At 42.4% G+C, this 576,716-nt stretch overlaps 4 protein-coding genes and 2 long non-coding RNA genes across 8 annotated transcripts; 5 read left to right on the top strand and 1 right to left on the bottom strand.

Moving 5' to 3' along the window:
* The first annotated feature begins 2,496 nt into the window (after window positions 1-2,496).
* LOC124005840 (ras-related and estrogen-regulated growth inhibitor-like protein) lies at window positions 2,497-4,392 on the top strand. Its single transcript, XM_046315491.1, has 4 exons — window positions 2,497-2,560; window positions 2,736-2,789; window positions 2,894-2,970; window positions 3,976-4,392. The coding sequence occupies exons 1-4, from the start codon at window positions 2,497-2,499 to the stop codon at window positions 4,390-4,392; spliced, it is 612 nt and encodes a 203-aa protein (XP_046171447.1).
* An 80,417-nt stretch (window positions 4,393-84,809) lies between these two features.
* On the top strand, window positions 84,810-88,086 carry LOC124005785. Of its 2 annotated transcripts, none has more exons than XR_006833695.1 (5): window positions 84,810-85,202; window positions 85,319-85,351; window positions 86,679-86,716; window positions 87,050-87,175; window positions 87,352-88,086. It is a non-coding gene; the product is annotated as an uncharacterized LOC124005785 (long non-coding RNA). The 2 variants fall into 2 exon arrangements; XR_006833691.1 differs by having other exon boundaries at window positions 87,050-87,166; window positions 87,352-88,082.
* A 2,012-nt stretch (window positions 88,087-90,098) lies between these two features.
* LOC124005717 (gonadotropin-releasing hormone II receptor-like) lies at window positions 90,099-95,667 on the top strand. Its single transcript, XM_046315250.1, has 4 exons — window positions 90,099-90,235; window positions 91,615-92,236; window positions 94,763-94,967; window positions 95,147-95,667. The coding sequence occupies exons 2-4, from the start codon at window positions 91,685-91,687 to the stop codon at window positions 95,665-95,667; spliced, it is 1,278 nt and encodes a 425-aa protein (XP_046171206.1). The 5' UTR covers window positions 90,099-90,235; window positions 91,615-91,684.
* An 18,365-nt stretch (window positions 95,668-114,032) lies between these two features.
* Window positions 114,033-121,632, top strand: LOC124005677. Its single transcript, XR_006833679.1, has 3 exons — window positions 114,033-114,171; window positions 120,631-120,712; window positions 120,821-121,632. It is a non-coding gene; the product is annotated as an uncharacterized LOC124005677 (long non-coding RNA).
* Window positions 121,633-167,593: 45,961 nt separating this feature from the next.
* Window positions 167,594-475,038, bottom strand: LOC124036591 (nuclear receptor ROR-alpha A). 2 transcript variants are annotated; one of them, XM_046351347.1, is made up of 12 exons: window positions 474,708-475,038; window positions 357,095-357,115; window positions 277,084-277,113; window positions 179,504-179,589; window positions 177,828-177,969; window positions 176,463-176,858; window positions 175,735-175,856; window positions 175,438-175,570; window positions 174,069-174,176; window positions 172,961-173,071; window positions 172,572-172,684; window positions 167,594-172,188 (listed from the first exon to the last, which is right to left on the bottom strand). In XM_046351347.1, the coding sequence occupies exons 1-12, from the start codon at window positions 474,859-474,861 to the stop codon at window positions 172,024-172,026; spliced, it is 1,581 nt and encodes a 526-aa protein (XP_046207303.1). In that variant the 5' UTR covers window positions 474,862-475,038; the 3' UTR covers window positions 167,594-172,023. The 2 variants fall into 2 exon arrangements, with proteins under 2 accessions (XP_046207303.1, XP_046207313.1); XM_046351357.1 differs by lacking the exons at window positions 277,084-277,113; window positions 357,095-357,115; window positions 474,708-475,038 and adding an exon at window positions 245,103-245,224.
* LOC124036596 (gap junction alpha-3 protein-like) lies at window positions 238,214-251,320 on the top strand. The gene is made up of 4 exons (XM_046351371.1): window positions 238,214-239,099; window positions 241,935-242,248; window positions 245,719-245,906; window positions 250,999-251,320. The coding sequence occupies exons 1-3, from the start codon at window positions 238,873-238,875 to the stop codon at window positions 245,895-245,897; spliced, it is 720 nt and encodes a 239-aa protein (XP_046207327.1). The 5' UTR covers window positions 238,214-238,872; the 3' UTR covers window positions 245,898-245,906; window positions 250,999-251,320.
* Window positions 475,039-576,716: the final 101,678 nt, after the last annotated feature.

The following is a 576,716-nucleotide window of genomic DNA, read 5'->3' as shown; positions in this document are numbered from 1 at the left end:
GCTCCAAAACAGGATTGTGTCGAGGCACAGATATGGGGAAGTGTACCAAAAAATGTCTGCAGTATTGAAGGTCCTCAAGAACACAGTGGCCTCCATCATTCTTAAATGGAAGAAGTTTGGATCCACCAAGACTTTTCCCAGAGCTGGCTGCCCGGCCAAACTGAGAAATTAATGGGGAGAAGGGCCTTGGTCAGGGAGGTGACCAAGAACCCGATGGTCACTGACAGAGCTCTAGAGTTCCTCTATGGAGATCAGAGAAATTTCCAGAAGGACAACCATCTCTGCAACACTCCACCAATCAGGCCTTTCTGGTAGAGTGGCCAGACAGAAGCCACTCCTCAGTAAAAGGCACATGGCAACCCGATTGGAGATGAAAAAAAATGCACCTAAACATGATTCTCTGGTCTGAGGAAACCAAGATTGAACTCTTTGGCTGGAATGCCAGACGTCACATCTGGAAGAAACCTGGCAGCATCCTTACAGTGAAGCATGGTGGTGGCAGCATCATGCCGTGGCATTTCTTTTCAGTGGCAGGCACTGGGAGACTAGTCAGGATTGGGGCAAAGATGAACGGAGCAAGGGACAAGTCTCTGAATGTCCTGAGTGGCCCAGCCAGAGCCCGGACTTGAACCCGATCGATCGAACATCCTTCTGTAGCTCAGTTGGTAGAGCATGGCGCTTGTAACGCCAGGGTAGTGGGTTCGATTCTCGGGACCACCCATACGTAGAATGTATACGTAGACTGTAAGTCGCTTTGGATAAAAGCGTCTGCTAAATGGCATATATTATTTATATTATACATCTCTGGAGAGTCCTGAAAATATCTGTGCAGCAATACTCTCCATCCAACCTGACAGAGCTTGCGAGGATATGCAGAGAGGAATTGGAGAAACTCCCCAAATACAGGTGTGCCAAGCTTGTAGTGTCACACCCAAGAAGACTTGAGGCTGTAAATCGCTGCCAAAGGTGCTTCAAGAAAGTACTGAATAAAGGATCTGAATACTTATGTAAATGTGAAATTTCAGTTTTTGATCTTAAATAAATTAGCCAAAATGTATAAAAAAATGTTTTTGCTTTGTAATTAAACCTATCGATTTAACATTGATCTGGGTGAATGGAATATGAATGACAGTCATCCAATATGCTGTAATAGAAATAAGGCCATGCTCATAAACAAAAATAATTGTCCTCCCTCATCTGAAATGGCAGACTGCCACTGATATACCCATTGTTTCATTCCCCATAAGCTTAGTTTAACTGTTGTACCCCATCAGATAAGCTTGTTTTACTCCAATGTTTGTAAACAAAGTTAATATAATCAAACACTTTATAACCTTAACATGGATGGTGAGTCCACTCAGACAGTAGAACATGGCACTTACGGGTTCGATTCACACTGGGAGAACCCATATGTAAATGTATGCAAGCATGACTAAGTTGCGTTGGATAAAGCATCTACTAAAATGGCATATATTATACTATGAATTTGAGAGTGGTTACATTTCTTCAGACCCATCCCTCAGCTTTTCACCAAAACAAACTTTGGGTGACCACTTAATTATTGTTTCAATTAAGGATATGTCCATGGCCTAAGGCTGATGTAAATGATCAGGGAAAATAAAGTACTATACATGGCCCCAAACCCTAAAGAAAACTGATACACTGGGCTGGTCATTTAACTGATCAAATGTTTTACTTCCATCTAGTGGTTGGTTATAATATCACACCACACTTTTGGTTACATCCCGCTTGGCACACTGGTTGAATCATGGTTGCTTTCACGTCATTTAAATGAAATTACGTTGAACTGACGTCTATGACCAGTGATAGTTTAATTGAGTTGTCAGCTGGTTACATAGGAACTAAAATCACATTCAGATAGTAAGTGTACAGTATACATACAATGATTACAATGACTACTGTATGATTTACGCACACTTGCAAAATATTATTTCCCACTTTCTGCACGCAAACGCGTTTTTACTTTGCCATTTAACTCCATGATTATCCTTGGTAAGTACATCAGGACCTTAAAGCTGCACTGCCTAACTAAGTGTGTACAGGTGTTTTTGGAGACTACAGCCAATCTGTGCTACATTAGTTTGAGACTAGTTTACGCCACGATACTAAACCAAAACAGCTTCCAATACTGTATGCAAATCTAGGATCCTCAGACATTAGCTATCGCCTCATGCTTATGCATAATTTCCATTTGGAAGATACCTTTTGCATATCTACAAGTTTAAAAAAAGAATGAGGTAAATGTTTGTTGAAAACGTGTTTGTTTAAGCTAAAACAATATTTTTTTTCTGCATAAACAGTCAGTAGGCTGTGCTCAATTCAATTGCATATTTCGGATTTGAATGGTGCAGAGTATATTTCCACGCCCCTTTGACTAGTGTGCCCACCACTCATTCCGGCATAAAACTCCTCTGCTCCACCAACATTATATAAATAGTCCTGATCTAGTCTGACCAATAAACAGCCGCCAGAATCATGACAGGACTGAACGTAGTAGCTAATGTAGTAGTTCTTGGGACAGGCAGAGTTGGAAAATCTGGTAATACTGAATCTCTAATAATTCTCATTTATAATTTGTGCAATGTATTCAAAAGTCTTCAGTGATCAGTGGTCCAATTTAGTCAGGATTCGTTTTTGCTTAATTGGCATTGCTGACTGAACCCATTATTTTCCTCAAAATACAAATGGTAAAAATGATTATAATTATTTCACAGCGCTGACAGTCCGCTTCTTAACTAGAAGATTCATTGGAGAATATGGGGATATTGGTAAGTTTAGTTGGTCTGTCATCACCAGCTATTGTAGTATCACGTAAACATTTTACTACTATATACTGTACAACTAAATTAATACTTATGTTAATTCCTTTCAGAATCAATCTTCAGCCACAATGTTATCGTGGATGGAAGGGACATAACTTTTAACATCTGGGATTCACCGTATTATCAGGTATTACAAAATGTTAACAATTATTCTGTTTCATGTGCTATCATAATGATGTCATATACTCTTTTGGTTTTACATGGCATTGGGCAAAGCTAATGTATTCACTCTTATGAAATGACTGCAGGCATTGAGCATATTTGACAACTTAAAACAGAGCACTTCAGTTAGTCATAGGCAACTTTATAAGTGCCTATATGGGACACAGATTTGTGATGCTTCCATTTCCCTGTACTGCAGTGAGTATTCCTGTCAAAAAAAAGTGCCTGGTTGTCTTCGACATGAATCCCATTTTACCAGTGGTGGAAAAAGTACCCAATTGTCCTACTTGAGTAAAAGATAACTTAATAGAAAATTACTCAAGTATAAAAGGAAAGTCACCTAGTAAAATATTACTGGAGTAAAAGTCTAGAAGTATTTGGTTTTGAATATACAGTATAAAAAAAATGAAATTGCAAAAATATACTTAAGTATCAAAAGTATAAATCATTCAAAATACTTAAGACAACCAGATGGCACAAGTTAATTTTTTTATTTACCGATAGCCAGGGGCACGCTCCAACACTTCGACTTCATTTATTTACAAACAAAGCATGTGTTTAGGGAGTATGCCAGATCAGAGGCAGTAGAGATGACCAAGGATGCGCTCTTGATAAGTGCAGGAATTGGACCATTTCTGTCCTGCTAAGCATTCAAAACACTTTTGGGTGTTAGGTAAAATGTATGAAGTAAAAAGGACATTATTTTCTTTAGGAATGTAGTGAAGTAAAATAATATATACAAATACAGTACAGATACCCAAAAAAACTACTTAAGTATTTTTTACCACTGCATTTTACTAGCACCCTGCATGGCCGCAGTGACTGGACACAATCTCCATCAGCCCAGAGAAATAGGGCTTACATGGACTAACTTATCCCACGATTGGTCCTTTCCCAAATACAAAAATCGATCATTCTTTGATCCAAGCAAGCCTATATCAATTGTATATATTATTTGAACCTTTTCCAGGACCTGTCCAGGGAGACCTCCCTATATGAGAAGAGAGTCCAGTGGGCAGACGGTTTTGTCCTGGTCTATAGCATCTGTGACAGGGCTAGCTTCAACGCTGTCACCAAGCTGATCCAGTCCATCAAGGACTACCTGGGCATGGACAAGGTGCCCATTGTGATCGTGGGCAACAAGAAGGACCTGAATCACAGACGGACAGTCCTCAGTGAGGAGGGCAGACTGCTAGCCCTCACCACAGCCTGCCAGTTCTATGAGGTTACAGCTGCTGAGAACTACAATAGTATCCTCATGGTGTTTCACGGACTAATAGACAGGATACGGGCTTCCAAGGCATCCATTAAGAGGCCAGCTGGAATCAAGGGTATAGTGAAAATCATGTCTGCAGTTTTTACCAGGAAACGAACAGATTCTCTGTGATACTATGGCACAGAGAGGAATACATTATACAGTGCATTTGGAAAATATTTTGTAATGTTACAGTCTTATTCTAAAATTGATTAAATTATTCCCCCCCCCCTCATCTACACACAATACCCCATAATGACAAAGCGAATATATATATATTTTTAAAAGTCAATGTAAATACAGAAATACCTTATTTACATAAGTACTCAGACCCTTTGCTATGAGACTCTGTGCATCCTGCTTCCATTGATCATCCTTCAATTGATTGGCAATGCATGTCAGAGCAAAACCCAAGCAATGAGGTAGAAGGAATTGTCTGTTGAGGTGCTAGACAGGATTGTGTTGAGGCACAGAGCTGGGAAAAGGTACCAACAAAAACTTCTGCAGCATTGAAGGTCCCCCAAAACACAATGGCCTCCATCATTCTTAAATGAAGGAGTTTGGATCCACTAAGACTCGTCCAAGAGCTGGCCGCCCAGCCAAATTGAGCAATCAGGGGAGAAGGGCATTGGTCAGGGAGGTGACCAAGAACCTGATGGTCACTCTGACAGAGCTCCAAAGTTCCTATGTGGAGATGAGAGAACCTTACATAAGGACAACCATCTCTACAGCCCTCCACCGATCAGGCCTTTATGGTAGTGACCAAACGGAAGCCACTCCTCAGTAAAAGGCACGTGACAGCCCGATTGGAGTTTGCCAAAAGGCACCTAAAGGACTCAGACCATGACAAATATTATCTGGTCTGATGAAACCAAGATTGAACTCTTTCGCCTGAATGCCAAGCATCACATCTTGAGGAAACCTGGCACCATCCCTACGGTGAAGCATCGTGGTGGCAGCAGCATCATGCTGTAGGGATGTTTTTCAGCTGCAGGAACTGGGAGTAGTCAGGATCAAGGGAGAGATGAACAGAGCAAAGTACAGAGAAATCCTTGATGAAAACCTGCTGAATCCTTTCCGAATGCACTGTATTTTGTCATCAATTTATGAGTCTGACATGATTGCTGTTTGCAACCTGTGCTCTGGCATCAGGACATGACTTGTGTGTGCCAAGATCTCCAGAAACTGACTTATGGTTCAGACAGGTTAATGAAGGACAGAAGCAATGCAGGTGTGGAAATGGAGATTAGTACCCAAAGTTATTGCTATAGTTGTGGCAGGACTGGACTGACTTGGATGGAGCAAACTGTCCACAGGGATTGTATATTACTTACAAGGAAACAATTCTTTACTGTAACTGTCCTAAAACTGATCCTTACACTGAATACTTTTGCAAAGAAATGCATGCGAATGTGATGGCAGTACAATTCTGTGGCTGTCTGGTAAAAGGTGCCAAAGTTGGCTCACAAAGAGCAAAATGATTTTATGAAATGACTATCATCTTCAACCTTCATAGGGCAAGCACTTAAATTTATTTCACACACAAACATCACCTTTTTGTACGCGAGTACTTTAAGATGGGAGACAAGGATCCAGGAAATTAATACAATTGTAATATATTGAAATCATTGTACTGTACAAAACACTTGAGATAAGTATAACTGTATCTATATTTTCCTATACAGCAATTAAAACTCATGACAACAAAAAATCTTATGAGCTGAATAAAACCCCTTTACCTTCATCTTATTCAATGCATGTAAGATGGGAAAACTGGAATCAATATTGGGCTCCCCTAGACAGAATGAGCAGAACATGACAGATGGAACAAATAAAACAGTTCCTTTCAGATGAAATACCTACAAAATGAATCAAAATGAATTCAAGGCAGGTAAGGATGTAAAGTGAGGGTGTAAACAAAAACATGTGCTATTAAGAAAGTAATGAAATAATATTCTTTATGGTTTAAATTCATGCATGTCCCTCATCGTGATAAAATATGGGTTATTTCTTCAAGACAATCTTTTGTTCAATATTTTCCCATGGTATGTAGTTAAGAAAAAAAGGATTCAGAGTCAGATTTCTCCTCAAATCCAATTTATTAATCCCAGAAGGAGAGCTCAAGGTGGACAGAATCAAGGCACTTCGCTTCATTGGAATATCTGTAGCCAAAGCTAATGAGCACAGTCATATTGTTTCAGACATGCTTTTAGATCTTTTGGATACCTGTCAACAGAAGAGCGATGCTTTGGCCCTTTTCTTATTTTTACAATTTCAAAGAAGCACATATCATATAAGTACTAAACATCAGAAGTGAGAACAAGTCATTGTTTTACAAGTCACAAGTAAGTCTGAAGTCAAGTCCCAAATCAAGACAGTCAAGTCCGAGTCAAGTCTCAAGTCAAGACCGACAAGTATCATGTCAAGTCTCAAGTTAAGACCTAAACAAGTCATAATGTTCTCTTAGCCAAATGTAATACCATTTCATATTTTTAACAAGAGTAATAGTTAATTACATTTACGCAAATCATGAATGCTTTTAAAAATATTTCTTACTTTCCAAATAAACTTAATATTTCCATGGAAATACATGGAACCATAAAAAAATACCCCCCCCCATAGTGATCGACAAACGAGGATCGCAATTGGGCGAGGTTTAGTTTGTACACAATTGCCCAACCTTAACACACAGTAGGCTAACATATGTCAATGGCTTTAGGAACAGCAGTAACATCAGGCAGGATTTAGGCTACCAACTGCCTAACCAGTTGTAGCGCAAACTTGGGTGCAATGATCCCGTTCCCGCACTGACTGACTCATGGTTCATTGATATAACGTTACGTTAGCCAACATGCTACACTGGCAAAGTTATGAGTGATATAGCTGTCGGCTATATTAGCCATGACTTACCATTCTTTGTGTAGCTTCAAATGTCGAACAAGTTGGAAGTTGTTGCGCCTCCTGTCATTTTCTTCCCGCATGTTTTGCAAATTGCAAGCCATTTGTTGATACAGCATAGTCTTTATATAATTTTGGGTATCATCTTTCCAAGGGCTCCATCTAAATTCACTCGCCGAAGTTCCTCTGCCGCGCACAACTTTTTCTCAGCTGGCACAATTTGATTGGCTGCGGTCAAATTCAAAATGGAATCCATTAAATTAAGAGTTGATGCGCTGCACAAAAAAAAAGGGCTTGGGGAGGGTATCAAGTCAGTTCGAGTCAAAAGGCTCAAGTCACGAGTCATTGGTGTTAAAGTCAAAGTCGAGTTGCAAGTCATCATATTTGTGACTCGAGTCCACACCTCTGCTAAACACACATCATATAAGTACATTGGAACTTCGACACACCTAAATGCACTTGCTATTATTGCATAAAGCTCAACAAATTGTTGCAATGTTTGAATCACAGCCTTGTTGTACGCTAATATTAAATTGCTGCTAGTTGACACTGTTAGCCATGCATTAGAGTTGTGTCCTTCTGCATGATCTCCACAGTGACAATGTATTTAGCAGTGGGGCTGTAGCGGGTGGTACAGTATGCACAGAGTGTGAGGAGTTGTGGAACTTCACAGCGATCTCTCCTCTCTGCGGGATGAGCTGGCTGGAGACAGGTGTAGGACTAGACCAGTGTCCTCCTCTGCTTTTGTGAATCTTCCTCAGTACCCTCTGCTTGAGGAGCTGGGCCTGGTCAGAGATCTGGGGCTCCCAGTCCTCATCCCCAGCATAGCAATCAGGCTCAGACCCCTTGTTGGAGGATAACCCTGGTATTGCTTGGTGGTATTGATGCTTGTTCTGTATGCATGGCAACCTATACAACTGGTAGATGTTAGTTACTAGCATTCAAAAATCACATATTAACCATTGCAACTACATTGTTATTCCCACAGATGTGGTTGGTCTTAAACTAACAGTCCTGTTCCAACACGGCTCCTGACTTCGCAGACGATGGATTCCATTCCGGTACCAGGAGACCATTCTCCCATTCAATTCCTCTAGTTGTATGGTGTGCTTGTGAACTTGGTCTGACCCTCCAGACCAGCAAGATTCCCTCACACCTCATTACAGAGAACTCCCAGGGGACTGCCCAATGTGCAGACAGACACTAGCCTGGGAGGCTGCATGGCAGGTAAGCTGGTGCCAGACCCATTGGAGTCCCCAGTCTGTCTGAGTGTAAGGAAACATGCCAGAGCTTAATGAAGCAGACCAGAGTCTGTCTGTGGCACAAACAGCTCACCATCACATTCTATGACCCCCTGAAGGCCATGCCTCAGCAGGATTCTGGTGTTATAAAACAACCTGATGGAGACAGCTCACCTGTCAGACCCTTCTCTGGATTTATGCAACAGAGGATAAGTGTACTATAACAGAACTGCCATCGGAAATACAAACAGGGAATGTATTTTTGAATACGAAATTAAACTACTACATTTGAGAGAGATGTTTGTATGTGCCTATGAACATCAAACCTCAAAACAAGTATGGTGTGCATGGGATGAGCAGTTGGCTTTCATTCTGTTTAATACCAACAGATAGAACCACACTGTACTGTAGATGTCAGTGATGTCCTTGTTCCACATGGCTAGCTCTTTAGAGAGCTGTTCTTATTAAGGACGTGCACATGCAGGCTATTCCAAGCCTTCAGCACACCCTCATTTTACAGATGCACTTTCATTACTGGAGACAAAGACACTATATTAAGTTCAGTTCCAAACCATGTTAGAATTTAGCTGTCACACACCAGACTTAACCAGCAGTTTTGTTTTAAGCCACCAGACATTGTCAAAGCAAGTAAAAAGTTCACATCAATGTCTGAAGTAATCTTACAAATAACCTGCCCTTGCAAATTTGAGACACGCGTTCTGAGAATGCAACAAATTAGAATTTCAGATGGTGTTTTCAAAGAAAAGCCAACTAGACCTGCCTGCTGTTTGTTCAGGGGATCAGCAGATGTATGATGGCAGGGAGATATTGAATGACATTCTGATTGATTCATTGGCAGTGTCTAAAATCTGGCTTGCCTACTAAAATTTTTATTTTATTTTACTAGGCAAGTCAGTTAAGAACAAATTCTTATTTTCAATGACGGCCTAGGAACAGTGGGTTAACTAACTGCCTGTTCAGGGGCAGAACGACAGATTTTGTACCTTGTCAACTCAGGGATTTGAACTTGCAACCTTTCGGTTACTAGTCCAATGCTCTAACCACTAGGCTACCCTGCCACCCTGAACTGCATATTGTGCACTACTCGTAAGCAACAAATATCAGCATACTATGCTCATCTTACTGAGAATGTGATAGCTAATGGGCAATTGTGTTGTTTCCCGACATTCATTTGTTTTGGTAGTGTGTCCCCTCAGCTGATTATCAGCTGTAATCTGACACACGTGGGTCTCGAAAGATGAGCGTGTGCAGATAATTCTACTAGATAAAAAGCTGAAATAAGTATCAAATCCTTGCATTTAAAGCAAGGGTGTCATGGAACCCAAAAATCTCAGGGGGCACAAAGTAAGTCAGGATAGCTTGCTTTTCTAAAGTCGACCATCCTTGCCAGCTACTCTAAATTCATTAATAGCCTGAAATGACGTCTTGGTAGCAAGGTTGGGAGATTGGGAACCTATATGGGGCTAGCTAAAGCCAGCTTCCTAAAATGGCTAGGTGTCTAGTAGTATTACTGAGAAACAAAATCTACATTTCTACTCCCCCAAATAAACATTTGAAATGTCACATACCCAAAATGACTTTTTAGAAGGCAAGTACGGGTTTTCGGACACAGCCACAATATTTCATTAGGAAGCTCTTTGAACAGACCGGCAATTGAGGCTAAATACACTCTGGTATTGAGCTATAAAGGGCAGTATCCATGCAGGCCTTTAAATCTGCTGACATTAACCAGAAAGCATTGGCTCACCTTTAGGTGACTTTGAACATACATCAAGGTATAGTCTTGCCCTCATCTGTACTTTAAAAAAAAGAATACACCCTATGTACAAACCCAGTAAAGATAAGAAAATATTAGGCATATCACGGTCATACTGGCCTGGCACATGATACCCATTTGGTTCAGATGAATGCGTTCTTTTGTAATTAAAAAAGATAAATTAACTGAGTTTAAGTATTTTGTGCCACAGGTGACAAAGCATCTAGTTCTAACAGTGTTGTCGCTTTGTCCATGTGGAGCTTATGTTGAGTTTTTGGTCATCTTTTTGCCCCTTAGGTCTAGAGGGTCAATGGCAATACCACAGGAGTGAAATGGGTATTTTCTCTCTGCTTGTCATCATGGCACGTTTTCCTAAGCCACAGCTGATCAATTCCCACAGACAATGTAATTTCCCTTATTGAATACAACCTGCCTTTATCTCATTACTGAGGAAGCAACTGAATCAGGTTGGATTACAGGTTCACTCAATGTGCAGTAAACCTGAGCAACACTGGAAAACAAGATGACAAGACACTGAAGATTAAGAAAACAAGTGAAAAGTTTGGAATAACTAAAATCGATTTGTCACAGGAAAAGTCACTAAATTAAATAAATAATGTTGGTAGTTTGACTGAATCCAGTATACAGTACATATTGTTCTGTTTGGCCTCATGTTTTTATATAACAAGATCATATTACTGTATAGAGAAATAAGGATTAGTGTGGGGAAAGAATGTCCACTGCAGACAGTAAACAGTAATAAAACAGCATTCTTGGACCACGGTGCTCCAAATAAACATCACCCCACATCCTGCTTGACAAGTTACCAAGGGAACTTTTTTAAAGACCCATGATAGGTGCTTTACAGAAATTTCCAGTGTATAATACATTTTTGCAACAAAAATTGAGGGTGGAATTTATGAGTAAGGGCACTATCAATTAAAGTGTATAGGTGTGCCATTGAGCCAACACTGAATGTACTCACCTTCACCAGGTGAGTCAATACAGGAGCCATACCATATACGAAACAACTACCTGTAACGTCAGATTTCCTCTTCGTCTCAAGAGGAGTAAGGATCGGACCAAGATGCAGCGTGGTAAGTGTTCATGACGATTTATTAAAACCAAACTGAACACTGAAATACAAATTTATAAACGATGTGCTGAAACCAGTACCCACAAACCAACAGTGAAACCCAGGCTATCTAAGTATGATTCTCAATCAGAGACAACTAACGACACCTGCCTCTGATTGAGAACCATACGAGGCTGAACACAAAAACCAACATAGAAAAACAAACATTGACTGCCCACCCCAACTCATGCCCTGACCATACTAAATAAAGACAAAACAAAGGAAATAAAAGGTCAGAACGTGACACTACCGTCTAACCACTAGATGAACAAACCTAAGAGAGTGCATTTTCAAAATGCAAGGTGCAAAACATATTACTTTTATATGTATAAAAGATGCTTGTTCTAGGTCCCAAGAAACAAAGAGATCTTCTGTTGAATCTGACAATTAATCTTAATGGTTGTACAGTTGTCTCAAATAAAACTGTGAAGGACCTCGGCGTTACTCTGGACCCTGATCTCTCTTTTGAAGAACATATCAAGACCATTTCGAGGACAGCTTTTTTCCATCTACGTAACATTGCAAAAATCTGAAACTTTCTGTCCATGCTTTAATCCATGCTTTTGTCACTTCTAGGTTAAACTACTGCAATGCTCTACTTTCCGGCTACCCGGATAAAGCACTAAATAAACTTCAGTTAGTGCTAAATACGGCTGCTAGAATCCTGACTAGAACCAAAAAATTTGATCATATTACTCCAGTGCTAGCCTCTACACTGGCTTCCTGTCAAAGCAAGGGCTGATTTCAAGGTTTTACTGCTAACCTACAAAGCATTACATGGGCTTGCTCCTACCTATCTCTCTGATTTGGTCCTGCCGTACATACCTACACGTACGCTACGGTCACAAGACGCAGGCCTCCTAATTGTCCCTAGAATTTCTAAGCAAACAGCTGGAGGCAGGGCTTTCTCCTATAGAGCTCCATTTTTATGAAACGGTCTGCCTACCCATGTCAGAGACGCAAACTCGGTCTCAACCTTTAAGTCTTTACTGAAGACTCATCTCTTCAGTGGGTTGTATGATTGAGTGTAGTCTGGCCCAGGAGTGGGAAGGTGAACGGAAAGGCTCTGGAGCAACGAACCGCCCTTGCTGTCTCTGCCTGGCCGGTTCCCCCCTTTCCACTGGGATTCTCTGCCTCTAACCCTATTACAGGGGCTGAGTCCCTGGCTTACTGGGGCTCTCTCATGCCGTCCCTGGAAGGGGTGCGTCACCTGATTGGGTTGATTTACTGTTATGGTCATCATGTCTGGGTTTGCCCCCCTTGGGATGTGCCGTGGCGGAGGTCTTTGTGGGCTATACTCAGCCTTGTCTCAGGATGGTAAGTTGGTGGTTGAAGATATCCCTCTAGTGGTGTGGGGGCTGTGCTTAGTGGCAAAGTGGGTGGGGTTATATCCTTCCTGTTTGGCCCTGTCCGGGGGTGTCCTCGGATGGGGCCACAGTGTCTCCTGACCCCTCCTGTCTCAGCCTCCAGTATTTATGCTGCAGTAGTTTGTGTCGGGGGGCTAGGGTCAGTTTGTTATATCTGGAGTACTTCTCCTGTCCTATTCGGTGTCCTGTGTGAATCTAAGTGTGCGTTCTCTGAGCCCTAGGACCATGCCCCAGGACTACCTGACAGGATGACTCCTTGCTGTCCCCAGTCCACCTGGCCATGCTGCTGCTCCAGTTTCAACTGTTCTGCCTTATTATTATTTGACCATGCTGGTCATTTATGAACATTTGAACATCTTGGCCATGTTCTGTTATAATCTCCACCCGGCACAGCCAGAAGAGGACTGGCCACCCCACATATGCTCTCTCTAATTCTCTCTTTCTTTCTCTCTCTCGGAGGACCTGAGCCCTAGGACCGTGCCCCAGGACTACCTGACATGATGACTCCTTGCTGTCCCCAGTCCACCTGACTGTGCTGCTGCTCCAGTTTCAACTGTTCTGCCTTATTATTATTCGCCCATGCTGGTCATTTATGAACATTTGAACATCTTGGCCATGTTCTGTTATAATCTCCACCGGCACAGCCAGAAGAGGACTGGCCACCCCACATAGCCTGGTTCCTCTCAAGGTTTCTTCCTAGGTTTTGGCCTTTCTAGGGAGTTTTTCCTAGCCACCGTGCTTCTACACCTGCATTGCTTGCTGTTTGGGGTTTTAGGCTGGGTTTCTGTACAGCACTTTGAGATATCAGCTGATGTACGAAGGGCTATATAAATACATTTGATTTGATTTGAAAATTAAATATTACATTATATAATAAACTAGTCACAGGTTTATTTGGCCACATCTTATGAAGTGCAATCAAACTCCCCTGCTGAGTCCAACATTAAGGCACTGTATGCCAACTTGTCCTGACATTGACTTTAAACCTCCCAATAAAGGAGTTACCTTGGTCAGCTGGGGGGCTGGAATGTGTGAACTGTAAATCTGTTAAGGCTAAGTGGACATTTTTGCTAAAGAAAAAACCTGAAGAAATACATGAACTGTTCAGAAATCCCAGCTATCCAATATCCCTTTGCCATTCCTGCACTCCTCAGCAGTCGGCTCCCTGCCGAGTTGCTCTCCAAAAGCCCTCTTTCGCCTCTAAGGAGTCAAAATTCGCTATGCAGAGCACTCTCACTGCTGGTCACTTAACTTCAGTACTCCTCCAGGACTTTTCTTTTGCAAGTCAAACTCAAAACATGATGATAAACTTAAGTCAATAGTGGACTACCACTATACTGGAAAGTCATTTTTGGCTACCATCAATCAAGGTAAACAGGAAAGATTCCACACGTTAGCCTTTGGGTTTCATGTGTTCTTTATATTATTATTCTTTGCATATTGCTTCATTTGCTTGTGAAATAATCTGAAGTCTCTTAGTCGGGTGACAGGAGATGGATGCCTCTGGTCTGGAGCTGTCTGTCAGTGAGCGCTACACTACTGTATTGTGACAGCTCTGTAAGCCATCTCCCTTTGCACAGGGTGATAATGAGGGCTATTTCACAGACATGGTCAGGGGTCTGCCTGGCTCTACTGCACAGAGAGTTTAGGTAATTACACACACACACATGCATGTGCACGCACACACACACACACTTGAGTACATGATGAGATACCTCACTTTGATCATGAAATCCTTTCCCTGTGAACACATTACCTACCAAAACAACATGTACTTCTGTCATGGCTAGGCTATATATACCCAAGTCAGTACTAGAAACAATCACTAAATAACCAGTGTCTAATATCTAGCCCCATCAAGGCTTATCCAGGGAGGGAATATACACTATACGCCAATAAAGACATTGGAGAATGTAAATAGTATTTATAGCAGGGGGCCCCTCTGAACAGAATGTGCCTTTAGTTTACATACAACAGTGATGAATTCAACAAAAATATTAACCGCTTGTGCCAGTGGTCAACTGTACTGTACCCATAAATTTGTGACTTAATTTTACTTAAAGTAAAAAACATTTTGTACAGTATATGCAATATACTGTTTATATACTGTTTCATGTGCAATATACTACCGGCGTGCAGGGCAGATGTTTAAGGTACAGGTGCACATGGTCATTAACCGGTTGATTGCAATCGACTGGTCGATCTCCAAGGATTTCCTAGTCGATTGCCAAACATTTCTGTACATAACCCAAATATAAAGCCTTGTGTTCCAATTATTTGATTTGTTTTGCGCTGTTTAAAGTAGTCGCACTTAATTCAGCTGCCCTGCACGCCGGTGGTTGTCGAAGCGATCCCATTTTTAACCATTTCATGTGTCTGATGTGCGTCTTTCTTTTTCCCAACGCAGTTAAGCCAAAACCGCACCCCGTTATTCAGACGGACGTTCTACTATGCTCCCATTGGCTAGCTAGCGTTGTCTCACTCACAGGCGATCAGCGCAGAGACAGTGACCTTCCAAGATAAGGATGGAAAGTGTAATTAACAATTAGCTGCCTACCGTAATAAAGGCCTATTATTATTCAATGAGTTGTAAAAATATCTCAGAACTCCGCAGAATTCCCTCAATTGAACGTCAGCTAAGTTAACCTAGGCTACTTAACATCACTAGCTCAGTATTTTAAGTTGTTATATTATCATTAGTAGTCTATTATCAGGTAAAGCATATACTTATTATTAATAATTTCTCAAATATTTATTAGCTAATCATTCAGTCGAATACGCTATGTGTTACGGCCATTGAATTTGTCTGAGCGTTAAGGGGCGTTAATGGCTAGCTCTGTCCACGCATTCTGTTATTATATTTTTCAATCTTGAAATACAAGGACAAATGTTACTTATCAGTGACTGAAATATCGCGCTAGGTGATACTAACTTCCGGACTTGGAGAGCGCTCAAAGCGTTGTTGAAGGTTCCTCTGAATAACGGGGCGTGGTTTTGGCTTAACTGCGTTGGTACCATCTCCTCTTACCCGGCGGGCCCGGAGAGCAAATTAATTGCACCTATAGCTCAGCTCGCCATGTCTGCAGCTCCCAAGAGCCCACAGCTAAATTGATAGCCGTCTGTGCGAGATTTCAAAACATTAAAAATCATGACTAGTGTGACGACCCTCCCACTCTGTCTGCCGTATTCTGTCTTTGTTCTTGTTTCCTTATTAGGATGCCGGTGGGCGGAGTTGAGAGGGTCGTCAGCTACATGGGAAACACCTGGGCCAGGTGTCTCCCAGGATAAATAGACCTCTTCCACATTCATGGAGGAGACTCTCTCCATGCAGACACCTTTTGTAGATTCTGTTGTGGTTCTTGGTGGCCTTTTGTTTGTTTGTTTGCTTTGGCACCTTTCATCACCCTGCATTATCACATTCATGCATGCAAAACACTCACTTACACTACTGATTACTGATTACATACACCATTGTATATTATACTTAGTTACTTATTTAATAAATATATATTTTGCTAATCCTTATCTCCACGTTGTCTCCCTTTGTTACGGGCTTTGAGCCGGTTCGTGACAAGTGGGTGCTCGTCCGGGATCTTTGAACTATTGGTTTGGGAGACCGTGGAGGTACGTGTTTGGTTTGAATATGGTGTTTGAGTGTGATCGGCCCAGTATTGGTTGCCTTTGTTGTTTGGTTTGTGTGCTATGTTGGAGAGAGTATAATGGTTAGTTTCCAGGCCCTGCCTAGCCTGAACTCTTGTTCTACTTTCTGTTGGGATGTCAGTCTGAAGTGAGTAATCTGCTGTGTACCTCGGTGGGAGATTTGGGTAGGGTAGTGGAACTTGCTACCCGGAGCTATAGCCTTTTTCCCCTGATAGGCTTAGCGACGTGTTTCAATTTTGGACATGTTGGGCATGGTTAAATGTTTGTTATTTTTGTGTGGTGTCTGTGGACTGAGCAGTTGTCTCAGGGGCACGTCCGTGGCTTGGTGGAATTTGCCAGCATGCTGGGGAGTTCTATTTCCTTGCCAGCGGGCTACAGTGCGTAAATACCCACCGCAAATCTGCACGAAGACTAGGGTTGAGTTATTGTAGGTTTTGGGGAAGCTCCGTATCTCATCTCTCTTCTGGTGCTCAGGGTGATTGTCATTTCTCTGGTTGTGGTCTGATGTGCTCAGCAGAGGGGTTGAGCAAGATTACTTACTTATGACTATGGTGTCTCATGTATACAAGTTCATTTGCTTTCCATCAGAGGACCTGTTAGAATTATGTACTTAAGAACAGCTGTGGAAGATCGCTGAACACTACAAGCTTAAATGATTGAAATTAGTGAAATTCTGTATCGTTGGAAGTGACTATGAATCGTTGGAAGTGACTATGAATCGTTGGAAGTGACTATGAATCGTTGGAAGTGACTATGAATCGTTGGAAGTGACTATGAATCGTTGGAAGTGACTATGAATCGTTGGAAGTGACTATGAATCGTTGGAAGTGACTATGAATCGTTGGAAGTGACTATGAATCGTGGAAGTGACTATGAAAGTGACTATGAATCGTTGGAAGTGACTATGAATCGTTGGAAGTGACTATGAATCGTTGGAAGTGACTATGAATCGTTGGTGAGTTGGGAGTTAAAAATTAAGGACCCTGATGTTCTTTTCGTTGGAGTTTGTAGCTGTTGGTCTTTTGTGCCATGTTCCTGAATGTTTACATGACTGACCATTGTTTCGGGTTGTCATGTTCTATCTTTCCTGTCTGTTCCCTCCTGGTCTTGTGTTCTTCTTTCCTCTTAAATATTGCTTCCTATGCACAAAGGTTGCTGAGGTCTGAGGAGGAGGAGGTTGGTTGGGGCAGGTGGAGGTGTGAACACATAACCCCTCACCAATTTGGGACGCAGAGGCCTGTGTCAATTTGGGACGCAGAGGCCTGTGTCAATTTGGGACGCGGAGGCCTGTGTCAATTTGGGACGCGGGGGCCTGTGTCAATTTGGGACGCGGGAGGCCTGTGTCAATTTGGGACGCGGGAGGCCTGTGTCAATTTGGGACGCGGGAGGCCTGTGTCAATTTGGGACGCGGGAGGCCTGTGTCAATTTGGGACGCGGGAGGCCTGTGTCAATTTGGGACGCGGGAGGCCTGTGTCAATTTGGGGGACGCGGGAGGCCTGTGTCAATTTGGGACGCCTGTGTCAATTTGGGGGAGGCCTGTGTCAATTTGGGACGCGGGAGGCCTGTGTCAATTTGGGACGCGGGAGGCCTGTGTCAATTTGGGACGCGGGAGGCCTGTGTCAATTTGGGACGCGGGAGGCCTGTGTCAATTTGGGACGCGGGAGGCCTGTGTCAATTTGGGACGCGGGAGGCCTGTGTCAATTTGGGACGCGGGAGGCCTGTGTCAATTTGGGACGCGGGAGGCCTGTGTCAATTTGGGACGCGGGAGGCCTGTGTCAATTTGGGACGCGGGAGGCCTGTGTCAATTTGGGACGCGGGAGGCCTGTGTCAATTTGGGACGCGGGAGGCCTGTGTCAATTTGGGACGCGGGAGGCCTGTGTCAATTTGGGACGCGGGAGGCCTGTGTCAATTTGGGGGAGGCCTGTGTCAATTTGGGGGAGGCCTGTGTCAATTTGGGACGCGGGAGGGTCAATTTGGGCGGGAGGCCTGTGTCAATTTGGGACGCGGGAGGCCTGTGTCAATTTGGGACGCGGGAGGCCTGTGTCAATTTGGGACGCGGGAGGCCTGTGTCAATTTGGGACGCGGGAGGCCTGTGTCAATTTGGGACGCGGGAGGCCTGTGTCAATTTGGGACGCGGGAGGCCTGTGTCAATTTGGGTCGGGAGGCCTGTGTCAATTTGGGACGCTGGGAGGCCTGTGTCAATTTGGGACGCGGGAGGCCTGTGTCAATTTGGGACGCGGGAGGCCTGTGTCAATTTGGGACGCGGGAGGCCTGTGTCAATTTGGGACGCGGGAGGCCTGTGTCAATTTGGGACGCGGAGGCCTGTGTCAATTTGGGACGGGAGGCCTGTGTCAATTTGGGACGCGGGAGGCCTGTGTCAATTTGGGACGCGGGAGGCCTGTGTCAATTTGGGACGCGGGAGGCCTGTGTCAATTTGGGACGCGGGAGGCCTGTGTCAATTTGGGACGCGGGAGGCCTGTGTCAATTTGGGACGCGGGAGGCCTGTGTCAATTTGGGACGCGGGAGGCCTGTGTCAATTTGGGACGCGGGAGGCCTGTGTCAATTTGGGACGCGGGAGGCCTGTGTCAATTTGGGACGCGGGAGGCCTGTGTCAAAGGCCTGTGTCAATTTGGGACGCGGGAGGCCTGTGTCAATTTGGGACGCGGGAGGCCTGTGTCAATTTGGGACGCGGGAGGCCTGTGTCAATTTGGGACGCGGGAGGCTGGTCAATTTAAGGCTGTTGTTCCGGGGTCCTTGTTGGTCCCCGGTTTTATGGGGGGGAATGTGACGACCCTCCCACTCTGTCTGCCGTATTCTGTCTTTGTTCTTGTTTCCTTATTAGGATGCCGGTGGGCGGAGTTGAGAGGGTCGTCAGCTACATGGGAAACACCTGGGCCAGGTGTCTCCCAGGATAAATAGACCTCTTCCACATTCATGGAGACTCTCTCCATGCAGACACCTTTTGTAGATTGTGTTGTGGTTCTTGGTGGCCTTTTGTTTGTTTGCTTTGGCACCTTTCATCACCCTGCATTATCACAGTCATGCATGCAAAACACTCACTTACACTACTGATTACTGATTACATACACCATTGTATATTATACTTAGTTACTTATTTAATAAATATATATTTTGCTAATCCTTATCTCCACGTTGTCTCCCTTTGTTACGGGCTTTGAGCCGGTTCGTGACACTAGAGACTGTCAACGAATACAGCACAGAGCTGCTGTTTTTATGAGCGAGTTCAAGTTAAAGATTTTACTCAGCAATGTCAAAATTTTATTTTGCACTTTTATAAGGCATCAAATGCCCTCTACCTATCCACTCGAGCTACAACGTGTAACGATAGACTTACGTTGTTATTATTATTGATAGACTTGCGTTGTTATTAGCGGCTTGTCTTTCTAATATTGAGGTGTATTTCATGTTCTCTGGTCATACGAGTAACAACATGAATTGGAGTCTGAAATAACGAAGTGCGACTCGACTTTCGCAATCACCTGGAAGACGGTGTCTCCTTGAATCAATCAGCAGAATGAGGAAGAACTGATGGGCAATCAGATCCCTCCATCGGCTGAAACCCGAGTTGTGGACTCAAATCACATGACTTGGACACAAGTCTGGTAGTGAGCTAGCAAACTGATATTTGCTGTACAGCTATAGGATCGGGTGCAGCACAAACGTCAAATTATAGGGAGTGAGGATTGCCATAAATAAATATGCAGATTCAAAAATGGTTCTCTTCTTGAAATGTTTGATATTGCTTTCACACATTTAAATGCATAGGCCCTCTGTAGCTCAGTTGGTAGAGCATGGCGCTTGTAACGCCAGGGTAGTGGGTTCGATTCCCGGGACCACCCATACGTAGAATGTATGCACACATGACTAAGTCACTTTGGATAAAAGCTTCTGCTAAATGGCATATTAATACTACAATTGCTAGCATTACATCATTCCATCCCCGTACCGTTTATTGCAACACGCAGGGCATGGATCATCAACTTCAGCTGCGGGCCGAAGGTTGGGGGGCCAGAACATAATGACAAATTATTTGTAGACTGCAAATTGACCGCAGGAAGCCCAAACAGATATGTTTGACTAAAACAATCATTTCATATCTTGCTTACATTTATGTATGATCAGTCTCTCTATGCGTTGGAATACTTAGGAACAGATTTCATAAATTACAATCAATTGAAGCTGTTTTCCTGGTGTTTTTACAGACTTTTATGTCCAAAAATGAATGAACACATTTGTTTTGCTCAGAAAACCTGGGGGGAGGGGGTAAATAAAACCATGCTCGCCAGTTTGGGAACCCTGACCTGGGGCCTAGACATTTCTGTTTCATGTTTGATAGGCCTTCGATACATTTTCATTTAGCCAACCATTTCTTACCCTCTGAGTGGGCGCAATGTTTATTGTGCACATGAACGTTCACCAGACTCACGAGGCAGAAATTCAGTTAATTGAATTCATTTTTTTTCATATTTCCCAGGTTATGTTGGATTTCCGTGTGTTTGTGTCCATTCTGGTTGTGCGTAACAGAAGCGTGCATGCCTCAGTGAGCAGTCAGAACGTTGAATAAGAGACAATGATTGTTCTACAGTATGTATCCATAGTGTTGAAATATCATTAATGATCATTAAGTCTGAATAAGAAGAATGTACCAATGCAACAATGTATGTAGAAATTGCCATTTACATTGTAGAACCAGTTTATTGGTTGTAAATTGGGTAATTGTAATTGGGTTATTGTATGGCCCATGGGGCCAAGTGCTTCTATTATGTAGGCTTACCTGTTTTTTCTATTTCTTCCTTTCAGCCTTTATTTAACCAGGTAGGCCAGTTGAGAAGAAGTTCACATTTACATCTGCGACCTGGCCAAGATAAAACAAAGCAGTGCAACAAAAACAACACAGAGTTGCACATAAACAAACATACAGTCAATAACAGGATATACAAATCTATGTACAGTGTGGGCAAATGTAGAAGATTAGGAGGGTAAGGCAATATATTGGCCATAGAGGCGAAAATAATTACAATTTAGCATTAACACTGGACTGATAGATGTGCAGATGATGATGTGCAAGTAGAGATACTGGGGTGCAAAAGAGCAAAAAGGTAAAAAACAATATGGGGGTGAGAAAGTTGGGTATGCTATTTACAGATTGGCTGTGTACAGGTACAGTTTCAAGGAACTAATTTGTGAAGCACCATCAGTGATTATCTGAACGATTTAATCTCTTCTGTTGAGAAGGAACTGTTTGTGGTTATCTTGGATATAAGCTGCTCTGACAGCTGATGCTTAAAGTTAGAGAGGGATATAAGTCTCCAGCTTCAGTGATTTTTGCAATTTGTTCCAGTCATTGGCAGCAGAGAACTCAGAGGAAAGGAGGCCAAAGGGGGAGTTGGCTTTGGGGATAACCAGCGAAATATACTTGCTGGAGCGCGTGCTACGGGTGGGTGTTGCTAAGGTGATCAGTGAGCTGAGATAAGGCAGGGCTTTACCTAGCAAAGACTTATAGATGACCTGGAGCCAGTGGGTTTGGCGACAAATATGAAGCGAGGACCAGCCAGCGAGAGCATACAGGTCACAGTGATGGGTGGTATATGGGGATTTGGTGACAAAACTGATTGCATTGTGATAGACTACATCCAGTTTTCTGAGTAGAGTGTTAGAGGCTATTTTGTAAATGACATCGCCAAAGTCAAGGATCGTTAGGATAGTCTGTTTTACGAGGGTATGTTTGGGCAGCATGAGTGAAGGAGTCTTTGTTGCGAAGTAGGAAGCCAGTTGTAGATTTGATTTTGGATTGGAGATGCTTAATGTGAGTCTGTCACGTTCTGACCTTTATTCCTTTGTTTTGTCTTTATTTAGTATGGTCAGGGCGTGAGTTGGGGTGGGCAGTCTATGTTAGTTTTTCTATATTTTCTATTTCTGTGTTTGGCCTGATATGGTTCTCAATCAGAAGCAGCTGTCTATCGTTGTCCCTGATTGAGAACCATATTTAGGTAGCCTGTTTTCCTTTGTGTTTTGTGGGTGGTTATTTTCAGTCTTTGTGTATCTGCACCAGATAGAACTCTTTTGGTTGTCACTTTGTTGTTTTGTATTTTTTGAAGTGTTCAGTTGTTTATTAAAAAGATGAACACTAACCACGCTTTGGTCCTCTTGTTCTTCCACCCAAGACAGCCGTTACAGTCTGGAAGGAGAGTTTACAGTCTAACCAGACACCTAGGTATTTGTAGTTGTCCACATATTCTAAGTCCGAAACGTCTAGAGAAGTGATGCTAGTCGGGGGTGTGGGCACCAATCGGTTGAAGAGTATGCGTTTAGTTTTACTAGCATTTAAAAGCAGTTGGAAGCCACGGAAGACTGTTGTATGGCATTGAAGCTCGTTTGGAGGTTTGTTAACACAGTGTCCAAAGAAGGGCCAGATCTATACGGCATGGTGTCATCTGCGTAGAGGTGGATCAGAGAGTCACCAGCAGCAAGAGCGACATCATTGATACGTACGGAGAATTGAGTTGGCCCGAGAATTTAACACTGTGCCATCCCCATAGAGACTGCCAGAGTTCCAAACAACAGGCCCTCCGATTTGACACACTGAACTCTATCTGAGAAGTAGTTGGTGAATGAGGCGAGGCAGTCATTTGAGAAGCCAAGGCTATTTAGTCTGCCGATAAGAATGTGTCGATTGACAGAGTCGAAAGCCTTGGCGAGGTTGATGAAGACTGCTGCACAGTACTGTCTTTGATCGATGGCGGTTATGATATCCTTTAGGACTATAAGAGTGGCTGAGGTACACCCATGACCAGCTCAGAAACCAGATTGCATAGTGGAGAAGGTACGGTGGGATTTGAAATGGTGATCTGTTTTAACTTGGCTTTCAAAGATTTTAGAAATGCAGGGCAGGATGGATATACAGTGGGGAGAACAAGTATTTGAGACACTGCTGATTTTGCAGATTTTCCTACTTACAAAGCAGGTAGATGTCTGTAATGTTTATCATAGGTAGACTTCAACTGTGAGATGGAATCGAAAACAAAAATCCAGAAAATCACATTGTATGAATTTTAAGTAATTAATTTGCATTTTATTGCATGACATAAGTATCACTTATTGACCAGTAAGAATTCCGGCTCTCACTGACCTGCTAGTTTTTATTTAAGGAGTCCTCCTGTTCTCCACTCATTACCTGTATTAACAGCACCTGTCCACACACTCAAACAGACTCCAACCTCTCCACAATGACCAAGACCAGAGAGCTGTGTAAGGACATCAGGGATAAAATTGTAGACCTGCACAAGGCTGGGATGGGCTACAGGACAATAAGCAAGCAGCTTGGTGAGAAGGCCACAACTGTTTGCGCAATTATTAGAAAATGGATGAAGTTCAAGATGACGGTCAATCACCCTCGGTCTGGGGCTCCATGCAAGATCTCACCTCGTTGGCTATCAATGATCATGAGGAGGGCATCCCGGGTGGCGCAGTGGTTAAGGGCGCTGTACTGCAGCGCCAGCTGTGGCATCAGAGACTCTGGGTTCGCGCCCAGGCTCTGTCGTAACCGGCTGCGACCGGGAGGTCCGTGGGGCGATGCACAATTGGCCTAGCGTCGTCCGGGTTAGGGAGGGCTTGGTCGGTAGGGATGTCCTTGTCTCATCGCTAACCATGGTTGACAGGTACACAGTGTTTCCTCCGGCACATTGGTGTGGCTGGCTTCCGGGTTGGATGTGTGTATTATGTATTAAAATCCTGCAGCGCACGCAAGGTCCCCCTGCTCAAGCATGTCCAGGCCCGTCTGAAGTTTGCCAATGACCATCTGGATGGTCCAGAGGAGGAATGTGAGAAGGTCATGTGGTCTGATGAGAGGTGGAGGTGGATGGAGGTGGAAACATCATTCTTTGGGGATGCTTTTCTGCAAAGAGGACAGGAAGACTGCACCGTATTGAGGGGAGGATGGATGGGTCCATGTATCGCGAGATTTTGTCCAACAACCTCCTTCCCTCAGTAAGAGCATTGAAGATGGGTCGTGGCTGGGTTTTCCAGCATGACAACGACACGAAACAGACAGCCAGGGCAACTAATGAGTGGCTCCGTAATAAGCATGTCAAGGTCCTGGAGTGGCCTAGCTGGTCGTCTAGGGCATTCGGAACAGAGTAAAAGGAGCAGATTTTTGGCTGTCGAAGAATATATTCAAGGCATAATGTACAGACAAGGGTATGGTAGGATGTGAGTACAGTGGAGGCAAACCTAGGCATTGAGTGACGATGAGAGAGGCTTTGTCTCTAGAGGCACCAGTTAAGCCAGGTGAAGTCACTGCATGTGTGGGGGGTGGGACAAAAGGGCTATCTAAGGCATATTGGGCAGGGCTGGGGACTCTACAGTGAAATAAGACGGTAATAACTAACCAAAACAGCAATAGACAAGGCATGTTGATATTAGAGAAAGGCATGTGTAGCAGAGTGATAGGATAGGTGAGCAATAGGGGAGTCAGGGAGCCGTTCAGTAGACGCTACTATGCTAGGCGAGCAGGAGACACGGCGATTCAGACAGCTAGCGGGCCGGTGCTAGCAGATGGGCCTTCGGCGGCGACGTCGCAACAGAAGAGCCTGTTGAAACCACGTCGGCAGACCAGTCGTGATGGATTGGCAGGGCTCCGTGTCGGTAGTAAAGGGTCCAGGACAATTGGCAAAAGAGGTATTGTAGCCCAAGAATTAGCTGGTGTACCTCTTCACCAACCCGGGAGATGAGCTAGCCTCGAGCTAGGCCCAAGGCTAACTGGTGCTTGCTTCGGGACAGAGACATTAGCCAGGAGTAGCCACTCGGATTGCAGCTAGGTAGCTGCGATGAGTCGGTGTAAAGGTTCAGAGCTTGCGGTAGGAATCCGGAGATGTGGTAGAGAAAAAGCAGTCCTAAATGCTCTGGGTTGATATCGCGTTGTGCAGACTGGTAGGTATTGACTAAGCTGAGGTTGCTGGAGCTGAGGTTGGCTGGTGGCCGAGTTAACGGTGAAGACCGCCAGCAGTGGCTAACTGACTACTAGCTAGTAGCTAGTTAGCTGGCTAGCCTCTGATGGGAGTTCTGGTTCAAAATAATAAAAATAGCAGATCCGTACCACATTGGGTGAGGCAGGTTGCAGGAGAGTATAATTCAGTCCGTAGATGGACAGTGAGATTCAAATATATCCAGAAATATATCCAGAAAAAAAACGAGGATAACGATATTTACACAAGACAAAACACACGTCAGACTGCTACGCCATCTTGGACGACGCTGTTTGAGCTGCTGTTAGACAGATTTTAAATTTGGTTTCTCAAGGGGAGGCAGTACAGTCTTGCCCTCTACCTGTGTCGGTTCAGATAGGACAAGTTAAGCCTGATACAGAGGCTATTTCTTTTGTGCTATTGCCCGTTTATATTTGGTAAATTTACCGTATGATATGGATCTTCAAAACCTGTAAATAAATGTACACTCTGAGCAAGCAGTCTTGCCTTCTGATGATGTCATTCCCTTACAACTGCTACAAGGTCCCTATTTTACAATTCCATAGGCTAATCAAAAATAATGAAAAAGGTGGTCTAGCTGGGTACACATGAGCACTAGGCTAATTCACAAGACCTTAGTTAGTATGCCATATCTGGATATGTCAGTGAAAAGTTTGAATTAACAGAGACTGAAACAATTACATATGATGACATATGTATAATCTCAAAATAAGCTGAAACTGTCAATAATAAAACAAAGTTCAAAATGACGTTTGAGTGAACTCTAAATACAGAAAATGAACGTTGAAGAAGTCACTTCTGGACAGAGTAGACTCTTCGTCACCACTCTATAGCCTACTGCACAAACCTCATTGCTACATAACTGTTTTTCATAGGTTAATGTTACATAGCAGCATACGCTTATGTTTTTAAAGTCAAGTAGATCTTGGCCTCCATTTTGACTCAAAGTGATCTTTGCTTAGAAAAGGTTGGTGACCACTGCAATAGGGAATACTGTGTACACATACAAATCCTGTCCAGGATCTAGTCACAGCCATAAAAAGCACTCTAACCTCTCACTTCAGCAGTGGCGGTTCTAGCTTGTATGGCTCCCTGGGCGAACCCCCCTTCAGCTCCCCCGACCTCGGGCTTCCGGTGGGGAGACCTGAGGTCAACCTACCCCCACCGCCCTCCCCATCTTGTACTTCTGAGTGGGAGACCTGCCCAGGCAGTAGCCTGCCAAGCTCACAAACTAGAATCAGGGCGCTTTCTCCGACAAGGTTAATTGACCCACAGTCCCACAAGGTGACGAGATATCATTGATGTGACGTGCAAATGAGCAATAGAAAACCGATCGAGCAAACGTCACCATTCAAAATTGTTTTGTGTGTGCACCCTGTGCTGCCCCCGGCAAGATGCCGCCCTGGGCGGCTGCTCATGTCGCCTATACCTCTGCTCCTTTCCCACATGAGGGATACACGTGAAGGGTACAACAGACCTATCAATGCACATGAGCGGCCAAATCATATCAGGAGATGTCAGGGATGACTGAGTGACTCACCACACCGTAAAGCGAGATTCTGTTCACCATGTGCTCCCAGGCGCTGCCCACGGTCTCTTAGCCAGGCCAAAGTTGGTCTGAGGGGCACTCTTCACACTGGACACCACCAACACATAGTTCATCTGTAGCTGGTAAACCAGGCCACTGACCAGGCTCTGCAGCCCACAACCACTCAGAAACACAGGGATTTAATTGTCTCTGAACCATTCTTTATCATACAACGCTACCTACTCACATGGTGTGGCTCATTCCACTGTGATAACCTGAGGGGTATACTACAAAGCAAGATCAATGATTTAGCCAGCTAACTTGCCTAAATATTCTGTATTAACGTTATTTTTTAGAAATGGGATGGTCGAATTGACTCAACAATCAGAAACAGATCGTTTAGGTTTCTTAATGAACCAAAATAAATCTATAGTTATTTCTGGTTATCAAAGTTAGCTGGCTAACTCATTGATCCTGCTTTGTAGTATACTGCAACATGTACATAAAATGTGTTTTCAGTCATGGCTGTCAGCCAGAGTGACCCTAGAGACCAGAGCCTATATGTTGTGTAACAGCACTTCAGATTTCTTTGTCCGATATCCACTTCCTAAATTATAATTCAGTAGGGGGAGACAAGGGAATGCAAGCTGAATGTCAAGAATGTCTTTGATGACATTTTCTGAGAATACCTACACTCAGGCATCCCTGAGTGTGGCAGACATGACCACATCGATCTAGAAATACTGCAGCACAGCAGACTGTTTTCAAGGATTTGAGCAGTAAAACATACTTTAATGGCAATGATTAGTTCTCTGCTGCCAATGACTGGAACGAACTACAAAAATATCTGAAACTGGAAACACTTATCTCCCTCACTAGCTTTAAGCACCAACTGTCAGAGCAGCTCACAGATTACTGCACCTGTACATAGCCCACATATAATTTAGCCCAAACAACTACCTCTTTCCCAACTATACTTAATGTATTTATTTATTTTGCTCCTTTGCACCCCATTATTTTTATTTCTACTTTGCACATTCTTCCATTGCAAAACTACCATTCCAGTGTTTTACTTGCTATATTGCATTTACTTTGCCACCATGGCCTTTTTTCCTTTACCTCCCTTCTCACCTCATTTGCTCACATTGTATATAGACTTGTTTATACTCTATTATTGATGACTGTATGTTTGTTTTACTCCATGTGTAACTCTGTGTCGTTGTATCTGTCGAACTGCTTTGCTTTATCTTGGCCTGGTCAAAATTGTAAATGAGAACTTGTTCTCAACTTGCCTACCTGGTTAAATAAAGGTGAAATAAATAAAAAAATTAAAATTAAATGACCCGAGTGACTATTAAAAAATATAACAGATCTGGAGATGATGTGCATTATGTTGGACACCTGCTCTAAGGCTGGTATGATGTAAATAAGGGGGTAACTCTTAGGTTTTGGCCTTTCTAGGGAGTTTTTCCTAGCCACCGTGCCTCTACACCTGCATTGCTTGCTGTTTTTGGCTGGGTTTCTGTACAGCACTTTGAGATATCAGCTGATGTACGAAGGGCTATGTAAATACATTTGATTTGATTTGCTTTTGATTATAAACTCTACTTCTGTTTTTTGGTCTATTTGTCTCTCTGCTCCTCTTCCCAACTGATTAGTTTCGTCACTGAAGTTTGAAAGGACAGGCCCACTGTTTCCACAGCCTCCAGGTTCTTCATGGCATAGCTATTCTGTCAGGGAACATGTGCACTCTACAGTTCATTATGACAGACAGTGTTTACCATCCATATCAACATATTTGCAAGAAACACATTTTAGTTACAGTAATCAAATGCTACTCAGTGACAAGCCATTTTTTTCTCTCTATTGTGATGTAAGAAGGGTCAAGAAAATGATTTGCCTTCAACACCATTTCAGTCCATTGTCTATAATAGTTACAGTAGTATCCAGAGCTACTGTAAGCCTTATCAAAGCCACAACTGTGGGAATATCCTTTCAAAAGTGCTAGGCTTTTCATTTAGCGGCTGACCTCAGACTCTAGGACATTAAGTTGTATCGTCTCGGACCATCACCGTCCGGTGTATATCCATTCTCAAACACATCTATGGTTCAAGGTAAAGTAACTAAAACAACTGCTCTAAATATTAGACACATCTGCTACATTGAATTCCTCTCTGTGTAAAAAGGTAACACTTCTACAGCAGGGAGGCAAGCAACAATACAGACAACATCTTGGTGTTATTATACTCTTTATAGTGTTCTCTCAAATATAGAGTATGTCTCGATTCTGAAATACACATTTTTAAATTCATTTATTCAACATAAAAAACATTATCTCAAAACCACTCTTTTTGATTTAGCTTATTTTTAGACATATTGTTTGTAGCAATATACTCTTCAAAACATGTCAAATTACCAGAGTGGTCTCTCTGATACTTTTAATGATATTACCAATTTTAAAGATAGGAATTGACATTATAGGTCATTAACCAATCACAACCCTCCTTTAGGATTGCACATTGCACATTCAGAAAGTCACCAGAAGAGGGAGTTCCCCTTCAATCCATTTCCCAATCCGCTGTGTTTGTTGGTGGTATGCATACGTTGCATCATACCTTAAGAATTGTATGTACTTGTAGAGTTCCAAACAATGTCTTGAAATGAACAAAATATTAAAAGGGTAGTTTTGAGATATTATTATGTTAAATGTTCAATAAATGAATGTGACATTTTTATTTCAGAATCTAGACATACACCATATTTTAGAGCACACTATAAAGGAGGATAATGACACCAAGATGTTGTCTGTATCGTGTACGGTTCACAGATCATAGGGTCTTACAGGCAGAATGTATTGGTCTAAAAATTGCCTAAAATGACCACTTTATTCAGGATTTTATCAGAAATAGTTTGTGATACAAATGTAAAAATGACCTCAAACATCCTTCCTCCCAATAAAGTATGTTTATGAGAATTGCCAAACAATCTGAGATACCAAAAATATTTTCTGCTCCCGCCTACCTGGAATCACACTACAACCAAGATCTACAGTATCAGTAAATATCAATACTCACCGTGTTAACTGATAATCTCAATGATTCAAGTAAATTTGCTTCAATTCAACTGTATTTGCTGTATATTGAGCTATTGTGTCCTGGACTATTTGTCTTTTAAAAGCATAGGGCTGCAAAAAGTGAAAAAGACCAGTCCCTTTTGGCCTAATTGCTAAAGCTGTGCACATAGCTCCCGCTGTCTGTATCTCCTTGTCTCTCTTCAACACTCCATTTCTATTGGGATTTCTACTGCCTAACTACAGTAACCCCTGCTGTTATTGAGAACTAATTGACATGATTCCCAGAGAGGGAATGATTAAGGCTTTAGAATGTGTGTTGAATTACCCATTCTAAAGAGTATGCAATTACTCTATTAATAACCTGAATAATTATACCTAATTTCATAAATGACCACACATCATCTCATTCACATGTAAAAAATTATGGAGAATTGTGTCAGTATTTCCATAAATACAGAAATTATATGCTGGCTGTAACTTATAAGGATACATTTTACAAGTGTCTTTCCACAGGCATGTCTTTCCCTCTCCATGATTCCTGCAACAACTACTATGTGCTAACCAGAGGTCAAAATTCACAAATGTTTTACCTCAAATAGACTGACTGTGTAGTACCTAATTGGGATGACAAGATGTTCTTTTGGTTGACCAATTCTGCTGCATCTAGAGCAAATCAGTGAAAATATGAAATGTTTAATTGAATTCCTGCACAATTATTTACACTGTCTGGGTCCAAGACTAAACTGACAGCTGGATCTTACCAGTGGAGACACACCGGGGATGCGTGTGACCAGATCCTGACCTTGACTCTTGGTGCGTTGCTGCTGTCTGATAATATAATAATAATAATATAATAATATATAATAATATAATAATATAATATATGCCATTCAGCAGACGCTTTTATCCAAAGCGACTTACAGTCATGTGTGCATACATTCTACGTATGGGTGGTCCCGGGGATCGAACCCACTACCCTGGCGTTACAAGCGCCATGCTCTACCAACTGAGCTACAGAAGGACCACTAGGCACGTCGACATACTGCACTGGCCAGGGTCCGAAGACTTCTGTAGCTGGGCTGAGGGCCAGTAGCACTGACAGACTCCTGTTCCCGCGAAGAATCCAACTCTGGAGGACAGATAAAGCGCTCTCAGCGGCTTGACAAACAGACACAAAATGTGGCACATGACTGTCTGTCTCAGATTCTCACTCAACAACCTCAAACTCAATGCATCACATATCATTAACTGATCACTGATGAAGGACAAATAGGATGGACACTCACTAAGAAAAAATAAACAAGCTTATGCAACAACTTCAAGAATCTAAACTTTTATAGTTCTTACATAAATATCGCATTCCATTTACTTAATGCTGATAGACAAGGTTACAGTTCATTACTCATTTTACTCTCTTATGGCCTTGAGTTCCTGAGACTTCAGAGCAACATTTTTTGTTGTTGTTGCTGTTAACGCATTAGGGAAAAGATCAGATAGGTATCAGATATGCAAATAATTGGCAAAAGATCTGAATTGAGCTGCCTGTGTAAACGTAGCCAGATGAGGATCGGTCTGGAGAACACCAGATTAGAATCCAAAAGAAAATCCAAACAGATTTTAGGATCAAATAGGATTACTTTTGATTTCCAATAGGATTCTGATAGAAGTAACACAAAGTGTTTTAGGATTGGCGAGAATCCTATAGGATCCGAACTCACCTGATTCAACTCATTCAGGGCCTGATTGTTAGTTAACAAGTTGATTCAGGTGTGCTTGTCCAGGGTTACTGCTAAATGTGTGCTATTGGGGGAACTCAAGGTGAGTTTGGAAACACAGATCTACAGATTGTCCGCTGTAAGCACCCACTGTTCTATTTCTCCATTGTATGATTCCATCTTGTGGTGAAAGTGGAAATAGATTCAGTTTATGATCGCCTTGTACTGTAAATGTTCAGCTGTCATATTCCCAGTCTATGTTTATATCTCTAGAGAAAACATTACATTTCTTATGGTATAGCCATCTCTATACCAGCCATCAGATTATCTAAATGACTCAACAAGGATTCAGGCAGAACATAGTTAACCAGACTCTCAGCCAAGGTCAGTGAAGTGTCTGCTCCCTCCCTGCCAGGCAGACAGGCTTGCTGCTCAGGACATCGCTAAAGCCGTCAGCTGGAGCCATTGAATGCCATGCTGATCACAGTCTGAGGTGCCAGTGATGGGGCTGGAAATGCCCTCCTTAGCCATCTGCACTGTAGAGGTAACTGCCTCCACAATGCCAGATGCCAGCTGTGTGAAACAAAGGAAAAAAGTCAGGTTTTGGGGACAAAAGTCATGTTGTTCAACAAGCATTTTAAATTGACTCTGAGAAAAGCGTCCTTGCCTTCGCAGAGGGATACTGTAGAGCTGGGATCTTCTCCTCCAGATCATCCAGCCCTTTACAGGCCAGACTGTTCACAGCAACAACTAGAGATAATTCAATTAATCAGTGTAGATGAATGCGAGGAGACAGGTTAAATAATGATTTTCAAACCTTCAGACATGGATGGTGTATGTGTGCAATTCAGTGTGAGAATGTAGCTCAGTTGGTAGAGCATGGCACTTGTAATGCCAGGGTAGTGGGTTTCGTAGAATGTATGCACACATGACTGTAAGTCGCTTTGGATAAAAGCGTCTGCTAAATGGCATATATTATTATTATTATTATTATTAAGTGCCTTTGAACAGGGTCTGGTAGTAGGTGCCAGGTGCACCGATGTGAGTGTTTCAAGAACTCAAACGCTGCTGGTTTTTTACATTCAACCATTATCTTCAGACCTTATTTTGTGACCGAGGGACCATCATGACCTGGCATATGACATTTAAAGTAAACCTTCCTCTCAAAAGATTAGACTTCCATTGGATACAATGGTCTTGCACCACTACTACTACCACATTTCATTTTAAGCCCCTTTAAATACACCCAAAGTTACTTTAAACACAGTTGTGGTCGGACGTTTCCATACACCTTAGCCAAATACATTTAAACTCAGTTTTTCACAATCCCTGACATTTAATCCGAGTAAAAAGTCACTGTCTTGGGTCAGTGAGGTAGAGAGTAGTAGAGAGAATGATTTATATCAGCTTTAATTTCTTTCATCACATTCTCAGTGTGTCAGAAGTTCACAGACTCAATTAGTAGTTGGTATCATTGCCTTTAAATGGTTTAACTTGGGTCAAAAGTTTCAGGTAGACTTTCACGAGCTTCCCACAATAAGTTGGGTGAATTTTGGCCCATTCCTCCTGACAAAGCTGGTGTAACTGAGTCAGGTTTGTAGTCCTCCTTGCTGGCACACGCTTTTTCAGTTCTGCCCACAAAATTTCTATAGGATTGAGGTCAGGGCTTTGTGATGCAAACTCCAATACCTTGACTTAGTTGTCCTTAAGCCATTTTGCCACAACGTTGGAAGTAGGCTTGGGGTCATTGTCCATTTGGAAGACCTATTTGTGACCAAGCTTTAACTTCCTGACTGATGTCTTGAGATGTTGCTTCAATATATCCACATCATTTTCCTGCCTCATGATGCCATATATTTTGTGAAGTGCACCAGTCCCTCCTGCCGGAAAGCACCCCCACAACATGATCCTGCCACCCCCGTGCTTCACGGTTGGGATGGTGTTCTTCGGCTTGCAAGCCTCACCCTTTTTCCTCAAAACATAATGATGGCCATTACGGCCAAACAGTTCTATTTTTGTTTCATCAGACCAGAGTACATTTCTCCAGGAAGTACGATCTTTGTCTCCATGTGCAGTTGCAAACTGTGGTCTGGCTTTTTTTATGGCGGTTTTGGAGCAGTGGCTTCTTCCTTGCTGAGCGGCCTTTCAGATTATGTTGATATAGGACTCGTTTTACTGTGGATATAGATACTTTTGTACCTGTTTCCTCCAGCATCTTCACAAGGTCCTTTGCCGTTGTTCTGGGATGATTTGTGCTATTCTCCCCAAAGTGTGTCCATCTCTAGGAGACAGAACGCATCTCCTTCCTGAGTGGTATGATGGCTGCGTGGTTCCATGGTGTTTGTACAGATGAATGTGGTACCTTCAGGCGTTTGGAAATTGCTCCCAAGGATGAACCAGACTTGGTTCTTGGCTGATTTCTTTTGATTTCCCCTTGATGTCAAGCAAAGAGGCCCTGAGTGTGAAGGTGGGCCTTGAAATACATCCACAGTTAAACCTCCAATTGACTCAAATTATGTCAATTAGCCTATCAGAAGCTTCTAAAGCCATGACATCATTCTCTGGAATTGTCCAAGCTGTTTAAAGGCACAGTCAACTTAGTGTATGTAAACTTCTGACCCACTGTAATTGTGATACAGGGAAAAATTACTTGTGTCATGCACAACCGACTTTCCAAAACTATAGTTTGTTTACAATAAATTTGTGGTGTGGTTGAAAAACAAGTTTTAATAACTCCAACATATGTGTTTGTAAACTTCTGAATTAAACTGTACAAAAGATCATCAGCAGGATAAAAAAACAATCAAATCAAACATTAAACTAAACAAGTACACTAAACATGAGGACAGGATAAAAGCTAAGACAACAGAGAATCCGGATTAACCTGTGTGAAGAGGTGTGTCTTAAGTTTGTACTTGAATATCTGTATGGATTGTGAAGTTCTGACATGGAGAGGGAGGGAGTTCCAAAGTTGGGGGGCTGGCACTGATAAAAGTCTGGTCTCCCATGGAGCGCAGCCTGGTGCCAGGGAGGATGAGGAGTCCAATGTCAAATTAACGTAGTGAACAGGTGGGAGTGTAGGGATGCAGGAGATCAGTAAGGTATGTGGGCGCCTGTCCATTGCGTGCTTTGTTGGTGATTATGAGCAATTTGAAGATGATCCTGTATTGAACTGGGAACCAGTGGAGCTTGATGAGGGTGGAGGTGATGTGGTCCCAAGGTCTGGTGTGTGTGAGGACTCATGAAGCTGAATTTTGAGTATGTTGTAGTCTGTCCAGGGTTTTGGCGGAGAGTCCATAGAGCAGGTGTGTCAAACTCATTCCATATAGGGCTGAGTGTCTGCAGATTTTTTGTTTTTTTCCTTTCAATTAAGCCCTAGACAACCAGGTGAGGGTAGATCCTTAACAATTAGTGACCTTAATATATCAATGAAGTGCACGGGTGGAGGGAAAACCTGTAGACACTCTGCCCTCCGTGGAATGAGTTTGACACGTGTCGTATAGAATGGCTTTACAGTAGTCTAGATGGGATAAAACAAAGGCGTGAATGAGGGTTTTAGCAGTGGGGTCAGTGAGAAAGGTGAAATGTGGTGGATTAAGGCTGTTAAGGTTGACTTGGTGATGTTCCGGATATGGGGTTCAAGTGACGGAGTTGGGTCGAATGTTTACCCAGTTTCTACCTTTAGGGTCTTGGGGCCCATGAGCATGATCTATGTTTTGTCGTCATTTAGTTTTAAAATGTTATTGCTCATCAAAGTTAACTTCACGGAGACAGTAAACAACAAATAGGAGAGTGGCCGGGTGGAGTTGGGTTTGTGTAGAGGTAGACTTGTGTGTGACCTGCATAACAGGTTTTTCTCAGTCGCTTTGGTGCATTTTTCACATCATCCCTAACATGTGCAAAATAATAAGTGCATTTCTCAGAAGAATTTGTACAAACTGCAATATACAATAGATATGTTTCTAAAACTAGTCAGTCACTAAAAATCCTTAGTACATCTCTCAAAAGTAAATATTCATGCCAATGATCATGTCAGTGTCATCAGAATGAAGAAGTCATTGTTCACGAACAAGGTCATCAAAATGTTTAGGCATGTTGTCAATGTAACTGTGTACTTTGACAGTATTATCTGATGTAAACTTAGGCTCCAGTTTGGATGTCAGTTACTGTATTGAAAATGCACAAGGCTGCACTTCTATGGCATATACCCATTTCAACAGTACTATTTACATATTACTGTATGTCGGTTATTGATTGAAAGAGACTGGACAACCCAAGGGGCACAAAGGAAAAAAAACAAAATTAGAAAGAAACACAGGAAACCACCTCTAAGGCACAGATGTTCCCGTCTGTCGGCCCACCTATTCTCATCCATATCACACCGGATATTTTCCCTTCCAATACAACGTGGAAAGAATCTTTTGGAATGCCTTATCCATCCTCTGCAGGCATCTACTGTGATGTCCTCACATGCTGCATCCATTGCAGCCAGCAGGGTCATCTGTGTGTGTTCACCTCCATGCTGAAAATAACTCCTCAATTGGGTTAAGGAATGGTGAATAAGGTGTGAGGAATTCTATGAGCATCCTCGGGTGGGTCACAAACCATTGCCTTATGATGTTTGATCGATGGAAACGTGTGACGTAGAAGTCCGTCACTGGCCGCGGGCAGCATTTGGTTCTTAACGCACACACATATTCATCACTCCTCCCTGCGCCATTATAAGATAAGTTAACAATGTGGGTCGACACACAAATTAACTTCTGTCTTGGTGCATGCATTTCACACTTGTCAATGTTCATATTTGAGAGATACAATAATTATTATACTTATCAATGTTGTGAATGAGCGCATTGTTTGTTTGTTCTGTTCCTCTCTCTCCATCTCTGTAGCTTCCGGGTATGCTGGAAAAGGACCCGAGCTAAGGGAATTGGGTTGGCTTTATAGTGCCTGTCCCAAATGGCTCATTAATGCATATGGGCATATTGAAAGATATTGTCAGTAGTGATGTAATGTTGTAAATGTTATGTTGTGATATTGTTTAAAACCGTGTTGCAATGTATATCCTTTAGTATGTTTAGTTCATGGAAAATGTAGGTTTGTATTGTTAATTGATTAATTAATTAGGGTTAATTGTTCTGAGAGGAGGGGCTAGCCCTACAAAAGGAGCCTCTCTTTCAGTCATGGGGAGGCATTTTTGGATTGAGCTGTGGATGGGGCAGCATTGGTTTTAAGCTGTCCCATAAGGTAGACGTTGATGGCAGTACTGTTGTTTTTTGTTCCGGAATCACTTGTAAATAAACACCTTTGCACAGAAGAACTTTTGCGGCTCCGCCATCTTTTTATTTTGATAGAGGTTAGGTTATCCAGTTTAGCCTACTCTACGTGACAAAACTCATATTATCACAAATGACCACGTACTTTGGCAAATCCTCTCTAAACAGACCCCTCTCATCATCAGGGATGAGAGCCCTGTAGAGTCTCTAAAAAGTTGAGTAGATGCTGGGTGTTGTATGGCCCTATAAGGGGGATATGGGTTAGGACACCATGCTCCGAAATAGCAACACACATGCTGATATTTCCTCCCCGTTGGCCTGGCAAATCCACAATAGCTCTGTGACCGATGATATTCAGACCCCGCCTTCTGCATTTGGTCAGGTTGAAGCCAGCCTCATCCACGTATACAAAGTTGTGAGAGGGTTCACTTGATTCCAACTCCATTATACACTATATCCCAGAACACACAGTTGAATTTGTTTTGCTAAGGACGAGTGACATAAAATGTACATATATTGCATGTTCCTTCCACAGCAATGGAAATGTGTGCAGTTTATGCTTACTGTATAATGTATCACTATAAAATGTTGCTGTAAAGTAGTTACATAGATATGTTTTACCTGTACATACTGGTACCGTAGCTCCTTAATGCGGTCCTCATTCCTTTGGAATGGTACACGGTACAGCTGTTTCATACTCATCTGGTTTCTATGCAGCACCCTGTCGATGGTTGAGATGCTAACTGTATGGATGTTTTCAAAGACATTGTTGTCAACTATAATGGTCGTTTGTATTTCCCTGAGTCTCATGGCATTGTTTGCTAGGATCATGGTGCAAATAGCCTCCTCCTGTTGAGGTGTGAAAAGGCGTCCTCTGCCACCGGTTTGAGGTAATCTTGCAGTCCTATGTGGGGAAAAATGCAGTGATGCATCGCACACTTTCACATAGACAAAAACTATGCGAACACACATTTTACTGTAAAACATACAGGTGGGTGCATGTAAGGTGCAGTATGTATCTGTATAGAGTATATTTCTGTATGCTGTGAAATACAAGTGGACTACTGTAATATGAAGCATTGTAGGAGGTATACAGTATACTGCTTATATACAGTAACAGTGCACTGTACATTGGTGGACATACCTGTTCTCTCTTCGAAATGTTTGAACTATTGAGGACACGGTTGATCTCCCAATATTCGGCTGCACCCTTCGACCCGCCTCAGTCATTGTAAGGCCATGATTGACAACATGGTCTACAATAGTGGCCCTTATGTCATCAGCTATGCGCCTATGTCCTCTTCTGCCCCTTCCTCTGTTTTGCCTTCCACCATGCATCCTTGCTCCTCATGGCTGTTGACCCTGTTCGTTTCCTGGTCCATCCATTATTAGAAAATTGCAACTCTGTGTTGTGGTCTGTCTCTATGCTTGCCAATAGATTCTTCATGAGATGCACCTTTGAGCAATTTAGACAACTGGTTGATTGTTGGTTGAATTAACACTTTATATTCCTTCATGAGTGAGGGTCAATTTCACCTGCACGATTCATCAATTCACGTTTTTGTACAAAAGGTCTAATAGAAATGTGTAAAACTATGCTTGACAGTTTATGACAAATAGTTGAACAATTTTGCATGTAATGGCTTATGCAAGGAATTAATGCCTAGATGTTTTGAGGGGTAAGACTATTCAACAACATCTACTATATTTTGATCAACATGACATGAGCAATTGATAATGTGGAAAAAAGCTGTCACTTGTACATTATCAATTGCAATTTGTTCAAATGAATAAGAAATTGCTTTAATGATGTGCACAAGTGACTAGTTGATTTGGAATTTGTACAAGTAGGATCAATAATTGCATTTTTGATATAAGAAATGCACAAAAGCGACTGAGAAAAACTGTACGCATCTGGTAAAGGGAGCAGCAGGTTGTGGTTATGGACTTAGAAAAATAGTTCAGTGATGGTGATTTAATTGACAAGGGAGAAGACATTAAGTCTGTTCTCAGGTGGTGAGTCAGGCAGTCATGTTGGTCGATAGCCTCCAATTTGTTTTGAAAGGAAACCAGAATACTGCCACAGATTTGAGTGTCTGTAAGTCTGTCTGTCCATCTGCCCTGGTCTTTCACCAATTTACCTATTCCAGCTTTATCACCAACTTTTTTGCTGTGAATGCAATGTATTAGTCAAATCTATTGACACAAACCTATAAGTTAATATCCTTCTCGCATATATTTTTACATTGAATGCAATGCATTGACTTCTATGCATCAATATCCAGTCTGTGGAGGTGGGAGAGAGGAAAGAGAGGTGGAGGTGAGAGAGAGCGAGAGAGAGATGGGAGAGAGAGATGGGAGGGACGGAATGGGGGAGGAGGGAGAGCATGAGAAGGGAGAGATTGAAGGAGTGTTAGAGAGAAGGGATAGGCAAAGAGAGGGGAGAGGAAAATACTTAATAGGAGAGAGAGAGAGAAGTGAAGGGGGATAAATAGGAGGTTGAGAGAGGAGGGAGGCACAGAGGGAGAGAGAACGGAGTGAGAGGGGGGGGGAGAAAGAGAGGGGTGTATTTACTACAGTGTATTAACATAAACATCATTTGGTTGACGTTCTTCTTTTCCCAATTTACTGCAATGTATTGATATCAATGTCACATGTTGTGAATATTTTACTTTTGTTGGTTGTGCCCATAAAAGTGTAGAAAGTAGAAACAGTTCAAGTCTGCTAGACCTGGCTCAGCCTACTAGAACTGGCTCTTGTAACGGCGTTCGTCTGTTGTAGGAGAGTCGGACCAAAATGCAGCGTGGTGGTTACTCATGTTCTTTAATGAAGAAAAGCGATACATGAAATAACTTAACAAATACAAAACAACAAACGGAACGTGAAAACCTAATCCACCTGTCTGGTGAACAACTACACAGAGACAGGAACAATCACCCACCAAAATACACAGTGAAACCCAGGCTACCTAAATATGGTTCCCAATCAGAGACAACGAGAATCACCTGACTCTGATTGAGAACCGCCTCAGGCAGCCAAGCCTATGCTAGACACACCCCTAATCAACCACAATCCCAATGCCTACAAAAAAACCAATACGACAAAACAATAAACCCATGTCACACCCTGGCCTGAACAAATAATTAAAGAAAACACAAAAATACTAAGACCAAGGCGTGACAGCTCTATGAAGAGCTGGCCCTAGCCCAGGAGTAATTCTCAGACTCAACCACACAGCTACAGATAATCAAACAAACAGCAAACCCTCACAGTGACAATATGAGTTAATTTACCACTTTCCATGTATTGCACAGCATCAATATGCATTGAATTATTATTTTTGAGGTGCTGTATGTTAAATGTACTGCAATGCAGTAAGATGAACATCATGTAATCACTTAATGTTACTGCAATGTGTAGCAGTATAGACTGTATGGTACTGTACAGTAGTAGCTGAATGTATGGTTAAGCACAAACTGATTACACAGACTCTCTATATGTCTTGAGGCAAGGTGATTTGCTCAAAATGTTTGCGGTGCAGTATTTGACTACAGTTAGCACTAAAGCAGGGGATCAATGTACTCACGCTGAGTCTCCAATGGGTCAATGACAGGCTCGATGCTCCCCACTGACAGGCTGCTGGCCGTACTGGCCGTCCTCTCATACACCCCACACACAGAGCATGGGAACAGTTGGGTCTGCTTGGTGCTGGCGTATGGCCTCAATAACCTCACAGGTAGAGTCTACTGCAGGTACAGTTGAAGTCAAAAGTTTACATACACTTAGGTTGGAGTCATTCAAACATGTTTTTCAACCACTTGTTAACAAAATATAGTTTTGGCAAGTTGGTTAGGACACCTACTTTATGCATGACACAAGTCATTTTTCCAACAATTGTTATATTGTTTATTAATTTTTGGGCCGAACTGAAAAATCTTGTGCGAGCAAGGAGACCTACAAACCTGACTCAGTTACACCAGCTCTGTCAGAAGGAATGGGCCAAAATTCATTCAACTTATTGTGGAAAGCTACCCGAAACGTTTGACCCAAGTTAAACAATTTAAAGGCAATTCTACCAAATACTAATGGAGTGTATGTAAACTTCTGACCCACTGGGAATGTGATGAAAGAAATAAAAGCTGAAATAAAGCATTCTCTCTACTATAATACCGACATTTCACATTCTTAAAATAAACTGGTGATCCTAACTGAACTAAGATAGGACATTTTTACCAGGATTAAATGTCAGGAATTGTGAAAAACTGAGGTTAAATGTATTTGGGTAAGGTGTATGTAAACGTCCAACTTCAACTGTAGGCTCAGGAGTCTGACAAACATATTTTTCCTGAGAGACATGAAACAACCATTCACTCCTCATCTGAGACATACATGCTCAATTCTGTAAATGTGGGACCCATGTCATCCACAAAGTTGACTCATGATTGCCAAAAATCACCTGGAAGGTGAAGTATAAAAAAAGAGTATAAAAGTAGAACTTTTTGGACGACACAGGTCCCATTATGCCTGGCGAAAACCAAACACTGCATTCCACAGTAAGAACCTCACACCAACAGACAAGCATGGTCATGGTAGTGTAATGGTTTGGGGATGCTTTTCTGCCTCAGGACCTGGACAACTTGCCTTAATAGAAGGAACCATGAATTCTGCTCTGTATCAGAGAATTCTACAGGAGAATGCCAAGCCATCAGTCTGAGTTGAAGCTGAAGCACAGCTGGGTCATGCAGCAAGAACTTGAAACAAGCAGTTTATGCTCGAAAACCCTCAAATGTCGCTAATTTACAGCAGTTCTGCATGGAAGAGTGGGCCAAAGGTCCTCTACAGCGACGCAAGCGACTGATCAACATCTACAGGAAGCGTTTGGTTGGAGTCATTGCAGCTAAAGGCGGCACAACCAGTTATTGAGTGTAAGAGGTATGCTCCAATTCTGTTGCAAAAGGGTTCTGAAACAGAAGCAAACGGAATGAAACGGGGAGGGACCTACCTGAATTTGTCCAATAGAAACTGGAGTTTTGCTTCAGTTATAAACAGTTTCCGTAATGACTACACCCGTCTGGGAGCTTGAAAGGAGAGAGAGCGTGCATGGCGGTGTGATCAAAATACACCATATGAGTAGCCTGTTATTGTACCTTTCTTAACCATATAAAATTTTGAAAAATGTTGAAAATAGACCCTTAACTGATCAACCCTTAATTGTTGGATAATTAGGCCTAAGCTGTATGGTGCATTCGAATTTAGACCCCTTGACTTTTTCCACATTTTGTTACATTACAGCCTTATCCCCATAATGACGAAGAAAAAACAGGTTTTTATAAATGTATAACATTTATTTTAAAAAATAAAACAGAAATAGCAACTTTACATAAGTATTCAGACCCTGTATTTGGAGAGTTTCTCCCAATCTTCTCTCCAGATCCTCACAAGCTCTGTTAGTTTGGATGGGGAGCGTCGATGCACATATATTTTCAGCTCTATCCAGAAATGTTCGATCGGGTTCAAGTCCGGGCCACTCAAGAACACTCAGAGACTTGTCCCGAAGCCACTCATGCGTTGTCTTGGCTGTGTGGTTAGGGACGTTGTCCTGCTGGCAGGTGAACCTTCGCCCCAGTCTGAGGTTTTGAGCGCTCTGGACTAGGTTTTCATCAAGGATCTCTCTGTATTTTGCTCCGTTCATCTTTCCCTCGATCCACCACCATGCTTCACCGTAGGGATAGTGCCAGGTTTCTTTCAGACGTGACGCTTGGCATTCAAGCCAAAGAGTTCAGTCTTGGTTTCATCAGACCAGAGAATCTTGTTTCTCATGGTCTGATAGTCCTTTAGGTAACTTTTGTCAAATTTTAAGATAAAAGGCCTGATTAGTGGTGTGTTTTAGAGATGGTTGTCCTTCTGGAAGGTTCTCCCAGCTCCACAGAAGAACTCTGGAGCTCTGTCAGAGTGACCATCGGGTCCCTGACCAAGGCCCTTTTCCCCCGATTGCTCAGTTTGGCCAGCTCTAGGAAGATTCTTGGTGGTTCCAAACTTCTTCCATTTAAGAATTATGGAGGTCACTGTGTTCTTGGGGACCTTAAATGCTGCCGAAATGTTTTGGTACCTTTCCCCAGATCTGTTCCCTCACACAATCCTGTCTCGGAGCTCTACAGACAATTATTTTGACCTCATTGCTTGGTTGTAGCTGTGGGACCTTACATAGACAGGTGTGTGCCTTTCCAAATCATGTCCAATCAATCAAATTGAGCACAGGTGGACTCCAATCAAGTTTTAGAAACATCTCAAGGAAGATCAATGGAAACAGGATGCACCTGAGCTCAATGTCATCATAGCAATGGTTCTGAATACTTAAATTAGGTATATATATATTTTCTTTTTATAAATTAGCAAATATTTATTTAAAAAACTGTTTTTGCTTTGTCATTATGGGGTATTGTGGGCAGATTGATTATAAAAAAAATATTTTAGAATAAGGGTGTAGTGTAACAAAATGTGGAAAAGGGGAAGGGGTCTGAATGCTTTACTGGTGCACTGTAGCTTGAGTCTTTAATACATTTAATAAATTGATTTCATAAAGGTATCACTAGACACTTTAATTAACGCCACTTTAAAAATGTCTACATGTCCTATATTACTCATCTCATATGTATATACTGTATTCTATACCATCTACTGCATCTTGCCTATGCCGCACGGCCATCGCTCATCCAGATATTTATATGTACATATTCTTATTCATTCCTTCACATTTGTGTGTATAAGGTAATCATTGTGAATTTTTTAGATTACTTGTTAGATATTACTGCACTGTCCGAACAAGAAGTGCAAGCATTTCGCTACACTCGCATTAACATCTGTTAACCATGTGTATGTGACCAAAAAAATGTGATTTGACTTGGATAAGTGTGTCTGGTAAATATATGCTGGCCTGGACCAGAGAGATCAAGAATGGCATTTTATTTTATTCCGACACAGTACAGTTTAAACAGAATCTATTATATAATACAAACCGTAATCTAAAATTAGAATTTGCAGAAGAAACGTGCACATAATTGTATATATCTTTTTTTAAACAGAAATGAGGTGTGCCTGGCCTCCCGGGTGGTGCAGTGGTTAAGGGCGCTGTACTGCAGTGCCAGCTGTGCCATTAGAGACTCTGGGTCCGCGCCCAGGCTCTGTCGTAACCGGCCGTGACCAAGAGTTCCGTGGGGTGACGCAGAATTGGCCTAGTGTCGTCCGGGTTAGGGAGGACTTGGCCGGTAGGGATGTCCTTGTCTCATCGCGCACCAGCGACTCCTGTGGCGGGCCGGGCGCAGTGCGCACTAACCAAGGTTGCCAGGTGCACGGTGTTTCCTCCGACACATTGGTGTGGCTGGCTTCCGGGTTGGATGCGTGCTGTGTTATTTAGCAGTGCGGCTTGGTTGGGTTGTGTATCGGAGGACGCATGACTCTCAACCTTCGTCTCTCCCGAGCCGGGGAGTTGTAGCGATGAGACAAGATAGTACCTACGAAAACAATTGGATACCACGAAATTGGGGGGGAAAAGGGGGGGGGGTAAAAATAACAAGACAAAACAAACATTCAGATAGGATGATGGGGACAATTTCAGTGAAAAACATTAGAGTGCAACAGCACTTGTGCAAAGTTTCAGAATGATAACTTCCAAAATGAGTGTGCGACATGACATTTATCATGAAGTCACCCAGGTGTCACAAAGACCAGCTGCATCTACTGTCTCCATTTCACTTTGGCCATTGTTGTGGACTTTAAGAGTTTTCCTAGTATATGCCTGATGTTTATACATTATACCTTGGGTGGAAAATGTCCAAATCAAAGAGAATGTTTTTGTAAAGATGAAATGTGAAGTTAGTTGTCTAAATTGGAGATGAGTAAAATCTAGACCGTGCCTTATAACTTGGTACGCCCAGAGAATTGCCCTAAAGGTGAGGAACCGCCCACATCCAAGCCGAGGGTATAAGACATGTGAGTTAAGAATTAACATATATGACTAAGTGACCCGAGCTGCAGCCAAGGTCTGATTAGTCAACGAACCCCAAACGCAACACGAGGTTGAAGACAAAGGAACATTATTCTATCCATGCTACGGATGAGTAGCTGCGTCTAAGATGGTGAATTTAGAACAGATCACCAGGTCTCCACTCCCCATCGAAGCGTGTATGTACACTGTTTTCATTCCTACGCTGTGAGCCCTGAGTTTCAGGGCTGGCTGTCCTCAGAAGACCCCTTTCAGAACAAGGGCGAGGAATCAGACCACTAAGCAAAAAGGACACCGACTTCCTGAGGACAACCAGAGAGTTGCACCAGAGAAGTGTGCCATCCGAGAAGACAAAACGGTCCATACAGAGACCCACAGCAGAGACCTTCAACACGTAATTGCATCATTGTATTCTGACCCATAAGAGCAGCAGTTCGGGGCAAGGATAGGGTTCAAATAAGCATAGCTGACAAATGCACCCAAATGTATATTTCTCTTGGGTACATTCTCCTTTTCTCTCTCTTTTGAATCCCCATTTTGGGTAACACATGTCAGAGTGTGTTGGCCCATTATACTAAGTTCTAACCAATAGCCTAGACTGTGTTTTTGTGTATCATTTTAGCTTTCTAATAAATAAATAATCAACTAAAATTGGTCTGGTACGAACTCATTGGTGGGACTCGGGTTTGTGCAGATTCCCTGATTATACGACGTTCAAAATGAGACTGTAGAGGAACTTGATTAATTAGTGACTGTTGTAAAATCGATATTCTGATATTCTTTGAGTTAATTTGGTGCCCCAGGTGTCAGGACCCGGTTACAAACCCGGGTCTCCGGAGTGAGAAACAGTCACTTAACCAACTGAGCCACGAATAGTCGGCAGAACCCAGAAGATGAGGCAGACACAGCAGTACTTGAGACGGTGTATTTAATGAAGTAAAAAGTGAAGTTCTTCAGGAAAACATGTAACTCCACAACCTCAAAAGGAATTCCATAAGAACAAAGGTAATCCTCCAAGACAAAAAGATAAATCCACAAGGTGGAAGGTATAGCACAAAAAGCCTCAAAAGATACTCAAAAAACAAACAAACAAACAAACAAGAACAAAAAACAGAATTCCTCAAGCGAGTCCACCGGGATCAACAAGAGTACACAGAGTACTAGGGCTGGGTGCTAACATACAAACACAGAGCACAGAACTGAGGAAAACAAAGGGTTTAAATACAATCAGGGGAAACGAGGCACAGGTGCAAATAATAATGGGGATCAAGGGAAAACAAAAGGTCAAAAGGCACAATGGGGGCATCTAGTGACCAAAAACCGGAACAACCCTGGCCAAATCCTGACACCAGGTTAATGAGTTAATAATTGCCTGATTCATTTAATCATGCAATTATAAACTGTTAATCATTCGATGAGCAGCAGTCGTCACATTAACTACTACAACGTCACGACACTGTCACACCCTGACCATAGTTTGCTTTGTATGTTTCTATGTTTTGGTTGGTCAGGGTGTGATCAGAGTGGGCATTCTATGTTGGATGTCTTGTTTATCTATTTCTATGTCTGGCCTGATATGGTTCTCAATCAGAGGCAGGTGTTAGTCATTGTCTCTGATTGGGAACCATATTTAGGTAGCCTGGGTTTCACTGTGTGTTTGTGGGTGATTGTTCCTGTCTCTGTGTTTTTAGGTTTTTGCACATTTATTGTTTTGTTAGTTATTTCATGTCTAGTTCCTTTATTAAAGAACATGAATAACCACCACGCTGCATTTTGGCCCGCCTCTACTTCACCCCAAGAAGACCGTTACAGAATCACCCACCACGACAGGACCAAGAGGCGTGGTAACGGGCAACAGCAGGAGAGGCAGCAATGTCTGGACTATACTACTTGGGAGGAAATAGACAGGTGGGCGGTCGACCCAGGAGGAGTGCCGGAGACCGCCTGGGATTCGCTGGAGCAATGCGAGGAGGGGTATAGAAGAATGGAGTTGGAGAAGCAAGCACGGCGGCGCGGTAGGAAGCCCGAGAGTCAGCCCCAAAAATGTATTGGGGGGTGGCACACAGGAAGTGTGTAGGAGACTTGCGCCAACTTCCTGTGCTTACCGGGGGGCTAGAGAGACCGGACAGGCACCGTGTTATGCTGTGAAGCGCACAGTGTCCCCAGTGCGGGTGCATAGCCCGGTGCGGTACATTCCAGCTCCACGTATCGGCCGGGCTAGAGTGAGCATTGAGCCAAGTGCCATGAAGCCGGCTTTACGCAGCTGGTCTCCAGTGCGTCTCCTTGGGCCGGCTTACATGGCACCAGCCTTGCGCATGGTGTCCCCGGTTCGCCTGCATAGCACAGTGCGGGCTATTCTACCTCGCCGCACTGGCAGGGCGACCGGGAGCATGCAACCAGGTAGGGTTGGGCAGGCTCGGTGCTCAAGAGCTCCAGTGCGCCTGCACGGTCCGATCTATCCGTCACCACCTCCACGCACCAGCCCTCCGGTGGCAGCCCCCCGCACCAGGCTGTCTCTCCGGCTCATCCTTACAGGTGCTCCCGCCTCTCCAGCGCTGCCAGAACCTTCCTCCTCTCCAGTGCTGCCGGAGTCTCCCGCCTGTTCGGCGCTACCAGAGCTCCCGCCCCTCATTCCAGAGGCGCCAGAGCTACTCAGTCCAGCGCTGCCAGAGCCTTCCGCTCCAGCATTGCCGGAGCTTCCCGTCTGCCCAGCGCCATCTGAGCTACACCTCTGCCCAGAGCTGCCGGAGACCCTCTGCCCAGAGCTGCCGGAGCCCCTCTGCCCAGAGCTGCCGGAGCCCCTCTGCCCAGAGCTGCCGGAGCCCCTCTGCCCAGAGCTGCCGGAGCCCCTCTGCCCAGAGCTTCGAGCTTAAGGGATATGGGCATCTGTGAGGAGGGTTTATTCTCCAGGTCTTTAACTGTTTTCCAGAACTGCTTGGGTTTGGACCCACAGAGAGAGAAATGCTCTTTAAATTAACTAACAATTATTCATGACTCTCTCCAAACACACACGTTGCTGCTACCATTTTTTTTATCCTGCTGCTCAGCCACTTTACCCCTTACTGTATGCATATAACTACCTGATCTATCACCAGTATCACTGATATGGTCATTGTTCTTGTACATACTGTATATTATGTTCTCTCTCTACTGGTATTGACACATTTTTATATTGACAGTATTTTTGATTTTGCTACTATGGAAGTAACCATTTCGCTGTACAGTTTACACCTTCTGTAGAGACCCATCCACTTAGCAATATGTGGCTGGGGGTTATAGCATTTATTTCACATGACCCATCAATTTAAACAAGTTTGTCTGGGTAAGAGTCATCTAATATTTACTTTGTTTACCTTGAATTGTTCATTAATGTAGGCTACTACTTTTACACTTAATCTTTACAACACTACTCACTGTTTAGCACATGACCTCACTTGTGAATCCATAAAGAGATGGGTGGGACTGGCTTAAGAGGGTGTGAACAATGCTGAATGGGTGTAGACAAAGAAGACCTTGCCAGCAGGTGTACCAAAATGATTCAAGGCCCATTTTGTCAAAAGTGGGGTTACAAGTTTATCAACTTTCAAAGCAGAATTACTTTTCCATTGTCCCTCATGCAGTGTATGATATATAATGTTGTAGCCCTGTGTCTCTGCTTTTATCGAATATAAAAAGGAATGACAAATTTTGCTACATAAGACCAAATCAAAGCGGTCAGTAACATATGACTGATTCATTATTGCACCATCCCATTCTCTGGGCTCTGTCTGCATATCATAACCAGTAGTATATACCAGGAATACTCTGTGAGCTGCTCTGACAGCTGGTGCTTAAAGCTAGTGAGGGAGATATGAGTCTCCAGCTTCAATGATTTTTGCAGTTCATTCCAGTCATTGGCAGCATAGAACTGGAAAGAAAGGTGACCAAATAAGGAATTGGCTTTAGGGGTGACCAGTGGGATATACCTGCTGGAGCGCGTGCCAAGGGCAGGTGCTGCTATGGTGACCAGTGAGCTGAGATAATGCGGGGATTTACCAAGCAAATACTTATAGATGACCTGGAGCCAGTGGGTTTTGCGACGAGTATGAAGCGAGGCCCTGTCACGCCTTGGTCTTAGTATTTTGTGTTTTCTTTATATATTTGGTCAGGCCAGGGTGTGACATGGGTTATTGTGGGGTGTTTTTGTCTTGGGGTTTTGTGGGGCGCCGACGTAGTCTATGGCTGCCTGAGGCGGTTCTCAATCAGAGTCAGGTGATTCTCGTTGTCTCTGATTGGGAACCATATTTAGGCAGCCATATTCTGTGAGTTTTTTCATGGGTGATTGTTCCTGTCTCTGTGTTGTTGTTCACCAGACAGGCTGTATAGGTTTTCTCATTCCGTTTGTTGTTTTTTGTATATAATTAAGTTATTTCATGTCTCGTTCACTTTTATTAAAGAACATGAGTAACCACCACGCTGCATTTTGGTCCGCTTCTCCTTCAACAGACGAACGCCATTACAGGCCCAACCAACAAGAACATACAGGTCGCAGTGGTGGGTAGTGTATGGGGCTTTGGTGACAAAACAGATGGCACTGTGATAGACTGCATCCAATTTGTTGAGTAGAGTGTTGGAGGCTATTTTATAGATGACATTGCCAAAGTCGAGGATCGGTAGGATAGTCAGTTTTACGAGGGCATGTTTGGCAGCATGAGTGAAGGATGTTTTGTTGTGATACAGGAAGCCGATTCTAGATTTGATTTTGGATTGGAGATTCTTAATGTGAGTCTGGAAGGAGAGTTTACAGTCTTACCAGTCTTGAACACTGTGGCACTACCCCCATAGAGACTGCCAGAGGTCTGGACAACAGTCCCTCCAATTTGGCACACTGAACTCTATCTGAGAAGAAGTTGGTGAACGAGGCGAGGTAGTCATTTGAGAAACTAAGGCTGTTGAGTCTGCCGATAAGAATGTGGTGATTGACAAGGTCAAAGCCTAGGCCAGGTCGATGAAGAAGGCTGCACAGTATTGTCTTTTATCGATGGCGGTTATGATATCATTTTGGACCTTGAGCATGGCTGAGGTGCACTCATGACCAGCTTGGAAACCGGATTGCATAGCGGAGAAGGTATGATGGGATTCGAAAATGGTCGGTAATCTGTTTGTTAAATTGGCTTTCGAAGACTTTAGAAACCCCCTTTGAAGAGAGGCTGACCACGGCAGCCTTCCAATCTTTAGGGATCTCAGATGATAAAAAAGAGAGGTTGAACAGGCTAATAATAGGGGTTGAAACAATTGCGGCGGATAATTTTAGAAAGAGAGGGTCCAGATTATCTAGCCCAGCTGATTTGTAGAGGTCCAGATTTTGCAGCTCTTTCAGAACATCAGCTATCTTGATTTGGGTGAAGGAGAAATGGGGGAGGCTTGGGCAATTTTCTGTGTGGGGTGCAGAGCTGTTGACCCGGGTATGGCTAGCCAGGTGGAAAGAATGGCCAGCCGTAGAAAAATCATTATTGAAATTCTCGATTATCATAGATTTATCGGTGGTGACAGTGTTTCCTATCCTCAGTGCAGTGGGCAGCTGGGAGGAGGTGCTCTTAATCTCCATGGACTTTACAGTGTCCCAGAACTTTTTGGAGTTCTACAGGATGCAAATTTCTGTTTGAAAAAGCTAGCCTTTGCTTTCCTAACTGCCTGTGTATATTGGTTCTGACTTCCCTGAAAAGTTGCATATCGCAAGGGCTATTCGATGTTAATGCAGTATGCCACAGGATGTTTTTGTGCTGGTCAAGGGCAGTCAGGTCTGGAGTGAACCAAGAGCTATATATATACTTACATATATACTTACAACTTACATACTTACGACGCCAGGACAGCGGAGTCAATCACCACCTTCCGGAGACACCTGAAACCCCACCTCTTTAAGGAATACCTAGGATAGGATAAAGTAATCCTTCTCACCCCCCCCCTTAAAAGATTTAGATGCACTATTGTAAAGTGGCTGTTCCACTGGATGTCATAAGGTGAATGCACCAATTTGTAAGTCGCTCTGGATAAGAGCGTCTGCTAAATGACTTAAATGTAAATGTAAATGAAGGCAGTCAAATTCCACATGACTGCTTAGTCAGTGTAATTAAGCTTCTCCAAGCTCTAATGCTGCTGCTGGTCAATAGTAGACTACCAAACTTGCTAACTGTCTGGTACTCAGCACTCTATTGTCCATCTAATCACTCTGACATCAATGCAAATGTAATCGAAAATCTAATCAAACACTTCATGAGAGCCCATGAACTCATGTTGCACAACATTTCTATAGGCTATGCAACTGCAGGAGAAAACAGAGTGACGCCGTTAATAAAAATAAATAATACAATTCTGGTTTCTATAGGCTGCTATATTTATTTCTCAACTTTCTTAATATCAAGCACATTGCTTACATTTACAACAGGATTATAGCCTACCTGGCTGGCATGGGGAAAAAACACAGGGAAAAGCATCCTCCATTCGCTTTTTATGTGCATGGATGACATTACATTTTTTCCCGCTGCTCCTGTTTCGATATAGGTGCAGGATAATGGTCCATTCTAAATCAAAACAAATGTCACACATATATATTATTACATTACTAGCATAATTGCATTTGCGGTCACATTTGATATGGGTTTTTTCCGCTAATGGAATATTTGCGCTTATAGCCTACTAACATGTGTGCATTGCTGTGCTTATAATGTGAAGGAATAGCCTAATAGTTTATCAATATTTTAAGCTAAACGTTCTGATCTGTTGCTTTAGCCACATTGCATAAAAACATTTTGACGCTAGCGGTTGTATTCATTTGTGATCTATCGCATCCCACAACTGTCCCAGACTATGTTTGGAATATTTATTTCTCGCTCAGAATAGAATAGGTCGACTTTTGTACAATGGGGAAGTAGAGCAGCAGGTAGCCTAGTGGTTAGAGCATTGGACTAGTAACCAAAAGGTTCCCTGAGCTGACAAGGTAAAAATCTGTCATCTGTCCCTGAGTAAGGCAGTTAACTCACTGTTCCTAGGCCGTCATTGAAAATAAGAATTTGTTCTTAACTGGTTTGCCTAGTAAAATAGATTGACATAGGCTAGTGCTTTTGCCGTTCGTTAGGCCGACTCATCTTGTTAGCTGACAAAAAGTAAATGTGGACAGTTCTTCCAATATCTTCAATATGCACCTCGGAATTGGAAAAACCTGATCACGTGACAGACAGCCATGTGAGTGAGAGGGGCTTTTCCCCCTCAGGGAGAAGGGCACAAAGGAGGATTGTTCAGGATGCATTACGGCCACAAAGGGGTTGCCGCCTTGAAATTCAAGTCATTATCAAGTGCTTGTCAAATTGTGAATGAGAGACTATTGGAGTGTGTACAGCCTGCGCAAAAAAAACAAAGCAGAGCTCATGCCTTTCAAGCAACCTTTTTTTAACTCATCATGCAGCCTTACAATGTATTAAAAATCAGAACATATAGCCCAATGTTTGTAGAACAACTAAAGTTACATTAATAACTCTAAATATTGGAGTACCAGGGTTGGGTAGGTTACTTTCTAAATGTAATCTGTTACAGTTACAAATTACCTGTCCAAAATTGCCATCAGTAACGTAACTTTTGGATTACCTTAACTCAGTAACGTCATCTTTTTACGTTACAGAGTTACTTTTAGATGACCTTCCCCTTAAGAGGCATTAGAAGAAGACAAAAATGTATGTTACAAAATTGAAGTGCATCTATTGCAGGATAAATAAATGTTAAAGTTTACATAGCGTGCCATAAATGGATTTTACATTTTAGTTTATGGGTTGGTTAAGTAGGCTTCGTCTAACCCATCGCTTTTTACTACATATAATACCATTAAATGATATCTTTATATTAAAAACCAAAGTCTATCAGATTTCCAGTCATTCCATTAAATGTTATACCCCTTGATCTTCAAGAATAGGACAGCTTTCATCAAGACAAAGGGTGGCTACGTTGAAGAATCTCAAATATAAAATGTATTTTGATTTGTTTAACACTTTTTTGGTTACTACATGATTCCATATGTGTTATTTCATAGTGTTAATGTATTCACTATTATTCTACAATCTAGAAAATAGTAAAAATAAAGAAAAACCCTTGAACGAGAACCTGTGCACATCAATGTGTCTTCAAATGCTACACATCTGTCATTGAACATAGATTGCATATTTATCTTTAAGACATTTCTTAGAGCAAAGACCAACAGGTTGAGTAAAATAAAGTGGACCTTCATAATATACAGTGAAAAGACCAAGGCATACATTATAAAAAATCAGTATACATTATGAATAGATATGGTGATCTTGTGGTCAGTAACCCAAGAAGTTATATATATATATATTTTAGACGTGCTTGGATTATGCATTGAATATGTTTCTACTGAGATCAGTACCCGAATGAAATTACAATGACGAGAAAGTTCAGACACTAAGAAGTTCAGTATGGTACATACATTTGGGATATTCCCATAGTAACTGTCAATTATTTTGTTAAGCAATGGTTGCATAACCTTTAACAGGCCTTTACCAAAGCGGGCCTTAAACTCATTAATTCAGACAAGAATGAGACAATTATCTCCCGAGCTTGTGGAACGCTAATTCCTAATGCCTTACTAATGTATTGAGTCCCTTTATGTAAAATCAGTACACTGTTGGGAGATTGGCATGAAACTGGTGACAAAAGACAGAGTACTGCCGCATAGGATAGGGGCTTCTCTGTGGATTCTGAGAACAAATTACTGTATAAGTGTTTATCTGTGTTTAATTAAGAAGGAGGGGTTGGTCTGAGAGGGATGGAGAGAGGGATGATTCTTCCCTCAGAGAACATTTGTTAATTACAGAATGGAAATGTTGTTTTTATAAACACTTCTACTTCTTTATCATAGAAGTACAGACATACAGTATATAAATGCTTTGAAGAAACAAAGACAACCAAAGAGAGTAGCCCAACCTCATCACATCCACCACTAATGTAGAGCACACACCTGGGTGATGCATGCCAACCATTTATCCACAGTTATCACAGCTATTCAGCAGCCATCAGAGTTGCCCACATGAAAAAATACCACAGTTTACTGTAGAATGCTATATTACTTACTGTAGAATTATGTTGAATACTGTAGAATACTATACTACACACTGTAGTATCCCTCGATCATTTGTAGTACTTACTAAATAATTGTGTCGTATACTGTAGTGTGTACTAAAGACAGCAAAAAACAAAAGTAATTAGTATAGCAAATGCTACAGTATTTAATTTGTATATACCCTACCCATTCCCCTCCCCCATATCCCAATTTGTGCCACCCATAAGTGAAAAACTTACATGCCAAGTATAGATTGTATTCACTACAGCAGGTTCCCTACGTTATTGAGTATAAAGTCTGCAAAAACACTACAGTGACTACTATAGTATTTATACCATATTCTTTTTTCATGTGGGTCACTGCCCAGGGGCTATGGGTTCTCCTGAATTGGGAAAGAGAAGTGCCCCCTGCTGACGATCAACATCAAGTTTCACGCTGTTTCTATAGTTGTGTCCAACAGTACTCACGCTGCCCTTGTTTTCTGTATTGCATGCAAATAAGCCAAGGAATGCTCTCATTTCAAACTGGAATAGAAAGAAACCAAGATCTTCCGCATCATAAAACAATTTCAGGTAGATAGATTTATTTGACCATTTGAAACACAATGCATTTACAATCATCGAAGATGACACAAAAAAAGTATTTCCATTGTGGTCCTCATAAATAAAGGGTTAAAAAATGTATAAATATAGTAGGCCTAGGCCACACAGTAGATGTAGCTTTCTAGCCAGACTTTGGTTACATACAGTATATCACACATAACAAAACAAAGGACAGAACGACACTGTCATAGCCTAGAGCATTACATACAGACATGATTTGTTTTCTTCTACTGCTCGATAATTAGCCAGCTTTTGACATTCTTTTTAAATTAAGTTGTGGTCGGCATGGCTTTGAGTTGCTGTGGTACTTTTTTTTCGCTCAATAGCGCTGGTATAAAAAAAGGTGTTCTAACCAGATAGACTCTTACCTTTAAAAAAGGCAATATCAGAGTCTCCGACTCTACTGTTGTATTGGAGGACATCTCTAATATAAGTCAAATAATTTGATAGGTACCTGGGGGCTGAGTCAGTAATAATTCTACGGACCAGACAAAGTAGAATTAACATTACCCTTTTCTCTACAGATTCAAATTCTCAACCTCCAGATGAGTACGTAGGTGGAGTGTAAGTACAACTCTCACCAGCTTGTTTTGGCTGGTCTGTACCTTATTCTTTGTTTGGGGATGCTGGTGAACCATGATGTGCACGCATATTCAAAGTAACACTGAACTAGCGCACCTGACAGAGTCTTTAGGGTGTCACTATCAATATACAGTGCCTTGCGAAAGTATTCGGCCCCCTTGAACTTTGCGACCTTTTGCCACATTTCAGGCTTCAAACATAAATATATAAAACTGTATTTTTTTGTGAAGAATCAACAACAAGTGGGACACAATCATGAAGTGGAACGACATTTATTGGATATTTCAAACTTTTTTAACAAATCAAAGACAAAAAAATTGGGCGTGCAAAATTATTCAGCCCCTTTACTTTCAGTGCAGCAAACTCTCTCCAGAAGTTCAGTGAGGATCTCTGAATGATCCAATGTTGACCTAAATGACTAATGATGATAAATACAATCCACCTGTGTGTAATCAAGTCTCCGTATAAATGCACCTGCACTGTGATAGTCTCAGAGGTCCGTTAAAAGCGCAGAGAGCATCATGAAGAACAAGGAACACACCAGTCAGGTCCGAGATACTGTTGTAAAGAAGTTTAAAGCCGGATTTGGATACAAAAAGATTTCCCAAGATTTCCCAAGCACTTGAAACATCCCAAGGAGCACTGTGCAAGATCCCTGGGATAATATTGAAATGGAAGGCTAAAGTATCAGACCACTGCAAATCTACCAAGACCTGGCCGTCCCTCTAAACTTTCAGCTCATACAAAGAGAAGACTGATCAGCCAAGAGGCCCATGATCACTCTGGATGAACTGCAGAGATCTACAGCTGAGGTGGGAGACTCTGTCCATAGGACAACAATCAGTCGTATATTGCACAAATCTGGCCTTTATGGAAGAGTGGCAAGAAGAAAGCCATTTCTTAAAGATATCCATAAAAAGTGTTGTTTAAAGTTTGCCACAAGCCACCTGGGAGACACACCAAACATGTGGAAGAAGGTGCTCTGTTCAGATGAAACCAAAATTGAACTTTTTGGCAACAATGCAAAACATTATGTTTGGCGTAAAAGCAACACAGCTCATCACCCTGAACACACACCATCCCCACTGTCAAACATGGTGGTGGCAGAATCATGGTTTGGGCCTGCTTTTCTTCAGCAGGGACAGGGAAGATGGTTAAAATTGTTGAGAAGATGGATAGAGCCAAATACAGGACCATTCTGGAAGAAAACCTGATGGAGTCTGCAAAAGACCTGAGACTGTGGAGATTTGTCTTCCAACAAGACAATGATCCAAAACATAAAGCAAAATCTACAATGGAATGGTTCAAAACTAAACATATCCAGGTGTTAGAATGGCCAAGTCAAAGTCCAGACCTGAATCCAATCGAGAATCTGTGGAAAGAACTGAAAACTGCTGTTCACAAATGCTCTCCATCCAACCTCACTGAGCTCGAGCTGTTTTGCAAGGAGGAATGGGAAAAAAATTCAGTCTCTCGATGTGCAAAACTGATAGAGACATACCCCAAGCGACTTACAGCTGTAATCGCAGCAAAAGGTGGCGCTACAAAGTATTAACTTAAGGGGGCTGAATAATTTTGCACGCCCAAAATTTTCAGTTTTTGATTTGTTAAAAAAGTTTGAAATATCCAATAAATGTCGTTCCACTTCATGATTGTGTTCCACTTGTTGTTGATTCTTCACAAAAAATACAGTTTTATATCTTTATGTTTGAAGCCTGAAATGTGGCAAAAGGTCACAAAGTTCAAGGGGGCCGAATACTTTCGCAAGGCACTGTATTTTGAGGTCCAAGCTAGTAATACATTTTTTTTGGTTGATCTTTGTTAAAACCTTTAGGGCGATAGTCTCACCTGTCAGGTACCTATCCAATTCACATCCAAGGTAGCAGACTGTGGTGTCCTCTGAATTTAAATGGTTTGTAAATTGAGGCCAAGGGGAGTTGTAATGATCTTTTTCCAGAGGACCTTATACCGCTTACTGTCACATGGAATGACGCTGGAGAGACGAAGCAGGTACGGGGAGTAACACATTTAATAAAGAACGGACAAGGAACGAGACAGGAACAACGTCAGCAAACGAGTAATACAGACAAAAAACAATTAATACAGCAGCGAGGAACAGAACTGGGGAACTGAGGGGAGGGGAGGTAATAAACAGGTGATTGAGTGAGTCCAGGTGAGTCCAATATCGCTGATGCGTGACTAAGGAAGGCAGGTGTGCATAATAGATGGCAGGCGTGCGTTATGCAGGGCAGCCTGGAACCCTCAAGCGCCAGAGGGGGGAAGAGCGGGAGCAGACGCGACACTTACATAAAGGTCCCATTTGGCCACTAACTATACATACAGTATGCATTAGTCCCCTTGTTATAAAATGGAATTAAAGAAAAATGATTGTCAGTTCACTTTTTGATGTTCTTTCTTCCCCTCCTGCATACAACATTATTTCAATAGTTTGGGTTATTCTTAGCTGCTCTGCCATTTTCTCTGTGTTGTTACCCTGCAGCACAGATTATCATCATGTCCTGACAAGGGCAAGAGTGGCTATCTAGCCACTTCACCCAACAGTTCAATCCAAAGAATATTCAAGGGCAATGGTGAAATACATTGTGCTGTCTGAGTGCACTAAACAAGTCTTTATTTTCAACACTTTCTAATGAGTAAGCATATAGCCAGAATAATGAACTTTTCAGAAAAAAATCCTAATGAGAACATGAGGTATGAGATTTGAGTAGGAGGCATCGCAACCTAATCTGCATGTTTTATTTGTTAGCCTGACCAAACTGGCCTGGTTTACAGTTAGATATTATATTATCTTCATCATTGTGGTTAAGCAACCGAAATCAACGAGGGGCTATGCATCTACGGAAAATAATGCACAATGTGGAAAGTGTGTGCCACAACTCGTTAGCGGATTGGCACTAACCTTCCACCGAATAGCATTATTTTCCAGAGATGCATTATAGAGCCCAGAGTTGATTATACCGTTAATAGAGCTCGCCAGCTTGTAGTCTTAGAAACATGGAAATGAGTTACAGTAGTTACCACTGGTTCGTTCAGCCATTCCTTTGTGGAAAATGAATGGGTAAAGAACAGGGTTTTGGGATAAATGCCTAAAATAAGTTTGGAGGTTAACACAGGCTTAGGAAATCTTATAAGTTTTGTTGTATGAGATAATATCAATAATTTCCCCATAGTGTCATGTATTGTATTGTCATGTCTTGTCCCTGTGCTTTCTCTTCTCTTCGTTTCCCCCTGCTGGTCTTATTAGGTTTCTTTCTCTCTCTCTATTCCTCTCTCTCTCTATCGTTCCGTTCCTGCTCCCAGCTGTTCCTCATTCTCCTAACGACCTCGTTTACTCTTTCACACCTGTCCCCTATTTTGCCCTCTGATTAAGTCTCTATTTCTCTCTCTGTTTCTGCTTCTGTCCTTGTCGGATTCTTGTTTGCTGTTTGCTTTGCCTTTGTTCCGTCCAGTTGTATTCTGCCTCGTCATCAGATACTGCGTGTGAGCAGGTGTCTCTATCCTCTACGGCCCGCGCCTACCCGAAGGGACCTGCAGTCTGTTGCCGCTAGCCCTGCAACTCTCCTCAACAACTAGAAGGGGGACTCTCCTGTTAAACTAGAGGATTTGTGTTTTCCCTGTTTGGACTTCCCCTGTAATGATTGAGGATTTATGTTTTCCCTGTTTGGACATTAAAAGACTCTGTTTCTGTTATATCGCTTTTGGGTCCTCACTCACCTGCATAACACATAGGCTTTGGCCAATGAGCCATGGCAGAGTTAGTGCCTACTAAAATAGTACAAAATTGCTCTCTCTAACCAGGTTTCCATCCAACCTTTTTATGCGAGTAAAGAACATTTTGGATAACAATGACAGGCCTGGTGGAAACTTTCCAAATGTTGACCAAACAAAACATGATACACAAGGTGGGATCTTTTTGTGGGAGGAAAAACATAATTATGCGAGAAATGGTGGTGGAAACACCTTTTATATGCAAATATTTATCTAATAACAGACATTCATTTTATTTTATTTTTTACATGTGGCAGAAGCGATTTTCCAGTGTCTCCCCCAGATAGTTTTCTTAGAGACTATTAAAAATAATTACCAAGATGTCCTTGATCCAATTGATGAGTAAGTAGGCTATATTTAAGTTGTGATATCGTTTGGAAATATTTAGGTGTAAAGGCAAATTTGGTATATTTGAAAATAATACATATTTGTTGATAACGAGTTGAAAAATGTCTTGTCGACATCCTGTAGGAAATATTATTTACTGTGTCTATAGGGGAGTAGGCTAGTGTACAATAACGTAATTTGATGTGCTAGTATTATTTATTTCATGGATGAATTAAATAGGAAATGAAAATAGACACACGTGGTGCTATAGGATACATATATATTTTACATTGTAATACACGATCCCTACATGTCATTGTGTGCTGGAGCTATGGGTTTATTTTTCCACTGTCACGAGGCCTATACATTCACTCTCGAACTGAATTGAATAGGGAATGCATAACTACTTTTCACTGAAGAAGGGAACGAGGCATGACATTCAACTTTGATCGAAGACCTTAAAATCATGCCTGACAAGACTAATGAAATCATAACGGTGTCCTATTACAGTGTGGATACAGGAGTAGCCTGTTCTACAATAATGTAACTGTATGTGCTTGCATTATTTATCTAATTGCAAAATGAAATTGGAAATGATGTGGATGGGTACGCTACTTCATTCAATGATTACGGTATTGTACAAGGTAGATACACGAGTAGAATATAGTCTACAATAATAATGTTATTGATGGGCAATAGTATAATTATTTCATTGTTTAATTAAATTGTAAATGGGGATGGGTAGGCTACTTCATTCAGTGAATACTGAGTGTCTTGCTATCTCTGGGAGTATGTTAATGAAGGCTTTTCAGCTGTTGAACTATAGCAAAGTCAAACTAATTTCTAAATCTCAGTTAACCTTGTTGGACTCTAAGCTTTCTCTGCCCTTAATATTGTTCTGAACACCTACAAAACAAAGATCATGTGGATTGGTAAGAAGAATGCCCCTCTCCCCACGGTGTGATTACTACCTCTGAGGGTTTAGAGCCTGAGGTAGTCACCTCTTACAAGTACTTGGGAGTATGGCTAGATGGTACATTGTCCTTCTCTCAGCACATATCAAAGCTGCAGGCTAAAATTAAATCTAGACTTGGTTTCCTCTATCGTAATCGCTCCTTTTTCACCCCAGCTGCCAAACTAACCTTGATTCAGATGACTATCCTACCCATGCTAGATTACAGAGATATAATTTATAGATCGGCAGGTAAGGGTGCTCTCGAGCGGCTAGATGTTCTTTACCATTCGGCCATCAGATTTGCCACCAATGCTCCTTATAGGTGTAACGCTCCGGGTGTCGTGGGTGTGGAGTCAAATGCAGGAGACAGAGTTCAATGCTGTGCGTCTTTACTAGCACCAAACGCACCACAGGGTGCACACAAAAGTAACGTTCCCAAACACAGGGGAAAAAGTACAAATAGAAAAAATCACGACTAAGCACGTACCTCTACAACAGAGCCGAAGGTTTACAATAAAATAATCCCGCACAACAACCAGGCGGGCCGGCTGTCTAATAAAGACAAACTAATTAAACATAAACAGGTGCTACCACTAAACATACAAGGAGGGGGAGGAAAAACAATCAGTGGCAGCTAATAGGCCGGTGATGACGACCGCCGAGCGCCACCCGCCCGGGAAGGGGAACCACCCTCGGTCGGACTCGTGACAGTACCCCCCTTCTGACGCGCGGCTCCCGCAGCGCGCCGACACCGGCCTCGAGGTCGCCCCGGAGGACGAGGTGCAGGGCGATCCGGATGGAGGCGATGGAAATCCCTCAACATGGATGGATCCAAGATGTCCCCCACCGGTACCCAGCACCTCTCCTCCGGACCGTACCCCTCCCAGTCCACGAGGTACTGCAGGCCCCTCACCCGGCGTCTTGAGTCCAGAATGGCCCGGATCGTGTACGCCGGGGTCCCCTCGATGTCCAGAGGGGGGGGGACCTCCGGTACCTCACTGTCCTGCAGGGGACCAGCTACCACCGGCCTGAGGAGAGACACATGAAACGAGGGGTTAATACGATAATAGGAAGGGAGTTGTAATCGATAACACACCTCGTTTATTCTCCTCAGGACTTTAAAGGGCCCTACACACTGCGGACCCAGCTTCCGGCAGGGCAAGCGGAGAGGTAGGTTTCGGGTCGAGAGCCAGACCCTGTCCCCCGGTACAAACACGGGGGCCTCACTGCGGTGGCGGTCAGCACTCCTCTTCTGCCGTCCACTCGCTTGTCGTAGAGATTCCTGGACGGCCCTCCAGGTCTCCTTGGAGCGCTGTACCCATTCCTCCACCGCAGGAGCCTCGGTCTGGCTCTGATGCCATGGTGCCAGGACCGGCTGGTACCCCAACACACACTGAAAAGGGGACATGTTAGTAGAGGAGTGGCGTAGTGAGTTCTGAGCCATTTCAGCCCAGGGAATGTATCGTGCCCACTCCCCTGGCCGATCCTGGCAATACGACCGCAGAAACCTACCCACCTCCTGGTTCAATCTCTCCACCTGCCCATTACTCTCGGGGTGATAACCGGAGGTCAGGCTGACAGAGACCCCCAAGCGTTCCATGAACGCTCTCCATACCCGAGACGTGAATTGGGGGCCCCGATCAGAAACGATGTCCTCCGGCACCCCGTAGTGCCGAAAGACATGGGTAAATAATGCCTCCGCAGTCTGCAGGGCTGTAGGGATACCGGGCAACGGGAGGAGATGGCAGGACTTAGAAAACCGATCCACAATCACTAGAACCGCAGTGTTCCCCTGAGACGGCGGGAGATCGGTCAGGAAATCTATGGACAGATGTGACCATGGCCGCTGTGGAACGGGGAGGGGTTGTAGCTTCCCTCTAGGAAGGTGCCTAGGAGCCTTACTCTGAGCGCACACTGAGCAAGAGGAGACATAACCCTTAACTTCCTTAACCAAAGTAGGCCACCAATACCTCCCCTGAAGGCTCCCCACTGTCCTAGTCACCACAGGGTGACCCGAGGAGGGTAGGACGTGAGCCCACCGAATCAGTTTGTCCCGAACACCAAGCGGCACGTACCTTCGCCCCGCTGGACACTGAGGAGGCGCGGGTTCAGCCCGTAACGCCCGCTCGATGTCCGAGTCCACCTCCCATACCACTGGGGCTACCAGCTTAGAGGCGGGAAGAATGGGAGTAGGTTCGGTGGACCCCTCCTCGGTGTCATAAAGGCGGGACAGTGCGTCTGCCTTCACGTTCTGGGAGCCCGGTCTATAAGACAAAGTAAACCGGAACCGGGTGAAGAACATGGCCCACCTTGCCTGACGTGGGTTAAGTCTCCTAGCTGCCTGAATATACTCCAGATTCTGGTGGTCTGTCCAGATGAGAAAAGGGTGCTTAGCCCCCTCAAGCCAGTGTCTCCACACCTTCAGAGCTCTAACCACCGCTAGCAACTCCCGGTCCCCCACATCATAGTTACGCTCCGCTGGGCTGAGCTTCCTTGAGAAGAAAGCGCAGGGGCGGAGTTTTGGTGGCGTACCCGAGCGCTGTGATAGCACGGCACCCACCCCAGCCTCGGACGCGTCCACCTCCACTATGAATGCTAGAGAGGGGTCCGGATGCGCCAACACGGGCGCATCAGTGAACAGCGCCTTCAACCTGTTGAATGCTCTGTCCGCCTCTGCTGACCACTGCAACCGCACCGGGCCCCCCTTCAGCAGTGAGGTAATGGGAGCCGCTACCTGGCCAAAACCCCGGATAAACCTCCTGTAGTAGTTGGCAAAACCCAAAAACCGCTGCACCTCCTTTACCGTGGTTGGAGTCGGCCAATTACGCACGGCCCTAATGCGGTCCCCCTCCATCACCACCCCCAAGGTGGAAATGCGATATCCCAGAAAAGAGAAGGCTCGTTTAGAGAACACGCATTTCTCAGCCTTGACGTATAGGTCATGCTCCAGCAGTCTACCAAGCACTTTGCGCACCAGAGACACATGCGCGGTGTGAGTGGCCGAGTAGATCAGAATGTCATCGATATAAACAACCACTCCCTGTCCGCACAGGTCCCTGAGAATCTCGTCTACAAAGGATTGGAAAACGGCTGGAGCATTCTTTAACCCATGACGGGGTACTCATAGTGGCCGGATGTAGTACTAAATGCGGTTTTCCACTCGTCTCCCTTCCGAATACGCACCAGACTATACGCGCTCCTGAGGTCCAGTTTTGTGAAGAACTGCGCTCCGTGGAACGATTCCACCGCCGTAGCGATGAGAGGTAGAGGGTAACTATACCCCACTGTGATAGCGTTTAGAGCTCTATAATCGATACACGGACGCAAACCTCCCTCCTTTTTCCTCACAAAAAAGAAACTCAAGGAGACGGGTGAAATGGAGGGCCGAATGTACCCCTGTCCCAGCGACTCCTTGACATATGTCTCCATTGCCAACGTTTCCTCCTGGGACAGCGGGTACACGTGACTCTTGGGAAGCGCAGCGTCTACCTGGAGATCTATCGTACAATCCCTTCCCGGTCGATAAGGTGGTAATTTAGTCGCTTTCACTTTACTGAAAGCGATTGCCAAATCGGCATACTCGGGGGGAATGCACACCGTGGAACCCTGGTCTGGACTCTCCACCGACGTGGCATCGATGGAAACTCCCAAACACCTCCCAGAACACTCCTCTGACCACCCCTGGAGAACCCCCTGTCTCCATGAAATTTTAGGATTGTGCCGGGCCAACCAGGGAGTCCCCAGCACCACTGGAAACGCAGGCGAATCAATAATAAAAAAACTGATACGCTCCCTATGATTCCCCTGCGTCACCATGTCCAGTGGGACTGTGGTCTCCCTGATCATCCCTGACCCTAATGGCCGGCTATCTAGGGAGTGCACGGGGAAAGGAGAATCTATCGGCACCAGCGGAACCCCTAACCTAAGGGCGAGTCCGCAATCCATAAAGTTCCCAGCTGCGCCTGAATCGACTAGCGCCCTATGCTGGGAAGAGGGAAAAAAGTGAAGGAAAGAGATTAAGACAAACATATGGCCAACAAGGGATTCTGGGTGAGTTTGATGCTGACTCACCTGGGGTGACCGAGAAGCGTTCCGCCTGCCATCTCTACTCCCAGACGGACCCCCCAGCACCGATCAGACGTGTGCCCTCTCCGACCACAGTTGGTGCAGGGAAGGCCACCTCCTCCGGTACCCCTCGGCGTAGCCCCTCCCAACTCCATGGGAATGGGAGCGGAGGGGCTGGGTGGTGGAACGCACAGAACCCTCTCTGAACGCCCGCGGGCAGCCAGCAGATTATCCAGTCGAATGGACATGTCGATCAGCTGATCCAGTGACAGAGTGGTGTCCCGACACGCTAACTCCCGGCGGACGTCCTCTCGGAGACTACACCTGTAGTGGTCCATAAGGGCCCTGTCGTTCCACCCAGATCCGGCTGCCAGGGTCCGGAACTCCAGCGCGTAATCCTGGGCGCTCCTCTTCTCCTGCCTGAGATGAAATAGTCGTTCTCCCACCGCTCGGCCGTCTAGAGGGTGATCAAACACGGCACGGAAGCGGCAGGAAAACTCTGTGTAGTGCTCCCGCGCTGAGTCTGGGCCATTCCAGACTGCGTTCGCCCACTCCAGAGCACGACCCGTGAGGCAGGAGATGAGGACACTCACCCTCTCTGCTCCTGAGGGAGTGGGTCTGATGGTGGCCAGGTATAGCTCCAGCTGAAGCAGAAACCCCTGGCAACCCGCCGCCGCTCCATCATAAGCCCTCGGTAGCGTCAGACTGAGGGTGCTGGAGTCGGGAGATGGGGAGTCCGGAACCGTGGGTGCCGAAGGTGGAGAGAGGAGACCACTCCTCTCCCATCTTTCCATTCTCTCCATCACCTGATCCATCGCGGATCCGATCCGATGGAGGACGGTGGTGTGGTGGAGAACCCGTTCCTCCATCGATGGGAGAGGGTTGGCTGCTGCTCCTGCTGACTCCATCAATCTGATAGGTGCGGGATTCTGTAACGCTCCGGGTGTCGTGGGTGTGGAGCCAAATGCAAGAGACAGAGTTCAATGCTGTGCGTCTTTACTAGCACCAAACGCACCACAGGGTGCACACAAAAGTAACGTTCCCAAACACAGGGGAAAAAGTACAAATAGAAAAAATCACGACTAAGCACGTACCTCTACAACAGAGCCGAAGGTTTACAATAAAATAATCCCGCACAACAACCAGGCGGGCCGGCTGTCTAATAAAGACAAACTAATTAAACATAAACAGGTGCTACCACTAAACATACAAGGAGGGGGAGGAAAAACAATCAGTGGCAGCTAATAGGCCGGTGATGACGACCGCCGAGCGCCACCCGCCCGGGAAGGGGAACCACCCTCGGTCGGACTCGTGACAATAGGACATATCACTGCACTCGATACTCTTCTGTAAACTGGTCATCTCTGTATACCCGTCGCAAGACTCACTGGTAGATGCTTATTTATAAAACCCTCTTAGGCCTCACTCTCCCTTATCTGAGTTATCTACTGCAGCCCACAACCTCCACATACAACATGCGTTTTATCAGACACATTCTGTTCAAGGTCCCCATAGCACACACATCCCTGGGTAACTCGTCTTTTCAGTTCGCTGCAGCTAGCGACTGGAACGAGCTGAAAAAACACTCATACTGGACAGTTGGATCTCAATCTCTTCATTCAGACTCAATCATGGACACTCTTACTGACAGTTGTGGCCGCTTTGCATGATGTATTGTTGTCTATACCTTCTTGCCCTTTGTGCTGTTGTCTGTGCCCAATAATGTTTGTACCCTGTTTTGTGCTGCAACCATGTTGTTGTCATCTTGTGTTGCTACCATGTAGTTGTTGTGTTGCTACCATGCTGTGTTGTCATGTGCTGCTGCCATGCTTTGTTGTTGTTTTAGGTCTCTCTTTAATAAGAAGTGTTGTGGGTTTTGTCCTATATTTTTATTTAATACATTTTTATTTTTAATTGCCTGTCCCCGCAGGAGGCCTTTTTCCTTTTGGTAGGCTGTCAGTGTAAATAAGAATTTGATCTTAACTGACTTGCTTAGTTAAATAAAGGTTAAATAAAATAAAAAACCTGTTAGTTTGTAGGTAGCACCTTTTTATCTGAGTGTAGGCCTATATTACAGTGCTGGAACTGTGGTTTTTTGTAAAAAAATATAATTCATGGGTGGTGGTGAGTTAAAATAATCAGAAATACTATGGAACATCCTGTAAAGGGTTACGTCAATTGGATCTAGTATCAGGATAAATATGACACTGAGTCACCATATTGTATACTATGTACTTTTTATTAGCTAAACAATAAGTTGTGAATGCAATTTTCGTATATACGGGTCCGCTGTAATACCACGCTGGGTAGAACAGAGAACTGACTTGTTCCCGACAAAGATATTATAATTTACTCTGACAGAAGTAGTTCCTGCTTCCGAGCCGGCCTGTCACAGAGTAGAGACTGGGCGTGGTTTAAACTCACCCAACCTATCGTTGATTGTTGGCGCACGAGTTGGTCCCAGCCCCCTAGGCACTTCAGCGGTCAATCGTTGTAGTTGTGTAGAATATCTATGCGCTCATACACTCGATACATTTATCACACACCTGGCTCCTGTTATCTAACAAAAGACTGTTTGTTCCCTACACTACGTTCTTTATGTGTCCGTTTTTATGTTATTCTGTATTTTTCCATCACGAGAAAGGCCCATGGCCCTCAAACTGTTAACAATGTCTCAAGTCAGCTATGTTGCATAACTCATACACCCACACAAGCCAACAGCAGATAATATTCAATCACATATGATATGGTAACGGGCTATAGTGCATAACACAGAACCTCACAATCCCCACTTTTAGCAGACATTTGCACGCAGGCAAAGTAACCTTCTATGTGTGCTGAGGCATGTGTGATCACTCAACATTGACAGGACCAACAAAAAAGACATGCTCACATGTAAACAAAAGATAACGTGTCTAACTTGCACCGTTATGCAATAATTAGGAGACTAGATAGAAATAGCTAAGCCTGGCTAGCATTCAAGCAGATCAGAGATGTCAAGGTGGTTCCCAATCATATGTCATATCTATATGTGACACACACAAATATGTATGGTCGTTTTATTTGTTATTTTATGGAGCCATTCCTTTATGGAGCCATTTTCTAGGCCCCCCAGATATTTACATTTAATGTATGTATATGATTACTGCCTCTAGGGGGAGCTGTGAAGTCAATGGAGTGCGTGAGATTTCTTCTTCATTCTTGGAGAATGACTTGCACTGAAAACTAACATTTCTCCATCTCATCACTTTACCCTATTAATTCAGGTGTGTAATCGTCAAAAGTGCAATTTGACTCAAAATATTGAGGTAACATGGTTAATTACATAGCCAATGAGTTTGATAATGTTTGAAGGCAATTGAAGGAAGTTTTAACCGAGTGAAAAACTGGATGGTATTTTCCCCATTGTAAGTACAGTAATGGAGTTAGGCTAGGTTCCTAATGGTTTACATGTAAGAGAAGGAATTAAGATGACGTCTAACTTTCAACAACGTTTTAGATCCAATTTGTTTAGATCCAACAGGCTCAATTTACATTAGGTAATATATGTAAAGTCATGATAAAATGTGTTAGTGTTAATATTTGTACGAAAATAGCGTAATTTTAGTTTGCTAGCTTGATGCTAAACAAATTTAGCTAGTCTAAGCGCTAGTTCAAATCAAATTGTATTTGTCACATACACATGGTTAGCAGATGTTAATGCGAGTGTAGCGAAATGCTTGTGCTTCTAGTTCCGACAATGCTGTAATAACCAACAAGTAATCTAACTAACAATTCCAAAACTACTGTCTTATACACACAAGTGTAATGGGATAAAGAATATGTACATAAAGATATATGAATGATTGATGGTACAGAGCGGCATAGGCAAGATACAGTAGATGGTATCGAGTACAGTATATACATATGAGATGAGTATGTAAACAAAGTGGCATAGTTAAAGTGGCTAGTGATACATGTATTACATAAAGATGCAGTAGATGATATAGAGTACAGTATATACGTATACATATGAGATGAATAATGTAGGGTATGTAAACATTAAATTAGGTAGCATTGTTTATAGTGGCTAGCTCTAGGCCAACGTTAGTTGGTTTTAGTCAATGTCAGCTTACATGTTAGTGGTTAATAATGTAATGGTTGTAGCATTGTTTAGCATAGGCATCCAGTAATTTACGTTTTTTTTTCCCCGAAAATGACACTGATAATACAGTGAGTTATATATAATGTGAACTTGTAACGTAAACTCACCCCATTCCATACAAATGTGCACAACCGCAACATTCAAACAAGGCTACAAAGAAAACTAATGGGATAGTAGCGACTATGTCGACTTCAAAATCAGGGGCGTGAACTAGGTTTCTATTCAAGCGTTGATCGACATGGTAATGGCTCTATACTATTGGAGAAAAGTTGAAAAAACTGACCCTCCGTTACATCGTGACGTGTTATGCCGTAACGTACAGCACACATAAAGCAACTATTTCTGTCTTACAATCTCTCCACCAGGTGTAGCACTTCTTTCATCCTTTAAAAACAAGAAATGGACACTGACGGGGGTAAGGGGTGATACCTAGTAATTTTTTGTTTCATTGCATGGGATCATCATTCTCAAAGCCGCTGTTTACTTGTAAGATCACTTTAGCACCGCCCTAAAAACACAATTCAAATTCGACACAAACCTTCAAACAGATATGTAATGACACATTATATAAACTCTTTATAGGGTTTTATTTACATTTTAGAGGTGATAAAGTGATAAGTTGGACAGATCGAGTGAAAAAAAGCAATTTTCCCACACATCTATCCTTCTCACCATCACACATTAGGTTAATTTCCCCACCCGCCATATTTAAAAAGACCTGATGGGGCTCAATGCCTTCTTGAATCATGCAGAAATGGGCAGCGTGGGGGTCATGTAATTGATTCTGTTGGAAAGGGGAGGAATTGTGCTTTACAATGGTATTGACATTACAGTTGATCTGGAAGTATTATGTTTTTGGGGCACTAAAATAAGGTAAATTGTACGGACCAAGGCGATATACAAAAGTGAGTTTACGTTAGATATGTTCACTGTCATGGGCAAGTCCCTTGATGGATACCAGGAATGGTGGAAGGACAATCTGAAGGTAATTATCTTTGCACACAACAGCAGCGTCCAGGCCTCCAGACTACTCACCCTATCGCCTGCTGTACGGATGGGAGCCGCAGTGTCCAGGCCTCCAGAGTACTCACCCTATTGCCTGCTGTACGGATGGGAGCCGCAACTGTTTACTGAGGTAAACAATGCAATTGTATATACAATTATTGCATAGACTGTAGTATAAAACAATTGTGATTGACTTAGTGTTTTTCTATTGCTATTTTTGTATAACGTACTTTGAGATCACCGATACTCCACCTGATGTGGCACCGGGCGGCAGGGTAGCCTAGTGGTTAGAGAGTTGGACTAGGAACCGGAAGGTTGTAAGTTCAAACCCCCGAGCTGACAAGGCAGTTAACCCACTGTTCCTAGGCCGTCATTGAAAATAAGAATTTGTTCTTAACTGACTTGCCTGGTTAAATAATGGTAAAATTAAATGTGGTGGAAGTTGTCGAATCAGATCAGAATGCCATCGAGGACCATCTTCAGGCACGGACTGAGAACGGACTGAGTTTTTGACAAAGTAAAAATAGTCCGCTATTAAATGTATTTTCTGGCCTTCGAAGATATATGTAAGAGCTGTATTTGTAATAATATTAAATAGAATTGCATTTATTTATATTATCACTCAAGGTGACTGAACATGGACAAGTGCAGGAGAAACAGAAGGAGAGCCGCCGCAAGAGAATCAAGGAGACTAAGTGCTTCGAAATCCGTGCGAATGACTTGGCTTAGAAGAAGAACAAAATAAAGGCGAGACCTGGGAAGCTTGGTGCTCTTTCGCTCCTAGCTGGGGTCACCATCCATTAAGGTGAATATAAAAATCTTAGATGATAACTATTTGCATTTTCCGCCTCGTGGTGGGCGGCATCGCTATGCTGTCAGCAGTTCCAACACTGGCCCAGGGGTTTCTCCAAATGGTCAATCTCAAGGCTAACCACGGGGTTAATTAACCGCCACTTCCAGGTAGGTACTGTTAAGGTGTAACAAATGTGACGTGGGAGAAAGTCAGGGGGAAAAAGTCAGGCTTTTGTTTGTCAAATCCAGAGTAAATATAAGTCTTCGTGTGTATCAAATCTAAGTTTCTGCTAAATCAATGACAAACAGCTGAAATGTTTAGGCTTCATCATTATCTGTGATCAAAACAGGCTGGGGTGTTTTAGGTTCCGTTTAGTCTGAAATTATGCGTAAGAATGCAACTGCACTGAAATCAATAGCCTGATTCAATGGGATTCTCCTGAATAATAAATGTTTTTATCTGTTAAGCTGTTTGGTCTATGCATAGACCCATACCGATTCTAACTTGGTATTTTGCAGTAGGCATAGCTCTAAATTGGAGAGCATTTAATAAACCAACCACATTGTCCTGTGATGTTGAGGCTGAGCAAGACCTTCGATAAGCTAGTAGACTATGCGGAAATAATTGTGGAGTGATACATTGTTATAGCCTAGAGCGCTTTATATAATCTGGACCGTTGTTTTTCCTATGGCTAAGCAAACAAGTGATAGCTTTTTGCCCGTCTCTATGACAAGGGTTAGGCCTATATCCTCACACACACCCTCAATTCGAGCCCTGCTTTTAACCATAAGACATCTCCACAGAAATGTATAGCCTAAGGATTGCATGGTGACAGTGATTGTGTCTGTTAATCTGATAAACTAGGAAGTGGGGGGAAAATGAGGTCAAATCATGACATCAGTGATTTGCAGGCCAGAGAAAGATGCCAGAGTTTCTGAATTGGAATTTCAAGTTGGAAACCGCTCAAAACAAATCAAATTCCCAGTCTGAGTTCCCAGTTGTCTTGAACACACTGAAGTCGGAAGTCAGAGATTGCCAACTTCCGAGTTGTTTTGAATGCGCAACTAGAGACCGAGGCTACCTCTTATATCTAAATAGGGATATCTCCAACAAAGAAGCCATTGTGTCTGTAATGATGTAAGAAATAGGCATATCTACACAGCAATGGTGGCTGGCTGCCTAATAATTTGAGGGGATAGGCCTATTGTAGCTAAATCAACTAATTCAATTGATTAGATTACTCTGGTAATGACAAAATTTTTTTACAAAATCATGTACATGTAGACGTTTGTAAGGCATTCATGGTGAGATCTTTAATAATAAACTAAACAGACACAAACTAACACATGACGCTTAACACATGCAGACTTTTTTAAGGCGTTGATGGTAAGATCGTTCGTAATAAACTTACAAGCAAACAGACACATGAAGTGTCAGTGCCACGTTACACGGTGTGAACACGTAACCTCTACGTACGTCTACATGACATTTACGTGTCATGTGACTTGAACGTGTCGGCAGTTTGAAGCCTTAGAAAAAAACTTGTCTCCATTGATATTCCATGTTAATTCATCACAGTATTTTATGGTGCTAGGAAGGCATTAGGTGACTACGTGAGAGGTATCAGTAGCTTCACGGGGATTAATTATTGCCCTTATCACCCACCATCATGGTGGATGGGTTTAAGCATCTGCCTCTGGATCTAATCCAGCGACTGTGAGAGCTTGTTGGTAGACTAATAAACTGCTTGTACTGATATAGGGTACACCATTTTAAGATCACAATTAGAATAGGTGAATGTATAATAGAATAATAGAATGTCCCCCCCTGTTCTTCATTCACAACAGGTGATTACATAATTATGCATGTTCGCTTCCCCTTGCTCATCAACTCACCCATTTCCCCCCCTTCTTCCTCATCATACTATACGTCATTTATTCCATTTGTTGTTATACTGTATGTGTGAAATTAGCTTCGGTATAGTTTAGGTTCAGTTTTGAGGCAATTATCGGGATGATTACCAACTGGGCATGGCACCGTCAACTATCGGGAGAAGGAGCGGAGCAGTCCCTACTGTTGGGAGGAGGGGCAACGGGGAAAGACATTTAAAAAATGACATGCACACATGAAACTGGTTATAACTCCAGCTCTGTTTGTGATATAAATATTCTAACAAAGAAAGTGTGTTATATAAACATATTTAGGAAATGTCAAGGAGAAGGGGGGCATAACTTTAAATATAGTAGAGTAATTAAAATTTTAAATTAGCTTTGAGTCATTATAATGCTTAATATACACAATCACAAAGAAACCCACTAAGATGTTGTTTAGGAAGGTCATAAAAAGCATGATGCAAGACAATTTACTTCAAAAGAACAGAATAGTATGTTTTGAGTTGTGTTTATCTGTGCTTAGTAGCCAAGGCTATGGCTGCGCCATGCCAATCTATGGCTGTGCCATGCCAATCTATGGCTGCGCCATTCCAATAAAATTAACTTTTCATTTAGCAGACATCACAGGTCCTACCCTACCATAAAACATTGTCACCAGTAGCCAACTCACACGAGGAACTCACACAGAGCCATTGTTATTCTAGTAAAAAGTAGATTTTGAAACAGACTGTCTTGTTTTGCACACTTTGTACAAAATAATAAAATGCAGTACTACAGGATATGTCTTAATGTAGCTCTTTATTAGCTAGCTATAACTGGCATGTTCACGTATCGCCAACCAGGATCAAACTGCCCATGACCTAACCATTTGGGTCTTAACCAATCATAGCACAGTATGATATGGTGGTAAAATGCATCCAATTACAATTCAGTATGTTTACACATATGAATATTACAGCTCCCTTCTTTTAAAACAAAATAAAAATGTTTACATATTCTAAGGGTTTGTTTTGAATACATGCTCTGTAGTTTGAACTCAAGGTAAGTAACCATTTATATTTCATACTACAGTAACTGAATCAACATAGACTCTGAAACAATGATCCAACATACTGCTACTTTTCAGACATGGGATTCTCAGCAACTCAGCTTTCACTGTAGAAATAACATCTTAACATTTCAAACAAATACAATACCAAAGCATTTCAAGTGAACTTTCAATAACAAGTTTACAGTCTGGAACTCTTTTAGGGCAGCGATACGCCTACACCCTTTGACATTTCACAGGTCTAGGACAGCTCTGGGCTTGACCTCTCTTCCTGACCTTGTGCGATATGATGCTGAGCATGCTTCTGTGTCAGTCAACAGTTCTTGTGGTGTTGCAGGTAAGTATGGTGTATGTTGTGCTGTGTGTGTGTTTAGTCCATCACGTTCTCTTTCAGGGGAACAGTTAATCTCATCAGTGTGTTGTTCTTTTGTGTTCAGTAGGTGACGACAATTGCGGCGGTACACCGCTCCTTCTGCGGTGCGGACGTGATATGAACGTTCAGTGTCAGCTGGCTGGATGACGACTGCTGGCTTCCAGAGGCCAGGCTCCTGGATTCTAACTGACTCTCCGTCGATCAGTGGTGGCAGTGGTCTAGCTGACCTGTCATAGTATCGCTTTTGTTGTTGTTGTCTCTGTGCATGTTTTTCATGCATTTCCTTGTAGCTGACGACCTCAGGTTGCAGCTGCTGGTTGGTGCTGGGAAGGATTGAGTGAAGTCTGCGGCTCATAAATAGCTGGGCTGGTGATTTGAAGTTGTCAACTGGAGTGTTGCGGTATTCAAGGAGACTGAGGTAGGGGTCTCTCTTGTCTGATTTTGCTTTATCCATGAGTGATTTAGCAATCTGCACAGATTTTTCAGCAAGGCCATTACTTTGAGGGTAATTTGGGCATGTGGTGACATGTGTAAACTCCCATGCTTTTGTGAAGGTTTCAAACTCATTTGATTTGTAACAGGGCCCATTGTCCGATATTAAAGTCTCTACAATGCCATGCCTGGCAAAGGCTGCTTTCAGTTTGTGTATCACAGCTGCAGATGTGGTGCTGTGAAGCTTGTCGAGTTCGAAGTATCTGCTGTAGAAGTCCACTGTTACGATGTAGTCCTTGTTGTTCCAGGTGAACATATCGGTTGCCACCACCTGCCAGGGTTGGTCTGGTATACAGTGAGGTAACATTGGCTCTTTGGTTTTGAGGGGTGTCGTTCAAGACATATGGCACATTTACCAACAATGTCCTCTTATTTGTTTGCACATTCCGGGCCAAAACAAAATGTCCCATGCTCTCTGTTTGCCCTTTTCCATGCCCATGTGTCCAGCATGGATCTTTGTCAAAATCTCATCTCTGAGACTGGTAGGAATAATGATTTTCTCTCCTTTGAAAATTATTCCTTTGATCTGTGATAGTTCATCACGATGTTTCAGGAATTCTGAGACGCTCTGAGGGCATTTTCTCCTCTCCTCAGGCCATCCATCCTGTATGACTTTCCTCAGCTGTGTGAATTTCGAGTCCGTTTCTGTTTCTGCTTGGATCTCCTTCAGTTTTGTGTCACTAACTGGTAAGTTTCTGTACACAGTGTGTACTTGCATGTCGATGCCTTCACTGAGGCTGCTGTCCTTATAGGTAAGAAACTTCCTGGAGAGTGTGTCTGCGACAGGGGTGTCTTTGCCTGGACGGTGAGTGATTATGAAGTCGTATTTTCGTAGTTGAAGGATCATTCTCTGTATTCTTGGTGGGGCTGCGGCTAGTGGTTTCCTCATAATTGACTCAAGGGGCTTGTGGTCGGATTCCACAATGACTTGTCGTCCATATATGTACTGATGGAAACATTTACATCCAAACAGAATGGCGTAGAGCTCCTTTTCGATTTGAGCGTAGTTGATTTGGAAGCGTAGCCGATGGGCTTTCCTTCTTGCAGTAGCAATTCACCTAGTCCATACTTCGACGCGTCCACTTGGAGTCTGAGCTCTTTGTTGGGGTCGTAGTAGGCAAGGATTGGTCCTAGTTCTCTCGTGATCAAGTCTTTCACATTCTGGAAAGCAATGTCGTGTTGCTTGTCCCAGAGAAACTCACTGGACTGCTTTAGTACTTGACGCAGGGGTGCATTAGCATTGGAGAGGCTGGGTGCGAACTTGGCTAAGTAGTTGACCATGCCAAGCACTGTTTCCAGCTCTGCACGGTTCTTTGGTGGCTCCATTTCCTTTATGGATAAGATCTTCTGTGGATCTGGCTTGATTCCAGTCGCTGTGAGAAGATGTCCGAAGTAGCTGACCTCTGTAGCGCTGACTGTGCTCTTCTCAGGGTTGAGCCGGACTCCTCTCTCATGGGACCTTTGCAGCATCGTGCGGAGGTTTCGGTTGTGCTCCTCTTTGATTCGACCATAGACAAGTATGTCTCAGACGGGCACGGAGAGCAAGGGGAATCTTTCTCGTGGGTAGACCACAGGGGTTGCGTCTGGGTCATTGTGAATGGTACATTCTCCTGGGAATAATCCTATTCCTGTAAAAACATCAGCAAACTCCTCCAGTACATTGTCTGTCTCTACTGGTGCTGTCACTGATAAAACTAGCTTGATGAGGTCCATGTCTAAACATGCTTTAAGACCTAGCACTGCAGGTGCTCTAGTGTCAACAACATAAAAGTCCAACATCATGTCACTTTCCTTGTATTTGCATTTGAAAGTGCATGTGCCTTTTACAGGGAGCTGTTCACCACCATAACTAGTCAGTCTGCGCGTGGTGGGCTGTAGCTCGCACTCAGATGTCAAGCTGTGGTACTTATACAGAGGAATAATGTTTACTTGTGCACCAGTGTCTAGTTTGAACTTTAACTCTGTGCCTTGTGTTCCTATCTCAATGTCAGCAAAGGCTTGCTCTGTCTCTGATATGACTTTTCTGTGTCACTGAATCAATAAACAGTCCATCAGCGTTTGACTCTTTGATTGACATTTCATCTTCACTCAGTGTGTGTACTGTTTTTCCACGGTAAGCTCTGCACACTTTTGCAAAGTGATTCCATTTACCACATTTAGTACACTGTTTGCCTTTAGATGGGCAATTTCCATGTTCGCCATGCACTTTGTATCCACAATATCCACATGTTTTGGGGTGTTTTGAGTCTGTGTCGCTCTGTTTTGGAGTCTCTCTCAGTTCTAAAATGTGCTCTCTGTGCACCAGAGGTGTGCTTTGATCTCTGCCTGACTGCATGCACTGCTTGTTCACGTGATGCGCTCATGCTGCTGTAACAGTATAGCTTCAATCCCTCTCCTCTCCCCAACCTGGGCTCGAACCAGGAACCCTCTACACACATCAACAACTGACACCCACGAAGCATTGTTACCCATCGCCCCACAAAAGCCGGGGCCCTTACAGAGCAAGGGGAACCACTACTTCAAGGTCTCAAAGCGAGTGACGTCACCGATTGAAATGCTATTAGCGCACACCACCGCTAACTAGCTAGCCATTTCACATCGGTTACACTGCAGCGCGAAATGGTTTTCATCTGAGCCTGTGCTAGTTCGTGAGATTTGGCTAGGTCGTTAGCTTTGTCCAGCGTTACCTCAGACCCAACATTCAAAAGTTTCTCTGTCACTAATGGTGAGTGTATTCCAAATACAATACGGTCCCTGACCATCTCATCCTTGTTTGCATAATCACAGTCTTTCATAAGCAGACGCAGCTCTGTCACAAACTGTTTAAAAGACTCGCTAGCTCCCTGTACTTTCTCATGGAATTTGTACCTAGCGAAAATCGTATTGGTCTTCGGCGCAACATATGCTTCGAAACGATCGTAGTATGTTTTCAGTACCTTTGATTCAGCCTCGGTAAGTGTCCATATGTTGTAAATATCTCTCCCTTTTTCATCGATCCAGAGGAGCAAGTAGCTGCATTTTTCCTCTTCTCCTCTGTCCTTCAGAGGACCTGTGAACATTAGCTCCACATGCTGTTTGTACTTACGCCATGCATCGGGTAGGTTTGTAGACTCCCAGTCCATTCGAGGTGAAGGAACTCCAGACAAATCCATATTTTAAGACCTTTACTCTGACACCATGACTTGTTTTGCACACTTTGTACAAAATAATAAAATGCAGTACTACAGGATACTTCTTAACGTAGCTCTTTATTAGCTAGCTATAACTGGCATGTTCACGTATCGTCAACCAGGATCAAACTGCCCTTGACCTAACCATTTGGGTGGTCTTAACCAATCATAGCACCGTATGATATGGCGGTAAAATGCATCCAATTACAATTCAGTATGTTTACACATGAATATTACACAGACCACCTGAGCAATTTGTATAGTTGTTTGGCAAAAATAGATTAATTAGAAACCTTGGAAGCTGATCTTTCTGAAAGGGTATAGCAATTAAAACATTTGGCCTGCATGGAACTGTGTAGGATGATATGGAAGAAGTGCTTTTTGGTAAGCTCCGTTCCCTTCTTTGTCAATGCACGCTGTGCTGGTCATCAGTCTCTTCATTCTCTATTTGACAATTTTCACCCATCAGACTATCAATTTAATCTTGTCTTTAAACCAGTGTTATCCAACCCTGATCCTCCAGTACCCCCAACAATACACATTTTTGTTGTAGCCCTGGAAAAACATGCCTCAAGGACCAGGGAAACATTGCTTTCGGCAACATCTATTATTATTATATGTGTGAAATTAGTATCAATATAGTTTTAGCTGTAGTTTGGATGGACCAGCTGAGTAGGCAACTGCTGCCTTATAGTCTGAAAATACACTGTCTAATTTTAGTATTTAGCTACAGTCTATGTGCTTCTGAATCAATCATTACATTTTCTGACTGATAACAATTTACATTTGGTGTCCTAAAGTTTCTTACGAACGATTTTAACATAATTAATGATTAATTTAGCAATGTATTGTTTATTATGGAATATTTACACAATTGAAATATCAACGTCAGAATGACCAATCATGGCCATTCTAGTAGCTATGGAATTCCGGTGCTCCTAGTGCTAGCTAGGAAGTTTACTAGATAGCTACAGTAGTTACCTTGGTAACCAAACAAACAGACCTGCTAGCTTAGGTAACCAAACCATCAGTCCTCATACAGTAGCTTGCTATTCGCCTTATGCAGCCCCGACCACTTGATCCAGTTCCATTTGAATGTGATTGTGTTTGTGTTTCCATTTCACAACTTCCATCAACGCTAGCAAATTACTTCAGAGCGGTGGCCAGCTAATAATGAAAACACATACATCATTAACACTTAACAAATAAACAAAGACAAAACATGGCTCACATTTGTGAACACACACAAATGGCTCATCTGAGGTCGGATGGTATCACCGTACCCCATCTGTCCATGATTAATAATTGGTTGGATGACATGATAAAATGGCCTGAAATTAGATATGGATGGTTCTACTGTGAAAAATGACAAGAGTACAGAGGCCTATCAGTACCTCCACAGTGGTGAGGTGGGCTGAGTTCTTCTTCACCAGGAGGAGGGAAAAGGATTGGTATTTTTGAAGGCAGATGTTCAGCCCAGCCACTCAAGCAGCTCTTACCTTTCTGCTTCAGTACTTGTATCCAACAACGAATCATTAGAGAGGGCTGGATGCGCTTGTATTGCTGGCCTTGGAAAGTCATGCAGCCATGCAGCCTCAATTTTGTGGAAGGTAGGTTAATAAGCAAAGTCACTTGCGATTACAGCATACAAGCAGCCTACATGTGCTGTGGTGACAGTTGCTATAATCCACAGGCTAATGTTATATGAAATAGTTCTCAGATGATATCTATGATCAATCGTCTCATTACTTGGTCTTGTAATTGATGTTTATAGCCCATTTTCTTTGTTCCTTTTATAGATGAAAGTGCACAATACTGTCTTATCTAGACACAGAATGATAAAATAGTCAGGCGTAACATAGCAGTTAGACCAAACGTTTTGTTGGATGAAAGCTGAATTGAGAATGTCATGATCTATTGGTTATGTTAACATGTATTTGTGGATCTACAGAACTGCTGTATTAAAGTGGAGAATCTGTAAGTATCCTGTCAAATCTCATGTTGGTGAAGCAAGGTAGGTTTATGGAGTCCGGGTGAGTCTGCCCCTGAACAAGGCAGTTAACCCACTGTTCCTAGGCCGTCATTGAAAATAAGAATTTGTTCTTAACTGACTTGCCTAGTTAAATAAAGGTAAAAAAACACACTTATAGAACAGAGTCCCCACAGGCAGATGCAGGTGTCTCAGGCTCCTATTCAAACTCCTGTGAGTGGAATGCAAGGGTGGACATTCTGGACTCTTTTCTGCATATTGGTCACTGGCCTTATAGTGTGTGAAGTCAATGCTGTTTAACCGCTTTGGCACAAGGTTCCCCTGAGTCCCTGCATTCCATTGTCGCTGCTCGTCTGTGTAGGCTATAACCAGTTAGCCCAATGGACACTGCATTCTTCACCTGTGATATAATGTTTGCTACAAAAAAAGACATTCAAAAAACATCTGATAGTTAACAATTGTGTCACAGGACTTTGTGACCAACTTAATCAAAACACATGCAAGATTCACCATAAACGTACCTTGCTATTGTTCCCAATGAGAGGAGACCGCTTATACTTACCATACTCAAGGCATTACCCCTAACCCCAAGGATATTTTGCTAACCTTATTCACCCAGAAAAACAATAACACTAAAAAAATATGCTGACATGTTTAAATATATGTTATACCCTTATTTATTTTACCTTTATTTTACCTTTATTTAACTAGTCAGTTAAGAACAAATTCTTATTTTCAATGACGGCTAAGCACAGTGGGTTAACTCTCTTGTTCAGGGTCAGAACGACAGATTTTCACCTTGTCAGCTCAGGGATTCAATCTTGCAACCTTTTGGTTACTAGTCCAATGCTCTAACCACTAGTTGACCTGTCACCCCTGTTAATGCTGAACCAACAATAATATCACAGCAGTGGCATCCCAGGTAAAATTGGACTGTGGCTGTACCATTTTAATGTATTTGAACTGATATGTGTCTCTTCTGTTCAATGCTTTCTAACTCCATATAATAACTTAATATAGATTCTCTACTTTTCCCCAGCCACATGGAGAGCATGTCAATTACAACTGCTAGGAGTGCCTGCCCTTCTACACTGAATTTGTGAAAATTAACCCAACCCAGTTGACTACTGTAACAGATCACAAAGGAGCAAAGTGCCTCACACTTTTGGTATGACTCCAGGAAGCTTTGAGTTACTGCAAGCTCAGTCAAGAAGGTCCCTGTCAGGGAATCCCTCAACACTGGTAAGTTTCTCCAGAAGCATCTGTATCCCAGGTTCTGAGGGAATGCAGCCACACGCTATGGGAAAGTTAATGAGCTGATGGCCTCCCATACTCTGTGGATCACAGAGGCACTGTTGTCAGTGTTGAAGAGCCATGGCTATCTCCCCTGAAGGAGTGCTGAACTCCAAGAGAGAGAGAGAGAAAATATTTAAATTCCCACAATACACAAGATAAGACAGGATAAATACTCCAGATATAACAGACTGACACTAGCCCCCCGACACATAAACTATTGCAGCATAAATACTGGAGGCTGAGACAGGAGGGGTCGGGAGACACTGAGGCCCTGTCCGACGATACATCCGAAAAGGCACAAACAGGCAGGATATAACACCACCCACTTTGCCAAGGCACAGGCCCCAAACCACTAGAGGGATATCTTAACCCACCAATTTACTAACCTGAGACAAGGCTGGGACAATATTGGAGTAAAGCAGCCTAATGTTACTCTTTAGTCCAAGGACCTTATATATTCTGTTTTAAGGGCAAATTCGCTCTGGAAGCCAAAACAGCCAATTAGTCCATATAAGCGTGAATGGATTCTCAATTGCGGTACAATTCTAGAAACATAAAGTCTCTCTACTTTCATATCACATCAAAGTAATTTCACAACTGCAAAACACATATTTTCTTTTACCTTTATTTAACTAGGCAAGTCAGTTGAGAACAAATTCTTATTTACGATGACGGCCTACCCCAGCCAAACCCAGACAACAATGGGCCAATTGTGCACTGCCCTACGGGACTCCCAATCACGGCCGGGTTGAGTTACAGCCTGGAATCAAACCAGGGTCTGTAGGGACGCCTCTGGTACTGAGTTGCTGTGCCTTAGACCCCTTTGCCACTCGGGAGCCCATTGTGTTCCCTACAGGTTGTAGAAGAAAGCCTCCACTTCTAGGTCAAAGAGTGTTAAAACAAAAACACTATAGTAAATACTACAGCCATTACGAAAAAGATTGCAGTCAAAATAATACTTTTTTTACTGCAGTAATTTTGCAGTGTAACTTCAGTTAGAGTGCAGTATAACTGCAGTTCAGTACACTACAGTTATTCTGCAATTACTGCGACCAAAATACCACAGTCGACTTAAGTTACTGCACTTTTACTGCAGTTTCAAAACTGCAATGTTTTTTTGGAAGGGAGTATAGTACAGTCTGCAAAACTACAACATTAAATACTACAATATACTACAATCCTCAAAACACTACATTAATTGCTGTAGTATATACTACAGTTTTATTTTACAACAGTATTTATACAATAGTTAACTGTAAATACTACAGTATACATTACAGTAAATACTACAGTATTGTCCGCAAAAACACCACAGTGAATAATATCGTAAAGTCTACATAAACACTGCAGTGATTTTTTTTATGTTGGTCAGCTGGTGTGAAGTGAAATCGTTCAATGAGATTTGGAAATATGAAAGGCATAAAATCATGGATACAGTTGTGTGTACATCTTCCCAGGAGCTAACAAATCTGAGGAGAAATAGCATTCCTCCAACAAAACAAGAAAGTAAAGTTACTCAGAATTCAATGAAACTGAATATTCACAGCATTCAAGGTTATGGTGGCTGTTATTATAGCCTGTCTTTAGGGACACTATAAATGACGGCGATTGACACAAAAAAGTCACATATTTATAATTGCTTAACTCAACTTTTTCCTATATCTCACAGAAAGGCACTATTATATTGGTTGGCCTCTGAAGGCACATCTTTTTTTCCAGACGAGAGAAGCTATGATTCCTGACCTATTTTAAGAAGGAGAATGAGAGGAGGCCTCTGTGGATTTTGGGAGAGTGGAGCCCTGCTTCACCCTTCATTTTTTTGTTATTTACTCTAACAGTTACAGAGCAACAACATTAGCAACAAACTCTGTCTGAAGGGCATTTCACATCTAACCAGTACCACACAAATATAGTATAAGCACCCTTTTCTCCTATGACATGTAGCACCTTGAAACCAAAGTCTGAAACTGGGGTGAGGATTCAAACACATCAAGATTGCTTCCTTGTCAGCCCACAAACATAACCGTTCTTTGCTTACTCTGCTATAACACAGCTAAATCCTCTCCATTTAAATGCGTCAAATTATCAAATTCAGGCTGACAAAATGCTTGAACAAAGTGTGAGGGTTTTGGGATGATTGCACAGGGTATAATGAGAGCAGACAGAACAGTAAGGAGACAATTTGTTAAACGAATGATGTGTTAGGCAAAGTTCTCGACAGCAGATGGGAGTGCATGCTCATCACTACTTTTCATACAATACAATCTACAGTAAACTCACAGTTTGGTTCTGGAACCACCTTCACTGCTCCAATCCTATCGAGACACACCAGCCTTCTCATTGCAAGAATCTGCAGAATTAACAAGACCAGCTTTTAAGAGGCAAAGGCCTGGCCGATAATCAACTTATCAATGCTACAACTGCAACACTGGCACGACACTCATTGATGTACTGTACCTCCACCGGGATAGCAGCAGGTTATAGTATACACTGTTTACCCCAATAGGGTTACTAGAGTAAGCTACACTCTGGGGTGGTGCTATAATGCACTGTGAGTACTGTTATGTCAAGCATTGGTACAACCTAGGTTCACATGGAAAGGATTAATGATTACATTTTTCAAGTGAAGAGATGGGGTGTGAAATACCACAATCTTTGAGGCAAATAATGACAGAAAAAAAGTTATGGGGAGCAGTTAATGAAGAGAAAGGAATGATGATGACATGGTGATCAATTTGTCAGAGATGAAAAGACTTGGTCAGAGAATGTGTAGTTTGTAAAAAGTGTTTCACAGTTCCTATCAAAGCTAAAATTATTTTCACAAACAATATGGTTATCAATAGGCAATCTGTGTAAGTTATGATACGTAGCTGATCGTTTATGCGGATGGATGCCAAATGCCAATCAATCATTATATCCATGAAGCATAGGCATTCTGACTTCAGAGTTAAAGCTGCATGTGGCAAACTGCTGTGACGTTCAGGTGATTAGGGAGTGTGCTGTGGGCAGATCTCAGAAACCCCTCTCTCCTCTCTTCTCCCACCTGCAACAGTTGTGACACTGCCTGCATTACAGGATCCAATAGGTTATTTGACCTGTGTGAAGCTAGCCATAATAAATATTAGCCACGATGATGGAATTTGTGGTTTGCCTTCAAAATTCAAGTCCCCCATTGAAAGATATTCAAACGGACAAATAGTGCAATCATACCATATTTGGGCTAGACAATGCTAAACAAGGTCGGATTGTTATGTAAGTTCAAAGAAAAAAAAATAATTCGTTAATTTCACCCCCCCAAACAAGTAAAAATCTGTTGAAATTGCACTGTGGATGTATTAGACTTTAGAATTGCATTGGGGGCATACCTATATGCACTGTACAGCCTTAAATAATATAATAATAATAATATATGCCATTTAGCAGACGCTTTTATCCAAAGCGACTTACAGTCATGCGTGCATACATTCTACGTATGGGTGAACCAAGATCCATAGGTATCAGCCTACATGGTGTAAAGGCTTATCACCATTAGGCTTATCACCATTAGGATGATCTAGTTCGGTAACAGCTCTGACAGTCCATTGTTTACATTGTGTCTTTGAATTAGCTGGCTTCTCAACTAAACTTTAGTAGGGGAGAGTGGAGTAAATTGAGCTAAAGGGGTAGGTTGAGCCACCCTTGTTTCTTGGAAATCATACACAAAATTAATAACTTGACCAAATCTTTAGGAATAAGTCATCCTTTCATGGAGTCTGTGAAGGAACAAACCACATAGAAAAAGTGGTAAGCAAGTTAGATTAAAAAAATAAGGATTTTTAGCAAGTCAAATGAACAGAGGGGTTGGGTTAAATGCAGAAGACACATCTTGGTTGAATGCATTCAGTTGTGCAACTGAGTAGGATTCCCCCTTTCCATTTTTGTGTTAGAGGTTGTATATGCTTGTATCTAAACCAAAGTACATTTTTAAAAACAACTTTGTAACAATTTTCAGATTGTTCTATACATCAGTTGGGTTCTCTATAAGCTTCAAAATAAGGTCCTAACCCTAGAATAAAAGTGATTCCTTGTAGCTGTGTGGATGTAGTCAAAATGTTTGCCTTGGGACAAGCTGAGCTGTAGTTGATGAGCAGCATTCTTACATAGGTATTTTGCTTGTCCAGGTTGGATAGGGCAGTGTGCAGTGCAATGGCAATTGTGTCGTCTGTGGATCTGTTGGTGTGATGTGCAAATTGTAGTGGGTCTAGGGTGTCTGGTACGGTGGAGCACTTAATGATGACAGAAGTGGGTGCTATGGGGCAATAGTGATTTAGTTCAATTACTTTCGCATTCTTGGGTACAGGAACAGTGGCGCACATCTTGAAGCAACTGGGGACAACAGACTGGAATATGGAGAGATTGAATAGGTCCATAAACACTCCAGCCAGCTGGTTTGCACATACTCTGAGGATGCGGCTTGGGATGCCGTCTGGACCAGCAGCTTTGCGAGGGTTAACACGCTTAAATGATTTACGTCAGCCACAGAGAACGAGAGCACACAGTCCTCGTGAGTGTCTGGGGCCAGTGTTTGTGGCTCGATATTGATTTCCTCAAAGCGGGCAAAGAAGGTGCTTAGCTAGTTATTTCCCGGCTGTAGGTAATAATACAATAAACTTTCTGAGCAAATAACACAAACAAAAAAATATTATGCAAAACTAGCTAGGAACTAGAAAGAGGGCAGTATGTTGACACCATCTTGTGTTTTTTTCCCAGGCGTAATGCAAGGCATTATCACTGGGATATGAGGTAAGCATGTCAATTGCAATATGAATTTTCAACGCATAGTAGGTTGACTGGTGAGCTTAATATGTCTCATTTCACACTGGTTTAAGAGTCAAACAATAAGACCTACAGTATGACGCTAATATTTGTGAAAACCTATCACAGTTGTGTTCTGCAGGTGTCACTGAGAAGGCCGACACTCCATTTTAAGATAAAGATCCATAGTTAAGGTTGTACATTGCAATATGAATGTTCTATAGAGCCCCACAATGGTGTCATAATACCCATAAAACCTAGTGGTCAAACAGGGAAATTCAACAGTCTTGCTATACAAGCTAGATAGTTAAGTGATATGCCAGAGAAGCCAGTGTTTGGAGGATATATTGGCACAGTTTGACTAACAACACCCGTGCCAGTATATCCTCCAAACACTGGCTTCTTGGGCATTATCGCTTAACTATCTAGCTCATGGTTAGCTAGCTAGCAACATTAGCCGTCCATTTGTCTAGCCATTTAAATGCATGATAAATTCATAAAAATTAGTTTAGCTTTCTTTGGCTTTTATAAACCAACATTCTAGCTTTAGTTAACTAGCTATCTTAGTGTCGCGTTCTTTCACAATCGAACCCAGAAGCAGACCAGGACAAGGAGAGTAGGAAGAAGGTGAGTATTTATTTACAAGTGAATGTGAATGGGTAGATATATCCAGGTGGCGTAGCGGGCAGCGGTGGTGAGTTGATGGGAGTAAATAGGTGGATCCAATGGGGTAGCGGAATCCTCCGACGACCAGGCGGGAATGGGGTAAATGATCCGGGTGAATAATGTTCATGGCTAACGATCCGGAAGGGAATGGATGTCAGGTCAGAGCTTTTGAAGGGGAGAGGTGATGATCGGGACAGGTGTGCAGATTACTGATGGGATACAGGTGCGGGTGAACATCGATCTCCCAACAAGCTAATTCGCCCGGCAACCAGACAGGGTGCGTTCCAGGACACCGGAAACACACTCCAGGACAGAAACACAGGCAAACACAGACTCAGGAAGCGGGATTCGTGACACTTAGATGGTGAAGCTAGGGCTAATGGGATTATTTTAATCTATCTTTTTGAGAAGTTTCAGAGATGGACTGATTAGCATCCTCTCGAGTCAACAGTGTGCTTACTTTATTGCGGGGAAACTTTGATATGTTTGATGTTACACTGGACAGCAGATCATTAGTATAACTAGTAGGCAAGGTGATGTAACCTTATTTAGTCCTACCTTCTATGGTGGGTTTTAAATGAATTGGTATTCACACATTTGTTTTTGAGGTAGAATTAGTGTCACCTCATTGGCACCTTCTCTATTCCAGAACCAATGGGTGTGCCTGAGTCTTCCTCTCTCAACTAGGTAAGGTGTTTCAACCTGGAACACTATTGTCCTGCTTTGGTCTGTTTCAGTCATTGCAGGAAGTCCTGAAGAGCAGGAGTGCGTGAAGAGTTTTGTCCCAGCCCAGCTCTAATACCTGACTTAAATAATCAACATACCCAATCACAGTGATAGGCTATGATTTGTAATCAGGTATGGGTTGGGCTGGAACAAAAGCTTATGCACACTCCTACAATTCAGATATGGAGCTGTCCACCTGTTTAAGTCATTCTGTATTATGGGTACAATTGGAGGGGTGGGGTGGGGCGGGGCAGGGTTATTGATACAGTATATAACACATGCTCCACTCTCAAGTTGAACTTGTTGACTGATACCATGGCGGCGGCTTCTATGGGAGCAGCTGAGAACCAGAAGACTGCAGCCAAGGCATCACTGGTCCACACCTGCCCTGTCTGTCACTGAGTAGTATTGGTTGGTACTGTATGTGCCTTTTGGTTCCACTCCATGTCTTAGCTATTGTACAGGCCTGTGTTGTACAGTCTTTCATATGTGTAGTAGTGTATTGCAATGTTTGCTTAGTTTATCATCTGTCAACTTTTGAAATTCAATCTAAGCCACAGATTGTTAACTTACTCTATTTTGCACATGCCCTTTAGCGATGCAGACCAGATCAAGCAGTACTTTGAGAGCAAGCATCCCACGTCTCCAATGGTCTGGTTAATGTGCAGGCCTACAGAAAGTGACCACACACACTCAAATGGACCTACAGCTGTGGCAAGATTCTAACATCTTTCACACACAGAAGACATAGTGTAAACCACCATGTTGTCAACAAAATGCTGTCCTTAATGCTTAAATTGTATTATCTAATCTCTCTTGGGAAAAAAGGGTTCCAAACGGGTTCTTTAGCTGTCCCCATAGGATTTAATGTAGAAAACTCTGTAGAAAGGGTTCTACATGGTCCCGAAAAGGGTTCTACCTGCAAAAAAAAAGGTGATCCAAATAGTTTTCCTATGGGGACAGATGAAGAACCCTTTAAGGTTCAAGATAGCAACTGTAGTATTTTTGCTACCTTTTTTCCCCCCCATCTATGTGTGCTCAAAATGGACAGCAGCAACATGGACCAGTTAAATTCACAAGAAGAGTGTGATATAGCTGTGTTTAAGTATGGGTTCCTTGCTTTGATTCTGTTTAATGTGTTTCTCATTCTCCTGGAGCTGACCATGTATTTTATATGGTCAACAATATTTTATATAAAACCTACCTTGCACATACGTTTTTTCCACAAATAAACCCCCCACCAAAAATCACAATATGCTGTTTTATATGCAACATGCAACAATTTCAAAGATGTTACTGAGTTACAGTTCATATAAGGAAATCAGTGGTTCTACCCGGTCGGTACAGTTGAATCCAGGATTCATCCGTGAAGAGCACACTTCTCCAGAGTGCCAGTGGCCATCGAAGGTGAATGGCCACTGGCATTCACCTTCGATGAATGCACCAATTTGTAAGTCGCTCTGGATAAGAGCGTCTGCTAAATGACTTAAATGTAAATGTTAAATGAAGGTGAGCATTTTCCCACTGAAGTCGGATACGACACCAAACTGCAGTCAGGTTAACAACCTGGTGAGGATGACGAGCACGCAGATGAGCATCCATCAGATGGTTTTCTGACAGTTTGTGCAGAAATTCTTCAGTTGTGCAAACCCACAGTTTCATCAGGTGGCTGGTCTCAGACGATCCTGCAGGTGAAGAAGCCGGATCTGGAGGTTTTGGGCTGACATGGTTACATGTGGTCTGCAGTTGTGAGGCCAGTTGGACATACTGCCAAATTCTCTAAAACAACATTGGAGGCTGCTTATGGTAGAGAAAGTAACAGTTCTGGTGGACATTCCTGCAGTCAGCATACCAATTGCACGCTCCCTCAAAACTTGAGACATCTGTAGCATTGTGATGTGTGACACAACTGCACATTTTAGAGTGGCCTTTTATTGTCCCCAGCACACGGTGCACCTGTGTTATGATCATGCTATTTAATCAGCTTCTTGATATGCCACACCTGTCAGGTGGATGGATTATCTTGGCAAATGAGAAATGCTCAGTAACAGAGATATAAACAAATTTGTGCACAAAATCAGGGAAATGGAAAATTGTATTTCAGCTCATGAAACATGGGACCAACACTTTACTGTTGCGTTTATATTTTTGCTGAGGACTATTTCTGTCTGTAATAAAGCACTTTTGTGGAGAAAACCTCATTCTGATTGGTGGGCCTGGCTCCCAAGTGGGTGAGCCTATGCCCTCCCAGGCCCACCCATGGCTGTGCCCATGCCCAGTCATGTGAAATCCATAGATTAGGGCCTAAAGAATTTATTTCAAATGACGGATTTGTAACTCAGCAAAATCTTTGACCTTGTTGAGTTTAGATTTTTGTTCAGTATATATTTCAACTTGTTCATAAATTATAGGGAATTAAATAAAGACCCCCATTGGCTGAAGGGGAAGAGGATCTGGTAAAATCATCTAGGTAAAAAAAGCTAGCCTATTATTCATGGCACATTATAAATATCTGACTGCTACTAGCATAGTATTTTGTACAATATACAAGACCAAATAAGACAAATATTAGTTAAATAAAATATGCAACAGTAAATTACAATTTTCAATTTATCTTTTGTTTCAGATCAAGGTAGCTAGCTAGCTGACAGCAAAGGTGTCAGCTGGAGATGACCTGCAGGAGCTTGCAGGAATTTGTAGTCTTGTATGAATAGCATTTTCAAATCTGAGAGTAAATAGATAAAAGTCACCTTGTCAGACAGAGATTTACATGGTTATCAAAACGTCACGCCAGGGTAAGACTGCACGAAACACAGCCCTTATTTGAAGTGTTTCTAAAATCCTCTATGGATCAAATGAATGGTGAAAAGCTATTGGAACCATCTCTGTTTGACCTGTAGGTTTTATGTGTTTATGACGGATTCACACTCAGTATGCACAATAGTCAAATTAGGTCATTATTATTTTGTTGAATTCATATAAAAACATTCCGACATTGTTTTGCATTATCTATTCCAAATATGCTATGATTCCACTTTTTGTATCCGTTTGAATCACTTTCGACCGGGGACTTTTATTTTGATTCCACTATTGTGGCTAATCCTTATTGTGGCTAGCTTCACACAGGTCAATATGCAACGATAAAGATGCTGAGGAAGGGTGCGGTGCGGAGGACAAACCTCAAAATTGCAGTATTGTACTTGAAGTCTGATAATCGCAATAGTTATCTCCAATACTATATTAAGCGGGCGTTCGACAGCTACACCATTGTCTCCTATTATGAAAGCATTATAGAAAACAATTAAGAAACGCTTTTAAACCATCTGCAACAACTTCAGGGGGGAAAGAACTGAAAGCGTAATCTTGTCACAAAGTTTTTTTCCTTTCACTGGGATAAGGCAAAACAAAATATTGCAGCAGCGCGATTCACGAGGAACGAACAGGTGCTTTTGATGGGGAATTTAACCGCCACTTTAACAGGTTAGTAGTTTCTTTCAATCAAGTTGGTATTATGGGAGTCTTCAAATGGGTGAAAAAATAGAACACAATCAACTAACTCTGTGATTCCAAGAGCTCATTGTATATAATTCAAGGTCAATCGGAATATCACATAGGCTAACAGTTTGTTCTATGGCGAATTGGTTCGAAATTTATATTTCTGCTCACCAGGTAAAATAGCTATGCTTTCTGCTCAGGCGAAAGTCATGCTTATTACAGTTAATGAACGTAAGATACCCCTATGGATGCTGACATACATAACCTATTCAGTTTTATAGAATGTAATTGATTCTACATCATAAGAATGTTGCACACGCACACGCACACACACACACACAGTGGGCGGCAGGTAGCCTAGCGGTTAGCGCATTAAACCAGTAACCGGAAGGTCGCTGTTTCGAATACAATCTGTCGATGAGTCCTTGAGCAAGGCACTTAAACCAAATTTGCTCCCCGTGAGCCGTAATACTATGTCTGACCGTGTTAAACAGCACAACACCTGCTCTTTCCATGACTTGGACTATCCAGGTTAAAGCTATGAACCCTTATTGATGTCACTTGTTAAACCCACTTCAATCAGTATAGATGAAGGAGAGAAGTCAGGTTAAAGAAGGGTCTTTATGCCTTGAGACAATTGGTTTGTGTATGTGTGCCATTGAGAGGGTGAATGGGCCAGACAAAAATATTTAAGTGCATTTGAAAGGGGTATGGTAGTAGGTGCCAGGCACACTGTATTGTGTCAAGAACTGCAATGCTGCTGTTTTTTTTTACTCAACAGTTTCCCTTGTGTATCAAAATGTGTTTTTATTTTTTTATTGAACCTTTATTTAACTAGGCAAGTCAGTTCAGAACAAATTCTTATTTACAATGATGGCCTACACCGGCCAAACCCAGACGATGCTCGGCCAATTGTACAACGCTCTATGGGACTCCCAATCACTGCTAGTTGTGATACACCCTGGAATGGTCCACCACCCTAAAGACATCCAGCCAACTTGACACAACTGTGAGAAACATTGGAGTCAAAATGGGCCAGCATCCCTGTGGAATGCTTTCGATGAATTGAGGCTGTTCTGATGGGGAGTGTATATAGTGTGTGTGTATTAATTATTATCATTGTGTTCTGCATAGATGATTAGTGTTAGATCACTAACCACACGTTTTAAATGTTTTATTTTAATGCAATTCAGTGTAGAGTATGTACTGCTTTTTCATATAGTAATCCACCATAACTGTAGGGTATTATTGTGTCTGTGCAGAGCATAATTGCTAGTAAGCTGACTATGTATAATCAGCATGTAACAACAAGTGCAGAAACTGAATACTAAACATCCCTATTTTCCAACCATTTATTCTTATAGGGTGACCTGTTTATATGAACACATTGCTGGAGAACCAGAGAAGATATTGTCTCTGGTGTTCCTGTGGGATATGAATGACAGCTTGAGAATGTCACATGAGATCATGATGTTTTACCAAATGATGGAACAAGCCCAGAACACCAGCTGTGAAGCACCCACCCCCATCTGCAATACGAGTGCAAATGGAGAATCACTACAGCTGCCCACCTTCTCCACAGCAGCCAAAGTCAGAGTAATCATTACTTTCACTCTGTGTGCCATGTCAGCTGTCTGTAACCTCGCTGTGCTGTGGGCCGCCAATACCAACGGAAAGCGCAAGTCCCACGTTAGGATATTAATAATTAACCTGACTGTGGCAGACCTGCTGGTGACTTTCATAGTCATGCCTGTTGATGCTGTCTGGAATATCACAGTTCAGTGGCAGGCAGGAGACGTCGCCTGTAGGCTGCTGATGTTCATGAAACTTGTTGCCATGTACTCCTGTGCTTTTGTCACAGTGGTCATTAGCTTGGACCGCCAGTCTGCTATCCTCAACCCACTGGCCATCAATGAGGCCAAGAAGAGAAGCAAGATCATGTTGTCTGTGGCGTGGGTGATGAGTGTGATTCTGTCTGTTCCCCAGGTGAGGCTCTGGTTAAGAGAGGTTTCATGTTTTCTCTTCTAACCTGGACTCAGGACACCACAACAATTATCAAAATATACATCGGAGGACATAACAACCCTGTAACAGCTTTATTATAATAATAATAATACATTTTATTTTAATCTGTTTTAATGACACATTTTATATACAAGAAAATCAGCTGGATAAAAATGAATAAAATCCCAGTAAAATAAGTAAGTACAGTGCATTTAGAAAGTATTCAGACCCCTTGACTTTTTCCACATTTTGTTACGTGACAGCCTTATTCTGAAATGGATTAAATCATGTTTTCCCTCATCAATGTACACACAATGCCCCGTAATGACAAATCATAAACAGGTTTTTAGAAATGTTTGCAAAAGAAATAAAATTGAAATCTAACTTACATAAGTATTCAGACCATTTACTCAGTACTTTGTTGAAGCAACTTTTGGCAGCGAGTACAGCCTTTAGTCTTCTTGGGTTTGACGCGACAAGCTTGGCACACCTGTATTTGGGGAGTTTCTCCCCATTCTTCTCTGCAGATCCTCTCAAGCTCTGTCAGGTTGGATGGGGAGCGTCGCTGCACAGCTATTTTCAGGTCTCTGGAGAGATATTCGACCAGGTTCATGTCTGAGCTCTGGCTGGGCCACTCAAGGACATTGAGACCTGTGTACGTAGGGTCATTGTCCTGTTGGAAGGTGAAACTTCGCCCCAGTCTGAGGTCCTGAGCGCTCTGGAGCAGGTTTTCATCAAGGATCTCTCTGTACTTTGCTCCGTTCATCTTTCCCTTGATGCTGACTAGTCTCCCAGTTCCTGCCGCTGAAAAACATCCCCACAGCATGATTCTGCCATCACCATGCTTCACTGTAGGGATGGTGGCAAGTGTCTTCCAGACGTGACACTTGGCATTCAGGCAAAAGCGTTCAATCTTGGTTTCATCAGACCAGCTAATCTTGTTTCTCAAAGTCTGAGAGTCTGTAGGTGCCTTTTGGCAAACTCCCAGCGGGCTGTCATGTGCCTTTTACCAAGGAGTGGCTTCCGTCTGGCCACTCTACCATAACGGCCTGATCGGTGGAGGGCTGCAGAGATGGTTGACCTTCTGTAAGGTTCTCTCATCTCCACAGAGGAACTCTGGAGCTCTGTCAGAGTGACCATCGGGTTCTTGGTCACCTGCCCGACCAAGGCCCTTCTCCCCCGATTGCTCAGTTTGGCCGGACGGCCAGCTCTATGAAGAGTCTTTGGTTCCAAACTTCTTCCATTTAAGGATGATGGAGGCCACTATGTTCTTGGGGACCTTCAATGCTGCAGACATTTTCACATTGTCATTATGGGGTATTGTGTGTAGATTGATGAGGAACATAATGAATTTAATCCATTTTAGAACAAGGCTGTAACATAGCAAAATGTGGATGAAGTCTAGGGGTCTAATGCACTTAATATAAAGTACACCAAACATGACAGAATAACCATGGAAAACACTAAACATGATGACAGACTAACTGTGGAGAACACTAATAATGATGACAGACTAACTGTGGAGAACACTAAACATGATGACAGACTAACCATGGAGAACACTAAACATGATGACAGATTAACCGTGGAGAACACTAAACATGATGACAGACTAACTGTGGAGAACACCTAGACATGATGACACACTAATCAGGGAAGTGAACTAGCCTGTGTGAAGAGGTGTGTCTTTAGTGTGGACTATAATATGTGTATGGATTGTGAGGTTCTGACATGGAGAGGGATTGAGTTCCAGAGTTGGGGAGCTGCACTGCTCAAAGCCTGGTTTCCAATAGACCGGAGCCTGGTGAGAGGAATGGTGAGGAGCGCAGTGAACAGGTGGGAGTGTAGGGATACAGCGGGTCAGTAAGGTACAGAATGTGGGCACCAGTCTATTGAGTGCTTTGTAGGTGAGCATGAGTAATTTGAAGAGGATCCTGTATTGAACTTATTCAAATAAATGTATAGCAAATGGACATGAATGACTTGATTTTTACAGCAATTATAAACCTAATGATTGTAGCAATAATTTAGAACAAACCTCAGAAACACTTTCCTGAAGGGAATTACAGTACAGGCATTGCATTCACTATTGTCCATGGTTTAAGAGTAACCTTTTTAAATGTGATTGATAACTGGTGAGGGGAGCCTGCCCTACATAATTGACTGACTCATGATTATGACAGCAATTATACATTGCTGCGAATTAAAGTCATCCAACTACATAGTTTTCACAAAAAAAGAAGCACTAAAAGAAGACCTTGGCTTGCATTTATTACTTTTTCATAATTCATTTCAAGCATTCATCACTTGGATCTTTTCACCTAATTTCATTGCAAATTGAATGATATCTGCAGTGTATTACTCACATTGACTGCATACTAGGCAGGATTGAGCTTCTGCTGCATGAAACACTACTATTTTATGCAGTACAACACTGAAGCCAGGCCATATAATTAGTGTTAAAGACATGTTGTTATGGTTAAAGTCTTCCTTTGTGTTGTCATGCAGATGCTGATATTCCACAGTGTGACCATCACGGTTCCAGAGAAGTTTACCCAGTGCACTACTCGTGGGAGCTTTGTCCAACACTGGCAGGAAACCCTGTACAACATGTTCACCTTTGCTTGTCTTTTCCTGCTGCCGCTGATCATCATGATCTTCTGTTACACACGTATCCTGGTAGAGATATCCAGTCGCATGACCCACGGAAACAGTAGGTCAAATGACATATTTTACCATCAATTGTAGTACCACTAGTGGCATTGTATACAGTTGTTCATGAGGGGGTTACAAAGAGCACTGTGTTTTTGAAGATAAAGGTAATTGAGACTTATTGTCAAATTAGGTGTTAGATGCTAAGATTATGAGTAAGTGTTTATTGCCTTGTTTCAGTGTCTTCTAAGGAGATACATCTCCGGCGCTCTCACAACAACATTCCAAAAGCACGGATGAGGACTTTGAAGATGAGCATTGTTATCGTGACTTCCTTCATCGTCTGCTGGACCCCTTACTACCTGTTGGGACTGTGGTACTGGTTCTTCCCTGACGATATGGATGAGACGGTCTCTCATTCTTTGACTCATATGCTCTTTATTTTTGGCCTCTTCAATGCCTGTTTGGACCCAATAACTTACGGCCTGTTCACCATCCATTTCCGCCATGGCCTGAAGCGCTACTGTCGGAGCACAGCCACGTTCAGCCGTGAGTCAGAGAACAACACTACCCTGACCGGCTCTTTCAGGCGCTCCCCCTTCCGCCTGACACGGCTTACCCAGCAAGGCCAGACGTCCATCACTGGCCAGATGGCAGAGGAGGAACAGGTCAAGAAAACCTGCCACTATAGCAACTACCTCACAGTTCACAACAGTGGAGAAGGTGACCCAGGTCCGGCCAGTCCTGAAAGCACTATATGAGGGATTAGAATGCGTCCTACTAAAGAACATTGCTTACCTTAATCTTCATACCTTCATCTGCTGGCTCACAATTAATACTTTGAAAAACTCATTGTTGTGCTGCATGAAATCAGATTGGATTAATTTTCACATTCAGCCAGATTGGGTTTACAGTGTAAATCATGGTTTCCCCAATAGGTGTGCGTATTTGGCTGGCAGTCGATATATACACAGTGCAATTACAAAGTATTCAGACCACTTGACTGTTTCCACATTATGTTACGCTACGGCCGTATTCTAAAATTGATTAAATTAAACATTTTCCTCATCAATCTACACACAATACCCCATAATAACAAAGCGAAAACAGGTTAGACATTTTTTGCAAATTTATTTTAAAAATCTAAAACAGAAATAAATATATTTTATACGTTTGCCAACATTTCTAAAAACATTTTGTGCGTTGTCATTATAAGGTGTTGTGTGTAGATTGATGAGGGAAAATAACAATATAATAAACGTTAGAATAAGGCTGTAACGTAACAAAATGTAGAAAAAGTCAAGGAGTCTGAATACTTTCTGAATGGTCTGTATATTTTACAGTACCAGTCAAAAGTTAGGACACCTACTCATTCAAGGGTCTTTCTTAATTTTTTACAATTTTCTACATTGTAGTGAAAACATCCAAATTAATAAATCAGATATACGGAATCATGTGGTAACCAAAAAAGTGTTAAACAAATCAAAATATTTCGATTTTAGATTCTTCAAAGTAGTCATCCTTTGCCTTGATAACAGCTTTGTACACACTTGGCATTCTCTCAACCAGCTTCATGAGGTAGTCACCTGGAATGGTTTTCAATTAACAGTTGTGCCTTTTTAAAAGTTAATTTGTGGAAAGAAACTACTACTAAATGATACCAATAATAATAAGAGACTTGCTTGGGCCAAGAAACATGAGCAATGGGCATTAGTCAAAATCTGTCCTTTGGTCTGATGAGTCCAAACATTTTTGGTTCCAACCGCTGTGTCCTTGTGAGACGCAGAGTAGGTGAACGGATAATCTTTGTATGTGTGGTTCCCACCGTGAAGCATGGAGGTGGAGGTGTGATGGTGTGGGCTTTGCTGTCTGTGATTTATTTAGAATTCAAGGCACACTTAACCAGCATGGCTACCACAGTATTCTGCAGCGATACGCCATCCCATCTGGTTTCCGCTTAGTGGGACTATCATTTGTTTTTAAACAGGACAATGACCCAAAACACACCTGCAGGCTGTGTAAGGGCTATTTGACCAAGGAGAGTCATGGAGTGCTGGATTAGATGACCTGGCCTCCACAATCACCCGACCTCAACCCAATTGAGAAGGTTTGGGATGACTTGGACTGCAGAGTTAAGGAAAAGCAGCCAAGCGCTCAGCATATGTGGGAACTCCTTCAAGACGGTTGAAAAAGCATTCCAGGTGAAGCTGGTTGAGAGAATGCCAAGAGTGTGCAAAGCTGTCATCAAGGCAAATGGTGGCAACTTTGAAGAGTCTAAAATATATTTTGAGTTGTTACTACATTTTTCCATATGTGTTATTTCATAGTTTTGATGTCTTCACTATTATTCTACAATGTAGAAAATAGTTGTTGTTTTTAAAGAAGAAGAAAAAACTTGAATGAGTAGGTGTGCAAATATTTGACTGGTACTGTATATAAACACTTTGTTTTAAATATATTTTCCCATAACCTTATCACCCCTCCCCTAATTGGAGTAAACTGTTGGACAACAACACTTAGTCTTCTACTTCCAGTTTATACATACTATATACACATTTACTGTGATGTTTCACAAACGTTTTGAACCTTTCTATTCTTATAGTTTCTAAAGATTGTAAATTCAAGATAAATATTTTTGCTAAGAGTATTATTATATTATTGATCAACTATGACTTTTCAAATCAACCAGTAGTGCTATTCTGCAAATGTTGCACTTCTTCAACCATTCCTGGACCTGCGACCAAAAACAAGCTCCGTATGGACAGTACTAAAACAAATTATCTTACGATTCTGTCTCTTCGCAGCAAAGTCTGCAGAGCTGGGATGGTTGTATCCCCCATATATAAACTCAGCAAAAAAAAAGAAACATCCTCTCCCTGTCAGCTGTGTATATTTTCAGCAAACTTAACATGTGTAAATATTTGTATGACCATAATAAGATTCAATAACTGATACATAAAAGAAGTTCCACAGAGCTGGGACTCTGGGCATCTTTCTTTTGGTGTTTTTCAGAGTCAGTTGTAAGGCCTCTTTAGTGTCCTAAGTTTTCATAACTGTGACCGTAACCTATTTTGGTCTTTAATACATGGCCAACAAACAAGTTCCTTAATTTTCCCCCTTCTACTTGCCTCTCATTTTTGCAGTAATGCTGCAATTAGTTGGTTGTAATTTTGGGTAGAGCAGACATTTCCATATACTTTTGTTAGCTGCATGTGTGACAACTCCACCAGTCCTATTTATGATATAATTTACAAAGATTATACTTTTTTTTTTCAAAAATATATATTTTTGTAATTATTATATTTGAGTTTAACCACAATATTTGTTGTATTATTTATTCTGTCTTTTCTGGTGGATTAAACTGAAATCGCAACCAACTTTCTATGGCTTGTTTTAAAACTAGCTATATTTTAGAGCTTTTTTCATTTTCAAATAACTGAAAGTGAGAGGTTGAATTCTGAATAAAGTAAAAAAGGCCATTCCTGAACATGGGGTGAGACATTCTTACTAATCTGCTAGAGAACCATTTTGGATTTAAATTGAAGTTTTGTATGACTGACGCCTTTAGTGAGAGGTCTAATGCTTTAATATTTAATTATTTCTGCACTCTGAATTTATATTAATTATATACATAGGCCCATTTCATTTTATCTGGCATGCCGTTACAAATAAAATTGAATTTTATTTTGCTCATATAATTTTAAAAAACAGGTCGCTAGGTGTAGGCAAGACCATAAGCAAATAGGTAAACTGGGATATGACTAAAGAGTTAATCAGGGTGATGATTCTGCCTCCTCAACCCTCCTCTCCTCCCTTTCTGCATCCTTTGACTCTCTATGTCCCCTATCTTCCAGGCCGGCTCGGTCCTCCCCTCCCGCTCCGTGGCTTGACGACTCAATGCGAGCTCACAGAACAGGGCTCCGGAAGGCCGAGCGGAAATGGAGGAAAACTCGCCTCCCTGCGGACCTGGCATCCTTTCACTCCCTCCTCTCTACATTTTCCTCCTCTGTCTCTGCTGCTAAAGCCACTTTCTACCACTCTAAATTCCAAGCATCTGCCTCTAACCCTAGGAAGCTCTTTGCCACATTCTCCTCCCTCCTGAATCCTCCTCCCCCCCCCCCCCCCTCCTCCCTCTCTGCAGATGACTTCGTCAACCATTTTGAAAAGAAGATCGACGACATCCGATCCTCGTTTGCTAAGTCAAACAACACCGCTGGTTCTGCTCACACTGCCCTACCCTGTGCTCTGACCTCTTTCTCCCCTCTCTCTCCAGATGAAATCTCGCGTCTTGTGACGGCCGGCCGCCCAACAACCTGCCCGCTCGACCCTATCCCCTCCTCTCTTCTCCAGACCATTTCCGGAGACCTTCTCCCTTACCTCACCTCGCTCATCAACTTATCCCTGACCGCTGGCTACGTCCCTTCCGTCTTCAAGAGAGCGAGAGTTGCACCCCTTCTGAAAAAACCTACACTCGATCCCTCCGATGTCAACAACTACAGACCAGTATCCCTTCTTTCTTTTCTCTCCAAAACTCTTGAACGTGCCGTCCTTGGTCAGCTCTCCCGCTATCTCTCTCAGAATGACCTTCTTGATCCAAATCAGTCAGGTTTCAAGACTAGTCATTCAACTGAGACTGCTCTTCTCTGTATCACGGAGGCGCTCCGCACCGCTAAAGCTAACTCTCTCTCCTCTGCTCTCATCCTTCTAGACCTATCGGCTGCCTTCGATACTGTGAACCATCAGATCCTCCTCTCCACCCTCTCCGAGTTGGGCATCTCCGGCGCGGCCCACGCTTGGATTGCGTCCTACCTGACAGGTCGCTCCTACCAGGTGGCGTGGCGAGAATCTGTCTCCTCACCACGCGCTCTCACCACTGGTGTCCCCCAGGGCTCTGTTCTAGGCCCTCTCCTATTCTCGCTATACACCAAGTCACTTGGCTCTGTCATAACCTCACATGGTCTCTCCTATCATTGCTATGCAGACGACACACAATTAATCTTCTGCTTTCCCCCTTCTGATGACCAGGTGGCGAATCGCATCTCTGCATGTCTGGCAGACATATCAGTGTGGATGACGGATCACCACCTCAAGCTGAACTTCGGCAAGACGGAGCTGCTCTTCCTCCCGGGGAAGGACTGCCCGTTCCATGATCTCGCCATCACGGTTGACAACTCCATTGTGTCCTCCTCCCAGAGCGCTAAGAACCTTGGCGTGATCCTGGACAACAAACTGTCGTTCTCAACTAACATCAAGGCGGTGGCCCGTTCCTGTAGGTTCATGCTCTACAACATCCGCAGAGTACGACCCTGCCTCACACAGGAAGCGGCGCAGGTCCTAATCCAGGCACTTGTCATCTCCCGTCTGGATTACTGCAACTCGCTGTTGGCTGGGCTCCCTGCCTGTGCCATTAAACCCCTACAACTCATCCAGAACGCCGCAGCCCGTCTAGTGTTCAACCTTCCCAAGTTCTCTCACGTCACCCCGCTCCTCCGCTCTCTCCACTGGCTTCCAGTTGAAGCTCGCATCCGCTACAAGACCATGGTGCTTGCCTACGGAGCTGTGAGGGGAACGGCACCTCAGTACCTCCAGGCTCTGATCAGGCCCTACACCCAAATAAGGGCACTGCGTTCATCCACCTCTGGCCTGCTCGCCTCCCTACCACTGAGGAAGTACAGTTCCCGCTCAGCTCAGTCAAAACTGTTCGCTGCTCTGGCTCCCCAATGGTGGAACAAACTCCCTCACGACGCCAGGACAGCGGAGTCAATCACCACCTTCCGGAGACACCTGAAACCCCACCTCTTTAAGGAATACCTAGGATAGGATAAAGTAATCCTTCTCACCCCCCCTCCCCCCCTTAAAATATTTAGATGCACTATTGTAAGTGGTTGTTCCACTGGATGTCATAAGGTGAATGCACCAATTTGTAAGTCGCTCTGGATAAGAGCGTCTGCTAAATGACTTAAATGTAAATGTAAATGATATTTCCACAAATAGACAGGAATTGTTGTTTCCATGGTAGAAAAATCTACTTTTGCTAACTTTATTAAACTCTATTGTAGTAAAATAATGTATTTATTTCTGGATATGTATACCGAGAATATCCACATCACCGTCAGAAAAGTTTATTGCTAAACTATATGGTAATGTAAAAGTTGTATTTTTTTGTCATCCAATACATCATATATTACATTTATCATGATTTGGTTGTAATCTAGAGATGTTAGAAAATGTCTCAAGATCCTCTGAGGCTGTGAAGGGATCCAAATTGTGGATTTAAAAGAAAACATGAATCATCAGCATACAATGACACCTTTATATTTATGCCCTTGATTTCTAACCCCTTGATATTATTGTTGGATCTGGTTTTAATAGCTAACATTCTGATGGCTATTATAAATAGATGTGCCAATAGTGGGCCACCTTATTTTACTCCTCTTAACACTTGAATACTTTCTGAAAAGTAGCTATTATTTATTATTTTACACCTAGGGTTACTATACATAACTTTAACTCATTGTATAAGAGATTCTACAAAATTGATATATTCCAGGCATTAATATTTAAATTCCTGTCATACTTTATCTAAAGCCTTTTCAAAGTCAGCTATGAATACCAGACCTGGTTTTCCAGATTTTTCATAGTATTCTATTGCTTCCAGTACTTGTCTTATATTATCTCCAATGTGTCGTCTGAATAATATACAACAATACCTTTTTAATTCTATGTGCAATGAATTTTTCTTGAATTTATCACCACAACACTGATGTTTAAGAGGCCTCCAATTTTTTTTAATGGACCGGATCTTTATATTTACCACTTGGATCAGTTTCAGTAATAATGCAATCAGACCTTCTTGTTGAGTATCTGATAATCGACCAAGTTTTGGTATACCTCTACTGGTATGCCATCCAACCCTAGAGGTGTCCTGGATTTAAAAGGCTTTAGCATGAGTCTTTCTGTACAGCTGTTAATTTGACATTATTCATAGAAAACAATCCATACAATTATCTTCGGTTAGTGGAGATGGAGACTGAAACTAAAACATATGCTTATGGTACTTTGCTTCCACTTTCAAAATATTGTTTGCTGAATCATATGTGACATAATCCACACAGTTCGCTTTATTTTTTAATAATATATTACACTTGATCTTTCTTGAATAAGTTCCTCCCATTTCTTTTTGTTTTTCCTCCAACTGATGCCAGCGAGAATGACATAAGAAAGTAGTCAAGACGACTAGCTTGATTGAGCCTCCGCCATGTATATCTCACTAGGTCAGGATATTTAAGCATTCATATATCTACTAGTTCCAATATATCCAAGACATTTGTGATTTCCTTAAGCGTATGAGGGTGATCGTTTGTATTGTGATTTCCTTTACGGTCCATTGAGGTATTTACAACCATATTATAATCTCCCACCATAATAATAGTATTGTATTGCTTGTAGGTTTGATAAATTATTATATATATATACAGTTGAAGTCGGAAGTTTACATAAACTTAGGTTGGAGTCATATATTAATGAGCCCCCTCCCCTCTTTTAATTATTTTCTTTGTTGGACATAATTGATTGATTTTAATGTAGGAAACCTGTTCCCAAGTAGTAGAGAGGCATATGTGATCATATCCCACTGAAATCAATGTTTAAAAATCCCAATGTATTCAAGGTTTGAAAAAGTTCTGTTTTTGTCAAATACTATATCTGTGTGTGATTATTGAGGTCAATTTGCAGTGTACAAATTGTTTAGAACTATGTGCCGGCCCCCCAACCCGCTCAAGGAAAAATCGGCACACGGCTGAATGTAATTGGTGAACCCTGGTTTAAATCATAAGACGCTTATCTGCATATTACTTCAAACAATAGTACTCCAGTGGAGTTGTCTTTTGACTTGTCCAGGAAACATGGTTTTTAATTTAATAGAGGCATAATAACCAAGCATACCAGGAAAAACTATTTTCCATGGATATATCCATTTCGTTAAGATGTGCCGAGGAGGAAGCCTAGAAATGAATTCCTCTTGGTTCAAGTTAAGTTAATCTTGCAGGCAGACATTACATATGGACATGGAACATCATAAATGTAAATGGATGCAAATTCAGCTCGAGGACATCCAGATGCTCAATGTGTGGACTCCATGGGTGGCTTCATTATAGTTTTCATTGTGCAATGTGAAGAGCAGCTTTATGTGAATTCAAAAATATTGCCATTTTCCTCTATGATCAGATGAATGTTGTGGTCCAGTATATATTGTATTCCACCCTAATAGCCTTTATAATTGAAGTGGTTGGGCATAGTGAAGTGTGATTGTACCTTACAATATGTATAGTCTTGGTTGGTTCTTTGGGGATGTGTTATTTGTGGAAGTTATGTCCAGTGCCACAGGGAAATCACTGCATAGTGTGTTTGAAGATGACCAAACTGTAAAATGTGATTGGTTGGTTGGTTTATTTGTTTTGGAATAAAAAAAAATAGTATATTATGTTGTTGTTATGTAATGCATTGATGGCCACATTCAGTAGATGTTACAGTAGAAGACAAACAGATACTATAATATTGGATTTACTGGTACCATAAAATGTTGCAGAAAACCCCAGAAGACAATTTGTTAACTAATATTCAGTTGTATGCTTTTTCTCTTAAGTGTTTGCTTGTGTTCAAAGATAAAATAAGTTAAGGGGAAAGCAATGTGTGTGCATGATTGCAATATTTGTTAAGTTAAAAGCAAGATGTGTATGCTTGTGACCTGTACATTATTTCAATAAAGTTGTGTTAATTGTATTAATCCATACTAAGCATCTCCTAAATTATTTATGGGGCAGAATACATCCAGTAATTAGTACTATAATATGTGACCCTGCTAATATATACAGTTAAATTGTGTTCATTATCAGACCGTGCAGATTATCTTCTGAACAAAACACTGTCTCTGGCCTAATCAATCATGTGATGTTATTTTGGACAGTAATATCCTATATGCATACATAATGGAGTACTATCTGATGAATCTCTTCTCCATCTCCGGTGCATTACTCAAAAAATGTCTGGCTAAATGGCAAATCTCCTGCTACGCTACTGCTCACCAATTGTTTATTTCCCAGAAGAGGAATCACATTCTGACAAAGGTAAATATATGGAAAAACAATGTTTGGTTACACTTTCTATAGACCACTATGTATTCATTTTTAAAGGCTGTTCGAGTAAGACAGAGGTTGTTTTGAATGATAACAGCAAGTATTATTCTCTGTTAATAGAAAACCAAACACATTCATTAACTCTTTTCTTTTGCCTCTCATTCTGCCAATGCCATTCTGAACCACAACAATAAGCAGGAATGACAGGCCCATACGATATTGCCCGTCAGTGACCGTCAGCATGTATATGTTCTTACATTTGCATCAAACGACAACCTCATTAATATGGCTGCATCTGCTTCCCAGTCTGCAGCACTGTTGAGTGACACAAGTCACTGACCAAGGTGACAGCCAGCATGGCCTACATTTCAGGACACTGCTTTTTTCTAATAAGAAAATAATATATATACATACACTTAGGTTGGAGTCATTAAAACTAATTTTTCAACCACTCCACAAATTTCAAGTTAACAAACTTTAGTTTTGGCAAGTCGGTTAGGACATCTACTTTGCAGATGAGATGACACAAGTAATTTTTTGAACAATTGTTTACAGACAGATTATTTCACTTAAAATTCACTGTATCACAATTCCAGTGGGTCAGACGTTTACATACACTAAATTGACTGTGCCTTTAAACAGCTTGGAAAATTCCAGAAAATTATGTCATGGCTTTAGAAGCTTCTGATAGGCTAATTGACATCATTATAGTCAACTGGAGATGTACCTGTGGATGTATATCAAGGCCCAAATTCAAACTCAGGGCCTCTTTGCTTGACATCATGGGAAAATCAAAAATAAATCAGCCAAGACCTCAGGAAAAATTGGAGACCTCCACAAGTCTGGTTCATCCTTGGGAGCAATTTCCAAATGCCTGAAGGTACCACGTTCATCTGTACAAACACTTGTATGCAAGTATAAACACCATGGGAGCACACATCCGTCATACCGCTCAGGAAGAAGACGCGTTCTGTCTTTTAAAGATGAACATACTTTTGTGCGAAAAGTAGAAATCAATCCCAAAACAACAGCAAAGGACCTTGTGAAGATGCTGGAGGAAACAGGTACAAAGTATCTACATGTATATCCACAGTAAAACGAGTCCTATATCGACATAACCTGAAAGGCCGCTCAGCAAGGAAGAAGCTACTGCTCCAAAACCACCATTAAAAATGTCAGACTACAGTTTGCAACTGCACATGGCGACAAAGATCATACTTTTTGGAAATGTGTCCTCTGGTCTGATGAAACAAAAATAGAACTGTTTGGCCATAATGACCATTGTCATGTTTGGAGGAAAAGGGGGAGGCCTGCAAGCCAAAAAACACCATCCCAACAGTAAAGCACGGGGTGGCAGCATCATGTTGTGTTGGTGCTTTGCTGCAGAAGGGACTAGTGCACTTCACAAAATAGATGGCATCATGAGGAAGGAAAATAATGTGGATATTTTGAAGCAACATCTCAAGACATCAGTTAGGAAGTTAGAGCTTGATCGCAAAAGGGTCTTCCAAATGGACAATGACCCCAAGCATACTTCCAAAGTGGTGGCAAAATGGCTTAAGGACAACAAAGTCAATGTATTGAAGTGGCCATCACAAAGCCCTGACCTCAATCACCTCAATCACCAAAATTTGTGGGCAGAACTTAAAAAGTGTGTGCAAGCAAGGAGCCCTACAAACCTGACTCAGTTACACCAGCTCTGAATGGGCCAAAATTCACCCAACTTGTTGTGGGAAGCTTGTGGAATGTTACCCGAAACTTTTGATCCAAGTTAAACCATTTAAAAGCAATGCTACCAAATACTAATTGAGTGTATGTAAACTTCTGACTCACTGGGAATGTGATGAAATAAATAAAAGCTGATATAAATCCTCTCTATTGTTATTCTGACATTTCACATTCATAAAATAAAGTGGAGATCCTAACTGACCTTAGACAGGACATTTGTACTAGGATTAAATTTCAGGAATTGTGAAAAACCGAGTTTAAATGTATTTGGCTAAGGTGTATGTAAACTTCTGACTTCAACTGTACATACATGCATACATGCATGCATACATACAGTGGGGCAATAAAGTATTTAGTCAGCCACCAATTGTGCAAGTTCTCCCATTTAAAAAGATGAGAGAGGCCTGTAACTTTCATCATAGGTACACTTCATCTATGACAGACAAAATGAGAAAAATCCAGAATCCAGAAAATTGTAGGATTTTTTATTAATTTATTTGCAAATTATGGTGGAAAATAAGTAAAAAGGTTTATGTCAATACTTTGTTATATACCCTTTGTTGGAAATGACAGAGGTCAAAAGTTTTCTGTAAGTCTTCACAATGTTTTCACACACTGCTGCTGGTATTTTGGCCCATTCCTCCATGCAGATCTCCATGCAACACGGACTTTCAACTCCCTCCAAAGATTTTCTATGGGGCTGAGATCTGGAAACTGGCTAGGCCACTCCAGGACCTTCATGCTTCTTACGAAGCCCCTCCTTCGTTGCCCGGGCGGTGTGTTTGGGATCATTGTCATGCTGAAAGACCCAGCCACGTTTCATCTTCAATACCCTTGCTGATGGAAGGAGGTTTTCGCTCAAAATCTCACGATACATGGCCCCATTCATTATTTCCTTTACACGGATCAGTGGTCCTGGTCCCTTTGCAGAAAAACAGCCCCAAAGCATGATGTTTCCACCCCCATGCTTCACAGTAGGGATGGTGTTCTTTGGATGCAACTCAGCATTCTTTGTCCTCCAAACACGACAAGTTGAGTTTTTACCAAAAAGTTATATTTAGGTTTCATCTGACCATATGACATTCTCCCAATCTTCTTCTGGATCATCCAAATGCTCTCTAGCAAACTTCAGACGGGCCTGGACATGTTCTGGCTGAAGCAGTGAGACACGTCTGGCACTGCAGGATTTGAGTCCCTGGCGGCGTAGTGTTTTACTGATGGTAGGCTTTGTTACTTTGGTCCCAGCTCTCTGCAGGTCATTCACTAGGTCCCCCCGTGTGGTTCTGGGATTTTTGCTCACCGTTCTTGTGATCATTTTGACCCCACGGGGTGAGATCTTTGTGGAGCCCCAGATTGAGGGAGATTATTAGTGGTCTTGTATGTCTTCCATTTCCTAATAATTGCTCCCACAGTTGATTTCTTCAAACCAAGCAGCTTATCTATTGCAGATTCAGTCTTCCCAGCCTGTTGCAGGTCTACAATTTTGATTCTGGTGTCCTTTGACAGCTCTTTGGAATTGGCCATAGTGGAGTTTGGAGTGTGACTGTTTGAGGTTGTGGGCAGGTGTCTTTTATACTGATAACAAGTGAAAACAGGTGGCATTAATACAGGTAACGAGTGGAGGACAGAGGAGCCTCTTAAAGAAGAAGTTACAGGTCTGTGAGAGCCAGAAATCTTGCTTGTTTGTAGGTGACCAAATACTTATTTTCCACCATAATTTGCAAATGAATTCATTAAAAATCCTAGAATGTGAATTTCTGGATTTTTTTCTCTCATTTTGTCTGTCATAGTTGAAGTGTACCTATGATGAAAATGACAGGCCTATCATATTTTTAAGTGGGAGAACTTGCGCCATTGGTGGCTGACTAAACACTTTTTTGTCCCACTGTACATACATACATACATACATATATTTTTCCTATTGGTAATGCTCTCCCATTCAAACACTCCTCTTGTGCGGCGAGAAAGCCTCAAAGCATGATATTATTTGCAGTTTGGTTTAGTTTCTATTCACTATTATTTTATTAAGTGAAAGAACCCCTGAATTATTGTAGCACAAGGATAAAGTTTCTCAGGTATCTGAAGTGATTCATCTTTGGGTATAGCTGTCAGCACCATAAAATACTGAACAGATTTTCAAATGAAAAACAACCAAAAATAATTGCTCTGGGAAACAGAGTGCCCCTTCAGATAATTCTGAAGATTGGTAATAGCTCTAAATGGCCTTTTATCCACCAACAAACATTTTCAGATCTCTATGAAGAACTATGTAATTAGTCTTGCAAATAAATCAAATCAAAATCAAATCAAATTTTATTTGTCACATACACATGGTTAGCAGATGTTAATGCGAGCGTAGCGAAATGCTTGTGCTTCTAGTTCCGACAATGCAGTGATAACCAACAAGTAATCTAACTAACAATTCCAAAACTACTGTCTTATACACAGTGTAAGGGGATAAAGAATATGTACATAAGGATATATGAATGAGTGATGGTACAGAGCAGCATACAGTAGATGGTATCGTGTACAGTATATACATATGAGATGAGTATGTAGACAAAGTAAACAAAGTGGCATAGTTAAAGTGGCTAGTGATACATGTATTACATAAGGATGCAGTCGATGATGTAGAGAGCAGTATATACGTATGCATATGAGATGAATAATGTAGGGTAAGTAACATTATATAAGGTAGCATTGTTTAAAGTGGCTAGTGATATATTTACATCATTTCCCATCAATTCCCATCATTAAAGTGGCTGGAGTTGGGTCAGTGTCAATGACAGTGTGTTGGCAGCAGCCACTCAATGTTAGTGGTGGCTGTTTAACAGTCTGATGGCCTTGAGATAGAAGCTGTTTTTCAGTCTCTCGGTCCCAGCTTTGATGCACCTGTACTGACCTCGCCTTCTGGATGATAGCGGGGTGAACAGGCAGTGGTTCGGGTGGTTGATGTCCTTGATGATCTTTATGGCCTTCCTGTAACATCGGGTGGTGTAGGTGTCCTGGAGGGCAGGTAGTTTGCCCCCGGTGATGCGTTGTGCAGACCTCACTACCCTCTGGAGAGCCTTACGGTTGAGGGCGGAGCAGTTGCCGTACCAGGCGGTGATACAGCCCGCCAGGATGCTCTCGATTGTGCATCTGTAGAAGTTTGTGAGTGCTTTTGGTGACAAGCCGAATTTCTTCAGCCTCCTGAGGTTGAAGAGGCGCTGCTGCGCCTTCTTCACGACGCTGTCAGTGTGAGTGGACCAATTCAGTTTGTCTGTGACACTGATTACCATATTTAGATCCAGATGTAATCATGGACAAAGGTCATCATTTGTTATTTACTGTGTTATCCACAAACTGAATTGAACTACTGAACTTATGCACCAAGTAATAACATCAAAGCTGTGTTGAACTAAAATAGGTCTTCATGACTTATATGCTGCTGCACAACCAGGGTAAAGTAAGTTTCAGATGGTGACTCATAGTCCATGGGCCAGTAGAAAATGTGTCCGCTAAGGGCTGGCCAAAGGTTGGTTTTAAATTGTTCGCCAGAAGCCCCTGAACAAAATGATATATGATATTCAAAATACTAGCTTTGTTTTGTTATTATAACTTTATATATATTTTTGTATGGGAGTCTATGTAATACTGTGTTCCCAGGCTGATATAGGAATGTTTACATTATTTTAGAAGACGCTCTTTTCCAGAGCGAGTGCCTTGCTCAAGGGCACATAAACACATTGTTCACCTAGTTGGCTTGGGGATTCGAACCAGCTACCTTTCGGTTACTGCCCCAATGCTCTCAACTGCTGAGACAAATTGAGATAAAGGAGATGTTCCATTGACCAGATTGGCTAACATTTAACAAATCTGATCTAACAAAGTGGATATTTGTCAAATCCTTCAAGATTTATACATTGTAACAAGCCCACAATGTGGTCACTTAAGTCCGATCTGGATATATTTTGTAGTTTTCACTGCATAACATTTAGAAGTTGTCCCTATTCGGGTTAGGAAGAAGTGACCGCTACAGTTGAAGTCGTAAGTTTACGTACACTTAGGTTGGAGCAATTAAAACTAGTTTTTCAACCACTCCACAAATTTCTTGTTAATCTTGGAACTACCCATCCCGGATCCGGGAGAATTGTCATCAACTACACTAATTAGCATAGCGCAACGGCCAAAAATATTACTAGAAAATATTCATATTCATGAAATCACAAGTGAAATATAGTGAAACACAGCTTAGCCTTTTGTTAATCACACTGTCATCTCAGATTTTGAAATTATGCTTTACAGCGAAAGCAATCCAAGCGTTTGTGTAAGTTTATCAATAGCCTAGTATAGCATTATGTCCAGCTAGCAGCAGGAAGCTTGGTCACGAAAATCAGAAAAGCAATCAAATTAACCGTTTACCTTTGATGAGCTTCGGATGTTTTCACTCACGAGACTCCCAGTTAGACAGCAAATGTTCCTTTTGTTCCATAAAGATTATTTTTATACCCAAAATACCTCCGTTTGTTGGTCACGTTATGTTCAGAAATCCACCGGAAATAGCGGTCACGGCAACATAATATCGACAGAAACATGGCAAACGTGTTTTATAATCAATCCTCAAGGTGTTTTTCAAATATCTATTCATGATATATCAACCGGGACAATTGGCTTTTCAGTAGGAGCGAGAGGAAAAATGACCACCTCTGTCTTTTACGCAAGAATCACTCTGAGTGCCCTCAGCTGGCCACTTACGCAATGTAGTCGTTTACGCTCATTCTTCAACATAAAGGCGTGAAACTACGTGAAAATGCTGTAAACACCTTAGGGAATACGTAGAAAAGGGAATCTGGTTGATATCTCTTTCAATGGACAATAGGAGTGCATAGGAACACAACGGTTTCAAAATAAGAGGCACTTCCTGATTGGATTTTCCTCAGGGTTTCGCCTGCAATATCAGTTCTGTTATACTCACAGACAATATTTTGACAGTTTTGGAAACTTTAGAGTGTTTTATATCCTAAGCTGTCAATTATATGTGCCCCCTTGTTTCAAGAGGTTTAACAAACTTTAGTCTTGGCAAGTTGGTTAGGACATCTACTTTGTTCATGACACACGTAATTTTTCCAACAATTGTTTACAGACATATTATTTCACTTATAATGCACTGTATCACAAGTCCAGTGGGTCAGAAGTTTACATACACTAAGTTGACTGTGCCTTTAAACAGTTTGGAAAATTCCAGATAATTATGTATTGGCTTTAGAAGCTTCTGATAGGCTAATTGACATCATTTGAGTCAATTGGAGGTGTACGTGTGGATGTATTTCAAGGCCTACCTTCAAACTCAGTGCCTCTTTGCTTGACATCATGGGAAAATCAAAAGAACTCAGACAAGAACTCAGAAAATGTCCAAACGCCTGAAGGTACCACATTCATCTATACAAACAATTGTACGCAAGTATAAACACCATGGGACCACTCAGCCATCATACTGCTCAGAAAGGAGACACGTTCTGTCTCCTAGAGAAGAACGTACTTTGGTGTGAAAAGTGTGAATCAATCCCAGAACAACAACAAAGGACCTTGTGAAGATGCTGGAGAAAACAGGTACAAAAGTATCTATGTCCACAGTAAAACAAGTCCTATATCGACATAACCTGAAAGGCCGCTCAGCAAGGAAGAAGCCACGGCTCCAAAACCAACATAAAAAGACAGACTATGGTTTGCAACTGCACATGGGGAGAACAATCATACTTTTTGGAGAACGGTCCTCTGGTCTGATGAAACAAAAATAGAACTGTTTGTCAATAATGACCGTCATTATGTTTGGAGGAAAAGGGGGAGGCTTGCAAGCCGTTGAACACCATCCCAACCATGAAGCATGGGGGTGGCAGCATCATGTTGTGCGGGTGCTTTGCTGCAGTAGGGACTGGTGCACTTCACAAAATAGATGGCATCATGAGGGGGCAACATCTCAAGACATCAGTCAGGAAGTTAAAGCTTGGTCGCAAATGGGTCTTCCAAATGGACAATGACCCCAAGCATACTTCCAAAGTGGTGGCAAAATGGCTTAAGGGCAACAAAGTCAATGGAGTTGGAGTGACCATCACAAAGCCCTGACCTCATACTTATAGAACATTTGTGGGCAGAACTGAAAAAGCGCGTGTGAGCAAGGAGGCTTAGAAACCTGACTCAGTTACAACAGCTCTGTCAGGAGGAATGGGCCAAAATTCACCAAAGTTATTGTGGGAAGCTTGTGGGAGGCTACCTGAAACATTTGACCCAAGTTAAACAATTTAAAGACAATGCTACCAAATACTAATTGAGTGTATATTAACTTCTGACCCACTGGGAATGTGATGAAAGAAATACAAGCTGAAATAAATCCTTCTGTCTACTGTTGTTCTGACATTTCACATTCTTAAAATAAAGTGGTGATCCTACCTGACCTATGACAGGGAATTGTGAAAAACAGTTTCAATGTATTTATCTAAGGTGTATGTAAACCTCCGACTTCAATTGTATATGCTAACTCCCGTTCGTCTGGTTGGTTAGCATAGCTAGCAAACAGAAATCGGTGGTGGTAGTCAAAGTCGTTTTTAACTAATGCAGTTGATTGGTAATGATGACATGAACATGTGTTTGGATCGACATCCATACAGGCATTATACTCCGTTTTTTCCCTTGACATACTGTAGTGTGAAAAACACGTATAACAAAAGCCTAAATGTCGACACATTTTACTGGGTGGCAAAGAGGAGACTCGCGTTTCCATGGCAATTCTATTGTTTGCATCTATTTCTATATTTCTCTGTGTTTTAGAATTAGTTCTTTACTAGCCTATATATTGATATGTGCCCAGTGGCGTGTATTCATGGCCATGAGAAGCCAGACACCCCAGTAAAATTTACCAAGAAAAAAAGTTGTTTCAAAATGTTCCTTATAATATAATAATAATATATGCCATTTAGCAGACGCTTTTATCCAAAGCGACTTCCTTCAATTTGAGGCTGAATGTATCTCACCAGAGAAAGCATCAGAGCGAGTGAAACAACTTATAGAAAAGATTTTCATCACGTCAACATTGTGTCATGCTAGATTTGTGTGTGTGTGTGTGTGTGTGTGTGTGTGTGTGTGTGTGTGTGTGTGTGTGTGTGTGTGTGTGTGTGTGTGTGTGTGTGTGTGTGTGTGTGTGTGTGTGTGTGTGTGTGTGTGTGTGAGAGTGACAAAGTAAGCTAGCCTAATTCTTGAAACATATACCCCCAAATGTTGTATTTAACAATAGGATACATTTGACCTATCCCTGCTCCCTCTCAACACTCATTCTAACATTACACCTCTCAACTGCCTTTTTCAATTCTTGATTCTCTTTTTCTGCAGGAATCTTCTAGCACGGATGGATGAGGGAACAAAGGGGAGGAGTACAGTAGTTATCCAGTCTGCTGACTAAGGCATTTAAATAGCCTATGCTTTGCTGTCTATCTCTCTCCGTCTGCCTGCCTGAATGCCAGATTGCTGAGGGGCAACACAGTCGATGTACAGTGCCTTGTAAAAGTATTCACCCTCTTTGAGTTTTTCCTATTTTGTTGCATTACAACCTGTAATTTAAATGGATTTTTCTTTGGACTTCATGTAATGGACATACACAAAATAGTCCAAATTGGTGAAGTGAAATGAAGAAAATAACTTGATAAAAAAATAAATATATATATACATTAAAAACAGAAAAGTGGTGCGTGAGTTTCTTTCACCCCCTTTGCTCTGGAGTCCCAAAATAAGATCTGGTGCAACCAATTACCTTCAGAAGTCGCATAATTAGTTAGATTGCACACATGTGGACTTTATTTAAGTGTCACATGATCTGTCACATGATCTCTATATATACACCTGTTCTGAAAGGGCCAAGAGTCTGCAACACCACTAAGCAAGTGGTACTATGAAGACCAAGGAGCTCGCCAAACAGGTCAGGTACAAAGTTGTGGAGAAATACAGATTAGGCTTGAGTCATAAAAAAATATCCTTAAATTTGAACATCCCACAGAGCACCATTAAATCCATTATTAAAAAATGGAAAGAATATGACAACAAACCTGCCAAAAGAGGGCTGCCCACCAAAACTCACAGACCAGGCAAGGAGGGCATTAATCAGAGGCAACAAAGAGAACAACAAAATGCCAAGGGAGTGAATAATTTTGCAAGCAGCTGTACTTGCTAGGCAAGTCTAATTTAGTGAAGACCTTAGGTGATGGTTTATCATGATTCATTGCTGTCTTTACAGTTCCTGAAACATGTCAATGGTCTGATGCATGGCCTTGACAGCAGTGCTTGGCCACACACTCAGTTACCAGGGACCTATTCTGTCACATCTCATGGAAAAGAGAGCAGAAACACCCCTCCTTAAATCCATAATCATTGACAGTAAGTTTTGTGCCAAATGTTTTTTAAAATCCTGCTGACACTGATTTTTAGTGTGTATTGATTCCTATTAACCATCTTTGTAAGAGCTAGGTTTATACTAGCTATACTGATGCTCATTAAACATGTAGCTGTATAAGGTCTCACTGAAACTGGATTCCCAAGAGACATGCTATTCAAATGTCAGTGATTGCCTGATTTTACACTTCTTTTCTATCTAGAACTGAAAAGGGTTCATCTGCTGTCCCAATAGAACCCTTGTAAGAACGAGTTTTTGTTCCAGGGTAGAACCTTTCTGGTTCACATCAATGTAAAGGTCAAAATAATTAAGTGGACTGCACATAATCTTTTTTGACCAAACAGTGAATATTAAATGATTGACTGGTCATTTCATTAGTGTGCACATGAAAGAAAAACAAGTGATTGATGCAATGCAAACCAACATTGGCTCAAAAGCAAAGGCTGTAGTAAACTTAGTTTTCTAATACATAGTTCAAACAGGGTATTACTTATAGATACATTTTTTTATATAGTATTATTTGAAAATAAAATATAGAAATTAGGGATGCAAATACTGACCAAAAACAGTTACAGCACCTTTTTGGAACATTTTTGCAAATTGTTTACAAATATTACATGTTTTGCAGACCTTGCGGAGTTGGTTGTGTTATCAGCATAACTGTGGTGTCTTTTTTTAATTATCATTAGGCATAATGAAAATTATAAGAGTTGAGGCTGACCAATCCAATGACAGACCAATCCAATTAAAAGCAATAGAGCTGGTTGGAAGCCATATTGGAAAAGGTGTACACTATGGTTAAATCAGGCATTATTGTGTAGACTTTACCTATCTTTATGCAAAGTTTGGTGTACTCATTATGAAGGCTTTTTGGGAAAAGCGATTACCATGTGATAATAGAGCACATTCGAATACTGTCCATTCTGGCTCAATATACCTCAATGTGTACATGTATGACCTTTGACCCCCACAGGTGGGCCCATAGAGGCATCAAATAATAGATGAATATGAACATATCAAATTCCCTTACCTTAAGATTGTTACCTGATAAATATAATACAAAATAACGTTTCCGTACTCTGATCCTGTTGACCTAACTCACTGAATAGGGGTCATAACACATAATGCAGCGATTGCCATGTATCGGAAGTAGCTAAATGTGTCTATCATACCAAAATATAACCCAGACATGGACCTTAATGAAAATCGTAATTTACTTAGCCACTCCAAAGTGGACAAATATGTGAAATTTGGCCGCCTGGTTCATGGACTATCAGGGCAGTAGTGGTTGGAACAGAGTGATCTTATCCTAGTAGACAGTATCAGTTTTCAGAGCGAGAACATGGATTCTCTTTAGATATACACACACGAGTGGTTCTACATTGGGATATGTACAATTCTATAACATTTAAATGAATGAAATTGAATCAAAGGATACTGAAAGAAATTGCTGGATGGCAGAGTAGTTTGAATTGGGTCATATCATTGGTTATTTAATCTGTGTGGAGGTGGCATCTATACAATTGCATGATCCAACAAAGGAGCACAATCTGATTTACTTGCCTCATGGGCAGATTGTTTCAGTGAAGCCTGGGGATGATCTGCCTCATCCTTTATTTCTTGCTTTTTTCAGTCTTCCTCCTCCCCTTCCTCCACACAATCTTTAACATTTTAAATCACTATATGCTGATCCTATTCAACAATTCTTCTCAATGTTTCAATAATCAATAATATATTTAATAACTTTTAATTACCTCGTAAAGGAGGGGTAAGGAACTTTTCTGTCAGCCCTGCATTAAATATTCCAGTATAATTTAAGGACTCAAAAATTGACAGCTGTGCCATATAGATTGCAAAATAGTTTCTATGAGATTTGTGGTGTACTGATTCCATGGCACATGGTTTATGAAGTGATATACAAAACTTCAAATTCAAAACATTTTTCTATTATAATACAACATTATTGCAACCAATATGCTATACAGTTGAAGTCAGAGGTTTACATACACCTTAACCAAATACATTTTAACTCAGTTTTTCACAATTCCTGACATTTAATCCAAGTAAAATTCCCTGGTTAGTTAGGATCACCATGTTATTTTAAGAATGTGAAATGTCAGCATAAGAGTAGTAATTTATTTATTTCATCACATTCCCAGTGGGTCAGAAGTTTACATGCACTCAAATAGTATTTGGTAGCATTGCCTTTAAATTGTGTAACTTGGGTCAAACGTTTTGTGTAGCCTTCCATAAGTTGGGGCAAATTTTATCCCATTCCTCCTGCCAGAGCTGGTGTAACTGAGTCAGGTTTGTAGGCCTCCTTGCTCGCATATGTGTTTTCAGTTCTGCCTTACAAATGTTCTATAGGATTGAGGTCAGGGCTTTGTGATGGCCACTCCAATACATTGACTTAGTTGTCCTTAATAATAATAATAATAATATATGCCATTTAGCAGACGCTTTTATCCAAAGCGACTTACAGTCATGTGTGCATACATTCTACGTATGGATGGTCCCGGGGATCGAACCCACATTTTGGCACAACTTTGGAAGTATGCTTGGGGTCATTGTCTATTTGGAAGACTCATTTGCAACCAAGCTTCAACTTCCTGACTGATGTCTTGATGTTGCTTCAATATATCCACATAATTTTCCAGCCTCATGATGCCATCTATTTTGTGAAGTGCACCAGTCCCTCCTGCAGCAAAGCACCCCCACAACATGATGCTGCCACTCCCGTGCTTCACGGTTGGAATAGTGTTCTTCAGCTTGCAAGCTTCCCCTTTTTGCTCCAAACATAACGATAGTCATTATGGCCAAACAGTTCTATATTTGTTTCATCAGACCAGAGGACATTTCTCCAAAAAAGTACGATCTTTGTCCGAATGTGCAGTTGCAAACCATAGTCTGTCTTTTTTATGACGGTTTTGGAGCAGTGGCTTCATCCTTGCTGAGCAGCCTTTCAGGTTGTCTATATAGGGACTCGTTTTACTGTGGATATAGATACTTTTGTTCCCGTTTCCTCCAGCATCTTCACAAGGTCCTTTGTTGTTGTTCTGGGATTGATTCGCACTTTTCACACCAAAGTACGTTCATTTCTCGGAGACATAACGTGTCTCCTTTCTGAGCAGTATGATGGCTGAGTGGTCCCATGGTCCCATTCTTTTGATTTTTCCATGATGGCAAGCAAAGAGGCACTGAGTTTGAAGGTAGGCCTTAAATTACATCCACAGACTAATTGACTCAGACTAATTGACATCATTTATCAGAAGCTTCTAAAGCCGTATTCTGGAATTTTCTCATGCACAAAGTAGATGTCCTAACCGACTTGCCAAAACTATAGTTTAGTAACAAGGAATTTGGAGTGGTTGATAAACGAGTTTTCATGACTCCAACCTAAGTTTATGTAAACTTCTGACTTCAACTGTATATATCTGGGATACAACCTTCCCAGCTCTGTAGATGTTGCTGTAAAGAGTAATCAGATAATTTATTTTGGTACTGTCCATATGTAGCTTGTTTTTGGTCAGAGGCCCAGGAATGGCTGTAGAATTTCAACATTTACCTGGAGATAATTCTGCAAATAGTAATACTGGGTGATTTGGAAAGTCAAATCGATTAATTATATAATAGTTTTAGCAAAAATGTTTCTTTCACTTACAATGTGTAGAAACTGAGAATAGAAAGTTTCAGAACTTTTGAAGCATCACAGCACATTTGAAAAATATATGGCAAATAGAAATCCAATATGGTGTTAATATTTAGATGGGAGGAGCTGAAGGGTGGGACTAATAACAAGATGACAAATGTATATAGATTCTGAACTTATGTGAAAGAGCACAGTTGAAATTTCAATTTGCTATACATTTTAAAAACACTTAAGTGTATGATGACTGTATGCAAATGAGGCCTGTGACCATATTGGTCCCATGGCACATCTTTGAATAACAATTTTCCTCTACAATTCTGTTCTTTCATGTTCTTCAACAAAACGTAAAGCCATAAACAAGCTGGTAGTCATTACAGTATATAGCGGGAAGCTTCATTTGATTTGGTATGTGCACTGTCGACGCTCCAAAGCCATGATGTCTGTCATGTTCAGTTGTCTGTATAGCTGCTGTGTGGAAATAGTGTTGAGATATTCTGTTGGCACAGTGAGCGCTTTGAGCACAATGTTTGAAAAGATATAATTGTCGTAGATTACCATAATACAATCCTACAGTGCCTTCAGAAAGTATTCACACACCTTGACTTTTCCACATTTTGTTGTGTTACACTGTAAAAATAGAAAGTCTCAACACCACCATTGTGTGCTGCAACAATGGAAAGTAGTGCACCTAAACTGAGATTGGGTTTACATTAAAGCACACTCCAAAGACAATGTCAGTGTTTTATTTCACAATGTGATTTAAAACATACAATAAGTACCATGACACACCCAAATGTGGGGCTTCAACCTGAATATTGGAGTTTTTATTAAGTGTCGTGAAAACACTGACGGTTTCAGTGCATGTAAAAGGCAGCATAGGACAACTGTTTCTCACAATGGTTTAGAAATGCAAATAGACTAAATATTAATTGATGATTAGGGCCTATTTTGTGGAATTCCAGTGTCTCCTGACCCCTCCTGTCTCAGCCTCCAGTATTTATGCTGCAGTAGTTTATGTGTCGGGGGGCTAGGGTCAGTTTGTTTATCTGGAGTACTTCTCCTGTCCTATTCGGTGTCCTGTGTAAATCTAAGTGTGCGTTCTCTAATTCTCTCCTTCTCTCTTTCTTTCTCTCTCTCGGAGGACCTGAGCCCTAGAACCATGCCCCAGGACTACCTGACATGATGACTCCTTGCTGTCCCCAGTCCACCTGGCCATGCTGCTGCTCCAGTTTCAACTGGCCTGGGCCCTAGGACCATGTCCCAGGACTACCTGACATGAGGACTCCTTGCTGTCCCCAGTCCACCTGGCCATGCTCCTGCTCCAGTTTCAACTGTTCTGCCTTACTATTATTCAACCATGCTGGTCATTTATGAACATTTGAACATCTTGGCCACGTTCTGTTATAATCTCCACCTGGCACAGCCAGAAGAGGACTGGCCACCCCACATATGCTCTCTCTAATTCTCTCTTTCTTTCTCTCTCTCGGAGGACCTGAGCCCTAGGACCGTGCCCCAGGACTACCTGACATGATGGCTCCTTGCTGTCCCCAGTCCATCTGACTGTGCTGCTGCTCCAGTTTCAACTGTTCTGCCTTATTATTATTTGACCATGCTGGTCATTTATGAACATTTGAACATCTTGGTCATGTTCTGTTATAATCTCTACCCGGCACAGCCAGAAGAGGACTGGCCACCCCACATAGCCCGGTTCCTCTCTAGGTTTCTTCCTAGGTTTTGGCCTTTCTAGGGAGTTTTTCCTAGCCACCGTGCTTTTACACCTGCATTGTTTGCTGTTTGGGGTTTTAGGCTGGGTTTCTGTACAGCACTTTGAGATATCAGCTGATGTACGAAGGGCTATATAAATAAATTTGATTTGATTTGATTTGATTTGATATATATTTTCAATGCTTTATTTAGACAGCTTATTGACAGGTGGTAAGATGGTACATTTCATTGCAATTTTACCTACTCAGCCACACTGTAAAAACAATATTGCTGGGTGAATTGAAATTGACTCCAAAAAACAACCAATAAATACTTAATAAAAATAAATGCATGCTGTGCAGAGCCTGTGGTTGAGCGGTAACACACCCTGCTAAGACATGTCTCCCCTCTCCCCACCGAACACCAGGATTAAATTCCCCACTCCAACCCTTTAATCTGTTTCTCCCACCCCCTCTACATCCCCTTTCCAACCCTTCAATCTATACCCCCTCTATATCCCCTTTCATAACTGTCTCAATAAAGTGTCAAAATACCCCCCAACTATATATATTTTTTAAAGTATGCAAGTCCTTTCAATGATTTGTTAATTTCATTTTCACAAAATTATCTTGGAATAAAACTAAATGTTTCTATTTTAATATTAGTATTAAGCCTTTTGTGTTATGGATATCAAAACTGTCAGGCAAATTGACATTCAATGAGGACAGAACCTATTCCCACATTCATGACTGTCAATGGAAGAGGCATGTGCAGAATCCACAATTCTAACCTCCAGTTAGTGTTGGTGGTTTGAACACTGAGCTTGACAATACCTGCCAAAATGATAAAATATTATAACTATTTTAAACATTAAGACACTAGGCAGGATTCAAAACATAATGGTGTTTAGAAGCTTTAGAGAGGAAGCTTCTCTTTTGGTGCCGTTATCTAATTCTGCATTAACCGGGACGGTTGTTGCTAATGTGTGCTAATGTGACTAGAATGACATTGTATACAGCAGCTAACTTTCCGGGACAGAGACATGTCTTATATGGGCAGAAAGCTTACATACTTGTTGATCTCACTGCAGTGTCCAATGTACAGTGAAGAACTACCATGCTATTGTTTGAGGAACAAAAAACACAACTGGGTTGATACATTCACCTCTGAAGGTAAATACTGTACTCACATTCAGTAATCTTTCTCTGATTTTGTCATCCTGAGGGTCCCAGATATAAAAAGTGTCATATTTTATCAAACTTTTTTTTGTTCAAACGTAGGAACTGGGGTCTACAGTTTGACCCCACTGCTGTCTCTGGCTCCAAACCCACCCCGCCCGGCCATCAAGATGTGTGAAAGTTAGTGTATCAGCTAATGATCCATCGTGTATGATATTTCTGGGAGTGTGTAAACTAAAAGAAATATTACCATAGCATTTTTGTATGTTCTCTATGGTAATGTACTTGTAAATGTATCAATTGACCAATTCGGCACATTTGGGCAAACTCCTGGCAGACTTGATACAAAATATTGTGCAATCTAATTCCTATCTAAATTACACCTAGACTCCTATCTGAAAGTATGACCTTACTCTTGCATTTCAAAGATGAAGGGGGAAAAAAGATACAAACATGCATCTTTTACCAGATCTAATGTGTTACTCTCCAACATTAATTTCAGATTTCCACAAACAGTGTTCAGTGTTTTCTTTCAAATGGTGTCAATAATATGCATATCCTTGCTTCAGGTCTTGAGTTACAGGCAGTTCGATTTGGGTATGTCATTATAGGGGGAAAAAGGGGTATGATCCATACACATAGTGCTTGCAATATATTCTGTTAGTGCTCATAGCCCCTGGAAAGTTGTTGCACAACACTTGATTAAGTGATGTTACAACACCATGTTATGTTTCAAAACATCTCAGGATGATTTGTTTCAAAACTCCAGAAAAGTTAAGAATTTGTCTCCTTTTAGTTGGTGGCAGCTCAGTTGCCACTCTCTTTGGTGATATAGAGCACTTCATTTTAAGTGTACAGCTTGAATTAAAAATAGTTTCAATTGGTCACTGGCCTGCCTATACACAATAGCCCATTTTAAAGGTGTCAAAGACATCTTTTCAAATTAATAAAAAATGAAAATCTGAAAAGTATTGACAATAATTATTCAAACTTAAGTTCAGAAATTAAAATATGCTCAACATGTCACATAATTTACATGGACTCTGTGCAATAGTGTTTAACAGGATTGTTGAATGACTACCTCATCTCTGTATCACACATACAATTATCTGTAAGATCCCTCAGTCGAGCAGTGAATTTCAAACACAGATTCAACTACGAAGACCAGAGGATTTCCAGTGACTGGCAAAGAATGGCACGTATTGGTATTAAAGCAGCCATTGAATATCCCTTTTGAGCATGGTTAAGTTATTAATTACACTTTGGATGGTGTACCAATACACCCAGTCACTACAAAAGGTACAGAATTAAATATATTCCAAAACATTTTGTTTCCAACAAGGAAATAAATTACCTAATGGCAGTCAGGCTACCTCTGGTGAGCACATGGAGGGCTGTGCGGCCCCTCCCAAAGAAATGCCACCCCACCCCACACCATGACTGACCCACCGCCAAACCGGTCATGTTGGAGGATGTTTCAGGCAGCAGAACGTTCTCCATGGCGTCTCCAGACTCTGTCACGTCTGTCACATGTGCTCAGTATGAACCTGCTTTTATCTGTGAAGAGCACAGGGCGCCAGTGGAGAGTTTGTACGGACAGTCAGTACGCAACACTATGTTCATCATGTCTTAGCAGGATCAATGTTGACAGGGGTCCCAGCTGGGTCAGACAGCCAGGAAAGACCAGTCTACAAAGCTCAGGTGAATTTCACAGTATATTAACAATATCAGTGGATGATACAAAGTTCCATCTTGAATAGATGGGAAGACTTACAGTAGCTACAGGACAGCAGCTTAAAGCTACACTCTGAGATCTGGGAATAATGGTCACTTCAATTATTGAACCATTGATTTATATTATTGTATAAATGTATACCAAGGTAATTATTTTTCATGATTCATCTAAAGAGGATCAAATGGTGATTTAAGGACAGGCAGCCTGGGAAGACCAGTCTGTGGCTGAGCAGAGGTGAATTTTTGCAGATACACACTTTATTCTCTCTGCGGCTAGTTTAACTTCCAAACTGTATCAAGGGTTGATAGCAGCTTTTCCCGATAACACAACATGTCAAACAAAAATGTGAGGAAGACCTCGTAGAAGCTATTGATGATGAATGGATACAGATGTTTGACTGCCCAGTCATGTTTATCATAAATTACTGCAGTTTAAGACCATCCATAAATTATGTTCTATGCCAGTGAAGCTGAATTACATACACTCAGAAATGTCATTCCTCTACTGGAGGTGTAAAACACAAGGGGACATATTTGCATGTGTTATGGTCTGGTGAAGACTGGCTGTATTCTGGATACAAGCATGTTCAGCATGTGTACAGATTCTCCCTTCTCCCTGTTTTTGTAAAGAGACAATCAAAAGTTTTAGTAGTTCATTCATTAGGCTATTGGTGAAAGGTGCAACACATTTATTTAATTACCTTTTTGATCTAGTTCTGTCTTAATAATCATATTTAATAATGATCTCTTACCTAGCTTTATGACGGAAATTTTTCTACTTTTTGGTCTAAATGGAGGCCCTATATTGGATTGTGAAATGATTGCACATTTTTTTTCTAGTGGATTGCAACCTTAAGTGTGAGAAATGTGGTCCATGAGGCAAGCTATGCTGATACAACTGAGGAATACGCTGGGTCTGGTGTTATCAAAGTGTGCATGGATCTTCAACCAATTTAGTTACATGTAAGTCACTGAGCTGGCTTTGATTGGCATATGTCCACATTATTAACAAAGTAATCCAGCTCAAGGTGGCACATGAGAAAGCAGGTAGTTTAATGAAATATGTCGCTTTGAAGCCACATTGTGCAACTTAATGAGGCAGTGCAATCAAAAACATGATTTTTCTGGTTTTATATTTCCACAATATGTGGTTGATCTAACACTGAAATTTTTTGTGTACTTTTAGTGTAAGATCTGTTTGAAAAGACCACTTGAAATTTCAGCTTGTTTGCTTGGGTGTTTAAAAATATATGTTTTGATGTCAGCATGCAGTACAAGTTGATAGCAAAGAGTTTGCCCTCCTTTCTGCCAAGAACAGCTCGTTTTCAGGCTACATAGCTCTCCCATTAGGCTCCTCCAATTAGGCTCCTTTCTGACCACTCACTGACAGTCCTAGCTGAATTATAGCTCCTTAACTTGAGAAATTGCATTTTGCTATCTTTTTCTTTTTGGCCATTTTAGTTAAACAATGACAGTAAGGTATTTAATTGTTACCTAGAAATGCTTTGAGATTGAGATAAAAACAGCTGCATTGGACATTTAACTGAGGTATAGCTTAGTCTAGCTTTTCCCTGTGGAATACAAATGGGATGAGCCCATATAGCATGAAATAAACCAGATACATCTGACTAATGGAACAGACAGAACCAGAGTCTTCAATTGAAGAGTAAAGGAAAGCATAGTCAAATACAAGCTTAAAAGCCAGTGGTTGGGCATGGTCTTGAATTGCTATGTATCATTTAGTAATTTCTTTCTAAAGTGCCAAAACATTTGCTTCAGTAGCCCTAGATACAGTAGTTATCTGACTTGTATATTATGCTGCCAGGGGGACTTCAATACGGGGAGAAACTGATGTTCTTTCATGCACCTGGCATGTTTAAGTCCCTTGGCAGCAGAGTATAAGATAACAACATTGCCTAGCTGATTGGAGACCAATGGTGGACAGCTGTCATCTCACAGGCACATCTTGACATGAAATTGGACTATAGTATCTTCTGTCAGCAGGGCCTCGAGTCAAGAGGGCTGGGAGCGTCACTTGTGTAACAACAAGAGGGCTAGCGAAATGGTCTGTTACACAAGATACATCTATGCTCCAATCTCAAAAGTTCACCTTATCAAAAGTGACTTTCCTCTCTGTGGTGAAGTTGTTGTGTTGTCTAAAGAAATAGAATACATTGTGTAAACTTCACTTACCAATGTTGGCTACATAGGTCATTTGAAATGGAAGGGTATTTGACGGGTGTGATATCAAACAAATCAGATAATTGTAATATTTCTATTAATAGTTAATGATTATATACTTAACAGTAATACACTTTGTTTCTATTAAATGTCTGTGTGAACTGAGGAGCCAAAAAACCTACAGCTGGCATTCCATAAATAAGATGTTTTGGGTATCACTGAGATAGAGAGCCTGGAGGACAGCACATAGGCCTCAGTATTCCTCATTTATCCTGGCATCTGGGAAACTACACCAGAGGCAGATGACCACAGGATGAACCCAAAGTGGCTTATGGTGCCCCTAATCTATATGGGAGGGGTGGAACGACTCATTCTTGGTATCAGCTATATAACAACTGTGTTGTCTGTAAAGGTTAGGCTGTTCAGCCCAACATTCAAGACTGTTTTGACTGGTTTCATTATTGCAATAATTCATTGATTACACAAAGATGATTGTTTGAAATGATGACGAAGTCTCTCCCAGTACTGAATTTCCACAACGGAGGTTATTCTGCCCAATGCATTCAGAAGACTACAGGAACACACGGTACCCACCTGTGCTTTAGCCAATATGTTGGTCATAGTTGTCCTAACACTCTTGCTTTAAGGTATCTGCAGCAGCTATATGTAAATGTTGGTGCTTCAGTCTTAAGTATGCATCGAAGATCAAATGATGTTGCCCTCAGCTTGTTGACTTAAGTCACGGATGAGCAACTCTAGTCCTCGGGGGGGGGGGGGGGGGGTCACACTTTTGCCCCAGCTAACACAGCTGACTCCAATGATCAACTAATCATGATCTTCAGTTTACAATGCAATTAGTTTAATCAGCTTGCGTTTGTTAGGGATGGGGGGAGTGAGAGACCCCTCCGGCTGCTGGGGACTGGAGTTGCCCATCCCTGATTTAAGTGGCTGTTGACTCACAAGAAATGACTTTCTACTCCAGGTCTGTTTAGCTGTTTTTTCAATCTCCTGCTTTGACACTGCTAAGAGAATCACAAGGAAAGTACAGACAATGTTTTCAAAGGAAACCACACTATATGAATGAATAGTTACACTACTGCACCATAATAAATAATTGAATCTCCTATTCCGGCTGCAGTGTGTATATCTACAGTAATGTAAAACAAACTAAAAAGTCCACCATGTGACAATCTAAAAAGTATATGGCACACATGTGAAGGGTGCATGCTCTTGGAACTAAAACCAAAATAAATCAAGTAATCTTAGAAATGTTTAATTTAAACATGATCAGTCTTCAGGATGTCATATAATCAAAGTCCAACTACTTCCAAGCTAATAACTGTTCCCACCCTTGGTAAATTTGTCTTACTGTGTGAACTATAATGAACAAAAATATAAGTGTAACATGTAAAGTATTGGACCCATGTTTCATGAGCTGAAATATAAGATCCCAGAAATGTTCCATAATCACAAACAAACATATTTCTCAGATTTTGTGCACAAGCGTGTTTACTTCCCTGTTAGTGAGAATTTCCCCTTTGCCAAGATAATCCATCCACTTGACAGGTGTGGCATTTCAAGAAGCTGATTAAACAGCATGATCTACACAGGTGCACCTTGTGCTAGGGATAAAAGGCAAATGTGCAGTTTTGTCACTCAACACAATGCCACAGATGTCTCAAGTGTTGAGGGAGCATGCAATTGGCATGCTGACTGCAGGAATGTCCACCAGAGCTGTTGCCAGAGAATGTAATGTTCAGTTCTCCACCATAAGCTGCCTTCCATCTTTTTAGAGAATTTGGAAGTACGTCCAACCGGCCTAAAAACGCAGACCAGGTGTAACCACTCCAGCCCAGAACATCCAAATCTGGCTTTTTCACCTGCGGGATCGTCTGAGACCAGCCACCTAGACAGCTTATGAAACCGTGGGTGTGCACAACTGAAGAATTTCTGCAGAAACTGTCGGAAACCATCTCCGGGAAGATCATCTGCATGCTCGTCATCCTCAGCAGGGTCTTGACCTGACTCCAGTTCGGCGTCGTAACTGACTTCAGTGGGTAAAAGCTCAGCTTCGAGTCTGAAATTCTCAAGTGGAAATTACAAACTTCTGAAGCCTTTCTAAACATTGAATACACCACAAGTTAGCAACAACAGGGTGATCAAAGGAAAATCCTACATCTGTATAGAGATGAATTTATGATAAGATACAGACCTAAGGGGATCTGGTTGGTAAAGCCAACCTAATACCATGCCATGAATCAGCCTTGTCAGCTCACGTTTTATTTTTCACTCTTAACTGTTTTCAATTTGTTCCATGGTGATTGTTTTGTGAAGATTTGTCTAGTGTTGGCATGCCTGATGCCATACTTTTCAATATCCTTGTTTTGATGTATTTTTCTATCTGTTCTTGATTCAGTAAGGAAAAGATCAGTAAGAGAAGTAATCCCAGCCAAGAACAGTTGTATTGAATGCTATACTGTCTGTATTTCAAATGATCTGTGAGGGGTTATACACTCGGGTTACATAATTGATGCAGCATGTGGGAGTGTGAGGTGGTGAATGTCATAAAGTATTTAACCATCATTGTATTGCTGTCTTCACACCAATGTCCCATGGAGACAAATCTGCCCTCCAGCTGGTGTCCGGAATAATATCTACAGTTGAAGTCAGATGTTCACAAAAACTGGAGTTGAATGTATTTGGCTAAAGTGTTTCACATTTCCTGACATTTTAATCCCAGTAAAAATGCCCTGTCTTAGGTCAGTTCGGATTACCACTTTTATTTTAAGAATGTGAAATGTCAGAATAATAGTGGAGTGATTTATTTCAGGTTTAATTTATTTCATCACATTCCCAGTGGGTCAGAAGTTTACATGCACTCAATTAGTATTTGGTAGCATTGCCTTTTAAATTGTAACTTTGGTCAAACATTTCGGGTAGCCTTCTACAAGCTTCTTACAATATGTTGGGTGAATTTTTGTCCCTTTCCTCCTGACCCAGCTGGTGTAACTGAGTCAGGTTTGTAGGCCTCCTTGCTTGCACACAATTTTACAGTTCTGCCCACAAATGTTCTATAGGATTGAGGTCAGGGCTTTGTGATGGCCACTCTAATACCTTGACTTTGTCCTTAAGCCATTTTGACACAACTTTGGAAGTATGCTTGGGGCCATTGTCCATTTGGAAGAGTCATTTGCAACCAAGCTTTAACTGCCTGACTGATGTCTTGAGATGTTGCTTCAATATATCCCCATAATTCTCCAGCCTCATGATGTCATCTTTTTTGTAAAGTGCACCAGTCCCTCCTGCAGCAAAGCACCCGCACAACATGATTCTTGCCGTGCTTCATGGTTGGGATGGTGTCTTCAGCTTGCAAGCATCCCCCTTTTTCCTCCAAACAGAACAAGGGTCATTATGTCCAAACAGTTCTATTTTTGTTTCATCAGAACAGAGGACATTTCTCCAAAAAGTACAATCTTTGTCCCCATGTGCAGTTGCAAACCATAGTCTGGCATTTTTATGATGGTTTTGGAGCAGTGGCTTCTTCCTGGCTGAGCAGCCTTTCAGGTTATGTCGATTTATAGGGAATTGTTTTACTGTGGATATATAATATTGTAGCTGTTTCCTCCAGCATCTTCACAATGTCCTTTGCTGTTCTGGGATTGATTTGCACTTTTCGCTTAAAAGTACGTTCATCTCTAGGAGACAGTCTCCTTCCTGAGCGGTATGATGGCTACGTGGTCCTATGGTGTTTATACTTGCGTACTATTGTTTGTACAGATGAATGTGGTACCTTCAGGTGTTTGGAAATTGCTCCCAAGGATGAACCAGACATGTGGAGGTCTACAGTTTGTTTTCTGAGGTCTTGGCTGATTTATTTTGATTTTCCCATGATGTCAGGTACTGAGTTTGAAGGTAGGCCTTGAACTATATCCACAGGTACACCTCAAATGATGTCCATTAACCTATCAGATGCTTCTAAAGCCATGACATGGTTTTCTGTAATTTTCCAAGCTTTTTAAAGGCACAGTCAACTTAGTGTTTGTATACTTCTGACCCACTTGAATTGTGAAATCTGCCTGTAAACAATTGTTGGAAAAATGGCAAAAAGTAGATATCCTAACCGACTTGCCAAAACTATAGTTGGTTAACAATACATTTGTGGAGTGGTTGAAAAACAAATTTTAATGATTCCATCCTAAGTGTATGTTAACTTCCGACTTCAACTGTATGTCCTTCACAGAGAGCGAGGAAGAACAAGAGCCTATTCAATGCTCATGCATACCAAATGGAACTGTCATTTAGCAGATGCTTTTAACCAAAGCGACGTAGTCATGTGTGCATACATTTTTATTTATGGGTAGTCCCGGTAATCAAACCCACTATCCTGACATGGCAAGCGCCAAAGCCATGCTCTACCAACTGAGCTCCAGAGGACCTTTCAAAGCATACCTCATTTTTTAAAAACCTTTTTATTTAACTTGGCAAGTAAGAACAAATTCTTATTTTACAATGACTGCTTACCCCGGCTAAACCCTCCCCTATCCCGGAGAACAGTGGGCCAATTTTGCGCAGCCCTATTGAACTCTTGATCATGGTTGGTTGAAACACAGCCTGGGATCAAACCAGGGTCTGTAGTGACACCTCAAGCACAGAGATGCAGTGCCTTAGACCGCTATACCACTCGGGAGCCCAAATATACAATGCTGAAAATGTATTTTTAATATAATGTTCTGATACTTCTAGATGGAGAGAAATCCCAAAGCCTGTAGCAATATCAATCATCCCATTGTAGAGATTCTTAGAATGAAAAACAACTCTCACCATGTTGCGATTGTCCCTTGGATGTATGTACTGGCACATTGTTTTCACAATTCTTAATGTTTCTGCCAGCTTACTCTGCCCAGAAAAAAAGTTGTACATGTACAACAACAATAAAAGACATAAAAATGCCCAGAGATAAGCCAATACTTATCAAAGGCCCATGAGGGGGACCTTGTGCCAATAAACGTCAACCCACACAGGTTGACGTTTATTGGCATTAGTCTTGTCCTGGAGGCAGAGCTGAGCAATTTCCACTCGATGGGCCAGTTGCAAAGTCAAAATTTAATACAAATTTGTTTTTTGGTCTTATTTGAAGGTTAGAGTTCGGCATAAGGTGAGCAATGTGGTTAGGGTTACATTTAAAATAATATTTTATGACTTTGTAGCTGTTCCAGCTTGTGAGTACCCTGCAGAGCTGCCTCCAGTACACGAGGCATCCCAATAAATGCCAACCTGCAGGTCTTTAGGTCTCTCCATGACAGAGAGGGATTACTTAGTCTGTCTGATCATAGCTAATGCAGCACAACTAAATCATGAGGTGGTTGTAAACAATGCCCCACTTCTGAACACAGGGACAGCTCAGTTCACGGCACCCATACCAAAAATCTAGACCTGAATTTATATGTAGTGAGATGTTGCACACTAAGTCCTAGATTCAATCAGAACGAGCTAACCGGCGATAGGTGACATTCGTATAGCTGATGTTTTGTCAGGGGTGTAACTGTGTTGGGGGCTGTCAAATTGGTGAGCAGCTGCTCTTGTGGTCTTTGTCACAAAGCCATACCCGTCCCACTTGCGTTACAAGTTCAGAAAGAGAAAGTGTAGACTATCTTTTATATAGAATTAATGATGCTGAAATAGAAATCCTTATTATGTTGAATGATTTTCAATCAGCCTAATCGATTACACATTTCAGTGTTCGGACTTGTAAACCAGGCTGCATTTTTTTATTTATTAGACTCCGTTCGGTCAATGGCAATGTCCGCTTAGGTATAGCCTAATGCCGGGGGAGCTTCTTGTGAATTTGACAGGTCTAATGTAGTTCAGCCGCTATGCGGATGTCGGCTAGTGTGAATCTGATGTAATCTAGCTCTAAAAGTATCACACGAGCGCCAACAATGCAGTCTCAGTTATTTTACTCCAATAAGTCAACTCTGACTATGCTAATACAACGCAAATACTGATTTACTTGGTTATGACATGTTACTGTTTAGCTTGAGTGACTACAGCATTACTACACAGGTAGAAGAGAAACTTAGCTAAGAACTGGTGTTAGGTAATACCTTAACTCACTGATGTACCCCCCCCCCCACAGAACCCACAAGGCAGGGGGGCTGACTCATTTCTGAATGAAAATGTTCCCCCACAAAGCCTTTTATATTTTCTTCAACAAAAAGCAAAGCCTTAAGCCAACCGATACTGATTACAGTATATGGAATGAAATTTGATTGGGTACTGTATATGCACTGTCAAAGCTCAAGCCATTATGTCTGTCATGTTCAGTTGTCTGTATGGATATAGTGTTAAGATACTACGTTGGCACGAGTGCTTTGAGCATGATGTATGAAAGTGCCTTTAGAAAGTATTCACACCCCTTGAATTTTCTCACATTTTGTTGTTACAGATTGAAATTAAAATGGGTGGATTTCACAAATTTCACAAATGAATTCAAAATAAAAAGTTAATGTCCAAAACATGCACCCTGTTTGCAACAAGGCGCTAAAGTAATATTGCAAAAAATGTGTCCTGAATAAAGTCTTACAGTATGTTTGGGACAAATCTAATATAATGCCTAATCAAATGTCAATCTTGATATTTTGAAGCATGGTGGTGTCTGCATGTTATTGGTATGTTTGTCAGCCAATACTTTTTTTTTGTGTTTTTTTTGCACAAAAATAAATGGAATAGAGAAGCACAGGCAACCTGGTTCAGTCTGTTCAGAGATACTGGGAGACGAATTCACCTTTCAGCAGAACAATAACCTAAAACACAAAGCCAAACACACACACACTGAAGTTGCCTACCAAGATGACATTGAATGTTCCCGAGTGGCCTCGTTACAGTTATGACTTATCAGCTTGACAATCTATGACGACTTGATGATGCCTATCAAGCAACGATCACAGAATTAAAAAAATAAAATGTGTGCTTGCTAGCTGCTTTTAAAATATTTATGGTTTTGACAAGATCTGAAAATTTAATGTTTTAGTGTTTGTAGCTGAAATGGTTATAGAGCGGTAGCATTTAACAATTATATCACCGTTATTTCTGGAATTAAATCAATGAAGTTATGCTAATTGTATATTTTTATATAAGTTTTAAAGAATGTGAAGTTAGGACAGCATGAACATGTGAAAGTTGGTTTGGTGTCTCTAGCTTGAACAGTTCAATAGTTGCTGTTGGTGCCTTATTTTGTAAATGTATGCTAATTTAAAGTTAGAAATGATGACAGTTGTAAAAGTTGTGAAGTTAGGTTAGCCTGAACATAACAATGGGTTTGATGTCTCTAGCTTGAGCGGTTCAATAGTTATTTTATGCTAATTGTTTACAGCTATACTCTATAGACTTTTATTTAAAGAATTTCAAGATGGGATAGCCTGAACATGAGAAAGTTGTAGACTGTAGTTTTTAATTTAGGCAAATGTTATTTATTTGCCGACAATAACCTCTCTCAACGTCAACAAAATGAAGGAGCTGATCGTGGACTTCACCACTGAGACCGCGTCAACGCGGTCTCATGAAGGTGAAAAGCTTTTTTGGTGTACACATCACTGACAATCTGAAATAGTCCACCCACACGTGCATTAAAATGTGGAAAAAGTCAAGCGGTTTGAATACTTTCCAAGGGCACTACGGTCATGGGTGAACAGGGAGTACAGGAGGAGTACAGTGCCTTTGGAAAGTATTCGGACCCCTTGACATTTTCCACATTTTGATGCACCTGTCTGTGTGGCTCCACTCCGCCAGGGCCCTCCCCACCTCCTTGGAGGCTGTCTCGTTGTTGATTATCAGGCCTACCACAGTTGTGTTGACTGCAAACTTGATGATTGCGTTGGAGGTGTGTGGCCACGCAGTCATGGGTGAACAAGGAGTACAGGAGGCTCCTGTGTTGAGGATCAGCATAGTGGAGGTGTTGCCTACCTTCACCATTTGAGGGTGGGCCTTCAGGAAGTCCAGGACCCAGTTGCACAAGGCGGGGCTCAGACCCTGGGCTCCGAGCTTGAAGGGTACTATGGTTGTCACAAATTTTCCATCCTAATGATAACAATCACACGCTTTGACCAATTCCCCATAGGTTGTAAAGCTAAGTTTAATAAGAATTAGGCAAAGTCCCAGATTTCTGAAAAAGATTGTTCGGAAGTCAAAAATGCAAACAGTCATTTTATAGATTACTTGTTGGTTATTACTGCATTGTCGGAACTAGAAGCACAAGCATTTCGCTACACTCGCATTAACATCTGCTAACCATGTGTATGTGACAAATAAAATTTGATTTGACTATGACACACAAAATGTGAAAAAAAGTCCAGAAAATCACATGGTAGGATTTTTTTTTAAATGAATTTATTTGCAAATGATTGTGGAAAATAAGTATTTGGTCACCTACAAACAAGCAAGATTTCTGGCTCTCACAGACCTGTAACTTCTTCTTTAAGAGGCTCCTCTGTCCTCCACTCGGTACCTGTATTAATGCCACCTGTTTTGAACTTGTTATCAGTATAAAAGACACCTGTCCACAACCTCAAACAGTCATACTCCACTATGGCTAATTCCAAAGAGCTGTCAAAGGACACCAGAAACAAAATTGTAGACCTGCACCAGGCTGGGAAGACTGAATCTGCAATAGGTAAGGAGCTTGGTTTGAAGAAATCAACTGTGGGAGCAATTATTAGGAAATGGAAGACATACAAGACCACTGATAATCTCCCTCGATCTGGGGCTCCACGCAAGTTCTCACCCCGTGGGGTCAAAATGATCACATTTAACATTACATTTAAGTCATTTAGCAGACGCTCTTATCCAGAGCGACTTACAAATTGGTGCAATCACCTTATGACATCCAGTGGGACAGTCACTTAACAATAGTGCATCTAAAAACTTAGGGGGGGTGGGGTGAGAGGGATTACTTAACCTATCCTAGGTATTCCTTAAAGAGGTGGGGTTTCAGGTGTCTCCGGAAGGTGGTGATTGACTCCGCTGTCCTGGCGTCGTGAGGGAGTTTGTTCCACCATTGGGGGGCCAGGGCAGCGAACAGTTTTGACTGGGCTGAGCGGGAGCTGTACTTCCTCAGTGGTAGGGAGGCGAGCAGGCCAGAGGTGGATGAACGCAGTGCCCTTGTTTGGGTGTAGGGCCTGATCAGAGCCTGGAGGTACTGAGGTGCCGTTCCCCTCACAGCTCCGTAGGCAAGCACCATGGTCTTGTAGCGGATGCGAGCTTCAACTGGAAGCCAGTGGAGAGAACGGAGGAGCGGGGTGACGTGAGAGAACTTGGGAAGGTTGAACACCAGACGGGCTGCGGCGTTCTGGATGAGTTGAAGGGGTTTAATGGCACAGGCAGGGAGCCCAGCCAACAGCGAGTTGCAGTAATCCAGACGGGAGATGACAAGTGCCTGGATTAGGACCTGCGCCGCTTCCTGTGTGAGGCAGGGTCGTACTCTGCGGATGTTGTAGAGCATGAACCTACAGGAACGGGCCACCGCCTTGATGTTAGTTGAGAACGACAGGGTGTTGTCCAGGATCACGCCAAGGTTCTTGGCGCTCTGGGAGGAGGACACAATGGAGTTGTCAACCGTGATGGCGAGATCACAAGAACGGTGAGCAAAAATCCCAGAACCACACGAGGGGACCTAGTGAATGACCTGCAGAGAGCTGGGACTAAATTAACAAAGCCTACCATCAGTAACACACTATGCCACCAGGGACTCAAATCCTGCAGTGCCAGACGTGTCCCCCTGCTTAAGCCAGAACATGTCCAGGCCCGTCTGAAGTTTGCTAGAGAGCATTTGGATGATCCAGAAGAAGATTGGGAGAATGTCATATGGTCAGATGAAACCAAAAATAACTTTTTGGTAAAAACTCAACTCGTCGTGTTTGGAGGACAATGAATGCTGAGTTGCATCCAAAGAACACCATACCTACTGTGAAGCATGGGGGTGGAAACATCATGCTTTGGGGCTGTTTTTCTGCAAAGGGACCAGGATGACTGATCTGTGTAAAAGAAAGAGTGAATGGGGCCATGTATCGTGAACTTTTGCGTGAAAAGCTCCTTCCATCAGCAAGGGCGTAGAAGATGAAACGTGGCTGGGGCTTTCAGCATGATCCCAAACACACCGCCCGGGCAACGGAGTGGCTTCGTAAGAAGCATTTCAAGGTCCTGGCGTGGCCTAGCCAGTCTCCAGATCTTAACCCCATAGAAAATCTTTGGAGGGAGTTGAAAGTCCGTGTTGCCCAGCAACAGCCCCAAAACATCACAGCTCTAGAGGAGATCTGCATGGAGCAATGGGCCAAAATACCAGCAACAGTGTGTGAAAACCTTGAAGACTTACAGAAAACGTTTGACCTGTCATTGCCAACAAAGGGTATATAACAAAGTATTGTGAAACTTTTGTTATTGACCAAATACTTATTTTCCACCATAATTTGCAAATAAATGTATTAAAAATCCTACAATCTGATTTTCTGGATTTTTTTTTCTTCTCATTTTGTCTGTCATAATTGAAGTGTACCTATGATAAATTACAGGCCTCATCTTTTTAAGTGGGAGAACTTGCGCAATTGGTGGCTGACTAAATACTTTTTTTGCCCCACTGTACATTATTGGATTATAGTCTTAGAATTTTAATACGTTTCACACCATTAAATACGTTTCGGGGTGGAATTCTTTAGTCATTACTTTAAACATATACATTTCTTTATCAATGGTGTTGAAAGTGTAGTCAATAAACAGCTTTCTTACATAGGTATTCCTCTTGTCCAGACGGGATAGGGTAGTGTGCAGTGCGATGGCGATTGTATCTGTGGATATAGGATGTTCTAAAGTTAGTCTTGCAACTTAATTACCAAGGAAAAGGACCATTTTGAAAAGCTACCACTGTATTCCTATTTTCATTCAAACCCATGTTAATATGTGCACATTTACATATAGTTCCAAGTATACATAGTATTAAATATAATTTGACAAGCCATAGAAGTTTGACCAGTCTGAACATCTCAACGTTGGTTTTGTTTTGATAGCTTAAATAAGAGGTGGGGTTGCCATTGAAAGCTCATTTAAATATTGTTATAGTTCAAAAAGTATAAATGCTATCTAATATATGTTCCTAATAATTTAAGCTCTAGAGAAGAATAATAAGACTATGCAGGAAATCTAGAGTTGTGCTTTGCTTTGCAAGCACACCTAATAATGTGCAAATATTGTACAATCCAGGTGTGCAAAGGACTCACAGCTGTAATCACTTTTAAATGTGATTCTAACATGTATTTACTCAAGGGTGTGAATACTTATGTAAATGAGAGATTTCTGGATTTCATTTTCGGTAAAACAATTTAAAATTGAAGAAACATGTTTTCACTTTGTCATAATGGGGTATTGTGTGTGTGTGTGTGTGTGTGTGTGTGTGTGTGTAGCTGGTTGAGAAATGAAAATATATTTAATACATTTTTAATTCAGGTTGTAACAACAAAATTAGGAATAAGACAAGTGGTATGAATATCTTCTGAATGTACTGTATATACTTTGGTTGTCTTAATAATCTCCTCCATTCACTCCCATAACTTACATGTGAAACATACTGTAGGCTATGTTACGTCTCTATACATTGGCCCTCTCATATTCTGAATGCTTTCATATCAAAACAAATACCATACAGAAGCCATCTTAAACAGGGCATGACACTCTCCTGGCATATGATAAATGTAGCATCCCACAGACTGATAGTTTCCTGGATCACTGCTGTATTCTGCATCCATTCGGGTCATTATTGCACGTTCAGGTTTAAGATTGGCAGGAGCAGTCTATTTTTTTTGGCTGTAGGTTTATTATCAGGGTTGATTTTAGTGTGGCACAGTGTCAGGCCATCTAATGTACCGCAGGCCCTGCAGAACTTCCTGCCGCTGTTTGGATACTGGCTGGTGATGCACCAGGTCTATCTGTTGCAACGGGCAGCTTGGATGTCCAAGGTCACAAAATGGAAAAAGCATCTGCAATCTCTGTCCACTTGCTACAAGGCATCATCTTCTGTGGCATTGTTCCTGTCCTTGGCTTCTTTGAAATTTTGAAGTTCTGTCAATCATGTGCTCATTGCACACACAAACCTGGGAAAGTATGGTCAAGGACCAATCTGTTAGATCTACTCCAAATTGCTGATATCTCATGCATTTATTCCACAACAGTGAGATGGGTGGAATGATAATAATCTGAGCTATACATAAACAAATACACATCCACAAGAAGTACTGTACATAAGAAAATCTGTACAATTTATAGCTTGTCAATATGTATTTGGCATGACAAGTACGATGTCTTGTTAATTGCAATTCCACAGTGAAGTGGTCCTGAACACCAACAGATCAAATGTTCTATATCAGAACTTCAGAGGGAATATTGATTCCACATGTTCAGAATACATTAGATATAGAGTGCCTAGTGAAAGTCTCCACACCCCTTAGTCTTCACATTTTGCTGCCTCATAATTAAGGTCTCTGTTCAATATGTATCGTTGAAGCGTTACAGATTGTGCATTATAAATGTAAAGGTAATTTAAATTTCAATTGGGCTTTAGGGTTGAACTTTCACGCTCCGCTTGAAGTCATTAAATCAAATGTATGCTGCAACAACACCTGAAAATAGAGGATCAACAAAATTGCAATCACTCCACATTACTAGCCTGTATGACAGTGACAAAGCCTGCTTAAGAAAATCCACTCCAAGACAAGACAACACTGCAAATAACATTTTTTGCCTAAATTAAAAACTACGGGCTTGGGTCAAATCCAATATAACACAACAGATTGAAACCATCTGTATTTTCAAGTATTGTGGTGGCAACATGTTATGGATATGCTTGTCACCAGCAGGGACTAGTGAGTTGGTCAGGATGAACAACACCCCACAGGGCAGACATCCCAACAAAAATTAGCTTGAGAATCGGTGACAAGGTTTACATATTGCTGTCCATTAATTATTTCCAACCAAATTTACTGAGCTTGAGATTTTTTGACAAAACCCATGGATAATTGTTGCCCTAAGAGTTATGCAAAGTTTGTAGAATATTATTCAATATGATGCACAGCTGTAATGACTGCCAAATTTGCCCAAGTATTAACTCTGGTGTGAAGACCTTGAAGTATGATATCTTCAACAACAAGAGGTGAGGTTTTTCAAAATGTTAAAATCAAATCAAATTTATTTATATAGCCCTTCGTACATCAGCTGATATCTCAAAGTGCTGTACAGAAACCCAGCCTAAAACCCCAAACAGCAAGCAATGCAGGTGTAGAAGCATGGTGGCTAGGAAACTCTCTAGAAAGGCCGAAACCTAGAGAGGAACCAGGCTATGTGGGGTGGCCAGTCCTCTTCTGGCTGTGCCGAGTGGAGATTTATAACAGAACATGGCCAAGATGGTCCGACCAATCTGATTCCACACTCCCAAGACTGCTTCCATTACGTGGACTGGGATATGTTCCGTATTGCGTCAGACGACAACATTGACGAATACGCTGATTCGGTGTGCGAGTTCATTAGAACGTGCGTTGAAGATGTCGTTCCCATAGCAACGATTAAAACATTCCCAAACCAGAAACCGTGGATTGATGGCAGCATTCGGGTGAAACTGAAAGCGCGAACCACTGCTTTTAATCAGGGCAAGGTGACTGGAAACATGACCGAATACAAACAGTGTAACTATTCCCTCCGCAAGGCAATCAAACAAGCTAAGCGTCAGTATAGAGACAAAGTAGAATCTCAATTCAACGGCTCAGACACAAGAGGTTTATGGCAGGGTCTACAGTCAATCACGGATTACAAAAAGAAAACCAGCACCGTCACGGACCAGGATGTCTTGCTCCCAGGCAGACTGAATAACTTTTTTGCCCGCTTTGAGGACAATACAATACACTGACACTGCCCGTATTAAAACATGCGGACTCCCCTTCACTGCAGCCGACGTGAGGAAAACATTTAAACGTGTCAACCCTCGCAAGGCTGCAGGCCCAGACGGCATCCCCAGCCGCGCCCTCAGAGCATGCGCAGACCAGCTGGCTGGTGTGTTTACGGACATATTCAATCAATCCCTATCCCAGTCTGTTGTTCCCACATGCTTCAAGAGGGCCACCATTGTTCCTGTTCCCAAGAAAGCTAAGGTAACTGAGCTAAAAAGCCTTGGTTTCATGCATGTCAACATCAGAAGCCTCCTCCCTAAGTTTGTTTTACTCACTGCTTTAGCACACTCTGCTAACCCTGATGTCCTTGCCGTGTCTGAATCCTGGCTCAGGAAGGCCACCAAAAATTCAGAGATTTCCATACCCAACTATAACATCTTCCGTCAAGATAGAACTGCCAAAGGGGGAGGAGTTGCAGTCTACTGCAGGGAGAGCCTGCAAAGTAATGTCATACTTTCCAGGTCCATACCCAAACAGTTCGAACTACTAATTCTGAAAATTACTCTCTCCAGAAATAAGTCTCTCACTGTTGCCGCCTGCTACCGACCCCCCTCAGCTCCCAGCTGTGCCCTGGACACCATTTGTGAATTGATTGCCCCCCATCTAGCTTCAGAGTTTGTTCTGTTAGGTCACCTAAACTGGGATATGCTTAACACCCCGGCAGTCCTACAATCTAAGCTAGATGCCCTCAATCTCACACAAATCGTCAAGGAACCCACCAGGTACAACCCTAACTCTGTAAGCAAGGGCACCCTCATAGATGTTATCCTGACCAACTGGATCTCAGCGACCACTGCCACATTGCCTGTATCCGCTACGGTGCCGCAGTCAAACGACCACCCCTCATCACTGTCAAACGTTCCCTAAAACACTTCTGTGAGCAGGCCTTTCTAATCGACATGGCCCGGGTATCCTGGAAGGAATTTGACCTCATCCCGTCAGTTGAGGATGCCTGGTCATTCCTTAAGAGTAACTTCCTCAACATTTTAGATAAGCATGCTCCGTTCAAAAAATGCAGAACTAAGAACAGATACAGCCCTTGGTTCACTCCCGACCTGACTGCCCTCGACCAGCACAAAAACATCCTGTGGCGGACTGCAATAGCATTGAACAGTCCCCGCGATATGCAACTGTTCAGGGAAGTCAGAAACCAATACACACAGTCAGTGAGGAAAGCTAAGGCCAGCTTCTTCAGGCAGAAGTTTGCATCCTGTAGCTCCAACTCCAAAAAGTTCTGGGACACTGTGAAGTCCATGGAGAACAAGAGCACCTCCTCCCAGCTGTCCACTGCACTGAGGCTAGGGAACACGGTCACCACCGACAAATCCATGATTATCGAAAACTTCAACAAGCATTTCAACGGCTGGCCATGCCTTCCGCCTGGCCACTCCTACCTCGGCCAACAGCTCAGGCCCCCCCGCAGCTCCTCGCCCAAGCCTCTCCAGGTTCTCCTTTACCCAAATCCAGATAACAGATGTTCTGAAAGAGCTGCAAAACCTGGACCCGTATAAATCAGCTGGGCTTGACAATCTGGACCCTCTATTTCTGAAACTATCTGCCGCCATTGTCGCAACCCCTATTACCAGCCTTTTCAACCTCTCTTTCATATCGTCTGAGATCCCCAAGGATTGGAAAGCTGCTGCAGTCATCCCCCTCTTCAAAGGGGGAGACACCCTGGACCCAAACTGTTACAGACCTATATCCATTCTGCCCTGCCTATCTAAGGTCTTCGAAAGCCAAGTCAACAAACAGGTCACTGACCATCTCGAATCCCACCGTGCCTTCTCCGCTATGCAATCTGGTTTCCGAGCCGGTCACGGGTGCACCTCAGCCACACTCAAGGTACTAATCGACATCATAACCGCCATCGATAAAAGACAGTACTGTGCAGCCGTCTTCATCGACCTTGCCAAGGCTTTCGACTCTGTCAATCACCAGATTCTTATCGGCAGACTCAGTAACCTTGGTTTTTTGGATGACTGCCTTGCCTGGTTCACCAATTACTTTGCAGACAGAGTTCAGTGTGTCAAATCGGATGGCATGCTGTCCGGTCCTCAGGCAGTCTCTATGGGGGTGCCACAGGGTTCAATTCTCGGACCGACTCTTTTCTCTATATATATCAATGATGTTGGTCTTGCTGCGGGCGATTCCCTGATCCACCTCTACGCAGACGACACCATTTTATATACTTTCGGCCCGTCATTGGACACTGTGCTATCTAACCTCCAAACGAGCTTCAATGTCATACAACACTCCTTCCGTGGCCTCCAACTGCTCTTAAACGCTAGTAAAACCGAATGCATGCTTTTCAGCCGATCACCACAATGCCAAAAAATATTCCAAATTAGCTCCATAATATCGACAAACATGGCAAACGTTGTTTATAATCAATCCTCAAGGTGTTTTTCTAATATCTATTCGATAATATATCCGTCGGGACAATTAGTTTTTCGGTAGGACCGATTGGAGTAATGGCTAACTCTGTATTTTACACGACATCTCTCTCTGAGCCACCATGTGACCACTTACGCAATGTGGCCGCCTACAGCTATTCTTCAACAGAAATGCGTAAAACTATGTCACAATGCTGTAGACACCTTGGGGAATATGTAGAAAGCGTAAGCTCGTTGATGGCACATTCATAGCTGAATAGGGACTCATTGGAACACAATGCTTTCAAAACCTGGGGCACTTCCGGATTGGATTTTTCTCAGGCTTTCGCCTGCAACATCAGTTCTGTTATACTCGCAGACAATATCTTTACAGTTTTGGAAACGTTAGAGTGTTTTCTATCCAAAGCCGTCAATTATATGCATATTCTAGCATCTTGTCCTGACAAAATATCACGTTTAAAACGAGAATGTTTTTTTTCCAAAAATGAAAATACTGCCCCCTAGTACCAACAGGTTAATGAACATGACCCAGGACAAGCATCATGATCCCACTATTTATAAGGACAACGCCTATGGACTCTATGTGCCATTAGCACAAATATGCTATTGTTCATACTCAGTATCATTAAAATGTAATTTGGTAATGGATATAGGTCAAATAGATTAGGATCAGATTCACATATTCACTCTAAGGATCAGAGGAATCCCCCTCTCCATTCAGCAGGGGCATCCTTCCAGTTCTCTGCTGCCAATGACTGGAACAACTACAAAAATCTCTGAAACTGGAAACACTTATCTCCCTCACTAGCTTTAAGCACCAGCTGTCAGAGCAGCTCACAGATTACTGCACCTGTACATAGCCCATCTATAATTTAGCCCAAACAACTACTTCTTTCCCTACTGTATTTATTTTGCTCCTTTGCACCCCATTATTTTCATTTCTACTTTGCACATTCTTCCACTGCAAATCTACCATTCCAGTGTTTTACTTGCTATATTGTATTTACTTTGCCACCATGGCCCTTTTTTTGCAATTACCTCGCTTATCTCACCTCATTTGCTCACATCGTACAGTGGGGCAAAAAGTGTTTAGTCAGCCACCAATTGTGCAAGTTCTCCCACTTAAAAAGATGAGAGGCCTGTAATTGTCTTCATAGGTACACTTCAACTATGACAGACAAAATGAGAGAAAAAAATCCAGAAAATCACATTGTAGGATTTTTAATGAATTTATTTTAAAATTAGGATGGAAAATTAAGTATTTGGTCACCTACAAACAAGCTCTCACAGACCTGCTCTCACAGACCTGTAACTTCTTCTTTAAGAGGCTCCCCTGTCCTCCACTCGTTACCTGTATTAATGGCACCTGTTTGAATATAGCAAAACACAACTTAGCCTTTTCACCCTGTTGTCTCAGATTTTGATATTATGCTTTACAGCGAAAGCAATCCAAGCATTTGTACGTTTATTGATAGCCCAGCATAGCATTATGTACACTTGGCATCAGGAAGCTTGGTCACGAAAATCAGAAAAGCAATCAAATTAACCGTTTACCTTAGTTGATCTTCAGATGTTTTCACTGACGAGACTCCCAGTCTCAGCAAATGTTACTTTTGTTCCATAAAGATTATTTTTATACCCAAAATACCAACGCGAAAAACAAACGTCATGTTCAGAAATCCACCAGAAAGAGTCTTCATAAATCTTCATAATGTCCACAGAAACATGTCAAATGTTTTTTATAATCATTCCTCAGGTAGTTTTTAAAATATATATTCGATAATATATCAACCGAGTGTGTAGCTTTTTCCATAATAGCGGGAGGAACAATGGCGGCTTTACTCAATTGCGCACAAACTCTCTGAGAGCCCCCACCTCTCAACTTACGCAATGTGATCCTTCACGCTCATTTTTCAAAATAAAAGCCTGAAAAAGACTGACACCTTTATAGGGAAGCCACAGAAAAAGGAATATGGTTGATATCCCTTTAAATGGGGGATACGCATGCATAGGAACAGAGGTTTCAAAATAAGAGGCACTTCCTGATTGGATTTTCCTCAGGCTTTTGCCTGTAATATCAGTTCTGTTATACTCAGACATTATTTTTAGTGTGTTTTCTATCATCTGTCAATTATATGCATATTTTAGCATCTGGTCCTGAGAAATAGGCCGTTTACTTTGGGAACGTTATTTTTCCAAACATAAAAATAGTGCCCCCTAGCTTTAAGAGGTTAATGTGAGTGTATCGAAATGCTTGTGCTTCTAGCTCCGAGTGCAGTAATATCTAACAAGTAATCTAGCAATTCCCCTACGACTACCTAATACACACATATCTAAAGGGGTGAATGAGAGTATGAGAATAACGAGCAATGGCCGAGCGGTATAGGCAAGGTACATTTACATTACATTTGCTGCTCTTATAGACTTACAAAGTGCATTCACCTTATGACATCCAGTGGGACAGTCACTTAACAATAGTGCATCTAAAACATGATTACTTAACCTATCCTGATATGAGTAATGTAAGATATTTAGACATTATTAAACTGGCATTGTTTAAAGTGACTAGTGATCCATTTAAAGTTTCCAGTGATTGAGTCTCACAGTAGGCAGCAGCCTCTCTAAGTTAACACCATAGTGCCCACGAAGCTCATCACTAAGCTAAGGACTCTAGGACTTAACACCTCCCTCTGCAACTGGATCCTTGACTTCCTGACGGCCCCCCCCCCAGGTGGAAAGTATAGGCAACAACACATCTGCCATGCTGAGCCGTAATAATGGGGCCCCTCAGGGGTGTGTACTTAGTCCCCTCCTGTGTTCCCCGTTCACCCGCACCATCATTAAATTTGCTGACGCAACAGTGGTAGGCCTGATCACCGAAAACTATGAGAGGGCTTATAGGGAAAAGGTCAGAGAACTGGCAGTGTGGTGCCAGGACAACAGCCTCCCTCAATGTGAGCAAGACGAAGGAGCTGATCGTGGAAAAGGCGGGCCGGACAGGTCCCCATTAACATGGACGGGGCTGTAATGGAGCGAGTCGAGAGTTTCAAGTTCCTTGGTGTCCACATCACCAACGAACTACCATGGTCCAAACATACCAAGACAGTCATGAAGAGGGCACGACAAAACCTTTTCCCCCACAGGAGACTGAAAAGATTTGGCATGGGCCCCTATGCCAAAGGTTCTACATGTGCACCATCGAGAGCATCCTGACCAGTTGCATCCTCACCTAGTAGAGCAACTGTTCGACATCTGACCATAAGGCGCTACAGAGGGTAGTGCGAACGGCCCAGGACATCACTGGGGCCAGTGATGCCAACTTAGCAATTTTGTTGCTTGATTTAGTAACTTTTCAGACTACCCTGGAAATTGTTTTTTTTCAAACAGCACCTAGCTACAAATTGAGCTACTTTAAAAATGTATTTGTAACTTTTAGCAACTTTTGAACAGTGACTCAAATGCTAAAATGACACTTTTTTTTCTGTCATACACCCAGTCACAACACACGTGCTTGGCTGAAAAAGTGCATTGAGAGTGACGTCAACAGTAGGCGCTCAGTTCTTGCACAGGCAGTAGCAGGCCAGCAGCAATATCAGCAAATTCCAAATCATTGTTGGCTGACTGCAGCAGCAGGAGTATGCGTTCGATGAGACAAACCCAACGAATATAGTTGGTCACAAATGTCTGATCTTGAACAGAACTTACAACATCAATCAATGTCTCAATCAAAATTGTACAGTCAGAAGTACAGAAAAGTGGGAGTCTGCACCTGAATTTAAAGGGTTGCTGAAGCCAGTAATTGGGGGTGATTGTCAGGCATACTGTGCGTACTGCAAATCAGATATGCTTGCAACAGCAAAGCATATAAAATAATCAAAACTGTACAACCCCGCAACGCAGCCAACATTACCACAGTTGGTTAAGAAAGTGGATAACTGCAAAAGCACAGAAGCTACAATGACAATGGCCATTGCGGAGCATTGTTTGCTGCTAACATGTGACCATTTACAGTGCCTTGCGAAAGTATTTGGCCCCCTTGAACTTTGCGACCTTTTGCCACATTTCAGGCTTCAAACATAAAGATATAAAAATGTATTTTTTTTGTGAGGAATCAACAACAAGTGGGACACAATCATGAAGTGGAATGACATTTATTGGGTATTTCAAACTTTTTTAACAAATCAAAAACTGAAAAATTGGGCGTGCAAAAAGCCCCCTTAAGTTAATACTTTGTAGCTCCACCTTTTGCTGCGATTACAGCTGTAAGTCGCTTGGGGTATGTCTATCAGTTTTGCACATCGAGAGACTGACATTTTTTCCCATTCCTCCTTGCAAAACAGCTCGAGCTCAGTGAGGTTGGATGGAGAGCATTTGTGAACAGCAGTTTTCAGTTCTTTCCACAGATTCTCGATTGGATTGAGGTCTGGACTTTGACTTGGCCATTCTAACACCTGGATATGTTTATTTTTGAACCATTCCATTGTAGATTTTGCTTTATGTTTTAGAACATTGTCTTGTTGGAAGACAAATCTCCGTCCCAGTCTCAGGTCTTTTGCAGACTCCATCAGTTTTTCTTCCATAATGGTCCTGTATTTGGCTCCATCCATCTTCCCATCAATTTTAACCATCTTCCCTGTCCCTGCTGAAGAAAAGCAGGCCCAAACCATGATGCTGCCACCACCATGTTTGACAATGGGGATGATGTGTTCAGGGTGATGAGGTGTGTTGCTTTTACGCCAAACATAACGTTTTGCATTGTTGCCAAAAAGTTCAATTTTGGTTTCATCTGACCAGAGCACCTTCTTCCACATGTTTGGTGTGTCTCCCAGGTGGCTTGTGGCAAACTTTAAACAACACTTTTTATGGATATCTTTAAGAAATGGCTTTCTTCTTGCCACTCTTCCATAAAGGCCAGATTTGTGCAATTTACGACTGATTGTTGTCCTATGGACAGAGTCTCCTACCTCAGCTGTAGATCTCTGCAGTTCATCCAGAGTGATCATGGGCCTCTTGGCTGCATCTCTGATCAGTCTTCTCCTTGTATGAGCTGAAAGTTTAGAGGGACGGCCAGGTCTTGGTAGATTTGCAGTGGTCTGATACTCCTTCCATTTCAATATTATCGCTTGTACAGTGCTCCTTGGGATGTTTAAAGCTTGGGAAATCTTTTTGTATCCAAATCCGGCTTTAAACTTCTTCACAACAGTATCTCGGACCTGCCTGGTGTGTTCCTTGTTCTTCATGATGGTCTCTGCGCTTTTAACGGACCTCTGAGACTATCACAGTGCAGGTGCATTTATACGGAGACTTGATTACACACAGGTGTATTGTATTTATCATCATTAGTCATTTAGGTCAACATTGGATCATTCAGAGATCCTCACTGAACTTCTGGAGAGAGTTTGCTGCACTGAAAGTAAAGGGGCTGAATAATTTTGCACGCCCAATTTTTCAGTTTTTGATTTGTTAAAAAAGTTTGAAATATCCAATAAATGTTCCACTTCATGATTGTGTCCCACTTGTTGTTGATTCTTCACATAAAAGTTTTAGTTTTAACAGTTTTATATCTTTATGTTTGAAGCCTGAAATGTGGCAAAAGGTCGCGAAGTTCAAGAGGGCCGAATACTTTCGCAAGGCACTGTAGGTATGGCTTGCAAAGCTGCCTTTTCAAATTCTGTGGCAGCAGCAAACTTCCAAATGCACCGCACTAAGTACACAGAAATTATTAGGGGAGTACTTGCTCCTTATTTTCTCAAAAGAGTAACATCAGAAGTGGGGAATGAGAAGTCCAGTCTCCTTTTGGATGAGTCCACTGATGTCAGTGCCTCGAAATACCTGGGTGGTGTGATTTTAGGTATTTCAGTGCTAAAAAAGAACCGGTGTGCCCACATTTCTCGAGCTGGTTGAATTGGAGGGGACAATGCTAGATCAATAGCAAATATTGAAAAAATAGTTGAGTTTCTTGAAGACTCTTGTTTTGAGGGTTACACTTCAAGGTAATGGCACTGATAATGCGTTCGTGATGACTGGGGTGCACAACAGGAAGCACAAGATTTTAAAGGAAGAATGTGGATTGCCCAATTTGGTACTCATCCGCTGGGTGGGCCATTCTTTACAATTGGCTGTCAGTGCAGCATCCAAAAAAACATCCCAAGGAGTGTTGAGTACTTAATCAGGGAAACCTACAACTAGTTTTTGATTTCCCCAAAACGGCACGAGGCGTACAAAGCAGTGTATGCCACCATTAATTGAGGCCAGAAACCCCTGCAGATCACCAAAGTGTGTGCCCACACGTTGGCTATTGATTGTTTCTGCGGTAACTCGCAAATTGAGCCAGTGGGAAGAACTGAAACTCCACTTTGAGTTGACCAAGGCCAGTGAGCATTGCTACGTGGTGGATGTGCTCCATGCCATGTACATGGACAAGACCAACTATGTCTACCTGACATTCTTGAAACCATCCTGTCCAACATGCAAGTTGCAGTGTAGTCATTTGAGTCAGAGCAAACAGACCCTGTCAAGCTTTTGGACAATTATTTTTATTTTACCTTTATTTAACTAGGCAAGTCAATTAAGAACAAATTCTTATTTTCAAAGACTGCCTAGAAACAGTGGGTTAACTGCCTGTTCAGGGGCAGAACGACTAGTCCAACGCTCTAACGACTAGGCTACCCTGCCGCCCCACAATCTGGTACACCTCTTAATTAGCACAAATTTGCAGCAGAGTAGTCAACCCTAATGGTTTGGAACAATAACTGAATAAAGTAGTTTACAAAGTAGAACAACCTTGTATTTTTAGTTTTGCATACAGATTTAACATTAATTTGTCATACCAGACATTTTACTAGACACCTACTAGAGACAATGTATTGTGGGACAGTAAGAGCACTTTTCCCCATCCACAAGCTATTCAATTCACCATGATTTAGTTGAATTTCTGTAATTATTGTTTGAAATATGGGATAATATGAAATTAAGTAGCCAATAATAGAAATAGAGTGAAAACAAAGATGAAGACATGTCTGTTAATGAGAGGGTTGATCTTCAGCTTGAAATATTAACAGAGCAGACGTATAGTACCTGTGGGTTTTGAGTGTGATGTCTCTTGTTCCAGCCACAAACAGCCATAACCAAACTTTGAGAAACTTTTCAATTCCTGTGACAGTGATAATACACGTACTGAGTCTCCTGAGCATCATTATGACATGCAAGCTGAGCCTAGACTAGCTTAAAAAAATGGCTTTGTTGGTGCTGTCCTGGGTCCTGAAGCTACTAGTATCAAGCCAATGAGAAAGCTTTTGAGCTGAGGGCATGTGAAGATCATTGAGCTGGTTAATGTGTCAATCAAAAAAATCTAATTGTATTTGTCACATTCTTCGTAAACAACAGGTATTTTAAATTTCACCAAGAGTGAAATTCTTCCCAAGGACTTTCCCCAACAATGCAGAGAGAAATAGAAAGTGTGTCTATGTTGTCAAAAAATGCTCTGAATCCAATTGTTAAAAATAGACAAACTCTGAATGGAAGGAAGTTACTTTGTCATTTGACTGGGATTGTCGCAAAGCATTTTGCATACAAAACCATAATACCTATAGCTGTCCCAATGTCCTTTTTATGTACGATATCCAAGATTTATGAAATTGTAGTTAGCAATCAAGAATGTTCTAACACTTTTTATTACCCAGTAAAATATAATTATTGGCTAGTTGGATTGTGGGTCTACCCCATTCATATACCAATGTGGAACCTTTTAAATTGGGATATTTTCCTTAATTTGCACAAAATAAGAATGACTAACATTTCCCTCTGGTCCTGCAATTGATCATCACAACGTTCATATTAAGACAGGAGTAAATGTTTCCAAAAACCCTTGATGAAATTGGTGGAGAAATGAGTCGAGTAGAATTTGCTGAAGTGTGAAAATGGCAGACCGACTTAATTTGGGAAGCATCTGCATTTGCACCAGGTTTGGGGACAATTACATTTCAATTCCAGTAAATTCAGAAAGTAAACATAATACCAATTCCAAGTGTTCTTAATTTAACCTGTGTGTGGTGTTTGGGTCTGTGTTACCCATTTTCAATGTTTACTAAAATAAAAATGATACAATAATGAATTGTGTCAACCTGAGACTCATTGGCCTTGGCTCATGTTCTGTGAAGAACACAACCCTACACAATTATATTACATATGTGGTGTTCAGGTCCACAGGACCCGAGGGTATTAAGTGTGTGTAGGTGAAAACAAGTAAAAATGAAGATGAAAGGTTTGCTATGTGCCTTCATTGTCTTCCTCCTTCCTGGGCCTGCTGTTTCAACATAGCACATCTCCCTCGTTTCCCTTTGTTTGTGGGAAACTACACAATGTCATTACAATACATTATTTCGATACATTGTAAAGAAATCTATATTTTCCCACACTCTACCCCAGCCAGGTGCAAATTGGGGGAGGGACACGACAAATAAATAGCTTTGCATGTGTGGCTCCTTACCACAATAAATCAGTATGGCAAAATAATATCTGCTCAGAGGGCCTTTAAAAATGATTTTTGCAGAGAGAGAAGCTATTGTGGAAGGAATGTCTTCCACTTTGGAAGATTAACAATTTTAAGAATATGAAGATCATGGCTCTGTTAATTCAAAGTCTGACAGTGAGTTGGAAGAAGATGAGATTGAACATCAGCCAGCCCTAGGACCAGCCCGTCAACAGCCAGCCCCAGGACCAGCCCATCAGCAGCCAGCCCCAGGACCAGCCCGTCAGTAGCCAGCCCCAGGACCAGCCCGTCCACAACTAGCTCAACAGCAGCCTGCAGGAGGAGAAATATGCATGTATAAAAATTGTGAAATTGTTACTTTTTTTGAACGTTTCATCCCAGACACCATCCTGAAAATCATTCTGGACTGCACTAATTTGGAGGGAAGGCATGTTTTTGGAGAGAGATGGACCAAACTCATTTACATGCATACATTGGGGTTCTTATCCTTGCTGGTTCTTTCAGATCCAATGGGGAACCCACAGAATCCCTGTGGAATGCAGCAACTGGCAGATAACTTTTCCATTAAAAAATGTCTCTGGAAAACTTCCACATTATTTCCAGGATTATCGTCTTCGATAACCGAGACACCAGACCAGCTCGGCGGCAGAGAGACAAGCTAGCTGCAATCAGGTCAGTGGGGGACAGACGTGTAGACCGCCTTCCTCTGTTTGACAACCTTGGGCCCAACGTTATTTTTGATGAGCAGCTTCTGCCATTTAGTGGCCGCTGCCCCTTCAGGCAGTACATACCATCTAAACTCGCAAATATGGAATCAAGATCTGGGCTGCCTGTGATGCTGCTTCATCATATTTGTGGAACTTGCAAGTTTATACGGCGAAGCCAGATGGAGGAGCCTTTGAGAAGAACCAAGGGATGCGGGTTGTCCTGGATGTGACACAGGGACTCTGTTGCCACATCATGTGATAACTTTTTACTTTGCAAAGGAGCTCCTCAAGAGGAAGCTGACGATGGTAGGAACAGTACGAAAAACAAGCCAGAGCTCCCACCTCAGCTGTTGAATACACGAAACAGGCCTATCAATTCCTCTAAGTTTGTTCACGGCCAACATGTCCCTAGGGTCAATAAGTGCCAAAGGCAAAAATGTGGTACTCATGAGTACGCTGCATATTGATGGGAGAATCTGTGGCCAGGAACATCAAAAACAGAAGTCACAATGGATTACAATGCCACAAAAGGAGGGGTGGACCACTTAGACAAGCTGGTGACTTGCTACAGCTGCAAAAGAAGAACCATACGCTGGCCACTTGTGATATTTTTCACAAACTTGGACAACACTACATACGCATTTGTCATCTGGATGGCGTTGAGCCCAGATTGGAACAGAGGGAAGCTTCAGAAGAGACGGCTCTTTCTCGGGGAGCTGGGCAAGGCGGGGATAATACCTCAAGTCAGAGGAGGCAACATATTACAAGGACCCCAGCTTCTGCAGCCATCGTGAGGAGGATGCTGGTGCCCCATCCCCCCGACGCACAGAACCAACAAATCCAATACCGGAAGTATGTGTGCGTGATGTTGCATGTGTATGTCTGACTCTCCTACCTTGGCCTGCTGTAACTATGTACAATACCAGTCAAAAGTTGACACCTATTCATTCAAGGTTGTTTTTTTGTTTAAAAAAAAACAATTTTCTACATTGTAGATTAATAGTGAAGACATTAACACTATGAAACACCACATATGGTAAGATTCCTGAACCAAGTGTTTTTATCATTCTAGATTGCAGCCATAGCAATAAGAAGCACTCCGATGTGTGTGGACACAAGGACAGGAAGACACTGTATACATGCATGAAGTGCAAGACATACATTTGCAACACTCACACATTAAAACTGTCCCTCATGTGGTGTGTGTATACCAGCCTTAATTTGTGTTTTAATGGGGCTCATATTCCTTCCATAAAATACTGTATGTAAAATTTGTCCTTCCAATTTCAGTTCAAAGCAATAAACATCAATAGTAATAACCTTGTTTCATTTATATTTGTTAAAGAAACATGATTTATTCCACCCATGTCTTGATTATACTTGACTTGTTTCCAAAAATCACTTTTTATAAAAAATAAAATTAATAGTGCTTTTATTGATAAATGTGATCTAGTAGAGGTAAATGGCAAATATTAAACATGTATGCTGTCTATATTGCTTGTAATTGATAAATCAACTTCTAAGTATTTTTATGTAAATTGTTATGGTTGTATTGTTTTAAAAACCCAATAATGTTGTGGATCCAGACGTGCAAACAATGGATGAATAACAAAAACACCACAAAAGGGTTAAAAGCATTAAAAATAATTGTAATTTCAGTGTACTTCCTGAATAGACTGGAATTTAAATGGCATTGACCTCAACCCTGACTTGTACAGCAAGATGAAACAGTTGTGAGGGGGGGGGGGGTGTTATTACGTTATTATTGTGAGTGGGGGGGGTGTTATTACGGCACAATACAATGCCATGAAAAGGCACGGTGTGAGTAATGAGACAAGACAGTCCTGGGTTGGTGGTAATGAATCCAGTTCAGTGACGCCTCGAAAGCCGGTTACATAGACCTCCGGAGCTGGTGAATGGAATGAGCAGCAGTACTGGGGGATCCGTGACAATACCGACATGTTCTTCCTCATAATCAGAAAAAGTGTAGCATCACCAGAATCTTATCCTCATCACTCTGGAAACAAAATCATTAAAAAAAAGATTAAATATGACTTATGCGATTCTTGGCAATGAAACTATGGCCAACTGCATGTTCTTGAAGTGAGAGAGAGCCCCTATGGCTTTCCCTGACCATGATGAATATCTTCATTCAGACTGATTAATATATAATTATTACACATCCACACACAAACATGTACAGATGGTCAGTTAAAGAAGAACATATTATGGCTAAAATGAACTGCCTAAAAATTAAATAATTTCAAGTGGATATCATGGATATTCATATATGGTTTATATTAAGGCTAAATACACATTGTTTAGATTTTTTTGGGGGGATATTTATTTATTGGTGTGCCAGTTAAAGGGTTAAATTATTCTGGACAGATACCTCTACAGACATATTACTGTATATTTCATTGATAGAATCCCCAGATTTAAATTGACTCTCATGGTCTTGGAATGTAAAATGCAATTGAATGTACGTAAATATGTTTTTTTCTTTTTTTTATGCAGTTTTTACTTTCATGAGGTCATGGTGAAAAAACAAAAATGTGGATGAAAAGTTTTGTGTAATCACTTTCGGGTTGCAATTCCACTGAAATCTATTCCCTGTAGCCTAAAATCCCAAACTGCAAGCAATGCAGACGGAGGAGCACAGTGGCTAGGGAAAACTCCCTGGAAAGGCAGGAATCTGGGAAGAAACCTACAAGAGGAACAATGCTCTGGGGGGTGGCCAGTCCTCTTCTGGTTGTGCCAGGGGGAGATTATAAGAGTACATGGCCATTTAGGCTAACTTGTTCTTCAAGATGTTCAAATGTTCATAAATGACCAGCATGGTCAAATAATAATCACAGTTGTTATTGAGGGTGAAACAGGTCAGCACAGGGTCAGTTGGCTTTTCATAGCCAAGCATTCAGAGGTTGTGATTGCAAGTGCGGTAGAGGGGGAGAGAGAGAGAGATATGGAGAGTCGAAAACAACAGGTTCGGGACAAGGCAGCACATACAATAAACAGGTCAGGGTTCCATAGCCGCAGGCAGAACATTTGAAAGCACAACCAGGTGGACTGGGGACAGCCAGGAATCATCAAGCCAAGTTGTCCTGACGCATGGTCCTATGGCTTAGGTCCTCCGGGACGGGAGGTAGAGAGGGAGAATTAGAGGGAGCATACTGAAATTCACACGACACCTGATAAGACAGGAGAATTACACCAGATATAACTGACTGACCCTAGCCCCTCGGCACAGACTATAACATCATAGTTACTGGAGGCTGAGACAAGGGGGGATCGGGGACACTGTGGCCCCGTCCGACAATAACCCCGGACAGGGCCAACCAGGTAGGATATTACCCCACCAACTTTGCCAAAGCACAGCCCTCACACCAATAGAGGGATATCAACAGACCACCAACTTACTACCTTTAGACAAGGCTGAGTATAGCCCATGAAGATCTACTCCACCGCACAATCCCAAGGGGGGTACAAAACTGGACAAGAAGATCAGATCAGTGACTCAACCCCCTCCTAGGGATGGCATGGAAGAGCACCAGTAAGTCAGTGACTCAGCCCCCGTAATAGGGTCAGAGGCAGTGTCTACTGTCTACATATGTGACAACAGCGCTTTTCTGTGATCTGTGGTTGGTACGTCGTGGTTCGATGCTCTGTTTTCACATATGTAGACAGTAGACACTGGTTTGGTGCTGGAGAGAATGAATATTAGGTTGAAAATTGGTGCAATAGCACTTTAAGAGCAACAGAGTGGCTTTCTAATGTGATTTTATCATTGAGTGTTCTTCAGTTAAACCCTGTCTGTAGCCTACATCAGTTGAAGACACAGGCAAACAATAATAATAATTGTTCAACATGGGACAAGAGGAACATCTCATCTCTGCACAAACTCCTGGTCATTACGAGTTATGAGTGCCCTTTATATGAAAGTTTGTTCAACATTTGAAGAGCTCTCTGACCTATACTGAAATTTTAGTGATGGCATTGGTAAGAAAATAGTTACACTATTGCCCCCTGTTGATTTTATATTGTAATTACATACACTAATGCACTTTCTAAGCACTCTGAATAATAATAATAATAATAATATATGCCATTTAGCAGACGCTTTTATCCAAAGCGACTTACAGTCATGTGTGCATACATTCTAACTAACTGTTCACAACTGAGCTACAGAAGGACACTAACTGTTCACTGAAAAGTGTTGTCTGAAATAGTACATACCAAGCTGAATATTAATAGTTATTTTTTTCATTTAAAAAAATCCCAGCCCCCGTCCCCGTAGGAGGCCTTTTGCCTTTTGGTAGGCCGTCATTATAAATAAGAATTTGTTCTTAACTGACTTGCCTAGTTAAAGTGACGGATTTGCTAAGAAAATAGTTACACTATTGTCACGCCCTGACCTGAGTATTCTTTGTTTTCTTTATATATTTTGGTTAGGTCAGGGTGTGACGAGGGTGGTATGTGTGTTTTGGTCTCATCTAGGGTTTTTATACTGTCTAGGGGTTTTGTAGATATATGGGGTTGTTTACTATCTAGGTGTTTATGTAGGTCTATAGTTGCCTAGATTGGTTCTCAATTAGAGGCAGGTGTTTATCGTTGTCTCTGATTGGGAACCATATTTAGGCAGCCATCTTCTTTTGGTATTTCGTGGGTTATTGTCTATGTTATACGTTAGTACATTGTTTCATTAGCAGTCATGTTCGTCTTATTTATTTATTTATTTGTTTGTTTGTTTGAGTGTTCTTCGTTTTTTTCCCGTCATTCAATAAAGAATGGATTTACACCACGCTGCGCTTTGGTCACGATCTTCGTATGGAGTAGACAACTATTGCCCCCTGTTGATTTTATATTGTTCAATACAAAAGTTCAATAAAAATACAAAAATAAATGTTTATTGGTGTAACGGCGTTCGTCTGTTGAAGGAAGAGAGTCGGACCGAAATGCAGCGTGTTTGTTACTCATGATCTTTAATGAAGAAAACAAAACGATACATGAAATAACTAAATACAAAAACAACAAACGGAACGTGAAACTAATTACAGCCTATCTGGTGAATACTACACAAAGACAGGAACAATCACCCACCAAATACAAAGCAAAACCATGGCTCCCTAAATATGGTTCCCAATCAGAGACAACGATAAGCACCTGACTCTGATTGAGAATCGCTTCAGGCAGCCAAGCCTAACAACACCCCTAATCAGCCGCGATCCCAACTAATACAAACCCCAAATCGAAAACAACATATAAACCCATGTCACACCCTGGCCTACCCAAACATATAACAAAAACACAAAATACAATGACCAAGGCGTGACAATTGGTTTATGGATGGAATAACCACCCATCTGTTTTATAATTCTATGTTGAATGACCTCCAAATTCTCTTAGGCAGGTTTTTGAGATATCAATAGACAGCAAACCAAATTACAAAAAAAACGGTTGAGCAATTAATATTGAGGGGAATGGGAATCCGATGTATGGTTTATAATTTACAAGCTCTAGATAAGTCAGTGAGCACTAGAGACGTGGCTAACTGCATCACATCATACATATTCTTTAATCAAGCACTAAATTATTAAACTAGGGGTAGGATTAGGGTTAGGGTTGGGTTTGAGGCTAGGGTTAGGCTTGAAACCGGATGTGGACATTAAGCTACAGTAAAGGTGTGGCGTCAGTGTGTGTGTGTAAGTGTGTGTGTGTTGGGTTGTCAGAACTATGTATGAATGTGTGGGTAGAGTCCAGTGTGTGTGCATAGAGTCAATGCAGGTAGTCCGAGTGGCCATTTGATTAGCTATTTAGCAGTCTTGTGGCTTGAGGGTAGAAGCTGCCTGTGTGCCGTTTTTGTGACTTCTGTTGCACTGACAGCTTCCGCTCTTGTTTGCGGCATAATTGAGTGGGGAAAGTTATTAATGCCATCAAAACCATAGAAACTCTTGGTGGCAGAACTCTGCAAAGGCCTGAAAAGTAGCTGCATAAATATAGGGACAAAATTATATTCCTGTCTCCTGCTGGTCATTATCCTTTCTCTTACCGGGACAGTTATACCTACATTTAACCCAGTACCTCTTTCGCCCAATGAATATTCACCTTTGAGTAACACCGCTTGTGGGACATTTATTTTGAAGGCACGTATAAATAACAACTGCACGAGGACAGAGAGTGACTGACAGGCTGACACATACATCACAGTTATAAGTAGTAGCTAGCTAGAAATTGTGCAAAAATGTGTTTTTCAAAGAAAAGAAAAGTAGACAATGAATGTAGTGTCCAGCAAGATGGACATCGAAATATGTCTTTATTGAGGTATCAAGGAAAGCTGTGTGCTTTGGGTTCAAAGAGACAACAACTTGTCCCGGCACATACAGACGAAGCATGCAGAGAAATATAGAAATGTGTCTTCTGAGCAGAGGACAAGTGCATCAAAATAGTTTCTTTCTCAGTTCTCAGACTTTTCACAAAACTGCATACAGCAAACAACGGAATTGCGAGAGCTAGCTATGTACTGTCCCAAAAAATTGCTAAACATAACAAGCTATTACAGCTTAACATAACAAGCTATAACAGCTGAAAGACAAGGTAAAGGATTTCACCTATTTCTCCTTGGTCCTGGATGAGAGCAGTGATGCACGCGACACGGCGCAGTTGTTGATATTCTTACGAGGCATAACCCCAGACTTTTAAATTACAGAGGAGCGTGCTTCAATGCAGTCAATGAAGAGCACAACCACAGGGAAACATTTATTGGAGGAGGTTAATAAGTGTGAGACAAAGCTGGGACTGAGTTTCAAAAATGTATCCAGTGTGACCACTGATGGGTGCCAAAACTTGACACGAAAAATGTTTGGCCTTTTGAAAATGATACAAGGTCAAGTAGCTGAGCTCAACTCAGATCAGACAAATATTTTGCTGCATTGCATTATTCATCAGGAGGTGCTCTGTAAATGTGTACTGAAAATGAGCCATGTTGTTGATAGTCACTAAAGTGGTAAACTTCATAAGAGTAAAATCTTTAAACCACAGGCAGTTTGTCTCACTGTTGGAAGAGACAGATGGCTGAATTTGGGGAAGTGGCTTAAAGGGGTGTGGGACCTGAAGTCAGAGATTGCTGAGTTTTTGCAAATGAAAGGAAAATATGTGGATTTCCCTCAACTGCAACATAATATGAATGGTTGGCTGATTTTGCCTTCACCGTGGACATCATTGTTACGCCCCGGTCGAAGTATGTATGTTTGTCTTCATTTATTTGGTCAGGCCAGGGTGTGACATGGGTTTATTTTGTGGTGTGTTTTTGTATTGGGGTTTTGTAGGTGTTGGGATTGTGGCTGAGTAGGGTTGTCTAGGAAAGTCTATGGTTGCCTTGAGGCGGTTCTTAATCAGAGGCAGGTGATTTTGTTGTCTCTGATTGGGAACCATATTTAGGCAGCCATATTCTTTGAGTGTTTCGTGGGTGATTGTTCCTGTCTTTGTGTTTGCACCAGATAGGGCTGTTTCGGTTTTCATTATTTCATTTCATTATTTTTGTAGTTTCTGTATGTATAGTTTTTCCTTCATTAAAATATATCATGAATCATCATCACGCTGCATTTTGGTCCGATCCTTGTTCCACCTCTTCGTCAGAGGAGGAGATAGAAGAGAGCCGTTACAATCATGGCTCTCATGAATGAACTCAATTCCAAACTACAAGGGAAGGGCCTTTTTGCACATCAGATATACAGCCTTGTCATAGCCTTCAAGGGAAAATGACTCCTCCTGACCGACCTGCCAAGTAGAAGCCAACAATGTCATCCACATTCCGACACTACTAGTCTGTTCCCTATCAGATGACCAGCGGGGGAAGTATACATCGCTGCTGCGTGCTTTGAATAGTGAGTTTTCTCGTCGTTTCGAGGATTTCAAAGTGTTGGAAAATGACATGCTGTTGGTTTACTCTCCTTTCATCTTCAATGTGGATAATACTCCCACTGACCTGCAACTTGAGCTTATCTATCTTGAGTCTGATGCAGTGACTGGAGAACTATTCAAAACAATGTCACTGATGAGGTTCTATGCATCTCTCAATGAACAAAACTTTCCAAAGATTAGGAGTCATGCTCAGAAGATGTTTGTACTGTTTGGGTCAACCTATGTATGTGAACAGACATTTTCAGTGATGAAATATAACAAGTCAAGGCACAGGTCATCTCTTACTGACTCTCACATCTCAGTAATCCTCTGCATAGCAATGTCAGAAACTATACCTGACTTCACAACTCCAGTCAATGCCTGTCAGAGACTTCACTTCTCACACTAATTGAGTAGTTTAAATGTAATGTTGAGCTCTCTCTCCTTCTTGTGTTTTTGTGCATACCCATTAACCAGAGTTCTGTCCATGGTACTGCATGCACTGTGTACTTCCCCTCCATGTAGTTCATTGCATATTTAATAATGAAAATACCTACCAAAAGGAGAACATGGATGTGATTAATTTCTGTATTTCTGTTAAAAAGTAAAATAAGTAGCATACAGTGCCTTGCGAAAGTATCAGGCCCCCTTGAACTTTGCGACCTTTTGCCACATTTCAGGCTTCAAACAAAAAGATATAAAACTGTATTTTTTTGTGAAGAATCAACAACAAGTGGGACATAATCATGAAGTGGAACGACATTTATTGGATATTTCAAACTTTTTTAACAAATCAAAAACTGAGAAATTGGGCGTGCAAAATTATTCAGCCCCTTTACTTTCAGTGCAGCAAACTCTCTCCAGAAGTTCAGTGAGGGTCTCTGAATGATCCAATGTTGACCTAACTGACTAATGATGATAAATACAATCCACCTGTGTGTAATCAAGTCTCTGTATAAATGCACCTGCACTGTGATAGTCTCAGAGGTCCGTTAAAAGCGCAGAGAGCATCTTGAAGAACAAGGAACACACCAGGCAGGTCCGAGATACTGTTGTGAAGAAGTTTAAAGCCGGATTTGGATACAAAAAGATTTCCCAAGCTTTAAACATCCCAATGAGCACTGTGCAAGCGATAATATTGAAATGGAAGGAGTATCAGACCACTGCAAATCTGCCAAGACCTGGCCGTCCCTCTAAACTTTCAGCTCATACAAGGAGAAGACCGATCAAAGATGCAGCCAAGAGGCCCATGATCACTCTGGATGAACTGCAGAGATCTACAGCTGAGGTGGGAGACTCTGTCCATAGGACAACAATCAGTCGTACATTGCACAAATCTGGCCTTTATGGAAGAGTGGCAAGAAGAAAGCCATTTCTTAAAGATATCCATAAAAAGTGTTGTTTAAAGTTTGCCACAAGCCACCTGGGAGACACACCAAACATGTGGAAGAAGGTGCTCTGGTCAGATGAAACCAAAATTGAACTTTTTGGCAACATTGCAAAACGTTATGTTTGGCGTAAAAGCAACACAGCGCATCACCCTGAACATACCATCCCCACTGTCAAACATGGTGGTGGCAGCATCATGGTTTGGGCCTGCTTTTCTTCAGCAGGGACAAGGAAGATGGTTAAAATTGATGGGAAGATGGATGGAGCCAAATACAGGACCATTATGGAAGAAAACCTGATGGAGTCTGCAAAAGACCTGAGACTGGGATGGAGACTTGTCTTCCAACAAGACAATGATCCAAAACATAAAGCAAAATCTACAATGGAATGGTTCAAAAATAAACATATTGTCACGCCTTGGTCTTAGTATTTTGTCTTTTCTTTAATTATTTGTTCAGGCCAGGGTGTGACATGGGTTTAATGTGTTGTCATATTGGGGTTTTTGTAGGCATTGGGATTGTGGTTGATTAGGGGTGTGTCGAGCATAGGCTTGGCTGCCTGAGGCAGTTCTCAATCAGTCAGGTGATTCTCGTTGTCTCTTATTGGGAACCATATTTAGGTAGCCTGGATTTCACTGTGTATTTTGTGGGTGATTGTTCCTGTCTCTGTGTAGTTGTTCACCAGACAGGCTGTATAGGTTTTCACGTTCCGTTTGTTGTTTTTGTTTATTCATAAGTTATTTCATGTATCGCGATTCTTCATTAACCACTTGCTCCTACCTGGCACGCAGGCGTCCCATCTAGAGCTCTGGAAATGCAAATACGCTACGCAGGGGACGTAAACAAAATAACTAGCATAGTCGGCGCTACACAAACCGCACAAATAAAATATAAAACATTCATTACCTTTGACCATCTTCTTTGTTGGCACTCCTAGATGTCCCATAATCACTATTGGGTCTTTCTTTCGATTAAATCTGTACATATATAGCCTAGATATCGATCTATGAAGACTGTGTGATAAATGGAAAAAAATAGCGTTTCATAACGTAACGTCATTTTTTAAAATTCAAAAAGTCGACGTTAAACTTTCACAAAACACTTCAAAATACTTTTGTAATGCAACTTTAGGTATTAGTAAACATTAATAAGCGATCAAATTCATCACGAGGCAATGTGTTTTCTATAGGGGTCCGTCCTGAAATACTGTCTGTGTATTTCTCAACCAAAATATCCGGTCGGAGACCGGAACAAATGGGCTGTCTCTTGTTCGTTTGACCAAGAAACAAATCCTAGGCAAATGACAAGACTGTTGACATCGTGTGGAAGCTGTAGGTACTGCAACCTCAGCCATATTTAATGTCTTTCGCCCATAACAATGGGTTGAAGCGGCGGATGGATATATTTTTCCACTTTCAGTGATCAGATTTTCCTGCACTTTCCAATGAAACGCACATTCTGTTAAAGTCACAGCCGTGATTTAACCAGTTTTATAAACGTCTGAGTGTTTTCTATCCACACATACTAATCATATGCATATACTATATTCCTGGCATGAGTAGCAGGGTGCTGAAATGTTGTGCGATTTTTAACAGAATGTTCGAAAAAGTAGAGGGTAGACTGAAGAGGTTAAAGAACATGAGTAACCACCACGCTGCATTTTGGTCCGACTCTCCTTCAACAGACGAACGCCGTTACAGAATCACCCACCACACACGGACCGAGCGGCGTGGTAACAGGCAGCGACAGCAGGAGCAGCGAAAGGAGGATGAATTGTTCGGAGAATGGACATGGGAAGACGTGTTGGATGGCAAAGGTTGTTACACTTGGGAGGAGATACTGGCCGGAAGAGATCGCCTCCCATGGGAACAGGTGGAGGCACTTAGGAGAGCAGAGGCAGTCGGAGATAGGAGCCGACGATACGAGGGAACACGGTTGGCAAGGAAGCCCCAAAAAAATTATTGGGGGAGGCTCAGGGGGCTTACAGGGAGTATGGCTATGCCAGGTAGGAGACCTGCGCAAACTCCCTGTGCTTACCGGGGGGCTAGAGAGACCGGGCCGGCACCGTGTTATGCTATGGAGCGCACAGTGTTTCCAGTGTGGGTGCATACCCCGTTGCAGTTCATACCAGCTCTTCGTATTGGCCGGGCTAGAGTGGGCATCGAGCCAGGCAAGGTTGGGCAGGCTCGGTGCTCAAGAGCTCCAGTGCGCCTGCACGGTCCAGTCTATCCAGAGCCACCTCCACACACCAGTCCTCCGGTAGCAGCTCCCTGCACCAGGCTTCCTGTGCGTGTCCTCGATCCAGTACCACCAGTTCCAGCAACACGCCCCAGGCCTTCAGTGCACCTCGCCTGTTCAGCGCAGCCAGTACTTTCCCCCTCTCCTGCGCTGCCAGAGTCTCCCGCCAGTTTAGCGCAGCCAGAGCTTTTCTCCTCTCCTGCGCTGCCGGAGCCTCCCGCCTGTTCAGCGCAGCCAGCGTTTTCCTCCTCTCCTGCGCTGTCGGAGTCTCCCACCTGTTCAGAGCTTCCAGAGCCTTCCTCCTCTACAGCGCTGCCGGAGCCTCCTGCCTTTTCGGTGCAGCCTGAGCTGCCAGACTGTATGGAGCAGCCTGAGCTGTCAGTCTGCATGGAGCAGCCTGAGCTGTCAGTCTGCATGGAGCAGCCAGAGCTGCCAGTCTGCATGTAGCTGCCAGTCTGCATGGAGCAGCCAGAGCTGCCGGTCTGCATAGAGCAGCCAGAGCTGTCAGTCTGCATAGAGCTGCCAGTCTGCACAGAGCTGCCAGTCTGCACGGAGCTGCCAGTCTGCATGGAGCAGCCAGAGCTGCCAGTCTGCATGGAGCAGCCAGAGCTGCCAGTATGCATGGAGCAGCCAGAGCTGTCAGTCTACATGGAGCAGCCAGAGCTGTCAGTCGGCATGAAGCAGCCAGAGCAGCTCGATCCGCCAGTCAGCCATGATCTTCCAGATCTGCCAGTCAACCAGATTCTTTCAGATCTATCAGTCAACCAGACTCTTCCAGATCTGCCAGTCAACCAGAATCTTCCAGATCCGCCAGCCAGCCAGGATCTGCCGGAGCCAACTACCTGCCTGAGCTTCATCTCAGTACTGGGCTTCCTTTCAGTACTGGGCTTCCCCTCAGTCCCGAGCTTCCCCTCAGTCCCGAGCTTCCCCTCAGTCCCGAGCTGCCCCTCAGTTCCGAGCTGCCCCTCAGTCACGAGCTGCCCCTCAGTCCAGTGGGGTTCTGGGTGAGGACTATTAGGCCATGGTCGGCGGCGAGGGTGGATTATCCCAGGACGCGAAGGGGAGGAACTATGACATTTATGGAGTGGGGTCCACGTCCCGAGCCGGAGCCGCCACCATGGACAGACGCCCACCCGAACCCTCGCTATGGGAGTCCGCACCTTGGGGGGGTGGGTGGGGGGGGGGGGGGGTTCTGTCACGCCTTGGTCTTAGTATTTTGTGTTTTCTTTAATTATTTGTTCAGGCCAGGGTGTGCATGGGTTTATTGTGTTGTCGTATTGGGGTTTTTGTAGGCATTGGGATTGTGGTGATTAGGGGTGTGTCGAGCATAGGCTTTGCTGCCTGAGGCAGTTCTCAATCAGAGTCAGGTGATTCTCGTTGTCTCTGATTGGGAACCATATTTAGGTAGCCTGGGTTTCACTGTGTATTTTGTGGGTGATTGTTCCTATCTCTGTGTAGTTGTTCACCAGACAGGCTGTATAGGTTTTCACGTTCCGTTTGTTGTTTTTGTTTATTCATAAGTTATTTCATGTATCGCGATTCTTCATTAAAGAACATGAGTAACCACCACGCTGCATTTTGGTCCAACTCTCCTTCAACAGACGAACGCCGTTACACATATTCAGGCGTTAGAATGGCCAAGTCAAAGTCCAGACCTGAATCCAATCGAGAATCTGTGGAAAGAACTGAAAACTGCTGTTCACAAATGCTCTCCATCCAACCTCACTGAGCTCGAGCTGTTTTGCAAGGAGGAATGGGAAAAAATTTCAGTCTCTCGATGTGCAAAACTGATAGAGACATACCCCAAGCGACTTTCAGCTGTAATCGCAGCAAAAGGTGGCGCTACAAAGTATTAACTTAAGGGGGCTGAATAATTTTGCACGCCCATTTTTCCAGTTTTTGATTTGTTAAAAAAGTTTGAAATATCCAATAAATGTCGTTCCACTTCATGATTGTGTCCCACTTGTTGTTGATTCTTCACAAAAAAATACAGTTTTATATCTTTATGTTTGAAGCCTGAAATGTGGCAAAAGGTCGCAAAGTTCAAGGGGGCTGAATACTTTCGCAAGGCACTGTATCTGGATGTGATTTACAGTAGGTATATCTGTCAACACAGTCATACACATGATGTGTAATCCTGTAATATGATTCTGGCCCGCAAAAATATATTCTAATGTGGCCCTCCATGGAAAAGAATTGCCCAGGCCTGATCTACATTGATTGAAGTGGATTTAACAAGTTACATCAATAAGGGATCATAGCTTTCACTTGGATTCACTTGGTCAGTTTATGCCATGGAAAGGGTAGTTCTTCATGTTTTGTATACTCAGTGTATATTCCTGGAATTGTTATACTATAAATAACTCTCAAAAGATTTAGGCCTATTTTATAGAGATTCATATCTAGATGAATATTACCCGTTTTAGCATGGACATTGCTGTTGAGGGCTTCCACCATTTAAACGTAGTCAACTGGGTGGAGATTTCTATGGGTTAGGACTTGAGAGTGATTATTGTCAAATTGGGTTGCCTATGTGTTGTAAATGGCTTTAAGCTATCAATGCCATGTAGTTGGCACAGCAGATGATGGCGCTGCCCATGCTGTCACAGAATGGCATCTCTATGGTTGGGATGCCCTCCACTGTATGTTTATTTACTCACCTTTTATTATTTAAAAAATTCTGCATGTAAATATTAACTACCAAAGTACACACAGTACTCCAACACACACCAATTCAGTCAAGATCCTCAGTTAGATCCTGATGGTAAAGGCCGGTTTCACTACCTGTCTGCATGCCTGCCTTTCTAATTGACTTATCAATACCCCAGGAGTAGTGTACATTAATTGTAGGGTTCGGGTCAATTATGCATTATGTAGCTCATTGGTTAGGGTCAGTGTACATTAATTCCAGACAGAGATGTCTCCATCTGCTGGACGCTGGCTTCATTACAACGCCAATAAGGCTGGTGAACAGTCTATTCTGTTGGCATGGTTCGCCTCTTATTTCCACTTACATTCAATTAATTCCCACACTTGGAGTATAAAATAGGAAACATAAATAGGATTTAGGCCTGGATTCAATCAGATTGAGTGGTAACACTTGTTAGTCGACAAACGCACAGCTTTTAATTGCTTTGTTTAGGGGTGTCGGAGGTGTAATTGCGTTAGAGCTGTCAAATCCACAATCCGCCCCTAGCGATATCTTTTGCGGATATTGCCATTTGATGCACCGAGTCGCCTTAGTAGAAATCCCATTCAGCTGTTACAAATTCGAACACTGGCATGTGCGATGTAATCTACAGCACGAGTACGAAACAAAAAAAGTATGAAATGTATTCACTACTGTAATGACCTGACTAGATCATAAATTAACAATTGTCCAGACAGAGGCTTGAGTTTGCGAATTGACGGTTTATTAAACCAACTTTACACAGGCTACTGTTTGGGCCGTAGCACACGCCAAATAGATGACAGATAACCCACAAGCCAATCGTGACCTTCCCTTGTGAAGCCCAGACGTAAGAGAGAGAGAACAAAGGCTGAACCTGGTCTTAACTTCCAATGCTCCACCCCCCTGCCCAACCCCCCTCCACGCCACTCCGCCAACCACCAGGATGCCCGGCATCAGAACATTCCAGGCATTCCCGTGATTGGCAGATAGCAGGTTGATTGACATGTCGGACCCCGCGAACACCGGGTACTGGTCAGTACAACACAACCACCTCCTAGCCTAACACATAACACACAGCTGTCTGTGCGGGTCGCTACACTACTTTAAGTCGCTCAACATAAGAGTGTCTGCTAAATGACTAGAATGTAAATGTAAAATAATTAGGCTGACATAAATCCCTCTTATTGACATTTTTTTTTAAAGGCTACACTTTCTCGATCTGAACTTCTAGTGGGGCTGGGAAATAATGACGGGTGTGGTTTCACGACCATGAACGCAAGAGCAGCCGGTCACAGATTTGACAGCTCGAACACACCTTCTAAACAAAAGCAATGAAAAGCTTGTTGGCTAACGCAATTTATTGCTGATCTTAACCCAGGCCTGTATCAGGTAGGCCTAGGGAACCTGTGTAGTGTATAAAAAGAGACCGACAATACAAAGGCAGACAGAAATGAACAGCCCATTACAAGCGGTAAATTTTATTATGGGATAACAGCACATAAAGCACATCTAAAATCGATGTGTCCAATGCACTTTTAATAAAGGTAATATTAAAGGTACAGTTTCTAAGTACAATATAACAACATTCATATTAGAATGGAAAGTATTTAAAAGACAACATTACATTTCTTATTTTTCTTTACAGCTGTATTTACAAAATGAATCAAAATACTTATTTCCATATTTAAGAATCAGACAAGAAGGAGCAAGACTACTTTTGTGAATAGACTACCTGCTAAAGAGAGTTCAGAAGAGCTGGATAAAAAGGTACATGATCATCTGTTCCCATCGTAAGATCAGTAGCAAACATGTGACTTAAAAATTTGTGATAACCACACACTGGTTTCGTCTTTTTTCCCCACAGTTCATACTTCTTTCGCATGAAGCAATATCCCACCCACACACCACCCTCATATTAAGTTACCCCAACCCCTTGAGCTCACATTAAACACAGAACATTAAAGAAATTCAGATGTCTTGTATGCATATTTTGCATACACATATGAATAGTTGAAATACAATGCATTAGTCAATTTTCTGTTCTCAATAAAGAAATCAAAATGTTATGATCTTAAAACAAAGTGAAAAACATCTATGTGGATTGTCCATTCTTTTGTAAAATCCAGAACCTGGTTCAGCAGGTCATCTTTTATGTAATATTGTCAGCCAGAATGTAAATCATCGATTTTACCATTTTGCATTACACCCTCCCCAGTTACGCTACTCAGATAAGAGGGAGAAACTTATTTCTATTAACTCTAATATCTATCATGGTGCCTTAAATAAACAAGGAAATGATCTATTACTTATAATGACAGAATATGAAAAACGTTGAAACACATGAGTGACAGAGTTCACCTACTTGTGCAAATACATTGTCAGTTGAGTACATGTTTGGAAAACAAAACAAATTGTACCATTTATGCATCATGTAACACTGAGAGGCACTCAGTGTAGTACATTGTGTATTATTGCAAGCATATACTGGCTGATATTTGCTACAGAGTGTAAAGAAAAAGGTTCAATAAACTTGTAGCCTCTAATGGAGATATTTTTCATGTACATTTTTAATAACAGCACAACTGTGGTGCCAAAGTTCTAAGCTGGTCTCAAGAAACGAATGTTTCAGGGCAGTCTAACTTTGAAATCAAGAAGCTATAAAATGACCATGTTAAATGGACAATTGCACAGTACTTTTAAGTAAAGTACTACACAGCTAAAAGGTAAATACTCATCATTTGCCAGTATGACCAGCTACAGCTTCAGCAAGTGGTTTTTACAATCAGAACAAATAAAAACACAATACTGCTGTTTCAGCCTGCAGATGATTTTTTTTTCAGAAATCAGAAAACCTTAAATAACCTGTTAATTAGCAGATACTGGATTCACTAATAATTTTAAAGTGAGAAGGAAATAAGAGCCTTATCCCAGGACTAGCACACTGATACAGGTACTGGCTGGGTATTGAAGTAAATTTACCACTATCATAATCATTATCATGATTATTTATTGAGTCCTAATATCAAATAATGCACCAATACTCAATGAAATGAATGAACTAATAGGGTTTCCTAGTCTAGGAATCAGGACATTGTCCACAAGCACCACACATCAGAATAACACAAAATAAATGTTGGCACACCCTACCGCTATCAAACGAATTCTAAAGGAGAGAAGCATACTAAAAACAGAGATATTGTACAGAATGGTGTATTTGATAAACTGATACATATTTGCACTGAGTAGGCCTTAGTAGCAGTATTTTCTTCTTACCTATACAGAATGAAGTTACAAAGTTACCTTTATACATGTGATCAATAATTAACATTAAATATTGTGGAATAAAAGCAGATGATGAGGGAGAGAGAAAGAGAGATAAATGAATATATACAGGCCAGGCCATATGTGGTTGTTAACCTCCACCTGGGAACAGAACCAGTCAAATATACAGACGAAACAAAAACAACCAGAACAAAATAACACAAATTAAAACCAAAAGTGATAAATTAGAGGTGTATTTACATGCAGATGTCCAAAGCCTAAGCACAAAATAACAAATAATACACCACATATATTATTGCTTGACATTCGTTTATGGCTAGAAGTTTTTTTTTTCCAAAAACATTTTTTTTGTGTTTTTTTTTTTTACTATATTCTAAAATGTATTGTTATCTTAAAACTGTATCAGATGTGCTTTGGAAGATGAGAGTATTGTTAAAATGCTATGAAATTGACTGATAGATCTGGGTAACACTTTAAAACTTCAAAAGACGGCACAGTTGTAAACATGACATTACACCTATCATTACAATCTATATTCTATGGCAAATAAATAGGAGTCCCATGCCTCAGGCAGTCAAAGCATCAACATAACACGTATGACAAGCGGAATGGTGAGTTGTTTGCTGTCTCTTTTCATAACAATTGTTCTGCACTGAACACATATGACTGAGTGGTTAGTCATTTGCCCCAGTGCACTTTGAAGGACTATAAATTGTATAGAGGCATTATGTCATGCTTATAACACTTGAGCGCTACACGGGATGGATCAATCTCAGTGTTACCGAAACCTTTCAAATCCAGGGAACACTAAGCCTTAAGACTCCTCATCCGCATAACCCTGTTCCTCTTAGTTTATTAAAAAGCCTTGTCTGGGGTTTGTCTTATGCACACAGTGAGTAAACAAACACACTTACACACACGCACACTATTGCTTGTTTACACGAGTGCCACAGAGAGCAGAGACAGAAGGAGCATAAGGTGTTATTTACATTGATAGACTAGCAGACTCAGTGATCCTTTGCTAACCATGTCTCAAATGACAGCATGCATGATGACTTATCCTCCCACACCATGTGGGTGCAGAGATGTTTGTTGAAAGAGTCACAGACACAAAGGATCCAATGCCTCAGATTTATCCCCATTGTCTAATCAATACGGCTAACAAACTGTATACGGAACATAGACAATAAGGACATAACAACACAGTGAACAGAAAGTGGTAAGAAATGGCTGCTTTTTGTTCTGGGTTGATGCTGCAATTGCTTGACAAAGAGACCTTTAATTTAGGACCAGTTTGATCGATATAGAGACAGAGAATGACATCTGTGTTTCAGGAAATGGGATTCCACTCTAGTGGCTTCCCGGCAGAAACCCGTAATAGTTGCACAAAGCTACCACATAGTTCTTGGCTGAGAATATGCTGCTTCCCCTGTCTGTCTGTCTTTTTCTGTCTGTCTGTTAACTCCCTGAGCATCCATATCTCTCCCACTGGGCCACAGGCCAGGCCCACTGTCACCTGGATTGTCAATCACTGGTTGAGACAGACTGGGTTTCACTGGTTAGTAGTCTGAGGCTACTGGTTTTCACCTAGACCAATACATATCCAAATAACTTTGGACCATTACAGAGATTATTACTTAGGTACAGCATTAATACAGCCTAAAGAAGAAATATTTAATATTGCGTAAGTATATTTGGTTTATCTAACAAAGAGGGTAATCATAAGTTGGTGACATTGACCCTGGTGACACCATATTAGTCCAAATGTAGTATGTTATTATTGGAATTGTATGCAATATAAATAAACTGCATATCAAATAAAACATGTTCTGTATGGCCAATGGGAAAACTGACTGTAAAAATGGGAAAATAAAGTTTGTGTTTATTATGAGCTTGACTTCTAGGGCATAGTTAGAATTTCTGGTGCTTAGCCAACAGCGCCTTAAGTACTGTCCATCAGCAATGGGAAATATGACTCAGCAATGAATTCTACATGTTCTTCTGAACCACTTATTATCGAACATCCCTGAACAACACATGAACTCTACCTAATGAGGACCAACAACACAACAGGAACAATTTCAAACAGAAAGCGTGAAACAACTCTTCCCTGAGGGGTGACAACACAAGACGTTCTGTCTTGTACACATTGCACAGCAGAGGAATCATGGTGTGCAAACAGAAAAACAAACCAAACCACTATGGTAAGGGTTGTGTCAAAACTGTAACCATGCTGTGTTGGGTAATCTAAAGGGATATCAGGATTATAATGGGAATTCTATACAAGCCACCACTGAGTTTTTTGGAATGTCAGATCAATCCATATGGACAGGTAGACGGCAACGCAGGAGCAGAAACTACTGTATGGCACATCCAGGTTTTTTTTTCTACCGCTTGTCTACCACACTGACAAGAAAGACACACAAAATAAAAACAGAACCACGACAACGAAGCATTGACGATAGCACTTGTTCTACCATTGTCATGTTTCTTTCCTAGTCATACACTACAAACAACAGCTTCTCTAATTATTGCGGGAATATAGTAAGTGCTACCTGACTTCTCTTTCTCTCCCCCTCTCTTTCATGAGTTTAATTCACTATACATGTTACAAAAATAGAAGCTTTACTACCAGACAAGGCTTTGAATATTACAATTCCTTCTTCCCCTTTCCTTTTCTGTCCCATAACAAATGTCATAGCTGGGCAGAGGCCTTAGGGAAGAGACAGTCACAATCACTCCTCCACAAACATGCTTATGTGTGAGGCTAACAAGATGGATCAACAGCTGGTCAGAGAGGGCTGTGTGTGGACCGCTCTCTCATAGGCATTATATTTCTGAAGACCTCCATCACCTGGCCTGCTGTGTCGCTACTCTCCACTAGATGGAGACGTTGGACTGAGCACAAACGAGCAAACAGCTTGAGTACCAGGTTCATGTGTGCTTTTGTTTGAGATTGTATGCATGTGTGTCGGGGGTGTTATGCTAATAGGTGATGGGGTGAATGTGACCTGCCTGCCTCTACAGACCATACCATGCTAGCCATCTCACAGGCAAACCCAAACTAACCAAACTAACCCAACCTAAACAAACCAACCCCCACCCAGACCAGCAGTGTCTGCAGCTCTAAGGACAAGCCTCTGTGACCATGGTTCAACTGGTATTTCTTGTGCACATGCAACACATCACTAGGTAATATACACGTCTTAAATTAAAGAAAGGTGCAAATAAAAGTGCCTTATCAATTCAACAATTAAGAAGTCAGACTACTAATTTCATACATGTTATTTAAAATAGAATCTATAAACATGACTTTTTTTGTATAGTAAGTACTTATGACCGTATTACCCTGTAGTATATTATAAAACAGGTGGGATCTCTCCCTATCGTTGTGGCGGTGCCCAATGTTTCTCCAGGGCATCTGTCCACACAAGGTTCAATAGCAGATGGCCTTGCATGATTTCTCTAAGCAACCATGATGGATGGAGTCTTTGACAGCTAAAATCATTGCTTTTTGACTAGAATTACCAGAATTCTACTTTTCCTTTTAGACGATTGTCCATAGAGAGGTGCCGTTTACATTGCCACGCAGACGGAGCCTCTCTCAAAGTCACTGCGAGTTTTCATTCTAAGCACTGCATTCCAAACGTACAACTGAACACAGGAGAACAGGGGCTGAACTTGACCAGGACATGCACATTAGCAGCAATACATTTCCATTAGGAGATTCTAACGTGATCTTTACCAAGGATTAATGGAGGGTACACATGCCCAGACAGATATCTTCATTAGGGTATATGATACAGTATAGATTTAATAACAAATAAATATTGACATGGATCTGTTTTCCAATGCAATAAGACATTGGACATTGGAGCTCCAGAGGGGAGGTGGAGAGCCAGATCATTGGTGCTGAGGGGATTTTCAGGTTAGGCATGTGCATAGCCAAATTCAATATCATTTTCTCTATACAGTCAATTCTATTTTGTAGAAACAAGTCAAAACAATGAGTGCTAATCAGTGTGAGACATCCTGGGAACATGCTGGAATGATGTGCATGAGAGAGTCAAGTTCATCCAGAGAGAAAGCATTGTCTCCAACTTCTCTTCATGTCCCTGGGGCTTAGAGTCCCACCTGGGTTCCAAACAGAGACGACTAATCCCAATGAAATAAATGGAGAGAATCAAACACCCACAACCCTCCCCTCAAGAAAAAAAAGAAAGAAAAGTGTGCAGCGTGCCGGCCGTCCTGGTATGTGCAGGGCACCGTTAAAGTGTCTCAGATTCATGCTCCCCATGACATTCCCCACGGTGGCCACGCTGGCACCTGGCAAGGCTGCTGGCTACCCGTCAACGGGCATGGACTGCTCAAAGTCCGATCCAAAGAGCTCCTTATATAAGGGGGGGAAGTGGGCACGCACAATGTCTGGGTATATTGCTTTGAAAGCCGTCAGCTTCTCTGTATGCCTGCTGCACAGCGCTCGCAGTGTTGACACCTTGCATATCAACTGCGTTGGGAAAAGAAAAGAGGCAGGCTGTTATTTAGATTCACAGTAAGGCAAGGACATGGAGATCTCATGAAAATCTCTTCATTCACTGTCACAAACTGACCGGTAAATACTGATACAGGCACACACCAGGGGGAAATCTTGACACCTCACCTTATGGTGCTTGTACACCTTTCTTACATACAGTATCTGCGTATCTCTGCTCCAAAAATCTGATGCCAACTCTGAAATGTACTACTTGATTTAAAATAATGTTTGTTCAATAGTGGATAACTGCATTACTGTACACAATATTTGAGTTACGTTCTATATACTGTCCTTCTGTGAGATGACAGAAAGATGCAGTGGATGAGAGTGGGTGTGTAGACAGACAGTGGGTGTACCTTGGTGAGTATGCCGTCCTCTCTGTGGTTCTTCTGCAGGACATGCTGCAGTGCCAGCTGGATCTTCTGCTGGAGTTTCTCCACCTTCACCTTCTCCTGGAGCCAGGACCGGTCTACGCAGAGAAGAAACACACCCATTATCATCACTACAAGGTTTTCTGAATCTACTGTGGATAAAGGTGTAATACTCAGTAAGACAGCAATCAGTAATACTGATGACTGACCTCTGTGTCTAATTGAGGAACATGCTGGATGGATGGTTTTCAATGGAAGTTTGTTTAGAGTAGTTTCAGGGTAAGAAGGTAAATAAGAGACCCAGCAGTGTATATATGCATGTCTGCCCCCCCCCCCCCCGCGCCGCTTGTGTTTGTACTGCCAGTGACACCTACCTGCAGACATCAACACGAACGCGGAGAACAGGGCAATCTCATCCTCAGACAGGTGCATAGAACACAAGTTCTTCCCAAACTCGAAGACGGAGCTGATCAAGTCGTCACAGCCTGCCACAGCAAAGGATACAGACACAGAGAGATGGTTGGGGATGAGGATGAGGCAGTCTCACTCTTGATCTTTATTGGGAGAAAGGCACACAGGCAGAGAGAGGAGGTGCAGTGCACTGACAGCACAGGGGAGCGTCTGAGGCAGAACTGGCAATGCTTTTACTGACTTTGCCCTCCCAGACTAGTCATATTCTGGCAGTTTGGTGGCATTACACAACCCAGAATGAGGTCACTAATGAGTCCTTTTAGTTAGATCAATTATTGAGGATTGTGGGAGACAGGCTGATGCCAGTGCAGCTCTGGAACCCCATCGCTCTGCCTCCCCAGGCCCGAGCCTCTTCTCTATCTGGAGCAGTGTCTGACTGACTGTCTTACTGACTGACTGTCTGACTGACTGACACTGGGAGGCTTGTAAGGGAGGTCACACTCATGACACAGAATAGCACAGCATTGTTACTCTTCTGTCTTGCACACACGCACGATTGTGCATACACAACACACACACACAGATCTGTTTAGGCTTTCATACTACACTTTCACACTGCCGCAAGGACATTTCCTCCAAAGGCATTTGGATGCAAGGGAAAATACACTGTGGAGTGTCTTAGTAACGACAATGGCATTCAAAAGCAAATGCTATTTGCTTACACCTGCCATATTCTATGGCACTTTCAATGATGGTTTTGATATAACTCTCCCAAAAAGCAAACTGGATTTCTTTATTCCATCTTAACAGGAGCCATATGCAGCAGCAGTGTCTCAGTAACAACTCTATTCTGCCATATGTATCCACTGGGGAGAGGAGAGATCCAGGTGAGGCAAGGATGAGTTCTCAGTGTTAGCTTCCTGGACCTCAGAACTTTGTGGAGGGACATAAAGAGATACGCCAACTTTGACTGTTATATAAAGCAATGCATGCTTACACAAACACACACACACGTGCACGCCCCACTGCACTGCACACACGTGCACAGGGTTGAACATTTGGAGCACTTACCTAATGACTTAAACACATCAGGCCCAGCATACTTTCCATCGAAATAGACTGTGTTGTTTTGAGAGTCAAAGGCACGGCACATTCTCACAAACACAACCTCCAAAGAGCCTGCAGAGACAGAAATAACATCATGCTAAACCTGGGTTCTTCTCTTCTACAGATCCAGTTAGAGTTGCCAGTCAGGCATCACTATAGGCCCAACACATCATATGCAGTATTTTGTGTTTTCTCCTCTGTCATTTACGTGTTATACCCCTTATTCCTTTTAAACAGAAACCCATGACATGGAACAAGTCATATCATTCCATTTATACACATCTTTCTCTTCCCCTATAAGAAAGGATGTTGAAACATGATGCTGTATACTGCTGCGCTGTGTGGGACTGGATCAGAGGATAAAAGAGATGTAATAGAAGCTGTTACTGCGCTTTATGAGGCAGCACTGGTTTAAAATGTCACGGTAGACAAGGGATCTCTGTCACCATTTCATTATTACTATTGGCAGTGTTAATGCAAATAAAATCACAGGGTAATACCCACAGGAGGCTGGGGTGTGTGTGTGTGTGTGTGTGTGTGTGTGTGTGTGTGTGTGTGTGTGTGTGTGTGTGTGTGTGTGTGTGTGTGTGTGTGTGTGTGTGTGTGTGTGTGTGTGTGTGTGTGTGTGTGTGTGTGTGTGTGTGTGTGTGTGTGTGTGTGTGTGTGGTCAACGTGGCATCTAGCTAGTGTCTCAGCTCAGGTAAAACTGTAGTCCCTCTAATGCAGGGTTCCCCAACTAGCAGCCCGTGGGTGATTTTATTTGTTCCCCCAAGTTTTCTGAACAGAAAGATGTAAAAATAACGTTACAAGTGTATTTATTTTTGTATCATTATTTTCTTGTTGCACATAAAAACCAGCAAATCATCTCCAAGTGATTTTAATTCTGGAAATCTGTTCCAAGGTATTCCCACGTATAATAGAGAGATAAACTGTATGTGATCGTATACAAATGTAAGCAAGGTTTGAAATGACTATGTTTTAATCAAATATTATATCTGTTTGGGCTTCTTGCGATCAATTTACAGTTTACAAATTATTTGTAATTATGTTCCAGCCCCCTGCCCATCCGTTCAATAAAAACTTTTTGATGTTCCCTGCTCTAATGCCGATAAGCCTGTGTCCTGTTATACAACGGAGGGACAGGAACAGAGGGACAGAGGGAGGAGGCAGGCAGGGTGGAGTCTCCTGGCTTTGTGAAACACAGTCAGTCTGTGAAGGAGGCTTTGTGAAGTCAGGTCAGCTACGCCCTTGTGACAACGCCTGAGAGGGAGACGGGAGTTTGAGGGGTGGTGGGGGAGAGATGGCGGTGAGCTGTGTTGACGGGCTGTCATACCTGCTTTCAGCAGCACTATCTGATCGTTCTGACACAGCTCCATGAAGCCGTCGATCCGCTTGGCAAACTCCACCACGTACTGGATGGCCTCTGTGATTTTGATAGCACACAGCTGCCACATGACCTCTCGGGGCTAGAGGGACGGAAAGAGAAAAGGGTTATCTGCTGTAGAACAGATGGGATTAGCTCTGTTGTGTTTGTAGAACAGTGAGGCAGGTAAAGCAGTTCTAGTGTGAGTACTGCTTTGTGGTAGTGATAGTGGTGATGCTGGTGGACGTGCAGTGTACTGTCCAGTACCTTGGTCTGGTAGCTCTCCATCTCCTCCTGCAGGAAGGCCTGCCAGGTCATCTGCTGCAGCTCCTCTCTCAGGTACTGACACGTCTCCATGTGAGACTTGGAGATGTTCTGGGCCAGGTGCTCTGCAACACAACCAAACAGCACAGCACAGCACATCACAACAGTGTCAGACCGGGAACACTGCTCAAGGGGAATGGGAGGAGCTCACAGATGAACTATGCCACATGAAAATATGATTTATTTACAAAGCTTCAACTAGGAGGTGGAGAGCTTGGGCTTTATTTGACTGGGAAGACGCTTGTTGACATTTCCTTTTACTGCCTCCAGGAAGCTCCCAGCTGAAGGTTCTGCCAAACCCAATCTAGTTATGCACGGGTAGGAGGGGCGGTCGGCTGCACAATATTACTCATTGAAACAAAGGTCACATTTGCTCAGAGAGAAATATTGAGTATAAGAATTTAAATGGTTTTGAAAACACATCTGTTAAAAGGAGTTCCAAGGCACAGGGGAGCCTAAAAAAATGATTTCCCCAGATGCGTGCCCTGCTGGATCCTGATTGGCCCTAATTAATGGAAACTAATTACAAAAAAGAGGCTCTTTTAATGAGTGTTGGAGATGAGTCTCCAACCGCCTGCTATTTTAAGCAACCTTTTGTCATTTGCCCCATGGTTGAGTTGTTCTCCCTCCTCCTCCCCCTTCTCCTCTCCCATCTCCCCCTTGCTCCTCACCTAGCTCAGCCATGGACACAGTGGGGGATGTCTCTCCGTTGGTAAAGGAGCAGTAGGGGAAGAAGCCTGAGCCGGGGGCGAAGTCGCAGATGGGCTCGGGCTTGATGCCGTTGATGTCCAGGCCGGACTGGTCAGGGGAGGGCTGGATGTCCAGGTAGAAGCTGCTGACTGCTGAGTCGGGCTTGCTGCCGTCGGGGGTGTGGCCATCCATGTAGCCACTGAGGTCGTCGTGGAGCTCTGTGAGGCCATTGGCCGAGAGGCCGTAGGTGGGTGTGAGTGGCTCGGCCTCGCCGGGCTGCTGCTGGTGGTCACGCTGTGCCTGCTGCAGCCGGTGTTTCTGCACCTCTGCATACAGGCTGTCCCGCTGCTTCTTCGACATGCGCCCAAACTTCACCGCTGTAGGTGAGAGAGGGAGGGAGAGAGGGAGGGAGAGACTCTCCTTTACAACTGACACATTGACGTAACACTCACCTATGACTCCAGTTTAGCCCCTCTATAACAGGTAATATGATTTCAGGAAGTATTAGTGGAGCAATAAGCATTACGAAACCTTCAACACTAACATCCTACTTGCATGAGAACTACCCCGGGAGAGCAACCTCCACAACCTACACAGCTTACAGGCCACTCAGACACGAGACAGTTTGTTTAATAGAGCCCTGCACACTAAACAGAGCTGGTCCTGAGAGTGAGCCGCCTCAGCTCAGAGTTCTGGGGTCTGGCAGAGTGTCAGATGGCCCGTGTGTGGACAGAGTGGAAGTAAGCGGAGCAGAGGGGAGCGCGGGCAGATGGACTCTGGTGTGCTGAGTAAATGCAGGAGTCACCTTGGCCTGTCCTGATTGTGTGTGTGTTTGCGTGTGTGCTTGTGTGTGTGTGCATGTGTGTGTGTGCCCATGTGTGTGAGCAGCGGAAAGGCTCTGAAGGCCTGGCCTGATTACAGGCTCCTCTGATCCCTCCAGCCCAGCCCAACCCAATTCAGCCCAGCAGGAGGTCCCTCCTCCTCCATAGACACTCACCTGTGTGCTTCCATTACTGCGCCTCAGCTGCACCAGTCCAGCACTAATGACACCTCCTAACGACCCTCTGTTCATCAACCCTACTTTCTGTCACACCTGCCAACTTACTGCACAGCCACGCCAGTTACTGGTGGAAATTACACAGTGACGTCTGTCTAGTCTAGTCCACACTTCCCTACTCTAGCCACTCTGGCGTTTATGATATAACAATCTGTCACATCTATCTTTCAATAAAAAAATATCATAGAACAATTGGATTATCTACCCATAATGCCCTATTCACTTGCATGTGTTGTCCTGTCTTGCAAGTGTGTCTGTCCCCTCCCCTCTTGTTGACGGTGGTACGTACCGTCCCTTGACATGCCCACTGCCAGACATTTCTGCAGCCGGCAGTGCTGGCAGCGGTTGCGGCTGGTGCGGTCGATCAGGCAGTTCTTCTGACGGGGGCATGAGTAGGCCGCATTGCTCTGCTGACTCCTCCTGAAGAAGCCCTAAGACAGGAGAGCGAGAGGGAGTGGAGACAACCATGCTTACAATATGAACCACAGTGGTACTGCTGTATCCAATGACTGATAGGCTTTTATTTCTCTAAACGTTGCGTTTAACTGGGTTCTTATTGACAGTATTCATCACTACTGAGGGTGTTGTTGCTGAAATAATGTAGAATACTGAACTGCCATTGTGTTGCAGGCTATTGTGTTCTAGTGTCAGTTGTATAGAGAGCTATGTCGTTTTATTGAAGGGGTGGTGTGTTTTAACAATGTTTATTGCAGGGGGTAGTGTGTTTGGGTATGATCATAATTGTAGACAGTATTTTCTATAGTTTGTGTAATTAGTGTTGATTAATAACAGGGCTCCAACACGTGCAGTGCTAAAAGATGTCATACACACACCGATTGGAATCCTCATCCTTTGACTTAATGAATTGATTCCAGCACATCATTAACATGCCCCACTCCACTTCTCCATACACATATGTCTTAATTATCTGCTCATTGGCTGTTTAATTACAAGAAAACAGCTGACAGCTGCCGAGTTTCTTTATAATGGCAGCCATTACAGGAACCAGGCTAGAACTGCTGGTGACAAGCAGCACTCTTTAATAATGCTGTGATTTATGGTCCAAACTCTTGTATTCGCACATATCATTAAATGCCTCTCTGCCTGGAGTAATTAGCAATCATTAAAGATACATTTCAGCAGTTTATTCTTTAGCGTTTTGTTTCTCCAAGGCAGCTAGCTCTTGTCTGAGGGAGCGAGAGAGAGAGAGACAGACTCTGAGGAGCAGCTGAAAGAGCTTCTGTCTCTCTGCAATAAAGGTGCCTGTTGGAAGAATATTAATGACTCGCCTAGTGACAAGCACAGGAACAAGAATACACTAGAAGCACAAAATAAATCCCCCTCACTGTGAATGGCTGGTATATTTGAAACAGTACAAAATCGTGCTTCGATAAAAGCAGCATACTGTAGCAAACAGCCCCAAATCCTCAAAAATTCTAAGCACTTCTTTTGCTGATTTTATTTGAAGGAAAAGCAAGCTGCAGCAGAAGCAGAAACACTGAAGCAGCATGTCCCTGAGAGGGAGAGTCTGTACAAAGCAGAAACACTGAAGCAGAATGTCCCTGAGAGGGAGAGTCTGTACAAAGCAGAAACACTGAAGCAGCATGTCCCTGAGAGGGAGAGTCTGTACAAAGCAGAAACACTGAAGCAGCATGTCCCTGAGAGGGAGAGTCTGTACAAAGCAGAAACACTGAAGCAGCATGTCCCTGAGAGGGAGAGTCTGTACAAAGCAGAGGAGTCACTTTGTCCTGCTAAAAGTGGAGCTCTGTGATGTCCTCTGTATGGCTTGACCACTTTAATGATGATGCTCTCTGTGAGTTTACACTTTATCGTCTCTCGAAAGATCGTTTCAAAAGATAGACAACGTGTTCAAATGTATTTCCTTGTAAGTTCAACTTTTTCTGCTTCCTGTCCCCCCACCCTACCCCACCCCAACACCCACATGTTAGTTTTCTAGGTGCTTACCTTACAGCCCTCACATGTTATCACACCGTAATGGATGCCTGATGATTTGTCTCCACAGATCTTGCAGGGAATTATTTCGATTTGAGCTGGAGAGAAGAAAATAAAAAAAATCAACATTTTTCTGTCACAGTAAAACGCCTTCAGTATGTATAGCATGTTGGTACATGAAAGAGCACTGCGCTTCAAAAACATCTCATCCAGTGGCTTTGAATCCTCACTTCCACACAACATTAAATGAATATTTACTGAGTCGTGCATGAAGGAGGCCATTTTGAATCTTCACTGAGTCACCAGCCAACCACTGTAAACACAGTGTCGATTTACATTGCAGGCACAAATGACGCAGACTACCACTCACCCACATAACTGAACTTATTCCCCAGTGGAGAAAATTACTTAATGTTATCTCTTTAACTTCAAAACCCTCCATACCCAGCAGAAAACCCAGTATGGCCACAAAGAATGATAACCTTCCTATTGGGATGGTGAGTAGCTATATGAGGCCCAGTGAGGTGGGAGTGGATGAAGGCTGTCACTTCAGACAGTAGTAAAGTGTAGTAGAGTTCAGTGAGGTCGATAGTGTTCCACTGCTGACAGGCCTGTGGGTGATTTAGTGGGCATAGAGGACATAGTCATGGGGGGACAGGTCTCATCCATCCCGGCCCCCTGCACAGGAGCAGAGCAGCAGGCCACAGGGCAGCGGAACACAGAGAGGCATCTCAGACACAGAACCCCCAGCCTGTCCTACAGCTCTCATGCTTTATCACTGCAGCCTCTGACACAACGTCTCTCTCTGCCTCCACACTAGATCTCTATCTATAACCCAGCTCTCCTCCACAGTGCAGCATCTCAGACTGCCATTGTTACAGCACGCCGTAGCGCCAGACAAACCATACTATCTGATCTACACTGAGAAAAGATTACATTCGGTTCTTTCCCTGCTCTATAGTGGCTCCTTACCCAAATGCACATACAGTATAGCAAATCAGAGCAAAGAGCACTATCAAACAGCCTACTCTTACTAGTGCTGAAAATGTATAATTTTACTCATGACCCATTCTAAACATCTAAAACCAGCGACATGTACTACATCCATTATAGTATGGCAAGGTATTACATCAGTCTCTCCCCTAGCTTTATACACCAGGCCTAGAGTCTGTCATATAGGCCAGAGTAGATAGAAGCTCTGTACTACTTTAGTACACCTTCGAAGACATCCAATCCCTTCAAATTAATTTGATCATATCAAATGGGTCTTCCATCCAGAGGACTCAGAGCCCATTTAATCAGCTGCCTGGGAGCGTCTGTTGTGTCATGTGGATAATGTCGGTGTCCCTGAAGCGTGCCCAAGGGAGGGCCGCTGTTCCACCAACCCTTTACCACTATACACACTCTCCCTCCATTCAATAATCTCTGTTAGCACTGCAGAAGTCAACAAGACCTCACCCCTAGATGCAGAATTAGCCTACATTTCAGTCAAAGACAGTAGTGGCACACACACCAGTCAGTTATCATATGGAAAACACCTCGGATGACTTGGTATCCTGCTGTTCAATAGGGGATAATGCACATAGTCTGCCTAGACTACAGGGAAAACAAACCAGGAGCCAGGTTTTGACACGCTTGCTGAGAGGGTTACTTTATAAATGATCATTATTAATTTCTGCATTGTGTCGAGACGGTTGTCATTTTGGTTATCTCTGTTTGAACACTGGCATTATGGGCAGTGCACTCCATTGTTTGTTTTTGTGCTCTCCCTGCATGAGCATTAGCGGTGCAGTGTGTTGCGACTCCTTTAACATTTTCAGCCTCATTACAAACATAATTTGTTCTGACATGCACTCACAACAAGTGAAGCGTGCTGTAATTAAGGCTGGCTGGGGTTGTGGTTGGAGAAACAAGACTGTATTGGTGGGCGCTGGCCACTGGGTGGCAGTGCAGGGCTGTCACTCTGACTGTGTCTGTAGCTGCATCCTCTCCTCTGAGCCCAGCTTCCAGCTCCCAACTTCCAGCCCTCTCGCTTTCCCACGGGCTCCAGGCTCTGAGCTCCAGGCTTAGATTGCTGCCCAGGGTAGCTGCGAGATGCCTTCATCTCCCCTGAAGAGGCAGGGCTGGCTGGATGTTCGCTCAGGCCTGACAGAGGCTGTGCCACATCAGGTGAATGCAGAGAGGGTGGAAACGGCAGGGCTGGGCACACACTGATGAGGATGGCTCACAAAGCCCTATCTGCAGCAGTGAGGCCCTGAATGCACACAGCCTCACCAGACAACACTACTACACAAGCCTCTGAATGCTCGGTGCACTCAACAGTAAAAAAGGGTTTGTCTCCAGTCTAACTGTGGTAGGCTTTGTGGTTTGCTATGTAAAAGAAGAATCACAGTGAAATAAGATGCTTTCTGGTATAGATTCATGAGGAATAAATACAGAATAATAACAGCATGAAGATCAAATAAGCCATTAAGTCACCTAAGCCATGGGTTCACGTCAATATTTGTAGCAAGCTGCCATCTTGAATGGCTGGTCCTGGGGCTCCCAGTCAGACTACAATTCGGATAGTGTGAGTGGTTTAAAATTAATTCACACAGGGGGCGATGGTCAAACAGAAAGGCCTTGTGCCTAAGTACTTCAGATCTGGAAGTCAATAGCTATTGACAGAAGCCATGGTGTTAACTGCCATTGTGAAGCTCGCTGCTGGCTCTGTGTCTGGGCTTGACCAGCGCTGCTCACTGCTGATGATCACATTCACAGCGCCTGCCTGTCTCCATGCCTCTCTGCCTGCCGTGCTCCCTCCCTCCCTGCCTGCCTCCCTGCCTGCCCGCCTGCCAGGCAGCCCTGCCTGCTCTGTTTAGGACATCAAAGCCAGGCACAGTGAGACGGTCAGCCATGCTAAAGCCCAACTCAGCAGCCTCCCATTCCTCATAGTGCTGTGAGATTGCCTCCACACACAGGCCACATCAAAGAGAGGGGGGACCTGCTGACGCACACAGATAATGTACTGTGAATCATACGGCAGCATTCACAAAATACCCATCTACAGAAAGAATGAAAAAGGTAATGACGAAGATCCTCGGTGGAGGATCAACCTCTGGTGTGGGTGGCTTTCGACTTTCACAATGGCTAGTGCATGGTGAGAGGACTGTGTAGTAGCCAGCCTCATGCAGTAGTGAAGCCTAGGTTTGTCATACACCACAACTTGTTAGAGATGCTGTATGTGTCCATCGCTGTGCAGTTCAAGGAGAATGATTCACATCACATAAATGCCCTTTGGAGACTGAGGATGTCAAGCCCTCTCTGTGTCCACCTTTGCCCTTCACTGTGTACCAAACCACCCTGAGATCAAACCCCACACGAAGATAACACTGAACTTATTAATCCCAGGAAATGAACAGAAAACCGTTTACAAAATGAAACAAAGGTTTTGCCTTCCACATGCTAACTGCTCCCCGGGACTCTGTCATAGCGTACTGCGTTCTGCAGCTAGCGCTTTAGACCTGACATAAGCACCACAAAGACAGTTGTTGTCAGAGTGAGCATTTTCCCCTGCGCCTCACAAATATGCTATAGTTTCATTTGTACCTGGAGAGCGTCGTTTAGGAGGGAGGAAAAGCGGGGTGTTGACTAAATATATTGAAGGTATATCAATTATGTAAAAAGGTTGATCCTTTAATGGTGAAAAGCTGATGTGTATTATTCATGTTACACCGCTACTCATTGGAGACAGATTGTTATCTACGGTTTAGAAGTGAACGTGCTCCACATCATCTGAGGCACAGAAAAACAACCATAAGCAGCTTTTCATTTTGTAATGGTAAAGCCTTTTCAGAATGGCATTCTTCACACCCATATGATCCCAGATCTTACTCAAGGAAGGTTTTTTGAATTTGTGCTATGCAATTGAAATAGCGCAGGAATATGTGCAGGGCAGTGCAAATACTGACATAAACAAACCACTACAGAGGCTCTCCAAGTTATTCCTACTGCACACTCAGATTTCCCTGGACAACTGGACTACTGACATGACGTTTAGAGGATTAGGATGCTGCCTTACATTACAGACACAAACTGAGGATGAAAGATTAACCCATTACTGGGCTGTGGCACAGCTTCTAGATAATTTCTCACGGATGACTACGTCTACTACAAGGGTGTTACATACAGAGTAATACATTATACAGCATATCTCTGAGTGATAGATGACCTCATAGAGTAAGGAGTACTGTCTCCATCTGCCTCTTCATAGGACACTACATCTGTGCCTTCTAACACTATTAGATGGATTATTATTTTTTCACTGTATATTTGTGGTAAGAGGCAGAAAATGTAAGACTGCAGTTGTAGTGGTGGGCATGTTTTGAGGGTATGGATGTGGTTCTGGGGGGGGGGGGGTGCCTGTGTGTTGACAGCTGTCAGTGCCCAAATGATGCTAACCAGTGTGCTCATGTTGGAGATTATGTAAGTGATTGGACAGCATTGCTGCGCCTGTACAGGTCAGCATTATGGGCAGATTAGCAATGGCTCTCCAATCCAACAAACAGGGACGAATAACACAACAACAACTAGGCAAATGTTGGAAAATAACACTTGACTACACACAGGGCTCCAATGCAGAAATATGTTTGTAGAATCTCTATCTAGACACAGTTTACACAGGTAAAATACCATTGGTACGACGGGTCTGTCGACTAGCTGGCAAGTGCACAGTAAGTCACATTTTTATATCGTAGTTTCCCCACATTTTGACTGCAAGATTAATTTCCCCCTTTGGCAATGGAGATCAGCTGTAGTTTGATAAAGATAGTCTATGCTAAATTGAAACCCATGATAGTCAGACAGACAGCCAAACAAGAGCTAGAATCAGATCCTGTCTCTTTTCATCTGCCAAGGCGCTGCTGTCATGTTGGTGTCTAACGGAACAGAACGAGCACTTTTTTATTCCCAATTGCACAGCAGAAGAAAGGTTATTTGAATGTCAGAGGCAAAGGACAGCAGTGGTACAGAGCACAGACAGAATAGTATAAATGTGTTATTTGTTTGGGGACTGGAGCCTGTTGGCTTATTACCATGAGTCTGTCCTCGTGACATTTCTACTTCAGTGCAGCTCAGAGATATCAGATTCAGATATTCACCTGCAGAGGAAAAGCCAGTATCATCATTTTAAAGCGCCTCTGTCCTTTCAACACACAAACCAGCCAACAATATTTAGACCATGAGGACTAGATTAGAGAAAAGCAGAATTTAGGCATTATTAATGTATCTATGCTGCCTCATGCTAATTCCTCTCTATCAACTAATAGACTAAGCTATGATCCCCATCACTCGAGATATTCTACTTTCAGTGGAACCGCTCTGAGCTTCCCTATTATGCCTGTATAGCACTGCAAACTGAAATGACTTTGCTAAAACCCAGGTCTGGACGATAGCCCTGGGCTGCTTTTGGGATGAACTCATGCGTGTGTCTCTGTGTTTGTTTGTGTGTGAGGCCATTAATATTTCAACACCGCCCAACTCGAGATGCCTGTACAACACAGCAGCACTTCTCTGCCTCTGTTTTTACCTGACTGCCTTATTGAAATACATTCTGACACCCTCAATGCGGGGGAGCAGAAGAGGGAAAGAGTATTCCCAAACCACAGCACGAGACATCTCTCTCCATGTCTTTTACTCTGCCAGAGGAACAGTAATTTGGGATTTAATTTATGTGTTGTTATGGCAAAGATTGACGAGCTTCCTGACTGGGAGTCTGTGTGTTGCACTCTGGGGGAAACAACAAAAGCCTTGGTTTACAGAGCAGACGAGTGCCGTGAAGTGGAGAATGTGTGGTGGCGCTCTCCTCCTGTCCCCGGCACGGCCCGCCCTCCTCCACCTGAGCTCCCTCTCTCTTTCTCTCTCTCCCCCTCGCCTCCCCCTTCCTCTGATCAGTGACAGTTGAAGCTGGGCCCTGGTACAGGGGACTCCAGTGCCACAGGGCATGCCCCCTCTCCCTCTTTCTCTGTGTATCTGGGTCCCAGTCCCAGAGGAGGACAGGAATAGGAGGGAGAGAGAGCCACACTGCATGCTCTGCTCGGATGCCACAACACAGTCAATCTGGAGACTGCTGCACGCACTTCTGTATTAATTCTGATTCTGCCTGCTCTGCCCCTGATCCCAGTTAGTCATAGTGAGCCGTGAGAGATGGGAGGCAAACAATTTGCAACAGTTAAATGGAATGAAATGAATCTTCATTTAAAAAAGCAAATGTTTACACGCTTTTAGAACACAGTGTGTACTTAGTCATCTCTCATACAACACTGAATGTAGAGTGTTGTTGTTTATTTTGTTGGCAGATACATACTGAAAAATGGCACTGGACTGGAGTGGAACTCAAAATCCCAGAGGACCAGAAGATAGACTGCTTCAGGAGCCATCCGTTCGAAAGCTGTTTAAATACAGAGCTATGGGAGCTATGCGTCTTCTCTCCTGCTCCGACTTACAAAGTTTTGTTGGCCACTTGAGCTGAGCAGGCTGTGGTTAAAGGCTTGATTGAGGCTTGTCATCAGCACAGTGCTCTTAGTTAAGAACCTCTCTACCTCCATATCCCTGGAGGCCAGGCCAACGGAGGCCAGGCATCGGAATACACAGAGACATATAAGGAATGAAAGCTTCAAAACATCCAGTGCAATTATACAGTGAGAATTTTACATAACAACAAAGAAACATGTTCCATTGCACAGGGGAATTCACCATTGTCATGCCGTACCACTTCCTCCTGCAATTGCTGCATTATTATGCATGTCTGTAAGAAGCTTGACTGCTGCTGGGCTTCATTGAATATGATCCTTACTATAAACTCTATTCTTCACAGACAGACGTAAAGTTATGTATGACAACATACAGCAGACTGACATCCAGACAACGCTCTGTGGGTGTTGCGTGTGTGCTAATAATGTGGTACATGTGGATGTTACATTTATGTGGAACGTGTGTGGTACTGAACCTACGTGAGGGGTACTGAATATGTGTGTGGGACGTGTGTGTGTGTGTGTGTGTGTGTGTGTGTGTGTGTGTGTGTGTGTGTGTGTGTGTGTGTGTGTGGAGGGAACATGTGTATAAATCTTGTCTGCTGGGACATGCCCATGGCAGACGGTGTGTGAGAGGCTACTGTCCCTCCGTGGGGGTGGAGGGGGAGGCTGGAGGTCCCGGCTCAAGCTGATGCCCAGGGTCAGTGGGTGAAGGGCACAGAGCCAGAACACACATGGAGAGCAGGCAGGGAGATTACTTCAGCTGACAGTAATTGTCCCTCTGTGCTCTCCTTAGGAAAACCTGTTTCCACACACTGACTAACTTCCACAGATTGGCTCCAGATAGCAATCATCAGCTTGAGGGAAGCTCCACATGAGCCAGACGTAATGGAAGGGATACTGTATTGTAGGCAGGGGTATAAGGCTAACGTAGCTAAACACTTGGTCCATACCATCTACACACAATATAATAGTCATTCCCAAGCATATGAACAGGGATGCCTTTCCCTCTGACCCTCAGCTAAACATCATGGTGGCCTTGTGTGTCAAGACATGAATCAAACAGCAACCACTGAGTGTGTCATAGTCCTTCGTAACTATAATATCAGCTTACACAACATGTCCTGTGGATTGTACTGTGCAGCACAGTGTGATGTACCTCACGGCTAGCTATCATTCTGATGCTAGAGGGATGTTTATGGATGCAGCAGAAAATACTGAATTATAAGAAGTTTTGAAGATTAGAATAGAATTCATACATTGTGACAGAAAACACTGTTGAAATTAAATTGGGAATGATACAGATACAATAGATGTGCTGCTGAATAAGTGGTTGCTTTGAATGACTTCCTTTTAGAGAATGTTGTCTGAGTGCTTTCACAATGGATGTCATTATATTTATGTCCGAGCCTCCCTTACACAACAGTTAATAATTGTAGTAGACTGACTAGTGACATTACACCACCTCCGCCAGTGTTCTCATCAGCACGGAAAGAGAAGGCAAGGACAGGCAAGATGAATTACATCAACGGCCAGCCGATACTTCCAGGGACGTGTGATTGAGACAAATGGGCTTGATACATTAGCGGGGATACTAAGTCCTGTCCCCCACAGATCCAAGGGAGATAGAGCCGAAACTAGAGGCACCCAACCTTTCCAGGGATCAGCGGTGTCATGGAGCCTCAGAAAGAGAGCTTTTTCAAACACTGGAACCAGTCACTGTCTCACTACATTTTCACGTGGCAGTTTTGTCTTCCACCGTGCAGGCCCTATTCAGATAACTTGACTTGGTTCTCTCCTGCAGGTGCAGAGAGTGAAATGGAAAGTGTGCGAGAGCGAGAGACATTACTGTTCCGTTCAGGAAACCCTTCGCTTTTAGTGTCTTACACTGTGAACTCTTCCATCACACATCATTTATCTTTAATGACACTAAATGTGCAAAATGATTTGACTCCAAACACTTGATTGCCATAATGTTAAATATTTATTTCTGATCAAATTTGCAAGGCACATTAAAAATCTATTTATTTATTCAATTTGCCTGCTGGTAGTATTAATCTGTCTGATTAAAGCCAAATTAATTAATATGAATGTGAATGTAGTCCTTATCATTGTAGAAACTACTTTTATAGTGCTGTAAAACTACCATTTATTATCAGGGAGATACTGTATCCTATTGGATTCATTACCATTAAACAATGTTACTTTTTTTTTAAATACACATTCCTGGGTATGCAGAAGTACTATTTATTTTCCCCCATTCCCTGCAGAGGACCTGCACCACAACAGTAGTTCTATGCTCTACTCGTCTGCTGCCACACAAAAGTCAGACTGCTTAAAGCGTGTGAGGCACAGTCCCGCTGCACCACTGTTTTCATAGCCCTATAAACACTGGTCTGGTTTTGTTTAACATGGCAGGATTAAGCAGCCATGCAAAAAGCATCCTTCTCACCTTGCACACTTTGTTTGTAGAAGGGGGGCAGAGCAGAACATTCACTGCCTAACTGCCTGCTACCTTAAGGTGAACCTGTTTCGGTGACTGTCAGGGAATGTACCATGGAGCTTAATCCCAGGCAAATAAAGAAGCGCTAAGATTAATGATGGCATAAACACATCCCAAAAGCCCTGGAATAATAATCAGCTCTTCAGCCCATTCTGTTCCGATGCAAAGTCAGCACACTGGGCACAGACGTCAAATCAACGACTATTCCACATTGGTTCAAAGTAATTTCATTGAAATGATGTGGAAACAATGTTGATTGAACCAGTGCGTGTCGAGTGGGAGCTGACAGACAATAAATCCCTCCCCACCCCAACACCTCGCATCGCCTCAACCAGGAAGCCACCATGCTTTGTTGCTTCATCAACACCAGGAAGCAGTCAATACTTTCCACTGGAGAAGCATGATACACCGTACAGAGTATACTAGGAGAGAACTACTGAGCCAGAGCTGGAGACAGACAGGGACTTCCATAATAATACTGTGGCTCTCCTCTCCTCCCCCTCCTACCAGAGCCTGCCAAGGCCACAGCTGGCCCTCAGAGCAAGGCCCACAGCGCTCGCCTGTCACACCCACTAATGAAGACAGGACGGTTTGTCATGAAGCTTCTTTTCTAACACAATCCTGATGAGTCTGTCAACCTTTTTTTCATTACAAGTTCTCAGAAGACAGGAAGACCCGTCCAAAAACAGACGTCAGGAAAGAGAAAAAAATCTTAGCGCTGGTATATACAGCAATAAATCACAGGTCCAAACCAAACAAGGCCATTAAAACATCATCAGGAGCATGCTCCTGTCCCCAGGTCCGTGTGTCCCTGTCATCTCTATGGAATGTGCAGCTTAACAGTTGGTTCTCCCAAGACAACCCCGTCTCTGATTAGGCCTCTTACAGTATAAAGGGAATCAGGAAAGTGCGGAGTCAGGTCTGATACAGGCAGAGAGGGGAGTGGAGAGAGAGGAGAGGATAAGAAGTCGGGGTCCAGGCCAGGGTAGGAGGGCGTGGGACATGGAGCTGGGGTGGGAGGGCTCCCTCTCCAGGAGGCTGCTCGCCAGCATGAGCACAGAAACAACCCCCCCTGCCTAATGAGGGGTGAAGTGGAGCCCCCTGTGGGACCCCCCCAGGCACATTCATTAGGACATGAAAAAGCATTTCCCGAGGCAGAGCAGGCATCCGCTTCGTCCTGGACATGTTTAATTTAGGGCCATGTGAAGAGAGGCCAGAATGGCCATGTCCGATCTACAAGGCCAGGGGAGGGGCTGCTGAGCCTGAGGAGGAGAGAGTACTTTACTGCAGTGGTTCCCAAACTGTGGGTCGGGACCCACTTGTGGGTCGCGGGATGACATTTTCTGTGCACACACACACACATATATATATATATATATATATATATATATATATATATATATATATATATATATATATATATATATATATATATATATATATATATATATGTACCAGTCAAAAGTTTGAACACCTTCTACAACTGCATTGTAGAATAATCGTGAAGACATCAAAACTATGAAATAACACATATGGAATCATGTAGTAACCAAAAAAGTGTTAAACAAATCAAAATATATTTTATATTTCAGATTCTTTAAAGTAGCCACCCTTGGCCTTGATGACAGCTTTTGGCATTCTCTCAGCCATATTAATGAGGAATGGTTTTCCAACAGTCTTGAATTAGTTCCCACATATGCTGAGCACTAGTTGGCTGATTTTCCTTCATTCTGTGGTCCAACTGATCCCAAACCATCTCAATTAGGTTGAGGTCGGGGGATTGTGGAAGTCAGTTCACCTGATGCAGCATTCCATCACTCTCCTTGGTCAAATAGCACTTACACAGCCTGGAGGTGTGTTGGGTCATTGTCCTGTTGAGAAACAAATGATAGGCACCCTAAGCGCAAACCAGATAGGATGGTGTATCGCTGCAGAATGCAGAGATTATCTGTTAACCTACTTTGCATCTCACAAAGACACAGCGGTTGGAACCAAAAATGTAAAATTTGGACGGATATGATGAAACTGTCTCTCATGAGGACAGCCACAGGAAAGGAAGACCCAAAGTTACTTCTGCTGCAGAGGATAAGTTCATTAGAGTTACCAGCCTCAGAGATTGCAGCCCAAATAAATGATTCACAGTGACAGACATGGTTGGTATACAAAAGATAGCCCTATTTGGTAAAATACCATGTCCATATTATGGCAAGAACAGCTCAAACAAGCAAAGAAAAACGACAGTCCATCATTACTTTAAGACATGAAGGTCAGTTAATTCGGAAATTTCAAGAACTTTTAAAGTTTCTTCAAGTGCAGTAGCAAAAACCATCAAGCGGTATGATGAAACTGGCTCTCATGAGGACCGCAACCGGAGAAAAAGACCCAAAGTTGCTGTTCTTTAGAGTTAACTACACCTCAGATTGCAGCCCAAAGACATTCTTCACAGAGTTCAAGTAACAGACACATCTCAACATCAACTGTTCAGAGGTTGCGTGAATCAGGCCTTCATGGTCGAAATTGCTGCAAAGAAACTACTAAAGGACACCAATAAGAAGAAGAGACTTGCTTGGGCTAAGAAACACAAGCAATGGACATTAAAATCTGTCTTTTTGGTTCCAAACGCCGTGTCTTTGTGAGCTTCAGAGTAGGTGAACAGATTATCTCCGCATGTGTGGTTCCCACCGTGAAGTATGGAGGAGGAGGTGTGATGGTGTGGGGGTGGTTTGCTGGTGACACTGTCTGTAATTTATTTAGAATTTAAGGCGCACTTAACCAGCATAGCTACCACAGCATTCTGCAGCGATACACCATCCCATCTGGTGTGTACTTAGTGAGACAATAATTTGTTTTTCAACAGACTGTGTAATGGTTTTTTGACCAAGAAGGAGAATGACGGAGTGCTGCATCAGATGACCTGGCCTCCACAATCACCCGACCTCAACCCAATTGAGATGGTTTGGGATGAGTTTGACCGCAGATTGAAGGAAAAGCAGCCAACAAGCACTCAGCATATGTGGGAACTCATTCAAGACTGTTGGAAAAGCATTCCCGGTGAAGCTGCTTGAGAGAATGCCAAGAGTGTGCAAAGCTGTCATCAAGGCAAAGGTTGGCACCTTTGAAGATTCTAAAATCTAAAATCTAACTTGATTTGTTTAACACCTTTTTGTCTACTACATGATTCCATATGTGTTATTTCATAGTTTTAACGTCTTCACTATTATTCTACAATGTAGAAAATAGTAAAAATAAAACAAAACCCTTGAATGAGGTGTGTCCAAACTTTTGACTGGTACTGTATATATTGTTTTGGGGGGAGGTAGAAAAACACTTTCAGTGTAAACTTAAATGACTAAAACCAAATAGAAAGTATGTAGAAAACATAATGTACCTATATATATATATATATATATATATGTTGTATAATAGCCTATAATATTTTAGAACTTACAATCAACAAAATAAAAGCTAGACAATCAGGCCCCCATTTATTTTTTATTTTGTTATAATATTTAAGCATAAGATCACAGCATTAGTCAAAATGCGTAGAATTGCAGGAAATCCGCTTAAAAACTATCATTTTTCTCAGCTCCATGAAAAAATGTACAGAAATGCAGAAAAATGTGCTTTAAAAGTGAAACATTTAATTTCAGCTCCATGGCAAAATATTTAGAATTGCAGAACATTTGCTTTAAAACTGAAACATTTTCTCTCCACTGCAAAGATGATATTTTTACTTTTTTACGCTCAACTCTTATGGTGGGTTGTGACTCAAAAGACACCTCAATTGGTGGGTCACGAAGCAAAAAAGTATAGGAACCACTGCTCCTTAATACATTCTCCTACTGATAGTTAAAAGCGGAAAGAGGTTGTAAGGGTTAACAGCATGCTAAGCCTATAATGGTCAGATAACTAAATTAAACAGGAAGTCAAGTACATAAAACAATATCAAATAAAATAATCCACTGTAGGGCTGTATGAGGTAACCTCAACTAAGAGGGTGTTTTTAAATTCAGTTTAATTCATTGCATTTTGTTGCATGCTTCTGTTATCGCCTCTCATGCTCAAGGCAAAAATAATAGATTCATTTAGCTAGTGGTGGTTAGTGGAATGGAACTAGGGATTATGATAATGCAGCTTCAAGGTCTGCTGGTAGAATAGTAACAACCATTTTGTTACACTACAGGAACTCGCAAATACAATCAAGGTATAATATTCTAAGATATCATATAAAACAAATTCTATATCTGTAAAATCTCAATGCTTTGTGAACAAAATAGAGAAGGCACAGCTTCAGTCCATTAACACGCCAACGCATAAGGAGAAGAGGGGCATTACGGGGTATCACTCCATGCGACATAAAATACATCCTTGTTATCGCTTATCCCTGTTCCTTATGAATCATCTTATTTATTAAGACTGTCTCCTTGCCTTGTTAGATATGTAGAACCAATCTCCCATAATTAGCAACTGCTAACCTTTGGGATGCTAATCCCCCGTGAATTCTGGATTTGTACATCAAAGCAAGACTCACCCATATAGCTGGTGCTTGAAATTACAGTCGATTTCAAACCTGCAATTATTTGTATAGCATGGATGCAAACAGCCTCCTCTTTTATGTCTCCCAGAATCCCGTGGGTTTGCAGTAAAAAAAAAAGAAATCCTTAATCCACTCCAGTGGAATCCAAATATAGAGTTAACACTGGATTCCAAAATTCATATGTGCACGTAAAGTAGAAAAAGCTTCCTATTTTGCATCGTAAAGATTTGATTTCTTTGGTGGCTTAGATGCATCCCATAAAAAGCAGGCAATTGCTATGGGGATCAGATCATTGCCAATTGTCAGCTGTCCTTTTCCCAGGCATTCATTGAAAGTTAATTAAACAATCAACGTCTGCCCCTATGTCTAATGTACTGGCGTTTCCAGGGCTGTGTTAATGGCGTGCTAGCTCTGATGTTTAGATGCTGCAGCAATTTTAGCCCTGTCTTATTCAAGGTCAGGCTAAATCCATTGAGTTGGGAAGGTGGAGATTATACAAAGAGGGAAAACATCTGAGAGAACCCCCCCCCCCACCCCCTCCACCCCACACACACGCTCACACACTCACACACAGGAAGCGGGAGAAGGCATCTTTGAAAATTTACAGAGAAGGTGCCTCCAGCGTAAATCTTCCCTAATGAGAGACATGAGTAACACATGTGTCAAAGATGTGCACCAAAAGAGAGAGGTGGGCTTTCATTCTGTTGATCTAACACATTTCTCCTTCTATTACATCAATGTCGTATGTTGTTGTGGATAGGTGTCATAAACTACATCAAAAAAGTGGATTGGATAAGGGCCATACTCAGTCAAATGTATTTGAGTATACAGTGAAATGCAGACATGTTTATCCTTTACATTATAAAATGTTCTGACATCCACTGGGGCTTAAAGAGATTCTCAGGTACTTTTTAGCCAGTAGTTCTGAAAGTAGCACTCACAAGACAAAAATGGTCCCTGAAAATTGCGTACTACACTACATCACATACTGAATATGCAGATATGTGCTACACGTCATTGCTCTCTCTCGCGCTCTGCTATGTGTGCATCATGTGCCTCTTGGTAGCTGTCACTCAAATGATGAGGAGCTGAATAATATAATAATAATAATATATGCCATTTAGCAGACGCTTTTATCCAAAGCGACTTACAGTCATGTGTGCATACATTCTACGTATGGGTGGTCCCGGGGATCAAACCCACTACCCTGGCGTTACAAGCGCCATGCTCTACCAACTGAGCTACAGAAGGAATCTCATTGGTTGAACGCAAATTGCTAGGGACTGTACCACATGGGGGAAATGGGGGAAAATGTAAGGAAAATGGCACAGCACAGCTTCCAGAAAAACTGTTTCTTTCAAACTATGAATTTCGTGGCTAATTGAGAGAACAATAGAACCATAATTCTGCTCATAGATTATGCATGTATGAACTACACATTGACACATCCAGCCCAAAGCAGGAGGTTTAAAAAATACTTAGTAGTTGCCAAAGTTCTGAAGCATGTCTTGAAGGTATTTACATGCACGATCAAAACAAGAATATGGATCACAAAGGTGAAACAGGAATCAGAATAATGGAAATATACTAAACCAAATTATAAACTTAACATGTAAAGTGTTGGTGCCAAGTTCATGAACTGCAAAAAAAAATGTATGCACACATTTGTTTTACATCCTTTTCGTGAGCATTTATATTTTGCAAAGATAATCCATCCACCTGACAGGTGTGGCATATCAAGAAGCTGATTAAACAGCATGATCATTACACAGGTGCATCTTGTATTGGGGACAATAAAAGGCTACTCTAAAATGTGCAGTTTTATCAAACAACGCAATGCCACAGAGCGTGCAATTGGCATGCTGACTGCAGGAATGTCAATGTTAATTTCTCTACCATAAGCCGCCTCCAACGTTGTTTTGGAGAACTTGGCGGTACGTCCAACCGGCCTCACAACCGCAGACCACGTGTAACCACACCAGCTCAGGACCTCCACATCTGGCTTCTTCAAGTGAATAATTTCTGCACAAACTGTCAAAAACTGTCTCAGAGAAGCTCATCGGCGTGCTCGCTGTCCTCACCAAGGTTTTGAGCAGACTGCAGTTCAGCGTTGTAACCGACTTCAGTGGGCAAAGGCTCAACTTTCATGGCCACTGGGACTGGAGAAACATGCACTTCATGGATGAATCCTGGTTTCAACTGTACTGTGCAGACGGCAGATAGCTTGTATGGTGTCGTGTGGGAGAGTGGTTTGCTGATGTCAACGTTGTGCACAGAGTGCCCCATGGTGGCGGTGGGGTTATGGTATGGGCAGGCATAGGCTACAGACAACAAACACATTTGCATTTTATTGACGACAATTTGAATGCACAGAGATACCGTGACAAGATCCTTAGGTCCATTGTCCTGCCATTCATCCGCCGCCATCACCACATGTTTCATCATGATAATCCATGTCACAAGGATCTGTACACAATTCCTGGAAGCTGAAAATGTCTCTGTTCTTCCATGGCCTGCATACTCACCAAATATTTTTCCATAGAGCAAGTTTGGGATGCACTTGTTGGCTGCTTTTCCCTCACTCTGCAGTCCAACTTATGCCAAACCATCTCAATTGGGTTGAGGTCGGGTGATTGTGGAGGCCAGGTCATCTGATGCAGCACTGCATCAATCTCCTTGGTAAAATAGCCCTTTCACAGTCTGGAGGTGTGTTTTGGGTAATTGTCCTGTTGAAAACAAATGATAGTCCCACTAAGTGCAAAACAGATGGGATGGCATATCGCTGCAGAATGCTTTTGGTAGCCATGCTGGTTAAGTGTGCCTTGAATTCTAAAAAATCACAGACAGTGTCACCAGCAAAGCACCCCCACACCATCACACCTCCATGCTTCACAGTGGGAACCACTGCTTGTGTTTCTTGGCACAAGCAAGTCTCTTCTTATTATTGGTGTCCTCTAGTTGGGGTTTCTTTTCAGCAATTCGACCATGAAGGTCTGATTCACACAGTCTCCTCTGAACAGTTGATGTTGAGATGTGTCAGTTACTTGAACTCCGTGAAGCATTTATTTGGGCTGCAATCTGAGGTGCAGTTAACTCTAATGAACTTATGTTCTGCAGCAGAGGTAACTTTGGGGCTTATTTTCCTGTGGCGGTCCTCATGAGAGCCAGTTTCATCAAAGCACTTGATGGTTTTTGAGACTGCACTTTCAAAGTTCTTGTCTTAAAGTAATGATGGACTGTCGTTTCTCTTTGCTTATTTGAGCTATTCTTGCCATAATATGGACTTGGTATTTTACCAAATAGGGATATCTTCTGTATATTTACATTTACATTTAAGTCATTTAGCAGACGCTCTTATCCAGAGCGACTTACAAATTGGTGCATTCACCTTATGACATCCAGTGGAACAGTCACTTTACAATAGTGCATCTAAATATTAAAGGGGGGGGGTGAGAGGGATTACTTATCCTATCCTAGGTATTCCTTAAAGAGGTGGGGTTTCAGGTGTCTCCGGAAGGTGGTGATTGACTCCGCTGTCCTGGCGTCGTGAGGGAGTTTGTTCCACCATTGGGGGGCCAGAGCAGCGAACAGTTTTGACTGGGCTGAGCGGGAGCTGTACTTCCTCAGTGGTAGGGATCACAACTGATTGGCTCAAACCCATTAAGGAAATAAATTATTTTAACCTATTCACACTTACCAACACACGGGTGTGATCATTCTACAGTGGCCCCTGTAGCTTACGATCAAACCGGTGTGATTACAACGCGTATTTAGAACGTCTAGTTTCGAATGACTCAACAATCAGCATTTGTGCTGGCCACACAGTTTTTCAGAAACATTTTGCACAAACACCTTCCTTACAAAGTTATGTCCAAAATGTGAGCAGTTTATTTTTGGATGCAATGTTCAGACATTCACAGAAGCAGCTGCAGCATAACATAATCATCCAAACCGGAAAATATTAGGCTACATTTGTCCGAGCGCTAACTGAGGAAAGATTGATGTAACACAAGCGGTCATATTTGTATAACTCTCGGCTGACAGAAACTAGAATATGAATTAGCTAATAGCAATTACTATTTATAATTAATCACATCACAGGTGACCTCACCATTGATCAAAATAATTGAGTAAAACAAATGGAAAGTAATCCGAAGATGAGTAGCTTGTGCCGCCGCCATGCTTGTTTTCTTTCTCATCAACCAAAGATAATAAGAGGAGACAAAATTAGTTTGGTCTATTTATAGTATGCATGTTGAAGGGGGTGTGTCGTCTACGATCATCCACTTCCCTTAATTTACTTCTGGAAGTTTACCCGAAAGATGAGTGAACCATTCCTTCACCTCATTATAACATCTTTGGTCTGGCAGATTACGTGACACCCAGAATGCATTGTATAATGTCAACAAACATGGCGCCACACATAACTGGCAAATAGCTTAGCTCATTATAATCAGTACAATCTTCAAAAAAGTATTTTACACACATCATAGGTGTCCATTACAATACATGCAATATTCGGTATGCATTATTTGTCACCAGTAATTGAAAACGTGAATAAAAGTGTAAATACATGATGCTCCATACATACATACTATAATTGCCTACAGTAGAAATGACAAGATGATATACAGAAAATAAGGAGCTTACTTTGATAGGAACGCACACATGTCCAAAGTTATTATGTGTAAGGAAAACAACAAGGAAGGCAAAGCGAGCGCCAGCAACAAAATGTTCCAATTCTTGCAAGACTGCGCAAATATATGCATACTTAATATGCCCAATCAAGAGAGAAGTTTATCCGGCTCAGTAAAGCCCATACATAAATTGTCCGCAACGCTGAAATGGTCTACTTCTCTGTGAATTCATGAGGAGGCGGAACACACCTCAATTCAAACTGTTGTTAGTAAATCCATTGATAAGTTTAAACATAGCCTATAGATAATTAGCAGGCAGCGCGTGTTAACTGTCCTTGTAACGCTTGTCGTCTGGGGAAGGAGGTGAGGACCAAGGTGCAGCGTGGTAAGTGTTCATATTTTACATCTTTTTAATGAACACTGAAAACAAAACAATAAACAACCAACGGACAGTCCTGTAAGGTGCAACACAACACTAAACAGAAAATAACCACCCACAAAAGACAATGGAACGCAGGCTACCTAAATATGGTTCTCAATCAGGGAAAACGATTGACAGCTGCCTCTGATTGAGAACCATACCAGGCCAAACACAGAAATAGAAAATCATAGACAAACTAACATAGACAACCCACCCAACTCACGCCCTGAACATACTAAAACAAAAGACAAAACAAAGGAACTGTGGTCAGAACGTGACTGTTGCGTAATAATCACATTTTGGAACAGTGAGTGTGTTCTGACATAACGTGCATAAAACAACTCACACTGGGGCGACCGTTAGAGATATTTGCAGCTTACGTGTGAAAAGGTTAACAAGGCACACCTGTTAATTGAAATACATTCCAGGTGACTACCTCATGAAGCTGGTTGAGAGAATGCCAAGAGTGTGCAAAGCTGTCAAAGGGTGGCTACTTTGAAGAATCTCAAATATAAAATAAATTTGGATTTGTTTCACACTGTTTTGGTTACTACATGATTCCATATGTGTTATTTCATAGTTTTGATGTCTCCACTATTATTCTACATTGTAGAAAATAGTAAAAATTTTGAAAAACCCTGGAATGAGTAGGTGTGTCCAAACTTTTGACTGGTACTATATGTGCAATGATATCAGATTTATAGTCAGATAAAAAGGTTACATATGAAACACTCTGAGTACTGGCTTTGAGCGATAGCAATAACCTTGCATGTAGCGAAACAATGATTTATGCACCTTGGCTTGGGCAGAGCACAGTAATGTAAATGGGTATGGTGACTGGGCGGCTGCTACCTGACTGTAAGATTGATGGAGGAGACTCAGAGAAAAGACTCTCGGAACTAAATTGCTTCATCTGTTTACTATTCCATCTGGAGTTTATGAAAAAGACAGACAAACAGAGGCTGATATATTGCCCTCGTGTCACGGTATGGCAGGAGCATTCACACACAGATTCATCTCTCACTTTAGAAGCCAAATGATACGTCTAATTTGCTGCGAGCACAGTTATTTTTAACTTCTCCAGCTGTCAGATAATGGAGCTTGACTGTCAGCGCTGGTGTGTATGTTAAAAGGTTGCAAACTCTTTTCAATTTACCGTTCCCTTTGAGCGAATTACAATACGCACATTCCATTAGTTTGGCTGATTGACGTTCCTTTTCCCTTATCAAAACCAAAGGGAGATTAAAAAGAGAGTTGACTAGATGGAAATGGAGACTTCCAAACAGCTATCTGAATTTGGCTTTGACATGCCTTGCCAATAATTACAATGCCTTGAATATTTCTCAGAAATCACTTGGAAGAACAGGCTGTTTCTTTGCTTATTAATTGGATAGAATAATGTATTTTCCAGACTCGTTCTGAATAATCAAGCATTCTAATGCTACGAAGGCCTTGGGTCCTTACTATTCAATGCATTGTGGTGTTCACAGGTTTTAATGGTAGGTCCTCTACAGTTGCTCTTACATTGATCTTCTTGACCAATGTGAAGACCTGACAGATTTGAACATGCAAATTACAACTCTTGATTGTAATAGCTAATAGGGCTGACCCCAATTTGTCGACTGGTCGATTGTTTGCTGCTTTTTGTTGTAGCCAATATATATTAAGTTTTTCATGGTACATGAGACACCTGTCTGATTCGCGCCCATCTTACTGAACTGATCCATTGCAGAGGCTGAGACTAATCCATTGCGGAGGCTGTGTAGATGGCACAGTCCAAGAAGAAGGGGAGTGTGGCTAAAATACACAATGCAAGTATCTCTCCTGCCAATTTGTGCACATTCATTGCTCATAACTTCATTGTGTGAAATGTTTGCCTTGATTGTTAGTGTCCCCATTACATATATCACCAGTAGTAGCTTACATTTACCGTTAATTCCTGTCATTTCTAATCTACAATGTTTGTTTGGCAATGGTACTTTATGTTAAAGTATTCAATATATTATTATTCCAATCGTTTACCCTTCTCATTGTCAAAGGGTACACTGTGTTTGCAGAGCACTCAACTATGCTACACTTGTGAGAAACAAGTCTTGGTTTATTTCATTCCATTTACGAGTTTTGTCAATTTAGTCATTGTCTTTAGTTTGGAGCGTTACTGTCAATGTTGAGTAAGGACGCACACCTGATTACGCATAGAAGTAGTCCTATAGGCTACCTGGCATGCGCGCAAATATAGGCATATAAAGAAGCCCATTTCTCCCTTTTGATAACCACTCAGCATGAAAGGGGAAAATGTCATGCTCTGATCCAGTGGAAACGTCATAAAATATGTCTACCTGATGAGCACTAATCCCTTGCGCAAAATAGCCTACAGCTGTGTATTTCCCAGCTCACTGGTGTGGGAAACTGAGGGCCCAGAATATTTCATACAATGTTGCAAGTTAGCTAGTGCTAGCTTTAGGCTGGACCTAAATTGATAGTTAATAATGTTTCAAGTTCGTTGCAGACAGACCATGCATAGCCAATGTGATTTATAGAATATTTATTTCCATCAGGATATGTTCTATCTGCAGGCTGCAATGTTTTTATTTGTTGGCTTTATGTAGGCTATTTTTACATAGTTGGAAATATCATTAACTTTTTAGATTTGTATCATTTTCATTTAGAGTTGGATAAAAAAAGTATTAACCACGTGACAATGATTTTGATATACGAAGATGTTATTATAAATTAAATTGTTCCACGAAAATGTGCATATGAAACCATAACTGGCACACAGATGGGTAGACATTTTAAGATACATTGGCATTTCACATGACAGAGGTTGCTGTCTCCTCCTGTAGCCTATTACCGGCAACTTCAGGAGAATCTGGGAAACCCAGCAGGAGCAGGAGGAGAATGGTCAGGTTAAGGTTTCTCTCTTTTGGTTATCTTGATCCATGGCTCCCTCTTGAGTCATTTGTGTCATATTCCATCAAACAGCATCAGACAATCATATAGTTGATTTTATTAAAACACAGGGGGGTGTCTATATATGGAAAAATACACTTTTAAACATTTTGACCAATCGATTGGTCGAAAGAACAGACGATTTAATTTGATTTTGATTTGACTTTCGGTCTACCAATATTTTTTTTATTTGGGAACAGCCCTAATAGATATGTTAGGCAAAGACAACAGGACAACACAAATATGTCCCTTATGGCCCTGCAAGTATTTTAAATAGCAACAGAGGCTATAAAACGTTGACTCTTTCAAAAGGTCAGTTATATAACATCCAGTCAAACTGTCATTAATCACTCCATCCAATGGCATTGTGAAGTTGTGGCAGCTAGGGCCAGGGGTCTAATTGATGTAATCTAGATGGGCACTAATGGATCCTGTAGCCTCAGCTCATCAGATAACAGTGTAAATCACAGGCCTCTGAGTGGTTGTGGAGGTAAGGCTACATTCACAGGCAGTGCCCAACTGACAGCTACATTTACATGGCCCGGAATTGATTAGGTCGTGGTAAGACATTGGCTTATTATGTCCTTAGAACCATAACAAGATAACATAACAAGAGAGGGTGGGGGGGGTCTAGCCTACTCACAACACAGCACATCAAACCGCTATACACGGAGCTCCCATGAAATAATTTCCCACTGTCCTAATAACCACGTGACCTGACCTCTATTGTTTGCCCACTAAAGAGAACTGCAGCAGGTTATGTAAAAGCAGCGAGCGACAGGCACATAAGGAAACTGGGTCTGATCACTAGGCCAGGCCTGGAATAGTCGCCTGCCTGCCTGGGCATTCTGGTCTCTGAAAATAAGCCTAGCATTTCGAGGCCCTGACACACCATGACAGGGATTAGGCCTAAACTGGCCATTCGGGAAAAACAAGATAAATACCAAACTCAGCCACGACACCGGGATTTCCACCCCTCAGCTAAGGTGAACATACCTGGGCTCAGGTTCACCTCTGCACAATGATGTCCTAACCTGTATGTCTAACAGTGAACTACAGTGGTTAGCAAACAGATTACTTTCAGTGGATGTTCCATCAGAGGCTAAAGCAGGCCAGGAAGGAGAATTCCTGGCGCTATAGTTCACCATGACAACACGACTAAATATTGTAGCATCATATGGCAAACCTTACTCGTATTGTATACACTACATATAATGCAAGTCTCGTCTTGCTGCAGCTGGGCCAAAGTCAAGTCATATATATACTGTGTGTGCAGTACTTCATTGATTGTATTCAGATCCTATGACCTCACATTAAAAGCATACTAATGCCAATGATTTTGTACTTTTTAATTCTGAGAGACAATAAGAATCATGTGTTTGTTTGTGTTCATGAGGCATCAATCATGTAAATGCAAGACATAAGTGTGCCAAGACGATTTCATAACTAATTATTCTTGTTAAATCATATGTTCGCTGCAGCCAACTAGCTGGAACAGCCTTTCTGTCACACCCTGATCTGCTTCACCTGTCTTTGTGCTTGTCTCCACCCCCCTCCAGGTGTTGCCAATCTTCCCCATTAGTCCCCATTATCCCCAGTGTATTTATACTTGTGTTCACTGTTTGTCTGTTGCCAGTTTGTTTTGTTGGTCATGTGTTTTTCCCCTTGCTCCTGTTTGTTTTTAGTTCCTGTTCTCTAATTTTCCCGGTTTTGACTATTCTGCCTGCCCTGACCCTGCCTGCCGTTCTGTACCTTTTGAAATCTGATCTGGATTACCGACCTCTGCCTGCCCTTGACCTGTCGTTTTTCCTGCCCCCTGTTCTAGTAATAAACGTCTGTTACTTCGACACTGTCTGCATCTGGGTCTTCCCTAAAATGTGATAGTACGAACTGGCCATGACTGACCCAGCAGACTCGTACCAGCTCCACAACGCCATCTCCTCCCAAGGAGCCACCATTGGATGGCACGAGGAGTTGCTTCGTGGTATTATGGAAGGGTTCCAGACCTTAGCCGAATGCCATGACCGTGCGTTGAACACATTGCTGGTGAGATTCCGCGGGATGTCTGTTAGGCAGCCTACCACGACGGTAATCTCCCAGTCCCTTAGTAACCCAGCTGTTAACAGCGCTGCCTCCCCATCCACTCCAGTTTCCTGGGAACACCGCTTACCTCCCCCGGACGCTTCGATGGAGAGTCGGGCACCTGATGAGCGTTTCTCGCTCAGTGTTCCCACATCATCGAGGTTTGCCCTCCTCCTTTCCCGCGAACTGGTCTAAGATAGCGTACCTCATCACGCTAATGTCAGGGAGGGCTCCCGCCTGGGCTACGGCAGTATGGGAACAACAGTCGGCCGTATGCTTCAGTCTGGAGGAGTTCATGGCGGAGGTAAAACAAGTTTTTGATGCTCCATTGTACGACTATGGGAACGAAGGAAGGAGAGAAGATTCGATTTCACTCGCCTGCCCAAGGATTCCACCTTGCCTCCGAGGCATCCCGGAAGTCCCCAATGGCTCTGTTGCCGAGAGGACCCGAGGCTACCCAAGTTCCCCAGAGAATCTCCGAAGTCTGCCGATTCACCTCTTCCCGAGCCAATGCAACTAGTCAGAGCTAATCTGTCTCCAGCAAACGGCTATACAGGCTTCACACTAAGAGTTGCCTGTATAGCCGGACTACTGGTCATTTCGTCTCCACCAGTCCACTAAAAGACCAGGCTCACAGGTAGGAGCGAGTAATAATAATAATAATAATAATAATATATGCCATTTAGCAGACGCTTTTATCCAAAGCGACTTACAGTCATGTGTGCATACATTCTACGTATGGGGTGGGCCATATGGAGAACTTTTCCTCTTCCCTTACTTGCACCCCTTTTCATTCCATTTTGTTGTGGGGGAACGAGTCAAAATCTCTCCGGGTACTCATCGACTCTGAGGCTGATGACAGCTTTATGGACGCTACCCTGGCGTCCGAGCTGGGCATCCCCACTCGGCCCCTCTCCATTCCCATGGATGTTAGAGTGCTGGACGGGAGCTCTATAGGCTGGGTCATCCACAATACCACCCCCATCAACCTATGTGTGTCAGGGAACCACAGCGAGACCATCCAATTCCTGCTTTTCACTTTTGGATGAAAGGCGTGCCCAGGGTAAACGGCCTCCTACTCTTTCCCAGATGGGAATATATGCATATATATTACTGGTGGATAGAAAACACTATGACATTTCTAAAACTGTTTGAATTATGTCTGTGAGTATAACAGAACTCATATGGCAGACAAAAACCTGAGAAGAAATCCGAACAGGAAGTGAGAACTCAATTTAGAAAACAGTGCCATTGGATGTCCATCTTAGATATGGATGAGCATGCACTTCCTAGGGCTTCCACAAGATGTCACCATCTTTAGATTCTGGTTGTATGATTCTACTATAAAGGTGGGGCTCATAATAGCTCTTTGAGTGGGTGGTCAGGCAGAAAGCCTCGGTCTCATTCCGCACGGTCACGAGAGAGTGTCCTCCCGTTCCTATGCTTTTCTTCAGACAATTAAATTCTGGCGGCTATTTCTTTGGGTTCTGAGCACCGTTCTCAGATTATAATTTTTCCGTAAAGTAAAAAAAAATATATGACACAGCGATTGCATAGAGGATACATTTATCTTTAATTCTATGAATAACACTTGCATCTTTTATCAATGTTTATTGTGAGTATTTCTGCAAAATCACCGGATGTTTTGGAATCAAAACATTACTGCACGTAATGTGCCAATGTAAACTGAGTCGCTCTGGATAAGAGCGTCTGCTAAATGACTTAAATGTAAATGTAAATGTAAATATATATCCTTCTGTAGCTCAGTTGGTCCTTCTGTAGCTCAGTTGGTAGAGCATGGCGCTTGTAACACCAGGGTAGTGGGTTCGATCCCCGCGGGACCACCCATACGTAGAATGTATGCATACATGACTGTAAGTCGCTTTGGATAAAAGCGTCTGCTAAATGGCATATATTATTATTATTATATTATATGCACATTATCCAACAAAACACACAATACATGTATAACATGATGTCCTATGAGTGTCATCTGATGGAGATAATCAAAGGTTAGTGATTCATTTTATCTATATTTATGCTTTTGTGACTGTGAAATATCGCTGTGTGTGTTTTTGAATTTGGTGGTCATCTAACATAAATATATGTTGTGCTTTTGCTGTAGAACATTTTAAAAATCAGACACGATGGGTAGATTAACAAGATGTTTATCTTTTATTTGCTGTATTGGACTTGTTAAGTCTACCCCCTACTTTTTTGAACATTCTGTTAAAAATCGTGCAACATTTCAGCGTCCTGCTACTCATGCCAGGAATATAGTATATGCATATGATTTGTATGTGTGAATAGAAAACACTGACGTTTCTAAAACTGGTTAAATCATGGCTGTGACTATAACATAACGTGTGTTTCATCGAAAAGCGGAAGAAAAACTGATCACCAAAATCTGAAAAATATATAAATGCACCACTTGCATGTATTGGAAAGCAAATTACATGGGGCTGGGATTGCAAGTCCTACAGCTTCCACACGATGTCGCCAGTCTTGTCAATTGCATGCGCTTTGTTTCTTGGTCAAACGAGTAAGAGAGAGCCCATTCCTTCCGGTCTCCGACAGGATGTTTTGGAGTAGAAATTTCTGAACATGATTTCAAGACGTGGAGCTATTGAATACACATCGCCCCATGATCAATTTAATAGATTATTAACATTTACTAATACCTAAAGTTGGATTACAAAAGTATTTCGAAGTGTTTTGTGAAAGTTTATTGTCAACTTTTTTAATTTGAAAAAATGACGTTGCGTTTTAAAACTGTGTTTTTTCCTGGATCACAGACTCTTCATAGATCGATATTTAGGGTATATATGGACCGATTTTTAATCGGAAAAAAAGACCCAATAGTGATGTTTATGGGATATCTAGGAGTGCCAACAAAGAAGATCGTCAAAGGTAATGAATGTTTTATATTTTATATCTGCGTGTTGTGTAGCGCCGGCTATGCTAATTATTTTGTTTACGTCCCCTTCAGATATTTCGGGGTGTTGCATGCTATCAGATAATAGCTTCTCATGCTTTCGCCGAAAAGCATTTTAAAAATCTGTCTCGTTGGCTGGATTCACAACGAGTGTAGCTTTAATTCAGTACCCTGCATGTGTGTTTTAATGAATGTTTGAGTTTTAACGAGTGCTATTAGCATTTAGCGTAGCGCATTTGCATTTCCAGATGGCTAGATGGGACGCATGCGTGTCGGGTCGACGTAAGAGGTTCATGTGTGAAAGTTAAATATTTCTAAAGATTTTTTTTCAGCTGAATGAGAGGGGGTGTTCCCTTTAGGGAACTCCTTCTGCCTCCTAGCCCCAACAGGTTTCGTCTCAAGTTCCTGTGGTATTGCGACACAATCCCCTTATTGACTGGTCTGCTGGTGCCATCATGGGCTGGAGCCCGTTCTGCCACGCTCATTGCCTGAAGTCAGCGCAGCCTGCGCGGGACTTCTTCCTGGGGCTCGGGAAGTCGCCTCGGACCTTTCCGCCAGTCCTGAGGAGTACCAGGACCTCCAGGAGGTGTTCAGTAAGGCCCAGCCACTTCGCTTCCACCACACCGACTCTATGACTGCGGGATTGACTTCTGCCCCGGGGACAACTGTACTCTTTGTCGGGTGAGGAGACCAAGGCTATGGAGACCTACATTGAGGACTCCCTAGCTGCAGCGTTCATCCGTCTTTCTGCCTTACCCGCCAGCGCAGGGTTTTGTCCTTCTTCTCCACAAAGAAGAGCTTTGCGCCGGCAGGGGAGGCCCATGCATCGACTACTTGGGCCTCAACGACATCACGGTGAAGACCCGCTACCCACTACCACTCATCACCTTGGCCTTAGAGCCACTTCAGGGGGCCACCATGTTCTCCAAGCTGGACCTACGTAATGCCTACCACCTGGTGTGGATACGTTCTGTCCCTTTTGGACTCTGATCTGGATTACCTGACCTCTGCCCCCTGTTCTAGTAATACACTTTTGTTACTTCGGCACTGTCTGCATCTGGGTCTTCCCTAAAACATGATACTTTCTTAGAAAATGTATGAAATAGTCTTACTTGTAAACTCAAATTAAATAGCCTTACTTTTTTCTCTAGCCAAGATATCTCTGTACAGTAATTACTGAGACAATGGCATTGTAAACTCAGCAAAAAAATAAATGTCCCTATTTCAGGACCCTGTTTTCAAAGATAATTCGTAAAAATCCAAATAACTTCACAGATCTTCATTGTAAAGGGTTTAAACACTGTTTCCCGTGATTGTTCAATGAACCTGCACCTGTGGAACGGTCGTTAAAACACTAACAGCTTTTCTACTGACTCTGAAAAACACCAAAAGAAAGATGTCCAGGGTCCCTGCTCATCTGCGTGAACGTGCATTTGGCATGTTGCAAGGAGGCATGTGGACTGCAGATGTGGCCAGGGCAATACATTGCCATGTCCGTACTGTGAGACGCCTAAGACAGTGCTACAAGGAGACAGAACAGACAGCTGATCGTCCTAGCAGTGGCAGACCACGTGTAACAACACATGCACAGGATCTTTACATCCGAACATCACACCTGCGGGACAGGTACAGGATTGCAACAACAACTGCCTGAGTTATACTAGGAATGCACAATCCCTCCATCAGTGCTAAGACTGTCCACAATATGCTGAGAGAGGCTGGACTAAGAGCTTATAGGCCTGTTGTAAGGCAGGTCCTCACCAGACATCACCAGTGACAATGTCGCCTATGGGCACAAACCTACCGTCGCTAAACCAGACAGGACTGGCAAAAAGTGCGGTTTTGTCTCACCAGGGGTGATGGTCGGATTCGCGTTTATCGTCGAAGGAATGTGCGTTACACCGAGGCCTGTACTCTGGAGCGGGATCGATTTGGAGGTGGAGGGTCCATCATGGTCTGAGCTTGTTGTCATTGCAGGCAATCTCAACGCTGTGCATTACAGGGAAGACATCTTCCTCCCTCATGTGGTACCCTTCCTGCAGGCTCATCCTGACATGACAATGCCTCCAGCATGACATTGCTACCAGCCATACTGCTCGTTCTGTGTGAGTCCTGCAAGACAAGAATGTCAGTGTTCTGCCATGGCCAGTGAAGAGCCCGAATCTCAACGCCATTGAGCACGTCTGGGACCTGTTAGATCGGAGGGTGAGGGCTAGGGCCATTCCCCCCAGAAATGTCTGGGAACTTGCAGGTGCCTTAGTGGAAAAGTGGGGTAACATCTCACAGCAAGAACTGGCAAATCTGGTTCAGTCCAAGAGGAGGAAATGCACTGCAGTACTTAATGCAGCTGGTGGCCACACCAGATACTGAATGTTACTTTTGATTTTGACCCCCCTTTGTTCTGGGACATGAGCTGTTCGCTGCTCGCTCCCCCACATGGTGGAACCTCCCCGTCTCTTTGACTCTTTCCTGCTGCCTCCTTCTTTCACTTTTGACCTCACCCGGGTTACCAGCAATACATTATTCCATTTCTGTTAGTCACATGTCTCAGTTGTTGAATCTTGTTATGTTCACACAAATATTTACACATGTTAAATTTGCTGAAAATAAATGCAGTTGACAGTGAGAGGATGTTTCTTTTTTTGCTGAGTTTATTTCATTAGTATTAGTATTAGATTTCCACACATTACGGCACATTGCCAATTGGCCAGCTCTGACCTGTATTGTTAATAAGCCTGCGTATTGTCAGGATCTATTTTCTCACCTCATATGGCAGCAAGTCAACATACTCAGGTGCCAACGGCTTATTACTCTTTAAGGTTTACATGAGTACATACTAATGGTGGTGGGGCCATATTTGGGATCCAATGCTCAAGGGAAACCCAATCCATCTCTACAACCTCCCTACATGCTCCCTCAGTGAGACCAGGCTTCTGGCTTAGTGCTGCTCAACATGTAACACCAGACCCTTCACAATTCTAAGCAAACCACAAGCACGAAGAGCAAGAAAGTGAATGTATCTTTCTCTCTCTCTCTCTGAAGAACACACCATATCATTTACAGTCAGATGCTGTACTGGTGGCATGACTGGCATCCCATTGTAAAATAACACATGGCTCGGGGAGTTTTCTAAAAAGCCGTTGCAATCCTTCTCCTTGCTAGTTAAATTACAGAGGAGGTCGTGGCGGGGGACTCCTGCACTGCTCCAAGTCAACGGCAACAATTCTCCATGCCGTGTTTGTCAACATGGCTGCCTTGTGTAATTGGCATAATTGTCAGGTTAGAGCCGGGAACAAACGGGGCGTCCTCTTGGCGAGCGATGAGCAGTGTCATTAAAGGGCCGCGTTTCTGGAGGCGCTCCCGGGGACATATATACGAGCATGTTGGAAAGACAGCTCGCCTGATAAAATGGCTGCCTCTTATCTCTGCTATGCATATGAAAGGCTTATGCCTTCTCCATGACAGATTCTACGCCTCGTCACCGTGGGATTTGCCCAGATACATGAGAACAGAAGCAGTGAGAAAAAAACGATGTAGTGCATATATAGCCCCATCTTACCACTGTCAACATCCAAATTGGTGTGTGTCTGTGTACGGAGGCTACTCTTGTGTGAATTAGAGAATAAAATACAGAGAGGGGGAGTTTTAAAGACATTCCCTCTAAAAATCTTTGTAGTTAAAGTTGAAGTCAGAAGTTTACATACACTTAGTTTGGAGTCATTAAAACTCTTTATTCAACCAATCCACACATTTCTTGTTAACAAACTTGTTAACAAACTAGTTTTGGCAAGTCGTTTCGGACATCTACTTTGTGCATGACACAAATAATTTTTCCAACAATTGTTTACAGACAGATTATTTCAGGTATAATTCACTGTATCACAATTCCAGTGGGTCAGAAGTTTACATACACTAAGTTGACAGTGCCTTTAAACAGCTTAGAAAATTTCCAGAAATGATATCATGGCTTTAGAAGCTTTTGATAGGCTAATGGACATCATTTGAGTCAATTGGAGGTGTACCTGTGGATGTATTTCAAGGCATACCTTCAAACTCAGTTCCTTTTTGCTTGACATCATGGGAAATCTAAAGAAATCTGCCAAGAGCTAAAAAAAAATGGTAGACCACAAGTCTGGTTCATCCTTGGGAGTAATTTCCAAATGCTTGAAGGTACCATGTTCATCTGTACAAACAATATTACGCAAGTATAAACTCTTTGGTGCGAAATGTCCAAATCAATCCCAGAACAGCAGGAAACAGGTACAAAAGTATCTATATCCACAGTAAAATGAGTCCAATATCGACATAACCTGAAAGGCTGCTCAGCAAGGAAGAAGCCACTGCTCCAAAACTGCCATAAAAAAAAGCCAGACTACGTTTTGCAACTGCACATGGGGACAAAGATCATACTTTTGTCCTCTGGTCCTCTGGCCTCTGGTCTGAAGAAAAAAATTGAACTGTTTGGCCATAATGACCATCGTTATGTTTGGAGAAAAAAGGGGGAGGCTTGCAAGCCGAAGAATACCATCCCAACCATGAAGCACGGGGGTGGCATCATCATGTTGTGGGGGTGCTTTGCTGCAGGAGGGACTGATGGCATCATCCAAAATAGATGGCAAAATGAGGGAGGAAAATTATGTGGATATATTAAAGCAACATCAGTCAGGAAGTTAAAACTTGGTCTCAAATGGGTCTTCCAAATGGACAATGACCACAAGCATACATCCAAAGTTGTGGCAAAATGGCTTAAGGACAACAAAGTCAAGATATTGGAGTGTCCATCACAAAGCCCTGACCTCAATTCCATAGAATATTTGTGGGCAGAACTGAAAAAGCATATGCGAGCAAGGAGGCCTACAAACCTGACTCAGTTACACCAGCTCTGTCAGGAGGAATGGGCCAATATTCAACCAACTTATTGTGGGAAGCTTGTGGAAGGCTACACAAAATGCTTGACCCAAGATAAACCATTTAAAGCCAATGCTTCCAAATACTAATTGAGTGAATGTAATCTTCTGACCCAACGGGAATGTGATTAAATAAATCATTCTCTCTGCTATTATTCTGACATTTCACATTCTTAAAATAAATTGGTGATCCTAACTGACCTAAAACAGGTCATTTCTACTAGGATTACATGTCAGCAATTGTGAAAAACTGAGTTTAAGTGTATTTGGCTAAGGTGTATGTAAACTTCTGACTTCAATTGTATATTAAGTGGATAACAAAATATGTGTTCATCTTATCCTTTACTTAGCAACAATTTAGACAGCATTTTCAGCACGGAGAACTTTGCAAACCAAGAACGAGCTTCAATTTTCTCCATAATCTGTGGTGAATAATATATATGATAATTATTTAGTAAGTATAATTATCATGATGAGGTGGGCCATTCTGAAAGCTAATCACTTGTATCTTCACTGCTGGGTAGCTTAGCATGCTTATTAATCTGTCAACACTCATAACGATGTTTTTTTTTTCTCCAATTGCTCTCTTACTCCCAAAATAAACAGGATGGCTCTTTTGAGTTACAGCTGTATAATTTGTTGGTGTAGCAAAGGCATTTATCTATACATTTATTTTCAATTTGAGGTACGCTGCAGTCATGAAAGCTAAATCACTAGCAAGGAGAAGATTATTATAATTACTTAGCAGCTGTCGCACACACAGCATGAGCAGTGTGAGTACAGGATATGTCAGAATATAGTTCAAGTAGCAAGGCAAACTTTATTTTGTTGTATTGTTCAATATCCACACACTGAGGCCCAGGTATGAGCGTCTCAAACCAGTTTAGCCATCACAGCACTACTTAGACATAAACAGGTATCCATAGGCTGCTGGGTATATAGAGAGCTCTTCTGAGCCCCTGACAGAACAGCAAAGCTTTCACTCACAAATGGTTTGAATGATTAAATTTGAATAATGAAAAATGACTTCCATCATTTAAGGAAGCCTTTACTTTGTCTCCCTCTATGAGGCTTGAGGCTTCAACCAACAGATTGATATTGGGATCTCCAGTGTACAGTACCAGATTGTGTAATTTAACCTACAGGAAATTAGGCTTTCTTTCACTGGAACATGACCAACTGATAGATAGAGAATAAGCATTAAGCCAGACTAATGTTGGCCAGTCCCTGATCATAAGGTCAGGTTTAGACCACTAGAAGAATAGATGGGGGTGGGAACGTAATGAAAATCCAGTACTGGACTATATTCCTCTTCAAAACGGAGACTAAAACTGGGATTTTTCCAGGGGTGGGAACTGCGATACGATATTGTAACGATACTTAGGTGCAGATACGATATGTATTGCGATTCTCACAACTTTATATTTATTGCGATTTGATGTTCCAAACATTTTACTCACTATACAGTGGGGCAAAAAAGTATTTAGTCAGCCACCAATTGTGCAAGTTCTCCCACTTAAAAAGATGTGAGAGACCTGTAATTTTCATCATAGGTACACTTCAACTATGACAGAAAAAATGAGAAAAAAAAATCCAGAAAATCACACTGTAGGATTTTTAATGAATTTATTTGCAAATTATGGTGGAAAATATGTATTTGGTCAAAAACAAAAGTTTAGCTCAATACTTTGTTATATACACTTTGTTGGCCATGACAGAGGTCAAACGTTTTCTGTAAGTCTTCACAAGATTTTCACACACTGTTGCTGGTGTTTTGGCCCATTCCTCCATGCAGATCTCCTCTAGAGCAGTGATGTTTTGGGGCTGTTGCTGGGCAACACGGACTTTCAACTCCCTCCAAAGATTTTCTATGGGGTTGAGATCTGAAGACTGGCTAGGCTACTTCAGGACCTTGAAATGCTTCTTACGAAGGCACTCCTTTGTTGCCCGGACGGTGTGTTTGGGATCATTGTCATGCTGAAAGACCCAGCCACGTTTCATCTTCAATGCCCTTGCTGATGGAAGGAGGTTTTCACTCAAAAGTTCACGATACATGGCCCCATTCATTCTATCCTTTACACGGATAAGTCGTCGTGGTCCCTTTGCAGAAAAACAGCCCCAAAGCATGATGTTTCCACCCCCATGCTTCACAGTAGGTATGGTGTTCTTTGGATGCAACTCAGCATTCTTTGTCCTCCAAACACGACGAGTTGAGTTTTTACCAAAAAGTTATATTTTCATCTGACATTCTCCAAATCTTCTTCTGGATCATCTAAATGCTCTCTAGTAAACTTCAGACGGTTCTGAACATGTACTGGCTTAAGTACGGGGACACGTCTGGCACTGCAGGATTTGAGTCCCTGGCGGCGTAGTGTGTTACTGATGGTAGGCTTTGTTACTTTGGTCCCAGCTCTTTGCAGGTCATTTACTAGGTTCCCCTGTGTGGTTCTGGGATTTTTGCTCACCGTTCTTGTGATCATTTTGACCCCATGGGGTGAGATCTTGCTTGGAGCCCCAGATCGAGGGAGATTATCAGTGGTCTTGTATGTCTTCCATTTCCTAATAATTGATCCCAGAGTTGATTTCTTCCGACCAATCTGCTTACCTATTGCAGATTCAGTCTTCCCAGCCTGGTGCAGGTCTACAATTTTGTTTCTGGTGTCCTTTGACAGCTCTTTGGTCTTGGCCATAGTGGAGTTTGGAGTGTGACTGTTTGAGGTTGTGGACAGGTGTCTTTTATACTGATAAAAAGTTCAAACAGGTGCCATTAATACAGGTAACGAGTGGAGGACAGAGGAGCCTCTTAAAGAAGAAGTTACAGGTCTGTGAGAGCCAGAAATCTTGTTTCTTTGTAGGTGACCAAATACTTATTTTCCACCATAATTTGCAAATAAATTCATAAAAAATCCTACAATGTGATTTTTAGGATTTTTCTTCTCATTTTGTCTGTCATAGTTGAAGTGTACCTATGATGAAAATTACAGGCCTCTCGTCTTTTTAAGTTGGAGAACTTGCACAATACTTGCACAATTGGTGTCTGACTAAATACTTTTTTGCCCCACTGTATGTCTGCTGCAGAAAGACAATTAGTTTTGATCAGTCATGGAAATAAAAGTACTTAAAACACGTTGACTCTCTATTTTAAAAAGAAGATGGAAAACAAGCTATTGGAAGAAAGATACTAGCGTTTGGCACAGGTACAGCCAACTAGCACTAGCTAATGTTACCTAGCAAAATAAATGATACTTGAGTCAAAGCATCGATATAATATCGTCTGAAATAATATTGTGATACGTAACTGTAACAATTATTTCACCATCACTATATGTGTCCATTGAAGATGTGTCTGAATGAAAACATAATGACAGCATGTCTGTGTCTCTGAGGTTTTCCTCTACCATTTGCTTTAGTGCCTGAATTCCCCTGACGGCCATGTTTATGCCTGCAGTGCCATCAGAGTGCTGAACGGGCCCTGGAACGCTCCCCTCAATCATTACTGCTCCCAACAGAACGACATGGGGGAGACACTGGAAGGGCTTAGGCATATACAGTTGAAGTCAGAAGTTTACATACACCTTAGACAAATACATTTATACTCAGTTTATCACAATTCCTGACATGTAATCCTGGTAAACATTCCCTGTCTCAGGTCAGTTAGGATCACCACTTTATTTTAAGAATGTGAAATATCAGAAGAATAGTAGAGATTTATTCAGCTTTTATTTCTTTCATCACATTCCCAGGGGGTCAGACGTTTACATACACTCAATTAGTATTTGGTAGCATTGCCTTTAAATTGTTTAACTTGGGTCAAACGTTTCAGGTAGACTTCCACAAGCTTCCCACAATAAGTTGTGTGAATTTTGGCCCATTCCTCCTGACAGAGCTGGTGTAACTGAGTCAGGTCTGTAGGCCTCCTTGCTGGCACACGCTTTTTCAGTTCTGCCCACACATTTTCTATAGGATTGAGGTCAGGGCTTTGTGATGGCCACTCCAATCTCTTGACTTTGTTGTCCTTAAGCCATTTTGCCATGCATTGGTCATTATGGCCAAACAGTCCTATCTTTGTTTCATCAGACCAGAGTTTCCTCCAGCATCTTCACAAGGTCCTTTGCTGTTGCTCTAGGATTGTTTTGCACTTTTCACACCAAATTATGTTAATCTCTAGGAGACAGAACGTGTCTCCTTCCTGAGCGGTATGATGGCTGCGTGGTCCCATGGAGTTTATACTTGCGTAATATTGTTTGTACAGAGAAACTTGGTACCTTCAGGCGTTTGGAAATTGCTCCCAAGGATGAACCAGATTGTGGAGGTCTACAATGTTTTTTTCTGAGGTCTTGGCTAATTTCTTTTGATTTTCCCATGATGTGAAGTAAAGAGGCACTGAGTTTGAAGGTAGGCCTTGAAATACATCCACAGGTACACCTCCAATTGACTCAAATGATGTCAATTATCAGAAGCTTCTAAAGCCATGACAGACAACTTAGTGTATGTAAACATCTGACCCACTGGAATTGTGATACAGTGAAATATAAGTGAAATAATCTGTAAACAATTGTTGGAAAAATTACTTGTGTCATGCACAAAGTAGATGTCCTAACCGACTTGACAAAACTATAGTTTGTTAACAAGACATTTGTGGAGTGGTTGAAAAACAAGTTTTAATTTACATTTACATTTAAGTCATTTAGCAGACGCTCTTATCCAGAGCGACTTACAAATTGGTGCATTCACCTTATGACATCCAGTGGAACAGTCACTTTACAATAGTGCATCTAAAACTTAAGGGGGGGGTGAGAGGGATTACTTATCCTATCCTAGGTATTCCTTAAAGAGGTGGGGTTTCAGGTGTCTCCGGAAGGTGGTGATTGACTCCGCAGTCCTGGCGTCGTGAAAAACAGTTTTGACTGGGCTGAGCGGGAGCTGTACTTCCTCAGTGGTAGGGAGGCGAGCAGGCCAGAGGTGGATGAACGCAGTGCCCTTGTTTGGGTGTAGGGCCTGATCAGAGCCTGGAGGTACTGAGGTGCCGTTCCCCTCACAGCTCCGTAGGCAAGCACCATGGTCTTGTAGCGGATGCGAGCTTCAACTCCAACCTAAGTGTATGTAAACTTCCATCACAGGCTCATATTATCCAGGCTCTCTGCTTAACAAACAGGTCCTTCAATGTTAATTTGAAAGTAGACATTTAAAGAAATGTTCCGCTAGGCTTCGATCGGCTTTCTTGATCCACTTTAATAATGTTTACATATCTTACATTACTCATCACATACTGTATCTCATACCATCTATGGCATCTTGCCTATGCCGCTCGGCCATCGCTCATCCATATATTCATATGTACATATTCTTATTCCATCCCTTTAGACATGTTTGTATTAGGTAGTTGTTGTGGAATTGTTAGATTACTTGTTAGATATTACTGCACTGTCGGAACTAGAATCACAAGCATTTCATTACACTCGCATTAACAACTGCTAACCATGTGTATGTGACCAATAAAATTAGATTTGATGTCACTGTTAGGTCAATTAAAGCAGAGAGCCACTCTGCTTTCATCATCCAATCCTTGACCAGTAAGGGTGAAACAGCCCACAAACAACAGTTTCTCTTCTAGCCTGCCACTTCACACTTACCTAGCGCACATACTGTATTTGATTACAGCTGAGAACTGAGCAGCTTGGCTGGCAGTTCAACAGTGGGGTGAGGTGAGGTGACCTGATGGAGCTGGGGATAAGATACAGTGCCTTCGGAAAGTATTCATACCCCTTTGACTTATTCCACATTTTGTTGTGTTAAAGCAAATTCAAAATTGATCAAATATATTTTTTAAATCTCACCCACAAGTGGCTTACAATGACTCAGTGAACCCAATTACAGAGTCAAGTTGCAGGTGCTTCTCTCAATGTAGTGGACCAACTGAGGAGTGCTTCTCACCGGCTCCAGTCTGACAGAGAACAGCTGTAATCTGAGCCTGAGCTACATGCTCTCTCCTCTCCCAAATCACTATCCACCTCATGTTCATGTGCTCCAGCCAGGTTTAGTCAGGGTGGTGAGTTTTGTTAAATATATACCATGCGTGACATGACCTTCTAGGAGCTGCATTTTTCAAATAAAGAAAGTATTTTCACTCCGGCAGCTGTAGGCGTTTACCGAAAGGAGTTCATGTAGCTGCCAGGAAATGAGGCTGTGCTGCTCCAAATCAAGATCAGATATATCTCCAGACCTTATCTCTGCTATCACACGTTGTGTCTGCTCTTATCCACTGAGTTTCAGACCAGTGGAGCCACTCTCTCCTTGTGGCCAGGCCTCAGATCTATCCTCTGATTGAGAGTGCCAATTGAATGGCTTGTGATGGGTTGGAATAAACAGCTGCATAATAGGATGTTGGAACTGGTGGACCTTTGACCACAATAGCCACCATTTTCACACAAAAGGGACGACCCTCCCACATAGACTGTACTGTATGGAGCATTCCCATACAACACCTCAACATCTCTCCCACGCATATAGTATATTTTGCCAACCTACCAAGAGCATGGATAGCTCTCCTCAGGAGAGCCATTGGTGAGGTTGCATTCACAAAACCTTACAGTTTTTCCACACCTACACACAAGCAACAAAGTGTAATGCAATGCATAATGCTGTTCAGAAATCCTGCCAGGAATGATGTAAAAGGAAAGACTTAGCTATACTAAGCTCTCATTCCACTTCCCATCAAAATTCTTCCTTTAATGCAGGAACAAAGTAGCTAGACTCCAAGGGAACATTACAGACAACTGTCAGTGACTGCTACTCTGACCACATATTCCCTATGTCAGAACCTGCAGGAAGGGAAAATGTGCAATATTCTGATAATAATATTCCGTGCACAGTAATGCAACTCAGGACACTTCCCTACTGGCCAGAAGGAGGGGAAATGAGAACAGGTAATTATCAAATGGCCTGAAGGCGAGAAATGATAGAGATTGCAGCGAGCGGGGATATTTAGCCCTGCTAATGAAGGCCCATGTTTGGGGAGCACCCAGGCAGAAGGGAGGAGGGGGAGCCTCACTGTGTCCAGACAGGAGGTAGGTCCTGATAAGACCGTGTTACATAATGCGGTGGTCAGACCTAGCCTGCCTTTCTTTCTGTTTAGACTGCAGCTCACTGTCCTTATACTATATATCCCTTTATACGCATTCACACACTCAGCATTGACTGGACACAGTGGAGGCTGCTGAGGGGAGGATAGCTCATAGTAATGGCTGGAACGGAGTGAATGGGATGGCATTAAACGTATGATGTATTTAATACCATTCCATTAACTCCGCTCCAGCCCTTGCCATGAGCCCGTTCTCCTCAATTTAGGTGCCACCAACCTCCTGTGCTGGACAAATGGAGATGGGTTAACATTGGCTGTGAGGAGTAAAAAGGCGGAAAAATGTACCGACAGTATCAATAATCAATATAAAATTTGCTAAACAAGTTAAATACATAATTATTATTAATATTCAGTAATGTAAATCTGATTAAAGTAAATTCCTCCATTGACTGTTGAACAGAGAGGTGGTTATCAAACTAAATTAGCTAAACATTTTAATGGATCTTATGGAAGTGAATACCATGTTCAGTCAAATTCATTGTCTTGTCGTTCACTTACCACTTACAATGTTCAGTTTGAGTAATAGCATTGAGAAGTTACTGTTAACATGCCTGTGAATGTTTTGGAGAGACAGTCTGTCCGTCTGCCGGCCCGGTCCACTTAACCCCACAGAGAGGTCTCTATGGTCGCCTGTCTCTACAGCAGTACTTAAGCGGTGAAAAATGTAAAGAGATTTCTTATTTTGTATATGCAGCACTTGCCCCTGACGAATATGAAATGTTAAACATGTCATTAGGATTCACATGCATTCCCTTGCCAGATTTGCTTGCAGACATCAGAATTGCTAAATTTGCTGATTAGCCCAAGAAGCAGAGCTGCTTGGTCTGTGAGGGAATTAATGGAAAACGGAGTCTGATTTGTCTAGATAACCTTGAACCCCCAAAGCCCAGCTTCCTGTGGATGTGCGCATTTCAATCAGCAATTTTTGGATCGTGTTAATCTGAGCCTGTCTCTGTCCGTCTATCCGTCCGCTGCAGCCTGTGTAATAACCTAGCTACCTCTTACCTGCCTTTATTATGACCTTCGATACCCACAAATCAGAATCACAACCTGACTGCCACACATTGTCAGTAAACCATTCCCTTTATCTGTAATGTAAAAGGAACCAATATAACAGAATGGCTTCAGAGAAAATAGATTAACAATACAATTACTTTGAAAACTAAAGTGGTCAAATCTTAATTCTGTGCAACATACTTTTACAGTACAGCTCCTCTTCTAAATAATTAGCTCCAGCTGGAGATAAGGGATTGTGGACACATCGTCAGACATGCTAAGGAATAAAGCACTTGACAGGGCAATGACTCAGCAGAGATGTGAAATTACAAATTGGCCAGGGTAAGCAGTTTAGCTTTGATAGTGATTTGACAGTATAGGGCTAGTCATGGATACATGTATATTAACAGACACAGGTGCCCTCTCAGCAGATAGTAAAACAATCCACAGCAGCATCCCCCCCCTCCACATTAGGGCATTAGGGACGCCGCCCCACTTGTGATTGGTCCCAAAAATATTAAAAGACGTTCAACAAATATATAGAAATGGTCCTAATATTCTAGATGTCAAGGTGTCATTAACAGCAGTGTGTTTCCAGTCATGCTACAGTATTTATGATGAGGAGAAGCTGAATGTGAGTAGTGGGTTCTGTTACAGGTCCATCATGAGAGCTGGCCTCCTTCTATTAAAACAATCAGATTGGAGATCTATCATTGGACGGGAGGATGGAGCGACGGGGGTGGAGCACTCACTGTTTCCTGTCACAGCCTCAGCAGTGCACAGACACTCTCCTTGCACACCACCATCTTTCACCCAGCCTCACACTTGCCCGCCCGCCGTGCTCGGCCAGTGCACGCCGCAGACAACACATCTATCTGCTCCCCATTGGGCTGCTTGGCACGGAGGCCTGTTCAAAAGAGACACAAAACCTAGTGGCTTCTCTTACATAGTGTACTGCAAGCACATGCTACTGAGTACCAACACACACACGCACAACGTTCACTTTTCACATAATTAAATGCTTCATTTAAAATCAGGCTTTGATGATTTCTCTAGTAACACCTTGTCATGGCGCGCGAGTAGGCTTGAGGGAGAGGGTGGTAATTGCATCCCTGTAGAATGGCTGGTTAACTGGGAGGATATGCAGAGCAGTAGGGATTTACCACACAGCATAGGTCCACTGCTTTCCTTTCTCCAGAACACTCACAATACCCAGGGTGGGTATACACAAGAATGTAGTGTGTGTGTGTGTGTTCATGACGAGAATGTCAGTGTCTCTCTGTGTGTGTGTGTGCGTGTGTGAGTTCCAAGCATAAGCGAACAATTTAACAGGCTAATGTGTGAGCAGTATGTGTGACCACAACTAAATGTGTTTCATGATGTTTTCCCCAACTGAAAATACCACCTCCAATATTTTAAGCCTCCAGGCCTGATTTGACTCCAACCTGAAGATGCTGCATTTGTCTTTGAAAGGGAATAGAGCGATGGATGGATGCAGCAAAACAGATGGATATGTTGGATGCTTGCTGGAATTATAAATGGCATAATATGATCCCAAATGACCTTCAGGAAATATTCTCCTATCACAGGAGTACACAGTGAGTCCTCCACATCCATATTGTAGTGAGACAACAAACATGGGTCAATGGAGAAACACTCAGCTGTCATTACTGTAATACTCAGCTGGCATTGCGCTCTTCCATTTCGCTCAAAGGCGCTGCAGATATCCAATCACATTAAACACAATCATATGTTCCAGGAATAGATTTGAGATTCATGCAGCAAACACACTAATTCCATAAAACCCAATTTGTTTCCTCCACAAAGGGAGCAATACACTGAAATTAATCTGCAGAAAGCCTTTCCTGTAGTTAAAAATAAATAAAGGTCTCATCATTTGAGGCTTGTATATCTTTGTAGTCGCTCAAGGGATATGCTTTTGTGACATGAAAACTATCTTATGAGTACACATCTATAACATCCATAACATTTCTGTTGCAATGGATAACATTCAGTGTACAATAAAACCTAACTCTCCCTGGATTGCCTTGAAGTGATTCTGAAGTATTAAAATAGACATACTGCATTTTCTGAGTTTCTCCAAGAGAGAGTGAATAGATAATAAAAAACGGCATTTTACTCCATAACCTACAAATCGATGTGTCGCAGGAGGTCTATGTTTTGAATGTAATCATCCTAAACAATTTTCTACAAGTATGATTCCGCACTGAACAGCAATACTACCAGGTAATTGTAATATAAATGCTGTAACTGTATAAGTGAATGAAAGTGCAGCTTGTGTTTTTTTGGCGAATCAATTTCATTTGTCCAGAAATATTTGACTATAAAACATCTGCAGCCCTACTGTAGGCTTGAGAACGTAATAGCGGTAGTTAAGCTTTGATAAAATCCAGCATGTCTTTACAGAGCTCCATCTGAGGGAGAGAATTATCAAACATATCTTCTCACAGACTCACACTCTTCAAGAGAATAAGTGAATAAATTATTTGTATGATTTCTTTCCATCCATACACACACTGTATATACCCTGTTTAATTACCATAGGAGACGCTAATGAGATAAATAATATGAACGGAGACAATAGCCCAGTGTGTTTACTTAAGATTGCTCAAGCTTGGGAAAAACAAATCCCTCATGTATAATTTACAATAATCCCAGAACCAGAGAATCAAGAAACAACATTTGCCACCTTTAGATCAAAGTAAAGCACCATCTAATCAATGCGTATTAAATGTGTCAAAGATCAAAACAGAGTTCTCATCCTTGCATTGCCCATTGAGCTGGTATCATATCCCAAAGTACAGAACTTTGCCACAGATCATCAGTCTGATCATTGTCTATGGTCTATTTCAGGGCGACCAAACTGGGGACAGTTTGTTTTGTCCCGCCACAAGGTTCCAGAAAAAAAAAGAAGGAGAAAGATTGTAGTCAAGTGAATGCGACCCTTAGTTCATAGAACCGCGGTTACATGAGTAACCTCCGATATCCGCTTAACCTTTTGACGCATAAAGATATTATCAACTGGTTACCAATGTAATTAGAGCAGTACAAATACATGTTTTGTCATACCCGTGGTATACAGTCTGATATACCAAGGCTATCAGACAATCAGTATTCAGGGCTCGAACCACCGAGTTTATGAATATTAATAACGCCCCTTACAAATCAAGTTATTTTTGCACGCGGTACCATAATTCAATGCTGCTGTTCTAGAACTTGGTTGTTGAATTTTGCCGCTATTCTCTGCACCCCTCACTGAATCAAGACCGCATTTTATGCTTCATATTAGGCGTTACAAATCAGTATTTTTTAACCACTCAATCTCTTATTCTTCCTGCCTATAGTAGTAGCAGCTAGTATCTATAGTATTATTGATAATTATTTAATTATCATTATCATCTATATTACATGTATTATTATCTGAAAGAGGCTTTGGTATTAGCCTGTGAGAAAGGGCGGGAAACTGCAGGAGCTGAAACCGCTGTGATTGATACAATAGTGGTGAACAAACAAAGTGAGAATGTGGAATAGCATATATTACATATGCTGACCATGGGAAAAGCTGGCATCCTAAATACTTTATGTTTAAAAAAAAATGAATTAAATTTATTCATCCCCGGGAAAAAAAAACTAGGCTACAGCAGTGCGTACATTTTAACATCAAGTCAACCTTATATCAACACTGGACATGTAGCTTACAGATGCCTGCCTCGTCGCCAAGTGAGGAAGATATTTCACAATCGTCAAATTTGGTGAGTATTATGGCTTGGATAGGTTTAAGCCTGGTCGAGGCAGAGGAGAGTGAGCAACAAAATGAGGTAGTTTGTGTGGATGATCAGATTGAATGGTGTGCGCGTGTAATCAGCTACAGTACCAGTCAAAAGTTTGGACACACCTACTCATTCCAGGGTTTTTCTTTATTTTTACTATTTTCTACATTATAGAATAATAGTGAAGACATCAACACTTAGAAATAACACATATGGAATCATGTAGTAACCAAAAAAGTATAAAACAAATCCAAATATATTTATATTTGAGATTCTTCAAAATAGCTACCCTTTGCCTTGATGACAGCTTTGCACACTCTTGGCAGTATCTCAACCAGCTTCATGAGGTAGTCACCTGGAATGCATTTCAATTAACAGGTGTGCCTTGTTAAAAGTTATTTTGTGGAATTTCTTTCCTTCTTAATGTGTTTGAGCCACCATCAGTTGTGTTGTGACAAGGTAGTTGTGGTATACAGAATATAGCCCTACTTGGGGGAAAAAGACCAAGTCCATATTATGGCAAGAACAGCTCAAATAAGCAATGAGAAACAAAAGTCCATCATTACTTTAAGACATGAAGGTCAGTAAATCTGGAAAATGTAAAGAACTTTGAAACCATCAAGCGCTATGATGAAATTGGCTTTCATGAGGACTGCAACAGGAAAGGAAGACCCAGCGTTACCTCTGCTGCAGAGGATAAGTTCATTAGAGTTAACTGCACTTTAGATTGCAGACCAAATCATGTCTTGACAGAGTAACAGACACATCTCAACATCAACTGTTCAGAGGAGACTGTGAGAATCACATCTTCGTGGTCAAATTTCTGCAAAGAAACCAATACTAAAGGACACCAATAAGAAGAAGAGACTTGCTTGGACCAAGAAACATAAGCAATGGACATTAGACCGGTGGAAATCTGTCCTACATTGGCCATATACCACAAACTACCAAGGTGCTTTTTTCACGGCTCGAACCACCTGGTTTATAAATCTAATTATAAACCGGGTGGTTTGACCCCTGAATGCTGATTGGCTGAAAGCTGTGGTGTATTTACAAAAAATATATATACTTTTTACTGTTTTAATTACATTGGTAACCAGTTTATAATAGCAAAGAGGCAACTCTGTAGTTTGTTGTATATGGCCAATGTACCACGGCTAAGGGCTGTATCCAGGCAATCTGCATTGTGTCGTGCCTAAGAACAGCACTTAGCCATGGTATATTGGCCATACCACACCCTCGTGCCCTATTGCTTAAATAAATATCTATTTGTCAGCACGCGATCCACCACTCAGATTATATTTTGAACCAGCAAACCCAAAAATGTGAGCACCCCTGGTCTATGTGATAGCACAGGTTAACTGCTAAAACAATGCATGTTGCTTTAATGGTAAGTAATGGTAGCAATTAAGAGGCCAGTAAGGTTTCCAAAATATGTAGAGGAATTTCATGTAATTTGATAGTGCAAAAAAAAAATCAACAGGCAGTTAAGCAAGAAAGAAAATAATCTCACACATGCAAACACAGCTCACAAATAAATAAATGTCTTTCTCTCAGACATAGACTCCATAAAACCACATGCCCCCTACCACACGAGCAGCAGAAGCCAAGTGAACTCATCCCTCTCTCGATGTCTCTCACGCACTCAGTGAAAAAAAACACACAGGCCCTCCCACACCCCCCCCATGTTTGTGTCTTGGAGGCTGTCTGTGGTTAGGGCTCACACACGGAACATGTTGTGTCTCTCTCATCACAGCAGTGGATCTGCTGAAACATTTAATTTACCAAAGGAAGCGGAGCACAGACGATAGCCATTTGTTCCGTGAGCACTGTTGGTGTCTCATCTGCTCCTCTGTTAACCTTAGTTTGGAGCACAAATATAGTCATCGCAACATAAGCTCTAAATTAGCATTCAAGTGTGAAGGGATGTATGAATACATGAACGCAGGAAGGTTCTCTAGTGTGTGTGTTTCCTAGTGATCATACAATATATTGCTCTGCTGATCCATACAGTAGTATATACACAATACATATATTATATTGTAAGTCTAGTGGATGACAGAAGACGTAGTAAAATTGTGGGTAAAGTGCTTAACAGTGGGAAGTCATTAGAGTGCAGCAGTGGGCTGCACAGCTTTGATAATAATTGAGAACACTGTTTGGGCAGATTCCTCCTCAGTCCCCCTAAAGTCACACATGAAAGGCATTGACTAATACAGCCATCAGCGCAGGGGAAACAGGACCAAACCATGCATCGCTCCACTCCCCTCCAACTATTGACAAAAACAAAACTTGAAGAAGACAGCTGCTGATTTGTAACTTGGCGACAAACCCCTTCAAGCAAATAAAGCAGTCATGCCAGTTTTTCTGAAAGAAAAAAATCCATTAGTTTCACTGCTGCCAAGGTCAATTAAACAGCTGGAATATTTTGCCGAATATAGAGTTAAAATAAAATCCCCCAAAACACGTTATCTTAAGCAATTTATTTAATTTTATCTGATGCTTCTATTCACTGTATTGGTGTCTGGGAGCTCTGCCCAATTTGGTCTCCTCCTATAAGAGGGTGATCATAAGCACATCCTGGGACTTTGAGGGAGGGACTGTGCTGACGCTGCTTTTGTTCAAGGGGGTGGGCCGGGCAGGGATGCAGCAGCCGGGGAGCCAGGCAGACAAGGACCTGCGCTCAGCACATGGAGCGCTCTCATCCAGGAACAAGGAGAGCCCAGGGGAACAAATACAACTACACCCCCCCAAAAAACGATTTCAAAACAACAACAACAAAACAACAACCCAAAAAGCCTCTTGAGCCAGCGCTGGGTGATTGCCAGCTGCACTCCAGATTACAAGGTTCTGAGAGAGCCTTTTTGCAATCTCTCTGAGATGTATCATCTCCAGCTCCTTACATTAATCAGTTCAGCTGGAGAGGGATGGATGGCGACATGCAAACTGCTCAGCACGACGCGAATGAACTCATAATCAGCAATCAGATATTCTATGTAGCCAGTGGGGCTGGGATGGGGTGGGGGGCTCAACTCAGAAAGGTCAAGGGCCTCTCCACTGCCAGCCTACCACCATCCACCCTCTCTCTCTCCCTCCCTCCCTCCCCCACATTGGCCCTGTCCGAATAGCCATACTAGCGTACTACATGCTTAAATTGCAAGTATGTACTCATCGTCGCATACTATTTAGAACATAATGTTTCGTGAAAGTCAGCCTTTTAGCTAAAGTAAAGGCACGGCAGGCTGCAAAAAACAGTCTGTTTTTAAAGATGTACGATTAAATAGTCATGACAATTTTAAGGACAACAAAAAACGTCTTATATTTGATCACTGCAGGAGACTATTTGCTCATCTTCTTTGCCATCATACATTTGTTTTTTTGTTTACTTTGAAAGAACTATCAAATCTCAAAGCACTCCTTTAATCCGGTTTTAATGCATTGCGGGTGTAAAATTCCCCAAAAGTTTACAATTCATACATACTACATGAGAAGCCAAAATGAGTATGACATATGGGGATTTAAAGCATACTACATTTTTGAAAATGGCACATACAACGGCCTACTATTTAGAACGCTAGTATGGGTATTTGGACACGACCACTGTCTCTGTGTGATTCCTCATGTGTTGATCACACTGCTCCACTCACTGTATAGTAGAGGAGCTCAAGGCAAAAACACTGGAATGCTTATTTGATGCCATTATAAGTGAACCAAACAAATCTGTGAGGTCAAAAGATCTATGCAATTTACATCACACTGGTTTGAATACAATTGTCTAATTTACAAATAGAAAAAAAGGAGGCAATAAATTATTGGCTTGGATGAAGAGGTATTTTTTCAATAGCATTCTGCTCCTGAATAAGTCCTGTGTTTTCAAACTATAGCATATTTTAAATCCTTTCATCTAGTAATTAGTACTGAAGCAAGCAGCATTTACTTTAATTCCAACAAATATATGTGCATAAAAATCAAATATAAGTGGTCTGTTGCAACAAGGCTGTTTTCCAATGTTATTTATGATGATCATAATAAGATGCATTTCACACAGCTTAGGTTGGAGAAGTCGTTCCTAAAGCCCATAACCTTGAGAGATACTTTCACTCTAAGGCCTGCATGGGCCTCTATCAGGCATTCCTCCATTATCTGCTCCATTCTGCTGTGTTTTGGCAACACATGACCAGAGACAGGACAGAGGCTCTCAGATGGGGAGGGCCCACATGTCACAGTTTCATCCTGTTTCTTTCCATTACCTGCATGTGATGTGAAGTACCCCGCTGGGACAGCACCCCCTAGTGCTGCGGAGTACTACTCCACCTGAGTGGTTGTGTTTCTCTACACGCTGAAGGACATGCAGGTGCCTGATCAGAGCTCAATGATGCCATTCCACAAGTAGCCCCCCTGAAGGCCTCTGCAGGGACATCTAATCAAACTGCTCACTCAGTTCCCTCTCTTTTGTAATCACGTTGTGTCACGGTATGCCTGTTGCGACGATCTTTGTTCAATTGTTTTTTATGCCTGTTCCCTGATTTCATCAACATTCCAGTCACTACTCATTTATTATCTCTCATTCCCTCCCTGGATCCATGTATGAGCTATAGCAGTTCTCCATGGAGAGGAGATGCATGCCCCAGCATGTCCCACCTCTAAACTCTGGCATGAGGTACCCCTGCCCCCCTTATCGGGGTAATCTAGTGTAGCTAGCTGTAACATGCACATAACACAACATAACAGTGCTGAGTAGAACAGGGTGGTGCTCCAGTCAGAAGGGCCTTGCTTATGTTATGTGTGTGTTATGTCTTACATTATTAGCCCAGAACATTTTTGTGTTGTTACATACAGCCGGAAATAACTTTTGGGTATCAGAGTGGCAGTCACTCACCAGCATTACGACCAGGAATACGACTTTCCCGAATTGGATCCTTTGTTCGTACCCCCCAGGGAAATTGAATTTATCCCAGAGGCTGCTCCGAGACGCCATCAGCGGAGAAGAGGTATTGGGAGTGGACTTCTAGTCCGACTCAGGAGGTGTGCACACCATCCACTGCTTCTAAGTATATTACTCGCTAATGTTCAGTCTCTGGACAATAAAGTAGATGAGCTCCGGGTGAGGATCTCCTTCCAGAGAGACATCAGGGACTGTATCATACTCTTTCACAGAATCATTTCTCTCTCCAGATATACTGTCCCCGTCCACAAAGGCAGCTGGGTTCTCAGTACATCGCGTAGATAGGAATAAAGACCTCTCCGGGAAGAAGAAAGACAGGGGTGTATGTTTCATGATTAACTACTCATGGTGTGATTGTGATAACGTACAGAAACTCAGGTCCTTTTGTTCACCCGATCTTGAATACCTTACAATCAAATTCAGACTGTATTAACTCCCAAGAGAATTATCTTCAGTTATAGTCACAGCCGTGTATATTCCCCCTCAAGCCGATAACACAGCAGCACTCAAGGAACTACACTGGACTTTGTGCAAAATGGAAAGCTGCTTAAACACTTGACCACCACTACTCCAACTTCCAGGATGCCTACAAGCCCCCCCTCACTTCGACAAATTAGATCATTACTCTATTTTGTTCATCCCTTCCTATAGGCAGAAACTCAAACAGGAAGTACCCATGCTCAGGTCTATTCAATGCTGGTCTGACCAATTGGAATCCATGCTTCAAGATTGTTTTGATCACTCAGACTGGGATATGTCTGTGTGATATGTCTGTGTGTAGCCTCTGAGAATAACATCTATGTATACACTGACATGGTGATTGAGTTCATCAGAAAATGTTATTCCCACTGTGACGATTAGAACCAAACCAAATCAGAAACCGTGGATAGATGGCAGCATACGCGCAAAACTGAAAGCGCAAACCACCGCATTTAACCACGGCAAGGTGACTGGAAATATGGTCAAATACAAACAGTGTAGTTATGCCCTCCGTAAGGCAATCAAACAGGCAAGAGACAAAGTGGAGTCGCAATTCAATGACTCAGATGCAAGACGTATGTGGCAGGGTCTACAGACAATCATGGATAACAAAGGGAAACCAGCCATGTGACGGACACCGACGTCTTGCTCCCAGAGAAGCTAAACACCTTCTTCACCCGCTTTGAGGTTAACACAGTGCCACCAATGCAGCCCACTCCCAAGGACTGTGGGCTCTTGTTCTTGTGTGAGGCTGGGTCGCCAGGCTAGTGACTGTGACAGCAGGAATTCGGGCGATAGACAGATGTTAGTTGAGAACCACAGGGTGTTGTCCAGGATGCCACCACCCCGCTGAAGGCTTCTTGGCGCTCTGGGGAGGAGAGCAGGAGTTGTTGTCGTGTGACCGAGTTCAGGAGGCGGTGATCCTGCCATCCACGTGATCGTGCCGCTGGGACCATGCAGAGAGGGTCCGGCCAGCAATAGCATTGGAATGACAAGTCGACATGAGTAAGACATTTAAACGTGTTAACCCTCGTAAGGCTTCCGGCCCAGACGGCATCCCTAGATGCGTCCTCAGAGCATGCGCAGACCAGCTGGCTGGAGTTTTTATGGACATATTCAATCTCTCCTTATCCCAGTCTGTTGTCCCCACTTGCTTCAAGATGTCCACCATTGTTCCTGTACCCAAGAAAGCAAAGGTAACTGAACTAAATGATCATCACCCCGTAGGACACACTTGGTATCATGAAGTGCTTTGAGAGTCTAGATAGGGATCATATCACCTCTACCTTACCTGACACCCTAGACCCACTTCATTAATGCATACCGCCCTAATAGATCCACAGACGATGCTATCGCCATCGCACTGCACACTGCCCTATCCCACCTGCTGTTAATTGATTACAGCTCAGCCTTCAATACCATAGTACCCTCCAAGCTCATAAGGGCTTGGGGCCCTGGGTCTGAACCCCGCCCTGGGCAACTGGGTCCTGGACTTCCTGACGGGCCGCCCCCAGGTGGTGAACGTAGAAACAACAACTCCGCTTCACTGATCCTCAACACAGGGGCCCCACAAGGGTGCACACTCAGCCCCCTCCTGTACTTCCTGCTCACCCATGACTGTTTGGCCACATATGCCTCCAACTCAATCATCAAGTTTGCATACAAAACACAACAGTTGTAGGATAAATTACCAACAATGATGAGACAGCCTACAGGGAGGAGGTGAGGGCCCTGACGGAGTAGTGCCAGGAAAATAACCTCAACATCAACAAAACGAAGGGCATGATTGTGGAAACAGCAGAGCGAGCACACCCCTATCCACATCGACGGGGCCGCAGTGAAGAAGATGAAAAACTTCAAGTTCCTCGGCGTGCACATCACCGACAATCTGAAATGGTCCAACTACACAGACAGGTCCTTCTGTAGCTCAGTTGGTAGAGCATGGCGCTTGTAACGCCAGGGTAGTGGGTTCGATTCCCGGGACCACCCATACGTAGAATGTCGCTTTGGATAAAAGCGTCCGCTAAATGGCATATTTCTTTCTCATATTTCAGTGTGGCGAAGAAGGCGCAACAGAGCCTCTTCAACCTCAGGAGGCTGAAGAACTTCGGCTTGGGCCCTAAGACCCTCACAAACTTTTACAGGTGCACAATTGAGAGCATCCAGTTGGGCTGTATCACCGCCTGGTACGCCAACTGCACAGCCCTCAACCGCAGGGTTCTCCAGAGGGTGGTGCGGTCTGACTAATAATTTGATTTTATTTGATCACCGGGGCCACACTGCCTGCCCTACAGCACCCGATGTCACAGGAAGGCCAAAAATACCATCAAGGACAACAACCACCCGAGCCACAGCCTGTTCACCCCGCTACCATATATAAGGCGAGTTCAGTACAGGTGCATCAATGCTGGGGTCGAGAGACTGAAAAACAGCTTCTATCTCAAGGCCATCAGACTGTTAAATAGCCATCTCTAACCGTCTACCACCCAGTTACTCAACCCTGCACCTTAGAGGCTAATGCCCTATATACATAGACATGGAATCACTTGTCACTTTAATAATGGAAGACTAATCACTTTAATAATTTTTACATACTGCTTTACTCATTTTATATGTATCTACTGTATTTTAGTCAATACCACTCCGACATTGCTCGTCCTAATATTTATGTACTTCTTAACTTCATTCTCTTACTTTAGATTTATGTGTATTGTTGTGAATTGTTAGATATTACTGCACTGTTGGAGCTATGAAGACAAGCATTTCGCTACACCCACAATAACATCTGCTAAATATGTGTATGGGACCAACAGGATTTGATTTGATGTCACTCTTAGGTCAATTACAGCAGAGAACCCCTCTTTTTCCATCAGCCAACCCTTGACAGATAACGGTGAAACAGCCCACAAACAATTGTTTCTCTTCTAGCCTGACACTTCATACTTACCTAGCGCACATACTGTATTTGATTACAGCTGAGAACTGAGCAGCTTGGCTTGTCAGAGAAAAGCAGTTCAACAGTGGGGTGAGGTGAGGGGACCTGATGGAGCTGGGGATAAGATACAGTGCCTTCAGAAAGTATTCATACCCCTTGACTTATTCCATATTTTGTTGTGTTACAGCAAATTCAAATTTATAAAATATATATTTTTAATTTCACCCATCTACACATGCACATTTCTGGGGAAGGGTATAAAACTATTTCTAGAGTGTTTAACGTTTCCAAGAGCACAGTGGTCTCCATCATTCGGAATTGGAAAAATATGGAACTACCCAGACTCTGCCTAGAGCTGGCCGTCCGACCAAACTGAGTAAGGGGCCACACAAGATGCAAGATGAACCTTGGTCAGGGAGGTGACAAAGAAGCCAATGACCACTCTGACAGAACTTCAGAGTTCCTTGGCTGAGATGGGAGAATGGTCTCTACAGCACTTCACCAATTTGGGCATTATGGGAGAGTGGCCAGACGGAAGCCACACCTGTGAAAAAGGCAGGACAGCACACCGGGAATTCACAAAAAGGCACATGAAAGACTATAATATCAATAGGCAAGAGTATGTGGGCTGATGAGAGAAAAATGTAACTCTGGCCTGAATTCAAAGCGCTATGTCTGGAGAAGACAAGGGACAGCTGATCACCCGTCTAACAACATCCCCGTTCCTGTGTGGCTCACTTGGTAGAGCATGGCACTTGCAACGCTAGGGTTGTGGGCTTGATTCTCATGGGGGACAAGTATGAAACATGTATTCACTCACTACTCTAAGTCACTCTGGATGAGAGTGTCTGCTAGATGACTAAAATGTACAACTTGAGGCATGGTAGCAGCATCATGCTATGGGGATGCTTTTCAGGGACTGGGAGGCTGGAGGGATCAATGAATGGAGCCAAATAAAGGCAAACCCATGATGAAAACTGCTTCAGAGTGCAAACAACCTTAGAAAGTAAATCTTTGTCCTAGTCTAACAGGACAATGACCCCAAGCATATAGCCAATGCAACCCTGGAATGGCTTCAGAACAATAATGTGACAGTCCTTGAGTGGCCCAGACTTGAATCCCATGGAAAATCTGTTCTCCAAGATACTCAAGGAAGAATGGGAGAAAATCCCTAAATCCTGATGTGCAAAGCTGATACAGACATACCCAAGAGGACTCAAAGATGTAGTTGCCGCCAAAGGTGCTTCTACTAAGTATTGACTGTGGGGTGTGAATACTTATGTAAATTTGATATTATAGAGACAAATTTTCACTTTGCAATTATGGGGTATTGTGTGTAGATGGGTGAGAAACAAATTTATTTAATCCAGGTTGAATTCAGTCTGTAAAACAACAAAATGTAGAATGAATATGAATACTTTCTGAAGGCACTGTATCTGACATGGAGGAAAAGAGACGAGATAGGTTTGTCTCTGGCCTTTTTTAATGGGTTTATTTACTGCAGCATTGGAGAGGAGCACAAAGGTAGCTAGCAGGGGAAACAGCTGAACAGTGCAGGAGGCTCTGGGGAGGGATGTATTAACTCTATCTCTCGAGTTCCTCACCTACACATCTCTATACCCCCATCTCTCCATCTCCCTCCCCCTTCTCTCTCAAAGCAACCCCGGTGCCAACACCTCTCTCCTTATGTGTCTTTATTCCTCAGCATTTGAGTCAGACAAAACGCAAAATCAATAATGCTTTTTCTTCCCCATTTCCTCTTTGATGCAACTTCAAAAGGCCAGTGGACAGCCCTCTAGAGATCTGTGGAGAAAAAAAGGCAATGCTACAAGACACGCACAGAATAAAAGTACTCAGAAAACCATTCCCCTCTTCAATCTGTTAAATCGCTCTTAACTTCTTTGCCCCGGCAGGAGGAGCTTGGGAGGACAATGCAGGTGCAGGAGAGTGCCAGCAAAGAAGTCAGAGAAACACACCATGGATGTAATATCAGATCAATAATATACAGTATAGATCATAAAATGACTGTGTTGAAATTATATCCATTGTGAAAATGTATGCATATCATGGACATGCTGTGATTCACATTCAGACAACAGGTCAATGGATACTGAGACTACAGATAAACACTGATACTGCAGACAGAGCTGTCTCTATCTAAAGGCCCTTTGAAGACTGACAGCAACAGATAATCCCCTTTCTGCTCTTAGTGCACAATCCACTGGCTACTCTCAATACACTCCTCTAATATCTCTCTCTCTCTCTCTCTCTCTCTCTCTCTCTCTCTCTCTCTCTCTCTCTCTCTCTCTCTCTCTCTCTCTCTCTCTCTCTCTCTCTCTCTCTCTCTCTCTCTCTCTCTCTCTCACACTCTCTCTCTCTCTCGCTCTCTCTAAGCTGAAAAACAAACATTCCTCTAAATGTATGTGTAAAATTATCTATTTCTCTATGTGAATGTTGAGGTGGAGTGATTGAGTGGTGCAGGACCAGGTGGACCTGTACTGAGTGTGTTATGAGGTGTGTGGAGGGAGTATTACAGCACCTTTGTAGGGTAGGCACTCCTAAATGCTAAAGGACGGGAAGACACTTCAAATAATCCATATGTGTGTGCACTTAAATACAGAGTGAGAGTTAAAGCAGAAAATGACCTCTTACATTAGAGCTATCTGCTCAGCAGGGAACTGTCAAATCAGAAATGGGATAATATTGTAATAGTACAGTATATCCTGAGTTATCGACTTCATGAGCCACTGTGTTTGTATGAGAACACACCTTGATTAAAAATAAGGCAGGAGAGTGTGATCTGATATAACCTCAAGTTAGTGAGTGAGTTATTCTGTCAGGAGTGTGAGGTGTGACTAGCATTGCCAATCTGTCAGGCATCCTCAAGTGCTAGAGTGGAGGGCATATCATGGCACAGTGTAGCCATAGCCACAGCCATAGCATACGGCAGGGTACAGGGTAGGAGTATCAGTGCTGGGTTCTGCCCTGTGTTAGGCTCAATCTCCTTCCTGCAGTCTACTCTATCACTCCAAACTGCACGTCCCTGTCCTCAGAGTCTCTATGGAGCTAAATAAAAAATCCATGCTCTCAATGGGCAATCAATATCTCATTAACCAGTCCGTCCACACGCGGCCAGGCAGCCAGGATGTGCGTCGGTCAGTCAGTCGGTCTCACAGCGCGTTCCAGACAGCGGCACACCTCACACTCTTTAATAACCTGTGGAAATGCGACTCCGCGCCCTCACCCAAGGCATTGTGCAGGAAGAGATCTGGGCATACATGGCTCCTAAACACACCAAATTTCTCTCTAAGAGACGGCTGTTAGCTTACTAACTACTCTTACATTGCCATTAGTAATAATGGATGGCTGGATGGGCTCTGAGAATACGAAGTCGAACTCAAAATATTTTTCATAAACACATAGGCGATTTAATATAATAACATTAAAACCAATGAGGTAAATTATACTATAAAAAGATATTATACTATAAAAACCATTTTTTTGAGAATTTTTTAAATTTTGATTTTAACACATTTTTAGGATTAGGTAAAAAAAATGATGATCAGTCTCTCTTGTTGTGGTGAGACTATTCAGACAATATTATTTAAATGTTTGTTGATCTGATATGAATGAAAAACGGGACTTTGTAAGAAACATCATTCTTACCTGGTCTCTCTTATTTTCAACCCTCACTTTTGGGCAAACATTTGCCTTCACATTGATCTGTTTTGATTTTAGACTGGCTTTCCGTGTTCTCAGTCCCTAACTGGATAATAGCCAATCTTGTTAACCTCTGCTGTGATGCTGGAACCCTGCAGCACACAGCGGTAGTCCAGAGCACTTCACCCGCTTGCTGATAGGAAGAGACAAAGAGCACCAAAGCTACAGCAAATATTTACTGCCTTATTAACATGGAATTCATCTGTACGTTTTCTCCATCCCCTGAACAATGTTTGCAGTCTAGTAGACACTCGTGGTAAATCACATAGTTATGTACTGTCTGTATGCAAAACAGAAGCTTCATATTCATATCTTGATGACAGGTTAATTATAATGTAGATGAAACACACTTTATTTTTTTCTGTCTTTTGGTACATCAAACGTCTTTCTTTAATTATGTAATTAATATTTTGAATTTTCATCTTAATTGTGCTGAGTAGGCTGGCTAATTTGCATGGGGTAATGAGAGGGATGTTTCCATTACAGGTAATTAGGTACTTGTGAGGCAGTGGTGTGGCTGTGCGACTGGAAAGAGAAGAGAGAGAGAGAGAGAGAGAGAGAGAGAGAGACCATAGCTCTGTTGAAAAGTAGCGACATAAAACACAATCTCTTGTAAAAATACATATCAATACACAACTCCTCTGGGTGAGTACATGCCAGCATGGCCTGGAAATATTTTCTCTATCTCAGATTGTTCTGGCAATTGTCACATAGAAACCTCATTAGGAGGAAGGATGTTTGATGTGCTTTTTAAATTTGCAACACAAACCATTTTTTTGAAAATCTCTATGAAAGTGTCCTATACATACCTCCTGTAAGACCCTATGATATGTGAACCGTACATGATACAGACAACATCTTGGTGTCATTAAACTAAATATGAATGTTCTAACATTTAAATGAACTATGTGCATTCACCTTATGACATCCAGTGGAACAGCCATTGTGAAATAACATTTTACACATGAATGTATTCACATTAATATGAATATATCAAAAGTACCCTTTTCTATTTTGTTAATTTTTAGACATATTGTTTTAAACAATATACTCTATAAGTACATCACATTTTCAGAGTAGGCTCTCTTTTAAAGTTATGATCAGTTTTATGAGCACCAGTTTTTTATTCCATGTGTAACTCTGTTGTTGTATGTGTCGAATTGCTACGCTTTATCTTGGCCAGGTCGCAGTTGCAAATGAGAACATGTTCTCAACTAGCCTACCTGGTTAAATAAAGGTGAAATAAATAAAAATAAATAAATAAAACAGCTCATAGGAAAATTGATTCAAAGGTAACTCCCTCTGCTGTTGATTTGCTGAATGTGCAGTCTTACAGGAGGGCTGTGATTGGTTAATGATCTATGTATAAAATTGATCATTTCTTCACACGTAGCAGAGAGCCCACTCTGGAAATGTGATGTGTTTGAAGAGTATACTGTTCCAAACATCATGCCAAATGGAAAATCAAAAAGGGTTTGAATGTCACAAATCCGGCTGAAGGTGGTTCCTCTTCCTGATCGGGCGGCACTCGGTGGGTGTCGTCGCCGGTCTACTAGCTGCCACCGGTCCCCTTTTCTGTATCAGTTAGTTTTGTCTGATGTGTTACACCTGTTTCTTGTTTGGGTTTTGATTTGGGCTATTTAAACCAGGTATGCCCGCCTGCTTTTGTGCGGACTTGTTTTTCTGTTCATGTGGTGTGTATTCTCATGGACTATTTTCTCCGGACTGTTTGGTCCTGCTTTTGGGCTGGTTTAAGTGATGCGCCTTAGTGTTTGGCGTTACCGTTACTTATTGTTCTGGATTAACCTGTTAAGCCTAGCCCTGTTTACTGCCCCTTCTGGAGGAATTGGGTACCCATATAAAACAGGATACATTTTTGTCAAAAGTTGCTAATATATGCACATAAAAAATATTATCGAATAGAAAACACTCTAAAGCTTCTAAAACCGTTTAAATTTTGTCTCTATGTAAAGCAGAAGTCTCAGGGCGTGCATTCTCCCAAAGTCTCTCTTGTCATGGAAAAAGTTGGCCCAACTTTGACGTCATCGTATACGCCTTCCCAAACAACTACCGCTCTGGGAACAGTCTGTACGTGTTCAGCGCGAAGCCTGCTTTCAATGGGGCTTCTCATTGTGAGAATCGCGCGCTCACGAGATGTTGAGCGTGCCGAAAGGTCTCGGTCACGCGAAAAAAAAGTGTACGTTTATGCGCGCTCTGATCCCGCTCTCTCTTTTCTTCAGGATCAATTAAAAGACGTGTGTGTTTCGCTTCGTCCTCACAATTGCTGTACACCTTTATAACATGTTAAAGCTTAATTATGAACATAGTTTGACAAGTTTACTCGACATATAATGTATATTTTCGACGTTTTGGTGCACATCCACTTGAATTTTGGCTACATTTCGACCGAAATGTGGCTATTTTGAGAACCGAAAGACGCAGACTTGAAAACTAAACGCTGTTTTGGTAAGTATAATCCCTTCCAGGTCTTTTGATGGAAGAACAGCAAAGGTAAGGGAATATTTATGTGTTAATTTTGGGTTTCTGTCGACTCCAAGATAGAGGAGGCATAATGATACATTTGGAGCGCCGACTCCTAGTATAGCCTAATGAACGCAAACTGTAATGTTAAAAATAAATGTAACACAGCGATTGCATTTAGAAGAAGTGTATCTTCCTATACATATGTAAAACATGCATATTTAGTCAAAGTTTATGATGTGTATTCCTTGTTAGCTGATGTTATCTGCCGGAGCTATTTTATTTCTCCTGACATTTTAGTAGCATTTTTTGAACGATGCGTCATTGTAAACAGAGATTTATGGATATATATTGCAGATTATTGAAAAAAAAAATGAATGTACTGTGTAACATGTTATATTACTGTCATCTGATGAAGATTTCAAAAGGTTAGTGAAATGATTTTTTTTTAATCCTGCGTTTGTTGATTGCATATTTTTTCCTACTTGGCTATGCTAATGAGCTATGTCTGTGGTGGTGGTTTGACATAAATATGTGCTATGTTTTCGCCGTAAAACATTTTAGAAATCTGACTTGTTGCCTGGATTCACAACGAGTGTAGCTTTAATTCAATACCCTGCATGTGTATTTTAATGAACGTTTGAGTTTTAACTAATACTATTAGCATTTAGCGTAGCGCATTTGCATTTCCAGAGCTCTAGATGGGACGCCTGCGTGCCAGGTAGGAGCAAGAGGTTAAAAGATCACGATTAAACTACTTCTGCTCTCTGCGCCTGACTTCTCCACCCACTACTCCTAGAAGCCATGACAGAAGCCCGCACCATTCCTATGGAGTCAGCAGGAGCAGCGACCACCCCTCTTCCATCAATGGAGGAGCGCGTCCTCCATCATACGGCCATCCTCCATCGGATCGGTTCGGCGTTGGACCAAATGATGGAGAGAATGGAGCGATGGGAGAGGAGTGATCTCCCGACTTCACCCCAGCTCCTCCACTGACAATGCAACCCACTTCTCCTCCGGCGGCATCCGGTCCCAGCGCGATGTGTCTCGCGCCCCCGAGGGAGTACGATGGAGCGGCGGCTGGGTGCCAGGGGTTTTTGCTCCAGCTCGAGCTATACCTGGCTACCGTTCGTCCGACTGAGAGTGTGAGCCTCCTCGTCTCCTACCTGACGGGTAGAGCCCTGGAATGGGCCAACACAGTCTGGAACGGCCCAGACTCGGCTCGGGACCACTACCCGGAGTTCACCCGCCGTTTTTGAACGACTGTTTCATTTCAGACAGGAGACGAGGAGCGCGCAGGACTTCACGTTGGAGTTCCGGACCTTGGCCGCTGGTGCGGGGTGGAATGACAGGGCCTTGATGGACCTCTACCGGTGCAGCCTCCGGGAGGACGTCCACAGGGAGCTAGTATGTTGGGACACCACTCTCTCCCTCGACGAACTTATAGACTTGTCGATCCGGCTGGACAACCTGCTAGCTGCCCGCGGGCGTTCAGAAGGGGTCCTGTCAGTTCCACCTCCCAGCCCTCCTGCTCAAACTCCGATGGAGGAGGCTCCTCCTGCACCCACTGTGGTCGGAGAGGACACACTTCCGACCGGTGCTGGAGGAGCTCGTCTGGGAGTCTCGGTCACCCCAGGTGAGTCAACACCAAACTCACCCAGAACTCCCTGTTGGTCACATGTTTTATTAATTTCTTTCCCTGTGTTTTCTCCCTCCCTCCAGCATAAGGCGCTAGGCGATTCAGGGGCAGCTGGGAGTTTTGAGGATCGCGGACTCGCCCGTAGGTTGGGAATTCCGTTGGTGCCGATAGATCCGCCCTTCCCCGTGCACTCCTTAGATAGCCGACCGTTAGGGTCAGGGCAGGTCGGGGAGGCCACGGTTCCACTGGACATGGTAACGCAGGGGGATCATAGGGAGCGGATCAGTTTCTTCCTTATCGATTCACCTGCGTTTCCAGTGGTGCTGGGGGTTCCCGGGCTGGCCGGTCACAATCCCCGAATTTCCTCGAAACAGGGGCTCTCCAGGGGTGGTCAGAGGAGTGTTCAGGTAGGTGTATAGGAGTTTCCATCGGTGCCACGTCGGTGGAGAGTCCAGATCAGGTTTCCACTGTGCGCATTCCCTCATAATATGCCGATTTGGCTATCGCTTTTTGTAAGAAAAGGGCGACCAAATTACCACCCCATCGACGGGGGGATTGGGTGATAAACTTCCAGGAGAACGCTGCACTTCCCAGGAGTCACGTGTACCCATTGTCACAGGAGGAGACGTTGGTTATGGAGACATATGTCACAGAATCTCCGAGACAGGGGTACATTCGGTCCTCCATGTCAACCGTCTCCTCGAGTTTCTTTTTTGTGAAAAAAAGGAGGGAGGTCTGCGTCCGTGCATTGATTATCGAGGTCTCAATTCTATCACAGTAGGGTTTAGTTATCCGCTACCTCTCATCGCTACGGCGGTGGAATCATTCCACGGAGCGTGTTTTTTCACAAAACGTGTATAAGGAGCGTGTATAATCTGGTGCGTATTCGGGAGGGAGATGAGTGGACAACAGTGTTTAGTACCACATCTGGCCACTATGAGTACCTCGTCATACCGTATGGGTTAAAGAATGCTCCAGCCATCTTTCAATCCTTTGTAGATGAGATTCTCAGGGACCTGCACGGGCAGGGTGTGGTTGTGTATATTGATGACATCCTGATCTATTCCGCCACACGCGCCGTGCCTTTCTCCCTGGTGCGCAAGGTACTTGGGCGACTGCTGGAGCATGACCTATACATCAAGGCTGAGAAATGTGTGTTCTCCAAACGAGCCGTTTCCTTCCTGGGTTATCGCATTTCCACCTCGAGGGTGGTGATGGAGTGTTACCGCATTAACTACCGGAGGTTTATCCGGGGTTTTGGCCAGGTGGCAGCTCCTATTACCTCACTGCTGAAGAGGGGGGCGGTGCGTTTACGGTGGTCTGCCGAGGCGGACGGAGCTTTCAACCGGTTGAAGGCGCTGTTGACTGACGCTCCCGTGTTGGCACATCCGGACCTGTCTTTGGCGTTCATAGTGGAGCTGGATGCGTCCGAGGCTGGGGTTGGAGCCGTGCTATCACAGTGCTCGGACACACCACCGAAGCTCCGCCCCTGAGCGAAACTACCGGGAGTTTGTTGGCTGTGGTGAAAGCCCTGAAAGTGTGGAGACACTGGCTTGAGGGGGCTAAGCACCCTTTCCTCATCTGGACTGACCACCGCAATCTGGAGTATATCCGGGTGGCGAGGAGACTGAATCCTTGTCAGGCTAGGTGGGCCATGTCTTTTACCAGATTCACGATCTCTTATAGACCAGGATCCCTCAACACTAAGGCCGACACGCTGTCCCGTCTCTATGACACTGAGGACCGGTCCATCGATCCTACTCCCATCCTTCCAGCCTCTAGGCTGGTGGCACCGGGGGTATGGGAGGTGGACGTGGACATCGAGCAGGCGTTATGCTTGGAACCTGCGCTTTCACAGTGTCCTACCAGTCTTAGGTATGTGCCGCTTGGCGTCCGTGATCAATTGATTCGGTGGGTCATCCAGGTATTGCGAGGACAGTGCGGGATCTTAGGGGGAAGTACTGGTGGCCTACCTTAGCTAAGGACGTGAGGATCTATGTATCCTCCTGTCCGGTGTGCGCTCAGAGTAATGCTCCTAGGCACCTGCCTAGAGGGAAGCTACAGCCCCTCCCTGTTCCACAACGGCCCTGGTCTCATCAGTCGGTGGACTTCCTTACCGATCTTTCACCCGTCTCAGGGAAACACTACGATCCTGGTCGTTGTAGTTTTCTAAGTCCTGCCGTCTTCTCCCGTTGCCTGGTCTCCCTACGGCCCTACAGACTGTGGAGGCCCTATTTACCCACGTCTTCCGGCACTACGGGGTGCCGGAGGACATCGTTTCTGATTGAGGTCCCCAGTTCACGTCCCGAGTTTGGAGGGCGTTTACGGAGCGTCTGGGGTCTCGGTCAGCCTGACCTCTGGTTACCACCCCGAGAGTAATGGGCAGGTGGAGAGAGTTAACCAGGAGGTGGGTCGTATTGCCAGGACCGGCCAGGAGAATGGGCGGGGTACATCCCAAGGGCGGAGGTGGCACAGAACTCACTCCGCCACTCCTCCACGAACATGTCACCATTCCAATGCGTGCTGGGCTACCAGCCGGTCCTGGCGCCGTGGCATCAGAGTCAGACCAAAGCTCCTGCGGTGTAGGAGTGGGTGCAGCGCTCTAGGGAGACCTGGATGGTAGTCCAGGTCTCTCAAGCAAGCTGGTGGATGGCAGAAGAAGAGCACTGACCACCACTGCAGTGAGGCCCCTGTGTTCTCACCAGTGGACAGGGTCTGGCTCTCGACCCAAAACCTGCCCCTCCGCCTGCCCTGCCGGAAGCTGCGGCAGGGCAGATTACAACTCCCTTGTTACTATCGTATTAACCCCTCGTTCTATGTGTCTCTCCTCAGGCCGGTGGTAGCTGGTCCCCTACAAGAAGGTGAGGTGCCGGAGGTCCCTCCGCCTCCTCTGGACATCGAGGGGTCCCCGGCCTACACGGTACGAGCTTCTGGACTCGAGATGCCGGGTGAGGGGCCTGCAATACCTCGTGGACTGGGAGGGGTACGGTCCGGAGGAGAGGTGCTGGGTACTGGTGGGGGACATTCTGGATCCATCACTACTAAGAGATTTCCATCGCCTCCATCCGGATCACCCTGCGCCTCACCCTCCGGGTCGCCCTCGAGGCCAGGGTCGGCGCGCTGCGGGGGCCGCGCGTCAGGAGGGGGTACGGTCACGAATCCCACCGAAGGTGGTTCCTCTTCCTGTTCGGGTGGTGCTCGGCAGTCGTCGTTGCCAGTCTACTAGCTGCCAACGATCCCCTTTTCTGTTTCAGTTAGTTTTGTCTGATGTGTTACACCTGTTAGAACTCCTAGAAGCCGTGACAATGAAGGATATGAAATCATATTTTTTTATATAGACACTCCAAAGTATAAAGCGTATAATGGCACCAAGATGTTGTCTGTACCATATTGTTCACAGATCATAGGGTCTTACAGGAGGCATGTATAGGTCTAAAAAGGGCCTAACATGACCACTTTCATCATGATGTAACAATCATTTAAGTATCTATTTGGAAAGGCTTCAAATCCTCAAAAACCTATTCCAGCTCATTGATGTATTGTGATAAGATTTAACTGAATAATGACACTATTGGTTAAAGGATTCATTGCAGACCTGCCCTTACACAGTAATTCAGTAATTAATACATCTTGATTCAATGCAGACCTACCCTTACACTGTTATGAATACATCTTGATTCAAGGCAGACCTATCCTTGTACAGAAATAAATACATCTCGATTGAATGCTGACCTACCCTTATACAATAGTAAATACATCTTGATTGAATGCAGACCTACCCTATATAGTAATAAATACATATTGATTGAATGCAGACCTACCCTTAAACAGTAATAAATACATCTTGATTGAATGCAGACCTACCCTTAAACTAATAAATAGATCTTGATTGAATACAGACCTACCCTTAAACTAATAAATAGATCTTGATTGAATACAGACCTACCCTTAAACAGTAATAAATAGATCTTGATTGAATGCAGACCTACCCTTAAACCAATAAATAGATCTTGATTGAATGCAGACCTACCCTTAAACAGTAATAAATAGATCTTGATTGAATGCAGACCTACCCTTAAACAGTAATAAGTAGATCTTGATTGAATGCAGACCTACCCTTAAACAGTAATAAATAGATCTTGATTGAATGCAGACCTACCCTTAAACAGTAATAAATAGATCTTGATTGAATGCAGACCTACCCTTAAACAGTAATAACTAGATCTTGATTGAATGCAGACCTACCCTTAAACAGTAATAAATAGATCTTGATTGAATGCAGACCTACCCTTAAACATTAATAAATAGATCTTGATTGAATGCGGACCTACCCTTAAACAGTAATAAACACATCTTGAAAAATAACGGAAATTGAATCTGGAATAAAAACTGGAAAGGGTAAAACATGTATTTGATTTTGCACAGCTACAACAATAAAGAAATATATTTCTACATTTTCCATATTCAAAATAAGTCTATATAAAAGGGTATTGGGTTAGAGGGCTGATCTTTCAAATCTGCCTCAGTGTCACAAAATGTAATTCTCCCACAATTTCACACATCTCTGTCAACTACGTAATCTCACTCTATCACAGGAATTTCACACATTGTGATCAAGTGCGCGGTCAAAACTTCACACAACTGTCCCTCTCGGGAAAGAGAGGTCAAGATCATACTCTCAGAATTGTCAAGTCTCAGTATAATAAAAAAATAAAAATAAGAATGCAGTGGAAAATGCAAAAATGTTTCCACACAATGTTTCCATTGTGTTTCCACATGTATTAGAAATGCAGTGATTTGTGAGCATGCACTGTAGCATCTAACACACAATGACAGCTGCCTGAGCTTCACAGTGACTATTTTCTGTGTGTTTGTGTGTATGTGTGAGAGCATGTAATGCTTGGGTATGCATATGTGTATATGCAAGAATGTGTGTGTGTGTGTGTGTGTGTGTGTGTGTGTGTGTGTGTGTGTGTGTGTGTGTGTGTGTGTGTGTGTGTGTGTGTGTGTGTGTGTGTGTGTGTGTGTGTGTGTGTGTGTGTGTGTGTGTGTGTGTGTGTGTGTGTGTGTGTGTGTGTGTGTGTGTGTGTGTGTGTGTGTGTGTGTGTGAGAATGGATGTGAATGCATTGTTCGTGACCCACAAGGTGATGGTGTGTGTGCCTGCATGTGTATTTGTGCATGCATACATGAGTTTGTGTGTGTGACTGTATGATGGTGGGGGTGGGGGTGGGAGTACTGAGATTAAGCATGCAGGATCACGACACTGAGACTGGGAGGAGGACCCATCCTTGCTCCCATGGCCATGCTTGTATACCCAACTCCCAAAAAATAGGTCAGTGGAACACAAGAAACACAGCAGCATCAACTCAAAGAATCCTAGTCTGCCAGTTGCGCCAGCCAGTGCCTTGTCGCCCCGTCTGCAAGCCACGTTCAACACTACCAGTCTGCCATGCAACTCTCCCCTCCGAACAGACAAACACGTCCTCTGGAATGGAGCAGAATTAATACCCAAGGATAAAGAACTGCTAAAGGGACCCCTGAACCCCCCTGAATCCCCCATCCACCCCCCTATGTCTACCCTTCAAAACTTGGAATTGTCGCAAGAGCTGGAGGGCTGTATTTCTCATCAGAAAGAGATCAGTGCTATAGTATGAACACACTGACTCTAATTTAATAAACACACACCAGCACAGAGAAAGCACACATAACAGATACCATGAGAGTAACAGTACTATCCACTTAAGAGAAACATCCCAACACACACGTCTCATCATCTGTTTTGAATTTCGAACTTGGTTTCCTCCCAGAATATATTTTTTTCCCACAGCTTAATTCCCTGGTAATAAACACATTCTGAGGCAGTCTCTCTCTCTCTCTCTTTGCAGGAAACTGAAATGGAGAGTTGGCAGGCAGTGAATAGAGAGAAGCTTCACTTCCCTACTTGTTACTCTAGCTGCCTATTGCACCATGGAAACAGCATGCATGCATTCTGCTCTTACCTTTCATAGCTGAAATCACAAAATACATCATTAAGCTCCGAGTCCATAAGAGAGCACTATCACCAGCGCAAAGCCCTCCACTGCTGTCTCAGCAGCAGCTGGCCAGCACAGCTCTGTCTCTCAGCCTCCGAGCATGAACACACAAGAATCCATGTGACTGTGACATCAGCACTCATGTCCGCCTGTTCCCACCCCCTGCCTTTGATTGGCAAAGCAGGCAGCCAGTGGGGGCGCTGAGAGCTCAGGCACTGTTTGCATTGCTAAGGCTTGTCTGAGGCCTCGCTAGACACAGCACACTTTCACTATCTTGTCTTGCTTATCATTTAGTGCCAGGATAAAGTCATAACAATTTCTCTGCCAGAAACAAAAATTCCATTCCCTTTTTTGCTTTCATAATGTAAGGAAAGTAGGAAAACTAAGGAAAGAGAAGAAAAAGGTTAAAGAAAGACTCGAATAGAGAAAAAAGGGAAGATAAAATAAGTAGACGAATACATTCAATGAGAATGAGGGAAGGAGATAATATAGAAAACAGAGAGCAAAATGGAGATAATCTAGAGAGGTTGTCTAATTCCCTGTGGCTCAGTGATAACAGAAGTCCTCTCTTCATCTTCTCTAGATGGTACTACTCATTCTGCCTCCAGATGTCTACCTGCAGAGCAGAGGGGGGGCCTTAATGAGCCCAGACGGACGAGTGGAGGACGGATGAGTGGAGGTTCAGCCCATCCCCTGACCTCTCCACAGGACTCACACACCTCTCACCTCCTCTCCCCCTCTCCCATGGCTCACACACGCTAGGTCTGGCAGGTGAGAAAGGGGAGATAGTGACGAAAGCTCACAGTGACTAGCGGATGAGTTTCTCTCTATTGTTTTCTCTCACCCTCTCCCTCTCCCCCTCTCTCCCCCTCTCTCTCTCTCTTGCCCTCTCTCTCGCTCCTCTGATAATCTGTTCAGACCCCTTACCAGCTGGCACTATCTGACACAATATTCTGTTCATAGTGCCATCCGGCTCTGGCCAATAACCGGGTTCATTTTGAATTTCCATATCATCCCTTCTCAAGAAATATTCAAAATACTTCATTGCATTATTTAGACATCTTTCATGCTAATAGTTTGGATTGGCAGTTTTAACAAATTAATTTGCAATTTTTGACATGCCCAGTTATTATTTGGCAAACATCCCCCTAATGTTCCATGTGTATATGTCTACAGCCAACTTGTCCTATTGGTACTGCTGCAGGAAGGGTATACTGTGTATACAGTAGGGATCACAACCTATGATACATCAAGTATGCAAATGAACCTCCTGCCCATGACGCCATAAATCTAGGCAATGGACGTGTTTCATTACGACCTCTACATGATCCATTTGAGAAACTATAAACACATTAGCTCCTGTTATGTCAACACGGGTCTGTCACTGCACACAATCTAATGAACAAAATATAATTCAGCTGTAGATATCATCAAATGAAGCGTGTCATGGTTACAAATGAGTGAACGTGATGAGGTGGTAAACACATTTAATTCCCCCGTGACACTGAAACCTAGTGTCTCTCAGGTTGGATAACCACAATACTCCGTGTTGCTCTCTATATAAGTCAGTCTGCTGGCCCACGCAGAGCCAGGTTAAACTGTCACTTTCAGCACAGAAAACACTGTGGTGTGGTTGCCTTGGCTGTGTGCTACTAGTTGCTACAGTATAAGTAAGTCTAAAATCAGGAGCCATCTCACTGCTGTTGTTGTGAGGTCCTTGTTTATGAAACAGCATGGCTTTGGCCCCTGGGTGGCCAGGCCCCACTGTGACCTCACATACACTCTCTCCTGGCTGCACTCTGCTCTGCACTTTCTTCCCAGACTTTCAGATGACTGCAGATAATAACAGTTTAGTCTAAAGGCTGCTTATCTCTTAGGAAAGGAACATCTACACTACACTGTCTGTGTGTGAAAGAGAGAGTGGGAATGTCGAGTTTGTTTGTGTGCATTGTGTCTGTATGTTTACTGTACGTGAATCTGTATGACTTTTGTAAAACCTTGTTTGAGGACAATGTGTGAAAGCCCCCACCGGGCATCATTGACACAATAAGGATCAGACAAGCTAAATGCCTTCTATGCTCTCTTCAAGGCAAGCAAAACTGAACCATGCATGAGAGCAGGAGCTGTTTCAGATGACTGAGTGATCACTCTCTCCGTACCCGATATGAGTAAGACCTTTAAACAGGTTAACATTCACAAGGCCGTAGGGTGAGACTGATTACCAAATTGGCAAGTGTGTTCACAGACATTTTCAACCTCTCCCTGACCAAGCATGTAATATCTACATGTTTCAAGCAGACCAACATAGTCCCTGTGCCCAAGAATGCCAATGTAACCTGTCTAAATGACTATCGCTCCGTAGCACTCACATTTGTAGCCATGAAATGCTTTAAATGGCTGGTCATGGCTCACATCAACACCATCATCCCATCCCTGGAGGCATACCGCCTGAAGAGACCCACAGATTATGTCATCTCTATTGCACACCACACTGCCCTCTCCCACCTGGACAAGAGGAACACCTATGTGAGAATGCTGTGCATTGACTTCAGCTCAGCATTTAACACCATAATGCCCTCCAAGCTCATCACTTAGTTAAGGATCCTGGAACTGAACTCCTCTCTCCACAATTGGATTCGGGACTTCCTGATGGGCCACCCCCAGGTGGCGAGGGTAGGCAAAAACCCATCTGCCTTTGCTGGCCTTCCACATGGGGGCCCCTCAGGGGTGCATGCTTAGTCCTCTCCTGTACTCCCTGTTCACCCACACAACATTGTGGCCGTGCACGACTACATCACCATCATTAAGTTTGCTGACGGTGGTAGGCCTGATCAACATTGACGATAAGACCCTATTTGGCTGTAATATTATCACCTCTCGAAGAGCATACTCACAACTACAAATGTCTGATTATTCCATGCAAAATAATAGAGCACATTTGCACAGTGGCAGCAGGTAGCCTAGTGGTTAGAGCGCTGGGCCAGTAACTGAAAGGTTGCTGGATCGAATCCCCGAGCTGACAAGGTAAAAATCTGTCATTCTGAGCAAGGCAGCTAACTCACTCCTCCCTGGCGCTGTGGATGTCAATTATGGCAGCAGCCTGCACCTCTCTGATTCAGAGGGGTTGGGTTAAATGTGGAAGATTCAGTTACACAACTGACAAGGTATTGCATTTAGCTCTATCATCAGAGTTAAACAGCAAATAACTGCATGCTTTCAGGAGCCGTAGATATCAATTGATCGTGTACTGTAATTCCAGAGTTGTGAGGGTGCCACCAGATGAAGATCATCAAAGGAAAATTGTTAATGCTCTTTCTGACTTTTGTGACACTCTCCTTGGCTGGTAAATGGCTGTATGGGTTTCTGTGGCTAGGTGCTGACCTAACATAATCGCAAAATGTGCTTTCTCCGTAAAGCCATTTTGAAATCTGACACAGCAGTTGCATTAAGGAGAAGTTTATCTTTATTTGTATGTTTAACACTTGTACCGTTTATCAATGTTTATGATGAGTATTTCTGTAATTTGATGTGGCTCTCTGCACTTTCATCGGATGTTTGTTTGAGACAATGCATTTCTGAACTTAACGCGCTAATGTAAACTGCGATTTTTGGATATAAATATGAACGTTATCGAACAAAACATACATGTATTGTGTAACATGAAGTCCTATGAGTGCCATCTGATGAAGATCATAAAAGTTTAGTGATTAATTTAATCGCTATGTCTGACTTTTGAGCCCTCTCCTTGGCTGGAAAATGGCTGCATGATTTTCTGTGACTAGGTGCTGACCTAACATAATCGCATGGTGTGCTTTCGCAGCAAAGCCTTTTTGAAATCGGACACTGTGGTTGGATTTACAAGAAGTTTACCTTTAAAATTTTAATTATGGGATTTCTGCTGCTTTGAATTTGGTGCCCTGCAATTTCACTGGCTGTTCTCGAGGTGGGATGCTAGCGTAGTGGAGCAAGTCGAGAGCTTCAAGTTCCTCGGTGTCCACATCACTAAGGATCTATCATGGTCCACAAACACCAACACAGTCTTGAAGAGGGCAGGACAACGCCTCTTCCTTCTCAAGAGGCAGAAAAGATTTGTCATTGGCCCTCGGATCCTCAAAAAGTTATACAGTTGTACCATTAAGAGCACCTTGACTGGCTGCATTACTGTCTTGTATGGCAACTGCTTGGCATCTGACCGCAAGGCGCTGCAGAGTGTAGTGTGTACAGCCAAGTACATCACTGGAGTTCAGCTCCCTGCCATCCAGGACCTCTACACCAGGCAGTGTCAGGGGAAGGCCCTAAAAATTGTCAGACTCCAACCACCCAAGTCTTAGACTGTTCTCTCTGCTACCTCACAGCAAGCGACACCGATGCACCAAGTAAGGACCCTGACTAGATTCTACCACCAAGCCATAAAACTGTGAAGCATTTTTTTATTATTTTGGCTCTATACTCTGTATGTAGCACATGGGGATGTGTGAAACTTTCTCTCAGCCTTAAGTGTCCCGCTTGCGTCGCCTCATTAGCTACCTATTGAGGTGGCACGATTGGCTAAGACACTTGAGGAGAGCTGTCACGTGTGTTTGCGAGGCAGAGGTCCAAAGTTTGCGCCAGGTATGGGCTGAATCATGAGAAAGTGGTATCCGCGAAGCAAGCAGAGTGACATCCTTTGCAGTGGTGCCTAGTGATTCAGATCTACAGTTGTGCTCAGCTCAATGCCGGTGTCGCTGTTGAGTAAATTTGAGAGGTGAATGTAGCACATGGGGATGTGTGAAACTTACTCCTCTGTATCCTGCTTGCATTGCCTCATTAGCTACTAAGCTGTGTGACATACTGTACATTAATGTGGATTCTACCATAATTACGGGTAATCCTGAATGAATCGCGAATAATGATGAGTGAGAAAGTTAGACGCACAAATATCTTAATCCCAAGACATGCTAACCTCTCACCATTACAATAACAGGGGAGGTTAGCATTTGGAGGGAAGGTATGATATTTTTGCATTTAACTTTCTCACTCATCCTTATTAACGATTCATTCAGGATTATCTGTAATCATGGTAGCATCTACATTCATGTAGAAGTGTTTAGAAACATATTATATTCTTATTTACGATAAAAGTGACTCCAAAATGACGCAATACATTATTTACCATTAATTTCTATTGGGCACAAAATTCTGAAACACAACCAAAACAAACAGAAAATGCATCCAATAAATGTCATAAGCTAAATGTAGTCATTGTGTGCTGTGAATTTGAGATCAAATACTTAACTTTTTATTGCTTTAATACACATACGTATAAGTGAATTTGTACCCGATATGGATACAAATACCCTCACTGTCAATGTTTGATTTCAAATTCAAACTGTTGAAGTATAGAGCCAAAAGAAGACACCATGTTTCACTGTCCCAATAATTACGGAGGGCACTGTAGTTAGTCTGGGTAGCTATGTGGTTAACTATTTAACTATCTGCATTGACCCTTTTTTACTCATCACGTACACTGCTGCTACTGTTTACTATCTATACTGTTGCCTAGTTACTTTATTCCCAGTTATGTGTGCATATCTACCTACATTATCTTGTACTCCTGCACATCAACTCTGTACTGGTAGCCCGTGAATATAGTTAGTTAGTGAATATAGCTAGTTATCCTTACTACTTTTCTATTACTTCTCTATTTTCCTTCTCTCTGCATTGTTGGTAAAGGCCCGTAATCAGAATTTCACTGTTAGTCTACACCTGTTGTTTACAAAGCATGTAACGCATACTATTCTATTTGATTTGACTGTCAAAGCATACAAGCCACAATGCATCCTGAGAGTGTCACACTATACTGTAATAATCTGTCTCAATGCAGGTTTTCTTCTGGATAAAGCTTCTGCATCCTAGGCACAGTGAGAAGAGCAGACATACTGGACCAGCTGACTTACAGCTACAAGTCAGGAAATACCTGGTGTTTCTGAGGATAGCTGCTGCCAGAAATGCCACTTCCTCTGTATGCACAATGATGGAACGCTCCCCTGACTACAGCCCTTTCACAATGACAGTATGCCAATACTGAGGTGTTGCTGAACTCATTACCACATTGCTTAAATCACAAAACAACTGACAGTTAATGTCTTTATATGAATGTGGTGATGTAATGTAAGATCAATGTCTGTAATCCATTAACTATGCGATGGTCCACTGATGTCATTGGTTTACCTTGTATTTTGTGTGTTATACCACCTCTTCACGTTATGACATTGAATATCCTCCACGGTTATAGTCAATAAATATCCCAGGTGATGTGACTCTTTGATCTCTATTCAGTTCCATCTGGAGATGGACTAGTACCCATCATTTCTTGCATATGTGTTTACTGAACCTATCCCAAATCAGAGGGGTAAAAATTAGCAATGACTCCTTGATGTGTGTGCAGAGCCAGTGTCTATTTTTCCACAGATAACCAGCTCTAGATGCAGTCAAGAGCTGACCTGGGCTGAGCCGGACTGCAGTGGGTCCACACTCACTGCCTCTCTGCATAAACACCGGCCCAGTCAAGTGTCTTGCGCTCCTCTGTGATTAATTCTAGCAAATGTATTTATTGTAAACAAGCCCTGTGGGATGGAATTCAATTGAGAGGAGACTCTGAGCCTCCACTGGTGCCCTGGAGGAGAGGACAAGAGCCGATAATGGCCTCATTAGCAGTCTGTCAGTAGCCATCCCACATCCCACGCCTTCCCTCACTGCCTGGCTGGGCTGGCTGACTTGGGACGCAGCTGACCCATGTTAACTACAACAGTACCACGCCACTGCCCTAACACTCCACACCACAGAGCATAGAGAGCATAGAGAGCATAGGGACTAAGTGCTCATCATCCTCTGTCTCCCAGGATTACAACACATATCAGTGATACAGATACAACGACGAATGGTGAATAATCCATACAGCGACATGGACGATGTGGAGGGGAATGTGTATGTGTGTATTGCCAGCCCCCAGCTGAAGTAGAATTAACAAGATCCAACAAACACCCAATGAAAGCAATACAGATCAATTTAATAGAAATTCCAAGCAGTGGAGGGCATAATATCAAACCATAACAGCACCGACCCATACGAGACAATCATAAACCAATTTAGAGCCATTTCAGGCAATTTCCTGCGGCTTCCACTTGTGGGGAAGACTTCAATAAATCACACAGACAACAAAGGGAATATCTATTTCAGGGAAAATAGGAGACTATTGGGGTTCTTTCAGTGGGGTGGGAGCAGAGCATTTAAAGAGGGGTTTGGAGAGTTTAGAAACATACATCTATGCCGCCATGCCTGTGGAGGAGTGTCAGGGTATAATGTATACCTAGAGAAAATGCTGTGGAAATGTTATTGGTAATGGACTTTACATTGAGCATGGTGGGCTGTGCGGTGTGGACTGAGTCAGGTGGCCATAGAGGAGAGTGGTGGTGGTGGGCTGCTGACTGACTGACTCACAGTGACAGTGTGATCAGTGGACTCTCCAATAGTGACTGTACAATGCTCTCCATATGAGGAGCACCAGGCCAAGCCAGTATCAGCCACAGCCCAGCTCACAAACCCACCCCATATTTATAGAGCAGTAAGGCCACACAGACTAAAGACAAAAGCCTCAGTAAAATGACATGTAAGAGCTGGTCCACCATTACTACAACTGCAGGGGGAGGTGCATTAGGTTACGCCATAACTGACATTATAACTGTATACACATAGTCACTACAGTCTATTTACTATAATGTGGGCGAATAAAACCGCTACAACCTCTGGTACTAGGTCTACTAAGAATGTCTGCTAAATGACTCAAATGTAAATGACTCAAATGTAAAATGTACTATCACCATCATTTATAAAGTATAGCTACAAAATGTTATTTGGTCTCCATGCTCATCCAATCTCTGAGAACAATCATACATTCCATATATTTAAGTCAATTACATGAATTCGATTTGGATTTGACAACACAAAGCTCTTATGTGTTAAATAAGGATGATAAGAGAAGAGTTACGACATCTACCACAGAAGAGGGTTCAGTGGACTTGAAAAGATGTGCGTCATGATGGAAATAAACTATGGAAATGTCAAAAGACCAAGATTTAAAAAAAAATGTTGTGCAGGGAAAGACATGTCTGCTCTAAATTAAATGAGGACCCTTCCAGGTATTAAAGAATACGGAGACATTTGGCAGTAAACAATTTGATAAGCAGTAAACTCCTCTAATTGAAAACATCCGATGCCCCCCAGCAGCTAGTTTGTAGTGGTTTGACGTTGTTGTTGTTGTCATCGCTCTGTTCAGTTTAATAGAACTGGGATGCCAGGATGATCTCTTTGTCTTTGGGCATTTCTTATTTTGTAATATGAGTAATGTGAGAAGGAGACAAAATGTGTTTACAAGATGCAGAATAGGATCGGCTCATTTGATCACGATGGGTCAAAACAATAACTCATCTCTGTGAAAGGTATTTGATTATGGATTACAAGGAGGTTGCTATTAGAATAGAAAAAGTAAATGTATCAGTAAATCAATTAAACAGAATTGTGCCCACTTCAGATGCACAGTAAATTCATGAAGATCATGACAAAAAGGAAAGAAAGCTGCCTTTGAGCTGTAGAAGCATATTCGATAGCACTGACAACACGTCCAACAAATATGAATACACATCAAATTGTACAATCATGTGTCCCGAGTCCCTTTTGCACAGAGCTGCCTGTGGGGATAGAGGGGGAAGCCATATTAGGCTTGACAGAGAGGCAGCATGAGAAGAGGGAGAAGGAGAGATTATAGGAGGCATTGCAGCCATGCAAGAGGCTTAGCCTGCCTAGGCGGGAGGCGGAATCCTGTGAATTCAACTGAACTGGCAAGACTCCCCAAAACCAGCATTTCCATCTCCGGCAGGACAGAGTGGAAGGTGATTAGGCACTCTGCACCCCTCTGTAACTCTTCCACGACAAACCAAATAGAGCAGGTCATTTTCCCTGTGGTAATTATGTCCATAATCAGTCATGAGGGATTGGTAATGGACCTGCTTATTCTTCATGTGCTGCAGAGGCGCCGGCTAAGGCTGTCGTGGGGAAAAGCATGATTACGTTTATTTTGTTGTTGTTGAGGGGTGACTCTTGTAAGAGCAGCGGTGGCTGTTGTAAAGGCCAGCAGGGGAACTTGGCCTTTGCGGGGGAAGTTAACGAATTAACTTCATTATTGAGGCACATACCAGAGAGACCCCCTGGAGTGTGTGATGCATTACCTAGTGTCAAACTGACACACTCCAACATCTCCAATATAGAGCAACATCAACTCTGGGGGAGGTAGGCATGTAAACTAAAATAGTTAACCTTCTGACTTGAAGGGAAGAACAAAAAAAGTGCAACAAACAAGGATGTTGACAGAAATGGTTTCTATATATTTCTGTTTCAAACAGAAATTCAATGAGCTCCTTAGTGAAACAAAATGTGTATCCCTGCTTGTAAATTAGAAAGTACACTAATGGTTTTCTGTCTTAATTCACCAAGCCCTTCTCTCTGGATACACAACGATGAATAATGAGGGAAGCCTGCTCCTGTGACTGCTCTGTACAGAACACCTCTGATGAAAACTGTTTTAGCCTTAAAATAACAATGTTCTGTGTTTATTAAAAAGAACTCTGCTCAAGCATGAAAGTAACTTCTCCAAAGTTCACAGCACTCTATAAAACCAGCGAACCACCAGAGGGACTAACTTTTAAGAAGGAGGGAGATCTTTAGGCTATGGATGAACAAAGCACTTAGTCTTCCCCCCTTCTGTTGGGCCTTGCTGGAGTTTCTCCATGGAGCACGGCGGATCTAGCAGTAGCACTTTAAGCCGGTGCGCTCTGAACACTTGTACTCTTGACTTATGAGGATGCCATGGGTGCGGCGGATTGATTCATCACAGGGTGTGCTCCTCCTGCACTCTTGCACATTAGTAATGTGGTCCGCAGAGGAGGAGGCCTGTCACTACTCTATACCTGGACCCCACGAACAAGGTAGGTCAACAGGAGGCATCAGCGCACTGGCCCACTTTTAGTCTTTCACAGCACCTTTAAGTTTCCACGGGCTCCGCCAGCCCAGAGCACGGAGAGAGAGACATGCTGAGCTGGGCCTGGGCTGTACATACAGGACAATCCACAGACATCAGGCTTGATATGAGCAATAGGTTATTTATTAGTTATTTATGAGTTAAATGTGTGATTTAACGTTATCTTCATTTGTATCATATAATAATTTAAAGTCGGTCCAGCAACATAACAACAAAGGAATGAGTGTGCATCAAAGAAGACATACTTGTAAGTGAGATATTGTGCCCTCCAAACCAACACAGGCCTGAGGGAATTTCATCAGAAGGCTGGGTAGTCTTCTGTAATATCAGCGTAACAAAATGTTATGAGCGCCAAGCACATGATCATCTGTTCTATTTTCATATAATATAGAGCCACTTTAAGTCAGTATAAGCTTTTGACCTGAATACTGCAGGTAATGCAAGTTAAACACCTAGTTCCGTATTCATGTTTGTCATTTTACTAGTGAAGATTAGGTAAAAAAAGGCTATTTGAAACCAAAACACAGGATTAAAGGATAATGCTGCTATGTGTCTTCTGAGTCGACCTTGATTCTGTAATCAAGCACTATACTGTAACAGCATGTTTCTCTCACTCTTATAGTCAATTCACTTTCTGTACAGCTGCTCACTTAGACTTAATGGCAAACACTTGATGGTACAATTCTGGCTGAGGGAGAAAATTATTTTGACCAGATTTTCTTTTAATTTATTTTTATTTCACCTTTATTTAACCGGGTAGGCTAGTTGAGAACAAGTTCTAATTTACAACTGCGACCTGGCCAAGATAAAGCAAAGCAGTTCGACACATACAACAACACAGTGTTACACATGTAATAAACAAACATTCTGCCAATAATACAGTAGAAAAAGTATACATACAGCATGTGCAAATTATGTACGATAAGGCAGGTAAGGCAATAAATAGGCCATGGTGGCGAAGTAATACAATATAGCAATTAAACACTGGAATGGTAGATGTGCAGAAGATGAATGTGCAAGTAGAGACACTGGGGTGCAAAGGAGCAAGATAAATAAATAAATACAGTATGGGGATGAGATATTTGGATGGGCTATTTACAGATGGGCTATGTACAGGTGCAGTGATCTGTTAGCTGCTCTGACAGCAGAGAACTGGAAGGAAAGATGGGTTAAATATGATAATAGATAAAATATGTTTATGGTATACATTTGGAATTCAAGTACATATCATTTTGTTTTTTGTTTTTATTATTCCTTTAATGTTCATCAATATTTGAAGGTGTTACCTTAGCTGTAAAGAGAAAAGAAAACAAAGTGAAAGTAGGAACCTCACACAAAGACAGGCAGCGTTGTCTTTAGTCTGTCTCTAGGCGAATAATCACTAGTGAATTGATTTGAATTACGCAGACTCTGACTCTAATGACCGCGGGGTGAGAAATGAAGTTGATCTTTAAAGTGAACAAACCTGCAGTCAGCCACGGCATCATTAAGGAGACTGCCACTTAATCAGAGAGAGGACACAAATTTAGCAGGAAGCTAACTATGCAGGAGGTGCCCTCGACCCATTTAAACGCATCATAACATCGCATATGAACAGGTGGGTTATACAGCACACATCTCTCAGCCACCCTTATTTTACTGACTCCCTCTCTCGCGCAGTTTTCATTTTTTCACCCCTCTGCCGCAGACACAGTAGAATAAGAACCTTCCTTTGATGTCTGGGATCCCATAATGCTGAGGCATCGAAATCCACATGCTAGTTATCTGTGGAATCTTAATGATCACGGCTAACAACACTGCATAAAAGCACATAAACACATCAATAGCACCAGAATAGCACCAGATTTCCAATGAAAGTAATCCAATACAATGTTCACATGTGATCAACACAAACTAGAATGTATAGATCACAAAGAGTGTTTTTCTTGTCAATAGATGTGTTGCCTTTCTGTATCGCCGTGTCATAACTGAATATGTTTCAGCTTTCTATTCAGCTCTATATTTCAGCTTTCTAATGCATTATGCTATAGTGTATCTCCTTTTAAATAGCATCAGTTTGATCCCTAAAATAAAAACAGATAATATTGCCTCTTCAAATCCCCATTACTTCTATGCAGTGTTATTGTTTTGGTCTTCTTCTGCTAAATAAACAATCACAACTATGACAATGAACATCTTAGTCAGCATAGTTTATTCAACAATATTACATCTGAATAATTCAGGAATTAAATTATATATGTTAATTCTGGGCCACATTATTCAAACCTGATATCATTGCATCTGCATTTTCATAGTTATTATATATAATTGCAAATCTCACAATAGAATACTTCTGATCATATAAATGGATGTTGTCAATTTAGTACTACAATTACTTTCATATTTTTTTATATATATATATATATATGCCATTTAGCAGCCGTGAGTGGGAGAGGTGTAGTAGCCTGCCTCTTCTCTATCTCTTCTCCCGAAGTTAATGATGGCACAAGGACATTTAATTATGGCACCCATCTTAAAGCTTCCCCGTCAGCATCACTCAGGATCATATCCGGAGGAGCTCTATGACCTCCTCTTCTGTCACCCTCCATGAATCAAAGCTTTCATTACATGCTGACACTCTTGTCCTGTATTGGCTGGACGATGTGCACCATGGGAAAGTGATGAGGCAGATAACCTGCTCTCATGCAAGGCCGGCCTCTGTGGCATGGTCATTGCGTGACAGTCTGCCCTACCCTGCCCTGCCCTGCCAGCCATGCCAGCCTGCCTACCCCACTCCACCTCGCCATCTCAGCAACCCCTCAGCCCCTCACCTGCGATGGCAGGCAGCCTCCCACCTGCCACAGAGAAATCGCCCACAGCAGATGGGGAAAGTTATTTTAGCTGGCTCGTCCGAGCATTGTGTCCTTGTCACATGTCACTTACTCTTGTTTTCTGGTCTGACACGACTTCAAGACAGGGCCTTTCAGGTTGGGGTGAGACACAAAGAGACAGGGTGAGGAAGAGCTGACGAAGCCTCTCTTCTCTTCTCTTCTCCTCTCCTCGCTCCGGCTCAGGCACTCACAAAGACACAGCACTAGAGAGGAACCAGATTAAAGCCCCACAAAGACAGCCCCCCAAGCCCTACAAAGACAGTCCTCCAGCCCCAGAAAACGCTGTCGGAACCCCCTACCAGTCCCCCACAGCTCCCCATGTCTCTCTTCCTTTCACACACACAGCGGACCCAGAAGGTGATAAAGAAACCAATCCATTCTGAGAAACTTATGCAAAGAAAGTGCATTTTCCAAAGGCCATTTGCAATTTTACAAAATAGCAGACATAATGTTTTTACTGAAAAATGAGGACCTGTCATATTGTGTGGGAGAAAAAAAATACAGTGGAGAGGAAAAATTGAGAAAAATAATGCTGGCCTGGTTAACGACAAATAGATAGCTCTATTGATTTCCTTTTTCGAGCGGCTGTCCATCCCTCACTGTGGTGATTATGCTGACCTATTTCACCCAAAAATATCTGTCTATTGTGGATTAAACCAAACTGTCCGAAAATAAAATATTGTTTTCACGGAACAAAGAAATAGACTAGAGTGAAATATAATATATTGTAAAGAAGAAGAAAAGATGGTGAGTGTCAATTTGAAAAGGGAAAAACTGCAAGTTTGAGGTTTGAATAAGTGTTCAGCAGCAGAACAGGCTTCTCTTGGTTCGGGTACTCGACCGACACCCAGCAGTATTGGTACCAATTTAAATCAATAATAACATAATATTTAATTCTCAAATCTATTTTATAACGTAAAAAGTATTCAGTAAATGTTTGCATATTATATGCAAACCAACAAATGTTTTAAGAATTGTAAGAATATTTGCATTTGCGATTAATTGTTTATTTCAAAACAAAGTACAATATAAATCTATGAAGTCATGTCATCATATTTTGTTTGTGTTTTCCTCTCTGAGTCTGAGTACGGCTGTATGTGATGTAGCAGTGTATGAGGGTTGTGTCTGTCACCAGTGACTAGTAGTATCTCACTGTGTAGCTGTGGGACTCTAGCTGCCTGATCTTCATTATCAGCCCCAGCTAAACAATGTACGTGTGTACTGGATGCACTCCCACATGAGTGCAACTAACAAATCCCTTCAGAGCTGAATCAAGGCAACAATATGATGAAATACCTTCAAACAAACACTGAGCGGGGAACATTGAGCTATGCAGAGAAGACTCACTCTGCCTCAGGCTATTCCACAGGAGTATGTCTGTTGCCAAGCAAAATTAGATAGCAACTGGGACATATTATTCCTCCAAATTGGCAGCGTACAGCATGATTAAGGACCATACAGCTCATGTTCGATTAACCACAAATATTTATGCTCAGGGTGGCAATAAATAACCCCTCTCAGCAAAGAATACTTGTATCTGACATGTCATAATAACAAGTACAGCAGATGTTTAACATGGGGAGGTATCAATCACCTAATCATGTCAAACACACCAGGAGTGGTGTGTAAATAGGTGCTAGTAGTTTATTTTTATTTCAACTTTATTTAACTAGACAAGTCAGTTGAGAACAAATTCTTATTTTCAATGGCGGCCTACTGAGGAACAGTGGGTTAACTGCCTTGTTCAGGGGCAGAACAACTGATTATTACCTTGTCAACTCATGGATTCAATCCAGCAACCTTTTAGTTACTGGCTCTAACCACTAGGCTACCTGCTGCCCCAGTAGTACATCTGCTTACTGTTAAAACACACAATTTGAATAAAATAGACCAACCATTTCAAAGGTATTAGCTACATGAACAAAAATATAAAACTATAATAGCATATGGATATCATTGTTAAATCGTAAAAGCTCTATATTATGATCGATTTAATGATAACACGCTATTTTCCAGACAGTTTTCAGATCTATTGTGTGTGCTGTGATGTCTAAATCATGTGGTTGAGTTGAACAGAGCAGGTAAATAAATGAAGATGAAGGGACGAGGCCATGTTTCTCAATAAGTGGGGGCTGCCTGTCGTGCCAATGGAGATAAATACACCCTAGAGCACACTCAGTGTATTTATGAGTCTGAGCTATATAGTATGTTGTCTTCTCCTCTACTCTCCTTTCTTCTCTTACATTTGACATTTTAGTCATTTAGCAGACACTCTTATCCAGAGCGACTTCTCCTCTCCTATGCGTCTCTTATATGTCCCCTCTCCATCTCCTTTCTACATCTGTGATACTGCCTCCCTCTGGCCATTCGATACAAAAAATATTTAGGGCGTATCTCAATACCAGTACTTTCGTTAAAAATAGTAGGTATTTTGGGTATGCAAAAATAGAATGTTTTAAATGTCTGGATGTCATACTCATTTTGTTTTTTCATCTAGAATAATTTGCTGCATGCTGTTGAGGATGAGAAATGTATTTTCAGACCCACGTGTGTTTGACAACAGTTGATAGTCAGCTGATAGTTTAATAAGAGGGTGCGCTACCAAAATGTACACAACAGTAATTTGGGGCATTATCAACAGTAAAATACTGTGTAATGTTTTACTGCAGCATCCTGTAATTTATCGGGCATTGTGGGAAAATGATGTGGATGGGGAAAGAATTGCTGTACATGGAATGGTACCAAAATTAAACAACACAGAACCGTACAGTATTTTTGGAGCCCCAAAACATTTTGACCACTAGTGGGTCAGGGTTGGGCTCCATTCGAATTGAAGGCAAGAAGTAAACTAAAATTACAATCCAATAATTAAAAAAGGACATTTATTTTCAATGACTTTTCAATGACTGAAAAGTAGAAGAAATTTATTTCAAAAGTTTTTACATTTCTGAATTTTAAATTGAAATCACTTCCTAAATTGACTGCCTTCAATACGTATTGAAATCAACCCTGTACCGGCTGCATGGTATTGTTGTTTGTGGCTCATTTAAGGGGAAACTTCACCGCTCCTCTTTTTCACTTTATATGTCCATTAATATGGTATTAACATATCATATGTGTCATAAAATCATCCCTACATGCAAATACAGGCATTAATGCATCTCACCAGTAGAAACAGGCCATACATACATTTCCTGGATGTAAGCAAACCACATTATCCAGAATTCATAGCGATATCTGGACGTAGTACTGCTCCGGTGGATCCAGTTAATGTGGAAAAAATATCAAAATGTCTGTGTTTGTAGCCAGCACTTTCAGCCAGAGGATTTCGAAACTGATGGGGTTGCCAGGTTGTCGAACGTTGAAAAGTGATGCTATTCCACAGATTTTCCCCTTCACTTCAAAGAGGAAGGCCAAGGAAGGCATTCGATCAGCCAACATCAGTCTACTGGACCATATCTCTAACAGTTGGCCAGCTAGCTAAACAACTACCGCAGAGGCTGTTCTATTTTGAGTCCTATCCCATCAACATAAAGTTCAGCACCAGGAACTAGTGTAAGTCACCCTTGCTAAAACTTTCCATGACTCCAAGATGAGAAAATACATCTACTTGAGCTAGGCATGAACATGGTCCGTGTCTTGTTGTCCTAGCTGTTGTGTTTAAAAGTAAGCTACACCTTCTTCTCTGTATTATGGAGGCTTAGTTGATTGTTCATGAAAAGCTTGAAGTCTAAATTGAAGAAAAGGAGGCATTAGGTGTGTGATTGACTGGTGTCTGTTGGTGGTGGGCAATGTTTGTGAAGGTTAGTATGCCTGATATATGGACATGAGGGGGGTGGGTAAATACATTATAGTTCCTTGTTTGAATGTGTGTTCTATCGACTCATCCTGCTGCTGATGACCTGGACACCAGCTTTAGTAGTAGAGAACCTATAGGCCCATTAGATGAAAGCTTTCAGTTGGAAATGAGTTCAAGTACAACATCATCTGACTCTGAAACAAGCCAGGACAGCCTAAAAGCACAATAACCTCTTCAGAACACAAAATTCAAGACAAAGTTTATTTGCTCTGGAGATCGAGGTGAGTTTACAGAGCAGTATGCAGGAACAGTTATGGCAATTTACATACAAAAAAATATATCCTACTAACGCCTATAATAAATACTATGGTTCTACAAAGGAAATACTTGCATATGGTATTGGTGGGGAGTCGACTCCTTGCCTGTCAACTCCCGATGTCAACTCCCATATCTGGGTGTCAATCTCCTAAGATTCAGTATTTTTGCAAAGGAAGAAGTTGCCGTAGTCTACTTCAAGAACACAAGCTCTCACATCTTTCACAGCAGAGAAAGAGGAGTGAGCTAGCGAGGAACAGAGAGAGATGGGAGGGTGAGCCAGGCAAAGGTAGGCAGGTCGGCCACCAGGCAGACAGTCAAAACCGTGCATCGGTAATCAAAAGTTCACTCATGACCACCAGATGCATCAAACTCCGTGTTCCGGTGTAATTCATTCATTGTCAATGGAGCAGTCCGCAATGTTGGGGATGCCACACTAGGCTGCGGTATATTGTGTACTGCATGTGTTCAATATTTACAACGTGTGAGTTGCTTTACCGTGCTCTGGTACAAACGGAAGTACACACACATACTCCAACTAACTAGCTTTTAGCTAGCTGAAAAGCAAAGTACATGAGCATCAAGTATGTGCGAAAAATGCAGGCTAAACATCTGGCAAAGAAAATTCATATGGATCTGGTGGACATTGGATGGGCTATCAATGAGCACGCTGAGCTATTCTACATGAAACAGACCGGAGACCAAACACACACTAGCGTTTTTCATAGTGCAGAGAAAGAGCAGGCGAGCCAGCGAGGGAGAGAGAGGATCGGGGCAGGCAGACAGACAGTCAGAACTGTGCACATAGCCAATATTTTGGTATCTGTATCTCGCAATCTCTTGTCTAGCAATGCCTCGTAAATTCACCAAAATTAGGCTATCAATCAGTATGGTCTCTTCATAGTGCCAGTGAATTGAAGTTGAACATCGCCAAATGCATCAATTGAATTATGCCTAAAGCTTATTTAATGAAACTCTGGCTGGCTGTTGATGTCCTCTCCAACCCTGTTCTTGAGGAGCTAGCTTCCTGTAGGTTTTTGCTCCAACCCCAGTTGTAAATAACCTGACTCTGCTTATCAACCAGCTAATTATTGACTCAGATGTGCTAGATTAGGGTTGGAGTGAAACCCTACTGGATGGTATCTCTCCATGAACAGGGTTGGAGAACCGTGTCCTTGGCAATAGATCGCAAAGCAGGGCAACCCAGCTAAATCTTTTGAAAATGACAAGTTCATTTTCTCATCAATAAACACATCTCAAGTGCAAATACGGTTCAGCGACTCAAATCAGCAGGATGGGGGGCATTGTTATTAAGAAAAACGTTGTCTACCATGGATTGCTAAAGTAATGACTGTGATCACACTTCATACATTTAAACATTATGGGGACACCTATACTTTTGGCAGCCAATGAGGCATGAGTTATCAGTGTAGCAGTAGCCTATTATTGTCTAGGAAGGATGTTGACATATCTTCACGACTACAATAAAAGCCTACATGCTTCCACCATAAGAGTCAATTCAATTAAAAAATATATGAATAACAGGGTTTGAAAAAACTATTCCTGTGTGAATCGTCCTCTGGAATACCGCACATGCTTGGATAACAATTACAAAAACAATGTCTCTAGTAATACCCGCCCGAATAGGGCTATAACATGGCAAAGAATAGGCTTAAAATCGTAAGTGGCGCCCAATCATCCCATGGGATCCATCAAGGCTGCACACAGCCTATATTCTAGTTCCTACACATCACCTTCTATATTCAAACAAAATAGGCATTTTATAGGCTAAGTTAATGAGTAAATTGGCAGCATCATGCTCATGTCAGTCCTCTAGAATGCATATGTAGTCTTCCTAGTAGGACTCTGCAATAATGAGTTGATGTGTACGTGCGTGCGTATCCATTTCAGAGTGTTTTGGGACTCGAGCAAGAGTTGACTTCTTCGACTCCAACCAAAAGAGTCAGAGTCGAGCAAGAGTTGACTCCTTTCAACTCTAACCACAGGATTCGGAGTCGACTCCAAAAATCCTGGAGTTGTGCACCACTACCATGGTGTGTTTGGGTGGTGCAGTAAGGTGTTCGAGTCCCTTTGATACAAGGGGAGAATGTTCTTATGAGACCTTTCACATTTAATTTTGAGAGTAATCAACTTATTTGATCCAAGCGGTATTGATTGTGAAAGAAAGACAAAAAACACTATTAGACATTTATGGGCAATCATTGTGTACTGTCTGTATCCCTACTGCAGCATGGTGTAGAACAAGGCTGCCCAACCCTGTTCCTGGAGATCTACCGTCCTGTAGGTTTTCAGTCCAACCATAATTTAACACACCTGATTCTACTAATTAGCTGCTCAACAAGACCTAAACCTAATTAGATATGCTAAATTGGGGTTGGCCCGAAAACCTACAGGACAGTAGATCTCCAGAAAGAGGGTTGGGCAGCCCTGGTGTAGAATATGAGATATCTCACAGACACATTTTAGCTGGCTAACTAGCTAGCTACAACACACAGGTATAGTTACTCCAAGACTGAGTCATAAAGCCAAAGTTATTCCTTTACTATTCATCATCATCAAAACATTTTTGCTCCTAATGAGATGCACTGAGGCTAGCTAGGCTAGTTTGCTAGCTAGCTATAACTTAGACTACAATACATTTTAGGTATAGCAAATAAAGCTAGCTAGCCAAACTTGGCTTGTAGTGGTACTAGCAAGCACTGTTAAGGTCAAATCGATCACAAAATTGTACTGTACTGAACATCACTGTCTCGTGTAGAAAGAGAGCTTATATAGCTAGCTAGCTACCAACAGCACACCAACTTACTCATTTGTAATTAGCCTTCCTGAGTCCTGGTCCTCCTGGACTAGGCTGCCACTACTCCTCTTCAGTGTATTCCATCTCAAATAAATAGGCCTGTATGTTCCTATGTAAAAGAACATAAAGTAATGTTTCGTCATCCAGCTTTTGTTGAAAAGAGGAATCATCAGAAGCAGCCATTGTAGCATTTTTTTGGGGCATTCTCGGCTAGACAGTGCATGGTAACATAGCTCCAGTGAACATGTTAACTGGTACCGCCCCATTTTGAAAAGCCTGCTTCAATGGTGCGAACAAGGAAGTAGGGCTCCCGTCAGGCTGTAGTCTTTACAAAGACAGGGAAAATTTGTCAACCTAGACATCCTACAATGTCCTAACAGATAGAAACATTATTGAGACAAGTCCAATGGCTCTGTTGAACAAGGACAACCATATCTACTAGGTGCTAGTGTGATCACGCAATCGGCGAAACACAAAGGCCACAATAATTGTGACAAAACATGACTCATATTTAGATCAGACTGCATGTTCAATACTGCTATATTGTATAATTATGTATGGAACACTTCTCGTCACTCAGAATTATGTAGGGAGACTGGAAAAACACCCTAAATAGTGTACTTCGGTGAAGATTTTCTTCAACATATTTTGAGGTGGGCCTTGTAAGTAGCTATATTTGTTGCAGCCATTAGTTAGAAGGCTGTACCAGTTTTACTCATATGTGTTTATGGTGCCTTCTCAATTTAAAATGTACAGGAGACCGATTGGAGTGACAGCAAACGATAATGGTCGAGTCTTTTTTTGGACTTTAGCCGCTGCCAGTTTGGAATCCTTTGGCCTCTAGAAGTGTAAGGGATATAAAATGCCAAATATTATTTGATATGCTGTAATGTGCAAACACATTAAAACCTGTTAAAGATGTTGCGAATTTTCTCAGCTTTTTGTTAAAAATCTCGCAACATTTCAGCGCCCTGCTATTCATGCCAGGAATATAGTATATGCATATGATTGGTATGTGTGGATAGAAAACACTCAGACGTTTCTAAAACTGTTTAAATCACGGCTGTGGCTTTAACAGAACGGGCGTTTCATCGGAATGTGCAAGGAAATCTGTTCACTGAAAATGGAAAAATATATCCTTCCGCCACTTCAAGGCATTGTTCAAAGTGAACCGAATTAAATAGAGCCGAGTTTATATTGCCTACAGCTTCCAGAGGGTGTCTAGAGTCATGTCATTTGATTCCCAATTGATTCTTGGTCTAACCCAAACAAGGGAACTCCTTCCCTGCTGTCTCCGACGGGATGATTGGTCGACCTCTTTTCAGACATGCTTGTCTACACGGAGAGCTAAAGATTTTACATCGCCTCCTGATAAATTTTATCGCTTATTAACGTGTACTAATACCTAAAGTTGCATTACAAAAGTATATCGAAGTGTTTTGTGAAAGTTTATCGTCGACTTTTTGAATTTTAAAAAATGACGTTACGTTATGAAAAGCTATTTTTTCCGTTGATCACACAGTATTCTTAGATCGATATCTAGGCTATATATGGACCGATTTAATAAAAAAAAGACCCAAAGGTGATTATGGGACATCTAGGAGTGCCAAGAAAGAAGCCCGTCAAAGGCAATGAATGTTTTATATTTTATTTCAGCGTTTTCGTTTGCGACGGATAACGCAAAATCTGCCGTGTTAGGTGACGTTGCAGTATTTTGAGGGTGCATGGTATCAGATAATAGCTTCTCATGCTTTCGCCGAAAAGCATTTTACAAATCTGACTTGGTGGATAGATTCACAACGAGTGTAGCTTTAATTCAGTACCTTGTATGTGTGTATTAATGAAAGTTTGAGTTTTATCAAAAACTATACGTGGCGCACTTGAAATTTCCGCTGATTGTGGTCCCGACCTCGGGACCACGTCCTTAAGAACTGCATGCACCAATGCCCAGTAATTACATTGAAATACTGGGAAAAATACAAACCTCTTCTCCCTTCAATGAATTGAGTTCATTCATTTATTACTTCATTACGATTAACCTTTTTACAGTATAATCCAGTGCATTTTATGGTATTGTACTGTGTGTCATTACACAGTACTTGCATTGCTACTGTATTAAGATTACAGTAGGTATACTGCAATATGAAATACAGAAACATACTTGCCAATGAGCTGCCTGTTAATTGCTGTCAAATTCACAGCAACCCCTTTACAGTGTGGGTGAGCCTAGTATGTTTATTTTCTGCTTACTGAATTAGTTTTCACAAAACAGAACATTCTAAATAGTATGTAGTGCGATTAATACACAATGTAGTTTTAACAAGTAGTAGGCAAGACAGATTTTGGACATGTCCATACTTTAACCTGCTGAAAATATGAAATTACTGTCAACAGTGTTATCTAAGCGTACTGTACTTACAGTAAAACAGAGTTATCCAAAGAAAGTTTGACAAAATATCCACACACAATTCATTTTGAGAAATCAATGGAGTCAGACATTTTGCATCTGTCTTGACTACTACCTGCTAAAACAACATACATAGTGTACTAATCACACTACATATTACAATACAAAACATGCATTTGCTTACACCTTAACGATGTTTTAACATTTCATATTACCCACAAACAGTAGCCTTTACATTTTCTGGAGATTATTCTGGAATTAGCGTTACTCATTGTATATTTATTCTAATTTTTATTATTAAGTGTTTTACTTTTCTATTAATTCTCTATTTACTTTCCTCTACATTGTTGGAAAGGGTTCATTAAGTAAGGATTTCACTGTTAGTCAATGCCTGTTGGTTACGAAGCATGTGACAAATAACATTTGATTTGATTTGATTAACCATAATTTATAAGGAAATCTCTCTAAGGAGAGGAATAGCAACATTGCTAGACAAGAGCTGTGAGATAATACACTGCTCAAAAAAATAAAGGGAACACTTAAACAACACAATGTAACTCCAAGTCAATCACACTGTGAAATCAAACTGTCCACTTAGGAAGCAACACTGATTGACAATAAATTTCACATGCTGTTGGAAATGGAATAGACAACAGTTGGAAATGATAGGCAATTAGCAAGACACCCCCAATAAAGGAGTGGTTCTGCAGGTGACACCCACAGACCACTTCTCAGTTCCTATGCTTCCTGGCTGATGTTTTGGTCACTTTTGAATGCTGGCGGTGCTTTCACTCTAGTGGTAGCATGAGACACAAGTGGCTCAGGTAGTGCAGCTCATCCAGGATGGCACATCAATGCGAGCTGTGGCAAGAACGTTTGCTGTGTCTGTCAGCGTAGTGTCCAGAGCATGGAGGCGCTACCAGGAGACAGGCCAGTACATCAGGAGATGTGGAGGAGGCCGACTGAGGGCAACAACCCAGCAGCAGGACCGCTACCTCCGCCTTTGTGCAAGGAGGAGCAGGAGGAGCACTGCCAGAGCCCTGCAGAATGACCTCCAGCAGGCCACAAATGTGCATGTGTCTGCTCAAACGGTCAGAAACAGACTCCATGAGGGTGGTATGAGGGCCCGACGTCCACAGGTGGGGGTTGTGCTTACAGCCCAACACCGTGCTGGACGTTTGGCATCTGCCAGAGAACACCAAGATTGGCAAATTCGCCTCTGGCGCCCTGTGCTCTTCACAGATGAAAGCAGGTTCAAAATGAGCATGTGACAGTCTGGAGACGCCGTGGAGAACGTTCTGCTGCCTGAAACATCCTCCAGCACGTGGAGGCCACACACACTACTGAGCCTCATTTTGACTGGTTTTAAGGACATTACATCGAAGTTGGATCAGCCTATAGTGTGGTTTTCCACTTTAAATTTGAGTGTGACTCCAAATCCAGACCTCCATGGGTTGATACATTTGATTTCCATTGAGAATTTTTGTGTGATTTTGTTGTCAGCACATTCAACTATGTAAAGAAAAAAGTATTTAATAAGAATATTTCATTCATTCAGATCTAGGATGTGTTATTTTAGTGTTCCCTTTATTTTTTTGAGCAGTGTATATACTGAACAAAAATATAAACGCAACATGCAACAATTTCAAAGATTTTGCTCAGTTACAAATCCTAAACTCTCAAAAAAAGTAACGTCTCTTTTTCAGAACCCTGTCTTTCGAAGATAAAAAATCCAAATTACAATGAAGATCTGTGAAGTTAAGGGTTTAAACACTGTTTCCCATGCTTGTTCAATGAACCATAAACAATTAATGAACATGCATCTGTGGAACAGTCGTTAAGACACTAACAGCAAGAATTAAGATCAGAGTTATGAAAACTTAGGACACTAAAGAGGCCTTTCTACTGACTCTGAAAAATACCAAAATGAAAGATGCCCAGGGTCCCTGCTCATCTGCGTGAACGTGCCTTAGGCATGCTGCAAGGAGGCATGAGGACTGCAGATGTGGCCAGGGCAATAAATTGCGATGTCTGTACTGTGAGACACCAAAGACAGTGCTACAAGGAGAGAGGATGGACAGCTGATCATCCTCGCAGTAGCAGACCACGTGTAACAACACCTGCACAGGATCGGTACATCTGAACATCACACCTGGGGGACAGGTACAGGATGGCAACAACAACTGCCCGAGTTACACCTGGAAAGCACAATCCCTCCATCAGTGCTCAGACTGTCCACAATAGAATGAGAGAGGCTGGACTTAGGCCTGTTGTAAGGCAGGTCCTTACCAGACATCACCGGCAACAACGTCACCTATGGGCACCAAACCCACCATCACTGGACCAGACAGGACTTGCAAAAAGTGCTCTTCACTGGCGAGTCGTGGTTTTGTCTCACCAGGGGTGATGGTAGGATTCGCGTTTATCGACAAAGAAATTAACGTTACACTGGAACCTGTTGGATCAGAGGGTGAGGGCTAGGGTCATTCCCCCCAGAAGAGTTTGGGATCTTGCAGGTGCCTTGTTGGAAGATCTTGTGCCTGTTGGTCCCAGATATCTTTTAAAAAAAGGTAGTGGTGTGGTTTAGAAAACTATTCAGTATCTGCTGTGACCACCATTTGCCTCATGCAGCGTGACACATCTCCTTCGCATAGTGTTGATCAGGATGGTGATTGTGGACTGTGGAATGTTGTCCCACTCCTCTTCAATGGTTGTGCAAAGTTTCTGGATATTGGCGGGAACTTGAACAGTCTATCGTACACGTTGAACCAAACATCCCAAACATACCCAATTTGTGACATGTCTGGTGAGTATGCAGGCCATGGAAGAACTGGGATATTTTCAGCTTCCGGGAACTGTGTACAGATCCTTGCTACAGTATCACGCTGAAAGGTGATGACGGCAGATGAATGGCACGACAATGTGCCTCAGGATCTCATGACGGTATCTCTGTGGATTCAAATTGCCATAAAATGCATTTGTGTTCATTGTCCGTAGCTTATGCCTGCCCATACCATAACCCTACCGCCAACATGGGGCACTCTGTTCACAATGTTGACATCAGAAAACCGCTCGCCTACATGACGCCACACACGTGGTCTGCTCCATGCACGTGGTCTGCAGCTTATGGTAGAGAAATTAACATTATCTGGAAACAGCTCTGGTGGACATTCCTGCAGTCAGCATGCCAATTGCACACTCCCCTCAAATCTTGAGACATCTGTGACAAAACGGCATGCTGTTTAATCAGCTTCTTGATAGATGTCAGGTTGATGGATTATCTTGGCAGAGGAGAAATACTCACTAACAGGGATGTAAACAACTTTGTGTACAACATCTGAGATACATGTTTTTTTTTTGTGCATATGGAACATTTCTGCTCACTTCACATGGCACCAACACTTTACATTGCATTTATATTTTTGTTCAGTGTAGATCTGATTACAGATTTTCAGGTCTGCTTCAGTCTTCTGATGAGAGATTAGAGGTGAGAATGCTTATCTGTCTGTGTAATCAGCTGGTCCACCTGATCCACAGGTCTACACCCTCTCCCTCAAAACATTTTAACACAAACTAACTCAACTCACAAGTAGACAACAGGACTCTCTTCTGGAGGTTGTGATAAAATATGGTAGCTGATGGTGCTCCTCAGGTCCTCCTCAGGTTTCATTTTAATGACAATATTATAGGCTACAGTAAATAAATGTTTAATTGGCCACCAAATTAACTGCAAATAATATACATTGACTTTCACTACTTATTTTTAAACCACTTCTGTAAACCACTTAAGCTTTTGAATATCTCAACATTTACAGTTCCTTTTCCCACATTTTGCTGAGTTACAAGGTGGGATAAAAAATGGATTTAAGTCATTTTTGTACACGATCTAAACAAAATACTATGTAATGTCAGTGGAAGAAAAATTCTAACGTGTTAAAAAAATAAAAATAAACACTAATATATCTTGATTAAATGCAGTTGAAGTCGGAAGTTTACATACACCTTAGCCAAATACATTTGAACTCGTTTTTCACAAATCCTGACATTCAATCCTAGCAAAAAGGCATTGTCTTAGGTCAGTTAGGAACCCACTTTATTTTAAGAATGTGAAATGTCAGAACAATAGTAGAGAAAAATGATTTATTTCAGCTTTTATTTCTTTTCTCACATTCCCAGTGGGGTAGAAGCTTACATACAGTCAATTAGTATTTGGTAGCATTGCTTTTAAGTTTTTTAAAACTTGTTAACGCTACTCATCCCGGTAGCGGGATAATTGTCATCAGCAACCGCTGAATAGCATAGCACCACAGTCAAATAATATTACTAAAAAATATTAATATTCATGAAATCATAAGTGCAATTTAGGAAAACACAGTTTAGCCTTTTGTTAATCCACCTGTCGTCTCATATTTTTAAATTATGCTTTACAGCGAAAGCAATCCAAGCGTTTGTGTAAATTTATCGATAGCACAGCATAACATTATGTACACTAAGCATTAAGTAGCTAGGTCACGAGAAAAGCAATCAAGAAAATTGTTTACCTTTGATGATCTTCGGATGTTTTCACTCACGAGACTCCCAGTTACACAACAAATGTTCCTTTTGTGCCATAAAGATTATTTTTATACCAGAAATACTGACGTTTGTTTGTCGCGTTATGTTCAGAAATCCACAGGAAAGAGCGGTCATGTCAACGCAGACGTATATTCCAAATAATATCCATAATGTCCACAGAGACATGTCAAATGTTTTTTATAATCAATCTTCAGGCTGTTTTTAAAATATATATTCAATAATATGTCAACCGAGTGTGTAGGATTTTCAATAACAGCGGGAGGAACAATGGCGGCTTTACTCTTTTGTGCAAAACTCACTCTGAGAGCCCCCACCTATTCACTTATGCAATGTATCTTCACGCCTGAAACTATGTCTAAAGATTGTTGACACCTTAGGGAAGCCATAGAAAAAAGAACCTGTTTGATTTCCCTTTACATGGAGGGTAGGCATGCATAGGAACAGAGAGGTTTCAAAATATCAGTTCTGTAATACTCACAGACAATATTTTTACAGTTTTAGGAACATTAGAGTGTTTTCTATCATAATATAATATGCATATTCTAGTTTCTGGGGCTGAGAAATAGACAGTTTCAAATGGGTATGTTTTTTAGCCAAAAACAAAAATATTGCCCCCTACACACAAAAGGTTAACTTGGGTCAAACTTTTCGAGAAGCCTTCCACACGCTTCCCACAATAAGTTGGGTGAATTTCGGTCCATTCCTCCTGACAGAGCTTGCGTAACTGAGTCAGGTTTGTATGTCTCCTTGCTTTCACACGCTTTTGCAGGTCTGCCCAGAAATGTTCTATGGGATTGAGGTCAGGGCTTTGTGAGGGCCACTCCAATACCTTGACTTTGTTGTCATTAAGCCATTTTGACACAACTTTGGAAGTATGCTTGGGGTCATTGTCCATTTGGAAGACCCATTTTCCACTAAGCTTTAACTTCCTGACTGATGTCTTGAGATGTTGCTTCAATAAATCCACGTAATTTTCCATCCTCATCTATTTTGTGAAGTGCACCAGTCCCTCCTGCAGCAAAGCACCCCCACAACATGATGCTGCCACCCCTGTGCTTCACGGTTGGGATGGTGTTCTTCGGCTTGCAAACCTCCCCCTTTTTATCCAAACATAACGATGGTCATTATGGCCAAACAGTTCCATTTTTGTTTCATCAGACCAGAGGACATTTCTCCAAAAAGTACAATCTTCGTCCCCATGTGCAGTTGCAAACCGTAGTCTGGCATTTTTATAGCGGTGTTGGAGCAGTGGCTTCTTCCTTGCTGAGCGGCCTATCAGGTTATGTCAATATAGGACTTGTTTAACTGTGGAGATAGATACTTTTGTACCTGTTTCCTCCAGCATCTTCACAAGGTCCTTTGCTGTTGCTCTGGGATTGGTTTTCACTTTTCGCACCAAAGTACATTCATCTCTAGGAGACAGAACGCGTCTCCTACCTGAGCGGGATGACGGCTGCGCGGCCCCATGGTGTTTCTACTTGCGTACTATTGTTTGTACAGATGAGCATGGATGAATACGACGCGTGGAGGTCTACACATTTTTTTCTGAGTTCTTTTGATTTTCCCATGATGTCACGCAAAAAGGCACTTAGTTTGAAGGTAGGCCTTGAAATACATCCACAGGTACACATCTAATTGACTCAAATGATGCCAATTAGCCTATCAGAAGCTTCTAAAGCCATGACATCCTTTTCTGGAATTTTCCAAGCTGTTTAAAGACACATTCAACTCAGTGTATGTAAACTTCTGACCCACTGGAATTGTGATACAGTGAATTGTAAGTGAAATAATCTGTCTGTAAACAATTGTTGGAAAACCTACTTGTGTCATGCACAAAGTAGATGTCCTAACTGACTTGCCAAAACTATAGTTTGCTAACAAGAAATGTGTGGAGTGGTTGAAAAATGAGTTTTAATGACTCCAACCTAAGTGTTTGTAAACTTCCGACTTCAACTGTACGTATTCAACCCCCTGAGTCAATACATGTTAGAACCACATTTGACATCCATATATATATATATTTCTGGGTAAGTCTCTAAGAACTTTGCACACCTGGATTGTACAATATCTGCACACTATTCTTTAAAAAAACCTTCAAGCTCTGTCCAGTTGGTTGTTGAATCAATGATAGACAGACATTTTCAAGTTTGCCATTGATTTTCAAGCCGAAGTAAGTCAAAACTGTAACTATGCCACTCAAGAACATTCCATATCGTCTTGGTAAGCAACTCCTTATTGTCCTGCTGAAAGGTGAATTTGTCTCCCAGTGTCTGTTGGAAAGCAGACTGAACCAGGTTCTTCTCTAGGATTTTACATGTGCTTAGCTTTATTCAAATTATTTTTATTCTAAAATACTCCCTTGTCCTTGCCGATGACAAGCATACCCATAACATGATGCAACCACCACCATGCTTGAAAATATGAAGAGTGGTACTCAGTGATGTGTTGTGTTGGATTTCTGAAGGCACTGTTATTGTTTATCAGGAGTATAAATACAGCTGCCAAACTTCACAATTTTAGGGCCCTTCTACAGCCCGCTCTGCCTTGCAGTAGGACCAAATAAACACATTCTCTATAAAGCTGTCAGCGAAAATGTATGGAAAAACATACTTGATTCCTTACTGAGAATTATAGCTCTGTGGTTAAAGTTATATGGCCTGCTGGAGTTTGACCACCCCAAATGGTGGATGGAGGTAGAGGCTCCAGCCCAGGCCTGTACATTTACTCTCATTCTTTCACAGTCTGAATGCTGAGAGACTATGATGGTCAGCAGCACATGAAGTGTCCATTACCATCCAAAATACTTCACTTCATAGGGTGGAGTGCCCAGACGTATAGGAGAGAGGAGAATTCGTTTTGGATAAGAGCATCTGCTAAATGACTAAAATGTAAAATCTAAATGTAAATGGAGGAGGAAAGTGGAGGAGAGGAACGTCTGCCAGGGAACAGCTGCCCCTGTAATTTATATTGATGATGGGACTGGCTGGCGTGGCGGTCTGGCAGGGAGCTTCCAGGGGTTTGATCACTCAGGCAGGAAAAGAGGAGAGAGATAAGATAGAGGGATGGGCTCTGTCTTTGGGCTCTCTGGGCTGAATGGATGGGGAGGGAGGTTTCTCCCTGAGTCTGCTCAGCTGAGACCACAGAGACACTCAACACTGTCCAGTCTGGCCCTGCAGGAGACGCAATAGGAGAGCCCAGTCTGACTGAAGTGATGGTAGTCAGGGTGTAGTTGTAGCTGGAGAGTAGAATGTATGCACACATGACTGTAAGTCGCTTTGGATAAAAGCGTCTACTAAATGGCATATATTATTATTATTATTATTATTACATAAATAGTGCCCTAGTATAGCCAGCCTTAAACCACCATGTTGGGTGGAGCTACTGTATATCCACCTCATTATGACTACTTCAGCCAGAAGTACTAGAGCTCCTCTCCTAATCCACCAGATCTTCCATCACAGTGTCCGTGACCATTAACTGTCCTTTGAATCATTCCCTGTGCATTCACATCTTTTGACTCAGGACTATCGCCTCTTCCTGACTGCACTGCATATCAATCAGCGACTTGTTAAAGCGCTTTACTTTGATTTCTTGACACGGATCAGATTTGAATATTTCTAATTGAAATGAAAGTGTGCAGTCCAGTCTCTGCCCAGGGCTTTGAACCCAGACTCCTAAATCATGCTCTTTGATTTGAGGCCCCTTCCGGTGTAGAGGTGCTTAGCTCTGGTCTAATTAAGACAGCAGTGGGTTATCGGATAAATGGTCAAAGGACTCTGTTTTACCTTACAGAGGAGAAGAGGTTGAATATCAAACACACACACACACTTCAAACAAACACTCCATTCATCCCTCTGGCCAGGCAAATAGCTTAACATAAACATCTACCTGACCTTAACGTTATTTTCAGAGACAGAGTTTATGTGACTGCTTCACTCAGGTAGGGCTGGCTAGAGGACCAGCTAGTGCAGGCCAAAGACCACTTTTTTGTATTTTACAGGGAGTGATCTAACCCTGAGACAGTCAGTCCACTTTTACAGAGTATCCCTACGGTCTTCCCTCTCCACAAGTTTCATTGTGATGAACAGAGTGAGAGAGCATAACCTTCTAGAGCTCGACTCTCCCACATATACACACACAGATGGAGACATGCGCACGCACGCACGCCCGCCCGCCCGCACGCACGCACGCACGCACGCACGCACGCACGCACGCACGCACGCACGCACGCACACACACACACACACACACACACACACACACACACACACACACACACACACACTACAGTTTTTAGATGCATTTATGTTTTTGTATACATTTATGTCATATCTACAGTCTTCAACTGAACAGTTCTCTAGGAAACCATCATTTTTCAACATAAATATTGTGTGGCTTCAGGTAAGAGGCAGAGAATCTCTGAGATTGCCTACTGTTGGCATTTACATAGCATTCATAGAACCATGCTGTGTCACAAACCATTCCTGTATCTCTGTATTTCTCTGATAGCATCTCTCTTTCAGAAATGCACAGCACTTGTAGTTAACCCAGCCTCTAAAGGTTTCAAACAAACCACATCCTTGTATTTTGTTAAGTTGCAAGCCTTGCAGAGAACAAAGAGGAGCTTCAGCAAACTGTCTGGCTGGGATATCAGAGCATGATTTCAGACAGTCATATGACTACATATCATTTCAATATCCTCTCTGCCATTATTAAAATATTCTCTCCAGTTCTACACACAGATAGGAAATAATGAAGAATTGCAATAATAAAGAAAAGTTGACAGGGGAAAATGTCAAAGCACGAGGTCATGTTGCTGTTGGAGGTCAATGTGTGATGAGAATATTACAGTACATATAGTAGTAATAAAAAAAACACAATCATGGAATCTCTTTTCATCCTAAGTATAAGGTATACTGATGTGTCTGATTTGAAAATAGGTGGTTTTATAAAAGCAGGCCGGTAGCTAATATGTTATGTTGTTGTATTCCATAGTTTTGCAATAATGTGGGCTAATGTCCATATTTCAATAATTTTGGTATTAATTTCAAACAACAAGTGGAATATATGCTATAATATGGTTTGTACTCACAGGTATGTGTCTTCTTTGTTACTGAAATACCTGAAAAATAAAGGGAAACAGACTTGTTAGAACCACATTAAATCTGAAAATTGAGGACAGTCATACAATATCTCTGTGCCTATATAACGGGGGTCAGTGTGCTGCTAAAACCTCAAAAGATACCTCTTGGATGGCTCCATCCACAACATTTCAAGCTAGCTGTGGAGTGAGCTTATGTTACGTTCTTAACTACGTTACACCTAACTTAACACCTAACGCCACATGGCTGTGTTGCTATGTGACTGTGCTGCTGTGGCCCTGTGGTTCTCCTGTCTCTTGGCTAGGTCACAGAGATTATAGAGGTCCCATGCAGGCTCAGGGCAGTGGTGTGACTGGCCCACCTACAGCCCACCTACTGAAAAACCCATAGCACCAACCCTGGCAAGGTTGCTCAAACCCCACGGACAGCATCCAGATCATGATTTATTTTGTATTTTTTTCTAGAATATAAATCTGCACACACACTGTAATGCCCCCGTGTGTGACCTCACAGGGCCTATAGTCTGTACATGAGTAAGTCTGTTCCCCAGAGCGGAAGACAGGACGGCGGCGCTGTGACTTCACTCTGCGTCAGACCTGTGTTTCTGAGGGTGAGGCAGAGAGGGAGCGGTACTGGCAGTCCTCAGCCTTCCCCCCTTCGGGTGTCAACTCATCGGATGAGCCTCCCTGGCTCCAGCTTTGTCTCCGGCTGCAGCCCCTCTCGTCTGCAGCGTGGGCCTAATGCCCTGAGAGTCCGACGAGGGCCAGCGCACAGCCAACCATGGGCCCCAGCGGGCTCCGATGCTCATGCTTTGCAGGGCGAAAGAACACTAAAAGATCCCACTTGTCATGCGGAAGCAATGGCTAATTTTTCTACAGCTTGCATCTGAAACTCAGGGGATGGCGGGCTGACATGATTCAATAATTCTCCGGCAACTGGCCGGAGATAACAATGTTTCGGACATGTTTGAGAGGAAACGAGTCAAAGAGCAACGAGGGGGAAAACAAATACTGTAAGCTTGTCAACTCTCTGTACACAGACACACATTGGATATCAGGTCCATTGAGCAGAAAGAGAGAGGGGAAACAGCAACCTAGAGGCCATGTCTCTGTGATCAGGCTACAGCATTGTTCCAGTGCTCACGGCCAAAGTAATTGTCCAACTGAGTCATTACACAAGAATAAAAAACTATTGGTAATCCTCCTTTAATTCCAGGTCTCAATCAACTAAGGGTATTCAGTGTTAGCCTCAGAGGCCATGAGGGAGTGGTGGCGTCAAGGTGTTGTAAGAGCAGCCAGACTTAGACCTCTAAGACCATGTAAGGAACCTCTCTGGTTTCATGTTGGGGATATACAGTATCAGGGGCTTTTTCCTGGCTTCTCTTCAGATCTTACAAACTCTATTATAGACACATAAAACAGACATTTTGAGACTTTGTAAATCGGGCTCTGGTTATTGTTAGACATACGATACTAAAGCATGAGTTGTACTCCAGCCATTTCAATGAAAATGCACAACACAATTTCACACTTCGAATGTAAGGAAATTGGTGGAAAAAGCATGGCTGAGTCACATTCTTTCCATTAGATCACAATATTAAATCAGCTCGCTGTTCTGTAAAAGTCTGAAATGTATCTGAACATTTTGCTTCCCCCAGAAAAAGCAATAGACCAGATACAACTAAAGAATGAACATTGTGAACCCTTAGATACGGGGATTGTCACTCTCCAGAACATTGCTTGTAATAGTGGAAGTGGCCAAACTAAGAAGTACAGTAAGAGCAGATTTTGTTCTCTTTCAGTTCTTAATTCTCTGAATATGGCTGAGGTCCAGCAACTAGTAGTGGTCTGTGTGACTTAATCCCTGCTCTCCCTGTTTCTCCTTACACTGCACAAGTGGTTCTCAAACTGGGGGCTCGCGATAAGATTTTGGGGGGTCGCGAGTTTGAAACTGAATGACGAAAATACATATTTTAATAGGCTACATATACAATTTGTATTTTTTATGTATACCTTTGCCTAATCTATCTGGTTAGTAACATAGACCTACGTTATTGCACAAAATTATTCTCTCAATAAACATCTCATCTGTGCTTCAGACCCAAAAAGTTGAGTGTCTTGACTGTTCATCAGCGTTGGTGTGCAAAGGCAGGTGAGCCCATATCCAGATTAGTGACCGAAAATAACTGGTTTCATTTTATCCAGTTATGCCTGCCAAGAACAGTATGTTTATATTATCCAAATAAAATACAGTTTAGCAATCTGCTACAGATGCATCTTTGTCAGAACCTGGCAATTGAATTGATAATTTTTACATTTCAGATATGCCTAGTCTGGGTCGCTACTGGATATATGTCTAAAGATGGCTGTAACATCGACATACCTTCAGTACTTACGGGATAAAGATGTAACATATTCTGATGAATTTGTTACGATATTTGTGAGGTAGAAAAAGTCTACAGATAGACCATGCTTTCCAACCTCTGCTGTATACAGGTAGGATATATGATCCTGCTTGATCTGGACTTTAGAGAAATTACATATCCGTAGTTGATATTGGTTGCTAACATAAATGACTTTCGGCTCAAAATGCAGGTGTAAAACAGAGGTAATTTCTATATATTGCATTCTGAAAATGCATCACCATTTATGGCTGTATTGACAGGCCACATTTGCATAACAATTGTGCATTTGCGTGCACAGGAGTTGGGAGCTTTGACACTCCTTTTTAGGGTTGCGGGTCAAAAAGTTTGAAACAATTGCACTAAAACATACCACACTACACTACATTATACTACCATACATTATACAGTACTACCCTACACTACACTACTTCATACATTACACACCTACATTACACTATCCTATACTACACTACATTACATTATCCTACCCTACGCTACTCCACATTATAAACTGGGTGGGTCGAGCCCTGAATGCTGATTGGCTGACAGCAGTGGTATATCAGAATGCATATCACGGGTATGACCAAACATGTATTTTAACTGCTCTAATTATGTTGGCAACCAGTTTATAATAGCAATACGGCACCTCAGGGGTTTGTGGTATATGGGCAATATCCAGGCACTCCGCTTTAAGTCGTGCATAAGAACAGCCCTTAGCCGTTGTATATTGGCCATAAACCACGTACCCTCATGTCTTATTGCTTAATTAAACTACACTACATTATACTACATTATACTACATTACATTATACTAAACTACATTATACAATACTACATTATACTAGACTACAATATGCTACATTATACAACATTACACTATATTACTCTACATTACACTACCCTACAGTCCTCTACATTACATTACACTACATTATATTACATTAGACTACATTACACTACCCTACAGTCCTCTACACTACATTACACTACATTATATTACACAAAATTATACAACACAACATCATACTACATTAAATTAAACTACACTACATTATATTACACTTTGTTACACTACACTACATTATACTACACTACATTAATATAATAATATATGCCATTTAGCAGACGCTTTTATCCAAAGCGACTTACAGTCATGTGTGCATACATTCTACGTATGGGTGGTCCCGGGAATCGAAGCCACTACCCTGGCGTTACAAGCGCCATGCTCTACCAACTGAGCTACAGAAGGACCACATTACACTACATATATTACACTACACTCCATTATACTATACTACATTATATTACTCTACACTACATTATACTGCACTACAATACATTACATTACAAAACACTACATTATATTACTTGTACACTACATTATACTACACGACATTACACTACACTATACTACACCACACTATACTACACCACATTATACTACACAACATTACACAACACTACATTATAATACACAACAATATACTACACTACAATATACTACACTACATTATACTACACTACATTATATTACACTGCACTACATTATAATACAGAACATTATACTACACTACATTAATTTACAATACACTACATTATACTACACTACACTACACTACACTACACTACACTACATTATACTACATCACATTATATTACATTACACTAAACAACATTACATTATACTACACTACCATATACATTATACTACACTACCATATACATTATACTACACTACATAATTTAACCAGGTAGGCCAGTTGAGAACAAGTCCTCATTTACAACCTCATTTACAACCTGGCCAAGATGAAGCAAAGCAGTGCGACACAAACAGCACAGAGTTATACATGGGATAAACAAACGTACAGTAAATAACACAATATAAAGATCTATATACAGTGTGTGCAAATGTAGTAAGATTAGGGAGGTAAGGCAACAAATAGGCCATAGTGGTAAAACAATTACAATTTAGCAATTCAACACTGGAGTGATAGATGTGCAGAAGATGAATGTGTAAGTAGAGATACTGGGGTGCAAAGGAGCAAAAAAAGAAACAACAATATGGGGATGAGGTAGTTGGGTGGGCTATTTACAGATGGGCTGTGTACAGGTGCAATGATCGGTAAGCTGCTCTGACAGCTGATGTTTAAAGTTAGTGAGGGAGATATAAGACTCAAGCTTCAGTGATTTTTGCAATTGGTTCCAGTCATTGACAGCAGAGAACTGGAAGGAAAGATGGCAAAAGTAGGAGTTGGCTTTGGGGATGACCAGTGAAATATATCTGCTGGAGCGTGTGCTACGGATGGGTGCTGCTATGGTGACCAGTGAGCTGAGATAAGGCGGGGATTTACCTAGCAAAGACTTATAGATGACCTGGAGCCAGTGGGTTTGGAGACGAATATGAAGCGAGGGCCAGCCAATGAGAGCATACAGGTTCTAGTGGCAGGTAGTATTTGGGGCTTTGGTGACAAAACGGATGGCACTGTGATAGACTACATCCAATTTGCTGAGTAGAGTGTTAGAGGCTATTTTATAAATCGCTGAAGTCAAGGATCAGTAGGATAGTCAGTTTTACAAGGGTATTTTTGGCAGCATGAGTGAAGGATGCTTTATATTACACTACACTACACTAGATTACATTATACTACACTACAGTACAATACACAACATTATACTTCCCTACACAACATTATACTACGCTACCCTATACTACATGAAAATACACTAAACTCCATTATATTATATTACACTACACTATATTATATTACACTACACTACCATACACTACATTATACTACAATACATTACATGGCAGTACACTACATTATACTACCTACCGTACATTATACTCCCCTACACAACATTAATACTACACTAACCTACACTACACTACATTATATTACACTACATTATACTATACTACACTACATTATATTGCACTAAACTACATTATATTATACTACACTACATTATACTGCACTACATTACATTACACTACCCTACATTATACTACAATATTACATTACATTACACTACACTACACTACCCAACATTATACCTCACTACCTTACACTAAACTACCGTACACTTCATTTTACTACACTACATTACACTAGCCTACACTACACTACCCTACCCTACACTACCCTACAATGCACTGCACTACTATGCACTGCACTACACTACACTATATGTCAGCCCCATCTGAATCCTGCTGGCTCAGTCCTATAAGCTATCAGTCTTCCATCTTCCCCAAATCACAAACAGCCATTATGTCAATGTCACTAAGAGATATGAAAATCGTTACACCAAAGATTTACTTGGACATAGAGGAGGAAATCATTACTGTCAAAACAGTTACAGGCTCGCTTAGAAAAATTGCCTGTTGCTAGGTAGGGGAGGGGAGAGGAGGAAGGGGTGGAAATCTTGCCCACTTCCTCTATATGTCATTCAGAGCACTCTGATTGGAGGTGGCAAGGGGGAAGGGGCCACAGAGCCAATGAGTAAATCAGGCTGTGGGAGGGGAGGGTGGGGCTGGGCTCTGGGCACTGACATTGGTGATGCCTGCCAGTGTATGTCTACTCTACTGGATGGCAGGTTCAGAGGTTACTTTGTAGGTGAGTCTCTCCTTGGCAGACAGACAATCTAACACAACAAGCTTGCCGTTAAAAGACCAAAGTAGGGTGTATACAAATCAATGGCCATTACATTGATGTTCCCTTTAGCCAATACATTTTATTAGCGTTTAATTTTGTTAAATGAAACTTCCCTCATTTGACTACTGAATTTTCTAGTAGAGATTACCATTTGTCACAATGGAAGGAGGGGACAGCTGTCACCTGGAAGTCTTTGATCATTCTGATACCACCTCAGAGTGGTAAACATTCACAGCACACATTCTGCTCCTCAACATGTTCTCTCCAGTCTCTTCTCATGAGAATCGTCCCCTCATCAAATCTGAAAGGAGACTGTGTGCAGACGGCTGGAGGTTAACCTCCACCACATCTATCTGCAGGGGGGCACACATCCTGTAAACATGCCACTGAAACAGGAGTGAAGCGGGCAGGGGAGCAGGCTGGGGCCAGGCATCGGAGTGGTGCTTCTCCAGCACTGCAGCTCAAAGTGACAGCACTGTAATGAAGTCTGAGGCACGCGACAGGCCGTACGTCATAATTTCAGGTTCCTTAAAGCTTGACAGGGAATGATTATCATGGATGGTTATTGTCACCCTCCCTCCCTGGGAGACGCCGGTGCGCTCAGGGGTTGTTGCACCGTGACATTCAAAGTTACAGTCTCCTTCATATAATGGAGCTGTCCTCTCAGCACGCTAATGGGAGCGATTCATTTAACCTGTGCCAGAAACACACAGACGAGGAAGTTCCTAATGCGAGGCCCCTCCCGTGGGGACGTCACACTCTCCCCCTGGCTGCTCCCTGCCTTCCTGCTGCTTGATTCATTGACTGGAGCTCCTCACTTATCATCATTCACTGCTCAGTCTGGGGAGACATGGAGACACTCTTCCTCCAGTCCGCTTCCCGCTCCGCTCTGCTCAGCACGCCTACGCTCCACGCCCAACACGCACAAGGACACAGCCAGCACGGATCAGACCAGGCCAAACCAGCACAGCAGTCACAGATACAGGGGGCCCCACACACTGGTGTCAGGTAGGGAGTAGCTGTATTCTCCTGGAATCATGGGCTATTGGATAAAGTTATTCTAAGCCCATCAGAGTCCATTACTAGGGCCCTCTTATCTAATACACAAATTGTAGATACCATTCACTTTCAAAGTAGTTTACTTCCATACAGAGAAAAGAGTACAATATACTGATTTGAGTTCCCAATACAATGAATAATTACATACCATACACAATACGCTGTAAGAGCTCAATTAGGGAGATCAGTGCAGTGTTCTAACTTTGGCAGTTTTTAGGAAGGCTAAGTTTCATACACAAAGTAATTCCAATAAGCGTCCCTTCTGCAGTGACACACTTAGCCTTATTATACTGGTATAAACTATAAATGCAAAAATGTAATGATTAAAAAAGCATAATGATTCTAATCAGCTGCCCCCTAATATACTAAAACACTTAATCCATGGAGAGGCCAACTATCTGGGGAGGCGTAAGAGAAAAATGACTTCTCTGTCTCTAGGCGCTGTTATTTCTGGTCATTTCTAATTGGTTTTAACTAAAAGCAACCACTCAGAGAACTCAACAGGTTACTCCAATGCATCACTATGGAATTATCTGCAAATAGAAGATTTACATCCAAATTAGTTTTAGAGGACACCACAATTGTCTTTCAAGAGAAGAGAGGAAAAAGAGGGAGAAAAAAACAAGCCTATATTTCTCCATATATTTCTCTTTAATATATTTCTCTAAGCCTGGATATCTGAAATTATCAGTGACCCACTGATCACCAGATAGAGCCCTTGCAGACTCTTCTCTCTCTACAGTTTTTTTGCCAGACTCCTGTACGGTTCTCCCCCAGGGTAGTTCTGCTTTATTGGTCCTGTGAGTCTCCAGGTGAACCCTCAGTGCTGTGTGTTTGGAGCTGTGTGGTGGCTCGTGAATTATACATAGTGGCAGAGGAATAGACGTGGCCCTGGAGGGCCACGGGAACAGCAGGCATGGCTGGGAGGCAGATTGAACACTCTGACAGAATTTTAATTGTACCGCAGGGAGTGGAGCGATAAGCGCTATTGTTATTGGTGAGAAGCCGCAGCCCAGGTTCCCTCAGCTGAGTGCTTAAACAAATGGTGAGCGTCGCCAAACAGTCCCGTAACGCTGCCGCAACGTTCCCGGACTTATAACGAGGGATCGCGTGGCAATTTTGTTGGAGGCCATCGTGTGGAGGAAGGTTCAGAACATCGACACAATATTAATATTTACAATGATAGTAAATAAGTTGTGAATCTTTAAGACCGTAGCTGACTGCCAGGTAATGTTTCCTAACACTCTCTGAGGAACAATAAAGGTGAGCAGTTTCAAGAAAAGGATACTTGAAAATTTAAAAGAATAATCCAATCAAATCAAATCAAATGTTATTTGGTCGCAATCACATATCTAGTAGATGTTATTGCGGGTGTAGTGAAATGGTTTTAAAAATGAACAACTTTCTTTTCATAAAAAAAAGTCTGGCATTTTGTTCAATGTTTCTGTGTGATGCTCTGTTGAGTGGTGCAGGGGAAAAGCCAAACGACAGTGTTTCTCCTGCTTTGAAATGCTTTTCTTTGATCCTGCCTGTAATGTAACTCCCCTCTGAGAGCTGGTCCCTGGAGGCCAGTGGATACAGGAAGCCCCTCAGCGCTGGTCAAAGTGAGGCCAGGGGCACAACACAGGCAGGCTTCTCTGTGTTTGGACTATCTGAGCAGGCAGTTCCCAGCTCTCAGTAATCTCCCTGGGATCCAGCCTGAACCACATATGAAACCCAATACCATCTCAGCCTGAACCATAAATATAGCCCTTCCAGACCACCCTGATGCACTGTACTTGTACACCAGCCTGCACTGACCACTACTGGGTGCGTTAATAGGCTCACACAAAACAACACAGTTGGACTCCATGGATTCTGGAGTACATGCTTCCTCGCAAGGATAAAAATAATATCTATGACAAAAAAACATTACAGTAGTAAATGTATGCTTTTATTTATCGAATGGTATGGCATATCTCAAGTGCTCGCCAAGGGTCACCCACAAAAGCCAGAGCAGAACTAACCTAACGTAGCAGATATTGAAACTACATACTGGTCTTGATGAGAAGAAAATAAATATTGGGGAGGTTCTCTTCTGCACTGCTCAACCAATCCAGTAAATGTGGAGGAAGAGTTACGATGGAGTGTTGCCGCAACATCCGGTAGATCGTGAATTATACATGACCCGGGAGAGTCTAGAGCAGAACTGGACATGAGAGAGGAAACAGAATGTCCGTCAGTCGGAGGGTTAGAGGCTGTGACCTCTGACCTAGGTTCATAAAATGGATTCCTGCTAGAATGTACTTTCTTTCTGTGAAACACACACAGTACAATCACTTCTTCAGCCTTTTAACAGGAATACCTAGACTAGGAAGACCTTGAGATCGTCGAGAGAATGGAACTGAACGGTGGCCAGAAAAGTTAAGCGAGCAAAGGGCTCATACACTTCTCGCTATAGCCAATCTCCTCCCATTCTAACCGGAAAGGAAAGTCAACATGCTTACACATTCCTGCATCACCTCAGAAAGGTTACAGAAGGAAGTTCTCCCAGGTTCAAGCTGAGACCCAGAAAACCCAACCGTTCCCTGAGGATAAGACCTTATTAATTCAGAAGTTCAGAATGAACTGAATCCTACACATGTAGCAATGTAATACATATATTTTATTCATACTGGAGTTAATCATATCGCAGTCATTAAATGTCAAACTTGCAATACTAGATCATTTTTTGCAATGTGCTCCCTTGGGCTAACCTATTCAGTAGGCCTAGAAAAATAACTAACAAAGGAGATAAAGCTCTCCGATCACCCTTTTCAAAGCTCTGGGTTCTTCTCTGTGTGGTCTGCTGTTATTGTACATGTGCAGCACTAAGGATGTCTCGCCACACAGACATCTCTACAGGAAACCACAAAAGCAGTACACATGCTATTAGACTGTGTTTCCCAGAGGTCTATATCACTATCACAGATATCATGCTGCTAGACTGCGTTTCCCAGAGGTCTATATCACTATCACAGATATCATGCTGCTAGTGAGGTGCTCATCAGACTGACCTGTCACAATCCTGATAAGAATCTAGTCTCTGGACTTCTCACCTGTCATGTCCAACATGTTTTATCTTCAATTCTACCCCTGCAAAACTCTTCCCATCCAATTTTTACAAGTCAAGATAGGCCTACAGGACTATATTTATAACATGTTGTACACAAAGGAACTGATGTGTGCACTGATAGTCTGTCCCATGACAAGTAGTTAACAGAGCTGTCCAGCAGGTACCTATTTCAAAATGACACATTAAGGAGGCAAAGAAAACCACTGAAGATTTTTCAAAATGACATACATGTCATACAATCACTCTTATCTACATTCGTGTCCAAAAGTTTTGAGAATGACACAAATATTCATTTTCACAAAGTCTGCTGCCTGAGTTTGTATGATGGCAATTTGCATATACTCCAGAATGTTATGAAGGGTGATCAGATGAATTACAATTAATTGCAAAGTCCCTCTTTGCCATGCAAATGAACTGAATCCCCAAAAACATTTCCATTGCATTTCAGCCCTGCCACAAAAGGACCAGCTGACATCATGCCAGTGATTCTCTCGTTAACACAGGTGTGAGTGTTGACGAAGACAAGGCTGGAGATCACTCTGTCATGCTGATTGAGTTTGAATAACAGACTGGAAGCTTCAAAAGGAGGGTGGTGCTTGTTCTTCCTCTGTCAACCATGGTTACCTCCAAGGAAACATGTGCCGTCATCATTGCTTTGCACAAAAAGGTTTTCACAGGCAAGGATATTGCTGCCAGTAAGATTGCACCTAAATCAATCATTTATCAGATCATCAAGAACGTCAAGAAGAGCAGTTCAATTGTTGTGAAGAAGGCTTCAGGGCGCCCAAGAAAGTCCAGCAAGCGCCAGGACCATCTCCTATAGTTGATTCAGCTGCGGGATCGGGGCACCACCAGTACAGAGCTTGCTCAGGAATGGCAGCAGGCAGGTGTGAGTGCATCTGCACGCACAGTGAGGTGAAGACTTTTGGCGGATGGCCTGGTGTCAAGAAGGGCAGCATAGAAGCTACTTCTCTCCAGGAAAAACATCAGGGACAGATTGATATTCTGCAAAAGGTACAAGGATTAGACTGCTGAGGACTGGGGTAAAGTCATTTTCTCTGACGAATACCCTTTCCGATTGTTTGGGGCATCCGTAAAAAGCTTGTCCGGAGAAGACAAGGTGAGCGCATCCATCAGTCCTGTGTCATGTCAACAGTAAAGCATCCTGAGACCATTCATGTGTGGGGTTGCTTCTCAGCCAAGGAGTGGGCTCACTCACAATTTTGCCTAAAAACACAACACATACTCCGAGAGCAACACCTCCCAACCATCCAGGAAAAGTTTGGTGACGAACAATGCCTTTTCCAGCATGATGGAGCAACTTGCCATAAGGCAAAAGTGATAACTAAGTGGCTCGGTGAACAAAACATCGATATTTTGGGTCCATGGCCAGGAAACTCTCCAGACCTTAATCCCATTGACAACTTGTGGTCAACCCTCAAGAGGCGGGTAGACAAACAAAACCCCACAAATTCTGACAAACTACAAGCTTTGATTATGCAAGAATGGGCTGCCATTAGTCAGGATGTGGCCCAGAAGTTAATTGACAGCATGCCAGGGCGGTCTTGAAAAAGAATTCTCAACACTGCAAATATTGACTCTTTGCATCAACTTAATGTAATTGTCAATAAGTCTTTGACACTTATGAAATGCTTGTAATCATACTTCAGTATTCCATAGTAACATCTGACAAAAATATCTCAAGACACTGAAGCAGCAAACTCTGTGAGAATTAATATTTGTGTCATTATCAAAACTTTTGGCCACGACTGTAGTATAGGGTAGGTCATGTGGAGGAACTCTGGTCCATAAGTATAAATGCTGAGCAAATAGGCACGTGTCTACTGAGTCCATTGAGAAGCTTCTTGTTACTTATGTGTCCTCCCAGGTCTCAGAAGAGTGGATGGAAGTGTGTGCTGATAAGGACTTGTGTGTAATTGTTCAGAAGGGAGAGAGCTGGCCAATAATGCAAACTGGCCTTCTGAAGCCTCCCATGTAATAATATATCCTGGGAGATGAATTACATGGCCGTCAATACTCTAATTAATATCCTGCTCTTATTGAACACTCTCTGCTGAACACTCTCTACAGGGAGAGGCAGCAGCGTGAGAGTTGTCTGAAGGTTTGTGAGCAGCACTGGAGAAGAGAGAGAGAGAGAAAGAGAAAGACAGAGAGAAAGACAGAGAGACATGGCGAGAGAGAGAGAGAAATAGAGCAAGAGAGAGAAAAAAATAGAGCGAGAGAGAGAAAATTAAAACAACAGCAGATGTAAGCTCACTACACTTGCTGCTACAGCAAATCACTGCAGTTATGGCTGACATTTAGTGCGCCATCTATTTTTCATGTATTTCATAATTAAAACCTGCGCGTTCTGCAAGCTCTCCATGTTCCATCCAGATCAAAGGTAGTCCTATTAACAGGGAGTTCATCACAGGAGCCACTCTTACATTTCCAGGCAACAGAGCCGTGCTTAAAGCACAAATATCCTGTAATTACACACGTGTGATAAGGGGAAAGCTATGGAGCTGGACTATGATTAATACAACACAGATCACAGTTCCCACTCTGTTTTTCAAAGCTACCACAACATAGGACTTTACACACACGATTACTTTATTAACCATCCAGAGCTGGATGAAAGACTGAATACATATTTCACACTGCTACAGTAGCGGTGGTGTAGATGAATGCTGCTTCAGTGTGCTGCGTCTTTACCATGCAAATCTAATGAGAGGACGGGACTGTAGAAAGTCACACACAGCAGAGACGAGACACAGCGCTTCCTTACTGTGAGGAGAGGGGAAGTTAGCCTCTTTCCAATTGTGTAATCAACGGAATGGGCTGTGCTTATTTATTTGTCCCATTGACTCCTAAGTAACACAAGCCCACAGGGCTTTCCGTCTGCCTGTGACACTCTTTCCACCACAGAGAATCAGCTGACTAACACAGGAACACAATCCCCTCTCCTGCAAAATTATTATAAAATTATAATTATAAAATTACCATATTATAATACTAACTAGTAGTGATTTCAGTATCACTGTCATCATTTACAAATATTTCATGCTATCCATGCAGATATAGCACAGTGCAAACTGCAAAAATATGCCATGAACAACAAACAAACTACGGGTCACTTGACTACAGGTCATATGAGAACAATGCCATTATAAGGTCCTACAGTTCCTTCATTCCTACAATATCAGTCAAAAGTTTGGACACACCTACTCGTTCAATTTATTCTTTACTATTTTCTACATTGTAAAACAACAGTGAAGACATCAAAACAATGGAATCATGTAGTAACCAAAAAAGTGTTAAACAAATCATCTGCTTGATGATAGCTTTGCACGCTCTTGGCATTCTCTCAACCATGAGGAATGCTTTTGCGGAGATCTGCATCTCACAAAAACAGGGTGGTTGGAACCAAAAATCACAAATTTGGACTCATCAGACCAAAGTTCAGATTTCCACCGGTCTAATGTCCATCGCTCGTGTTTCTTGGCCCAAGCAAGTCTCTTGTTATTGGTGTCCATTAGTAGTGGTTTCTTTGTAGCAATTTGACCATGAAGGCCTGATTCAGGCTGTATCACATCCAGCCGTGACTGGGAGTCCCATAGGGCGGCGCACAATTGGCCCAGTATCATCTGGCTTTGGCCGGGGTAGGACGTCATTGTAACTATTCATTTGTTCTTAAAAAACTTGCCTAGTTAAATAAAGGTAACGTTTTTATGCATTTCAAAAATAGATATTTATGCAGTGTCCTCTGAACAGATGTTTCTGTTACTTGAACTATGTGAATACTTTATTTGGGCTGCAATTTCTGAGGCTGGTAACTCTAATGAACTTATCCTCTGCAGCAGAGGTAACTCTGGGTCTTCCTTTCCTGTGGCGGTCCTCATGAGAGCCAGTTTCGTCAAAATTCTTGACATTTTCCATATTGACTGACCTTCATGTAATGATGGACTGTTGTTTCTCTTTGCTAATTTGAGCTGTTCTTTCTATAATATGGACTTGGTCTTTTACTAAATAGGGCTATATTCTGTATATCACCCTTACCTTGTCACAACACAACTGATTGGCTCAAACGCATTAAGGCGGTGTCACGCCTTGGTCATTGTATTTTGTGTTTTCGTTATATGTTTGGTCAGGCCAGGGTGTAACATGGGTTTATATGTTGTGGTCCGTATTGGGGATTTTGTATTATTGGGATTACGGCTGAGTAGGGGTGTTGCATTGGCTTGGCTGCCTGAGGCGGTTCTCAATCAGAGTCAGGTGATTCTCGTTGTCTCTGATTGGGAACCGTATTTAGGTAGCTAGGGTTTCGCTTTGTATTTCGTGGGTGTTTGTTCCTGTCTCTTTGTAGTTTCACCAGATAGGCTGTAATTAGGTTTCACGTTCCGTTTGTGTTTTGTATTTTGTATAGTTATTTCATGTGTCACTTTTTCTATTAAAGTCATGAGTAACCATCACGCTGCATTTCGGTCCGGCTCTCTTTCTACAAACGAAGAACGACGTTACAGGCGGCAAGATATTTCACAAATTATCTTTTGACAAGGCACTCCTGTTAATCGAACTGCATTCCAGGTGACTACCTCATGAAGCAGGTTGAGAGAATGCCAAGAGTGTGCAAAGCTGTCATCAAGACAAAGGGAGGCTACTTTGAAGAATCTCAAATATAAAATATATTTATTTAACACATGATTCAACAACGGGAAAGGGAGATACCTAGTCAGCATCACTGAATGCCTTCAACTGAAATGAGTCTTCCGCATTTAACCCAACCCCTCTGAATCAGAGAGGTGCGCAATATGTGTTATTTCATAGTTTTGATGTCTTCACTATTGTTCTACAATTTAGAAAATAGTAAAAAAAAATAGAAAAACCCTGGAATGAGTAAGTGTGCCCAAACTTTTGACTTGTACTGTACGTAGGTAATTTAGTTGTTTATGCCTTCTAAATGAACCAGCCCCAGTGTGGAGCCCAATTAACCGTAGAACACAGCCAGCTACCTTCCTTTGGGCTGGCCAGGTCAACCACAGTTCACACCATTGTCCCACACTAACAACTGTAGAAGGTAACAGGAAGGGCTTCTGGTTTATTGAGTAGAATGACAATCCTAATATCCATACACTGGCTTCCTCTGTAAGCAATGGAAACAGAGTGGCCGGAAGGCCAGTAACATAATATGTCAAAGGCCAGGGACAGTTACAGGACAGGTTACTGAGAGAACAGTAGCCAGATTGAGCATTAGCACCCAATATATGGGACAGTCATCACACTGCCACCCACCTATTAAACATCAGATTGGACCAATACACATCAATGATGATGATGCTAGTCAGACAGACTTGACAGCAGGTCAACCTTTTAACCTTCCCAATGGTGTTTCAAACACTTCCTGGATTGCTGGCCCATGACAGCATTTCAGTCACACTGGACAATATTTTCTCATTCTTGTATCTGATACAAGATGAATTGAATGTGCTCAAAGACACACTGACAGAGATGTGCTGCACAAGCATATGCATGAGTGTAAAAAAAAAAATATGGACGCATGTGCACAAGCATGGGCTCATGAATGCATGCATACAGACATCACCCATCACATGCAGACAGCCTACATACACAAAGCACTTAAGTGAATGCAGAAAGCATAAGGGGACCGGAGTGAAACCTGGGACATGTCTACATTATAGCAGCTCTGGCCATACCATCTCAGCAATATATAAGCGTAGTAGCCATGGCGATCAGTAATAATTCATGGCAAAGTCCATAAGCATTCCATTAGGTGCAAGCAGCTGTCATAAACATCTTAATTAATTTACAAAGCAGGCAACTAGGGAATTATGGCAACGTAGAAATCTGCTTCCTGCTGCCGCTCCATAGCACTGGAACAGATCGGGCTTTTACATTTTTAAACGTGCCTTTCATGTTCTCTAGAGCACGAAAAAGCCTTTGAACAGTCAGCTTGTTAGGAGATGCACCTAGCAGCCCAGTACCTTGGGGTCGTCCCACTATTCTTTTCATACAGTGACAGGAGGTTGTGGGTTCACTGTGCTACTCGGGCTCTACACAAGGGCTCTTTATTCCTCTGTTTCTGTGTCTGCTGTCCACCAGGATCCCTCTTCCCGTTCTTACTGTTGTTCACTGACTGCTGCTGTTTTCCCTTGTTTGCATTTTCCTGCTTAATCTTCTCCCTCTCCCCCTTCCCCTCCCCTATCCCCCCTCTTCCCTCTCCCTATCCCCTATCCCCCCCACTCTTTCCCTCCCTCTCCACTATCCCCCCTTCCCTCTCACTCTCCCTCTTCCCTATCCCCCCACTGTTTCCCTCCCACTCCCCCTCCCCTATCCCCCTCTCTCTTTCCCTCCCTCTCCCCTCTCCCCCCTCTCACTATTTCCCTCCCTCTCCCCCTCCCCTATCCCTCTCCCCCTCTCTCTTTTTCCCTCCCTCTCCCACTCTCTCCTTCTTCAGATCCATATGATTTCCATATGATTTCAAGCCTGGGGAACAGGAATATCTGTTCTGTGTCTTGTTTCACATTAAGGGTCTCAGTGATTCTCAAGATTATGAGGTTCATACTGTCACTGTGTCAGTATCCACTGTATGGAGGCATTTATTAAAGGTACAATGCAACCATTTTTATCTGAATATCAAATCATTTCTGGGTAACAATTAAGTACCTTACAGCGATTGTTTTAAATTAAAATAGCTTCTTAGCAAAGAGCTATTTCTCAAGCAAGAATTTTGCTAAGACTGTCTGGGAGTGGTCTAAAAGGGGAGGAGAAAACTGAAAAGTAGCTCTTATTGGAAGAGAGGTTTGGAACTCTCTTTCTTATTGGTCAATTAACTAACTAACTGCCTGGTCACAGGGATATTCAGAGCAGCTCTTACACTACCAGAGTATTATTCCAACCTCATAGTGTGGAATTAATCTGGGTCTTTAACATTTTGGCGAATGTCTCATTTGTCTGTTGTTGTTTTTTTCTCTCACTTAAAATGTCCTGTTCTCTTAATCTCCTATTAAGCTAATCACAGGTTCACATTCTCAGTAAAACATCGGTCGCTGAAAATCTGAGCCATTTATTTTGTGTTAAGTGTGCCAGTGGGTAACATGCCTAATAAATAAAGAAAATTAGTCCGATTTCAAGACTAAAAACAATGATTTTAGATCCTCAAAACAACAGCTGCTTTTGTACAAATCATGTAAATGTCCTCCTGAGGATATCTGCAGGGACTGTCTGGGGAAAATGGCTACAGTGGGTGTGTGTGCGTGCGTGTGTGCGTGGTGGGATGGGGAAAAAAAGTCCTCTTACCGGGAAAAAGGCTGGATTAGAATGGAAACTCTAATGTGTGTGTGTGTGTGTGTGGGGGGGGTTAAGACAGATTGAGAATGACAATATCAGCTGTTTGTGACATAAAGTAGGGCTGACCCATCACTTTGAAGTGAGGCCATCAGCTGTTTTCCCATGCAGCTAAGTTGCTGTGCCATAGAAACAGTACTCTCCATTTTTTTTAACTAATGATGAAGAGTGTTACAAAATTTCACATCAATATACTGACCAAAGAAATGAACCAACTAACAGAGATTCACTATGTCTATTGCTACCTGTAATGAATTTCCTCCTCTTCTTCCGAAGAGGAGAGGCGAAACGGATCAGAGGACCAATACGCGGCGTGGTAAGTGTCCATGGTTCTTTTTAATACGTTAAGGTACACATGAACAACTGACTACAAAAAAACAAGAAATGTGAAAACTCAAAACAGTCCTATCTGGTACAGAGACAGAGACAGGAACAATCACAAACACACAGTGAAACCCAGGCTACCTAAGTATGATTCTCAATCAGAGACAACTAATGACACCTGCCTCTGATTGAGAACCATACTAGGCCGAAACATAGAAATACCCAAATCATAGAAAAACAAACATAGACTGCCCACCCAACTCACGCCCTGACCATACTAACTAAATACAAAACACAGGAAATAAAGGTCAGAACGTGACACTACCAATTGAACCCCATATTCTCCCCATGCAATGACTATTACTCATTTACATGCTGCAGTACATTTTGTGAGTGATGTTTTGGAGTAGTTTCCATACACTGGAGTTTGTTTACTCCTCATCATTAATTCATTCTCTATTCTGTATTAAGTTGGCTTCTACTATTTAGCGACTATCATTTCACTTCACAGGGATATTCATAGCACTTTATGCTTTATTCAATTATTAGAACCCAATACAGTGGAAATGTTTTATATAACTCACTCATTACTATGCATTACTTCACATATACCCAATACCTCTGCATCGCTGGTTGCCATAATTAGTCAAATTTGTGAAATAGACACATAAACACATGGTTTCTGGGCCTGTCCTCTGGAGGAGTAGTGGCATGATGATGTGTGTGAGTGCGTGTTTTTTGGCTGTCTGTGTGTATGCCCGCCTCTCACCCCTCTGGAGAAACTGTGCCATCTCTTGACATGTTTTTGGGGAAGGGTAGTTATATATTTTTTGTGCTGGGAGGCTGTCAAGATGGCTCAGCATCAGGCCCTGGCACAGTGACACACTGACCTACAACCACCAAGGAGAACTTAGCTTAGTCTGCATGAAAGAGGGAGAAATAAATAAGAACTATTGATTTGAGTAAGGGAAGCATTTTAAACAGCATTAGTCATCATGGCTGTGTGTGTGTCTGTGTGCGTGTGTACCTCACAGAGCTGCTGCTAGCTCTTTAATTATTTCTCAGGATCCAGACTAACTCAGCGCAGCACTGCGTGAAGAGTGCTTATTGATTTTGTCTGTGCAGACAGCCAGGACACACTTACTTCATGGCAACTCAGTGAGCAGGTGGCAGAAGGGGAAGACAGAGATGGTGCTTATCTTCTATCAGGTGTCAATGTGAGAGAGACACTACAGCTCCTTTGGTAAAGGAGATGAACTCTGCATCAGCGATATGCCACTCACACCATGAAGATGTGGGGGCGGGTGTTAGGGAGTGGGAGGGTCATGTGACTGATTTTTGTCACACTCATGAGTGGCATATGTTATGACAAACCACCAGACTCTAAGAAGTCCCTCCCATGGGAAGCCTATACCCTACCTGTGTAGAGAGTTTGAGAGAGGAAGAGAGGCCTGGGTACAGTTACAGTACAGACTGGCTTGTGATTGATCTCTGCAGTGTGAAGTTCCGTGTCAGTGCTAGTTGTTGTGGCAGACTGGGGCTTAAGTGGTCAGGCATGTTCTTCACACTGTAAAATTAGCTATTTCAATGTATTTCCTGCCCACAAAAACAACTTTCAGAATCAAAACACGATTTAAAACCAAAAACAACACAAAGCCACAATTGAACTGAGAGAAAAACCAATCCAACTTGCTTTGCTTGGTGGATTTAATTCACTGACTGTAGTAATGATGATGGGATATTATTTTTCTGCATCAACTGACACGCAAATAAGAAATGTAAATATGTCTAAATGTTTAGAATAAACATGAGTGTGTTGACTACTGAAGCTTTGTGATTGTGGTTGTCTGGATGTTATAGAGCTGTCTGATAATCCTCTCAGAGCACTGACGTTCTAGAGTTGTGCTGTGCTATGGGCATATTGTTATTTTATGAGTGGAGCTGAACAGAGCCAGAGCCCTGTCTAAGCTGAGAGAGACAATTCCCTGCATGACTACACAGTACACAGACATTGCATTTAGAAACAGGTCTTAACTAGATAACGGCTGCAGTGGTGAACCTACTAACTCTCCAATGCATGCCATCTCCATGTCTAGCCAGACTGCACGAAAAACCAGGGTTAAACATGCATTTGGTGGAGGGGAGATGGAGGGTTAGGCTCAGTGGAGACCTGGTGAGTGGAGTGCTGCTACTGTATGCCTCATCACGGCTGCCTCCTCTGCGCTGCACTTACATCATCTACACAACTAGCGAGGGGAGGCGAGAACGGCAGGGGGCAGAGCCACAGGGAGCTCACGTCCAATCGCATTTGGCCATGTGGAGAGACAAAAACGGCAGTATGAGAGGAGTGAGGAGCTCCAGCCGAAGCCATTTGTGATGGCTACGCGTTGAGACGCCTCTTCGACGCACTGCTAGACGAGGAGAGCGATAGCTAGTCCCCCACTATTTACAGAGCCAGGCTGAATGTAGATGCAGCAGAGACGAGGCATGGAGTGCCAGTACATTAGACGTGCACTGATCCAAGACCATGGCATGGTTATTTATTAATTAGCTGAGCTTAGCTAACTGCCTGCTTAGATGAGCTGCTAAACCCACTTGCATTTTACCCATGGTTGTAGCTTCAGCCCCAGTCCCAAGACAGCTACATGTTTTTGACGTAATGCAGGGCTTAATATAATATAGCCTAGTAGCTTTTTGTAATATAGTAGCTTTTTGTTCCTCAAATTGTCTTCAAATTCAATTTCATACAGTAATAGCAAAAATCGGAGTCCTTGATGTTTCTATTTCCCCAAAGATCACAATATTCTAAAACCTGAAACAAGTTCAATATAAAAATACAGTTAGCAGACTGTCTGTTGTAATACAGCCAACTGTAAATCCAACGGTACACACTTGGCAGCAAAATGTAGCATCATTACATTGTATCTGTAGAATATAATAATTGGCATAGTATATAAAACAAAGAACATTCACACATATCTCCTCACAGCATTGTATTGTTGTGAGTAAATACACTCCAACATAACATGCCTTCCATGTTTTACTTTTTGAGTTCAATGGCACCCCAATACTGTGCACTGACAATATATTTTTATTTTGTGTGTGCCAATTTGAACACCTCACAGTTGGGGTGTCAGCACATTGAAATGGTGTATAGAAACACATCCTTTTAACAGAGAAGAAACACATCTCCCCAGTGAATCGCCCTCTTGTCTTCTCCAGTGTGTTTTTGGCAGGCCGGGTAATACACAGGAAATAGCTGGCACATACTGTAACCCTTTCCGTACCTGAGCACAAAGGCAGCAGAGCTTTGGAACACATCTTAGCCTGGAGTTTGGGCTTAGGAAACAAATGGCTAGGATTTCACATCAGTGAGAGTGAGATGGGGGTTAGACTTTCCATTTGCTTATTTTGTTGATGCAGGCTTTATAGTCTGAAGTGTTTTGGTGATTTGTTTCATTACTTCAGAAATAATTTAGGGAAGTGCCACGGAAAGGCAGTCAAAACTTCTGGAAGCATTTAGGAAACCGGCAGTCAGCAGGGAGGTGGAATGTCGATGTGGTCATTACCAGGCAGTTTCTTTCATCATTCCGGAGACAACCTCGCACATACGCTCTGTTTCAATGTCTTCTCCAGCACTGAGCTGCGAGAGCCTAAGCCACTTGGACAGTTCATTTAGGATAACGCCATGATGAGAAAGAGGAGAAATTCCTGTGCATATGCCAAATCATGTCTGATAAATGTAGCTATCCTAAATGCTGCCTTCAACTAAAAAGGCATTTTCGAGTTGAGATGCAAAAATGTCAGCCAAGACACAACACAAGTGATTATTTTCATAACCTGCCGAAACAATCTGAAACATGGAAGTATAATTATTTCATGAATTCAAATGAAAAACACAAAGAAGGAAAATTCACATAAAAAGACGGAATACAAATTATCTGGGAGATTTTTTCCTTCCTCCAGTCTTCGGAAAAGAGAAACGCATTTCTGCCTTCATCTCTAAATTGGATGCAATATATTGCCTCTCCAACGCTCATTTTTCACTGGCTTGCATGATCCATAGGCCACGGCAGGCAATGTGTATCTGCCTGCTTCCCCTGGCCTCGGGTGCTAATATGTGGAGACTGGCCCTGGGTTATGGAGCCCAACCAATAGAAGAGGAGGCAGAGGGACAGAGGAAATAATCAATCCCTAATCGCTGAGAAGAAGGGGGTAGGTGGGAACGGAAGACATGAGTAGGAGAGAAGAGAGAAAAGAGAGAGAGAAAGAGGAGAAAGACGAGTGTTTACCAGCAGACATTTGGGCGATGTCAGCTGACTGCCAGCAGCGCTCCAGGATGTAAGGGGGAGAAGTGGAGTTATATAACGACAATGTTAAATCAATCTGCACACACACAGAGACAGCGAGAGAGGGAGAGAGAGAGAGAAACATAGACAGAGAGAGAGGGAGAGGGAAACATACTGTAGACAGAGAGACAGGGAGAACAAGAGAGCGAGTGAGAGCGAGAGAGAGAGAGAGAGAGAGAGAGAGAGAGAGAGAGAGAGAGAGAGAGAGAGAGAGAGAGAGAGAGAGAGCGAGAGAGAGAGAGAGAGAGCAGGAAGAAAAACAGAGGAGGATAGAGAGATAGGAGGAAGAAAAACAGAGGGGCAGAGATGACTGGACTAGACAGATCGGAAAAAAGAGGACAACAAAAGCAACAGGGACAGCATTGACAATAAAATCAAAGAGAGCCTTGCCCCAGAAGGGCAACAGGGAGAGGTGTGTGGACTAGGCGACTGGAAGGAGATCTCATGTGAATAGTTCAATATGCATGATGGGGTGCATCCAGTTCAGTGCATCCATCATGTATGCATTATCTTGGCACTTTGTCCAATGTAAGCAATGCTTGTATGCTCCTGAAGTCACATGGCTGCCTGTGTACCTCTGAGCAGCAAAGCTCTTGGGTGCTGTCCAAGCAGGCAGAATGATGTTTCAGATCAGCCAAGCCTCACAGCTAGCCAATACCCACTGAGTACACTAACAGCCTTTAAAAGTCTGCTCAACGCCATAGAGCCCACCCAGATACTATCTTAGAACAGCAATGAGTTATTGGGCGGCAGGTAGCCTAGTGGTAAGAGCGTTGAGCCAGTAACCGAAAGGTTGCTAGATTGAATCCCCTAGCTGACTGTAAAAAATCTGTCATTCTGCCCCTGAACAAGGCAGTTAACCCACTGTTCCTAGGCTGTCATTGTAAATAGGAATTTGTTCCTAACTGACTTGCCTGGTGAAATAAAAAAATAACCCGTCTATGTCATAATACTGTCATTGTAAAAATATATTTTATACTCATTATTTAATTTAAATGTTATAATGACAACAAGAGAGTCTGCTTTGTAATATCTCATAACATCCCTCCATCTCCACACATACGCGCTGCTCACACACAAACCCACACACCCACCCACTCACACTTTAAGCACAGTTAGCTCAAGGTGCATTCTGTTCTGTGACCTTGCTGTTACACTTGTACGGAACAATGAATAACTATCACATTTCTTTGGCTGACAGCTGACACCAAGAGGCCCAGGTGATATACGAGACATGACAAGTGATTCTAATTAAATGTAGAGATGGTGGATGTAAAGTGGCAGGAAGGGAACACATCCTGTCCAGGCTGAGAGTGCTGGGCGGACCAGAATGCACTGCTCCAGATGAGATGAGCGGGGCTGTCAGTGAGGGCTGCCTCAACCTCAGCTGTCCCCTAAACCTGGGCTCTACTCCCTTGGGCAACCGACAGGTTTCAGCTGGAGGGGAAAAGGCACACCACAAACCTCCTGCCCTTCCACAACAACAAACACATGACACACTGTGAGGCATCACCAATGCAAAGCGAATACCAGGATCATGTGCATTTGTCACATTGTTGATTATTAACAAGGTGCAAAGCACAGTGGTCTGACTGTATCCCAAGCCCGGGTGAAACCTGTCATGGACTACGGAGGAGACACAACAGCAGACACAGTCAACATGAAATGGTAAGAAAGACGCCCCACTGTTCAAACTGCCTCCCCATGTCCCTTCACCACCCAGGTCGGGCTGGGAATAAAGAGGCAGACATGGAAAGTGTTTTTCCGAGACAGAAGCATTTGTTTTGTCAGGAGAGGACTCAGCGGTACTCAGGGTAACATGAGTGTGTCAGTGTGTGACACAGGACTGCACTTTCCAGAGGACATTCAGGTGGCCTTCAGCCACCCAATCAGACCCCAAAGGACAGCCACACCACATCGGTTAGCCCCCGACCCCCCTGGAACGACTTTGGTCCCCAGTGTCACGGTCAGCCGGCTGACAGCCAATCTGGATCCTCCACTCGTCTCTGTCGTCAGTTCGGGGAACGCCAGATGGCGTCCGCTCGGAAGAGAAGGAGCAGTAGTCTGTCATAAACCCATCTAGATATGCGGCCAGAAAATATGTGTTTGATAATACAAAGTCATGCCTCGCTGCTTTCTGTTCTCTCCTGCAAAGTCTGGTTTGCAACCTGTCTGTTTTTCCATTATGGCAGCAGCATCATGTCTGGAACATGGAAAGGCCTTCTCTCATATTTGAACACACTGGACAGTGAGGGGTGTAACACTGTACAGAACAGTAATGGGTGTAGACTGTCCAGAACAGTAAGAGGTGTAACATTTGTTGGATAAATTGGAGAAGTGACAGACATTACCTCCCCCCTTACTAATCCACTGTAATGAACATCTCTAAAAGAGATGTTAGAGGTTAGAGAGGTTACAGGTCAGAGACGATACATTCGTGGAAACTTCCGTGTTTTCCTGTTCCTCCACCAGAAACATGGAGATCAGCAGCAGAATAAAGAAAGAAAGAGGTCCTTGCATCCAGTTTCTCCCCCACATATTACAGTATTAACATAAGAGGTATTCCAACAGGCTGTGTGCCAACAGAGCTGACTGAATCAGAGGAGAAAACATGACATAACAAACAATCAGGGAAATACCATGTTACTGGCATTGGATCTAAAGGTCTTCTGAAAACACATCAGGATTAGTTTACTGACTACTAGCAATCAACGTGTCCCATTGCCTTGTTAATTGAGACTCACAACAGAAATAGACTTTACAGGTATACTTGAATTGAGGGGATTTGCTAGAACGGAGGCAGATTCATTTCTGCTTTATTATCCCCAAACTTGTGTGGTGAAATGAAAAGAAAGGACACAGCAGGAGGCTTGGAGGCCTTGATGAATAGAGAAAAAGGGACTTGTTTTTCCTTTAGTTACAATGTGATGATATCTGTTTAACAAGGGCAAAAGGCCCTGAGATTAAATCACATTTCAAGTGTCTTGCAGCCCTTTTCTTAGCACTTTTCATATCCTGCCTCTGCTGTCTTTTTATGGGGCTTGCTATTGGTTGACCTCAGTCCATTCCCTCTCGCTGACCCTGAGCACCCAGACCCTGCTACTGGCCCCGCCCCCTGCCCAGCCCACAATCTCTCTATTTTGGGTGCTTCACAAAGCCGCTGATGTGATTAGAGAGGATGATGATTACAGTTACATAACAGCATCAAATACATTTACAGCCTGAACACAGTACAGTGGCAGCAGGAAATCACTGAGGCTCTCAAATCTCTCTTTCTCTCTTGGTTGCTCCTGTGCGCCCTCTCCCTCCCCCGCTCCCTCCCTGCACCCAAAACCCTCAACTCCCAGTGCACACAGACACCCCCCCCCCTTCTCAATTAAAGTCACATCAAAGGATTAAGGTGAACTAGGTCAGTGGAGCATTTCTGGGGGAAAAATGAAACAACCCTCGTCAGATGTCACCGTGGCAACATTGTACACTGACAGAGGGGAGGACCCAGACCCGGACCAGGAGAGAGTCATGGGAGAGCTGAGCAGCAGAATGATCTCACTCTCCTGGGCCAGGCCCAGGCCTCCTCTACTCTCCGGCCCTCCCCACCCTGCTGCTGCTGCAGTGCAGCTCACAGGAAGGCCCCCTGGGGGGAGCCTGGGGCGCTGGGCACTGATGGTGGCAGAGTTGGATGACCTCTATAGAGCAGCTCCTCTCAACTCACTCACCCCCATAGATCCTCTTCAAATGCAGGATTAGAGTAGTGCTCGTGGCCATGAGAGGCCCATGGCTCCGGTGCCAACAGCAGACAGAGGCTGTGCAGGTAGAGACAGCAGAGACAGTGTAGTCTTGTTGTAAGGCAGTTTCAGAAGTGGCCTCCATGCTGTGTGATGGAGATTTTGCAGGGAGCTGAGCAGGGAGGGCTTTCCCCGGACGGACAGCCAGCCAGCCAGCCAGACAGACACAGAGAGACGTGGTGATCTGGAGACAGAAAGGGCTCTATACTATTGTACTGTAAAGTACAGTATGTTGGTGTGTTCCTTACCTAGTGCTCAGCCTGAGAATTAGACAAGCTGATGTAAGATGGATTCTTTGCCTCTAACCCTGTTACGGGGGCTGAGTCACTGGCTTGCTGGGGCTCTCTCGTGCCGTCCCTGGGGGGGGTGCGTCACCTGGGTGGGTTGATTCACTGTTGTGGTCGGCCTGTCTGGGTCCCCCCCCCCCCTCCCCTTGGGTTGTACCGTGTCGGAGATCTTTGTGGGCTATACTCGGCCTTGTCTCAGGATGGTAAGTTGGTGGTTGAAGATTTCCCTCTAGTGGTGTGGGGGCTGTGCTTTGGCAAAGTGGGTGGGGTTATATCCTTCCTGTTTGGCCCTGTCCGGGGGTGTCCTCGGATGGGGCCACAGTGTCTCCTGACCCCTCCTGTCTCAGCCTCCAGTATTTATGCTGCAGTAGTTTATGTGTCGGGGGGCTAGGGTCAGTTTATCTGGAGTACTTCTCCTGTCCTATTCAGGTGTCCTGTGTGAATCTAAGTGTGCGTTCTCTAATTCTCTCCTTCTCTCTTTCTTTCTCTCTCTCGGAGGACCTGAGCCCTAGGACCATGCCCCAGGACTACCTGACATGAGGACTCCTTGCTGTCCCCAGTCCACCTGGCCATGCTGCTGCTCCAGTTTCAACTGGCCTGGGCCCTAGGACCATGTCCCAGGACTACCTGACATGAGGACTCCTTGCTGTCCCCAGTCCACCTGGCCATGCTCCTGCTCCAGTTTCAACTGTTCTGCCTTACTATTATTCAACCATGCTGGTCATTTATGAACATTTGAACATCTTGGCCACGTTCTGTTATAATCTCCACCCGGCACAGCCAGAAGAGGACTGGCCACCCCACATATGCTCTCTCTAATTCTCTCTTTCTTTCTCTCTCTCGGAGGACCTGAGCCCTAGGACCGTGCCCCAGGACTACCTGACATGATGGCTCCTTGCTGTCCCCAGTCCACCTGACTGTGCTGCTGCTCCAGTTTCAACTGTTCTGCCTTATTATTATTTGACCATGCTGGTCATTTATGAACATTTGAACATCTTGGTCATGTTCTGTTATAATCTCTACCCGGCACAGCCAGAAGAGGACTGGCCACCCCACATAGCCCGGTTCCTCTCTAGGTTTCTTCCTAGGTTTTGGCCTTTCTAGGGAGTTTTTCCTAGCCACCGTGCTTTTACACCTGCATTGTTTGCTGTTTGGGGTTTTAGGCTGAGTTTCTGTACAGCACTTTGAGATATCAGCTGATGTACGAAGGGCTATATAAATAAATTTGATTTGATTTGATTTGATGTAAGGCGTGGTCAGGTCAGGAGAGCCAAGCTGCAGCCCCACCACAGTCAGAAGGATTTGCAGCACCATGTATAATTCTCCCTGATGACAAAAGGGCCTTAGAGCAGGTCATGAAATAATTCCTTTTGACATAATACAGTCCAAAGACTTCCCCATCTTGAGCTCATAATTCATAAGTCTTTCTCACTCTCTCACATCGGAAAGAAAAGGCTGTTTTCATATGCATACCGAGGTGTATGTATACCGAGGTGTATGTATACCGAGGTGTATGTATACCGAGGTGTATGTATACCGAGGTGTATGTATACCGAGGTGTATGTATACCGAGGTGTATGTATACTGAGGTGTATGTATACCGAGGTGTATGTATACCGAGGTGTATGTATACCGAGGTGTATGTATACCGAGGTGTATGTATACCGAGGTGTATGTATACCGAGGTGTATGTATACCGAGGTGTATGTATACCGAGGTGTATGTATACCGAGGTGTATGTATACTGAGGTGTATGTATACTGAGGTGTATGTATACTGAGGTGTATGTATACCGAGGTGTATGTATACCGAGGTGTATGTATACCGAGGTGTATGTATACCGAGGTGTATGTATACCGAGGTGTATGTATACCGAGGTGTATGTATACCGAGGTGTATGTATACCGAGGTGTATGTATACCGAGGTGTATGTATACTGAGGTGTATGTATACTGAGGTGTATGTATACCGAGGTGTATGTATACCGAGGTGTATGTATACTGAGGTGTATGTATACCATGGCAGTGTAGCACAAGCCTCTGTTGGGTTATTTCCTTGAACCTTATTTGTTTTTCTTGTCTTTCCATTATCACTGAAAATATCTTATTGATGATTTTTCTTATTTGGTCCAATAACCATTATGGGACAACTAATACAAATATTGTAGCATCAGTCTTGATGAAGCATGAAACAAAGCATATAAATCAATGCATTCTGCTGCAAAGAATGAGCAGACTCTCTTTTGACTAATGAAGTAAACAACAGTGCTTTGGTAAGTCATGGTTCGCTCATCCATGCTCATAATTCCATATTGGAATAGTTGAAGACGGCTCAGTGAGTGTGTTTATTCCATTATTCTATTCAGAGCGAGGTGCCCAATAAACATTTACCTGAGATTCAACTAAAGCCCATAGAAAGGCCGTGGTCACAAAGAGGATAGGTCTCTTCTAATCAACTCCAGTTTATTCTATTGAACATCTCTCAACACAAGTTGTGTGCATACGTTATTAACTAAATGAAAGTAAATGGCTTCTCTCTAGCGCAGGGGTATGCAGTATTATATAGCATTATTAGTATTATAACAATGTTAGAATGATTGCCAGATGATGATATAATCAGCTTCAGATGGGAGAGAAAAAGACACTGACAGACAACGGCTGACTGGTCTGGTGGTTGAAATCAAAAGCTGTTGATCCTGAAACATTGACTACTGATGAAGACAGGTAGGGGATGTCAACACTATTAAGGCAATGCCAAGGCAGTGGTTTAGCTTGAGCCCATCTCTTATTACTGCCTCTGTAATGAGCCTATATGATCATAACATATCCTAGCCATCGTTTCAAGTATACCTGGGCAGCAATCGAGACGCCTCAATGTGCTGTGTAACAGTTTACACATCAGGAATTCCAACTGTTACCAGATAAGAAGGCAAGTGGAACAAACATGATCAGTTGCGAGACCAAATGGAGGAGTTCATGGTTTAAACCAGCCAGGGAGCCAATTCGTCTTGCATATCACGCCACAGGAGAAATGACAAGTTGTGAGGCAGATCACTTAGATTAAAGCTGTCAAAGACAACTAAGTCAATATCTATGGAGAACACAGATAGGTCTGCCGGGCCTGTTTATATTATAATATATAATAAGGTAAAAGGCCTGGTAAGCATGATACAGACATATAGTCCTAATATACACCGAGTATACCAAACATTAATAACACCTGCTCTTTCCATGACATCGACTGACCAGGCGAATCCAGGAGAAACCTATGACCCCTTGTTGATGTCACCTGTTAAATCCACTTCAATCAGTGTAGATGAAGGGGAGGAGACAGGTTTAAAAAATATTGTTAAGCCTTGAGACAATGCGTATGTGTGCCATTGAGAGGGTGAATGTGTAAGACAAAATATTTAAGTGCCTTTGAACGGGGTATGGCAGTAGTTCCAGGCTCACCGGTTTGAGTCAAGAACTGCAACGCTGCTGGGTTTTTCACAGCCAACAGTTTCCCGTGTGTATCAAGAATCTATCAAGAATGATCCACCAGCCAAAGGACACACCTGTGAGAAGCATTGGAGTCAACATGGGCCTACATCCCTGTAGAACGCTTCAACACCTTGTACACCGAATTGAGGCTGTTCTGAGGGCAAAGGGGGGTGTAACTCAATATTAGGAAGGTGTTCCTTATGTTTCGTACACTCTGTGTAACTCTGCCTTGTTCCTCAAAATACAAGCTGGTTTTAGGCTCAAGCATTTAGATGGATTCTTTCATTCATCCTTTGAACAAATGTCTTAAAAAAACATAAATGCCTTTTGAGAATAAATTAACATCGTAAAAGCGTATTAAAACTGTTTCCATTGAAAGGCATGTAAGAGTCGTCTGTCTAGACTGTAGTTGACAATATTCAATTCAGAGGTCTGCCCAGAGCATCCACGGTGGTACACTACACAGGACAAAGGACCAAGACTCACAATGATCAGACATACAATCCACAGCAGCATAGCAGTGCTAAGAGGGGCATTTGGAAAGATAGGACTCTGTAAGAATCTCCAGAGTGGCTCAATTCTGTGTATCACTTGTCGAAAATGTAGAAAAAAAGAATGAAGGGATAAATATTGCTGGCAAGACTAAACCAATCTGGCCCTTTTGGGAAATGGCTGTGACCGTGTGAAATTCCACAGCCTCATTGCTGAGGGAAGAATGTAAAAAATATATGTACAAAAAAAAGGGATGAAATCAGATGTAATCTGTGCATTGTGAAGGCAAAAGACAGGTTAGTCAGATTTACGTCATTATTTGTATGGCCTTTCCTTTTTTTCTCTCCCACAAACCCTCCTTCCTGCTTCCTCTTTCAGCCGAGCCTTTAGGAAATTAATCGGTTTACATTCGGTTCCTTATTTAAATGAAGTAGACAGGAGGCGGGAGGGTATTTTAATCACTTATATAAATATTTACATTCACATGGGCTGACCCCTGGAATAGACTATTACTTCATCTCTCTCACCCCCTGGCACCCACCTCACATCCAGACACGCTTATTTACCTCCGCCACTCAGCCATTCAATAAAATTCCTCCCAGCTCAGAGACATTAGCATAGCCACGCATAGCTCCACGGGCCAGACTGAGACTATTCCAGCACTGCTTTGTTCTCAGCTTTGTTCTGAGGGGACACATATAAATGCCTGCTATGTAAGACTCGTGAGCGGAGTATGGGGGGGTAGTGTGGGCTCACTGGAGAAACTGGCAGGTCTTCTGCGCCTTCCCTCAAATGCTTTGACAGGGAGTAATACATTGATCATAGCATTGGGGTGTGTTGCCGACCTTGAGATTTCCAGCTTAAGTGCCTGCCTGCTGGGCAGCGGAGCGCTGGAGGAAGAGGAGCGAAAGTGGTTATCGCATCGCTAAACTGCACCGTCTAGGGTTATGCTGGGAAAGCAATGCATGTCGGTGATCAGGGATGGATCTCAGAAGAGACAGGGCTCCTGCATCTTTAATTGTTCAGAGGAGCTGAGCCTCATCACAATTATAGAGCATTCAGAAAGACTCCAAACTCATTTAGCTCTCCCCATTAGGGAACAGGAATCCACTAAACACAAATTCCAATTTTGCCGCCTGCGGCAAAAGACCTTAAAAAAAAGATTAATAAGATAAGAGATTTAAGAATATCCAAAAGAAGGAATAAAATATTTGTTATTGTAAGTTAAACATATATCAATGTGTCAGTAAAGTGCTGGGGAGAAGGGAGGAGGTGTAGGGGAGGAGTGGGACAATGTGTTGGCATGTTGGGGACAATCGGACAACACCACAAATTATTCTCCATTCCATGGCTCAGTATTTCATAAATGTGTCTTCCTAACCAGGGCTGTGAATGAAAATGTATGCCCACCAGAGACCAACCTATACACAGAGCAATACACCTAGTATTCCTAATGAACCCCCTGCTCTCCCTCCCCCAGTACCTCTAATCTACTTTCCCTGTGCTTGATGAGGGGAATTACAGCTCTAAATGAAACACGTTCATCCAATGAGAACCGTATCATGCATGAGACGCATGATTGAAGAACCAATAACTCATTAAAATAACAAAACACAAATGCATTAAAGCAATGTTCTACACCGCACATGTCACAGATTAAACACATAAACAATTTGTAATTCTAATCAGGAGAATAAGTGTACAAGCCTGAGGATGGTGGCATTCTTGGAATATTAACCCAGTGAAAACAATAGAGTGATATTCTGGCTGTTGGTAATAGAGGCTAATGGATGACCTCGCACAATAGGTCCCTGGATAGGTGTCCCAGGCCACCTGCAGTAAGTGCAACTCAGACTGCAGTGAAATGCCATGGCTAACCCTCAGTAAGACGCAGCAGCTCACCATGCGGTGTGACCAGGTCCAGCTAGCATGGTGTGCCGAGAGCCTCCCTATACACCCAACCTCACACTTTAGTCAATGCACAGGTGCAGATCAGCCCAACTCCATCTCTCTCCTTTTTTGGAGGGGGGTTGAATTTTTACCCCTTTTTCTCCCCAATTTCGTGGTATCCAATTGTTGTAGTAGCTACTATCTTGTCTCATCGCTACAACTCCCGTACGGGCTCAGGAGAGAGGAAGGTTGAAAGTCATGCATCCTCTGATACACAACCCAACCAGCCGCACTACTTCTTAACACAGCGCACATCCAACCCGTAAGCCAGCCGCACCAATGAGCTGGAGGAAACACTGTGTACCTGGCAACCTAGGTTAGCGCGCACTGCGCCCGTCCCGCCACAGGAGTCGCTGGTGCGCGATGAGACAAGGACATTCTTACCGACCAAGCTCTCCCTAACCCGGACGACGCTAGGCCAATTGTGCGTCACCCCACGGACCTCCCGGGCGCGGCCGGTTATGACAGAGCCTGGGCGCGAACCCAGAGTCTCTGATGGCACAGCTGGCGCTGTAGTACAGCGCCCTTAACCACTGCGCCACCCGGGAGGCCCTCTCCCCTTTCAACCTCTCTATTGATGCTGTCAAGGGCCATGAAGGTGTAGAAATATTTAGGCTAAAGCAAGCACACCATTGTTTTACCTTCCAACAGTGTACATTTTTTAATTTTTTATTTGACCTTTATTTATACAGGTTTTTTCTATTTGAGATAATATCTCTTTTACAAGAGAGACCTGGTCCAATAGCAGCAGGGGGAACAACGTTTCAGACAAAAACAACTTACATACACTAACACAACATTAAACAAAACTATAAACACACATACATTACAACAATTACATATTACATTAAAAACACAAACATCTTGACTAAAAACAGCTGTCCTAAAGAAAATTACACTCTTCTATGACATATACATTGATCAAGTGTTTAAACTCCACCAACGAAACTAGATCATCACATTTTAAAATGTTCAGGAGAGAATTCCAGGACCAGGAAGTAACTAAAACTATTTCTACCAGGACCTGTTCTAATTTTTGGTACTGTTAGAAACAAATCAGAATGGGACCGTAATTTATATTTATTTACTGACCTGACTAAAAAAGAACAGAGATAAAATGGCATTTTACCCAATATGGCCTTGTAAATCAGTGTATAACAGTGTTTAAGCCTACGCAAGGTCAATGACGACCAGCCAACGTTGCTTTATAGATCACAATGATGTGTTAGACATTTCTTTTGTAATGAACCTGAGGACTGCATGATACACTGAAACTCTCAGGTTAGTGGCTGAGGCCTGCATAGATATATAACATCAGTAAAATCTAAAACCGACAGTAATGTACATCGTACCAGCTCCTTCCTGGCCTCAAACAAAAAACAAGCCTTATGCCGGTAATAAAATCCTATTTTCAGCTTGAGCTTCCTTATCAAGTTCTCTACATGTACAGTGAAGCTCAGCTTATCATCAAACCACACACCCAAATATTTGTACACTTTAACTTGCTCTATAGTATGTCCAGCCAATGTAGCAATGACATTTGAAAATACCATGCATTTTGTTTTACCCAAATTTAGAATCAGCTTTAAATCATACATATTCTGTTGTATGATGTTAAATGCTCTTTGGGCATTTTCAAAAGCAAAAGATAAACTTCTACCACTTGAATAAAGAACAGTATCATCTGCATAAAAATGAACATCCGCTGTTTCAATAAGATCCCCAATGTTGTTGATATAGAAAATGAACAACAGTGGGCCCAAAATAGAACCTTGCGGAACACCTGACTCACCTGACTATGGACTCCACCATTACACATTGTGTATGACTTGATAGGTTATTTATAAACCAATCTAGAGCATGACCAGTAATTCCACAACATTTTAACCTTTGCACGAACACAGCATGGTCCACCATGTCAAAAGCATTTGACAAATCAATAAAAACAGACACACAATGTAACATCTCATCAAGAGCACAGTGGATGTCATTTAAAACCTAATAATGAATGACATTTACTGTTCACTGTCAGAAGATAACATATTTACAGATAAGTCTTTATCCTTATTTTGTTAACTGATAGTTGCTGACTGGAGGGTATTTTTCAGCAGTTTACAAGTTCAAAAACTATTTTAAGGGTTAAGGGTTCGCATGTGACTCTCCTAGTACTGTGGAAAATATTGAAGCATAAATATTTTACCTGAAACATTGTAGTGTACCTTCACTGGCCCTGTTTAGTTAGATGGTGTCAATCCTCGTTTACAGTGCCTAGTCTACACTCCCCTTGCACAGTATTTACATGTTGCTGCTTTAAAATTACATCTAAAATGGATTCAATTGGATTTAAATGGATGAAAAAAAAAATTCAGCAGGACAATTATACAAATTGTAATGCTAAACAGCACCAGAATGAAAATCTGAGACGATTTGAATATTTCTGTCCATCAATGAATCCCAACCAAATGTACTGAGCTTGAGCAATTTTGACAAAAAAAAAGTTATATGTTGCCCTAAGAGTTAGAAGTTGATAGAATGTTATTCAAAATGACACACAGCTGTTGTGGCTGCCACCAAGAATTACCTCTGGGTGGTGAAGACATACGCAAACAATACATCTTCATTGTTTATTTGTTACTCATTTGTAAAATGTTCTATTTTTCTTTTTCACTTTGAAAATGAGGAGTAGGTTGTGAAGATCAGTGGGAAAATAATCTAATCAAATTTTCAGGCAGCAAAATGTGAAGACTTACAGTAGCAAGGGGTGTGTAGACTTTCACGAGGCAGTGTAGGTAAGACATACTGAAGAAAACCGTCACCACTATGCACCTGTAGAGGGCATTGTACAGCATAACCAGAGAACTGTGTCCCTGCAACATACAGTACATGCCTCCTAGTGTGGAAGACAGAGAGGGTGACTCTACTGTACAGTTTGTCACAATGAGTCTCTCTCAGTGTAATCTACCCCCCTCAATATGGCTCTTTAGTAATCATGATCACATACAAGAGGGGGGAAATCAACATCATTTCCTTAATTCCAGCACATCTGCTTCACATCTGACCAGCAGTCATACCGACAGATTTGGTAAGGATTTCTTCCCCTGCTGTGTAGAACGTAAACAGGCCGTTTGTAGCACGTTGTTAACTTAAACGATATGTGAGCCTCTGGGCAGAGTTGGCCCTCTGGCTGGGCTGAGCTGGGCTGGACTCAGGAGAGATTGTTCTCCTGGATCATGTCAGCTGTACCTAGAATGCCTGGTCTCAGACCAGCTCTGGGACCCAGAGCAAACAAAGGCTGGGATCACTTGGCAGCATGGAGTGTGCACTCGAGAGCTAAGGTTGCATAACGCTGCTGCCCACTTCAAGACTCCTCTTAATGAGGAGTGAGCCTTTCAATTCTACTCACAATGAAGAGGGGGTGAAACGAGAGAGAAAAAGACGACTGTAGGAATCCAATTTGTGTTTTTCCCATTTGAGATAGAGTTGTCGCTTCTAAGCAGATCACTATGGAATGCTGTTAATCCTCTACTAAAGTTAGTAAGTGGTTGTTTGAGACCTCTCTCATTCAGCTGGTATTCTGGCTCTCATCCACAGGATTGGCATAATTTATAAGAGTAAACATTGTGCCTGGCGACAGGTATCAAAGCTGCATAGACCAGCAGCTCATGAAATCACACAGATACTTCAACACATGGCATGTAGTCATCTATCTCCTTCTCCTTAGAGGCAACTGAACCAACCCCCTATTAAAATGGATAATACCCAGCGGGCCAACTACTGTTGTCTATACACCTCCTTTCACAGCCAGACTTACGCTGCAGCTAAAAGGGGGAGACAGCCGAGCCTATTTAGGCATAGGTGTGCTGACACTGAGTGACACATAAACTACGCCCACATGTACAGTATAAGTGAATAAATAACGTAGCTAGTTGTGTGGTGCCCTTCCTACATACTTTATAAGGTGTCGAGAGGGATTTCTTAGGTATACTTTTCTGTGAGGTCTCTCCTCTATCACCCTGCTTTGTGTGCCTGAGGGGTGGGTTTAAGAGGTGGTGTATTATCTATGGATCTTGCCAGCGCTCTCTCTGGGATAATGTTCTTATTGGACGTGATCCACCAGCTGCAGAATTCATGCTGTCTTTACTCAGAAAAGCAGAGGGGTGGAGGTGTCGGGTTTGTTTTTCTCCCTCAGACTAAAAAATGTAAAAGATAGCAAAGGGTTTCGGGAAAAAGTATTCGATCTGCTCAAAGAATCAACAAAGCAATCTATAATTCAAATAGAAGTTCATAGGACACTGTATTAAGTGTAAACTAACTGAATTACTAGTTAGACTGAAATACTTTATAAAGGGGAAGGATTTCAATAAAGACGTTGAAACTGTGGCTACATGAGTCTAACACTGAGCCTGCTCTACAGTATGCACCTGTTCCACAGTGGTCCAGACAGACAGACAGACAGACAGACAGACAGACAGACAGACAGACAGACAGACAGACAGACAGACAGACAGACAGACAGACAGACAGACAGACAGACAGACAGACAGACAGACAGACAGACAGACAGACAGACAGACAGACAGACAGACAGACAGACAGACAGACAGACAGACAGACAGACAGACAGACAGACAGACAGACAGACAGACAGACAGACAGACAGACAGACAGACAGACAGACAGACAGACAGACAGACGTCACATGAACCAAAAAGAGATCTTGAAATCTGGTGTATAATATAACCCAGAGGGATAAACAGTGCCATAACAGCATGATAACATAACAAAAAACTATAATAGAGTGAGTGTCCACTGTATGAGCATACTGTATGTACTATGTACACAACTTCAGCAGTCAAAAAAATAACTACATAGGCAGTACCAGGAATGTACTGTATCTTGCTTTAACTTCTTGGATATAGGGGGCGCTCTTTTAATTCATGGATAAAAAAACGTTCCCATTTTAAACAAGATATTTTGTCACGAAAAGATGCTCGACTATGCATATAATTGACACCTTTGGAAAGAAAACACTCTGACGTTTCCAAAACTGCAAAGATATTGTCTGTGAGTGCCACAGAACTAATGCTACAGGCGAAACCACGATGAAACATCAAACAGGAAGTGAGCCAGATTTTTGAGGCGCTCTGTTCCAATGTCTCCTTAAATGGCTGTGAATGCGCCAGGAACGAGCCTACACTTTCTGTCGTTTCCCCAAGGTGTCTGCAGCATTGTGACATATTTGTAGGCATATCATTGGAAGATTGACCATAAGAGACTACATTTACCAGGTGTCCGCCTGGTGTCCTCCGCCGAAATTGGTGCGTAATCTCCAGCTGCATGTATTTTCCCATGTGATTCAGAGGAGAAACAAAACTGCCACGAATGACTTATCATCGAATAGATATGTGAAAAACACCTTGAGGATTGATTCTAAACAACGTTTGCCATGTTTCTGTCGATATTATGGTGTTAATTTGGAAAAAAGTTTGGCGTTTTGATGACTGAATTTTAGTTTTTTTTCTCAGCCAAACGTGATGAACAAAATGGAGCGATTTCTCCTACACAAATAATATTTTTGGAAAAACTGAACATTTGCTATCTAACTGAGAGTCTCCTCATTGAAAACATCCGAAGTTCTTCAAAGGTAAATTATTTTATTTGAATGCTTTTCTTGTTTTTGTGAAAATGTTGCCTGCTGAATGCTAGGCTTAATGCTATGCTAGCTATCAATACTCTTACACAAATGCTTGTTTTGCTATGGTTGAAAAGCATATTTTGAAAATCTGAGATGACAGTGTTGTTAACAAAAGGCTAAGCTTGAGAGCCAATATATTTATTTTATTTCATTTGCGATTTTCATGAATAGTTAACGTTGCGTTATGGTACTGAGCTTGAGGCTATTGTAACGGCTCTCTTCTATCTCCTCCTCTGACGAAGAGGTAGAACAAGGATCGGACCAAAATGCAGCGTGATGATGATTCATGATATTTTAATGAAGGAAAACTATACATACAGAAACTACAAAAATAACTAAATGAAATAACGAAAAACCGAAACAGCCCTATCTGGTGCAAACACAAAGACAGGGACAATCACCCGTGAAACACTCACAGAATATGGCTGCCTAAATATGGTTCCCAATCAGAGACAACGATAATCACCTGACTCTGATTGAGAACCACCTCAGGCAGCCATAGACTACGTAGACACCCCACAAAACTCCTAAGACAAAAACACACCACAATAACCCATGTCACACCCTGTCCTGACCAAATAAATAAAGAAAACACAAAATACTAAGACCAAGGCGTGACAGCTATAATTACGATCCCGGATATGTGATTGCTCGTCGCAACAGGTTAACTTCTTCGATATAGGGGGCGCTCTTTTAATTTTGGGATAAAAAAACGTTCCCGTTGTAAACAAGATATTTTGTCACGAAAAGATGCTCGACTATGCATATAATTGACAGCTTTGAAAAGAAAACACTCTGACGTTTCCAAAACTGCAAAGATATTATCTGTGAGTGTTGCGTTATGGTAATGAGCTTGAAGCTATAATTATGCTTCCGGATACGGGATTGCTCTACGCATTACACCGGCATCGGCCCCACAGCATCAAATCTAAGAATAATTTGAAGAAGAAATGGAATGGTCTATGAAAGCTTCAGGTGACAACAACAGATTATATCAGCCCCCAAAGATCTGATGAGGTCTATCTCAGGTGACAACAACAGATTCTATCAGCCCCCAAAGATCTGATGAGGTCTATCTCAGGTGACAACAACAGATTCTATCAGCCTCCTAAGATCTGATGAGGTCTATCAGTCCCCAAAGATCTGATGAGGTCTATCTCAGGTGACAACAACAGATTCTATCAGCCCCCAAAGATCTGATGAGGTCTATCTCAGGTGACAACAACAGATTCTATCAGTCCCCAAAGATCTGATGAGGTCTATCTTTTGGCCAGTGGCTCGCAATTTGGGGATCCATTTCAATCTGGAGAGGTGATAATGAGTCAACAATGTGCAGTAAATACACCATGTCATGTCTGAAATTAACTGGGGAGAAATGATTTAAGCTTGAACTGTACACAGACTGTATTAATGCAGTCCTTACCCTCAGGCTTTTGGCACAGTAATATCAACACTTTATGTAATATCTACCGTGTCTATATTCAGTTTAGATCAGGGGTGAAAGTAGATTTACTTTCTTCCTGGTACGAGAAGTGCTTGAGCATGCACCAAAACATGTACAGTATGGGCCTAATCATGGAATTACATGTAGAATCCCTATTAATTCAATATGATCTCGTGGGTCTAGTCATAAAAATTTGTCACTTACATTTTTAAATGTATTGCCTTTTATTCTGGCATATACCAAACCAGTCATGATGTTTTCATATGATTGTCAAACAGTCACTTCAAAGCGCTCCTTTACTAGTCTACCCGTGCACATTCATCCACTCGCAACATATTTCCAGTCTCCAAACAGTGGTGAATGGAAAGAGACATCTGTTACACAAAACACCAATTTGGCAATTGTCATTAAGCCAGAATGTTTGTGTCCTCTGCTGTCCACGCTCGGTGTCGGAAACTCATCTCTGGCTTGGCAAAATGTCTGTGTTCTCGTCGAACCACATCGCATTTAAGAGCGTTTGCTATACCACCCATTTTCAAGTCCATTTGCTGATGTTTAATGCCTCTGACATGCGGTAATGATAAATAGTGGTGTAATAGTCTACAGTTTTCTTGCCATTTTGTTTTAATTATTGTGATAGGCTCGTGTTTTACTGGGGTGGTGTACCCCCACTATTTATTTTTCAGAGACACTGTACTAGACCTTACCACCTTACTTTCACCACTGGTTTAGATATATGCTCCAAAAGGAGTGAACTATTTATTAATACACACTTACAACCCTTTATAACAATATATTAATAAAACCTGTTTGAGGGCAGTTTCAATTCCCAATTCTCAATTAGTTGATCTAAATGAGGCAGTGTCATTTTATAAAACAAATGTGTTCTTTAACAAACATAAATAGCAGGGAGACAGCGCTGCCAGAGCCAGCCTGTTTGCCAGACTGAGGTGATTGACTGTGTTATCTCTGTGGCCGGCTGTGTAGCACCCTGTCCACTGGGTTGGTTCTTGCAACTCTATAGCTCTGGGTCTTTCGCTTACCTCGGCACGACAGCCAGTCAGCAGTACAGTCACTACCCCGAGCAGAACACCGCAGAGCACCGCTTCTTCTCTACACTCTAATTGCCTCCATTACTGTATCTGCAGTCAGATAAAATGCTAATTTCACAGCACATTAATTTCTCCGTGCTGAACAATAAGCAACACAAAGCCCAGGCTGGCTGTCGTTTTCTGGGAAATCGTGTCTACAACGCTGGGCTCCTTCACAACAGAGGAGGAGTGAGAAGGCCATTATGCACAGGTCAATGAAATGAAGGAAAAATCCATTGATTCAACATTTGAAAAGAAAACAGAGAAGCGGCAGAGGGGCATGGTGATTTATCAGCCTCAGACGGCCATGGCAGCCAGGTCTAGAGAGGAGAGCCTGGGAGAAGACTAGAGAGGAGAGGAAGGGACCGGCCTGGAGAGGAGTGTCATGCAGGTGAAAGAGGACCCAAAAGCGACTTAACAGAAACAGAGTTTATTCAAGTCCAAACAGAAAACGACAAATTCTGAATCCTTAACAGGAAATGTCCAAACAGGGAATAACAGAAATCCTCTAGTCTGTAGAGGGGAATAACAGGAGAAGCGGCCACAGACTGCAGGTCGCTTCGGGTAGGCGCAGGCCGTAGCTGACAGAGACACCTGCTCACACGCAGCATCTGATGAAGGCAAAAACACGACAGGACAGGGTGATACACAATCACAGCACGGTGAATTCTAAACAAGGAACCGACAGGACAGGAACGGAACACAACGGAAGAAATAGGGACTCTAATCAGGGGAAAGGATCGGGAACAGGTGTGGGAAGACTAAATGATGATTAGGGGAATAGGAACAGCTGGGAGCAGGAACGGAACGATAGAGAGAAGAGAGAGCGAGAGAGTGAGAGAGGGAGGGGGGAGAGAGAGGGATAGAAAGAGGGAAAGAACCTAATAAGACCAGCAGAGGGAAACGAATAGAATGGGGAGCACAGGGACAAGACATGATAATAAATGACAAACATGACAGTACCCCCCACTCACCGAGCGCCTCCTGGCGCACTCGAGGAGGAATCCTGGCGGCAACGGAGGAAATCATCGATGAGTGAACGGTCCAGCACGTCCCGAGACGGAACCCAACTCCTCTCCTCAGGACCGTAACCCTCCCAATCCACTAAGTATTGGTGACCCCGTCCCCGAGAACGCATGTCCATGATCTTATGTACCTTGTAAATAGGTGCGCTCTCGACAAGGACGGGAGGGGGAGGGAAGACGAACGGGGTGCGAAGAAAGGGCTTAACACAGGAGACATGGAAGACAGGATGGACGCGACGAAGATGTCGCGGAAGAAGCAGTCGCACAGCGACAGGATTGACGACCTGGGAGACACGGAACGGACCAATGAACCGCGGAGTCAACTTACGAGAAGCTGTCGTAAGAGGAAGGTTGCGAGTGGAAAGCCACACTCTCTGGCCGCAACAATACCTTGGACTCTTAATCCTGCGTTTATTGGCGGCTCTCACCGTCTGTGCCCTGTAACGGCAAAGTGCAGACCTCACCCTCCTCCAGGTGCGCTCACAACGTTGGACAAACGCTTGAGCGGAGGGAACGCTGGACTCGGCAAGCTGGGATGAGAACAGAGGAGGCTGGTAACCCAGACTACTCTGAAACGGAGATAACCCGGTAGCAGACGAAGGAAGCGAATTGTGAGCGTATTCTGCCCAGGGAGCTGTTCTGCCCAAGACGCAGGGTTTCTGAAAGAAAGGCTGCGTAGTATGCGACCAATCGTCTGATTGGCCCTCTCTGCTTGACCGTTAGACTGGGGATGAAACCCGGAAGAGAGACTGACGGACGCACCAATCAAACGACAGAACTCCCTCCAAAACTGTGACGTGAATTGCGGGCCTCTGTCTGAAACGGCGTCTAACGGGAGGCCATGAATTCTGAATACATTCTCAATAATGATTTGTGCCGTCTCCTTAGCGGAAGGAAGTTTAGCGAGGGGAATGAAATGTGCCGCCTTAGAGAACCTATCGACAACCGTAAGAATCACAGTCTTCCCCGCAGACAAAGGCAGACCGGTAATGAAGTCTAAGGCGATGTGAGACCATGGTCGAGAAGGAATGGGGAGCGGTCTGAGACGACCGGCAGGAGGAGAGTTACCCGACTTAGTCTGCGCGCAGTCCGAACAAGCAGCCACGAAACGGCGCGTGTCACGCTCCTGAGTCGGCCACCAAAAGCGCTGGCGAATAGACGCAAGAGTGCCTCGAACACCGGGATGACCAGCTAACTTGGCAGAGTGAGCCCACTGAAGAACAGCCAGACGAGTGGAAACAGGAACGAAAAGGAGGTTACTAGGACAAGCGCGGCGACGCAGTGTGCGTGAGTGCTTGCTTAACCTGTCTTTCAATTCCCCAGACTGTTAACCCGACAACACGCCCATAAGGAAGAATCCCCTCGGGATCAGTAGAAGCCACAGAAGAACTAAACAGACGGGATAAGGCATCAGGCTTGGTGTTCTTGCTACCCGGACGGTAAGAAATCACAAACTCGAAACGAGCGAAAAACAACGCCCAACGAGCTTGACGGGCATTAAGTCGTTTGGCAGAACGGATGTACTCAAGGTTCTTATGGTCTGTCCAAACGACAAAAGGAACGGTCGCCCCCTCCAACCACTGTCGCCATTCGCCTAGGGCTAAGCGGATGGCGAGCAGTTCACGGTTACCCACATCATAGTTGCGCTCAGATGGCGACAGGCGATGAGAAAATAAGCGCAAGGATGAACCATTATCGTCAGACTGGAAGCGCTGGGATAGAATGGCTCCCACGCCTACCTCTGAAGCGTCAACCTCGACAATGAATTGTCTAGTGACGTCAGGAGTAACGAGGATAGGAGCGGACGTAAAACGTTCTTTTAGAAGATCAAAAGCTCCCTGGGCGGAACCGGACCACTTAAAACACGTCTTGACAGAAGTAAGAGCTGTGAGAGGGGCAGCAACTTGACCGAAATTACGAATGAAACGCCGATAGAAATTAGCGAAACCTAAAAAGCGCTGCAACTCGACACGTGACCTTGGAACGGGCCAATCACTGACAGCTTGGACCTTAGCGGAATCCATCTGAATGCCTTCAGCGGAAATAACGGAACCGAGAAAAGTAACGGAGGAGACATGAAAAGAGCACTTCTCAGCCTTTACGTAGAGACAATTCTCTAAAAGGCGCTGTAGAACACGTCGAACGTGCTGAACATGAATCTCGAGTGACGGAGAAAAAATCAGGATATCGTCAAGATAGACAAAAACAAAGATGTTCAGCATGTCTCTCAGAACATCATTAACTAATGCCTGAAAAACAGCTGGCGCATTGGCGAGACCGAACGGCAGAACCCGGTACTCAAAATGCCCTAACGGAGTGTGAAACGCCGTTTTCCACTCGTCCCCCTCTCTGATGCGCACGAGATGGTAAGCGTTACGAAGGTCCAACTTAGTAAAGCACCTGGCTCCCTGCAGAATCTCGAAGGCTGATGACATAGGGGAAGCGGATAACGATTCTTAACCGTTATGTCATTCAGCCCTCGATAATCCACGCAGGGGCGCAGAGTACCGTCCTTCTTCTTAACAAAAAGAACCCCGCCCCGGCCGGAGAGGAAGAAGGCACTATGGTACCGGCGTCAAGAGACACAGACAAATAATCCTCGAGAGCCTTACGTTCGGGAGCCGACAGAGAGTATAGTCTACCTCGAGGAGGAGTGGTCCCCGGAAGGAGATCAATACTACAATCATACGACCGGTGAGGAGGAAGGGAGTTGGCTCGGGACCGACTGAAGACCGTGCGCAGATCATGATATTCCTCCGGCACTCCTGTCAAATCGCCAGGTTCCTCCTGAGAAGTAGGGACAGAAGAAACGGGAGGGATGGCAGACATTAAACACTTCACATGACAAGAAACGTTCCAGGATAGGATAGAATTACTAGACCAATTAATAGAAGGATTATGACATACTAGCCAGGGATGACCCAAAACAACAGGTGTAAACGGTGAACGGAAAATCAAAAAAGAAATAGTCTCACTGTGGTTACCAGATACTGTGAGGGTTAAAGGTAGTGTCTCAAATCTGATACTGGGAAGATGACTACCATCTAAGGCGAACATGGGCGTAGGCTTCTCTAACTCTCTGAAAGGAATGTCATGTTTCCGAACCCATGCTTCGTCCATGAAACAACCCTCAGCCCCAGAGTCTATCAAGGCACTACATGTAGCACCCGAACCGGTCCAGCGTAGATGGACCGACAAAGTAGTACAGGATCTTGATGGAGAGACTTGAGTAGTTGCGCTCACCTGTAGCCCTCCGCTTACAGATGAGCTCTGGCTTTTACTGGACATGAATTAACAAAATGTCCAGCAACTCCGCAATAGAGGCACAGGCGGTTGGTGATCCTCCGTTCCCTCTCCTTAGTCGAGATGCGAATCCCTCCCAGCTGCATGGGCTCAGTCTCAAAGCCAGAGGAGGGAGATGGTTGCGATGCGGAGCAGGGAAACACCGTTGATGCGGGCTCTCTTCCACGAGCCCGGTGACGAAGATCTACCCGTCGTTCTATGCGGATGGCGAGAGCAATCAAAGAGTCCACATCTGAAGGAACCTCCCGGGAGAGAATCTCATCCTTAACCACTGCGTGGAGTCCCTCCAGAAAACGAGCGAGCAGCGCCGGCTCGTTCCACTCACTAGAGGCAGCAAGAGTGCGAAACTCAATAGAATAATCCGTTATGGACCGTTCACCTTGGCATAAGGAAGCCAGGGCCCTAGAAGCCTCCCTACCAAAAACTGAACGGTCAAAAACCCGAATCATCTCCTCTTTAAAGTTCTGGAACTTGTTAGAGCAATCAGCCCTTGCCTCCCAGATAGCTGTGCCCCATTCTCGAGCCCGGCCAGTAAGGAGTGAAATGACGTAAGCAACCCGAGCTCTCTCTCTAGAGTATGTGTTGGGTTGGAGAGAGAACACAATCTCACACTGCGTGAGAAAGGAGCGGCACTCAGTGGGCTGCCCGGAGTAGCAAGGTGGGTTATTAACCCTAGGTTCTGGAGGCTCGGCAGGCCAGGAAGTAACAGGTGGCACGAGACGTAGACTCTGGAACTGTCCAGAGAGGTCGGAAACCTGAGCGGCCAGGTTCTCCACGGCATGGCGAGCAGCAGACAATTCCTGCTCGTGTCTGCCGAGCATGGCTCCTTGGATCTCGACGGCAGTGTAACGAGCGTCTGAAGTCGCTGGGTCCATTCCTTGGTCGGTTCCTTCTGTCATGCAGGTGAAAGAGGACCCAAAAGCGACTTAACAGAAACAGAGTTTATTCAAGTCCAAACAGAAAACGACAAATCCTGAATCCTTAACAGGAAATGTCCAAACAGGGAATAACAGAAATCCTCTAGTCTGTAGAGGGGAATAACAGGAGAAGCGGCCACAGACTGCAGGTCGCCGGGTAGGCGCAGGCCGTAGCTGACAGAGACACCTGCTCACACGCAGCATCTGATGAAGGCAAAAACACGACAGGACAGGGTGATACACAATCACAGCACGGTGAATTCTAAACAAGGAACCGACAGGACAGGAACGGAACACAACGGAAGAAATAGGGACTCTAATCAGGGGAAAGGATCGGGAACAGGTGTGGGAAGACTAAATGATGATTAGGGGAATAGGAACAGCTGGGAGCAGGAACGGAACGATAGAGAGAAGAGAGAGCGAGAGAGTGAGAGAGGGAGGGGGAGAGAGAGGGATAGAAAGAGGGAAAGAACCTAATAAGACCAGCAGAGGGAAACGAATAGAATGGGGAGCACAGGGACAAGACATGATAATAAATGACAAACATGACAAGGAGAGCAGGGGAGAGGACTGGAGAGGAGAGCAGGGGAGAGGACTGGAGAGGAGAGCAGGGGAGAGGACTGGAGAGGAGAGCAGGGGAGAGGACTGGAGAGGAGAGCAGGGGAGAGGACTGGAGAGGAGAGCAGGGGAGAGGACTGGAGAGGAGAGCAGGGGAGAGGACTGGAGAGGAGAGCAGGGGAGAGGACTGGATAGGAGAGCAGGGGAGAGGTCTGGAGAGGAGAGCAGGGGAGAGGACTGGAGAGGAGAGCAGGGGAGAGGACTGGATAGGAGAGCAGGGGAGAGGTCTGGAGAGGAGAGCAGGGGAGAGGACTGGAGAGGAGAGCAGGGGAGAGGACTGGAGAGGAGAGCAGGGGAGAGGACTGGATAGGAGAGCAGGGGAGAGGACTGGAGAGGAGAGCAGGGGAGAGGACTGGATAGGAGAGCAGGGGAGAGGTCTGGAGAGGAGAGCAGGGGAGAGGACTGGAGAGGAGAGCAGGGGAGAGGACTGGATAGGAGAGCAGGGGAGAGGACTGGAGAGGAGAGGAGGGGAGAGAACTAGAGAGGAGAGCAGGGGAGATGACTGGAGAGGAGAGCAGGGGAGATGACTGGAGAGGAGATCAGGGGAGATGAGAGCAGGGGAGAGGGCTGGAGAGGAGAGCAGGGGAGATGACTGGAGAGGAGAGCAGGGGAGATAACTGAAGAGGAGATGAAGGGAGAGAACTGAAGAGGAGAGCAGGGGAGAGGACTGGAGAGGAGAGCAGGGGAGAGATGACTGAAGAGGAGAATAATGGAAACAACTGGAGAGGAGAGCAGGGGAGAGAACGAGAGAGGAGAGCAGGGGAGAGAACTGAAGAGGAGAGCAGGGGAGAGAACTGGAGAGTAGAGCAGGGGAGGGGACTGAGGCTGGGGCTAGAGCTGAGCACATGAGACGTACGGCAGGCCACTCTAGGTCTGCTGCTGCTCACACTAGCCTCTCAGTCTGTGTAGTCAATTACAGAATCTTTTAACCTCTATCTAATTTGTAAATATTTGGGTTCTTACATTATTAATGTTGGTAACAACATGCATATTTGCATGATATCATTTCACATTGACCTCATGTAGAGATAAAATAATATATATTATTATATCATAATTTTGGCCTTCAGGGTTTCATTGACCATCCAATATTTTTCTTGCTTAATAGAACCCGTCCAAGTACGTCAACCTAATGTTCTCATATTGCATGCATGGCTTAATGCACCCTCCTCCTCCCTCCCTCCAGCACCACCAACTGTCTATGGATTAGCAAATCCACATCCCACTTCACGAATCAAAACGTTTAACATAATAGCTTCCGTCCTCTAATAGCTACACAACACACTTCATTTATTCAGCCATAGTTTTTTAATAAGTAATTATCAAATTCTGCATAATTCTATTCTACCCTCTAGCATAGCAAGAGCACTGTAGGCTACAGTACAGTTAACTCCATGCATAATGTCTGTGTGCCAGGAGCAGTGTGAATCTTCCTGAAAGAGGCAGATTTCAGCCCTGGAGAGAAGAGAGGAGAGGGGCTGGACCCTCCACTTTGTGATAAGCTCTTCATGTGAAGCGCACTGGAGGGCACTCAAGAGTGTGCAGTGTGCAGCCGCAGCAGCAATATAAACAAGTGATGTCACACACCTTTCATCAACACTGTGATGATAAACTTAGGATGTGGGTTTTATTCATGTCACACCTCTTTGAGTGGCAGATTCCTCCATCATCACAGCGGATGAAAGAAGTAAAAGGCTGGGACTGTGTCTCCAATGAGGGCCATATGCAGGCACTTAGGAGAGAGCCACCTCTTTGAAGTTCAACCCAGCAGTTTGTCATCCCCCCATGTGTATTGTGTCAAGTCTATCACAGAAAACAGGAACCAAAGGTAGAAAGAAAGGGAATGTTTTATGGAACTATTGTTAAGCATGTACTGTGTTTATAAGGCAGGACAACTGCAGATTTTTACCATTCTGAGGAATGGAGGAATAAACAGCCCTTAAAACTCAGTCATCGGCCTCCCGGGAGGCGCAGTGGTTAAGGGCGCTGTACTGCAGCGCCAGCTGTGCCATCTGAGTCCCTGGGTTCGCGCCCAGGCTCTGTCGTAACCGGCCGCGACCGGGAGGTCCGTGGGGCGATGCACAATTGGCCTAGCGTCACCCGGGTTAGGGAGGGCTTGGTCGGTAGGGGTGTCCTTGTCTCATCGCACACCAGCGACTCCTGTGGCGGGCTGGGCGCAGTGTGTGCTAGCCAAGGTGGCCAGGTGCACGGTGTTTCCTCCGGCGCATTGGTACGGCTGGCTTCCGGGTTGGATGCGCACTGTGTTAAGGCTGGTTGGGTTGTGTATCGCATGACTTTCAACCTTCGTCTCTCCTGAGCCCGTATGGGAGTTGTAACGATGAGACAAGATAGTAGCTACTACAACAATTGGATACCACGAAATTGGGGAGAAAAAGGGGTAAAAATTCAAAATTTTTAAATAATTTTAAAAAACTCAGTCATCATCTCCAACCCAGCTCCTACATTTGAAACAAAAAAAAAAGTACTTTATCAAACAAAACTATGCTACATTTTATCCCTAGGACCCTCTGGATGACAAATCAGAGCAAGATTACTGAATGTAAGTACAATATTTACCTTCAGAGGTGAATGTATCAAACCAGTTGCCGTGATAAACGTTTTTGTTGTTGTGCACTCTCCTCAAACAACAGCATGGTATTTTTCAATGTAATAGCTACTATAAATTGGAAAGTGCAGTTAGATTAACAAGAATTTAAGTTTTCTGCCCATATAAGACATGTCCATGTCCTAGAAAGTTACTTACAACGTCATGCTAATCACATTAGCTCACGTTATCTCAACCGTCCCGGTATAGAGACACCGATCCTGTATTAGCAAGCAAGGTAGACAAGCTGTCATCATCATGAATCACGTCAACAATCTACATGCAAATCCTTTTCAATCCTTGTCATATGAAGAGAAATCATAGATAAAACATAAGGGAAATCTCTGGGAAATCTCAGACGTCAGTGCGTTCAAGAAAACGTTTTGAACGGTCATCCAACTCGGATATCCAAGTCGGGAACGATGGCCTCTTTCTAGAGCTCCGACCTGAAGATCACTGACGTCATAATTCGACTTTGTCATTTTTTTGAGTTCCCAATCCCAGTTGTCTTGAAAGCACAATAAATCCAGAGAATGCCAGACTTTGAATGCCAGAATGCCAGACTTATTGTGGGACAAAGTAAGCCCACAAGAAGGAACACAGCGCCACGTTCACGTTAGCACAGCACAACAAGAGTCCAAAAATGTCATGTAGACTGCTGTCTAAATGATTTGATGTAATATGCCAGGGAGATACAGTTGAAGTCGGAAGTTTACATATTAACAAAGGCTAACTTTTTAAAGCAGAAATTCGCATCCCAAAACTCCAAAAAGTTTTGGGACACTGTAAAGTCCATGGAGAACAAGAGCACCTCCTCCCAGCTGCCCACTGCACTGAGGCTAGGTAACACGGTCATCACTGATAAATCAATGATAATCTACAATTTCAATAAGCCTTTCTCAACTCTTCCCACCCCAAAGCCGTAAACACGGGCACCCTCATAGACATCATCCTAACCAACTTGCCCTCTAAATACACCTCTGCTGTTTTCAACCAAGATCTCAGTGATCACTGCCTCATTGCCTGCATCGGTAATGGGTCAGCGGTCAAACGACCTCCACTCATCACTGTCAAACGCTCCCTGAAAGACTTCAGCAAGCAGGCCTTTCGAATCGACCTGGCCGGGGTATCCTGGAAGGATATTGATCTCAACTTGTCAGTAGAGGATGCCTGGTTATAAAAAAAAATGCCTTTCTCACCATCTTAAATAAGCATGCCCCATTCAATAAATTTAGAAAGAGGAACAGATATAGCCATTGGTTCTCTCCAGACCTGACTGCCCTTAACCAACACAAAACCATCCTATGGCGTTCTGCATTAGCATCGAACAGCCCCCGTGATATGAAACCTTTCAGGGAAGCTAGAAACCAATATACACAGGCAGTTAGAAAAGCCAAGGCTAGCTTTTTCAAGCAGACATTTGCTTCCTGCAACACAACCTTAAAAAAGTTCTGGGACACTATAAAGTCCATATAAAGTCCATATAAAGTCCCACTGCACTGAAGATTAGGAAACAATGTCACCACCGATCAATCCACTATAATTGAGAATTTCAATAAGCATTTTTCTACGGCTGGCCATGCTTTCCACCTGTATACCCCTACCCCACTCAACAGCACTGCACCCCCAAAGCAATTCGCTCAAGCCTTTCCCATTTCCCCTTCACCAAAAATCCAGTCAGCTGATGTTCTGAAAGAGCTGCAAAATCTGGACCCCTACAAATCAGCCGGGCTAGACAATCTGGACCCTTTCTTTCTAAAATGATCTGCCGAAATTGTTGCCACCCCTATTACTAGCGTGTTCAACCTCTCTTTCGTGTCGTCTGAGATTCCCAAAGATTGGAAAGCAGATGCAGTCATCCCCCTCTTTAAAGGGGGGGCACTCTTGACCCTAACTGCTACAGACCTATATCTATCCTACCCTGCCTTTCTAAGGTCTTCGAAAGCCAAGTCAACAAACAGATTACCGACCATTTAGAATCCCAACATACCTTCTCAGCTATGCAATCTGGTTTCAGAGCTGGTCATGGGTGCACATCAGCCACGCTCAAGTTCCTAAATGAAATCTTAACCGCCATCAATAAGAAACAATACTGCGCAGCCGTATTCATTGACCTGGCCAAGGCTTTCGACTCGGTCAATGATCCTCATCGGCAGACTTGACAGCCTTGGTTTCTCAAATGATTGCCTCGCGTGGTTCACCAACTACTTCTCTGATAGAGTTCAGTGTGTCAAATCGGGAGGGTCTGTTGTCCGGGCCATCGGGCAGTCTCTATGGGGGTGTCACAGGGTTCAATTCTTGGACTGACTCTCTTCTCTGTATACATCAATGATGTCGCTCTTGCTGCTGGCGAGTCTCTGATCCACCTCTACGCAGACGACACCATTCTGTATACTTCTGGCCCTTCTTTGGACACTGTGTTAACAACCCTCCAGGCGAGCTTCAATGCCATACAACTCTCCTTCTGTGGCCTCCAATTGCTCTTAAATACAAGTAAAACTAAATGCATGCTCTTCAACCGATTGCTGCCTGCACCTTCCCACCTGTCCAACATCACTACTCTGGATGACTCTGACTTAGAATATGTGGACATATAGGTGTCTGGTTCAACTGTAAACTCTCCTTCCAGACTCACATCAAACATCTCCAATCCTAAATTAAATCTAGAATTGGCTTCCTATTTCGCAACAAAGCATACTTCACTCATGCTGCCAAACATACCCTTGTAAAACTGACCATCCTACCAGTCCTGGACGTCGGCGATGTCATTTACAAAAGAGCCTCCAATACCCTACTCAATAAATTGGATGAATTCTATCACACTGCCATCCTTTTTGTCACCAAAGCCCCATATACTACCCACCACAGCGACCTGTACGATCTCGTTGGCTGGCCCTCGCTTCATACTCGTCACCAAACCCACTGGCTCCAGGTCATCTATAAGACCCTGCTAGATAAAGTCCCCCCTTATCTCAGTTCGCTGGTCACCATAGCAGCACCCACCTGTAGCACGTGCTCCAGCAGGTCACCCCCAAAACCAATTCTTCCTTTGGCTGCTTCTCCTTCCAGTTCTCTGCTGCCAATGACTGGAACGAACTAAAAAATCTCTGAAACTGGAAACAATTAGCCCACTCACTAGCTTTAAGCACCAGCTGTCAGAGCAGCTCACAGATTACTGCCCCTGTACATAGCCCATCTATAATTTAGCCCAAACAACTACCTCTTTCCCTACTGTATTTATTTATTTATTTAGTTATTTAGCTCCTTTGCACCCCATTATTTCTATCTCTGCTTTGCACATTCTTACACTGCAAAATCAACCATACCAGTGTTTTACTTGCTATATTGTATTTACTTCGCCACCATGGTCTTTTTTGACTTTACCTCCCTTATCTCAACTCACTTGCTCACATTGTATATAGACTTATTTTTCTACTGTATCATTGACTGTATGTTTGTTTTACTCCATGTGTAACTCTGTGTTGTTGTATGTGTCGAACTGCTTTGCTTTATCTTGGCCAGGTAGCAATTGTAAATGAGAACTTGTTCTCAACTTGCCTACCTGGTTAAATAAAGGTGCAATAAATATGGCTGGCCATGCCTTCCTCCTGGCTAATCCAACCCCGGCCAACCCTAAACCCTAAGCCCCCCGAGCCGGTCACGGGTGCACCTCAGTCACGCTCAAGATACTAAACGACATCATAACTGCCATTGATAAAAGACAGTACTGTGCAGCCGTCTTCATCAACCTGGCCAATGCTTTCGACTGTCAATCACCGTATTCTTATCGGCAGACTCAATAGCCTTGGTTTTTCTGACGACTGTCTCGCCTGGTTCACCAACTACTTTGCAGACAGAGTTCAGTGTGTCAAATTGGAGGGCATGTTTTCCTCACCTCTGGCAGTCTCTATGGGGGTGCCACAGGGTTCAATTCTTGGGCCGACTCTTTTCTCTGTATATATCAATGATGTCGCTCTTGCTGCGGGTGATTCCCTGATCCACCTCTACGCAGACGACACCATTTTGTATACTTCTGGCCCTTCCTTGGACACTGTGCTAACTAACCTCCAAACGAGATTCAATGCTATACAACACTCCTTCCGTGGCCTCCAACTACTCTTAAACGCTAGTAAAATCAAATGCATGCTTTTCAACCGTTTGCTGCCCGCACCTGCCCGCCCGACTAGCATCACCACCCTGGACGGTTCCAAACTTACCCAGGTAAAACTGACTATCATACCAATCCTCGACTTCGCTGTGTTGTTGTCTGTGTCACACTGCTTTGCTTTATCTTGGCCAGGTCGCAGTTGCAAATGAAAACTTGTTCTCAACTAGCCTACCTGGTTAAATACAGGTGAACTAAAAAATAAAATAAACATACACCTTAGCCAAATACATTTAAACTCAGTTTCCACAATTCCTGACATTTAATCTTTGTAAAGTCAGTTGGGATCACCATTTTATTTAAAAAAAAGTGAAATGTCAGAATAATAGAATAATATTTATTTCAGCTTTTATTTATTAGTATTTGGTAGCATTGCCTTAAAATAGTTTAACTTGGGTCAAACATTTCAGGTAGCCTTCCATAAGCTTCCCACAATAAGTTGGGTGAATTTTGGCCCATTCCTCCTGACCGAGCTGGTGTAACCGAGTCAGGTTTGTAGGCCTCCTTGCTCGCACACGCTTTTTTTGTGGTGGACACTCCAATACCTTGACTTTGTTGTCCTTAAGCCATTTTGCCACAACTTTGGATGTATGCTTGGGGTCATTGTCCATTTGGAAGATCCATTTACGATCACGCTTTATCTTCCTGACTGATGAGATGTTGCTTCAATATATCCACATAATTTTCCTTTCTCATGTTGCCATCTATTTTTTGAGGTGCACCAGTCCCTCCTGCAGCAAAGCACCCCCATAACATGATGCTGCCACACCCGTGCTTCACGGTTGGGATGGTGTTCTTCGGCTTACAAGCCTCCCCCTTTTCCTCAAAACATAAGATCTTTTTGGAGAAATGTTGCAAACCGTTACAAACCGTAGTTGCAAACCATAGTCTGGTGATTTTATGGCAGTTTTGGAGCAGTGGCATCTTCCTTGCTGAGCGGCCTTTCAGGTTATGTCGATATAGGACTTGTTTTACTGTGGATATCGATACTTTTGTACCTGTTTCCTCCAGCATCTTCACAAGGTCCTTTGCTGTTGTTCTGGGATTGATTTGCACTTTTCGCACCAAAGTACGTTCATCTCTAGGAGACACGTGTCTCTTTCCTGAGCGGTATGACAGCTGCGTGGTCCCATGGTGTTTATACTTATGTGCTATTGTTTGTACAGATGAACATGGTACTTTCAGGCTTTTGGAATTTGCTCCCAAAGATGAACCAGGCTTGTGGAGGTCTACAACTTCTTTTCAGAGGTCTTTCTGATTTCTTTTGAATTTCCCATGATGTCAAGCATAGAGGCAGGTAGGCCTTAAAATACATCCACAGTTACACCTTTAATTGACTCAAATGATGTCAATTAGCCTATCAAAAGCTTCTAAAGCCAAGACATAATTTTCTGGAATTGTCCAACCTGTTTAAAGGCACAGTCAACTTAGTGTATGTAAACTTCTGACCCACTGGAATTGTGATAAAGTGAATTATAAGTGAAATAATCTGTCTGTAAACAATTGTTGGAAAAATGACTTGTGTCATGCACAAAGTAGATGTCCTAACCGACTTGACAAAACTATTTTTTGTTAACAAGAAATTTGTGGAATGGTTGAAAAACGAGTTTAATTGACTCCAACCTAAGTGTATGTACACTTCTGACTTCAACTGTATTTATATTGTAGCTAATAAAGTAATACTAAGTGTATGATGTGTGATCTACAAGAACCCGATGGTCACTTTGACAGAGCTCTGGAGTTCCTCTGTGGAGATGGGATAACCTTAAAGAAGGACAACCATCTATGCATCACTTCACCAATCAGGCCTTTATGGTGGAGTGGCCAGACGGAAGTAACTCCTCAGTAAAAGACACATGACAGCCCGCTTGGAGTTTGTCAAAAGGCACCTAAAGACTCTCACACGGAACCCAAACCAGCTGCGTGCGTGCGCCATCATACGCCATCATGCATAAATTAATTTTTTTCCCCGCACACCAAACGCGATCACGACACGCAGGTTAAAATATCAAAACAAACTCTGAACCAATTACATTAATTTGGGGACAGGTCGAAAAGCATTAAACATTTATGGCAATTTAGCGAGCTAGCTTGCACTTGCTAGCTAATTTGTCCTGTTTAGCTATCTTGCTGTTGCTAGCTAATTTGTCCTGGGATATAAACATTGAGTTGTTATTTTACCTGAAATGCACAAGGTTCTCTACTCCGACAATTAATCCACACATAAAACAGTCAACTGAATTATTTCTAGTCATCTCTCCTCCTCCCAGGCTTTTCTTCTCTTGACTTTATATTGAGACTTTCATAAATTAGGTGCATTTACCGCCACTGAGATCCTTGATGAAAACATCTCGATCGAACATCTCGGAAGAGACCTGAAAATAGTTGTGCAGTGACGCTCCCCATCCAATCTGACAGAGCTTGAGAGGATCTGCATAGAAGAATAGGAGAAACCCCCCAAATACAGGTGTGCCAAGCTTGTAGCGTCATACCCAAAAAGACTCGAGGATGTAATCGCTGCCAAATGTGCTTCAACAAAGTACTGCGTAATTTGTAATAATTTAGCAAAAATGTATAAAAACCTGTTTTTGCTTTGTCATTACGGGGTATTGTGTGTAGATTGACAAGGATATATTTTTTACATCTATTTTAGAATAAGGCTGTAGGGTAACAAAATGTGAGGAAAGGGGTCTGAATACTTTCCCGAATGCAGTGTAGGAATTTGTTGGCATGTATCTAAAAAAAGTGGTTGAGTTTGATCCACCAGATTTACGTGCTAAAATCGCCACTGGTGATCTTATGTGAAGTAAATGTGATAACATGTAAAATAACATGTGATAACATGAAACTACACATATGAAAACGTGATCACATGTGAAGTGTTCCAAAAACACATTTTGACATTAACCCAGTTGTTCTGGGTCTGCTCTGGCACAGGCTCCTGCCTGTTTCCATTCAGACTTTCAGAGGCCTGTTGTGTAGCTGACAGACTGAACACGCCTATGCTGGCTGGGGACTGGGTGGGGTGGGAGAGAGGGAGGGAGGCTGTTGGAAGAAGGGAAAAGAGGAAGGAGGCTTGACCACAGGGCCACAGGCAGTGTGTGGGACAATGAATAGGCTGCCTCTGATGCACCGAGTGTGAATCATTACATTTACATTTTAGTAAACGCTCTTATCCAGAGCGACTTACTAGAGAAATTAGTGTTAAGTGCCTTGCTAAAGGGCACATTGACAGATTTTTCACCTAGTCAGTTTGGGGATTCACACCAACAACCTTTGGTTACTGGCCCAACTATCTTAACCGCCAGGTTTGGGTTAAGTGCCTTGCTAGAGGGAATATTGACAGATCTTTCCCCTAGTCAGTTCAGGGATTCAAACTATCAACCTTTCGGTTACTGGCCCAACTCTCCTAACCGCCAGGTTACCTGCCGCCCATGTCAGTATGAGCTCTACTAACAGCTTCAATAAGGGCGGAGGGTTATCTGCTTGTGTTTATCAAAAAAGGGGGAAGTGGTAGATTGATTTCTGAACCAAAGACACCTCTCAATCTTTGTAGGAGTGATGGCATGGCAGGTGGAATGACATGATGCATACTTACCCTTCTTTAATTAAACCGTTACTGCAGGGTGTGGCGAGTTACTGGGAATTACATAATGCACTTCAATCCCACAGGACAGGGAGAGAGGGAAGGAGGAGGGGGTTTAAGTCCCTTTCATCTTTTCATCTCCTGAGTTAGGAACTGGAAGAAGACTGTAGCTAGCTTTCTCTCGCTCTCGCAGCGCCCTGTTTCTACCGCCTTTAGAGGGGCTCACGAGATCTGCATTAAAATGCCTGTGGAAGCCTCAAGCCCCCAATCCCCAGCGCTAAATGCAGGAATTTCTAAGAATCACAGTTCAAACAGAAACACTCAGCTGTCTGCTCTCACATTTCCACAAGATGTCCCTAGACAGGGGCTCCAAAGACTAGGGTTGGGCATGGCTGCCTACAGTGGGTGCTTCAACATACAGTACACTGGATTGTGTGAACTGCTCCAGCAAATGGTTATATATTTGTGTCTGTGTCTGACGATGAGGGGCAAGGGTTGATTTGGATATTGTAGATCCATCATTGTATGAGAAACAAAACAAATAAATCACTTTGTTGGAAGCAAGAGACTAAAGTTGAGGTCAAATACTGTATGAATTATGTTGCCGCTACCAGGGTCCCACAGGGAGCAATTATTGTGTGAGTAATCAAAAAGAAACACAATGCCACAGAAACCTGATGAGGAAAAATAAGTTGTCAGGGACCGGAAATGCAAGCATGTGTTTGTGTTTATGAAGGTATTTCTCTCATGTCTTGCAGAAGAATCCAGATGTCGTACCTCATCATAAACATGCACTGAATATATGTGTCAATACAAGCCCAGGTCATATATCATGGCTTGGGAGCTAGGAATCTTCACTGAGACAGTCACACTACATACCACTATTGTCCTCACACTACTATTAAAAAAGTGGTACAAGCCACAGGAAGGGCACCTGCACAAGTACATAGACATATTATTCCATATCTTCAGTGTGATGGAATGTTTTCCCTCACAGCCAAGGCAGGAGAATGTATAACTATTGTCATTCACATACAGACAAATCCAACCGAGACACACTCAGATTTGGGAGCCATCAGTCAAACCCAGAGAGACAGACCACTCAGAGCCTCCTCACTGAGGAGGCCCGTCTATGTCAAGTGGACGGGGGGAAATCATCACATGAAATAGGCCCTATTCTCTGGCTCCAATCACAGGGGCCCTCATATGATCATGGCAATATAGCAATCAAGCCAGGGCTTGTGCTTTTGTGTGTGTGTGCGTGTGTCAGCTCTACCGGGGCAGGCGTCCTCCACTCCAGCAGTGTTTGCTGAAATAAATCCTGCATCTCCAGCAGTGCCAGATACCAGACGCTGTCCTTGCCAGCTGTCTACCACGCCGCATTGACTGCTGTCGGACGCACTGTGCTCAGCTCCTTGTTTTTACAACAGTACCGGCATGGACGCCTGGCACAGCTGTTTCCTGGGTCCCCATGGCAGCTTAAAAAAGGCAATAAATCAATCTAGGCACTCAATACAGGCGGGAAATTGACCAATTAAAGTGTCCCAAGATGCTTATGTTCAGGCAGACGATTTTATAAATTGTCCATCTATTTATAACAACACTGTCTCTCTGTGAGAAAAATCCACTCTTTGGATCCAGTCCATTAGTGTTTTTATCTGGTAAAAGATACGGCCTTCTGCGATTCCACTCCTTAATCACAAATCAACGATCCTGATTCAGCCATAGTCCTAGCATGGCCGTGGTGCGGACAGTACAATATGCCAATGTTGGCAGTACATTTTTTGTTGTTCACATTGCACAGATCATCTGCTGTCAGCCTCATTAAAATACTCCTGACCAGGTAGTAGTGTTGCTTTCTTAAGTTTGGCTTGTGCCTGTTTCTAAGTTTGTAGATAGCTAATGTTAGCTAACTAGCAAGTTGCACAAAGGTTGTTGCTAACTACTTCAAATTTGTATATAAGCCCTTGTTTATACTAGCCAGATGGCCATAACTGGATAACTAGCTTAGCCAGCAATGTCCCAGCAAACAGGGGACGTCCTGAGAACATTCTGCGATGTTCCCATTAGGTCCATTAGGGTTTCGGCACAACATTATCCCTCTAACTTTCTGAGAATGTTCTAAGAACGTAGTGTAATGGTCCCAAGGGAACATTCTCTGGGGGACTTTTGTAGTTCCCTGTAAGTTCCGAGGACGTTACAGAGGACCATGTCAGGACCTTTTTAGGACATTCTCAGGACATTCATTTTACTAGCCCTTATGACGTCGCTTGATGGTCCCAAAGGAATGTTTTCTGGGAGAACTTTTTCTAGTTCTTGTAAGTTCCCAGGATATCACTGAGGACCATGTCAGGACCTTCTCAGGGCTTTAATTGGACTAATTCTTAGGACGTAGCATAATGGTCCCAATGAAACTTTCTTTAGGGGACCTTTTTCTAGTTTGTCCTGGGGATGTCCCTGAAGATGTTTTAGGACAATCCTGGGATGTTGTGTCATGGTCCCCTGGAGCTATTGTCTAGTTCCTGGTTGGTCCTGGGCACGCCCCCAAGGATATATTTAGGACGTTCTTGTTAAATTGTTTTATGGTCTCCTGAAGCTCCCCTGATTGTCCCAGTTGTCCCAAACCATTATAAGCAAAGTCATTAAATGGTATCAGGGTTTTAAGGTAAGCGGTACGCTGCTCAGCTAAAATAGTAAAACAAATATTTAATCAATGACAATGTGATTATATTTGACATGACCCTACCTGAGATTTGAAATCACAACCTCTGGATTTGTGGTATGTTAATCTTTCTGCTGCCCCACAAAGTCTGTACAATTTCAGAAGTTCCCTACATATTCATTACCTGTAATACATACAGTGCCTTGCGAAAGTATTTGCCCCCCTTGAACTTTGCGACCTTTTGCCACATTTCAGGCTTCAAACATAAAGATATAAAACTGTATTTTTTGTGAAGAATCAACAACAAGTGGGACACAATCATGAAGTGGAACGACATTTATTGGATATTTCAAACTTTTTTAACAAATCAAAAACTGAAAAATTGGGCATGCAAAATTATTCAGCCCCCTTAAGTTAATACTTTGTAGCGCCACCTTTTGCTGCGATTACAGCTGTAAGTCGCTTGGCGTATGTCTCTATCAGTTTTGCACATCGAGAGACTGACATTTTTTCCCATTCCTCCTTGCAAAACAGCTCGAGCTCAGTGAGGTTGGATGGAGAGCATTTGTGAACAGCAGTTTTCAGTTCTTTCCACAGATTCTCGATTGGATTCAGGTCTGGACTTTGACTTGGCCATTCTAACACCTGGATATGTTTATTTTTGAACCATTCCATTGTAGATTTTGCTTTATGTTTTGGATCATTGTCTTGTTGGAAGACAAATCTCCGTCCCAGTCTCAGGTCTTTTGCAGACTCCATCAGGTTTTCTTCCATAATGGTCCTGTATTTGGCTCCATCCATCTTCCCATCAATTTTAACCATCTTCCCTGTCCCTGCTGAAGAAAAGCAGGCCCAAACCATGATGCTGCCACCATTATGTTTGACAGTGGGGATGGGGTGTTCAGGGTGATGAGCTGTGTTGCTTTTACGCCAAACATAAAGTTTTGCATTGTTGCCAAAAAGTTCAATTTTGGTTACATCTGCCCAGAGCACCTTCTTCCACATGTTTGGTGTGTCTCCCAGGTGGCTTGTGGCAAACTTTAAACAACACTTTTTATGGATATCTTTAAGGAATGGCTTTCTTCTTGCCACTCTTCCATAAAGGCCAGATTTGTGCAATATACTACTGATTGCTGTCCTATGGACAGAGTCTCCCACCTCAGCTGTAGATCTCTGCAGTTCATCCAGAGTGATCATGGGCCTCTTGGCTGCATCTCTGATCAGTCTTCTCCTTGTATGAGCTGAAAGTTTAGAGGGACGGCCAGGTCTTGGTAGATTTGCAGTGGTCTGATACTCCTTCCATTTCAATATTATCGCTTGCACAGTGCTCCTTGGGATGTTTAAATCTTGGGAAATCTTTTTGTATCTAAATCCGGCTTTAAACTTCTTCACAACAGTATCTTGGACCTGCCTGGTGTGTTCCTCATTCTTCATGATGCTCTCTGCGCTTTTAACGGACATCTGAGACTATCACAGTGCAGGTGCATTTATACGGAGACTTGATTACACACAGGTGGATTGTATTTATCATCATTAGTCATTTAGGTCAACATTGGATCATTCAGAGATCCTCACTGAACTTCTGGAGAGAGTTTGCTGCACTGAAAGTAAAGGAGCTGAATAAGTTTGCACGCCCAATTCTTCAGTTTTTGATTTGTTAAAAAAGTTTGAAATATCCAATAAATGTCGTTCTACTTCATAATTGTGTCCCACCTGTTGATTCTTCACAAAAAAATACAGTTTTATATCTTTATGTTTGAAGCCTGAAATGTGGCAAAAGGTCGCAAAGTTCAAGGGGGCCAAATACTTTCGCAAGGCACTGTATGTGCACTTAACAAAAGAGTGCCATCTGCATGGCCTATTTATTAATCAGTTAATCTGTCTAATGTTCTTAGGGCATATTATTATGTTTTAATATTACTCTTGAATCACTATGATAAATACTATTGATTTTCTTCAATGTATTTTTACCAGAGCTGAGATTTAGTTTGAAGTGCAAAGCATGGGAACAGGCCTACAGGTGAAATCAGACATTGATACAAACATGGTGGCATAGCAGTAAGATCAGAATGCAGTGAACTAAGAGGTTGTGGGTGCAAATCACAGGTGAGGACATGTTAAATCATGATTACTGTAGGAGTCAGTGTGTCAAATATGAAAGTTGAAAACACTGTATGTGATAAGCACTGTTTGTGTGTGGTTATCCCTATCTTTGCCAAAAGTCAAAGCGCTGTGACTGGATTACCAATCAGGGTCTTGATGGGCTTGGCTTTAATTAATCTGATGACTGTAATTTATTGAATCAACTAACTACGTTTAATTGTTACCCGATATAATTAATCATGTAACAATTAACTCATTAGGAATTTGGGGCACCACAGAAGAAGTTGTTTAATGAGTTACCATCTCCTGAATTAAACTCAAGATGATATGTATAAGATATATTGTTAACAGTTATTTATTAATCATTACCTCATATCAGTCTCATTCTGAACGTCGCAGACTTCTTGAATCAGCAAGAACCCTAGCCTTTTCTGATTATTCAGTTCTACAAAATTGATTGAATTATTTATTTACTAACTAACTAAATAATAACACAGAATACACATACATACTTACATGATACAAAAGTCCCTAGTGGACTGACAAGATATGATGGCTTATTACACAGAGATGGAGAAGGGGGTGGGAGAAATAGAGAGATAGGGGAAAAAGAGACATTTATCATACATTTGAAAACTATGCTTACATTATACCATATACCTTACAAATGAGTCGCTGCCAATTTAGTAAGAAATGCAATGTATTTACGCGTAGATGTCTTTGTTCGTCGTCCCTATGTTGAAACCAATCAATTCTTCTATGGGGAATGGCTCGATGGGTGTAAGGCTCTGGTTGTCCACCAGAGGTCACACTATCCTTCTTCTTAGTTGTCCAGCTTTGTAGTGTTCAAATAGAACAGATCTCCAGATGCACAAATGGTTGTCTGAGATGGGGTTTCCTTCCTTCCCACCTCGTGTCTTTAGTCAAAGTTCTAGGACCACTTTTTCATTCCCAGCTGCATACTGGCAATGTCATGGTCTAGTCTAACTTCTTCACCTCATTTGGAGATTCAAAGTTCTAACCATTTTCAGCATTGGAAGCCACAGCTACACGTTGTCTGGTCTTAGAGTCGAACGTTTAGCTCATGTTTCACATCTGCTGGTCTGGTATGTTAATTGTTAACGAGTCCTTTCAAGCACTCTTATCGAAAAGCGCGGTTCCATAACACTGACACGCTCTTCTGACCTCATTTGGAGCATGGCTTAGTTAATATGCAAAGGACATGAAAAACCATTATCTCATTGGGAAACCAAAATCATATTACTATCTTAACAAAAATAGTTGCATCATTCTTCATACTGTATTAACATCATATTGGATGGAACCCTGACAGCTAGAATGTATTTCCTTACTAAGTTACAGTATTTGGTTCATACAGTTTTTAATAACATCACAAAATGAAAAGCAAAACATGATTACTCTTTAGATCCCCACTTACCATTCTTAACATTCCTATCTTAGAAATATTGTTCCAATATTCACTTTTTTGGACGTTATAGTTTTGGCGGCAAAAGTTTCCTGGTGTACACAGGCATTCCTTTGGTTGATACCTAAGAGCAGGAGAGGGTTCTCTGCTGAATAAGATTTATGATTGGTGCGAGGTGTCATAAAACCGACCATCACACAACATCCCAAGAAAATCCTAACAACGTCCTCAACACATCCCTGGGACAAACTGGGAACTAGACAAAACCTCCAGGGGACGATGGCACAACGTCCCAAGAACGTCCTAAAAGTGTTTGTGCAAACTCTTGCTTTTACCTCGATTTAACTTTACATTTCTACAGCTACAGCTTGGTCATATTTTATTGTTACTGCTATGAGTGTTGTTCTTTGGCTGGGCATAATACAGAGGCACCATTTCAATGTTATTCCTCCTGCCTTTCAGATAATTTACACCCCAAAAACAACCAGGGACAAAATTAACTCTGAAACATGTAAAGTACTACAGGTGTGCAGGCATCTGTTTGCAATCTGTCCGTGAGCTGTTCTTTTTCATGCTCTGTCTAAAAAGCATTTATTGATGCCTTGTGCATTAGCAAGGCTGAACATTATCCTCATTCCCTTGTTCTTCTACTGATTATCAATCTCTAGACAACAATCAAATAACAGGCTGGATGCACCTGCACGGCTGTGTCTCCATATGCCGATCTCATAACAGCTATTAGTTAGCTTTCTTCCAGATCCCATCACTGTTTGATCAATTCTCAGGCTAGAGTGAGCAAGACTGGAGTGGAGGTCATAGATCATGACTATGGAGTGGAGAGGTGAATGGTGGTTTACATCGCCATGGGCTAAATGTGGTAATACCTCATTAGAGAAACTACATAGCGTACTCTCCTGACTATATGCAAAATAATAATCTAAGCAGTTGCACAGAGCTCCTCCCTCATGTTATTCAAAGCAGAACTCCTGATCATCATTATCATACACAGTAGTCTGAATTATAGACTTGCCTGCAGACCCAACGGGCATATAGCAGGCTGACCAAACATATTACAGTACCTTTCTTTCTCCCTCCAACCCAGTTGACTGAATGTCATATACAGTATGTACACATTCTGGAATGTGACATGAACATTCTGAGAAAATATATTCTGTTCCTAAACTGCCACACTTGTCCACGGGAATAAATATGAATTTTAAGGAATAAATAGGAATAGGACTAAACAGTCGTGAGGTCTGGTGGACTAGACTAGAGGGTTTTCAGTGAGTGCTGTGTCATGCTGTGAGCCCTGGGGAGGCCCCTGGAGTGAGAGGGAAAAAGCCCACTTGTCCTGTGACTCACAGCCCTCGCCTCTCCTCTGCATGGCTGCACACACCTTTTCACTGCAACTCCCCGCCCATTGATTGATCTGAGCCCCAGCTCCATGGGATCCACTGTTCCTCTACTACCACTACAGCACGCATCTGTTCACACACCCTTATCAAGACAACAGCTTTAACCCGAGTAGATGAGTTACTAGAACAATGTACTCTTTGGGACAGATCCAACTAAAAGTCATTTACAACTGTCATCTATAACCGTAATTATATCTGAGTGAACCCTTTACAAACAGAGCGCAGCAGACACAGCTTTGGTTTAATTTGGAATAAAATATTTTATTTACAAAAAGGCTGTTTGGATGCATTCCTAGCACCTAATTGCCACATAATTACATATATTTAAATACTACAATAGTTGGAGTTCAAACACTTCCATTTTGATGCTATCAATTACCTCTTTATTCGTCAATTCCAGCCCCTTAAATATTAATATGATTCCATAATGAGGCTGAGTGGTCGGAATCACTCACTGTCCCTTAAGGCAGCTCTGCTGTGGACCACGAGAGCACAGGCCTTGTCTGATGAATATAATCAGCACATTAAACTACACTTCACCACTCATTCCCGTCTGGTTAAATATTTTGTCTTCTTCTATGTCTGGGGAGAACAGTGAAAGGCTTGGAGCCCAGTCTGCAGGTGCCTACTTTAATAACCACATTTTCAACGGTTCTGTTTGTGTACAACACTGCCAAGACAAATTAAAACATGCCTCTGCGTTTTTAAGTGTGTGTGTGTGTGCATCCAAGCATGTATGTGTTGACTCTAAATTGCCGTACAAGGACAGTCTAGTGTAGAGGACACCACATTTGACATTTAACAAGAAGCTAAAGCTGCTTAAACAATTACCAGCCGACAAAACTGTCATTTTGTGCCTGATTCTTACAGGGATTCCTCCTTGTCTCCTATTGGCCTAGAGCTGCAGCTCCTCACGCTTACAAATGAGCCCTGTGATATATTCTGAGGGGTCAATGGTTTACAAGCAGAAGAAGGACCTTTTAATTACTGCCTGATGAGGGCTGAAAAGAGACACTCCTCAGTTGACTGCAGCCAGCCAGTGAGAAATTTGTCATTTAAGATCATTGACATTATTGCATTTCAAAAAGCAATTTCCTCAAATTGCTGAAGAAGTTTCTAAAATCAGACATCCAATTAGAATGTGATTTTTGTGGGTGGAATTAGAGGAGTCACTGTGCTATCAGGACTGTTTGGGGTGCAGACAACCCCGACTCATCTCCAGTGAGAAGCTTTTATGTGTAGAACTCCATATCACGCAACCCTCACAATCTAATTAGCTGCTCTCAAATGGTAGAAGAGTGGTTTTGAAGTGCTGCTGTAAACGGCAGGAGATAAGTTGCTTCTGTTATTGCTACATTTATCGACAGATCCTCCCTTTTAAGTGTCATGTGAATATGAGCGACCATGCGACCAACTCATCGCGACTAAGACAGAAAATCTATACACTGTGAAATGAGCACCATATTTAACACCATCACAGGAAAAAATAAATCAGTATACATTGCAATACGACTTTTGACAGGACCTTGTATCATTTCTATAGTACTGCGAACTCATGATACTCCATAACCTTTTACAGATGTAGGATCTTAATTTGATCACTCTTTTGTTGCTGAGAATTTTCTTGCACAGCAGAAAATGGAAATGTGTATTGTATTCAAGGTTTAAAAATGCTTCTAAAGACTGTAATTTTCCCTTAAAAAATGTCAGACTTGATTTGATTTAACGAAAAACGTATCAACCCATACAAAAAAAGTCCATTAATTATAATCCACATAATAATTCATATTTCCTGTTGCTGCAGGATTATTTTCCTGCTGTAGCAAACTGGTTCAAATTAAGATCCTACATCTGTACGTCCTTTAGCGAAACGCAGTGACTGCAGAATCATGCACATTCACAAATATAATAGTCACACAAACACTCACTCACAGTCATAGGCAGACAGACACACACACACACACACACACACACACACACACACACACACACACACACACACACACACACACACACACACACACACACACACACACACACACACACACACACACACACACACACACACACACACACACACACACACACACACACACAGTAAGTCTAGGCAACCAGTGAACCATGAAACATCTTTATCTCTCTCTGTTCCCATAGCAACGAGTGAAATCATATTCCCCTTACAACTTTGTTCCCCACTCAAAAATGTTACCATCTGCTAAAAACATATAGAGAAAAGCGAGCCAAAGAGAAAAGTTATGTGATGAATATTTCAGAGGGCCTGCGCTGGCGGCTGCAGGCTTTATGGTCCCTGGCCAACAGCTTCCCAGGGGACAAAAAACTGCCACCTCCTTCCCCTCCATAGATAAGGCTCACAGGGATGTTCTCTTTGGTGAGAAGGCTGTTTACTGGCAGTTCCATAGGGTCTTATTCTTTTACCGGGTTTTATGTCTCTCTTTCCATTGTATATATTTCCTGACACATGAGAAACCCAGATAATTTTATGGAGTGCTATACAAGGTCATATTGTTCTGAGCACTGTAACACTCTTTATGGCCATGGACCCTTACAGTAAAAAACCCTTCAATCTACAGTCTAGAGCTGCATGTTCCACCACCACCAGAAATCCTCAGACACAGCAGTGAAGACCGCTCTCCTCTCCTGCCCACTCTGGACCTGTGCCAGAGAGCTTCACATGGGCTGAAACCCCATTGTGTTCCAGTGAGTTTCCTCCTGGTGCAATACATCATGGGCGGACAGAACACTGCCCAGGAATAAAAGGGACAACTGAGGCCGTATATTAAGTACAAAAGCATCCAATCCATAAATGTCAGCATTAATAGCCAGGCCAGCAATTACATTTTTCATCTACAATGAGGCCAATTAGAAGAGTTGAAATGAGCTGTTGGAAAGATGCCCATTCTTTACGGCCGTGTCACAAGACACAGCCACATTATTTATTCCCCCCGCTGCCCCCTCACCTGCCAGAATTTATGGCTTACAACAACCTCATTATCGTGGTTAATCTGGATTATTATATATGTTCCTCCTCTCCTGACCAACATCAACAGTTTGTGGAGCATATGTGGCAAGTCTGTGGTCTTCTGCTGACCTTGTGTCTAACATTACTCTGGAGGACTGAGACTCCGCACAACAGATGGGCCAGACGAAGTCCAAGCACTGGGTTCAGGGGAGCAAAACAACACAGGAAAAATATACTGTACATCACTTCCAACACATTGTTTAATTTAGATTTCTGGGAGCAAAATCTTGTTTGGTTTTACGAGGCTAAGACGTGACATGCGGTCCAAAGGAAATGTTTGTCTTTTTTGTTGCAAAGTGTAATGAGAACTTGTGTTCAACCACAGACATGTAACAAGCACTATGGTGCATTTCTGAGGTTAGTTTTCTTCAGTGTGGTTTCTGGAATGTACAGTATGTACTTATACTTTTTCAGCCCAGTTTACTGCAGAAACTTGACTCAAAGTGCATTTCTGAGTGAAATGAAATCACCATCCAATATATTCTAGAAATTATTTTGTTGACATATAATCTAGAGAATTATAATACATCGAGCAAACGCGTGAAATGCTTTATTTGTAAATTGTCACCATCAAACTTTTATAATAAATTGTTTATTTGACCAGAAACTGGTAAATGTAAAATGTTCAATATGATAACAGAATGGCTGAAGATTGTATAAGGTCACAACATCATGCTGTGGAGGATCCTGTGTGGTAGATTTTGCATTGGGTTTGTGTTCAATCTTGCCTTTGTCCTTCTCAATGATTGAATATAAATGTACAGGTGCAGGACAAAGGTAACCACTCAGCAATTGCTGCAACTGCTTTCAATTGCACCTGTTGAATGCCTGTTTGCTTTTTTCACCCTACACTTTCTCTGTACTTTGAAAGTCTCATCTACAGACAAACTGGCAGGGGGACATACGTTGCAGGTTAACCAGATATGTGTGACTGGACACTCTGTCAAGCAAATGAGAACAGGTGTTCACATTAAGGTTGCAAAGAGAGGGTACATTACTGAAAATGTTTGACGTTTACCAGTAAACTACCAAAATGTTGGTATCTTTCAAGGATTTTACGTAATCTATCACAAGACATCTAGTGGCCCTTTTGGGTAATTCAGATTATCACAGGCGTCTAATCATCTCTGGCCCTCTATGTGGCATTATCACATGTAAATTATATGAAATAATAAATAAGATGATCTGAAAATAATAGAATGACAAAGCTGTAAAACATTATCCTAAATATAAAACATTGGATTGGTGTTCAATAGGGTATCAGCATAAAATATCCGTTCTAATTTTAATTTGACTATGTCACTATGCATTTGTTGTCAATGTCTTGATGCAAAACTGGTAGCAGTTGTGAACACAGTCAATAGTTGGAAGAGTTTCAGAGTTAATAGAAAATAATACCATTGTTGATTTGATCCTTTTTTCAATTTATTAGGCCATTTTGTCTTGAACCATATCTACTGGAAACTCATGGACAATATGGACACAGATATAATAAATTTATAATATATATGAATCATTGTTTAAAAGTTATTAAAGTATAAACTACCAAAGTTAGGCTAGACTGCCATAGATTTGACATTTTAGTAGATGCTCATATCCAGAGCAACTTACAGTAGTGAGTGCATCCATTTGCATACTATTTTTTTAATACTGGTTCCCTGTGTGAATTGAACCCACAACCCTGGTGTTGCAAGCACCATGCTTTACCAACTGAGCCACATGGGTCCATTTTTACTTAATTGCCAAAATTCCTGAACATTCCGGTAACTTTGGTAAATTACCGATAGCTTTGCAACCCTAGTTCACATACTTAACATGTACAAAATATAGTACCCAAAGGGAGGATGGTGGATGCGTAATATTGGTTCAAACATAAATCCTGCATCTTGTCCTCACTGTGTGACTAGATCCCTAGACTTAAAGGGATAGTTTGCCCAAATTTCAAATTGATATATCAGTTTACTTGCCCTGTAAGTATTCTATGGACAACATATGACATCAATCCATGCTTTGGTTTAGTTTCTCCGCGACTGTTTTCACATGTTAATGTAATAGCATTTGTGTCACAAATCCCATTCCAGTCACAAATCCCATTCATGGGACCGATATTAGCATTTTTCGCGCATCATGTTCAAAACATCTTTAAGTTACTTTTTGGGCTTCACAATCATTTTTAGATACTTTCGGAATATTTAAACATGATACACAAAACAATGCAAAAATTGGTCCCATAACTTGAATGAGATTTGTGCCACAAATGCTAAAACGTTAGCATGTGGAAACAGTGCCAGGGAAACTAAACCAAAGCATTGATTGCTGTAACATCTTGTCCATAGACTGCTTACATGGTAAGGAAACCAATGTGTCATTCTGTAATTTTGAGTGAACTATCCCTTTAAGTCCAAACTTTCCTCCCCTATCCCCTCTACCTCCCTATTGTAGCTTACATAGCCCAGGAAAGAGGAGGTGGCATGGGGGGGGGGTTTAATTTGGCACTTGTGGCCCCATGAGGAGACAGCTTTGCCTGTTAAATAATCAAAAATAGAGTCAAAATGCCCCATTTGGAACAGCGTGTTTCCTAATGTAAAAGTGGTAGGTGGCATATTTCAAGTGGGCTTTGATTGATCCCCAGCTGTTTGGGAAATTGTCCCTCTTCCATGAATTGAGGTCAGAGTGATAAGCATTGTGGGCACCTCCTCTAGGTGTGCTTCTCACATGCCCTCATCCAGGTGTGTGTGGCACCGCTGAGGTAGAATCACCCTAGCCACATGCACTTTACTGAGAGTCTCTCTGCGAGAGCACAAACTCAGTGGCAAGAAGGTGAATAAGACAACTTGAAAACAAGGCCTAAATAATAAGCAAACTTAATCATAAAGGTAAACGAATTGTTAGTACGAATTTACTAATAGAATATTAATAAATTACACAAACCATTATAAATGAACTATATGTTATAATTACAATGATCAAATTGAAATTGTAAAAAATTTCACCTTTGCTTTGTATTTACATAAAGCGTACCATATATCAGGCATTTCAAAGCTGGTTAAGTCACCTAACATATTGTCTTAACTCATACTACTAAATAGTGTAAAACACTACTGCGTGGTTACATTTTCTACATTTTCCTTGAGAAAATAATCTGATGATTGAAGATGTTGTCTTGATGTATTTTCCAATCACTTATAATTTAGAGGAACATTTTCAATATGAGATGAGATTTTTACCTGTACCCTAGATCCACTAAATATGGAGGAGGAGCCAACTGAAATATCCTGAGTTTCATCTGAGTTTGTAGGATTCATTGTTTCCTTAAGGCCTAAATACACCATGAGAGTTTTAGACAAAGTTAATCAAAGAACAAAGGAATTCTGCCATGAAAGGCAAATGCCATTTACACCATGCAGCATTAGCACCAGTGGCAGCTGTTATTTTTTTCTTCTATTTCAGTTATTTTTCCAACCTGGAGGATAATCAAAGCCTTCCACAAAAGTAGGGGGGACAGTGACAGAGAAATGAAATAAAAACTACATGAGCAGTCATACATTTCTAATGGAACTCTTTTAATCTTGAAAGGGAGACTTTCAATAGTGAATTAGTCTTTTTTGTATTCCTTTAATGCTTCCCAGAGAAATATGCAAATCTCTAGCTAATGGTAACAGCAGTGACAAAGGAGCAAGTTCTACTCTGCTAGTCTGTGCTATCCAACCAGGGGTCCTCTATGTGGCCAGCATAATGAACTGCCTGCAGCCTAACAGAGCAGAGCTGGGCCTTCAGGAACCACTCATTAATGAAGACATCTGGATGGCCTCCACAAGACACAACTCTATCTTCTCCTAGCCAACACTTTAGTCAAGGCTTTGGTCAAAGATTCACTTCACAAGGTTGTAATTTTAACCAGGGTATTGAACGGATTCATGAACTATTAGTGTATTGAAACGGTATAGAATATTTTTTCTTTCCATTTGTCCTTACATATTTCTAGTCCTGGTTTTTGAGTGTGTGTTGCTAATGATAAAATCGTTACTATAGTTACAGTATTTTAGTCATGGAATTAATGTTATTCTGAATTTCAGGAGCCTGGCAGATCCCTGTAAAATGTAGAATTTGGGGATGGAGATTTTGGAAAGGAGCGATATCACTGTAATTTACAATAGCTTCTATCTAATAGCATTTTCAAAATTGAGACATTTTGGTGGAAAGAATAATATCATATTATAGTATCATATTTATATTCTATAATTCTGAAATGAAAAACATTTGAAAGCTGAACGCAAATGTGTGCATGTGTAGGACTAAATGTTGTAACAAATTGCAAAAAAATATGCTTCAATGTAGCAGTACATATTTGCAAAAATAGGCACATAACTAGCGTCATATCAGTTTGGAGTTTCAGAGCTCAAAATAATGTAGCAATTATACACTGGCAAGGGGCAATATTATTGTTCACTGAAGTAAAGCTATATTGTAAGTTATGGATAGTCATGCAAAATAACACTTTCGATACATCATAATTATTGAAAGATCAATATCAAATACTGTACTAATGCAGGGAGAGACCTCAATATTCTGTTTCATATCCGTAACTGTATCCATCATTAGGGTGGCAGATAGTCTAACGTTTAAGAACTTTAGGCCAGTAACAGAAAGGTCACTGGTTTGAATCCCTGAGCCAACTAGGTGAAAAATCTGTTGATGTGTCTTAACCCTAATTACTCTCGATATGCGCGTTCGCTAAATTACAAAAACAATATTTAAACCAATGGCATGGGAAATGATGAAAATACATTGAAATAAGCATTACAAATCCATACTTTTTAATTTTGGGGGCTGGCTGGCTGGGTAGAAACATGGTTAACTAGTAGAGGCTGAGATAATCCTTTTATCTAGATCCCTGCTGCAGGGTATACCAAACACTCCCTGATTAAAAATGGAAACGTGGGCAACCAACAGTTTAAGAATCATGGGCTCTAAACAGATAAGGTGGAACGTCTTGTTGCTATGGCAGTGCATACGGAATGACTTGCCACACTGTTCTCCCTGTCTAATATATTCACATTTATGAAATATTTCATAAGTAGCATAGCAAATGCTAAATATAAAATCCCAGGGAGATGCTCTACCCTTTCGCAGTTGGAGTTGTGGAAAAATTGTTCTCAAGCTACAGTGCTTTTGATTTCTTCATCTTCCTTCTCCTCTATAAGGGAAAGCCCTGCGAAAATCTTCCAGCTCTCCACACTGCCAGATAGAACCAGTGAACAAAAGAGGCGATTTGATCTGTTCATGTGGGAAATCAGATCCCCGTCTGAGATGTATCCAATGCGCTCCAGGATACTGTTAAGCAACGGCCACAAATAAAGGAAAATTATCACATAGAAATGCAGAGAGGGAGGGCTTATATAAGGAATAGAAACATGTAAATTGTCCATTAGATAAATCAGAACTCTCCAACAGAGAAAGTGGGAACACCATATACTGTAGCAACCAAGTAAAATAAATGCAAAAAGGTATTACTAGTCACGGTGTGTGTATTATCAGAACTGCCTCCTACAAAGCACACACAGTGAGGTATAGCAGAGGACACATTCCCCCCTCGCTCAATCTGGTGTGACAGAGCAGGACAACTGCACGGCCCTTTTCTCCTGTCAATACTCCCAGCATCCATTTTCACCTGGCTGACACCTTTTACTGGTCAAGGGATGAATAAATCACACTTAGTGTTCTCCCCTGGTACTTTGACTAAAAAAAACATCTCAACATGAAGGAGGACTGCAGTGTTTCCCTGTCATCACTGCCCCTGAGGTACGGTGAAACATTTCCGCCCATAAAATATCATTTTTCAAAGAACCTTATTTCTCTTGTAATCTATCTGCCACAATGGATGGCTTCTGGGATGCGTTTAATTTCATCTGAACACAAACAATCTTTCAAAGGATTTAATAACAGTTACACAAATTAGCTTCATTAATAAGCTACTAATAGAATAATAGTGCTGCCATCTTATGCAGCTCAACAACAGTATAGGTGTGAGGCAGGAAAAAACCCATCTGGGACTGAGCACTCCGAGCTTCATTAACAGAATGCTCCAGAATGCACACATACAATTAAAATATGCTGATCACTTTCTCATTGTTTACACTGTAGTTATCCATACCCTTTTTTGCACATGCAGTATAATGTATTATGTAAATAAGCAAAGGCAATCACAAAGAAGTCAGTTAGGTGTAGATGATACTCACCACTATTAATTTGATCATACAATAACGGTCTGAAGTCAAATTGGTAAAACCGTGAGATCTTGTTGGCCCACTTACAGTACATGCTCTGGCATTCATAAGCAGCCCTATAAAATAACTGTCAATTAATAATCATATCAATGGATGGAATCAGTGAATGAATGGCTGCAGCAATGTTCTGACAAGTACAACTGGCGCTGCATGACAAATTTGGCACAATAAGACAAAATAACACGACTTCGTATCTCGTTTAAACAACTTAGGGCTCTATTTTAACAATCTAACGCAATGGTAAATCTTAATGCAGGCGGTAGTGCTATAGGTTCAGGGTAGTGTCAGAAATATTTTTGCCATGTTCCCTAAGGTCTGAGTTTTGAAGAATATAAAGTTGTGGGTTTGTCTAGGCTTGGCCCCTCACTGGCCAAACAGAATGCACTCCATGGCAAAATATGTGGTGTATTTACAGTACTCCAACTCCAATTCCAATGTTAGTCCGTTATAGTTTGTTAAATGGCTTACAGAAACAAAATAACAAAATGTAGACCTATCCCATCTTTGATAAATAGGTTCATTTGAAAACATTTGCATTCCACATTGTTCTAAGTGTTTGTATGGCTTCAATAGCATTCACACGGACATAGGGGCTAGGCCTACTGAAAATTGCATCATGGCTGAGCATGGACATACCAAACATTGTCAAAAAGCAAGATTCAATTTATTATTGGTAAGGCATGAAAATTCCTCCCCATGGACATATAATACTAAAACAACGCCGTTTATGGAGGGTTTTACACACATCCAAACTTTTCACAGTAGCTGGACAAAGATCCAATATAAAGAGAAAGGGAGAATGTCTACTAACCTTTATACTGCTCCCAAATAGGCCTATGGTTTATGAACGTAATTGGAATCATTTTACAGATCAGATCATATTCACAAATCTCCAGAAATTCAAGCGCTCCACGGACTATGTCACCATAAAACCAGGAAGATGAATCATTCTAATATGTTTACAGGTTACAGATAACTTCTAAATACGTGGTTCACCGGTATTCACCAGGGTTCTCATCTCTCGTTACATGATGGGCATGGGCACGTAGCCTACATCATGGAGGGGGTTTTAGGCACGTCCAAAACGGGACCTGCAATGCTAAAGTAATGTGGACATGTCTACAATGCATAGATAAAAAAGGAATGTCAGCTCACTGTTTTGTTCCTCTCAAACTTTATATTTTATTAAAGCCTTGGTGATTAAGATTAAGATTAACTTCCAAGCGGTTTCAGGAGCCAAACCCTTTATCGACAGTCTTGACTACTTTGTGATTCCATTCGGCAGGCGAATAAAAGCCTTCGTTGAGAGGAGACGGAGGCTATTCTTGTTTTTTAATCAAATCAAATGAAATGGGAAGATAAATAAGTATACAGGCACCAAAAGCACATTAGGCTCTTGTTCCATGTGCATATGGGCAGTGTGCGTCATGGCTGGACAGGCTGCGTTTCTGCTGTCAAAATTCATGGCATAACCAACTGTGTTACCACTAAAACCAGTTTTTGGTTGGTTTTAAATATCCATATCAGTGCTGCGAGCTGAATTAGACAGGTAAATTGCCAAACCTGGCATTAGGGCTGGAAAATGCCAGAGCGGCAGTTTTTACATGGTGAATTGCAATCTAACGTGCGTTTGACACTAGCGCCGCCTTAACACATGCTGAAAAGTGCGCCGTTTGCATCTCGTTTGAACGACTTTGTTAATTTTTTTAACTAAGTAATTTAAACAAGATACAAAACCCTTAAAATAGAATGCCAAGTCGTTTGATTGTGATAGTAAGTTGTTCAGACAAGATCATTCCAAGAGTAATTTCTATAAAAAGATTTGCCTTTGGGCTTCAGGGCTTGTATACAACTTATCCCCCTTCAGCAAAAAAATATCTATATTTTCAAAGAAAGTTCACAAAGAAAAATGCCAAATAGTGATGGATTTTAGTAAAGAAAACAGTAGTTAATTCATGATGAATTAGAGATGAGGTGAAGCATCATACATTCAGAAAACAAGGGGTTGTCTAGCCGATGATAAACAGCACTCCTGGATCTGATCTGCCTGTACCTGTGTGTATCTTTCAGAAGCTCCCTGACACTTTACCTTTTCCATCTCGCTAGATTACACCTCCAGGGTTCAGGTGGGAATCAATCATTGCTATTATTACCTGAAGTCACAACATGCATCTATCACCGCTAAGGTTACCATAACCTCAATATTAGCCGAGAAAAGCCTCTCTAATAAACAGCAGAACGGATGGCCCGGGTGGTGGGATTTCATCTTCCTTTCACTTTTAATAAGGTACTCTGAGGAATAAAGATTACAGGCCATATTTAGCATGCAGAACAAATCAGCCTCTTCCTCCCCTCCCCTCTTTATTGTAGTTAGTCATTAGGATCTAGGCTGGGGTTTCTAGTTCTAGTGGAAAGAGGCAATCCCTGGTTCAACAGCTAACCAGCCACGCTGCCTGTCTAACTGCCTGCTACCTGCCCGCTCTGCTTAGTTCTCCTGCTACAGTATCGTATCGCCTGCAACGTCTGTTAATAAGGCTGGGTGTATGGAAACACAGTGGTGTGGCTCATCATGCCCAGCTAGACCAGTGGGAATCACAGCACTGTAAACCACGAGGGCATGACTGGTTCAAGATGATTCTCCTCTTTAATAATCCACTATTACACAATAAAGTATGTGTAAAACAAGATGCAGAGAAAAGGGGGCAATAGGTTAAAATGGCTAAGGATTAAGAGAATTTGGTCAAGTAGGAATCTCAGACAGCATCAGTGCAGGAGTTGACACAAGGTCATGTTTACACACAGCACCCCCTAACATGAATCATTCATTTTCGTTCAAATGAATATCAACAGCCAAATAAATTACCATCACTGCATCCAGCGTATCCATAATATACCTCCAATTACACTATCATTAGGGCATCAACTCTGATAATAAATTCTAAGAAATTAAGTTTGAATATATTCTAAGGAATTTTCACTTTGAAACCAGTCTTGTTATTCCCCTGAACCTCCAACAACAACACTCATTACAGTGGCTTGAAAACCAGAAGTGGAGACATGTAAATATTTAAAGCTCCCACAAATATATAAATATTCATTCAGGAATTATTTGACGCACTAAATAAATAATCCCTTGTTAAATAAATGACAGCCTAAATAAAATTTTAAAAACAGGATCTGGGGAAATGAAGAATTAGACAGGGACGGATTCTGGCAAGAGGAGAAGGAGAGAAGGGATAATGTCAGCTACCACCCCATTTGAATTCCTAATGGCAGACATGCAAACGCACTGAGCTAATTAAAGCCCAGCAACCAATTAGATGAGTTTTAGCTGCAACTTTAGGGGGAGGGACCGTGGCAGAACCTCATAGGGGAATATCGATATCTGTTCAGAAGGTGGAGCAGAGGAGAGAAGCCACCGAAAAAACACATCTCTGATGCCCAACGGTGAAAGGGATAGCAGTTAACAGTTCTATGGGTTTTTCTTTCCAGACGGTGCTGGATAAACATGACCCCTTTCCATAGTGCCATGTGGCAGTGACTCACTGAGGATGTGGAGCAGTAGAGGAGAGAGGAAAACCCAATCTATTCAGGAGTAATTCAGTAGCAATATAGTATCTCCTATAGCCTTCTTCTACGCTGTTGCTTCAGCGTGAAACTATTAGCCTATATCAAGCTAAAGATTGGGACATGCATTACAAATATAATACACATAGCCAACGTCTGGGTGATGTTCTCATCAAAAACTTGATTGATACATATAGATTTTCCTATAATACCTACCTATAATACCTGTCTGCTGTGTGTGCTAAACCTGTCCTCTACTGACAGGACAGGAGGGTAGTCCTATAGGCTCACCCAGCACAGGAGAGAAGTAATCTTATGTCTGGCCTGGGACCATTCTCCTCTCTGTCTATCTTTCTCTCTCTGCTCTCTGAAGGGACAGGCATTTATGCTGCCTGAGCCTGTCCTATCACACACTGTGCGACAGGAACAAGGCTTTTGTGATGGCCATGATTTGTCTTTTGTGTTCCCAGGTAGAATTAAGATGAAATTCTACAGGCAGTCATTGTGTTCCTATCTTCAGAACACTCCAAAAATATGTTAGGTTTTGAAGGGGTGAAATGAAGCCTGCGGGGCCTTGGCAGGCCTTGCTCTGTTGGGAAATACACTGGGGAAATACAATGGGAACAATTTTGTCCTCTGTTTTTTTTTACACTCCACTATACCTTAGTCAGTCCTGCCTACTTAGACTTTTTTAAAGGCCCACTGTTGTCAAACATGATTTTCCTCTGTTTTTTTATACATTTCCACACTATAGGTTGAAATACTGTAATACTGTGAAAACTATGATAATGCCCTTTTATTGTAAGAGCTGTTTGAAAACACATTTCTGCCTGTTTTGGTGGGATGGAGTTCAAGTCGACCGCTGTACTGCAGGCATTGTTTGCAGAAAAAAAGGATTCCCTATTATATAGTAGTAAAGGGGAAAAACGGGTTCAATCTTTGTATAAATAAATACACTTTTCGAAGACAATCATGGTACCAATAATTGCTTCTACTGTACCAGATGTATGCTTCTATTGCACCAGATTATAAAAAAATTGGACACAGAAGAAGTTCTAATGATAATTTAGTAGCATATGGCAGCCTGCGGTAGTGTAAACTGCATGTTATCACTACATAAATCTCCCACAGACCACTCCCAGACAGTCCTAGCAAAATTCTCACTTGAGAAACTGCTCTTTGCTAAGAAGCTATTTTTGTTTCTTTTTGAACATTTTAATTGAAAACAATCACATCAAGGTACTTAATCATTACCCAGAAATGATTTGATATTGGCATTGGACCTTAACAGAACATTATTGTCTCGCTACATGGTCTCTGCCTCTATTTTTCAGTGGGTTTCTGAGAAGAGAGATGACAGCAGCCACTTTGCCAGAGTCTGCCAGACCCTTAGGGTATATCAGCCCCATCCCTCAAAGTGTTCCATATGCAAATAAAGTTTGGGATGGCGGCTTTCAGATGTGATAATTATGGATTTATTTGTAAGCTGTCACTTCTCTTAATGCTCAGGGATATCAAAATAAGTTCAAATAGAAGCATCAGAGAGGATCACATTTGCTGGAGTACCACAGATTCAAAGAACACGCGAAACCCATGACGCTGAAGGTCTGTCAATAAGCAGTCTTTTAGACAGCAATGTGCAACTGAGACCTTCATTGCATACAACCTGGTTTGAAAAGTGCCACTAAATATATTCAGATTTTCCACATTTTGTTAGTTATTCCAACATCAAGGCACTTTTATCAACGGGTGACATACTAACAAAGACAGAGAACACACCCCCCCCCCATATGGACTGTGTAATAGAGTACAAGTCACATTCTCTTTGATAAAAATATACAGGAATATCTGTTTACATTTTCACATTGTGGAGAGGGTCGGATTGTGCTCAGTGTTGAGTTGTAAGAAACCTTTCTGACATATGTTTTTAATATCCTGTTTCCCTAGAAAATCGGACCATGGCTACCATTCAGTATCACTACAGGAGAATATCATTGAACAAACGTGAAGATAGCACAATATATTTATGTCCATGCACAAAAGGAGGGAGAAGAGCAACTACTTGAGACCTGACACTTGCAGTTAAAAGGACAACAAAGCACCTCGTAGTGATGAGAGGAGCACTATAGTTCCACGTGGAATGGCTCTCTTCTACAGAGGAGAGAGAGAGAGAGAGAGAGAGAGAGAGAGAGAGAGAGAGAGAGAGAGAGAGAGAGAGAGAGAGAGAGAGAGAGAAAGAAATAGGGAGAAAGAGAGAGAGAGAGAAAGAAATATAGAGAGATGTTCCCAGCTTTGGCAGAAGGGGAGGCCAGGGTATTGTGTCTACTGCCTACCTGAGACTGCCTCCCTGATGGAACTTAATGGCTGTGCCTGGAGAGTGCTATGTCCCGCCTGCAAAATTTTCAAACATTGGCCTGTCCTCTTCTAGGAGAGTTCTCTGTCACTGTATAACTGCACATTAAGGGATGATAAAAACCGATGGAATCTACCCATCCATCTTGATTTTCCTGTGTTAGCGGGTGGGACAGTATTAGACCAGAATACCTGCCACTCGGTGGAAGAACACTGGAACTGTAGCTCTGCTCTGTGTGACTGCCTTGCAACGGGTGCAGAGGAAGAGACTGCCTAGCTAACACATCGGAAGGAAACAAATACCAAATGCAGGAATGTGAGGCCTATTTACTCATTTTCTTTAACATAAATATGGTAATTTTGTTAGAAACAAATATGTTATTTTGTTAAGACACAAATACAATCATCTGTTGATGTTGACTGACATACAGTTATAATATGGAGTTCACGTACCTTGCTTGTTCGTGAGTCCACCTACACAGAAGTACATATTTGGTCAATGATATGAGTGTACGTTTAGAAAGTGAGCGACTCCATCTATTTTTAAATAACTCAATGAGTGTTCTGGATTATGAGACAGGCATTATGACACTTACCTTTTGTACATGATCAGGTGGACGAAGCAGCGAGGCACAGCACACATCATCACCAAACAAAAACAGAGAAAGTAGAAACACATTAATAATGTGGACATACAATATCACCAACAGTGACAATTCAAGCAAAATATTATTTTACATTGCTTTTGTAACTCTCTCTATTTCAGTGGTCCCTGGTGTACTGTAATTTATGACTGGTTGAATGACAATAGACTATGTTTTAATCGTGGATCTGTTTGGGGAGTGGAGTCAGCCCTTCGCTGGTTGCAGGTTGTGGTGAAAAAAAGTACAGCACTTAAAAAGCACAGCATCATTTGTTTTGCAGGTTCTTTACCTACAGTATAAGCCTTTACTAAAACTCAGACACACGCTCAACGGGTAACATTCACAGTAATACCAAGGTGCTACTTCACAGTGACACTTTGCCTGCCTCAAAGCACACTCACTCACTCACTCACACTCTCTAGCTCCAGCACACAAGATAGCATCTGATGAGTAGTGCGATCTAATTGAAGTGTAGATTACTATCACTTGTGTGCTTGCCAGCTCAAAATAATACAAAAGCATGGAGGGAGAAGATAGGAATGTTGGTCCACTGTGGTACAGCACAGTAGCTGTCCAGACTGACGCAATCTGCCTGTCTCTGGAAGACACCCTGGTGCTTAGAAAGAGAATGGCCCCCTCTGCAGTCCAGCTGGGAGGTGAGTCGTCTGTGACAGACAGGTCCAGACATGTCCCTCTCTCACAGAGACACTGAGGACTTGGTGTTGAGAGACATAAAGTGTTGGAGGATGTGGGCCAGCGTCACTGAGAGCTGACTGGCAGCTGTGACGGGAGTGACATGTCAGCAGTAGGGTAGTAGGGGACTCTGGCTGGATGAGCCTAAGCACTTACAGTTCAAGGACATAGACACATGAAGAGACTTAGAGCCTGGCAAACTATACAAACAAACATGATCCTGCTCTACTCCTGTGGATCCCCAGGATGGGATGGGATATGTCTGGAATTACACTAGAAATCTGCAATTATGCAGAGATAGTTGACATACAATACAGGACATACAAATCAAATCAAATGTTATTTGTCACATGCGCCGAATACAACAGGTGTGCTTACTTACAAGCCCTTAACCAACAATGCAGTTTAAAGAAAAATAAGAGTTAAGTAAAAAATAACTAAGTAAAAATAAAAAATACATTAAATATATAAATATATATATAAAAATTAAAGAGCAGCAGTAAAATAACAATAGTGAGGCTCCCGAGTGGTGCAGTGGTCTTAGACACTGCATCTTAGTGCAAGAGACGTCACTGCAGCACCTAGTTCAAATCCAAGCTGCATCACATCCGGCTGAGATTGGGAGTCCCATAGGGCGGCGCACAATTGGCCCAGTGTCGTCTGGGTTTGGCAGGGGTAGGCTGTCATTGTAAATAAGAATTTGTTCTTAACTGACCTGCCTATTTAACTAAAGGTTACACATATACAGGGGGTACCGGTACAGTCAATGTGCAGGGGCAAGTGTAACATTGACCTGCTGTAACAAACCCTTGGTGGAGAAAGGAATTATAAGACCAATCAACAGAAATAGAGTGGGAGATGATGAGAGAAAGGGACAAATAGAGATAGAGAAAAATAGATAAAGCACCAGAAAGGGGAAAAATTATCAGGTTGAAGTGAAGGAATAAAGTCTGTCAGTACTCTCAGGAAGGAAGGCCTCATTACTGTACCTCGTGGGCACTCACTCCAGTTGGCCTTTGAAGTTCTTTGGGTTACACCCTTCCATGAAACGAGCATCGTTAATCCACTTGTTAATCAAGTGTGTTCCCGAGCTCATGTCTGAAGTGCCCCTTTCCTCCTTGGGAAATCCAAAGCTTTGAAAGGAGATTGTAGATCAAAAGAGAGGGGATATTTTATCTTATAGACTATTCAGTCAGAGCAACATAATACTGCTTGTAGCAAATCCTACATTTGTGTACACAAGCTCATAATGCAATTTCACATCATGGAATGAATAGGCCTACTGAATTAATATTAAAGAAAGCATTCATGTAATTGCAAACAGATCTTGCAGCTATGTTCTTCTCGATTCCGTAAAGGACTGAATGAACACTGCATTCAGTCCTTTACAATACAAACCTCAAGATGATTAAAGCACATCTCCTTGGACTAAAAGAATACACAGGAGAAGATTAAAATAAAAACCCTTTCAGGTTTTGAAGGAGGGAGCTTATGTGAGAGAGGGGCTGGGATGGGATGGGTGGGGGCCGTCGTCTCATGGTTGTCTTCCCCGTTTCTCTGCCCGCCCCTGACGAGAGTATTCTCTCACTTTTCTCCCCAGCAAACAGGAAACAGTCAGACAGATGTGAGAATAGGACGCCTCCTCTCGTCTCCTATCTCCTCCCAGCCCTGTGGGCTGCTGCGAGGCAGTGCCATGAAGGCCTAGCGCAGTGACTCCCCCCGCTGCGCCTACAACTCTCCTTTTCAGTTCAATTAATGAGCCATAAATAACCCAATGAAGGTGTCAACAAAGAGTGCAATTTATCATGGCTTTCACCACTGCACTTCATGTGAGGAGAATCCTCATCCGCTCAGCCAAATAGAGACAACAACGTAATAAAAAGATTTATTCAGTAGCCGAATACTCCAACCTCAAATTTATCTTGAGCAGAGTGATCTTCACAGGTGCGGTGATTTGACAAATATGTTGGGAATCGTGGGCCTGCTCCTATTGTTAGGGTATCACAGACAGACTGGAAATACATTTGGTTAAGAGCGAGCTACAATATACTCACTAGGCTACTGTGAGGCTGCCAAGAAGCCGGTGTTAAAGGCACTTCTTTCTGTCGGGGACTACTCTGCTACTCCGCACTGTAGATCACAAGGGCAGTTGTCTCCCTCAAAAAAAAAAAACTAAAATAATGGGGAAATTCTGTTTAGTCTTATAGAGCTGGTATAAGCTGCGGGAAGAATTACTTTATCAGTGTGTCCCACAAATGTCACCTTGAGTAAACTATATGGAGGAAAAATATACAGTACTGAGTAATATACAGTAGCCTGTGAATTGAAGGGCTGCTAGAAGCAAGCTGCAACCAGAGGTAGTATGGTGTAGTGCTTCTGAGAAAAGAGGAAAACTTATTGAATAATATATGACAGCTGGGTTTTTTGAATACAACATTAAAAGTGATGACATGAGTACAAACGCAGCTATGCTTCATCTTAGAACCCCAAATCAAAACCTAAGGCTTAAAAGCAATGTTAAACAGCCTATCTTCACAGTGAGATCATTTGCAGGGAAAAAATAAGCAGTGGCTGCTGAATACGTGTGAATACAAGCATTTTCAGCCTTGAAGCTAAGCCGGAACTTGAGTGCATATGAATCCTGCTAAACCAATTAATGGTTCCTGTTAACCCACTCATCTTTGGAGAGGATTGTCTTTCTAAATAACACAGGAACACGTCCCCTCTCAAGCAAACAGCCCACACACACTCTGACAAAGACTTGCAGATTTTCACTTGAATCTGGGGGCTTTTTCTTACACATCTCAAGCACACTCTTCAACTCACAGATCTTGCGTAACATCCCCAATACGGAAAGCCTTTGTCTCGGTATCGATTGAATCCCTTAATCTGAACGCCTCCATACACCAGGCACTTTGATGGTTTGTGATACAGAGCATTCGGAATGTATTATTCTACCTTTACTTCAACAAGGAACACAGACTGAGACCAAGGTCTCTTTTACAGATGGGCCCTGCGTATGCATGTTTACACATACAGTTTAGGTTCAATGATTAAGAAACTACACAAGACAAAAAAAAACATCACACATACTGTACAACAACAAATATACAGCAGCAGATTATTACATTTACACACAGGTTATTTCCCTAACAGCATAAGAACTTGGATTACCCAAAGCAGTTACAAGCAATACAAAAATAAAAATCCTCCAATAAATGTTTAAAATGAGCAAGTATTCAGACATCTTGACTTTTTCCATATTTTGTTGTTACAGCTTTATTCCAAAATTGATTAAATTGTCATCAATCTACACACAATACCCCTTAATGACAAAGCAAAAACACAGGTTTATATATATTTTTTTTAACTAAATATCATATTTACGTAAGTATTCAGAACCTTTACACAGTATTTTGTTGAAGCACCTTTGGCAGTGATTACATCCTTGAATCTTCTTGGTTGAGACACTACAAGCTTGTCACCACTGTATTTGGGGGGTTACTCCCATTCTTCTCTGCAGATCCATTCAAGCTCTGTCAGTTTAGATGGGGAGCAGTGCTGCACATCTATTTTCAGGTTTCTCCAGAGATGTTAGATTGGGTTCAAGCCCAGGCTCTGGCTGGGCCACTCAAGGACATTCAGAGCCTTGTCCCGAAGCCATTCCTCCGTTGTCTTGGCTTTGTGCTTAGGGTCGTTGTTGGAAGGTGAACGTGTGCCCCAGGATGAGGTCCTGAGAGCTCTGGAGCAGGATTTCATCAAGGATCTCTCTGTACTTTCCTTCGTTAATCTTTCCCTTTATCCTGATTAGTCTCCCAGTCCCTGCCTCTGAAAACTATCCCCACAGAATGATGCTGCCACCACCATGCTTCACCGTAGGGATGGTGCCAGGTTTCCTCCAGAGGTAACATTTGGCATTCAGGCCAAATAATTCAATCTTGGTTTCATCAGACCAGAGAATCTTGTTTCTCATGGTCTGAGAGTTGGGCTGTCATATGCCTTTTACTGAGGAGTGGCTTCCGTCTGGCCACTCTACCATAAAGACCTGATTGGTCGAGTGCTGCAGAGATGGTTGACCTTCTGGAAGGTTCTCCCACCTCCACAAAGGACCTATGGCGCCCTGTCAGAGTGACCATCAGGTACTTGGTCACCTCCTTAACCAATGCCCTTTTCGCCCGATCGCTCAGGTTGGCCGGGTAGCCAGTTCTAGGAAGAGTCTTGGTGTTTCCAAACTTCTTCCATTTAAGAATGATGGAGTTCACTGAGTTCTCTATGTTCTTGGGGACTTCTTTTGGTACCCTTTCCCAGATCTGTGCCTCGACACAATCCTGTCTCAGAGCTCTACGGACAATTCCTTCGACCTCATGGCTTGGTTTTTGCTTTGTCAACTGTTGGGACCTTATATAGACATGTGTGTGCCTTTCCAAATCATGTTCAATTAATTGAATTTATGACAGGTAGACTCCAATCAAGTTGTCAAAACATCTCAATGATAATCAATGGAAACATGATGCACCTGAGCTCAATTTCGAGTCTCATAGCAAAGGCAATAAATAGGCCATGGTGGGGAAGTAATTACAATATACCAATTAAACACTGGAATGACAGATGTGCAGAAGATGAATGTGTTAATAGAGATACTGGGGTGCAAAGGAGCAAGATATATATATAAATACAGTATGGGGATGAGGTAGTTGGATGGGCTATTTACAGGTGGGCTAATTACAGGTGCAGTGATATGTGAGCTGCTCTGACAGCTGGTGTTTAAAGCTAGTGAGGGAGATATGTGTCTCCAGCTTCAGCGATTTTTGCAGGTCGTTCAAGTCATTGGCAGCAGAGAACTGGAATGAAAGGCGGCCAAAGGAGGAATTGGCACTGGGGGTGACCAGTGAGATATACCTGCTGGAGCGCGTGCTACAGGTGGGTGCTGCTATGGTGACCAGTGAGCTGAGTTATGGTGGGGCTTTACCTAGCAAATACTTGTAGATCTGGCATAGCAGTGAAGACGTGTTTGTTTGTCCTCTCGTGTACTTTTGTATTTTTCATATTTTTTGTATATATATATTTCAATTTATTTTCAATCTCTTCTCGATTTTTAATTCGATTATACCTTCCGGTAACCCGCCTCAACCAATGTGATACGGAATCACTATGATTTTCAATTTTAGAACACATCCAAGAACCTCCAGAAGCTAACCGGCTAATTAGCTACAAGCTATTTAGTCATTGTTTGCCACTGCTAGCGGCTTTTACCTTCTGCACAGATACCAGCCCTGTCTTTAGCCTGGATAATACTCGCTAGACTACCAGTATCGGACTGTCTCTCCACAACAACGCCGGATTCCTATCCCTGAGGCCCACCTCCCGGCCTACTCAGCTGTTCACCCGAACCCCACTCATACACGGCTAGAGCCCAATACTCCACCGGATCCTTGCTGTAAACTCTAGACCTTGGCACCGGATCACCGCTGCTACCGATTGGCTATAGTGGTTAACACCACTGCCACGAAGCTAACACCAGTTAGCCGTGAGCCAAGCGCATCTCCCGGCTAGCAAACGAAATTCTACAGTACCTCTTTCTCCATCTGGCTTTGATTCTCTGTGGACACGGCGCCCCGTTGCACCACCACGACTGGTCTGCCGACGAATACTCCATCCGCTGTGCCTTCAACCGGCCTCTGTCGGAGCAGACGCTCCTACTAGCCCCGGGCTACTAACTTTAAACGCTGCGTCGCCCGCGTGCTAGCGTAGTGGTGGCTTCCCTGTTCCATCTACTGCTGCCCCCCTGGACACTATGATCACTTGGCTACATAGCTGATGCCTGCTGGACTGTCCATTAATCACGGTACTCCATTATGTTTATTAATTTTTTTATCTGGCGGCCCCAGCCACAAACTCACGCACTGTGTGTAGTTAATCCGACCCTCTCTGCCTAGTCATCGCCATTTTACCTGCTGTTGCTGTGTTAGCTGATTAGCTGTTGTTGTCTCATCTGTTGTTTTAGCTAGCTCTCCCAATCAACACCTGCAATTACTTTATGCCTCGCTGTATGTCTCTCTCAAATGTCAATATGGCTTGTATACTGTTGTTCAGGTTAGTTATCATTGTTTTAGTTTACAATGGAGCCCCTAGTTCCACACTTCATACCTCTGATATCTCCTTTGTCCCACCTCCCACACATGCGATGACCTCACCCATTACAACTAGCATGTCCAGAGATACAACCTCTCTTATCATCACCCTGTGCCTGGGCGTACCTCCGCTGTACCTGCACCCCACCATACCCCTGTCTGCGCATTATGCCCTGAATATATTCTACCATGCCCAGAAATCTGCACCTTTTATTCTTTGTCCACAACGCTCTAGGCGACCAGTTTTGATAGCCTTTAGCCGCACCCTCATACTACTCCTCCTCTGTTCCGCGGGTGATGTGGAGGTAAACCCAGGCCCTGCATGTCCCCAGGCACCCTCATTTGTTGACTTCTGTGATCAAAAAAAGCCTTTTCAACATCAGAAGCCTCCTCCCTAAGTTTGTTTTACTAACTGCTTTAGCACACTCTGTCAAACCTGATGTCCTTGCTGTGTATGAATCCTGGTTTAGGAAGGCCCCCAAAAATTCTGAGATTTCCATACCCAACTATAAAATTTTCTGTCAAGAAAGTACTGCCAAAGGGGGAGGAGTTGCAGTCCACTGCAGAGATAGCCTGCAAAGTAATGTCATACTTTCCAGGTCCATACCCAAACAGTTCGAACTTCTAATTTTAAAAATGTATCTCTCCAGAAATAAGTCTCTCACTGTTGCCGCCTGCTACCGACCCCCCTCAGTTCCCAGCTGTGCCCTGGACACCATTTGTGAATTGATCGCCCCCCATCTAGCTTCAGAGTTTGTTCTGTTAGGTCACCTAAACTGGGATATGCTTAACACCCCGGCAGTCCTACAATCTAAGCTAGATGCCCTCAATCTCACACAAATCATCAAGGAACCCACCAGGTTAAACCCTAAATCTGTAAACAAGGGCACCCTCATAGACGTTATCCTGACCAACTGGCCCTCCAAATACACCTCCACTGTCTTCATTCAGGATCTCAGCGATCACTGCCTCATTGCCTGTATCCGCTACGGGTCCGTGGTCAAACGACCACCCCTCATCACTGTCAAACGCTCCCTAAAACACTTACATTTACATTTACATTTAAGTCATTTAGCAGACGCTCTTATCCAGAGCGACTTACAAATTGGTGCATTCACCTTATGACATCCAGTGGGACAGTCACTTAATAGCAGGCCTTTCTAATCGACCTGGCCCCGGGATCCTGGAAGGATATTGACCTCATCCCGTCAGTTGAGAATGCATGGTCATTCTTTAAAAGTAACTTCCTCACCATCTTAGATAAGCATGCTCCGTTCAAAAAATGCAGAACTAAGAACAGATATAGCCCTTGGTTCACTCCAGACCTGACTGCCCTCGACCATCGCAAAAACATCCTGTGGCGGACTGCAATACCATCGAATAGTCCCCGCGATATGCAACTGTTCAGGGAAGTCAGGAACCAATACACACAGTCAGTCAGGAAAGCAAAGGCCAGCTTTTTCAAGCAGAGAACAAGAGCACCTCCTCCCAGCTGCCCACTGCACTGAGGCTAGGTAACACGGTCACCACCAATAAATCCATGATAATCAAAAACTTCATCAAGCATTTCTCAACGGCTGGCCATGCCTTCCTCCTGGCTACTCCAACCTCTGCCAACAGCTCCGACCCCCCACCTCCCCCCATGCAGATGTTCTGAAAGAGCTGCAAAACCTGGACCCGCACAAATCAGCTGGGCTTGACAATCTGGACCCTCTATTTCTGAAACTATCCGCCGCCATTGTCGCAACCCCTAAAAGTTGCCATAAATTGTCGCAACCCCCCGCCATTGTCGCAACCCCTACAAGCCTGTTCAACCTCTCTTTCATATCGTCTGAAATCCCCAAGGATTGGAAAGCTGCCGCGGTCATCCCCCTCTTCAAAGGGGGAGACACCCTGGACCCAAACTGTTACAGACCTATATCCATCCTGCCCTGCCTATCTAAGGTCTTCGAAAGCCAAGTCAACAAACAGATCAATGACCATCTCGAATCTCACCGTACCTTCTCCGCTGTGCAATCTGGTTTCCAAGCCGGTCACGGGTGCACCTCAGCGACTCTCAGGGAATTAAAGTATATCATAACCGCCATCGATAAAAGACAGTACTGTGCAGCCGTCTTCATCGACCTGACCAATGCTTTCGACTCTGTCAATCACCATATTCTTATCGGCAAACTCATTAGCAGACTGCCTTGCCTGGTTCACCAACTACTTTTCAGACAGAGTTCAGTGTGTCAAATCGGAGGACATGTTGTCCGGTCCTCTGGCAGTCTCTATGGGGGTGCCACAGGGTTCAATTCTCGGGCCGACTCTTTTCTCTGTATATATCAATGATGTTGCTCTTGCTGCAGGGGATTCCCTGATCCACCTCTACGCAGACGACACCATTCTGTATACTTCAGGCCCTTCCTTGGACACTGTGCTATCTAACCTCCAAACGAGCTTCAATGCCATACAACACTCCTTCTGTGGTCTCCAACTGCTCTTAAACGCTAGTAAAACCAAATGCATGAGGTGTATTTGGAGGGCAGGTTGGTTAGGATGATATATATGAGGGTGCCTGTGTTTACAGCTTTGGGGTTGGACCTGGTAGGTTCATTGATAATGTGTGTGAGATTAAGGGCATCAAGCTTAGATTGTAGGATGGCCAGGGTGTTAAGCATGTCCCAGTTTAGGTCACCTAGCAGCACTTTTGGACTTTCAAGAAGCAAAGTGTCACTGGCCAAATCATAATTATGATGGGTTACTGGCACGACTAGAGAACCGAGATAAATATCATTTCCCAAAATCACGCTTACATTTTCTCTTATCGAGCGCCAGGCACTGGCATGGCAAGAGCAGGCTTGTCAGTCAGTGGCAGACAGGCTTCACACCTTATCACAAGGGCACTCAGCATCTCTGGAGCTGTGGCGTGCGCTAGGACTGGAGCCTGGTCTGTGGCTGGTGCTGAAGGAGATGGGATGGGGATGGGTTTTGGGCTTATGGCAGAGCACCCACCACTACTATCTCCATCCCCTCCCACACGACTACTGCTCCAGCCAGCCAGCCTCCCTCGGAAGCAAATGCAGAAACGAAAATGAATAATTAAGGTTGATAATCAACTCTTCATTAAATAGTATTCCGAATAAAAATGTGAGGTACATAAATAAGGAAATAATAGAGAGGCTAAAAGATGGACATTTTGAGTGGGTTTTGGGTGAGGGAGCACATTTTTAGATCATGGGCTAAAAAAACTGATCAGACAGACAGATGGACAGAGGGCTGTTTACAGTATGTGTCAGAGCATAGACTGATGATGATCTTGAGGAGCTGACTACAGAGTTCCAATACCAGAAGTAGGGATTTCAAATGTTCAGCATATACTGCACAGACACTTTGGACCCTCTAGTCTAGAGCACCTGGTTAATTGTGCTTAGGGGCATTTTTAAACTGAAGTAGAAATAAATAGATGTCATTATTGTAAAAATGTGTGAGTGTGCTACATGTACTATATATTAAAATATTGAATAACTTTAACATATTTAATTACTGTATGTTATATTACCCTTATTACCCTATGGTGGACAAAACATGTTACTACATTGCACAAGCTTGCACTTTCACCACATAACATTATACCTCTGACTAGAGATTTGTTTAAATCGATTGCTTAAAAGAGATCAATATCTTTGGTTTAGTTCCCGTGTTTATGTCATAAGTGCCAGTCCGTAGTGGACTGTCATTTTCAGACCATGGAGGCTGGAAACAATTCTGCCGCTCTTCTCATAAACGTCTCTGGCCTCACATGAATTAATGGATTTGTGGGTTAAGAAATCATTCAAATGAAAGCAAACCCCTGTCACGAAATTAATTAGATTCACTGAAATTATTATTGGCCATCTACCGAAATCATTTTCTCACAGCGATATAAGTTGATCTTCTCATCAATTGACCGAAGTTCATTGAGATGTGTTTGTTAGAAGACATGATAACATTCAGATGAAAACTTCTTTATCGATTCATACAAAGTAGCGAAGAGAGTAGGCCAATCCAAATCCAAGCACTAAAAATGTAAGGATTAAATTAAAAGGTAGAAAGAATGCATACTTTCGACTTAAATCTGCTTCAAAATCTAAAGCGAGACCTGAAAATGGTTGCCTAGCAATTATCAACCACCAATTTGACAGAGCTTGAAGAATTTTTAAAAGAATAATGGGAAAATGTTGCACAATTCAGCTGTGGAAAGCTCAGAGACTTAGCCAGAAAGAATCACAGCTGTAATTGCTGCCAAATGTGATTCTAACATGTATTGACTTGGGTGGTTGAATACTTATCTAATCAAGATATATTAGTGTTATATTTTTCAATATTCTTTTCAAAATTCTTTAAGCTCTTGGTTGTTGGTTGTTGAGCATTGCTAGGCAAAACATTTCAGGTCTTGCTACAGTTTTCTTCAGTCGAAAGAGAGTCGGACCAAAATGCAGCGTGGTTAATTCGATACATCTTTAATGAAGACAAAACACGAACAATACAACAACAACAAACAGAACATGAACACCTAGACAGCCTATCTGGTGACAACTAACACAGAGACAGGAACAATCACCCACGAAACACTCAAAGAATATGGCTGCCTAAATATGGTTCCCAATCAGAGACAACGAGAATCACCTGCCTCTGATTGAGAACCGCCTCAGGCAACCATAGACTTTGCTAGAACACCCAACTAAGCCACAATCCCAAAACCTATGAAAAACCCCAATACACAAACACACCACAAAATAAACCCATGTCACACCCTGGCCTGACCAAATAAATATAGAAAACACAAATTTATAAGACCAGGGCGTGACAATTCTGAAGCAGATTTAAGTCAAAAGTATGCATTCTTATCTACCTTTTTCATTGACAAAAAATAACAATTAAATAAAAAAATTCCCAATTTGTAACACAACAAAATGTGGATAAAATCGAGGGGTGTGAATACTGTCTGAAGATGTGTTCCCGTCCATTCTTAGAGCATCCATCCAGAGGGTCTGTTCTCATGGTTATAACCACTCAGAACTCTGTTCAAGCAGCTGGCTCAGTTTCATTAACTTATTAACGTGTGAGTTCCAAATATCTCTAATGGTCGCCCCAGCGTGAGATGTATTTACACGTGTGATATCAGAATGCACTCACTGTTCCAAAATGTGATTGTTATGCAACAGGATGGTTAACCCGCGCTGCCCCCAAACCAAGGCACCCTGCCTGCTAATTATCAATAGGCTACATTCCAACTTGTCAATTTCAAATAATTTTCCAAAAGTTGTATTTTTTAACAACAGTTTAAATTGATTTTGTGTTCCGCCTCCTCATTAATTCACATAGAAGTAGCCCATTTCACTGTTGTGGACAATTTATGTTTGAGGCTTTACTGAGCCGGACAAACTTCTCTCTTGGATGAGAGCCCAAGCACTTCCCCAGTGTTTCCCCAGATCAAGTATGCAGACATTTACGCATCTCCAGTCAGAACAGAACCTGCACAAACTCTTTCCCCCTGCTACATCTTCCAGCTGGCACCCACAGTGCCTTCATTGTAGTTTTCCTTATTAATAATAACTTTGGACATGTGTGTTTTCCTATCAAAGTAAGTGCCTTACTACGCTATCATTATAGTTTCTGTATATCGTCGTTTCTACTGTAGCTCACCATATATATGTATGGAGCATAATGTATTTACTGTTTTATTCACATTTTCAAGTACCGGTGACAATCATGCATTCTGATTCTTGGATAGATTGTAATGGACACACGTGTGTAAAATACTTTTTGGAAGGGTGTACTGATTATGATGATCTAATGCTAAGCTAAATACAGCTATGTGTGGTGCCATTTTTGATGACATCAACCAATACATCCTGGTTGTCGCGTAAACGTCTGTCAGACCAAAGATGTTATAACCAAACGAGGTGGAGGGATGGTTCACTCGACTGACTTAGATTCTAACTATCGTTACTCAGGGTTTCCAGCTCAGACCCCCCTGTCCAGGTATTTTATGTTTAATTAGCTTATAAACTTCTCCTGTGTTTTCCCCACATTTATTAACAAATCCCCATCATAGTAATACTTCATGCATCACATTCCCCCACGATACTTCCTATTTCTACCCCCCATGGACTTGAAATCCCCTACAAATGAAATGAACCCCCCACAAACCCCCTAAAACGGTTTCACCCAAATCTGGCAAACCTGTTTAGCTTTCATGCTATGGTTAGGCTAGGCAGTAGACTTGTATTTGGGGTGATGATCTATGAGGTGATAACATTTTCTTTTCTTTGTGATTTATCAAAAACTGTAAACGTCTTGTCAAGTCATGATCTCCGGTTCTTGTATACACTGTAACAAGTAGATTGAAGATTTGTAATATGCTGAGAAATGGCCAAACTAAGTTAATATTTTTTGGGAAATGGGCACAGCCATCATTTACGTTTAAATCAAATTAAATGTTATTTGTCACTTACGAGCCCTTAACCAACAATGCAGTATTCCATAAAAAATTTTTTTTTAAGTAAGAGGTAAGAATAACAAATAATTAAAGAGCAGCAGTAAATAACAATAGCGGGGCTGTATACAGGGGGTACCGGTACAGAGTCAATACGTCAATGTGTGGGGACACCGATGTCGAGGTAATTGAGGTAATTATGTACATGTAGGTAGAGTTATTAAAGTGGCCATGCATAGATAATGGCAGAGAGTAGCAGCAGCATAGGGGTGGGGTCAATGCAAATAGTCTGGGTAGCCATTTGATTAGATGTTCAGGTGTCATATCGCTTGGGGGTAGAAGCTGTTAAGAAGCCTCTTGGACCTAGACTTGGCACTCCGGTACTGCTCGCCATGCAGTAGCAGAGAGAAGTGTTATGCAGGTGAATGAGGACCCAAAAGCGACTTGGCGAAAACAGAGTCTTTAATCCAGTTTAAGGAAATAGCAATACTCCTAGACAAATCGGAGCGGTAAATAAAGCATAAAAAACAATTCCACTCGTAATCGCGAGAACTGACTGGAGACTCGATAATAAACTGCAGGTTGCCTCGGGAAGGCACTTGACCGTAGCAGACTCAGACACCTGCTCACCACGCAGCATCTGAGGGAAACACGACACGACAGGGCGATACAAAGACACAGCACGGTGAACAATATACAAGGATCCGACAGGACAGAAACGGAAAACAAGGGGAGAAATAGGGACTCTAATCAGGGGAAAAGATAGGGAACAGGTGTGGGAAGACTAAATGATTGATTAGGGGAATAGGAACAGCTGGGAGCAGGAACGGAACGATAGAGACAAGAGAGAGAGAGAGGGAGAGAGAAAAAGGGGAACGAACCTAAAAAGACCAGCAGGGGGAAAACGAACAGAAGGAAAAGCAAAATGACAAGACAATATAAGACAAAACATGACAGTACCCCCCCACTCACCGAGCGCCTCCTGGCGCACTCGAGGAGGAATCATGGCGGCAACGGAGGAAATCATCAATCAGTGAACGGTCCAGCACGTCCCGAGACGGAACCCAACTCCTCTCCTCAGGACCGTAACCCTCCCAATCCACTAAGTATTGGTGACCCCGTCCCCGAGAACGCATGTCCATGATCCTACGTACCTTGTAAATAGGTGTGCTCTCGACAAGGACGGGAGGGGGGAGGGAAGACGAACGGGGGTGCGAAGAAAGGGCTTGACACAGGAGACATGGAAGACAGGATGGACGCGACGAAGATGTCGCGGAAGAAGCAGTCGCACAGCGACAGGATTGACGACCTGGGAGACACGGAACGGACCAATGAACCGCGGAGTCAACTTACGAGAAGCTGTCGTAAGAGGAAGGTTGCGAGTGGAAAGCCACACTCTCTGGCCGCAACAATACCTAGGACTCTTAATCCTACGTTTATTGGCGGCTCTCACAGTCTGTGCCCTGTAACGGCAAAGTGCAGACCTCACCCTCCTCCAGGTGCGCTCACAACGTTGGACAAACGCTTGAGCGGAGGGAACACTGGACTCGGCAAGCTGGGATGAGAACAGAGGAGGCTGGTAACCCAGACTACTCTGAAACGGAGATAACCCGGTAGCAGACGAAGGAAGCGAGTTGTGAGCGTATTCTGCCCAGGGAGCTGTTCTGCCCAAGACGCAGGGTTTCTGAAAGAAAGGCTGCGTAGTATGCGACCAATCGTCTGATTGGCCCTCTCTGCTTGACCGTTAGACTGGGGATGAAACCCGGAAGAGAGACTGACGGACGCACCAATCAAACGACAGAACTCCCTCCAAAACTGTGACGTGAATTGCGGACCTCTGTCTGAAACGGCGTCTAACGGGAGGCCATGAATTCTGAACACATTCTCGATGATGATTTGTGCCGTCTCCTTAGCGGAAGGAAGTTTAGCGAGAGGAATGAAATGTGCCGCCTTAGAGAACCTATCGACAACCGTAAGAATCACAGTCTTCCCCGCAGACAAAGGCAGACCGGTAATGAAGTCTAGGGCGATGTGAGACCATGGTCGAGAAGGAATGGGGAGCGGTCTGAGACGACCGGCAGGAGGAGAGTTACCTGACTTAGTCTGCGCGCAGTCCGAACAAGCAGCCACGAAACGGCGCGTGTCACGCTCCTGAGTCGGCCACCAAAAGCGCTGGCGAATAGAAGCAAGAGTGCCTCGAACACCGGGATGACCAGCTAACTTGGCAGAGTGAGCCCACTGAAGAACAGCCAGACGAGTGGAAACAGGAACGAAAAGAAGGTTACTAGGACAAGCGCGCGGCGACGCAGTGTGCGTGAGTGCTTGCTTAACCTGTCTTTCAATTCCCCAGACTGTCAACCCGACAACACGCCCATAAGGAAGAATCCCCTCGGGATCAGTAGAAGCCACAGAAGAACTAAAAAGACGGGATAAGGCATCAGGCTTGGTGTTCTTGCTACCCGGACGGTAAGAAATCACAAACTCGAAACGAGCGAAAAATAACGCCCAACGAGCTTGACGAGCATTAAGTCGTTTGGCAGAACGGATGTACTCAAGGTTCTTATGGTCTGTCCAAACGCGACAAAAGGAACGGTCGCCCCCTCCAACCACTGTCTCCATTCGCCTAGGGCTAAGCGGATGGCGAGCAGTTCGCGGTTACCCACATCATAGTTGCGTTCAGATGGCGACAGGCGATGAGAAAAATAAGCGCAAGGATGAACCTTATCGTCAGACTGGAAGCGCTGGGATAGAATGGCTCCCACGCCTACCTCTGAAGCGTCAACCTCGACAATGAATTGTCTAGTGACGTCAGGAGTAACGAGGATAGGAGCGGACGTAAAACGTTCTTTTAGAAGATCAAAAGCTCCCTGGGCGGAACCGGACCACTTAAAACACGTCTTGACAGAAGTAAGAGCTGTGAGAGGGGCAGCAACTTGACCGAAATTACGAATGAAACGCCGATAGAAATTAGCGAAACCTAGAAAGCGCTGCAACTCGACACGTGACCTTGGAACGGGCCACTCACTGACAGCTTGGACCTTAGCGGAATCCATCTGAATGCCTTCAGCGGAAATAACGGAACCGAGAAAAGTAACGGAGGAGACATGAAAAGAGCACTTCTCAGCCTTCACGTAGAGACAATTCTCTAAAAGGCGCTGGAGAACACGTCGAACGTGCTGAACATGAATCTCGAGTGACGGTGAAAAAATCAGGATATCGTCAAGGTAGACAAAAACAAAGATGTTCAGCATGTCTCTCAGAACATCATTAACTAATGCCTGAAAAACAGCTGGCGCATTGGCGAGACCAAACGGCAGAACCCGGTACTCAAAATGCCCTAACGGAGTGTTAAACGCCGTTTTCCACTCGTCCCCCTCTCTGATGCGCACGAGATGGTAAGCGTTACGAAGGTCCAACTTAGTAAAGCACCTGGCTCCCTGCAGAATCTCGAAGGCTGATGACATAAGGGGAAGCGGATAACGATTCTTAACCGTTATGTCATTCAGCCCTCGATAATCCACGCAGGGGCGCAGAGTACCGTCCTTTTTCTTAACAAAAAAACCCCGCCCCGGCCGGAGAGGAAGAAGGCACTATGGTACCAGCGTCAAGAGACACAGACAAATAATCCTCGAGAGCCTTATGTTCGGGAGCCGACAGAGAGTATAGTCTACCCCGAGGAGGAGTGGTCCCCGGAAGGAGATCAATACTACAATCATACGACCGGTGAGGAGGAAGGAAGTTGGCTCGGGACCGACTGAAGACCGTGCGCAGATCATGATATTCCTCCGGCACTCCTGTCAAATCGCCAGGTTCCTCCTGAGAAGTGGGGACAGAAGAAATGGGAGGGATGGTAGACATTAAACACTTCACATGACAAGAAACGTTCCAGGATAGGATAGAATTACTAGACCAATTAATAGAAGGATTATGACATACTAGCCAGGGATGACCCAAAACAACAGGTGTAAAAGGTGAATGAAAAATCAAAAAAGAAATAGTCTCACTGTGGTTACCAGATACTGTGAGGGTTAAAGGTAGTGTCTCAAATCTGATACTGGGAAGATGACTACCATCTAAGGCGAACATGGGCGTAGGCTTGTCTAACTGTCTGAAAGGAATGTCATGTTTCCGAGCCCATGCTTCGTCCATGAAACAACCCTCAGCCCCAGAGTCTATCAAGGCACTGCATGTAGCACCCGAACCGGTCCAGCGTAGATGGACCGACATAGTAGTACAGGATCTAGATGGAGAGACCTGAGTAGTAGCGCTCACCAGTAGCCCTCCGCTTACTGATGAGCTCTGGCTTTACTGGACATGAATTGACAAAATGTCCATCAAATCCGCAATAGAGGCACAGGCGGTTGGTGATCCTCCGTTCCCTCTCCTTAGTCGAGATGTGAATACCTCTCAGCTGCATGGGCTCAGTCTCTGAGCCAGAGGAGGGAGATGGTTGCGATGCGGAGCAGGGAAACACCGTTGACGCGAGCTCTCTTCCACGAGCTTGGTGACGAAGATCTACCCGTCGTTCTATGCGGATGGCGAGAGCAATCAAAGAGTCCACACTGGAAGGAACCTCCCGGGAGAATCTCATCTTTGACCACTGCGTGGAGTCCCTCCAGAAAACGAGCGAGCAGCGCCGGCTCGTTCCAGTCACTAGAGGCAGCAAGAGTGCGAAACTCTATAGAGTAATCCGTTATGGATCGATCACCTTGGCATAGGGAAGCCAGGGCCCTAGAAGCCTCCCTACCAAAAACTGAACGGTCAAAAACCCGAATCATCTCCTCTTTAAAGTTCTGGTAATTGTTTGAACAATCAGCCCTTGCCTCCCAGATAGCTGTGCCCCACTCTCGAGCCCGGCCAGTAAGGAGTGAAATGACGTAAGCAACCCGAGCTCTCTCTCTAGAGTATGTGTTGGGTTGGAGAGAGAACACAATATCACACTGGGTGAGAAAGGAGCGGCACTCCTTGGGCTGCCCGGAGTAGCAAGGTGGGTTATTAACCCTAGGTTCCGGAGGCTCGGCAGACCAGGAAGTAACAGGTGGCACGAGACGAAGACTCTGGAACTGTCCAGAGAGGTCGGAAACCTGAGCGGCCAGGTTCTCCATGGCATGACGAGCAGCAGACAATTCCTGCTCGTGTCTGCCGAGCATGGCTCCTTGGATCTCGACGGCAGTGTTACGAGCGTCTGTAGTCGCTGGGTCCATTCTTTGGTCGGATCCTTCTGTTATGCAGGTGAATGAGGACCCAAAAGCGACTTGGCGAAAACAGAGTCTTTAATCCAGTTTAAGGAAATAGCAATACTCCTAGACAAATCGGAGCGGTAAATAAAGCATAAAAAACAATTCCACTCGTAATCACGAGAACTGACTGGAGACTCGATAATAAACTGCAGGTTGCCTCGGGAAGGCACTTGACCGTAGCAGACTCAGACACCTGCTCACCACGCAGCATCTGAGGGAAACACGACACGACAGGGCGATACAAAGACACAGCACGGTGAACAATATACAAGGATCCGACAGGACAGAAACGGAAAACAAGGGGAGAAATAGGGACTCTAATCAGGGGAAAAGATAGGGAACAGGTGTGGGAAGACTAAATGATTGATTAGGGGAATAGGAACAGCTGGGAGCAGGAACGGAACGATAGAGAGAAGAGAGAGAGAGAGGGAGAGAGAAAAAGGGGAACTAACCTAAAAAGACCAGCAGGGGGAAAACGAACAGAAGGAAAAGCAAAATGACAAGACAATATAAGACAAAACATGACAAGAAGAGTCCATGACTAGGGTGGCTGGAGTCTTTGGGCTTTCCCCTGACACCGCCTAGTATAGACGTCCTGGATGGCAGGAAGTTTGACCCCAGTGATGTACTGGGCCTTACGCACTACCCTCTGTAGTGCCTTGCAGTCGGAGGCGAGCAGTTGCCATAACAGGCAGTGATGCAACCTGTCAGGACACTCTCGATGGTGCAGTTGTAAAACCTTTTGAGGATCTGAGGACCCATGCCAAATCTTTTCAGTCTCCTATGGGGGAATATGTTTTGTCGTGCCCTCTTCACAACTGTCTTGGTGTGCTTGGCTGCTACTCTCAGTCATTTTACTTTGTTTATTTGTATTTTATAGTGAATGGAATTCTGGGATTAGGGAGTTTCGCTTGTCAAACAAACAAACATGGCTGCCATCATAAGAATTAAGCTGTTAGCTTAGCTGACATGCATCTATTTTCTAAACAATATTACATTTCTCCCTTCTGCTCACCAGACACATGGTACACAGTAAAAAAGTCTAGCTGTTAGGTGGCTAACTTAACACATTGTTTTGTCAGCGCAACCTGTTTATGGAATGAGTTCGGCTGTGGATGTGGAAGTTCGCATTTATCTTTCACAATACAGTACACACTTTTTTAAATGCTTTTCAGGCAACAATGTTGTTTAGACGCATTTGTTGCAGCTAGTGATGCACCAATATGACATTTTTGTCCGTTACCGATATCCAATATTTTCCTTGCCAAAGTAAAACGATACCGATACCGATAACAGATAACATTTTTAGCAGCCTTTTAAGCATTCTAGTACAGTTAAATAGTTAACAAACACACATGGACGCAGTGGTCTAAGGCACTGCATCTCAGTGCAAGAGGCGTCACTAAAGTCCCTGGTTTGAATCCAGGCTGTTTCACATCCGGTCGTGATTGGGAGTCCCATAGGCTTGCCAGTTATGACTTGTCAGTTAAATAAAGGTTACACACACACACACACACACACACCAAAAAGTTATTTTATTGGAATTTACGTATGTCCCCATTACCAGTAGAACATAATCAAAACCTATTTCTTTCACTTACTTGCTGTGCTGTTTTGTTGTCCATTTGTTCAGTCGTTTAATTCTCAACCAGAATTTCATCATACCTGTCAAGCAGTGAAGTTTCAGCTCTGTCTGTCCGTGGCCTCTCTTCCTCGGTGCGCACTGTCTCTGTGTCCTTTTCCATCTTGTCCAGCTGTGTATGTAACATTTCACGTAAACCCGGTTTCTTGTCTGCATCGAAGTAGCAGTCCTTGTACATAGCATCGAGCATAGTGGCGACACAGTAAAGAGAGAATGCTACCGAATCGCTTGTTCACAGCCTCTGCTGTTTTGTTGAACAGCCGTTTCAATGCCATGACAGAGGTTATCACGTCTGCTGCAGGTGCAGTTGATGAGTTTATTTCTCGAGTCAGTTGTGCGAATGGAGCTAGCAGGTATTTCCAATCTTCAAACTTGTTCTCAAATGCAATTGAAATGGCAGCAGCGGTATGACAACCAGCACAATCATGAGCATGCATTATGAGTTTTCTCAGTAAGAAATCCTCGATGACCCACTGTGCTGTCAGACTCAGCATGCTCATGGGGCTGATATCGCTGGTCCAAATGTCAGTCATGAAGCTAATAGCAGTGACGCCATTACTGTGTAACTCCGGTAGGGCAACATCTGAAAAATAGCGCACTTGGTAGTATGTACCGGTGCCCGACCAGTCGGCAAAAGCCAACATCACCCACGACAGAGAACGGTTGATTGTCAAGGGCAATGAATTCGATTATAGGGACCTCTAACTCGACACGTGACCTCGGCCAATGATTGATTAGCGGAATATCTGAATGCCTTCAGGGATAGGAACCGGAAAATAACGGAGGAGACATGAAAGAGCGAGAGAGTGAGAGAATTCTCCTAACCACTGCGTGTAGAGGGAGAGAGGGATAGAAAGGAGAAAGAATCAGAATAATCTAAAAGTGTTAATGGATTCCGCCTTTGTATTGTCTCGCTGAAATGTTCTTCCTCTTTCAATTGACTGCTCAACTTGTTGACAGCTCGATCCACATAGCAGACATTGTGGGCTAGGTTAGGAATGCTGTGTTGTACGTGATGTGCAGAATTTTACGTGGCGTCATTACGTCATATACCTATGTTATATTGGTCTGCACGTCAGCTTTGACATCAGTTTTGCGCATCGGCGTTAAACTAGACATCGGGCCGATACCGATGTTGTCATTTTTAGCTAATATTGTCCGATTCCGATATGTTCACCGATATATTGTGCATCCCTAGCTGCAGCATACCGTACGTTCTGTTGACGTTCTGTTTCTACTGTTACAATCACATAATTACGATGGTTCCCTGCAGAGAACACTCAACAATGATCACAAATATGTGATTGTATGTGTCAAAAGATTAACAACTGCTCTCAAGTGGGTCAGGGTTCTAAGGCACTGCACCGCAGTGCTTTAGGCGTCACTACAGACACCCTGATTCGATTCCAGGCTGTATCACAACCAGCTGTGATTGGAAGTCCCATAGTGCGGCGCACAATTGGCCCAGCTTTGTCTGGGTTTGGCCGGTGAAGGCCGTCACTGTAAATAAGAATTTGTTCTTAACTGACTTGCCTCGTTAAGGTTAAATTAAAACGTTTTTTTCCTGTCCAGAACGGCATGCATTCAGTTGTTGTCGTATAAAAGGAAAATACCTTTCCCTTCTTCATGCAGTTGACTGAACTGTTGAATCAAATCACAATCAACAAGTTGGAGTGTGGGGTGATGTTTTCCGGGGAGAAGAAAAGACAGGGATTGTATCTGGGGCTCTTGGCGAACGTGCTGTGGGGGTGAGGCAATAAGTGGGTGTGTACAGACGCATTGGCAGATCATGTTTGAGTCAGAGGACCACATCCTCCTAAGCCTCTCTGAGTCACAGCAGAGCTCATAGAGAAGAGCTTTAGACATGTCTTTCTACTGAGGGAGATCCTTTCCCACGTCAAACACATCATTTCTGATACATTGGGCAAAAATATGCATGCAATTAACAATCATCAAAATGAATGAATGTTTCTACTGTCAGTGCCCATGATCAATATTGTGTATGATGAATAACATCACTTACGGCGGACAAATCTATGGGATTATAAGAGACTAACAATTGTATATAAGATGCATTTTTCACCAGTGATTAAATCACTGTAGCAACACAGTCTCACACTTGTAGCTATGCAGGGAGGTGATGGATGGCTTAACAAGACATAAATTATATAACAGCGGGTAAACTCAATACACTCATTAGTTTCCAATGCTTTTATTTTCCCCAGGAGTAGCTAATTGATGCCTCCCTCTTCCGTCTCTTTGTTTTCGCCTGACAGAAACAGTGAGGTAATTCATGCTTGACTGCCACACTGGCACGGAACACAAAACACCTCCGCAGCGCTTGCCCTAACTGCACAGATCAAATGGAAACCTGGGTACAATTTGAATTATAATACTAGGATTTTATTTGATGGACATAGTAATATTTTCACAAGTCCTTGCTTTTGATGTTTGTATAATGTATTCAAATATTTAACTGCCACCCCATTGTGAAACTGGTAAGATACTATTAAACAAAGCAATAAAACAAAAAAAGCTCTAATTTCAAGTGCCGATTTATTTATGTATTTACTCAAGCTAATTCCAGTATGTCAGTGATCCAGAAGGTTCACGTGCTGAAAGTGAGACAGAGACCTCTACAGAGACATGGAGATAAACACTGTCAGCTCGCCTCTGGGCAGAGACTAGCTTTTCATGATTTCCCATGAAAAGGTGGAAATTCCAATGGATCATTTTTTTAAATTCCATGGATAATACAGTTAGCCACTGTAGTAAAACATACAGATCACATAATTGTGTGTTTGTCCCATAGTGCTGAGCGTTCAACCAACATGTCAGTTTTTAAACAACTAAATTGACTGAGGTTGGTTCCCCATGTATTATTTTTGGTTTTCTGTGAACTCAATTCATAGTTTCTGTGGAGATGAAGTTGTAGTTTGTAACAGGCCATTCTACATAGTTTAGCGTAGAAAACGTGGTAATTAACTACAATGACCATAATCCATTGTGCACGCACCGAATTGTCCAGTCTGCGTGGAGTACTGAGCTGTAATAATAAAGGTGACAAGCAGACATGAGACTGAGAGAAGACAGAACCCGCGATATAGAGGGGATGGAAAGTAGTTGATTCTACCTGAAAATACATGATCTAAGTGATTGATAGTTGGTATTCAGCAGTCATAAAAGTATGCCTTATTTACTTTGAAGAGCTACCAAATCGTGATTTTGTCAGACATCATAGGCAGCAACTCTATAGAGATGAGACTTGTAAAATAAATAATAAAGTCATAATAAAGTCATCAAATAAAACAAATATTTTATTTAGTTAAGTAATGTGAATAAATGATGGTTAATAAGTAATAAGCAGTAATGGGCAGTCACTACCATTCTTTTTTTTTTTAAACATGTATTAATTGTTTTATTCTGTGTTGTTATAGCATTCATCCCACATTATGCATAGTGCATTAAATGTCCCAAAAAATATTAAAACCAAAATCAAAATCTGTGATAATGTTTATATAATTGAATCGAAACCGAACCCGACCTCAAAAAGCTCTAATAGCTCAGCAATATTGTCCCGTGAGTGAGTAAGCCCTTTTCTCTGCAGATTTCTGAGTTATGTTGTGGTTGCTACTGTTGATCCTGGTACAATAACTTCCTCATGAATCCCATCCTAAATGTTGACACAAAGTTGTGTCATAACTTGTCTCCTTGTATGTTTTGTATATACAGTATCTAAACATGAAGGTCAAAAGTATGTGCACACCTGCTCGTCGAACATCTCAAAATCTTCTGAGAAAGCTTTCTACTAGATGTTGGAACAAAGCTGCGGGGACTTGCTTCCATTCAGCAACAACAGCATTAGTGAGGTCGATCACTGATGTTGAGCACTTAGGCCTGGCTTGTTGTCGACGTTCCAATTCATCCCAAAGGTGTTCAATGGGGTTGAGGTCAGGGCTCTGTGCAGGCCAGTCAAGTTCTTCCATGCCAATCTCAACAAACCATTTATGTATGGAACTTGCTTTGTGCACGGGGGCATTGTCATGATGAAACAGGAAAGGGCCTTCCCCAAACTGTTGCCACAAAGTGGGGGCGGCTGGTAGCCTAGCGGTTAGAGTGTTGGGCCAGTAACCGAAAGGTTGTTGGATTGAATCCCTGAGCTGACAAGGTAAACAACTGTTGTTCTGCCCCTGAACACAGCAGTTAACCCACTGTTCCCCGGTAGGCTGTCTTTGTAAATAAGAAATTGTTCTTAACTGGCTTGCCTAGCTAAAAAAAGGTTACACGAATAAAAATAAATAAAAAGTAGGACGCACAGAATTGTCTAGGATGTCATTGTATGCTGTAGGGTTAAGATTTCCCCTTCACTAAAACAGCCGCAGACCATTATTCCTTCTCCACCAAACTTTACAGTTGGCACTCGGCATTCAGGCAGGTTGTGTTCTCCTGGCATTCGCCAAACCCAGGTTTGTCCGTCGGACTGCCAGATGGTGAACTGTGATTCATCAAACCAGAGAACGCATTTCCACGGCTCCAGAGTCCAATGGCAGCGAGCTTTACACCACTCCTGCCGACGCCTGGCATTGCGCATGGTGATCTTAGGCTCGTGTGTTGCTGCTCGGCCATGGAAACCCTTTTCATGAAGCTCCCGATGAACAGTTATTGGGCTGATGTTGCTTCCAGAGGCAGTTTGGAACTCTTTAGTGAGTGTTGCAACCGAGGACAGACAAGTTTTATGCGATACACACTTCAGCACTCGGCAGTCCCGTTCTCTGAGCTTGTTTTTCCAACCACTTCGTGACTGTGCCCTTGTCATTACCCTGCTTTTCTTATAATGTACAAATCGCAGTGAACTATGACAATGTTTCCATGTTTCAAGTTGGGTTGTGTGTGAAACTTGCTGACGTCTAGTTAACACGATGTGAAAGCTATGTAATGTAATAATGTAATGTAATATCTCAGGAATGGTAAAATATGTTCAGCACATTTAATTAGACATGATAACTTGTTTTATTCAGTAACTATAGCTATAGGCTCTTCTCTTCTCCATTATGCTTTCCTTTACCGTAGTGGGCCTCATTCCATTCTCTACAATGAAGTCATCCTCTGTAATCCTCCACATGTGAATAGACAAAACAGAGGAGCCTTTCATATGCTTCTGAGCATACAATGAAGTCGTAAGTTTACATACCCTTAGGTTGGAGTCATTAAAACTCGTTTTTCAACCACTCCACACATTTGTTGTTAACAAACTCTAGCTTTGGAAAGTCGGTTAGGACATCTACTTTGTGCAAGTCATTTTTCCAACAACTGTTGACAAAGATTATTTCACTTATAATTCACTGTATCACAATTCCAGTGGGTCAGAAGTTTACATACACAAAGTTGACTGTGCCTTTAAACATCTTGGAAAATTCCAGAAAATTATGTCATGGCTTTAGAAGCTTCTGAAAGGCTAATTGACATAATTTGAGTCAATTGGAGTTGTACCTATGGATGTATTTCATGGCCTACCTTCAAACTTAGTGTCTCTTTACTTGACATCATGGGAAAATCAAAAGAAATCAGCCAAGACCTCTGAAAAAAATGGTAGACCTCCACAAGTCTGGTTCATCCTTGGGAGCAATTTCCAAATGCCTGAAGGTACCACGTTCACCTGTACAAACAATAGTACACAAGTATAAACACCAAGGGACCATGCAGCCGTCATACCGTTCAGGAAGGAGATGCATTCTGTCTCCTAGAGATGAAGGTACTTTGGTGCGAAAAGTGCAAATCAATCCCAGAACAACAGCAAAGGACTTTGTGAAGATGCTGGAAGAAACAGGTACAAAAGTATCCACAGTAAAAACGAGTCCTATATCGACATAAGCTGAAAGGCCGCTCAGCAAGGAAGAAGCCACTGCTCCAATACCGCCATAAAACCGCCAGACTACGGTTTGCAACTGCACATGGGTACTTCTTGGAGAAATTACCTCTGGTCTGATGAAACAAAAATAGAACTGTTTGGCCACAATGACCATCGTTATGTTTTGAGGAAAAAGGGGAGGCTTGCAAGGCCGAAGAACAACCATCCCAACCGTGTAGCACGGGCGTGACATCATCATGTTGTGGGGGTGCTTTGCTGCAGGAGGGACTGGTGCACTTCACAAAATAGATGGCATCATGAGGCAGGAAAATTATGTGGATATATTGAAGCAACATCTCAAGACATCAGTCAGGAAGTTAAGGCTTAGTGGAAAATGGGTCTTCCAAATGGACAATGACCCCAAAGTTGTGGCAAAATGGCTTAAGGACAACAAAGTCAAGGTATTGGAGTGGCTATCACAAAGCCCTGACCTCAATCCTATAGAACATTTGTGGGCATAACTTAAAAAGTGTGTGCGAGCAAGGAGGCCTTACAAACCTGACTCAGTTACACCAGCTCTGTCAGGAGGAATGGGCCAAAAAGAAGCTTGTGGAAGACTACCTGAAACGTTTGACCCAAGTTAAACAATTATAAAGGCAATGCTACAAAATACTAATTGAGTGTATGTAAACTTCTGACTGTCACGCCTTGGTCATTGTATCTTGTGTTTTTGTTATATGTTTGGGTAGGCCAGGGTGTGACATGGGTTTATATGTTGTATTTCATATTGGGGTTTGTATTAATTGGGAGTGTGTATTATTAGGGGTGTGTCTAGTTAGGCTTGGCTGCCTGAGGCGATTCCTAATTGGAGTCAGCTGATTCTCGTTGTCTCGGATTGGGAACCGTATTTAGGTAGCCTGAGTGCGCGTTGTATTTCGTGGGTGATTGTACCTGTCTCTGTTAGTCACCAGATAGGCTGTAATTAGTTTCACTCGTTTGTTGTTTTCTTCTTCAGTTATTTCATGTACCGCATTATCTTCATTAAAGTCATGAGTAACCTACACGCTGCATTTCGGTCTGAATCTCTTCAAACAACAGACGAACTTCGTTACAGAATCACCCACCACTATTCACAGACCGAGCAGCGTGTGAACTGGCAGGATCTAAAGGAGGACGTTATGGACGGCAGAAGCAGGGATTATACGACGTGGGAAGAAATCGACAGGTGGGCGGCCGACCCAGAGCGAGTGCAGGAGCCCGCCTGGGATTCCCTACAGCAATGCGAAGAGGGCTATACACGTATGGAATCGAAAAGGAAAACACGGTTATACAGAGCGAAAACCGAAGGTAACGGGGGAAAGCGCAGAGAGAGAGTGGCTGAGTCAGGAATCAGACCTGAGCCTACTCTCCCGGTTAATCGTGAAGAGCAGTTGCAATGGGAGAGACTGCATCATTTGGAGATTTGGACATGGGAGGAGGAATTAGACGGTAAAGGACCCTGGGCGCAGCCGGGATAATATCGCCGTCCCAAGGAGGAAATAGAAGCAGCTAAAGCGGAGAGGCGCAAGTATGAGGAGGCAGCACGGCGACGCGGTTGGAAACCGGAAAGTCACCCCCCAAAAAATATTGGGGGGGTAAAAGGGAGAATAGTTATGCCAGGTAGGAGACCTGCGCATACTCCCTGTGCTCACCATTGGGCTAGAGAGACCGGGCAGGCACCGTGTTATGCTATGGAGCGCACAGTGTTTCCAGTGCGGGTGCAGAGCCAGCTGCGACACATACCAGCCCTTCCTATTGGCCGGGCTAGAGTGGGCATCAAGCCAGGTAAGCTTGGGCAGGCTCGGTGCTCAAGAGCTCCAGTGCGCCTGCACGGTCCGGTCTATCCAGAGCCACCTCTACACACCAGTCCTCCGGTAGCAGCTCCCCGCACCAGGCTTCCTGTGCGTGTCCTCGCGCCAGTACCACCAGTTTCAGCACCACGCACCAAGCCTCCAGTGCGCCTCGCCTGTTCAGCACAGCCAGTGCTTTTCTCCCCTCCTGTGCTATCGGAGTCTCCAGCCTGTTTAGCGCAGCCAGAGCCTTTCTCCTCTCCTGCGCTGCCGGAATCTCCTGTCTGTCCAGCGCCACCAGTGCTACCAGTCGGCCCAGCGCGTCCAGTGCGCCTCGCCTGTTCAGCACAGCCAGAGCTTTTCTCCTTTCCTGCACTGTTGGAGTCTCCCACCTGTTCTGCGCAGCCAGAGCCTTTCTCCTCTCCTGCGCTGCCGGAGTCTCCTGTCTGTCCAGCGCCACCAGTGCTACCAGTCGTCCCAGCGCGTCCAGTGCGCCTCGCCTGTTCAGCGCAGCCAGAGCTTTTCTCCTCTCCTGCGCTGCCGGAGTCTCCTGTCTGTCCAGCGCCACCAGTGCTACCAGTCGGCCCAGCGCGTCCAGTGCGCCTCGCCTGTTCAGCGCAGCCAGAGCTTTTCTCCTTTCCTGCACTGTTGGAGTCTCCCGCCTGTTCAGCGCAGTCAGAGCCTTTCTCCTCTCCTGCGCTGCCGGAGTCTCCTGTCTGTCCAGCGCCACCAGTGCTACCAGTCGGCCCAGCGCGTCCAGTGCGCCTCTCCTGTTCAGCGCAGCCAGAGCTTTTCTCCTCTCCTGCACTGCCGGAGTCTCCTGTCTGTCCAGCGCCACCAGTGCTCCCAGTCGGCCCAGCGCGTCCAGTGCACCTCGCCTGTTTAGCGCAGCCAGAGCTTTTCTCCTCTCCTGCGCTGTTGGAGTCTTCCGCCTGTTCAGCGCAGTCAGAGCCTTTCTCCTCTCCTGCGCTGCCGGAGTCTCCTGTATGCCCAGCGCCGCCAGTCGGCCCAGCGTCACCAGTCTGCCAGGATCCACCAGAAGTGCCAGTCTGCCAGGATCCGCCAGAAGTGCCAGTCTGCCAAGATCTTCTAGATCGGCCAGACAACCTGAATCATCCAGTTCCACCAGCCAGCCAGGATTTACCGGAGCCTACTACCTGCCTGAGCTTCCTCTCAGTACTTGGCTTCCTCTCTGTACTGGGCTCCCTCTCAGTACCGGGCTTCCCCTCAGTACCGGGCTGCTTCGGTCCCGGGCTGCCCCTCTGTCCCGGGCTGCCCCTCTGTCCTGAGATGCCCCTCTGTCCTGAGCTGCCCCGCTGTCCTGAGATGCCTCTCTGTCCTGAGTTGCCCCTCTGTCCCGAGTTGCCCCTCTGTCCCGAGCTGCCCCTCTGTCCCGAGCTGCCCCTCTGTCCTGAGCTGCCCCTCTGTCCCGAGCTGCCCCTCGATCCCGAGCTGCCCCTCAGTTATGTGGGGATCAGGGTGAGGACTATTAGGCCATGGTCGGCGGAGAAGGTGGATTATCCTAGGACGCGAAGGGGAGGAACTAGGACATTTATGGAGTGGGGTCCACGTCCCGAGCCAGAACCGCCACCATGGACAGATGCCCACCCGGACCCTCCCTATGCTCTTGAGGTGAGTCCCGGAGTCCGCACCTTAGGGGGGGGGTTCTGTCACGCCTTGGTCATTGTATCTTGTGTTTTTGTTATATGTTTGGGTAGGCCAGGGTGTGACATGGGTTTATATGTTGTATTTCGTATTGGGGTTTGTATTAATTGGGAGTGTGTATTATTAGGGGTGTGTCTAGTTAGGCTTGGCTGCCTGAGGCGATTCCTAATTGGAGTCAGCTGATTCTCGTTGTCTCGGATTGGGTACCATATTTAGGTAGCCTGAGTGCGCGTTGTATTTCGTGGGTGATTGTACCTGTCTCTGTGTTAGTCACCAGATAGGCTGTAATTAGTTTCACTCGTTTGTTGTTTTCTTCTTCAGTTATTTCATGTACCGCATTATCTTCATTAAAAGTCATGAGTAACCTACACGCTGCATTTCGGTCTGACTCTCTTCAAACAACAGACGAAGTTCGTTACACTGACCCACTGGAAATGTGATGAAAGAAATAAAAGCTGAAATAAATCATTCTCTCTACTATTATTCTGACATTTAACATTCTTAAAATAAAGTGGTGATCCTAACTGACCTAAAACAGGGAATTTTTACTTGGATTAAATGTCAGGAATTGTGAAAAACTGAGTTTAAATGTAGTTGGTTAAGGTGTATGTAAACTTCCAACTTCAACTGTATCTTAAGAATATCATGTAATATAATTTAACATTTTAGTTTCTCTTAAAATAAAAACCGTAGTGTAACAGTTATAGTGAGTTGTACCAATATTTTCTAGGGTGTGCGCGTGCAGGACAGAGGAATAGCAATTCTTCCACTATTGTTCTAAATGCAATCACCTTCTTCATCCTCATCATTCAGATCATTGAAATTCAATTTTGAAGTCTGTGCACAATTATCAGTTTCTATTTGGTTTATGTCACCCATTCATTATCAGTTAGAGACAGATTAGTGCCTTGGGACCCAAAAGCATAATCAGTGCTCTAACACCCCCTTGCGCTGCTCTGGAGCAATGAATCAGTGACGCAGGGTACCGTACTGAACCACAAATTACCTCTAAGTCCCGCAGCATAATCTCTTTTAGTTGAGCAACTACTGTACATCTCAGCTGCCGTAGAGGGATTTCACCATGAGGCCAATGGTGACTTTAAAACAGTTACAGAGTTTAATGGCTGTGATAGGAGAAAACTGAGGATGGATCAACATTGTAGTTACTCAACACTACTAACCTAATTTACAGAGTGAAAATAAGGAAGCCTGTACAGAATAAAAATATTACAAAACATGCATCCTGTTTGCAACAAGGCACTAAAGTAATACTGCAAAAAAATGTGAAAAAGAAATGAACTTTTTGTCCTGAATACAAAGTGTTATGTTTGGAACAAATCCAATAGAACACATTACTGAGTACCACTCTCCATATTTTCAAGCATAGTGGTGGTTGCCTCATGTTGTTGGTATGTTTGTAATTGTTAAGGACTGGGGAGTTTTTCAGGCTAAAAATAAATGGAATGGAGCCAAGCACAAGCAAAATCTTACAGGAAAACCTGATACAGTCTGCTTTCCACCAGACACTAGGATATGAGTTCACCTTTTTGGTAGGGCAATAACCTCAGGGGGTTGAATACTTATTGAATCAAGATGTATGAAAATATATATTTCCAAATATTATATTCTTTATTCCACTTTGACATTACACTACTTTGTGAACATCATTGTCACAAAATGACAAATTCACTTTAATCCCACTTTCTAACATAACAAAATGTGGAAAAGTCAAGGGGTGTGAATACTGAAGGCGTATGGACGGTCATTGCCAATTTCCTTGTTTTACTATGGACTGCCCTCAGCTTTACTGAGTGTGAGGACGGTCTCCTCCAAAACTTTCCATGTGATACGTACCATTTGACATTCATTTTTCAGGGAAGACATCTGACGCCCAGTCTACTACTAGTGATCAATATCTCATCTGGGGAAATAAATTGCAGCTGTTTGTCTTTCATCTTAGAGGAAATGTATAAGCACTGTGACAACACCGTGGAAGCATTAATCAAATAATAAAATAATGATTTGGGAGAGAAGAAAAGAAGCGGAACCCACTCGGATATTCACTGTGACCTAGTGCTGTTGACATGATGCATCTTGTATCACATCTTGTTGCTGCTGTGCAGTTAGGGAAACTTGAGCAGAGATCAGCTCCTCTCTTTGTCAGAAACCAAGTCGATGAATTGGATACCTAATAAAAGATAGAGCTCCCCTGTGTACATTGTGAATAATATGCTGTAACATGTATGGATGTTATATACTTGTACTTTTGACCTTCCTCTATCTGACAGTAAAGAACTATTTTTCCATGTATTCTCAGCCCTTGTCTTTGCAATTACCGTGTCCCAATCTCGCCTTGTCCCTGCAGTCACCCACAATACCCAGAAGGATCGGCAGTCTTTCTTCTGGTGTACCAATTACCGTCCCTATCTTCTTAAACAAAAAGTTTGGTGTAAGATATTAGAAAATGTCAAATTCAGGTTATATTTCACTTTAGTCAAAATGGTACATGGTGCAATCCAGAAACACTATCTTTACAGCAGCTACATAAAGCATGAACCCTGTGGTTCACCACTACTGGCTGGGCCTAAAAAGACAGTACGTTGTTTACTGTCAGCGAGGCGTTTACAGAGGGCCTACATGACCAAATAATGAGCTGAGAATGATCTCTATATTACAGAAAATAAATTACTGTATTCTATGTCTGTATAATATTTATAATCACTAACTGAATGTATTAACAATAGCTTGTTAATCATGTAAAAACCATTGATATATCACTATTTGTAAAGGGAAAAAATTAAGAAGCAAGGGAATTCATGACATTATCAATCATTCTTTAATTTAACTTTTCTGTTCTATATCATGGTATTCTCTTAAAGAAGAATTTGTTAAGTACTCAGGTAATCTAGTCCTGCTCTCCCTGACTGATGTGAATGAACTGTGGGTTCTTATCACGGTCCTGCAGGACAGGCTAATCTACTCCCAGACATCCACCTGCATGCCTGGCATGCTTAGCTAGAGCTGATGATGAACATTTTCCAGCATGGTAAAGTACTGTCATTCATCCACTGACTCTCTCAATTAAAAGTTAGCTCACACCTCAGCTTAAGCATAACAGTTGTTAACTATGAATAAACAGTGAATTAATTATATACAGAAAAACACAACTTTAATATTTCAATAAAAGTGAAAATGAAGTTGAAAAAAATGCACTTCTGTGTTTTTACAGGTCTGGTATATCTAGTGAGGCTCCATGTTTTGAGCCACAGTGTAGCCTGGTAAATTGCTCTCAACCTTATGCCAAAAGAGCAGTTAGCATTCCAGTACCATATTCATTGGAATAAATACACTAGCAATAGGGAAATACTGTAACGGACGTCGTCGGTGGAAGAAGTTGAGGACCAAGGTGCAGCGTGGTAAGTGTTCATGATTTTTAATATAATCAAAACTGAACACTAAACAAAATAACAACTACGAAGAGCAAACAAACGAAACAGTCCTGTCTAGTGATGACACACAAAACAGAAAATAAACACCCACGAAACACAGGTGGAAAAAGCTACCTAAGTATGATTCTCAATCAGAGACAACTAACGACACCTGCCTCTGATTGAGAACCATACCAGGCCAAACTCAAAAACCAACATAGAAAAACAAAGACTGCCCACCCCAACTCACGCCCTGACCATACTAAAACAAAGACAAAACAAAGGAACTAAGGTCCGAACGTGACAAATACTCAGTGCTGACCCGGGTCGGCTGAGTCCCACCTGCCCCACCTGTTTTGAGCCCCACATTTTTAGCCCAACATTTGTTGGGATGGGGCTTGCCTGTTTTGCATGTTATTTTGGCATTAATACATGTCACATATCAGTTTGCAAACAAGATATAATTGAGTTAATAAAGCCGTATACAAACATGGTCTCTTTTTGTATTCTTGAGTAAAGCAGCTCCAAAATGCAGGTGTTTCAGCCCAACTCAGTGCTTTCTGTGATATAGGGCAAGCCAGCAGAAAATAGGGAGTGTTGCGCCGATATTGGCTCAGTGTTCTGTCACTCATGGGGACAGTACGTCACAGCCAAGTCTAAGGGTAGACTTCGAAAATTCTAGCCCCTTTGGTGCTGCCATAGAGTTACATTAGAAGTGCCCATCCATGAAGGCACAAGGTCATTGGCCACAGATAAAATGACAGTAGCTTTGATTTACAGTAGCTTTCTACTGGCAAATTATTTTTAATCCGCGTCATATGAAGAGAAATTATAGATAAAACGTGTTGGTGCTCATCGGCCATTGGACATAAACATTATACAAGGATGGAAATTGCAAATTCAACATAAAGTGGTTTGGAAGGAATCCGTCACAGTGGCTATGTGGTCCCACATCTGGGATTAAACGGGCTCTTTTCCAAGTTTAAAATGATAAACATTCAACATTGGCAATGTTATCAATAAAGCATGATTTGTGCCGCACTCAAAACAACTGTTAACTCAGAACTGCCAAAACTTGACTTCAGCGAGTTTAAGATAACTGGGGATTCCGGAAAAAAACAAGGTCCGACTGGGAAATATGTTTTTATAAGGTCATCCAACTCGGAATTGTGAGTCAGGAGCTCGGGCATCTTTCTAGAGCTACGACTTGAAGATCAATGACCTCATCATGATTCAACCTAGATTTTTTTCAGTTTCCAGTTGTCTTGAAAGCACCATAAATCCAGAGAATGCCAGACTTTGATGACAAAATTTGCCCATGAACGACCGCCGTCCCACCTTCCTGTTCAAGTGAGCACAGCACAACAAGGTGAGTCCAAAAATGTATTGTATGCTACAGCATAAATTATGTACTATGCCAGGGAGACATGTATACTGTAGCTAAAACAGTAATACTAAGTGTATGTTGAGTAGTAAGCTGTTAGTAGCCCAAGTGCCTCAGCCTAATAATTTGGTATATTTACCCCTCTTCACTTTGCCTACTGTTCTGACTTGGTGGTGCACATGTAGCCTATAACCTGTTTTGAGAAATGTAATCATAAAGAGCTTTCATTGTCTGCTTATTTGCCCCATTTATTATCCTATGGTTCTGAATTGGTGTACAGGGAGAACACTAAGAACGGCCCATGTTCTGAATTCTTTCGCTGTACATTTTAAAAGTGCTAAACAAATAGTTATATTGACTATGTCCATCCTAGCGTTCTCATGAATGTCTTCATTTAAATTACGGATAGCCTCTTATCTGATTGTCGTTCCGTTGTGCCATAGTTTGTACATCTCAATTGTCATTAGAAACCATGTTTGTTTTAGCAAGTCAGCCATATCAGCTAAGTTTTTAAAAAGGCAGTAAATGAGGCTGAATGAACTGTTTCGCTGCCAGACAAGGCTCTGCTGACAGCCAGGGGTAGCAGTGGTAAGATGTTGGGACTGCTGTTGGGACAGCTTTATGTAGGCCCAAACCGTTTGCTGGCACCGTTTGTCACTGTGCACTTAATGTATTGTTTAGTCTTGTCTTGAGTAGTGGCTTTGCTGGCATGCATCCCACTTTTTAAAAACTTTTTGCCCCACCAAGATTTACATGCTAAAATTGCAACTGGAAATACCTGTACAAAAAGCTTTGTTAAATAACACCAAACCAAAAGCACCACCAGTCTGCGTGCAAACACTTGACAACCAATTTAGTTTCATCCCTCCAAGTCTCTGTGATCAAATGGAAAAGTCTTGTGACGTCTCAACATTCCCCACCCAGTTCCAGTCGTAACGGTTTCCCGATGATTACATCAGTTTCTCCTTTTCCTCCACATCTCATCGTTGTGATTACAGATACTGACAAAGCAGAGTGTCGCAGATGACTTTGGTTAAAGTGTTGTGTTTCTAAAAATAGGTACTTTCCAAGACTCACACATCTATGCAATGTCTCGTTTCAAATGAAAAGCCTTGTTGATGAGGTCACTTCCCATGGTGAAACCCAAACCAGCTTGGGGGGGAACTGTGATCGCAGTCTTATGAAAGGAAAAGAGCTGTGTTTCAAAGAAAACTTTCAGTCAGCCAGTGGAACCGACAAATGGTGATCAGACATCGGCTTTCTACTAATTTACCTACTTACTGTTTATTCGGGCTAGACAATTACAGTCCAAGAAAGTTGGAGCTGCATAGAAACAAAACAGGATGGACAACGGTATTGTCGGTAGTCAAGGGTCTGGGTCTGGAATTAATATACTTCCATTGTAATTTTGTAGTCAGGGTTTTAAACTTCACTAACTCACTGAGACCCAATATCCTGTTTTGGCTGCGACATAGTTTATTTAACCTTTAACCCCTCATGTAATTTGTCAAGGAGAAAATGAATGATATCCCGGCGGCCAACTACCAAACCAGGACAGCATGGATGAAAAGGGAATGTGAGCTGAGCTACTGAGGGTCTACCCCAGATAAGTGTACTCCAAAGTCAAGGTGGACAGATGGTGCTGGGGGTGTATTAGCATCTTCATTTTCAGGTGAAATCATGCAAACAAAACAACTGTCCTTTTTTATAAATCCCACTTCCCTCAAAGGAATGCTGGATCTTACCCAATTTCAAACACAATCCAAACAGATTAGCAAATTCCTTTAGGTGAGTGCGATGCGGTGAGGTTCATTACATAGACAATACCCATTGTCATTTTTTATTCAGCGATACCTTCACATCTCACCATAGAACAAAGACGTCCTACTACCTGACCTCTCCTAACAGAGAGTTACTCTGTAACATCACAGATTGCACAATCAATTAGACAGGGTAGAAAATGTCTTAAGGGGACGTTCCAGGGTGAAGACACTCAAACACGACAGAAGAATTAAGCTTGTTACAGACGGATTTCAACTTTATTAATTACCGCCATCCCTCCACCCTACTGAATCTGTTTTTCTCCCACAACACAGAGGCAGGATTTACATATTGCAGGTAAACTGGGGAATATAGAATGCAGATCCATTTAAACCTCTAGGGAGCTAATTAGTTACAATTAAGTTTCTGCTTCACTTGTTGTACAGGATTATTTAGTAAACACCTACAGAATGTATCAAACTTGGCCTTTTTCCCTGAACTTACAAAACATACCACCTTCTTCCCATTGAAAAGTTGCCTGGTGTTGATTTTACATTATGAATTCATATTTGAGGGTCCTGTACTGTTGTGTGTTATTGGCATCAAAGCAAATGAAATCCCACTAAAGAAAAAGCTGTGCATCCCCATTGTATTTATATGCCAAAACACTGTGATAGATGACAAATGAACAGTGCAACCCGCCAGTGTTGAGACATGATGTGTCTGGTGTGGTTATTAAAGAGGGTAACACATACAGTACATTTTATCACCATGGGTTATTAACCTTGATCCTCAGTATTAAAATCCTACCACTTCTCTCCCTTATTATCCCACACACTACAGTATGGTGGACCATTAGAAACCAACAAAGGAGACAATGTCACATAACACAAGACGAGTCTGAATGTGGCGTTTCAACCCAGACCCAATCACAGGTGTGTCCACTGGCTTCCTCCTGTCATCACACATCAGAATGAATGTGTGTGTTGTGTGTTACGCTGTCCTACACAATGTGTCACTTCCTGCTACACTGCACCCAGAGTGACAAGCAGAAATATTCCAACTGTCCTGTCACTGAGGACTCCGGAGGACCACAACATACACAAACAAAAGAGAGGAAGCAAGATGGAGACAGCACTGTGCACAAACATGAAATGTTCACTCTACCAAAGACAGGACAATGGACTACAAGAAAGGTTTTTAATATAAGTTCAAATATATTATGCACACAGTTTGGTGTATTATTTTCTTGAGTCATACAAAGTTACATTCAATGCTGCATTGACACACATACGAAATTATGCAGCACTAACTCAACCAAGGTGAACAAGTTTTGAAATGAATTTGAACAAAGCTACAGTAACAGTGATCACATGAAAAGAAGATTGCAACTGCAAGCCTATTGCAAAAGGTTGCATCATTCAAAGTGAGATATGCTGTTTATACTAAGAGACTTTCCCCCCAATGGAATAATAGATCTAGACAATGCTTCATCTGACACTAAGCACCTATTCAGTACCACACCAGATCCAGTCTCCAGCTGGCTACAGCTGGGATGTACTACAGTGCATGGCATGATCCTATAAGTGGTATGATCTTTGAGACCATGTTTAAGAACATACACATACACACACGGTTGAGCACAGACTCATTTGTAGACTACTTGATTTGTGTTTTTGTGACTTCCAAACGTCAATCAGTCCGTTTACGTACAGTACATACAGCGAAATTGCTGGAGTAAAATACAGTCGTTTGGAAAATATTTCTGTAATACAATTTGCATTTTGAAGGAAAAAAGTGAAATGTTTTTGGTAGGAATTTGGGTAGCACAGGTAAAATGAAGCAGAACATGTCTGTAAATAGTCATTTTGGTTCCCCTCACCTCAGGACAGAACAAGATACATTCTATTTTTCTAACTTTAGTTTGGGTGTGGAGAGGAAGAACTGAGGTGAGTTTCTAAAATGTTCTTTATTATGGTTTGCAAATACTGTTGTTGGTTAGAAATGTTTGCCAACTTAAAAAAAATAGGTCCTACAAGGGATGTATAAAAAATGGTAAAGTAATGGATGGAAATATAATAATTATAGAAATGTGCTTTTGTTACTGTAACAGTCTATTAAATTGACTTAAATACTGTATTTACTTGCAATTGGTTTACTTGATTAACTTAAATTAACTGTGTAGGATGAGGATCATTTGGCATTCTTTGTCATTGTGTTTTGGAGGTACAGTAGAGCTTACATATAAGCAATGCCAAGATTGCTATGAGTAAGCCATCAAATCCTGCCACTGGAGAAAACCACACACAAAGTTAAATATCCTCAAGTACAACCACATTACCAGTCATACTAAGGACCTCCTGGTGTGCAGATATCTAAAATATGTCACAGGAAACAACTCTGCCTGATGCCAAAGATGCTCATTTCCTGCGAGGCAGTGCCAAGGCAGACTTAGTCCGACTGACAGACAGACAGAAACAACAGTGAAAACTCTCCCAAAAACCAACAGAGTGAGAAAAATGAGTGTGAAACTTTCATTGTCCTACACCTTCCCTCCGCACAGATGCGCAGCTGAGCCAGTGCAGCTGGCTGGCTGACAAATGGGAAAAAATAGTCCAATTTGAGCTGGTCGTTAGCAGTCGGAGCGCCGCATTCCAGATAAATGAGCGGCTGCCTCAGGTATGGCAGCAGATCTTCCTGAAGCATTCCTGGGAGACCGGTCCCTACCATAGCAGCCCCTTCGCCATGCCTTCGATCCGACAGCCCTGGCCCGACACTACAGCAAAGGTGACCTTGCAGCTCCGCTGCTGCCGGCCGCCTTGCTTTTACACTTACGACCCCGCACAACCCCCCCCCCCTTTCCCCTTGGTCTCAATTTCTCTTTTTGTAATCCCCACTTAAAGAGACAGTGTGGTGGTTCTTATATTATTAACTTCCCCTTTATACTACTTTTTAGAGAGGGAGAGGGGAGGGGCAGAAAAGAGAGAGGGGTGGCTCACACTAAACTCCATCTGGTCTCATTCTTGGTGAAGGGTGGAGAGCACACTACATTTAAAGTGTCTATGAAGGGTTGAGTTGAGTCAAACACTTACTCTGGCATTTGGACTCCTCTGACACTCCCCTTGTTTATGCTATAAAAAGTATGTGTGTGTGTGTGTGTGCGCGTGCGCGTGTGCGTGTGTGTGTGTGTGTGTGTGTGTGTGTGTGTGTGTGTGTGTGTGTGTGTGTGTGTGTGTGTGTGTGTGTGTGTGTGTGTGTGTGTGTGTGTGTGTGTGTGTGTGTGTGTGCGCATGCGCGCGCGCGTGTGTGTGTGTGTGTGTCAATTAGCTAAAGTAAGGCAGCTATCTTCTGTATACCCACTGTGTCCTTGTAGGATCACAATATTGTCAATGCCACTCTGGTTCTGTAAGTTCTGCAAGAGGCCTCTGAAGCAGACCAAACAAACACAGACATGCTTGATCTCACGTGTTTTCCTCTGTATTTTACAGAGTTGGAGAAGCCATGTTGTAAAGGCAACATTTAGACTACACAAGATATAAGAAATAGCTAGGAAAGCGACTTCGACAGGGTTCAGATGCCCTCGATGAACTTTCATAAGGGCTAATATGAACAAGCTGTAAAAAATGACTGCATACTGTACATGACTGTTTATGGCCTAACGAGCTGTTCATTTCATGAGGTTTATGTTAATCTACTACCTGCGCATGGCTCCTGGTTAGAATAACTGCGTTTTCAATGCCTTTTTCAACACGTCAGAGTCACTGTCCAAGCAACTACATCCTTTCAACTTCATAAATCATGATGACGTGTGATTTATATATGCATAGCTGTCCACATTAGCCTATTTCTAGTTTTGTTTGTTAAATGCAAATCTCATTTGTAATTGTGTCTCCTTGCAGCCATACTAATAACCCCTGCATAAAAATGTAGAATTGCATTTCTACTTCTTTGAGAAAAAAATGAATCGTGATGGAGTGAATTTGATCTATTATTGCCTAAAGGTCAGAACCTATTAAATGTGTTTTCCCCCGTTACCATTGATTATCTGTTGCCCTGTACGTGATCTCATTTGGTGTGGTAAAACACGCTGCAAAACATCCAAGGAATTAGTAATATTGTATTTATATTCATAGTTCTTTCCTTCTCTAAACTAATATTCTCCCTCACAGCAGAAATCCTATGCTCCTATGTATGTATGCATGAATGTATGATACAGAGTGAATTTGTGCAGAATGTACTAAAGTACAGTATGTTCAATTAAACATGCGTTGTAGAGCAGTGAAAGTGTCCCCATTGGTGGGGACCCTTCATCTAAATACAAAATATATGATAGCTTTTAGAAAGTTGAATATTCTCAAACCTTTTATCTAAATTAAAGAATCAAGAATACCAGAGACAGTGAGTCTTGCCAAAGACAGGGAGTAACGTCAAAGTCAAAACAGAGCTGATCTTGCTTAAATTACTATCCAGAATGACCAGAACATGTTCCACTTTCCCTTTTCAATCAACCTCTTTATACATTTGTTCATAGTTGGGGGTATTTTTACACCTTCTGTTAGGCAAAGCAGTCTCTCCCTGCATGGTGCACAGAGAGATGCTGCTCTGAGAGAGAGGGAGGTAGCGGTAGGGGTGGGGTACTTAAAGTGAGGGGGTAGAGATAGGGGTAGGGGTGGGATCCACCTGTCACAGTGGGGAGAGAGGGATCCTCTGGAACCAGCTCAGTCACCTCAATGCTACAATAAGAGTGTAGATGCTGTCAGACATGGATAGCTGGGCCTCCCCAGCCATCCCAACTAGTCCCTCCCCATCATACAAATAAGCCAGCGCGGTTCTCTGTTGGACAGGCCTGCACATAATAAATGAGGATGGTTCTTCATGGGGGAAATGAAGGAATCGCACCACACGTTAAGAAATACAAGGATTTATTATTTTTTCTTTATCTCTTTCTCTCCCGTGGAAAGTTGAGGAGCAGCAGTGCTAGCACAGGATGAAAACATCTGGATCATGACCTTTCCTCAGGCACACTGAGACAAATTAAAAGCAGACATCTGAAGTAACAGAGGAGTCCTTCCAACCCACTGAGCACAGCTCCAAAGTTCTCTACTTGTTTTAACTCACAGCACAGGGGACAGGCTTCTACAACCGAACCCTTGGCCTAATTATTGATTATATCAGTGAACTAAATCAACACATGCGTTTACTATTCAACCCTTTCCTTTATATCTATTCTACTATATTATGCCTACAATTACACAGACTTTTGCCATAGACAGTGGATTCCTCAATAAGACCTCTGTCTTCCTTGATTTCAGTAGTACAACATTAGAGGGGCATTGAACACATAGTGAAAATAGTAGAGGTCCATAAAAACAAATCTACAGCCTGTCAGCACACTTACATAAAATCGCATGACAAGTTTTATGTCCAAGACGTTATAAGGAGCAACAGGCTATCTAAGCTGCTAGACTAATTGTTTCCATTTCAAAGCCAATTAGATGTCCTGAGGAAACTCTGACAGTTGGACACCACAGGACCAAACATCCTCCATGAGACCTGGAGTCTTTGTCTGGAATATTATACTAGAATGTCTGTCTGTGTTCTACTGTCTGTTATTTAGATTCAATTACCATCCTGGTCCATCTCTGTTATTTAGATTCAGTTACCATCCTGGTCCATCTCTGTTATTTAGATTCAGTTACCATCCTGGTCCATCTCTGTCATTTAGATTCAGTTACCATCCTGGTCCATCTCTGTTATTTAGATTCAGTTACCATCCTGGTCCATCTCTGTTATTTAGATTCAGTTACCATCCTGGTCCATCTCTGTCATTTAGATTCAGTTACCATCCTGGTCCATCTCTGTTATTTAGATTCAGTTACCATCCTGGTCCATCTCTGTTATTTAGATTCAGTTACCATCCTGGTCCATCTCTGTTATTTAGATTCAGTTACCATCCTGGTCCATCTCTGTTATTTAGATTCAGTTACCATCCTGGTCCATCTCTGTTATTTAGATTCAGTTACCATCCTGGTCCATCTCTGTCATAACAACAGGAGCTTAATAGCAAGGATTTGCTTGACCAGATCAAGCTGTGATTTGAACTAACTAGACTGTGAAATAAGTCCTCTTTCACAGTGTGTAATTGCTGAGAAGAACCAAGAGGTAGAGAAATAACTGCTTAGACTACAAACAAGTGTTCAGTTTGGCTTGACTCAAATATAATTAAGAGAGGAGGCTGAAGAACTTTCTATGTTTTTACTCAGTAATAGAGCATGCAGATTCAGATTTTATCTTTATTTAACTAGGCAAGTCAGTTAAGAACAAATTCTTATTTTCAATGACGGCCTAGGAACAGTGGGTTAACTGCCTGTTCAGGGGCAGAAGGACAGATTTGTACCTTGTCAGCTCGGGGATTTGAACTCGCAACCTTCCGGTTACTAGTCCGAAGCTCTAACCAATAGGCTACCCTGCCTATGCCTATCCAGTGGCATTAAACTGAAGTAATTGAGTCCAAATGAGTTAGCATCATGAAATGTCTTGGGGAAACTTTTGGATGCTTGTTGTACAGTAATTGAAATATGGTCCACATGCTCTCTTTAGGGCCTGGAGAAGATCTCTGGTAGTTTAGGCCTTACCTCATTTTGTCTGCTCACAAATAACACTGCATCTGTTAAGTGTGCTGTTGTATTTTTTCTCTGTACACCAAAGGGATGATGATTTATAACCTGAATGTTGTAGCTGCTTCACATTACACCATTCACACTGTAGTCTATGTGCCCTAAAATGTGTTTCTTACCTGGAGTCACAAGGGAGAGGCCACCAGCAGCAGGACAAAAACAAAGGGAAAAGAGAAGCGGAAAAGTTATGATTAGACCTTGGTTCAGAGTAAAAACATATATGGAGGTACAACTTCACAGTTTTGAAATGTCAATATTATTCTGAAAATAATTCCTGACTAGCCACAGATGTTACTGAAGATAGAGGAGATTCCAAGTGGTGTGGTCTGTACACCTGAGTGGTCTACATCACGTTCCTAATTGGAGACTAATGATAGGGGGGAAGAACCAGGCCAAGGTGTGATATTTCACTATAATCTACAGAGGTGAGTTCAATCTCAAAATGCAACAATCTATAACACCTTTACACTTAAATGGTTGCTATCCCAACACATCGCCCACTTTCCTTAAAACCTCTGCATTTAAATATAATGCAGAAGTCCACATTGTGTGGATTACTACTGCCATTGCAAAGCTAAAAGCAACCTGAATGGAAAACAGTGTGGAACATTAAAAACAGTATTGGCAGTGCCTTCTTCCTTCCTCTCACAACCATGGCCCAAACACTGGCTGGGCAGGCAATGAACACTGCACACCACCACATAAGACAAGGTTATACTACTGCTTGAAGTCCAGTGTATTCACTGAGGGTGTACTGTAAGTCAGTTATTGTACTGTTTGTTGAAACAAAATAGAGAGGGGATCCACACACAGCCCAGCCAGTCTCCCTCCCTGTGTATGAGAGCCAGCCCTCACCAATGGATGAATACTGATGTGTCTGACTGATTGCCATGTCAGTGGGATCGAATTTGAAAGGTGGACAGTGATGAATGTCTTTCTTCCACTTACTGGTGTATGATGTATTATGAATCCCCATCTGATCAGAGAGGCTGATGAGGCACTCTGCAGAGGAGGGGCATCCATGTCCAACGCACCCTGACATTGGTTATATAAATGACTGCACCTCCACGCTTTCATTTTCCACCACACAGGTCACAGGCGGGCTAATAGGGCCACCAGTAATAGGGGATGACTGACTTCAGCAGGGGCCGACCTGCATTCTGATGGGCTGTGAATATGACAAAGCCTCTTAATACAGCGTCTGAACCATGCTCCCTGTCAGACACCAGTCTAATTGCCAGAGACACACCGTCAGCACGCGGATAGCGCTATCGGCTGCCCAACAGCCACTGTGATCATCTGTCTGTGTGCATCTCGGCTTTTCACAAGAAAATAAGGTGTGTTCACTTGAGTTCTCTCGCAGACAGAAGCCAGAGAAAAGGACCCTTATCGTTAATACCTGTCAGAGACAAAAGCCCAGGTTTGAAGACTATTGCTTTGATCTGTGGCTACTGGATAGATGTGGTGTTTTGATGCTGACATCATGTTTCCAGCCATAAAGCTGAAGGACTGAAACCTTGCTATTAGCCTGTAGGACAGAGAGAGGCCTCCCTGCCTGGCTGGTGCTGGGCAGTGTTTTGTTCTCTCCCCAGGAAAACAGCATGGATAATTGTGGCTCTGCAGAGGGAGCAGTGTTTCCTAAGCTCCTTCTTTGTTTACAGATATAGGATCTTAATTTGATCCCTCTTTGTTGCTGAGAATTTTCCTGCAAAGTTTGAAATGCAAACTTGTAGTGTATTTGAGTTTTAAAATGGCTTCTCAAGGTAGAAATGTCCACTTCCATTTCAGACATGAATACCCTAAGAGAAAATGTATCAACCCCTTCAAAAAGTAATTATAATCCACGTAATAATTCACATTTCCTGTTGATGCAGGATTATTTTCCTGCTGTAGCAAACTGGTGCAAATTAAGATCCTACATATGTAAGAGTCCAACAGGAGAGCCATCTCTGACACACCCAGGTCTCCTGTGCACCATCAGCCACACATATTAATGTGCTGAAGCAATATTGGCTGAGCAAGAGAAATAAAAGATCCATGCCCCCAGCTGGCTCCACATGGGCCCTAACCAGTTTATGACCATCGTAATTGAACCATTTTCACATCAGCACCTGTTTTTGTCAGATCAGGAACTGCTCTCCCAGTCTCAGCTGAGATTTGCTTCTCTCAGCTCACAGTAGCCGGTATCAGCGCTGTATACTGGAAAGTCAGTGTTACCTTTTCACAGAAACTCAGACACTAATATACAGTACACCCTGGGTAGCATTCAGAAGAACAGCAAAAAATATCTCCTGAAAATGCAAAACAGGATCTATGGTCATTTCTGTTGTAGATAAGACAAAACACAAGTACAAAATATGACAGTGATTAAGACCTGCTTTTTGATATACAGAGTCTACTTGTGCTTCCACATACACTGTTTTGAATGACTTTGACTTTTAACCAGGCATTAAGTCTGCATTATTAATCATGGCACTCATTTGTAAAAATCAGCATGTAAATGATGCGGCAGGCGGCCGTGTTTACCAGGCAGGGAAGGAGAGGGGAGCCATCTTTAATGCATTCGGAAAACACACTGCAGGATAACTTTCATCGGAGAGTTTACATGGACCAAGCTGGCTTAATAAGCACTCAGTATGCAGAGGAGGCCTTTATTAAACTAGTGGATAATAGGTGAAAAAGGCTTTGGTGAAAAAGGACCTCTTCCAATGAGCCATTAATTAGTGGTGAAGGAGGTGAACGGCATGTTCAAAAGCTGATGATTCTTCATTAGTTATATGAGGAGGACTGCACACTGGTCAAAGGCTGTTTCCACAGTAGCCCAATTCTGATCTTTTTTTTTAAACTCTTTGCTCTGAAAAATATCTGGTGTGAAAATCTCTAATGTGTTTCGTCAAAAGACCAAATACTGGTAAAAAAAGATCCGAATTGGGCTGCCTGTGTAAACGTAGCCTTAGAGACACGGAATGATCCATTCCAAACTGTCCACCACAACGATGCCACCGCCTGCAGGGCATCATTGTCATCAGACCAGTCTAGCTCTACGTGACGAGCAGTACAGACTGATGTCCAGGCCATGCTATCATGGTGTCAGTTTCACCGCTCACAGGCCATCAGTCTTCTTTGTCACAGCACTGCACTGCACAGGACTTCATAGCGTAGCTAGTTAACTATCCTCCTATTGTGCCATATCAGAGTGGTGTAATTAGTATAGAGGACGTGAATAGATTTCAGGAGAAGACTGCATGTGATCTAATTAGCATTGTATCAAAGCAGTATATCAAAGTTGTATCAAATGTGCTTTTGTTTAATATTTCATTAATCTTTGGAGGGTTTGCTGTAAGAATTGTTCAAGTCATTAAACTTACTTGAAGACATTAAATTAACCAGAATGTTAAGCACTTGACTGACATAGCCTTACAAGATGCTGAATGTGCATGGTGGAGGTTTTTGGCTGTCTTTGGGGGGGGGTTGTGAAATGTAGGACATCAAAGGGGAATTGTTGCTGTTAAAACGGGCCAACCACTGCTGTTGTTTATTGTAAATGGCAACACTGTCCAACGCCTGACAAATAAACTGAGAAGTGGGGAAAATATGTTAGAAACGTCTATGAATTGGTCCATAATTAAACCACTCAGTCCTTGTTGAGTGTACTATGTTGTTTACTACAACACAGTACACTCAACAAGGACTGAGTGATTTTGTAGTTGTGAAAATATGCCTCTTTTATTTACGGACAGTCGATTCAGACAACCAATTTGGGGAAAAAACACAAACTTCCATTACAAGTGGGTGCTTTCGTTCATGTCTGGAATAGAAGAATAGAATAGAAACCGTTTTCCTTGGAAGGCTTTGTTATTTTCCATACAACCTGTAACAAACATCGGATGTGTTCTTTAACATTACCAATATTCAGCAAAAATGACATTGCAAAAACTAGAGACAAATGATGTTTGAGGAAAAGCAGGCCTTGATGGCAGACATCCGAGCACTAGTCTGTGACAGGTATGGCATGACAAAAGACAAGAGCAGTGAAGTAGAAAAGAGGAAGAAGAGGAGCGTTCTATAGGGAAGGAGACAGGCTGCTCTGAGCTCAGTCTATTATTTCATGCTCATGCAAACATGAATACACACTCAAACATGAATACACACACACACACACACGCACGCACGCCACCAGCTCCACAGTTAGACCCTCATCTTTTTCCTTATTTATTTATTTTCTTCCTGTCATAAAAACACTGATAACTGTGAACAAGAGCAAAAGGAAGAAAGTAAGAAAACAACAGAGATATAGTCATTTACATGCAGTCTATTTTCAGTCAGGGACAGCTCCTTTCCCTGTTACTGAATTAATCAAATCCAAAGGACATCATCTTCAAACTCAACATCCCCCTAAAGGCGAGCATCTCATTCCGTATGCAGCCGAGGAAACTTCACAACATCCTAAAAATACTGGCACTCCTGGAAGAGAGGTGCTCTACCAGTTGGAAGGGAAGCATGAGTAACTACCAAGCTCATGGAAATAGACATTGTGATTAGATGCAAAAGCTCCACTTTCATAAACAGCATTAGTTCTTGTTAGACATCGCACCCCTCCTACAGATGCAAGGCCTCTCTGTTTTGCCGAGCAAGGAAGAAAGGCATTGTGTGTGTTTTTTCCCAGGCTCTCTCTCTCTCCTTCTATGTTAAACACAACTGGGCACGATGTTCCTGTCAAACAGGTGTTTGTACTGGGTTTACATACAGTCCATGTTTGCCCACTTGTTGCTGTCTTTGGTAACAAGGTGTGAATGCTGACCAGAGAGAAGGATTCATTCTGTTACCAAAATCACATCAGCTGGGAGCTAATTAGGTTTTCTCCTGGCTATATAGGTCTCCAGTGGTCACATAGAGGTGTCCAATAAAAAGGGAAATGTTTATTGAAAATGTACCCTGAAATGTGTGATTTGGGAATCAGTTGATTAGCATTTGATATCATGAATGTTCGATCAATATGTTTGCTCAATAAAATATGATTTTAAACATAACCCTAACCTTAACTGCACTGCTAATCAATCCGAATGCACAACTCTAAACATAAATTCAGACCATAAAGTAATATTTTTAATGAATTTTCACAATATAGCCAATCTAAATTCAGCAGCTTGGAAAATCCCCAAGTTCTGCCTCCAGGAAATGACTCATGACAATAAACATCAACCTGCGTGTCTACAGGGACTTTACTACTTATGTGGCAGTTCTCCAGAACTTATTCCTGGACTGAAAAACACTTCCCAGCTACGAGTGTTGTTCCTTTGTTTTCTGTCCACCCGATGGCGAGTTGGGCTGGAGTTGCCATGGATACAAACAATATGACACAACCTGTATTTCAATTTCAAAAGGTAATGGAAGCAGACATTTAGCATCTTATCACTCACTGTCTGTCAGTGGCAGTTATCAACGTATCTCTCTTACTGTCAGATAGTCACACCCTGGACTCCCTGCTTATTACTCTGCCACTACAAATCAACAAAACAACCAATTCGATTTCTCTGCATTTTTATAAGCCCAAGGAAGTTTTCAGCATGTGCCGTGTCATGACTACAATATGCCTAACAGACGACCAGAACATCACACAAGGTTGGACTACACAATGTAGATCATATCTATTGGGTATCGATTTTGGATCAAAATATGTTGCATCAACATTGTGTAACGGAGTAAGCTCACTCCACAGCTAACCAATTGGATCCTTTTGTATAGCTCAATTGGTTGGTATGTTGTCAAGGAGTGTTAACAAGGCAGAGGTCCTGGGTTCGAGACTCATTTCAATCTACGGCAAGAGGCATCAGGAGGAAGAGGTACTTTCTAAGCAAGCAGCGTGAGATCTGTTAATTGCAGTAGGAACAAACAGTGTGGCCAGCTCAATGTCTATGACTGTGACATAATACTGACTAGATGCTTTGTTGTCAGTTATCTTGGGAGAGCCAAGTGAAAAACAAATCAAAGAGCTGTTGAAGGTGCGTGTCTCGTTTAGTAAATTGTACTGCCAAAGTTTTTAGTCAGTTCTTTTAACAAAACGAGTGCCTGCATAGCAAAAATATATACATTTTAGCAGACACTCTTATCCAGAGTGACTAACAGGAGCAATTAGGGTTCAATTCCTTTTTCAAGGACATATTGAAAGTCAGCTCAGGGATTGGAACAGGCAACCTTTCGGTTACTGGCCCAACGCTCTTAACCACTAGGCTCCCTACTGCCTGTGGGCTAGACAATTATGGGCTTGACAATTCTGGGCTAGACAATTCTGGGCTTGACAATTCTGGGCTTGACAATTCTGGGCTTGACAATTCTTAAAATACTACACTGTATCACCACACTGGTTCCATTTCCAGTGTAGCCAGATCATAAAGTATATAAATGCTTGCCCTCCACTGGATAGCATACTGCTATTCTCAGACCCATATGCATGGAGTAATTTTGTGTGCACAGCTTTAGTAAAATGAAGTGTACAGTATATAAAGTAATAACATGCAAGATCTACTCTCTGCACCATGAATGAGTCTGTCCTGCCGTGGGGAGCCGGTGACATGATTGTGATTGGACGAGACACTCAGAATCCAGATCAAAGCAATCTCTAGTGTTTTGGCCCCCAGCGCAGTGTAGAGCAGGCGTGCACACACACAAACACACACGCACATGCACACTCTCCCTCTCCCATACACACTGTAGAGCATGGGTCTGGCTTTGACAGTGAGGGGCGGAGCAGGCAGTAGCAGCTGAACGGGAGCATGAGGTCCTTGTAGTGCCTTCTATCTGACCTTGCCTGAGACACCAGTAGAGCAAAGCAGTGCCGTGGTTGGGGTTGTAGCTATGGCTGTGTTTGTGCAGTGTCTGTGCAGGGCCAAACAGCTCCCTCTTGCTCTCCCTCCTCCTGACAGGCCCATATAATTAGAGAGGGCTGAAAGCTGAACGGGACATGGTTACAAGAATTTGGTACTTATTTCATACTTTCCAATGGTAACAGACAAATTGACATTTGCATTCCCGCCAACCCGTAAATGGCAGCCTCTGTTTAATTGCCTTCATATGGCTAATCCAAATTAAGCATGCCCACAAAATACGATATTCCATTTCATTTGAATGGCTGGTGATTCCACCAAATCTTTCCTTTTCTTCTGAGTGTGCTTGAAATACCAAGACATCTGAATGGCTTAGAAAAATACCCCAATTTTTTGGTGAAGCTGTTTGCACAAGACAATATCATATTGGCCGATGCACGAGTGATGATTTTGAATGTGGTATTGAAGTGGTTTAGTGGCTTAGAGAAAAGTACACTTGAGTAGGAAAAACATGGTTAATTAAACCAGATGCTCTATTGTGTAACTAATGGCAGCATTCTTGCTCAAAGCCAACAGAGCAGAAATGACTGTGTAATATCAGAAGAATGATAGAATTATCTTCATGCCATAATTCATACAGCTCTCTTCATGTCTGAAGCTTTATCATCTCAGCAGTAGTTGGTTACATTTCCATCACCATAATCATGTGACGGAGGAATTAGAGCTGTCTTCATTAAAATATCTGCTATAGTCCTTTTCTCTGTACTCTACAGCTGAAATGCATTTAGGATGTCTCATGTACACTGTGTACAAAACATTACGAACACCTTCCTAATATTGAGTTGCACCCCCACCCCCTTTGCCCTCAGAACAGCCTCAATTCGTTGGGGAATGGACTCTACAAGGTGTCAAAAGCGTTCCACAGGGATGCTGGCCCATGTTGACTCCAATGTTTCCAACAGTTGTGTGTCAAGTTGGCTTGATGTCCTTTGTGTGGTGGACCATTTTTGATACACACAGGAAACTGTTGAGCGTGAAAAACCCACCAGTGCTGCAGTTGACACAAACCTGTGTGCCTGGCACTTACTACCATAGGTCGTTTATTTTAGTTAAATACTTTCTTAACACTTGTTTTTCTTAAAACTGCATTTGTTGTTAAGGGCTATATTCAGCACATGTAACAAGTAAAATTTGAATTGATTTTATACCCCGTTCAAAGGCACTTAAATATTTTATCTTACACATAAGCCCTCTGAATGGCACACATACACAATCCATGTCGCAATTGTCTCAAGGCTTAAAAATCATTCTTTAACCTGCCTCCTCCCCTTCATCTATACTGTTTGAAGTGGATTTAACAAGTGACATCAATAAGGGATCATAGTGTTCACCTGGTCAGTCCATGTCATGGAAAGAGCAGGTGTACATAATGTTTTGTACACTTTGTGTATAACACCATGTTTGAACTTGAATTTGCTATGTATTTGTTTTACCCTGCAATATTAACTCTAGTCATGTAAAGCAAATGTACATTACAGTGATTTTTGTATATTTTTTAAATATTTGTAAAATATTTTTTCATGTGATCGTCATCAAATTTAAAGCTAGAGTCCTTAATTGAAACAATAACAAAGTGGTTACCCTTCCTCTGTTTTTTGGTAAATGGTTTTGAAAGATGGGCCTGGAGAAATGTAACCACTTTCAAATTGATAGACAAAGCTATGGATGCAAGGACTGACCAGCCATGATAACACAATTATAGTTTTAACCAGGTTTTATGACAGTATATAGTTTTTGTTTATATTTACATTGTTTACTAACACTGGAGTAAAACAAGCGTATATGTTGGGTTCTGATGGGGTACGACAGTTGAACTAAGCTCATGAGGCATTTCCAAGTTATATTCTTCATAGAATCAATGGGTACATATCATTAATGTAGAAGTCCAAAAATGGATGTAGCAATTAAGAATTCTAGCTTTAACAGCCAATATGTTTTATGTAACTGACCAATAAAAGCTGGAACTGTGTGTATGTTGTGGAATAACAGGAGAGAGCGTTTTCAGACCCTGGACTGTAATGTACAGTAGCTTTTGTCAGCACTGACGGCAGCCCTACAGGCGATAACGGGGACCTTTCTTCTCCTCATAGAGGGCTGGCGCTGTCACCGAGGGAGTGCTACTACTCCTCAAAAAGAGACAGGGCCTTCAAGTCTGAAACTACCTCCTTTCTCCCACTCTTCATTCTCTCTGAGTCTTATATGTGATTCCCACAGGCTGCTGTAGATTTCTGTGCTAAAATGTGTCGGTGGTGTTCACGCAAACCTCATTTCACTGCACCAAAGTCTTTGCTGCCTTTTCAACCTATGCCGCCTCCTGATGGAATTTCCTGGTGTTGGAACTCTTGTGCAAACTCAATGACAACACTCACTGAGATGGTATCCTTCATATTAGCCTGTGTCCTTGCGACAGATAATCATACATTTTATATTGACTCTACCACTCTAAGTGTGAAAGAGGGCGCATCAGTGGCCCTTGGGTCTGAGACTATGTGGGCTCAGACCACACCATAACACCTCCAGCGTAGTCAGACAGCTCAAGAAAAATATCCATAATTGCAAGAGAGCGAGAGAGAAGAGGGCGGGGGCTTATGAATCTCGATCTTCATTGTGAGGTGGTTGGATCTCCGCCCCCCATGATCTGTAAGAGGTAGGATCTGTTTGGGTGGAGGAAGGGGCCGTGCGCCAGGCTGAGGTCTGCCTTGCTCTGAGAGGGTGACTCAGTTTTGTCAGCTTGGGTTCAAGTCAGGACATGCTCTCCAGCAGCTGGCTCTACAGGAGCTGTTGCACAACAGCAGGGAAAAGAGAAAGAAGGGCCAAGCTCCTGTCCAATGAGGAGGCACCTCAGGCAAATACACAGCTGAAGTTCAGTTCACCATGGACCAGACTTAATAGAACATCTCACAGGGCCAAAGAGCAGGTGCTGCCGCCGTAGATGAACATGTGAGAGAGTAAGGTTCTTTAACGTCCACAATACTAATCACTTGAGAAAGCATAAAAAGCATACGGGAAAGAACCAGGAAGGAGGCTGTTTAATAAATTGCCTTCACAGGTATAAAATCTCATGTACAGTATGTTGCCATTTAATTGACAGTTAACAGTGATATTTTTAACTACCCAGCATTAATTCACCATATTTCATAGATGATACTGGTCTCAGCCAGAAAGGCTTATCTAGTGAGTTGGTGCATTAGAGTAGCAGCAGCTGAAACCCATCTGCTCCAGCCAGCAGAAGAACTGGCTGCCTTAACAAGTAGGCAAACTGTCATTGAGGATTAATGCTCTACCTTAAACCTGAGTTAATAATAAATGGTCTGTTTACTTGTTCAAGGGGGAGGCCATATATAACAGCCCTCAAAACCCCTCTAAGTGCCCAAAATATAAATTCTGGTTAAGTGGGGACCTGCCTGCTTTGTGGCCTCCTGTTCCCCAATCATTACTAACAAAACAAGAGTTTTTATCCCATTTACAAAAAGGAAAAGGTCAGATTACATGCAAATATGCAGGGCTATAGATAGGATGCTCCAACATGCTGGACAGTGTCCCGTCAGTGAACCTCAGCCAGGTTCAGAAGAGGGTAAAGGCATCAAGATGAAAACAAATAATACTCTTGTCCATGTATCCATCCATTCTGACATCAAAATGAATATCAAAAACCTGTGTGTGACATACTCTACCATACTATATTCGATCCAGTGCCCTGTTGACCACTGGCACTCCAACAGAGCATGCAGCTTTCCTGAAAATCCCACCAAAGGTTTGCACAGAAAGCCGAGGGCGGCTTCAAAACTGCCGACATGCATCGCCCTCTCAGCTGCTGATATATGCAAGAAAATATGTGAAAGAAACCCCTAGGAAGGAGTCAAAGAAGTGTCTTACTCTCCCCCTCTCTCTGTGGTGCTCCTGGACCTAGAGGGATGCATTAGCCCACAGTGGGGATTTAACTAATGAGCCTCTCTCCACTGGGGGCATCTCAAGACAGGCTCTCTCCTACAATTGGTTCCAAAGGGTTTAAAAGAGCTGGTCGCGAGATTATAAGGTAATACAATGGATGGAAGAGATGTGGTGGAGGGATAACGCTTCACAATATTTGCTACTTATGATTGCTGGCCATAACTACACTATTGACTCTACATTTTGTCAACAGCATTAAAAATAGTGTGATTGATGTAGAGGAAATAGGATATGGATAAAATAAAGATTTTTAGTACAGAGAAAACTATCCATATAAACGTACAGTATATAAAAACATTTTGTAATCCAATTATTTGTATTAATTAATAATAATTCTCAGCAAACATGAATACATACACACAAAATTAACTTACAAAAAACGGGCTCCTACAAGATACTGTAGCTTCCATGCGCAGGTCCAAACATGCAAACAAAACCTGCTGTAATCCTTCCAATGTGTAGGCATAGGATTCTCCTGGCTGTTCTTGTAACATGTACAGCTGACAAAGAGCTTATCACCTAGGATTACTGCCTGGCTTTAAAGATGTTTTTGGCACAGCACCAAAGAGCAGGGTGTGGAACCTTACAAATCTCTCTCTCTCCCTAAACCTCGCTTGTCGTTGCACCGTGACATGACTGAGTGGTTACCATCAGCACAGGTTGGATTACTGTAACACTGACTGGCTATGTTTATGTCCGCACTCCATACCACCCGTCCCGGCCTTATGTTGAAAGAACATGCATCATCTGCCTTACATCCCAAACACATTTACTATGTAATCCGCCAGAATGTGTTTAATCAAAACCGTGATAAAAAAAAACGAATTCATCTGAGGCAGTGAGTTTGTCATCATTGAACAATTACTGTACAAGTCTGCCAAGTCTCGAAGGTAACATGGGTGTGTACCCCGGCAAAAAGACGTCCAATTCAATAGCAACTGACTGTGTTTTCCTGACAACCATTCATAAATAAACCACTTAAACATTGAGTCACTCATACTGTGCGTAGACTGGAGATGTGGAGCTACTCCACTATAAAGGTGCCTTAATGTATCATCCAGGCAAGCTGAGCAAGGAGTTAGTCAGACTCTTTCAACAGAGTGAGTCCATTGTCAGTCAGAAAACGTTAACAACCATTTCTCCAACACAGTCTTATGCCTGGAATAACTGAAGAAAATATTTTCTCTAAATTATTATAATTTCTCCTCGCCAATTTTCTCAGAATTCCTCGTTCCTGGAAATGCGACCATGGGTCGACCATTAGCATATACTGAGCGGTGAGCGTAAATATCACCCTGAGTTGCTAATTCTCCAAGGTCTATCTGCTGGCATAAATCATTAAGACAGATGCTCCTCTGAGATGCTCACAAGGTGCTAATATACATCTTGCGCCAAAATGCATTTGATTTCACTTGCTCTCTGCTCCATCTTTATCAACATGAATAACAAGCTGGGTTATGTTTGAATGTAACCCCTTGTTATGATGAATTGCATTGTTCTCGGATGGATCTGACACCATATCTAAGATGTGGCGTAGTCGGTTAACACTGATATCTGATGACAAAATAGCACATAGTTGATTTAATTATGCATCATTAATCCTGAGATTGATAAACAAACCAAGTTAATTCTGTATAGTATGTGTGGTTAGGTGAGCTTTGCATCTGAGACAGACTGAGTGATGTATGGAGGATCCATTTTGAGGGAGCCATTGTTCTCCCACTAATCCAGGCTCAGCTCTGTAACCAACGAGCACACAGTAGGTTTCAATGCACCAAGAAAACCTATTCTCTCCAGCTCGTTCCTTTGTTTACTTTTTTCAACCAAATATCATCAACGGGCAGAGAAAGTAGGTCTACGATTGAAATATGAGCTGTGTCTGAAGAAATACATTGTGACTAGCCAATTAAGTTTGGGCTTTTTTCTCCTCATTTTTGGCAGGCTCTTGTCTACTGCCAGGAGGCATGCGGTGGCAGCGCTGTGACTCTAGTGTCAGAGAGCACATAAAAGACAAGGGGCTTGCTCTACCTTTGAACGTGGAATGGGATTGGAGGGAGCGCCAGCTCTCTGCAGGCAAGGCTCAGGCTGATCAGAGGCTGCCCAGCGCTGCTACTGCAGCAGACACAGGCACAAACACTCATACTACAGCCCCTTTCAAAGGCCCTGTCTACGCACCACTGTTAGCCTGCACACTGAGAGCACACGCTCCATGACAGAGGGAAACTGAGACTGTATGCTGAAGAACAGCCCCCTGCAGAGATAGGGCAACTCTCACAATGGAATAAAGCTCCTGATTCCACAAACAGTCTCCATAGCATCCTAAATACTGTGTGTCCCTCAATGGCATGCCGGTGTGTGGAAATATGTCCAGTAGACCATGAATCAGACAATGGTTCTGCAAGAGTGGAGTCAAATTATAGAGGAAACATGTGCACGACATGTTATGAGTGCATTTACAGCAGACGCCTCATGCACACCTGTGTGGCTGCGTTGTGCACTGTGAATCAGAGAGCAGAGTTAAAATCCAGCTAGCTCTGACCTGTGCCTAAAGTTTCATTAAATTAAAACTAGCGTTGTGTTTTTTCTCCTTCTTCCACACAAAATATTAATTACATTATTTATAGTTCACAGTTGCCCAGTTAATTGTTCAGCAGTGGAGGATTTGACAGTCAGGGGCCCAGCTGAAGCCTGGGAGATGAACACAGGATGGGCGTGTGACGGGGGGTTGGGGTAGGGGGTCTAATACATTTCTACTGTCACTGGACTGTAAAGCCCAGATGGGACCCCCATGCGTTGCCTGATCTGCGTTGCACTGAGGCATACCACCTTCCCCTCTGTCCACCTCCTACTGTATCATCCTCCCCAGCAAGCTTCCACATTGCTTTGTTTTCTTACAGCATATGAGCACCTAATTTCTTCTCTTTGTGGCAAACAGGATGCTTTCTCCAAGGAAATTCATATTTCAATGATCAGTTTGGTTTGATGGTGTTTCCATACTAATTAATAATTATAAAGTGATTCCACCATGTTTTATATCCAGTGCCAAAGAAGAATATCCAAATATTCCTAAATGAGCATATTTTATTATTATCTAGAAAATTATGTGACAAAATGTATGTGGGTGAGACAGTTTGTTACCACGGACGATTATCAGGTTAACCAGAGAGAGAAAAACACGAGCTGGCAATTTTGTTGCTTTGTAATCTCTCAGCCCCCTACAGTATATCTGTGTAACAAATGCAGTGTGGACTCCCTAGCTTATAATAAAAGGGCCATGTTCTGGCTGCATCCCTCCAATTAAACTGATAATTATGCAAATGTGGCCTTTACTGAGTCAGCGAGTGGGCAGCAGCAGCAAGGAGGTCCTACGGGGCAGCTAGGTCTACTGCCGCACACACACTGTCTACTACCACACACCATAAACTAACCATCCTAGGCACACACACTGTCTACCACACACCATAAACTAACCATCCTAGACACACACACTGTCTACCACACACCATAAACTAACCATCCTAGACACACACACTGTCTACCACACACCATAAACTAACCATCCTAGACACACACACTGTCTACTACCACACACCATAAACTAATTAACCATCCTAGACACACACACACTGTCTACTACCACACACCATAAACTAATTAACCATCCTAGACACACACACACTGTCTACTACCACACAACATAAACTAACCATCCCGACACACACACTGTCTACTACCACACACCATAAACTAACCATCCTAGACACACACTGTCTACTACCACACACCATAAACTAACCATCCTAGACACACACACTGTCTACTACCACACAACATAAACTAACCATCCCGACACACACACTGTCTACTACCACACACCATAAACTAACCATTCTAGACATACACACTGTCTACCACACCATAAACTAACAAACCATCCCAGACACACAAACTGTCTACTACCACACACCATAAACTAACTAACCATCCCAGACACACACACTGTCCACTACCACATACCATAAACTAACTAACCATCCCAGACACACACATTGTCCACTACCACACACCATAAACTAACCATCCCAGACACACACCTTTAATTTTTGGAAACAAGAAACATTCAAGCATAATGTCAATCACCACGAGGAGGAAATGAGAGGCCCCTGTCGACTATACTCATGATTACATTTAAATGTCACTAAACAGGTCCAACTCTACCCCCTATGGATAGTATCAATCCTTGGGTGATGTGGCTGGTTTGCAAATTACTTTCAGAGATTCCAGTAACTCAACACACAACAAAAAGTATCTGTGTATAGGAGAAATGTATGATTTTGTTGAAGTTATTTAGCTGCCTTGTTCATAACACAATTTAATGTGTGGAAGAAGGTTTAAGATTATACTTAGAGGTATATCACCTGACAAGATTATTACAATTGATCATGGATAAAGGCATTCTCATTAGTATTGACTGCTATAGTTCCTAAGAAGGCCTGCCAGAGTGAGGAATCAGAGGATTCCAAGCTCTTTAATATGCAAGCCACTACAAAATGCTAATGCCAGAGACAAAGCAGCTCGCTGACAGGATTTCGATATGGGGGTTGTTAAGAGTCAGAGAGGGAGAGCCGGATGCTTCAGTGCTCTAATCCCACCTGCCTATCTCATGCACTGGGGGAGAGCAGAGATAGGCTGGCCCTAAGGAAGTTTAATATCTGCATCTGTTTGACCACATCTCGGCCCCCCTACATGCAGTGGAGCCTACGTGGCAGCCATGCTGGCAGCAGTGTGCCAGGGCTGGGGCCAGGGGAGAGCAGGATTAAACCAGGCTCTCCATGCAGGCTTCACTGAAACTTTCAAAATGCATGGATACTGGCCACATTAGTAGCCATCTGTAAAAGTTTGTTAGGGTTTTAGGTGAAAAGCCAAATTTCTTTAGCCTCCTGAGGTTGAAGAGGTGCTGTTGCGCCTTTTTCACCACACTGTCTGTGTGGGTGGATCATTTCAGTTTGTCAGTGATGTGTACAACGAGGAACTTAAAACCTTCCACCTTTTCCACTGCTGTGCCGCCGATGTGGATAGGGGGCGGTGCACCCTCTGCTGTTTCCTGAAGTCCACATTCATCTCCTTTGTTTTGTTGACGTTGCGTGAGAGGTTATTTTCCTGACACCACACTCCGAGAGCCCTCACCTCCTCCCTGTAGGCTGTCTTGTTGCTGTTGGTAATCAAGCCTACCACTGTTATGTCGTCTGCAAACTTTATGATTGAGATGGAGATGTGCATGGCCACGCAGTCATGGGTGAACAGGGAGTACAGGAGGGGGCTGAGCACGCACCCTTGTGGGACCCCAGTGTTGAGGATCAGCGAAGTGGGGTTGTTGTTTACTACGAAGTGGAGATGTTGTTTCCTATGTGTGCCATTCAGAGGGTGAATGGCAAGACAAAGAATGTAAGTACCTTTGAACGGGTATGGTAGTGAGTTGTTTTTGCACGCGGTACCAGAATTCTATGCTGCTGTTCTACAATGTGATTGTGGCATTTTGACGCTATTCTCTGCATCAAGACTGTATTTTCTGCTTCATATTAAGTTTTATAAAACTGTATTTTTTTACCACTCAATCTATTATCCTTTCTTCCTATAGTACTGTTGTTATTTATTAATTATTTTATTTAACCGTTAGTTAGTAGCAGCAAGTATCTATAGTATTATTGATGACTATATAATTACTATTATACAACATGTGGAACTAATCCTGAATGCTGATTGGTTAAAACCATATTCCAGCAGGTGTCTATTCGACAAGTTAGCACCCGCTAAAGCTTTGACGCTGAAAGCCCATTTACTCTGTTCCATCTGACTGCGCAATCCCCTGTCTCATCAGCCCAGCCAGACAGATCTCCAGTATAAAAAGCATCTTGACATTATCTCACATTTCTTTTAGACTAACATTTAGTTTTCAACAGCAGAGATTTGTGTACATCTTAATGTCTGTCTCTCCAACATTTTCAGTTGGGAGTCGGGATGAGACAGACAGGTAGGCAGCTTTTTCTCAGCCAGTCAAAATCCTGAATCAGCATAATTTTTTTCTTGATATACTGTATACAAAGTCATCAATAGACAGTTAAAACAGCTAGTGCAGCTAGTTTGCATTCTTTTCAGCTTCAGTTTGAAGTGATTTTGTTAGCTGTGTTGTTGGATAGCTCTCGAATAACAGTGTCCTGATGAGAGAGAGCACATGTTCTATGCCAGGCAAAATCGCATATCATTAGCTCATTGTTAAGGAGGCATCCAAATAAATCTCACTAGAAACCAGCTTAAACAAATTCAAATGAAGCTACTTTGATATTATTCTGGCTGGACTGTTTGATGTGCCCGTAAGTTAGCCATAGTTGGCTAGCTAGCAAGCAAGCAAGCAAGGGATAAGAAAGTTTCCATCCAGTATGGCAATGTAACGACTGGGTTGCATCCATAGATATAGAACAGATTTTAAAAAATGAACGACTGGGTCGCTGCTTGGCAACCTAACCGATAGAACGAACAACCAGCCGACTTGGGTAGCTACCCTAGATTTGTGTCGGGACTATATCTTGTGGAAGGATGAAATTGTATGAATAAATTCATCTAAATAACGTTTTTAATGAAAATATGTCCATTTTTATTTTAATATTTTGGTAGCCTGTTGTATAAAAGTGATAATCTCCTCGAAGCCAGTGTATGGAGGATATTTTGGCACAGTTGGTCATCCCTTGACGCTAACAATACCCATGCCAATATACAGTACGTCCAGGAAGTATTCAGACCCCTTGACTTATTCCACATTTTGTTTAAGTTGCAGCCTTATTCTAAAATGGATTCAATATTTTTTTCTCATCAACCTACACAAAATACCTCTTAATGACAAAGCAGAAACAGGTTTTAGAAATTTTGGCAAATCTATAAAAAATCTAAAACAGAAATAACTGAATTGCATAAGGGGTCCTGTGTAGCTCAGTTGGTAGAGCATGGCGCTTGTAACGCCAGGGTAGTGGGTTCTATCCCCGGGACCACCCATACGTAGAATGTATGCACACATGACTGTAAGTCGCTTTGGATAAAAGCGTCTGCTAAATGGCATATATTATATTATTATATTATAATTCAGACCCTTCGTTATGAGACTCGAAATTGAGCTCAGGTGCATCCTGTTTAAATTGATCATCCTTGAGATGTTTCTAAAACCTGATTGGAGTCCACCTGTGGTAAATTAAATTGATTCTACACGATTTGGAAAGGCACACACCTGTCTATATAAGGTCCCGCAGTTGACAGTACATGTCAGAGCAAAAATCAAGCAATGAGATCAAAGAAATTGTCTGTAGAGCTCCGAGACAGGATAGTGCCGAGAAACAGATCTGGGGAAGGGTAGCAAAAAAATTATGCAGCATTGAAGGTCCCCAAGAACACAAAGGCCTCCATCATTCTTAAATAGAATATTTGTTACCACCAAACTGAGCAATCGGGGGAGAAGGGCCTTAGTCAGGGAGGTGAACAAGAACCTGATGGTCACTCTGACAGAGCTCCAGATTTCCTCTGTGGAGATGGGAGAACCCTCCAGAAGGACAACCATCTTTGCAGCACTCCACCAATCAGTGGCCAGATGGAAGCCACTCCTCAGTAAAAGACAGATGACAGCCCGCTTGGTGTTTGCCAAAAGGCACCTAAACACTCTCAGACCATAAGAACCAAGATTGAAATGTTTGGCCTGAATGCCAAGTGTCACGTCTGAAGGAAACCTGGCACCCATCCCTACTGTGAAGCATGGTGGTGGCAGAATCATGCTGTGGTGATGTTTTTCAGCGGCAGGGAGACTATTCAGGATTGAGGGAAAGATGAATAGTGCAAAGAACAGAGAGATACTTGATGAAAACATGCTCCAGAGCGCTCAGGACCTCAGACTGGGGCGAATGTTCACCTTCCAACAGGACAACGACCCTAAGCACACAGCCTAGACAAAACAGAAGTGGCTTGGGGAGTCTCTGAATGTCCTTGAGTGTTCGATCGGACTTGAACCCGATCTAACATCTCTGGAGACACCTTAAAATAGCGGAGCTGCGACGCTCCCCATCCAACCTGACAGAGCTTGATAGGATATGCAAAGAAGAATTGGAGAAACTCCCCAAATACAGGTGTGCCAAGCTTGTAGCGTCCTACCCAAGAAGACTTGAGGCTTTAATCGCTGCCAAAGGTTTGATTCAACAAAGTACGAGTACTGGATGTTCAGATTACTTGACCCTATCCCCTCCTCTCTTCTCCAGACCATTTCCGGAGACCTTCTCCCTTACCTCACCTCGCTCATCAACTCATCCCTGACCGCTGGCTACGTCCCTTCCGTCTTCAAGAGAGCGAGAGTTGCACCCCTTCTGAAAAAACCTACACTCGATCCCTCCGATGTCAACAATTACAGACCAGTATCCCTTCTTTCTTTTCTCTCCAAAACTCTTGAACGTGCCGTCCTTGGCCAGCTCTCCCGCTATCTCTCTCTGAATGACCTTCTTGATCCAAATCAGTCAGGTTTCAAGACTAGTCATTCAACTGAGACTGCTCTCCTCTGTATCACGGAGGCGCTCCGCACTGCTAAAGCTAACTCTCTCTCCTCTGCTCTCATCCTTCTAGATCTATCGGCTGCCTTCGATACTGTGAACCATCAGATCCTCCTCTCCACCCTCTCCGAGTTGGGCATCTCCGGCGCGGCCCACGCTTGGATTGTGTCCTACCTGACAGGTCGCTCCTACCAGGTGGCGTGGCGAGAATCTGTCTCCTCACCACGCGCTCTCACCACTGGTGTTCCCCAGGGCTCTGTTCTAGGCCCTCTCCTATTCTCGCTATACACCAAGACACTTGGCTCTGTCATAACCTCACATGGTCTCTCCTATCATTGCTATGCAGACGACACACAATTAATCTTCTCCTTTCCCCCTTCTGATGACCAGGTGGCGAATCGCATCTCTGCATGTCTGGCAGACATATCAGTGTGGATGACGGATCACCACCTCAAGCTGAACCTCGGCAAGACGGAGCTGCCCTTCCTCCCGGGAAAGGACTGCCCGTTCCATGATCTCGCCATCACGGTTGACAACTCCATTGTGTCCTCCTCCCAGAGCGCTAAGAACCTTGGCGTGATCCTGGACAACACCCTGTCGTTCTCAACCAACATCAAGGTGGTGGCCCGTTCCTGTAGGTTCATGCTCTACAACATCCGCGGAGTACGACCCTGCCTCACACAGGAAGCGGCGCAGGTCCTAATCCAGGCACTTGTCATCTCCCGTCTGGATTACTGCAACTCGCTGTTGGCTGGGCTCCCTGCCTGTGCCATTAAACCCCTTCAACTCATCCAGAACGCCGCAGCCCGTCTGGTGTTCAACCTTCCCAAGTTCTCTCACGTCACACCGCTCCTCCGTTCTCTCCACTGGCTTCCAGTTGAAGCTCGCATCCGCTACAAGACCATGGTGCTTGCCTACGGAGCTGTGAGGGGAACGGCACCTCAGTACCTCCAGGCTCTGATCAGGCCCTACACCCAAACAAGGGCACTGCGTTCATCCACCTCTGGCCTGCTCGCCTCCCTACCACTGAGGAAGTACAGCTCCCGCTCAGCCCAGTCAAAACTGTTCGCTGCTCTGGCCCCCAATGGTGGAACAAACCCCTCACGACGCCAGGACAGCGGAGTCAATCACCACCTTCCGGAGACACCTGAAACCCCACCTCTTTAAGGAATACCTAGGATAGGATAAGTAATCCCTCTCACCCCCCCTTTAAGATTTAGATGCACTATTGTAAAGTGACTGTTCCACTGGATGTCATAAGGTGAATGCACCAATTTGTAAGTCGCTCTGGATAAGAGCGTCTGCTAAATGACTTAAATGTAAATGTAATAATAATAATAATATATGCCATTTAGCAGACGCTTTTATCCAAAGCGACTTACAGTCATGTGTGCATAATGTAAATGAGTAAAATGTCTGAATACTTTTTAAAAATATAAATTGGCAAAAATTCTAAAACCAGGTTATTGATTTGTCATTATGGGGTATTGTGTGAAGATTTATGAGGATTTTTAAATATACTTTTTAGAATAAGGCTGTAATGTAAGAAAGTGTGAATAAAGTCAAGGTATCTGAATACTTTCCGAATACACTGTATCCTCCAAAGACTTATAGGGCATTATCAATTATCATACTGTATATACTACATGTATTATTGTCTGAGAGGCTTTGCTATTAGCCTGTCTAAGAGGCTGTGCTTGTGAGACAGGGAGGGAAACTTGAGGTAAATCCAGTGTTTGTGATACAATATTGGCAAACAAACAAAGTGAGAGTGGCGTATAGCATATATTACATATGTCGACCATGGGTCAGCAAAAAAAGCGGCAAAAGCTGGCATCCTAAATACTTTTTGTTCATTTTTTAAATGTATTTAATTTATTCTTCCCTGGAAAAACTAGGCTACAGCGGTGCATACATTTTATCATCATGTCAACCTATTATCAACACTGGACATGTATCTTACAGATGCCTGCTTTGTCGCCAAGTGAGGAAGATATTTCGCAATCATCAAATTTGGTGAGTATTATGGCTTGGATAGGTTTAAGCCTGGTCGAGGCAGAGGAGAGTGAGCAACAAAATGAGGTAGTTTGTGTGGATGTTCAGATTGAATGGTGTGTGTGTGTAATCAGCTATATTGTGTGGAGAGACTATGGCATGAGTGAGGCTAGGTTCTAGATGTAACGGGTTATTGTAAACTATTGAGCTAGACAGGATTGTCTAGGTTTATGCTTTGGTGTCATCCAATGTTCCCTCAAAATGTTTTCGTTAATGAGCAGGTCTGCTGAGCTCAAACTTGAACATTGTGAAAAAAAACTTCCAGCACACATTTACTATGAACAGTGATGCTGTACCCACTTTAAGTTACAGTTTTAACAGTGGCCATGTAGGCTATTGTGGTCATAATTTGATCATAATGTTGTCTATTTCCGTGTTGGCTCCCTCTTTGTTATGGACTATGAGCCGGTTTGTAACATCAGATTATTCAAGCCTGTCTCAAAATACAACACTGCCCCTTTAAGAAAATAGAAAAGGCTTGCTGTCTACAAATGTATACGTTTTGTGCTCTTGTAGGAAGCAATCATTCCCCTATTACTGACTACAAATGATCTATAACTGGGCTAATAACTCACTAACCCACTGAACAGAACATGCACTCGTGGCTACATGCAGCTCTCGCTTTGATCTCAAAACAAGTGCATCTACTCATGACCGCTCATGCTGTACACAGTCCAGTTCAAAGTGAATGTCACTGATCCGCATATGGTCTTGTTGCATTTAGGCCTACTGAAGGTCTGATTGTTTATGCAACACCAGTCTGTGTTGTGTAAGGGCTGAGTAGTGCATGTCAATGCAACAGAATCCTACTCTGATGCATTCTACCTACAACAAAATGACTTGCAAAGTTAATTTCGTTTCGGTATGTTGCATTGAAGGTGTCTAATATTGCGTTGATTCGATCACAATTGCCACAGTAAAGAGAAACGTATGCAAAAATTAAAAACAGGACTGTAGAAATTAGGTTTGAGTAGTAAGCTATATGCCCAATACATTATCACCGCATATTGGCTTTGCTTGAATTGGCTTGAAAATGCATTGGTAGGCTATAAGCACTACAAAAAAACAATTACCGACAAGGACATGGGGGGGAACAGAGGGTTAAATACACAACATGTAATTGATGGAATTGGAAACAGGTGTGATGGAAGACTAGAAAAAAAACAATGGAAAATGAAAAGTGGATCAGCGATGGCTAGAAGGTCGGTGACTTCAACCGCCGAACGCCGCCCGAACAAGGAGAGAGAAGTCGTGACACGCATTTTCTAGTACAGCCATTATTGAAGGTACTTGAGGTCACGAGAAAATCTGGACATGGCCTTATGTAAGGAATTAGGCACATTCCCATGTTTACTACAGTATGTATTGTAGGCTATGTGTACTTGTCAGACTGCACAGTTGCCTGATAAACAAATGCAGGTGACTTGCATCTTCAAAATGCTTTAAATGCTTTATTATCCAAATGTAAAAGCATATACTGTACAGTACTGTATTTCATCATCAGCATTTTTATGCTTTCGTTAAATAATGCTAAAAACACTCTTTCAAAATGCAGATGTTGATTTAGTTATGGATCCATTACTATGGGAATAAATATCACTGAATTACAGAAAAAATTGAACAAAGTTGTCTAATGAAGACAAACTAATTGTTGGTTACTGGAAAATACTCTTTCAAACACACATGGTCATGTTGTATAGCGTCATCATGGCTATTAGCAGGGTTATATTTTGGCCATTATAAATATTATTTTGGCTTTTATTCAGATTACAATCACTAACTGTCGTTTTTTTTTAAAACAAAATATTCTCCAAAATATTGTTATTCAGCATCGTTTCATGCTGCTCTGAGACTAGCATGGAGAAACTAAAATGTTATATATTCCATTAAATTCTTAAGACATACAGTATGTGTTGACTGAATATAAGCAACTGACGTCTGCTAAATAATCAAGTTACGTTTCTCCAGAAATAAATCATTCTAAATAACAAACTAGCTTTATTTACAAATTAGTGAGAATGTCTCACCCCATGTTCAAGAATTACCTTTTTCCAGCTCACTCTAGGTTAAATGAAAATGAAATCTCCAAAATATCATTACTTAAATTTAAAAAATGAATCAAATTGTATTAGTTATATGCGCCGAATACAACCGGTGTAGACCTTACAGTGAAATGCTTACGTACAAGCCCCTAAACAACAGTGAAGTTTTTTTTAATACAGAGAAGAATAAGAGTAAAGTAACAAGTAATTAAAGAGCAGCAGTAAAAAAACAATATATATATATATAGGGGCTTGCCGGTACAGAGTCAATGTGCACTGGTCAGGGGCACTGGTTATTTGAGGTAGTATGTACATGTAGGTTGAGTTAATTAAAGTGACTATGCGGAGTTGACGAGAAAGAGTGGCAGTGGTGTGGAGAGGGAGGCGTAATCCAAATAGTCTGGGTAGCCATTTGATTAGATGTTCAGGAGTCTTATGGCTTGGGGGTAGAAGCTGATTAGAAGCCTCCTGGACCTAGACTTGGCGCTCCGGCACTGCTTGCCAATGTGGTAGCAGAGAGAATCTATGACTAGGGTGGCTGGAGTCTTTGACAATTTTTAGGGCCTTCCTCTGGCACCGCCTGGTATAGAGGTCCTGGATGGCAAGAAGCTTGGCCCCAGTGATATACTGGGCCGTTCGCACTACCCTCTGTAGTGCCTTGGGGTCAGAGGATGAGCAGTAGCCATACTAGACAGGGATGCAATCAGTCAGAATGCTCTCGATGTTGCAGCTGTAGAACCTTTTGAGGATCTGAGGACCCATGCCAAATCTTTTCAGTCTCCTGAGGGGGAATAGGTTTTGCCGTGCCCGCTTCACGACTGTCATGGTGTGCTTGGACCATGTTAGTTTGTGGGTGATGTGGACACCAAGGAACTTGAAGCTCTCAACCTGCTGCACTGCAGCCCAGTCAATGTGCTCAGTCCTCTTTTTCCTGTAGTCCACAATCATCTCCTTTATCTTGATCACATTGAGGGAGAGGTTGTTGTCCTGGCACAATACGGCCAAGTCTCTGACCTCATCCCTATAGGCTGTCATGTTGTTGTCGGTGATCAGGCCTACCACTGTTGTGTCATCGGCAGATGTAATGATGGTGTTGGAGTCGTGCCTGGCCGTGCAGTCATGAGTGAACAGGGAGTACAGGAGGGGGCTGAGCAGCGTGGCAGATGTGTTGTTACCTACCCTTACCACTTGGGGGTGGCCCGTCAGGAATTCCAGGATCTAGTTGCAGAGGGAAGTCTTTAGTCCCAGGGTCCTTAGCTAATTGCTGAGCTTTGAGGGCACTATGGTGTTGAACGCTGAGCTGTCCAGGTGGGAAAGGGCAATGTGGACTGGAATAGAGACGGCATCATCTGTGGATCTGTTGGGACGGTATGCAAATTGGAGTAGGTCTAGGGTTTCTGGGATGATGGTGTTGATGTGAGCCATGACCAGCCTTTCAAAGCACTTAATGGCTACAGATGTGTGTGCTCCGAGTCGGTATTCATTTAGGCAGGTTAACTTACTGTTCTTGGGCACAGTCACTATGGCGGTCTGCTTCAAACATGTTGGTATTACAGACTCGGACAGGGAGAGGTTGAAAATGTCAGTGAAGACACTTGTTAGTTGGTCAGCGCATGCTTGCAGTACACGTCCTGGTAATCCGTATGGCCCTGCGACCTTGTGAATGTTGACCTGTCTAAAGGTCTTACTCACATCGGCTGCGGAGAGCATGATCACACAGTCTTCTGGTAAAGCTAGTGCTCTCATGCATGTTTAAGTGTCATTTGCCTCAAAGCGAGCATAGAAGTAGTTTAGCTTGTCTGGTAGGCTCATGTCACAGGGCGGCTCTCAGCTGAGCTTCCCTTTGTAGTCTGTAAAGTTTGCAGGCCATGCCACATCCAACGAGAGTCAGAGCCGGTGTAATACGACTCGATCTTAGTCCTGTATTGATGCATTTCCTGTTTTATGGTTCGTCAGCGGGCATACCAGGATTTCTTATAAGCATCCGGGTTCGAGTCCCGCTCCTTGAAAGCGGCAGCTCTAGCCTTCAGCTCAGAGCAGATGCTGCATGTAATTTATGGCTTCTGGTTGGGGTATGTACATACAGTCACAGTGGGGACAACGTCATCGATGCACTTATTGATGAAGCCAATGACCGATGTGGTGTACTCTTCAATGCCATTGGAGGAATCCCGGAACATATTCCAGTCTGTGCTTTCAAAACAGTCCTGTACCTTAGCATCTGCTTCATCTGACCACTTTTTTATTGATCTTCTTACTGGTGCCTCCTGCTTTAATGTTTGCTAGATAGTAGGAATCAGGAGGATTAAATTATGGTCAGACTTAACAAATGGAGGGTGAGGCAGAGCTTTGTATACATCTCTGTGTGTGGAGTATAGGTGGTCCAGAGTTATTTTTCCTCTGGTTACACGTTTAAAATGCTGATAGAAATTCGGTAAAACTGATTTAAGTTTCCGTGCATTAAAGTCCCCGGCTACTAGGAGTGCCGCCTCTGGGTGAGCGTTTTCTTGTTTGCTTATGGCGGAATACAGCTCGTGCACCAGCTGTTGTTTACAAAAATACATAGACCGTCGCCCCTTGTCTTACCAGATGCCGCTGTTCAAACCTGCCGGTACATCGTGCAACCAGCCAGCTTTATGTTGATATTGTCGTCGTTCAGCCACGACTCCGTGAAGCATAAGATGTTACAGTGTAATGTCCTGTTGGTAGTTTAATCTTCCCAATAACACGTCTATGTTATTGTCCAAAGATTGAATGTTTGCAAGGAGAATTTAGGGGAATGGGAGTTTATTCGATCGCCTCCGACTTCTCAGAAGGCGCCGCTCTCAGGCCTCTCTTTCTCTGCCTCCTCTTCACACAGATCACTGGGGTCCAGGTCTGTTCACGAGGGAGCCGTATATCCAGCGCCTCGGGCTCGTCACAGTCGTGAAAGAAGAAAAAATATGTTGCTAGTCTGTGGTGAGTAATCGTTGTCCTGATGTCTAGAAGTTATTTTAAGTTATTTTTAGACAACTCTATTGAAAACCCAAACTCAAATTGCTGAAAAAAGTTAATTAAATTAATGAGAGAAGAGTCAGATTAACTGATTCCTAAAATAGAAGTGTAGATGGCACTATTTTGCTTAGTGCAGAGTAGTGTTGTCACAATACCAGCATTTTGACTTCAATACTGATAGCAGGTTTAGTATCACAATACTCAATACCAAAACAAAACTCAATAACAAAACAATACTGGATAAAAATCATTGAAAAGCATATTATTACCTAAAGTCACAGAATAACCACTGGGCTTTCTTTAAAACAATATTGAACTGGCATATCAACTAAAATAACAAATAGAATATATTTTATTGAATAATACACCGAAATATGAACGCAACATGAAACAATTTCTACGATTTTTCTGACTTCATTAGGGCCTATTCTATGGATTTCACATGACTGGGAATAAAGATATGCATCTGTTGGTCACAGACACCTTTTAAAAAGGTAGGGGCGTGGATCAGAAAACCATTCAGTATCTGGTGTGAACACCATTTGTCTCATGTAGCACATCACATCTCCTTCACATAGAGTTGATCAGACTGTTGATTGTGGCCTGTGGAATGTTGTCCCGCTCCTCTTCAATGGCTGTGCAAAGTTGCTGGATATTGGCGGGAACTGGAACACAATGTTGTACACGTTGATCCACAGCATCCCAAACATGCTCAATGGGTGACATGTTGGGTGAGTATGTAGACCATGGAAGAACAGGGCCATTTTCAGCTTCCAGGAATTGTGTACCGACCCTTGCGAAATGGAGCCGTGCATTATCATGCTAAAACATGAGGTGATGGCGGCAGATGAATGGCACGACAATGGGCCTCAGGGTCTCGTCACAATATCTCTGTGCATATAAAATGCCATCAATGAAATGCAATTGTGTTCGTTGTCCGGAGATTATGCCTGCCCATACCATAACCGCGCCTCCACCATTGGGCATTCTGTTCACAACGTTGACATCAGCAAACCGCTTGCAAACCTGAGTGGTGCAGCGATCTAGGCACTGCATCTCAGTGCCTGGTTCAGGGACTGGCCTTGATTGGGAGTCCCATAGAGCGGCGCACAATTGGCCCAGCGTTGTTCGGGTTTGGCCAGGGTAGGCCTTCATTTTAAATAAGAATTTGTTCTTAACTGACCTGTAGTTTAAAAGTTAGTTAAAAATAATGAAATAAATAAAACATGGTTTTTGGATGTACTGACAAATTCTCTAAAACGACGTTGCAGGCAGCTTATGGTAGAGAAACTAACATTCAGTTCTCTGGCAAGAGCTCTGGTGGACATTCCTGCAGTCAACATGCCAATTACACACTCCCTCAAAACTTGAGATATCTGTGGCATTGTGTTGTGTGACAAAACTGCACATTTTAGAGTGTCCTTTTATTGTCCCCAGCACCTGTGTAATGATCATACTGTTTAATCAGTTTCTTGATATGCCACACCTGTCAGTTGGATGGTTTATATTGAAAAAAAGAATTTCCGAGAAATAAGCTTTTTGTGCATATGGAATATTTCTGGGATCTTTTTTTCAGCCTATGAAACATGGGACCAACACTTCACATGTTGCGTTTATATTTTTGATCCGTATATATTCCATTTCTTTCACAAATAAAACACCATATTAAATGAGAGAAGAATATCTTATATTTTCTCATGCAAAAACATATCTGAAAATAATTTTACAATTACATCTAAATTGTTTAAAAAATGTAATTTTATACAATTTCACGCAGTTAATTTGCTATCTATGTAATGAGTATGATGGTAGACAGAGTGCTGGTTTCGAGTGCAGGGCACTGCAGTTGTTTATTTCGTAAAGGACCACAGGAGGAGGCAGGTAACAGTGTCGAGGGACAGGCAGGACATACACAATACATCCAAAAAGGTAACAGAACAGGCAGGGAAAAAGGCTAATAATGTAGTCCGGGAGATGAGGCAAGAGGTTGAAGACAGGAAATCTGATAGGCAAAAGTACTGTACATTGTTAGTGAGGATGGCCCAAACTACAATACACAGGAGGACTAATATGGACATAAACAGAGCTCCAAATAGACTGCATCAAAACAAACAATACCTCACAATACCTCACGTTTTGCAACTAAACCTCCCTTGGACTGTACTGCTTTGTAGCACCTTTTGCATAGTTGGCTGGTGGACTGGCCCTCACCTTTTGCTCTGTGGGCAAAGTATTCCCATAGTTAGCTTCTGGATACAGTTTTGTCCACAAGCTGCAGGTGTGGAGGTATGATGTTTTTGTCAGAAGAAGCCATGCTGTCTACATTTTCTCTCTTCTCTTACATTCTTCTCATGCGCAAGCACAAGTAGCCACTAGCCTGGCTAGCATACTACTGACACCTTGAGAAGATTCAGACAAATTACTGGACAGACTCGATCCTCTCAATCCGTATGTGATGTGAGACACATTTCACAGAAGTACAGAAAGTAACACAAATTCTAGTCCCAAACCGTTTTTCATGTTCTGGTATCGAAAAAGTACTGAAGTTTCGGTATACCATGCAACGCTAGCACAGAGATGTATTATAGGGGCCTACAGAATGGCTCGGCAGTCTAAGTAACTGCATCGCAGTGCTAGAGGCATCAATAGAGATCCGGGTTCGATCCGCGACCGCCTAGCATCTTCCGGGTTAGGGGAGAGTCTGGCTGGCTGGGATGTCCTTGTTCCATCTTGCTCTAGCGACTGCTTGTGGTGGCTGGTCGCATGCATGCTGACTTCAGGTCGCCAGCTGTATGGGATTTCCTCCGACACATGCGGCTAGCTTCAGAGTTAAGCGAGAAGTGTGTCAAGAAGAAGTGCAGCTTGCCGGGTCAGGTTTCGGAGGACGCATGGCTCTCGAACATTCGCCTCTCCTGAGTCTGTACGGGAGTTGCAGCGATGGGACAAGACTGACTACCAATTGGATATCATGGGGAGAAAAAAGGGGTAAAAAAACAAATGTATAAACAATTCATAAATAAAGAGATGTATTATAGATAATGAATGAGACCTGGGACCATCACATGACAAAAACCTCCAGAGGTCCATGACAAAAAGTCCCAAGAGCGTTCAGAGGACCTCCAGGGGACCGTGACACAACGTCCCAAGAACAAGCTAAAAATGTCCTCGGGGACGCTCCCGGCACCAACTGTGAACTAGACAAAACCTCCAGGGGCCCATGACACAACGTTCCAAGAACGTCCTAGAAATTTCCTCTGGGACGTCCCCGGGACTAACCGGGAACGAGACACAAAACCGGGACCTATAAAAAGGTCCCGCAGAAATTGTTCCCTTGGGACCATCATGCAACATCCTAAGGACTAGTAAAATGAAAGTCCAGAGTACGTCCTAAAAAGGTCCTGAGATGGTCCTCAGTGACATCCTGGGAACTTACAGGGAACTACACAAAGGTCCTCCAGATAACATTCCCTTGAGACCATCACGCGACATGGGAACGTCACCGAATGTCCTGAGGACGTACCATGTTTGCTGAGTAGCCAGTGTGATTCTAGGAAGCTTTTCATTTCACCCCTAATACCATCTGGGTTGTCATTGATTCTAATTAGCATGATTTACCTGCACATGTGAATAGACATGCCAGACGTATGCCATTATGGCATGACTCAGACTAGAGAAAACTGCTGACATCCCCTCTCCCTTCAAAGCAGCGTTCACTGTGTGTCTACTAGAGGTCGACCGATTAATCGGAATGGCCGATTAATTAGGGCCGATTTCAAGTTTTCAGAACAATCGGAAATCTGTATTTTTGGTCGCCGATTTCCGATTATTTATTTATTTTTTAAAAAATTATACCCGTTAAGAACACATTCTTATTTTCAATGACTGCCTAGGAACTGTGGGTTAACTGCCGTGTTCAGGGGCAGAACGACAGATTTTTACCTTGTCAGCTCAGGGGTTTCAATCTTGCAACATCACAGTTAACTAGTCCAACGCTCTAACCATTGCACTCCACGAGTAGCCTGCCTATTACGCGAATGCAGTAGAAGCCAAGGTAAATTGCTAGCTAGCATTAAACTTATCTTATAAAAAATAATCAATCATAATCACTAGTTATAACTACTAATCCAGTTTAGCAGGCAATATTAACCAGGTGAAATTGTGTCATTTCTCTTGCGTTCATTGCACGCAGAGTCACGGTATATGCAACAGTTTGGGCTGCCTGGCTCATTGCGAACTAATTTGCCAGAATTTTATGTAATTATGACATACATTGAAGGTTGTGTAATGTAACAAGAATATTTAGACTTCGGGTTGCCACCCTTAACGGTTCCGTATTTCACTGAAATAATAAACGTTTTGTTTTCTAAATGATATTTTCCGTATTTGATCATATTAATGACCAAAGGCTCGTATTTCTGTGTGTTATTATGTTAGAATTAAGTCTGATTTGATATAGCAGTCTGACTGAGCAGCAGCAGGCCCATAATCATTAATTCAAACAGCACTTTCGTGCGTTTTGCCAACAGCTCTTCGCAAGCACAGCGCTGTTTATGACTTCAAGCCTATCCTCCTAATGGCTGGTGTAACCAATGTGAAATAATAATGGCTAGCTAGTTAGCTGGGTGTGCGCTAATACTGTTTCAAACGTCACTCGCTTTTAGATTTGGAGTAGTTATTCCCCTTGCGCTGCAAGGGCCGCGGCTTTTGTGGAGCGATGGGTAACAATGCTTCGTGTGTGGCTGTTGTCGATGTGTTCCTGGTTCGAGCCCAGGTAGGGGCGAGGAGGGGGACGGAAGCTATATTGTTACACTGGCAATACTATAGTTCCTATAAAAACATCCAATAGTCAAAGGTATATGAAATACAAATGGTATAGAGAGAAATAGTCCTATAAATACTATATTAACTACAACCTAAAACCTCTTACCTTGGAATATTGAAGTCTCATGTTAAAAGGAACCACCAACTTTTCATATGTTCTCATGTTCTGAGCAAGGAACTTAAACGTTAGCTTTTTTACATGGCACGTATATTACTTTCTTCTCCAACACTTTGTTTTTGCATTATTTGAACCAAATTGAACATGTTTCATTATTTATTTGAGGCTAAATTGATTTTATTGATGTTTTATATTAAGTTAAAATAAGTGTTAATTCAGTATTGTTGTAATTGTCATTATTACAAGTTTTTTGTATTTTTTAAATTGGCCGATTAATCGGTATCGGCTTTTTTGGTCCTCCAATAATCGGTATCGGTATCGGCGTTGAAAAATCATAATCAGTAGTGCTCTAGTGTCTATTGTACCTTATAATATCTCTGCTGGGTCTCCTTTCCTTTCTGATGCAATTCCATCATCATCCTATTAACCTTTTACTGGGCTAAATCAGTCAAACAGTGTTTCTTGGTAGTCTTGAACAAATCTACTTTGAAAAAAAATTATACACCTCATATACATGATTATGGACTTCAAAAAGAAGACACCTGTACCATGTCAGATATAGAGTGGAAATGTATTACATTTTTGAGTTTGTATCCCAATATTACACTAGATACATCACAGAGACTGAAATATAACAAATCCGTTTGACATAGAAAAACTGATTTTCAGCTTGTTTTTTAAAATAATGTTGATTAATTATGAAAAATATGAATAACATTCCACCCATGAGGCCTCTAGATAATTTGACTGCTATGCGGAAACAGACAAAAAAAGCAAGTATAAACAAGTATAAACTCAACCATGAAGACATCTAAAAGAGAAGAGCGTAACAGTTCTACTGGAGGCAAAATGTAGGTAGATACACATTCATATTATATCTACATTATGCCTAACTCAATAATGTTTGACAGGCACATTGCTTTGCATTTGTATTTACCTTCTTTTGTGAGAGTATGTGGCTTGTATTCCTCTGTAACTAAATATCTGCACAATGCTTACACATCTAAACAGACTGACTGACCAACTGACTGACTCAGAGGCTAACGCAGCGCCTCAGAAAAGAGGAGTGAGGCAGGCCAGGAAAGGGAGGGTGAGGTGATACATGACCACAGCCTCTCCAATACCTTTGAACCATTGCTCTCATTGAAGATCCCAGTAATGCACAGCCAGAGCAAGGCCCTGTTAACGTGAGCACTACACTTCTAGAGGCAATCTAAGACACCAATTACCCAGAGTTTTAAAGCCTCTAATTGTGGCCCTTCAGTCTGAATATGTTATTGCCACTTTGGATTCAGAAATGAAGACAGCATGTTCAGAAGAAGTGCAGCATCGCGGCTTCCTCTTCAAGGGATGTGTGGTGTTAATAGCAGGCTTGATTCTCAGGCTTTGGTTGGAAGAGAGTCCTCTTCCTGAACCAGTACCTCCTGGAGTGATAATCCTTATTTTGTTGCAGTGGCTTACTACAATGATAGTTGCAAACTTTGCATTTAACCACAGGCCCTGCTTGATGGGAGAAAAACCCTCTGGAGTTTTGTGTCAAGACTGCAGTATATCTGGAACCTGCCTATCATTTGTTGAGAATTATCACAATTGAGTTAATATGAAAAGTACACACTGACAAGAATGTAAACTAAACTAAATACTAATGTGCAGTATGCATTTAGTATGCACACTAAAGTAAATACAACTTTTTTGTAAACTAATATTTACTTCAGTGAATGTCATTTTACAGTTTTGAAAGGAACTCAACCCTCTTCATTTGTACATTATTTTGGCAGGTAAAACACCGTCTGTGGTGTTTTGGCTAGATTGCTGGCTCCTTTATGTGGTAGCTATACTAGCCTAGTCTTGGTTGATGTGAGAGAGCCAATACATTACTGAAATAAGAAAAGATGATATAGAAGGTTGACCAGGAGACATACACTACCGTTCAAGAGTTTGGGGTCACTTACAAATTTCCTCGTTTTTGAAAGAAATGCACATTCTTTTGTCCATTAAAATGATCGGAAATACAGTGGAGACATTGTTAATGTTGGAAACAACTATTGTAGATGAAAACGGCTGAAGTTTTATGGAATATCTACATAGGCGTACAGAGGCCCATTATCAGCAACCATCACTCCTGGGTTCCAATGGCACGTTGTGTTAGCTAATCCAAGTTTATAATTTTAAAAGGCTAATTGGTCATTAGAAAACCCTTTTGCAATTATGTTAGCACAGCTGAAAACTGTTGTGCTGATTAAAGAAGAAATTAAACTGGCCTTCTTTAGACTAGTTGTGTATCTGGAGCGTCAGCATTTGTGGGTTCGGTTACAGGCTCAAAATGGCCAGAAACAAGTACTTTCCTCCGAAACTCATTACTCTATTCTTGTTCTGAGAAATGAAGGCTATTCCATGAGAGAAACTTCCAAGAAACTGAAGATCTCGTACAACGCTGTGTACTACTCCCTTCACAGAACAGCGCAAACTGGCTGTAACCAGAATAGAAAGAGGAGTGGGAGGCACCAGTGCACAACTGAGCAATAGGACAAGTACAATTAGAGTGTCTAATTCGAGAAACAGATGCCTCACAATTCCTCAACTGGTAGCTTCATGAAATAGTACCCACAAAATACCAGTCTCAACATCAACAGTGAAGCTTTGACTACGGGATACTGGCATTCTAGGCAGAGTTGCAAAGAAAAAGCCATATCTCAGACAGGCCAATAAAAAGAAAATATTAAGATGGGCAAAAGAACACAGACACTGGACAGAAGAACTCTGCCTAGAAGGCCAGCATCCCGGAGAAGCCTATGCATTGTTGATGTTGAGCATGATGTTTTGCAGGTACTATTTAATGAAGCTGCCAGTTGAGGACTTGTGAGGTGTCTCTTTCTCAAACTAGACACTAATGTACTTGTCATCTTGCTCAGTTGTGCACCGGGGCCTCCCACTTTCTATTCTGGTTAAAGCCAGTTTGCGCTCTGTAAAGGGAGTAGTATACAGCATTGTATGAGATCTTCAGTTTCTTGGCAATTTCTCGCATGGAATAGCCTTCATTTTTCAGAACAAGAAAAGACTGACGAGTTTCAGAAGAAAGTTCTTTGTTTCTGCCATTTTGAGCCTGTAATCGAACCCACAAATGCTGATGCTCCCGATACACAACTAGTCTAAAGAAGGACAGTTTTATTGCTTCTTTAATCAGGACAACAGTTTTCAGCTGTGCTAATATAATTGCAAAAGGGTTTTCTAATGATCAATTAACCTTTTAAAATTATAAACTTGTATTTGCTTACACAACGTACAATTGGATCGCAGGAGTGATGGTTACTGATAATGTGCCTCTGTACGCCTATGTAGATATTCCATTTAAAATCTACCATTTGCAGCTACAATTGTCATTTACAACATTAACAATGTCTATACTGTATTTCTGATCAATTTGATGTTATTTTAATGGACATTTTTTTTTTGTAAGTGACCCCAAACTTTTGAACAGTAGTGTATATTAGAACGATTCAGGTGGGGAGAAATCTGAATTCTTGAAAATCAGAGTGATAATGAATTTCGTGGGACTTAAGTTGCTGCATGTCTACAGCAGTCAGATATGAATCCAGGATATATCTAATGCTCTGGTGTGGGTCACACTGAGATTTCCACAACTCTACATCCAAAAACAGCCACCAGACTCTCATTAGGCTCCCCATGCTGAAGAACATGAATAATGTAGTATACTCAGAACACTGGCCAGCGTCTGTACATTCAACACTGTGTTTGATCTTGTCAAGTTTATCTCACATTTTTGAATTTATTCTGCAGCATTTAACTAAGCAAGTTCCCCCGAATGCACACAAGGGTGTCGCAGGCAGTCACTGCTATTTGATGGGTATAAATATGAGAGCTTTTGAAGACTAACCCAAAAGACTAATGCAGGCTATAAACTATTGCAATGGGTTTATCAGCTAATGAGAATCCAGCCCTGGTCTTTGGCATCATAAACATTTTACCAAATATATTCAAAAATCCTGGAAAAGCATCTTGGTATTTCTCCTTGTGTACTATACTTCATCTCATTACTAGAAGGAGTTGAATTTTTTTTTTTGAAGCACTGAGTGTACTGAACCATGTGTCAAAAAGGTGATAATTGGTATCAGTAATATCAGTCCTCAAAAGAGTCTGTTTACTGGGGCATTACAAAGACATAGCGGTATGTACACATTATATACACTACAGGTGGTGTGAATAAATGACGCATAAATAGAAAAAATATACAGGCTACAGTATACAGGTTTGTTGCTTTATCTGTCCTGTGAAATAGTATACTTCTCTACAGAATACTGCAGGTTCTCTGTGGCATGCTGGACCATTTAGGAGGAATAGTCCAGCTGTTAACAGTGATGACAGCCATAGAGCAGCACCTCCTATCACTCACAAAACACTCCCAGTATGTTTAGAAAGGCACTCAATGTGTGGTCAACCTGACATCAACACTTTAATGTCCTGTCCAACAGTCAAGTTGAACAAATAACCAAACTGCATCATGATGCATGCCTGATGGGAAACTGCAAACCTTGGTAACAAAGACTCAATCCCTCTCAGACCTGGGTTGCACTTGGGCTCATTTAGGGAGCGAGACTAGTGGTAAAAAAAAATGCTAATCCCAAAACAAAATCCCTCTGTGAAAAAATATTTATGGATTTCATCCAAAATATGTGTTGCATTGGAAGCTTATGATTGAGTTGACCAGTTTATCTAATATGTGTGATAGTGCTCTTTAACTTACTGACCACTAAGGTACTTCACATCAAAACCCCAGGATGGCAGTAGAAATTGACTTCTGAATTGTCTAAGAAACTGATTACAGAGGACAGCAGTTAATACCGAACCATCATGTTACGACCCAATTGATTTGAAAAGACTTGAGCAAAAAGGGCAAAATGTAGGCAAGTCAAGCTTAGCTTTAGTGAAGGTCAGGGTAGCCTACTTGCAGTGTGGGCAATCTTCCCCTTAAGTCATTTAGCTTCCATTTCCACATCTGATGTCACAAAAAGTGGACCCTGTAAAACGGATAAGCTTAGCATTGGCCAGAGCTAAAAATAATAAGCCTTAGATGTTAAGAGACCAGGGTTTGTTCTCCCAAGTCATTAGCTGAGATACCCGTTACTGACTTGTATTCCCTGAGAGGAGTAGTGGAGGAATGTTGCACCAGTTGTTCTTGACTTCAAAGTCATTCTAAAGAGTTTGGTTTTCGTACCAAAACAGCACAATTCAAGGGAAAACACCAAGTAGTTTCCTACTTTCCATTACATACAATACTTTTACACAAATCAGGTAACAAATTCCCTTTTCAATGAAATGCTAAAATAGCCTTGTAAATAATACTGCTATTGGTTTCTATCAGTTACACTATAATAAAGACCATCCAAAGAAACTTTCTCTGCTGAGGTGACGAGCTGCATCAGCTTCGAGTAGATAACAAAATCTTCAGTACACGCCGGGAGATTCTGATACTATCATTGCCCCTGTGACAACAACTGATGATCTCAACTTCTATTAACAAATACTCACCCAATAACTCAATTACAGTAAACAAGAATAATTCACATTTGTTTCCAGCGGATAATCAAACTGGATTAAGCTGATAAAGGCACTCAGTGCCCCCTGATACTGAGGTATACAGCACCACTGAACGTATGAACTAATCCTATATGCCTAGTCTGACACTTAAGCCAACTTCTCCTTACTTGACTCTACAGTGGATTAGTTGATAATAAAAAAAAAACACTCAGGCCTCCCCATTGAAGGCAATGAAGTTAAAAAGTTAGATGCAACAAAAGTGATGTATGTGACAGAGGCATTTTATCATGTGTTGTACCAGCTCCAGGATACTGTAGCGAGTGTTAGCCAGGGACCCGGAGGAGCTTCTGTACTGTATCTCCATGATAAACTCATCTGCCATGATTTATTAACTAGTGGATCACACCGCTCTGCTCTCACTTCCCTTCCCCAACACACACTTAGAATGTCTGGTACATAAGGAGACTTTCCACAGGGACACTCAAAGTCATTAGTAGCACCTCCAAACTCTCTAGACAAACTTTCGACACAAAATCAAAAACTTTTTGCACCGTGTACTCATTTAAAACATTGTTTAGAACACATTGATATTGTCTGAAACTTTTCCAAGGGACTTTTTGTGACTTTTCAGTATTCAGACACAAATATGAACTTGTGCAATTCCCCACCAAATGGCAGATCACTTTTCATGGTAATAACGTAAAACATAACTGATGCCACCCTGAAAAATGATTGTTCTACATACTGCTACCTCAGCATAATCTCAATAATTTTTGTAAGTCATTATTGCCTCCTTAGTTCTATGATACAGGTATATCTTCTCCCATCAGTTTGACGGCCCAGTCTCCTGGTGTCCCCTAAAGTGACCTTGCAGTGTGTTGGTGAGGCTATAGAGTTTAGCAGCTGTCTTCTCACATCGCTCCTGTCCTGGTCTCTAGTGGTCCACAGCAGAGTGCAGCGCTGGCACTGGACTGCACAAAGAATGCTGGCATCATTTCATTCTTTGAACCTCCATCTGCCACCAATCTGACCAAGGGGCTACTTCTTATTTTAGACCATCTATTCACATCCTCATCACTGTGTCCGTGTCCGCTCGCCTCACAGACCCCCACCACCCCACACCCCTGTCCCATTTACACCCCCAACCTCCCTCCCTCCCATCCACTCTTCAATTGCGAACTTTGGTTCCCATGGCGAGGCTCGGCTGCACTCTATGAAGTAGACTAGAGGCATCATAGTGTCCTTCCCAAAACTTTGCCAGGTCTAAAGGATGGCTGCTTTGCTCAGACTAATGGACAGAGGGGCAGCTTTGTTCTTGAGCACTCTCTCACTGCAATTTAGAGGAAATCCCTGGCAGCTAGTAAAAGAGAAACACTCAATCGTACAGATCACATTGTAATGTGCTGCAGGGTGAAATATATAAATTATGTAATAAACTTAATAGCCCAAACACTCTTGCATCTCCAATATCTCTATCACGACTTGCCTGTTGGAGAGCACAGTATGACTGCAAAAGATAATTTATTATAAATTGTAATCTAAGCATTGTCACGCTGTTATTGCAAAGACATATTTTCATTAAGATGTTTGTGCTCAAATTAAAATCTATGTGGGCCTACAATGCCTACATTACCTGATTTGAGGACTTGAATTTCTCTTTTTTTTTTATTCTAAGTAAGGCATTTTTGAATGTACTGTATACACACTATGGCAGTCAGCAGTAAAACACACACTGCTCCATTATGGCTGTGGATTTGTTTAAAAATGCATCACACTTTTATTACTCCACCTAGTGTAGCAGCTTGACAGCCCGGGCTGAGACCACAACATTCTATAATGATGGATGGCTTTCATGTTAAAGATATCTATGCAACCCCAAAATAAATACAGTCTAAAGTGACATCTATGTATTATCAAGGGGAAACGGTGGATCATAATTGACTGCATATGTAGTAGCCTGGCTGAGATCTGGCGTGCACCTGACAGCTCTTCACAGGCTGTGTATTTTACATCAGATATAAAGAATGTGCCTCTATAGGACCGAAACCACAGAAAATATCAAAACTTCTGGTCTGCAACATGCTACACAGTAGCAGATATTTAATGTGTTGTCTATTGCTTTACATTACATACATATTTTGTGGAACAATTGCTTTTTGATTATCTCCTGGTGATTTTGACAAAGGCTTATGTTTGTACATCCAGCGTTAGGATTTAATTATGCTCTTTTTAAAGATAGTCTGTGTCCTATTGCATTTATACACTAGGATAGAAAACTGCTTCCTGTGAGTTTATAAAGAGAGCTAAAAGCTGTGATGAGCTGACAGCTTCTGAAGGGTGTGCATCAACATTGTTGCCTGGGCCGCCCTACCGTACCTTCCTTGCCCGTCCAAATAAAATATTGAAATATTGATCATTTATTTGACAGACGCGCGCTGACAGAACGACGCATCAATCTCAGTTAAAGCATCCGAAGGAGCGAAACAGCGCCCCTCTGTCTCAGTATACGTAAACTATGTCTGATGCTGTCTGGACCAAAAGAGTATGGCATGTTGTACTATTTCTGTCCAGACAGCATCAGACAGATTGGATACATACTGCTGTCATGGCTGTTGACGGATGAGGACCAAGGTGCAGCGTGGTGAGTGTACATTTTCTCTTTTATTCGAAATGACGCTGACAAAACAATAAACAATACAAAACAAAACCAACCAAACCGTGAGGCTTAAGGCTATGTGCCATCAAACAAAGTTAACCTCCCACAAACACAGGTGGGGAAAAGGGTACCTAAGTATGGTTCCCAAGCAGAGACAACGATAGACAGCTGTCCCTGACTGAGAACCATAACCGGCCAAAACATAGAAATAGAAAATCATAGAAACACAAAACATAGAAAGCCCACCCCAACTCATGCCCTGACCAAACAAAAATAGAGACATAAAAAGGATCTCTAAGGTCAGGGCGTGACAACTGCAAAGAGGGGTGCTGTTTCGCTAGCCCGGATGTTTTCTACGGTGATATAGTTTAGCAGAGAGGAAAAGGCTCACTCTCGCCAAAATCTGTCCAGTGGGAAGGCAGACCTATGCTTGTCGCCTGCCTTCCCACATTTGAGACAAAGACTCCCATCGTTAGGGAGGAGACATGAGCATCTCGTCATTATATACAGATCTCTGTTTCATCCTCTTGCACATTGGAAAGGAAAGTCGGCAGGTGCACAGTGCACTGTTAGGATGCTGGATTGCCCTAAATTGATGTTTCGCTAAAATTATACAATTATTCCTTTCTAAATAAAATCATTCAAAATACTTCAACAGGGAGCATGAATTAGCCACAGAGGATCATTAGCTTCTTAAAAATAATAGCTGTGGATTGTTTCAAATCACGTGTGTTTGGAAAGCCCGCAATTTGGGTAGTGGCAATAGGTCTAGCGGATTGAGTTGCAGCTGTCAGTGAAAAGCATCTAAAATATGTGTGAAGATAATATGTATTGAGTATAAAAAAAATGCTTAATCAAGAAGGGGATTGTCTTAATTCACCACATAAAACACACATTTTTTCTTCACCTCACAAATACAGATATTTTTTAAACATATATTGCGAATGAGTATTTTAAAAATATTTACAACACTCCCGGCTCGATAACCACCAAGCCTTGGTGTGAAAGAGCAAAATCTTGTGATCTGAAGATCCCATATATCCAGTGGAAACGTCATAAAAAACAGCTTTCTGTCCAGAGCTTACTGGTGTAGGAATCTTTGAGGGCCTGAGATTGGATTAGTTGATACAATGTTGCGGGACCGACCCTGTGATAATTTGATAGTAGCAATAGGCTATTTCTACGTTATATTATCTAATCTCTTTAGCCGGCAATGGATCACAGCGTATCAATGTGTCCATATGGCAGAAGCTAGTGCTCCCGCCATAGTTGAATTTTTACTTATAGATTTTGAACATTTACGATTTACCACTTGACAATGATTTTGAGAATCCTAACTGGCATGCAGAACGGTAGAAATGGTAGGAAAAATTGTAAGCTTCCCCAAACTTGAAACTGACAAGCTGCCTATGGCTTTACTATTACACCCATTAAAAAGATGTGAGCAAGCACGTACACACATAGGAGGTACCATGAAGAAACGGGCACATCCAACTGATTCGTTCTGACCCTGGATCTGGAGTCAAGTCAAGCAGCGAAAGATTTGCAAATAATTGTTTCTCTCCTGCTAGATGATCTGTACTGTGGGGAGAAGTCCACCTCAGGCCATTACTGTGGCAGAACTGTTTAATTTGTCTTTTCACTGGTTCTACAGTACTCTCAAAAGGTGGGACTGACTTCACTGTAATCTTGCCATCACTATATCATTAGGGCATCTATTAACATATTAGACTGATACTTTGAGAGTGTACTATTTTATGTTGGGCCATGTGCCTAATCAAAGTCAGCATTCATTTCACTACTGTTAAAAGTAATTATTTCTTATTAACAATACTTTGGAGCAGACATTGCAGTGTAATTGAGGAAATATTTAGGAATGTTGGCACTACAGTGCATTTGGTGTGAGGTCAATTAAAAGAAAAGGGTTGAGAACACTAAACAAAAGTGCACAACTTCTTTATGTTGGATTGCATTTTTCAGAGCAATGTTAGAGAGTAAACCAACAGTTTGTTGTTGGGGACAAAAGTAAAGTCCTCATCCTCAAGGGAGGGTAAACGTTCCTGTGCCTCATACCGGTGACCCTCTCATCTTGAACCGTTGGCCTCCACACTTCTGTTCCCCCTGTGTCCCCCAGCTGCACTGAGCTGTTATATTGTCTTCACTTTCTAGCAGTTACACAGAAGACAAAAAAGGCAGGGCATCTGAATTGTTCTGTGCATTGAGATTACTCCCCAGAGTGAGGGCTGTAACCCCAGATGGTTATGTTGGAATTTAAAGGAGTGCAGATGAATAAATCATAATCATCCAACCCAGAACTCCTCAGTCACCTTTATTGTTGTATCTAACACCCGTATTCCCCGCGGGCTGGGACAATGAGGCATTTAAGATCTCCGCTGCTGAGGAAAGGGAAAACAAACAGGTGGCGTATACCTCGACGGGCCAGGTTGTCTTGCGCTACGCACCGCGTCGAGCCTCCCTGACTCCGTCCGATCAAAGCAGGTTGTGAGACCTTGCCACGGCGCTTCACTAGTCCCTCTCCATGTACGCTTAACGGCTGGGACCAACGGTCCAAGTCCATATTGACTTGCATGAAGGCTGAGTTTAGTTCTCACACTACTAATGCACAACACTGATGTGCTGCTATTGATTTGTTCTTGGTAGCGCTTGTGTTTCTAATCGACAAAGAAGATTATAACATAATTAATTCCATTAAAAAATGTTCAGAGTTCATTTGAAAAATCTCCTTAATTATTCATGGATTTAGTAAATATCCCATATTAAAGAGGATGAAAAAAAATGATGGTATTGTATAAGGATTGGCCATATACCTTGTAAATATAGAAAACTATCGATTAAGCTCTCAACGGATGTGAGAAAGTGAATAGGTGTGAGAGAATATGGTTAGTGTTCTGAGAATGTGGACTGCCTTTTACCGATCAGTGCTGTAGAGCAGCGCTTGGAGGTGCCGGCCGGGGCGTCAGTGAGATGCCGTCTGCTTCAAGGACACTGAAGATCCCAAGGTACTTGTTGAAGAGGAGGAATATTATTAACCCCAGTGGCATAGACTTCCATTTCTTCCAATTTCACAGGCAAAACCATCAAACCATTATATTACAACATTTCTTTGAATGAAAGCTAATTTGACTTGGGAAAAATTGTTCCATGTAAGGTTAAAACAATGCCACAACAATGGCGGAAATAGGGCATTGTAAAAATAACTAGATGGGGAGAAAACTTTCGCAACACAAACTATACTTTGTTTCTAGGGCAGTGTACACCAGCCTGACTAGACACTTGTCTTCACTTTACTTCTAAGAACAGCGAGATGAGAGTTTATAGTGAGATGCACAACTTGATTTAGATTTTAGCTTTGACATTCATAATCTTTTGGGCAACTTTGAAAAAGACCTTGAAAATGTCAAAAGAAATGTCACCTCTCTCTGCCTCATTAAAGCTATGATATTACATCACATTGGACAACTTGGAGCTCTGGGATGAAACCGTGTACTACTCCATGTTAGGGGATATAGGGGTGATAGTAATAGAGTGAGTCTGTTCAAACTCAGGAGGAGTAGAAGAGTGTGCCTTTCCTCTTGTCTTTGCTGTATAGGACATGGCATTATGACAATATTCTGACTGCCATCCTCTGTGACACAAGACTCCTGAGCTCCACTATAATTAACCCTGGCCAGGCTCCAGGCCAGGTAGTGGAGGCACTAGGCAGGCTAGAGTATAGGGGCCGGGTGGGCGGCTAACGGGGCGGCTGCCAGCGTGCCTGCCAGACGGCATCCATTCCCAGAGCCTGGAGTTGATCCTGCACGGGAGACGTTTTGACACTCTCTACCGCATGCCTACACAGTGGACTCAGTAGAGCGCCCCAGCCAACAAACCCATCTGTGGAAGTCATTATTAGATCATCACTAACTGACTCAAGCAGGGCCCTCAACTCTCTGCAACTCTTTCTCTGCACAATTCACTCACATTCAGCCTATCCTTCCTACGCTATCATCATACTGAGACTTCACTATTTTTATGTTCATACCTTAGTGACATAATGAATGTCATAACTTCATCTAGAGTAGCTCAATCTCAATGGCAGATGTCCTCTGTCCAAAGGCTAGAATATAGGCAAAAATAGGTTAACCACTAGGTTGGAAATTAAAGAAGGAAATATTAGTATTGATCGTTTGATTTGCATAGAACTGATTAAGTCCATACCTTTGTTACAATTAAACAGAATAAATCCATTCACTGTGTCAAAGAAATTGGAGCTTTATTTTGCCTGGCCTTTTCTTAAAAGGGCCCCTAAGACTTCTAACATTCTAGATATCATATAAGTCATCCTGGGATAAAGAGAATACATAAGCCACTCATTGTCTTCAGTTTGACCAGGTGCTTGGCACATACAACCCACACTGGCTCTGCCAAGAACTGCTGGCTCGCATACAACACCGCAAATATATCCTTTCTCTCTGTGCTGTGAAAAGATTTATAGAGGAGAGGAGTTAGTCTAGATGGGCAGAAAGCAACCCAAGAATACCAGTATGTTTCATCAAAACATAGGATGAAGCAGAATATTGTTTGAATTAGGCATACATTAAGAAAACAATCGGAACTGCTGTAGAAAATGTCATTATTCTCACTCCTACCACTTTTTCTATGTTATATGGCAGTTACGATCTTCATTCTTCCAGCGTAGATAAGTCAAATGTATCACACATGCCACAGCACCTAGGTACCTAAGTAAGCACAATCCAGCAGACAGCTCCATATAGTGTAGTCTTCATAGTTTGTTTTATTTCATAGCGATCATGATTTAGTAGTGAACTTCATGGCTAACCTGTTCATCGTGGAATGCGAGACAGCAGTCACTTAATATTTAATTTGTCTGCAAAATCCAATATTGAGGAAAGATGAGGCCTTTTCATAATTATACTGAAAGTTTTCAAGAGATGAACTTGCTGTTTCTCTTTCATAGGGAACTTTAAACAAACACTCCTCTTTGATCTTTGCTTCCCTTTCAAAATGATTGATTCATGAACGGATTGATGCACAGACCTGGGGTGTAATGCACTATTTCTTTCATGTGGCTAACACAATCTAAACAACATGATCACACCGTTTTGCTCAGTTTTTCTTTCACTAAACTCGTTCCAGCACAATAGATAAGGGCTTAGAAATTCAATTAGGTGGTAGAAAACAAGATAATAATACAAATCCTAGAAAACACACAGCAGTTTACTTTAGAACTCAGCTACGCTGCTGCACGGCTCTTTCTTATTAGCACTACAAGAGCCGAATGAAAATGTTCTGACAAGCAGACCGGCCTGCTGCAGATTTCTCCCTTGCTTTATCCCCTTCTTAAGTAATGAGATTGCAGACAAACAATTAGAATCACCTAGTCATATGATTACGTTTCTGGGGCTGACAATTTTGCTGGTGATTTGATTTCCATGTTTGTTCTTAGTTGACTGAAAAAGTACTATTCAAATTGTAACAAAGCAATCTAAAGTTACAGTATAATGACAAGACATGTTCTGTTCCTCATCATATGACTGCATTACATATTCCCAATGCCTTTAAAAGCTAAAAAAAAAATAGGGACTATGTAATTAGTCCTAACCCTGACAACTCCCTTAAGGATGTTGGTCCTTGTCTTATCTTCCCATTTGAATTCCAAGGACTTTCTTTCTGTCAGGCCTACAAGCAGCTACAAAGAGCTGTGGATTTTAATATATATTTAAAATATTCAGCTAATCTATACTGGCCTCAGACTTTCACAGCAATTTAAAGTACCTTTTTCTTAAGCTTCTATTAGGTTAATGTTCAAATACACACAATGAATAAAAACAAGGTGAGATCTGAGAGCAATTAATGGATCGTGTTTAAGGAGAAGCAGCAATGCACACCAAACAGCCTTATTTCTACAGGTCCAGGAGATGGACCTCATGGCAATGTGGATGAACTCCTCCTTCGCTGATAGAGTTTCTGGTCCAGACTCTCCTGTCAGAACCTTCTCTGCATCTCATTGCCTGAGTGTCGCCTCTTCAGTTCTTTCCTGACTTTCAGCATCAACATTTCTAAGCCGACTTGGTAACCTTAGCTCAGGCTCCTGTCTAGATATTGACACTCTAATTTGGACGAAAAGCCATATTAAGACTTCTCAGGTGATGCTTTTACTCGCCTCTCCTGCTTTTACTCAACTGACATAAATCATACAAAAATAACACATTATTGAAACCGGAGTGTCATCAAGGTTCAAACTGAATCCAAATGTATCCAAATGCACTCTCAGAGTCAGCTGGGCACAAAATACCCTTCTGTTCCCACTGTCACCTCATGGTACCTTCACGCTATGTGGACAGATCTGGGAGGGACGGGGAGGGGGAGAGGGAGGGGGAGAGAGTGGGGTTCCAGGAGGTGAGGCTGAGGAGGATGGATAAATTAGCCAAACCACTTAGGTATTTCAACTAAAATTAGCAGTGCTGCCTGTGGGCCCCATACATTTTCCAACTTACTCAAACTCTGACATGCATGGGGAACTTTTTCCCTCTGCTGCCCCCCCCCACCCACCCCCCTCCCACCTCGTTCCTCTATACTGCACTCCAATCAGACCTTCGCTCAGCAATCTCACTAGAGAAGGAAGACACCCTAAAAGAAAGACACACCCTAAAAGAAAGACTCACACCCTGGTTTCTCTTCTTGCAATGCCACCATGGCCATCTTCACTCTGTACTTGAACAACAGTTAAATGAAGAAATTCTTCTTGAGAACTCAATCGACATAGCATTGAGAAATGTATTTATTTAAGAAAACAATATTTTAATACTTGATCAAATGACACAATTGAGCGCAGTCAGAACTTACTCAATTGAGTGTCTTTTTTTTCAGAATTCAAACGGATCTTTGTGTTCTCTCTCACAGGTGTTCATGGTTTATGTTGACACACAACGATCTGGTAGCAGAGAGACCACATGATTTCAAAAACCTGAATTGGATATGAATTACTATATTTTCCTTTTAAAGTAAATCTTATACAAATACAGCACAGCACAGCAACTGGAATCCCATGTTTCTATGTATATACTGTATATGTGATACTGCGGAAAGCAGGATATATCAACAGAAAGAACATTGCTCTAATAATGAAATTGATTCAATGGAAAGGTTTGTCCAGCCTGTACAGGATGAATACACAATTTCCTTCTTATTCAGATGACCAGATGACATATGGGGCATCATTTATCTACACCTGCCCCCCCCCCGCACCTTTTTTTCTCTCCATACCAAATGGCCAAATGGCCTGTCTACATATACTGACATACAGGTGGCCCATCCACCCTGGAATATCGAATTCACATTTTATGCTTAGTGAGTGTCAATTCTCTCTCCGGACAGCATTTACTAAGGTTCTGCATCCCACATGGTGTTTCTGGTAAACCAGTTAACAAGAAATTAGATAGAATGATGCATTTAGTCTGTGTGAACAAATTATACCTGTCCAACACACTCAGTAGAGGGAAACTGCAATTCAAACTAGTACAGTACACAATATTACACAGACATTCAATCTCTTGTACCTACCATTACCAACATTCCTGTGTTGTCAACAAGTCATTCTACAAAAATGTCATGTTACAATGTTATGTTACTGGACATGGTTTACATTTCAACAGTTCAGTCTCCATGTGTTTCTGAGATCATAAAATACTAATCTCTAGATTTGTTATCATGGTTAATTGCTTACAGTAGTAGACACTGCAGGCGGAACACTGCATTTTGTTGTCAGACAGCAACTCATCAGCAAAGACGACAAACGTACTGAAACAGAGCACACAGAGCGTAAACACACACACACACACACAGCAAGAGCACAAACAATGAAACCTTCAAAAAATACTGCCCTGACTCACTCCTACATGTAATCAGACATGCAAACATGCATAAAAAAGTGACTGCTCATATTTGCTGCCTGAGTGATCATCCAGACCCATAAACTCTGAGCAGATGAAGATTAAGCCATTTCATAGGACGACGTAGACTGCTCAGACCAGCCAAGCACACTAAATTGACCTATTCCTTAATCGCTTATAATGAAGACAATGTAAGCCTTGAGTGCCAGAGAGACCCAGAGCACTAGCACAGCCTTCACGCAGCCTCTGACTGGCTGCTACACAATTGAAAAAAAGCAGAGATGGTGAAATCTAAATCGAAACAGTGAATTTTAAATCACCTCTCTGAGAGAATAACTTTCCCCCAACAGGATCCCTATAATTTGTCCATTTCATGGGAATAGCATTCCAATTAAAGCGTCATATCCAAATGAATTTCATTAGATTAAAATCTGCCTGGCTTGGTTGGCTGGTGAGAGACGTTTAACAAAACAAAAACAAAAAATGCAGTTCTATAATTGTATTCAATTAATAGCTTTTCATCTTTCTATGTACCAGAAGATCATCCTCAGAATTGAAAATAGCCATTGTTCAATCTGAAATACAAACTGCCAAGGGGCATGAAGGCAAGGCTAATTGTGCATTCACAATACACTACAGTGCACAATTGACATCTGCTAACCATGTGTATGTGACAAATAAAATTTGATTTGATTTGATTTTTTGCACATTTGATTTTAAGCAAAATATGATATATTGATGATATGTTAAAACACTGTTTACCATCGTATTTCATAGTTTTGATGTCTTCAATATTATTCTACAATGTAGAAAATAGTAAAAATAAACAAAAACCCTTCAATGAGTAGGCGTTTCCAAACTTTTGACTGGTACCATATATACAGTATACACATATCTACCTCAATTACCTCAGTACTGGTACCTGGTGTATATAGCCAAGTTAGCGTTACTCTTTGTGTATTTATTCCTTGTGTTATTCTTTTTCTAATATATATATTTTTTCTCTCTGCATTGTTGGGAAGGGCCCAATAAGCATATCCATAACCTGGTGCAGCCACCACCATGCTTGAAAATATGGAGAGTGGTACTCAGTGATGTGTTGTGTTGGATTTTATCCAAACATAACACTTTGTATTCAGGACAAAAAGTACATTTCTTTGCCACGTTTTGTGTGCCTTATTGCAAACAGGATGCATGTTTAGGAATTTAAAAAAATTCTGTACAGTTTCTTCTTTTCACTCTGTCCATTAGGTTAGTATTGTGGAGTAACTACAACGTTGTTGATCTATCCTCAGTTTTCTCCTATCACAGCCGTTAAACTATGTAACTATTGTAAAATCACCATTGGCCTCATGCTGAAATCCCCGAGCGGTTTCCTTCCTCTCTGGCAACTGAATTAGGAAAGACACCTGTATCTTTGTAGTGACTATAACTACACCATGCTCAAAGGGATATTCAGTGCCTTTTTTTTACCTTACCCTATCTACCAATAGGTGCCCTTCTTATCGAGGGATTGGAAAACCTCCCAGGTCTTTGTGGTTGAATGTGCTTGAAATTCACTACTCGACCTTACAGATAATTGCATGTGTGGGGTACAGATATGGGGTAATCATTCAAAAATCATGTTAACCACTATTATTGCACACAGAGTGAGTCCATGCAACTTATTATGTGACTTTTTAAGCACATTTTTACTCCTGAATATATTTTAGGCTTGCCATAACAAAGGGGATGAATACTTATTGAATCAAGACATTTCAGATTTTCATTTTTCAATTAATTTGTCAAATTAAAAAAAAGATGTCTAAAAACTAAATTACACTTTGACTTTGTGGGTTATCAATTTAATCCATTTTAAATTCAGGCTATAGCACAGCAAAATGTGGAAAAAGTCAAGGGTGTGAATACTTTCTGAAGGCACTATGTTCTTATGGGACTAGTATATTCAGGGCCAATTTGCTCTTTCATTCCTTCATCTAGCAGACCTGTACAGGCCTGTGTTTTGTCAGCTCCAGCCGAGAGGCAGCCTTGGGATACCACTGAGACAGAGGGTCAGCGTAAATTAAAACCTTTTGATCACACCACTGTTCAACATCACAGCCGGCCTCTTTTTTCTTGTTATTATGCAACTGCTAACATCTGTTACTTCTTCCCAGGCTTCATGTTCGGCCTAAGAGCTGCAATGTTATGCAATAGGTTAGAGCAAGAGCTTAAATCGGCATCAAACCTAAGCTGAGCAACACACAGCAAGGACCAGCCAAGACAGGCTGAGACAGACAGGCAGTACTGTATAGGAATCTAGCCAGCCATTAACAACCAAATAATGGAACACAAGGACTTTTTCTCTCCCCAGGTGAAATAACTTCACCCATGAATATGAATTCATTTTGTTTCAACATCCATTTTCTTTTGGGCCGGAACTGGTCAAATGTATGCAGACAAACGTTCTCATGTCTTCGGGGAATGACCAGCGGAGGACATTTCTCAGGGAATTGGCCAATGTTCTTTATGCCGCATAATATTTCCAGCAGCAAACGTATGCCTATTGTTTGGAGCTGACAAGGTGCTACACGGAAGCAGATCGGCTGTTATATCAAATTCGCCATTACGACCTCCGTCCTAGTTTCAAGAAGGAAAAAAGAGTGAGAGTGAAAGAAAGAGAGGGGTGAATACAAGAGAAGTTAGAGAAAGGAGACTTCCAAGGACGCATCCAATTTCCTAATGGAGTCTCCAGAAGGAAGGAAGCAGAGCTGGTGATAGTAACGAGGAGGGAAGGAAGAACAGCTTATCTCTCTGGAGGGAGAGGCCTCGCACCACTCTTAGCTATATAGTACAGAGAGGACAGGCTTTCTTTATATTATTCCACAGGCTGGATAAATAGACCATCTACATGTTCTACATATCGAAAATGAAGCTAATATGAAGTAACTTCAAGACTTACTTGGTTGATTCAAAAATGAAAAAAAGATTCATAGCGGTTCATACTAGCATTCAAAAATGTCAACAATGTTTGGCAAAATAAACTGGGTAGTTTAATGTCCACTGAGATGTTCATTTTGTCATTTTAGGCTGGTGTACATCTCTGACCTATGAAAGATTTATAGCAATTGAGAAATATACTGTCAAGAGGGCTCAGTTCACAAAAGGCAGCTACTTATTTTCCAACTAAACGACTTCTGCCTCTGACAAAACAGCTACACACACTCATTCGCTGGAGCAAATGTAATCAGACAGACCTCTACTGTTGCCAAACAACTGTTCATTCCTAGATAAATCGTGCAAGAGGAGATACAGAGATTGTTTTCTGCATGGGATATTTTTTATTATTATTACAACTGAATTACGAGGATGAATTAACACTTAATAGAGACAAAAAATATGCTTCCTAATTCACAATCAGTTATTTTGTCCTGCCTGATTTGCCGTAGGAAGTAATAATATTGTGAAAAATACTTTTCCATATGCCTACAGCCATCATCAAAAAACAGTTTTACTCTTCATTGGTAAATCATCAACTTTTATTTGAAAGTGAAACAAATGGCATGTGGGCCTCTTGGCGGACCGTCGTGTGGGCAGAGCAGCAAAGACAGGCAGCCTGACGAATTCTCAGCCAAGCCAAGCTGGAGGGAGGTAAAAGACACTCCTCCTCAAACAACCCTGTCGATTTTCAAAGAAACCGCCATTAGTAAGTCCTCATCAAGCGGGACCAGGGGCCCGTTCCCCCACAGGGCCAAGGAGAGCGGCTGGCCACAATGCGTCTCTGGGAGGAGGAGGGGGGGGGGGAGGACTACAGAGATGAGTCCTGCCTGTACCCAGTGGTGTCTCAGAGCAGAGTCAAGCCGCACGGCCCAGGCTTGCTCAATTCCCAGCCCAACTGTCACTGCTGGCACAGGGCTCAGGCCCTTCAAGCACATAATCTGTGCTCGTATGGCTGTTAACCACTATACCCCCCAGCCCTGAACATATCCCCTGCCATAGCATTGTTGTCTTTCCGGGCCTTGTCCTCTCTTATCATCAAGCCATACAAGGATAGAGGGAGACCATGTCATATCTTAAATCGAGAGAACTCCATTTCTGAAGTGATAAAATAAATATTGAGTAATACTATACAGGCCAAAATGTACTGATCATTTTTGGAGATGTCACTTATTCATAAACAGTCTATCAGTATCTATGTAGAGGAGTGAGATGACTACCTGAAACTCTGCAAAGTATGCCGCTGGCTGCTGAGGAGGTGCCGAGGAGGATGTGCGTAGTGTAGTGGTGGTGTGTTGTGAGAAGGTGAGTGAACTGAATGAGACTTGAGGCGGAGGATCACTGCATTAATCTCACTGAACACTGAGGGGACTGAGGCAGCACTCTGCCAGTGTTGCATGCAGCCTGGAGACTCCCACTGATGCACATCTCTCCTGATGACAGAGCGATAATGTCACATGAGTCCAGGTAAGCGAAAAATAGCAGCCTGGTTGATGCCCAGCCGGCTGCTTTAATTGGGTAAAACAAAGTAATTTGAGAGCAGCGTGGGGGGTACGTGGGGCCACGAGGGGGTAAATGACGGGACAGAAGGTCACTGCTTCTTTTTTACTCTGTCTTATGCCGTCCACCAACACTCCCAGCATGCTCTACAGTTAATATTGAGATCTATTATATGGCAGCCTTCCACCATCTGCTTCACACACTGAGATCTCATGCTACACCGCTTGTTATTCCATAAAAGGACTTATCTTTTTCTGTGTACTGAACAATATAAAACATGACATAGAGCTCAGTAATAGCAGGCAATGTTTGACTGGGTTGTGGTATAATAAAAACACATGACCAACCACAGTTAAAGATCAAATTTCCATTGAGATCATCTCAAAAGCACCCATAATAATAGTCCACTTCTATGTGCCTGTATTTACATAGACAGAGGTAAGCAAGGTCATACATACAATTGTATATCCTATCGACACCATATACCCCAGGCTTGCGTTATTCAATAAACTACACAAACACATCACCCCCAATAGGACACCACTCATACCTATATATCAATTTGAGAGGTGGGCTGAAGTGATGCCTCTCTGCAACCTGCTTGGTCTATCACTTATAAAGAATTCAGGAGATATTTTCTGCTTTTCAGGTGAAATAGCAGTGTTGTGGTTTTCAAGGGAGGCATTCCAAGAATCCTGTCAGGGTCAAAACAAGATGCCATAAATCCTTTGGGCAGGCAGGGCAGGACGGAATTGTGCAGCATCAAACTGTGAAGATAACAGTGCAATGGGATAATCACAGCGGTGCCTCAGGTGTACTGTACTGTACACACAGAGACCTCAGCACCGACCAACCGACAGCTTCCACATTCCCATAGTCAATAAGGGCCTCTCAGAGGTTTCATACAGCAGATACTACTACTGTATACAGAGCTCGGTTACTGTAATGCTACGATAGCTGAAAGAGACTGGCATGTGGTAGCTTTTTATCTGTGTGTGCTGGTGCATGATGCATTTCTGTTATAGGAATGGCTCTCTTGCCTGTGTGGGTTTTGTCCCAGGTGCAGCTGATGCAGGGATCATGAGGTGCGAAGTGCTCAGGGCTATGTTGGCACAAGTGTCCTGGGATCATCTCTGAATTTGTTCCTGCACTTGCATTAAGTGGAGGAATGGTTCACCTAAGTCTAGTCTGCTGTGTGTCTGAGGGCCAGTGGAGCTACATGCTAAGCTAACTCCCTGCAGGCAGAATCAGGTGTTATCTGTCTGACTGGGGAGACCGCCATCAATCTCTCCTGTCCATACTCCTGCCTGGATTCAAATCAGGATATACATCTGTGCCGATGAAAGGAATAGGTCAGCCAGATGCTTATTGTATATTTGTCCCTGTTTTAAACTTCTGTCTTTTTGGTAATCTGGAAATCAATGCTGTATATTGTGCCCTGAGCCACTAGGAGGCAGAGAAAGAAAGAGTCAGAGAATTGGAGAAGGACAGAGCGAGAGAGAGGAGAACCTATGTTGTCCAAATCAAATCAAATCAATTTTTATTTGTCACATACACATGGTTAGCAGATGTTAATGCGAGTGTAGCAAAATGCTTGTGCTTCTAGTTCCGACAATGCAGTAATAACCAACAAGTAATCTAACTAACAATTCCAAAACTACTGTCTTATACACAGTGTAAGGGGATAAAGAATATGTACATAAAGATATATGAATGAGTGATGGTACAGAGCAGCATAGGCAAGATACAGTAGATGGTATCGAGTACAGTATATACATATGAGATGTGTATGTAAACAAAGTGGCATAGTTAAAGTGGCTAGTGATACATGTATTACATAAGGATGTAGTCGATGATATAGAGTACAGTATATACGTATGCATATGAGATGAATAATGTAGGGTATAAGGTAGCATTTTTTAAAGTGGCTAGTGATATATTTACATCATTTCCCATCAATTCCCATTATTAAAGTGGCTGGAGTTGAGTGAGTGTCAGTGTCAGTGTGTTGGCAGCAGCCACTCAATGTTAGTGATGGCTGTTTAACAGTCTGATGGCCTTGAGATAGAAGCTGTTTTTCAGTCTCTCGGTCCCAGCTTTGATGCACCTGTACTGACCTCGCCTTCTGGATGATAGTGGGGTGAACAGGCAGTGGCTCGGGTGGTTGATGTCCTTGATGATCTTTATGGCCTTCCTGTAACATCGGGTGGTGTAGGTGTCCTGGAGGGCAGGTAGTTTGCCCCCGGTGATGCGTTGTGCAGACCTCACTACCCTCTGGAGAGTCTTACGGTTGTGGGCGGAGCAGTTGCCGTACCAGGCGGTGATACAGCCCGCCAAGATGCTCTCGATTGTGCATCTGTAGATGTTTGTGAGTGCTTTTGGTGACAAGCCAAATTTCTTCAGCCTCCTGAGGTTGAAGAGGCGCTGCTGCGCCTTCTTCACGATGCTGTCTGTGTGAGTGGACCAATTCAGAGTTTCTGTGATGTGTATGCCGAGGAACTTAAAACTTGCTACCCTCTCCACTACTGTTCCATCGATGTGGATAGGGGGGTGTTCCCTCTGCTGTTTCCTGAAGTCCACAATCATCTCCTTAGTTTTGTTGACGTTGAGTGTGAGGTTATTTTCCTGACACCACACTCCGAGGGCCCTCACCTCCTCCCTGTAGGCCGTTGGAGGCGTGCGTGGCTACGTAGTCGTGGGTGAACAGGGAGTACAGGAGAGGGCTCACCCTTGTGGGGCCCCAGTGTTGAGGATCAGCAGGGTGGAGATGTTGTTGCCTACCCTCACCACCTGGGGACGGCCCGTCAGGAAGTCCAGTACCCATTTGCACAGGGCGGGGTCGAGACCCACGGTCTCGAGCTTGATGACGAGCTTGGAGGGTACTATGGTGTTGAATGCCGAGCTGTAGTCGATGAACAGCATTCTCACATAGGTATTCCTCTTGTCCAGATGGGTTAGGGCAGTGTGCAGTGTGGTTGAGATTGCATCGTCTGTGGACCTATTTGGGCGGTAAGCAAATTGGAGTGGGTCTAGGGTGTCAGGTAGGGTGGAGGTGATATGGTCCTTGACTAGTCTCTCAAAGCACTTCATGATGACGGAGTGAGTGCTACGGGGTTGTAGTCGTTTAGCTCAGTTACCTTAGCTTTCTTGGGAACAGGAACAATGGTGGCCCTCTTGAAGCATGTGGGAACAGCAGACTGGTATAGGGATTGATTGAATATGTCCGTAAACACACCGGCCAGCTGGTCTGTGCATGCTCTGAGGGCGCGGCTGGGGATGCCGTCTGGGCCTGCAGCCTTGCGAGGGTTAACACGTTTAAATGTCTTACTCACCTCGGCTGCAGTGAAGGAGAGTCCGCATGTTTTTGTTGCAGGCCATGTCAGTGGCACTGTATTGTCCTCAAAGCGGGCAAAAAAGTTATTTAGTCTGCCTGGGAGCAAGACATCCTGGTCTGTGACTGGGCTGGATTTCTTCTTGTAGTCTACTTTGTCTCTGTACTGACGCGTAGCTTGTTTGATAGCCTTGCGGAGGGAATAGCTGCACTGTTTGTATCCGGTCATGTTACCAGTCACCTTGCCCTGATTAAAAGCAGTGGTTTGCGCTTTCAGTTTCACGCGAATGCTGCCATCAATCCACGGTTTCTGGTTATGGAATGTTTTAATCGTTGCTATAGGAAACGACATCTTCAACGCACATTCTAATGAACTCGCACACCGAATCAGCGTATTCGTCAATATTGTTATCTGACGCAATACGAAACATATCCCAGTCCACGTGATGGAAGCAGTCTTGGAGTGTGGAATCAGCTTGGTCGGACCAGCGTTGGACAGACCTCAGCGTGGGAGCCTCTTGTTTTAGTTTCTGTCTGTATGCAGGGATCAACAAAATGGAGTCGTGGTCAGCTTTTCCGAAAGGAGGGCGGGGCAGGGCCTTATATGCGTCGCGGAAATTAGAGTAACAATGATCCAAGGTTTTTCCACCCCTGGTTGCGCAATCGTTATGCTGATAAAATTTAGGGAGTCTTGTTTTCAGATTAGCCTTGTTAAAATCCCCAGCTACAATGAATGCAGCCTCCGAATAAATGGATTCCAGTTTGCAAAGAGTCAAATTAAGTTTGTTCAGAGCCATCGATGTGTCTGCTTTGGGGGGGATATATACGGCTGTGAATATAATCGAAGAGAATTCTCTTGGTAGATAATGTGGTCGACATTTGATTGTGAGGAATTCTAAATCAGGTGAACAGAAGGATTTGAGTTCCTGTATGTTTCTTTCATCACACCATGTCTCGTTAGCCATAAGGCATACGCCCCCGCCCCTCTTCTTACCAGAAAGATGTTTGTTTCTGTCGGCGCGATGCGTGGAGAAACCCGCTGGCTGCACCGCCTCCGATAGCGTCTCTGCAGTGAACCATGTTTCCGTGAAGCAAAGAACGTTACAGTCTCTGATGTCCCTCTGGAATGCTACCCTTGCTCGGATTTCATCAACCTTGTTGTCAAGAGACTGGACATTGACGAGAAGAATGCTAGGGAGTGGTGCGCGATGTGCCCGTCTCCGGAGTCTGACCAGAAGACCGCCTCGTTTCCCTCTTTTTCGGAGTCGTTTTTTTGGGTCGCTGCATGGGATCCATTCCGTTGTCCTGTTTGAAAGGCAGAACACAGGATCCGCGTCGCGAAAAACATATTCTTGGTCGTACTGATGGTGAGTTGACGCTGATCTTATATTCAGTAGTTCTTCTCGACTGTATGTAATGAAACCTAAGATGACCTGGGGTACTAATGTAAGAAATAACACGTAACAAAAACAAAAAAAACTGCATAGTTTCCTAGGAACACGAAGCGAGGCGGCCATCTCTGTCGGCGCCGGAAATAGGTACAGACCAGTGGAGGCTGCTGAGGGGAGGACATCTCATAATAATGGTGGAATGGAGTGCTTGGAATGTTATTAAGCACATGGAAACCACGTGTTTGATACCATTCCATGTATTCCGTTCCATCTATTACTATGACCTATCCTCCCCTGAGCAGCCTCCACTGATGTTGACACTTGGTCTGCCTGATGATAATCTGATGTGTGAGTGATGGCTGGGAATTTGAAAGGCACTTTGTCCAATTAGAAATGTGCAGCAAATTTCCACCTGTCCCTGACAGAGATGAAGTGGCTCTTTGAGAAGACACTGTGGCACAGTGCCAGGTAAGAGAGCCCAACAAACTGCTTGTGGAGCAAGTTGCAATTAATGAGCATGGCAAGCCACCCTTGTTTAATGCAAAATGACACATAATGAATATTCCCTCACAATTAAAAACAGATTTTGACATTAGCCTATTTTATTTATCAACGCACAAGGCCTGAACAAACTATATCCGACGGACCGGATTAGTTGGTCAGAAAGAAAGAAAAGTTTACTGAATAACCTGATGGAAATGACTGTGAAGTTGTTTGGATGTACAGTAGTGACATCTGAAATTTATCAAGTGGAACTAGCTATGACTGTTCTTCCTCTCCTGCTTCCAATATATTAGCTAAATAGAACAACATGTATGCGATAAAACGGATTAAATGTCTGTAAAAGAGATCACTATAGGTTTTACGAGATTATTTGAAAGACAAATAAACATGTCATCTGTGTTCCAAGGAGATTACATAAACTCATTCAAATAGTGTGACATCCACACAGATACTCAACACTTTCTCTGAGGGGTTCTTAAAGATAAGGGTTTCCTCCTAATCTACCACCTACTACATGTGTGATAAAGGTCAGGCCTCAAATGACCTTTAGTACAGAACAGAGGTTTAGGATGTGTTGAGTTTTTCCATTCAAATCATTATTTATATAAAACTGAATCTAAAATCCCTGTTGAGATAACCATAGGACTCTGAGGGCACTCCGTCGTAATATCTCACTCTCAACAGAGGAACATTGACCCAGGACTTCCATCTTCCTATTTCTGCATATCTATTTCAGTCCGTCACTTAAAAATAGCCTTTTAATAACCCGACATGCTGTTCATTATTGCTAATCTATTTTACTACATTAGGAAAATAAAGTAGCAAATATTGATCGATAAGACAGATGAACTTTTGTCAGAGGATGTGAACATGATTGGTGTTGCAAACATTGTCCAACTTTCAATCAAACAGATGCACAGCAGCTTTGAGTCCAACTATATAAATAAATTTGATTTGATTTTTCAATCACTGTCTATATAAATAAATTTGATTTGATTTGATTTGATTTGATTTGATTTGATTTGCTTTGATGGAGCCTCATGCTGTAGCAACACCCACTCTATCTTAATGCACCTCCCACAGCAATCAATCCACACAGGCAATAATCAAATATAAATTAGTGGCTTATTCATATTCAAAATCTGTGTTTTAAAATAACAAAGGGACAAATTTCCTCTTTATTCTTTCTGAGAAAGATGATACTTTTTGGGATTATGAAAATGCAACAATTTGGAGAAGAATTATTGTCAACATAAGTGGAGCATTAGAATCAGTTCTGTTCAATGTCATGGTCTTGCAGTAAATGGATGGAGTGCATAAGAAACTGAAGCCTGGTTCTATGTTTACAGTGGCTTATATCAAAAGCAGTTTTTGTCTATGAAATGTATGTAAATGGTCTAGAAACTTGCAGATTGCCTTGGAAAAAACAAGTGCACATTAATGTCCACTCTCACAATTAGGACGTAGTCCTTATGGAGGAAGCCTGAAGGTCAATAAGGACACAACATGTCCTTGGACAATATGCCCCCAACTACTGGGTGATATTTAAATAAGAATAAGCTAATAGTTTCACATACAATGTGATTCAATATGATGAATACTTATGGGTATTGTTTAACCACTGAAGTCCATTGGCCTTCTGTAATTGGTGAAAAAGCTGGAGAGATGGGTTACAATAATTAGTTGGTTCTGCACTCTAAAAAATTCTGTCCAACCTTGCCAGATTTTAATCAAACACTGAAAATAGTAGCTGATTGTAATCGGCACTCAGAAGTCACCAGGGGTGTTTGAAGAATTTGTCAAGCCTGAGAGTAGAGCTAATTCGATTATGTGGCAGCATTACCTGGAGGGAATGGATCTATATCTCTCTCTTTTTATTTAGCTACGAGATTAGGTTTCGCTTGTTACTCCAATATAAATACTCAAGCCAATGGAAATGATACTGATTTTCAAGTTGGGTTATCTTTTTGTCTCAAAAAGTGTTTTGTTTATTATAAATAAACTTTGTTTAAATGTGTAATACTCAAGTGTCTACTTGACAAAAGTGAACCAAAGGCACACCGGAGTTAGTCACATTAATTAATTAAAGGCTGAAACAATTTAATTAGAGGAAATTATACACATGATTTGGCCCTTGTCACCTAATCCCTTCTGAATGTAAAATGAACTGGTTGGATAAAAAAGTTAAACTATTTTTCTGATGTTAAACATATTTTGCATCACTACATTTCAAATATTATCCTAATCTTTTTTTTGCTCTTTCTCTACAAGTAATACTTATTTTACATACTGTCTACCGTGCACAAACACAATACATACAACATAGCGACATACTAAAGAAGAAACATATTTATAGTTTGGTTTCAAGGATCTTGGGAGTTCGCATTATCCTAAACCTGCACAAATAAAGTGCAGCAAATACACAAACCTACAAACACACAGAACACAATATGCAAAGCAGCAACTAAACTGGTCTATTAGGACGAATAAAATGTTAAGTCAAGTCCGCAAATTGCCTACTTTTTGATGCCTCTTGACTTTCCATACTTGCTTTAACAACCATTTCATAATGGGACATATGAGGATGAACAACTGATTGGCTCAAATGCATTAAGGAGGAAAGACATTTCACTTTTAACAAGGCACACCTGTTAATTGAAATGAATTCCAGGTGACTACCTCATGAAGCTGGTTGAGAGAATACCAAGAGTGGGCAAAGCTGTCACCAAGGAAAAAGATGGCTACTTTGAAGAATCTCAAATATAAAATATATTTTGATTTGTTTGACACTTTTTTAGTTAGCACATGATTCCATATGTGTTATTTCATAGTTGTGATGTCTCCACTATTATAGTAAAAATAAAGAAAAATCCTGGAATGAGTAGGTGTATCCAAACTTTTGACCGGTACTGTAGTCCTTACAACACGGCTGCCACGAGAGCATTTTCACCAACAGTAAGCAAGAAGAAGAGAAAATAGTTAAGGCACTCTGGGGGTGTTCTGCGCAAATAGCACCGGTTTTACACTGTTACCTTTTGCTGGGAAAGGCTCTATGGCTCTCTGCCCTGCTCTCAAGTGTTCAACACATGTTGGTGCTCCACTCCCTGCATTAGGAATCATTTATGGGACTTTGTTTGAACATGTTTAGTGCATGTATGTTTGTTTCAATTGATGTAGAACTGATGACAGGATAAGTGTGATTATGGTGCAATTGTACAATGGTACAGTTTCACAAACTGCACAAAGACTTAATTACTTTCAGGTGAGAGGAATGTGAGTGTTGATCAATGTTGGCTTGTTCACTGATCATAGGCACTTTAAAAAACTCACTGAACGAAAGCTCACCTACCTGCTCAACTGCTGTACACCCTCCAGACTAGTGGAGCTGCTTAGGGTTTGGCGCTGGATGTGACATAAGAATTCTACTGAGTTATCCCTTACTCCCTACTCATCACCTCCCTCTACCATGAGGCCTCCTCAGAGAGGCCCACTTCATAACACAGCCCTGAAGGGCCATCCTATACAGCAGCACTGCGTAGGTCACAGTGTGCAGCATTAAATATAGACTCCTTTAACACCCTCCAATAATGCATCTGGAGTATTTCAGTTCATTACTATTCAAAAACGTACTATCTCAGATATTAACTTCAGTAAATGGGCCACAGATCTGAGCTGTCGCTCACCGCCGGAGATTTCACATCAAATCTGCTTCTAGTCACCAGCCGAGACTTCCTTGCCAGCCCTAGTTGAGCCACTGATGATGCGCACTCCAAAATAAACTGTCCCACAAGGACAAAACTTTCAGTAAAGTTTGAATGTCAATAAACTATGTTTTGTTGATAAAGTAAATTGGGGCAAGTGGTGGATTAACTTTATCTTAATACATTTTAGAATTGACACAAATTTTCAAACTTCATAGATTGACATGTTCTGACCTAGCTTTTACCCCTCAAATAACATATTCTGTTTGCACCAAGTAGGCCAACAGGTTAAATCCTTTAGATATCAAACACTAACAGCTTTCAAATACGTGTGAACTTTGGAGCTATAACTCCAGATGTTAAGGCTCAATGATAATTATGAGGTCAAATTTTAAGAGCATTCCTGAGTGAAGGTAATAGCATGATGTGCATCGTATCCATGATACTGTAAGTCTGGCATGACTGGCAGGGGGAGACCAACAGTGCAAACTACTGTAGCTTCAAGCCAGGGATTATTACCTGCAGAACTTCTTTCACATGGTTTGTCACGCCCTGACTGTAGATTGCGGTGTATGTTTCTATTTTTAGTTTGGTCAGGGTGTGATGTGGGTGGGTATTCTATGTTGTAGGTCTAGGTTTCCTTTTCTATGTGTTTGGCCTGGTATGGTTCTCAATCAGAGGCAGCTGTCTATCGTTGTCTCTGATTGAGAGCCATTCTTAGGTAGCCTGTTTTCCCATTTTGAGTTGTGGGTGGTTATTTTCCGTTACAGTGTTTTCACCATACGGGACTGTTTCGGTTTTCCTTCATTCTTTTGTTCGTTTGTATTCGGTGTTCAGTTTATTAAATTTACCACATGAACACTTACTACGCTGCGTTTTGGTCAACTCCTTCTTCTACCAACGACAGCCTTTACATGGTTCTTGCTACTGTCTTCAACACAGACAGACCACAATACAAAGAACAGTAGTGGACACGATTAGTATACAATGCCCTAATGAATCTTTGTAAGATCTCCATATGAGAAAAAATACAAGACACTTGCGTTTATGTGTGGAATCTCAATGTGGAATATAATATTTATTTTTTGCACTAGCACTAGATGGCTGTACATGCGCCAAAACACCAATATTTTCCATCCTATAGCGTGGTCTACATCTTCTTTTTAAATAGTGAACCAGAATGTTTTCAGCACTTTTATACTGAACAAAAACGCAACATGTATAAACGCAACATGTAAAGTGTTCGTCTCATGTTTCATGAGCTGAAATAAAACATCCCAGAAATGTTCCATACGCACAAAATGCTTATATCCGTAACATTCGCTTATATTTTTGCACACATTTGTTTCCATCCCTGTTCGTGAACATTTTTCCTTTGCCAAGATAAACCATCCACCTGATTGGTGTGGCATATCAAAAAGTTGATTATTAAACAGCATGATCATTACAACAGTACACTTTGTACTGGGGACAATAAAAGGCCAATTTAAAATGTGCAGTTTTGTCACACAACACAATGCCACAGATATCTCATGTTTTCAGGGAGCGTGCAATTCGTATGTTGACTGCATGAATGTCCACCACAGTTGTTGCCAGGGAATTTAATGTTAATTTCTCTACCATAAGCTGCCTCCAACGTCATTTTAGAGAATTTGGCAGTACGTCCAACCAGCCTCACAACCGCAGACCACGTGTAACCACGCCAGACCAGGACCTCCATTTTTGGGGGAAAAACAAATTCTGATTGGCTGTGCCTGGCTCCCCAGTAGGTGGGCCTTGCTGCCAAGTGGGTGGGCTGATGCCCTCCAAAGCCCACATTTCTTTCTGTCCCAAACATATTGCCACTGTATGTCTGCTGCAGAAAGAAATGTGTTTTGATCAGCCAGGGAAATATACGGAACAACAATATAAACACATCTTGCAACACTTTCAAATATTTTATTGAGTTACAGTTCATATAAAGAAAATCAGTCAATTGAAATAAATAATTAGGCCCAAATCTATGGATTTCACATGACTGTGCAGTGGTGCAGCAGTTAATCGCAGTATCGAATCGCAATATATATCGTATTGGCAATTCCCGGGAATAGATCACATGGAATTTGACCTTTGACACTAATTTTAAAAAATGTTTTTTTTTTAAATGACTCATCTTGAACTGAGATGCAGTGCCTTAGACCACTGTGCCACTCCTTTACTTAGATTACTCTTATCAAACTGTGTTTATTGGGGCAGAAATTACTTCTCGAACATTTGAACTTTCATGTGCCTTGATAACAAACTTGTATGCCATCTGTAAATAAGAACACAATTGTTAAAATTACAGTTGAAGTCAGAAGTTTATATACACTTGGGTTGTAGCCATTAAAACTCATTTTTCAACCACTCCACATATTTCTTGTTAACAATCTATAGTTTTGGCAAGTCGGTTAGGACATCTACTTTGTGCATGACACAAGTCATTTTTCCAACAATTGTTTACACAGGGCCCTGTGAATATGCTGGAGGAAAAAGGTACAAAAGTATTTATATCTACAGTAAAACAAGTCCTATAATCGACATAACCTGAAAGGCCGCTCAGCAAGAAAGGAGCCACTGCTCCAAAACCGCCATAAAAAAGCCAGACTACGGTTTACAACTGCACATGGGGACAAAGATCATACTTTTTGGAGAAATGTCCTCTGGTCTGGTGAAACAAAAATAGAACTGTTTGGCCATAATGACCATTGTTTCGAGGAAAAAGGGGGAGGCTTGCAAGCTGAAGGACACCATCCCAAGCTTGAAGCACAGAGGTGGCAGCATCATCTTGTGGGGGTGCTTTGCTACAAAAAATAGATGGCATCATGAGGATGGAAAATTATGTGGCCATCACAAAGCCCTGACCTCAATCCCATAGAAGAATTGTGGGCAGAACTGAAAAAGCATGTGCGAGCAAGGAGGCCTACAAACCTGACTCAGTTACACCAGCTCTGTCAGGAGGAATGGGCCAAAATGCACCCAACTTATTTTGGGTAGCTTCTGGAAGGCTACCCAAAAACATTTGACTCAAGTTAAACAATTTAAAGGCAATGCTACCAAATACTAATTGAGTGTATGTAAACTTCTAACCCACTGGGAATGTGATGAAAGAAATAAAAGCTGAAATAAATCATTCTCTCCACTATTATTCTGACATTTCACATTCTTAAAATAGAGTGGTGATCCTAACTGACCTTTTACTAGGATTAAATGTCAGGAATTGTGAAAAACAGTTTAAATGTATTTGGCTAAGGTGTATGTAAACTTCTGACTTCAACTGTAAGAGCCCATTTGGTTCAAACACGGAAAAATGCAGGAACCTTCCCACTAGCTATGATTGGCTGAGATAATGGATGGGCTAGACTTGCTGAGAGATTAGTGCAGATTGGTCTGCCATGTAGCATGCTTCTTTCTATAAGGTGATCTGGTCAGTATATGTAGGTTATCCTTTCTAATGCAGATTTCTTGAACGATTACACAAATAACTGCAAGTTTTGAAGTCAGTGGAATGCCCGGTGGAAGCATAGTATGATAGCTAAGGAGATGGAGAAATGTTGGGCTTTCGATTGCAAATATGCGGAGGGAATCATACAGGAGGCTGTTGCATAAAACACCTGTCTCCGGATTACATCTTCAAACTAAGGGAATCCATGGTATCCATGACACAGAGGGAAAAGTGTTCATTCATATATAAGGATAAGAGAGTTTAGCTAGCTACATTTTCAGATATTATTTGTTTCTAATTTAGTCAGAAAGTAGTTTTCAATGCCATTTAAAGCGTACTGTTATCTAGCTAATGTTAACTGGCTGGCTTGCTCTCGAGCTAACGTTACATGTATGATCTGTGTAGTAATATTATTTGTATCTCAGAGCCATTTGCATTGCTAGTTATAGACTAATGTTACTTAGCTAGCTAACATTGAACAGAGTTGCTTAGCTTTAGCTATGTGTAGATTCATGCAGGGTTGTAACATTATGAGCTATGCTTAATTGTTTAGCTAGCTAGCTACATGTCTAAACAAAAGACTCCACTATGCAATGAACCATTTCACTGTAATGTTTACACCTTCTGTATCCTGTGCATGTGACAAATAATATTAGATTTTATTTGATATAGTCTGTGTTTATGTTTTTCTGTAATTAGCTCGCCATTAACTTGTAAATAATGATATTGTTGTGAGCTTATTTTCCTGTAATAATGAATACAAATTAACTAAATTTAAGATGTTGTCAGCTATATGATTATGGTCATTATTTGAACTGGCTAGCCAGCTAAGTTAACATTAGCTAGCTAGAAAACATTGCTTAGAAAGTTTATTTTAGTTGCCTGGTTTGCTAGATTGACATATTCAAAAGTTAGCTGGCTGGCTTGCTAGCTAACATTGAGACATAAAAATGGTATCCATGAGTTCATCTGACTCTGGGGATAAAAGGTGTGTGTGTTTCTGTTCAACCAAACAAGATTTTCTGGTTTATCTTCAAGAAGACTCTACGTTCCAGATACGTGGACGTTTGGTTTCTCAAGCCTGATGACAGTTGTGCACAGACAGAATATTCCCTCCACGAACGGTTGGGATGCAGGGGCAGAAACCAGATCCAGTGCCACAGGGCACAGCTTTGGATAAACAGCCATCCTTGCCTGCCATAAATAGAGAGGTGACTCTGTAAACATGCCCCCCCTTTACCTCTTACAGGTGTTTCCATAGCTCACATGGGGGTACTTAAATGCCCTGCCAGGTTGACAGTGACCTCAAGTACAATCTTCATTGCGAGGAAGCTACATTTCTGAAGCACTTTAGACGAGATCATGAACCCCAAAAATCTGAGGGGGCACATACTACATGAGGATGGTTGAGGGGTGGTTCAGAGCAGGGCTAGGCCCCCATCCTGAAGTTGGGGAATTTTGTATTTTTCAGACACTTGACACTGCCTTTTCCTGTAATCTAGAGCCATAATCATTATGTTTAATTCTATGTCAAAAGTATGTACAGTTGAAGTCGGAAGTTTACATACACTTAGGTTGGAGTCATTACAACTCGTTTTTCAACCACTCCACAAATTTCTTGTTAACAAAAATTAGTTTTGGCAAGTCAGTTAGGACATCTACTTTGTGCATGACACAAGTAATTTTTCAAACAATTGTTTACAGACAGATTATTTCACTTGTAATTCAATGTATCACAATATCAAACTGTGTTTTTTGGGTCAGAAATTACTTTTGGAACATGTGAACTTTAATGTGCCTTGATAACAAACTTGTATGCCATCTGTAAATACGAACACAATTGTTAAAATTACAGTTGAAGTTAAAGTTTACATACACTTAGGTTGCAGTCATTAAAACTCGTTTTTCAACCACTCCACAAATTTCTTGTTAACAAACTATAGTTTTGGCAAGTCAGTTAGGACATCTACTTTGTGCATGACACAAGTAATTTTATAATAATTGTGTACAGACAGATCATTTAACTTATAATTCACTGTATCACAATTCCAGTGGGTCAGAAGTTGACATACACTAAGTTGACTGTGCCTTAAAACAGTATGGAAAATTATGTCATGGCTTTTGAGTCATTTGGTGGTGTACCTGTGGATGTATTTCAACGCCTACCTTCAAACTCAGTGCCTCTTTGCTTGTCATCTGTCACGGGATACTAGGAGTGGTGGGTGGAATCAGGCGCAGAGAGCAGGGTTCAGTAGATCCTCAATTTATTCTCCAGCGCACAAAACGGTCACGCCAACATACAGGGCGCATACAATTGACCAGCCCAAACACAGGACCAAATAGTCCGGAGAATACACATAAGAAAACCACCATTCGACAGAGCAACAAAAAACAATCCCGCACAAAACAAGGACGGGACAATCTACTATGGGACACTTAAACTAAAATACACACAGGTGAAACTATAAAGACAAAACCAACAGACAAACGAAAAAGGGATCGGTAGTGGCTAGTAGGACGGTGACGACGACCGCCGAGCACCGCCCGAACAGGCAGGGGAGCCCACTTCGGCGGAAGTCGTGACAACATCATGGGAAAATCCAAAGAAATCAGCCAAGACCTCAGAAAAAATATTGTAGACCTCCACAACTCTGATTCATCATTGGGAGAAATTTCCAAACACCTGAAGGTACCACGTTCATCTGTACAAACAATAGTATGCAAGTATAGACACCATGGGACCATGTAGCCGTCATACCGCTCAGGAAGGAGACGTGTTCTGTCTCCTAGAGATGATTTGCACAAAAAGTGCAAATCAATCCCAGAAAAACAGCAAAGGACCCTGTGAAGATGCTGGAGGACACAAGTACAAAAGTATCAATATCCACAGTAAAACAAGTCCAATATCGACATAACCTGAAAGGCGCTCAGCAAGGAAGAAGCCACTGCTCCAAAACCGCCATAAAAAAAGCCAGACTACGGTTTGCAACTGAACATGGGGACAAAGATCACACTTTTTGGAGAAATGTCCTCTAGTCTGATGAAACAAAAATAGAACTGTTTTGCCATAATGACCATCGTTATATTTGGAGGAAAAAGGGGGAGGCTTACAAGCCGAATATCACCATCCCAAACGTGAAGCATAGGAGTGTTAGCTTCATGTTGTGGGGGTGCTTTGCTGCAGGAGGGACTGGTTCACTTCACAAAATAGATGACATCATGAGGGTGGAAAATTATGTGGATATATTTTAGCAACGTCACAAGACATCAGTCAGGAATTTAAAGCTTGGTCGCAAATGGGTATCCCAAATGGACAATGACCCCAAGCATACTTTCAATGTTGTTGCAAAATGGCTTATGGACAACAAAGTCAAGGTATTGGAGTGGCCATCACAAAGCCCTGACCTCAATCCTACAGAAAATTTCTGGGCAGAACTGAAAAGTGTGTGCGAGCAAGGATGCCTACAAACCTGACTCAGTTACACCAGCTCTGTCAGGAGGAATGGGCCAAAATTCACCCAACTTATTGTGGGAAGCTTGTGGAAGACTACCTGAAACGTTTGACCCAAGTTAAACAATTTAAAGGCAATGCTACCAAATACTAATTAAGTGTATGTAAACTTCTGACCCACTGGGAACTTGATGAAAGAAATAAAAGCTGAAATAAAGTATTATCTCTACCAAAAAACTGAGTTTAATTGTAGTTGGCTAAGGTGTATGTAAACTTCCGAATTCAACTGTATATTTTTCTGCATACCTCTTGAGCTGTCTGCATCCTACTGACTGGTGGTTCTGTTTTAAAGCTTGAAAACCCCAGTTGATATTTTCCCAAAGATTAGAAGACAACTAAATGTAATTTATCATGGTTTGCTATGTTATTATATTTTTTCAAATATTTTTTGTTTGAAAAACATTTACTAAATAGTTTTTGCAATTTTTATTTTATTTTCAGATTTCGTTTACTATAATAACCTTGGTGTGACGACATCATCAGTGCACTTATTAATGAAGCCGGTGACTGATGTGGTAAACTCCTCAATGTTATCGGGTGAAAATATTCCAGTCTGTGCTAGCTGAACAGCCCTTTTGACTTTTTGCCTGTAACCAGGAATCAGGAGGATAGCGTTATGGTCAGATTTGCCAAAGGGAGGGTAAGGGATAGCTTTGTATGAGTTTCTGTGTGTGGAGTAAAGGTAACATAGAATTTTGTCGCCTCTAGTTGGACAGGTGACATGATGGTTAAAATGAGGTGAAACGGATTTCAGTTTCCCTGCATTAAAATAAATGTCCATGAGAAGTGCCGCCTCTGGGTGTAAATGTTCTTGTTTGCCCTATACTGCTCGTGTTCAGTCTTAGTGCCAGCATCGATTTGTGGTGGTAAATAGATAGCTATGAAAAATTGGTCGTAAATAGTATGGTATGTAGCTTATCATGAAGTATTCAGGCGAGCAAAAACTTGAGACTTCCTTAACAAAGAGACACACCCTCCCCCCTCATCTTACCGACCGGTTTTCTGCCGACCGGTTTTCACAATGCATGGAAAAGCCAGGGAGATGTATATTATCCATGTCCTTGTTCAGCCATGACTCCAACGGAGCACGTCCAGTTTGTTCTCTCGTGACTGTACATTCGCCAACAGAATGGAGGGTAGAGGAGCTTTATTGCATGCTAACGTAGCCTAGTCAGGATGCCAGCTCGTCTGCCTCTTTTGCGTCGTCGCTTCCTCTTTCGAGTCCCGGGGATCAGGGCCAAAGTAAGCAGGACATCCAGAACTAACAGGAACCTGAAAAGCTTCTACCCCCAAGCCATAAGACTGCTAAACAAGACTTCTAAAAAGATAATCAAATGGCTACCCACTGCTGCTACTGTCTATTATCTATCTTGTTGCTTAGTCACTTTAACCCTACCTACTGTATATGCTACCTCAATTACATCGTACCTCTGCACATTGACTCGGTACTGGTACTCCCTGTATATATGCAAAATTAAAGGAGAGCCGCACACTCTAGGAGCTCAGATGCAATAATTAATAACATCATAATAACATAATATCCATCGTTTCGACACACAAGCTGTCTTCATAAGGGTATAATGACAAACACTGGGGGGTGACTAGTTTATATAGTTTCAAAGGACACACACAGGTGTCTGTAATCATGGCTGGGTGTGGCCTGGTTAATTCTCAGATATAAAAAATAACATACAAAAAACATGTTGCTTGTGTCCTTTGACACTACATAAACTAGTCACCCCGCAGTGTTTGTCATTATACCCTGATGAAGACAGCTTGTCTGTCTAAACGTTGGATATTAGGTTATTCAATTATTGAATCTGAGCTCCTAGTGTGTGGTTCTATTCCGCTAGCCAGCACCTCTCCTAAACAGGTGTTTGTTTATTTTGCCTGTAGACTCCCTGTATATAGCCATGTTATTTTTACTCATCGTTGTTATTTGTTATTCACTGTGTATTTATGCCATGTGTACTATTCATATTTTTGTATAAATATGTCTGCATTGTTGAAAGAGGACCCGTAAGTAAGCTTTTCACTGTTAGTCTACTACACCTGTTGTTTACGAGGCAAGTGACAAATTAAATATGATTCTATTTTGGGGGGAAATACTGTGCATATAGAGACACTTCACATTCAAATGTGTGTCATCCATACATTTAGAATTTTTGTTTTCACTTATGTCTTTAAAGTCTGACTAACACTTTCCATATTTAAACAACTTTGTGTCAGCATTTACCTCAGTACATTGGTTAAATGGACATGTCTTGTACTGTGAACTTTGTATAGGCTAATCCTGACCCTTACCCTGTTTAACAAGACCATTTAGCCCTCCAGCTGATACAAAACATGACATGTAGCCAACAACAAGACAGCTTGGGACACCTCACACTCCTCGAAGTATTAACAGCAGGGAGAGACAGAGCCCATTATTACGTCAAGGGCTGTCTGCCAAAAAGAAAGACACACAAACGAGTTGCTCTCCAGGATGTGCATTGACTGTCTGCATGGCGGCTACCTGCTGCTTGGCCCTCCTCAGCGAGCAGAGAACTGTAATCCCTGGTATTTGAGAATGTCATAGCGTCACGAACGCTGCTGTCCAATGGAGTAGTGTGAGGACCGTGCCAGCTCCAGGCTCACAGGATTTGTGAAGAACCTTGTTTAGAGGCCTCCGCTTCCCTTTGCCTCATCCGTCTTCTGTCAGCACAGAGTAAACACATGCCAACCACTCCAGCCCACAGCGCTGCTTCCGTCTGCACAAATAGAACCAATCGCCAGGCTGTGTTGGTGAAGTCCTCTTAAGTGTCTCGAAAGGACAGGCCATACCATGGAGAGTTTAGTTTGGACTAGCAATATCCGGCCAAAGAAAACTACACAAGTAATGGCACCTATGTTAAAAGTGCTGTATATAACTTCAGCCTGCATGCATCTTGTGTGATATGGTATGTTGAGGTGTGTGCAATACGTATGAGTATTTTTTTATTTCACCTTTATTTAACCAGGTAGGCCTGTTGAGAACAAATGCTCATGTACAACTGCGACCTGGCCAAGATAAACGCAAAGCAGTGCAAAAAAAACAACAACACAGAGTTACACATAAACAAACATACAGTATCACTGTCCTACAGAACAATACACCTGCTAGAGTGAGCCTGTTTGCCCTTCACCAAATGACAGCTTTCATAATGTTGCAGTAAGGTAAAAACATGAAAGAAAAGTAATTTATCTGCCATGCCAACTGATAAATTATATGGAAAGTCCTGCACAGGTTAGCAGTCTTATCACTATCTTTGGGATAGTGGGAAAATTATGTTAAAACAGCACAGCACACTCTGAATATTAAAATCAAGTTTCTAGCCTCAGATACAAGCCTGCACTACAGTAATCCCAGTGTCAATAACGCACTACTCTACTCTTAACTGTTCATTCAAGGCAGTCTCCATAGTGTGATTATGTACAGCATATACAAACAGATACACAACAGCATAGTTGAGGCTCGTTTAGGGTTAGAAGGGGCAGGATTGAGGCCCTTCAGAGCTTCAGCTTCCCTGTGTAATTCTGAGGCTTCATCCCAACCTACACAGAGGCCGTCAACTTACATAACAAGCCATTAATATTGACTGTTTCCAAATTTGCTCCCCACAAACTGAGGGATCCTGCAATATGAAAATAACACCCTTTCTTCTTTCCACTAATGATATCCACAGACCTCCAAGGCCCGTTCTCTGACCCACTCAAGTCTTCCAGCACAGCTTCTGCTGAAGTAAGCCTTTTCTACTTAAAAGGTATTAGTGCTCAGGGTAAAAACAGTATGTGTATTCTCAGAAATTCCAATACACTGGGTGTGAAAACGGAAAGTGTTCCTCAGTAAGCTTCTGCAGTATTTCAGATGTTGTTTTTTGAGTATATCCTAAAATGCAGTGTCTAAACCCAGCACTGTAATCCTGGAAATGCTTTACATTTTTATTGTTTCACATTGTTGAGTAATCCCATACTGGATTGTGCCACCAACACATAGCAATTATAAATATTTTGAATCATTTCATGCACTGTGGGGAAAATACATTTATCATACTGTATCAAGGTTCAATAAAAAAAATATGTTTCAGTTTCTACAAAAGCAAAGTTTAAAGGGTTGCACACATCGCACCGAATGTGGATCTCCCGTTTATAAAATATGTTTGCACACGGTTTGCAAGTACTCTCGGCAGGCAAACTCTACTGGTGTGTTCAAGCTCTTAAAGAGCGCCTGACCCTAAAAAGCAACTTCTCATTTTTTTAATTGCTTATGTGGCATAAATATGAGTCAAATACATGTATTCTAGTCCAAATTGACTACAAAGTGTAAATAGGAAAGTTTTGGTCATCAAGTCAATCTCGTCCAAAACTGATCTTTGCGAGACGATGGGAAAAAAAGGGTATGTCATGGAATGAAGGGTACCGTAACAGTTTTACTTGGGTTGGGTTCATTTAAATCCTACCCACATGCCCACAGCTAGCTGCACCCAAGTATTCATCAATTCGGAGCGCAGCTGCACATGACCCGATCGTAATGCCCATGGTCAATTTGGTTTGACATTCGATATCCCTATGGGGATCGACACTAGGGACCGTCAGTGAATTACACAATGTTCAAGGGACAATATCACCAGCCGGCTGAAGCTAATTGGCGAAAGCTAGCCGAGGCGACTTCAAGACACAATAACTTGTTAGACTGTTTTAAGTTATCTAGAAGGGTGAGTGACTGTAACTGTGTACGGTTTTGGCAGATTGCATGTACAAACGCTTGCCACGTGCGAACACACACACAATAGACACACATATTAAACCACCCCCCAAGACAACTCTCGTTTGGCTTCAGATATAGTCGCTACATTTCTTAATGACCAAGCCAAAAAAACAAGGCCAAATCAAAAAGTTCAGCCTCCCTGGAAAGCAGATAATCGAAGAAATCGCACAAGTTTTGATAACAAACATATATTAATTAATGATTTCATCATATTTGTTACAATTATCTCAAAAGAAACAGCTGGAGAAGAAGAATACAGTAACATCATTAATTGTAGGTTACAAGTAGGCCTGTTATTAAAAACTTGAAAAAGTGCTACAGGAGAACTTTTGCCAGCATGCCATACATATTCAAGTTAACTAAATGCCTTCTGGAAGAGGTTTGTCCCACTGAACATTAATACTTTTCCCCCCACCCATTCAAAATTCCATAACAAAGCAAAAAAAAACGTTTTTTCCCCTGTCTTTCTCTCCAGACACTTTAATCCTATGCATAAATTGGTGGGGGTGAATATGGGTCAGCAGGTTAAAAGTGTCTAGGAGCCTGACTTCATAAAACAGCCGTCAGATGAACCTAACAAGGCTCGGACCGAAATGCCTTCCTAACAACCTGCCTTTGAAATGCCTTCATAACTATCTGCCTTTGAAATGCCTTCAAAACTATCTGTCTTTGCCTGTTATTACATAACTGAGCACTGGCTGGGATCTACTAAATGTAAACAATCTCGTGTTCATGACAAAACATCGTACTCTTCTGCAGCTGGAATACTAAGTGATTAAAAAAAACATTACACTTGTCTTGAACTGTGGAGTCAATAACGCATCTACAAAGTGAAATATATGTAATGATTTTCGCTATCTCTCTTTGTGCGCCTCTGTTTATTGCTACCTGTTACATAACCAGTTTACATTCCACATTCACCATATTAGACTCTAAATATACCGCTTCCGCAGAGGAAACGTGCTCATGCAAACCACAGCGCGATGAATACATTTACATGTAAAATATGTAATTTAGTGTCATAGTTGTATATGAACAAACTGTACTTTGGAGTATTATAGTCTGGAAATATTTCCATTGAACTTGGATGAGTTGAATGGAAGCAGTCTAGAGGGGGTGTGGCTAAACAATGTCTGTAGCCTACTGTACAACACGCACCGTACTCAATCTCACATATTCTTAAGAAATGTATACGGGACCAACACAATCATAGACTTGATTTGATAAATGACCACAACGTCTATCATGTCAATCATCAGGCAGTTGTGATCTCTTCATGTCCACTACAATGTATCAGAGCTAACGCGCGCTCGCAAGGGAAGGAAAATCAAATTCCTGCTGCTGATTTGTCTATTTCACAAACACACAAAATTACAGGCTATGTTTTCTGTAAATTACTTGGAAATAAATACGACCATAAAATACATGTCCCTTTAGAAGTTGAAGGGGCTGGTGTTCGATAGCTTACAGTTTCCCAAAGTTCATTAATATTTAGTAACCTACCATTGTGTAGTATAGCCTAATAAACGTGTAGAAAGATAATATTGCGTAGTTGGTGTTCTTGTATTTTAAGGGAATTTTAGGTCCTAGTCGACCTGTGTAATTGACTATCCTAACTATAATTGTTCTATTCATAGAGTAATTTGTCTCCCAATGACACATACGACAATGGTTGGATCTCTGTCAGTTGTGCTTGAACACAAGGGCAACACAGAAGCAACTCGCTCATCATAATACATTTGGCCACTTTACAAATGCAGCGCAATAAGAATGAATCTGTTCCAGGTGGTTTTTACACTATTCAGGTAACGTTATAGACCATTTTTGAGACCTCTATAATTCAAGTTCTCCATGCAAAGAATTCATTTTGAAGTTTCAGGCATCAATTCGGTAATCAATCAATATTTCTTGTGATGAGAGATGTCAGCCGCTTACCTCTGTTGGTACTTGAACAGGTCTGCCTTCGAACAGGGGCTGGATGTTCTGCTTTTCGGAGCGTCTCTAGGTTTACCGGGGTTTCCCTGGCCGGTGTAGCCGACTCAGAGGCGCTGTTGCCCGGGTCGCTTGCTGGATCTGGAGGGGACTCCATGTTGAATTTCAGATTTACTGTTAAACTATTGCTAGTATTTCACGAAAAGTTTCTATGATTTGTGAGCCGCGAGAGTCCGTCTAGCTATCTATTTTAGAGTAGAAGTAGAACTACGAAATGAAAAAATGCGAGTGTATCTAGAGGTGGGTGTGAAGATTTGATTGTCCATCCGCAGCGCTAGAGAGAGCTTCAGTCATGCAACTGAAAAGGGAAAGGTTGTCAATAGCCGATTAATAGATGTGCAGTAGTGCCTGCGAGTTTATTTCATAGGAATGGCTGTTTGTTGCAGCCAGCTAAGGTTGTATCGAGTTTATCATCCCAATATTAACTTCACATGATGAACTCTGATTGTAGGCTATAGTCTCTCATCAGTGTGTTCAAAATTATTAATAGCCACTTCGAGAAATCTGCACAATACGCTGTCTCCTGTTCAGTGTTTAAAAGCCTGTCCATCTATGTAAAATACTGCTTACAACTTCAACATCCCATAACATTATAGTTCATTTTTAATTTACTGACAATTTTACAAAATCAATATTGACAATTAATATGCCTAGGCTTATGCAACGACAATCAACTCTGGAGAGAAAATGAAGAGAACACGTCCATGCCTGCGCAGTCGATGCTATTCAGCTCTCTTTTTTGCTCTCATCATCACCACCACCAGCACCCCCATCATCATCATCTATATTTTAAGGTTTACAGTGTAAAAGCTCAGAGACTCGTGCATAATTGGTAGCACTGGAATTATTTATGCAGCTTTCAAGAAATTCCTCCAAATGTATAGAGCTGAGATAGGCCACCAAAAAGTGATTATATGAACATAAGTCTCTATGTCAATGTGATGATCATGAGGAGGATGGGGATGATGACATTGAAGAGATGCTGATGAGGATGCTGCTAATGACAATGCTGCTGCTGATTAATATTATTTTTTTAATAAAAAAATGTTGGGGCTCAGAAAATATGGCTGTATTTCTCTCAGTATATTAAGCGTGTCTGAAACTGACCCTCAAGCCGCTGATCAAAGCTGCTGGAGCCTGTCTTGCTTTCTTTTTGTCATTTCTCTCCAAATTGTCTCGCTAAAGATCATATGCATTAAAACCAGGCAAAATACATGAAAATGCATGCGTATATTTGAGAACAGTTATGTCTGCGCTTACGTGGTAGTAGGCTACACCGGGCATCGCATTACATTCCCGCTTGGGCTTGCGTGCCTACATTGCTTATGGTGTAATTACAAACACTTGAGCACATTCCGCTGCCCATTTCGTAAGCCTACTCTTGCTGCGTTCAGAACAACTGGGAACGCGGAAATATCAGACTTCAGTGCATTCACGACAACTGGGAACTGCTGAAAATAAGATCTCAGACTGGGAAAAAAACGTTTTGAAAGTCAGAAACTCAGCATAGGAGTGTATTCGTGTATGCAAAGGGAAGTCACGCTTCCCCCCGAAAAGTATCTTTCCTCTCTCTGTGTTTCATAATTGTCCTTCAACTCACAAGAAGCTGAATGTATCTCACCAGAGAAAGCATAAAAGCGAGCGAAACAGCTTCCCTCTGTATGTGTAGCCCATCTGTCTGGTCAAAAAGAGTATGATATTGCTGCCTCCCTTCGCATTGAATGCAAGGGAAGCCAGAGAGCATTCGGCCTTCCTTGATGAAAAAAAATACAATAATAGCAATCAACGTTCAGCTAAACTGTGAGCTCAACTGTAAATGGTCCTGGCACACCCCAACATTTTTTTTAAATAGAAGCCAGTTTGGATTTGGCTTCACAACAATCACACAGATAGAACAATGAGCTTGCTAATCACATCACATCAAAAGACAATCGTAATTGACAGACAAAAACTTGAATTGTTGCATCTCGCTGTGTTGTTGTCCTCCGGGGGTTAGCTAGCTAAAATTGTCCCTTTCCTAAATTAGCCATGGGTGGAGATAGGGATTTGGACTTGTGGTTTTACTAAATTTTCCATACTGGCCAATGATTATAATGGAAATTCTGATCCAACCATTAATTCATACATTGTGCTTCAGGCCTGAGAGGATGGAAGTTTAATATGTAGCTAGACGGAGAAGGCTAATGTTAACTAGCTGGCTAATCCTTTCCCATGAAAGGAAGTTAGAATAGCGAGCAAACATTTTAACCAGTTAGCCTAGGACAACAAAAACTAAAAGTGTGTACTGTATGACAGAGTCATAGACCGTTTCGTCAACATGAAAGAGAGGAGGGTGGCATTGGCATTTCTCTAACGTAGGGTGAGTTGACATGAGTTTCCTACTAATGCACACACGCACTCTCTCTCTCACACACACACACACACACACACACACACACACACACACACACACACACACACACACACACACACACACACACACACACACACACACACACACACACACACACACACACACACACACACACACACACACACACACACACACACACACACACACACACACACAGAGAAATCATTACCATGGACAGCCACGTTATATTTAGCTTCTGTCAATTGGACTAAATCATGTTTTCAATGTTTTAGTTGTCACTGTATTAGACTAAGCATAGGAGATTTGACAATGTTGAAATGTTGAAGTTGAAATGGTGCTGGAATTAGTGGAGGCAGCTCCTGTTTCTTTGTGACTTGCGGTAACTCTCTGGTGTTGTAAATCAAAGTTGTTTAGTAGTTTGAAAATGTCAGAAACATTAACTTGATTGACCATGCTGTGGGTCATGTGACTGTTTGTTACATGCAATATGCTTTGTGGCTCCACCAGACAGATGTTGCACTCTGTTTTTGTGATAAAACAAAGGTGTGGTTCAATTTAAATTTATTCTGCCACTATGTCTTTTTAGTCTCAACCTATATACACTATATATATATGTGACGGATGTGAAACGGTTAGCTTAGTTAGCGGTGGTGCTCGCTAAATAGCGTTTCAATCAGTGACGTCACTTGCTCTGAGACCTTGAGGTAGTAGTTCCCCTTGCTCTGCAAGGGCAGCGGCTTTTGTGGAGCGATGGGTAACGATGCTTCGTGGGTGACTGTTGTTGATGTATGCAGAGGGTCCCTGGTTCGCACTCGGGTATGGGCGAGGGGACGGTCTAAAGTCATACTGTTACATTGGTGCCGTGACCCGGATCACTGGTTGCTGTGGAAAAGGAGGAGGTCAAAAGGGGGGTGAGTGTAACGGATGTGAAACGGCTAGCTTAGTTAGCGGTGGTGCGCGCTAAATAGCATTTCAATCAGTGACTTCACTTGCTCTGAGACCTTGAAGTAGTAGTTCCCCTTGCTCTGCAAGGGCCGCGGCTTTTGTGGAGCGATGGGTTATGATGCTTCGTGGGTGACTGTTGTTGATGTATGCAGAGGGTCCCTGGTTCACGCACGGGTATAGGCGAGGGGATGGTCTAAAGTTATACTGTTACATATACAAAGTATGTGAACACCACTTCAAATTAGTGGATTTGGCTAGTTCAGCCACACCCGTTGCTAACAGGAGTAAAAATTGAGCACACAGTCATGCAATCTCCATGGACAAACATTGGCCGTAGAATGGCCTTACTAAAGAGCTAAGTGACTTTTAATGTGGGCACCATCATAGGATGCCACCTTTCCAACAAGTCAGTTCATCACATTTCTGCCCTGCTAGAGCTGCCCTGGTCAGGTGCTGTTATTGTGAAGTGGAAACATCTAGGAGCAACAATGGCTCAGCCGCAAAGTGTTAGGCCACACAAGCTCACAGATAGGGACCGCCGAGTGCTGAAGTGTGTAAAGTGTTAAAATCGTCAGTCCTTGGTTGCAACACTCACTACCAAGTTCCAAACGGCCTCTGGAAGCAACGTCAACAAAATAACTGTTAGTCGGGAGCTTCATGAAACGGGTTTCAATGGCAGAGAAGCCGCACACAAGCCCAAAACAGACAAATCTGGGTTTGGTGCATGCCAGGAGAACACTACCTGCCCCAATGCATAGTGCCAACTCTAAAGTTTGGAGAAGGAATAATGGTCTGGGGCTGTTTTTCATGGTTTGGGCTAGGCAGCTTAGTTCCAGTGAAGCTAACGCTTAACACTACAGCATACAATGACATTCTAGATGATTCTGTGTTTCCAACTTTGTGGCAACAGTTTGTGGAAGGCCCTTTCCTGTTTCAAAATGACAATACCCCTGTGCATAAAGCGAGGTCCATACAGAAATGGTTTGTTTGAGATCGATGTGGAAGAACTTGACTGGCTTGAACAGATCTCTGACCTCAATCCCATCGTACACCTTTGGGATGAATTGGAATGCCGACTGCAAGCCATGCCTAATCGCCCAAACTCACTAATACTCTTGTGGCTGAATGGAGGCATGTCCCCACAGCAATGCTCCATCATTTAGTGGAAAGCCTTCTCAGAAGAGTGGATGGAGGCTGTTATTAATATCCATGATTTTCAAATTAAATATTTGACAAACAGTTGTCCACATAGTTTTCGTCATGTGGGGTATCACCGTGGCAAACAATCCAATTATGGCTTTTTTTCCTGGCTTGGCTTCCCCAGCGATTTTACCCACACACTGCTACTGAAACTCAGGCATCTTTCTAGAGTTCAGATTGTCTTGAAAGCACCATCAGGCGAGGCAACGCATCAACCAATGGCGAACTCATGCTGGGTTCATAGCCCCAATAAGTTGCTCCAAAGATACTGGATGAATGAAGATTGTTCACTCAGGCCATTTACCATTGGAATTCTTTTGTCAGTTCCTGCCCTTTTTTCTCAATTTCCGCCTGAATGACGTGCCCAAAGTAAACTACCTGTTGCTTAGGCCCTAATGCCAGGATATGCATATAATTGGTTCCATGGGAAGGAAAACACTTTAACGTTTGTAGAAATGTTAAAGTAATGTAGGAGAATATAACACAATAGATATGGTAGGAGAAAATCCAAAGAAAAAACAAACTTTTTTGTTTTGTTTGAGAGAGACCATCCTCTTACAATGGGAAGTATAAGGACATAGCTCCCTGGATACAATTCCTATGGCTACCACAGGGTATCAGCAGTCTACGTTCAAGGTTTCAGGCTTGTAACTTCAAAAACGAATAAGAAATATCAGGTTTAGTACAGGGACACAGTCTTGGAAATTCATGTTTGCGCGCCATGAAGACAGGACACACCTGCTAAAATCGGTTTCCTATTGAACATACTTCTTTCCGTAAGAAATATTATAGTTTGATTACATTTTAGGGTATCTGAGGAGTAAATAGAAAAGTATTTTGACTTGTTGATACACATTTTCGGATTCTTTTCTCTGCATGTTGAATGAGTGGATTAGTCAAATCAATGGCGCCAACTAAACAGACTTTTTGGGATATAAAGAAGGATTTATCTAACAAAACGTCACTAATTGTTTAATATCCATAATTTTTAGGACAATTTATTTGAATTGCGTGCCCTCCAGTTTCACCGGAATTTGTACTGCTAGCGGGACGCCTAGCCCTAAATTATCTAACCCTTTAGTTTATCTGTGCCAAATTAGAAAAAAAGTTACCAATGTTTGAGTTTTATGTAAGAATAACAATAGATTTCACAGCTTCGCTGTCAACACCTAATGATAATATTAATAGTAATAATGATAATTGTCCTGTTGTTCGTACAGAAAAACAGCTGCAGAGCTCCATAGCAGAGATTGGAATATCTGTCCGTAGGACCACTTTAAGCCGTACACTCCACAGAGCTGGGCTTTATGCAAGACTGTCCAGAAAAAAGCCATTGCTTAAAGAAAAAAATAATAATAATAACATGCTTGGTGTTCACCAAAAGGCATGTGGGAGACTCCCCAAACGTATGGAAGAAGGTCAGATGAAACAAAGATGTTGCTTTTTGGTAATCAAGGAAAATGCTATGTCTGGCGCAAATCCAACACCTCTCATCACCCCCACAGTGAAGCATGGTGGTGGCAGCATCATGCTGTGGGGATGTTTTTCATCGGCAGGGACTGGGAAACTGGTCAGAATTTAAGAAATTATGGATGGTGCTAAATACAGGGAAATCCTTGAGGGAAACCTGTTTCAGTCTTCCAGAGATTTGAGACTGGGGCGGAGGTTCACCTTCCAGCAGGACAATGACCCTAAGCATACTGTTAAAGCAACACTTGAGTGGTTTAAGGGGAAACATTTAAATGTCTTGGAATGGCCTAGTCAAAGCCCAGATCTCAATCCAATTGAGAATCTGTGGTATGACTTAAAGATTGCTGTACACAAGCTGAACCCATCCACCTTGAAGGAGCTGGAGTAGTCCCCCCCCAAAAAAATCCCAGTGGCTAGAAGTGGCAAGCTTATATAGGCATACCCCAAGAGACTTGCAGCTGTAATTGCTGAGAAAGGTGGCTCTACAAAGTATTGATTTTTGGGGGGTTGAATAGTTATGCACGCTCATGTTTTCCATTTTTTGTCTTATTTCTTGTTTATTTCACAAAAAACATTTAGCATCTTCAAAATGGTAGGCATGTTGTCTAAATCAAATGATACAAAAATGAATTGAATTAAAATCAATTTTAATTCCAGGTTGTAAGGCAACAAAATAGGAAAAATGCCAAGGGAGGTGAATACTTTCGCAAGCCCCTGTATGTAGCACTACCTAGCTTGGTTGCTAGCTTGTTAGCATCCATGAGGGTGAGGCTATTGTGGTAGACGAGTGCCATTTGTATTGTTTTAATGGCCAATATGGGAGAGCCACCGCCTTATTAGTGCTATCCAGGAACCTTGTGACATCCCTACCCTAAACCCTGACGATAACCCATACCCTTACCATAACCCTTACCTAACTCTAACCTTAAAGATTTTAAATTTCAACTTCAATTGGGTGATGTCATAGTTGGGACATCCCAAGGATTCCATTTAGACTTTTCCCGAAACTAGAGACCATAACCTCTACAGGATCGATGCCCCCCCCCCCTCCTGTGGGACGGTTGAGCTAACGTAGGCTAATGTGATTAGCATGAGGTTGTAAATAACAGGAACATTTCCCAGGACATAGACATATCTGATATGGTTAGAATGCTTACATTTGTGTTATTCTAACTGCAGTAGCTATTACAATGAAATAATACCATGCTATTGTTTGAGGAGAGTGCACAGTTATGAACTTGAAAATGTATCAATAAACCAATTAGGCACATTTGGGCAGACTTGAAACAACATTTTGAACAGAAATGCAATGGTTCATTGGATCGTCTAAAACATTGCACATACACTGCTGCCATCTAGTGGCCAAAAATGTGCCTAATCTGTAATAATACATTGTGACCTTTCTCTTACATTTCAAAGAGGCAAGAGATCTAATGTGTTATATTCTCCTACATTAATTTAACATTTCCACAAACCTATAAGTGTTTCCTTTCAAATGCTATCAAGAATATGCATATCCTTGCTTCAAGTCCTAAGCTACAGGCAGTAAGATTAGGGTATGTCATTTTAAGCGTAAATTGAAAAAAAGGGTCTGATCCTTAAGAGGAAGTAACTTGGTTAACAAAGAATGGCACCGATTGACCTATATGTTGCACTGTTATAAGCAGTCTCAATTAATAAGCCCTCATGTCCACTATCCTGTTTGCGCTAGGGACTTGAAACTTTGTAGGTACAGTATGTATGTTATGCAGGTGAATGAGGACCCAAAAGCGACTTGGCGAAAACAGAGTTTTTAATCCAGTAAAGTTACTTTACAAACAAAAGGCATAATACTACTCGTAATGACGAGAACAGACTGGAGACTTGATCAAGAACTGCAGGTTGCCTCGGGAAGGCACTTGAACGTAGCAGACTCAGACACCTGCTCACCACGCAGCATCTGAGGGAAACACGACACGACAGGGCAATACATAGACACAGCACGGTGAATAATAGACAAGGATCCGACAGGGCAGGAACGGAAAACAAGGAGAGAAATAGGGACTCTAATCAGGGAAAAGGATCGGGAACAGGTGTGGGAAGACTAAATGATTGATTAGGGGAATAGGAACAGCTGGGAGCAGGAACGGAACGATAGAGAGAAGAGAGAGCGAGAGAGTGAGAGAGGGAGGGGGAGAGAGAGGGATAGAAAGAGGGAAAGAACCTAATAAGACCAGCAGAGGGAAACGAATAGAAGGGGAAGCACAGGGACAAGACATGATAATCAATGACAAAACATGACAATGTATACTTTGTATGTAAACTTTTTAGGGCCGTCACAGACATTACCATGATGAACCATATTAAGTTTGGCATTTATATCTAAATAAAATAAGGAAACTATTAACTATAAACTTTGACTATGTAACCCTAATAAACAATATTTTCATGGACCAAAAGTCAAATTCACTGCAAATTGGGTCTTTGGACTCATCACAATAGTCCCTCAAGAGTTTGAGAAAATAAGATTGATGCATTCAAAGATGGCCACCAGTAGATGCACAGAAGCTAATTTGCTAAAATTTGCTAAAATAAATCTTCTAAAATGGCTGAATGTCAATTTAAACCGTTGTAAATCCACTTCACAGTCGCCTATCAACTTGAAACGTGTCTTTTTCTTGTAAATTAGCAGATGCTCGTATCCAGAGTGACTTATTGTTAAGCGGAGCGACACAGGGGAACCCAAGAGCAGACTCAGATGAGGAAACAGGGATGAATGAATCAAAATATATATTGTACAGAGGGAGATATGGAGTGCAGATCTGGGGAAGCTCGGATGAGTTGCAGAAAAACCAGATGTGGAGACTGAGGTTGGAGTTAGCTGAGTAGAACAGGGTAAACAGGTCTTGAGGGGAATCCAAGTTAGTGGTGGTGAGTAAAATTCCAGAGCAAGGTAGTTGGGTGGTAAGATGTGGAACAGGAGACAGGAGCCAGAGAGGTAACTGCACTGAGAGGATAAATGGTGTCAGGCAGGGAAACAGGCACAGCAGAGTAACAGGATCTTGAACAATCATAAATGGCTAGAATCATGAACTGACTGAGCATAGATTACAATGTGGTAGAGTGGAAGTGGCAGGACTGAGTATTTGTAGAGGTCTTGATTATGGAACGAGTTGCAGCTGGTAGGGATCTGCTCTGACTCCCGCACACCTGTCTCCAACCACACAGTCACACACACAGAGGGAGAGAGAGAGAGTGTACAGGGGGAGTAACTGCAGGTCAAGAAGACACTGGATGAACACCAGAGGGTGTAGCAGGAGAAGATGTGACACTTATAGGAGCAATTAGGGTTAAGTACCTTGGCTCAGGGATTTGAACCAGCAAGCTTCCGGTTACTGGTCCAACACTCTTAATCGCTAGGCCACCTGCCGCTCTAGAAAGCAGATTGTAATACATCCTCAATAAATCAGATTGACTCCAGATTGATCAAGTAGACTTGTCTCATGCAAATTAATATTTGATTTAAATTATGCAGACGAACAAGTTAAATATCACGATTAGTACTGTATATCTGTATAACCACATATTGTTGTCATATTATGTGGTCTGAACATAGTGAAACCACATACTGGTTGAATCAACATTGTTTCCACGTCATTTCAATGAAATTACGTTGAACCAATGTGGAATAGACGCTGAATTGATGTCTGTGCCCGGTGGACTGCTGCTTGCGCAGTCAGCATATTACAGCTGTAAAAGTGTATTGAAATATTTTGGAATGCTAATGTGGAGTGTACCAACTGAGATTTAAATAATTTACACAAACAGATTGACAAAACAAAGACCCAGAATTCAAAGATGACTGCAATATACTAACGCTGAAAATATTTCACAAATCTTAACATAAACCATTAGTCAAATTGACCACAGAAAATCAAATCAAATCAAATCAAATCAAATTTTATTTGTCACATACACATGGTTAGCAGATGTTAATGCGAGTGTAGCGAAATGCTTGTGCTTCTAGTTCCGACAATGCAGTGATAACCAACAAGTAATCTAACTAACAATTCCAAAACTACTGTCTTATACACAGTGTAAGGGGATAAGGAACATGTACATAAGGATATATGAATGAGTGATGGTACAGAGCAGCATACAGTAGATGGTATCGAGTACAGTATATACATATGAGATGAGTGTGTAGACAAAGTAAACAAAGTGGCATAGTTAAAGTGGCTAGTGATACATGTGTTACATAAGGATGCAGTCGATGTTGTAGAGTACAGTATATACATATGCATATGAGATGAATAATGTAGGGTAAGTAACATTATATAAGGTAGCATTGTTTAAAGTGGCTAGTGATATATTTACATCATTTCCCATCAAAATGGCTGGAGTTGGGTCAGTGTCAATGACAGTGTGTTGGCAGCAGCCACTCAATGTTAGTGGTGGCTATTTAACAGTCTGATGGCCTTGAGATAGAAGCTGTTTTTCAGTCTCTCGGTCCCAGCTTTGATGCACCTGTACTGACCTCGCCTTCTGGATGATAGCGGGGTGAACAGGCAGTGGTTCGGGTGGTTGATGTCCTTGATGATCTTTATGGCCTTCCTGTAACAACGGGTGGTGTAGGTGTCCTGGAGGGCAGGTAGTTTGCCCCCGGTGATGCGTTGTGCAGTCCTCACTACCCTCTGGAGAGCCTTACGGTTGAGGGCGGAGCAGTTGCCGTACCAGGCGGTGATACAGCCCGCCAGGATGCTCTCGATTGTGCATCTGTAGAAGTTTGTGAGTGCTTTTGGTGACAAGCCGAATTTCTTCAGCCTCCTGAGGTTGAATAGGCGCTGCTGCGCCTTCTTCACGACGCTGTCAGTGTGAGTGGACCAATTCAGTTTGTCTGTGATGTGTATGCCGAGGAACTTAAAACTAGCTACCCTCTCCACTACTGTTCCATCGATGTGGATAGGGGGTGTTCCCTCTGCTGTTTCCTGAAGTCCACAATCATCTCCTTAGTTTTGTTGACGTTGAGTGTGAGGTTATTTTCCTGACACCACACTCCAAGGGCCCTCACCTCCTCCCTGTAGGCCGTCTCGTCGTTGTTGGTAATCAAGCCTACCACTGTTGTGTCGTCCGCAAACTTGATGATTGAGTTGGAGGCGTGCGTGGCCACGCAGTCGTGGGTGAACAGGGAGTACAGGAGAGGGCTCAGAACGCACCCTTGTGGGGCCCCCGTGTTGAGGATCAGCGGGGAGGAGATGTTGTTGCCTACCCTCACCACCTGGGGGCGGCCCGTCAGGAAGTCCAGTACCCAGTTGCACAGGGCGGGGTCGAGACCCACGGTCTCGAGCTTGATGACGAGCTTGGGGGGTACTATGGTGTTGAATGCCGAGCTGTAGTCGATGAACAGCATTCTCACATAGGTATTCCTCTTGTCCAGGTGGGTTAGGGCAGTGTGCAGTGTGGTTGAGATTGCATCGTCTGTGGACCTATTTGGGCGGTAAGCAAATTGGAGTGGGTCTAGGGTGTCAGGTAGGGTGGAGGTGATATGGTCCTTGACTAGTCTCTCAAAGCACTTCATGATGACGGAAGTGAGTGCTACGGGGGCGGTAGTCGTTTAGCTCAGTTACCTTAGCTTTCTTGGGAACAGGAACAATGGTGGCCCTCTTGAAGCATGTGGGAACAGCAGACTGGTATAGGGATTGATTGAATATGTCCGTAAACACACCGGCCAGCTGGTCTGCGCATGCTCGGAGGGCGCGGCTGGGGATGCCGTCTGGGCCTGCAGCCTTGCGAGGGTTAACACGTTTAAATGTCTTACTCACCTCGGCTGCAGTGAAGGAGAGACTGCATGTTTCCGTTGCAGGCCGTGTCAGTGGCACTGTATTGTCCTCAAAGCGGGCAAAAAGTTATTTAGTCTGCCTGGGAGCAAGACATCCTGGTCCGTGACTGGGCTGGATTTCATCTTGTAGTCCGTGATTGACTGTAGACCCTGCCACATGCCTCTTGTGTCTGAGCCATTGAATTGAGATTCCACTTTGTCTCTGTACTGACGCTTAGCTTGTTTGATAGCCTTACGGAGGGAATAGCTGCACTGTTTGTATTCAGTCATGTTGCCAGACACCTTGCCCTGATTAAAAGCAGTGGTTCGCGCTTTCAGTTTCACGCGAATGCTGCCATCAATCCACGGTTTCTGGTTAGGGAATGTTTTTATCGTTGCTATGGGAACGACATCTTCGACGCACGTTCTAATGAACTCGCACACCGAATCAGCGTATTCGTCAATATTCCCATCTGACGCAATACGAAACATGTCTCAGTCCACGTGATGGAAGCAGTCTTGGAGTGTAGAGTCAGCTTGGTCTGACCAGCGTTGGACAGACCTCAGCGTGGGAGCCTCTTGTTTTAATTTCTGTCTGTAGGCAGGGATCAGCAAAATGGAGTCGTGGTCAGCTTTTCCGAAAGGGGGCGGGGCAGGGCCTTATATGCGTCGCGGAAGTTAGAGTAACAATGATCCAAGGTTTTACCACCCCTGGTTGCGCAATCGATATGCTGATAAAATTTAGGGAGTCTTGTTTTCAGATTGGCTTTGTTAAAATCCCCAGCTACAATGAATGCAGCCTCCGGATAAATGTTTTCCAGTTTGCAAAGAGTTAAATAAAGTTCGTTCAGAGCCATCGATGTGTCTGCTTGGGGGATATATACGGCTGTGATTATAATCGAAGAGAATTCTCTTGGAAGATAATGCGGTCTACATTTGATTGTGAGGAATTCTAAATCAGGTGAACAGAAGGATTTGAGTTCCTGTATGTTTCCTTCATCACACCATGTCCCGTTAGTCATGAGGCATACGCCCCCTCCACTCTTCTTACCAGATAGATGTTTGTTTCTGTCGGCGCGATGCGTGGAGAAACCCGTTGGCTGTACCGCCCTGGATAGCGTCTCTCCAGTGAGCCATGTCTCCGTAAAGCAGAGAACGTTGCAGTCTCTGATGTCCCTCTGGAATGCCACCCTTGCTCGGATTTCATCAACCTTGTTGTCGTGAGACTGGACATTGGCAAGAAGAATACTGGGAAGTGGTGCGCGATGTGCCCTTTTTCGGAGTCTGACCAGAACACCGCCGCGTTTCCCTCTTTTTCGGAGTCGTTTCCTTGGGTCGCTGCATGCGATCCATTCCGTTGTCCTGTTTGTAAGGCAGAACACAGGATCCGCGTCGCGGAAAACATATTCTTGGTCGTACTGATGGTGAGTTGACGCTGATCTTATATTCAGTAGTTCTTCTCGACTGTATGTAATGAAACCTAGGATGACCTGGGGTACTAATGTAAGAAATAACACGTAAAAAAACAAAAAACTGCATAGTTTCCTAGGAATGCGAAGCGAGGCGGCCATCTCAGTCGGCGCCGGAAGTATGGTCAATTGGTATATAAACTCAATGCATTAAGTAATGACTTTAAGAATGATTAACTGCTGCATTTAAAGATAACCAACCTGCAGCACTAGAATAAACTTCACTTGCGTCCCCCTTGTGGTATTGAGAGATAAACATGGTAATGCTTTCACTGATTGCACATACAGGTAGATATAATAGTTCCTACATTATATATTGCTTTCTTTGTTATCCACCTGATCCACCTTGTGTCATTTCTGTCATCCTATGAACTCTGTTCATTTCTGCTCACAGCTACAGTACCAGTCAAAAACACACATACTCATTCCAGGGTTTTTCTTTATTTTTACTATTTTCTACTTTGTATAATAATAGTGAAGACATACAAAGTTGAAATAACATACATGAAAACATGTAGTAACCAAAGAAGTGTCAAACTAATCAAAATATATTTGAGATTCTTCAAAGTAGCCACCCTTTGCCTTGATGACAGCTTTGTACACTATTGGCATTCTCTCAACCAGCTTAACCTGGAATTTTTTTCCCCACATATGCTGAGCACTTGTTGGCTGATTTGTTGCCTGATTTGTTTGACATTTTTTTGGCTACTACATGATTCCATATGTGTTATTTCCTAGTTTGATGTTGATATGATGATAATGGACCGCAGCGGTCTAAGGCACTGCATCTCAGTGCAAGAGGTGTCACTATAGTCCCTGGTTTGAATCCAGACTGTATCTCATCCGGCTGTGATTGGGAGTCTCATAGGGTGGCGCGCAATTGGACCAGCATCGTCCGAGTTTGGCCGGGGTAGGCCGTCATTGTAAGTAAGAATTTGTTCTTAACTGACTTGCCTAGTTAAATAAAGGTCAAATAAAATAAAATAATAACTTAATCAAGTTCAGGTATAAATCCAAATTTGCCATTACGATGCAGGTAAATCATATGTCCTTACGTTTCTGTCACATCACAGGCTCTTGGGATGACTATTAAACTAGAAATTAGATTGGTGTCGCAGTGCCATGATTTGATTGATTTTTAAATCTACCTATACCTATCTGTCTTGTTCAGCTGTTCTCTCTTCTCACAAGGCTTCCAGACTGTGTTTACCCTGATGATGGCCCCCAGCCAAATGAAATATGAGATCAAACTTCAAACCATAGCCAGACTTCAAGGCATTTCTTTCATACCCTCTTACGCTGCTACCTCATTTTCACAATAAGGAATCAAGTTTGACATGCAGAGTAACATTTATTTGATATTGTTTATTTCAGGGGGGAAACATTTGCCCATTGTGCATTGCATTGAGATGACAAGGGTTGTTATTCCAGTTTGTAGATTTGCACTCAAATAGTCAGCAAATCAAGTATAAATATCAAGATGGGATATCTCTAGGCTTTCTCATAACCAACACACTATAGGCATAACAACCATGCAACAAATCTATAGTACCCCACAGTAGAGGTGTCATAATACCCATAAAACCTAGCAGTCAAAAAAGAAATGGTTCTAATTGTTATTCCACCATTAATTTTTCCCAGGGGGGATTTTAGAAGCTCTTAAAATAAGGGCTGTGTTTCGTGTAGGCTTACCCTGGCATGACGTTTATGATAACCATGTAAATCTCTCTCAGACAAGGTGACTTTTATCAATATATTCGCCTCTATTTACTCTCAGATTCAAAAATACTTATTAAGGTCAAAGAAGACATCATGCAAAACTGCAAATCCCTGCAAGCTCCTGCACGTCATCTCTAACTGACATCTTTGCTAACAGGTATTGTGTCAGTTTAAAACTTGCACAAGACAGTTCACAGAACTGTCAATTTAAAAAATGTTGCCAATTTTTTAAGTACTACATTTAGCTAACATTAGATAGTTAATTGAGAGATTCTTACCTTTGCCTCGATTCTACAGTCTCGTCCAGATCATCATGGCATTTGTGATAATGATAGCCACATTAGCAACTAATTAAGATTTATTTTTGGGGGGGTAATAACAGGCGAATATATTGATAAAAGCCACCTTGTCCTAGAGCGGTTTACACTGTTATCAAAATGTCACGCCAGAGTAAGCCTAACGAAACACAGCCCTTATTTAAGTGTTTCTAAAATCCCCCATGGGAAAAATGAATGGTGGAAAAAAGATTATAATAATTTCCCTGTTTGACCACTAGGTTTTCTGGGTGTTAGGACTCATACTGTGGTACTCTATAACAACCATCGTGCACTATATTGTGGTTCAGTGGGGTTCAACAAAGTCTATGATAGGAGATAGCATTGTGTGATGTTCATTTAGAAAAGAGAGAGTATGTTTTTGTTTCATATTTGTCTGCTCTGATGTACTGTGGATTTTTGTTTTATATTGTAATAAACAAAGACAAAGCACTGCTATTTGCAATATCAACTGCTGTGGTGGGTCTGAAGGTAAGTTTTGTGTTGCCTAATGTAACTACAAACCCTATATATTTAATCAGCAAATCACTTTCAATTTGCTCAGTGGAGGAAGAGTGCATCATTCATTCTCCAATCGATAATTGTTAGCAACATTCTTTTAATTGTCATTATATTCAAAACGGCCTGTTTATGCTGCTGTACCAGTATGTGTGTAGTTTGATGGAGTGGGTACTGCTGCTTGTATGCACTGGTGCTTGTTGCATTGTTTAGATGGATACAGCTTTGGAAGTATAGATTATCTTTACAGAATTTGTTTTTGAATACTGTGTCATGTAATTGTAGAAATTCCACCCGGGACTGCATATTGAGGGCGGGGCAACATGTTTGATGAACTACGGAGTTACATCAACTGGATACAAACAAATAAAAAGAGTCTGCCTCTGATTGGCTTGCTATTACTTAGCCAATTTCCTCTCTTTAATCGGAGGGACCTATAATCACCATTTCCATTTAGCCTTTCTATGTAAAATGATCTGCCGAAATTGTTGCAACCCCTATTACTAGCCTGTTCAACCTCTCTTCGTGTCGTCTGGGATTCCCAAAGATTGGAAAGCACCTGCGGTCTTCCCCCTCTTCAATGGGGGGGACACTCTTTACCCAAACTGCTACAGACTTATATCTATCCTACCTGCCTTTCTAAGGTCTTCGAAAGCCAAGTCAACAAACAGATTACCGACCATTTCGAATCCCACCATACCTTCTCCGCTATGCAATCTGGTTTCAGAGCTGGTCATGGGTGCACCTCAGCCACGCTCAAGGTCCTAAACGATATCTTAACCGCCATCAATAAGAAACAATACTGTGCAGCCGTATTCATTGATCTGGCCAAGGCTTTAGACTCTGTCAATCACCACATCCTCATCTGCAGACTCGATAGCCTTGGTTTCTCAAATGATTGCATCGCCTGGTTCACCAACTACTTATCTGATAGAGTTCAGTGTGTCAAATCGGAGGGCATGTTGTCCGGGCCTCTGGCAGTCTCTATGGGGATGCCTCAGGATTCAATTCTTGGACCGACTCTCTTCTCTGTATACATCAATGATGTCGCTCTTGCTGCTTCTCTGATCCACCTCTACGCAGACGACACCATTCTGTATACTTCTGGCCCTTCTTTGGACACTGTGTTAACAACCCTCCAGACGAGCTTCAATGCCATACAACTCTCCTTCCATGGCCTCCAATTGCTCTTAAATACAAGTAAAACTAAATGCATGCTCTTTAACTGATCGCTGCCTGCACCTGCCCACCTGTCCAACATCACTACTCTGGACGGTTCTGACTTAGAATATGTGGACAATTACAAATACCTAGGTGTCTGGTTAGACTGTAAACTCTCCTTCCAGACTCACATCAAACATCTCCAATGCAAAGTTAAATCTAGAATTGGCTTCCTATTTTGCAAACAAAGCATTCTTCACTCATGCTGCCAAACATACCCTTGTAAAACTGACCATCCTACCGATCCTCGACTTTGGCGATGTCATTTACAAAATAACCTCCAATACCCTACTCATTAAACTGGATGCAGTCTATAACAGTGCCATTTGTCTTGTCACCAAAGCCCCATATACTACCACCACTGCAACCTGTACGCTCTCGTTGGCTCTCGTTGGCTGGCCCTTGCTTCATACTCGTCGCCAAACCCACTGGCTCCAGGTCATCTACAAGACCCTGCGAGGTAAAGTCCCCCATTATCTCAGCTCACTGGTCACCATAGCAGCACCCACCTGTAGCACGCGCTCCAGCAGGTATACAGTGGGGAGAAGTATTTGATCAAATAAATAAAATGCAAATGAATTACTTAAAAATCATACAATGTGATTTTCTGGATTTTTGTTTTAGATTCCGTCTCTCCCAGTTGAAGTGTACCTATGATAAAAATGACAGAACTCTACATGCTTTGTAAGTAGGAAAACCTGCAAAATCATCAGTGTATCAAATACTTGTTCTCCCTACTGTATCTCTCTGGTCACCCCCAAAACCAATTCTTCCTTTGGCCACCTCTCCTTCCAGTTCTCTGCTGCCAATGACTGGAACGAACTACAAAAATCTCTGAAACTGGAAGCACTTATCTCCCTCACTAGCTTTAAGCACCAGCTGTCAGAGCAGCTCACAGATTACTGCACCTGTACATAGCCCATCTATAATTTAGCCCAAACAACTTCCTCTCCCTCTACTGTATTTATTTATTTATTTTGCTCCTTTGCACCCCATTATTTCTATCTCTACTTTGCACATTCTTCCACTGCAAATCTACCATTCCAGTGTTTTACTTGTTACATTGTATTTACTTCGCCACCATAGCCTTTTTTTGCCTTTACCTCCCTTATCCCACCTCATTTGTTCACATTGTATGTAGACTTATTTTTCTACTGTATTATTGACTGTATGTTCGTTTTACTCCATGTAGAACTCTGTGTTGTTGTATGTGTCAAACTACTTTTCTTTTTCTTGGCCAGGTCGCAATTGTAAATGAGAACCTGTTCTCAACTTGCCTACCTGGTTAAATAAAGGTGAAAAAATAAAAATAATAATAATAATAATAACCCCTCATGTTATTATTCATCACAATCATCAGCTATTACCATTGCCTTTTGTATACAATAAAATGTATCTTTCAAAAATATTGTTTTATTCAAGATATCTGCTAGATCAGTTCCAGTGTTTCCCCAACACTGAAACACTGGAACTGTGATCTCATACAGGTTTGACTAAAAGTAAGTAGCCAACGGAGCAAAAAAAATCTTGATTTGTGTCAAATAAGAATTTCACAATAATGCTCCCTAATTTGTTTAGAGTGTCTCTCGACAGAGACTGACCTCACACCAAATCATACCTTATGTGAGTCATTCTACTTTATTGGCAATTTATGGCAATTTGCATGGCTCAGCCCCGAGTCTCAAGTTCGAAAGAATGTGTGATAACGTAACACCATCATTGGTAATGCCTGTGTATCTTTCCAGTTGAACTCCTGTCAACCTAAGGCTACAATGCATGCCAAAGACCAAACACTTCCATCACTAATATACTTTATTTTCATTGTTTAATGTCACTCAATCAAACCACTGTGAAAAGTGACGTCGTCTATATTAGGCATTATGCAACACCTAGTTTTGGTTTTGCTATGCCAAATGGGATGGGGGAATTCAGTCAGAACTCGTTACAGATTAGGTTTAATTGAAATTCACTGACAAGTCATATAGCCTTTGGTGTCACTTCAACATGAACAGGTGTATTTAGAGGTCTCTCTAACCACAACAATAGAGAATCATTCCTACTAACAAAATACTAGTTAACAAACCACATTTGATTAATCTGTAATTTCAGTGCAAATATCATAGAATATATGGACAGCTGGAAATCAAATTATCTACACCAAAGCAGTTGATACAAACTGCATATACTCCCTCACATCAGGATAATTGCAGAATATCCAAAAGGGAAATAGAAAAACATTGTTACTTTGGTCATGTAAGAGATGAATTTGTTAGTATTAAAAAGCTAATGATTTAAAGCTCAAAGCTCTGCATGATCTAACCACAAGGACATTGTGGAAAGTAGATATTTTCAGGGAAAGGAAGAAAGAATCTCTCACTGGCCTGAGATTAGGCCAAACCACTCTCCTTCTGCTCAGCCTGGTCCCCTCCAAAATTCATAACCTCATGACCCACTGCAATGTAACCCCGTGAACCTTACTCCAACATCTCTCTCCTTCCCAAGTTCAATAGGCAAACCAAGAAAACTTGAATCTGAAGGTGCTGTATGTACATGAGGGTAATCTGAGCCCCCCCCCCCACACACACACACACACACACGAGTATGCACGCAAGCACAGATGGACACATGCACATCCTCCCCACCCCCTGTTTAAACAAAAGATGCAAGGACGAGTTTGATGCTGCTGGTTTAATTTTTGAGTTGTAATGAATTATGCCGCTGTCATCGACTGGAGCAGGGGAAGGATGTGGCGGATGTGAGGCGGGCAGTGCTACATGGCTGCCTCTCTCCCTGTGTTTAAAAATGATTGATTAAGCTGACACCAGCTCAGGGGTGCACCACTGCTCTATTTTTCTCCCTCATTATGTGAGGCAATATTTCAAATCAGGAGAACACCGGAGGAAGACACTAGAGACACCAGACAGGACACCCTTCAGATATAAAGTTTATCAGACAATAGAATAGCCTCTGAGACTGAAGAACTCTCTTTTTTCAGAATGTCTTGGGAGTGCCTGTTTTTGTAAAAAAATTACTTATTTACTTAGTCTCATCGGCCCATCAATAACCTCCTCTCCAGTGAACTTGACTTTGGGCAGTTTTCATCTCATTCCAGGAGTAACTGATCTTTCTTTGCCATGGAAAATGTGGGTTATTTCCTTGTGCCGTTATTAAAACATATTGATCAAGTGAAGGTGTAAAGATTCAACCAATGGTTCAAGAGATTAAATCCAAACCCAAATCAAAAACAACTGTACAGAAAATATCCTCTGCAATGTGTAATATGTCAGTAGTGGAATTCTTTACAAAATCGGACATCAGAATGGTTCCCCTCCAAACATAGATGCACGACAAATAATTTTCCTCTAGATGATTTCGCGCAGTGTGAAGTGCCAGGCCTTAATGAAAGAGACATATTAATGATGTTTCACTTATTCATGTGTAGGAAATGAAGGCACGGCAGCGGATTGAAACAGTTGACAGAATAAAGACCCAGCGTTGGGGGAATGATTGTATTTTATGATTTCAATCTGACAAATCGTGGTATCAGGAGAGAGGCAGAGTGACACGTTTGTGGCAGTTCAAAGTGTTAAATTATGTGATATATGGTGGAGTACTCTGGCACGGGGCACGTACACTCAGACATTCAGTACAGTACAGGATGAATGTGCTGGGCCTCCTGGGTGCACAAGACATCAGAGAGTTCTGCCAACTCCAATCTCACAGGAGACAACTATGCAGTCAAAGGTTTGTGAATTTTAACATGAAAATATGATACACAACCAACACAGCATGTACTGTATTGTATATACTGTTTCATAATAACGGAGATATGTCAAGGATGATGTATAGACTATCATAGTTATCTGTATATGGAACTTTGTGTCTCCCTCCTTTGAATGATACAATGCTACTGAACAGCACCACCTAGCAGCAACTTGACAATAGCAAATCATTGAATTTACTATAAATAAATGTTTAGATTTGATTTTATAAGTGCTTCTGTACAGGCAGCTAGCTTTACATTCCTGACAGTCAGACTTAATTTCATGAGTGCCATAGGCAAACTCAGAAACAACCAACAAAACAAGTGAATTCATAATATGTGGTTATATATACTATTAATTGAACGGAAATCAGTTTTTTTTAAATATGATGTCATGATGACAGTAAAACGTGATAAACATTCTACATTAAAGGACTACTGTAGCTGCTGTTGGTAATTATTATTTCCCATCCATACAACCCATAACTACTGTCCATACAAACACAGACATGCAAAGTAAATTGCTTAACATTACATAGTCAATGTGTATCCTAAAAACATGAAAAACTACAAAGGAAAAGAAATTCTCTGGTCATAAATCCTGTTTGTGTGAAAAAAGATAGAATTGTCAGGTTATGGCCAACTCTTTTCTGTCAGAATTAGAGTTAGAATTGACTCATAGCATGTGTGTAGAGTTCATATGACTAGGGACCGGAGTGATTTTCTCAGTTAAAAATCAGGAGGTGAAAAATGGTGTGGTTATTTGTACCTGACAGAAGTTAAGAGCTTCTCCCTGAGGCCCACTCACTCCCTGCTGACCGTAAGGCTGCCTTCTCCTCTCCTTCAGCATCAGCTCACCTTGTGAGAGCACGCTTTCCCACTGGCTGTTGGGATGGACTAGTATCCTCTAACTTTACACTACTCTGGCTCTGGAGTTTAGCTAGTTGTCCTTGTGGGTTGTTGCTGTCCTTATGGGTTGTTGCTTTATATGTGTTGGTATGAGGGTGTGTGTGCCAATGACAGTGAAAGTTGTGTGTGTGTGTGTGTGTGTGTGTACATTTGTCTGTGCCTACATATTTCGAATCAGAGGCAGAGGCATAGAGACATAGCATTGACAGGAGATGAAAGCTTAATATCTGGATAGATCTGGTTAGTCGGTAAATAGTCTTCAACCTTGTGCTTTTTTTACTGCAATAATTGAAATAAAATTGCGATAAAAAAGTTTATCAACGTCACATCATTTTTTGTGACCAACTTTTTATTTAGTTAATCCTTCTTTCAGAAGGGGGGGTTACAGGTACAGGCATATCATTCAGTCATATTCATACAGATATATTCATGTATTAAGTTAGATTTTCATTTCACTTTTTATATTTTCTTTTACCTGTGGGACACCACAAAATAACATCTGAGAAATGTATACAAAGATAAAGAACACTATCAACATTTTTTAAATACTTTTTCTGCAGGGCAAAAACTAACAAAAAAAAGTATTTCTCTCCAACCCATTCCCCCCCAGTTCCCAACGTCATATCATCCACCCACCCACGACCTCTCTCCCACCTGAAATCAATGTTTCCCAGCTTGCCATTAGAACCTGTACATATACTGATGTCCGATTTAATTTATTTGAGTGTTATGTTGAAGTTTTTGGCAATTGTTTTATCAAAAGAAGGAAATATACACTCACAGGACATTAATTAGGAAACATTCCACAGGGATGTTGGTTCATGCTGATGCGATTGAATCACGTAGATGCTGCAGATTAGACACCGGTAAATTCCTACAGCGAGCAGCCCGTTCCATATTATCCTAAAGATGCTCTATTGGGTTGAGGTCTGGGGACTGACCAGGCCACTCAAGTAAACTGAACTCACTGTCCTGTTTCAGGCAATGTTTTTCCACTCCTCAATTGTCCAGTGTTGGTGATTGCATGCCCTCTGGAGCCACTTGAACTTGTTTTTAGCTGAAATGTGGAATCCAGGGTGGTCATCTGTTGCAGTAGCCCATCCAAGACAAGGATCGGCGAGTTGTGCATTCTGAGATGTCGTTTTGCAGACCACTGTTGTATCACACTGTTATTTGACTGTTTGTGGCCCACCTGTTAGCTTGCATGATTCTTGCCGTTCTCCTTCGATCTCTCTCATCAACAAGCTGTTCTCACCTACAGGAATATCACTGACTGGATGTTTATTGTTTTCCCCACCTTTCTCTGTAAACCCTAAACACTGACTTGTGTGAAAAGCCCAGGGAGTTTCTGAGATACTGCATCTGGTGCACCTGGCAACAACAATCATACCATGCTCAACGTCGCTTAGGTCACTTGTTTTGCCCATTCTAACGTTAAATCGCACAGTAACTGAATGTCTCGATGCCTGTCAGCCTGCTTTATATAGAAAGCCACGTAACTCACAGTCTGTAGGAGCAATCCATTTTTGTGAATGGGTGGTGTACCTAATAAACTGGCATGTGAGTATATATATTCCTAAATATTTTAAATTAGAAACAATTGGCATTCCTTAAGTAGTGATGGGGTCCTATGTCAGTTTCTTAAGAGGAAGTAAGGTAGGTCTGGTTAGATTTATTTTTTAACTTGAGATGGAGCTGAATTTGTCTATGATCTTCAAAGCATTTGGGAGATATTGGGCTACACTGGATTCACACCCCTTCACTTTTTTCACATTCTGCTGCGTTACAGGCTGAATTAAAAATGTATTAAATGTATTATATTTTGTGTCACTGGCCCACACACAATATCCCATATGTAAATGTGAAATATTTCTTTAAATTTTTACAAATTAATTAAAAATGAAAAGCTGCAACGTCTTGAGTCAGTAAGTATTCAACCCCTTTTTTATTGCAAGACTAAATTAGCACAGGAGTAACACTATGCTTAATAAGTCACATAATAGGTTGCTTGTACTCTGTGTGCAATAATAACATGATTTTTGAATGACTACCTCATCTCTGTACCCCACACATACAATTATCTGTAAGGTCCCTCAGTCGAGCGGTGAATTTCAAACGCAGATTCAACCACAAAGACCAAGGAGGTTTTCCAGTGCCTCTCAAAGAAGTGCCCCTACTAGATGGGTAGAAAAAAGACAACAGTTGTTGAATATCCATTTAAGCACGGTGAAGGTATTCATTACACTTTGGATGGTGTATCTATACACCCAGTCACTACAAAGATATAGGTGTCCTTCCTAACTCAGTTGCGGAGAGGAAAGAAACCGCTCATGGATTTCAACATGATGCCAATGGTGACTTTATTACTTTACTGTAACCGAGTTTGTCTGTTGAATGAAGAGAGTCAGACCGAAATGCAGCGTGTAGGTTACTCATGACTTTAATGAAAGTATCGCGGTACATGAAATAACTGAACTAAATACAAAAACAACAAACGGAACGTGAAACCTATTACAGCCTATCTGGTGAACACTACACAGAGACAGGAACAAACACCCACAAAATACAACGCGAACTCAGGCTACCTAAATACGGTTCCCAATCAGAGACAACGACAAGCACCTGACTCTAATTGAGAATCGCCTCAGGCAGCCAAACCTATACTACACCCCTAATCAGCCGCAATCACAAATAATACAAACCCTAATACGAATACAACATATAAACCCATGTCACACCCTGGCCTACCCAAACATATAACAAAAACACAAAATACAATGACCAAGGCGTGACAGTTACAGAGTTTAATGGCTGTGATAGGAGAAAATTGAGGCTGGATCAACAACATTGTAGTTACAATACTAACCTAAATGACAGAGTAAAAAAGGAAGCCTGTACATAATAAAAATATCCCAAAGCATGCATCCTGTTTGCAATGAGAAATTAACTCTGTCCTGAATACAAAGTTCCAAGTCTGGGCCAAATCCAACAACACATCACTGAGTACCACTATTCATATTTTCAAGCATGGTGGTGGCTGCATCATGTTATGGGTATGCTTGTCATCCTTAAAGACTAGGGAGTTTTTTAGGATATAAAGAAACTGAATAGAGCTAAGCATATGCAATGTCCTAGAGCAAAACCTGATTCAGTCTGCTTTCCAACAGACACTGGGAGAGAAATTCACCTTTCAGAAGGACAATAGCCTGAAACACAAGGCCAAATATACAGAGTTGCTTACCAAGTTACAGTTGACTTAAATCGGTTTGAACATCTATGGCAAGACTTGAAAATGGCTGTTTAGCAATGATCAACAACCAACTTGACAAAGCATGAAATTTAAAAAATAATCATTTTAAAAAGACTCACAGCTGTAATCATTGCCAAAGGTGATTTTAACATGTATTGACTCAGGAGTGTGAATACTTATGTAAATCAGATATTTCTTATATTTAATTTTCAACTAATTTGCAAACATTTAAAAACATGTTATCAATTTGTTATTATTGGCTGTTGTGTGTAGATGATTGAAAAATAATATTTAATCCATTTTGAATTCAGGCTGTAACACAACAAAATGTGGAATAAGTCAAGGGGTATGAATACTTTCTGAAGGCACTGTAGATGAAGTAAGATGTCATCAGTGTATAGTGAGATGACATGATCTATAGAATTGAGAGATATTGTTGTAATTTGATTTGATTGTTGAACTGCTTGGGGCAGGGGCTCCATAGACAATAAAAATAGCAGAGGTGAGATGGTGTCACCTTGCCTGCTACTTCTACTTATTATATTATATATATATATATATATATATATATATATATATATATATATATATATATATATATATATATATATATATATATATATATATATTATTACTGTTGCTGAGGGATTGGCATATAGTATTTTAATCATATTCATTAAATTGGAGCCAAGTCGCACATGTTCCAACACCAACAAATGATATGACCATTCTAGTCTATCAATAAGCTTTTTCTGCTTCGAGAGAGAACTGCTCAAGGAGCTTTGGTTCTGATGAATCATGTAAGACATGTAATAGATGGAGGTTATCTGAGGATAATTGTCATACCTTGGTCTTAGTATTTTGTGTTTTCTTTAATTATTTGGTCAGGCCAGGGTGTGACATGGGTTTATGTTGTTGTATTTCATATTGGGATTTTTGTATTATTGGGATTGCGGCTGAGTAGGTGTGTTGTATGGGCTTGGCTGCCTGAGGCGGTTCTCAATCAGAGTCAGGTGATTCCCGTTGTCTCTGATTGGGAACCGTATTTAGGTAGCCTGGTTTCGCTGTGTATTTCGTGGGTGATTGTTCCTGTCTCTGTGTAGTTTCACCAGATAGGCTGTAATTAGGTATCACGTTCCATTTTGTTGTTTTGCATTTGTATAGTTATTTCATGTATCGCTCTTCCTTCATTAAAGACATGAGTAACCAGCACGCTGCATTTCGGTCCGGCTCTCTTTCGACAAACGAAGAACGACGTTACAATAATCATTTTTTTAACAAACCTGCTTTGGTCTGGATGTATCAATTTGGGTAAGTACCTTTCGAAACAGAATTTTTGAAAATAGTTTAATATCTGTGATTATCAAAGATAGAGGGTTATAATGAAAGCACTGGGTGGCATCCTCACTTTAAAAAAAATAAAAGTGAAATTAGTGCTGTGTTAATCATTTCAAGTAATAGTTGAGCTACTGTAATTGGATCCAAAATGTTAAATAGACCTCAGGAGGAATACCATCACAACCAGGTGATCTGCCTTTATTCATGTTATCCAAAGCCCTTTTCAGTTCACATTTCATTTTAACTATGTTGAAATGTTGACATTCCCATCAAAATACCATGTTCTGAGATATGTTTGTTGGGGATGTATGCATTAGTTGAGAGACCGGCATCCTACTGCTCTTCTTCATATGGTAGTAGTTTCTCCTCATTACACTAATGACCCAGAGAATCCACTTCACCATGAATATTTTCATCATTTGAAGAACTGGAAGAACATTTCATCTGCATTTTGGTTTCCATGATACGTGATATGATAGGACACTGGATTGAGAGAGCACAAAATGTCATTTCATAAAATTGTACATTCATGCAAGAAAGATGAAAAGGAAAAAGCCTTAGATTTATAGTGGCGTATATACCATAGGACTATGTGCAGTTGCTACATCCACATGTAGAGGTTGGTGGCACCTTAATTGGGGAGGACTGGATCGTGGTAAAGGCTGGAGCGGAATGGATGGAATGGTAGCAAATACATCAAACACATGGTTTGAATTTGTTTGATGCCATTCCATTCACACTGTTCCAGCCATTATTATGAGCCATCCTCCCCTCAGCAGGATCCACTGGTAGAGATGGTAGGCATTACATATCATACATATTATTTCATGGTCTTTTTATTTTTGTTAACTTTTACACCCTTTTTCGTGATATCCAATTTTGTTGTTACGATCTTGTCTCATCACTGCAACTCCCCTACGGAGCCTTAGACCGCTGCGCTACTCGGGAGGCCCCATTTCATTGTCTTTTAAAAGAGTCCTAATGCAAAAGCCACTGGTATGCTGTAGCAGCTCCTTTCTATATTCACAAAGGAGAAAGCACAATGCTCAGCTGCCTATACTAACAGCTCCTGATGAAAACAAGATAGCAGCAAACTATCTGCCCAATGCTATCTGACAAATCCAGCCCATCAGACAGTACTGTGCGGTCTCTGATGTTTGGGGGCTTGCTAATTTAGCCTTTAGCTCCATGGTACCGTAAATCACAACACTCAGGAAGACAAATGTCAGAACCCATGTTGCCAGACTGTGTCTTTGAGCAGAATATTCCTTTAATTGGGTGTGTAGGGACTGGGTCCAATCCCCAGCACCTTTTTCTTCCTTTTCCTCTCTCTCGCTGTCTCTCTCTCTGCCTCTCTCAGTCTTCCCCTCACTCTCTCCATGTTAACAAAAGGCTTAGAGATGAAAAAGGCAGCATCAACCCATCCCTACTTTGTGCCATTATAGAACAGACACACTGGGGGTAAAGAGGTGTGATGCTGAACTTCAAGGAGAGCTTTATATAACTCTTTTTAGTCTCAGTGTTTCATGTTTATTTTACTTCTGCTTCCACCCCTGACATCTGATTGACACTGCTTCCTGTCACTACAACTGTTATTTATCGAACCAGCTCATATGGAATCCATTGATAGCTTCTGGATATTTGTATGAGTTTAGGAAAATGTGCAAAGAATCAAAAAGTTCTCCAGTGTCTGAGAAGGGAGTAGCATCTCATCAGAGTTGTGATTTCAACCCTTCCCCTTTGCCTGCTCTCACATACTCTAAACTTCACCAGTTGTCACTTTTCAGGATTAGAAGAAGTGACTTCTAAATGCGTAATCCCGTTCATACAAGCTGGTTAGCATAGCTAGCATACAGAAATTGGTGGTGCTAGTCAAGGTAGTTTAACTGTAATGCAGTTGATGGGTTAAGATGACATGAACATGGGTTAGTGTTGACATCCATACAAGCATTATACTCTGATTTTCACCTCAACATAGTGTTAAATACACAAACAATAGCCTAAATGTTGACAAATTTTGCTGGGGGACAATGAGGAGATTCATGTTTCCATGGCAATTCCATTGTTTTGGTCAAGTTCGATTGACCTCTTTACTGCATCTACTGTATAGTAGAACCCTTTGAAGAACCCCTTTTGGGTTCCATGTAGAAACCTTTCCACAGAGGGTTCTACATGAATCCAAAAAGAGTTCTACCTGGAACCAAAAAGGGTCATCCTATGAGGACAGCCACAGAACCATTCTGGAAGCTGTTTTTCTAAGAGTGTAGAGATTCAAAGGTCTAAAAACAAAAACTGCTTCTCACAGAATTCCTCACTGAGGATCCTCTGGGCTACAGAGGCAGGTTGAAATGTCCACATTCAGATAAAACAGTCTCCTTTTATGATACATAGTAAATAGTGCCATTGTACTTCATTTCATAGTCATTTTATATGTCCATTGCAACTTAATCCTGGCTATTTTGCAAATAATATCCATGAAGCTCACATTTAGAACCCAGAAATAAAATGGACACCTGTACTTTGTTGCAAGTCGATCCACATGTGTTTCCTCAGAAAGAGCTTCTGACCTGTGACTCACATCTCAGTTACTTTAGCCCAACCCAGGCCTGGAGTAGCAGACAGTGGGGAGCAGAGCAGTGGGCCCTGAGCCATACAGTACAGTTCTGTTACACCAATGGTCTGAGCTAGACATTTACAGTCTTAGACAAAGAGGACCTGGACCCAATTCAATATCTCAGCCTAATATCGGTCCCATGTCCAGCACACATGCATGTATTCCTGTTCCCTTCAGTAATGACATAAGTGTGTTCCTTCTGTCCACATGGAGTCCACAATGTACATTTGAATTAATGCAATAAGTCTGATCAATACTGGAAGACATTTGTAAAAGTTCTTATATTTCCAACCGGATACATAGAATACCTAATTAAACTAGTAAATTATGAACTGTAATATGTTGCAACAGCTGATAGAGCAGAGACACAACATTATTAAAGATAACTTTACCTGATAAACCTATTAAACGCCTGATTTAAAAAAATGAAAATATTAATTGTAGTGCATACATGGAAGAACTTGTACTTTCTCCCTACCAAGCCAATCATAATCAAATGACGCACTAAACAGAAACATTTCTTATAGAAAATATTTTTTGAAAGTGTTTGGTAGCCTTGAAAGAAAGTGCCTCGGTTTCACATAGACCACAATAGAGACCCTGTAAAGACAAGTACAGGAAAATAAAAGCTGAAGCCAGTTTTCCCCAAGGTTCTCTAAAGCCTGAACTGTTCACAGTAATGTTTGTCTTCGACAACAAAACAAGTCACTTTTCTTTCCTCCGTTTTGTCTCCCCCAGTCAGACCCCATGGTGAGCAGCAGCCACCTTTTATTGATCAACACAAAGTCCCAAATAAATGAGCAGAGAATGAGAGCTATGCTCCAGGGAGTTCAGGGGAACCTAAGCTTTATGGGCTCCCATCAATTTTAATCACTCCCCTAATGAAGAGGCTCTCTGCTGGGCATCCATAACTCACCGCGGCAGAGCTACCTCTACCTCCACTGGTTAAATCCAATCATTTTTAAACAGCTCCCTCTTCTTCTCTAGTCTAATGCCCTTTTCAAAATAAACAATGCATTCACTAATGGAGTCGAGAACTTAGTATAGATATGAATAGGACAATTCTTATTGGACAAATGGAATGTAAGCAGGACAGATAGGATTTATCAAGTTGGCCCTCTGATCTTTGTGCATCAATATTTATTTTGGTCCATACTCTAGCGTATGATTGTTTAACAATGGGATTGCAGTGAATGCATGGTTTTATCATGGCTCTGCATTACATCCGAATTACAATCACATCAGATCTGTTCGGTTCTAATTCTCAGAGTAAAAACTCAACGAAAGCTATGAAAGCTCAAATCAAGTTTATTCTTCCCAGAGGGTCAAAACAGCTGCAATAGACAAAGAGACGTTTACAATAGTTGTGGTATATGTACCTCACTTCAGGTGGAGTCTCCTCCTTTTTGCTAAACATTGTATCTTTATTGCTGGGCAGGAAACTAAGTGATACGGGCAATAACTTTTATTTTCCCTTAGCGTGACCTGACCTGTCCTCGACCCCCTTCATCACTAATCCATGGCTCTCTCCCCTTATCAATGCCTGCCACATGTGATCACTTTCCCTACACTCAGTACATTCCAAGCTTAATTGCACCCACCATATACCTTCTTCCTACAGATAACCATTAACCTCTGGTGTAGCCCCTCGGCTATGGCACCCCTCAGGTCTATTACAACTAATGATTAATGACATTTAAAGTTTGGAAATCCAAACCTATCAGATCTTTTCACATCATATATTTTTCAGAGCTGATCGGTTAAAATACCTGTTTTGTTTGTTTATTTAACCAGGCAAGTTAATTAAGATGAATTCTTATTTACAATGACGACCTACCCCGGCGAAACCTGAACAACGCTGGGCCAATTGTACACCGCCCTATGGGACTCCCAACCATGACTAGATGTGATGCAGCCTGGATTCAAAACAAGATCCCACCAACAAAAAGGCTGCCTAAGTATGATCCCCAATCAGAGACAACGATAGACAGCAGTCTCTGATTGGGAACCATACACTGCCAACAATGAAATAGAAAACATAGATTTCCCACCTTAGTCACAACCTGACCCTGACTGACACCTCTTGCACTGAGATGCAGTTTCTTAGACCACTGCGCCACTCGGGAGCCCAGTTAGTGAAACTAATATCAGAATTTTGCTGCCTGTGTAATTAAACACAGCCTTAGCAGACTATGAAACTTTAAGTACACCTCTGTGCTTTGTAACTGAAATTAAAATGTATCATAATGCAATCAGAGTAACAGTGAACATAATAAAATAGTTTATGAATTAATCAGTTTAACTTCTTGTATTTAGGGGGCGCTCTTAATTTTTGGATTAAAAAAATGTTCCCGTTTTAAACAAGATATCACGAAAAGATGCTCGACTATGCATATAATTGACAGCTTTGGAAAGAAAACACTCTGACGTTTCCAAAACTGCAAAGATATTGTCTGTGAGTGCCACGGAACTGATGCTACAGGTGAAACCAAGATGAAATTTCAAACAGGAAGTGCCCCAGATTTTAAAGGCGCTGTGTTCCAATGTCTCCTTATATAGCTGTGAATGGGCCAGGAATGAGTTTACACTTTCTGTCAGTACCCCAAGGTGTCTGCAGCATTGTGACGTATTTGTAGGCATATCATTGGAAGATACACTACATCTACCAGGTGCTCGTTTGGTGTCTTCCGTCGCAATTATTGTGTAATCTCCAGCTGCGTGTATTTTTCCATTTGCTTCCGAGGAGAAACCCAACTGCCACGAATGATTTATCATCGAATAGATATGTGAAAAACACCTTGAGGATTGATTCTAAACAATGGTTGCCATGTTTGTCGATATTATGGAGTTAATTTGGAAAAAAGTTCTGCGTTGTAATTTTTGAATTTTCGGGTTTTTTTCTTAGCCAAACGTGATGAACAAAACGGAGCGATTTCTCCTACACAAATAATATTTTAGGGAAAAAAATGAACACTTGCTATCTAACTGAGAGTCTCCTCGTTGAAAACATCCGAAGTTCTTCAAAGGTAAATTATTTTATTTGAATGCTTTTCTTGTTTTTGTGAAAATGTTACCTGATGAATGCTAGGCTTAATGCTATGCTAGCTATCAATACTCTTACACAAATGCTTGTGTAGCTATGGTTGAAAAGCATATTTTGAAAATCTGAGATGACAGTGTTGTTAACAAAAGGCTAAGGCTTGTGAGTGAATATATTTCATTTCATTTGCGATTTTCATGAATAGTTACCGTTGCGTTATGGTAATGAGCTTGAGGCTATGATTACGCTCCCGGATACGGGATTGCTCGACACAAGAAGTTAACAATTACAGCACGCAGGTATTTGATTTGAGTGGCCTTTGTTGTTGTTTTGTGTACAGATCAAGGTATGCAATATACCACATAAGTTCAGTTAATTGGGTAATGACAAGCCTTCATTTGAAACAATGAGAACTGAAAATGTCAATGATCTACAATATGTCTGTCACACCCTGACCGTAGAGATCCTTTTTATTCTCTGTTTGGTTAGGTCAGGGTGTGACATGGGTGGGCAATCTATGTTATATTTCTTTGTTGGCCGGGTATGTTTCCCAATCAGAGGCAGCTATCTATCGTTGTCTCTGATTGGAGATCATACTTAGGCAGCCTTTTTTCCACCTGTAGTTGGTGGGATCTTGTTTTTGGTACTGTGCTGTTTAGCCCTACTAGACATTACGTTTTGTATTTGTTTGTTTTTCGGTGTTCATTTAATAAATTAAAATGTATGCCTACCATGCTACATCTTGGTTCGATCCTTCCATCGACAACCGTAACAATGTCATTAAATCGAACTTTCCGAAGTCAACAGCTCTAACTTGTAAAATCTGAGCCTTCTTGGGGAGACACTCCACACAGCAATTCCTTCTCTCAGCCCTCAAAGTTTGTTAAAAGGTGTTTAAACTTCAACACTCTGAACTAGTGTATCACACACACTCATATTTTACTTCTAGTGATGTATCAAAATCTTTCTCCAGCATCTGCTCCTCTCACTGTGGGTAAGGGGGAAAATCCATCACCCTCCCCCAGGGTTTGCATAAGCCTCTCAGAGAGGTGAGGTGGGGCTAGTGGGCTATTTGCTGCCACGTCCTGGGATTCGCCCTGTCTTCTCATATTTGATATGTGAACACTCCACTCTTTAGTTTGGTGTGGGTGTCTTGGTCAGGGCTTAGATTTTATCCATGGTTCTGACAGAGGCACTAGGTGGTCAAGTCAGACCACACACTTAGAAACCTTCAGGGACATAGTCTACTTGAATGTTTAATTGTCATGGAACATTTACAGTGCCTTGCGAAAGTATTCGGCCCCCTTGAACTTCGCGACCTGTTGCCACATTTCAGGCTTCAAACATAAAGATATAAAACTGTATTTTTTGTGAAGAATCAACAACAAGTGGGACACAATCATGAAGTGGAACGACATTTATTGGATATTTCAAACTTTTTTAACAAATCAAAAACTGAAAAATTGGGTGTGCAAAATTATTCAGCCCCTTTACTTTCAGTGCAGCAAACTCTCTCCAGAAGTTCAGTGAGGATCTCTGAATGATCCAATGTTGACCTAAATGACTAATGATGATAAATACAATCCAGCTGTGTGTAATCAAGTCTCCGTATAAATGCACCTGCACTGTGATAGTCTCAGAGGTCCTTTAAAAGCGCAGAGAGCATCATGAAGAACAAGGAACACACCAGGCAGGTCTGAGATACTCCCTCACGACGCCAGGACAGCGGAGTCAATCACCACCTTCCGGAGACACCTGAAACCCCACCTCTTTAAGGAATACCTAGGATAGGATAAAGTAATCCTTCTCACCCCCCCCTTAAAAGATTTATATGCACTATTGTAAAGTGGCTGTTCCACTGGATGTCATAAGGTGAATGCACCAATTTGTAAGTCGCTCTGGATAAGAGTGTCTGCTAAATGACTTAAATGTAAATGTAAATGTAAACTTTCAGCTCATACAAGGAGAAGACTGATCAGAGATGCAGCCAAGAGGCCCATGATCACTCTGGATGAACTGCAGAGATATACAGCTGAGGTGGGAGACTGTTGTCCTATGGACAATCAGTCGTATATTGCACAAATCTGGCCTTTATGGAAGAGTGGCAAGAAAGCCATTTCTTAAAGATATCCCTAAAAAGTGTTTAAAGTTTGCCACAAGCCACCTGGGAGACACACCAAACATGTGGAAGAAGGTGCTCTGGTCAGATGAAACCAAAATTGAACTTTTTGGCAACAATGCAAAACGTTATGTTTGGTGTAAAAGCAACACAGCTCATCACCCTGAACACAACATCCCCACTGTCAAACATGGTGGTGGCAGCATCATGGTTTGGGCCTGCTTTTCTTCAGCAGGGACAGGGAAGATGGTTAAAATTGATGGGAAGATGGATGGAGCCAAATACAGGTCCATTCTGGAAGTTCAAAAATAAACATATCCAGGTGTTAGAATGGCCAAGTCAAAGTCCAGACCTGAATCCAATCGAATCTGTGGAAAGAACTGAAAACTGCTGTTCACAAATGCTCTCCATCCAACCTCACTGAGCTCGAGCTGTTTTGCAAGGAGGAATGGGAAAAAATGTTCAGTCTCTCGATGTACAAAACTAATAGAGACATACCCCAAGCAACTTACAGCTGTAATCACAGCAAAAGGTGGCGCTACAAAGTATTAACTTAAGGGGGCTGAATAACTTTGCACGCCCAATTTCAGTTTTTGATTTGTTAAAAAAGTTTGAAATATCCAATAAATGTCGTTCCACTTCATGATTGTGTCCCACTTGTTGATTCTTCAAAACAAATACAGTTTTATATCTTTGTTTGAAGCCTGAAATGTGGCAAAAGGTCAAAGTTCAAGGGGGCCCAAATACTTTCGCAAGGCACTGTATATGGACATTGGTGACTATGAATCCATACATGACAGATGTATCACGCTTATTTTGGGAAAATGAAAGATTCATATACCATCCATTCTGCGCCACCCAAAATATGTTCTACCTTTCTGAATGAGACCACTGCTGTCTTTTTTTTCCAATCCAAAACATCCCCTGTTGTGTGGATCTTTTAAAAAAAACTTCAATAAAAACACACTTGACTGGCATACACTGGGGATCCTCTTCTCTCAACTGGAACACATTAAGTTCACTGTGATAAACAGCTTGCTCAGAGACTCTAAGTTGAACATTGATGTTTGATCTTTCATTTGTGGTCTCACACATGGGGCGCTCTTTGTGTGTTGTTGTAGCCCGTAGGCACAGTGGGCTCTGTGTGCAGGCCAGACAGGGGCACTGGGCCAAGCGGACAGAGAGATACAGAGCTCTCATCTCTAAAGCTGGCTTGACCCTCTCATACAGTCATACAGGGGGGAGTGTGTGACCAGGGCCAACACAGCTGTTTAGACACAGGGTCTGGGAGAATGGGAAGACGGGAGGCAGAAAGGCGGGAGGATGGGAGGGGGAAACGACTCAATATGCAATAAGGCAAAGCTGTTCTGTGTGCTGCAGTTTTTGTCAGATTTAGAAAGAAACTGCAATCCACACTGGGTTTGAATATTTTCTTCCATGCATGGCACAAGTTCATGTCAGAGTATGAACGCAAAATAACTTCTGGTAACTAGTCACCATAAAATACATTTTGCTCAGGTACGCTACCATACAGTATCTGTACTACACTTAGCTATTCTGTAAAACGTTACTCAAAGAGCCAAGGAAAATATAATGACTGCAGGTAGAACTGATGAATGAGTTCTTACAGCAGAACTCTCTCTGTTAAGTGTGTTCCTTATTATCGATCAAACTGAACAACCTGATGGAACTGAGTGAAAGTCACCTTGATATAATTCTGGCAATCAATCATTTCCAAACCGCTCTTTGTTGTGGTTGGCAGTGCCATTAGCATGTTTGGGGAAGGAATGCATACAGGGTCTATAGTGATTAGCACGATGAAGGACCATGTTTACCTATATTCCCTCTATTGGCTATTATTTCTGCTCTTCTTCACTAATTTCCCATGGATGGTTGATCTCCGATAATACAGTATTCCCATTAAAATGGATAGTCCCTCCCTCTATCTCTTGCTCTGTGTGTGGGTTGTGTGTGTGTGTGCATGTGTTTGTGTATTTTAAGCCTTCTCTGCTCAAAACAGTTGTATCATAATAGGGAAATCTACCATGAAATTAGTCAAAAATTACAATCTTAGAAACTCAGAGATTGCCTATGCTTTCTTTACTAAATCCTGGCGCTATCAATAACAAGTTCAGGAAGCTGGCATCACTTATTTGACATGGGTCATCTTTTCTTCAAATCTCACAGCCAATTCATGCATCTTGGAATTCATTGTCTGTCATAGAAAAAGTATCTCCTTTTATAGGTACCAAACAATATAGAAATTCCTTCACTCATCCAGAAAATATGCACCATTCGTTTATACAGTACACCAGGCTTCATCAACACTGTACAAAACAGCACCTGTACAATATCCACCTGGATGTAATGCTTTGTGGTCATGGTCATTTAGTTCTCCATACACTGGAGCATTGTCTGTCTTCCTGCCAGCCTTCAATATGACAGCATGAGGAGACAACTTGCTGAACACCTGGTCTGGGATCAGGGTGCATCAAACCTGGCCTTTGGTCTCAGTTGGGCTGCAGTGGGAGTGAAACCTATGGTTTCCTGAAGTAGTTTGTGTGTGTTGGAGACATATGGCTGTACCTGGTGTTATGTAATCCCAGCCTTCACCATCTGCCTGGAGGCCCAGGCGTTCAGAGCCTGCCAGACTCCCTCTCAATCCAACACCACCCGAGCGCTGTCATTCAGGGCTTTTTAATCTAGCCACCATACTTTGCCTTGTTCCACTTACCCAACATAAATGTGTACAAATAAGCTGTAGTAGTGTTACCTGCAGGCTCCCACTCCTATTGGCTCAATGCTGGAAGGAGAAAATAATCTGTTAAGTGTGAGAGAGAGAGAGAGCTGAGTCTTGTGGTGCACACAGTTTGTTGACAGGAGGGACCAGTGCAAGGTGGGAGTTATTGGAAAATAAATAATAAATCACCTCACCTCAGTGACAGGGAGTGTCCCTCGCAGTGCACATCTCCTGTGTGGGTGTTGACCAGCCTGTGTTCCTGATTGCTTCCCATCGTAATGCACATGCTTATATCATAGAAACTATGTGAAATTATTATGGACCTATATATTTAAAAAAAATAACTGCCCTTTATCTGGCCTGCAAATTGATTTTGACAAACAAATCAGTCCCCAAAGAATGTTGAATTTGAAAATCCCACTGTGGCCCTCAAGCCAAAAAGTTTGCCCAGCCCTGCTCTAACGAGTACTCATGCAGCCCACCAGGGATGCATCATTATGGAGCTAGACTAGAGTGAGTGAGAAATGGATAAGGTGCTCCTATGGCCTGAATAACATCCTGACCTTTCTTACTGAGAGACGCTGCTGTGAGTTCTCCACAAGCTCTTTCCATTTCCCATAAGGCACCTTGACTTAGGCGGTTCATACTCAGAGGTGATTTAGCAGACTACCTCTCACTTCAGGACATCAAAATCAGAATTTATTGGAGGACTCCAAACAAGCTGGGTGACATTACAGCTAAAGCCAAGACAGGTTTATAGTCAACCGAGGCAAAAGTCTGAAAAAGCCATGAACAATTTTCCCTTTACAGAGAACATGGGAGACAGTCTGGTGGCTTTTGTAAATATTGAGTGGAGGGGTGTTCCAGTAACATGGTCTGCACATTCATCTGTGGAGGGAAGAGTACAAAGATGAGCACCCATGAGGATTCAGGGAGAGAGGATCTGTGTTTGATCACCCATCAGGTGTCAGCCATGTTTCGGTTGTTAAAAACACAGGAGGCTGCCGCTCACACTTGTTTGTGCCGAGCACATTTCTTCAAAGCCCCTCCACAGCTCTGTAGCGCCTCATTTAAATAGAACGTTTGTTTCAGCTGGTAGCGTTGGTGGAGCTCCTGTTGACACAGGACATTTTCCCCATGAAAACACATCACTGTTTCCTCTCCTCTGTGTTTGCATTAATGAAGGTGATTAATGACAACATCTAAGATCCAAAGGCTATCAAACGATTTGTGGCGCTCTGAAAATCCATCCTAATTTTTACACATTGCTACATATAATGACAAGAAATACCAGGAACTTAACATGCTCTCCTTATATCAGACGTGTAATTATCCCTGAATTTAGCCAGTAGCCTTTTACATACAATGTATTTGGCATACATGTACATATTTTAACATCACTAAGATATACACTCTGATATTTCTTGAGTTGAGGTTGCTGTCAGGCTTTTGTAAGTATATGGAACGTACTGTCTTACCCCATGCACACAGACAGCTTTAAGTTTTAAAGTAATAAAAAAAATGAAATGTATTCCTGCATACTACGAGATGGTAAATGTTAGTGCCTACTGCATCACACTCCATATCACTTCTCCCCATATGAAAAAATAGTTTGCTATTTTGGAACCCCCTGGCAGCCATAGTAGATCACCACAGACCCAGAGCTCATTTATCTTTTGTCAGAGATGAAGCCAAACTAACGCCATCTCCTGAAGCCGCTAAAGAATGAGGGACATAGGGAGGGTAAAAATAAACCTGGAGCTCAGGTAACTACACAGAGCAGTCACTCCACAAGTAATGGGTGGCTTCTTAAAAGTGGAACTCTGTTCGGAACTCTCTCTCTCTCACTCTGCTAGAGAATTGTGTTTTGTCTCCAAGAAACTTAATCTCTTTGCCTGTCTTCATTTACAGGGATACAACAGAGCTTCATTAAAAATAATGGAATAATTGTTTGACGAGCTGAAACATGTTTTGAATAATCATCCAACGTCGGTAAGCACCTTACCTGTAACGGCAGATTTCCTCCTCTTCGTCTGAAGAGGAGTAAGGATCGGACCATGATGCGGCGTGGTAAGTGTTCATGACGATTTTAATAAGAAAAGCACTGAACACTATGAAAAACAATAAACAAATACGTGAAATAACCAAACCGAACCAGTACCGTGTGGCAACAAACACTCACACGGAAACAAACACCCACAAACCAACAGTGAAACCCAGGCTACCTAAATATGGTTCTCAATCAGGGACAACGATAAACAACTGCCTCTGATTGAGAACCATATCAGGCCAAACACAGAAATAGAAAAAACATAGAAACACAGACTGCCCACCCCAACTCACACTCTGACCATACTAAATAAAGACAAAACAAAGGTCAGAACGTGACATTACCATTGGCACGGCTAGTGAAAAAGTAAACAAACCTTTACCAGACCGCATTAGACAATGCAAATCCAATATTGATGAACATGCAAAAGTATCATGTGGACATTGGGTAACATTTCTTTAAAATGTTTGACATTATGATGATAGTAAAATACTATCATTTCATGATTTGATTGAAAACAGATGATTAAGGGGTTTGGGGGTCACATAAGGGTAAATACATATGGTAGCTTGGAAATGGCAGTCAGTATCAGTGTGCCACAAATCACTCTGCTCCCCCTACATCACCACCATGAATATACAACCCATGTGACTTCCCATCCCTTCAAGCTCTGTGTCTAGAAACAGGATTGAACAGGCCTGTATTATGATAAGCACTAGCCATGAGAATAATACATCACATCGACAAGGCAATGATGGGTCATACTCCAAATGAGCGGTCTGTGGATCTTAACTCTGAGCCACGTCTTGGTGACAACCACGTATCTCTGATACAGAAGACCCTGCTGTGGCTGACTCTCTGGCTTACTTTCTCCTTGTCTGTCTCTCTGTCTCTATCTCCACACTCCAGGGCAGCTCCAGCCCAGAGTCAGAGCCAGGTCCTGGGGAGGGGGATAAACACCCTGCCCCCATGCACACACAGCCAGTGTGACTACTGTCACTGGGGAAACACACCATGACTAAAGAAAGGCCCCACTATGATTGTTTCTCCATGCCTGATGTGGCCTGATGATGGCTCATCCCTAGTCTGGAGATGAGACCCTGATGAAATGTCAGGAGTCAAACAGCATCAAATGAGAAATCGACAGACAAGCGCTGCATATGATGGAACATTAGATGTCTTGGTCTTTGAATGTCTCTTCACAGGTGCTAATATGGTGGTTCTGGTTCTGTGTGTATTCTCTATCCATCCTGCATTATGCCTGAACCCAAAGCCATAAAGCCCAACACTGGATACTCATCCAAACAGGGTCGGAAGTTGTAAATGAAAACTTGTTCAGAGCAGAAGCCCACCCAACTACCTCATCCCCATGTTGTTATTTATTCTTTGCTCATTTGCACATTCATCTTCTGCACATCTATCACTCCAGTGTTTATTGCTCAATGTGTTTGTGTCGCACTGCTTTGTTTTATCTTGGCCAGGTCGCAGTTGTAAATGAAAACTTGTTCTCAACTGGCTTACCAGGTTAAATAAAGGTGTTTGAGAGGCCAACCAAAACTGTTCCCAGTAAGTAAAGATTCCATACCATTTGCAGTGCACATCTCCTGACTTGTCTTTTAATCAACCACCCAAAAATACATCTTTGTTAGTGTGACCACGGCCAGCCAGGCAGCACTCGCTAAGTTTATCTTCGGAAAATAGATCAACAGTGCTTTAATATGTTTCCCCTGTAATGGTCTCCTTTCCCATTGCACTAGGCCCGTTTTTAGTTATTTGCTGCTGGGCATGGCGTCTATCTCGCTTAGCAGCCTTAATTTGAAGGCAGGCTGTCCTCAGCCTGGGAATGTCAATGGCAGTTCATTTGCACAGGCTGCTTTGCATTGCCTTTATACTCAGTAATACAGAGCACAGAATTCCTAGTGAAGTTTTAGTAGAAACGCTTGGCATGCTATTCCCTTTGTGTCATGCAAAAAAGCCCTCTGCTCTGGCCATATTCCCATTGTTTGGTCATCTATTTAATTAGGTTTTACTGATGACTTGATTATGAGTAGTGAGGCACCAATTACTTTCATAACAACAGCAATGAGCTGTGATAGTATCACAATTCTCCTTTGGGGTAACAGTTTTTGGTAACACAGTTGTTACAATACACAATTAAATACACAAAGTGATTCATTAAGTGCACACTTCTAATGGTCAAATACAACTAAAATAGTGTATCATAGCCAATAATGTATTTTTTCAAGAATGAATTTAAACACAAAAATCCTACTCTTGCAATATCAATAATACAACATGAGCTTTCAGGCAGCAGGCACAGAGAGGGCGCCTAATTGAGTTCATAATTAGCAGAGCTTGTGGGGAGGCAAAATGACTTATCAGGCCACGGACAAGTATGTAACCAGTGGGTCCTTGAAAAGGCCTTTGAACAATCATTATCAAACACTTGATATTACAGGCTCGGAAAATGGTGGGCTGCTCCGTGGGAGGTCGAATGAAATTCATGTGAAAGTACAATACCTAACAATTACAGAATTATGAGAAACATTCTAAAACAGTGGAGAGGCAGTATGAATTAATCCTGCGATTTCAGTCAAGGTAGACAGGGGTATACTGCATGATGTCTGCACTCATTATCACTACCTTTATCTCATCTTTGAAGTTCCACAAAATTGCTATTAATATATAATGTAGGAGATATAACAATATAGCTGATTCCTTTAGTACAAAAATGTAAGAATAATGCGAGAACAAGTACTTCTTTTTCGCAATATGATTATCTTCTTAGGCAGGAATTATATGATGAGGGGAACAGTCTGCATTTTTCTTTGGAGATTTGCATTACAGCTTCTGCATCGCAGTGTAAGAGTATTTACTAAAAAAGGCACCGAGAGATAGAGAGATGGAGATGGAAAGATAGAGATGGAAATAAACAGAGTTGGGGAGATTGAAATGGCTGCCCAGTCATTTGGCACTTAGATCCAGCTGGGTTATGTGAAGGAGCTGGCTACCTAATGAGCCTGTATTACCCCAGAGAGTTCACTCCTCTCACCCCACACTGTAGGCAGAAGGACTCTATACACTCAACTCCATGCCTATCACATGCCTGGCCTCTCCAACACACAGCAGGGAGCTGATACTAACATAACCTATCTGTGACATGTTCACTTGTTCATGCCATACACAGTCAGTGGTAATAATCACGTTATATGTAGTTATCATACACATAGCTTGCAATGAACCATGTACAGCATAATTTGCTGTATGTCATCTGTATGTCAGATCATATGTGAAGTGTATTTGCCTCTGCTGGGTAACTAACAGATTTCACAATACAAAATACCCTTACATCGTTCACCATAATGACCACCTGGTCAGGTCATGATGGACAGTCACAATTTGTTTAACAAAACAGATTTTTTTTGAGGGGGGGGGCAGTTTTTAACATTGAGTGCTTGTCCACAGGGCCTGTCTAGCCTTCTTAAGCTTGTAAAAACCTTGCCTAATGGCCTTTGCTTTGTGAGGCCACAGTCAAGGTTCAACCTCTGCAGAGGAGTAGTCCCAAGACAGTTGTAAATTCCAATAAAAGATTCCCACCAAAGTGAGCGTGACTGAGTTATTCTGTTAAAGAGGGAGGGGGACCTAGCTCCAGTGGGCCCTCTTTCCATTACCATAGATCCCCAGTGCCTAAAGGCCTAGCCCCTCTCTGTTGGGTAAATGTTTACCCTACCATAAGAAATAAAGATTAATACAGAGGCCAGCATTGGTATGGGCAGGGAGATAATGAGGTACTATTACCCTGGCCTCCCTGTCTCGGACCGAGCCAGCGCTCATTATAGCTGAGGTGATGGGGAGGAGAGTCTAATGCAGTCAGTCAGGAAGATTTGCTCTCTTCCAGAGAGGGGTTTCCTTCACACTAAAAGAGAGAGGATGAAATCAACAGTGAAAATATTTGAACAGTCTATTCAAACACCTTGTGGATGGAGTGTAGGCAGGCGGCAGCGAGCAGTTGTTGAGAATAGAAGATGAGGAGATGGCTAAGACACTCAGGCAGTTTCATTTGGGTTTTGTCATGGGCTGCCAAAGTGCCTTTGATTTACTGAGGCAGCTATTGATAATTAATTGTATCATCTGTTTCCTCTCCCATTCAAGCCAAGAAAAGTGAACCCAAACTGCTCTACAGAAGCCTGTGTACAATTCACACCATCATAGAGGGTGATTGGACTTGAGCTGGCTGGATGTGCATGTCAACAGATGGCAGTTATAACTTCAACACTTTCAATCTCAATCCCAGGGAGAAAACTCACTCTTATGACACAAGAATTTAGGCAAGTTATGGCGACAAAAGTACCTTCAGAAAATATTCAGACCCCTTTGCTTTCCTATTTTTATTTTATTTTGTTGTGTTGCAGACTGAACTTAAAATTGATTAAATTGAGCTTTTGTGTCACTGGCCTACGTACAATACCCAATAATGTCAAAGTGGAATTATGTTTTTAGATTGTATTTTGTAATTAACTAAAAATGAAAAGATGAAATGTCTTGAGTCAATAAGTATTCAAACCTTATTTTATGGCAAGCCTAAATAAGTTCAGGAGTAAATCTTTGCTTATCAAGTCAAATAATAAGTTGTATGGACTCACTCCATGTGTGCAAGACTACTGTTTAACATGATTTTTGACTGACTACCTCAACTCTGTACCCCACATATACAATTATTTGTAAGGTCTCAGTCGAGCAATGATTGTCACGACTTCTGCCAAAGTCGGTCACCGGTCTTCTAGCCATCGCCGATCCATATTTCATTTTCCATTTGTTTTGTCTTGTTTTCCCACACACCTGGTTTTCATTCCCTCATTACATGTTGTGTATTTAAACCCTCTGTTCCCCCATGTCTTTGTGTGGTATTGTTTGTAAGTGCTTGTGCACATTGTTGTCTGCTGCGCGACGGGTTTTGTACCCGTTCTTTGTTATTCTGGATGCTGGTGGTTATATATACAGTGCCTTGCGAAAGTATTCGGCCCCCTTGAACTTTGCGTCCTTTTGCCACATTTCAGGCTTCAAACATAAAGATATAAAACTGTATTTTTTGTGAAGAATCAACAACAAGTGGGACACAATCATGAAGTGGAATGATATTTATTGGATATTTCAAACTTTTTAACAAATCAAAAACTGAAAAATTGGGCGTGCAAAATTATTCAGCCCCCTTAAGTTAATACTTTGTAGCGCCACCTTTTGCTGTGATTACAGCTGTAAGTTGCTTGGGGTATGTCTCTATCAGTTTTGCACATCGAGAGACTGAAATCTTTTCCCATTCCTCCTTGCAAAACAGCTCGAGCTCAGTGAGGTTGAATGGAGAGCATTTGTGAACAGCAGTTTTCAGATCTTTCCACAGATTCTCGATTGGATTCAGGTCTGGACTTTGACTTGGCCATTCTAACACCTGGATATGTTTATTTTTGAACCATTCCATTGTAGATTTTGCTTTATGTTTTGGATCATTGTCTTGTTGGAAGACAAATCTCCGTCCTAGTCTCAGGTCTTTTGCAGACTCCATCAGGTTTTCTTCCAGAATGGTCCTGTATTTGGCTCCATCCATCTTCCCATCAATTTTAACCATCTTCCCTGTCCCTGCTGAAGAAAAGCAGGCCCAAACCATGATGCTGCCACCACCATGTTTGACAGTGGGGACATCAAAAGCTGTGCTATAAATTCACAGACAACACAAAGATTCCTTGATGTCCTTCCAGATTCCCTCTGTCTACCCAAGGACGCCAGAGGACAAAAATCAGTTAACGACCTAACTGAGGAACTCAATTTAACCTTGCGCAATACCCTAGATGGACAGAAGAGCCCTTACTGCTGCTCGATCGTCCTAATTTTTCTAACTTAATTGAGGAAAATAAGAACTCGGATGGGGCCACAGTGTCTCCTGACCCCTCCTGTCTCAGCCTCCAGTATTTATGCTGCAGTAGTTTGTGTCGGGGGGCTAGGGTCAGTTTGTTATATCTGATGTACTTCTCCTGTCCTATTCGGTGTCCTGTGTGAATCTAAGTGTGTGTTCTCTAATTCTCTCCTTCTCTCTTTCTTTCTCTATCTCGGAGGACCTGAGCCCTAGGACCATGCCCCAGGACTACCTGACATGATGACTCCTTGCTGTCCCCAGTCCACCTGGCCATGCTGCTGCTCCAGTTTCAACTGTTCTGCCTTATTATTATTTGACCATGCTGGTCATTTATGAACATTTTAACATCTTTGCCATGTTCTGTTATAATCTCCACTCAGCACAGCCAGAAGAGAACTGGCCACCCCACATATGCTCTCTCTAATTCTCTCTTTCTTTCTCTCTCTCGGAGGACCTGAGCCCTAGGACCATGCCCCAGGACGACCTGACATGATGACTCCTTGCTGTCCCCAGTCCACCTGACCGTGATGCTACTCCAGTTTCAACTGTTCTGCCTTATTATTATACGACCATGCTGGTCATTTATGAACATTTCAACATCTTGGCCATGTTCTGTTATAATCTCCACCCGGCACAGCCAGAAGAAGACTGGCCACCCCACATAGCCTGGTTCCTCTCTAGGTTTCTTCCTAGGTTTTGGCCTTTCTAGGGAGTTTTTCCTAGCCACCGTGCTTCTACACCTGCATTGCTTGCTGTTTGGGGTTTTAGGCTGGGTTTCTGTACAGCACTTTGAGATATCAGCTGATGTACGAAGGGCTATATAAATACATTTGATTTGATTTGGATGGTGTGTTCAGGGTGATGAGCTGTGTTGCTTTTACGCCAAACATAACGTTTTGCATTGTTGCCAAAAAGTTCAATTTTGGTTTCATCTGACCAGAGCACCTTCTTCCACATGTTTGGTGGGTCTCCCAGGTGGCTTGTGGCAAACTATAAACAACACTTTTTAGGGATATCTTTAAGAAATGGCTTTCTTCTTGCCACTCTTCCATAAAGGCCAGATTTGTGCAATATACGACTGATTGTTGTCCTATGGACAGAGTCTCCCACCTCAGCTGTAGATCTCTGCAGTTCATCCAGATTGATCATGGGCCTCTTGGCTGCATCTCTGATCAGTCTTCTCCTTGTATGAGCTGAAAGTTTAGAGGGACGGCCAGGTGTTGGTAGATTTGCAGTGGTCTGATACTCCTTCCATTTCAATATTATCGCTTGCACAGTGCTCCTTGGGATGTTTAAAGCTTGGGAAATATTTTTGTATCCAAATCCGGCTTTAAACTTCTTCACAACAGTATCTCGGACCTGCCTGGTGTGTTCCTTGTTCTTCATGATGCTCTCTGCGCTTTTAACGGACCTCTGAGACTATCACAGTGCAGGTGCATTTATACGGAGACTTGATTACATACAGGAGGATTGTATTTATCATCATTAGTCATTTAGGTCAACATTGGATCATTCAGAGATCCTCACTGAACTTCTGTAGAGAGTTTGCTGCACTGAAAGTAAAGGGGCTGAATAATTTTGCACGCCCAATTTTTCAGTTTTTGATTTGTTAAAAAGGTTTGAAATATCCAATAAATGTCGTTCCACTTCATGATTGTGTCCCACTTGTTGTTGATTCTTCACAAAAAAATACAGTTTTATATCTTTATGTTTGAAGCCTGAAATATGGCAAAAGGTCTCAAAGTTCAAGGGGGCCGAATACTTTCGCAAGGCACTGTATATATAGATTAAACTGCCCCGGTTATTACCCAGTTCTGCTCTCCTGCGTCTGACTTCGCTGCCACCAGTTACGGCGACCCTTACAATGATTTTAAAACACAGATTCAACCACAAAAGTTTCCCAATGCCCCTCAAAGAAGGGCACCTATTGGTAGATGAAAAGAAAAAGAAAAAGCAGACATTGAATATCCATTTGAGCATGGTGAAGTTATTATTTACACTTGGTCTATCAATACACCCAGGCACTACAAAGATACAGGTGTCTTTTGCCGAAGAGGAAAGAAACCGCTCAGGGATTTCAACGTGAGGGAAATGATGGCTTTATTAAAACAGTTACAGTGTAATGGCTGTGATAGGAGAACTGAGGATGGATCAACAACATTGCAGTTACTCCACAATACTAACCTAAATGACAGAGTAAAAAAAAGGAAGCCTGTACAGAATAAAAATATTCCAAAACATCCTGTTTGCAATAAGGTACTAAAGTAGCACTGCCAAAAATGTGGCAAAGAAATGTACTTTTTGTCCTGAATACAAATAATCATGTTTGGTCCAAATCAAACACAACATATTACTGAGTACGACTCTTTATATTTTTAAGCATGGAGGGTGGCTGCATCATGTTATGTGTATGCTTGTCATCGGCAAAGACTAGGGAGTTTTTTTTAGGATATAAATAAATGGAATAGAGCTAAGCACAGGCAAAATTCTAGAGGAAGACCTGGTTCAGTCTCCTTTCCAACAGACAATGGGAGACAATTTCACCTTTCGGATGGAACATAACCTAAACTACAACACTGGAGTTCCTTACCAAGACAACATTGAATGTTCCTGAGTGGCCTAGTTACAGTTTTGACTTAAATTGGCTTGAAAATCTATGTCAAGAACTGAAAGTAGCTGTCTAGAAATGATCAACAACCAATTTGACAGAGCTTGAACATTTTTTAAATAATAATTGGCAAGTATGGTACAATCCAGGTGTGCAAAGCTCTTAGAGACTTACCCAGAAAGACTCACAGCTGTAATCGCTGCCAGAGGTGATTCTAACATGTATTGACTCAGGGGTGTGCATACTTATGTCAATGAGATATTTCTGTCTTTTATTTATTTTTATTTGCGAACATTTCTAAAAACATGTTTTCACTTTGTCATTATCAGATATTTTGTGTAGATGTGTGAAAAGTTTATTTTTATCCATTAAGAATCCAGGCTGTAACACAACAACATGTGGAATAAGCCAAGGGGTATGAATACTTTCTGAAGGCACTGTACTTCTGTGGATTTCACTGATTTGAACATACAGTATCTAAACTTGAGGTTAAGATACCAGTGTTTCCCCTAGGATATTTTTCAACAGCGGTGGCAAGGTGGTGGGGGGAGGGGTGTGGTTGTCCTTTGCTGCAGGGGTTTGGGTTCATGGCCCACGGGTGATTTTTTTGTAGAATGACTGCGAGAAGGCTACTTCTGGTGACTTTCTAAAAATACATTCTACTCCAAAATGCATGAAAATAAAATTATTTTGCCACCATCTGAAATATAACTGATGCATGCCACTGCACTGTAGAGAGATAATGAGGAGCAAGTGGTGGCTGTGTGCTTCTAGCTCTCATTTGTGCCACTGCTTACTCTGTTTGCTACAAATATGGGTCATTCTTGAATTCAGGTGGTAAATGCTGTCCCTTAGCACCATGTAAAAACACTTTAAAATTTAAAAAACATGACAAATAATACATTTTAAATTTTATTAAAACTGTAATTTTATAAGAAAACATGTAGAAGTCCTTTACACTGCAAATAATCTATTTGTATGCATTGTAGAAACTACTGAGGGGTAGCAAATTGGCTTGTCCTCCTGGTGATGTGTAAAGGTGTAGTGACATGTTTGGGGGATTTAGAGATATCTAGCTACACTGGAAAAATATATAAATGCAACATGCAACAATTTCAAAGATTTTACTGAGTTACAGTTCATATAAAGAAATCAATAAATTGAAATAAATTAATTAGGCCCGATTCTATGGATTTCATGACTGGGAATACAGATATGCATCTGTTGATCACAGATACCTTAAAAAAGGTAGAGAAGCGTGGATCAGAAAACCAGTCAGTATCTGGTGTGACCGCCACTTGCCTTATGCAGTGGGACACATCTCCTTCGTATAGAGTTGATCAGGTTGTTGATTGTGGCCTGTGGAATGTTGTCCCACTCCTCTTCAATGGCTATGCAAAGTTGCTGGATATTGGCGTTGAACTGGAACACGCTGTCGTACAGATCGATCCATTTTAGAGTGGCCTTTTATTGTCTCCAGCACAAGTTACACATGTGTAATGATCATGCTGTTTAATCAATAGAAACAACAACAAAGCGGGCACCCCACCCCTAGTTTGGTAACAAGCTGAGGGATGGGATTGGAGAAATTTAATTCAAATTCATAGACAGAGCTATGGATGCAAGGACTGACCATCAATGATATAACAATTATAGCTTTAACCATGTTTTGAAGCTATATAAATCAAATCAAATTTTCTTTGTCACATGCACCAAATACAACAGGTCGTAGACCTTACCGTGAAATGCTTACTTACAAGCCCTTTACCAACAATGCAGTTCAATAAATAGTTAATAAAATATTTACTAAATAAAATCAAGTGTAGCAGACTAAACTGCAGACTAAACTGCTTGGTGTAACCCTAGATTGAAAACTGACATGGTCAAAACATATGGATTTAACAGTTGCTAAGATGGAGAGAGGTCTGTCCGTGACAAAGCACTATTCTGATTTCTTGACATCACAATCGACCAAACAAGTCCTTCATGACCTAGTTTTATCCCACCTCTACTACTGCCCAGTTATATGGTCAAGTGCTGCAAAAAAAAAGGTAATAGGCAAATTCCAGTTGGCCCAGAACAGAGGAGCACATATGGCCCTTAAAAGTGCACGAAGGGCTAACATCAACAACATGCACGTGAATCTCTCCTGGCTCAAAGTAGAGGAGAGATTGACTGCCTCACTACTTTGTGAGATGTGCTGTATTGACGTGTTGAATGTACCAAACTGTCTGTTCAATCAGTTAACACACAGCTCAGTCAACCATACATATCCCACAAGACATTCTACCAGGGGTCTCTTCACAGTCCCCAAGTCCAGAACAGAGGCTAAGATATGCACAGTACTATATAGAGCCATGACTATATGGAACTCTCTCCCACCTCCGGTATCTCAAGCTAGCAATAAAATCGGATAAAGAAACCCGATAAAATCACCTCACATGCACAACACGGACTGTGAAGAGACACACACACATGTACTCTAACACACACACACACACACACACACACACACACACACACACACACACACACACACACACACACACACACACACACACACACACACACACACACACACACACACACACACACACACACACACACACACACCACACATTATTCTAAGTAATGTAGTATTGTAAAATTGTAATGTAATAATGGATAAATGCATATTTGTACGTAAAATTGTAATGTAATAATGGCGCAAAGTACATTTGTATGATGCACAATGTTTTGTATTATGTAATGCTTTATTCTGTTTGGACCCTAGGAAGAGTCACTGGATGCCTTGGCAACAGCTAATTGGGAACCTAATAGAATACTAAATATAAATCATGGTAAAAAAATTAATAATTTAACCTACAATATAATTTAATTCGATAATGGGAAGATGTAACCATATACATTTCAAATTAAAATAAATCTAGAAAGATTAACAAAAAAAATGAATTTCCAAAATCTTGCACTATCCCTTTAAAAACAAGTCTCCACAGAAACATATGTATATTTTTTAAAGGGCAGCAACAATTTCGAATATATGAATATAGAGGAAACACTGAATACAGCCTCAAGCAGAATATTCAATTTAATAGCTGACATAACAAGTATTTATTTTGATTTGACCTGTCATTAATTCAGCTCATCAAATATGGTTTAACACTGCTTCCTTTATCAACCATGGTTATGGATGTTCATGACTTGAACATTTCGGTCTCACTGCTTCTTCACACAAATACAGCTAGCTCCCTTATGTGTCCACAGAGTGGGTGATATCTACAGCAGACTACATGGCTGTATATAGGAACTTACTTTTATCTCAATAATTCATCATCTTGGAGGAATGCTGAATAATTGAACTGAACTTGGAGGCCTTTTAGCTCAGTGCAGCTTTGCATGTGGCTGATGGATCTATGGTATTCCATACACATTACAGGGGGAGAGGGGAAACATAGTGCTAAGCTGTGTTTCAGTTTTCACTGCTCACTCATTGATCAATTATTCAGCCAGAGCCTCTGACTGTGACCTGGGTTCTGAGAAGACATAGCCCCAAGTCTTCCCAGCCAGACTTGTCCATGACAGCCTTTGCTCCTCTCATTCTATGCCATTTCATGCTCCATCCAGCGTATTCTTATATCATATAAAACACACTTGAACTCTTGAAAAAGACACCCTTTTGTGTTCAGTTGCCATGGATATTGGTTAAAATGTTGCTGTAACTGTCTTTCATCTGGTAAATGAGACGGAATGGTGGAGCAGCATGGTGAAAAAATGCATGTAAAATGACGGAGCAGTATGGGCACTCCAGGGTAGCTCTGTTGTTATTCTTTCCTCTTCTCCCCTCTCTCGTCTGAGGAGAGGAGGCGGATAATGGGGAGGGGGGGATTCTCTCTCCAAGTGCTGGGGGGTTCCCCTGTCTGAGTCGGGTTTCATCACATGGACCTACTCATGAGTGCTGGGCTCATTTAATCAAAGGCATTATTCCAGACGAAAACCCAGTGTAGCCACTCTGATCCCTGTCTGTGAGTGGGCTAATTAACACAAACGAAAAAGTTGGGTTTCCACAGAAGCGTTTACATTGTTTATTTATTTATTTTTACAACAGGGGATCTTCAGTGTGTGCTCTGTCTTGAGAGCATATAGGTAGCCCAAGATTCACAAACTAAGGTAGTGGAAAAAATGTGACTAAATTCTAGCCTCAGAAAATCCCTAATGCAACCATTAAAATGCATAGGCTACTGCACATTTTTTAAATGTAACTAGGCAAGTCAGTTAAGAAAAATGACGGCCTACTTCAGCCAAACCCTAACCCGGATGACGTTGGGCCAATTGCACACCACCCTCCCGATCACCACCGGTTGTGGCACAGCCTGGAATCAAACCAGGGTGTCTGTAGTGACACCTCTAGCACTGAGATGCAGTGCCTTAGAACGATGCGCCACTCGGGAGCCCTAGGCCTATAAGTTGTTAGTTATAAATCCATGAGGACATTAAAGGTTATTTTGTAGACATTGGTTTCATACATCACACTAGTGTGAGACAGAGGACTTAAACAAGAGAATGAGGAATAAACAGACTCACCCCATCGCGACGTCCCCCAAAGGCTAACTCTCTAGCCCTCGCTATCTCCCTGCTTGCTAATTCGGCCTGCTAACTGCTAGCTTGTCTAGCCCGGGCCTACGAATTGTTAGCTTGTTAGCACAGGCCTGCTAACCGTCTGAATCGCCGCGTCCCAAACACTCACTAGACCCATATTTACTCTCTATCTCTTTTTGATTTTTAATTTGCTTATACCTTCCGGAAACCTGCCTCACCCAATGTGATACGGAATCGCTATTATTTTAATTTTTTTAGAACACACTCAAGAACCTCCAGACGCTAACCAGCTAACTAGCTACAAGCTATTTAGTCATTGTTAGTTTTTTTTTAAAACCTGGATAACACTCGCCAGTCCAGCTTCCCTGCCCATCCACCGCTGCCCCCTGGACACTGATCTCTTGGCTACATAGCTGATGCACGCTGGACTGTCCATTAATCACGGTACTCCATTCTGCTTGTTTGTCTTATCTGTCGGCCCCGTTGCCTAGTCAACGCCATTTTACCTGCTGTTTGTTGTGCTAGCTGATTAGCTGTTGTTGTCTCACCTACTGTTTTAGTTAGATTTCCCAATTCAACACCTGTGATTACTGTATGCCTCGCTGTATGTCTCTCTCAAATGTCAATATGCCTTGTATACTGTTGTTCAGGTTAGTTATCATTGTTTTAGTTCACAATGGAGCCCCTAGTTCCACTCTTCATACCCCTGTTACCTCCTTTGTCCCACCTCCCACACATGCAGTGACCTCACCCATTACAACCAGCATGTCCAGAGATACAACCTCTCTCATCATCACCCAGTGCCTGGGCTTACCTCCGCTGTACCCGCACCCAACCATACCCCTGTCTGCGCATTATGCCCTGAATATATTCTACCATGCCCAGAAACCTGCTCCTCTTATTCTCTGTCCCCAACGCTCTAGGCGCTTTAGCCGCACCCTCATACTACTCCTCCTCTGTTCCGCGGGTGATGTGGAGGTAAACCCAGGCCCTGCATGTCCCCAGGCACCCTCATTTGTTGACTTCTGTGATCAAAAAAGCCTTGGTTTCATGCATGTCAACATCAGAAGCCTCCTCCCTAAGTTTGTTTTACTCTCTGCTTTAGCACAATCTGCTAACCCTGATGTCCTTGCCGTGTCTGAATCCTGGCTCAGGAAGGCCAACAAAAATTCTGAGATTTCCATACCCAACTATAACATCTTCCGTCAAGATAGAACTGCCAAACGGGGAGGAGTTGCAGTCTACTGCAGAGATAGCCTGCAAAGTAATGTCATACTTTCCAGGTCCATACCCAAACAGTTCGAACTACTAATTTTGAAAATGACTCTCTCCAGAAATAAGTCTCTCAATGTTGCCGCCTGCTACCGATCCCCCTCAGCTCCCAGCTGTGCCCTGGACACCATTTGTGAATTGATCGCCCCCCATCTAGCTTCAGAGTTTGTTCTGTTAGGTGACCTAAACTGGGATATGCTTAACACCCCGGCAGTCCTACAATCTAAGCTAGATGCCCTCAATCTCACACAAATCATCAAGGAACCCACCAGGTACAACCCTAACTCTGTAAACAAGGGCACCCTCATAGACGTCATCCTGACCAACTGGCCCTCCAAATACACCTCCGCTGTCTTCAACCAGGATATCAGCGATCACTGCCTCATTGCCTGTATCCGCCACGGAGCCGCAGTCAAACGACCACCACTCATCACTGTCAAACACTCCCTAAAACACTTCTGTGAGCAGGCCTTTCTAATCGACCTGGCCCGGGTATCCAGGAAGGACATTGACCTCATCCCGTCAGTTGAGGATGCCTGGTCATTCTTTAAAAGTAACTTCCTCAACATTTTAGATAAGCATGCTCCGTTCAAAAATGCAGAACTAAGAACAGATACAGCCCTTGGTTCACTCCAGACCTGACTGCCCTCGACCAGCACAAAAACATCCTGTGGCGGACTGCAATAGTATCGAATAGTCCCCGTGATATGCAACTGTTCAGGGAAGTCAGGAACCAATACACGCAGTCAGTCAGGAAAGCTAAGGCCAGCTTCTTCAGGCAGAAGTTTGCATCCTGCAGCTCCAACTCCAAAAAGTTCTGGGACACTGTGAAGTCCATGGAGAACAAGAGCACCTCCTCCCAGCTGCCCACTGCACTGAGGCTAGGTAACACTGTCACCACCGATTAATCCATGATTATCGAAAATTTCAATAAGCATTTCTCAACGGCTGGCCATGCCTTCCGCCTGGCTCTTGTCATTTTGCTTTTCCTTCTGTTCGTTTTCCCCCTGCTGGTCTTTTTAGGTTCGTTCCCCTTTTTCTCTCTCCCTCTCTCTCTCTCTTCTCTCTATCGTTCCGTTCCTGCTCCCAGCTGTTCCTATTCCCCTAATCAATCATTTAGTCTTCCCACACCTGTTCCCTATCTTTTCCCCTGATTAGAGTCCCTATTTCTCCCCTTGTTTTCCGTTTCTGTCCTGTCGGATCCTTGTATATTGTTCACCGTGCTGTGTCTTTGTATCGCCCTGTCGTGTCGTGTTTCCCTCAGATGCTGCGTGGTGAGCAGGTGTCTGAGTCTGCTACGGTCAAGTGCCTTCCCGAGGCAACCTGCAGTTCATGATCGAGTCTCCAGTCTGTTCTCGTCATTACGAGTGGAGTTGTTCTTTATGCTTTATTTACCGCTCCGAATTGTCTAGGAGTATTGAAGATTTACTTTACTGGATTAAAGACTCTGTTTTCGCCAAGTCGCTTTTGGGTCCTCATTCACCCGCATAACAGAAGGATCCGACCAAAGAATGGACCCAGCGACTACAGACGCTCGTAACACTGCCGTCGAGATCCAAGGAGCCATGCTCGGCAGACACGAGCAGGAATTGTCTGCTGCTCGCCATGCCGTGGAGAACCTGGCCGCTCAGGTTTCCGCCTCTCTGGACAGTTCCAGAGTCTGTCTCGTGCCACCTGTTACTTCCTGGTCTGCCGAGCCTCCGGAACCTAGGGTTAATAACCCACCTTGCTACTCCGGGCAGCCCACGGAGTGCCGCTCCTTTCTCACCCAGTGTGATATTGTGTTCTCTCTCCAACCCAACACATACTCTAGAGAGAGAGCTCGGGTTGCTTACGTCATTTCACTCCTTACCGGCCGGGCTCGAGAGTGGGGCACAGCTATCTGGGAGGCAAGGGCTGATTGCTCTAACAATTACCAGAACTTTAAAGAGGAGATGATTCGGGTTTTTGACCGTTCAGTTTTTGGTAGGGAGGCTTCTAGGGCCCTGGCTTCCCTATGCCAAGGTGATCGATCCATAACGGATTACTCTATTGAGTTTCGCACTCTTGCTGCCTCTAGTGACTGGAACGAGCCGGCGCTGCTCGCTCGTTTTCTGGAGGGACTCCACGCAGTGGTTAAAGATGAGATTCTCTCCCGGGAGGTTCCTTCAAGTGTGGACTCTTTGATTGCTCTCGCCATCCGCATAGAACGACGGGTAGATCTTCGTCACCAGGCTCGTGGAAGAGAGCTCGCGTCAACGGTGTTTCCCCGCTCCGCATCGCAACCATCTCCCTCCTCTGGCTCAGAGACTGAGCCCATGCCGCTGGGAGGTATTCGCATCTCGACTAAGGAGAGGGAACGGAGGATCACCAACCGCCTGTGCCTCTATTGCGGACTTGCTGGACATTTTGTCAATTCATGTCCAGTAAAAGCCAGAGCTCATCAGTAAGCGGAGGGCTACTGGTGAGCGCTACTACTCAGGTCTCTCCATCTAGATCCTGTACTACTTTGTCGGTCCATCTACGCTGGACCGGTTCGGGTGCTACATGCAGTGCCTTGATAGACTCTGGGGCTGAGGGTTGTTTCATGGACGAAGCATGGGCTCGGACATGCTGAACATCTTTGTTTTTGTCTATCTTGACGATATCCTGATTTTTTTCACCGTCACTCGAGATTCATGTTCAGCACGTTCGACGTGTTCTCCAGCGCCTTTTAGAGAATTGTCTCTACGTGAAGGCTGAGAAGTGCTCTTTTCATGTCTCCTCCGTTACTTTTCTCGGTTCCGTTATTTCCGCTGAAGGCATTCAGATGGATTCCGCTAAGGTCCAAGCTGTCAGTGATTGGCCCGTTCCAAGGTCACGTGTCGAGTTGCAGCGCTTTCTAGGTTTCGCTAATTTCTATCGGCGTTTCATTCGTAATTTCGGTCAAGTTGCTGCCCCTCTCACAGCTCTTACTTCTGTCAAGACGTGTTTTAAGTGGTCCGGTTCCGCCCAGGGAGCTTTTGATCTTCTAAAAGAACGTTTTACGTCCGCTCCTATCCTCGTTACTCCTGACGTCACTAGACAATTCATTGTCGAGGTTGACGCTTCAGAGGTAGGCGTGGGAGCCATTCTATCCCAGCGCTTCCAGTCTGACGATAAGGTTCATCCTTGCGCTTATATTTTTCGGCATCGCCTGTCGCCATCTGAACGCAACTATGATGTGGGTAACCGCGAACTGCTCGCCATCCGCTTAGCCCTAGGCGAATGGCGACAGTGGTTGGAGGGGGGGACCGTTCCTTTTGTCGTTTGGACAGACCATAAGAACCTTGAGTACATCCGTTCTGCCAAACAACTTAATGCTCGTCAAGCTCGTTGGGCGTTGTTTTTCGCTCGTTTCGAGTTTGTGATTTCTTACCGTCCGGGTAGCAAGAACACCAAGCCTGATGCCTTATCCCGTCTTTTTAGTTCTTCTGTGGCTTCTACTGATCCCGAGGGGATTCTTCCTTATGGGCGTGTTGTCGGGTTGACAGTCTGGGGAATTGAAAGACAGGTTAAGCAAGCACTCACGCACACTGCGTCGCCGCGCTTGTCCTAGTAACCTTCTTTTCGTTCCTGTTTCCACTCGTCTGGCTGTTCTTCAGTGGGCTCACTCTGCCAAGTTAGCTGGTCATCCCGGTGTTCGAGGCACTCTTGCTTCTATTCGCCAGCGCTTTTGGTGGCCGACTCAGGAGCGTGACACGCGCCGCTTCGTGGCTGCTTGTTCGGACTGCGCGCAGACTAAGTCAGGTAACTCTCCTCCTGCCGGTCGTCTCAGACCGCTCCCCATTCCTTCTCGACCATGGTCTCACATCGCCCTAGACTTCATTACCGGTCTGCCTTTGTCTGCGGGGAAGACTGTGATTCTTACGGTTGTCGATAGGTTCTCTAAGGCGGCACATTTCATTCCCCTCGCTAAACTTCCTTCCGCTAAGGAGACGGCACAAATCATCATCGAGAATGTGTTCAGAATTCATGGCCTCCCGTTAGACGCCGTTTCAGACAGAGGCCCGCAATTCACGTCACAGTTTTGGAGGGAGTTCTGTCGTTTGATTGGTGCGTCCGTCAGTCTCTCTTCCGGGTTTCATCCCCAGTCTAACGGTCAAGCAGAGAGGGCCAATCAGACGATTGGTCGCATACTACGCAGCCTTTCTTTCAGAAACCCTGCGTCTTGGGCAGAACAGCTCCCCTGGGCAGAATACGCTCACAACTCGCTTCCTTCGTCTGCTACCGGGTTATCTCCGTTTCAGAGTAGTCTGGGTTACCACTCATTACGAGTGGAGTTGTTCTTTATGCTTTATTTACCGCTCTGAATTGTCTAGGAGTATTGAAGATTTACTTTACTGGATTAAAGACTCTGTTTTCGCCAAGTCGCTTTTGGGTCCTCATTCACCCGCATAACAGGTTCTCCTTTACCCAAATCCAGATAGCAGATGTTCTGAAAGAGCTGCAAAACCTGGACCCGTACAAATCAGCTGGGCTTGACAATCTGGACCCTCTATTTCTGAAACTATCCGCCGCCATTGTCGCGACCCCTATTACCAGCCTGTTCAACCTCTCTTTCATATCATCTGAGATCCCCAAGGATTGGAAAGCTGCCGCAGTCATCCCCCTCTTCAAAGGGGGAGACACCCTGGACCCAAACTGTTACAGACCTATATACATCCTGCCCTGCCTATCTAAGGTCTTCGAAAGCCAAGTCAACAAACAGGTCACTGACCATCTCGAATCCCACTGTACCTTCTCCGCTGTGCAATCTGGTTTCCGAGCCGGTCACGGGTGCACCTCAGCCACACTCAAGGTACTAAAGGCTATCATAACCGCCATCGATAAAAGACAGTACTGTGCAGCCGTCTTCATCGACCTTGCCAAGGCTTTCGACTCTGTCAATCACCATATTCTTATCGGCAGACTCAGTAGCCTCGGTTTTTCGGATGACTGCCTTGCCTGGTTCACCAATTACTTTGCAGACAGAGTTCAGTGTGTCAAATCGGAGGCCATGCTGTCCGGTCCTCTGGAAGTCTCTATGGGGGTGCCACAGGGTTCAATTCTCGGGCCGACTCTTTTCTCTTGCTGCGGGCGATTCCCTGATCCACCTCTACGCAGACGACACCATTCTATATACTTTCGGCCCGTCATTGGACACTGTGCTATCTAACCTCCAAACGAGCTTCAATGCCATACAACACTCCTTCCGTGGCCTCCAACTGCTCTTAAACGCTGGTAAAACCAAATGCATGCTTTTCAACCGATCGCTGCCTGCACCCGCATGCCCGACTAGCATCACCACCCTGGACGGTTCCGACCTTGAATATGTGGACATCTATAAGTACCTAGGTGTCTGGCTAGACTGCAAACTCTCCTTCCAGACTCATATCAAACGTCTCCAATCGAAAATCAAATCAAGAGTCGGCTTTAAATTCCGCAACAAAGCCTCCTTCACTCACGCCGCCAAGCTTACCCTAGTAAAACTGACTATCCTACCGATCCTCGACTTCGGCGATGTCATCTACAAAATGGCTTCCAACACTCTACTCAGCAAACTGGATGCAGTCTATCACAGTGCCATCCGTTTTGTCACTAAAGCACCTTATACCACCCACCACTGCGACTTGTATGCTCTAGTCGGCTGGCCCTCGCTACATATTCGTCGCCAGACCCACTTGCTCCAGGTCATCTACAAGTCCATGCTAGGTAAAGCTCCGCCTTATCTCAGTTCACTGGTCACGATGGCAACACCCATCCGTAGCACGCGCTCCAGCAGGTGTATCTCACTGATCATCCCTAAAGCCAACACCTCATTTGGCCGCCTTTCGTTCCAGTACTCTGCTGCCTGTGACTGTAACGAACTGCAAAAAGCGCTGAAGCTGGAGACTTTTATCTCCCTCACCAACTTCAAACATCAGCTATCTGAGCAGCTAACCGATCGCTGCAGCTGTACATTTTCACCTACCTCATCCCCATACTGTTTTTATTTATTTACTTTTCTGCTCTTTTGCACACCAATATCTCTACCTGTACATGACCATCTGATCATTTATCACTCAAGTGTTAATCTGCAAAAATTTAATTATTCGCCTACCTCCTCATGCCTTTTGCACACATTGTATATAGACTCCCCTTTTTTTCTACTGTGTTATTGACTTGTTAATTGTTTACTCCATGTGTAACTCTGTGTTGTCTGCTCACACTGCTATGCTTTATCTTGGCCAGGTCGCAGTTGCAAATGAGAACTTGTTCTCAACTAGCCTACCTGGTTAAATAAAGGTGAAAAAAAGGTCTGTACAAGGTTATCATTTGATTTTCAAAGATAAGATGTTATTTATGTACAGTAGCTCTTGCTTTAGGTGAATAATAGTGAGTTCTGAGGATGTAGAGATTATTCACGTCTCCTTGAAAGTTTAGCATGACACATGGGATGAAAGCGAAGATCGCTTGTTATTAAGAATCAACCCTTGGGAGTTAGTCGACTATTGTTCAAGCTCAAATGAAGCCAGGCTAGCGATTGAGGCCAAGTGACATCCCTTTCTGCTCCTGAATCAGAATAACCTGATATACAACCGTTTAGGGGTCAAGCTGAGCTTTCTCTGATATGATTTATGAAATAGTAGCTCACTAACAGCTGCAGGGAAGAATACATGTCAGACAACACTGCTTTGTTAGAAAAACACAGTTTGATACCATGAGATAGATGGATTTGAAGTAGACCAGGCTCCCTGACACGAGGAGAGCATGTTTTAGACAGAGGTGTTTAATCTTCATCCTGAGTTGCAGGCTACTCACGTCCCCAGAGTTCCTTGTTTTCCTGTATTGATTAAAATCTGCCCTATCCACCTTCCTGCTCTAAGAAGAACTCCTTCAAAGAAGGCTCAGTGAGTTCATTCAATGAAGAAGAACTTGCCCATGTCTTTGTTCCAGTGGTTGCCTTCCTTGTTCTAGTGCAAGTAGAGCATGTTTCAATATTGGTCAGAAAGATCACTCTATGACTTCTGTACCTATGTGTCCAGTCATTTGCCAAGGTGCCAGATCATGCGGCTGAAGGTGGCATGACCTTCCAAAGACAGGAACAACTTTACCATCATTATTTTCTGCCCCCTGTGCTCCAGTCTAACTCAAAGCAAAGGGAACAGGGGATTACTTTGGAAATGAGCTGTGCCATATCTTTAACACAGACTGAGGACTGGATAGCTTACCTCTTATCTGTTCTTGCTGTTGCCGGAGCTGATTAAAATTATTTGAACACATTCACAGGGCCGTATCTGTGGGTATGTTCTACAAAGGTAAGATGGCAACAACCACTTAATTTGTTATTTAGGCTTTATTCTGAGGTGTTTATTCCCCGGGGAATTAATTCTATCCAGAGGCTCCTTCCTTCTCTCCTTTCCTGAGACTCGTTCCCCCTGTGAGGTGATTTAATGCTATTCTCTTGGCAATAAAGAACTGAAGAGCACGACCACAAATACACTGAATACATTATCTTTGCTTTTTTTTTGCTCACCCAAGGAAGGTTATTCTATCATGTAAATTACTTCTGTGCGCCAACATACTGTATTCTCAGGTTTTTATTCCAGAGACATCAAATTATTTTTGGTCATACCAGGTGGCTTATAGTGATTCAATGTTGCCAAATTGAATGGAAACAATGCTCTTGTGTTGAATATAATAGTATGAGAACTGTTTGTGGCATAAATTCAATATATTAGTGTTGGTCAAGAAAGATACTATATTCCAAATACTACTGATTTGTACGGGCACACTTTGTCATGATACAACTCGGCCTTATATCTGTATGTCATTATTCCACAAATAAGATTACAGCAAAGAGATGCTTACTGTACAATAACTGCTATATAAATAAATGGCTTCCTGTTTCTGTAAAGGTCATTCACACTGATTTAAAAGACAGAAATATCTATAACATTTGGAATTTCAAAGAAATATAAGGAATAGCCTTTCTTAAACTTGCTGTGCAGGAGTTTTTTTCATCGTTGCTGGTTTCTCAGTGCTGTAAGTCCTTTTGAAAGAAACTATTGAGGTAAGAGTGTATTTTTCTTCAACACAGGCCTTTGTTGGGTGATACAGTATTTGCTCTCAGGGCTTGGTGGTTTACACACTGCCTTGAGCTTCAGCTCACCATCTGTGGCAGCCAAGGGGACAACTGTTGCTCACTAAATTAGCCAGCTCCATCATCCTGATGCCTCAGTAGAGGACCTGAGCTCTTTGTGACCTTTCTCTTCCCCTCAACCAAGCCCTCTTCTCCACTAATATAGATGCAAAGCAAACTCAACTAGGTCAAGCACCAGGTATAAATCTTCCTTGGCAAGGCGCAGCGGCGTTTTCCAGGCATGCGCCGCAGGCCGGTGTGACGGACTGTGAGAGGAGGCGCGGCTCAGGCTGGAGGCGGGCACACCATAGCCTCTGCCAGTGGGCTGGGACCAGCTTGCTACTAGCCGAAGGGCTTGCCTCCCGCGAGTTGACCAGTTGGTTGCTACAGTGTTTCTGAAAGCTGATATTTGTTATCACAATTGGGCTGAGTATGCATTTATAGCACTCTGTAGCAGTGCTCAACACAACTTAAAAAGTTGCCAGATAACTTACGGTACGTTTATGGCCCTGAATGCCTTTTGAAGGATTAAATGTACATGTTATGATTTTCTAACCATTAATATCCAAGAATAAGGTAGGGTCAAGGGCATAAATTCACTGCTTTTACTATTCGCACAAGAAAATTACCCAGACCTGGTTAATCATAAAGATCTATGAGTTGTATTTACTGCCCGATTTAATGCTACACCAATGGAATTTGACCTTTGACCATGGACCTTTTACTTTTAATATGTCTGTAAACCATTTCTGTTGATATTAAAGTCATTACTATTTTTCCAGCTAACTTCTTCTCAACATGACTTGAATACAAACCCCATACAGTGATTGATTAAAAACAAATAAATGAATGACCTGATTGCACCAAAGAAGTAGTGTACATGGCGTAATGGCCCATGGGTCAAAAAGGTAGTCCACCTTGCCGTGGATAGTATTTACAGGGGCCGTGGACAGTATTTACAGGGGCATACAGCGCATTCGGAAAGTATTCAGACCCCTTGACTTTTCCACATTTTATCATGTTACAGCCTTATTCTATTTTTTTTTATCTACACACAATAGCACACAATGAAAAAGCAAAAACCGTATAAAAATATACAAAACTAATATCACAATTACATAAGTATTCAGACCCTTTACTCAGTACTTTGTTGAAGCACCATTGGCAGCGATTACAGCCTTGAGTCTTCTTGGGTATGACGCTACATGCTTGACACACCTGTATTTGGGGAGTTTCTGTCCCATTCTTCTCTACAGATCCTCTCAAACTCTGTCAAGTTGGATGGGGAGCGACACTGCACAGCTATTTTTAGGTCTCTGCAGAGATGTTTGATCAGGTTCAAGTTCGGGCTTTGGCTGGGCCACTCAAAGACATTCAGAGACTTGTCCTGAAGCCACTCGTGTGTTGTCTTGGCTGTGTGCTCAGGGTCGTTGCCCTGTTGGAAGGTGAAACGTCGCCCCAGTCTGAGGTCCTGAGTGCTCTGGAGCAGGTTTTCATCAAGGATCTTTTTGTACTTTGCTCTGTTCATCTTTCCCTCGATCCAGTCTCCCAGTCCATGCCGCTGAAAAGCATCCCCACAGCATGATGCTGCCACCACCATGCTTCAATATAGGGATGGTGCCAGATTTCCTCCAGACGTAACACTTGGCATTCAGGCCAAAGAGTTCAATCTTGGTTTCATCAGACCAGAGAATCTTGTTTCTCATGGTATGAGACCTTCTCATGGTCTGAGGTGCCTTTTGCCAAACTCCAAGCGGGCTGTCATTTGCCTTTTACTGAGGAGTGGCTTCCATCTGGTCCCTCTACCATAAACACATTGATTGGTGGAGTGCTGCAGAGATGTAACCTTCTGTAAGGTTCTCCCATCTCCACAGAGGAACTCTAGAGCTCTGTCAGAGTGACCATTGGGTTTTTGGTCACCTCCCTGACCAAGGCCCTTCTACCCTGATTGCTCAGTTTGGCCAGGCGGTCAGCTCTTGGAGGTTCGAAACTTTTTGGTTTAAGAATGATGGAGGCCACTGTGTTCTTGGGGACCTTCAATGCTGCAGAAAGTTTTTGGTACCCTTCCCCAGTCCCTCAACACAATCCTGTCTCAGAGCTCTAAGAACAATTCATTTGACCTCATGGCTTTATTTTTGCTCTGACAACTGTGGGACCTTATATAGAGTGACGTGTTCAGAGAGGGGTGTGATATCTACCATTCAAGTCAATGACAACAACAAGTGGGACATTGACAGAGAATTAGAGACAGAGAAACAGACAGTTGTAAAACTGAATGCCATCAACTGAAATGTGTCTTTCGCATATAACCCAACCCCTCTGAATCAGAGAGGTTAGGGGGGCTGCCTTAATCGACATCCATGTCTTCGGCACCCGGGGAATAGTGGGTTATCTGCATTTCTCAGGGGCAGAACGATAGATTTTTACCTTGTCAGCTTGTGGATTCGATCCAGCAACTTTTTGGTTACTGGCCCAGCGTTCTAACCATTAGGATACCTGCAGCCCCAGGTGTGTGCCTTTACAAATCATGTCAAATCAATTGAATTTACCACAGGGGGACTCCAATCAAGTTGTAGAAACATCTCAAAGATGATCAATGGAAACAGGATGCACCAGAGCTCAATTTCGAGTTACAAAGCAAAGGGTCTGAATACTTATTTAAATAAGGTATTTCTGTTTTTTATTTTTAATACATTTGCAAAAAAATATAAAACCTGATTTTGCTTTGTCATTATGGGGTATTGTGTGCAGATTGATGAGAGAAATTGTTTTAAAATCAATTTTAGAGTAAGGCTATAACGTAACAAAGTGTGTAAAAGTGAAGGGATCTGTTTCCTTTCTGAATGCATTGTATGTTGACATGATTTAAAGTGACATTTGCTGAGACAGTTGTTTTCTTTTATGCATCACTTTTAAGAGTGGCCTTAAAGCACAGTGTTGATGGAACGATCCATTGGCAATCCACAGGGGTGTCACTGCAGAGTGTGTCATGGGCTGAGGCCCATCTACCCCACATCTCTAATGCATAGCCTAGCATTCACCAACTGCCCAGACACCTGTGACAAATACATTCTTTCTTTTGAGCTCTCCCAGTTACGTAAGCACTACAATGGCCCCTGGGTTTTATGAGCTAATGCTTGCTGAGAGCTGCCTTTCTTCAGTTACAGTTGTGCCCTCTCCTGCTGCCTTTCTCTCAGAGCCTGGGCCTGGGCCTGGTTATAGTGGCCCTTCAGGAGCACTGCGCCTCAAAGCCACCACTAGAAGCACAGGGTCACAAGGCTGACCCACTGACTGTCTGATGTAAGGCACATTTCTCTCTGTAACAAGCAGCTAAAAATGGTCTCTTTTTATCAACTGATTGTCTGGTCTAAGGTAATCATGGAACATATCAGAAATAACCCTGGGGATGAAAACCACACCAAGAAGACATTTAGCATAGAACAAAGGGTTGTTTTCACTGTGATTACACTTAAAGGCAACTTCAAATGAAAAATAGATTATACTATGCCCCACTGGCATGGCTCAGTCATGTCTGTCCTAATGATGATTGACCTACAGGACAGACCACTGTTATGACCACCCATGACTGTCACGGGCGTCTGAAGTAGATGACCAAGGTGCAACGTGGTGAGCGTACATTTTACTTTATTTAAGATAAATGTCTCCAAGAAAACAACCATGAAGCTCAACAGGGCTAAGTGCCACAAACAAAGTTAACTTCCCACACAGAAAGGATGGAAAAGGGATACCTATGTATGGTGCCCAATCAGAGACAACGATAGACAGCTGTCCCTGATTGAGAACCATACCAAGCCAAAACATAGAAACACAAAATCATAGAAAACAACAGAATAACCACCCCAAATCACACCCGTACCAAACCAAATAGAGACATAAAAAGGCCCTCTAAGGTCAGGGCCTGACAATGACGGACAACAGACAACAGAACAGCGATTTATCAAATCAAATGTTATTTGTCACATGCTTCATAAAAAACAGGTGTAGACTGACAATGAATTGCTTACTTATGGACCCGTTTCCAACAATGCAGAGAGAAAAATATTTTTAAAAGAATAGAAAGATGATAACACAAGGAATAAATAAAGAATGGCTATATACACGGGATACCAGTACAGAGTTGATGTGCATGGGTACGAGGTAATTGAGTAGATATGTACAGTACATATACAGTACATATACAGGTGAAGTCGGAAGTTTACATACACTTTGGTTAGAGTCATTAAAAATTGTTTTTCAACCACTCCACAAATTTCTTGTTGATCAACTATAGTTTTGGCAAGTCGGTTAGGACATCTACTTTGTGCATGACACAAGGAATTTTCCCAATAATTGTTAACAGACAAATTATTTCACTTATTCACTGTATCACAATTCCAGTGGGTCAGAAGTTTACATACACTAAATTGACTGTGCTTTTAAACAGCTTGGTAAATTCCAGAGAATGGTGTCATGGCTTTAAAAGCTTCTGATTGGCTAATTGACATATTTGAGTCAATTGGAGGTGTACCTGTGGATGTATTTCAAGGCCTACCTTCAAACTCAGTGCCTATTTGCTTGACATCATGGGAAGGATGATGCCACTGCTCCAAAACCACCATAAAACCGCCAGACTACGGTTTGCAACTGCACATGGGGACAAAGAAAATACTTTTCATCCTCTGGTCTGATGAAATAAAAATAAAACTGCTTGGCCATAATGACCATTGTTATGTTTTGAGGGAAAGGAGGAGGCTTGCAAGCCAAAGAACACCATCCCATCCGTGAAGATCGGGGTGGCAGCATCATGTTGTGGGGGTGCTTTACCGCAGTTCACAAAATAGATGGTATCATGAAGGTTGGAAATTATGTGGATATACTGAAGCAACATCTCAGACATCAGTCAGCAATTAAAGCTTGGTCACAAATGGGTCTTCCAAATGGACAATGACCCCAAGCATACTTCCAAAGTTGTGGCAAAATGGCTTAAGTGTCACGCCTTGGTCATTGTATCTTGTGTTTTTGTTATATGTTTGGGTAGGCCAAGGTGTGACATGGGTTTATATGTTGTATTTCGTATTGGGGTTTGTATTAATTGGGAGTGTGTATTATTAGGGGTGTGGCTAGTTAGGCTTGGCTGCCTGAGGCGATTCCTAATTGGAGTCAGCTGATTCTAGTTGTCTCGGATTGGGAACCGTATTTAGGTAGCCTGAGTGCGCGTTGTATTTCGTGGGTGATTGTACCTGTCTCTGTGTTAGTCACCAGATAGGCTGTAATTAGTTTCACTCGTTTGTTGTTTTTGTATCAGTTATTTCATGTACAGCATTTTCTTCATTAAAAGTCATGAGTAACCTACACGCTGCATTTCAGTCTGACTCTCTACAAACAACAGACGAACTTCGTTACATTAAGGACAACAAAGTCAAGGTATTGGAGTGGCCAGCACAAAGCCCTGACCTCAATCCCATAGAAATGTTGTGGGCAGAACTTAAAAAGTGTGTGCAAGGAGGCCTACAAACCTGACTCAGTTACAACAGCTCTGTCAGGAGGAATGACCAAAATTCACCAAACTTATTGTGGGAAGCTTGTGGAAGGCTACCCAAAATTTTTGACCAAAGTTAAACAATTTAAAGGCAATGCTACCAAATACTAATTGAGTGTATGCAAACTTCTGACCCACTGGGAATGTGATGAATGAAATATAAGCTGAAATAAATCACTCTACCATTATTCTGACATTTCACATTCTTAAAATAAAGTGGTGATCCTAACTGACCTAAGACAGGGAATTTTAATTAGTATTAAATGTCAGGAATTGTGAAAAACCGAGTTTAAATGTAGTTGGCTAAGGTGTACGTAAACCTCCGACTTCAACTGTAGGTAGGGGTAAAGTGACTAGGCAACAGGATAGATAATAAGTAGTCGCAGCAACGTATGTGATGAGTCAAACTAGTTTTCCAAACTCGATCCTGGGGACCTAAAGGGGTGCTAGATTTGACTTTTGCCCTAGTACTACACAACTAATTAAAATAATCAAAGATTGATCATTACTCAAATTTTTTAATCAGCTTTGCAGTGCTATAGGGCAAAAAACAAAATGTTCCCCCCTAGGGGTCCCCAGAACCAAGATTGGGAAATGCTGAGTTAATGCAAGGGTAGTCAATGTAGATAGTCCAGGAGGCTATTTAGCAGTCTTATGGCTTGGGAGTAGACACTGTTCAGGGTCCTGTTAGTTCCAGACTTGGAGCAAGCACTGTCTCATCCAACGAGCATCAGAGCTGGCATAGTAGGATTCAATCTTTGTCCAGTATTGACCCTTTGCCTTTTTGATGGCTCATCAGAGGTCATAGCGGGATTTACTATAAGCGTCCTGATTGGTGTCCAGCTCATTGATGGCCACAGCTCTAGCCTTTAGCTCAGTGCGGATGTTCCCTGTAATCCATGGTTTCTGTTTGGGATGTGTACGTACGGTTACGGTGTGGATGGCATCATCAATGCTGTTATTAATGAAGCCAGTGACTGATGTGGTAAACTCCTCAATGTTATTGGATGAAGCATCCACTTCATTAGTCCACTTCTGTATTGAGCATTTCACTGGTACTTCCTGTTTGAGCTTGTAAGCAGGAATCAAGAGGATAGAGTTGTGGTCAGATTTGTCAAAGGGACTGCAGATGTGGGAAGATCTGAAGAAACGAGAGGGGTCTGAAGATACATCAGGCAAAGATGAAGTGTGCACTATCCAATAGTGATGTGCAACACACAGGACAACCTGATTAGACAGAGGAGAGCCCGGGGCAGGAGCCCAAACACAGTGGCCAGAATCTCCATGCGTATGACAAAAGGGGTGTTGACTGCAACATCACTGATGCACAATGGGAGACAGACAGGAGAGGGATGGCACAAACAGGAGAGGGATGGCACAAGACTATCTGTGCAGAACATCAACACAGGAGAGACCAAGAAGGAACCTGTGAAATGGGCTGGTGCATCAGTAAAGAATGAATGGGAGATGTCTGACCGAAACGTGGATCTAGCGCTGGAAGTAACCCTCGCAGGAGGTGTAGGGAAGAAAATCCGAGCCAAGTCAACTATCATCTGTAGCATAGGAGCTGACTACTATGGAAAGAAAGAAAAAAAGATAGTCAAGAGAAAACCAATGTCTGAATGAGAGGACAACCCTGTGGAGGCTGAACAAGGATTTTCACCAAGCAAGGGAAGAAGAGAAACCAGCATTGAAGGACATCTGTGAAAATCCGAGAGATCGCATTAAGACCTTGCGTCAAGCTGAATACCATTGAAGGGATAGCAGGAGGGAGATGAAGGAGAGGACAGGCTTTACAAAGGAAACTAAAGTGCAGGAGAGCTCAAAGCAATGAATGAAGAGGTGGAGGGGCACCTTCGTGCCACCCCAGGCGTGAAGAGGAGCTGGAGGAGATTGCAAAACTCATCAAAACAAATGAACCCACCATCCCCTTCGAGGTGATGGAACCCAGCTGGTTAGAGTTTAATTACTTTCTTAAGAAAGCCAGGGGAAGATCAGCACCAGGGCCTAATGGTATTCCATGCAAGGTGTACAAATACTGCAAGAGGCTCAGGAGGAGACTCTGGAGGCTGCTGAAAGTGTCATTGGGGAAAAACTATCTAGCAGAAAGCTGGCTAGTTGCTGAGGGGAGTTTCATTCTAAAGAAGAAACTACACAAACATGAAGAAATTCCGAACCATCAGGGAAATATTCTTTGGAATCCTGGCGAAGAGGTTGACAACATTCATGTTGGACAACAACTACATTGACACATCCGTACAAAAGGGTGGAGTTCAAGAAGTGTTTGGCTGCCTTGAACACACAAGCATTATCTCAAAGATCATTGAGGACGCAAACCAGAATCATGGAGACCTGGCAGTCCTGTGGCTAGACCTAACCAAGGTATTGAAACCACACTCAAGACCTACCAATAGCTCCTCTATTGCTACTTTGACAACATCAGGATGCTCTTCACAAGCAAAAAATTTACCAACATATATCGTAAATATCGTGACCTGGTGCACTATCTCAGTAATTCTGTTTTCTGCATAGATGAATCTCCTTGTGAAATCAAGAGAAAAACTCAGACGCAGTTCAGGACTGGCAAGCGGCATCCAGCAGGCTCCAGTCAGAGCATTCATGGACAATGTGATAGTCACAGCTAAGTCAGGTCCGTAAGGTAGATGGATTTTGGAAGATATGGAAGAGTTTACCAAATGGACCAGAAAAGAGTTAAAGCCTGTAAAGTCAAGAAGCCTAGTTCTGAAAAAGGGATGCTAACGATTCAAGATCGAAGAGGAGGCCATCACAACCTTCAGAGAGAAGCATGTGAAGAGCCTGGCAAAGTGGTACAGGGCCAAGCTCAATGACAAAGACAGTGTGAAGGAGATGCTTTTACAAGCCAACATGTGGAGGACAACTCTGGAGAAGAGATGCCTACCAGCACGTTTAAGGCATGGGGCTACCAACACAGGATACTTCCCAGACTCCTCTGGCCACTGCTTGTCTTTGAAGTACCTCTTTTATCAGTAGAGGTGCTTGAGATGAAAACTAACAACTTCCTTAGGAGATGGCTGGTGATCCCAATAAGCTTTTGCTCCATCAGCCTGTACAGCACATGCAGCAAGCTGCAGCTGCCAATTACATACAGTATGTGGTAGAGGAATACAAGGCAACAAAAGCAAGTCAGGCTATGATGCTGTGGAACAGCAAGGGTGACCGAGTTTGCCAGGCAGAGATCAAGTGGTTAGCCAGCAGAGTGGAGGAATGGCTGCAACACATTGACATTGTTGAGTCAGTCAACCAAGGCAGGCTGGGTCTGGGAGGCACAACAAGGTCAAGCTGGAAGAATGCGCTGTGGCATGGTGCAGAGGGAGGTCCGAAAGGCTGAGGAAGAAAGCAGGCATGTCAGAGCAGTAGCCATGAAAAAAACAGGGCAGCTGGATATGATGACAGAATGTGCGAAAGAGGGCACTCACCTGGCAAGACATCTGGAACATGGAAGGGAAGTGGATTAAGTTTCTGATTTGCTCTGTGCACAATGTTTTGCCCACATCAACAAATCTTCACAACTTGGGGTTGGCAGAGAGCCAATGTGGAAGACCAGCCAACCTGGAGCACATGTTCTCCTCCTAGGTATAACAAATGGAAAATTCAGGTAGCGTCATGACCAAATCCTGACTCAACTGACTGCGGGACTGGAGCAGGCAAGGAGAAAGATGAAAAAACTCACCCAGGGCCCCTGTTTCATCCACTTCCTCAGGTCAGGAGACAGCACAGAAAAAGGGAATTGGAGCAAAGGGATCCTTGCCACAGCAGGCGACTGGGAAATGCTGACAGACCTCAAGAAACAGCTCAGATTCCCAGCAGAGACAGGCCTCGGACCAGAAATACCTTATTTACATAAGTAGTTAGACCCTTTGTTAAATTGAGATGCAGGTGCATCCTGCATTGAGAAAATAAATTGAGAACAGGTGCATCCTGTTTCCATTGATCATCCTTGAGATGTTTCTACAACTTGATTGGAGTCCACCTGTTGTAAATTCAATTGATTGGACATGTTCTGGAAAGGAACACACCTGTATATACAGTATAAGGTCCCACAGTTGACAGTACATGGCAGAGCAAAAACCAAGCCATGAGGTCGAAGAAATTGTCCGTAGAGCTCCAAGACAGGATTGTGTCCCCAATAACACAGTGGCCTCCATCATTCTTAAATCGAAGAACTTTGGAAACACCAAGACTCTTCCTGGAGCTGGCCACTCGGCCAAACTGAGCAATCAGGGGAGCTTTAGGTCCTTTGTCAGGGAGGGGAGCAAGAACCAAATGGTCACTCTGACAGAGCTCTAGAGTTCCTCTGTGGAGATGGGAGAACCTTCCAGAATGACAACCATCTCTGCAGCACTCCACCAATCAGAACTTTATGGTAGATTGGTCAGACGGAAGCCACTCCTCGGTAAAAGGCACATGACAGGAGTTTGCCACAAGGCACCTAAAGCTTCTCAGACCATGAGAAACAAGATTCTCTGGTCTGATGAAACCACGATTGAACTCTTTGGCCTGAATGCCAAGCATCACGTCTGGAGGAAACCTGGAACCATCCCTACGGTGAAGCATGGTGGCGACAGCATCATGCTGTGGGGATTTTTCTGTGGCGAGGACTGGGTGTTAGGGGAATTTTTATCAATTAATTACACTAATTATGTATAAATTTCAATCAGGACTGACTAATCAGAATACTATTATGTTACTGCATATGTACTTATCAGAATACTATTATGTTTATGTATGAGTTTTATTTCTTGATCCCAGTACTGAATATAATGTGTGTCGTCAAGAGTTAGAACAATGACTGTCTGTTCCTTTGTAGGAATGAATAACGATAACTTCAGACTGGCTAGAATGCTTATCTACACGAGAAGGCCTTGGCTCGTAAATTATATTAAATTGGTAGGGAGACGGATGTGGGAAGGCTTAAGATACAGCCTTTGTACTGGAATGGAGATGGCACGGGTTGGTGCTGAAACTAATGACATCATTTTCAGTTTATAACCTGTGGTAAACTGTATCATATTCAGTACTCTCGTGAATAAAGGCTGCTATTTGACTTTAAGACCGGGCTCTGTCGATCTCTATAAAATAAGGGTCATACACATTCTTATGAATTGACAGAGTGTTTAATTTTAATTGGGAATTAAAACAGAGGAATTAAATTCCTGCAACACTGGGAGACTAGTCAGGATCCAGGGAAAGATGAACGGAGCAAAGTACAGAAAGATCATTGATGAAAACCTGCTCCAGAAGGTTAATCTTCCAACAGAACAACGACCCTAAGTACACAGCCAAGACAATGCAGGAGTGTCTTCGGGACAAGTCTCTGAATGTCCTTGAGTGTCCCAGCCAAAGCCTGGACGTGAACCAGATTGAACGTATTCAGGCCAAAGAGTTCAATCTTGGTGTATAGCTTCGCTATTGTTATTTTACTGCTACTGTTGAATTATTTGCTACTTTTATTTGACATTTTTTACAAATACATTTTTTTCTCAAAACTTCTTAAAGCATTGTTGGTTATGGGCCTGTAAGTAAGCATTTATCTGTTTTATTCGGCACATGTGACAAATAAAATGTGATTTCTCTGGAGAGACCTGAAAATAGCTGTTCAGTGATGCTCCTCATCCAACCTGACAGAGCTTGAGAGGATCTGCAGAGAAGAATGGGGAAAGCTCCCCAAATAAAGGTGTGCCAAGCTTGTAGCATCATACCCAAGAAGACTCAAGGCTGTAATTGCTGCCAAAGGTGCTTCAACAGTACTGAATACTGAGTAAAGGATCTGAATACTTATGTAAATGTAAAATTTCAGTTTTGTATTTTTTAATACATTTCAAAAACCCAGTTTTACCTTGTCATTATGGTGTATTGTGTGTACATTGATGTGGATTATTATGTTTTAATCCATTTAAGAACAAGGCTGTAATATAATAAAATGTGGAAAAAGTCAAGGGGTCTGAATACTTTCCCGAATGCACTGTATTCTTTTGTTGGCACAAAACCCCCCCATACTTCCCATAATTTCTTGTAGCGGTACCGGGTTACCTTCAGACAAGTCCCATGATACTTGTGTGGGGGGGGGGGTCATAGAGCAAATCGGAGAGCACCATCATGTCCATGAGAGTCTCATCTTTCCATAGAGTCATGTTAGTTTGCAGGCCAAACCGTTTGGACGCTACAGATGTTTTCCTGAGAAGACCGACTATTGGAACAGACCTCACTGTAGCTCAGCCGCCTTCCACTGCAGATGTGGCAGACCGACATAGGCGGATGTGTTTGATTGAGACACAGCTCATGCTAGATATCTCTAGGTTAAACTGCTGTATTTTGATGGGGATTTGTTCATTACCTTACTTAGATTGAGGCACGAGTGTCAATAGAATCTTAAGGAATAATTATGGTGTAGCCTGTAGTTTTTAGGCTGATGATTATTGTGTAGTCTGTAGGTTTTTTTGACCGGTGTTCATTGTGTAAGCTCTGTTCGTATATTCAGTTTGTTTATTGTCTGTCTGTATATTCTGTTTATTGTGGCAGCACCCTTTCATCTAGGCAAATTCCTATAGATGCAAATGTGCTTGGCGAATAAAGGTGTTTCTGTTTCGGAGTGCCTTGAATGAGGAAGATGGAGTAGCAATTGTAGTGCCATCCGGTTCACAGAAGACACAGGGTGGCATTATTTCTGCGTAAGGGAAATAAAAGAGAATAAATAAATACCATCAATATCATATCTCTTTCTTTGTAGTTTGCAATTACCTTCAAATTGGAGCGTTGACACAAATAAGTACAACCAGCCAGGCTCCAGAGGTTGAGGAGAATGAACAGAGGTGGTTGTGGTTCCTGAGCAAGTATAACAAATTGAGTGTTGTATAGAGTTGGTAGGGCTGGAGCTGCAGGCCCAGGCAGGGGGTGATAAATCCACCTGTGTGAAAGCTTGTATCAGACAGACCCAGGCCACTGCCAGATAAATTGGCCAGCCCATGCCCTGATTGAGAGAGGCGTCCCTTTGGGCATTCCTTCTGCTGAGAGTTATATGTCCAGCATTGTCCCTCGCAGGTTGGAGCAGAGCTTCAGGATAAGTCTAAGCTAAATGAAACGCTAATGCACTAAGTTTCCCATCATAAATGTCCATAATTCATATCCACTCATTTTCTTGAGAGCACACTGCAGGGTTTAAGTGAGGGGCTGAGGATGTAAATGTACTCGCTCGAAAGGGGAAATTCTAATCAACAGCGGCATGTAGTAGAAACCTAATAGTGAGAATTAATCAGCAAACAATAACGTTCATTAGGAGTCTATCAGGATTATTTGTCGAATGTCCAATGATAAATACTGAATGTATTTTTGTCAAAATGTTCACTGCCTCGTTAGACTTGTCTGGCACCAGCCACGTCTAGCACCAGCATTCCATTTTCCTCTGTGCTTCAATGCAATACTATCTGTCATTATTACATGTTGTGCATTTCAAAGAAATCCTCTCTCGCAGTCATGTCATTTTCATTAATAGTGCTTGAATCTACATTTAGTGTACAGAACAATAAGGACACCTTCCTAATATTGTGTTGCAAAGGCACTGAATTATTTTGCCTTTCCTATTCACCTGAATGACACTACACAATCCATATCTCAGAAGACTCAAGGATTAAAAATCCTTCTTTAACATGTATCCTCCCCTTCATCTACACTGATTGAAGTAGATTTAACAAGTGACATCAACAAGGGATCATAGCTTTCACCTGGATTCACATGGTCAGCCTATGTAATAATAATAATAATAATATGGAAAGAGCAGGTGTCCTTAAAGTTTCGTACACTCAGTGTATGTTGAATGACTTAGGACGCCCGAAGGTACTGCAGCCATTCTCTTTTTGTTCCTGGTTAAATGATTCCCTCCAGTTGGTTTTTGGTTTTGCTCTCAACTACTCAGTCAAAAGTATTTTGCTTTCTACCAAATAGGTCTCACTTGGATTGTGGAGTAGATGTTACTTTTGATGTGTTGTTGTTTTCTCAGACCAAAGGCTGTTGGTATCATATACTATCTCACACTCTCACATCCAATAAAGCAAATTCTCTGCTTAGTTGGTTACAATGGAAATTCAGCTCAATTCTAATTTCTCTCACGCCATGGTGTATGATCTTGCAGCTTTTCTCATTTTCAAATACAAAATATTTCTCAAAACCTTCTCTCCTTTTAACATCTGACAGAAAATATCATCCTGAAAATTCATAATCTAGGAAAAAAGCTCCAGGAATAATGAACAGTAATTTGTGCTTTAGGATACAATCTAGGCTGGAGTACAGGGTTTGTACGGTTAGTGTTTAGAATACATAAATAGTGCGGACACCAGGTGCTCCTAAAGATGTAGAACATTATTCCCTGCAGTTTGATGAATTGGTCTACTAAAGAGGGTATTCATCCAGAAATGATACAGCATGCATTATGTGACGTCTAGACCTGACAAGGTTTCATAGATACATATTCTTTATCAGTCTTCATGTTGTTTTCTGTCTTGTTCTAAAAGTTTATCACAAGGTGTTTATTTACTTTTAAAAGGGTATCTTTCACTTGTACTTCATATTGTGCACAGTATTGTATTGTAAAAGCTTTACCAGTATTATGCTGTCTTTTCATGTTCTAAAAGTTGAGTCAATATGTACAGTTCATTTCATGCTGATAAATTTTACATTTGCAGTGCCATCAATTTGAGGCCATCAATTCTCATTTGAATAACTAATTAGGAATTCCTTTTAAATATGCAATATAATATATCTTTATGATTAATCCTCTTTGTTATATTTTCATAAAATACAAAATACAATTTCAGGGAGAAAAATATATTTACATCCAAGCGCAATACAACATTGACAGCAAAGATGAGAAGCTCGTGCACTCCTTAAAATGCTACTCCACTTGGCTAGACCTTCAACTTTGCAGTGTTTGGATATCTTTATAATCACACAAAAATTATATTGAACAAAAGAGGAAATAAATTAAATATTACGGAAACCTTACAGTACCATTGTCCTGTGTCTGAGAAAACACAATTCAGTTCATTGTCTATCTAAGAAAAAAGAAAAAGAATCCTCAAAGGGGGCTTTTGCCCAAGGTAAGACACAGGTGGATGGAGCCCGGAGCAGGGTCACAGTAAAGATTTATACTAGGTACAAAGTAAAGAGCAGAAGAAAAATGGCTGTTCATGTAGCGTCTCAGTGAAGCGAGTGAAACAGCTGTTCACGGGGGGAAGAAGTGGTCAGGTAAGACAGGCCTGGAAATAATAATCACAGGCCCATCTGCTGACCTGAGACTGTATGGCCCCAGGGCTTCTGACACAGGCCCTCCGTATGGAGCACAGCACAGCCCCAACCCCAGGAAGCCTGGCCGGCGCCGCGCTAGGCTGCTGACACTGCCACATGCTCCTGTTCTTCAGCTGCATGCGTACTCCCTCTATCTCCCTCTCCGCTCACTGTGCCACTGCTACAATATGTAGAATCACTGACTCTGCCATATAATGAAATAATGCACTGCAGTCCATGTCCATGTCCATGTAAAGAAGTAGGCCTATCTGAACTAATAAAACAATGTTATGGAGCCTTTTGGAGAACAATGAGCGATTTCAAGTAGGTGTGTGTGTATCATTACAACTACTGTTATCTAATAATAATAATAATATATGCCATTTAGCAGACGCTTTTATCCAAAGCAACTTACAGTCATGTGTGCATACATTCTACGTATGGGTGGTCCCAGGGATCGAACCCACTACCCTGGCGTTACAAGCGCCATGCTCTACCAACTGAGCTACAGGACCACTATCTGTAAGTAGAGGTGATAAGTTACTGAATTAAGATTCATTCAAAGAAACAGATTGATTAATTATGTACACAGTGTCCATCAGCACTGAACAAAATTACCAAAACATGTTTGGGAGCCCATCTCTTCAGCAGCCAAAATAGCTTAATTAAAAAATGTATTTCATGCTGAATAGCACTACAATATGACATGTTAATGTAACACAGGATTAATACACATTTATCGTATCAGTCTGCATATGATGATTTCCTGCCTGCATATTCTTAATGGTGTCATCAGGAACAAATCAATATTGTGTGATAATTGAGCGATGAGGAGGGTAAGGAGTGTGAAAAGCCTCATTAGAATAATACGCGATGAAAACAAAGGGCCTATCAAACATGAAGGAAGGCTGGGGCTCTTGAAGATGAATAGCACCGGCCAGAGCCATCACACACTCACTGAACTCCGACTCCAACTTTCTTTTTTCCCTTTGAACTCACTTAACAGACCATATTGACAGCCTGGTTTGCCTGTTCATTACAACTACAACTCTACAGAATGGCTTGAGAGATCCTCATTTTAGAAACCCCATGCTGCGAAGAGACGATCTCGTGATCATTCTAACAACTAGAGAACGCCACTGCTGATGGGTGTCAGGGTAAAATTGGACATATAGTTCAAGGAACATACACCACCAATACATCACACCCACATCACACCCACACTATAATGCAAAAATTTGCTGCCTGTTTGTGCTGCCATAAAGACATACTTCAGATGAGTTCCACATGTTCCACACATATTTTCCTCAGTTGATTTGGAAGGGTAAGAATCGCCCATATTAATATATGTAGCATTATAAATAAGGCTTGTGAAATCAATAACTTGTTAACATCGGATAACATTCATATACTGGCCATCTCTGAAACTCACTTAGATAATTCCTTTGATGATACATCAGTAGCAATACAGGGATATAACATCTACAAAAAGAACAGGAATGCCTATGGGGGAGGTGTTGCTGTATATGTTCAGAGCCATATTCCTGTAAAGCTTATTGAGGTTCTCATGTTAAATGGTGTTGAAGTGTTGTGATTGCAAGTTCACCTACCTTATCTAAAGCCTCTTCTTTTGGGGTGCTGCTATAGGCCACCAATTGACAACAGTCAATATTTGGATAATATGTGTGCAATGATTGATAATGTGTGTAATCTTCACAGAGGTCTATTTTCTGGGTGATCTTAACATTGACTGGTTAGCAACTAGCTGTCCTCTCAAGAGGAAGGTTTATAACTGTGACTAATTCCTGTAATATGACCCAGGTTATCACGCAACCAACTGCATACCAATAGTGTTGGATCTATGACATTCACTTGTATTGATCATAACTTCTCTAATGCAGCAGAGCTTTACTCAGTTCCCTCCCATTGGCTGTAGTGACCATAACATTATGGCAGTAACAAAGAAAGCCAAAGTGCCAAAGTTTGGGCCTAAAGGAATTATTTTGTTGAAGAAGTAAATATGTATGTTGGTCTGATGTATATGAGGAAGTGATTCCAAATGCAGCACTGAAAGTATTTGTAAAATTATTCATGCCAATTGTTGACAAGCATGCACCTGTTAAGAAACTAACGGTGAGACCTGTTATAGCCACCTGAACTGATTATGAATTGAAAAAATGTGTCGTTCAAATAAATTGTGCAAAAAAGGTTGGCAAACAAGTCAGGCTGCTCAGCTGAAACTTTGTGACTAAACTGAACAAAAATAATAATAAATTACCAAACCAAGATAAATTACATAAAACACAATGGAGAAATAATTTGGAGTACCTTACCTTAAATTATATCATGGACAGAAAACCCAATTCACCTCCATTGTTCATTGAAGTTGATAGCCTTTTGATTTTGCTGATTATTTCAATGACTTTTTCAACAGTAAAGTGGAAAAACTCAGAAGTGAAATGACAACAATAAACAGTGATTGCTCATATTTGTATAATGGAAAGGAAGTATTTCTGTTTTAAATTTGGTCTAGTTAGTATGGGAGAGGTGGAAAAACTATTGATATCCATCAATAATGATAAGCCACCAGGTATAAACAACCTTGATGGGAAGCTATTGAGAATGGTAGCAGACTGTATTGCCAACACTATTTTTTATATCTTTAACCAAAGCCTAAAGGAATGTGTGTCCACAGGCGTGGAAGGAAGCTAAAGTCATTTTACTGACCTAAAAATAGTAAAGCATCCATTATTGGCTCCAACAGCTGCCCAATCAGTTTTCTGTCTGTTCTTAATAAAATTATTGGGAGAATTCTATTTGACCAAATACAATGCTTTTTTTCAGAGAACAAGTTACCTGCTTACTTTTATCACTGTACTGCACTGACTTAGATGACTGATAATGGTTTAAAAGTAATGAATAATAAGATGATAGTTGGAGCTGTTTTGTTAGAGTCCAGTGCAGCCTTTGATGTTATTGATCATAAACTGTTATTGAAAATCTCACTTGCTCTGGCTTTACATCACCTGCCAACAGATGGTTGGGGAGATATTTATCCAATAGAACCTAGAGAGTGTTCTTCAATGGAAGCTTCTCTAACATCAGATATGTACAGTGCGGTGTCAATCAGGGCAGTTGCCCTGGGCCGTTACTCTTCTCTATTTTCACAAATGATTTGAAACTGGTCTTACACAAAGCTCGAATTACTATCTATACGGATGATTCCACACTCTACATGTCAGCACACAAAGCCAGTGAGCTCACTGACATTAAAAATAAGGCATTACAGTCAATATCAGAATGGGTGATTATTAATCAACTGGTCTTGAATACATCTAAAAAGAAAAGCATTGTATTTGGTTCAAAACGTTCTCTAAGACCCAAACCTCAACTGGAGTTGTGTATAAAGGGTGTGACCATTGAGCAAGTTGAGGAAGCTGAACTCCTAGGAGTAATATTGGATGGTCAATTATCATGGTCAAGTCAAATTGACAAAGTTGTTGTGAAGATGGGGAGTGTATGTCTGTTATTAAAATATGTTCTGCGTTTTTTTACACAAAAATCAACTGTACTAGTTGTCTTGATCTTGATCGCTGTCTGGTAATAGGGTCAAGTGAAGCAAAGAAAGACTTATAAAAGTGGCAGCTTGCTCAAAACAGAGCCTTGCCCTTTATTGCACATACAGAACTAACATCAACCACATGCATGCCAGTCTTTCCTAGTTGAGGGTCGATGATTCTCTTCTAGTTTTTATGAGAATATTACTGTGATGAAAATCCCAGATTGTCTGCATAATCAAATAACATACAGCTCAGACACCCATACACACCACACAAGACATGTCACTAGCGGTCTTCTTCACAGCTTCCAAGTCCAAACCAAATTCATGGCATTGCACAGTATTATACAGAGCCTTGATTGTATGGAATTACCTTCCATCTCCAATTACTCAAGCAAACAGCAATATACCTTCAAAAAATGTATAAAACATATCATGGCACAATAGGGACTGTGAAATAATACACACACACAAACACATGCACACACAGATACACTCTGTCACACTCTAACACACACAATCCACACACACATTATCCTTTAGTTGTATTGTTTGTATATCGTTGTATTTTACATTTGTATGACTAGTCTTGTTTATCAGAATATCAGTGTTTTGTTACATGATATGTTTTTGGTTTTGTGTGGAGCCCAGGAAGAATAGCTGGTGCTTCGGGCAAAAGCTAATGGGAATCTGTAAAATAACAATAAATAAACCAATAAAGTTCAAAGCTTACCAGTAATGTTGCATAGTGTGTCTACACATGTGCGTGCGCACACGCAGACGCAAACCCACACCCACACCCACCCACACACAAATCATTGCTCTCTGACATGCAATCAAAGCACTTAACACAAAGAAACCTATAATGTATCATGAATAACCCGTAAACAGATTAACATCACCACCACGACACATTATTGCTGACATCTTGAAATGATTTGTTTTATACACAGTGGCTCTTTAAGTTCGCAGGCAGGCTGTCAGTGATGATAGTATTGATGCAAATGGTGGAGAATAAGAAAACAACAACTTTGCTGAGGTTCCGACTTTGAAATGAAAGGGGAACTTCTAAAAGCAAAGGCAAATTTTAATTGTATCGATTCAGCCTTACAAATGTACAATTCTCTGGAAAAGTGTGCAAGTCAGCAGAGTATCTGTCTCCTCAGCCAAGGGGCGCAGGCTTGTTTTGTAAAACTTTGCACCAGATAGACACCACACAATCACAGGCAAGAAGCTTAGTTTTTCCTGATCCAACACAATACATGAGTTCTGTGACAGGAAAAGTGCACATTGTTCAAAGCTCTGTTTGAATATGATCAGCATTGCAGAATGCAAATAGAAAGATAAACATTAGTTCTGTGCTGGCAATTTCTTGACATTTTAAGGGGGTAAGGAATCTTGAAGAGGCAGGGAATACACTGTATTTCTTTTTATTGTTAATTAGCTGATGTTATGTTAGTTTTTGTTGTTGTATTTTTTACCCAGTTTTCATGGTATCCAATTGGTAGTTACAGTCTTGTCTCATCGCTGCAACTCCCGTACAGACTCGGGAGAGGCGAAGGTTGAGTCCTCCGAAACACAACCCAACCAAGCCTCACTGCTTCTTGACACAATGCCAACTTAACACGGAAGCCAGCGGCACTATTGTGTCAGAGGAAACACTGCGCACCTGGCAACTGTGTCAGCATGCACTGCACCGGCCCGACACAGGAATCACCAGTGCACGATGGGACAAGGACATCCCTGCCGGCGTGCCGTTTCAGTCATTACCATGAGCCATCCTCACCAGTGTTTGACACTACGTTGAGGGTTTTCTGGTGGAAAAGCCTTTTGAAAGGTCTTGTTGTTTCTAACTTTGTAGATGTGTTTAAAGACCCTACTCTGACATCTCACATAACTTTGTTAGTGCTCTTACCTTAAAGCATGTAGTTCATGTCAGGAGTAATCATTAGACTTTCCCACCTTAACAACCCTTTGCCTCTGAACAGTGCTGTCAGTATCTAACATCTAACCAACACATCTAACATCTATCAGAGAAAGCAAACAGATATCAATCGCTCCTCAACCATGCACCTGTCTGATTGAAAGCCTCCTCTCCTACTCAGCCTCCTGACACAAGCCTCTCTCAATCTTGTGTGATACCTAGGCTACTCCTGTGGCGTGCTGCTCTGCTTGGCCCACATGTTTCGGTCTGCTCCTGACTACCCAGGCCTACCCTGTGATCACTGTGCTCTTGCCTGTGTAAGGGATGGTAAAATTCTAAAATTACATCCGTGAATCATCATGAAAGGAAACTGGAAGCAGTTTGATACCCTGGGTTTTTTACATGATGTTTTTAATGAGCGACTGCCTTTGATAAGCAACAAATCCCTTTGAGAACGGCCTATGTAGCATGATTTGAGTCTGAAAAAGTTATTCTAGTGTCAAAATTGACTACAAAGTGTAAATAGGAGAATTTTAGTCATAAAGTCAGTCTCGTCTAAAACGGAGATTGGAACATGCATCACGGGTAAATTAATGTTAGGTTTTGATTTGACAATGTCCATTTGCCCACAAACATGGGGTGAACAGCTGTGGTGATTGCTCTCTATCCAATAACATAGTCAGTGAGACAGACCTGCCCAGCAGATCTGACTTTGTTTACATAAGACAACATGTTTTTTTTAACTTGAGAAATACTGCACCAAACACCTTAGTTAGAAATATATTTGCACAACTGAAAGATCCTCGGCAAAAACGTCAAAATGTATCACTTTTTTTTGTCTTAGATTCATCTTAGATTCTTAGATTCATTCTGGTAATTTTTAGGAAGTGAAATAGGCTTCCGCATCTACTGTGCCTCATGGGGGGGGATAACTAACCAAATGCAGAATTGGTCAGGAAACACACCTCCAAGACTGAAATCTAGTTTTTCTAGATTGGGGTGTTCAGTGGCTCTTTAACTTTGCCTGTAATAGAGTTGAATTCATTCCTGATGATGAATGAGCCTTTCCTTACTTCCATAAAGCATTCCAGGATGTATGCAACAAGCATGCCCCTTTCAAACAATACATAATTAAGGGCAGAGACAACCCTTGGATCACAGATGAACTAGCTGAAATCATAAGGAAATTGAATGCTTTGTGGGCTAAACGAAGGTCTGATTCAGCTGATGATTAGAAGGCTTTTAAATGCTTTCGGAATCAGGCTGTGGCTATGACTACTACCTCAAATTTACTGTTGATAATCTTAATAATCCTTCCAAATTTTGTCAAGTAGTGAAAGGTTTAGATTGCAAAAGAAAATATGCAATTGGTTGATTTACAGTTAAGGACTGAGAGAACCTCTAGTTTGAACTCTGTTAATCAACATTTTCTTGACACAGGCAGATTATTTTATTTTTTATTTAACTTGGCAAGTCAGTTAAGAACAAATTCTTATTTTCAATAACGGAACAGTGGGTTAACTGCCTTGTTCAGGGGCAGAACGACAGATTTGTACCTTGTCAGCTCGGGGTTTCGATCTTGCATTCAGTTACAAGTCCAACGCTCTAACCACTAGGCTACCTGCCGCCCCATGATCCGGTTAAAGGTCAACATGAGCCCCCTGTAAAATTACCTGACACTCCTGAGCACTTGTCCTCCAGCTTCTCCTTCGCGCCCTTCTCTGTCTCAAAGGTGCGTAGAGACCTGAAAGCAATTCATGTCAAAAAAATCCCCTTAACCTGATTATCTACCTATCAAAATGATTTAAAGACATCATTGCTCCCCTTTTAACATGCATCTTTAACCTTGCCCTGGAATGTAATGAAATCCTACAGTTGTGGAAATCAACATTTGTCCTACCTCTTTTGAAAGGAGGTGATCCCACTCTACTGAATAACTATCGGCCCATATCTGAATTGTTTGTTCTGGCAAAGGTATTGAATCCCTAGTCAATAAGAAGCTTAAGGCCTACCTCCAGGAAAGCAATACTTTGAGTGGTATGCAATCAGGTTTCAGGTCTAGCCACAGCACTGTCAAAGCAACTTTGAAGGTTTTGAATCATATCCACTATTTCCTGAATAAGAAGCTGCATTGTGTATCGGTATTCATAGACTTGTCAAGGTGTTTTACACTGTGGACAATACCGTCTTGGTGCAGAGATTGTAGTGTATTTGATACCATAGATAATGGAGCCGGAGGTGAGCATTGCCGTTTTACGGTCTCCTAAACAATGGTGTTATTGTGTGTGTTTTTTTGCGTTATTTGTAACTTATTTTGTACACAATGTTACTGCCAATGTCTCTTATGACCAAAAATAGCTTATGGATATCAGGACAGCGATTACTCACATAGTACTGGACAAAGATTTTTTCTTTAACGAGTTGGACGTAAAGGATTTACTTCAGACACCCGGCAAGGCCCAAATCCCTGTGATTCACATGAGAAAGAGACAGAGATACCAGGGATGTAGGTCGGGGTGCCTTTTGTAAGGATCCGACTGTGAGTGGGTAATCTGCTTCTACCATCAGTTCTATTAGCCAACGTACAGTCATTGGATAATACAATAGATGAGCTATGATCACGAATATCCTACCAACGGGACATTAAAAACTGTAAACAGCTGGCAGAGTTTACGCTGCATCGGCAAGATAGAACAGCCGCCTCCGGAAAGACAAGGGGTGGTGGTCTGTGTAAATTTTGGTAGAGTATCTCATGATAAGCTGTAGACCACACTATTTACCAAGAGAGTTTTCATTTATTTTATTCGTAGCTGTCTATTTACCACCACAAACCGATGCTGACACGAAGACCGCACACAATGAGCTGTATACGGCCATAAGCAAACAGGAAAACGCTCATCCAGCGGCGGGGCTCCTTGAGGCCAGGGACTTTAATGCAGGGAAACTTAAATCCGTTTTACATTATTTCTACCAGTATGTTAACTGTGCAACCAGAGGAAAAAATCTCTAGACCACCTTTACTCCACACACAGTAACGCGTACAATTCCTGCTAAAAGGCAAAAACTAAAGCAGGAAGCACCAGTGACTCGGTCAATAAAGAAGTGGTCAGATGACGCAGATGCTAAGCTACAGGACTGTTTTTCTGGAATATGTTCCGGGATTCTTCTGATTGCATTGAGGAGTACACCACATCAATCACTGGCTTCATATGTACATACCCCAACCAGAAGCCATGGATTACAGGCAACATCCACACTGAGCTATAGGGTAGAGCTGCCGCTTTCAAGGAGCGGGACTCTAACCCGGAAGATTATAAGAAATCCCGCTATGCCCTCCAACGAACCATCAAACAGGCAAAGCGTCAATACAGGATTAAGATTGAATCGTACTACACTGACTTTGATGCTCGTCGGATGGGGCAGGGCTTGCAAACAATTACTGACTACAAAGGGAAGCACAGCCGCGAGCTGCCCAGTGACACAAGACTACCAGACAAGCTAAATTACTTCTATGCTGGCATCGAGGCAAGCAACACTGAAGCATGCATGAGAGCATCAGCTGTTCCGGACAACTGTGGGATCACGCTCTCTGCAGCCGATGTAAGACCTTTAAACAGGTCAACATTCACAAGGCCGCAGGGCCAGACGGATTACCAGGATGTGTACTCCGAGAATGTGCTGACCAACTGGCAAGTGTCTTCACTGACATTTTCAACCTTTCCCTGACTGAGTCTGTAATACCAACATGTTTCAAGCAGACCAACATAGTCCCTATGCCCAAGAACACTGAGGTAACCTGCGTAAATGACTACCAACCCGTAGCACTCACGTCTGTAGCCATGAAGTTCTTTGAAAGGCTGGTCATGTCTCACATCAACACCATTAGCCCAGAAACCCTAGACCTACTCAAATGTGCATACCACACCAACAGATCCAGAGATGATGCAGTCTCCATTGCACTCCACACTGCCCTTTCTCACCTAGACAAAAGAACACCACGCTGTGTTAAGAAGCAGTGAGGCTTGGCTGGGTTGTGTTTCGGAGGATGCATGGCTTTCGATCTTCGTCTCTCCCGAGCCCGTATGGGAGTTGTAGCGATGAGACAAGATAGTAATGACTACCAATTGGATACCATGAAATTGGGGAGAAAGGGGGTAAAATTTCCTTTAAAAAACAACAACAACAAAAACAACAACTCATCTGCCACGTTGATCCTCAACACAAGGGCCCCTCAGCGTGCTTAGTCCCCTCCTGTACTCACTGTTCACTCATGACTGCACGGCCAGGCACGACTCCAACACCATCATTAAGTTTGCAGATGACACTACAGTGGTAGGACTGATCACCAACAACGATGAGACAGCTTATAGGGAGGAGGTCAGAGACCTGTTCGTGTGGTGCAAGGATGACAACCTCTTCCTCAATGTGATCAAGACAAAGGAGATGATTGTGGACTACAGGAAAAGGAGGACCGAGCATGCCCCCATTCTCATTGATGGGGCTGTAGTGGATTAACAAACTATCATGGTCCAAACACACCAAGACAGTCGTGAAGAGGCCAAAGCCTATTCCCCCTCAGGAGACTGAAAAGATTTGGCATGGGTCCTCAGATCCTCAAAAAGTAGTGCGTAGTAGTGGATAATGAGTACGGCCCAGTACATCACTGAGGCCAAGCTTCCTGCTAGCCAGGACCTCTATACCAGGCTGTGTCAGAGGAAGGCCCTAAAAATAGTCAAAGACTCCAACCACCCTAGTGATCAAATCAAATACAATCAAATCAAATCAAATTGTATTTGTCATATACACATGGTTATCAGATGTTAATGCGAGTGTAGTGAAATGATTGTGCTTCTAGTTCTGACAATGCAAGTAATAATCAATGAGTAATCTAACCTAACAATTCTACAACTACTACCTTCTACACACAAGTGTAAAGGGATAAAGAATATGTACATAAAGATATATGAATGAGTGATGGTACAGAACGGCATAGGCAAGATGCAGTAGATGGTATCGAGTACAGTATATAGATATGAGATGGGTAATGTAGGGTATGTAAACAAATAGGCATAGTTTAAAGTGGCTATTGATACATGTATTACATAAAGATGCAGTAGATGATATAGAGTACAGTATATACATATACATATGAGATGAGTAATGCAGGGTATGTAAACATTATATTAGGTAGTATTGTTTAAAGTGACTAGTGATACATTTTTTACATCCAATTTCCATCAATTCCCATTATTAAAGTGGCTGGATTTGAGTCAGTATGTTGGCAGCAGCCACTCAATGTTAGTGATGGCTGTTTAACAGTCTGATGGCCTTGAGATAGAAGCTGCTTTTCAGTCTCTCGGTCCCTGCTTTGATCCACCTGTACTGACCTCTCCTTCTGGATGATTGCGGGATCAACAGGCAGTGGCTTGGATGGTTCTTGTCCTTGATGATCTTTATGGCCTTCCTGTGACATCGGGTGGTGTAGGTGTCCTGGAGGGCAGATAGTTTGCCCCCGGTGATGCGTTGTGCAGACCTCACTATCCTTTAGAGAGCCTTACGGTTGTGGGCGGAGCAGTTGCCGTACCAGGCGGTGATACAGCCCGACAGAATGTTTTCGATTGTGCATCTGTAGATGTTTGTGAGTGCTTTTGGTGACAAGCCAAATTTCTTCAGCCTCCTGAGGTTGAAGAGGCGCTGCTGTGCCTTCTTCACAATGCTGTCCGTGTGGGTGGACCAATTCAGTTTGTCCGTGATGTGTACGCCGAGGAACTTATAACTTACTACCCTGTCCACTACTGTCCCGTCGATGTGGATAGGTGGGTGCTCCCTCTGCGGTTTCCTGAAGTCCACAATCATCTCCTTTGTTTTGATGACATTGTGATAGTGATTGACTGTTCACTCTGCTACCGCATGACAAGCGTTACCGGCGTTACTGGAGCGCCAAGTCTAGGTCCAAAAGGCTTCTCAACAGTTTCTACCCCCAAGCCATAAGCCTCCTGAACAGCTAATCAAATGGCTACCCAGACTATTTGCATTCCCCCCCCTCTCCTCTTTTATGCTGCTGCTACTCTCGGTTTATTATCTTTGCATAGTCACTTTAACTCTACCTACATGTACATATTACCTAAATTACCTTGACAAACCTGTGTCCCCGCACATTGACTCTGTACCGCTACCCCCTGTATATTCTGTAGCCTCACTACTGTTATTTTACTGCTGCTCTTAAATTATTAGTTTTTTAAAAAATCAGTTTATTTTAATAAATACTTTCTTACCACGTATTTTTCTTAAAACTGCATTGTTGATTTAAGGGCTTGTAAGTAAGCATTTCCCTGTAAGTTCTACAGCTGTTGTATTTGGCCCATGTGACAAATAACATTTTATTTTATTTTTGATTAGATTACTGGTCATGCTGTGAAGTGGTTTGTGAACTACCTGTCAAATCTATCCCACTGTTAAGACAGATATTTGTAAGTCAGATCGTAGAGTTGTGCTTAGGTGTACCTCAAGGATAAATTTGAGGTCCCCTGTTGTTTATTATCTATGTCAACAATATTGGGAGACAAATTGAGGGAGTTACTTTTGTGCCTTTAAAATAAAGCAAACCTTTTCAATAAGAGAGCAAAATAGAAAAATAAATAATATTGCAAGGAAATAATTTTGAAAGTTAAGATCAAATTAATTGTAAAGAATTCTCTGAAACATTTTCCATGATAACGTGATTTTAATGAAACGCTTACTTCTTTGCCTGTGATCTTTTCTATTTTTGGTTACATTACCCTGCCCTTTGCTTTCACTGCTTTTTTTTGCAATTGCAAAGTTCCGTGTAGGAGGGGTTTAGAGGGAGACGTAGATGATGCGTCTCTATTGGTCAACTGGTTTTGAAGTGACAATTCATCCTCATTGTTTATATCCCAGCTAGCAGCTTAAAATGATGGTGAGTACAGCTATTTTAGATATCTAGCTAGCTAGCTGGCAATACATATAGAGGCAACAGTGTAGGTGCAGCCCATTCAAAATTATATCTCTAGTTTAAACTGACAGATTTTGATGTCAATGTTTTTATTATGTCACTTAGATTAATGCACCGGTGCGCCAATCGACTCTAGGGGGATTTACTAAGGCAATGGATTGCTGCAACATGATTGGGAGGAGTTCCGCCATATTCCTTACACCACCAGTTCATTCCTTTTAAGCCAATGAGGGGGTTGTATGAAAGTATACTTAGGCTTAGGGGTAGAGGGTCGGCTTATGTCCTGATTTATCAGCCTACCTCTCAAAGTGTGCACTAGTTCAATGTTCCTCATTCTTGGCCCTGAAGGGTAGCAGGGTGTAAATTGTCATCCCTACCTGTGGTATATGACACCTAAATCAAATACAATAAGACCATACTTGGGTAAATTGAGTGAATTAATGGTTGGTTGTGACAGCATGCACTAAACCGGAGTATACAGTTATCGTGAACAATAAAAACCAGCAATTTAATTGTGACTATTCCACTTATCATTAGTTGTACATTCATAATCTGTGTTAAGTTTCCACCCATGTTAACCTTTTTTCATAGTTTGTGCTACTTTTTCAGGCCGTTCTGGATGATGTCCAGAACTGCCTGTCTCCATAACTAAGAGAAGCCAAGGAGGAATATCACTTTGCCCCAAATAATACTACTAATATTTCTATTTGTACCAATGACAAAGAGGAGGGCAGACATTCATTGTCGCTGAACTGTGTTCAGTTAAGATTACAGTGCCAATTTGTTACCAGCAACTAGTCATGTCAAATCAAATTGTATTTGTCACATGCACCAAATACAACTGGTGTAGACCTTACAGTAAAATGCTTACTTACAAGCCCTTAACCAACAATGCAGTTTTAAGAAAAATAAGTGTTAAGAAAGTATTTATTAAAATAAACAGGGGAAAAATATAATATAATATAAATATATTAAATAAAGAGCAACAATAAAATAACAGTAGCGAGGCTATATACAGGGGGTACCGGTACAGAGTCAATATGCATGGGCATAGGTTAGTCGAGGTAATTGAGGTAATATGTACATGTAGGTAGAGGTTACTGACTATGCATAGATAATAAACAGATAATAGCAACAGTGTAACAATGTTCAATAAGGTACAGTATTCTGCAAATAGAATTACAATACAGAAAGGTTCTTGTTCTTTGTTTAAGTTCTGCAAAGCTTATGTTGTAACATGTTGTTAACAGTAAGAAACAAGTTGTGAGCAAGTAATCTGGGCACACAGTAGCCCATCGAACATAGTCAGTAGCAATGCGTGGGTAGAATCACCAGGGAAGCCATTTTAGAACCTGTGTTGTGATAATTGTGTTGTTTGGTTTATAACTTTTTAGTTCATATGCCTTGACACCGTGATATACCGTGCATTTTGAAAGTATTCAGACCCCTTGACTTTTTCCACATTTTGTTACGTTACAGCCTTATTCTAAAATTAAATGCTCATCAATCTACAGTCAATACCCATAATGACAAAGCAAAAACTGTGCAAATCTATCAAATAGAAAAATCTGAACTATCATATTTACATAAGTATTCAGACCCTTAATTAAGTACTTTGTTGAAGCACCTTCGGCAGCGATTACAGCCTCAAATCTTCGTGGGTATGACGCTACAAGCTTGGCACACCTGTATTTGGGGAGTTTCTCTCATTCTTCTCTCATTCTTCTCTGCAGATCAAGCTCTGTCGGATGGAGAGTGTCACTGCACAGCTATTTTCAGGTCTCTCCAGAGATGTTGGATCGGGTTCAAGTCCGGGATCTGGATGAGCCACTCAAGGACATTCAGAGACTTGTCCTGAAGCCACTCTTGCATTGTCTTGGATGTGCTTTGAGTCATTGGCCTGTTGGAAGATTAACCTTTGCCCCAGTCTGCGGTCCTGAGCACTCTGGAGCAGGTTTTCATCAAGGATCTCTCTGTACTTTGCGCCGCTCATCTTTCCCTCGATACTGACTAGTCGCCCAGTCCCTGACTCTGAAAACATCCCCACTCATGATGCTGCCAACACCATGCTTCACCGTAGGGATGGTGTCAGGTTTCCTCCAGACGTGATGCTTGACATTCAGGGCAAAGAGTTCAATCTTGGTTTCATCAGACCAGAGAATCTTATTTTTCATGAGTACTTTAGGTGCCTTTTGGCAAACTCCAAGCGTGTTGTCATGTGCTTTTTTACAGAGGAGTGGCTTCTGTCTGGTCACTCTACCCTCCCTGGTGGAGCGCTGCAGAGATGGTTGTCCTTCTGGAGGTTTTCACATCTCCACAGAAAAAATCTGGAGCTCTGTCAGAGTGACCATCGGGTTCTTGGTCACCTCCCCTAAAAAACTGTACCTGGCCAAATGATTAAATAGCCTGCAATATATATATATATATATATATTTTATGCCCTGAAAAAATCTTTTTTTGGAACTTATCTGCAGAAAAACTCAAAAAGCGGTTCTCAAAAAGCGGTAGTGCCAGTATGCATATCAGGGAGCCAAATGTACGGTTCACGAAGTTCACCAAAAAGAGCTGTTCAAAAAGAATTACCCATCACTAGATGACACTGTTCTCTATTCAAGTGCCAGCAGTGTGACTTTGGCTATTAAAAAACCTCAAACAGCTTTTCTGAATTCCTCTAAAGCTAAATGCATGGTATTTTTGAATACTAAACACTCTGAAAACCATGCAATTTCTACCTTGGAAGGACATTCTATAGAGCATGTCAAAATGTACAAATATCTGGGAGTTTGGGTGGATAAGAAGTTACGCTTCACCTAGAGAACCTGTAGAGAACCTTGTAAGGAAACTCAAGCTGCGTATTGGGTTTTATTACCGGCACAAAGCTTGTTTTTCCTTTGGCGCCAGAAAATAGTTGTTTAGTTGTACTTGTCTCTCTGTGTTGAACTATGGTGATACCATTTAAAGTCTAATCAAATTGTAGTAGTCATATGCACCCAATACAACAGGTGTAGACCTTACAGTGAAATGCTTACTTACGAGCCCCTAAACAACAATGCAGTTTTAAAAAATAAGAGTAAGAATAAGAAATAAAAGTAACAAGTGATTAAAGAGCAGCAGTAAAATAACAATAACGCGACTATATACATGGGGGTACAGGAACATAGTTAATCAAATCAAATCTAATCAAATGTATTTATATAGCCCTTCGTACATTAGCTGATATCTCAAAGTGCTGTACAGAAACCCAGCCTAAAACCCCAAACAGCAAGCAATGCAGGTGTAGAAGCACGGTGGCTAGGAAAAACTCCTTAGAAAGGCCAAAACAGAGGAAGAAACCTAGAGAGGAAACAGGCTATGTGGGGTGGCCAGTCCTCTTCTGGCTGTGCCAGGTGGAGATAATAACAGAACATGGCCAAGATGTTCAAATGTTCATAGATGACCAGCATGGTCCAATAATAATAAGGTAGAACAGTTGAAACTGGAGCAGCAGCACGGCCAGGTGGACTGGGGACAGCAAGGAGTCATCATGTCAGGTAGTCCTGGGGCATGGTCCTAGGGCTCAGGTCCTCCGAGAGAGAGAAAGAAAGAGAGAAAGCGAGAATTAGAGAGAGCACACTTAAATTCACACAGGACACTGAATAGGACAGGAGAAGTACTTCAGATATAACAAACTGACCCTAGCTTCCCGACACATAAACTACTGCAGCATAAATACTGGAGGCTGAAACAGGAGGGGTCAGGAGACACTGTGGCCCCATCCGAGGACACCCCCGGACAGGGCTAAACAGGAAGGATATAACCTCACCCACTTTGCCAAAGCAAGTGGCTGGAGTCTTTGACCATTTTTAGGGCCTTCCTCTGACATCGCCTGGTGTAGAGGTCCTGCCATAGCAGGCAGTGATGCAACCAGGATGCTCTCAATGGTGCAGCTGTAGAACATTTTGAGGATCTGAGGAACCCTGCCAACTCTTTTCAGTCTCCTGAGGGGGAATAGGCTTTGTCGTGCCCTCTTCACAACTGTCTTGGTGTGCTTGGACCATGTTAGTTTGTTGATGATGTGTACACCAAGAAACTTGAAGCTCTCATCCTGCTCTACTAAAGCCCCGTTGAGGAGAATGGGAGAATGCTCGGTCCTCTTTTTCCTGTAGTCCACAATCATCTCCTTTGTCTTGTCTTTATGTGCAAGCCTCAAGCTCTACACTGAAGGCTCTTGACTCTGTGTATCATGCAGCCTTCATTTTGTCACCAATTGGAAGCGTCTAACTCACCATTGTGATCTCTACAGTGCTGTTGGGTGGACATCACTAGCAACACGCATGCTCAAACACGGGTACGTTCTTATTTACAAGGCCAGTTTAGGAAAACAGTCATTTTCTCTATCCTCTCTTCTAGCTCGAAATGAAAACTCATACAAGCTCTGATCTCAATCTTGTTTCATGCTGACAGTCCCGAACATTTGAACAAAACATTGAAAAGTGTCCTTTCATTCCTCAGCCCCATAGTCTTTGAACTCCCTCCAAGCCAAAGTAAAACCCCAGGACCTGGTGTCCACTGGAGGAGTTCAAAGGACAAATAGATGAACAGGTTGTTGAGACGTATTTGTTTCTAGTTGTCACTCGATGTCCCTAGTTTGCTTTTCCTTATGTAAGGAATGTGTGTGTTGTTTTACTTCACACACACCACACACACACACACACGCACGCACACATGCACGCACGCACGCACACACACACACACACATACACACGCACACACACACACACATCCAGTGTTTGTTTAATGTTGTATTTGTGCTGTTGCCAGTGTTTTCTGTCTGTGTTGTCAGTTTTGTCTTATATTGTTTTTTGTGTGATTGCTTTATATCCAAGCCCCCCTCCCCACAGGAGGTCTTTTGCCTCTTGCCAAGCTGTAATTGTAAATAAGAATTTGTTAATTGACTTGCCTGGTTAAATAAAGGTTAAATAAATAAAATGGCATTGTAGTGCTGTACTGTTCGTAAAACACACTGTATTTACCACACCATCAGCATTGCTGTTATCGCTTCTATTTATCTTAACACAAGGCCTGCACAGCTTCTGTTGACTTCATACATTAAGTCCACCCCTATGGATATTACTTCAGACATGAATGCACACCTACAATCTGTGCACTCCTCAGCTGTGATTATTATTATCCTGTGTGTGTGTGTGTGTGTGTGTGTGTGTGTGTGTGTGTGTGTGTGTGTGTGTGTGTGTGTGTGTGTGTGTGTGTGTGTGTGTGTGTGTGTGTGTGTGTGTGTGTGTGTGTGTGTGTGTGTGTGTGTGTGTGTGTGTGTGTGTGTGTGTGTGTGTGTGTGTGTGTGTGTGCGTGTGCGTGTGTGTGTGTGTGTACCCAGAGCCCATCAGAGCACATAAGGAATCCTTATGTTGACATGTGCAGTGGATGACAAACCGAGTCTGATGGGAATGGTCATTTCCCAGGTAAGGCGGACCCAGATTGAAGGATGGTCTCTGTGTGGCTGTCAGAGGATGTTACCAGAAAACCACAAGGCCCTAACGATGATCACATTTGATACACAGATGACATTCCCTCCCCTGCTGTGACTACATAGGCTCATTTCTCTACACTGACATCCTTTGCCGTGTGGGTGTTCTTCAAGTCAAACCATTCACTTTAATGGAGAGAACCTGGGATTTATTTGTTGAAAGAACATACTGTATCATTGCAATAGTATTTTTTATAACATTTCTTGACCCCTTTTTTTCTTCCTCAATTTCGATTGGTAGTTACAGTCTTGTCTCATCACTGCAACTCCCCTACGGACTCGGGAGAGGGGGGGGGTCGAGTGCCATGCGTCCTCCGAAACATGAACCTGCCAAGCCCACTGCTTCTTGACACACTGCTCGCTTAATCCGGAAGCCAGCTGCACCAATGTGTCGGAGGAAACAACGTCCAACTGGCAACCGAAGTCAGCTTGCAGGTGCCCGGCCCGCCACAAGGAGACGCTAGAGCGCGATGGGACAAGGAAATCCCGGCCGGCCAAATCCTCCCCTAACCCCAAAAAGGCTGGGGCAATTGTGTGCCGCCTCATAGGTCTCCCGGTCACGGCCAGCTGTGACACAGACTGGGATCGATCTCAGGTCTGTAGTGACACCTCAAGCACTGTGATGCAGTGCCTTAGACCACTGTGCCACTCGGGTAGCCCCCTTGAGATTTTATTATCTGTGCTTCCATCTATTTAAAACAGAAATCAAAGCATAGATATTGTAGGTGCGAATGAATTACAATAATAATTAAACTGCCACGGAAATATTGGTGTAAAGCCGCTATGACAATGTTGTTACAACGTTATCTCTTAAGGATCAGACACTTTTTTTCCATTTTTGCCTAAAATGACATACCCAAATCTAACTGCCTGTAGCTCAGGACCTGAAGCAAGGATATGCATAGTCTTGATACCATTTGAAAGGAAGCACTTCAAAGTTTGTAGAAATGTGAAATTATTATTTTTTTTTTGTATTTATTTTGGGCAAGTCAGTAAGAACAAATTCTTATTTACAATGTCGGTCTACCAAAAGGCAAAATTCCTCATGCGTGGACTGGGGACAAAACGCACATCACAACAAGAGAGACAACACAACACTACATAAATGGAGACCTAAGACAACAACATAGCAAGGCAGAAACACACGACAACACAGGATGTAGCAATACAACATAACAACAACATGGTAGCAACACAACATGGTAGCAGCACAAAACACAGTACAAACATTATTGGGCACAGACTACAGCACAAAGGGCAAGAAGGTAGAGACGACAATACATCACACAATGCAACCACAACTGTCAGTAAGAGTGTCCCGAATAAAGAGATTGAAAACTGTCCAGTTTGAGTGTTTGTTGCAGCTAGCTGGTTACGGGTAAAGAATCTTGTTGGAAACTAAGAAAGCTTTTTTGGAGAGCATTTAACACAAAATCTGAGGAGGGGCCAGCTGAGTATAAGACTGTATCACCTGCATATAAATGGATGAGAGAGCTTCCTACTGCCTGAGCTATGTTGTTGATGTAAATTGAGAAGAGCATGGGGCCTGGGATCGAGCCCTGGGGTACTCCCTTGGTGACAGGCAGTGGCTGATTTTCTGACTTCATACAATGCATTCTTTGAGAGAGGTAGTTAGCAAACCAAGCCAAAGACCCCTCAGAGACACCAATACTCCTTAGCCGACCCACAAGAATGGAGTGGTCTACCATATCAAAAGCTTTGGCGATTGAGGACCTTTAACTTCTTGGATATAGGGGGCGCTATTTTAATTTTTGGATGAAAAACGTTCCCGTTTTGAACAAGATATTTTGTCACGAAAAGATGCTCGACTATGCATATAATTGACAGCTTTGGAAAGAAAACACTCTGGCGTTTCCAAAACTGCAAAGATATTGTCAGTGAGTGCCACAGAACTGATGTTATAGAAAAAACCCAGATACAAATACAATCAGGAAGTGCCGCATTTTTTAAAACCGCCTCATGGCAATGACTCCTTATATGGCTGTGGAGGAGCTAGGAGTGAGCTTACCTTTTCCACGTTTTCCCCAAGGTTTCTGCAGCATTGTGACGTATTTGTAGGCATATCATTTGAAGATTGACCATAAGACACTACATCTACCAGGTGGTCGCTTGGTGTCCTCCGTCACAATTATTGCGTAATCTCCAGCTGCAGTATTTTTCCGTTTGCCTCGGATGAGAAACCGACTGCCAGGAATTATTTTTCATCGAATAGAATTGTGAAAAACACCTTGAGGATTGATTCTAAACAACATTTGCCATGTTTCTGTCGATATTATGGAGCTAATTTGGAAAAAAGTTTGGCATTGTGTTTTTTTTTTCTTAGCCAAACGTGATGAACAAAACAGAGCTATTTCTCTTACACAAATAATATTTTTGGAAAAAATGAACATTTGCTATCTAACTGAGAGTCTCGTCATTGAAAACATCCGAAGTTCTTCAAAGGTAAATTATTTTATTTGAATGCTTTTCTTGTTTTTGTGAAAATGTTGCCTGCTGAATACTAGGCTTAATGCTATGCTAGGCTATCAATACTCTTACACAAATGCTTGTGTAGCTTTGGTTAAAGCATATTTTGAAAATCTGTGATGACAGTGTTGTTAACAAAAGGCTAAGCTTGTGTTTCAATATATTTATTTAATTTCATTTGCGATTTTCATGAATAGGAAACGTTGCGTTATGGTAATGAGCTTGAGGCTATGATTACACTCCCGGATATGGGATTGCTCGACGCAAGAGGTTAAGGTTGCAGTGACACATCCATAACCTGAGCGGAAACCTGATTGCATCCTGGGGAGAATACTATAGTCATCAAGAAAGTCAGTCAGTTGATTATTTCCAACACTTTTGACTAACAGGGCAAAATATAAATAGGCCTATAAAAGTTAGGATCAGCTTGCTCTCCCACTTTAAATAAAGGACAAACCGTAGCTACCTTCCAAGTAATGGGAACCTCCCCATAAAGGAGAGGTTAAAAATGGAGATAGGCTTGGCGTTGATAGGGGCAGCAACCTTAAAGAAGAAAGGGTCTAAACCATCTCACTCAGATGTTTTTTTGTGGTCAAGTTTAAGATGCTCCTTTAGTACCTCGGACTCAGTGACTGCCTGCAGGGAGAAACGTTGTAGCGGGACAGGGGGAAAAGAGGGAGAATCATCAGAGAAAGTCGCATTAGAAGGTGTGAGAGATCAGGATATGTTGGACGGGCAAGGAGGTATGGCTGAGTCAAATAGGAATCTTGACTTAATGAAGTGGTAATTAAAGAGCTCAGCCATGTGCTTCTTGTCAGTAACAACCACATCGTCAACATTAAAGGGACATGGGAAGCTGTGAGGAGGAGGGTTTATTCTCCAGGTATTTAACCGTTTTCCAGAACTTCTTGGGGTTTGACCCAATGAGATAAAACAGTGATCACTAGGGTCATCACAGAAAACACCAGACTGATACCTATCAGGATTATTTGTGAGAATAACACAGAGGAGAGTAGCCTTTTCTGGGTGTTTGGAGTCATACCTTGTGGAATTGGTAATAATCTGAGAAAGATTTAGGGGGTCCAATTACTTTAGGACTTGGTCAGGTGGTTTAAACATGTCCCAGTTTTGGTCACCTAGCAGGACAAGTTCATACTTAGTGTGAAGGGCCAGGAGAGAGCTTCGGGCAGGTAGGGTACAGGCCGTTGCTGATGGAGGACATTAGCACTCAGCAACAGTCAACAAAAAGCTATTTGACAGTTTAATGCTTACCAGCAAATCAAATCATTTGGGGACAGACTTGGTGGAGACAACCACTGAAGGTAAACTTTGGTAAATATTGCCACTTGGATGTCATAATGTAAGAGAATATAACACATTAGATCTGGTAAAAGATAATACAAATAAAAAAACATGCTTTTCAATTGATTTTTTTGTTCCATCCTCTTTGAAATGCAGTAGAATGGCCACTATATCACTTAGGAGTCTAGGTACAATTTAGATTTTGGCCACTGTATGGCAGTGGTGTATGTGCAAGGAGGTATGGCTGAGGATTTATGCTGCAGTAGTTTATGTGGGGAAAGGGTCAGTTTGTTATATCTGGAGTACTTCTCCTGACATGATGACTCCTTGCTGTCCCCAGTCCACCTGGCCGTGCTGCTGCTCCAGTTTCAACTGTTCTGCCTGTGATCATTATTATTTGACCATGCTGGTCATTTATGAACATTTTAACATCTTGGCCATGTTCTGTTATAATCTCCACCTGCCACAGCCAGCAGAGGACTGTCCACCCCACATAGCCTGGTTCCTCTCTAGGTTTCTTCATAGGTTTTGGCCTTTCTAGGGAGTTTTTCCTAGCCACCGTGCTTCTACACCTGCATTGCTTGCGGTTTGGGGTTTTAGGCTGGGTTTCTTTGAGATATCAGCTGATGTACGTAGGGCTATATAAATAAATTCGATTTGATGTGCAAAATTTTAGATTGATCCAATGAACCATTGCACTACTATTCAAAATGTTGTAAAGTCTTCCCAAATGTACTGAATTGGTCAGTTGATACATTTTCAAGAACATGACTATAGAGAACATATGACAATGATATGGTAGTAAAGAATGTAAGTTTACACACCCCCAGGAATGTCATAAATTATGGATAATTAGTTTTCCTACAGAAAAGACACTAAACTTCACACATCTGGATGGGGGAGGACTTAACACGAGTTCAAACTGTAGAACCCAGTTCCAACATTTGAATATAAAAATGTATTTTATCAAACAAGGCTATGCTACATTTTATCTCTGGGACCCTCATGATGACAAGTCAGAGCAAAATTACTGAATGTAAGTACATTATTTACCTTCAGAGGGAATGTATCAAACCAGTTGCAGTGATAAACATTTGTTGTTGTTGTACACTCTCCTCAACAATAGCATGGCATTTTTCACTGTAATAGCTACTGTAAATTGGACAGTGAAGTTAGATTAACAATAAGTTAAGCTTTCTGCTCATATAAGACATGTCTATGTCCTGGGAAATGTTCTTGTTGCTAACAACATCATGCTAATCACATTAGCACACGTTAGCTCAACCTTCCCGCGAGGGGGGCACCGATCCCGTAGAGGTTTATCAGTTAGCCACTGATTCCTTCCAACCCACTAATTACTGAATTTGCGATTTCCAACTTGTTGTGTAATGTTTATGTCCTGAGGCTTTTTAATCTTTAATTTCTTTTCAGAATTTCTCTTCATATGACAAGGCTTGAAAAGGATTTGACAGTGGATTGTCGACTTGATTCATGATGATGACTGCTAGCTTGCTAGCTAAGATTTTGAAAGTATGATGTTGACATGATCAGTCAAATCAAAGCTACGGTAGACGTAACATGATTTGACGTAATTGTATTTGTCGCCAATGACCTTGAGCCTTCTTGGATTGGCACTTCTAATGTAACACTATGGTAGCACCCAAGGGGCTTGAATTTTCGAGCTCTACCTGTAGACTTTCACGGTGACTTAGTGTCCCCATGAGTGACAGAACACTGAGCCAATCACGACGCAACTAGAGACTATACCAACCCTTATGCTACCACGACAGAAAGCACTGAGCTAAGCTGAAACACCTGCATTTTGGAGCTGCCTTATTCAAGAAAGCAAAAAAGAGACCATGTTTGTACAGTATGTGGTTTTGTTAACTCAATGTTTTATTTTATATTTGTACATTGTTTCCAAGCTGATATGTGACATGTATTAATGCCAAAATAACGTGCAAAACAGGTTATTTAATTCATTAAAAAATATATATATCTTCTAAACAGGTGGGGATCAAAACAGGTGGGGGTCAAAACAGGTGGGGGTTTTCTCCACATGACCTGAATGACGGGTCGCTACTGCTTGAAATTTCATCTTCAGAGGTTACGGTTGTTCTAGTCTGATTATGCTACAGTTTATAGCTTGCAACCAGAACACTGGTCACATTGGAGGATTTCAGCACATTGCTTGAACCATGGCCTCTGAAAGCGTCATTAATTGCATCTTTTGCTCTTCTATTCCACAATACATTCCAAGCAGCCGGGCTGGGAGACAGAGGGTGGTGAATTAACGTCAGGCAGCCGGGCTGGGAGACAGAGGGCGGTGAATTTACGTCAGGCAGCCGGGCTGGGAGACAGAGGGTGGTGAATTAACGTCAGGCAGCCGGGCAGGGAGACAGAGGGTGGTGAATTAACGTCAGGCAGCCGGGCTGGGAGACAGAGGGCGGTGAATTTACATCAGGCAGCCGGGCTGGGAGACAGAGGGTGGTGAATTAACGTCAGGCAGCCGGGCGGGGAGTCAGAGGGTGGTGAATTAACATCAGGCAGCCGGGCTGGGAGACAGAGGGTGGTGAATTAACGTCAGGCAGCCGGGCTGGGAGACAGAGGGTGGTGAATTAACATCAGGCAGCCGGGCTGGGAGACAGAGGGTGGTGAATTAACGTCAGGCAGCCGGACTGGGAGACAGAGGGTGGTGAATTAACGTCAGGCAGCCGGGCGGGGAGTCAGAGGGTGGTGAATTAACGTCAGGCAGCCGGGCTGGGAGACAGAGGGTGGTGAATTAACGTCAGGCAGCCAGGCGGGGAGTCAGAGGGTGGTGAATTAACGTCAGGCAGCCGGGCTGGGAGACAGAGGGTGGTGAATTAACGTCAGGCAGCCGGGCGGGGTAAGGATTGTGCTTGTTGAAGCATTGACAATGCTTTGTACTGAATGATTGTTCTCCAGACAGCTGACTGAGGTACGGCAGGCAGGCGCACACAGAGTTGTTTGAAAGCCCAAAAGGATATGCCGACTGCATCATCAAAGTCCAGCAAGCCTTCCATGTGTCAGCTAGAGATTAAGCTCTTCTAGAAAGGGCAACGCCTCTGATCACTCCATTCAATCGATGGGATTTTAAAAAAGAGATAAAAGATCAGGCATTGTGCATCTCAGTGCTGTGCAATGACTGGAGAGGAGGATTAAGGCATGTTGGAGCTGTTATCTGTGGCAGACACCATCAATCACAAGTTCCCTCCACTTTTTAGCTAAAGTTGATATTAGCCTAAATAGGACACATCTGTTTGTTGCTGCAGATTCCCACTCTAATTAATTATCAAGTTGTTTTATTTTTAGGCGCTGGTTTTTATTTGTTGCTGCTCTACTCCGTATATGTGTGCATAATGTAAATTGCACCATGCCTTTGTCCACAGTGAGGGGCACATACTGTTTTTGGAGCACACACAGAAACACACACAATAAACATGCAAATATGAATGTCACTGTGGAAACAAACATTGGTCTGAAATCCTGCTTAAACCTCATTCTCCTGTCAGTATTATCATCTCAGAATGTATCTCACAGGAGATTCACTCTGTTGGATAATAGTATATTTTCTCTACTTTTCAAGAGAGATTGAGCTGATTCCCCAGGAGCTGAGTTCAAGGGCAGGTCTCTGTAACCCAGGGAGACACCAAGACCTTGGAATCAGACAGCGGAAACAGCTGAGGACGTTTTCATGCCTGGATTGCCTAACCCTGTGCCCTGTTCAGGTAATGCTGTTGCCTCAGTTCCGGCACTTGGACTGTCCTTGGTACCTCAACCTCTGAAGGTTCCCCTCACTGCTAATGATTCTGCCATTCCTCCACTAGCATCAGAACAGCAGTTGCTTGGGTTATGGAGTAACAACTCACCTGATGATCTGAACCCCAGAGATGTGATTTTCTCCTCACTATCGTGTGCTCTCCATTCCCCTATCACTGGCCTCTTTCACCCATCATGTCACACAGTGGGATA

This window comes from Oncorhynchus gorbuscha, linkage group LG01 (genome assembly GCF_021184085.1).
Source record: "Oncorhynchus gorbuscha isolate QuinsamMale2020 ecotype Even-year linkage group LG01, OgorEven_v1.0, whole genome shotgun sequence".
Taxonomy (NCBI): Eukaryota; Metazoa; Chordata; class Actinopteri; order Salmoniformes; family Salmonidae; genus Oncorhynchus; species Oncorhynchus gorbuscha.
Note: the sequence above shows the minus strand (reverse complement) of the source record. Positions and strands in the feature narration are given on the sequence as shown.

Bases quoted from the DNA above. Each gene is read 5' to 3' on its own strand.
- LOC124005840 (XM_046315491.1), top strand. From the start codon at position 2,497: ATGACAGGACTGAACGTAGTAGCTAATGTAGTAGTTCTTGGGACAGGC. The intron at 2,561-2,735 runs GTAATACTGAAT...ATTATTTCACAG, and splicing joins AGGCAGAGTTGGAAAATCTG to CGCTGACAGTCCGCTTCTTA. The intron at 2,790-2,893 runs GTAAGTTTAGTT...AATTCCTTTCAG, and splicing joins TGGAGAATATGGGGATATTG to AATCAATCTTCAGCCACAAT.
- LOC124005717 (XM_046315250.1), top strand. From the start codon at position 91,685: ATGAATGACAGCTTGAGAATGTCACATGAGATCATGATGTTTTACCAA. The intron at 92,237-94,762 runs GTGAGGCTCTGG...GTTGTCATGCAG, and splicing joins TGATTCTGTCTGTTCCCCAG to ATGCTGATATTCCACAGTGT. The intron at 94,968-95,146 runs GTAGGTCAAATG...GCCTTGTTTCAG, and splicing joins TCGCATGACCCACGGAAACA to TGTCTTCTAAGGAGATACAT.
- LOC124036596 (XM_046351371.1), top strand. From the start codon at position 238,873: ATGTTGGGACACCACTCTCTCCCTCGACGAACTTATAGACTTGTCGAT. The intron at 239,100-241,934 runs GTGAGTCAACAC...GTCTCTCCTCAG, and splicing joins GGGAGTCTCGGTCACCCCAG to GCCGGTGGTAGCTGGTCCCC. The intron at 242,249-245,718 runs GTACGGTCACGA...CATCTTCTCTAG, and splicing joins GGGCCGCGCGTCAGGAGGGG to ATGGTACTACTCATTCTGCC.
- LOC124036591 (XM_046351347.1), bottom strand. From the start codon at position 474,861: ATGGAGTCCCCTCCAGATCCAGCAAGCGACCCGGGCAACAGCGCCTCT. The intron at 277,114-357,094 runs GTACGTGAACTC...TTTATTTTTCAG, and splicing joins TGGACTCACGAACAAGCAAG to GTATTTCAGTAACAAAGAAG. The intron at 174,177-175,437 runs GTATGACAGCCC...CTGTCTCTGCAG, and splicing joins GATAGTGCTGCTGAAAGCAG to GCTCTTTGGAGGTTGTGTTT.